The sequence below is a fragment of the Perognathus longimembris genome, chromosome 18, assembly GCF_023159225.1.
Source record: "Perognathus longimembris pacificus isolate PPM17 chromosome 18, ASM2315922v1, whole genome shotgun sequence".
Classification (NCBI taxonomy): domain Eukaryota; kingdom Metazoa; phylum Chordata; class Mammalia; order Rodentia; family Heteromyidae; genus Perognathus; species Perognathus longimembris.
Genome location: NC_063178.1, coordinates 26858493 through 27435208, shown reverse-complemented (window position 1 = coordinate 27435208; position 576716 = coordinate 26858493). Strand labels below are relative to the sequence as shown.

General features: G+C 40.2%; 1 protein-coding gene across 4 annotated transcripts; it reads right to left on the bottom strand.

The window, feature by feature from the left end:
• Nucleotides 1–105145: 105145 nt before the first annotated feature.
• Nucleotides 105146–415788, bottom strand: Nebl (nebulette). 4 transcript variants are annotated; one of them, XM_048367950.1, is made up of 29 exons: nucleotides 250962–252597; nucleotides 248678–248760; nucleotides 204892–205056; nucleotides 202478–202565; nucleotides 202302–202373; nucleotides 197049–197153; nucleotides 193286–193396; nucleotides 186445–186555; nucleotides 176109–176210; nucleotides 175054–175155; nucleotides 167351–167464; nucleotides 165189–165293; nucleotides 158706–158810; nucleotides 156856–156963; nucleotides 153121–153231; nucleotides 149396–149506; nucleotides 147286–147396; nucleotides 142863–142973; nucleotides 142592–142702; nucleotides 140065–140169; nucleotides 137663–137755; nucleotides 133982–134074; nucleotides 132556–132648; nucleotides 131277–131381; nucleotides 130251–130422; nucleotides 127265–127357; nucleotides 125848–125997; nucleotides 109483–109589; nucleotides 105146–106530 (listed from the first exon to the last, which is right to left on the bottom strand). In XM_048367950.1, exons 4-29 carry the CDS (start codon nucleotides 202556–202558, stop codon nucleotides 106354–106356), a joined length of 2859 nt encoding a protein of 952 aa, XP_048223907.1. In that variant the 5' UTR covers nucleotides 202559–202565; nucleotides 204892–205056; nucleotides 248678–248760; nucleotides 250962–252597; the 3' UTR covers nucleotides 105146–106353. The 4 variants fall into 4 exon arrangements, with proteins under 4 accessions (XP_048223907.1, XP_048223908.1, XP_048223905.1 ...); XM_048367951.1 differs by lacking the exons at nucleotides 125848–125997; nucleotides 131277–131381; nucleotides 132556–132648; ... (20 more) ...; nucleotides 248678–248760; nucleotides 250962–252597 and adding exons at nucleotides 252604–252711; nucleotides 299884–299968; nucleotides 414306–414400; nucleotides 415546–415788; XM_048367948.1 differs by lacking the exons at nucleotides 125848–125997; nucleotides 127265–127357; nucleotides 131277–131381; ... (21 more) ...; nucleotides 248678–248760; nucleotides 250962–252597 and adding exons at nucleotides 252604–252711; nucleotides 299884–299968; nucleotides 414306–414400; nucleotides 415546–415788.
• Nucleotides 415789–576716: the final 160928 nt, after the last annotated feature.

Genomic DNA, 576716 nt, shown 5'->3' with positions numbered 1-576716 from the left:
TACTTGAGGCAATTATCTGAGGCTTCCTAACAGACTGGAAACAGTTGATAAGCCATTAGCTGTTCTTCCTACTCATAAGTGTATTGCAGTGGTTTTCTTAGCTTGAGGAAGGAAAAAGTACATTCAGGTGACCTACGGGTCAATGCAGACTTAATAGCCAAGTGTTAATCTCTCTCTGCAATGCCCACAAGTCTTATAAAATACCTGGTTCAAAATTTTGTACCTATTCTGTAGTATTTCAGTAAAGACAATGTTGAATTTATTTTTGCATTTGTTCTGCTCATCAAGGGAACAGACTGCCTAAAATAAAATACGGCGGATTATGAATTATTCACCTCTTAAGTACAGTCTATCCTTCTCTGTTGCATTTTTGTATATAAAGATTCTGCGAAATCGTTCATACCAGGAAAGAAAATACTTTCAAATATCTCCGATGTCTAAACAAAAGATCATAACCATTATAAAACTTACACACATAGTCCAGACTTCAGTGATTAGTGGAGAGCCACACATTACATACTATTGCTGAATGTTTGTGTCACTGTGCTTGTGTTAATCATTAATTGTTTCACTCAATTCTCCAGAAAGTTCTCCTGTCATCCTGCCAATTGGCTAACAATGTAATGAAAGTATGTTAAAGCCACACTAAAGTGGTAAGAATATAGTAGTGTGCTCTGATTAGGATGACTCTAATACCAAAGGTCTGACTCGAAGAAACTCCTGGAAAGGCCCTCAAAGCCCACTTATTAATGGAGTGGTTGTTTCTTTGAGGATTTGTTTGAGGGGTTGTTAATTTTTTGAGCTCTAAGTGTACTTTAGAAAGGAGGCTCTTGTCTGATGTATAGCTAGTAAAGATCTTCTCCCAATCTGTGGGCTTTCTGTTTATCCTGGTAGTTATGTCCTTTGCTATGCAGAAACTCTGCAGTTTAATACAATCTCATTTATCCAGCCTTTCTTTGATTGCTGTGTTTCTAGATGTTTACTCAGGAATTTTGCCTATGGCAAGAAGCCTTAGAGTTTCCCCTATCCCTTCCTGTAATATTTTTAAGGTATCTGATCTTTCATTGAGGACTTTGATCCATGTGGAGTTTATTCTGGTGCAGGGGGTGGGGGGTCTATTAGGATTTGGACTAAAGACTTAAAGAGAGACTTCTCCAAATAAGAAATAAGAGTGACAAATAAACATATGAAGAAATGTTCAACATCTCTGGCCATGAAAGAAATGCAAATCAAAACACCATTGAGTCCACCTCACCCTAGTTAGAATGGCCATTATCAAGAAAACAAATAATAGTAGATGCTGGCAGGGATGTGGCCAGAACGGAACACTACTTCACTGTTGGTGGGAATGTAAATCTGTTCAACCACTCTAGAAAGTATTATAAAGGTTTCTCAAATAAACAAACATAGAGCTCCCCTGTGACCCAGCAATACCACTCCTGGGTATTTACTCAAATGACCACAAACAAGGCCACACTAAAGCTACCAGCACAACATGTTCATTGCAGCATTATTTACCATAGCTAGGATATGGTATCAACCCAGATGCCCCTCAGTAGGTGAATGGATAAACACAATGGAATTCTATGCTTCTATCAGAAAGAATGGCATTGCCCCATTCATAAAGAAATGGAATAACTTGGAAAAAATCATATTAAGTGAAATAATCCAGACCCAAAGAAACAGAGAAGGCATGGTTTCCCTCATTTGCAATAACTACAATATGTCTAGAATATAATATCTATATGCATAGGACCACATAAAATCATTCTTATCTAAATGAACTCCAAGAAAGAGAAACAAGGTCCTTTTGGTATACTGTTTTGCAGTTCTTTCTGTATTTCTTTCTTTTTCTCCCCTCTTTGGTTTATTCTCTGTTGGTACTTTTTGTTTGTTTGTTTGTTTGTTTTTCAGTATCCTTTGTCTTGAAAGTAAGTTTATCTGATTGGGGGAGGGAAGGGGAATCACAGAAATGGTGGGACAAATGGTGAAGCAATGCAACAGTGATACCCACTAGACAAATGAGCTTTACAACTTGAAGGGGAGGAGAGTCAGAAGGGGGAAAGTAGGAGAAAATGAAAGAGGGGTAACAGTGTTCAAAATAAATGTACTCATTACCTTACTTATGTAACTGCAACCCCTCTATACATCACCTTTATAATAATTTTTAAAAGTCCTTGAAGCATAGAAATCTACCATGGTCACTGAGTAGAGCTATCCTTATAGGCCAAAACAGCTCTGAACATGCTTACATAGTAAGACATTTCTGTGAGCTTGTTTTTTTCCTCCTCCTGCTCCTCCATCTCTTACTCCTTCTCCTATTTCTTCTTCTTCCTTTCTTTGCCTCAACAGACATTTGTTAAGCTATTACTATGTAACAAGAACTACTTAGTACACATTAATCTGAAAATTATTCCAGCAAAATAAATGAATGAAGAAAGAAAGAAAGAAATCCTAGGCATTGCCAAAATAGAAAATATACACTAGGTCCTTGTCAAGAAATGCACACACACACACACACACACACACACACAAGTATACATTTTTATACATGTACACATGCCTAGTTTATTGGGCTTGGTATATGGTAAAGTGCCTAACAGCAGGGTAATGCATTATATGTTACCTTCAAAGGTATATGCAGCTATGAAAATTTTTGTTTTTCTTAGGATTGTATTCTCCATGCACCATCCTCTTCTTGATATCTCAGTCCATAGAGACATTTTAGACATGTAAACTACTTTTCCTTCAACTTGTATTTAACAAAAGTTATCTCTATTATTAAGGTATTAGCAGCTAGATGAGACATCCATCTTAGGGGTGAACTCCTATATTAACACATCTTCCAAGTGTCCTTTCCTCAAGGTGCAGCTAACATGTTTTAGGAAAAGATGCTGAGTGAAGCTAGAAGCATTCTGGTCCTGCATCTTTATAATGCAAGCTAAAGATATTCAAGTGTTCCTTACCACCATCTTTCCTTCCTGAACTGCTACCTTAAACTGAACATGCCCACAAATGTATACCATTCATTGAGCAGACTCAGCAATGTACTTTCTCTTATTAATCTGCATAGGTTTTCTGAATAAAATCCCTGCCTTTCCTTTGCTCCACAATGGGCAGGACTTTGAAAATCATTTCCCTACTCAAAAGGACCCCTCACTGATTTCTGGCCAATAAACCCAATCCTCATCTATTCATTAGAAAACCAAGCCAAGAGAAAGCAGATTCATCTATCTAAAGTAAGGGACTTATGCTAGATTTCCAAAGGAATATTCCCAAAACTAACTCAGTAATTGGGTTCTTGATTTTCCAAGGGTTTAGTTGTTAAGACTCTCTGTATATACTAAATATTAGGCCACTGTCTCAAGTATAGTTGGCAAAAAATATCACATTCTGTAAGCTGTCTTTTTAGCTTGGTTAACCAAACTCAGGAACATCCTTTAAAAAAATAAGCTATAGAAGATCAGAGAAGTTTCCTTTCCTTTCTGTAAAATTTCTGTCCTTTTGATTTATTTATTGTGACTATGAATTCCTTATGCCAGTCTTTTAATTCCTGGTCACTGGCTTTTGAAAGGAATCCCTAACACTATGAGCATTAATGACTGCTCATCACTATTAGTTTCTGTTTGTATCATCCCAGTGTAGTTAGTGAATTTCACTACACTTATTCAAAATATCTTCATGCCCAAAGAAATTATTTGAGGGCAAATACCACACCATGGCAAGGACTGCACCTCTCCCTCACGAAGACTGTGGTGAAGGCATTTATTCAGCCTCTTTCTCCTTTTTCTCCTCTTTCTCCTTCTGCGCATAGAGTATTCCTCTTTTCCAGAGCATTTCAGCCATGAAACCAAAATAAAATCAGTACCTGAGTTTTCCTTTAGCCAATGAGACTTGGTAAAAATAGGTTAATTAAGTAAATGAGCTTTACATGAAATATGAAAGGAAATCATTCTCTGCTATGGTACTAATGCCCTAGTTGTTCTTTTTGACTCCTCTCCTCCCTACAACCTTCTGCAAGGTAATGAGCCTCCCAAATCAGTATAAATGTGAATATAATGCATCCTGATGCAATTTCTTCCAAAAAGCAATGGATAAATTCTCCATTGGCACAAGGGAATGGAAGGGACTGAGAATCACCCTGAGCACTAGTGAACACATCTTTTGGTTCTCAGCCTCAGCACCAGTCTTGGACTTATTGTTGGAGTATCTGATACTGAGAATGAAGAGTGAGATGCTCACATCCCCAAATATGTATATTTTAATTTTATGATGTATAAAGTTATCTAAGAAAATAGTTCATTATTGGTCATGAAACAGTTCATTATGCCTGTGATGTGTTTGTTATACTACTAACAGACATGTTAAGAATGAACTTCCTGGGGCTGGGGATATAGCCTAGTGGCAAGAGTGCCTGCCTCGGATACACAAGGCCCTAGGTTCGATTCCCCAGCACCACATATACAGAAAACGGCCAGAAGCGGTGCTGTGGCTCAAGTGGCAGAGTGCTAGCCTTGAGCGGGAAGAAGCCAGGGACAGTGCTCAGGCCCTGAGTCCAAGGCCCAGGACTGGCCAAAAAAAAAAAAAAAAGAATGAACTTCCTTAATACCGTTACTAATTTTTTAAATCCACAGAAAGGCTGTTTCTAGAGTCAGAATCTGCCTACCACTTCCTGTTTAACCTTGAACCAGTTAACTAACACCCCAAGTCCTGGTTTGTAACAGTGAAATAACAACAGTCTTCATATTGTACTGTAGTTTTTTGTGTTACTTGAACAAAATATAGAAAAGAAAATAACCTGGCCACAACCCAGAGAAATCCTCAAAAATGTTAGTTTTATGTGAAAAAAGGCAAATGTGGACAAATAGAACAGCCTGAGGATAAGAGGGATGGACATGGGACTATTTTTACAAACAGGAGCACCAGCTTTAAAGTCTGGACTAAAATTAACTAAGAAGCAATGTGATACAGTTTTTAAAAAACAGATACCAAAGAAGTAGGGGCTAAAAATACATTGAAGAAACATGTCAAGATGACATGATTATGCACTGGAATTTTACTAAAGGGAATTCAGGGAAAACTAGGACATTTTGAGGCCAATTCTTGATATTTATTTCAAAGGAATGTTAAGAAAAACAAACCTGGCACTCAAACACACCTCCTCAGCACTACTGTGGGAGATAAGGACCTCACTTAATGCGTGACAGTCACTTTTTTTTGGTGATGAAAATTAGCATAAACAAGGTGGAAAGTTTTGGTGGAAAAAAATCTATTTACAGACAATGTTGAGCCACGCTTCTTCTTCACAAAGTCCATATCTATTTACCAGTGTCTTTCCTGTTCACATACTAGAGATGAAAAGAAATGGACAAAGGCAAGGGTTACCCTAGGTAACATGTCTTTCCTTCCCATCACCTGGCCCTAATTCACACTAAAAAATCATTTCAATTGTTACTTGACTCCCCTCTCCCCACAGAATAGGTATGTGGATATTTCAATACTGACATCAATAAGGAATAAAGGAAGAATGGATCATTCTCTGCCTCCTATTTTGCTAGTATTTCTGCTCCATAACTATCAAATGCCTCCACTTACTGGCTCACTGAGAAAAGAGTTCTGGGAACAGCATATGTAAAAGCCCTGTGGTAACAAAGAGCATGACTGGGAGGAAGAAGTCAGGAGGGAGAACATAATTAATGACACACTGTTTTTGCTTCAAAAGAATGTGGAGGTGTTATGTCCCTGAATGGTCAGTCTGTAGTTGGTGGGGCTGTGTTTATCTAGAAATTCTAGGTGATGAAATTTACCTGGAAGATGTACACCACTGTGAGCAAGTCCTAGGACTTGTCTTTTTTTTTTTTTTTTTTTTTTTTTTTTTTGCCAGTCCTGGGCCTTCAACTCAGGGCTGAGCACTGTCCCTGGCTTTGTTTTGCTCAAGGCTAGCACTCTGCCACTTGAGCAACAGCGCCACTTCTGGACGTTTTCTATATATGTGGTCCTGGGGAATCGAACCCAGGGCTTCATGTATACAAGGCAAGCATTCTTGCCACTAGGCCATATTCCCAGCCCTAGGGTTTGTCTTCTTTCAGGCCCTTTCCTGTCACTCTGTTTCCTGTCCACCGTGTGCTCCCACCACCATCATTTTCTGACCAAGATCATAGGACTGAAAAAAAAACACAAAATTCTGAGCCAGAATAGGTCTTTCCTTCCTTAAGTTGTTTCTGTCTGGTATTTCATCATGGTGTAAAGAAATATAATAAGGAAGAGAATGAGACCCTTATCTGAGAACTCAATTACTAGTCTTTGTCTAGAAATCTGATTATGTTTTTTGTTTTTTGTTTTTTGTTTTTTTTCTTGCCAGTCCTGGGGCTTGGACTCAGGGCCTGAGCACTGTCCCTGGCTAGCACTCTGCCACTTGAGCCACAGCACCACTCCTGGCCATTTTCTGTATATGTGGTGCTGGGGAATCGAACCCAGGGCCTCATGTATATGAGGCAGGCACTCTTGCCACTAGGCCATATCCCCAGCCCCTGATTATGTTTTTTATGCATCCCTTCTCTGTTTGAGCCAGTACTTGGATCCATTTGATAGTTATGAAGCACAAATATTAGCAAAATAGAAGTCAAAGAATGACCCATTCTTCCTGTATTCCTTATTGATGTCATTGTTGCACTTTCTGCCAGAAATAGTCACATACATATTCCCTTTGAAGATGGAATTTCTCAGCTTCCTGAATCATCTTGGACTGCAGAGAAGGTCCTTACAGTTCAAGGCCTATCTCTGTTGGACGCTTTCTAGATATAGACATTTAAGAGGGAGGTTTACAAATGGCATAGGCAGACAAAAGGCAAATAGTTAATATTATTAAGGGAATAGTAAACATCAAGCTTTAAGCCAAGGGTGGTGAAACTCAGGAAGAGGAGATAGTTTTAATTTTCTTCTCTAATCCCACCCATGGGGATAAAAGGGAAGGAAGAGTGTTCAAGCTTCTCTTTCCATTTCCAGAGCTCTCAGTGATATACCTGCCTTAATTTTTCTCCTCTGCTACTGGGCTGAGGCTGTCTTAACCCAGCTTGACTCCAGCAATGCCTTTAATTTTGCCCAAGCAAATTTGCCTCTCTCAGTAGGAGAATGATGATGATTAAGGCTCAGCTTCCATTGTGTCTTCACTTGTGCTAGAGCCAGAACAGCCAGGAGACTGTAGCATTGACAACTGTCAAAGCAGTTAGAACCAAGTTCCAATCCTGTGCTAGCCTTGAGGGGAACCTTGTACCTCCCTTGATTTCTGCTTCTTCTTTTGACTTACATTCAGGACCTAACACTTGCTAGGCAGTTGGTCTACCACTTGAGCCATGTCCCACTCCTTTTTGGTTTTAGCTATGTTTTTTTCAGATAGGGTCTTACATTGTTTGCCTGGGATGGTATAAACTGTAATTCTTCTATTTATAACTCTCACCCATCTGACTCATAGGTATGAACCATCATGCCTGGTTTATTGATTGAGATGAAGTCTGACTGAGTTTTTGCTAGAACTGGCCTCAAACCACAGTCTTCTCCATCTCCTTTACCTGAGTAGCTAGAATCTTAAATCTGACCAACTGCACCCAACCAGGAACTGCTATTTGTAACAGCAGCAGAGCCTTGATTTTAGGTAAAATTTCCTTATCTTTAAAATTTGTGACTAGGTCAAAATAGTAATAATATATCCAAAGTACTTGTTGGGCATATGTGAGAAGAGAAAACTAAAGCCTGTTAAAATTATTTTAGAAGGAGGAGAGGGACAAGAAAGAATAATAGTGGGGTGAGTTTAATGGGGACACACTATGGACAATGTGTGGAAATGTTATGACAAAATGTCCCTTTGTACAAAATAAAAAGAAAAATCATCTCACATATCATGGAGAAAAAAACAACATAGGGAGATTTGATCTTCAGGCTACCAAATGTGTTATAAGACTATCTACGGGTGGTGATTTCACACAGTTGATTCACACAGTTCAGGGATAAAGTCAAGTTTAATCAATGCACGCTGACAGCTGTAAGGGTCTGTGCTGTCCTCATTCATAGAACTGTTCAAACTTACAGTCTTGGTCTACAGTAGTTCTTGAATAAACACAGAGCCACAGCTACAAAGGAATGCAGTTGTGTTCACTCACAGTCCAGTCATTTTCAAAGCTTGCTTTTACTTTCCATATTTTCTGAGACGTAGATTCTCAGCTAGAAGTCAAGGTTCTGGCAGTTTACTGGGTAGAGAGCAACACCTGAAAGACGAAGATGGCTGCAGGGGAAGGAGGTAGTTGCAAACAGGCCTGCAGTCTGCTGGAGCTCTGAAGCTGGGCTGGCCCTCATGGACCTATAATGGAGGTTGAGGACTGAGTCTCAGCTATCAGCTGTGAATTCCCCTGTGAATGTGCTAAAACCTCATCATGTTGAGACTAGGCAGCTGAGAACATGAGTTCCTTCAAATCAAGGGGTTCATGTCCAGGCAGGACATCATAATGTCCACTACATTTCTCAACTTTCAGAATGCAGAACTGCATGGAGAAATCTGAACACAGGCAAATGGATTGCTATGGTTGTAAGTGGCACTGAGAATCCTTTCCCTATCCTTTCCTCCTCCACTCTCCCCTCCAGGATGCAGAAAGAGCTTTCAGGAGTGACCTCCCTTCATCTCAGGATTCTCCTCATATAAGACCCTAGATATAGGAGGCGACCCCATCTTCAAACTACAGCCCAACCTTGCTACCTTTCACTTTTCACCTCACCAATGGAAAACCCAAGTTCCATTTCTACCAAATCAATTCCACAACTCTCCTCCCAGGAGGAAGCCATGCCACCTCAGGACACAGCTTGTATAATTTATATCACCTCTTGAATTCAGGAACATTCTTCGATAGGAGTAAAATGACCTGAAAAAAAAAATCACCATGAAGGGTTCTTTCATTTGAAAGGATTCATCTCTGTGGGGATTGTTCAGGTTTTCTGTCTCAGAGAAATCTCCACAGCCTACTTGGCTTCCTCTTTGAAGAACAATATAATTATAGAAAAGAACAGAGAATGCCATGCAGATTACAAAAATGGGCTGGGAGACCTCGGTGCTGAATTGAACAGCATTCCGATGCCCTTCGGTTCACCTTCCAATGTGCACTTTCTCAAAACTGGTAACTTTTTCTTTTTTTAGAAAGGAGGCCTTAGTAGCTGGCTGATTTTTCCTCCTTTTATTTAACCCTTCATCTTCCCAGTCTCATTTTAAAGAGTTCATTTGTCTTCTTACCTGTTTATTTTCCTTAGAAATTGCTTCTCTTGGCTCCTCCACCAAGTGTCTTTGATGCCTTTGTTTTAATACACAATGACACACTTGAATCATTGCTATCATATTTTTTAAAAGAAGTGTTACCAGCCAAACACTGCATCCATTATTCACAAGCTTTTCCCACCAAATGAGGTCAAATGTGCATTCCTAATGTTCTCCTTGTCTTCCTTCCAGACCATTTTCTCACTTCTCCTCAGCCTTCCCTCTCCCCCATGCAACTATGATACGCCAGGCACAAAGGGCGATGCTTAGAGCCCAATGTCTGCTTCCTTGAGCAGCAGTGGAATGCAATTTGCTCGTTATTTTTGCTCAACAGAACATTCAGCTGGTTGCCTGCTGACTCAGCTAAATCATGGTGACTGAAAAGGTTTCAATCACCAAATTCAAGAAAATGGTTCCAGGATAGTGCTGGGACAAATGGAGACCATTTTATCGACACACCCCTCAGGCCCACAGTTTCTATCCCATGTATGCATCCAGGGCCAGGTTCTCTCTTTAATCAGGTGTCAACATGGGAAAAGATGACATAGAAAAGCACAAACACACCCCACCACATACCCAGGATGCTGCAGGAACCATAGACCAGTTGCCCCCTTGTTTGTCAGCTTGTAAGACTGTCTTTTAAGGTACCTACGTGTTGAAAAAAAAAAAGGAAGTGATTTGGTTATGTTTCTAAGACTGGTTTATTAAAAATTCTGCAAGATGGTACAAAAGTCAATTGGTTCTTTAAATGAGAAATCTTTTCGCTCCATCATGTAAGTCTCATCTCTAAATTCTAAGCTTCCTTTGCCTGTTGGTTTCTTCATTTGCGTGTTTGTTGAAGTAGGGTCTCTCTGTGTAGCTCCATGATGGCCTCCAACTCAGTATCCTCCTGCCTCTTCAGCTCTTGAAGAGACTCAAACTAACTCAGCCCAAGACTGGCTATCATTTTTTAATCTCATCAAAATATCACTTCTGGACTGGAAATATGGCCTAGTGGAAAGAGTGCTTGCCTTGTATACATGAAGCCCTGGGTTCAATTCCTCAGCACCACATACATAGAAAAAGCCAGAAGTGGTGCTATGGCAAAAGTTGGCAGAATGCTAGCCTTGAGCAAAAAGAAGCCAGGGACAGTCCTCAGGGCCGTGAGTTCAAGCCCCATGACTGGCAAATAAATAAATAAATAAATGGAACAATGGGAGGATTTATTACTTCAGGTTTTGGTTTTTTGTACCAGTACTGAGGCTTTAACTCAGACCCTTGTCACTGTCCCTGAACTTTTTTTCTCTCAAGGCTAGCAACCTACCACTTCAGTCACAGCTCTACTTTCCACTCTTTGATGGTTAAATGGAGATAAGAGTGTCTTGGACTTCTCTGTGGAGGCTGAGTTTGAACTATGATCCTCAGATCTCAGCCTCCTGAGCAGCTAAGACTATAAGTGTGAGCCACTGACACTGGGCAATTTGGTTGTTTGTTTTTTGTTTTTGTTTTTTTTTTGTTTTTGTTTTTTGGCCAGTCCTGGGCCTTGGACTCAGGGCCTGAGCACTGTCCCTGGCTTCTTCCCGCTCAAGGCTAGCACTCCGCCACTTGAGCCACAGCGCCGCTTCTGGCCGTTTTCTGTATATGTGGTGCTGGGGAATCGAACCTAGGGCCTCGTGTATCCGAGGCAGGCACTCTTGCCACTAGGCTATATCCCCAGCCCTGTTGTTTTTTAATAATTGAAAATTCATCTCAACTGTAAAGTTTGAGTTCAAACCTTTTTTTTAAAAAAGTAAGCTTCTATTTTTTTTTCATTCTCAATTCCGATACTTTCTATGAAGATCTGTCTCTATCAAGATCTGAAGACTATACCTTTCACAGTCACAACCATCTGGTCTAATTTCTGTAGCTTAACTGGAACAAGATAGTTCTCTTTGTATTCCATCAGTCACAGTGTTAAATTAACTTCAGAAATTCCATGTACAAACATGGTGCTTCTTTAGAGCAGAGCTTAATGACACATGTCATCTAGGAACTCTCCCAAAGTCACTTCTGATAGTCAGCAGATCTAATTAAAGGAAATAGAGAGAGGCTTGTTTGTGTCTTCAGAGACACATTTGATCATCCTACCACTCCTGAAAGTCAAGAGATAACAGTGTCTTTATATAATACATTATGCTTAAGCCCAAGATTTGTGGTATTTGTAAACTGATCTATTCTGGACAAAAATAAAAAGGAAAATCTTTTTTAAACTTATCTTAGTCTCATATACTTTATTTTACAGATTAAGTAACCTGGAGATGGACCTCTTTGAAGAGATAAAAAAGGTCCAGTAATCAACTGCCTCTGCCACCATACATATAAAACATTCTCCCTGATCTCCTCTCTCAAAGTCCAGTGAGCTCCTTCACTGTGTAGTTGTCTTCAGAAGGACAGTGGTTACTTTGTACCAAAACATCTCATGAAATAATACACTTTGTAAATGAACAATAGTGTGGCAGGTAGAGATAATTAAATTACCAACCATAAGTCACTTCCTTGAAGAACTGAGCTGTTAAGAGAAGTCTCATCTCTTGTGTTTTGATGAGAGCCACTTTTCTAACTGAGATTTTTGAAAGAAAGAACCAGAAAGCCATATTTAGACTCTATGTTGTAATGAAGATAATGACCAGGTGTTTTTTGATTTTTCAGAAACACCAACTAAGTATAGATCTTACACCTATCATACAGTTTATGTCTTTTGATTTTCTTTTATTCCCTTTTTGATTTAAATATATGTCAGATCTATGTCATTTGGAAATAGGTTTACTAAGAAGGAAGACTGAAATCATCTCTTTTATCTGGTAAGCTCACTTCATTGCGAATGGAATCTTGAAATCAGTAGTTCAGATTGAAAAGTGCTTGCTGGCAAGTCTTCTAGGTCACGATTATTGAAGAATGAGTAATTATTATTTCCATTAAAACTACTTTGCTAGGAAATGAAGCTGTAAACAGAAAACTTTACCTTCCCTCGTACAAATTATAAACAGAAAATATACTTTCATAGGAGCAAAGATCAATGGAATGTGAGATTATATCAGCAAATGAAGAAAATATTCAGTTCCTTGTTGGAAAAATAACAAAAGTGAGATAGATTTGATCCTGATCTCTGCCTCCTCACTAGCTGGGATTACAAGCAAGACCTGTGATGCTCAGTCCTTGAGTACATTTTTGCAAATGAGCAAAGGCTAAGTAGTTCCAGATAACCATAGAAGAGCTGTTTATAGAACTTTCTTTTTCTTTTTCTTTTTCTTTTTGCCAGTCCTGGGGCTTGGTCTCAGGGCCTGAGCACTGTCCCTGGCTTCTTTTTGCTCAAGGCTAGTGCTCTGCCATTTGAGCCACAACGCCACTTCTGGCCGTTTTCTATATATGTGGTGCTGAGGAATAGAACCCAGGGCTTCATGTATATGAGGCAAGCATTCTTGCCACTAGGCCATATTCCCAGCCCTTTACAGAACTTTTGAGTTTAAGAGTTCATACTATTAAAAGTTACTTCAAATTCCCAAAGCAATTTTGTTTATAAGGGCTATCTTATAATATTTACATTAACATTTTAAATACTGTATTTTAAAGACATTTATTGATATGTTTACAATAATAATAAATTTGCTCTATACCATCATAAAAATATTTTTCTGAAATTTGTATTCTCTGGTCAACAATATTATTCACTAATGAAAAGAATAGCAAAAAAGCAAGTATCTTAGTATAATTATGAAACAAGTTTGACTCTGTGGTTACACAGAGCCCCTACTTGATTCATTCAGCCACAGAAGAACATCTGGGTTGATTCCCTATCTTAGCTATGGTAAACAAGGCTGCAATGAACATAGTTGTGCTGATAGCTTTAGTGTGGCCTTGTTTGTGGTCTATTGTAATAATGCCCATGCGTGGGATTGCTGGATCATAGGGGACCTCTATGTTTATTCATTTGAAGTACCTCCATACTGCCTTCCAGAGTGGCTGAATTAGTTTTCATTCCTACCAACAATGTACTAGCCACATCCCTGCCAGCATCTGTTATGGTTAGTTTTCTTGATAATGGCCATTCTAACTGGGGTGAGGTGAGATTGCAATGTTGTTTGGATTTTCATTTCTTTTATGGCTAGAGATGTTGAGTATCTCTTCATGTATTCTATGTATTCTATCAGAAAAAAATGACATTGCCCCATTTATAAGGAAATTGAAAGACTTTAAAAAATTATATTAAGCGAAGTAAGCCAGACCCAAAGAATCATAGATTGCATGGTTTCCCTCATTTTTAATAATTAGAATGTGCCTACAAATCTACAACCAATCCCAATGGATAGTAAAAGAGAAAAAATTTACACTTGGCATGATAAAGTAAACAGAACTCTAAACAGTCACACAGTGAGACTAAAAGAGGATATTCTCCGAAGAGGATCACAGGGGCTTAGTAGCTGTGTGCAAACAATCATATAACATGATATTTGTCAAAATGAACTCCAAGAGATGGAAACAAGAGGTTTTTTTATTTTACTTTTTGTGAGGAGGTTTTTTTTTCTTTCTATTTGCCCCCTTTTGCAGCTGTTTTTTATTTCTGTACCGTTTGTCTTGCACGTTAGTTTTTCTGGTTTGGGGAGGGGAGGCAAAGGGAAACACAGAAATGGTGGGACAACAGGCATACTAATTCAGCGGTAACACTCATTAGACATCATATTGAAAACGAACTTGTGGGGGAGGGGTTAAGAAGGGGAAAATACTGGGAGAAAAATGAGGGAAGAGGTAATGCTGCTCAAAAAGAAATATACTTAATACCTGGTTTATATCACCTTTCAAAAAAAAAAAAGAAAAGAAAAATTTAAAGAGCCTCTTACTTCTCCTTTGTCCCCAGTACTTGAAACACATTTTGAGAGTCACTGCTTAGGACATTGGGAGGCTGGGATCTGAGGACCATGGTTCAAAGCCAGGCTGGGCAGGAATGTCTGTGATACTCTTATCTCCAATTAAAAGCCAGAAGTAGGTCTGTGGCTCAAGTGGCATCAGTCTTGAGTGAAAGAAAAGAAAAAAACTAACAGACATCTCTCAGGCCCTGCATTCAAACCCCATTACTGGCATAAAAAGAGTTATTTTTAAAAATTTAGCATCTTGGATGTAATGCTTTCCTCATAACTCGAACCCCATAAAATGGACCTAAATTAAATCCAACCTATGTCACCAAGGGCTGGAGGCCTGCCTTCCTTCCCCATCCCCCACCTGACATCTAGTCATGGTGGCCTTGGTTCTGGTCTCTCTGAGCCCCACCAAATGCCCCATTATCTCAGGATCCAGAGGCCTCTCTCTGTCTGGGCTTTCATGATCTCTGCATGGGGCCAATCCTTACTCATCCTAGAGACCAAACAAAATTATATTTGGCAATGTTTAGGTACTTCTACATTATTAACACTTCAAAATTCTAAGCCTTATGTTAAGCAAGAACAACCTGAGCCAAGAGGAGCAAGTAAATCTCCCCAAATCCCATACAATTAATTGACCTAGACAAGAATAACACAGAGGTCATCTTTGATCATCATGATCCGCAATCCAATTCACTGTCTCCTGAGCCTTGGTATGCAAAGACTCCATTCCTGACTCAAAAGTATTTGTCTTCCATGGGAAGCCTAAAAGAATCTGTATTTACATGATACATTTTGCTTGTCCTTCATTAAAGCAATGAGAAATGCTATGATAAAAGTGGTTTCAGTTTAATCTCAACTGAAAGATTTTCAAGATTCAACTTTCTATTTCTTTGTCATTTCCTTGGTGGATTTACACATCTGCTCCTGTTAGGGACTCCTTAGGAGTTAAAATGGAGGGGGTAGGGGAGAGATGGAGAGAGGGCATGAGTTGTAGCTCAGTGCTAAGGTGCTTGCTTAGCAAACAGAGACCCTCAAATCCCTGCCCAGTTGAGGGTCCATCCCCAGCATCACTATCAAAAATGTTCAAGGATTATTCTATGCTTTTCCTCTTATGTTTTTTACCCCAACAAATGAGGTTAAGATGAATCAGAATAGTTTAAAGCACCAATCTACATACATTTAAATACCTTTCTTTGGAAACCCAAGCTTTGGGGTCAGCTGCTGCTACACCCTCTGGAACACCTTCTGGGAGGTGATTAGGGCCTGGCCTGAATGCCCAGTCCATCGTCAGCCTTTTAGCTAGTTTGTTTTTCTCTCTCTCCCCTCCTCCCCACCCCCTTCCCGGCTTTCTTGTTTGTTTTTGGGTGGTACTGGGTTTGAAATCCATACTAGGCAAATAATGCTCTACAACTGGGACACACCCCAGCCCCAAGGTCACTAATTCTTGCATGCTGTTCAAGGAACCTTCAGAAGCATCATTTGCATGTTGGAGCAGTCCAAACAACTGTCTACCCATGCCACTCCTGGGACCTGCTTCCCAGACTGGATTTCTAAATGAAAGTGAGGTCCATCTCTTCTGTATATTTCACTCCAGCCTTAATTTTTCATTCATTCAGACAAGTATTAACTAGACACCACAAGCACATGGGAGATGTTGGAATTCAGTCTCCATGTGTCATTGCAAGCTTATTCCACCAACAGGGAGCTCCCCAAACCTACTCTACCTGTACCCAGTCCAAGAGCCATCCTTCCTGTGATTAATGTTACTGGTGAGCAGAGGTCAACATTTCAGTCTACATCAAGGTCTCTACTTGAGCAGTTACATTCAGCCAGACTTCTGGCTGCTGGCCTGCACCACTCCCTTCTCTCTGTATCCTTCCATCAGCAAATGTACAAATTGTCACACCTGCCTCTACTGGAAACCAATCATCCTTTGAACTCAACATTTCCCTTCGTAGGACAGCAATTCTTTACAGAGAAGAGACTCATAACATCACCCACTTTGCTTTATGAAGCACATGTGCATTTTGCAAGCATGTGTTAATGCTTTCTTTCTGTTCAAAGAGGTTATAATTCTATGTCAGGTCATGAGTGCAATACATCTTGATCACTGGCACCCTTTCCATAATTCTCTCCCATTAATTCTTTCTTTACAAATATAAAAGACTTCCTACCTTATATTCTCCCCCTCTCTTTTTATATTACTCAGTGAGGCTCATAGCCCCCTGCCTCCAAGAAAGCAGCTCTTGTTAGTGTCACCAGTGATGTGGCTAGTAATGGAATATTGGTCCTTTCCTGCCCTCTGTTTCTCCATAAGGAACATTTGGTTTAGTTCATTCTTCCTTCATTCTTAAGATACTTTTTGTGCTTTGTGGCTGCATCTTTATCACCTCATGGTCATCTTGCTATGTCATTGGTTGCTTCTATTTATCTTCTCTCCATTGTTCTCTTCATCTTCTCAGCCACAAAACACTGATGTGTTCAGAGCTCTGTCCACACTATCTGCTGTGGACACACTGTTTCCTGTTGATCAACAATATGAGTTATAGGCAAGCAAATATACAGATTTTTCTTGTCAGTTGTGAGGCTTGAACTCTGGACCTGGGTTCTGTGAGCTCTTCAGCTCAAGGCTAGCACTCTACCACTTTGAGCCACAGTGTCACTTCCAGTTTTCTGGTGGTTAATTGGAGATAAGTGTGTCACAGACTTTCCTGTGATCCTCAGAGTAGCTAGGATTACAGGTGTGGGCCACTGGTGCCCAGAAAATGTATAAATTTTAAGTGTATACCTGGAAATATTTTGACAAATTAACAAATGACATGTTGTGACAATTTACTACATCATTGCCCCTCCCACTGAGATACTTCTGTATTGCCATCTCCCTAAAAGCCTGATCCTAGCCAGTCAACCTTCCCATACTCAGGGGCTCACTGACTTGATTTCTTTGTACTTCTTAATATTTTTACTAATGTAAAGCAATTGTACAAAAGAGTTTCATAGTGAGACTTACATACATGTATGTAATGTGTTTTAATCAAACTCACCATCATATTTATTTTCTTCTCCTTCCTTTCCCCCTCTAAAATTATTTCAATAGGTTTCATTATTGTGTTTTCATACACATGTATAAATTATTTCTACCATATTCACCATCTCCTCTCCACTTCTTTGCCTTCTTCCTCCCACTGATTCCTGCCCCCAAATAGTCTTCATTCTATATTGTGTCATTCATTCTTTTTAGGTCTAGATTTTACATATGAGGGAAATCATGTAATATTTATCTTCTTGTGCTTGGTTAGTCCTGTTTAACTCAATAATCTCCAGTTCCATCCGTTTTTCTCCAGGTAATAAAACTTTTTTTCCCTTATAGCTGATATACTTCATTAGGTATATATACTGCATTATCTTCATCCATTCATCAGTCATTGGATATCTAGACTGATTCTGTGTTAGCTGTGTTGACAATATTACAATAAACTTGAGTGCATCATTTCACTAATCTATGTTGACTCACATTCCTGCAACCCAAGCTGTGATGTAAAAGGCTCATATTCTTGTAAAAGCTGATGTGCTGCTTTAAAGCATTGTATGAACATACAAATAAACCATGCATATATACTCTTTCATAGCTAACTTTTAAAAAATACACCTAGTGTTTTTAAATCATATTATGTCATCTGCCTTTTACTGAATCCAAGCATTTATTTGTTATTAGATATTTATATTGTCTTACATTTAGGGATTTTAAAAAAGAAAATAAAGATGAATGATCTTGTAAGTCTTTTTCATGCCTAGATATTTTCATTTCTCTTGCAAAATCGCCTAGGAGAATAATTGGTAGCTTACCTCATAGATTTATGTTTAATTTATAAGAAACAGTCAAACTGTTTCCAAAATTATGTACAGTTTTACAATCTTACAGCAATGTCTGAGAAAGGCAGTTGCTTGACATTCTTGATAGCATTTAATACTGCCAGTTACTTACCTAAATATTTGAAAAATCTATTGGACCTGATGTAGCCTCTAATTATGTATTTCATCTGCATGTTGGTCATTGTTTTATGTCTGTATTGGCCATCTATATATCCTATTAAGTGTCTATTGCCTATTGTTCTATTTTTATATTATTTATACATATATATATATATAACTAGCTAAAGAACTCTGGTTTATTCTAGTTCAAAATATGATTCAGAAATTGAAAAACTGGAACTTAAAGGTGTTAGCCATTTTAGCCATTGAAATCACACACTCATGCATATGTGTATGCAGCTAACACATATTTCTCTATCTCCTGACCTATGTATAAATGAACTGTTTCCAATTCCAGTACCTTAGCCAGGGTGTATTCTATCTTATTCTTTTCATACTTGTGCTTTTCTATCCAACAATCAGAAATCTAGCTACCTCAATCTATCTGCAAATTACATACAAATTCATCAAGAACCTTAAGAACATTGCAATTTTAAAATCCCATTTCCTGAAAAATCTGGTAGTTATTTTAACTGTAAAAAACTTGTTTTAGATTTCAACATTAGTTTTCAAAACACATATTAAAGATACATACTAAAAATATATTTAAAGGAACATCTTGGGACCCAGGACGCATAGTCAAGAAACTTCCAAGGCATCTGTAAAGTCTGAATTAAAATCTAATATAGTATTGCATAGATCTGCGAAATGTCCGGAAGTTTTTCTTTTGAATGAGAATTGTCTTTCTCTAGCATTTCTTTTGAATGATAATTGTCTTACTCTAACAGGCTTTTAATGTTAAAGCTGCTCCCATCTCAGAAACCGTTCAGAAGAATGTACAGTTTAGCCTTCCATCTCTATGGCTTGCCTATCCATGGGTTCAACCCACTGCAGACCGAAAATATTTGCTAGAAAATTGTATGTATTCTGAATATAAACATCCTTTTTCCCAGTATAATTATTCCCAAACACTGCATGTCAACTATTCCCAAGGTGCTTCCACTGTATCAGGCTATTAAAAATACACGGAAGAGATGACATTGATTATGAAATGGCAGATTTGGACATCTATAAGGATCTTAGAACCAAACCCTTAGAACTAATGAAAAGACAAATGCATTCTCTGTCCCTTTCCTGCCTAGGAAGGCTCATCTTTTAGGAATTCAGTTCCCAATTTATTTGCGTCCACAGCTGATTCACAGCTTTAAAGAAAAAAACAGCTGTTTCTAGTACAGAACCTAGCAATGCCTTTTATCCTTCAAAAATACAGTTTTTGCACATATTCCTACATTTGAATCAGAAGTGAAAATTAGCATTTTTTTTTCAAAATAGTGGGTTAAAAATCAGTGAGGGAAGAGGATGTGTTATTTGCTCCTTGTAGCCTCATAAATGACCAAGTGTGCTTCAGTAAGAACCACCATTTCCCCAAAGGAAGCAAAATGACATATGGTGCTCTTTCCAGAAACATAAAGAGGCATAAACACTGCCTTGCATCCTAGTAATTGAAAAATAGCTTTGTTACTGCTGCAGACACTGGCAATTCCTTACCACCTGTCTAAAGTAGACACCTCTATTGTCATGTATTAAAATAGCATTTACTATAAATGGAGTTGGCTATAGACAGCAACTATTTATAATCAAACTTTCATAAAGACTTTTTGGACAGTGAATTGAAAATAACCACAGACCAACAATGAACGGGAGAGGCTCTAAAACTTTATGATCAATCTTAGTCTAGCTTGCATTACCATCATGGATTTTAATATAAATGCAGTACTGTTATCAGTCTATCAATATATTTTACGAATAGACCTGGACAGTTTACGGGTTAGAAATCCTCTTCCAAGAGAATAATTTAGCACTGTTATAACCCAGTACCTCTTCCCCCATGCTGAACAAAGCTACAAAGAACCAGTTCTCTGTGTGTCAGAACACTGGACTGGGATATAAAAACATTTGAAAGCATTGTGAGACTCTGCTATATTGCTTTGGTTCAGCCAAGGTCAATCAATCATGTGGTCTCCCTCAGAAAGGAAAGCAGAATTTTGTTGTAGTTGTCATTGATTGATACTTTTCTCTATTACACCAGTGTGTACAGTATCTCATAATCATTTTTGACTGGGAGAAAAGTTTATAATTTGATTGGGAAATCAATTGCATATATTCTAAGCATATCGATCACCTAGGAATTGATGGCATACAGAAACACCATTCCCCAAAGGTGATAATTTTAATTTTTTATTAATTTGTTGTTATTGTTATTGTAGAGGTGAAATACAGAGGGGTTGCAGTTACATGAGTCAGGTAATGAGTGCAACTCTGTGAACCATGTGTCCCCTTCCATTGCTCTCTCCTGGTTTTTCCCTCCCATCCCCAACAACAAGATATACAGTTCATTTTCCACATAGATAATCATTTTAAATTGAAATGATTGGCTGAGGATTAAAAACGGGAATAAAAACAATTATCAAAAGAAAAATACTTTATTCCATCCCTAATTGCTTATCCAGTTGTAATCCTTTGCCTTACCGATCCACCATCAGGTCCTCTGGGCCCTCAGGCGTGGCAGGTGTTGGTTGGGCAAGGTAACACTTGTGCCTGGGCGAGGAGCCTCTGTATTTTGCAAATCATTGTTTTCCTTTATCTCCTTGGCCATAATCTTAACTTTTCTTCTAAGTGCTTCCTAATAGGTGAGTATGGATATTAATAACTCATTTTGGAAATTGCTTTAAACAATGCTCCACACAAGTCTAAATAGAAGTTGGTTCACAGAGAAGGGTCCTCACCAGAGGCTTGAAGATTCTGCATGGTAGGCCAATTGTAAAGCCTTCAATGCCACATTCAGCAGTAACAACTGTAGATCACAATGTTTTATGATGTCTATATTTGACTCCTGACAATGTAAGTAGCAGAAAACCCTCTTTATTAAGGAAACTACACTACCAGAGCACTTAGAGTTAGAAAGCCAGTCCACATTGCACACCCTGTGCCATGTAGTTAAATCTCTTTTCACTTGTGACCCACAGAAAGTAATACATTTTACAATCTAATTGAATCGAGAGAAAAATCCTGTCTTGCCCCCAAGCTATGCACTTAGAACTTGTATATTGGAATTCAATTTCATCTTCTGCAAATTCTTGTTTTAGCCCATGTACAGTACATTGAATATCTGTGTTCTCCAAAATTCCAGATGTTGAGAACTAAATTCCCAATGAGATGGCATTTAGGAGTGTGACCCTTGAGTCAGAATCACATGATGACGTCAGGCCCCAGAGAAAGAGTTTGTTTGGTGCCTGCTGCACAGGAGAGACTGCAAGAAGTTGGCAGTCTATGAAGATTCACATCTCCTGAAACATAGATGGTCGACTTCCCAGCATCCAGAACTGTAAGAGATTAATCTCCATTGCTTACAAGCAGCCAAATAGCGTAAATGGACTAAAACCCTCTGGAGTGGATGCCCAGTGCCAGGAATTGCTCATAACCTCCAACATGTAAAGTTTAAGTCTACAATGAATCAATAAAACAAAGAGAAAGACAATCTTCTCTGAATAAAGTGTCAAGAGGTATTTGGGAGTGAAGGAAGGAATGGAGAAAATGAGGGGAAAGAAAGCAAAACCAAGGGTGTGTGTGTGTGAAGAAGCTGTATGCGGGAGAAATGGGCACAGGAGAAAATCCAAGGGACAAATTATAGAAGGCAGGTAAGATGAGGGCTTATTTTAAATTACTTAGGGACAGTAATGTAACTAAACACCCTCACGGTTACAAAACATTGTTGAATTTGTGCTGCATTTATAGTTTTGCATCTGGTATAATTTGAGGGACAGAATGGAATTTGTTTCATTTTGGAGTAATGGACTGCCTTCAGCAAAAGAGACGGAATGCACAAAACATGGCAAAATCATGCAAAGGCTGAAATCATTCAATAAAGTCAATCTCCGAGCCAGAAGGACTAATACATATCATATCTCCACTCTCCCAGCATTGTCCATGATAGAAAGAAATAAGGAGTGATTAAAAAAAAAACCTAGGCAATATTTCAAGGACACTGGTGTCTTAAAACTTGTGGATACAAAACTATTTTCTTTGAGTTTCAAATGCTAGAGTGATTGAAGATAGCATTTGGGCTGCCCATGCACAATTCAGAACTAAGCTGAATGATGGGGGTAAGTTATCAACCAGGAGATTTCTGCTGAGAGAAAAATGTCTCACAGAATACCCAATTTGCTGAGCTCTGTTACAGTAAAAGCATCCTAGACCAGGGACTTGCCTCCCTCTCTGCTTTGCATAGACCTTGAGTATTTCACGTCTGAGAACTGGGCTGGCCATGGGGAGACAAATTCTGCAGAGTAATCTTTGAGCTCAAAGAAATAAATCAACTCTGTCCTCACTTGTGTTAACATAAGTACTTTCTTAGGTATCAGACGTTTGGCTTTGATATTTGGTTTCCAGATCAGAGCAGAAGGAATCTGTTGGAGTCAATATTTATTCTTGTCTCCTCTAAGCAGTGCTAGTTTAACCCATACACACATCTGCCTCCTAAATCAATCATGACCCAAGTGGACTGGCGGTCAGGGGTCTCTGGGATCCCAGCTGGTGCCATGTGAAACCATGTTTGTCATGGACAAATCCAGCCTCTGGGGAAACAAGGATGAGCCCCAGTCACTTGCTTACCCATTGTTCCTAGGTCATCAATTCATATTTACTCTTTGTCCAATTTTATCTGAAAAGGACAGAAGCCTAAATTCATAGGACAGGGGCCTGTCCAAAACTCCAGTCAACTGGACTATGACTCTACACCCCTGGCTCACTCCTGGATCCTCTCATTTGTACATCCAGCTACAAGCAGAAATCCTATCTGTTGTATGAATCCCTTCCCCTCACCTGAGATAATTTATAATGAGAATGATCAATCTCGCTGTTTTTGGAGGGTCTAGCTCAAGATTAGTTCATCTTGTTGCTTCTGACCACATGATTATGTCATGAACATGGCAGGGCAAAACTCTCTTATCTTGTGGCCGAAAAATGAAGAAAAGATCCCAATCCTACAACCCACTTCAAGAACACCCTCCCCCCCACCCACCCCCCTACACACACACTCCACTTCCCACACAGGAAACTAAACCTCACCTGCTAGGCCTCACCTTTTAAAGGTCCAAGCCGTCAGCCCATGAGCTTTGGGGAAACTCCAAGATCTAAACTGTAGCGCCATCTATCGGGAAAACTTACACCTCTGCCCTCTGGAAATCCCCATCACCAATAGGCTCTTCTCCCTCAAATTCATCCGTGCCTTAGGCATTCCATAGAGTTCATATCTTGTCACCTTACTGTATATTGTACAATGCTCTCTTTTTTTCTCAAGGCTAGCACTCTGCCACTTGAGCCACAGCACCACTTCTGGCTGTTTTCTATATATGTGGTGCTGGGGAATCGAACCCTGGGCTTCATGTATACAAGGCAAGCACTCTTGCCACTAGGCCATATTCCCAGCCCCTTGTACAACGCTCTCACCACTGGTTATTTAACTTTATGCTGCTGGGAAATAACATATATAAGAACACAGCTGATTTGGACAGTAGTTGTGACTTAATATTGCTGGTTCATCTGTATTTGAGATCCCACAAGTAAACTTAACATCCATCCATGATACTCATTTCTTCACACATGCAAAAAAAAAAAAAATCTCATCAGTTTCTTTTTTAAGGAGGCAATCATTTCTTTTTGAATGATTTGACTGTCATGAATCCTAAATTTTTTAATTAGATAAAGAAAAGGAACAACATCAATATTTTCCATTTTCTTTTCCAATTGCACAAGGAATTTAGCTGGCATTCATAATGGTAAAACATGCTACACACACACACACACACACACACACACACACACACACACACACACACACATCTCCTTCCAAAATGAAAGAGGCATATTACTGTCAATCTCACTTTAGCTTTCTTCTGAAACCAACATAATCGCTCTCAAGTCTACTTTTGTGGGAGTCCCTGCTGTCTGAATATGCTGCATCTTTGCACTGCACCAGAATCATTTGAGTGGCAGCAAGCGAAGTGGGAAGAATCATTGAAGACTCAACAAGCAGCAGGATCTCCTTTGCTAATGTTGATGGCAATTCATCCATCAAAGCCACTTTTCTGATACATGTGCTATTAACTCTACCAGAGGAGAAATAGCCTAAGTGCTGTTTGGGGGGTTACTTCTGCATTTTTAACAACAGATGAAAGCATTTTCCACAAAGGCAGAAAGAGCTTTTGGGAATCCTACAATTCGTGTATCATGGATGGGGGAATCTGCTTCCTCTTCCTCACTTCCTTCTTTGAATGAAAAAAAATACAGCCCAGCAGAACTTGATCTAGACTAAGAAAAGCTAAGGACAGTAACTCAAGAAAGAGACTGCGGTCCCACCTGCCATTTTCTCCTCCATATGATACTTGAATCCCAACTGCCATTTTCTCCAATGCTTCCATGACAGAAAAAAAGAAAAAGGCAAGAGATACAAAAATTAAAACAACAACAAAGATGAGTATTCCTTCCCCTAACCAAATTTGTATTTGCTATATTTTATAGCAAGTTGCAAATTTAAATTACTCTCCAGAAAGATTTTCTCTTTTGATTATGGCTGGCTGTACTCAGAGTTCCTACAAGGTTATATTTACCTCCCAGGGACATGATGAATTCCCCACACAGCTAGGTCTGATCTAGAGCTTGCAGGTTAAGAAATTTGATTTTGTTGAGTGCATTGGAAGTAGCTCTGCCACCTCTCAGAGGTACACTTGCCTAAATCCAGTTCCCAGAGTCTGAAAGCCTGTGTATGATTGCATAATGAGAAGCAAGCCTCTGCAAAGCCAAGTTATTACAGGTTTCCTAGAGAGTGAACACACAGGGCAGGAGTGAGGCCATCTTAGACAGTAAATCTCCTTTTGCACACATCCTTAGGCCCACTCACCAGCCATGGGAACAGCTCTAGCAATGAAGCCATAAGGTCAATGTTTTGGACCCAAGGTTCTTACTTCCTAAATGGCCTTTAGGTGCCTCAGCATTGATTTGGAGGGGACTTGGTTTGGTCTCTGCTCTCATTATTCACCAACCCCTTTGGCTCATGTGTTTATGGGTAATTTGGCTCTCATTCTTTGGCCACCTCAGCAAGGAATCCCACCTGCTGTGTTTCACTCCCAGGATAGTTGTGTATTTGTGTGTTTGGGGTTGGGATTTTGTTAATTTTTCATAATCTTTAAGTAGTTGTATACAGGAGGTGCCATTTAGCAAAGCAGTTTATGAACACAGCTCATCTTGATCAGTGTCACCCTTCAACATTCTCAAAGCTCTCCCCGTTTGACCCATCTCTTCCCTAACTTTTCTTCATGTTGTGGCATAAACAATGAATTCTTGACTACATTCTCCTTCATTTCCCCCCTTCATTCGTCTACTCCTCTCTACTTGGCCCCCCTTCACCACTTGCATGTACCCATTTCCTGGTACTGATTTTGTTGGGCTTTGGCCTAGTGTTTCTAAAAGATTATACTATTTGAGCTCCCCATATGTTTTCTGTGTGCACAGGGCATTCTTAACGTGCCACATCACCACTATATCAATTAATAGGTAGAGATAATTAATTAGCATGTGGCTGGAACTCAGTAGGCAGGGTGATATATACAGACAGATACATACAGACATTCTCCAATGGAGTTAAGTCCCAATCACACAATCATAAGTTAGAAATACTGTGAGGGAGACAAGTTGGATAAGAAATTTACTCACTGCCTTATGTATGAAACTGTAATCTCTCTGTATATCACTTTAACAATAAAAAATGAAAAAATTCATTAAATACTACCTCTAACCTATCAAATGTCATAGCTTGGCCTAGCTTACCTATGTGTGCTCAGAACACTAACACTAGTGAAAGAGATTTAATCATACAAACAGTATAGTACCAGGTACACACACAAAACACTTCATACAAAGTCGTTCATTCACGAACTCCCATAATGTCAACTATCAACATGCAAAGGGGAGGCAGTGGGGAGAGAAGGAATGAAGCACTAAGAATACAGTCATATTCTAGTAAGGGAGCTGGGCTCATCTCTCCTACATCCCCTCCTACATCCATGCTACAGGGCAAGATGCAGAACAAAAATAAAGAGTCCCACCTTTAAGTAATAAGCTAGGTTATTAATAGGAATAGAGAATAATGTGAGGTTTCTTTTATTTCAAAATCATTTTTGTGAGCAGGATTTTCTGCTTGATGGTAGCAAGTTGAAAGATCAAGTCTGTAGGTCCCTCCCTCTCCCAAATCCTTGTCTTTGTGTGTGGTTTTTTAAATCCTGTCTTAATGCAGCAAATATGGATAGTTCAGTTTCTGGTCTGAACATTAAATGAGATACAATTTAAGAGAACTAATTGAACATAGGAGATTTGTTCCTGCTAAGTAATCAGACACAGAGCTTCATTACACCTGTGTTCTTAATTATAATGATAGCCAAAATGAATTCTGACCCAAGCCTTACAATGTTGCTCCTATTGGAGCATTAGGAATGATCAGCAAACATCACCATGAGAACCATTATTCACAGCGGACCACAAGAGCTGTGTCCAGAGTAGGATATGAAACATCACTTTGGAACTATTATAACTTGTCTGGAGAAATTTAAACAGACACTATGGGCATAGAAGGTAGTGGGAAAATCCAGAGAAAAAATACTTAATTGTGGCTCTCTTTATTGTCTTTATTTTATTTCCAGGAAAGAATGACCTGAAAGGAAGAGATAGTTTTCTTCTTCATTGCAGGCTAGCATTCATGAAGACACTGGCATACATGTAAGCACAGTGCCCTTCACAATTACCTCTAATGAAATTGGGAGTACACTATGAGAATTCTCATTATCTGGAATCTATGAAGTAGGGAGTTTACACTATTTCTATTTAAAATGCAATTTCATAGCTGAGCACTGGTGGCTGTAATCATAGCTACTCAAGAGGCTAAAAATCTGAAGATAGAGATTCAAAGTCATCCCAGACAGGAAAATCTGTGAGCCTCTTATCTCCAAGGTATCACAAAAGAGAGCAAGAGAGAGAGAGCTAGAAGTAAAGCTGTGGCTCAAGTGGTAAAGCACTAGCCTTGATCATAAAAGCTCAGGGGCCATGCCCAAGTCCTAATTCAAGCCTCAGAACCAGCACTCATGCACACACACACACACACACACATACACACACAGCAATTTCATGACTGAGGGCCTATTTGCTAACATCCTCTCCTTATCAAGGATAGGAAGATATGACTGTATGGTCTGCTGGAGAGTCCTTAAAACTTGGTTTACATTGCTGTGTAATACACACAGAAGTGGGCAGGTGTGGACAGGATGGAGGGGCAGCCCTAAGCAGGAAGATGGCTCAATGCCATGAAGAGGAATGGACCAGACACGGGAGTTAAACCTGTTAAAAACAAAACAGCAATTTAAAAAAAAAGTCTAAAATCCATATGGCAGGCTTCCAAGTTTTCTAACAAAGTAATTTGCCTTTCTAATAAGAAGTGCCTCCGTTATGATTCTGGGAAAGCTGAATCTCAGAGGAAGTTGCTCAAGATCAAATAAGTTACGAAAACGCACTGCGGAAAGATGCTAAAGCTCTTGAAATCCATCTGGCCCCTTGCTTTTGCCAAAAAAACTAAACTCGAAATTCGGTGGCCACCCACCCCCGCTCCTACAAAGCCAGAATAATTCTAGAGCCATGACAGAACACAGAATAAACCTTCCGCCTGAGTGAAAATTTTCCTTTCCTCAACACCATTTGCTCTAGCTATTACCCTGTATTTTCCCTTGTAAATTCTGTCACCGTCTTTCACAGAAGCTCTGTTCATGAGTCTAGATGCTGAATTGTCAGCTTCACATCTTCAGATTGCAAAACGGGCATGTGTTTCTCACTTGGGACTTGCTGGCTTTGGACATTGCTCCCCTGTGAGGAAAGAGGACCCAGCTTCTGATGGTGTGTGCAGCTGCAAAGGGCGTGGGAGCCAGGAAGGGGCACTGGCTTCATGAGGGAGGAGGGGAGGATGTCCTTCCAAGCATGCTGGGATGCGCCCAGCTGCAAGTGTGGTGTGGGTGGAACGGGGAAAATACTGACCAGGAAGCTTGGATGGATCCGAAGCATTGCTTTACAGAGACCAGGAAGAATTCTGAAGAACAACATGTCTACCCCAACCAAGCAGAACCTCAGTCCATCAGAAGAAATTAGGAGAAGGGAAGGATTGACAAGTTAACCCTTCTCCTTAAATGCTACTTTTTCTTTGTTTTGTTTTTTGGGGGACGGGGGGAGGGAGGGGGAAGGAAAGGAAATGTGTTTTCTTGAGCTAAGGGCATGTGGCTCAAGTGATAGAGTGATTGCCTGGCAAACAGAAATCTCTGAGTTCAAATCTCAATCCTATTAAAAATGGGAAGAAAATATTCTTTCCATCCCTTCTTTTCTCTTTCAGACTTGAATCTTTGTGTTTTATTTCTGTTTCAGGAGTGGGTACTATTCAAACGTGGGCATATGAAAAAAGTATTCACTACTATACCACTTTCCCCAGCACCATCATAGACTTCTTTAATGAAAGAAAACATTAGCATTAGTCAGTCACTGGTGGCTCTTGCCTGGAATCCTCACTACCTAGGAGGCTGAGATCTAAGGGCTGCTCAAAGACAGTGCAGGCAGGAAAGTCCACGAAACTCTTATCTCCAATTAACCACCTACAAGCCAGAAGTGGAGATGTGACTCACGAGCTAGAATACAAAGAAGCTTAGGGACAGCACCCAAGCCCAGAGTCTAAGCCCCAGGATTGACACAAAACAAATAAATAAATATAAATATATTTTTTTAAAAAAAACAGCATTTCTGTAGATGTGATATAAAAAGAAGAAAACCAGGAAGTGAGCTTATTTAGAAAGAATGTCCTGGTGAAAGATAGAGCTGGCAGAGAGAGAGAGAGAGAGAGAGAGAGAGAGAGAGAGAGAGAGAGAGAAGCTGCCACCTGGATAAGGTACAGACTTCATATAGCTCCCTCTCCCATGGGAACTATGGCCCCACTAATAAACCTCCTTATGAACCTTCTTCTCCTGTCTGTGATTATCTCCGCATGGTCCTCTGGGATGGCTAGGACCTAAGCTTTCAGTTTTAACTTGGTCTCCAGAGCTTAAGTTACTGTATCCAACAAAAGCAAGAATACCAAAACACACCTCCCCATCATTGCAATAATGATGTCTTTGAGCCAGAGATAAACAAAGAGTTAGACTGCCATCAAACCACGGCTTATACCATTCCTGGAGTAATATGGGACAATAATGTGTAGATTTACTGGATAAACTACTTGGAGAACTTTTGGTAGTCACTGCACATTTATGGTAAACCGTCAGGATTTTTTGGCATGATTACAATGTGTTCTAGGGTTGTTGGGCTTTTTTTTTTTTTAGTTTTTATAAGATCTCTATATATGTGTATCAGCCAGTTTCAACACAGAATGGCATAAGATAATGTAGAAAACATGACTCTCTTATCAGCAGACACTAAATTATATAAGATAAAATGAGGAATTCTCCAGCCCTACTCAACTGAGGAACTTAAAGAGAAACTACAGGAAGAGGAGGTAGAAAAGGAGCTGAATAAAAATGCTTGTGATTTTTCATTAATGTCTATGGAAGGAAAATTGAAAGGCTCATATCAGAACATAACTGTCCCTGATTTACTGAATATTGTACATGCATTAAATCTGTAGTGAGTTATTGTTGTCATTTCACAAATTTAATTCCATTTTGTAGAAACCTAATGTGGATCACAAAGGTCCATGAGTTCCATCATTCTCAAAATCCTTCTATCTTTTTACAACCCTCCACCACCCTCCAAGTGTCACTGTAACAAGTCAGGGCCAGTTATCATCCCATTGTCCACAGAAAATGTCTAACTCAGAATACTTTCCCAAGAAAAGAATTCTGCCTTAAACTAGGGGTAGTACATATGAAAAAAGATTCCAAGTTTCCATGAACTACTTTTCTGATTGTTTTTAGAAACTATCTGGCAACTATATAATCCACTAAAATGGAAAATTGAAAGTTCAAAAGAACTTTTGAAACTAGGCACCAAAAGGACATTTCTGACTCTTCAAAATTTTAAGCTTGGCTATTTTTGAATTGTGCTCATTAATACATATGCCTCTACTAAAAAATGGAGCAGCCATGGTTGAACTAATGTTTAAGTGATCTCACAACCTGGAAATTTGGGGATTTCTAACACCTTCCTTTCATCTCTGGGAAAAACCATGAGCTTTCATTTAAATGAAAATCAAACTTAAATAGCTTGGACACTTTCAAGCTGTGAACATGAACTGTATGTGCAAACCGGGGCAAGATCTGTCTCTGTGGGATAGTGTAAGAAGGAGGAGGGAACAGAGAGCAGATGACTGGACAGATGTTCAAAGAGACTCTGGGTTGGCAAGACAACTTGCATCCATTTTAGCTTCCTTAGAGGCAAATGGGAAAGACAAAAAAACAGTGGTATAGCAAAGAAAGCAAATTGCAGGTGGTGGGCTGGTGATGTAAAACTACCAGATCCAATTAATAGCAACCACATTATCTCAGGACTATAAACACTCACTGGAAAGGAAGTAAATTCATGGTGTCAATACCTATGACATCATGTCAGTAACTGTGACAATGGCATTTCTGATAAGAAAGGCCTGAGACAGTTTCTCAAATCCATACATTGTAACTGATGTAAAAACAAGACATGCAGCAGAAGTAAATCTTCCTCTGCCTTTGATCTCAAAAGAGATGTGGGGGAATGTGGTTTTTGTTTTGTTTTTCAAGTGGTCACAAGTTCCATTCAGAAATCTATTGATGTAAAGAAATGGGAGAATATCGCATGGAAATCCAGAAAAATGGAGACACCAAAGTAAATGAAAGTTTCAAATATTTTTTTTTAAATATTTTACTTTTCCCTGGCAGGGAAGTTTGTGAGACTCTTTTCTCCAACAAACCATCAAAAAAAACATAAAGCAAACAAACAAACAAAAAAAAAACAGAGTAGAACTGTGGCCCAAGTGGTAGAATGCTAGCAAAAAAAAAAAAAAAGCTCAAGGACAGTGTCCATGCCCTAAGTTCAAGTCCCAGGATGGCTGAAGAAAAAATAAAATATTTTACTTTTTAAAGGTTCTTGTTTATGAGTCTTCTTACCACTGAACAAATGTATAGAATTTACAAGTCCTTGTGGATAGAAACATGGCTGCCAGTCCAATTGCGTCAGTATTAAACAACTCACTCTAAGCCAACTGGGTAGAACCATTCTATAGTTCATGCTTTCAGTTCTATGAAGCCTATCAACATCTAATTATTCTGATTTTCATAGAGGTATATGTTGGAGGATGGAGAGCCTTGTTTAGCCTATCCTTAGTCTTCAGGCTATAAGGAAGATTAAACAAGACATATTTGATGAAAGCTCTGGTTACTTTCTTTACACAAGATAACTTGTCCTGGGTCTTCCTTCCACTTGACCTATCCCTTCCTTTTGCTTTGACTCAAGGATCTACTTCCAAAACTATGTTTTCCAAAATAAATGTGGAGGGCTGGGGATATGGCCCAGTGGCAAGAGAGCTTGTCTCGTATACATGAGGCCCTGGGTTCGATTCCCCAGCACCACATATACAGAAAACGGACAGAAGTGGCGCTGTGGCTCAAGTGGCAGAGTGCTAGCCTTGAGCAAAAGGAAGCCAGGGACAGTGCTCAGGCCCTGAGTCCAAGGCCCAGGACTGGCCAAAAATAAAAATAAAAATAAATAAGTAAATAAATGTGGAAAGAATAATTTGGTACCTGAGAAACAAAGACCTAAGTTGACTAGATTCTACTGCCTCTCTGTCCCCACAAAAACTCTATCAGGTACCTACCTACCTCCATTGGCTTAATTAAATTGTTACAGGTTCTTCAATGGCTAGAGATTCTCTTAATGTGTATTTCACATTAAAAGTTTTAAAAATGTGTTCACAAACAATATTATTTATAACAGGTTTATTCATAAGTGCTAACAACTAGGACTTTTTTAAAGGTCCTCCTCTACCTGGGGACTGGATATAGTATAACTTCATTAAAAGCATATGTTTATTAAAAACCATATGTTACTATTTAAAAACCAATCTCTTAGACCTAAGAAAGACAACCAGTCTTTCTCAGCAACTACTTTGTTATCCGTGCTTTGTGGTGTTGCAGGTTGAACCAACACCTTTCATGTGCTAGGCAAAGTGTGCTAGCAATTGAGCGTTGCTCACAGCCCTTTGATTTTGTGGTGGGATTTGAGTTATGGCTTTGAGACAGTGTCTTAATACTAGCTTTACTCCCAGGCTAACCTCAAACACCAGATCCTTCTGCCTTCACCTCCTGAGAAGCTAGAATTACAGGCATGCACCACCACACCTGACTCCAAATGCATCATTTAAGTGAAAGAAGTCAGACTTAAAAACTATAAAGTGTATGATTCAATTTATATGGTAATCTGAAAAATGCAGAATCATAGGGATGGAAATAAAAAGTCAGTGATTTCCAGAGACTGGTAAAGGGACTGGGCACCTAGTAACATGGAAACAATTTGGAAGATATTGAAGTACCTTCATTCAATACTTAACTGCTTTATTTGATTGTGTTAATTACACAATGTGTACGCATTTGCGAATTGGTGAGATTTCACTGTATATAAGTTATACCTTAAGAATGAGAATGAGGGGCTGGGGATATAGCCTAGTGGCAAGAGTGCTTGCCTCATATACATGAGGCCCTGGGTTCAATTCCCCAGCACCGCATATATAGAAAATGGCCAGAAGTGGCGCTGTGGCTCAAGTGGCAGAGTGCTAGCCTTGAGCTAAAAGAAGCCAGGGACAGTGCTCAGGCCCTGAGTCCAAGGCCCAGGACTGGCAAAAAAAAAGAAAAAAAAAAAAAGAATGAGAATGAACTAATCACAGAATTCTTTCTGAAATGAGAAATGCAGAATAAATGGTAGGGCATATGAGAGCTGGAGAGAAATATGATTCATTAGGAATCACACCTTACCTATGCATGATAGCACCCAGGCCTCCAGATTCAAGAGTATTACTAATAAGTTCAAACAACTTAGAGAAAGACACAGCACAATAAAGCAAATGCAGGTTCTGCTTCCTTCACTGTTTTCTCCCATCCCCACCTGCTTAGAGCTTGGTAGCCTCAGCTAGGATGGGGGAAATCTATGCTTACAGAGCAGTTACATTCTAGAAGCCTCTCCCAAGGCCACTGTGTAAATGGGAAGCTTTGATTTGGACTGCTGTGATAAAATGCCTTTGGATAGGTAATGTATCAACAATATAAATTAATTTCTGATGGTTCTGGAAGCTGGCATGTCCAAGAAGAAGGTACAACAGATTGGGCATCTCATTGACTTAGCCCGTCTGCCTCATAGATGTTAAGTTCTGGCTGCAGCCGGCTATAGTGCAAAGCTGGCCACACTCCCTGGGGCCTTTGCAAGAGGGCACTAATCTCATCCTAATAATTTCCTAACACCCCTAACTCTGCTGCACTCAGAATTCATTTTTAACATTTGAAGGTAGGGATGAAGGACATTCCAAACATAACAGGTACCATTAAAACCTTACACAAACCCAACCTTCCTACTGGGCAGGAAAGAGATACACATGTTCTCAGGTGCCAGTGGCCCACACCTGTAATCCTAGCTATACAGGAAGCTGAGTTCTAAGGATCACAGTGTGGAAGCTAGCCCAAGCAGGAAAAGTCCATGAGATTCTTATCTCCCATAAACTACCAAAAAAGCAGGAAGCAGCACTATGGCCACATGGTAGAATGCCAGCCTTGAACAAAAGAAGCTCAGGGACAGTGCCCAGGCCTTAAGTTCAAGCCCCAGGACCAGCATTAAGAAGAAAGAAGAAAGAAGGGGGAGGAGGGAGAGGGGGAGGAGGAGGGAAAGGGGGAGGAGAAGGAGGGGCAGGAGGGGCTGGAAGGAGAGGAGGGGAGGAGGGGGAGGAGGAGAGGAGGGGGAGGAGCGAGAGGAGGGGAAGAGGGAGAAGAAGGGGGAGGGAGAAGAGGAGTAGGAAAGAGAGGAAGGAAGGAAGGAAGGAAGGAAGGAAGGAAGGAAGGAAGGAAGGAAGGAAGGAAGGAAGGAAGGAAGGAAGGAAGGAAGGAAGGAAGGAAGGAATACTGGTTGATACTGATTGCAGCCTGATAACATAAACAGGTGAGTGGAGGCTGTGGAAGGTAGAGTCTGAATGGGTTGTCCTAAACAATTTGTAGGTGGGGCCTGAAAGGAAAAACCAGGAGAGAGCAAGGGAAGGGGTGACATTGTTAAAAAAAAAAAAAAAAAAAGAAATGTACTTTTTATCTGACTTATGTAACTATAGCCCCTCTATACATCACTTTTATAGTAACAATAAAAATGCATGAAAGAGAAAAATAGTTGTGAGGACATAGGAAAAGAGGAAAAAAGAAAGAATGGAAGGAGAAAAAAGATCCATTGGTCCTCAATGTTCGGGCTTGCAGCTCTTCTTATCAACTTTGTCAGCTGGGTTTTAGGTGAAAAAAAACAAGGAATTTGTTTCAGAATTGAGATGTGGCTCAGTGGTAGAGCTCTTGCTCAGTACTAGTGAAGCTCTGGGTCCCATTTCTAACACAAAGAAAGAAAACGGGGAGCAGGGGTTGTGGAGGGAGAGATTCCCAATTCAATTAAAGTATAAAGAAAGTCATGTGATTCTTCAAGGGAGTTTAAATTTAGGCAAAATATGCATTACTGAGAAGGAAAACTGGTAATTTACTTATTTTAACACAGTCCATTTTTCTTTTTCGCCAGTCCTGGTGCTTAAAGTCAGAGTCTGAGCACTGTCCCTGGCTTCTTTTTGCTCCAGGCTAGCAGCACCACTTCTGGCTTTTTCTGTATATGTGGTGTTGAGAAATTGAATTCAGGGCTTCATGCAAGCACTAGGTCACATTCCCAGCCCCCACAGTCCATTTTGAATAAATACTTTTAAGGCTAAAGTAGTTCCTTATCCAAGATGAGAATGTTTCTAGCAGAAGCAAACCATAAATTTATAATGAAATAAAGATGTCAAAATAGCAGATAAAATGTTTTGTATAGGCAAATAAAATGAATGCTTTGGACTGAGTTAATTCCAGCTGTCTCCAATTCTATCATTTTTGTAATTTTTCCGTCCTCATTCTCCATCCCTATAATGTCCACATAAAACAATGGATGCATTTATATATTTTAATTCTTAACACTTGTAAATAAACCCATGAGACAAAAATGCAGCTTTCCTTTTTCTTTTAGATCCTGTTGTATATTTCCCTAAACATCTGCCATTCGAGTCCTGCCATCACCATCTTTACCCTGTCTCAGCCCACTTTTCTAACATGTCCTTCATATGCCCTGCATGTGTCCTTTTCTTTCTTTCTTTCTTTCTTTCTTTCTTTCTTTCTTTCTTTCTTTCTTTCTTTCTTTCTTTCTTTATGGCAATACTGGGGCTTAAACTTGGGGCCTTATACTTGCTAGGCAGGTGCTCTACCACACACTTAGCCCTTCTTGCTCTACTTATTTTTGAGATAGAGATTTACTTTTTGTCTGGGCCTGCTGGACTATAATCCTCCTATTAATGCTTCCTGTTATAGTTAGTAGGACAGTGTCACCACACCCAACTTTTTCTGTTGGGATGGGATCATGTGCATGTTCTTTTCTCAGACTGGCCTGACACCACATTCCCCCTGATTACCAACTCCTAAGTAACTAGGAGGTATGAGCTACCCTACCTGACCTTCTTTCACTGAAATTTATGAAAAAGAAATTATATGTTACTATATAAATCAAAAATAAAAGATTGCTCAAATGCATAGACAAATAGAATCTGAAAAACTGGAAAAAGTCAACTACTTTCATATAGAGAAATGTCCCTAACAGTTCATCAACAGTATTTTTTAAAACCTATGCCAATCCAAAGAGTGGTTGCAAAATGACCAAGGATAGTTCCTCCTAAGTTATCAGTGCTTCGTTACCCTCTCACTGTGCTTTGAGCAGAGTTCTCTAACTGCATATGCACTGAACCGTGGCCTCAAGTGCACACCACCACGCTGGGTTCCCTTCAGCACTCTGAGTTTCTGAGGCCTGCCATAACAAAGCTCCAAACTCAGATGGCTTCCACCTACTATCATTCACTGTCGCCAGGAAAGGTAAAGCTGGAACATGCTCGGGAGCATGTCAAGAGGGAATCACTCCTTGCTCCTTCCCATGTGTGCTGTAGTACCTGCCTTTCTTTAACTGACAGGTACCACACTCCACCCATGTTTGCCTTTTCCCTGTGTCTGCAGCTGCTCTTCCTTCTGCATGGCCCAACTTCTTTTCATACGAGCACCAGCCCTATTGGATTGGGGCTACACCAGCCCTATTGAATTGGGGCTACACCAATACCTAATTGTGACTTGCTTGCCTCTGGAAAGCCTGTTTCCAAGTAAAGTCACTTTAAGGTGAGCTGTGGGAGGCTGAAGATTTCAACACATCTTGGGTGCATGGCATAAACCCCCAAACACCATGGGGGTGTCAGCTCCCAGCTCCCTGTCACTGGCTGCCACACAGTCGCTCTGCCTATTTTCTCCTGCTGAAGCAAATCCACAATCCTAACTCTGCTTCAGCCGAGGTTCTGAGGAATCATTGCCAGCTGAGCTTCAGAAGGTCTAACATCATCGTAGATTGACTTAGGTAAGCACATGTACCATGTTGTTTTTTGCTCAATCCTGCTCCAAGAAGCCCCGCTCAGCTCAGTTCTATCCAAATCCACAGCCAGCATCAATGGGATGCGCTCCTCCTTTCCTGCGGGAAGCTATCAATCTTTCTAACTCCAAGCACCTTGCCTTTAAACTACAGGTATAATTGTACTTATCTCATTGGTAATGGCTGGTGGTTATATAAATATGCAAGAAAATATTCAGCACAGCTTGGGTGTCTGCTATTCAATAAATGTTGAATGCAAAAAGAATGGCTGCAAAACTGCTCATTATTACATTGAGATGTTGTGAAGACCATCAGAAGGAGTCGTTTCTGCAGTTTTCTTGGATCCATAAGGTTTCAGAATACAGCGCTCTCTGGGTCTCATTTCTAATCAGACCCTGGTCTAATTTCCTCATCTGTACCAGAGAGAAGCTGAACACCCAACGGAAACAACCTCACAGTTTCCAAGGTTCCCTAAGGGCCCACGGGGCCTCAAATGGAAGACTTCCTAAACTCTCAAATTAGACACAGCTTACATAGGCTTCATTCCTGAAACAAAGCCCATGCTAATGAGTTGCTTCCTCTCTCCATCTCTCTCCTATCACCTCCTTTCAAATGTCAGTGCTAATCCTCAGTAGGAGGACTTAATGATCTTGAAGGTGGGCACAGACAATGTGGTGACAATCCAGCTTAAATTAAGCATAATGAAGTTGTTTTTAAAGTGAATTATACTGAAATACCATTTGTCTTCCTTCCCTTCCTCACCAAGAGGATGAATGACTTTGTGTTTTGCTTTTGTTTACTTTTCAGTTAGGTTCTCATCCATTTTTTTATTCCTCAGCCCATTCTCAGCCCTCCATCCGGCTATTCAGCCTCCCATGGAGCTGGGGTTATAGGATTGAACCACCACATCCAACTTGGTTTTTGGAATAGGGTCTCACTAACTTTTTTTTTCCAGGCTGGCCTTGAACCATGACAGAGATGGCTCTGTCTCTTGCTTAGCTGGGATTAAAGGCATGTATCAGCATGGCCAGACCTCCAACATTCATTTTTCAATTGCCCAAAGGACAATGCTTATGTACACTATGTAATTTGATGGTTCTCTTTTTGTTCCTGTTCTCCTAATCTGTCCACTCCAATCATATCCTGCACAACTGGAAAAACTTAACCCCAAAGATCTTTCTCCTCTTCCTCCCAAGTCCAACATAGATCCTCAACCAGGATATCCCAGTTTGCACAGAGCAAATAGAAGCAATATTGGTTTTGCTTTTTCCTTCCTCTCTGTTTAAATTCAAAAGTGAAGACATTACTAATATGAATTTGTGGCTGCTCAAGGTTTGGCACATCTGTAAAAGTGTCACCTCATTAAATGGTTTTTATATGAACATGAAATCAGCTTAATTATCTTGACCATCTGAGCTATAAAAGTTTTTCCCAACAGGATTTCCCATAAACCCTGGAGCAAATAGCAAACTAATTTAACCACTTAATTGCCTTCCTCCTAAAGCAGAGCCCTGTGACCTTCAGTTATTTCCTCCTTTGCAATAAAGAAGAAAACTTACATCCAGACCCTACTGGAAGAAGCCATAACATGACAGAAAGGAGCCCGGTTTTGTGCTCTTGGAAGGTAAGTCTTCACTCACCATTTCTGCTGATGGGAACAGAGCCTTCTGTTTCTCTAGCCTTGGGGCCCAGGAGGATTTAATGATATTTCTTCTCCAATTTTTTGTGGACTGTGATAAGCCTGGGCATGTATGTTGACAGCGTAGGGACTGGAGACAAAGCCTTTGTTCCTGAGCTTTCTGAAGCTTCCTCTATGGGAGCCATTTGGCAGGAGCCTAAAAGCCTTCTAGGATAGCATGACAGAGCAACCTGGGGTTCAGATTGGTGGGACTTTTCTTTTTTCCAAAAAAGGAATTAGTAGCCCCTATGTTGCAGGCCTTCATAAGGAATCAAGATTTTTACTTTTGGTTTATCATTGCCCATGTGACTAATAGCTATTCACTACAGTGTTCTATGAATTAAAAAAAAAAAGACTAGATGAGTCCATTGACAATGAGAAATATACGCTAGCTGTGCAAACACAACACACACACACACACACACACACACACACACACACACACACACACACACTCCCCACAGGAAAAATGAACAGCCAGGCAGTTGCTAAGTAGGATTAAAGGTAAATCCAAAATCCCATGCCAGTCTATTAAAATGAAACAATATTTGTCTTTTAGATAAGAAACAGTTCTGAGACATTCAGCATACCCTTCATTCATTAATCCAAAACCATCCTAGAAAATCTGTCACCTGGAAAATGGTAGAAAATACAAAGATACAACAGAGGCCTTTGTCCATGAAGATAGAATGGTTCTTGTAGTTTGTTTTGTTTTTGCCCATCCTAGGGCTTGAATAGGGTCTAAGAACTGTTCCTGAGCTTTTTTTGCTCAAGAATGATGCTCTACCACTTGAGCCACAGCTCTACTTCTGGCTTTTTCAGTGGTTAATTGCATATAAAACTGTCACAGACTTTCTTGCTTGGGCTGGCTTCAAACCATGACCCTCAGATCTCAGCCTCCTGAGTAGGATTACGGGTGTGCTAAGAGCATGGTTCCTGTTTTTAAAAAGTATCTTAATAAGTAATTACAGCAGACTTCTGCATCCACAGATTCCTCCTTAATGGATTTAATCCACTATAGTAAGAAAATATTTATGGGGGGGGGGAAAATCATCTATACTTAACATGTATGGACTTTTTGTCTTGTCCTTATTATTCAAATAATGTAGTTGATAATAAGTGGGGCAGCCCTAGAGCCTCGTGGCTATGACTGGGTGCAGGAAGTATACATCCATGATGCTTGAGAAGAAAGCCCCATGCCAGCGGAAAACTTCTGGTTTGTGTGTTTGCCTTATCTTGTGGTTGAGTAAAGACACAGAGTTCTGAATGCTTGACATTACACAGTGATCCTGTCCAAAGACAGGCTGAGTGCCTGTTCTTTAGTGGGCCTAATCTTTATTTCTTCCTGACATCTGTTATCTACCTCTGGGACTGTGCCCTTTGATCTGTAACCCCAAACCTCCCCAAGCTAACAGGTACTCACTGACATTAAAAACTGGGGACTAAGGAATCTGGGGAGTTTAGTGGGGAGGAAAGTTGGGGTCTGTCCAAAAAACTCTCCCTTGCCTCTCTGGACAATATGTATCTACAGTAATCCTTTCTTCCTCTGTCACAGTATCCGCCCAATGGAACTGGCAAATAAGTATTTAAATAGCACATCCTGTACTCTAAGCAATAAATGCAACCTATGAGTGGCTTATGTGCATCAGAATACTGCATGGTATTCTGGCAAATGCTACATTGTTTCATACAAACCCCTTGAGCATCCTTGGACTTGGGTATCTGCAGTACAGGAGAAGGTCCTGGAACCAATCCTACAAGATACCAAATAAAAGATGTCAAGTACCCTCACAGCCTGTACAATGAACTCCAGGGCTCATCACACAAAGCCTGGCATGAGTGTATTGCTGATCGCGCTGCCTGATGCTTCCCTGTGTGCTCCATTTGTTCCTGTGAAAATCAATCAGTAGCATCATGCTTTTTGCTCATAATTCTGTCCTTAACCTGGAAGAAGCTTCCTTTTCACCATCAATGCTTTGCCTTCAAGATTTATACCAGGCACTGTCCTTATAGGGAAACCTCCCATGATCCCTTTTCTCAGTTCTTTCCCAGAAGCCTGGGCCTCCTGTGTAGGTATCTCACTGCATACTAGTAGCAACATTATTTCAATTGTTCCCCTAACAGGTTCCCCAGTCATGATTCGGATCAGTGAATTAATTTAGAATATAATATGGAGATAAAGGATACTCTATGTATAATTGAAGTAACTAAAAGGTTGAGCATTTGCCTAACATGCACCAGATTCTATATTCAATTCCAAGCACTGGCAAGCAAGTAACCAACCAACCAAGCAAAATGGATGGGAGGGAAGGAGGAACAAAAGAAAGAAGGAAAGAAAGAAGGGTGGGTTAAGCCAGGTACAGTGTTTCATGCTTGGAATGTCAATGACTTGAGAGGCTAATCCAGGAAAATTTTAAAAACAAAAGGACTTAGACCACATTGCAAAACAAAGATGTATTGGACAATAGGGTTTGGACAGTTGAGGGGTCAGTAAAACATCTTCTTTCCAGATTGATGGAATAAGGATAAGAGCAAACTTATGAACAAGACAGATATAAGTACAGAGGAGAGTCTGCCCTTACAAACTGCTCGATACAGTGAGCTGTATAAGATGTTTCATTAATGTTCTATTAATCCTCACAGAAGCAAATAGCCAGTGCTACATCTAGGGCATCGTGCCCTGTCAGTGAAATAGGGATATGGAGGTGGGAAAGGTAAGTTAGGGCTGTACTCCGAATAGGCAATTCTGATTAGGACCATTTCTGACTCCTAGAAAATATCTGAAATATCTGGCTAGCAAAATGTGGTCTCTAAACCTCCAGCCACGCACAGAGTAATCCTCATGAGGAAATTTGTCTAGTTGAAATATTGAATACGCTGAAATTTGTCAGTCATGAATGTCCATCTGTAGACTTGCCAGATGATTTGGGAGCTAAAGAGGAGTAGCTGGAGGCTTTCTAGGTAGGCACCAGGTATGCAGAGAATATAAATAGGCAGTGAGAATATGTCCTTGCTTCTCAAACTCTCTGCAACACTGGTCGTCTTTGAAAAACCAAGTACAAACAGAATTCTGTTCTGTGGGTGGACACCTGAGCCCCTAGCAAAGAAAGGCTTTGGAAAATGACCCCATGACATTTCCTGCATCTCTGGAATGCTGTGTGAACACATGGACACATCGCAGAAATCATTCTTGAGCCTCTGAAAGCTTTTCAGAAAGATTAAGCTTAATTTCAAAGGGAAATACAATGTGTGTGGCTCTGAACTGAGATTTGTATGAAGTTTGGAGTGTTCAAAGGAGCAGCTTCTCGAAAAGAATACATCATAAATAGGTATAAGAAGTCCAGCCCAGTTCTCCATGTGTCATAACAATGAGAGTTTGCTTTCACCTGAAACCTAGGCTCAGGGCAGCCCTGCCAGCAGGTGTAGTCATGAGCCTATGAGTATAGAATGCCTCCTCAAGTCTCTGGTGGAAGTGCAAGGCCTAGCAGAGTGAAGGAATGATGGGCTGCCTTCTGTGCAGGTATGCTCTCAAATGCATCTGCTCTGACACTTCCCTGTGGAAACTCCAAATGTAATAGCTTTGTTCTTCTAACTGATGAGTCTGAAAATGAGCTGAACATGAGAATCGAGAGGACAATTTAGTAATTTGGCCATTTTGGTAGACAAATTTATACCTCTGAAGGACTCCAATGGCCCATTTTCAATGATGTGATAAGGTAGTCTGAGCTTCTCCCATCTGCACACCGAAGATATAAGCTATCCCACCTGGGGGGAAATCAAATGACAGGTGCTCTCTTCCACCATTCAAAGCCACTAATGAGATTCTGCATTTGCCCAAATGATGAAAAGTTTTGTCTGTTTTCAGCTTTTCTCCCTAGTTCTTTGCATCACCTGTTCCTATATTTATTTATCTGGGTATGGAAAGGAAATGAAACTTGTAAATATCCTTCTATCCCCACCTGAATCCAGGTAGCAACAGCTGGCTCAGGCAGCTGCAAAATCTCAGACTATTGACTGGAATGAGGGTGAAGAGAGGAAGGAGTATGGAGAGAAGGCCTTCAGTCTATTTGCAATCATACTACATTTTTGGGATTTGGGAGCAGAATGTTCAGGGAAGACTTTCTACTTTAAGAGGCCCCAAATCAGGAAGTAACACCAAGAAGAATGGACACTGAATTTCATCATATAAATTGGTTGCCTTGAGATTAAGGTTAACGTAATAAAATAGCAACATTCGGATTTCAAACACAGAAAATATTTGAGCATGAACACTAGTCCAAGTATTGTATGAAATGTTATTATAGTTTTAAAAAGAACACCTGAATCATTGTATACCTGAAATCCAAGTTTAACAGATGACCAGTATCTTTGTTTACTAAAGGCAGGGGGTAATTCTTATAATGATGAATGGATGAGCCCAGAGAGCCATTCAGTCCTCAAATTTCATTTAAGCACAAAGGCTTAAAATGTATATTTAGTTTGCAGGTAAATGTGGATATTTATATTTAACATAAGTGTTCAAGATCACATTCTAAGAATTCACATCACTAAAATCTCCCCTGAAGTCACCAAAAAGGAGCGGAATACGGCCCACAGCTCCCACAGCTTCAGGTCCCCTGCTTTGTCCTGCCCACCCCTATTCCAGGCACGCCTACAACAAGGGCAGAATCATCTTAAATTAATAGGCCCCAAATACCTATCCACCAGCCTTCCTAGAATTTACACCTGAATTAAGTTTTTAAACCTCAAATAGAACTTTTTCCTGATTACAGTCTACACCTCAAATCTGGTAAAAGTAGAGAAATAGCAGGTGAATAGTTTGCATATTCATAAGAATATAAAACAATTGCCAGTATGAACTTTGATGGAAAAAATAACAATAAAAGATATTCTAGGGGTACTTTGAAATTTCAATATCTTACAGAAATGAAGTGTTACCTCTGATCTCCAGTGATGTATCAAATGGTTATATGCTTCTAGCAGCAGAGGTAAAAAAAAAAAATCCATCACCTGCCAGATTTAAAATGCTTTATATCTGAATATGTTCTATTTTGTTCATAAAGGGAATCAGAAGCACTGCGTGTGAAGTTAAGTATGGCTTAGAAGCCTATTTTTCCCCGAAAATCACAGAGATGGACACAAATCTTGAAACAACATAGTGTTTGTGAAAAAAAATGGCTCTGACATGGAGACACCTGTATCGCAATAACTTCTGCCTCTTGAGTACAGAAGTTTGAGCAGGTGCAGCACAAAATGACAAGGCAGGTTTAGATGTCTGTGGTGCTGCTGATGTGCACCCCAGCCAAGGAGCAAAATGAGATCCACGAAGCAATGTCAACAGTGTTTACCCACTCTAGCCTTTCAAGCTCTTGAGGAAACAAGCCACAACTATCGCTTTGGAGGAAACCAGATTACAGCTTGGAGATTCCAAAGCTAAATTAGGTGATACATAAAATGGAATTTCAAGAGCTTTTGTGAAGTGGAAGAATGTGCTACAGAAGTCATATTTCTGGAAACAGGAGAAGACCAGAAACAAGCCTAGAGGTCAGTGATCTTATCCAAGAGGACTTGCGTATGGCCCCAGAGCCTCCATTGTCACCTTACTTGGCAGGGAGGCAGCTGATAAAACACTATGATTTCAAAACTCAAGAAAACAGAGTAGGTGTCAAAGTGAAGTTCTCATTATTCAAATACATATCTTTGTTCAATCCGATTCATCCAGCATTTAATGAGGCCTTGATGAGCCATAGGAATACTAGACATCCTTAATTGAGCTGTAACACAAAACACAAGGGATCCCCACTTTCCTATTTTTTACTCCTTTTCTTCAAAAAAATAAAATAAAATGCTACCATTAGTCAGATGCCAGTGGCTCATACCTGCAATTCTAGCTATGCTGGTGACTGACATCTGCAAATTGTGATTCAAAGCAACCCCAGGCACAAAAGCTCAGGAACAGCACCCAGGCCCTAAGTTCAAGCACCAGATAGGTACACACACAGACACACACACACACACACACACACACACACACACACACACACACACCCCATTTGTGAAGTTGAGACATAAATTTAAAATGAATTGGAGAAAAGGGAACCTATGAATTTGATTTAGAAGAGTTTGCTAATCCTAACCTTGATCTGGGGAAAATAAGGATAAATCAGTCCTTGAGATTAAACCTTAAGTGTTATCAGTAGGAGACTCCTGCTGTATCTTCAATGTCCTGCCAGCATAGAGTACCAAATGGAAAGTTGGAGATAAAGAGGATTTCAAAGCTTTACTCTTTCCAATTTAAAAATAGGACCCAGAACACACAGGAAATGATTGGCAATTACTAACATTGATATATAGGGGTGGTGAGAAATTCCTACACCAAGAACAGTTCCCAATTAGCTTGACACAGTACATAAAATAGATAGGCTCCTCTATACAAAAATAGGAAGAGTTCATGGTTAAAGGTTAAGAACTTTATCTGAGAGAACTATTAATTGTATGTCTGCAAATACTTCAGCCCCTAATGGCCAAATGACGAAAGAAGGGAGGGAATTTTAGAAGCCAAGCAAGAACTCACACCAGATAAAAGCATCAGGCCCCCAGAGAAACAAATAGGAAAAAAACAGTAAGTGCCGGACAAAGACTGGAGGTAAGCGAAGAGATATACAACAGCAGAATGGAAAGGCCTCATAACCAACCATCTGCCAAGTAGATCCCAGACACATTAGCGATTTGAGCCACACTTTCTAGTGCTCAGCTCCATTATGATAATATATCCCCACCTATGAATCCAAGGAAAGAAATCTGGGAGGCTCCACAGGCAATGAAAGTAAGTGAGAGCAATGAAATGAGAATTGAGTGAGCAGTAAAATATAATTGTGATTTGAGGGAGAACAGCTCCATTTCAGCCTTCTGTACCATATGAGTCATGAGTCCCCCGTGCAAATCTCCAATTCTGATCCTCCTCCCAGGATGGGTTTGTATTGAAATATAGAGACTGGACCAGCCATCCATACTTATGAATCATAAATATTCATGAGACCCTCTCACTGTGGGGACAGTACGGTTACACTATCCCTCAAGCCCTGTAGCCTAGAAAACCCTATGATGAACATCTGTTTACACCTGTACATTGTGTACAGACAAGGTTTATAGCCTGGCTCTAAAAGGAAATTCTACCTCCCCTTTAATATCAAGATTTAGTATCAAGTGATAAAAGATACTCGGGCTTCAAGTGGAAAACATATCAATAAGCCACAGCCTCAAAGGATGTACTCTCGTTCATTTTCCCCTTTCTACTCTTGCTGTCTGTAATGGAGAACTGCCTAATTGACTTTTCTACTGGTAGCTACAAAAATGAACTTTTAATCAAATCCAAGTCTATCTAGCCATTGAACATCCATTTGGCAAGTCACGAAATGGCATCAGACTTGCATCTATGAAGAGTGAAATATTTGCCAGAACTCAATAATACCCTAAGGAGTTCAGCTTCTGAGATTTTCAGCAACAAGGTGTGTGCCCAAAGTGCCAAATATTCTAAATCTATAGTGCTGCTGTTTGTGTATCTATTTTTTCTCCTAACATCTGAATCATTTTGCCCAGCACTCAATACTTTCTCTGACATCTAGTTTTTCATGCACACTCTCATGGGTTTGTTGAGTTGGTTTGTTGTGAAAGGTGGAGGGGATCTCTTTCCTCAGTCTTCTCTCTTTTCAGGATTGCATTCAGATGACATTGACTCTCTCCCATGTTCATTGATTTGTGGCATGTGTACATTCATGATGGCCTATTGTGTCTGGTAGTGTACATGAATATGATTTTCTCCTCATTGCAGTTTGTATTTCCTCTGCCCCTAATTCCAACTAACAACATATTCCAGGGCTAAGAAGAATGGAATAGAAATAAATGAACTCCATGCTGTAAGTTGGTGACTTTAAATTGGGACTTTCCCTATTCATTTTCTCATTTTATTTCTATGCCTCAGTAATCCAAGAATTCCAGCAAAGAAACATTCCTTGTCATTGTTATTTAATGTAGGTTTTACCTTGTGAAGATTTTTCCCTCCTCAAAAATGTAAAACTGAAATATTCTCATTTCTCAGCAAGGAGATGAGCAAATAAGAAAATGCTGGCTTCTTCTCTTGATTTTTCATTTCCTTTATTTTCTTGTACTTCTCACTTTTCAGCATGGAATACATTCTCTCTCTTTCTCTCTCTCTCTCTCTCTCTCTCTCTCTGTGTGTGTGTGTGTGTGTGTGTGTGTGTGTGTGTGTGTGTGTGTGTGTGTGCTGGTAGTAGGGTTTGAAGTTAGGGCTTTACATTCTTGCTTACCTTAGCTTTCTGTGATCAAGGTTGGTACTCTATCACATGTGCCACATCTCTACTTCATAACGGAATGATTCCTATCCTATTCTTCTCATTCTATTTCTGTTTCCATCTATCCCCAACAGTGGCTGTCCACTTGGAAAGGTTCAGATAAATAAGCACATTCTTCTATAACATAAGGTTAAAGTTCTTCTCTTTCTGAAGATTCCTTCTTAGTAATACTGAATATATTTATCAATCCCAAGTAATATCTAATGAAGGAAAATCAGGCATCACAAATTGATAGCAAAAATATTTGGGAGCAGAGACATGAGTCCATATAGATTCCATAAGAATGAAATACTTTGATTGATACTTAATATTCAATATCTAAACATTGTTGAATATCCTCAGTGTTTATTTTAAATAGCCCCAAATAGGAAGCAACCCAAATGTTCACTAAATGAATGAAAAATTGCAGTATCTGCACACTCAAATGGAATATGAGTCAGGAATAAAATGGAAGGAGATTCCGAGGAACACAACAGTAAAGGTGAACTTATCAGCCATCATGTTGCATACACAAAATAAAACATATGCTGTGACTGTTGACACTGTGAATTAACTTACAAAGACAGAAAGCAGATGAGTCGCTGCAGGCAGAGCATTCACTTAAGGGGGGGAGAACTTCCGTGGTCCAGGAGGAACAGACATGTCCTGTATTTTCACACGTACATACATCTGAGAAGACTCACTCCATTACATCCTTTCAATGCTTTACTTTTCGAAAGAGAAATTCTTGTACCCTTATTTGAAATACCTAAAATCTGGAGATAAGCCAAATTTCTATCACAGGGTAAATGAATAAATTGTGACCAATCCATATGTGGAAATGAAATACCACAATGAAAAGGAATGAATGAATGATATGGATAACACCAGGCTTGAATCTCAAAGTAATCATGCTAAGTAAAATTCTAAAAAAGACTCTTGCTCATCAATGAATACTCATGTACAAAAAGACTGGAAATACTGTGTATTCCAAGGCCAAAAGAATAAATACATAACACCGAGCCCAAATGAATTCAAAACACAGACAGCTCTCAGTCATGCTGAATAGCAATAGAGAGGAATTACATACAGTATCTGCCTAAGAAGAAATAACAAAAAGGTCACCGAATGCCAACCTTCACTGAAAATTGCCATCATGTAAAATAAATGCTGCGAATTCAAGGACTTGAACAGCTTAGTCCTGAAGAACAAACCATGATGCTATGTGATTATTCCCTCATCTCTTCATGGGTATTAGTGAATAGATGGGATCTGGAAATTGTATAAAAGATCCTGATCCTCCTCCCCCTCCCCCTCCTCCTCCCCTCCCCTCCCCCTCCCCTTCCCTCCCCTCCCCCTCCCCTCCCCACCCCCTCCCCCTCCCCTCCCCTCCCCCTCCCCTCCCCCTCCCCCTCCTCCTCCTCCTCCTCCTCCTCCTCCTTTTCCTCCTCTTCCTTCTCCTTTCCCTTCTCCTCTTCTTTCTTTCACTTTTTTTATTGTCAAGGTGATATATAGAGGAGTTACAATTATATATGTAATATAGTGGGGACATTTCTTGGCAAACTTGTTACCTCCTCCCTCATTTTTCTCCCACCTTCCCTCCTCCCCTGTTCTCTTTCTTTCTTCTTTCTCCTTCTCTTCCTCCCCTTTTCCTCCTCATCCTCCTTCTTTACTTCTCCTATCCTCTTTCTTTGTGAATACAGGATTGAACTCAGGTCCTCAAGCCCATTATGCAAGCAATCTACCCCTTGAACCCTCCCTACATTCTTTTGGTTTCTGTTATATTTCAGACAGTATTTGGCACTTTTATGAAAGCTGGCCTTGGACTGTGATCCTTCTGTCTCTATCCCCCAAAGATCTGGGTCATAAAGCCTAGTCTACCATGATCTGTCCACTTTGTTTACACTTAACAACCAAGCAACAAGTAACTAAGAAGTAGTTATCCATTTGCTGATTGCTAGGTTGATTGTCATCCTGGGTACCTAAAACTTATCATCCAAATCAGACAACCTAGAGTGAGACGAGACAATAAAATTGTTTAAAATATGATGGTTGATGACTGATAACTTTAAAATACTGTTGTCTTTGAAAAGTAAAATGTATAATAAAAACAAGCGTATTATAACAAATTAAAATTCCTTCTACATGGTTATCTAGACATTCATGAAGAAGCATGTCTGTATGCATTTAGGTGTTTTACAACTTCTCTGTATTTAGTAATGTTCACTGGTAACTCTCTGTAAATGTATTATATACAGCCTCTTTATTGTTCTTTCTTTAGTGGATTTTCCATGCTTTGTTTCAAGTTTTATTTTATGGTTAAAAAAATGAAATTTGATGTGCTTTAATTGACAGGTCATTTATTGATGTATATTAAAGGATAGAGAAAGGTCTTCTTCATACACAGTATTCTTATTACATGTTCATGTAGAAATTGTGAATATTTAAGCCTAAATAACCTAACAAGTCCTGGCTTTTACCCTTTCTTAAGAACATTACTTCAATTTTTAAAGGAAAACTTGTCAAATAAATTGCCTTTGTTTATTGATACCTTTGAATAATTTACCAAATTTAGATACTGCATAATCATTCTAATTTTATTTCAAGGATATAGCTTCATCCAGTCAAACAGAAACCAAATGGTCTTGCCAAATATTAAGGTATTCTAAAGAACAATAAAGAATTTTTAAACTGTTAAGTATTTGAGCTCTTATCTTTTAAGAAATGTCCTTGCTTTTGCAGGGATAAATTTTAATGCCTTTTCTTTAAAAATTTTCAATACTTGCAGTCAGCTAAAATCTCCAAAACTGAAGCTTTTAATGTTCTATTCATGCAGTACTTTAATTAAGGACTTCCACATAATTAGAAGTATATACACATTAGGAATAGAATGTCTTTCTATGAAAGTAAACTCTGTATCATTATAAAACATCTCTCTAATCACTAATAACACACATTGTCTTGAGGTCTATTTTGTGTGACATTAATTTTGTCACACCAGCTTAAACTGTATTTATTTTCCATCCTTTTAATTGCAATTGATCTGTACCTTTGTACACTAAGCAAATTTCATATGTTCAGTATTACTTAGATCTTGATTTTCATCTAGATTAACTATTCTGAACAATAATTGTATTTTTTATTTAATGGAATTAGTGACACATTTGGGATTTTTTGTTTATTTCTCACATTCTTTTTTGCTTTATTATTCTTTCTAATGAAACTGAGATTGTCTATTGATGTTTTAGCTGTGTATCTTTTGAGGAAGTGGTACTGGGAGTTAGTCTCAGTGCTTGGCACTTACTAGGAAGGTACTCTACCACTTGAGCCACTCCACCAGATTTTTTTAGTGTTGGTTATTTTTCAAGATAGGGTTTTGCTTTATATTGGGACTGGCCTGGACTGTGATTCTCCTGTTTGACAGGCATGCATCACTGCACCCATGCATTGATTGAGATGGAGTCTTCCAAACTTTTTCTACCCAAGCTTGTGACCAATGTCATCCTTTGAGCTCCTGAATTCTCCCAAGTATCTAGGTGCAAGCGTGAGCCACCATACCTGGCCCTTAGATTTTTATATTATTTAAAAGGCTTCCATTTATAAAGGCTTAACATAACAGAGTCTACTCAAAGTTGGTATCATCCTGTTTAGTATCAAAAATAGGAGATACTTAAAGCAGTGTAATTTCATTTGAACTCCTTTCTTTACTACTTCTGTCATATTGTCAATGTGATGCTGGAGCTGCCTTAAACTAGCTCATCATATGAGATTGTTAAGTTTCTGAGAATTTAGCAATATGATCGATATGACATTGGTAACTTGAATCAGTAGTTGTCAAGGTACTTGCATGTTGTCACTTGTCAAGTGTTATAAATCTTTTATCCTTGAGCGCTGGCTATTAAACATTTCATATCACAGCAGTATGCATTTGACTTTATAAATCCCACTAAAGAGTATTGTAGTTTTGTTACGAGGCTTGAGGGAGGGGATTCCCCATCCCTCCAAGAGTCCACCACTCAGAGACAGTCTCAAGCAAAAAGATGGCTTTATTAGGGAGGCAAAAAGTGAACTGACCAGCCAGGGACGCAGCACAGACTCGGGAGCTGAAACTGCAACAGTGACAAGAGGGCTGAGGGGCCAGGGACACAGTGCAGACTTGAAGCTGCCACCATGACCCTGAGCAGTCCTCAAATTGGGGTTTATAAAGGTAAAAGCATAGCACCGATGTAGGGGGTTCACAGGGGGTAGAGCAAGCAACAAACAAGTTAAGCAAGCGTGGCACAGATGCAGGAGGTTGCCGCAGGGGGTAGAGCAAGCAACAAGTTAAACCATTTACAGAAGCAGAATTTGGGGGTCAGGTTGACCTAATCTCTCCTCAGCATTTCCTACCATGTTTCCCTAGTCAAGATGGAATCATCTGTGCTCCCTACAACAGTTTCTGCTCAGCTTTATTTTACAAAGTAGAAAAAGAAGATTCTTTATTGCTTCACATATTAAGTTCATCTTTTACTTTAAGTCTCGAGTATATTTATAATTTTAAGTTTTAAGGTGTTTATGTTGCAATTGCAATATTTAGGTCATGCCAGGGTCTGCTCTATTGCCTACTTTTTTCTTTACTGTGCATCATATTTTTCTCCCTCTTTGATTGAATATGTGTTAAACCTTGTGGATGATATGAAGTAGAAAGTGAAGTATGTTGTCTTCCTTTAAAAAGCACATAATTTTATTCCAGATGACTGCTAATTAGTGACTGTTATTTTCAAACAAGTGGAGTTCCTCTTTAGTTTTTCATAGATCAGGCCTTTTTCTGTGTTAATCTTAGTGCTAAAGAATTGCCCCACTCAAGGATTGATATCTATGCCAAAGGTTATGAGTAAAAGAATTTAGAGGGGCTGGGAATATGGCCTAGGGGTAAAGTGCTCACCTCCTATGCATGAAGCCCTGAGTTCAATTCCTCAGCACCACATACATAGAAATAAAAGCTGGAAGTGGCGCTGTGGCTCAAGTTGTAGAGTGCTAGCCTTGCGCAAAAAGAAGCCAGGGACAGTGCTCAGGCCCTGCGTTCAAGCCCCAGGACTGGCAAAAAAAAAAAAAAAAAAAAAAGAATTTAGAATAGTCATTCACTCTTAGTGAAAAGTTATGCTTCTCAGAGCAACATGTTAACACATTTTCTATGGATCATGTAACATTTGTGTGCAACTTGCTGTTAATGGGCAGTATTCTCAAAGAACTATTTTCTTAATTAGTGAAAGATCTACAGGCCCTATGAGGATAAAATGATAAACCTAAGGCAACCTGGAAAGTGAGACTGTTTGAGAGTGCTAAAAGGGAACATTTCTGGCAGGTATTGTGATTCACAGCTGTAATACCAGCTTCTCCAGAGTCAGAGTTCAGGAGGATCAAAATCTAAGGCCAGACCAAGCAAAACACAGTTTCCTAAACCGTATCTCAGAAGAGTAAGAGGAACATGGAACATGGAAGCATGTACCCATCACCGCAGCTATGGGGGGAGCCTACATAGGAGCTCCTGATCAAAGTCCAAGCTGGACTGGGCAAAAAGTGAGATCTTACCAATCTCAATAAAAACCAGAGCTAAAGGACTGAAGAGAAGAAAACCTGCCTAGGGATGACAGGCTCTAAGTTCAAAGTCAAGTGCTACAAGGAAAACACCAACAACAATAAAACACAAGGAAAACAAAGAACTTCTGTTCATGACCCGTAGCAATGTCTCTTTGCTGAAGTGATTGATTTTTTTTCTTTCCTACCTCATTCCAAAAGCAATCTGTGTTTACTCAACTGGAAGGTGTGAGCTAAACAATATCTAAGATTCTTTCTACCTGTCCTATGTAGCATTCATTCCCCTTTTTCAGTTGAACACAGAAAGAGTCACTGTGCCCTGTACTTTGCAACAGTGTCAAAGCCAACTGAGTATGTCTCCTTGTCACTCCTTTTATGTTAATAATCCATATGCTGAAATGTTGTAATATTTAAATGCCACACACAGCAATCTTTCTAAATGACTCGGTTCTACAATCGGCTACATGTTCTACAAATAATTGCTCTTAGTGTGAGAATGCTCATTTGTCTTTGTATGATATTCTTGTTTCCGAAGCCATTTCTAAAGAAAACAAGTTTCTTTCTTGGAAAGAAGGAGGCACAGTAGCCTCCTTCTTAGCCTCCTCCACTTTGCTTTGGGCTTACTCATCACTGACAACTTGCACTAATTAATTTGTGTGACACTGATTGGAGGTGGCAGTCAAGTGCAGATCGTTCATCGAGCAAGTATAATGACTTGTAGTATAATGAAGTCATGAGGAAGTTGGAGCCACTGCCTGAACTGTGGACGTTTACAATTGCTACCTATTGCTCTACTTCAGGACTGGTCACTGAACTTGGACTTGGTGGGTAATTCTAACTCTGGTCTGGCTCTTAACCCAAGGGCAGTGCTTGTACCCTTGAGATAAAGATCTGGGGATGAGGTCTATAAAAACAGAAGTGTCCCTGCTTACACTGTGGGTTGCAAGGACTAAATCCTTCATTCTACAGTCCACCTGAAAGCTTTATGCTTTCCTTCTGCTCTAGACAACAATTGCTCACAAAGGCATACAAGGTATGACGAAACTAAAGCCCTCTGACCTTCTGCATGGCCAAGTACTCACTGAATGGACTACAGATTTCATCACATAAAGGTCATCTTTATGGCTCCATTCTTTCTCAGCCTTTCTCCCGCCATTTCTGTGCTTCCCCTCCCCGCCCCCAAAGCCACTGGATTCTGATCAATAAACTTTTAAAAATTAAGCAGAAAAGAACTTACAATAGCAGGGAACAATGCCTATATTAAATGTGAGTACTGTTTTCTGAAATAATTACTCAAGCTGCGGGGAGAAGGACTATAGATTGTAATGTTAAAAATAATACTTCCAACACACATCCAGAAAATATTGGAAAGGCCACTATGTTGAGAAACTCAGGCTCTTTCTTGAAGAAAAGTAAGCCTGTTTGCAAGCCAAAGTGTGGAAAAATACTTATGTTATAAAGAATAAAGCAGCCAACAGCAGAATATATCAGTTTTAATTTGAGTTCAATGAAGAAACAGTTTCTTCCCAGGAACAAAACATTCAGTGTCATGAGGAAAAGACTTTCTATTCCAGAAGGAGCCAGAAGGAGACAGACAGGCTCAGTGGCTTATAACGGTAATCCTGGCTACTCAGTGGACTGAGATTGAGACTATCACAGTTCAAAGCCAGCCTGGGCTCACCAGACCTTATCTTAACCAATAAAATGCTGCATGTGATGTCACTGTTATTCAGAAAGTAGAAGAGGATCACTGTTTAGGCCAGCCTGGGCAAATAGTGAAACCCTATTTAAATGATAATCAGGGCTGAGAATATGGCCTAGTGGTAAAGTGTTTGCCTCATATACATGAAGCCCTGGGTTCGATTCCTCAGCAATATAGAAAAGGCCAGAAGTGGTGCTGCAGCTCAAGTGGTAGAGTGCTAGCCTTGAGCAAAAAGAAGCCAGGGACAGTGCTCAGGCCCTGAGTCTAAGCCCCAGGACTGGAAAAAAAGAAAATATAAAGCAAAAAAAAAAAAAAAAAGCTGCAGGTGTGACTCAAGTAAATAGCATTTTTGTCTATAAATTAAAAGCCCTGAGTTCACTCTGCAGTGTCACCACACACACACACACACACACACACACGCACACATATACACAAGTACAAGAAAGTTCCCTCCCTGAGCTGTCAGAGCCCTGACCCTGCTCCTGGGAAAGAGTCTGGATGAAGGGTTCCTTCATTTCTTTAAGCCTTGGCAAGTATTTTTATGGCAATCCACAAATCCCCAAGCTGCTGATTTCTACTATTGCACTCTTGGCTTTTAAACTATTATGTGTGTGTGTTTAAAAAAACATTTTTCATAACTTGGACCTTCTTTTGTAACACTTTCATAAAATACCTCTTACTTTAAAGTCATGCTTACAGGTTTTCAGGCTGAGTAATTTCAAAATAGTAAAAAGTGATGACTTCAGATGAGAAGTAGTCCAGGTTGCATTCCACTTTATTTTCCCTTCCTGATTTGAAAAATAATAAAGAAAGAAATAAACAAAAATGAACACCTTGGCCACACATAAAAAGACACAAGTTGCAAAGAGAACAATCTGAGATCTGCAGGTAAAAAGTAGCCCTACCTTTCCTGAGAGGGCTGGAGCATATTTTAAAATGAGAAATGTTTGCATATCTCAACACTCAAATTCAGGCACAAAAATTCAGGACAGGAGGTCATTCAGGACAAAAATGCCATCCAGTAAATATGGGTGTTTGTGGGGTGGGGAGAGCTTTGCTTCCTACTCATATGCTGAGTTTACAGATTTCACACAGAGGCCGAGACCCAGTAGCTGGTTAGGAAACTTGAAGCACTTCAGATAGGATAAAGCTTCCGTGAAAAAATTAAAATTCCACCCAAAGATCATTTTGGTAAAGAAAATGAGCTTCACCATATGTTCCTCAATGGAGGAGGGTTGCGGAAGGATAGAATACTAACTTGGGGCATAAATCTTGTTTTTTGTCATGCTCTCTTCAATTTTATTTAAGCTCACAGTCCCAAATCATTCACCATCCACAGAGAACCATATCTTGCACTGACCTTCAGCAAAGAAAGGAAACAAGACAGGAACAAGAAACTTTGCCCAACATGACAAGTCACAAAAGACATTTACAGGATCAATCACAAGCTTTGAAAAGTCAAAAGTGAATTTATATTAAATCCATTCAAAAGCTCCTTGACCAAAAATATGCCAAATAATGTCATTATATTAACCAGGCAAACGCATCTTTCTACGTACTTCATCACAGGGCTAAAGTAACCACTAAATTACTCCATGAACATGAGTCACTGTACACTTCTCTGTTGTAGACACTCCAAGAGCTCACCCAGTCTGGTTTCCCATCAGCAATGAAGTTTCCATTGTAGCTTTAAAAAAAAAAAAAAGTCAGCTGACATCTTTTCAGCCGTGTATGGGAAACTTAGAGAACATTTTCAATATCTTTTCATTGCTTAGCCATATGTGTACATGCCTGTGTTCTTCACACATAGAAGAAAGAAGTCGGTGCAAGGGCCAGCAGCATCTCAGACAGCTAGAATTCAGGAGCCATAGTAACAACCTGTAAGCTTAATTCAAATACTACTCTTTGCAGACAGGTTCAAGAGCTTTCCCAGTTTTACAGACAATTGTTCCTTCCTGTCACAGTGTCACAGCCTCTCATTATATTGGTGATTTTATACAACCTCCTTCCATCTATGACCTTGCTCCTTTTCCCTTGATAGAAAAAAGCATTGTGTTGATTTAGCAGGATTGTATTTTCCTCTGTCCCAATTTCGCTCCCCTATTAAAATCCCCACTAATAGAGAAGGCCATTATTTTCCTCCAATGTCTGTCCCTGAAGTCACAATTCTTTTGACAGTACTCATCATTTGCAGTTTCTTTTTCATAATCTCTAAACTCACTAGTATCTTTTCAGAAAAACATCTTTTTAATTTGTTTAAATCCCACAGTCAGCTCTTAGGGTCATGGGTACTTTTTACTCTGATTGTTCCCTAACTAATAAATCTTTTCAGGCCCACACCTAATCTCCTAGGCTTCAGTAGGACTTCTGTAGGCTCAAACTGAAGTAACCTAGGCCACCACTTGCCTTTATTTCTCTGTTTAGAGGAAGTTCGCTATGTTTAATTATGCTGTCTGGTAAGGCATTCACAAGATGCTACTGTACTCTACTCATGAATTTTTTTTTTTTTTTTTTTTTTTGGCCAGTCCTGGGCCTTGGACTCAGGGCCTGAGCACTGTCCCTGGCTTCTTCCCGCTCAAGGCTAGCACTCTGCCACTTGAGCCACAGCGCCGCTTCTGGCCGTTTTCTGTATATGTGGTGCTGGGGAATCGAACCTAGGGCCTCGTGTATCCGAGGCAGGCACTCTTGCCACTAGGCTATATCCCCAGCCCCTCTACTCATGAATTTTAACTCTTCTTTCTAATATACATCAAGCTGACTCCATTTCCAAAACCACTTCCAAAAGAAATTCTGCTGAGGATAACATCTTTATTCTGCCATCCATCAGAGCATAGTTCATGGAACAGAGCTTGTAGGTTTTGTTTGGTTTTGCTTTTTCCATTTTTTTCATCATAATCAGGCTTCTCTGATTTCAAATCTCAAATCCCAAATCCAGTGTTCCTGATCTGTGATAACTAATCACCATTCTACAACTGACATAATTAACCCAAGGTAGACACTTTGCACCACCACAAGACATCCAGTGCCAGAAAGAGAAGTTGGGTTCCAATTGTAGTTCAGCGGTACCTCTGAGCTGCTGAGCACCAGCTACACCTAACCAACTCTCTGAGGGCTGACTTGGTTCTATGGTGTTCCAGGCCAATCAGAACATGCAATGGCAGAGCACTGGATGCTTATGTTTTGATTTCTCAGCTTTGCCTCTTAAATACCTGTGTGTGATTGTAGAAAAAGATAACACTGTGTGTATTAGCTACTATTATCTTTATCTTTATCAGTAGGATCTCAGGAAAGGCTTTGGTGCTCTTCAGGTTTGTGAGTCAGAGTAACTTAACTTCCTTTATTCTTCCCATGGAACAATTACTATGGGGACCTTTCCATTTCTGACACTCATTGAAATTCACTGAGAACTGCTGAATAATAGGTGTGAGGACATAGGGAAAGTGAAAGTGAATGGGGAGGTCAGCCTTATTAAAGTACTGTGTATACATGCGTGAGATATGGTGAAACTCCTTGGGACAGTTAGCATGACAGGAGTTGTATAACAGGCCCTGTGTGGTGGGAGTACTAGTTGGAGAGGGAATGCAAACAGAACTGCAGGAAGATGAATACTGTCAGAATGTGAAAATGGAACAATGCTTTTTGAGACAGGTTTATGGAGGGTAGAAAGAGAATTAAGGGAGAGAGAGACAGAGGGGTTGGTTCTGACAAAAATACATTACAGGAGTATATGGACATGTCAGAATAATTGGTGTTAATAAAAAGTGTAAGAAAAATGAATTTAAAAGATCTAGTTCTCACACCAATGTAACAGAAGTAGGGAAAAGCACAAAAAAGACAAACTCTGGTGCAGACAGGAGAGTCAATGAACCTTAAGGTAGGCCTGCAGTGCTTCAAGAATGGTCACTGAACACTAAACTATAACTTAAAAGACAATATATTTCTCATACACAGATGGGAAGAATAAATTAGCAGTATCTGGCTGAAGATACATATATAATATTCCACTCATGTTTACCTCAACAAAATGCATATTTATATATATCAGAAAATATTCTATTGGTAATAGCAAGATTGGAAAATTCCCCATCAACAGACAAATGGAGAGATTACACATGACCTATGAACAATGAGCAGTGCACATAATAATATGGATGAACTTTTAAATGTTGAGCAAATGTCAGGCCCCAAAAATCATATATTGGATTTAAATTAAGTACATAAAAGGGGGAAATGAAGAAGTCAGAGTAATGGTTTACCTTTGGGCAGACTATTGATTGAAATGGGGTGTTTCTTCATCTTGGTGTTAGATGCCTGGGTATATCCTGTTTTTAAACTTTGGCTGAGCTATAAACATAATCTATAAATTTTATATTAAAAAATTCCTGATGTTTACTGTTCAGTGGACCACCTTGAAGAAAAAAAGCAAGTCAAGACTAACCTGCTCAAATAATCCTTGTTTCTCATAGAGCATGTTTCTCCAGAAAGGAATTTTGTTTGACTTTTATTTTCCAATGATGTCAAGAAAGGAGATGATGTAGCCTCTGGCTCCATGAGGCTATAAGACAACTCTGCTCTTCATAGAACAGAATTAAGTGCCAGCAGGTGCAAGCTTCAAATTTGGAAGGCTCCAATTAAGATTACCAAACACAGATAATTCTCAGCCAATGCTCATTAACTAATACCACTTAATAAAAGATCACAAATAACTTCAGAAATTATGCAATGGACATACCAAGACAAATCTCCAGAATGTAATAACTGGCCATTCTTTCTTTTAACCAGTGAGTCATTAACAGTAGAGAGCTGGAGCAAGATGGGCAGAGTTCGGGCCTTTTCCCTCCCGGAACCCAACAACTGCAGTCATTCATCCATATTTGAGATCCTCTGATAGTCTGACTTCATGTGCCCATGAAACAATCTTATCAGAGAGCTTTCCTCTCAGCTTTATTCCAGCCTTCACCTCTACAAAGACATTTTCTTTCCTTAGATGCTTGTCACTTTCCCTGCCAACTGCAGGTGAGACACCAATAGCCCATACATAACTCAATACATATCTAGTAGAGGCAGAAAACCAACTGAGAGGCCAAAGGAACGCAATTTCTTCTCCTCAGATAAGAACCTTTGCTTTGTTCCCTTATCCTCATATCTAAGAAACTCTGTGACTTGGGGCAGGGGGGGAAGTCCCCTAAAAAGCTTTGTGTGAAAAGGGCTAAGAAAATATTGCCATTCACCACCCTGAAGCAATATTCAGTTATTATAGTACTAAGACAGAGAAGTTTGTGTTGGGTAGAAATTTCATTATCCTACCGGATATTAAAATCCTGGTATCAAGATTGTCAACATTGTGATAACAAATACAGCCCTAAAAGTGATTGTTGCTTAGAACCTATCTATAAAGATCATTTATAATTCAGTAATATCTCTACTATCCTGGCTGGCTAATATTGATTAGTAGTCAACTACATTAATCAACTACAAACAATGAAAAAATCAGAGAGAAACACAAAAACAAAGTTCACTGTTCTTGCCGAACAGAGGAGGAAAAATAAATTACTGTTGGAAAGAAAAACTTTGGATTTCTCTCTAATAATAATAATAACCCAAAGGAAAGTGCCATTTCAAAATAAAAAGGAAAAGTGGATACCAAAATTCCACTAGAGACTTGCCATCTTCCTTAACTTGGCTTCTACATTCTAAGTTTAAAAGAAAAATAAGTCAAAAGTTTGAGAGAGATGTTTTTCTGACACTTTTAGTAAGAAGCCCCTGTGACAAGATTCAAAACTGCAAGGCAGAACTACTTTGGAAGAGTCTAATGGGAATGGACCCGTGATGCAAGAACTGAAACATTTCCCAGTGAATGGCAGAGCAGGATCCTATGATAGTTCTCATTTTAGAATATTCAAGAAACCTCCATACAGATTTCCATAATGGCTACACTAACTAGTAACAGTAACTGTTCCTTCTCACTTCATCCGTTTCCCTGGCTTGCCTGTGTCTATTGTGATTTTTTCCTTGATGACAGCACCTCTGACTGAGATGAGGTAGAATCTCCTTGCCAGATCTTAACTTGGACTCTCAGAGAATCCCCTAGTCTCTTCTGATCTTCATGATCCAGAGCGTCTTTTAGACTTTGTTAGTTAACCTTTTAGTTGAATGATCTCTCAAGACTCTCAAGGTCATTTCCCTTTTGCTTGTGCTTTGAAAGTGAGGCTAATAGCTTTTGTGAAAAAAAGCTAAGAGGAAGTCTCCTTCTTTACAAATATTATACTACTTGTTTACATTCTTTTCTAATAGTTAACTTTTCTTCAACCCACCTTCCCATCCCACTCTGGTAGCTACACTAGGGAAAGAGGAATACCCATAAAAATTTAAAAATGAAGATCCTAGCAGGTATTAAATGAGAAGTCTTTGTCCTGTCACCACAGAGTTTGAACTAAAATCTCAGATGATATGAGAAGCCAGTGATCTACCAATTCTTTTTCTTTCCTTTTTAATATAGATTTTTTAATTTTTTCTTATTGTTATTATAAAGGTGATCTACCAATTGTCAAGTGAGGAAATGATCAGTACAGATATGCTATGCCATGATTCTTTTTCTTTCTTTTTAGCAGCACTGAGATTTGAACTCAGGGCCTCATGCTAGCAAGAATAGTCCACTACTGCCGAACCATGCCTCCACCCCTGTCTCTAACTGGTTTTTTGTTTTTTCTCTGCCAGTTCCAGGGCTTGAACTCGGGGTCTGGTCTCTGTCTGTGAGCCTCTCTGTGCTCAAGGCTAGTGCTCTACCACTTGAACCATGGCAACACTTCCAGCTTTTCCTGAGTAGTTTATTGGAGTAAGAGCTTCACAGACTTTCCCACCCAAGATGGCTCTGATCCATGATCCTCAGCTCACAGCCTCCTGAGTAGCTAGGATTATAGGCATGAGCCACTAGTGCCTAGCTTCTAACTGGTTATTCTTAGGGTAGACTCTTGCTTCGCATCCAGGCACTGTGACTCTGAGCCCCCTCCACTATTTTAGGCTTCTGGTAGTTTCTGGGCTTATAGGCACATACCATTATGTCCAGCTTCCCTCCGCAGATTCAGATTCTTGTAGACTTTTCTGCCTAGGCTGATCTCAAATCATAATCTTACCATTATCGTCCTCATGATTATAGGTGTGAGCCACCTCTAGCTCAGAGGTGACAGAACAAAAGAAAAAGAAAGAGAGAAACAAAAGAAAGAAAGGGAGAGAAAGGAAGGAAGGAAGGCCCCTGGTCATACTACATCTCATGTGGGCCAGAAGTTTGGCTCTCCCAAATAAATGCTTTTCTGCCTGGACTGCATGGCAGTCTCCTGTCAGCAACTTTTACATATGGTGCTGAGACCTGGGAAGAGATTGTGTTAGGAATTCCTCCAGACTGTCCAAATTGTCAGAGGAGCTCCATGCCGGACCTCTTACCTTTCCCACTGCTCTCTCTCTCTCTCTCTCTCTCTCTCTCTCTCTCTCTCTCTCTCTCTCTCTCTCTCTCTCTCTCTGCCCCCGCCTCTCTCTCTATCTCTCTCTGTCTCTCTCTGTCTCTCTCTGTCCCGCTCTCTTCCCCCCCTCCCACCCCCATGGCACTGTGTCAGAGGGACCCCTCTGTCTTTGGGGCCAGTCTGTTTTCAGTTGGGGATACCTGAAATGGGAATTTGACTCTCACTCTAGAAGACTTTGGGTGGATAGGGACACCTACTCATTGCCTCTTTCCCTACACTCACCGGGCACTCCCCTCCTGTTTCTTATTCCACTGAGGTCCGTTCAGTCTCTCCTGAGCTGGGACACTCCCTTGGCAGTGTGTTCTATCTCTAGATATTCTTTTACTCGAGGACTCCATAAACCAAAATGCTTTGTTGCTTATTGCAATCAGGTCTTGTCACAATATAGGCTGGACAATCAGACTCAGTGGCCCCAAAACAGTACTTTTGATTATAATACTCTCAGAGACTTGGATAATTTCTGCTGATGCAATGGTAAATGGTCAGAGGTTCTACATGTTCAGGCTTGCTTTGCTCTCTGTGCTAGTCCCTCTGTCTGCCAGTGGTGCCCAACTTTCCCTATCCCCCTGGCCCATGGGCAGCCTATCTTTGTCAAATCACCTGAGAGTCTACATCCTCTTCCTGATCCTGAAGCGCCTGATTCCCTATTCGACATTGAGGACTTTGCTCTTGCTCTTCTTCCCCCTGCCACCTTTGGCAACTTCTCCTCCTTTTCACGCATCTCCTTCTGTTCACACTCACTCAGGCACTGGTGGCTCACAGCTCCCCACCCCCACCCCCAGCCTCCTATACCCTCTGCTGGAGGTGGTGGGGCAGAGGGGCTTGTTCACATTCATGCCGCCCTTCTTTTCAGTGTCAGATCTAGCTCAGATCACAAAGTGACTGGGATCAGACTCCTAAGACCAAAGAGTTTAAATGCCTCATTCAGACCTATGGCCTTACTTGGCATGACTGTCCTCCACCCTTAACCCTGAGGAAAAGGAAAGGGTTTGGGTTGTAGCCCAGGCACATGCCTGCAACACTCACTGCCTAGAAAATATCTACCTAGGAGATGCGGCGCACGACTGTGCCCAGGGAAGAGCCCAGTTAGAATGACCAAAATAAGGCTCCCAGAAAGGGAAACAGAAGTTGGAGGGTAACTTGCTGGTGGCTGGCCTTCAGAAGGCCAGCTACCACATGGTCAAAAAAAAATTTAATTAAAAAAATTTAAAAAGTAAAAGGTAAAAAGAAGCCAGGGACAGTGCTCAAAACCCTGAGTCCAAGCCCCAGGACTGGCAAAAAAAAAAAGTGTGAGAGAGGGAAATGAAGGAGAACGATGGAAGACGTGACGTTGATCAAGATGCATCGTTCTCATAACCTGACTTATGGAATTGAAGCACCTTTGTGCAACTACTTAATATTAAAATTTAAAGTTAAATATATTACAATTAAGAAAAAGGAAGACATGAAAATAAAAGTGAATGTATTGGGGAAGAAAATGAGTGCCAGGGATAAAAGGAAAGGGGGGGGTTGAGAGAGGGTAACAGGGTATAGATATGATGAAAGCATGTTATATACATGTACACAAATATTGTGTGAACTCATAATTGTGTACAATAAGGTTATATACATGCGTGCAAATGTCGTGTGAACTCACAATTGTGTACAATCAGTATGCACTAACAGGAGAGCTGAGCATGCATTATGTGGAAGGACTTGCACTCGTTGCTCCAGAGGACTTAAGTCCCCAGCAGGCAGGCAGCCAATCATGAGGACTTGTATGTAGCAGAAGAAGCAGAGAAGAGGCAGCTTTTCCTGTGTTTCCATCACTATGTTTAATGCACTTTACAATTTTATCTTCATTAAAAATTAAAAACACAAAAAAATAAAATAAAAAGTAAAAGGGAAAGAAGGAAGGCAGAAAAATGACCTTGAAAAATGACCTAAGGCCAAGCAAGGTAGGATGCCTGGAAAGCACCTATGGCATTGGAGTGCTTTCCAAAAGGCAGTCATGTCTGGCTGCATACTTGTCAGAACTTTCTATTACAAACCCTGTATGAACTTCCCAACTACTTGTGCACTCTATGCAAACAGTTCACCCTGGGCTGGAAACTACTTTCCCTAGGATCAGATGTCACAGAGCTCACTGAGACAACAATTTGGATTTTAGCATGTTTGGCATCCTAAACATAGCATGGTTAGGTTTCAGTGACTTCCCTCTCCCATATGTACAAACAAGCAGTTAAGTATGGTGGGGAGGGGTTCCCCCTAGAGGCAGGGTAAGTCTCGACTTGCTAATATGGTAACTGATCCATCATCTGAAGACAAAACAAAAGAAGGCATTTACATTTTCAGCTTAAATAATGCAAACCCTCTCATCACAAGGAGACAAATGGCTTATGAACAGTCTCTGATAAACAGGACAAAATCACTCCCTGTTTGAATATATAAACAGAGGCTGGAACACAGGTCAATTGCTTTTCCAGCATCAGTGAAGAATGAGCAGATCTAATTTCCCTACCACAGTATACATCTCTCCCAATGTGACTAACTGAAGAACAGCCATGTGCTGATGGTGTGCATTTTGCTGCTAGATCTCCCCAACCAATTGCAAACCATTGTACTGCCAGAGATAGATTTGGTTTCACAGTATGTATGTTCAGCCTGATTTCCTTCATTTTAAAATTAAGGATCCTTGGCGCTCTTCCAGTAAACATCTATCCCTCACTGTAGATAAAACAGGATAAAATAGCACAAAAGAGTGTCCTTCTAAAGCAGTAATTCATTCTGTCTTTCATCATTTCCCAAACCAGTTATCGTGTTTCCTGGTGTCAGTGAGCAGGTGCCACATGCAGGCTGATGTGAGACAAGCATTCGTGGCCAGGAATGGCTGTTCCGCACATCCTGTTACATCCTCTTATGCTCATCAGAACAGTGGTGGAGGCTGAACTGCTACTGTTCCCTGTCTACCACCCCACTTTGCCCAGCCCACATTCTTCTAGAGCACTTTCCATACTTGGGTCAAAGACAAAAAGCAGAGCGGGACCATCATTTTGGAGGGCTAGATCTGTACAAAAGGCCATCTCAGTGTAAAATCAAGCATAGAGCTAGACCCTCAGTCCTTGTGGAGTCAGGGCTGGCCACAGAAAACTCAAAACAGTAGAGATGGATGGATAGATAGATAGATAGATAGATAGATAAGAACTATTTTATACAAATTTCTATCAATAGTTTCACACAAAGAGAATTCTATTGTGGATTGGCTCAGACAACTACAGAGGCCAAGAAGTTCCAAGACCTGCGGTCTGTCAGCAGCTGGAGTCAGAGGTGTAAGTTCCAATCTGAAAGGCAGTCTGCTGGAGACACAAAGCTGATGTTTCAAGGCCAGACCAGAGGTAGGAAAGGTTAATACCCCAGCTCAAGCAGTCAGGTGGGAGAAGGCTACTTCCTCATAAGAGAATCAGCCCTTGCAATCTATTCAGACCTTCTTCTGCTGGATGTGATCACTTGTGTTACATAGGGCAATCTGCTTTGTTAATATTATCCAGAAATGCCCTCACACACACAAAGACTCAAAGCCAGGCGAATCTGATCATATAACATACTATTTACCAAAATAAACTCCAGGAAATAGAAACAAGAATAAAATACCCTCACATATATATACCTTAAACAATATTTGATCAAATATGTAACCCCAAAGTGATCTATACAAAACTAACCATCACTCTGATTCAGACTCTGATCCATGGATTGGAATTTCTTAATACTTTTAAAAAATCTGGATGTAGGGCTGGGGATATGGCCTAGTGGCAAGAGAGCTTGCCTTGTATACATGAGGCCCTGGGTTCGATTCCCCAGCACCACATATACAGAAAACGGCCAGAAGTGGCGCTGTGGCTCAAGTGGCAGAGTGCTAGCCTTGAGCTAAAAGAAGCCAGGGACAATGCTCAGGCCCTGAGTCTAAGCCCCAGGACTGGGAAAAAATAAATAAACAAAAAAAAAATCTGGATGTCAAATTTGTACCCCACCCTTGCTAGAGAAAAATTTCTGGAATGTCAGCCAGACATAACTCTTTTTAAACTAGGTGATTAAACTAGACTCATTGCCTTATTAACCTAAGGAGAATTATTCTTTTTTTCTATGTAATATATTGCTTGAACTTGAGTATGAAATGAGCTAAATGAGGACTGTGTGGAGCTTCTGTCAATTGTAGATGACAGCAGAGGAATCTAGCTTCTGAAGTTGGAATGGTTGAAAACCGAAGCTCCCAAAACCATGTTGCGGACAGTGAGTGGCTACAAGAGAATTAAGATGCATTATTGGTAGTTTCCCCCATAAGCCAAATCTTGAGCATTTGTATTTTCTTTGATCTGTTTCTCCATCCATTTCAGTCACTAATTAGGAAAGCTAAACAATATCCTCAAATAAAACCATCTTGTGTTTGTAATCCAATGCTCTGGGCAATCCATCTTTATGAGTTCCAAGTTCAGCTATGTGTCCCTTCCCTGTGTTCCTATGTCTTTTCTATATTTCTGGTATGTCACTTATCTCCTGCATCACATTAGCAGGACAGAGCTGGAAATCTGTGATTATCAACGCACTATAAGCTCTGCCACTTTCTCCCTAGGTCTCTTAGGGCATTTATTCTTGACAGTGGGAGGAAGCTGTGAGGAAGCCACATAGAATATCAATATCTAGGTCTTTCTGGCCACGAACCCTAGAAAGAATCACATTTAACACCAGCCACCTTCACAATAAAGAAGCCTTCCCCTCACTCCCACTCCTTAGCCATCATATATTCTCAACTAAAGATTTAACTATGGAAACACAAGGGCAAAATGTCCCCATAAGCCCTTTCCACATTCCCAACCCACAGAACTCAAAAGAGTAGTAAAATACTTGGCTTTCATCTCTAAGTGTTTAGCTTTTTTTTTTTAACCCACCAATAGTAATTGGAATGGGACACCAGGCAGTCATTTTTTTATTTCTACCCATACTAATCCATCATTATTCTTGAAATTAGCTAAGATACTTTTAGTGGAAAGAAAACTTGAAACAATCAGCATTACAGCACATTTCTGCAAGAGTCCAGGGGCTCCACTGACTAGAGTATGTGCAGCTTTAGACTGGTGGTAAAGCAATGAATCCATGTAGAAGCAAACTGGGTACTTTCAGTCAAAATTTCAAACCCACACACTCTTCCAGGACTCCTTAACATGAATTAGTTAGTGTAGTTTTATTAAAAAATTTTAATCAGTAATAATATTTTAATGATTACTGTGAGACTGGAAAAGGAGAAATCCGATGATTAAAAAAATCAATATCCCCAGCAAAGTATAACATTGTATACTACATTTATTTTATTTGCTGTAGAAGACTTTTTTGCTCTTTTATATTTTGTTCAAATTTCAAAGTAATCATACCTGCACTAGCAGAGACAGAGCTTATTAGAAAGTCACATTGATGTCACTTTGGCTTTCCTGAGATGAGCTCACAATATCTCCAGCTCCACTCAATATAAATGCATTGAGCATCTACTAGGAAAGCATTGGCAAGACAGCTCCATCCCTCCTGATTGTTCTCACTCCTCCCCAGATATCTCTACCTAATCAATTTCCCAATAAGAATGAGAGATGAAAGGGAATTTGTCAAAATGAATGGAGAAGGGCAGCCACTGGGCAAATCCTCAGGCACAGTCTCCTGGCTGGAAGCAATCCAGCCAGGACTCATTCCGTTAAGTAAATCTTTGGGCTCCCAGCTTCTCAAGGTCTTGCTAATTGCTTCCCTAAGTGAACAGAACTGACTGGCTACTTTTATATCATGCAAGTCCATTCTCTTCACCTCTGTTATGGAGGAAGGTTCAATAAATCCATGTACTTTACACTAACCAAAAATGACAGCAGAGTTCTTAAAGTATGTGATAACAAGTCATCATCAACAAATGTCTATACTACTCAAGTGGATTGAGAGACACCTAGGAGATTAGTAACATGCATGTCTGGGCATGGCTGTGAGGTTATTTCCAGAGATAATTAGATGATAAGGGCTCTAACCTAATAATCCATCTATGGATTCAAATTAGTTAAGTGTGTGCATGTGCTTTAAATACTCTTATTATCTTTAGGTAGTTGTACAAAGGATTTGCCATTCACCAAAGTAGTTTATGAATACAGTGCATCTTGATCACTATTACCCCTTTCAACATTCTCTCCCACCTCTTCCAGCTCCACCCCTTTCTTTACTTATTGCATGGCACTGGCACAAGTATAAGCCTGAGAAGACTCAGAAATAAACCCAGAGACCTATGGCCATTTAATATTTGATAAGTGAGCCAAAAACATGAATTGAGAGAAAGATAGCCCCTTCAACAAATGTTGCTAGCAAAATTGGCTATCTGCATGCAGGAATCTGAAGCTAGATACTTATGTATCACCTTGCACCAGAATCACTTCAAAATGGATCAATCGCCTCAATGTAAGGCCAGAAACCATGAAAATATTACAAGGAGGAGTAGGGAAAACACTAGGACTCCTAGGCACAGGTTGAAACTTCCCAAGTAAAGATCCAGAATCACAACAAATCAAAGAAAGACTGAATAAATAGGATTGCATCAAACTTAAAAGTTGGTGAATGGCAAAGGACATAGCTAAGTTAAATAGACAGCCTACAGAATGGGAGATTTTCTTTTGCCATGTATATATAAAATTTTTTTGCTCAAGGGGCTGGGGATATGGCCTAGTGGCAAGAGTGCTTGCCTTGTATACATGAGGCCCTGGGTTCAATTCCCCAGCACCACATATACAGAAAATGGCCAGAAGTGGCGCTGTGGCTCAAGTGGCAGAGTGCTAGCCTTGAGCAAGAAGAAGCCAGGGACAGTGCTCGGGTCCTGAGTCCAATCCCCAGGACTGGCCAAAAAAAAAAAAAAATTTTTTTTTGCTCAAAATCTAAAATTCTAAGATACCGAACTGCTGCCTTGGTTAAATAAATGTGTTCTTGCTATGACTCATATCTTTAACAAATAAATTTCAAATCAACTTAAATTTGAAACTTAAGTTTTTCTATTGGAAGAACCCAAAATTATAAGATCTTAGCTCCTAACTCAGAAAGAAGAATATCTGCCTGAAACAGAATATCTAGAATTTTAGACTTCAGCTCCCAAAGAAGCTCCTTATATTTACCAAATTATATTTGATATATTCAATAAGTTGGTAGCTATGTTATTGGAGAGTTAATGAAAACCCAGAGCTAGTTTTTGCTTGGTTGCTATGACAACTGGTCACCATGGCTTTTTAATAACAGTAGTTTTTCATTGCTTTGGGGTCTATTTCTTAGCCCGTAGAACTTGATTTGAGGTAAGACTAGAAGGGAAATTAACTAATATTTATCAAACGAATACTTTTTTTTGAGCAATTGACCTGTTTCTGGAGGGAAAAAAAATAACTTGGCTCAAGTTTTCAAAGTAAGTCTGTGGAACTAACATTATTTCCCAAAGTCATGCATGCTTTAATACTAGAATGAGGAACAGCCCTTGGCCTCCATTGTAACCTGGGCCTCTACTGGGACTCTACCTCCCACCCTGGCCTTACTCTTCACTCCGTGATACAAAATAACATTGGAAAAAGTTTGACCAAACATTCACTTCAGCTTGGTTTCTTTCATTCTAGGGTATTTCATCAACAGAATTTTTTATAGAGTCCTGCATTCCATTACTATGGACATTACTGATCAACACGTGACATGCTATATTGATTCCCACTGAAATATTAATTGCTTGGCTAATGATATTGTCTAGTACATATGTGTATATGTGTGCTTACCTCACATAAGGCTATGAATTGGATCCCAAGACCACAAAAGAAAATATTTAAATCAAATAAATCAAGTAACAATTGCTATCAAGGACACAGAAAACAGTTAACGGTGACCATTTTCATTTCATCTTTGTGTTCATTTTTATCAGATATTTTCCAATGCACATTTCAATAAATGTACCTGTTAGAATATTAGCAATATTCAGATAAAGGCACTTTGCTAAGTGAGGGCACCCAGATGTTGCTCTGCTAGAAGATCTCATTGTCTAGGAAGAAATAATAGAAATTCAAATCACTTCACTGCAACCATTCAATCAAATGTCTGTACTAGAATACAGAAAAAGGTATAGGGACACAGAAAAGAATCAAAGAGGGTTGAAATTAACTGATCATTAGAGAACTGGGAGGGAGGTGCCCCCGTTTCCAGTGAAAGACATAGAAATGTGAAAGAGAAAATGGATTCTTCAACTCCCAGTAGGAAGAACAAATGACTCTCACAAGCTAGCTATTCTGAAAGTATAATCCAAGGATGATTTATAACATATGGCAATTATGGAAACCCCAAGGACAGTAAGTGCTTCCCCAGAGATAAGTCCAGCAGTGCATTACCACTCCTGGACTGGGTAGGGTGAAGGAAAGAATGGTGACAAAATGTAGGCGGCCAGGCTGCCAACAGGAGCTATGTCCTCAGGCCAGGAACGGAACCCTTTACTGGAAGTTGTACTTGGACGAAGGCATGAAAGTCAGCAATACAATGGACTCTCCTTCCTTCAAAGTTACACTGCTGCTTCCTATTGGCCACACCCAACCAGAAGACTAAGGTCAAAAGAGCCAATCCTAATAGGGGAGTAGAAGGTACGTAGACTCGGAAGTAGGAACTTCCTTTTGAAACTTCCTGCATAGTAAGGGATTAAGATAGAGTCTTAGGTAACAAAAGTAAGCCTGAAACCTCATTTTGCAACCTCTATCAAGTTAGGAAAACAAAGACCAAGGACCTGGCTTTTTTGTTGTTGTTTTTTGATCAGGTGCTTGAAGCAATGAGTCCCATCAGCAGAGCCACTGGAAAAGACAGTTATCTGCCTGATAACAGTCTTTTGTGTTATTGTGGAGGAAATAATGATCCCATTCTGTTTGGAGGAGGAGCAGTAATGTATCCTATAAAGGCTTTTATACATGAAAATGGAAGTAGTTCATCACAAAGCCATGTTCTCACCATCTCATTCACACATGTAGGAAGGCATCCAATCAAATTATGAGAGCTGCGAAGAATTTGTGCAATCATGCATTCTTAAAGCTAAAAATACACTTTCCCAGAAACTAAAATAACCACTCAGGAAAGACTTAAAGCAAAAATCAGGCTTCGGAATTGCAAAAGTTTTCCTCAACTTTGTAACAAATTTATGATTTAAAGGTTTTATTAATTCGTGGAATTAACTAGAATCATTCGGCACCTGCACTTCTCCATTTTCTTTTCAGTCTGTTCTGGCCCTTCTTTTCCCATCATGAAGAAGAAATACTTTTTCCCTCTGAACACAGAAATATTAATAAATAGTCCACTATTTGGTAGTCAATGTTTTAATTTATTATCCTAGTCTGATTGCTTTGCCACAGCTCATAGTGTCCATATTCACAAAGTGGAGTAAGATCATCTGCTCCTTTTCCTCTGTCACTTCCTCCCATTTTGAAATGACTCGTGGTTGCTGTAGGGTTGCCAAGAAAAGGAAAGAGGACACCAAGTCTGTGTGGAGTGATGCTGAGGTTGCCCAGTGTCAATGGCCTCTGTGGGAAATGATGCTGATGGTTAGCAAGCCCAGCCAGAACATGTACCAGACATCCCTGCTGTTCTCAACTGAAAACTCCAAGGCCAAAAATGCTCCATTTAGCACTGAATTCTCATTATTGAAACGACAATGGGTGCAGCCAGGAGCTCATGTCTATGATGCTAGTTATTCAAGAGGCCTAGTTTGAGACCATCTTGGGCTTTAAAAAAAAAGTCCAGGAAATTCTTATTTTCACTTAATCAGCAAAAAGCAGTAAGTGGAAGTGTGGCTGAAATGGTAGAGGGCCAGCCTGGAGTAAAATAAAAAGCCAAGCAAGAGAGCCCCAGTACTGACACAAAAGAAAACACACACACTCACACACACACACACACACACACACACACACACACACACTTGATGCGTGTAGCATAGAAAAGAATTAAAAATGGTCAATGACATAAATACGATGAGAACAGCAAATCTTTAGTATAAAGGACCCAACCCCCACCATGGAATAGTTCCCAAATGAATTAGCCTGACCAGATTGATTAATTTATGGGGCCTTCATTGTTTCTCTATTATGTATTTGACTAGATATGGAGCTTTAGAAGGTTTTCCTTCATATTTAGTATTCAATTTTTCTACAGAACTGACTCCACCACGTTTTTGAGACAGGTCTCACTATGGAGTCCAGACTTACCTGCCATTCATCATGCTCCTGCCACGGCCTCCCAAGAGCAGGGATTACAGGTGTGAACCACAGTGCCCTCTGCTGCAAATACTTCATAATCTACACAGTGTTACTTGGATACATCAGAACCCATGGGACATGAGCGCTCAACCTGCCAGTGTGGACTTCTTGCTAAAACCTTCCTGACTGTCCCATTCTGCTCTTCCCTCATCAACATTGTGTCATGGAGATATTCTTTTCCCATGTGCTGCCATATTTCCATGGCTTTCTATCTGATACTTCTAAAACCTCTCCATGGACTCACGCTTTCGGCAAACTTTACCTCTCATTCAGCGCTCAGACTGTAGTGTGTTCAGTCCCAAGTCCATCTGTCAGTCCTTTCCCACCTGCCCTTTTACTTTTATCCAATCTTAATTCATCAATTAGCAAAGCAGAAAAAAAAACGAAGTTTGTCGAATGTTTGTCGAAGGTTTTGACTGCCAATTTAAGGAGCTTTGTAATCGAAATTTAAAATTCAAAACAAATAAAAAATTTAAAGTACCTATCATCGCATTAAGACACTGCTAGATAAAAACAACACTTGAGAGATAATTTCTATTTGGGGGACTTTTAACTAATCAGAGTGCTGGCTAGGTATGTACTATTTGGCAGGAATGATGTCTCGTGGAATTTCAGTACTCCTTTGTAGTAAAAAACAAACTCAGAAATATACTAGAACAATTGCTCAGTTATGTTGTATAACTTCAGGCGACATTATATATAAAGCAAAGATGAATGTACCAAAATACCGGCACAGAAGCACTGAGGGAAGTAGAGACCATTACAAAAGACCAAATTAGGAGTTGTGGCTTTGCTGTGTGACCTTGAGTAATTTCTTTCCCTTCTCTGGACCTCTGTTGCCACCTTCTCCAATTTTCTCATCAGTTACACAGTTTATCCAGTTGTCAGCCACCTCTCCCCACGGAGCAACACTGGCATCTTTGTCAAAATCAATTGACCATAAAATGTGAGCCCTTTATAGACTGTTCCATTCCATCAGCTATATTATGTCATTATCATGATGACCTTACTAGCAGAGTTTAAAGTCTTGGAATCAAATAATGTAAATCCTCTAAACTCATTATTTGACAAGATCACTTGGGCTATTTTACATTTTTAGAATCAGCTTGTCAATTTTGGCCTCTAAAATGTGATATTTTGAATGGACTTGTAATACATTTTGAAACTAATTTAGGGAAAATTCATACCTTGACAATATTGATACAAACACATCCCCAATCCAGGATCAACCATCTTTTATTATCTGCAAAACCTCAATCTTGATTATTTTTATCAAGAACTTTGCTCCTGAGAATTTAAAGTTTTATTGCACTGAAAAAGTTGAAGACTGTGTTGCATTTGTAACCATTCTCCTTTCCTTTACACACTCCAGTATTCACACATTTTCCCATCTGGAAAGCTCTCTTCCCCACATCCACACTGCTACATTCATCAACTCTCCAAGCACTCCATTCTCCTATAAGAGGGCTATCCATCCTCCAAACAGGAAGTACTTGATATCACCTCGAAAATTCCGCAGCCCCACAATTCTCTATAATACCTCTTTCTACCTTTATTGAGGGCATGTCGTCTCACCTCTACCAGAAATAAAGTGCTTGTAGGTAAAATCTCTGCTCAATTTATCTATATCTGTCTTGGAATCTAGGACATGGTGGATATATAATAAATGTTGAGTGAAAGCAAATTTTTCATCCCCTTCTTTACCGTGTTTGTGCATATCTGCCCTACATTCAACACGACTCTCTACGCTGTGCTCTACCAATTGAGCATTTTTCATTTCACCATGAACCTATCATTCTCAATACAGAGCAGCCTAATCCTGAAAGCTAATGACAACTGTCCTTATTCTACTGTATACATTCTTCCTCTTTGAAATTCTAAATCTCCTTTTGACTGGACCACAGAACCCACACCAAAGATATTTACCTATATCACTAGTTGGATTGCAACAACACAAATGCTAAACTACAATTTTCATAAATTTTAATATATCCCAATGTTTACTTGGAATACTTATACATACCTAGGCCTGTATTTTATTACGTTCAGAAGTACCTGCCCTTTGTTCATTTCTTTTAACTTAATGTACTAGATAATTGAATTGACTGGAGTTAATGGTGTTTGAAGGTACTGTGCAGGCCTGAGATTCAGGAAGGAAGCAAGATGACTAGTAATACAAACCATCTCACAGGAAATCCCCTATTAGTACATGGCATGGCATCTGTCTGCCATCTGAAGTGGCCGTAGTGGGGTCATGGGGAGTAAAAATGCTTTTCAGATCTCAGTGTATCATCCTATAAGATAGTTGTTGAGATTATTGTGGCTTCCTTTGCAAGTGCTTACTTTGAGAAGGCAATTTAAGAAAGCTCAAAGTAGGGCTGAGAAGGTGGCTTAGTGATAGAGTGTTTGCCTTGCATGCATGAAACCCTAGGTTCAATTCCTTAGTACCCCATACACAGAAAAGACTGGAAGTGGTGTTGTGCTAGACTTGAGCAAAAGAAGTGGTGTGGTAGAGTGCTAGACTTGAGCAAAAGAAGCTCAGGGAAAATGCAAAGGTCCTGAGTTCAAGCACCAGGACTGGCAAAAAAAAAACAAAAACAAAAAAAGCAAGCTCAAAGTGATTCTGTTTTGAAATGGACTTATAAAGGGGGAATTTGCTTTGGTATTATTAAGAGTCACTATTTAGAAACTGGTTTCCAGGTATTTTTTACTTGTTTGCTACACTATTGAGGTCTGGAGGACTGGCTTGTTATTTACAGTGTGTGTCCTACCATCCCTAAACATTTATGGTCTGTAAAGGTAACTTCATCTTCTAAACTTGTATAATCTGATTCCAGGAAGGTTCTGGACGAGAGTGGCCCAATACATATAAACAGCCACCAAACGTTTGAATTCTCTTATCAGCCTTGGTGCTAACCATATATTTCATCTTGATGCAAATAGCTAAAAGCTTTGTTAGGAATCAGGCATGGTCTCACAGCTGCTTGGGAGGCAGAGAATGAGGGATTGCAGTTCAAGCCCAGCCCAGACACAAAAGTGATCACAAGACTCATGAGTATTCATCAATGGCTAGGTGGTATGGGGATATCATCCTCAACAATATAGGAAAGCATAAGGACAAGGTCTGTAGTACAGGCCAGGAGGGGAATAAAAGGAAGGGCCAACTTAAAAGCCATCAATGGAAAAAGAGGCCAGAGGCATTGTTCAAGTGATTACCTACCTTGCAAACAAAGGGCCCTGAGTTCAATCCCTAATACCATTCCCCTGCTAAAATCAAAACCAAAAAAAAATCATTGTTAAACTTGTTTTTATTTTTTGAAAAAGTTCCTATCACTTAGAGAGATATAGAGAGAGAGTGATATGGAATACTACACTCACCGGACATATTTAATCACAGATGCTTTCATTAAATGTTGCTTGTAATGATTATTACTTAAGATACTGTCTTGGCTAAACAGAGAGCTTCCCTATGACCCAGTAATCCCACTCCAGGGCATTCATCCAAAAGACCAAAAATCAGCCTGCACTAAAGCCATCAGCACAACTATGTTCATTGCAGCATTATTTACCATATCTAGCATATAGAATCAACCCAGATGCCCCTCAGTGTAAGAATGGATCAAGAACATGTGATATATATATATATATATATATATATATGAATTTTGTGCTTCCATCAGAAAGAATGGCATTGCCCCATTCATAAGGAAATGGAACAACGTGAAAATAAATTATATTAAGCAAAGTAAGCCAGACCCAGAGAAACATAGTCCGCATGGATTCCCTCATTTGTAATAACTAGAATATGTCTAGGGTATTCTTAGCAAAGGATCACAATAGTTCAATAGCTATGTGTATATGACCATGTAAAATAATGTTTATCAAAATGAACTCCAAGAAATGGAAACAGGGTTTTGTTGTACTGTTTGCAGTTATTTTCTTTTTCTTTCTTTCTTTTTCTTTTGGTTTATTCCCTAATGTCACTGTTTTTTCACATTCTGTACACTTTGTCTCATATATAAGTTTATCTGTTAGGGAAGGGAAAGGGAATCACAGAAATGATTGGACAAAGGGTGAACCAATTGAACAATGATGCTCATAGACACTATGTTGGAAATTAACCTTTCAATTTGGGGCACAGGGGGTCAGATGGGGAAAAGGTGGGAGAAATGAGGGAAGGGGAAACACTGTTCAAAAAGAAACATACTCATTACCTGACTTACGTATTTGTAAACCCTCTGTACATCATCTTTACAATAAATTTTAAATTAAAAAAACACTGTGTGTGTGTGTGTGTGTGTGTGTAATATAGTGTCTTGGGAAACTCCAACCACCCAGTTCAAACATATGCTTCAGTTATTAGTTTTACAATATATCAATATTAATATTCCTACAGCTAATGAATATTCAGGACGCAAGTTTGGACTGAGAAGGGCTTAGGTATCCACAATTGCAAAGGCCCGGTTATGAGTTTTTGTTTTTGTATTGGGTGGAAGTATTTTTTATGTTGCTTTCGTTTTGGTTTAAAGAGCAAAAATGGAATTCAATGAATGCCATAATTTTCCAAAAGAAAACTGATGACAACTTACAGAAAGGATAGAACTTTGTTAAATTCTATTTGAAGAAAATATAGCATGGCCAGTGGTATACAAGACAATAAAACAGATAAATTTAAAAACTAATCATCTTTCTGCAAGCTCCCTAGAGGATGAAGGCTATACTTCTCTGGGGAGACAGAATGCCACAGTGGATAGAACACAGACACAGGATTCAGACAGACATAGGCTAGGGTGGGCTATGCTGTTTGCTCTAGCTGTATGAAGAAGGGAAGTTTGTGTATCCAGAAATGGAAAGGCAGATCTCAAGGCAAAGACATGAACTAAAACAAGACCCAAATAATATATACAACTTACCCAATAAAAGAAAGGGGAAGTTCAAGGCAAAAGGAAGAATGTTGAATACCTGAAAGCAAAGGAAAGCAAAGGATGGGCAGAGCATGTTGAAGACTCTTATAATAGCTTAATCTGGAAGAATTTAGTCTGAAGAAGTGTTAGTAGAAAGCAAATGAAGCTGTAGTGACAGCTGATCTAAGAAGACTAGGTTTCATCTTATTAAATAGACTTAATTTTGTACTTGGATAATAAAGTTTGGCCCAGCCACTATACACAGTGATCTGCACCCTAGCTTGACACATAAACAAATAGTAACCTAGCTGAAAGTCTACTCTTGTAACCAAGGAACTGAGATTCAGCCAATCATAGCCTTAGAACCTCCAGCCAATCAGAAATTGGAAACTGCAGGCACCCGACCATATAAGGCAGATGCTTGTTGTAGGCAATCAAGCTGTTTCTGTGGGTTTCTTTTCACTGGCTGCAAATGTAGCTTGCACAGGTGCTTCAATGGGGGCATTCTGAACCAACTTGCGTGGGGAATGCCAGCCAATTCCAGAAACTTTTTCCTTGTTTCAATGAACATTGTTAAATTTAACTCATGTCAGATTTTTCTTTAACAATTCAAAGAGCAAAACCTTCTACCAGAGGGGAAAGGCATCAATAGGAGATGCTCCCCCAACCCTTCCCGGGGCCCCCAAGACTCATTTTCTGTGTATCATCAATCACTACATAGGGAAGGTAGAAGGAGAAATAAAAAAATGGTATCTACTTTTTCTGGGTGAAACAGATGAATGAATGAAAGCAAAAGCTGGAATGTGCAGGGGCTAAGTAGTAAACCAACTACAACATCACTATCCGATTCCCAAGTAACAGCTGCTGGTAGCAATGTTTCCAGAGAGAACCTCTGTGGTTTATCAAGAACTTTAAGAAGAAACATGCTTGCCCCAACATTAGATTGAGTGTCATGGAAATTAAATAATCTAAATAATGCATTCAGATTGGAACTTTTCTAAAAGACTAGTGCAGGCGTAGGCATTTAAAAAATACTTGCAACATTAAAGACTCGTTTTGGGTTGTTGTTTTTTCCAGCTAAATGTCTACTTTGCCTTTTTTTTTAATAGCAAAAGAGAGGCTGTGAGCCTGGAAAAAGTTTAACTTCACTAGCTAGTGTTGCAATACCCAAAGGGTGGAAGTCATTGGAGGTAAAAGAAAAGTTTCAAGCTCTGTTAGGCTTAGTAATGGCTCGGTGAGGGGCTCCGAGACCTTCCACTTAGAGTACTGCAGTAAAATTCAGTGCCTCTCCTCCCTACAGGGTGTGGGTTTTGAGGAAATAGAAAGTCTTAAAGCCTTTGGAATTATTTTCTTTCCTTTTCTTTTATGTAGCTATTTTAACCATTTGAAAGTTGAGAGTTTAGATGTCCCTCCTTCTTCCTGAGAGAAATCTTTGCTTAGGGGTTGTAAAGAACAGATATCTTTGGAAAGTTAGAAAGAATGTAAGGCTTGGCTCACATCTCACCATTTACTTGGCATGGCTATTCTACAGAGAGATGGAATCTGCCTAGCTAGACGTGGCCGGGTCTAAGTCCTTAAACCATTTCTAAAATATGTGTTCCCATTGCCCATAATTATATATTGTAAGTTTTGGGCTTTTGATGCCCTTGTGAAGTTTCAATGTATTTCTTACTTATCTCTCTCAGGACCCTCCGGGGCCACCAGGAGTTTGAAGATGGGATTTCTTTTATCCGCATGCCTTCTCCTGAAGATACACTCACGATTGCCAGTGCTGATTGTGCAGACTTCCCTCCTCTACCCAGCTGCCACCCACATTGCCTCTGGCTACCGTCACATCAAATTACCCAAACTAAATAGAATGAAGAGGAGTCAGCCCCAAGTTGGCATATCTTCGGCAAAGACGCACAGCTGTATTTAGTGGGTATGTATTAGACATCAAACCACACTGAAGGAACCATTCGTCTTATATCATGCTTAGCAAGTTATTGGAAAACATACATACGTGCTTCATTGCTCTTTGGAAGCATTTGATGTGACTTTCTGACTGAAATGTAATATTTAATAACACAGTGTTTCTAGCTCCATACAGTAGCTTCCTGTGTTGGCTTTCAAAATAGCTTCCCTTTGCTGCTCATGCACATATGTTTGGTCTCTATTTCACTCACTAATCAGACTCACACACACAAGAAAAGATTAATTGTAGGACATGAGGACATCGTGCTATTTCTAATGCCTCGGCAGTAAACTTCAACCAAACAATCAACCCTTTCATAATTCTTGTTTCCTGAAAATCATGGAGCCGGTAATAAATCTACAGGCAAAGGCCTTATCTACATTAGGCAAGTAAAGTAGGGAGTTAAAGCAATTATCTAAATAATTTATCATGAGCCTGGGGTCAGTAACTAAAATACTTAAATGAATATTTCAAGGGGAAAATGCATTTTGTGGGGGAGGGGAATAGGCCTGTGAAGACTCGCTCACTTGGCTCATTGTGAGCAAAAGAGAAAAATCATAATGATGAGGTTCATGTATAAATGGGAGCCCCCCTCCCTATTGGAGCTCTGTTTTCAAAGTGTACAACTGTTCAAAAGATGACTGTGGTCTAAAGGATTTGGGGTATTTGGATAAAAAAGCAGGATGGGGGCGGGGGAAGGGCTGGGGAAGCCTAAACAATGATTTATCTGCTAGGAATTCAGGCCTGCATACCACCCTTTCCTGGGGTTCACAGTACAAAGGATCAAAGACACTTCTCACCTCATCCTCTGCCCTGCCCCCATCCCCAGATTGTGGGAGGCAGAGGGACACTTGCAAGTTTCCAGAGATGGGAGCCGGGAGGTCTCCATGTCATTCAGAACAAAATGAGCCTGGGATGTAACCCTGTATAGATCTAACCCTAGATTCTCTGTCCTCGCTGAGTATTTGGTGCTGTGACCACTGAAGTGGCCAGAAGCATGCAGAGCAGGGAGATGGATTCTTTCCATACAAATCTTGGCAATCAAGCTGCCTGTAGCACCTGTTAGAAAGGCAGAAACTTGGGTTCCCCGCAGAGGGGGTTCCCTACCTTGCTGCATTTAAATCTGGACCAACCAGCAACTTGGGAAGCTGAGATCTGAGGTTCACAGCCTGCACAGAAAAGTCTGTGAGACACCTATCTCTAGTTAATCTATATATAATGTTAAAAGCTAGAAGTGGAGCTGTGGTTCCAGTGGGAGAACGCTAGTAACCTTGAGCAAAAGAAGCTCAAGGACAGTACCCAGGCCCTGAGTTCAAGCCCTAGGCCTGGCACAGACACACACACACACACACACACACACACACACACACACACACACACACACACACAAATAATCTGGCCTAACTCCTCAGGAGATGAAAGTTTGTGAAACACGGGTGTCAATGACACTGAAGGCCCAGAGACCAAGGTGGGGGAAGTTCCAACAAACCAAGCAAAGAAAAAAGGAAAGTAATAAGGTGTGTAGGTCTGTAGATGAGTGCAGAGTACCTATCATAGGAAAAACAAACCAACAAAGGTGACCATTGACTTGTGATCCTGGAACCTGAGTCCCGGGTGCACCTCCGTCTGGAGCACCTTGTTCCTTATCATAGCCAGGGGTCCCAACTCCTGACTGGGCATCTCTCACCTTAAGAGAAACAACCAGATCCCTATTGATGGCTTCCTTTCTCCAGAGACCAAGATTTCTGTGGAGGAGGGCAAGTCCCAGTGGCATTCATTAGAAGCAATGTTTCACAGGGAAAGGGGAAATGGAGGATGGATGAGAATGCTCCACTTTAAAAATATTTCCTCCTGTGAGTTGAATATGATGAAAACGTGCTGTTCCCACAGTACATGCAGTGCTAGCTTTGGATCAAACATGTTATTGCTATCATTAATTTAATTATTTTATTGACTGATTTTATTTTTTTGCAGAGTGGGTCTCTAAGGCTAAATACATTTTTTTCCACTTTTATTTTTGGGTTAGCAGAAAGCTCACTAAGAATGAAAACAAAGATTCCACATGTGGCGAAAACCCATTTCCTCCTGTTTTGCACTCTGACAAGATGGAAAGCAGCTGGCTGGTTCCACATTAACTGGGAGGCCCTGACTAGGTCAGAGGAGCATCTTCCTCTTTAGAACTCAGGGGCCATCTTTGCTTTAAAGCCACATTAGTAACAGCCAGTTATTGAGCATGATCCCGTGGGGGGAGGGTGTACATCTGGTTGCACCATAAATCCATGAGAGACTCACATTTCTCACAGAGTTGTTGTCCTAGCTCCAAATGGTTAACCATCTTATTTCTCTCTACCTCAACTTACCTCTCACTACACACACACTTTAAAAAGGCAGAAAGACCACCTGCAGTGTACAAGAGTTATTTGAGGATTCAATGAAAGCAGCACATGCACAGAAAACAAAGCAAACAGTCTGAGCTCCTATGAAGCTATTTTCATGTCCACCCCTTCAAGCCTTCCACAGACAAGGCAAAGCAAAGCAGGACTGTAATCTGGACTGAACAGCAAGATGGCTGCTCAGGCCCATTTCCTGCTGTTGCATGTGGGCCAATGCACCAATGTTGACCCCACAGAGCCCCAGCAGCTATCAACAACCACTTCTTCATTTGTTGTTGACACAGGGCCTGCCCTCCCTGTGGGCCACTCAGGCTCTGGCTCTCCCTCCCTAAGTGAATTATACTGTTACTCATTATTACACTTGTCACACTTTGTCTTTAATTCCAGTCCTGTTTTTCACACTGCTAGCCATACATATCCAAACTAGAGCTGTCAGCAAGTCTTTCCCAGAGTCCCACTGGGTTATGTCACCCCCACACCCTGAGGTAGTTCTTCACTCAACAACAGCGTGTTTCATTTATTTGGGTATTGAATGCTTGATGGAGTCTGACGGCACTTCTGTGTCACTAATCAATTCTTCAGATGTGGTAGTAGAAATTCCAGGTAATCAGTTTGATGGCTTAACACTCAAACTAAATAGAATGTGGGCTAAATAACACATCCTCTCCATTGGACCTTGTGCAAGATTTAGTCCTTGCTGTCTCTTTGAGGGATATTCACATCTCAGTTCTACAGAAAGAAATGGAAGCATGGGAAGACTATATGATTCACCTAGAGTCACAGAGCTACTTGGAAAAGCAGAAGTTCAAGTCTGGTGTTCTTCCGCCTCCTGCATCCAGAGGTGTTCTCACAAAGCCACAGCCACCACCCACAGCGTGGGAAGAAACAGTTGCAGAATTCTGGAGGGTAGTTAAGCCTTGCCTTCATGTTTTGAAAAAGCATGATTCAAGAGAAAGGTCATTTGCTTGAATTCGCCGAATATCTATTTTCCTGTCACCATTTACTTCATGAAGTCCTAAGGGCTCTCCTTTATAATGCCCATTGCAAATGACTAAGTATTGTTTCATCTTTGGCAGGGATGAACTCATTTTGTCAGCCTGAAAGAATTTTTGGCTAACAGGTTTTTCTCCAGTCCCCAGTTGTTAACTATTACAGATATTTGAAAACAACCTTTAATTTGGGCTGGGCTAAGAGAAATGGAATCTTCAGTTTTGACAGTGGTACTCATGCCCAAAAGGGAAGGGGAATTTCACATTTTCTTTCACATCTCCAGGCATATAGTTCTGGGTATGAACTAGCCTTTTCGGTTCCAAAGGTGAAGCTCTGTGTACCTTGCTACTCCACAGGTTTCCAAAAACCCAACTGTTTCATTTAGAAATGTTATTCCACTACTGACAACAAAGACAAAAAATTACTGAGACTTATTTTACTCATTTTTCACATTGAAAAACAAAAGTCTGGAAGGAGGTTTGGGTAGTATCTCTGCCAGGTCATCAACAACCTAGCCTGCCGACTGCCCACCAACCTTTGAGTGTAACTTCCATCATGTTATTGTGTTTATTTTGTTTGCAGTATTAGGGATTCAACTCCGGGTCTTGTACATGTTAAACAAGTACAAGAACTTGAATCATTCCCCCAGCTCTTTTGTTTTTGAGACAGTGTCTTTAACTTACATTTCCCAGGTTGGTCTCAAACTCAAACTCATCCTACCTCTGTTGCCCAAGTAGCCTGGATTACAAGTACGCTCTACTGCACCTGACTTGCCACTATTACTGTGGTTTTTAGTTTACAGTAGCTTCTGAGGCTCCAATCAGCATTTCCATATTTCTTGTAGGAACCAAGATCACATTTTTCATCCCCATGCAATTCCTTCCTTCCTTCTTGGATTTCTTAGGAGGAAAGAGTGAATGGATATTGAACCGTGAATTAAGAGTTTCTGTCCATTACTTGGAGGTAAAAGAACCCCAGTCCATGTGGAGCCTTCTTGTGAATTACAGTCATGATGTATCAGCTGCTAGAGCTAAAAAGCGTGCATCAGTGTTCTAACCATGACAAAAGCCTTTGAAGGTAAGAGGTGCTCGGGATTTACAAAACTGGCCAGTGAGCTGGAGGAGTCATTCAGAACACACACACACACACACACACACACACACACACACACACACACACACACGTCTTTAAGCATCTTTGGGAAGGGGGGAGGGCTGGGATGAAGTAGTAACAGATTGAACAGATTGGCTGGAAGCTGTCGTAGCCCAGAGGGCAAAACACAGACCAACAGGCTCTGGAGTGAGGGCTGGCCATGGGTTACAGAAAGGAGATACACTTCCCAGGCAGAAAGCTTGCAGGTGAACTGGTAGAGTGGTTCAAGTGGTAGAGTGCTCACCTAGCAAGCATGAGGCTCTAAAGGCCAAAAAGTAATGAAGGCACTGCAGGCGTCTCCAGAGTCATCTGCCCACAGGAATGTCACTTCAACTGCTTAACAGTCAACAGTGCATCTCCTTGAGTCTCATTTCACCTTCTCCCATTAACGTTACAGCTAAAATCCTGTCATTGCCATCAATACCAACCCATTGCTCTGCTTGGCCTGGATTATTTTTTCCCTTTGGATATAGTACACATTCAATAAAGTGGCCAAGGGCTTCCTGCCAATGGACTCTTCCTTCTATCAAATTTTAAGCTCCCTCAACTTTGTTCACGGCTCTGACTCCCTTCAGAAGAGGCCAGCTGGAGTCTGAGAAATTCAGACAGAAATTCAGACAGACAGAAATACAGACAGACCTGGCCCTTTGGGATGCAAACAACTAAGTTAAATTGGAACAGGGGTCCTGGCCTTCTCGGTCTCTGGTTCTAGTTTTATAGTCCTACCAATGGCTCCCAAGCCATCCTTCTTTCTGTCTTTCTTTAAAAAAAAAACAACAACAACAAACCTGTGCCCTCTTGAAGCTCACAGGAGCAGCAGATACCCCCATGCCCACCTTGGGAGCCCTGGGTATAGCTCCTCAGTCCATGGAGCCAACCACTCCCAGAAAACTCATTAGGAGAGAACATGGAGTTCTCACAGGCAGACAGTGCCTCCCTGCCAAAGGTCCTCTTGGCACCCCCTCCCCACCTGGCCTGTGCCCAGAAACCCCATCTCAGGCCCCAAGTCCTCTGGGCAAAGCATCTACTCTGGTCATCTACCCCTGCTATTGAAGATCAGGCCAGGGATCATCCAAGTGATGGAATAACAGGCCAACGGTGCACCTATTTTACTAGCAGGAAACACGGCACCATTCTTGTCCCTGCTCCTTGCAGAACGTGGCTTCCAGGCCTGCTTGCCTCCTTGAACTTTTCCAATTAGACACGTTCTGGTTTTCCAGAGCCTTAAGAAAAAAAACAGAAAGCTAAGAATCTAATACTGTAGTTTGATGGTAAATATCTGGACCTAGAAAGAATTGTGTGAAGTGAGAGCTCAAATACAAGCATTGCTGATAACACAGACAGGGGTGCATGCACACATACACAGACAAGCTGACTGAAGGATGATGTCCTGTGGTCTCATTCCTCTAAACAACTAACTGTTTAGCAAAAAGAATGTGAGGAAGCACAAACATGTTCAGGGGGAGGGGACAAAGGGAGGCACATGAGGGAGGAAAGGTGGGAGCAAATGCAGCCATTATACCCAGTGTGCATTATGGAACAAGTAAACTAGGTGACTGGAGGAGCAGGATAGGGTAGGGGGGAGCAGGTGGAAGGAGTGACATTGATGGAGATGTGTTGTACTCATCACCTAACTTATGGAACTAAAATCATTTTTGTACAACTACTTAATATTTTATTGTAAAAAATCCAATTTAGCTCTCCATTACAGGAGGGCAGAATTAGAAGAGTGTGTCTTTTCTTTTCTCTTCTTTAATGTGAGAGACACGCATGACAGAGATTTGGTGCTGAGCTGGGCGTTTTACATAAGAAACATTTCCTAATGCTTAGGTAGCAGTACAGATGAGGATAGACTGCCCTTAACAGGAAAAGGCTTCTGTTTCTCTCCCTCCCTCCCCTTTTCTGTCAACATAAACAAAAACACAGTTTGCTTCTTGGACTGCTTAGAGACACAAAGTGTGTGTGTGTGTGTGTGTGTGTGTGTGTGTGTGTGTGTGTGTGTATGTGTGATGTGGATTTGAGCTCTAGGCCTCATGCTTGTTATAGGAAGATCCACAGCTCTTCTCATTTTAGTTATCCTTCAGGTAGGGTCACTTGCTTTTTTCTACCAATACCTCTTCCATCTCTGGGATCACAGATCTATAAAACAAAACAGAACAAAATACAAAACCAACTTGTTTATTCAGATGGAGGGGTATCACTTTTTTTCCGCATGCTGATCTTGAACCATGATGAATTCTATCTCTACGCTCCAAGTAGCTTGTATTATAGGCACACACCACCACTTGGCTGATACCTATTTATCAGAGTTTGTCCTATTTATCCATGTCCTATTTATCAGAGATTTGTCACATAACCATACCTAACTGCAAAGAGCCTTAGAAATGTCTTTTTGTTGTATGGCCATGGGCTCATCTAAAATTCATTTTACTCTATCCAACTACAAGGGATATAAAGATGAATAGGCTTATGATTTGAGACCAGCCTGGTAAAAAAAAAGTTACTGACACCCCCATAAATGATGGCAAAGAAGCAAGGTAGAAAAAAAAAAGCAAAGTGGAGTTCACTGGTTTATGAGAAAACACAAATTTCAACAACAATAATTAAAATGAGAAATCAGTATAACCACTATTGGCATGAATGAACCTAAAAAATAATAATAACATCAAGTGATGGTGAAGACTCAAAGAAACTACTAGATCTGGGGTTTATCTACTATGATTTGCTTAGTAATTCTTTCTTCTCCAAGATTTTTCATCAATATTCAATTCCTTTTGATTATTTATATTTTATTCTGATACTTGTAAATGGTAGGCTCTAGCTTGATTTTTCAAAGAAAAAATAATATTTAGTTAATTCAACTCTCCACTGATTCATTATCTTTCTCATCATCATTATTATTATATATTAACTTCCAAAATATATTAGGAACAGTTTTCCTAGCCAATCTTACTGCTTGATTTTTCTACTGTTGTTGTTTTACGTGATGCTGGAGATCAAATTCAGGGCCCCACACAAGTGCTCTACAACTTGAGTTACATCTTCAGAGATTGTGTTTTTAGCATGTTTTTGAAATGTGGTCGCACTAACTTTGCCCAGGATGATCTGGAACTCTGGCCTCCACTTTTGAAGTAACGGGGATTACAGGCATACATACCATGTCTGTATCTATTTATTTTCCTAGATGCACTCATAATTTTATTAACAACTCAAATAATTATAATAATAAGGCCTATAGGGTTTTGTTCATTAAGATTGTCACTAATTGTGGAAGGATTCATATATTTAGAATATTCAATGTTTCTATTCAGGAAAGAGCTTTCCCAGCATTTATATTGTTTTATATCATTCAGGAAAGTCTTATAACTTATGTCCTCAAATTATTCCTATGTTTGTCTCCATGCTGATGGAGTGGATGTCCCTTTCCGTGGTTTGTATAGATTCCATGTTTCTAAATCAAGGGCCAAACCATAGAGGACAAGAGAAAAAGATGTTGTTTTTTTTTTGTTTGTTTTTTGTTTTTTTTTGGCCAGTCCTGGGCCTTGGACTCAGGGCCTGAGCACTGTCCCTGGCTTCTTCCCGCTCAAGGCTAGCACTCCGCCACTTGAGCCACAGCGCCGCTTCTGGCCGTTTTCTGTATATGTGGTGCTGGGGAATCGAACCTAGGGCCTCGTGTATCCGAGGCAGGCACTCTTGCTACTAGGCTATATCCCCAGCCCGAGAAAAGATGTTTTAACCATATTTTTGCAGTTAGTTATAGGTGGTGATTATCTCTTTCATGATGCTGAACTTAGAAATTTATTCATGAATAAAGAAATAGTGGTTAGTTCCAGTTGAAGCCTTTTTCTTTCTTATGTCTTTGTAAATGCTCTAATAAGAATTCAGGAACAAGCTGGGTGGTGGTGTCTGAGATCTAGAGATTATGGCTTGAAGGCAGCCTGGGCAGGAAAGCTCCTGAGACTCATCTCCAATTAACCACTGAAAAGCCAAAAGTAGAGCTATGGCTCAAGTGGTAGAGCTCTAGCCTTAAGCAGAAAAGCTCAGGGACAATGCCCAGCCCTGAATTCAAGCCCCAGGACTGGCACACACACACACACACATACACACACACACCCATATTTAGGGGAAGCGCCTGGGCCCTCACCAAATGCAATCATGAAGTGAGATCTCTTCCTTTTACTCAGAGCAGAGTTTTCACACAGGTCCTAGCCACCTAGGAGTACTCTCATGTCTCCTGTATTCCTGTATGCCGCTGCCTCCATAGGCATATCCTGACATGTCATATTTTTCCAAATGTGTGTGTGTGTGTGTGTGTGTGTGTGTGTGTGCTGATCTCCAAGCCTGAGCATTGTCTCTGAGCACTTTACCACTTGAGCCACAGCTCCAAAATATTTTTCCAAAAATTTTCCAAACACCAAGAAAACATGAGAGCTCTGCTCTACCAAGTGAGATGCCTTTCCAGAGGATGAGGTTGCTTTGGCATGATGAGCTTATCGTCCAGTGGTCAACACATTCCTTTCAAAGTACTCATCAGACATCTGCTTAAAATTCATTCTAGAATTTGACCCAACTTTCACCAAATTTATTCATCTGTAGTTTGGGCCATTTACTCCTTCTGAAAACTCCTAACGTTTCCTCATCACCCAATTTGGCATTCCATACTTGCTATACATGGTTTGTTTGTGTTTTTAGATTAGCAGTGACATCTGCCTCTTTGCTTCTTGACATTCCTTCAGCCCTCTGGGGTGACATTTGGCGGGACCTGAAGACATGAGTTCATGACCTGAATAAGGCTAGTCCTGCATTCCCACTGATCATAAACCATACCTCCTTTATTATGCAGATCATAGTACTGGATTAAAATTATGAGACCTAAGCAAACTGGTACTGAGTGCTCTTGTCCTTAATGGATTTGTGTGTGTGTGCTGGTGCCCACATACATGTGCTTACATATGCATACTGCACACTGCTCTGAGACTTGTCAAGGCCTGATCGCTGTTTCTCAGCTTTGTTGCTCCAGGCTAATGCTGTACTACTTGAGCCACAGCTCTACTTCCAACTTTTTTTGGTAGTGAATTAGAGTTAAGCGTTGCACAGTTTCCTGATTCGAAGACTAGCTTTGAATCACAAACCTCAGATCTCAGCCTCCTGAGTAGCTTGGATTACAGGTATGAGCCACTGGCACCTGGCAAAGGAAGAAAGATTATTTTTAAGCCAGCACACAAAACAAACAGCTTCTTGATGTGTGGTCATCACAACATCCAGATTCATGCTAGCATGGCTGCTGCTCAGATCTGAATGCTTCTCCTGGCTCTTCAGTTTCAGAACCTTGTCTCAGTGGAGTCAGCTATATGCCATGTCTTTTGAAAAGCCTTCTATTCTGAATCTCCACCTTGAACTTCTGAACTTGTTCTTTGTCCCTTGTGCTCACACTGGAATGCATATGAAGACCACAGGGCATTTGGTCCTGCCTTGGTGTCTCTGGATGAATGATAGCATAGACAGTTCTTGTGCCTCAATGCCATTCAATCTTCCAGCCTTCCCTGCCCATTGGCCACAATTGGTTCCACTAGCATTTACTCACTGTCAACTCTCACACCCTGTGCACCACAGTCCTGACTGTGTCTCCCCAGTGTACCCACGGCTCCACTGATATTATTAGGAATTGGCCACATCAGTATGCCAAATGGCAGCCTGAACTACTGACCCCGGGGGTAAAGTATCTGCTCTCTGGGGACATACTGGTCCTGTATCCCAGCCCACAGCACCTCCTCCCTGAGGAATGAGTCCTTGAGAGACACAGTATAGATCATATATACCCAGCAGGAACTAGACCTTGCTGCCCAAAGAGAGCAGTAACCTAACAATGCACACTCTGCGCAAAGTTCTGTGAGGTCAGCCATTGCCCATTTGCTCTCAAACCAAGGCCATCCTCGCTGAAGTAAATGGCTGCACCCTAGCCTCCATACCTGGTCTGGGCTGACATAGAATAGAACTCCTTCTCTCAGGTCCCACAACACTGAATAAGGCTCTTACACTGGACATAATTCAGAATTCTCTAGATATCCTCAGGACCCCTGGTTTGTGGTAAAGTAGCTTAGTGGCCCAGGGTGTAGGATGAGTCCCCTAGGCTGCGTCCCCCTTATCAAGGCTCCATCACTCCTCTGGTAAGACAACTCAGGAGCCATGCAGGTTGTTTCCTATGTGTCTCCAAGGATGACAAATAAGGATGACAAGAGTAAACTGACTTGTAGTCTATGTGTGAACACAGGAGCAGAGAAAATTCCCATCTAGCCCTAGTCACTAAGCTCTGCGGAGAATGCCCATTTGATTTTAATACCCATGCGTCTCAGGGAAACTACAATATCCAGGAATGTAGACATCCAGTCCCAAACCCACTTTCTCACCAAATGGCTCACAAAAGACATCAACGAAAGCTCAGTGTAAATACAAATGCCAGTCAAAAGGGTGCTCATTGCATCATCGCTTAGTAACCAGAGTCAAGAAGGGGTCTAGTTAGGGAATTTTACTACATCTGTATAATAAGAACTTTGTTCACGAACAGGATTTATTATTCTGATTGTTTGCACACTCATCTTCCCTGGTAGCAAACAGTATTCAGAAATAGTACACAGATGCCCTCTTGTGTTACCTCTACAACATGCAAATCTACAAAGGTCCAACCACCAGTGGTTCAATTAGCTTTGCCATTTGCAAGTCACCATGTCCATTAATGAATATCCTCACTAGTAATTCATAAAACACATCAGATCTCTTTATTAATTTCAATAGAATTCTTTGGCATAAACTTGTAAATATCGGAAAAGCATACAATATACTCTTGTCCCGGTCCCATCCTCATCCAAATATCCAGATATTTTTAAAAAGTTTTATATCATCTCATCTCATTACACTTAATACTCAGTTCATCTCTAATCTGTCCTTAGTGAGTGTGTGTTTGTGCCACTCCTTTACTACTAGCAACTCCATGACCCCGCAGGACTTTTCTTTCCTAACAGTTGACAAGGGCACCCCTCACAAAGAGCCACTGTGGTCTCTTATTAGGCAGGGATCTCTAAAGGAGCAGAACCAACAGAAGATAAAGGGAGATTAAGTAGAGTGGATCACATGATCAGAGGCTGGACAGTCCCACAATGGCTGGCTGTATACTGGAGAGACAGAGATCCCAGTAGCTGCTCAATCCAAGAAGTCAGATGCCTCAAAACAATGGGGACCAGTTGTAAAGCCTCAGTCCAAAGCTGAAGCTCTAGAAGTTTCCTGAAAAGTCACTGCTGTGAGTTTGGAGGGAGGGAAAAAAGGCTGAAGAAATTGGGGTTTGATGGCTGTGAGCCGTGGCAGCCCTCATGGACAAGCTCAGGAAAACTGAGCTAGCATGCTTCCTTCTCCTTCCATGTTGTCCCATCCCAACCTGAATCTTATTGGCTAGTGCAAATCCATCCTAAGACAGGTTCTTCCTTCTCAGTCACCGTTCAACATGTCAATCATCTCTAGAAACATCCTTTATTAATCTCCTCAAGTATCTCTCATTCCAATCAAGTTGACAATCAAGATGAATTACCAGCATCAATGGCCATGTGTGGGGCACCTACTATGAGCTACAAATGCAAACAAAATTAAAACTGTTAGAAGTATACAGACACAGCTGGCTGCTGGTGGATCACACCTGTAAACCCTCCTACCACAAAGATGTGATCTGAGAATCCCTGTTCAAAGTCAGCCCAGGCAGAAAAGTCTGTGAAACTCTTAACCTCTAAAGAGCCAGAAGTGCAGCTCAAGTAGTAAAGCACCAGATTTGAGCAAAAGTGTAAGGGACAGTGCCAAGGCCCTGAATTAATGACCCAATACCAGCACAAAAATAAATAAATACATAAATAAGTAAATGTTTTTTTGCTGGTCTTAATACAAATGGATGTTCTGTTTCTTTACTTCTTTGTATTTATGACGGGTACTTAAACTGTTTTTGTCTTAAAAGTGGTAAATTCTTACTTGGCCCCACGAATTAATTAAAAGCAGAAAAAAAAAGCCTAGCATCTCTGTCTCCATTCTGTATTCGTTGTTGTTCTAAGCTAGCCTCTCTAGTCACCTTGGATTTGAGCAAAGACAAGCCTGATGGATAACATCTTCATGACAAGGGCTTGAAACGACTCTTAAGGAACAGCAGAGCCTGTGGGACAGACCACTCCCAAATGAAGGAGATTACCTGCCATGACCAGGCTGCATCCTGGGGCTGGAGGAATCATCTCCTAGGAACCAGACAGCTCCCCTTGAGCAGTAACAGATAACAACTTCTCCAGAACACAAGCGAAGCAGAACCAGTGACCAAACAAGCCACATCGGAAGCTAAGACTCTAACTGCATAACTTTTACCCCCTGCCTCGAATCCTTCCTCTATTTAAACCTAACACTTACAATGTCTGTACCCTCAAAGCCTCATCTCCACATTCCCTTTTTACCCTTCATCATGTCTCTATGTACTGTACAGTGACTGGACTTGGCATATTCCTTTCCTAATGAACTTCTCTAATGCTTTCCCGGCATTTCACATCTTGCCTGAATTCTGCTTTCTCTGGACAGGTGGACAGTGGTAGATGCCTGGACTGCCTCTCCGGGTCTCCTGTAGAGAAGGACACAGGGAGAAGACAGTCATCTGTCCGCTCTGGAGAAAAGCAAGCTTCGGAAATAACCAGTCTTGCTGTACCTGGACATAGACTCCCAGTCTCTAGAACTATATCATTGAAGCCACCAAGTCTGGGTATCCATCCTCTTCTGTGATGAGTTTTCTCCTTAGGCTTTCTCTCACTTAGCAATCTTAAATACTTAGGGGCCAAGTCTTCACTCCTCCCTGCCCTCATCCTCCTGGAAAATTCTCTGCTTCAGTTCTGCTTATTATATCTTAGGTTTTAACATATGGATATTTTTATATGTTAAAATGTCATATTTTTTACCATACAGAAAGCAGTTTCTAGGGCACTCATGAAAATTAGAATCAATAATGCCTTTCAATGTCAGAAAGGGCTTGAAGGTGCCAACTGTTGATAGCAAGATATATATACTAAAACTTCCTGAGATTGGCCTTGGTCGTGCACACCAAAATCTTAAAAAGAAAAAAAAAAATGATACCTAAGCGAAATGCTGAGTATCCCAGGCAACCAGGTGGAAAATCAGAAATGGGGGCGGGGGGGAGATGAACTGTAAATGAGCCTTATTACCCATCATAGAAATAAAAAAAAATCTACTTTGGAGACATACTACTATGGAGGATGATAGTTGGAGCCAACCTGGGCCAAACAGTTTGTGAGACCACATCTCAACCAAAAAAAAAAAAAAGAAAAAAGCTGCACCTAATGGTATACGCCTGGCATCTCAGCTATATAAAAACTGTATCACAGTTCAGGCTGGCAGTGCACTAATAAGCGAATTTATTCAAAAAATAGGGCAAAGCTCAAGTTGTAGAGCACCTATTGTAGCAATTGAAGGGCCTGACTTCAAACCCTAGTACTACCAATATAAACAAGTAAATAAATAAATTCTAAAATATATAAAAGAGAATTTAGGGGCTGGGGATATGGCCTAGTGGCAAGAGTGCCTGCCTCATATACATGAGGCCCTGGGTTCGATTCCCCAGCACCACATATACAGAAAATGGCCAGAAGTGGCGCTGTGGCTCAAGTGGCAGAGTGCTAGCCTTGAGCAAAAAGAAGCCAGGGACAGTGCTCAGGCCCTGAGTCCAAGCCCTAGGACTGGCAAAAAAAAAAAAAAGAGAATTTAGAAAAGAGAAACAATTTATCCATCAAAATGAGTAACTTTTTCTGAGTGACAAATTAATACTGTATATAAAAGCTTGAAACTTACAGGCTCTTTTTGTCTAAGAAATCCTTCGTTAAGGAATTTAGTCTAATTAAATCATGTAAATAATGCTATGAAAATATTCACTACAACATTTTTGGGAGGAGAGGGTTCAATAATGTGTCCGATAATATTAAATGGGGGAAAAGTATGATAGTTTTCTACAAAATGAGTTTTGTTAAAAAAATCTATGCATATGTATGACCAGTATTCTGAAAAGCTATGCACCCACACATAATTTCTGGCAGCGAGTATATAAATAGTTTTTTTTTTCTCTAACTCCTCTGAATTTCTGCAGAGGGGGTGGATGGCTTTTGTTATTTAAAATTTTATGTAGTATTGTAGCCCAATGGAAAGCATGTAAACAATGTATAATGATAAAATCCAGGGTACAGTTAGAGAACCAACACATTCATTTAAAAAAAATAGAAGGAAAGAAAAATAAAACAGGCCACACACAATGAGGAAGCAGTGATTTATTGCAATGTGCCACAAATCTGAAATCTGTTGCCATCATGTGGGAGGAATGAATGAGGTATATAAGAAGTGCTTGTTGGAATCACATCAAAACAAACTGATTTAAAGTGCCAGTGCACCACGTGGGGTTTGCTTGTGGGACAGCTGGCAGCTTTGTCTGACCTGCTGAACTCTTCTGGGGAAAGGAAAGTGTTACCACGGAAAACAAACTTTATCCCATCAAACCCTGTCCCATGAATTGCCCATAGTGAGCTTCCAGAACCAACTTAGATGTAAGGCAGTCAGTCTGTCAGAACAGAATCACTGCCACTTCATAAATGAGTCTCTGCCTTGGTGTTATTGATAAGAAGAGAAAAGGAAAAAAAAAAAAAAAACTAAGTAAGCCCTCTAGCTTCACTTGCTCTTCATTGACTTTTTAAGGAACATCAAGGATTTGGGAGGCCACATAGCTAGGCAGTGCATTATCAGTTTCTAACCAGCTTTGCCACAGACAATGCTTCGGGCACGTGGGTCATGATAACGGTTGCCTCGGTTACCATGCAGAAACTCAAAGGCTACTATGCTGAAATCAACTGCACTTGGCCTGCAGATGCTGGACGCATGTGATCAGACCTGGAGACTTGGCATCTCTTCTCACACTGTGTCTGTCCTCTTTGCTGCCTTAAGCTTTGGATCTGATTTTACAGAGCTGTGCCTGTAGACATGGGATCTTAAAAAAAAATGGTTTGTGTAATTCTGTAACACAAGGCTAACTTGGCCTCTTCCCCATTGGGGCCATGTGTTCCTACTCCACCTTTGGGCTCTTTCAACACTTCAGGCACCTCCAGCCTTAATCATCAGGCCCAGACTAAACCATAAGGGCTGGAAGTTTGTGCAAGATGACAGCATCGACAGCAGGAAGAACTCAAGAGAGTTCTTAGGCAAAGCCAACTGCCTGGTCACCAGTAAACCTCCAGGCCAGGGTGTTTGCACACCAAGAGGAAAAATAGTTTTCAAGATCATGCCCACAGCCAGTGGAAAATGACTAGATTTCAGCCGTCCTCAGCCAATCAACAAAATAGGGAACAAGCTGAGCCATCTCTTGATCGGTGTTAACTCTCTTCATCCACCTTTTCCTCCATTACAACTTGGCATGTATTTTTGCAATGTTTGGCTCAGTGCCATTTCTCCTGTTTCATGCCATAAAATCTCCTTTCCATACCTAAACAAGCTTGATATGGAACATGAAAACCTGCTCCAAACTTCCTGTCAGTACCCCAAATTCTTCTATCTAAATGTGCAGCTGTAAAGTCTTTAAGAAAATGAGATACTGACTTTCTAATCCATATTCTGCATGTCTGATCCACGAATTCTTCTGCTCCAAAGAGTCCCTGCTATGATTTGGGTGATCAAAGACATGTAGCCTCCTGAGATCGCTCTGTTGGTAACAATAGCTGTGCCACCACAGTGCCTTCACTGTGACATTTAAGGAACAAGAAAGACAGCTGTGGACAGACACTCATCTTCTTCATCTCCACTGTAGGGAGACTTCAGGGCAGCCAGAAGGGCAGGGGCAGAGGGCAGAGAAAATGAGTTTAATCCACTCTTTAAAGGAAGTGCTATTGAATGATGACAAAGCAACCAAGATTCTCAGGCCCTTGTTTTCTAGTTTATGAAATGATACAATGATGCCCCGGGTTCCTGAAAATGAGAACAACACCTGAAGTGCCTGTTCAGTTAAAGATCTATAGTAATAGACAAAGATGGGCCAAATATGTGAACCTCAATAATACTCAAGCACCCAGGTTCTCAACAGAATGGGGTGTCTGCCTAGCTCCTCTTTTATTTCTATCACATATGAAGTAAGACTTCACAAAAATCTTGTAATCGTGGAGGCATCACATAACCTAAGAGTCAAGGGCTGCTCCCCAACATGTGAACCTCTGGGAAGTCAGTTGTGAGCATTTTCCAACAAAGGATGAACTCTAAACTTAAGTGCGGTATTATTTTGAGAAAATCACTAAGTCGCAGAATCTTGAAAGATAGATATGGCCAACACAGAGAGAGCAGTCATCCTGAAAGGACTCTGAGAACTCCAATTCCATGTGAAACCAAAACTTGAATTTGTCATCTACATGAGACCACTGACCCCTGGCCTGTCTCGAAGATGTTTGCTTCTTCTCCTTTCCTACCAACCCTGATGCAATCCCAAAAGTACCTGAATGAGTCACTCCTGGCACTAAGACTTATTATTGGTCATCATCTTTCTCTACTCCAATCATAACACAGGTCCTGTCTTTGGTAAGGGAATAAAATTACATTGTATTTCCAAATTCCTTAGGTTTGTATGTTATGAAACTAACATTTTAGATCAAATGTATTAGAATATACCTGTAATCCCAGCTACTCAAGGAGGCAGAAGTAGGGGATACCAGGCTAGGCTGGCCCCAGGCAAAAGCAAGTATAAGATCTATCTGAAAAACAAACTAAAAGGGCCAGGGACATAGCTAAGGTGGTAGAGTTTTTGTTTAGCAAGCATGGGGTCCTAAGGTCAAACTCTAGAACCTCCAAAAGTAAAAAAAAGCAAAAGAAAAAAAGAACAAAAATACTGCCAATTTAGGATGTTATCATATCCAAGGCCTTTCCAAGTACAGGAACTGTTTCCATGTCATTTAAACATGTAACTTCAGTATGATACTGAGATTAGCACAATATAATTAATTATTCTTCCACAATAAATATTTTTGCCTTCCCTGAAGATGAACCATCATGGTAGCCATTCATAGCCCACCTCCATGTCCTTGTAAGGCAGAAATTGTCGAACATGGAGGACAAAGGATGCTACAGGCAGAGGGAGCTGCCATGGGCCACTGCCACTGCGTACTGCAAGTACACACCTGGAAGCCTTTCCTGGGGCAACACACAGGACCAGCTCAGGACTAACATTAGCATCACACAGTAGGAATATAGCTTTTATACAAAAGAAGCTGCATAAAAAGGACCCAACTGTATCACATCAACTTTCAAAAACCAGCAAAAAAGATCCAGAGATCTAGAAATCACTTTGTGTGACACTGTCTTGAAAAAAAAATTGTTTAAGTCTTCTTCTATGGCGATAAGAGACCACAAGACAAGGGAACAGGGTGTTAATGCAACTAAGGAATATAACTTGCACATATGGAAATGTCACAATGGAAGCTATCATTCTACACATTTAAAATACACTAATAAAATGTGCGAGGAAGAACTTTCTAAAACACAGATGAATATGGAACTGGGAATTTTTATTTTGTCAGTCATGGGGCTTGAGCTTGAACTCAGGGCCTGGGCACTGTCTCTGATCTTCTTCGCTCAAAATTAACATTCTACCATGTTGAGCCATAGCTTCACTTCCAGTTTTCTGGTGGTTAATTGGAGATAAGGGACTTATGGACTTGCCTGCCTGAGCTAGCTCTGAAGCATGATCCTCAGATCTCAGCCTCTTGAGTAGCTACAATTACAGGTGTGAGCCCCCAGCACCTGGCATCAGGAAATGTTTATAAATATCGGTAAGTGTTCCCCATCACAAGATTCTTCTTGTTTTAACAACTGGAAAATTAAATGTGTCCAATCATAATTGAAATGGCTCAAGGTAGGATGTATAACTATATTGCCAGGCTTGTAGAAGAGGCAGATGTTCCCATGGTCTACCTTGGAATATGAATGTGTTCTAAATAAATACCAGCACTTTCATGGCATCGTGAATAACTTTTCTCTGGGTTACCCATTTAACATAGCACAACATATCTCATACCTGGGAAATCCAAACAGGACAGGAGCGCATCGTAACCAATGGCCATGCTGCCGACATGACAGCGATGAGCCCCACGAGGTGCACACTTTTCAAAGCACTGGGAGCGGAAGGAACGACACTGGATACTCTAGAGAAGATGTCATCACCCAACGGAGGTTGGGAGAAGCTCCGTGTCTATGAAACTTTGCTTATATAATTCACTCTAAGTACAATGGGTCACTATTAGAATAAGACAATGTATGTCATGCTCATACATACTCTCTTTCATTCACCAGCATTTTGATTTTATTAAAATAATGAACACCTACCTGTGCCGTTGAAGTTAAATATCAGAGGGCTGGAGTTTCTCAGCCACTGCCTAGTGGCGCCTGGGTTCTTCCCAGGTAAGTGCATTTGGGATGGATTTGGAGCTTGTTCTTCACGCGCTCAGAAGTCAATTCAAACAATGGCCTCCTAAGTCTGTGCCTCACACCTCCCCAGCTCCACGAGCTCACAGCACCCTGGACTCCCCTTTCATGACACATGACACCACAATTAAGCAACTGATTGCAGAAACACATAATTAGCACTTTGATATCGGTCTTCCCCTACCAATATGAATGTGAATGCATGGAAAGGAATGCTCCTTTCTCCTATTGCTTTAATAGACTAAAGGCTGAAGAAGTAAACGTGTCATGACTAAATTAAAGTGACTGTTTCTCCCACTTTCATCAAGAGTTATCACTGAGTAAGCCTTGGAGAATAATTTTCTAATAAAAGTCTGCAAACAATTCAAGTTTCCATCCCATGACACTAGATCCTATGTCTCACTCCTAAGGTGGCCCCAACTTTCTTTGTCAAAATTTAGAAATCAATGGGAACATTCTCTAAACCCTAAACTACTACCTCCTAGTAGAAGTTAAATTCATTTTGGTATTCACTATTGATACCATGTTAACTACTAAAGTGATTTCACTAAGACATAAAAGAGAGCATGCAATAAAACTCAAAGCAAAGAAAAGAAAAAAAAAAAAAAACTCAAAGCAAGCAAAACCAAAAAGGAACACAAAGGCTAATCCTGTGACATTTCAATTGTGATGCAACAATACTGGGAAGTACATTATACAATATTTCTATCATCCATGTATGTTGCTTCTTGTCCAGATGAGTTACCCAGTTATTGTCACTGTAGGTATGAAAATAGGAAGCCTATAGTTTGTGGTGATGGATTATGTTTGGGTGCTGTAATCAAGCTCAGATGTTGACAAGGCCCAGAGAGTCTCTCAAACACATCTCAGGAAATATTAGGTTGGCATGTAAAGGCAAAAATAAAGATAGGACTTGCCTCACCAAAAGGCGTTGTTGCTGGCACTCAAGAACAGATGACCACCCTGCAGAAACAGGTGAACTCACAGGTAGCTCCCTCCTCCCATGCCTGGGGTGGATTAGGGACACTCCCTTGGCAGCAAAAGTAAGTGCCTGTGAAAAGGCGCCACCATGTACAAGAATCTGTCCCTTCTAATCACTCTATGGCTTCGGCTTCTGTCCACACTCCTCTTATACTGTCACCTTGAAGCCTCTCTCCTGCCTCAGGGTTTTTCCTTAGGCATCCTTTCTACTTTCTCATAGCTTATGCTTCCAGTAGACTTCTTTTGGGGTCTTGCAGTTCCTAATCATATCACCAGTTCACCAGCTCACTCTATCTTTTGAATGCAGGAGTGATTTAGTCATCTTCCTCTCCCTAACAGGCAAAGTGCTCGTGACGCAGGAGGCTGGGTCACCCTGATGATCTAGACAGCTGTACAGAATAAGTGATAACATGGTTATCCACTGAGAACAAACATTGATTGGGGCCACATGGCCTTGGACAGAAACCCCTGGGAAAATAAGTGTGACTAACTTAGGTCAAGAACAGGAAACTAGTTCATGGAAAGAACAATCTGGTAAACTAAGGCTAGGGTACAGGAAAGTTCTGTTTTCTCAAGTAAAATAACAGGAGTTCACATTTTGCTTGTTTCTCTATTCTCTTACTCTCTTTCATGTTTGGTACTGAAAAAAATTAAAAATGAAATCAACAAAGATTTAAAATGCCATGGTATAAATACAAGATCCGCAACTGGACCCTTGTTTCTAATTTGACTTTTCACCTTTTAAACCCATTTCTCATTCTTGATTTTCATCCAAACTTCACTGTTCTCAAACACATAATAGACAAAGGCATGAGAATTTTGCTTGGGACTACAGAAAAACAAGTTGCAGTTCACCCTTGGACCATACCCAATTTTCTGCCGTCACAAAACTGTTTTTCAATCACTCTGTGTAGAAGAAGCAGATTATACCAAGAGAGGAACAAAAGTTTCCTTTTATCTATTCTTCCAGGTTTTTTAATGTCTGAGTAGAATGCTCTAGCTATCAAAAAAACTAATGTCACAAATTTCAAAGTTAAGATAATAAAATAGTAAGCATAGTGTATTTAACATCTAAATTACTTTTAAGTCAGAAAAAAAGTCTTCCTAAGTTCCCATGTCTTTTGTGGCCTTGTTTCTAAAAGTAAATTTATAAGTATAAAAGTAAAACGAAAGTTTTGGAGGGAGAAAAGTATAGAGAATTCTTAAGTAAACAAACAACTCTCCTATTTTTTATTTCAAATATTACGAGTATGTTTAGTGATACTATAAAATATCCAATTCATACTTTTGGAATTTAAAACAGGAACCATAAAATTCAAATGTGGTAGAATTTAGTGTTTATTCAATGCAAAGTTTAGCAATGTACAGTTATGCACCGAGGAGGGACTTTTACAAAATAATATGATGAAGGTCAGGTCCAATCTGTTGAAGCATATATAAGGCCAAAACTAGGAACTAGCTAGCAATTCCTATTATGTTCTATGATAAATGAGCCATTCTTAGCCAAAAAATCTGTGTAGCCTCCCATTTCATGTACTCAATTTGTGCATTTCTGTTTTGTGCTCCAAGCTGTTTCTTTCATCTTACAAATGTAAAAAAATTAGAATTGTAGTAGTGAGGGCATGTGAAGAATTTAATCTTAAAAGAAGTGAACTACAATGACGCTTTATTGAAGTACTTTGATATAAAATCAGAAAGACACTAAGCTTTAAAAGGCATCATATTGTTAGCAGTTCATACATAATGAATACGAAAGAAAGGAAAACATATAGTGAATGAATCCCCAATATAAATGAACTAGAGCCAGGGCTCTTGGTAAATCTAATGCTCAGGGTATCGCTAGGATATGTTTCCTGTGAGTAATGACTTATCTTCCAAGAAACCACACTGAGAGCCAAGAAATAGAACTATTTTGTTAAATCTTGCATTATTTAGTCCAACCAAATGTGTAGAGACAGGGAGTGAATGTGTTATCATGGAAAGTGGACACAAAATGTGAAGACCTTAAACAGACTCTATGGGAAGCTCAAATCTCTCATGGTGAATACTTGCACAGACCATGGGAAAGCTACAGCCAACACACCTATTTCTCAGACTCATTTTGATATGCTTCAAGTCATTTTAGGTAGACAAATCAGCAATTTGCTTCTAAATCAGTATGAACAGTAATGACAATGGTAGCCTTGAAGGGTTTGTGAGTGCAGGGAACTTGTGAGGTGCTAGGCTTCCTGTGTTATTTCAGTGACCAATGCCACTGTATTTGATAAAGATGATAATGTCTTATCCCACACTTAGTGTGACATCTACTAACATATAAACTCATTTGCATAGGTTAATCCTTTGGGTGGTACAATGTTTCTCCGGTCTACCATGGCTTCAAGATTCACAATGTAGAGGGGGGGAAAAAACAACCCATGAATTAAAGCATTTCTACTAAAATATATTTTAATAGCTGGTGTTAACAATTTGCATAACAAAAGCCACATTGTATTCATCACATCATATCATTCTATAAGCCCCATTCCTTTGAAAAACATTAAGTGTTCCCTTCAAAACTATTATGCTCTCCAAGCTTAGAAATGAATCATCAAGCACAATTCTACATATTTGGAAGTAAACAGAGTCAAAGTATCCAATGATTCAAATTTTACACTGTTATCATTGGCCAGATACTGACAGTTCCATGTCCATCATGCCTGTCACATACTTGGTGCTGCTTCTGACATGCTCCGCGATTCATTGTATGGGCACAAAAGAATGGGACTGTGATGCAGAGGTCTCTTTCCCCGCAAAAACAAATCATTCTTAACAGCAACTGGATTACAGTAATGTATACACTATGCAAACTGGATACTATATATCAAACACAAAAAGCATATTAAGTTTCCATGAATATACTGGAGTCAGAGAGACACCTAGGGAGGAAATTTGTCCAAGAATCCATCCAGGCCTGTGGGATCTTAACAGTGTACGAATCATGAGATGACATTCACACAGCCTCATATGATACCTTGGCTTTTTTAAAATAACCAATAGTTGACAGATGCTTAAGAAAGCGTCCGTCCTAACAGGCATGAACACTTCAGAAAAAGACTGTCATTTTAGCACCCTTAAGTTATTTTACATAGCTTCCTATTCAACTAAAGATGTATCATCATTGGCCATGTGACCCAACACAACCACAATCTAGCCACATCTTAGATTATAAGAAGCAAAAGCTAATGTATAATTAACTTATAAAGTGAAGTTCATTTACATAGCAAATTCAGCCTCATTAACACAATAATTCTTAGAATAGGTACTTTAAATCCCACACCTAAAGTTAATGTTTATACATGTCAACTATATATAAATCCACAAAGAACTTTCCAGAAATAGATGGAAGTAGTTCATGTTTTCTAAAGCCCTAAATCTTTAAGAGGGAAAATACAATCACCTATCACCTATAATATCTGTCAAGGGAATCTCACCTTCCCACCATAAAAATACCAATCATGTGTAATAAAATATCACTCTAGGATAGGCAGAAGCTTGCTTGCTTCGTTTTCTTTCCAAGACCATAATGATAAAAAGGTTAACAATCATAAAGGCACCTGCTTTTATATCTACCTATATCCTAAGTTTGGTATAAACTTTACCCACTTTATATAGGAGTGTGCTATTCAAAATCACACCCATTTTCTTTTCTTTTCACTGAATACATTCCATTGCAGATGGAAGGAACTAAAAAGGAGGGGTACCTCTTGAATTTCTGTTTTGAAAAAGTCTTCTTTCTAATTCTTCGAGCCTTCTAAATTTCTATACAGAGAAGGTAAAGAAAGAAAGATGGTACTAAAACTGGCAAAAGTGCATCCTCATCATCTTTAAGCAATGTACCTAGTAGCAAGAGAGGGGCTGTCTCACCTCATCAACAGTCACGCAAGGTGCTTATAGAAATTGTGCTTCAATTCCTGTATGGTCTATGAAGGTTAGAATGCATGGTAAGATCCAGGGTTTTCATGGAGAGCCCACACCAGATAAATACTTCAAACTGGGCTACTTGGCAGATGTGCAAACAATAACAGGACACAAAGAATTCATTTGACCATGGGTTAGAAATAGAAAGCTTTCCAGAGAACAAGAAGTAAAAAAAAGAAAAAAAAACCTTCTACTACAAAAGCTTACAAGAAAACCAAAGTATTCTGTTGCTATGCTTGCCTTAACAGTAATATGATCTATGCACAGTTTTGTAATCAGAATCTTTTAAAAGTGTGCCAAACTGCTTCTTGTGCTTTGGTCAGATAGGAGAATGCATCAAATTTCAAAAACGGGTGCATGACCTCTGCTTGCCATTTACAGTCTTCTTTAACTTCAATTTCTTTTCTTTTCTTTTTTTTTTTGCCAGTCCTGGGCCTTGAACTCAGGGCCTGAGCAGTGTCCCTGGCTTCCTTTTGCTCAAGGCTAGCACTCTGCCGCTTGAGCTACAGCGCCACTTCTGGCTGTTTTCTATAGACGTGGTGCTGAGGAATCAAGCCTAGGGCTTCATGTATACGAGGCAAGCATTCTTGCCACTAGGCTATTTTCCCAGCCCTTTAACTTCAATTTCTAAAAGGCTTGTTTTCAAATTCTTCCTTAGCTGTCAGTGTTATGTATGCTTTATCTGCTACGTATGCAGTATCCAAGTGCAGCCGGGTAGGAGGCATATGGAAAGAGGAAAAGGTGTTTAAGAAAATACATTTTTAAACTGATGCTGTAAAAACAGGCTTTGGTATGAGGCATCTATGTCTCATTTATTTTACTGACATGTTTAATGTCCTGGCTAGTATTAGAAACAACACCAACACTATCAAACTACAACCTCCGGAGCATGCAATGTCTTGTTCAGCCTCAGTCTTTATTTAAATATAATTGTCCTCTCGTTGAATTCTGGTCCTCTATTAATTCCAAAAGTTATGAAGCAGAAACACCTTGCTTTGCATTCATAGGATACTTATTTCCTAAATATGTTCGACTTTGATATTCAGTGAATGTGATCTTGAAATCAGCGAATGAGAAAAACCATGAAATATAAACTGCCACTTTATGATAACCTTCCTAATTACAAGTCAGTTTCTTTTGAGCTTCAAAAATTGTACCTGTCCTATAATTAGTCCAAATGTTCATCAACAACTACTCTTTTTATAAATAATCACACACATACAAAAGAAAACAGTCTGTGGAAACAGAAAGACATATTTACTGGGCAGGTTTACTGTCCCTGTTTAGGATGCACGGGTTTTAGCAAAATTATTACAAGTTCAATTTATAGTTCTGTGTGCAGGCATCAGACATGGAGTCAATCAATTTAGTCATAACTGGCCATTTAAATGATGGAAATTGGTTAGACTTGTTATTCTGTAATTTGTTACACTCCTAGTTATTTTCCTAAATTTTTGTTTTTTCAATTTAATGTAGCTACAGCTACATGTAAGAAAGTTTCTTTTGCTATATTAACCTAATATATGAAACTAAAAATATTCAAAAGTGTATACTGGGGGCTGGGAATATTGCCTAGTGGCAAGAGTGCTTGCCTCGTATACATGAAGCCCTGGGTTCGATACCCCAGCACCACATATATAGAAAATGGCCAGAAGTGGTGCTGTGGCTCAAGTGGCAGAGTGCTAACCTTGAGCGGGAAGAAGCCAGGGACAGTGCTCAGGCCCTGAGTCCAAGGCCCAGGACTGGCAAAAAAAAAAAAAAAAAAATGTATACTGACTGTTGGATTAGTTACCCTTTCAATAGAAAGTGTTTTGCAGGCTGTTTTGTGAATTTTCTTGAATATATCATAGAAGGTCTTTTCTTGAATATATTATAAAAGGATCTTTAGATCCCTATGTCTTATTGCATTTCTGTAACAGCTTTTCTCAGCGCATTGCTGCAAATCCCATCCTTCACCAATGCTACTCTGCTATATGTCATGAAAAAGGGCACAATCAGAATGGCACAAGAGCTACCACAGGACATCAGGAAAAAATGGGGGTGACATTTCACAAGCAAGGGCTGTATGTGTGGACATATGGCTGGAAATCCACCAGGTGACTGCAAGGATACTCAACACACAACTCTGATTTCTTTCTTTGTGTGAATGGCCCGTTCAGTGTAAACTGAACAACCTCTGGTAACATTCCTACCACATCCTCTGAAGATGACTTAAGAACAAAAACCAGAAAATGGAAAGGGAGGTTTTTAGTTTTTTTTTTCCATTCACTAGTCTTTAATGGCTACATTTGGATCCCAGAGTCCCAATACTGTTTTCCAGAAGAAAATAGTGTAGCCAACTCCCCTGTGGAGTCCACTTCTGTTCACCCAAGTTGTGATCAGTACATTCTGTATCTCATTTTATCACTGGTTCCTGTGATCTTTCCTTCACTTGTAAATCAACAGCAGCATTAAGTCAACAAAAGCTCTTCAGTAAATACCTAAATCACTTATTTACGAGAGTATATGTGTATTTCTTCTAAAGTGTTAGTCCTTCAAAACTAGAGTGCAATACAGCAGGAAAATCTCAAGCAACTTTTCAGAATAGGTTTTCCTGATGATCTGGCAACTACGGGAAAGGGCTTGGAGGCAGGAGCCCCACTGCTGGGATTAATAACAGGAACAGGCAAGGAAACTGCCTATGTTACAGAAGCTCGAACCCACATGACATGCAACAGGGCGAAGGCTACTAGGGAAATAATACAGATGACATCAAATTTTGCCCTTTGCAAGAGTAGCTGTGAAGTTATTTGGTCCTCACATTCTGTGGAACCAAGCAATTGCTTAGATCCACAGAATGTAAATGGAGAATAGGATAGCTGTGATACAGATGAGAAATAAATAGACACAGTCCACCCAGGGAACAAGGATATTTCCTGTTTGGTCCCCGAAGGCCATCAATCAATATAATTTTACCCAGACTCATTGTACCATTGCTTATATTTATTATATTAGGCAATTTTTACCAGAGTTTGAAATTGCCTAATGACTCAAAAGCTAAACAGGTGTTTTTTTTTTAATTTATTAGATGTGTTACTGAGTTACGAGAGTTGGATTTCAGTGATTCATAGTGACAGCTAAGCAGATTCATACACAGTGACATTTAGGGGACAATCAACATCTCTATTAAAGTCTACAAAAATACATTTCCCAGAGGGATTCAATAGCCAATCAAAGGAAACCATGAACACAATTAGCAGCACCAGGTCTCCAGACCTAATGGTTTTGTTTACAGAAATTACTGAAAATGCTGCTGTTTTTCAGCCCAGAAGTCATTCCTTCTTCCTAGTACCTGCAAATCTAGTTGTCAGAGGAAGGGTATATGTTATTGGAAAATAATTGCCGAGTTGTCTTTAAAGTATTCTCTATATTTTTAAAAAGGTTAAGTGTAGAATACATGAGAATAAAGCTCAAAGGGCAAGAGGAAAGAACTAATTCACAAACTCTATGTAATTGGCGGGGAGCATGCCCGTCCGCCCGGTCCTCTGCACGGTGCCGTACATCCAGCCGTCATCAATGGGCTGCACGTTAACGATGTAGTCGCCATCCCGGAAGGAGACCTCATCTTCATCCTGGGCACTGTAGTCATACATGGCCCGGTAGGTCCTCTGAGGAAAGAAGGAAAGGATCTCATGGTGAGCACCAACAGAGTCACAGCGACCATTTCCAGTTCCAGCAAATCAACACATGATACAATATCTAGAAGGTGTTTAAAGCATGCCTGTTTTTGGAAATCTGTTAAACCAGATAGAGCCTAGCATCTCACCGTGCTGATCTCAAGTTTAATTTCAGCCAAGGAAAGACATAGGATTGGAGTGTCAGAGTAGAGGTGAGGACACACTGTAGAATAAGTGGAAAAGAAAATGAGGAAAAAGATACATACAAGGGCTCGTCTGACAACAACTCCACTTTAAAATAGTAAAGTGGACCTTCCTTCACACCTCCATTGGGGCTTCAGAGTCATTCAAGAAAGCTTAGATTCACAGATTCTCCCCTGTCCCATATTCTTTAGAGAATAAGGCCTGCTATAGAGACAGACAGATCCCAATCCCATTGATTCTTGGTCCTCCAAGTGGAGAAAAATTAATGTTTCCTGTATAGGTACTCATAATTTTTGTTTCCTCTTATAATATGCAAAACATAATTAAAATAACAGTGATTTTTAAAAGGATATATATATAAACATTCTGAATGTTGATGTGCCTATTTTCAGAAATCTGGTAATGAGAGATTTTTTAATTGAATTTTCCTACATCTGTTATAATTGAAAGCTAAGGATTTAGCTAATATTAACAATCAGTAAGTCTCAAAATCAAGTGTATTTGTTGATTGAGGAAAGTGGCTGGCACACAAAGAGCCTTGGAGTCATTAAAGTTACCTTACAGTTGAGAAGATTGACCTAGATCTAAGTATTCAACAAAAACCAGGGGCCATTTTGCTTAGCATCATTTTATGTGATCATATGTACATAGCTATTGAGCTATTGTGATCCTCTACTAGAACTATGCTAGACATAAACTAATTATTACCAATGAGGGAAACCATCGAATCTATGTTTCTTTGGGTCTGGCTCACTTCACATAATATGATCTTTTCCAAGTCCTTCCCTTTCCTTTTGAATGGGGCAATGTCATTCTTTCTGAAAGAAGTATAGAATTCCTTTGTGTATATGTATCACATTTTCTTGATCCATTCATCTACTGAGGGGCATCCACGTTGGTTCCATAGTTTAGCGATAGTAAATTGTGCTGCCATGAACATAGTTGTGCTGGTAGCTTTAGTTTGGTCTTGTCTGTGATCCTTTGGGTAAATGCCCAGGAGTAGGATTGCTGAGTCATAGGGAAGCTCTATGTTTAGTCTTCTGAGGAACCTCCAGACTGCTTTCCAGAGTGGCTGAACAAGTTTACACTCCCATCAACATGTAATACCATTCCCTTTTGGCCACATCCCAACCAGCATCTGTTGTTATTAGTTTTCTTGATAATTGCCATTCTAGGGGTATGAGGTGGAATATCAAAGAAGTTTTGCTTTGTTGTTGTTTTCAATGTACTACAGAAAATTGTTTCTTTTTTCTTTCATTTTTCTTTCCTAAGGTTTAGCCCCTGTTGTCACTGTATTTTATTATGGTACTCTGGGTATTGTACATACATTTATCTGAATTAGAGAAGGAAAAGGGAGCATCAAAATGGTGAGACAAAGGATAAAGGGCAAACCAACCCATCAGAGATATTCACAAGACAATATATTGGAAATTAGCTGTAAAATTCAGGGGAGAAGCATGGGGGGGAGGGAAGGGGAGAGCAAAATGAGGGAGGGAGTAAAAAGTATGACAAAAAATTTATTTACTACCAGATATATGTAACTATAACCCTCTGTACATCACTATAACAATAAAAGTAAATTTTTTTAAAAATTTAAAAAGGGCTGGGGCCTAGTGGCAAGAGTGCGTGCCTCATATACATGAGGCCCTGGGTTCAATTCCCCAGAACCACATATACAGAAAACGGCCAGAAGTGGCGCTGTGGCTCAAGTGGCAGAGTGCTAGCCTTGAGTAAAAAGAAGCCAGGGCCAGTGCTCAGGCCCTGAGTCCAAGCCCCAGGACTGGCAAAAAAAAAAAAAAAATTTAAAAAGCCAAGGGCCAGTACAGGGCCAAGAAAAAGAATTACAGTATGACTTAGCAAGTATGACCAGATGTTTGCACATATTGCTTTCAAACATGACACTGAAGGAATAAATCAGTATTCCAATATTTCCCATAAAGGGGATTTGATATTTTTACATTGATATTTTAATAGGTGCATTTCTATACATGCATGCAACAGTAATGATCAGTCAGGTAATGAGCAGACATACCATCTCAGAGATCCACTGTGTCTTTGTGTTGAGAATATTTAGGCTTTTTTTTTTTTTTTTTTTTTTTTTGGCCAGTCCTGGGCCTTGGACTCAGGGCCCGAGCACCGTCCCTGGCTTCTTCCCGCTCAAGGCTAGCACTCTGCCACTTGAGCCACAGCGCCGCTTCTGGCCGTTTTCTGTATATGTGGTGCTGGGGAATCGAACCTAGGGCCTCGTGTATCCGAGGCAGGCACTCTTGCCACTAGGCTATATCCCCAGCCCCGATATTTAGGCTTTTGTGTCCCTAATGACAAACATCCATCAAATATCTGAAGCTTTTTAGGGCAAAATTAAGATCATAATTGGCTAACACCAATCATAAAAAATATACTAGAAGACATCTTATACTTTATTGTTTTAATTCTTATTAATATTTTCCTTTCTCAACTCTTCAGCTCTCTAAGTTTTGTACTTTTTCTAAAGAAGCTATATATAAATGGCAACAGGCAATCACTTATTCATAGACAAAATGATCAGTAGTCAATTAAACTCGATGCTATGTGTACTTACATTTTTGTGGTGAAATGGGAATATCAGACAAGAAAGAACACCTTTTGTTATCCCCAGTGCTGGAGATTGAACCCAGGACCTTAATCCTAGAGCTGGGCAAGTGCTCTACCACTGAACTATACTTCTAGCCTAAAGGAACATTTCAAACCCATACTTACTAGATTTGATGAGTGCTGAATTGACCTCATGGATGACATACTGGTCTGGTGCATATAACCATAGCCTTGGGAATGGCTCTGCTGGTAAGCTCCAGGAAGGACAGGTGCTGCACACAGAACACACACGAAGAGTCCTTAAAATTATCTCCTCATACTCCTTCCCCTCCCTTCAACATGAGGCCGTGCCATGTGCATGGCTTCTACCTTTTCAGTGCCAGCTGGAATATGAGGAGCTACACTGCAAACAATCACTATGTTAGTCCCAATTGCAGTCATTAATGGCATCAATAGAAAACCAGTTTATCATGCAGTTATATTTTTAAGATGTTTTATTGCTCTATTATAGAGGTTATATAAAACCAAAACAACCAAAGAATGCAAACAAAACAAAAAAAAAATCCCCAATCACAAGTTGTTTGGGCCACATAATTCTTTTAAGACACTTACCAAAGTAAAAATTGGAGTTGAAAGAGATTTAATTGGATTGCCCAATCAGTAAGAAAATATCATGGTTTACACAGAGCGCGTATCATTATACATGATGGGTACTTAGCGGTTAACTGAGTGTTAACAAAGACTGTAAACGGAACATTAATTTAGATATATGTTTGTTCAACCGCCAATGAAAAGTCTGTACCTGTTGAAGAAAACTTAATTTGGAACACAAGAGTCCCACTTTCATTTTGATTATAATCAAGACTAAGTAAATAAGTTCAGGGTGTTTTTTTTTATTATTAAATTCTAAGAAAATAGACAACTTAAAGAATGTCATAGTCAGCTTCCCATGTGAAAAATAAAAGCAAAAAAAAATGGTATTCATTCAGCTTGTCCTATCCTTACTTCTAATTAAGACATTCAAAAGACACAATTTCTGTTACAATGAACTCTGATTTCCACAAAAACCAACAAGGAAGCTAGATTAAACACACACACACAATCAAAATCATGTATACTTAGATGTGTGTTTATGTGTTTTAGTGGTCATAATCAGAAGCATGAAATAGAAGCAAAGGTAATTTAGTAGTATTCTCTTTATTATATTTTGAATAATTACATAATTTATTAAAGCTGTACATGTACTATTAAGTCCATAATAGTTTGCCATTTTGTTTAATCAGATTGACTAAGTACTTATAATGGATTGATTTATTCAGGACAGTTTTATGATGAAAGAAACAGATTAAATTCTTAAGCATTATAACTAATTAATATTTAATAAATGGCAACTTTGCTCTGATGATACATAAGAACATCAATACATTAAAGAACTTTAATAATCAGAAAATTATAATATAGTGCTGTGTTGTCCCGATAATAATGTCATTAGGTTGAATGGGACCTGTATTTAGTAGTTCTTGAGTGAATTTACTGTTGTTACAAATTTTATTTTCTGTTCAGATATGACATTAAGGAGAATTTGCCAATATCTTTACTGAGTTGGAGTGTATTTTCATTATTAAACCATGATTAAACATCAAACACTTCTGAAAACAGCAGTATTTTAAGATTACAGACTCAATTAAATATTTAATGTCAAGAGATGTCGAGGATATTGTTGAAACCCACTCATGAAGAAAAAAATGATAAAATTTTCATAAATATCTAAGTTGTTTGTCTTAGCTGAGTAAAAGAGGCCTTTCTCTATGAGAAGCTAAAAGTGCTAGTCCTTCTCTCATGAAGCTGAATATGTTGTGATCATACAGTAAGTCTCCATGACCTCTACTGTAAGTCATGGCTGTCTACCAAGCTCAAGTTCAAGGCATACCAGCATGATAGGAATGATAAAAACAATTGCTCTCCTACAGTCACACTGGTGGGTCCTCAACCACTGGCTCTTTCCCCAAATTAAAACAAACAAACAATGGCTGGCTGTGCAGGGTTTTTCCAACTAAATGCCTACATCAATGCTTTGCTAGTCAGAAGCTTGTTTCTAATCATTGAAACTAGTCCTTTCTCCACTAACTAATATTTGAGTCTACTTAAAAATTAAAGAGAATATCTCTATTTATTTAAAAGAAAAATAAATTCTAGCCAATATTTACTATGAATCTTACATTTTTATGTATTAAGTTAAACACAGTGGGCTTAAAATATGTTGGAGGGAGAAAATCTTTCAGAAAAGGACAATGAAAAGTATGCAATCCCAGAGTCTGTGATACATTTATGCTTTCATTTATACATCATAACCCCAATTTTGTCCCCGTAAATATTGACACTTGAAAAACATTACTTATTATTCTTCTCTTTTGGGCCTTTGAAATCTGTTTTTGTTTCTTGGGTTTTATTTTTTATTGGTTGTCGGGTTTGAACTCAGTGCCTGGGAGCTGCCCTGGAACTCTTTCACTCAAGGCTAGCACCCTACCACTTTGAGCCACTGATCTACTTCTGGCTTTCTGGTGGTTAGTTGGAGGTAATAGTCTCATGGATTTTCCTTCTCTGGCTGGCTTTGAACTGTGATCCTCAGATCTCAGCCTCCTGAGTAGCTAGGATTGCAGGTGTGAGCCATCAGAGCCCAGCAAAAATTGGGTATTTTAGAATGTGTTCAACTGCTCAAATCCACCTTTCAGAGCTACTGCTAACTCTGTAAAAAAGGTAGGAAGGTGTTGGTCCTGAGCAGGTGTGAGGTAGAGAACAGGGAAGGAATTGAGAAGCAGCCACTACAGAGTACAATTCATTCAGTATGCATGCTTTCACTGATCTCATTTCCCTGAACTACTTAATGAAGGTTCCTTTGGGGCTACACAACCTTGCTATCTACCTTCTACCTAGTGCAACGAAAGAGTTTTTAGGAGGTTCCTATTAGGGCTGTGAAAACCATAACCAAGAGCCCAGAGGAAAGAACTGGGTAAAAGGAAACACCAATTTTAAAAGAGACGTGAACATTGCTTTCCTCTTGTTATGCTACATTAAGAATAATTTTTTTGAAACAAGCAAAAGGAAATTTAAGGTGATAGCTTTGAAAGTTCAGGTTATGATAAACTCAATTGAAAGCTAACTATTCTTCTATGAGATTTTTTTCTATGAAATTTAGACTTTAAACTGTTCTTGAAAAAGCTAGATGTTAAGGTAACTTTGCAACAACCAAGGACTTCTTATAGAGAAAAAGACAACAGTGTCCTTTTATTAAATTAGTGGTCAGATTTTATCAGTAAAAATTCCGATGGATGATGATGAAAGTTCAGTGGTTTTTTTAACAGCTGAGTTTGACAGTTTGTTTTTTATTTCCATAACATTAATATTTTCCAAAAGCTTTTGTTATCCTAAGGCAACAACAAAACACAGAAGTGCGATGCAACTTTCATTTCACATTGCTGAGATTTATTGATCCAAGATCCAGAAGTGGACCAAAGAAAGACCACACAATTCAGGCTCTATTTGGAATGCCCTGCAATGCTTATAAAACCAAAATGTCTCTTCTGATGCATAATAGTTCTTCCTCAATTAGCTAATACTAATGTTCTCCATTGAAAGTTTGTTCTTAAATGGAGAAGATAAAACTAAAATAAAGAACTGAGTAGTTAAGGTGGTTGTGCTAATTGGTAGTAAGACAGTATTGTGGTGTGAGCTTTTTGCTCAAACAGATAATGAAAAAGGAAAGAAGACATTTTCTTCACGTTGTTGATTTATTTTTACCAGTACCAAGGCTTGAACTCTGGGTCTCACATGTTTCACAGTGGTACGCTACCACATGAGCCATACGTCCAGTCTAATTTTGTACTGGTTAACTAGGAAGAGAGTCTGGAAGACTTTTCTGCCTGGGTTAGCTTTGAATTATAACCCTTCAGATCTTGGCCTCCTTATTAGCTAGGCTTACAGTTGTGACCTACCTGCACTTGGCTAAAGTAAATATTTTTAACAGCATTTTAAAAATCAGAAACTAGAGAAAAGCAGGAATGTGTTTTAATAGGCAAAGATTAAAGTAAGTGAATCAAAGAATGCACAACAATAGAGGGAGGAAATCCATGATGAAGAATGTCCCCACAAGGGGAGAAACACAGGAAAATGAGGATTATTTCAGGACACTTTTGTCAATGGAACTTTGTATATTGATCCTTTATTATTGCAAGTATCTCCAGAAAGTGTCACCCCTACTTTGTGTAATATCCAAGCAGAGACCAAGACTGCAACAAAACAAGTTCTTTGCTAGGGGAAGGCACAGTATAGATTCCAAGTATTAAAACAGGGTACAGGCTTAGAAGGCCCACAATAGCTAGCCCAAGTCCACTTGCCAAAAAAAAATGGCTTTATTCACTACAGATATAGCATTAATTGAGAAAATAACTTGAGAATCTTTCTCGTGAGACCTCAAAGACCTACAATTTATTAAGTCAGAACATGGAGAAAACTCATTCTTTAGAAATATTCCAATGAAGAATACAGGGTACAATGAAAAGAGGGTCATCATTTTCTAACATTTTAAAAGCTTTAGCAACTAATGCATGTCAGAGACCTCAATAAGATTTTGCCTGTGCTTTAGTTTTAGAAAAACTATTTAGATGATCAGAGAGGAAGTGATAAAAGACAAAATGTTTAGGAGCATAACATTTGAAAGTGCTTGTTGAATAATGAACTCTCTATACTATTTAGGAGGGAGGTAGAACTGCAGACTGGTAGATCACATCAGAACACAACCGTCTTGCTCAAACAGCTTAGAAACATGTCACTGAGTTTTCGTTAACCTAACAGATTTCTTAGCTCTATAGAAAATGCTTTTCTTTTCCCTACAGAAAATAGAAAAAAGACAGAATTTTTTTTAGGTTTTTAGTTTGTTCTGAGGAGGAGGGTGTTTGGGTTTTTTGTTGTTGTTGTTTGGTTTTTGTTTTTCTCTTCTTCTTATTGTTGGCAATACTGGGGTTTGACAAGGAGCCTTGGACTTGCTAGGCAAGTGCTCTATCACTTGAGCCATGTTTTAGTAGCCCTTCTTGCTTTAGGGCAGATGGAACCCCCTAACTCTCCCTTTATGTAGCTGATAGTATAAGCTTGAATCAGTACACAGATTTTTAAATTATTAAGATGAGGTCGCGTAATAATTGCTTGACTGGCCTTGAATCATGATCCTTTTCAAGTAGCTGAAATTGCAGGTGTAAGTTATCACACTTGCCATTTTCTTTTTGTTTGCTTGTTTTGTTTGGGGCAGGACCAGTGACTGAACTCAAGGACGCATGCTCAGCGAATGCTCTACTACTTGAGCCATGCCCTCCTTTTGTTTGGTTTATCTGTCTGGCTTTAGATCGAAATTCTCCTCCTTCCAAGTGACTGGGGTTACAGACATGTACCACCATCACTGAGTTTTAGTTTGATGGTCTTTCCTGATAAACTGTGAAAATAAGCTGGCTGCTGGTGGCTCGTGCCTGTAATCCTAGATACTCAAGAGGCTGAGATCTGTGGATCACAGTTCAAAGCCAAAACTGTGAGACTTTCTGGAAAAAAGCTGGAAATGGCACAGTGGCTCAAGTGGTAGAGCGCTATTTTTGAGACAAAGAAGCTCAAGATAGTTCTCAGGCCCTGAGTTCAAACCCCAGGACTAGCACTAAATAAATCACATTAAAGTTATCACTTTAATCCTTCAGTGAACATTTCTTTGGCAGTAGTACATTCATATTACAGTGATCCTACAGTCTCTTCTTTAAATTATTTTTATCTCTAAGTAGTTGTATAAAGGAGTTGCCATCGAACAAAGTAGTTCATGAATGCAGTGTGTCTCAGTCCATGTCAGACCTTCGAACATTCTCCCTCCCAACTCACCCCTTTCCTCACTCTTCTTAATTTTGTAGGATATGCATTGAATTTTCAACTGCATTTTATTCCTTCTTCTCTTCTCTTCATCTACCTCTCTCCCCTTGATCCCAACTCACCCCTTTCAAGGACCCATTTCCTGGTGTTGATTTTGTTGACCCGTGATTTAGCCTTCTTATAGTCTCTTTTAAGAAAATGAAATATATATGTATATATACATATACATATATATATAACTACACACTAGGTATGTACCCTTGTAAATGATAATGGAGCAAATGTGCCATAAGACTCTGCAGTTAAGAAGACAGAAAATATGCACAAAAAAAGCTAAATAATACAAATTAAAGGCTTATACCTAGAAGGACCAACTTAGCTTGATATGGACAGTGGTAAAGGTCTGATTTCCCAGGAATACCTTAGCCTCAGGCAATTTGGGGGCATTCAATTCCCCTACTCAGAATATGTCTGGCCCTTATTAAACACTTCACTTGATTTAGCTAACACAATTTTCACCACAGTCTTCACTTTGCAGAGAGAATATACAGATCGTCGACATAAAACAACGCAGTCAAATTATCACAGCAAGGTGGGAGCCAGGATTTAGGGCCAACAATCTCAGTCCATTGCCCAAATTCTTGACTACACTACACCAAAATAATTATGGGAGAAATGAGAAGATAGTGTAAGATCCATTTCCACTTAACCAGTATGGGTGCTGAAAGTGTAAAGGCACTGCACTCTGGAGGGCAGAGAACCTTCCAGAACTGATGAGGTCCCGATTAGAAGACTCACAAGCAGGTCCACTCTTCGGACAGACAGAAGTGACAAAAAGAGAAAAGCAAAAGGAAAGGTGCTTAATTGCCAGAGGAGATGAGCAAGTCAGGCTTGACATACATGCACTGGGTACTCTGTTGACCTTGACTTAGAGATGGGTGGGAATCTTCCTGGGATAAATCCAATAAGGAGTGGGGGTGGGGGGTGTTGATAAAATGTGCCAGAACTTTGGGAAAAGTAAACTCAAACAATATGAAATAGTATACTCCTGGGCTTTGAGATGGATGTGAGTCCTTTTGAAGTTTTCTAAGTCTCTAGGAAGATGGAGAGAAGGATAAAAAAGGAGGGAAGAAGTGGGAAGGAAGAAAGAGAGGGGGAAGGGAGATCCTTGTCTCCCCTTCCCATTGCTAATACCACCTTATGTTATGCTAGGCAACAAGCAGTATCCTGTGTGAATAACTTTCAGGATACATTCAGTGTCACATCCCCTACTGTGACTTCAACCCCCATAATGATGGCACCTAACAATGTATAAGGTAATTTTGCCTAGCTGCCTGAAAAACATTCTTCCTTGGAATGGGTATGAAAACAAGGAGGATTAAAACGTTGTTACCAAAGTGGAAGTGAGAATTTAGTTGCAAACACAAGTAAATCCAGGAGGTGATCTAACCATTTTCTTTCCAAATTTTAAATAATCAAGTTAGTATAAACTAAATAAATTGGATACTTCAAGATTATCATTTGTCAATTGCAAAAGTATATATACAGGCCTTTTACTTTTTCAACTACAGAGACACACACTGCATTTAATATTTCATTTATGCATTATAATCTAGTAAGAGCTCTTATTTTGGTTGTACTGGGGTTTGAACTTAGGGTCTCAAGCTTCCTAAGTAGGTATTCACATCTCCAGCCCTTTATTCATAGTTATTTTTTGATATAGAATCTTACTTTTTGCTCAAGTACTTCTAAAATGTTATATTAAAACTCCAAAATATTCCCCCATACTACTAAAAATCTTAGCACTATATTTGAATTACTTTGACAGTGAAATTTGACTAGTCTCACAAGCCCAGAAAAGCAGTACATTTTGATTCCAAAGCTAACTGGGTTTTCTCTAGAAAAAAAAATAAGTCTCTAAATGTTCTCTGACAGAACTGAGCTCAGCATAATATGGTTTAAGTATAATGGGTTATCTTCAAATGTAAGAAATTCCACTGCTCTGCTTGAAAGTAATATAACCAATTGGCTCCTATATTTAGGATCTGAATTTCGACTTGCAATGTTTCTATCTTCTCAAGATTTATTTCCCATTTTAGCTATCTAGGCCAGAATAAAACTCTGGTTTGTAACTAGAATAATTCAAACCACCAACATACACAGGATCATGACTGCAGAAGAGAAATGAATTCCTTCCTGGAATCAGAGTCTTTCATGATGTTCTCATGGCAGCAAGTCCACAGGGTGTGTATCTGTGTGTACACACACGTGGGTGCACAACCCCCCAAAAAGCAAAATAATAAAAAAAAAAGAAATGATGGATAATATGGATTAAAGCAATAGAGAATGTAAGAATGACAGGTATGCAAAGATGCTATTTCCATTGTGTAACTGAGTCACTAGGAGGAGCTTGCAGACTTGAATTATACCACAACCAAAGCACCAGCCTATAAAAAAGCCCAATTTCCTGAGTGAATACTACTGCTATGTTAGACGAATCAGTCTTTTCTAGGAAGACCTGTTATTCCTGCATGGTGAAAGAAATTCCATTATGCTCTTACAGAAGACATTCTAAAAATACTTACTGGGCAATACGTAGAATATATTGTCAGGGCCTGCATACTGTCTCGCAGCTCTTAGACTCAAGGCTGGCACTCAACCACTTGTGCCACAGCTCTACTTGTGACTTTGGAGTGGTTAATTGAAGATAAGAGAGTCACTGACTTTCCTACTTGGGTTGGCTTTGAACTGGAATCCTCAGATCTCAGCTTCCTGAGTAGCTAGGATTACAGGACGGAGCCACAAGCACATGGCAAGACATGCATAGTGCATTTTAAAAAGACTAAAGCCAAAATTGAGAGACACAGGATAAGAAGACGAACAACTACAAAAGCAATTACTTGCAAGACTGTTTGGTGTAAATCAACTGAACAACTCATGTAGGGGAGAAGGAAATGGGGAGGGGGAGGGGAGAATGAGGGAGGAGGTAACAAAGAGTACAAGAAATGTATCCAGGGGCTGGAGATATGGCCTAGTGGCAAGAGTGCTTGCCTCCTATGCATGAAGCCCTAGGTTCAATTCCCCAGCACCACATATATACAAAATGGCCAGAAGTGGCGATGTGACTCAAGTGGCAGAGTGCTAGCCTTGAGCAAAAAAAAGAAGCCAGGGACAGTGCTCAGGCCCTAAGTTCAAGCCCTAGGACTGGCAAAAAAGAAAAAAAAAATGTATCCAACGTATGAAACTGTAACCTCTCTGTACATCACTTTGACAATAAATAAAAATAAATAAAAAATAAAAAGACTAAAGCCTGGACTGTATCCTTAGTTTTTCTTGAACATTTGGATTCGAATATTCACTCTTAGGGACTATTGCCAATCATGAGTTCCCAAATACAGTTTTATATTGGATATTCTTCATGACAAGCCACAGTATACATCATGGAGACAAAGCTTAGTGTTCATGTCCCTGACATGAAATGAAGTATTAGAAAATGAAGGTGTGGGCTGGGAATATGGCCTAGTGGTAAAGTGCTCGCCTTGTATACATGAAGCCCTGGGTTCAATTCCTCAGCACCACATATATAGAAAAAAGCTGGAAGTGGCACTGTGGCTCAAGAGGTAGAGTGCTAGCCTTGAGCAAAGAGAAGCCAGGGACAGTGCTCAGGCCCTGAGTCCATGCCCCAGGACTGGCAACAAAAACAAAACAAATTAAGAAAATGAAGGTGTAACTGACCATCTGGCTCTGACAGAGTCCATGTTCTCTCAGTTAGGCTCGGACCAGAAAAACACAGGAGTATGAAGCATCACTGTCAAATAGGGACCGTCACCGAAACCAGTCATTGTGATCAAATGCATACAATTTTAAGGATATGCAGACAGGAGCTAAGTAAAAGCAAGACAGACAGATGAATAGGCAATTATCAGTATACCTGGGTCAAATATATACCATATGATAATGACCAAGAGCCAGCAAGGACCAGAATGTCGAGAAAATGTACTGTGAGACAACCAGGAATTAAAATAGACAATAAAGAATGAGAAACATGGCCCTGAGGCAAGAAGCAGAAGATATAGAACCCAGGTAAACTGAGATATAGCCAAACAAAAACAATGAAACTCAATAAAAAATACTCCAACTGCTGCTGGTATATCATTTACAACCATAGAAATTTTAGAGTTCCTCTAATGCCAGGCTCCAATTGCCTTAACTCACACACCTAAGAGGACAATGAGGCGCCAGGTTGAAATGGAAAGTGGGAGAAGTCGGAAAATTTGTCACTGCAGGGGTAATATCACTCCCCTTAAAGTCTCAAATATATGTAAATATGTACATCCAGTTAGCCATCCAAACCTGAGCACCAGTTCTGATGCATAAAACTCAATGTTCCTATATCCATTTTCACGGCTCATGTTCAAGATGATGAAAGACGAGAGAATCTCTCATGAAGCATGCGACTTTGCAATTTATAAAGCTTTTCCCCCAAAGTCTTCTCATTGCACATATATGCCATGGCCACATTTATATCCTTCCTAGCATTCAAACCTGTTTCTCCCAGTCCTCTCAGCCTCACAGGAAACACACTTTAAATGTTTTATTGTTTGCTACTTGAAGTGTCAGATGTTTATTCTTCATAGGCATCCAGGACCCTTTGATTTAATCTTGGCATATCAATGAAAGACACATGTGCACCCAGGGACAAGTGCTATTCATTAGTATTTGATCCTGTATCCAACTTCACACTCAGAACAGAAACCTAAAGATGTTTCTTTCATTCCATTCCTACTGAGAAAGAAAGATATGAGTTTCTCTAAAGAGTTCAAATTCAATCAAAAACCTGACACTTTTTCTTGGGGAATAATAGAACTCAAATTTTCACACAGTTTATAACATGTGCTTTTTGTAGACTGTATGTGCCAGACAGATGGTTAAATATACTCATGTGGTATCCTGTAAACTGGAATTTACATTATAAAGAAATTGTAATTCATTTTCCTATTGACTATTAACACCACTTTTTTTTAATAGTTAACAAACTTGTCAATGACAATCTCAAAATAATTCACATACAGAATTGAGACTTGGTAAAGGATTTTCTTTAGAAAAGTCAGATTAGGAAGAAATTGGATGTGAGGTGAGGGATGGGGTTAAAGTTACTAATCAGCAATTATAAAATTAAAATTCTGCCTAAAGTAGAAATGCTCACCCGTTTATTTTAAACAAAAATGGGCATCCCTAAATCAGAAGTGTGTTTTGTTTCCCTATATAATCAACCCAAATGCCCCTCAAATGGATGAATAGATAAAGAAAATGTGGTATATATACATGATGGAATTTTACTCATTAATTAGAAAGAAAGATACTGTATTATTTTTAAAGAAATGGAAAGATCAGGAAAAAATTATGTTAAATGGAGTAAGTCAAGCCAACCCAGAGAGACAAAGGATGCATGTTTTCTCTTATATGTGGAAGCTAGATGTTGCTTATAAATGTAGAAGTAAATACAGTGGGTAGTATGCAAGTTACACAAATGCATTAATTGCAATATGGTAGACTCAAAGAAGAACTCAAATATTGGAATTCCTTAGAAAGGCAAAATCAAAGTTCAGCAAAATAAACACCAGGATGCAGATACTCAAAAAAGAGTGGGGTAGGATCAAGAGGAGAGGAGTAGATGAATGAAGAGAAGTGGAGAAAATATAGTCAAGAATCCAATGTATATCCTACAAAATTGTGTGAAGGAAGGGGGTCGGTAGGTAAGGACACGTGAGAATGTTGAAAAGGTAACCTTGATCGAGATGGAGTCATAAACTGCTTTATTAAATGGCAACTCTATCGTGCAACTACTTTAAGATAATAATAAAAAGAAAAGGTAAATAGTAAAAAATTAAATGTAATTATTCTGTGTATTTAAAGTTTAGAACATGATGTTATAGAATACATATAGATAGTAAAATGACTGCAAGAAGGAAGCAGAATGTCATTCCACAGTTGTTTATATATAAGAGCATGAATACAGTAGAACCCCTAGCACAATTCTAGTAACCAGAGTCTTCACGTTGTATACTACAGCTCCAGATTTGTTGATTCTGAACAATTTCCACTTTCTTCCTATCCCTGGTAACTGCAGTGTTATTCTCCATCTCAGTATTTGAACTCTTTAAAAAAATATTTCTTGGGCTGGGATGTAGCTCAGTGGCAAAGCACTTGCCTAGCAAGTGCAATGTCCTGGGTTCGATCCCCAGTACCAAAAAAAGAAAAGACAAAAAAAAAAAGAGTACTCAGAAAAATATTTCTTACAGGTGGGGTGCTGGTGGCTCACACCTGTAATCTTATCTACTCAAATGGTTGAGAATCATGGTGCAAACCCATCCTGGGCAGGAAAGTCCATGAGACTCTTATTTCCAATTAACCACCAGAAAACTAGAAATAGCGTTGTGGCTCACTGTGGTAGAGTACTAGCCCTGAGCAAAAGAGCTTAAGGAGGGTATTCAGACAGACTCCAAGTTCAAGCCCCATGATCAATTAAAAAATTTTACATATAAGATAAAATTTGCCATGTTTTTGTCTGTGTCTGGCTCATTTCACTCAGCACACTGTCCTTCAGATCCATCGTGTTGTGGCAAATGGTAGGATCTCCCATTTTAAAGCTGAATGGTATTCCCTGGCTTATTCCTCCTTTTCTGTATTCATTCACCAACAGGTATTTAGCTTGTTTCCATCTCTTAGCTACTATGAACAATGTTCCAAGGAGCATGGGAATGCAGACAGCTTCAAGAGGTAGTGCTTTCATACCCTCTGGGTGTGCATTCAGAAGAGAACTGCTGGATCGCATGGCATATCAACAGAGCTTCACACTGGTCCCCATCAGGGCTACCACCATCTACATTTCCACCAATGGTGTACTAGGGTTTCTTCTCCAAGAGTGATTTTTTTTTTTTAGAAAACTACTGTGCCTTCTTAATTTTAAAACAGCACTCATGATTTAAAAAATAAGCCTGAAGCAGGGGCAGATTGCCATATATAAATCATAAATCCTCAATGAGAGGAATAAATGAACAGAAAATGTTAATGCCAACAAAAGTCTTTGACTTTGTGGACAGTATTTGGACCAAAAGAGATTTGCAAATACTTCTGGTAGACACATATTCATCACTTTCAAAACAGAGCAATATTTTTATCACACTGTACCTGTGGGTAATATTCTCTTCTTGATTGAATAGTCAGTCTGCCATTTAATGATAGCTGTTGTTCTGAGGATTTAGGACCTCACCCAAAGATCTCTGTCACAAACTAGATTGTAAGGGACTCTTCTTGTATTGTCTTCCTTCCTTGACCTATTCACCAACTGACTGAGCTCTCCCCACTCTTTTTCTATGTGGTTCCTGAGCACAGTGAAAAAGAAGCCATGCTATGTAAGGCGGGATTTCAGAATTCTGTTGGGCACTTTGAGTTTCTGTATTCCTACTGCAGACAGATGCATGGTATAAGTAAGCTAACCAAAACCCTGAGGGAAGAAGTACTTACAAGACAGGATCTGATCCCTACAGTGTCCCTGAGATGGGATACTGATTCTCTCAGGGGAGAGTGGCAGGGGTAAAAAGTAACTGGGTATGTAGAGAGATATATTTCTTAAGACAGAGACATTCATCAGCCTTACATATGGGTTCCAGGTGTAGCACGAGAAGATGGATGGGATTTGATTTCAGTGTTTTGCTCAAGTAATAGGGTAAATGAGCATGCCATTCACTGAGATGGCAAACACAAAGACAAGATCAAGTGGGGTTTGGGAGTGGCAGAGGCTCAGGAAAAAAGATTCTTATTTCAGACATGAGGGAAAGATGCTTGCTAAGCATCCTGCAGTCAGATGCTTTGTCTGGAATCTGGCCATAGTTAAAAGTAGCAAGGTGCATTGGTTTAGATGTTTGTTATTTTACATAAATGACAAACATCAATAATCACAAGGATTATGCTGTGTACAATCACATCCAAAATGTTGTTTTGTAATATCAGCTCCTCTCAAAGGCTGCTAAGAAGGCCTCCTGTTTTCTTGATGCCCGAGGAATCAAATCTCTTGGCAGAATCTAACTCATCTAATGCAGAATGAATTTTCAGCAAAGCTCCTAGAGTGAATGAGGCCTTCGAGGAAGAGCCCCACTTATCTGTAGATCTAAAGAATAATAAATCTTCTGCAGCATAGACTAAGGAAAGCAAGCTAAGGTTACATCCAATTGACCCCTGTGTCTGCAGAGGGGCTCAGTGCTGCTCATGCTCTGGCTCTTCAGGAACGCATCTTCAAAATCCACAAAGCCCCTAGGCTAGGCCCAAAAGACATGAGACTATACCAATGTCTTATGCTGTCCTTTGCCATTCTTCAGCCTAAAACATTCCTTATCTATTTCTTTGCTAGGGTAACTCTAACCTTAGGCAATATGCCATCACAATGCCATTCTGAGCACAAAGATTTTATGCATCTGATTCATGCACCAGTATATGATGAGTTCTTTAAAAAAACTCCCTGTATTTTTGTGCCTTCTCCCAGCATGGCGGAGAGACTAGATACATGGCAACTGAACAGATGGAGTTACAGGTGTCACAAAACACCAATTGGCTATCCAATGGTTATATCCTAGGGACAGTGGGCCAAGAGTTTCAGGGTGTAGAAGTTTCTCTTCCAACCTCATCTCTTTGAAGACAAATGCCATGGAATGGAGCACAACAAGCACAGCGCAGCTAGGCCGGGTTAAACTCTAGAGGATTCAGAAACTTGTTTTCAGCCAGTGAAGGCAGAACCAAGGTCATTCCAATAAGCTACTTTCCCAGCAAAAATGGGAAGAGTTCACAAGGTCAAAAAACTCAAAATGTCTATTTTGAAAAGTGCATCTGTTTCTCATTCCCCTCACCCTCCCTTTCATGCTCCAGAGGAAAATAGAAACACATAAAACACCTGAAGGCAAACGGAACACAAGTTCAAACTGAGAAGGGTGAAAACACTAGCTGAGACTGCAGATGCAAGCGACTGTAAACACACAGAGACACACTCACAACACCAAACAGCAAGTTAAGGGAGACCAGGGACATGCGAAGTATTACAGGAGACAGACCATATCATAGCGAGCGAACTGAAAACAAACCCCAAGATGAAAGAAAACCTCCCAGGGAAATCAGCAGAAACTATCAGGATGATTTCCACTAAGGGAACCAAGTATCACATGAAAAGTAAGTTGAGCTAATCTAATCCTGGGAGGCAATAAAGATCATTCCAAACAATACTGTTCAAGAATCAAAACACAACTGGATGAAGTTTAAATAGAAATCTCTGTAATTAATCAAAGTAACACAGTAGAAATGTAAAAATGAAAACCCTTTGGTAACCGAGTCCATTGGCAAATAGGCTACCAAGTCTGAAATAATTGCATAAGAGAATAAAAATATCAAGCAATCAAAGCAAGATGAGAAAAATCTCATGAGAAAAAAATACAACTAAAACAATGATAAAAAGTCAACGTTAGAAAAGGATTGTATTTGTTCATGAAAACCAAATGTGAATGAAGAAAACATTCTGCTTTAGTCAGAATATCCTCTATTGTAAAAGAAAGGCTTCGTAGCTGCCCACCACTTAATTCCAAGGTCATTTTCAGAACTTTCTCATGAGTAAGAGAAAGAGTTCATTTGAATGTATGGCCTTTAGGTTAGGCAACAGAAACTATCTTAGGATACTTCTTATTCTTTTTCTATACTTTTCTTGTCACTGTTGAGTTAGAGCCACAAAGTGTTGGTACTCAAGTCTAGTGTCTCCTCCCCTGCTCAATATCCTGACCACCAGGCCATAGATGTGGTTTGAGACAACCAAATACTACAGGCCACTGAGTATTCTTATTGGTCTTACAGGCTTCAGTCCCCTCATCTTTCTCATTGCATCAAAACCCAACTTCCACCGGAGGGGCGGGGGGACAGTATTTGCCCCAGCTATTAATAACAGCCTTATCAGCAGTTTAGCATCTCCAAGAAATCCACTGGAAGTTGTAGATCCAATCCACCAACTTAAGTGGAGGAATGAGAAAAGGTTCAGGAAAGGGTGGGCATATAAAATAGACCAAGATACTAACACTGACTAGTTATTTTCCATTTGGAAAAAAAAACATGCCCCAAATTTTATCATTGATTTCTTTTTGGCAAGATCTAATTCATTCTACACATTTATATTGATATTTAAACCCACACTCATACATAATGTCCTCTCAGTCACTCAAATATTACAATGAGATTGTTTTTTTCCTCTCCTAATGGAAATCAGATACAGATTATGCTGAACTCTACTGAGACTGTGCATATTCATCACATACTACTCCTGTGAGACATTCACATTACAAATCCCAAGGTCAATTTTGTCATTACAGATGCATTTTCAGTGATAACAGTGATAAAATGTGTGCGTGAACACGTAAACACATGCACACGAGCACACACACCACACACACACACACACAAAATAACATGCAAAATGCAAATTAGTGGTTTAAGTAAAAGACAACTTTCTAAACTTAATATTATATCTCCAATTAAATGTTTGTGCAGAGGTGCAAAATACATTAGGGACACTCTGGTGACGTAAGTGGCTGTGGTGTGTACCTCCTTCTTCAGATGGTCGTGTTACCTCACTGCAGCAAGAAAAGCTAGGGTAGAGCTCAGAAATTTCTGACTTGTCATCTCCCAGACCTGTACCAAAAGTGCTGCTGGAATGAGATCGAGAGCGGTGTCTCCTATATTGACTCGCCTTTTCTATAGAGGAGAAACACCCAGAAATGTGAATAAGTGATTTGAAAAAACAAGAAAATCACTTAAAAAGTGAATACCAGAGAAGGGAAACAATTCCTTTTTAATAATAATCCCAAATCTTGGCTGTTACATGGCCCTAGTCAACTCTTCCCAAACCTTAGCATGCACTGTTCACGACCTAAAGGATTGGAAGTTTATTTGCAAGCATTTAAAATCTAAATGTACTTGTTACCTTATGTATGTAACTGTAACCCCTCTGTATATAACCTTGACAATAAAATTAAATTAAAAAAATAAAATCAGAATCTTAAATGGGACATAGATTTAGGAGATAGACATGAACTAAGAAAACCCTGGGAAAATAAATATGTTTCTTTCAGATATAACACCTGCTGGTAAATATTGGCTTTCAACTATCTCGAGGTATATAGTATTTGTTGCCTTTGTTTTTAGAAAGTTAAATGATATGGTTTGGCTAACTGAATGAATCAAATTAACTACAGAAGTATTAGAATCTCTAGTTTTCATTGGGGACTCAAAATTATGTTAATTAACAGTAATAGAGTAAAATTCAAGGGGTAAAGAATTTAATGACATATTTACAGCCTTTATGCTATTTAAAATAACTGCCTCGCTATCAAAGCTTTTCAGACCATATTTTCTAAACACAGTTTGAAAGTCTGAAATGTCAAATCATGGTATCACCATACAAAGCATTGTTTTCTTTTTTCGATTTAATTATATATATTCAATGTAAGATTAAAGTCAATTAAGCTCCTTACAGAAAACTATATTCATTGTACATTATAAAGAGACTCAGAGATAAATTTTAAATACTTTAAAGTTTAATTGTAGGATATTTGTATATAGAAAACTTCTATAATATTCTAGCTATAATCTATTAAATCTATGAACCAAAATTTTTATGTTCTAGCAGTTTTATGCAATCCAAATAACTGTATTTATAAACCCAGAAGGAATATAAAACCATATTCACCTACAAAAAGCAAATATAAGTAAGCTTGAGACACCATCTTACATGAATCTAGGAGAAACTAATCTAGGATTTATTAAAAAAGCTCTTCTGCAAGTTTTATTTTCATGAATAATTAATGTTATCTTCACATAGCAGTGTATTTATTTTTGGTTTATTCTTAAGTTTAAAATCAACAAGATACCATTCCTACAATGAGCCTGTACAGTTTATAGCAGCTTCGTTTTCAGAGAAAATACAACATAAACGAAGATGAACTCAAAACATGAGCAATACCAGAGAGCATATGTAGACTTCTAGACTGAATATTGTCTTCCAGGGGATCAATATCGAAGATGGAGCCAGGATCTGTGCGCCAAACTTTGAGATCTTTCACCAAAAGGAAGAAATCAACAAATCATGAAGGATTTTTTTTCCAAGCCAACACCATAGAAAGACTAGCAAACAGCACATAATACAACTGCACTACAGAATTAAGAGAAAAATAGGAGAGTCATTTTTATGTGCATATGTTTAAAAGAGTCTGTCATCAAATTTAAGTTGTTGCCTGGCTACTTCCTTGGCAGGCTATGCTGAGCCTTGCAGAATACCCGTGACCCTTTCTGCAAGTCAGGAGTACAGGATGAGCCCACCTGAAGCCCCCAAAACCCTAATCACCCATGCTCTACATCCAAGAAACAGGCATGGTGTCTGAAAGTCCCCAAATAAGGACACATGGGTCATTTGTAGATGGGTCAATTGAGATTTTTTTTTTCTCAAAACGAATAAAAACCTTCTCCCACTGATAGCAGGAATGAGTACTGGAAATGTAAGCAAGTTGAAAAGTCCAGTTTTTCATTCTGGAAGTCCAGGAAGCCATTTAAGACAGATTTGTTAACAACTCCTGACAACAAAACATTGCTCAGGAACTATGAGGGATGGAATATGTGTAGGAGCAGTCCTTATCTCAGTGGGCCACAGACTGGTTCACTTCCATGGTCAATGTTCACATCATTGTTATCATTTAAATTAAAAATGGCACCCAAATGCCCTGTGTCAAAGGCTCAGTCTAGCTGTGGCATTCTCCAGAGTTGGTAGAATCTTTAGAAGGCAGGGCCTAGTAGGAGGAAGTTAGATCAGTAGAAGGCAGGGTCTAGTAGGAGGTAGTTAGATCAGTAGAAGAAGGAGGGGCCTAGTAGGAGGAAGTTAGAACATTAAGGCTGTGCTTTTTTGTCACATATAATGAGAACCAGCCCCTTCCCCTGTCTTTGCTTTCCAGCAGTCACTACATATTCCTGCTTCCATGACACACTGTGTCACACAGGCCCAAAGCCACAGGGGCCAAGTAACCATGGACTGAAACCTCTAAAACTATGAGCCAAAACATCCCACTTCTTTTTTAAATTAATTTCTCAAGTATTTTGCCACAGTAATAGAAATACAGTGTTGATTTTAGCAAGCCAATGTATCCTTCCATTTTAATTGGAGATAAAATGCACCTTTAATCATTTCTTAGTTCATTGGTTGCCCCAACTGATGGGTATAAGGACAAAAAACCAGCTAAGTAGTGCTATACAACTGGAAAATAAGAAATCAGTTATGGATATATGACAGAAATAAGACTTCAGTAGACATAACCAATTGGCAAACTAAAACTGGAGACTTTCTTGACAATGTTTAATGTTTGCTCTATGCCAAGCATTATTCCTCGATACTATTATTATGCCTGTTTTGTAAGTGAGAAAACTGAGGTATGTACATAAATTGAATAGCTTGGCCAGGGACCCTTGACTAGTATATAGCAGAACCTCCAGTGAAAAGAGAAGCCCCATAAACTTACTCAGCCTGTATGGCTTGGAAAATCTACAAACTTGTATTTCCATGCTTAATGTTTGTGAATTGACTTCCATTTCTTACCTTCATTGGTAAGTCTCTGAGGAAAACAACTTCACTCAATAAGTAAGTAGTTCAAAGGAAAGCATCTTACATTTTTCTTTAAATACAGTAAAATTTACTATCTTATAGGTTTTATAAACACCCAATCTAAGAGCCCAAGTTGTAAAGTAGCTTCATGGTTTATTCAGAATCATCTCACTATAGTTCCTGGTCCCTGACCTTTGTAGGACTCTGAGGTAAGCACTCAGCCTAGGAAGATAACTTGGGTCCCTGCTCTATCCCTTATGAGATATTAGCACAAAGGAACAAAGCTATCCATTTCTGTGTTACTTTGAATGAAGACTTCACAATTTATCCACTCAACTTAATGGGATCCTTTGAGTAATCAATTCCAGATCAGTAACGCCATCAGCTGTTTATAGATATACTTGTGATGTTTCCATAGGAAACTTTACTAGAGTCACTTTGGTAATCATCCTAGTCTCTTGATGCTCTGGTGTTAGTGCTTTTGTTTGGTATTAAGATATTACCCTTTCCATGTATATGCTTCCCCTCCTAGCTTTCCTCTAAATGGCCTTTCTCTAGATTTATTCCAAAAGACAGACTCTTACTCTTAAAGGTGAAGAAAATGTAACACTGACATTACTGAGAAGTGTATGCTACAGTTAGCCAAAATAGGCTTTGAGCTCCACATTTACAGTAGCTATAAAAGTTCAGAGACTGAATGCTCTGAAGGAGATGAGAGTTAGTGAACAGTCAAAATACATTTTAAAAATCATTGATTTTTCTTTTCCAGTCCTTCTTTATACTTCACTACCATTCTGGCTGATATTTCAAGCTATGTTCAATAATTAACTGGAAGATTTTCCCTTGACCAAGTGTAATGATCAGATCTCAAGAATACAAGGTCTCTAACTTGTTGGACTTTCAGATATTTTTCACATCTCCATATTGCGAAATAATATTCAAAAACTATAAAAAAATTCATATTACAAAATACCATTAGAATCCATCTGGTACATGGGTCTGAGATAAAAGGACCTACGTGTGCTGTACTTCCTTCTGCCTCCCATGATGACTATACAACACCTTGACTAAGCACACAACAATTGTTCCACCAGTCCTGATCACCCATGGGTGGGCGGCTCCTGCATTTAACCAGAGAGAACATTCTGAAGACCAAAAAGGTGGTATAGAGACAGAGGAATCCCCAAGAACAGACAGCATCTGATACCTGAAAGTCCAGCCTGTACTTCATTTTGAACAGATTACCATATCAAACATGGGGTTGGGGAAGAGTCAGCTGAACAAGCAGGCACATCCTAAAGATAAGGCAAGTGCCCTGTTCATGACTGCATGAATCCACCGAGGTGGATGCTCCACTTACCAACAATGATTCCGGGTCTCCTGTCCATCTCCACAACGTGAGGCTGGACACCTTTATAGGCCACGTCACTGATGACTTGCGCATTCTTCCTCACGCGCTCTGTCACAGGGTCATCCGCCACAGGAGTGAAGCCCCGGCCCTTCGTCTTCTCAAAGTCTTCATGGTATTTTACCTGAAAGAGTTAAAAAGGAAACCACATGAACTCAAATTGACATTCTTGTTACCTGTTCCAAATTCTGTCACTGGGTCAGTTGCATCTAGATTATTTTCTACATATGTATATTTACCGTTTCTTCTTAATCCAAAAACAACATCAGAAATCAAGAGGTGACATTCTTACCACATTTTTAAACTTATTTTTATGAATTAGTAAAAAAATAAATTTTGAATTCCTGGATACCTCCTAATATATATTTATTTAACTGCAAGTCAATTTTCCGTCATTTAACTTTCAATATGTAAGAAGGTGATAAGGTATTTATACATATTATTCAAGAAAACAGTGTCATGTAAGATTATGAGATGTTTATAGTTTTTATATATAATTTTAAAAGCTTACTTGGATTGCAAAAACATGTTTTTTCATGTTCTGAAATTGCAAGATAGCTATAGCACTTCACAAATTCTACTACAAACCACTGAATTAAACACTTCAAAGCAAAGCTGGTCATAAAAACATACTTATTTCACATTCTTTATGATGTGCAAATACACAAAAGTCTGTCTTAAAATTAATCAGAAAGAATTCCCGAAAAATGTCATTCACAAAATACGTTTATAGTAGTTAAATTAGGAATAAAAACACACCAAAAAGTCACTGGGGAAAATGACTTTATTAGAGCAAATATTGTCATTAGTTACATTTCAGTGTGATTAGAAAAGCCCCTCCCCCAAAAGAGGGCTCATCCAAGTTTCCATGCTTTGTTAATCATCCAGATCAGCAGTGAATAAACACCATCCATACACTCTTGTGTCGTCCCTTAGCATGTTTTAGTCATGGGAATAAAGATCTGCTTGTTATCCTACCATGGAAATATGATTTTGTGCTTCTTTAGCATGTCTCAAACCAGGTGTATCTAAAATCAAACTTGGTCTACCTTTCATCTGTTTATGGTCCTGGGTATATTTTACCTGCAAAATAAATAGTAGAAATCCTTACAATAGGACAATTTGAATTTTAAAAAAACATTGTATAGTTTTTTTTTAAGGTAGGAAGAAAATATATGCAACATATTTGAAACCATTTCCCAGTTAATTTTTTCAGTGAATTGTATTTTGTTCTATAATACCAGTTCATAATTATGCTTTCTCAAATGTTATTGTAAAAAACTGATTAAATCTCCCTATTTAAAACACTTGGTGACCACTAGTCACTATGAATATACTCGGTAATAGAACCCAAATTTAGTTTCTGTTTCTACATTTTCCCCATTCTGTGCAATATTGAAGAGTGTGCAGCAAGTTTCCCCCTACTTCCCTTCAGTTTTACCTCCTTAGAGAATGAAGAACCATAAAGAATCAATCAAAATTTTGCCTCTAAGCCGTCACAGTTTAAAGGTAATTTATGTGGAACACATATGGTATCGTTGGGAAAAAAATAACTTTAGACAGATGCAACTTTGGAAGCCTAAATGCTGGGTTCTAGGCTTGGAGCTTTTCAAGGTACGCTAGGATAGGGCTCTACTCCGGACAGGCTGCCCATCAGAACCTTGCCACTCCCGAAGCTGACAGTATGTGGGGCCAGGACACCACTTACTGCAAACATGAGGACAGTGATACAATGCAGAAATGAAGGCCTGACATTCATCGAGGGAATGTGCATCACTCCAACAAGACATCCAGATGTCCCACGAATCACTCCCCTGAGTGAATTCTGCACTAAGTACATTTGGAGACTTTTTCCTCTAAATTCTTACTTTGAAGTAATGACTCCTTTTCTATATTATTGGGAGTTATTTTTTGCAGGAAGCATTTGACAAGCCAGGTTTCAGTGAAATGAGTACGTCAGTAAAATGACAACTATTTAACTTACACATCAAAGACTTCAGCATTTTCAAAGGTATTGGCTAAAGTAACATGCATCATTGTTTAAATAAACTTTAAGAGTAACTGCCATTCACATGTGGAAATACCAACAAGGGGCTGCAGAATAATGTAAATTTATACAGTGGCAACTTATGGAAGTCATCTGAAAAAAATACATGTATTTATTATAAGTTTCATAGGCAATAAAAAAACAGAACTATAGGTAACTTATAAAAGTCACATCCTTTGTGATGTTTCAATATAAACAAAAGCCACTTGCCGAGCTAATATTTTCTTGATTCTTCTTTACTCTTTCCATCTCAGGAGTTACACTTAACACTGTAGCTCTTCCCAGTTGACCTTTATAATAAACCTGTCATTCCAGGGAACAAAAGACTTCTGAGTCAAAGTCAATTAAAGTAGAATCTCATGAAATTCATTTTTTAGAGTTAGCCAAGGAAGGGAAACTATAGATGAACAAGGAGGGAAAAAAATGAGGAGGTGCAAGAGAAGAAGGAGGAGGAGATAGAGGAAGTGGAGAAGAAAAACAACTGCCAGTAGTCTAAGCATCATACTTAAATGCTTCCATCTTAAGGCACTGTGATTTCATTTAATTCCAAAGCAGTATGCATCTGTCATTTGAATCACTGCAGATATACTTGAATATATGGGCATATCACAAGTAAATGAACATTAAATCTTTACTCTCAAGGAACGTGAGAAGGAACATTTTCATGAATAATGCTTACAGGCCCATTGAATTACTCTTGCCCACACAGAACAGTACTGCATAGTTGCGGTTCCTGGGAGTGAACTTTGTAAGGATACATTTAAATAGGTGACCATAACCATCTATAAAAAGATTAGTTGTATTTGACTTCTTTTTTTTTTTTTGGCATCCCACTAATCCATTCTTCCCTCTCAACTTCTATGTTCCTTTCTTAGTGTGGCAGTGCCAAGAGTAACTCAATCAGAAAAAAAGTGGGCATCTACTTCTCCAAAATGTAATTGGTAGAAGTACCAAATGAGAATCTGCCTTTGTTTCACAAACTAGTCAAATTGACTTTAAGGGATTGAGGAATAAAATATTTCTTTAAATGTAATAAATGTCTAAATTTCCTCTTCCAAAGAACCCAATCTATATGTTAATGACATAAAAAATGATTTTCTCAGTGAACCACATCCATGAGTTATATAAACAAAAGGGAAACAGAGAAAAATCACACGTCGGTATCTAAATGGAAAAAAAAAAGCCATGGATCAAATGCCTTTCCTAAATTGGCCATGTTTCATGTGATCTATGCAACCATGAAGGGTTCATTAGACACTGCCCAAAAGTACAGTACAACTGACTGAGAATGGGAGAATGTTGCTTCTCATGTTCTTTGAACGTAAAGATTTACTGCTCATTTACTAGTGATATGCCCATATATTCAAGTATATTCAAGAACCCAGATAGGCAAGAGAAAGTTCAATTGTGGGACCATAAGGAAAAGCTATGTTTCAACCGAGGAACTACAGCAATTATTATTGAATGGCAATTGTCATTGTCATGGAGCAGCATGGGAACCCTGAAACTCCTCAAATCAATGCTAGTCAACTAAGAGCAGATTATCCACTCAAATGGCAAGACTTGTAAACAAGGTCCCTTCATCTTCCCTTTAACAGGACTTGACAGCATAACAGAGGTGCCAAGGTGATCTCACATTGCTGATATTCTTCTGGTTTTCCCTCACTCTCTTCAGCTCTGGAGGATCGGAAATAGAAGTTGCCTGCTTAATCTCTCCTTTATATTTGACCTGGGGAGGATAAACATGAATTTTAATAACACAGAATAGACTCTGAGCAAGTATCTTAGAAGATGAAGCTCAAAACTCACCCTATTTTTTTTGCCAGTCCCTTGGGCTTGAACTCAGGGCCTGAACACTATCCCTGAGCTCAAGGCTAGCACAACAACACCACTTGAGCCACAGTACTACTTCTGGCTTCTTCTGTTTATGTGGTACCGAGGAATTGAATCCAGGGCTTCATGTATGCTAAGCAAGCACTCTACCACTAACCCACATTCCCATCCCATCAGAATTTGTCAGTTGTGGAGCTTGAACTCAGGGCCTGGGTGCTGTCCCTGAGCTCAGGCTAGTGCTATACTATTTGTGCCACAGTTCCACTTTTCCACCCTATCTTTTGACACATATCTCTGCACAGTGGTGCCCCAACTTAAGTTTCCTGATGGTTGAACATATATTCAATTCGTCTAACCCAGCAAACACAAAAGTGTCGGCAATGCCACGGAAGTCTTCAATAAGTACAGTGATGTCAAAATTAACAGCAAGTTACATAAATAAATGCAATCCACATACAAGGGAGCAAGATTGAAGACAAACACCAGAATTAAGTCACAATGCAGAACTAGAAATGAGTCCACATAGCAGCCTGGGAAGATCTTCTACTTTCTCCTGAGCCTGGGGTTCCCACCTTTTAAAGATCTATGATTCCGTCCACTTTCTGGGGACATTGTAAGGATAAACCATATTCAGACTGACTTTTTATTCCACCTGGAAGAATATACCCTTAAATTTAAAAATCTTAAAAAGTACCTGTTTTGGAAGAATGGAATTAGCATTCTATTAGGGGGAGTTCCATAAAAGGATCACATAATGAGGAAATGAACCATTGGGGGTATCTCCAGGGGGATTTCTGAGTTCCCTTACCAGCCATGGATTTCTGATCTCTCTGAGTACTCACATCTACCAATCAGAAAAGTGCATGATGCTGAACTTTTGTGACTTCATACAAAACACTAGCACCAGATCTATCTCAGAGTAGAGGTGTCTCATAATTGCTAACTAATTCTGCCTTACCAGCAGCGGGATCCTGAGCAATGAATAATTTCCATTTCATTTATTATACAACATTCCTCGTCCTGACACTACGTCAAGATATTCTCTTGTCCTATGCAAGCAGATTTTTCTACGAGAGCCCACACAAGCTATATTTTTAGAGATTTTCAAATATATCATGAAGAAAGAAGGTAGCCTGTATCCATCATTGTGTCCTAGTTACCAGGACAATGCCTGGCACATGTGGATACTTAATGAAGATTTCCGGAGGAGATGAACATAGCTAGACTATAGCAACACCATCACAAACTTCCTGGGCTCACATGACAGTCAGAGTCCATGCCCTTCAATGTGCTGATGCTAAAGAACATCGAGCCTTGCAAAGAGCATTTTTAACATACAAAAAAAATGTGGAACATTAGCTAAAATATCAAAGTAAACAGAAACCACTCAGCCCATTCAGCTGTTCCTGGCTTCTCCTCACTCTCTCCTTAGAGTTTTGCTCTTTATCCTGGATTTAGCATTATGAGAAATGACTATACTAAAATGTATACTTAAACATATTAAGAAAACTTTCATAGGGCCTCAGAGCATTCATTCCTAAAGTCTTCATTAGGATTTTATAATCGGATGTATATTACTAACAGACCTCATCTTAGAAATCAGTCTCTACATTTGTAGGAAAGCAAAGGAAAAGAAAAGAGAGAAGAAGGGGAGGTTCATCATTTCAGGTGCTATTTTAATATACTTAAAATACATGGAATATACTGCATTTGAGAAAAGGCATAAACACATACATATGTATGTACATAAGTTTTTGTGTGTGCATATGGAAACACAGAATTAGGAGACATGTGTTCAAATTTAACAAAGAGTTAAATCTACTCAAAATATTTTAGAAATGCCTTGATAATGTTTACCATGACTAAGCCTGAAGTAGAGGCTACTATGAAGATAGAACCTTCTATCTCAGATAGCACTCAGATAGTCTTAGTGTCTGTGAGTTTAATATGAGTAACAATGCCAACACAAGTCCAGACCAACATGAGTTAAATTGAAAATTCACCAAAACAGAGTACTTCTAAATAAAATCCAAAGACCAGCTGTTAGCCAAGAGGTAATAGGGAAAAGTCCTGCCTTCAGAGGTAGAAAATGTCGAGATGTTTAAATGTTAGTGAACCACCTCTCACTTTGACAGATCTGGCTAATCTTGAAAGGGCAACTTTCCATTTGAATACTAAGCAGGAATTTATGACCCAGCTTTGGAAAACCAGAGTCATGCATTTGTTGTTGCTAGAAGAGACAGACAGCAGGATTCTCAGGGAAGAAATGCTGTACTGTATGATATGTATGTACTATATGGTTTTCCCAAGTGAGAAGCCCAACTTAGTTAAAGATGAATATTTTTGTTTTCCATACAACTCTACTCAGCCATTTCACCATAGGCTATGGAGCTGCACCTGACAGAACATTTATATGGGATACCTTGATGAATACATTTCAAATAGGATTGTCTGAAAGTGAAAGAAACTACATTTTATACTTTCTGGCCAAGTGTGAGTTCTGCCTAGAAATGAAGACAGAAAGAATCTTTTTTTCTCTCATTTAAGGAGAAACTATACATACTAAATACTTGTGGAGGAATACTCATTAGTAGTATTGCAATATCCAGCACTGAACAGGAGAAATTTATGCTTATAATAGCAAGTGTATCATCTACATTTTCTTTCCCAGAATGGAGGACAAGTTATTTTACAATGTATATTGAGGGTATTATCTGGAAGAAGATGAAAAAAATAGAGCTAGAAAACAAAAATACGGGAAGATATAGACAGAGAGACAGACAGTTATGTATACATAAGAGTAAGCTCAGAAACAGAAAGATAGGGGATGAAGATGAATTGGTACTACATTATTTTAAAATCTAAACCTTCAAATCTAAAACTGGGCGGTGATAGCTCACACTTATTGTACCTGCTCAGGAGGCTGAGATCTGAGGATCACAGTTCAAAGCCAGCCCAGGCAAGAAAGTCTGAAACTATTATCTCCAATTAACTACCATAAAACCAGGAGTGGAGCTGTGACTCAAAGTGGTAGACTGTTAACCTTAAGCAAAAAAGTTCAAGGAGAGTGCCCAGACCCTGAGTTTAAGTCCCATGACTGACAAAAAAATAATACTCTAAACCTTCACTTAAGACAACAAATAAATATTCTGGAGCCTGTCGTGAGATACTAAATGAATCTTTTCTTGGCACAATTTAATATAGTTAAACTCTGTTCTAAATATGAAGTGTAATCCTAGCCCTCATTAAAATGACCTACATCGTCTTTACTCTTCTACATCAAAATGAAATGCTGTTTTGGGTTCCAGGGGAACATGGTTACAGTTTTCATTCTGAAAGTTGGTCCTCCAGTATTTGATGAAATCATCTATCAGTAAAGTGAAGAATAAGAGGAAAATGCAGTATGGTAAGGAAAGAGCTAAAAAAAAAAAGTCATCTGGCTTCTGTTTGCCCCTGGACAAGATAATAAATGTTGAGAACTTACTGAGCTAATATTCTGCTGGGTTTTCTTCACTCGTTCAATCTCTGGGGTATCTTTTACTGCTGTGCCAGCTCCTACATCTTTCTTATAAAACACCTTTATTAGAGAAGGAAAAAAAAGAACTATAAGCTCATTCAGATTCAAGTACTGAATCTGATTGTTATAAAAGAAAGACCATTTCTCAGGCTTTACAGTAATGTGAATCCTAATTCTATTTATGAGTACCAACATTATATGAATCAATTAAATAGTCCATTATGATAATAAATGCATAACATTATTTTCATATCCCATAATCTTACAAGAACACCTCTATCTAATATCTGTTCTAAAGTATGATTGATAGCTTAGCTGGATGCACATTGCTTACTTTAAGAACAGAATTAGCAAACTACAGTTTCCTTCTTCAAATATGGATATATAGCACACATGCATTGAGAAAAATCAGACTGAGTATGGTGGTATACACCTGTAATCCCAGCTACTTGGGAGGCTGACACGGGTAGATTGGGTAGATTCACATTTAGTGTGAACCCTTATTACCAAAAAAAAAAGCACTGAAAGAAAAAGCTGGGAACATGGCAGAAGGGCGTAAAGTGCTTGGTTAACAACTAAGAAGTCTAGAGCTGGGCGCAGATGGCTCACATGTAATCTTAGCTACTCAGGAGGCTGAGATCTGAGCGAGACTCAAAGCCAGCCTGAGCAAGAAAGTCCATGAGACTCTTATCTCCAATGAACCATCAGAAAACCATAGTAGTGCTGTGGCTCAAAGTGGTAGAGCACTAGCCTTGAGCTGAAGAGCTCTGGAACAGCACCCAGGCCCAGAGTTCAAACCCCATGACCAACAACAACAAAAAATAAGTATAGAGTTCAATCTCTGGTGCTAAGGAGAAAAACAAATTAAAGCACATATTGCAAAAGCTCACTGAGAAGCTTATTAAGTTTAAAACTGCAAAATTTTAAACATCTATTATTCTTTCAAATGCAAAGAAATCTTCATTGTCTTCCAAGAAAATACTAGCTCTATCATCGATGTTAGCATTAACTCTAGTCTGTTCTCCTCTTCCTTCTGTTCATTACCTTTCACATATGTCTCATCATCCCTAACATTTACCCCTTTGAAACATAAAGCAAAGCAAAATCTAAAAGTAGAAAAAAAATACAGGCCTTGACAAAAGCCTATGAGGACAACATTGTTCCTGCCCTTGACATTTGGCAACCTGTAGACCCATGGTGGTGGGGTAGTGTAACATGAGAAATGTGTTCCTCCAAAAGCTCCATCTGCAACACTACAGAATCACAGGGGTTGCGGGAAAACAGCCTCTGATCCTTCTAGCAAAAATCTTTCCCTATCTCTGCCCAGCCTGTCCCTCTGTGGGGAGACCACAAAAATACCAGACCAACTGACCTTGAGAGATAGGCCTTCCTGTTAATCAGAAAACAGAAAGTATCCCAGACTTTGAATTTAATACAATTTGCATTCTTAATTAGACACTCCCTTAACTACTAAATGACAGTGAATTCTTCATGATAGTATTGACTATATGATCAGTTTTTCTAACTTTATAATTGAATTCAAGTTTATATATTTATCCACTAAACATGGGCCCAGACTCTTAATTAATGGTGCAGATTTAACTCCAATTCTTCAGGATAAGATATAAAAGTTTAGGAATTAGTAAGGAAAAAAAAAAGTAAATCTCCAAAGATCCATGTAAATAATCAAAAGAGCAGGAAGAAAGTCATCTCACAGAACTATTTTCATCTTTAAACTAAAGCAATAGGCAAGATTAACATATCTTCCCTGAATTAACTTTTAGTATACCATTAATAATGGTCTCTTGTAGCAAACATAAAATTTGAACTCCAAAATTATCAAAGCAAATTAGAATTTATGAGGATAATTGGTATTTTTATTATTTTGAAGAAACACATTTTGTTGTTAGTACTGAAGGGAAAAAAAAAACATATCAGACATCTAGGAGGAAAATTTAAGGGTGCGCGCTAGAGATATGCCTTGGTGACAGAATATTCGCCTCACATGAAAAAGGGTCTAAGTTTAATCTCCAACACTGAAGAAAAAAATTAAAGCAGTAAATGTGAAAGAAATACCAGCAAGACATCACTAATCCAAATATTTAGCCCCAAATCTAAAATCCTTTCAAGTTGGACTCTCTGAGTAATGACAAATGGGCAACAGCCAGTATGTGTGCACTGAAAGTCTACAAAATTACTTTCAGCTAGGTGTAATAACACAAATAAATTTCATGTTTAGATGTAGGTCTCATTCTGAAATCCAAAAATGAATTTTAAATGCAAACATTCCCCCTTCCAAAAATAATCCAAAATACTTGGGGTCCCAAGCCTTTCACGTGGGAGGCACTCAGTCTGTAATGGCTGCTCACCGCACTAATATTCTGTTGGCTGGTCTTGGTCCTCTGAATTTCAGGAGTGTCGAGCACAGTGGAGTACTTCGAAAGCATTTTCTCTGCTTCACCTTTATACTTTTTCTAAAAATATAAGGTTAATAGAAACCTGAAACTGTATGGGCGTATGAGAGACAGAGACAGACAGACAAACAGAGAACAATACCACCACTTCCAGTTCTACAATGCATATTGCTCTAACTCTTACCACAAGATTCAAGATTCAAATGAAAAAGCAAACTGAAAAAAAAGCAAAGATCAGGGGACTAAGCAAACAGTCCTGTCCAATCTCACCTTTGTCCGTCAAATGCCTCTCAGAACTCCAGCTCTACATCCTTCCTAAATTTAGGACCTATACTTCTCTGTAAACTGCCCTGATATCTGTTCTGATAGCACCATAGCTACTGAGTTATTCATACCTACTTTTTCACCTGCTTCTGGGTTTATGATTTGTTTTCTACTTTTAGGTAAAGACATTTGATTAAGGAAAGAAACTAGAATTGTTATCAATATGATTCAGAGAAAAAAATAACAAGCCAGGTGTGGGTGTCTCATGCCTGGAACCCTAGCTAATCCAGAGTCTGATATCTAAGGATGGATATTTAAAGCCAGCCATGGCAGGGGACTCTGGGAGATTCTTGTTTCCAATTACCAAAAGCAGAAGCATGAAGTAGAGCTGTGGTTCAAGTGTACTAGCCTTGGGGCAGGGGGGAGGAAGTAAATAAAAAGTTCAGGGACAGTACCCTGGCCTCCAGGACCAACGTACGCGCACGCATGCGTGCGCACACACACACATACATATACACACATCAATTCTCTATGTTTATACTTAATGTGGCATACATAACACTCATTATATAATAGGTAAATACTCAATACAAGACTTCTTCCCACAAGCAGATACTATTACCATCCTCATCATACAGATGGGGAAACTCAGAGGCCAGCTAGCAAGTGGCAGAGCGAGGACTTAAATTCTCAGGCATGATGGTTATCAAAGTCAACCATTGAAGCCCAGGGCTGCTGGGTGATGCTGAAATTAGACAGCCAATTTCCCTCTACTGACTGAAATACCCACTTGCCTACTGTACATATTACCCAGAATTTTCACTCAACTTGAAGCTACAGCCACCATCTCCAAGTTCGTGTGCTGCCACAGGAACACATGCACTGCAGAATCAACCTAACGGCTGTGGCCCTCCAGGAGGCTGAGCAGACAAAGCCTTTAACATTTTGACACCACCATCTTTATATTCTCATTTTTGAACCAATGGCTATTTAGGCTCCTGGCTTGTGTCTTAGCCAGACTCTGGACAAGTTCAGACAAATTATGTCAAAATTACTTTCAACATAAACTCCATCCACCACACTTAATTTTATTTCCTCAATTGCTGCCAATGGGATGCATTATCATCCATATAAATCTTACGGTGAGGGTATTATTCACTAATGAGTGTCCCCCAACTTCATAAGTAGTTTTCGTAAGTATTTTCATTTGAGGTCAGTATCTCCCTCACATCCAGATTTTTAACTGTAAAAAATATGTAATGGGGCTGGGAACATGGCCTAGTGGTAAAGTGCTTGCCCTATATACATTAAGCCCTGGGTTCGATTCCTCAGCACCACATATATAGAAAAAGCTGGAAGTGGCACTGTGGCTCAAGTGGCAGAGTGCTAGCCTTGAGCAAAAAGAAGCCAGGGACAGTGCTCAGGCCCTGAATTCAAGCCACAGGACTGGCGGGGAAAAAAAAAAAGAATTAGAAGAACATATGTGTCAGGTTACATGCAACAAAAAAATGAATACACTAACCAAAAAATTCAATACATAACCTAAAAATTAAAAAAGGTGAGAGAAGGAATGGAGTTGGAAAGGTAGGTGAGAATATTGAAAGGGGTGACATTGATCAAGAAGCACTATATTCATAAACTGCTCTATTAATGGCAACTCCTTTGTACATCTACCTAAAGAAAATAAAAATATACTTTAAAAAAAGAAAGGGATATGCAACAGGTATATTTTGAAAAGAATAAATTTTACCAAAAAAATCTTAGCTTCCCCCTTAACTTGTGGTGAACCTTAATTTCACCTTATTATCTGTACCATTTTAACTTCTGTTGTTTGTGTTCATAGTTGATTATTTTAAAACATTATTCTTTATGTAATGACTAAAGGAAAAATGCCCTAAATTCTGATTCTATAGTATGAGCAAAGAATATTCAAACCAAATGTGTATTAGAGTCAAAAATTACCAGAAAGGTCAGCATGTCCTTGGTCTCACAACATGAGAATTCCCCTACCTGTTTCCTGAATCAAATCTACATTCTTTGTCCTTTCAATTAGTAAAGTTAATCAAATTTGGCCAGAGGCTTCTTAATAATAGAGTACACTAACTTTGACCACAAAGTCTTCACAGTCTTCAAAAATATGTAATGCATTATGACCCACAAAGCACATGGCCATGGATATTAGAGGATACTACTCTAAACGCAGACATCCGTGACCCACCTGGCTATAGATTTCAGATGCCCTCTTGGCTCGAAGCATATCCGGGATATCAGCATTCACTTGCATTCCTTTTCCCTTAATTTCATTTTCTAAGTCTTTCTTATATTGCTTCTAAAAGAGCAGAGAATAATCATAGAGCTTTGTTCAACTTTCAATATGGGCATTGGCATTTTGAATTGCATAGCCACCACATATAGGGAACATTTGTATTCTTGCTGTGTGTGTATGACAGGATGTGTTTGTGGGAATCTTGCACCTGCTGCTTCCTTACCTCGCTGGCCATCTCCGATGCTCTCTTTGCTCTCTGAACATCAAGAGTGTCTGCACTGACCTGCATGCCTTTCCCTTTAATTTCAGTCTCCAGGTCTCTTTTATAGTCTTTCTACAGAAATGAAATACACAGTTAGTGTTCTATAATCGCTTCAAATATTGTACTGAAAAACATGATGTAATTTGACATCGAGACTGGGGATTAAATTGGATCCTAGTTCTTTTATTTCTCTAGACCAAGAAAGTATTTTAACTTTAGGTAGGAATAAGACAAGGATGACTTTCAGTTATCAAGAGGCTTTTGTCTTACTAAGCTAAACTTAAGAAAAAGAACAGGGCTAGATAAGAAGGCATTTTATATTTCAGCACAATATGCATCATAAATTACACAATAATTTATAACCCAGTTGATGAACAGCAGTAAAGGTGATAGCTACTCCCCAGTCTGAACCATTTAGCTTGAATGAGGTTAGGCAAGTCTCCTTGGGCCCTTTGGGACCTAAAAAAACCATTGTTCTCCATGCCTGGCCATTTGGGATGGGTACACTTCTTTTTCCATGGAAAAATCAGAAAAATCTTTCTCTTGCCTTCTGGACATGAATGGAAAAGGATTCAGCCTCTAGTTACTATAGCAAATTTCTTTGTAAATGGAGGGAAAAACTGTTGAGGCTTCTGAGTCAAGAATCAGAACTATATACAGTATCACTGTAGCAATATGCTCAGAGTGATGAGGACATAGTCTCGAAAAGGTGTCAGTAGGTACCTTTGCTGTTGTTAGTATATAAATCTAGGTGCCAGTGGGCATCACTGTTGTATGTACACAAACCTGGAATGGTGTTGTCTACTGTACACCTGGCAATATGGCAATATATGGTCTAGCTCATCTCCTAAAGCCATGATGAATGAAAAAACACAAGTTCAAATTAAACAAAAGTACAGATGATGCAATAAAAGAGAGCAGCAATAAAGCAAGATTCATAAGGCTGCCTTGGGCCTTATACTGAATAATGTTTTATATAAACTTCTTTATTTTCCTTAGTTTTTTTTTTTTTTTTTTTTTTTTTTGGCCAGTCCTGGGCCTTGGACTCAGGGCCTGAGCACTGTTCCTGGCTTCTTCCCGCTCAAGGCTAGCACTCTGCCACTTGAGCCACAGCGCCGCTTCTGGCCGTTTTCTGTATATGTGGTGCTGGGGAATCGAACCTAGGGCCTCCTGTATCCGAGGCAGGCACTCTTGCCACTAGGCTATGTCTCCAGCCCTATTTTCCTTAGTTTTAATGATGGAAAGAAAAAAATCTAAAACTGAAGCTTCTGGATAAATTTATTTTCATGAATAGGAATGCACTCTAAAGTAACTAGAAGTATAGTTAATACAGAGACCACTAAGATTCAGATGGTATGTACTCAACCTCATTATACGTGCTATGCTTTTTGTAGGACTGGAAGCAAGCACTGTGATTTGTGCACACTAGGATCACTATGAACAGAGAGAATAATGCAGGTGCTCTGATAAGATGGCTACAATGCTACAGGGCAATAGGAATTTTATCTCTATTATAATCATTCTTTTCAGTCAGACTTGAACTTGGGGCCTGGGCACTGTCCCTGATCTCTTCCACACAAGGATCATGCTCTATGCCTTTGAGCCACAGTTCCACTTCTGGTTTTCTGTTAGTTAATTGGTGATAAGAGTCTCACAGTCTTTCCTTCCCCAGGCTGGCTTTGAACTGCAGTCCTCAGATCTCAGCCTCCTGAGGAGCTAGGATTCCAGGCATAAGCCACCAGTGCCCAGCTTCTATTATAATTTTATGAAATCACCATCATGTATATGGTTCATCATTGACCAAAAGTCTTTATGTAGCATATGACTGTACATAAAAGCCATTTTTAAGGATCTTCCTAATGTTCACTCCTAAAAACAATAAACTATCTGCTTTCAACAAATTATCTGCTTTATTTAGAATTCCAGCTTGGGATTGCAGATATATATCTTAAGGGTTTGTTTTCAGATTGTAAAACTTATTATTAATCAGTGAGCTGTAAATTTCTTTTGTGGATTTTTTTTGCCAATCCTAGGGCTTGAACTCAGGGCCTGAGCACTGTCCCTGTCTTCTTTTTGCTCAAGGTTAGCACTCTACCACTTGAGCCACAGCACCACTTCTGGCTTTTTCTATATATGTGGTGCTGAGGAATCAAACCTGGGGCTTCAGGTATGAGAGGCAAGCACTTTACCACTAGGCCATATTCCTAGCCCTATTTTGTGGATTTTTATATGTTATTATTTAAACTTTTACTTAAAATATATTAACTTTTCCAATTACACTTTTCTAAAATTAACTGTCTTCAAAGCTGTATATTGTGTTCTAAAGTAGATGCTGGTTTGCCTATTTATGCTGCTCTACATAAGCTGTTTGATGTTCTTTAGAAACATTAAATAATATATGAACAAACACTTGATCTCATGGAAATACCATATTTTCCTTGTCATCTACTCATATCTCTGCTTGCTTTTTAATATAGACTATGTTGCAGTTTTCTAAGTAAATGCCTAATTATTAACATTTAACCTTCAAACTAATAGTACTTCATTCTTACCTGTAAAATACCTCATTTTCAGTACACTGCTTAGGGCCCTGAAACCACACACTTTGCTTGAAGGACAATATATGTGGACAGTAGGTACTGATGACAGCCAGCCACCCAGGTCCCAAGGGAGAAGCCTGTGGCTCTACTTTCCAATAAATTTTCAAATCTAAGTGTCTGTTAAAGCAGAGACTACATTACCCTTTCATTATTGTTACATTACCAATCTCCCCAAATCTGAGGGACTTAAAGCATCTAAGGTTTGGCATTCTAAGATGATAAACCCTAAGGCATGAGTGCACTCACAGCTCCTGTGGGCGTCAGAGGAAGAAAGTCTCCTGTTCTAATCTACACATATCAGACAGTCTGATCACTGGAGATCATCAGTGTAACAAAATACTACATGGACTTTACTCAAAAACTCAAGTTTGGATTACTAAAAATGAACTACAGAAATATTAGGAATGAACTAGCCAAGCACAATGACTCATGTCTGTAATCTGAATTGTATGGGAGACGAAGATCCAGAGAATCTCAGTTCTATACCAGCTCGGGGGGGGGGGGGGGGAGTTCTCAGGACTACATCTCACATTACAAAAAGCAAGACAGACAGGGAGGTGTGTATCTGTCATCCCAGCTATATGAGAAGTGTCAGTAGGAAGGATAATGCCCAGGCCAGATCAGGCACAAACTCAAGAAAGCATCATTAAAAAAAAAAAAAAGCAAAAAGAGCTGGGAATATGGTTCAGGTGGTGAAACACCTGCCTAGCAAGCACAAGATGCTAAGTTCAAACCCCAATACAAAGAACTAGAATGAAGTCCCAAAATTCATTGGAAAAAAGATCTGAGAAGCTATCAGTTTGGCAACACAGGACATAGTTGATTATATGCAAATGAGGTCTTTCAGTTATAAAGATAATGCACTATGAAAATTGGTTTCAATGACAGGCCACCATAATGTAGCTGATACCTATCAGCCCATTTTCCCCTAAGTACACAGTAACTAAATCTGTACTACTTTCCTAGTTTATAATCCTAAAGAACAAAAAGAAAGCTAAATCCTTATACTGTTGAATTAACAAATTAATTAGCACACTTAGGAAAGACCTGCATGCTCAAGTATCCCAACCTCCTGTAAGAGGCACATGACTTAGAAGTAGGACCCTTGGAATAGTATGAAATACAAAATATCTAACTCATTCCATACTCCTTGCTGTAGAAATCAAAATGCCATCAGCTGGCTTAAACAACCTTTCTACTGGGGAAGATTTCAAAAGTTCCTTTTCTATCTCTCAACTCCCATCCTGCTGTCACAGGCTCTGACCCAATAACCTGAATCATTACCAGGTGTAACCCCCCTCCATGTAATAAGAAAAAAAAGACATCAAATTATGAAATTACAGTTGCTGGGGTAAGAACATACATTACAAGGACAAGAATGGAAAGCAAATCCTGGCTAGGAATCTATTGCAATGTCCCTGGAGACAGAGCTGGCAGCTTAGCAGTCAGACTTAGAACAGTGCTACAGGGTGGGATCAATAAACCTTACTGATGAGATGAATCAAAGTGACTTCTACAATTGGTTTTGGGCTGTCTGATGAACTTGGAGAGATAACAAGGAAACTGAGGACTCTAGTTTAGACAGGTCGTGTCACGCTTCCTTTGATGACTTTAGAGGATATAAGCAAAGCAAACCTTTCAAACTTTCAAGTAAACATCCAGATTTGAAATATCTTCCATTCCAAGCCATCAAAGCATTGAGAAATTCCTATGCACCAATGGAGTCACCAATGTGATTTGTCAGGTTGCTAAAGAGAAATGTAAGTGTGACCCATGTTAACTACCTCGCTGGCTATCTCAGCAGCCTTCCTGGCACGCTGGATTTCAAGGGTGTCGGTGCCAACCTGCATTCCTCTCCCTTTAATTTCTGACTCCAGGTCCTTCTTGTATTCTTTCTGTAAAAGATGATGTTTTATAGTGCTCAGACACTGTGGTAAGTGATTTAAAAACCTGAGAGAGATCGCACAGCCTATTCACCATGAACAATGACCTGTAAAGAAATTTTCTGAACTGCACAAAGCTCTTACTCACTTACCATTTCTGTTTACTCATCTGTGAAACAGCGTTATAATAAGGATCCATGGGGAATCCACGTAAGGACCGGTTGGCATACAGCACAGAGCCCAGCCTTCGGGTAGTTTTCCCTGGACTTCATTGGTGCACCCCTTACACCAGTCCTTCCTTCTAGAAAGGCTTGGTTCACTGATGCTCTTACACTATTTTGCCATGCTAATTGTGTCTGGCTATCCTCTCTCACTGAGAGTTTAAGACACTTTTTCCAAATATTGTCAACAAGTGAATCCAAGATGGATCTCTGAATGTGGACTGCTCATACTATTGTTACACGATTTACAAAAACAAGGGAGTTGTATAGTAATAATATTAACCAAAGGCAGGTCAATGAACATCTACTGTATTCTGACAAAACCTCAAAACTTCATGGTTCTCTTTTGGAGGATGATCTCAATCTATGTAGTAATAAAATTCAATGCATATTCTACAAAATTAAGGAAATTGAGTGGAGGAGTAGGATTTGGTAGGGATGGAAGAGAATGATGAAACGTTGATCAAGATTCACTGCATTCATTATACTACTTTGTTGACTGGCAAGTCCTTGGTATTGGAAGTAGGAAATTCAAAGGGAATACCAAATTCGAGAGACACAGGGTAAAAAAAGAGAAATAACTACAAAAGCAATACTTGCAAAACTGTTTGGTGTAATTGAACTGAACACCTGGGTGGGGGGAGGGAAAGGGGGGGAGGGAGGGGGGCATGAGGGACAAGGCAACAAACAGTACAAGAAATGTATCCAATGCCCAACGTATGATACTGTAACCTCTCTGTACGTCAGTTTGATAATAAAAATTTGAGAAAAAAAAACTACTTAAAAAGATAAAAAATAAAAGATATAAAAATACACAGTATATTATACTTGAAACACAACTATATGACCCAGAAAGTAAACTGAACAAATGTGTATTCCTTTCTCAGGAATTGATGGGCCAATCAGCATATGTTACCCCAAGTGATATGACTGGGGTAGGGATGAGAACAGAACAGGAATTGATCCAGAGGGATTCAAGCCTAGGACTTTCACTGGAGGTGTCAACTATAGATGATCCCTTCTCACTGGGGGCCATGGTGGCAAGCATGAGCTGTTCTGTCATTACTGGGGACTCTTCCCACTGGTGACACCAATAGAGAAGGTAACGGGACTGAGATGAAGAAGGACACGGGGCATCACATGAGTCCCCCTTGAGTCTATTTTGGGGCTTTCCTAGTTCCCAAGCTAACACCTTTCCTTCATTGCATAACCAGTTTAAGAAAGGCTTCTGTCATTGGATACCTGAATAACAGGGCCGCCATCCTCACTGCTGTTCATTAACAGTGAGAACAATAACGCTTGAAGCTTTTTCTACTGCTAACTTCATCTAGATTCTCCTCGAAGTACAGTGCCAGTGAACAATACCAAAGCAATGCCCTCTAAGGATTAAAGGACAGATAGGACTTCCAAGACACTTCATGGCTTCTAACATTCACATAATGAGCAGAGAAGAACAGGGGAGCATGAACAGTCGTAGCTGTTGGCAGATCACGAGGACATACCTTCCTAATCTCTTGCTTTTTACTCGTTCAAAAGGTCAAGCGAAACCTCACAGAAGTAATCTGGCTTATTATACATATTTTCTCTAAGAATGGGGTAATGGTCACCTTTCTTATGCCACATAGAAAAGAGATGTGATCATTAAATTCGTTTGTAGCTCAATGTCTAGGGAAACATTAGAAGGTGTTCCTACTAGCTATGGGTCCTATATAATTCTTTAAAAAGGCTTATGGGTAAAGAAATCAGCTACAATTTTTTTTAATTCAAAGTTTTTAAATAACATTATTCACCTCACTGGCCATTTCGGATGCCCGTTTTGCTCTTTGAATATCAAGAACTTCTGGATTAAGTTCCATTCCTCTCCCTTTTATTTCATTTTCCAAATCCTTCTTATATTCTTTCTGCAAAACAAGGAGATTAACAGTTCAAAATCAACCCGGAGATCCGTTTCGGTGTCTCACATCTGTAATCCTAACTACTCCTAGCAGAGACAGGAGAATCAAAGTTCAGGGCTTTCCTGGGCAAAAAATTAGTGAGATCTTATTCCAAATAATAAACTGGGTGTGTTGGCATATGTCTGTAATCCCAGCCACACAGAACACTGAGGTAGGAAGAATACTATGCAAGACTAGATTGGGTAAAAACACATGAGACCTTATCTGAAAAATTAGCTAAAGCACAAAGGGCTAGGGACATGGTTCAAGTGAGATAGCCTAGAAAGCTGAAGGCCCTGAGTTCAAGCCCCAGTATCAACAATAAAACAACTTACTATGAATTATTTCACAGAGAGAAGAAAATATTGCTAGCAGGGAAGGAATTAGATTACTAAGCATTCATCCTTATTTTCTCTTTCCTTTTCTCCTTATCAATTTCAGAATAGTTTTCAGTATCACCAATCATTTCCTTTTTATACCAACTCCCAATGTGTTTTGGTATCATAGTGAATTTTTTTAGAAAATAATATCTTCCTTTTAAATGGTAAAGAAAATCTTAAGAATAGGGCTTCTTATTAAACATTTAAAATAGATTTTGAAAAATGTCTATGAGATATAAATTATCAAAAGAGAGTAATTAGGAAGGATGAAAAGTCACAAATATAAAGATTATTAAAGCCAAAATTATTTTTTAGAAAACTTTTGTAGCTGCTGGGTTCAAGCCCTAGGACCAGAATCAACATGAAATGTTTCCCTTTCATTTAAAGATTTGTAAAACCAAATAATTGTCTGCAAATTAGAATATACTCTAGATCCAAATGCCTTTCATGAATACTTATTATACTTTGTTATTCTGTCTGCTAATGAATTAATTGGACTGGGGTAACAATAAATATTTTATTCCCATTAATCTAGTTTCATTCATGACTAATTTGCCAGATGAAAGATAAAAATGCTCTTTAATGATAAGGAATCATGTTCTAGTTAATTCTAGGTTTTGTTTCATGTTATTCTCCCTCTGTCCTGTAATTAAATTAACTTAAATTAAATAATTGAATTAGCCTGTGCTCTGCTGAGCTAGGAGCTTACTGGACAATGTTGTGGCCTGCATGTGCTTTGTAAGGAACTCCCAATGAATCAGATCTTCTGCTTACTGATCATGTGACTGAGTAACTCAGCCTTGATTCCCATCTTGGCAAAATGGCAATAAACTAATGTCCAAGAGCAATAGGGTGAATCAAACAAAATGAAATGAAGGCAATCCTTGAGATGCTCTTCTAGGGCAATGTAAATGTAAAAACAATAACAAAATGGAAAGGTAAAGCTATAATTAAATAAATGAATAAAATAAAATGGTAAAGCTATAAACTTTATTAAGTCACCAGGATTTTTTTGGTTGGTGGGTTGGTTGATTTGTGTTTTGTTTTGTTTTTTTGTAGTTCTGTCTATTGAACCCAAGGCCTTAAGAATATAAGGCAAGTGGTCTACCACTAAGCTCCAGGCACAACTTGGTTTTCTTTTTTTGTTTGTTAATCTTAATTTTTAGCTGTTAGGGTTTTTACTCAAGGCTTTCTAGCCAGACATTCTAGCACTTGAGTCATGGCTCCAGCCCTTTTTTGCTTTACTTATAATTTAGATAGAGTTATATTGGATAAGTTTAGGTTTTTTTGTCTGGGGGGAGGGGCACTTATTTGTCATATCAAATATCATGACAAGGCCACAGCTAGGATACAGAAAAATTTTTAAGGAGTTGCAGGTGTGACTCAGTTGATAGAGTCAATGAGTAAAAGCAGTAGGTACCAAAATCCAGTCTCAGTCTCAGAACTAAAAAAACAAAAAGGGGAAAGGAAAACATTAAAATTTATTCTCCTGAGCATTTATCCAGTTGACCACAAACCAGGCTACACTAAAGCCACCAGCACAACCATGTTCACTGCAGCATAGTTTACCATAGCCAAGATATGGGATCAACCCAGATGCCACTCAGTGGACGAATGGATCAAGAAAATGTACTACATACACACAATGGAATTCTATGCTTCCATCAGAAAGAATGATATTGTATCATTCGTAAGGAAATGAAAAGATTTGAAAAAGATTATGTTAAGCGAAGTAAGCCAAACCCAAAGAAACAAAGGTTGCATGCTTTCCCTCATTTGTTGTAACTAGAATGTGCCTATAAATCTCAGGTGCACACCTGGACACAATTAATTAAACAGCAATTTAAACATTTACACAGTGAGAACAAAGGAGAATATTCTTAGGAAAGGATCACAGGACTCAATAGCTATGTGCATATGATCAGATAAAATGATGCTTATTGAAATGAACTCTGAGAAATTGAAGCAAGAAGAATTTTATTATACTGTTTTCAGTTCTTTCTTTCCTTTTCTTCTTTTCTTTTTTCTTTCATTTATTTCCTTCTGTCACTGTTTTTTTTATTTCTGTACCTTTTGTCTTATATGCTTATTTGGGGAGCAGAAAGGGAAACACAGAAGTAGTGGGAAAAAGGGTGAACTAATTCAGCAGTGAAACCCATTGAACACTATGATGAAAATAAACTATAAAACTTGAAGGGGAGAGGAAAGTCAGAAGGGGAAAAACTGGAAGACAACGAGGAAAGGGTGACACTGTTCAAAAGGAAATATACTCATCACCTGTCTTATGTAACTTGAACCCCTCTGTACATCACCTTTACAATACATTTTTTAAGGAAAACATATTTTAAGGTATTTGGGGTTTGGCTTTGGGGAGGTTGTGTGCACTCTAAGGCATGTTTGGGGGTTGGGGTTTTGTCTTTGGGGCTGAGGGTGAGTGTGTGTGTGTGTGTGTGTGTGTGTGTGTTTTCCTAGGGTTTGAATTCAGGGACTGGGTGTGTGTGTGTGTGTGTGTGTGTGTGTTTGTGTGTGTGTGTGTTTTCCTAGGGTTTGAATTCAGGGACTGGGTGCTTTACCTGAACTTTATTGCTCAAAGATATTGCTATCGCTCTACCACTTGAGCCCACAACTCTACCGCCAATATTTTTGGTAATCAATTGGAGTTACAAGTCTTTCAGACTTTCATTCTCCAGGCTAATTTTGAAACATAATCCTCAGATCTCAGTGTCCTAATTAGCTAGGATTATAGGCATGAGCTACTGGCATTCTGTCTAAGGTATGTTTCTATAACAACTAAATTTAAAAGGATAAAATTTATTACTTCACCTATATTCAAATTATTTTTTGGGGGGTTCCCTGACTGGGAATCAAAAAAGTATTATTTTTTAAATGAACTACTGTGAAGCTAAAAAAACTTCTTCTTTATTGAGCTTCTGCAATATAGTCAAGACACAAGTCCACACTATTTTTCAAGTTTTCCAGGAACTCAATAATTTCTTTCTGTTAGTTTAGCACACACATTCTTCTTATTTATAAAAAAAAAATTATGGTCTATTATCACTACAGATCCAACTGAAGGGAAGAGCAAAGTTTTAATACTTCAGACACTTGATTAGTTGAGAATTGTTAAGAAAAATATGTTCTAGGTTATTACTTCCTTTCATTTTTCTTTCTGATATTTAATAGAAAACATCAAGAACATACCTCCCTCAGCAGGTTGGTGATGTATTTTACATGTAAAAATTCAGGAGTCTTGTCTAAATCCATTGAGGGCTTTCCTTTAATCTCCTTTTCAAAATCCTCTCTGTAGACTTTCTGTTAAGAACACATAAATTTCCATTTACAAAATACTAATGATACATACAAGCAAGAGTTTCTGAAACAAAACTATGTTTTCTTATAGAATGCTACTACCTCTGAGTCTTCCTCTCACAGGAAAATAATTCCAACTTTAACATAAACTTGAGATCCTAGCAAACAAAAGCAGATCTGAGCCTCTCTCGGATCTTTGATTAGCATGAGCTCTTTTGGGACAGGAACTAGCAAGGTTGGCTCCAATTGTGTCTTACAAACTGGATGAAAATTGGCTAGTGTGGAAGTCCCTTCAAAACAGAGCAAGCAGAAATGGTTATGCTCCATCGCCCCTCTCCTTGAATTCCTTTTTTATTTTTCATTGTTCTTATAAAGGTGATATACAGAGGGGTCACAGTCACATAAGTCAGGTAAGGAGTATATTCCTTTTTGAATAATATCACCCCTTCCCTTCCCCACTCTAGTATCACTGCTGCATTTGTTCATTCTTTGTCCTCCATTTCTGTGCCTCCCCCTTACCCTCCCAAAGACAGCTAAAAGAACAAACAGAACTAAAAGAATAGAAAACAGCAACAAAGAAAAAAGTCTCTTGTTCCCATTTCCTGGAGTTCATTTCAATAAATATTAGTTTAGGTGAAGAGATGCACATGGGCATTGTGCCTTTCTGAGGAAAAATTATTTCTAAAGTGTCAGGGAGGAGTGATGAAGTTTTTAAAAGCATAATTTTAGCATCAATAATATCTTTGTACCATTTGTGGAATCTGTCATGGAGCAAGTTATACTATGAAGATAGCCTGTTTGCAATCTGACAAATCCTTTAGGTAAGAATTTACAAGGGGTTAGGGGTTAGCTCAGTAATGCAGCACTTGCCTAGCAGGCCTAGGCTCCATTCCCAGCTCTATAAGAAAAATACATATATATATAAATATATATGTATGTATATATGTATGTATTTTACACACTATATAGAAATAGATTTATATATTATATATAAATGATATATAATTTATTTTATTGTTATGTATTTATTTTATAATTTTATTTATTATTTGTATATCATGTATAAATATATTTTATAATTATAATGTAATACATCATAATGTGTTTAAATATAATGTATTGTGTAATATTACATTTTATACTTTATCTAATATATTTTGTATATTTTATTCATATATTATACTCATATTGATACGCCACCTGGGGTGGGGTAATTTCTTTAGTAAAGTAAGTCATCAAAGAAGGTTGAATATAACTAGAACTGGTCAATGCATAGCCTGAAAAGACAAATCCCCAAGATTATAATTTGCTTTTTCTAGGAGAGTTATACTTGAAAAGAAATGACAAAGAACTTTTCAAGGGCAGAATGAGAGATTTCTTCTAAAACACTTATAAATTAAACCTATACCTGGCGCTGTAAGAAAGTGAGATAAGCATAATTGAAAACTATCAGCTTAACTATGTTCATTGCAGCACTACTCACCATAGCCAAGATATAGAATCAGCCCAGATGTCTCTCAATGGACAAAGGAATCAAGAATATTATATGTGTGGGGCTGGGAATATGGCCTAGTGAGTGCTTGCCTCCCCATGCATGAGGCCCTGGGTTGGATTCCTCAGCACCACAGAAGAAGCCAGAAGTGGAGCTGTGGCTCAAGTGGCAGAGTGCTAGCCTTGAGCAAAAAGAAGCCAGGGACAGTGCTCAGGCCCTGAGTTCAAGCCCCAGTACTTGCACCCAAAAATAAAAGAAAAAGAAAATGAAAGGGCTGGGATGTAGCTCGGTGGCAAAGCACTTGCCTAGCAAGTGCAATGGCCTGGGTTCGATCCCCAATACCAAAAAAAAAGAAAAGACAAAAAAAAAAAAAAGGAAAAAAATTTATATGTGTGTGGGGGTGGGGGATATACACAATGTAATTTTACTCATCCTTTAGAAAGAATGGTATTATACCATCCATAAGGAAATAGAAAGACTTGGCAAAAAATAAAATTAAATGAAGTAAGCCAGACCCAGATAAACAAAGGTTGCATAACTCCCCACATTTGTAGTAGCTACAATATGCCTATAAAACTAAGTAAACACATTGTGTGCTATGCAAGGGATTACAAATGAATTAAATGAAGTATAATAGACTCTACAGAGAGCTCAAATAGTGTAATATTTTTAGAAAGACTAGGTCAAAACCAACCAAATCAGCACCAAGAAATGGGTATATGCAAGAGGGGAGTGGAGCCAGAGGGAGAGGAATAGATGAAATTAAGAACAGTAAGGGAAGGGGTGGGTAAAGGAGGGGTGAGAAGGTTGAAGGGCTGACACTGATTCAAGATGCATTGTACTGCTAAAGTGCTTTGTTATATGGCACAAGGACTTAAAGATAAATTTTAAAGTAAATAAAAACTTTAATGAAAAAGGCTGTAATAAAGACATGGATGGCTTGTTCTGTTTAGTCTTATTTCATTCAATGGTACTGGGGTTTGAGTTCAGGATCCTTCCTTTACTAGATGAGCACTCTACCACTTGGGCAACACCGCCAGCCTAAGTATGCCTGTTTGAAATCATAGAAGAGTCCTCAAAAAAAAAAAAAATAAGCATAGTCAGGCCATCCACAAAGCCCATGCCTCCGACAGGTGGCTGTCTTTATAGCTACTTCATTGGGTCTTATACTTAATGACATATTCCCCAACAAGCTTGGTCTAACGGTTTAAATACTTTATTTTTTAGCCTTCACAGCATAAATCTGATCCAAATATATTTCCTATTCAAAGCTTCTGTTCTCCTCCAGCTGAGCAAAGGCATAACTGAAAGCGTAAAATAATCTAATAGCCAGGAAAACACACTCCCTCAGCAGGAGGGAAAGAACAAACTGGGAGGGGGGAAGAGAGGGGGGGGAGGGGCTAAAATCCCTAATCCTAAATCACAATCATTTCTAATTTAGAATCATGAATCAAATGTACAAACCATGAACTCAAAGATGCAGGATTTGCTGGATCTAATTTAGCATTACCTTATGTTGGGAAAAAAAACAACTCTTTATGAATTAAATAAGCTCACAGAAATAAAATGGTAGTATGTATGACTTTGACCAGGCCCTAATAGACTAGCTTTTACTGGATATATGACTTTATTTGACATAATTTCAGTTGCTATGTTATAAATCTAGAGGATTACACCTTCTAGTGCCATTAATTTGAGAATTAAATGAGCTGATCTATAGGGTGCTTAGCAATTACCAAGCACAAAAAAAGATTTAATAAATGTTGGTTGTGTTTTCATTGCAGAGGGAAAGGAAGGGCAAGCAGCTCTTTGCTTTCTAATTTGTTGTTACAGTTTTATATTGGTATGAACTAAAAGGGTTCTTCAATTATAAAATGTGAGAACTCAGAATGTGAGTGCTAGGAGGTTATCAAGTATCCAAATTTGGTAAATGAGGAAAACTATAACCAGACAAATGCAGTAAGAGGGACAGGACTCTTAGTGTGTGTGTTTAGTGGGAAGGAAGGATTGGGGGGGGGGGCATGTCTGGGTCTAGAATACAGGTTCCAGAATCTTCTCAAAGTTGGACTCTTTCCTTGGAGCCTTTAAACAGTTGACCCATTACTGATTCTTTAGAACCAGATTCAGCAACCTACCTCACTTTGCATCTTTTGAGCTTCTTTTGAAGCTTGATATGATGGCGTCTCGACAAATTCTAGCATTGATTTCCCCTTATTTTTCTCATACTCTTCTCTGTATTTAACCTTCAATGGGATAGAAAAAAAAGAGTAATGGAAGAGGTAAGTTAATCAAAGTATATCATTCTAACAGTATAGGGAGAGCACTAGGTCCCCTGAAGCTAGTGACATTCAAGAGAAGTAAGCACACAATATTTTTTAAATTTTCAGGAATATCTAGGTACGGTGCCTTAGGCCTGTAATCCTAGCTACTTGGGAGACAGAGATCTAGAAATAGTGGCTCAAGGCCAGGCCAGACACATGGAAGGAAAGAAAGGAGGGAGGGTGGGAGGGAGGGAGGGAGGGAGGGAGGGAGGGAGGGAGGGAGGGAGGGAGGGAGGGAGGGAGGGAGGGAAAGGGGAAAGAATGATAGAGGATGAAAGAAAGGAAGAATGGAAAAAGAAAAAAGTAAAAACTGTTCATGAGACTGCATCTCAACCAGTGATTGAGTACAGTGGCACACCCTTATCATCCCTAGCTACAAGGGGAAACACAGTAGACAATCACAACCCAGGCATAAAGTGAGACCCTATCTGGTAAATAACAATGGCACAAAAGGCTGGAGGTGTAGATCAAGTTGTAGAGCACCTGCCTAGCAAATTCAGTTGCCAGTACAGACAAAAAAAAAAAAAAGAATAAAAACAACCTAGGGGCTGGGATACAGCTCTGTGGAGCTCAGTTATCTAGCACTACAAAGTCCTATCCTAGGCTTGATCCCCAGTACCAACACAGAAAAATAAGTCTTTGAATTCCTAGAAAAAAATTTAACCATGACTCAGTTTATTCAGATGCAAGTTTGGGTTTAATAACTTTAGGATTAACGTCATCACTATTATACCACTGAGGACATAGCTTCAGCTGTGTAATAAAATGACATTAATGATAATTCAACCCAGAGGAAACTTTTCAGTGCATAGATATTTGCAATGCCAGGAACTATAACAAATTCTAAAATAGCTATTTGTAGGCATGTTTTTGTTGCAGCAAAGCATAACAGAATGATCAACAAAGCTGCTGGGACTCTAACGGATTAGGTAAAGTTTTATGGACATAATTGAAGTATAAAGAAAAATCTAAAGAGGAAAAAATGGGTATGTCCAAACAGCAGGTAGCAAGTCTACTAGAAACAGGCATGAAACCATTATGAAATTTATGTGGTACAGAATACATGTTTAAAAGGTTATGAATTTTTATCTTTACAGACACTGGAAAAAACATCTTTGCAACTACTTAATCTCAGAATCAAAACAAAAATAGCTTTAAGGTGGGCTAAAAAGAAAATACTTTTGAAAGCTCCTCCAAAAGGCACACAAGGTTCATAGCTGAAAGAAACATCAATGTGGAATATGCTTGGAAGATTGTTTTTCCTTTCCAATAGCATTTATGATTGAACTGAGAAACTATAATGAATCTGGCACCTGGAAAGGTAATTTTGCAGCTCAAAATGACAAATCAGTACACCTTAAAAATTTAGCTCATCAGATGATCTGACCACTGTTGGATTACTTCTAAATTTGGACATTTTTAGTATAGGAAGTAACAGTTATGTTATAAAATGCCTTTGTCCTGAAGCACAGTCCAAGCTTCCTGACCTAATGAGTAGAAGGGAAATAGAGGCTGAGACCTTCCCAAAGCAATCTCAGTGTCCCAGGATCCATTCTTGTCAGCACCACACATTTCTGTTGAGATCCCTAAGAGTGAGCGCTGGCTGGCAGGATGGTCACGTGGTCTGGGCAGGTAGGGCAGGTGACCAAGGGGCACAAATGTACCTGGCTCTGAAGGGTGGCATTGCCTTTATGGTGCAGGTGTTCTGCAGTCTCCGCATCAAAGTGATATGTTCCTTTACTCTCCTCAAAATGCTTTTTATACTCTCGCTGAAATAGAGCACATGAAAATCATTTCAGGGGAAAAGACACTGAGTAGAGCAATTATCACTTACAAATACAAGCAAAACTGCAAGCCATCAAGAGCTGCCACACTGTGTTACCAACAGCAATAACATAGACATAGGTAGACAATACAAGATACTCAGCTCTAGGTGGCCCAGGCAAAAATATCATGACACACACTGAGGACCATTAGCTGTAAATGTAAGGAAAAGGGATCTTTGCAGCACCAAAGAATACCAAGTCAAAAGCAACTAGCGGTAGGGATGGGGGGGAGGGGCAGGAGCCCAGTTTTGAGCCAAAAGCCAAGCAAGAGCACCAGTTCAATCCCCAGTACTGGCACAAAAATAAAGTATCCACAAAAAAGGAGGGTCGGGCATGGTGGTGCATGTCTGTAATCTAAGCTATGTGAGAAGTGGAGATAGAAGGACCATGATCCAAGGCTGACCAAGGCAAACGCCCAAACCCTATCTGCAAAGTAAACTAAAACATAAAGGGACGAGGAAGTTTCTCAAGTGGTAGAGCACCCATCTAGCAATGTAAGCCCCTGAGTTCAAATTCTAGTATTTGCCAAAAAGAAAAAGGAAATGAATAAGAGAAGAGAAAGCAAGAAGAGAAAACAGAGGGAAGGAAAGCTGGAAGAAAGGGGGGAAAGCTGTTTCAAAGCTCAGTCATAAAGAAGATCAGAAGTGACGTGGAAAATGAAAGGGTGAAAAATAATTCCATTAATTTTTCTAATTGCAAGGAAAGGGGAAGAGGTTTCTGGAAGAGGAACAAATGAATCTCAGTACAGCCAGTTGGATTTTGAAACTTGGAAGACACCAGCATGAGCAGGAATGTCAAGTTTGACAACTTTAAGACTCCAGATACAAAACGCAGCAAGGAGATCAAAACTCGTCCATCATTTCTGTCCTTCCCAATTTGGGAAAAGACTTTTTGAAGTAAACAGTAAACCAAGGGTACAGTGACTTAAAAAGCTAAAATCAGTGGCTCCTGGAAATGGCACTTCTTTCTAAAGTGAAGGGAGACATTTACAAGGACAAGAAAGGCAGCAGAAAGAAACGGAGAAGAAATGCACATCTTTTCTGCAGGGACCCCAGATCACCAAGGCTGCAAGAGAATGGAGGAGGAAGCCCAGCAGAAGGATGGAACCATAGCACCAATACAAGACTTGCTTCAAGGAGCTGCTGCTGTACTCGTGGAAAAGCAGAGGGGCCCTGGCTTCCAGTACTGCTTGTCGACTAGAGAGGAGAGATATGTGTCCCCCCAAACTGCAATCAGAATAGAGTAGGGAAGAAATGTTATTATAATGTTCCCATAGCACAGCTTTGCCAAGGAGAAGGTCGTGTGTGTGTGTGTGTGTGTGTGTGTGTGTGCGCCATACCTGAACTCAGGGCCTGGGGCACTGTCCCTGACCAAGGCTAACACTCAACCCTTTAAACCACAACCCTACTTCTATCTTTTTGGTGGTTCAATGAAGAAAAGAGTTTCAGGGACTTTCTTGCCTGGGCTGGCTTCCAACCACAATCCTCAGATCTCAACCTCTTGAGTAGCTAGGATTATAGGCATGAGCCATTGGCATCTAGCTACTCCACTACTTTTAAACGGAGATGAAACTATTCAAAACTAAGACAAGCACAGACATGAAAAATAATGACAGAGTAGATTTTCTTGTTTCATTAGAATTTATTTTATAATATAGATGTAAAAAACAGTAATGACTAAATGTAATAAACTAGAATAAATTCCATTACTGAATCAAAATCCAGAAATAAAAAAGCCTAGGGTACTATGTTTGGGAAAAAGGAGATTCATGCTGAGAAAGGGTTAATAAATATTTTTCTAATCAAGTTGTCTATTTTAGTCGCAAATAATTTAAGAACTCTTATTTTTTAAAAAGAACATTCAAATTAAGATCTGCAAAAGAAATTTCCAATACTTTGATTTCTTTTTCCACATATAATAGTCTTTGCTGCCTCCTAGTGGAAGTTTCATGGAACAACACTGTCTTTTTTACATAAAGTTCAAGAAGTGGAAAATGATGACAGCTCCATTTTCCAGAAGAATAAGTTTCCTCAAAAAAATTAACTAACATTGCTAAATACATACTCATAAGTGACTCATTTTACTCTACCTACTACATAGAATAAAGGAAAATATGCTGATCTCCATCAAAGAGACCTAGGACAGTATCATGGCTTATGCCTATAACTCCAGCTACTCAAGAATCATAAATAAGGAGTACTATGGCCAGGCAAAAAGTTGCTAAGAGCCTAATTCTACAAATAATCTGGGAATGGTGGTGTTTGCCAGTAATCCCAGTTACAAAGGGACATGAGTAAAATGATTGTGGTCCAGGCAATAATGCAAACAAAACCCTATTTGACAAGCACCTAAAGCAAAAAGGGCTGGGGTGTGGTTCAAGTGGTAAAGTAACTGCCTAGTACGCATAAGGGCCTAAGGTTAATCCCCAGTATAGCCCAGAGGAGGGAAAGGCTCTAAAGATCTTTTTTAAAATAGTCATTAGATGGATGAATTATTTGGATACTGTATTTATAGAGATAATTTATTTCAGACAGATCTCCTTATTAAGCAATCTTTTATTTTATCTTTTAATAAAGGTCAATTGTCTAAAGTCAAGAAAACTTCAGCTCCATTATCTTTAAAATTTAAAAGAAAGTGTTTGTAATGTGCAACTATTTTGAGCCAATATCTTATTGTATAATTTTAATAACTAGGTGGTTCAGAGTAAAAATTTTAGGTCAAACTTGCTGGCCAGTGATATAATCAATAAGTCATCATTTTTCTATAGGAAAAACGTTGTGACCTAGGCAAAAGAACCACCTGCAACCACCACACTGGAAAGCAGTGTGGAGGTTCCTCAAACATAGAGTTCCCCTAAGACCTAGCAACTCTGCTTTTGGGCATTCCCAAAGGATTACAAGCAAGACCATACTAAAGCTACCAGCACAACTATGTTCATAGCAGCACAATTTACTATTGCTAAAATACGGAACCAACCCAGATGCCCCTCAGTAGATTAATGGATCAAGAAAATAGGGTACATATACACAAAAGAATTCTATTCTATCCGAATGAATGGCATTGCCCCATTTGTAAGGAAATGGAAAGACTTGGAAAAAATCATACTAAGTAAAGTGAGCCAGGCCCAAAGAAACATGGACCCTATGGTTTTCCTCATTGGTAATAATTAGTATATGTCTACGATAGTCCTAGCAGATGATCAGAATAGCTCAACAGCTATGTACATATGAACACATAAGATGAGGCTAAGTGAAATGAACTCCAAGCTATGAAAATAAGTGGTTTATCATTGTTGTTATTTTCAACATACTGTGTGAAATTATGCCTTTTTCTTTGGTTTTCTTCTCTATGGTTCTACTCCTGATGTCACTGTAATTGATGTTGGTACCCTGGGTATTGTATATACATTTATCAGAAGTAGGGAAGGGAAGGGGAACATCAAAATGGAGAGACAGAGTGTCAAAGTCAAACCAACACAACAGCAATACTTCAAAGATAATATGCTGTAAACCAATTGTACAACTGGGGGGTGAGAAAATTGGGGAGGGGAGATAAAAATTAGGGAAGAGGGAACAAGTTTGATAAGAAATGTACCCACTGCCTTACATATGTAACCCCTCTGTACATCACTTTGATAATTAATTTTTATATACAATACCCAGTGTACCAAAAATATATACAGTAGTCACATGGCATATACCATAGGAAATTCACCTAGAATTTTAAATATAACATCAACAATAGAGTTTGCTTATCCTTGTCTTATATGATCATACATACATAGCTTTTGAGCTATTGTGATCCACTGAGAGGTCTAATTTAGACCTTTTTATGTTTAGTAGTTGATCGGTTTTAGTATAATTTAATATAATTATAAATATTTAGATAATTAAATTTTTAAAAAGAGAAACACCTGCAAGGAGATTTAAACTTTATAAGGGAACCTAAAGAAAGTGGAAGCATTCTTATGCTTTTTATCTTGTTGAAGATTCTTGCAATAACTTATACTAAACTGTAATTTTTGTTATTATTATAAAATACAGGTCAAACTTCTTGAAAAGATATTGTCTCACATGATACAAACTCTTCCAACTACCAGATTTTTTTCTCCTGGGCTGGTATGAGGCTTAAACTCAGGGCCGTGAGCACCCTCTCTCCCCTTGTCCCCAACTCTTCCTCTCTTTCTCCCTCTCCCTCTCCTCCCCTCTTCCTCCTCCCCTTCCTTATCTTTCTTTCCTCTCCCGGGCCCCCCTCTCTGCTTTTTTTCTCACATCTGATGCTACGGTTCCAGTTGGGGCCTTTTGCTGCTTAGTTTAAGAGTCTCATGGATTTTTCAAATCTTAGCATCCTGAGTAGCGAGGATGACAGGCACAAATAACAGTACCCAGTTTGGTACCCGATTTTTTTTCATTATCCATATGATATTTTGGTTGGTTGATTTACCAGGAATCCCTAAATTGGAAATGTAATTCCAATTCCCCTAAATGAAAAACTTAACCTGTGTGTAGCGGGGGAATGGTCAGGGATGAATTACCACGCCAGATAGACGTCATAGGCTGTGAAGAAAGCAGAGGCTCATAAGATAGAAGTTAACTAATTCTAGAAACTGGAAACATCAAGTCCACAGAATGTGTGGAGGTGATGGACACACTGATCAGTCAGAACAGTATTATTTAAGGATGCTGGAACCCAATACTAATTCTGAGCCTATAAACATTCCTCTAACCTCCATGTTTTGCTCATCAGAATGCAAGAATGACATCACTACTTTCATCCAAGGACAAGTGGGTTTGGCAAAAAGGCTCACACCTGTATTCCTAGCTACTCTCTAGAAGTCTGAGAGTGGAGGATCATAGCTGAAAGCCAGCCTCGGCAGGAAAGTCCATGAGACTCTTATCTTCAATTAACCACCAAAAGGCCAGACGTAGAGCTATGGTCAAGTAGTAGAGTGCTAGCCTTAAGTGTGCATTCATGCACACACACACACACACACACACACGCGCGCTCATGGATAGGACCCAGGCCCTGAGTTCAAGCCCCAAAACTGGCACCCAAACTAAAAAATAAATAAGTAAAACATAAATTAGTGAGAACAAATCTATGGGAGGATGAATTACTTGCATACACTTCCAGAAGGATGACAGTAGTGGTGATGTGTGCAGAGGGAGGCATACAAAATAATGCACAGCAGTTTTGTTGTGTGGAAGCTACGTAGTTATCTCTACAAGTGAGCTAAGTTCTATCTTCCATTTGAGGTTGGGAACCAAGTTCTGATGACAATTTTAAGACAATGACCGCAAGCATATCTGCTGGAACAATGATCTTTGTGTTCCCCATGTGTTGTCCAACACCTGTTTCTTCATTTGGCTGTGTCTATTCAGTTAGGACACTGAGCACATGAGAATTAAAAGTAGTCCTGTAGTGAGGTAAGATGGAATTAGAGCTCCCCACCACCAGGGGGCATCCTGAGACATTCTGACTAGAGCCAGGGGACGCCACTTTCTGAGAACCAGGAGCCTGAGTGTCCAGATGCGGTTTAGAGTTGGCAAAGCAGGCAGGAGGGACTGCCCATCACCAGGACAGTCCTGAGGCGCCCAGCCTACCCTCTAAGCCACTACAAGATGAAAAGAACAGCAGCAAGTTAATACCTTGATGATTGAATTTCAGAGAAAATGTGATTTACTTATTTTTAAAATTATTTTCATTTGAAAATGCTAAAAAAAAAAAAAAACCCACAGAGTTGCTACAGTTACATAAGCCAGGCAAAGAGTACCTTTCCTTTTGGATAATGTCATTTAAAAGTAATTTAAACTGTGACAACTTTTGTTTTGTTTTGTTCTACCCAAAGTCTGGCCATAGTAGCTGGGCTCATATTCATTCAATATCCCTCTGCCTCTACTTCCCAAATGCTGGGATTACAGCTGTGTGCCACCTTGCCTAGCCGGACTAAAATAAATAATGCTTCATGCTACTGACAGTATACTAACTATGGCACTTGGGTCTGGCCTCGATGAAATAAATGATCTCTAAGGGCAGTAGCTGAACTTCAAGGAGCCTCAGTGCAGGACAGATGAAGAGAAGGAGAGGACAGAAGACAGAAAGAACACAGACACAACACTCCAAAGTGTGGATGTGTTCAAGAGATAGGAAGAGCCAGCAAATACCCCCCAGGAAAGCCCCAGATTGTGTGAGATGTTGGCAGGAGGCACAGCACTTTAGTTGCTGGGAGAGGCTCGCTACACAGGCACTGTCTGACAAAGCAAGTGAGCTCACAAGCACTGCGGGCCAGCTGCTTCAGGGACTCATCAAACAACCACTTACTTCGCTGAGCATTTTGCTGGCTTTCAAAGCATGGTCTAAAAACAACAAATTTGGGAGATCTGACACCGGTTGATGAATATTTTGAATGTCTTTCTTGTACTTCACCTAGGAAAACAGCATGGAACAAAGTACTATCTAGAAGAAAAGTAAGGGTTTGTTTGTTTGTTTTTAATTGTTTTTTATTTGTGTGCATTCACCATGGCTTGCTTCCTAAAGAGGAAAAGGGAAAATTTTATAAGCAGCCACTAGATGGTGCTAATTCACTACTGAATGAGTACAAAATAAAAGTTTAATTCATGGACTTGGAAATATTTTGATAATTCCATTTACTGTTCATATATTCCGAAAGGGTGATGTTAACAGATTCAAATAATTATAAGAGAAACTCTTCTTTCAAGAAATAATAAGCGGGCTGGGGATATGGCCTAGTGGCAAGAGCACTTGCCTCGCATACATGAAGACCTGGGTTCGATTCCCCAGCACCACATATACAGAAAAATGGCCAGAAGTGGCACTGTGACTCCAGTGGCAGAGTGCTAGCCTTGAGCAAAAAGAAGCCAGGGACAGTGCTCAGGCCCTGAGTCCAAAGCCCAGGACTGGCAAAAAAAAAAAAAAAAGAAAAAAAAAAAGAAAAGAAAGAAAGAAAGAAAGAAATAATAAGCACTTTTCTTTGTTCTTTAGGTGTTACAACAAGATTCTTTTAATTTTGCTTTATGATCATTTGGACCTTGAGTTGGGATCTTATTCTAATAGATCTGATTTGGCTTCTTCCTTTTATTTTATACTAAGTGCTTTGGAAATTTAACAGATAATTGTACAGTAACATATTGATAACAGTAAGCATTTCAAACCCTTTGTTCTGGGCACATTTCTAAACAATTGATATGTATGTAACATTTAATCTTTGCAGCAGTCTAATGGTTGGCACTTTAAGTAATCTCATTTTACAGATGAGGAAACTGAAACATGAGAAGATCAAGATGTAATATTAAGTGGTGGTACGAGGTTCAAATGCAGGTTATCCAATTTGAGCTTCCAGCCCAAGTTTCTAGGTTCCTTTAAAATATATCTTGCCCTTATTTCTTTTATGTTTATACACACAAAATAATTAAGAAAAAAATCAGTCTCATAGTCCCTCTGGGCCTAAAAAAACACACACAGGTGTCTCCACTGCTGGAAATTAAAGCTTATTATTGAATACAAAAAAAATGAAAATACCTTCTAAAGATGAATGAAAGCAAGATAAACAGATCCTGAGGAAATGATGGACACTGCAGGCAAAGCAATCGTGAATAATATTTAATTTTCACCTTTGAAAAGGTTCTCTGGACATTTTCAAGTATGACCAAGTGATCAATGTTTTATGCTTCTGTTTTTATATACACCAACTGCTGCTAAGGAGAATTTTAAACATCATTTCATGTAATCCTGATTTCACAAATCCTGGCTTTAGAACATTAAAAAAAATGTTTCCTATGAAGTAATTCATAGCAACTACATGAGGAAAATGAAAAATATTAATTTATTAAAGTTTCTTTATGATAGACTACAATGTACCTGATAGCACTTTATAATAAATCCAATTTTGTGAATATAATTATATGGATTAATTATTGTCATACCTACTAATTTGTGATAATACATAGTTCTTTCCTGCAAAACTCTTATCATCTATATCAACTTTTTTTTTTTTTTTTTTTTGGCCAGTCCTGGTCCTTGGACTCAGGGCCTGAGCACTGTCCCTGGCTTCTTCCCGCTCAAGGCTAGCACTCTGCCACTTGAGCCACAGCGCCGCTTCTGGCCGTTTTCTGCATATGTGGTGCTGGGGAATCGAACCTAGGGCCTCGTGTATCCGAGGCAGGCACTCTTGCCACTAGGCTATATCCCCAGCCCCTATATCAACTTTTGATCACATATAATTTTATTTGCAATACTTTTCTGATTTATTAATTTATTAGTAATCAGTAATCATTAAGAGTAAATTATAATTTTGTATTTGGGTCCAAAAAAAAACTTCAGGAAAATATGATTCTGTGTTTTCAACTACAAATGACTTGGAAATGACATGATCTCAATTAAGTACCAGTAATTAGGCACAGGCTTGTCTAAGAAAACAAGAATTAGAAGATATTAAAAATGATTTTCTGAGGATTACAACTTACATTACTGGCCAGTGAAGTAGCAAGCTGATTTTGTCTAAAGGAAGCACTCTCAAGAGGATTGTAATGATGTTTGTTATCCTTCATTTCATTGTCAAATTTTTCTTTATATTTGACCTGTCATAAAAGGTGGAAAAAGGAAAGAAGTAATACATTTAGGTTCAGAAGTTACCTATTTGCTTTAAAAAGAATCAAACAAAAGCTTGCAAAACTCAAATTCCTAGTATTCCTCTCCCTGTATAAAGCTTCATAAAGCACAATTTCTTTTGAAATGTGCTACTTGAACATTGATCATGAATGCAATTAGGCATGAACTAAAATTCTCTATTTATGAGAATTACACACTAATCTATCAAGGGTTTTATATGTCAGTTTCCATGTCTGCATTTCGATCAGTTAAAACTGAGACCACAAATACCTTAAGGACTACCAACCACATTTAGAAAAATTGGGCCATTGGTCGAAGAATTTGAATATGAATTTACCTGAGGAAAAGTATAGGACATGGTTTATAATAAGGTTTTTCCCTCTCATTTCCCATAGTTCTTTTTGTTTCAACAGTTTATTTACAGGAAATACATTTTTCTGACCCCCCTGGATCTATTTAATGTTATTCCTAATTTCCCTGCTTTAACTCCAAAATTTATTCAGCTGGAAAACTCACACCTAAATCACTTAAATTATTTTCTTTTCCTTTTTCATAAGAAAATACAAAAGGATTATCAACTTGCATTAGGCATTTTATCTTTTTCCATGAATAAAGAAATACATGAGCAGATATTATAATACTGAATGGAATACCCAGATTTTCTGTCCCACAAATGAGTAAGACTACTGAGTTATCTCATAAACGCTTGATTCATGTGGCTGAAAAGATGCGTGGATTTCCAAAGCATTACACTATTTCTACAACGTGACAATCCCTGTGATATTTTGTTTTCTCCTGTAGATATCATTACTAAACAGATTTGGAGGTGGCTCCCACCATCTGTAGAATGAGGGTCTCCTGTGCAGACATGTGGGAATACAGCATTTGGGTTATAGTTCAAGATGGCGTTAAGTAGTTTGTGTGTTTCCATCTGTAATGCAACTTTCTGATAGGCACATTGCCTTGGAAGTGTTTTCTTAAATTAAAACTGGTGAGAATTCACCAAGCAAGACAAATTCTGGCTTTTTATTTCAATTACTTTATTATAATAGTTTCTTTGAATTACTATTTGCAATCAGGGACAAGAGCACAAATAGAAAAAATTAGGTTTTCTTCACTGTTTTACATAGTAGCTGGCACAAATGCAAAGGTCTTACCTGGGCTCCCTTGAATACTCAAACCCACCCTTAGTGGGGCTCTTTCCCTCTTATTTCAATAACTGGTTTGTCTCTCCTAGGGATTTGGGGTATTCATTAACAATGAGGAAAACATCTTTTAAGGTGTTTCTCGCAACCAATCAGCTTCTGGGAAGGCTCTCAGATCAGTTTACTTTATCAAGTCCTCTCTCTCTCTCTCTCTTTTTTCTCTCTCTCTCCCTCCCTCCCTCCTTCCCTCCTCCCCCCCCCTTCAATCTCTCTCTGTTTCTCTCTGGCAGTGCTGAGGTTTGAACTCAGGGTCTTTTGCTCTTGCTGAGCTAGAGCTCTACCACTAATCTGTGCTTTGAGCCCTAAGTTTCTCTTCTGTATATCTCAAAATTCAAGCACCAATAGGCATCTTAGTAATGGATTATTAGCTAAATAACAACTGTAGGTTCTGTGATCTCTGGCCATTGTGAGCCCAACCTTCTGTCTTCATGGACCAGGAATTCCCATCACAATGACATGAGAAAGCAGGGACAATATGTAGGTGGGGTTACTTGGAAATGAAAATGACAACTCCTTATCAGTTACGAAACCTGGCATTTGCTCTGCCAAGCAAATGTGTATTTACCTAAAACAATAATCAATCTGTCAGTCATACACTTATGTTGCATATAATAATAAGCAAGTATTGTACAACTTATTTCACTTGAAGCTTCAGTAATCTGAATGATCAGCATCATAAGACAACTGCAGGACAAAAACGTAAGTGTTCACCTCATTGATTACCTAAAAGTAAAACAACTGTATTATATTATTTTAAAAATATATTGACCAGACAGCGACTTATAGCTGTTTCTTGCCTTACTCTTTCGGGAAGGTTTGCACATCATGAGCTAAGAAAACGACCAATTGGCTTAAGTGGGTTTCATCTTTCACTGACCTGCTCAGCTGGCTTTTTTGTTCACAGATGCTACTCTACCACTTGAGCCACAACTCCACTTCTAGTTTTTTTGCTGGTTAATTGGAGATAAGAGTCTATTGGATCTATGTCTAACCAGGCTAGCTTTGAACCCAGTTCCTCAGATCTCAGAGACCTAAATGGCTAGGATTACAAGCATGAGCCACCAGGGCCTGCCATTCTGTCCTATTTTCAATCCACCGTTCACACACTTGAGTGTCTGCACCTGCATTCCTCACATCACCCAAAAAATTCTAGCAATGTGTCTAGCTAGCTATCTCTTTAATGGCAGTATTGGGTTTGAATCAAAGCTTTGCACTTCCTACGCAAGTTCTCTGCCACTTGAGCCACACCTCTAGCTCATGACCCTGGCAACATCTTGCCTTGGTTGTAACTGGTTACCCAATCATAGCACAGAGCATCCCCATTCCAGTTGTAAGACCCCTGAGGATAGAGTATAAGTGCTAGTGTTAAGACACAATGTTACTCCTTAAACCTAGAGACATTCTTGTAGAAATAGATGAAGTCACTCACATGACTAACTTTATTTATGTGATGAATAGTATACCTCCTAGGGGGGACTTGGTGGCTTATAGCTGTAATCCCAGTTACTAAGGACACAGAGATGGGGACAACTGCAGTTCAAGGGCAGCCTGGACAAAAAGTTAGCAAGATCCCATCTTAAAAAAAAAAAAAAAAACCAAACCAACTCAAGCATTGTGGCTCATATCTCTCTACGTGCCTCACAATTGCTAGGAGCCAGAAAAGGTGGCAAACTAGGGACCCTGCACAAGGCTTCCCATTGAAGCCATAGGAACCAATGTTAGGAGAAAGAAGAAACTTCCATGATCACACCTGAAATATCATTGTAAATGAAAAGTGAGCAACTACCTCGCCACATGGCTACCAATTCTCCTCAATATGGAGTGAAATTAGATGACAAATGGCCCAGGAAAATCATGCTAATAGGGTCAATATAAAACTTGCCATAAAGACCAATCATACATTAAGTCTGAATCGTACACCAGAGGCTGTCTCTGCCCTTAAGCTCCTTACAAGACATCATTTTATTAACTTGGTACCAAATGGTTATAATCCACAGACACAGTGTTTTATCAGTCCTTATATACTGATTGATTGCCTAATCTGTGCCATTCTAGTGGGGTGAGTTAGAGACAGAGAGGCCTAGTGCTGGGAGTAGAGAGAAAGCAACTACAGAGGCAAATCGGGTTGTGACATTTAAGTTAGTATTTGGGCGTGAGGAGGTTGGTGAAGGGTTTGTCTGCCAGGAAGAATTGGTGATTCTCCAAACCTATGAATAGCCTTTACAAATTAAGGGCAATGTTTATTACTAAAAAAGTTCTCTAGCACTCTATAAAATATTTTAGGCTTAAAAAAATATTTTAGGCTTAAAACTTATATAATAAATGCAATTTTAGAACAATACTAAAAATTATAAATACATATATTTTCCTTGGTGTTATATAATTCAACAAGAGATTTGTCACACAAAATCCAATTAATAATTCCAGATGATATATCTGATGTTTTAAGCTGGTGACTTCAAGTAGTTGATGTACCTTACATGTGAGATTTGTCTGAACCAAGCATTTTGCCTTGCCATATGAGATTTTACTTTTATTTGTTAAGGTTTTTTTTCCATGACTCGCCATCATTTTACATGTCTTCCAATTTTAACAAGCATAAGTTTATAAGTATGAGATCAAAGCATTTGTTGCAGGTAATTGTAGAAAAGGGTTTCCATTTACTTTTCCTGAGGGAAAGCCACAGAGCTCAACTGACTGGCAGAGTGGGAGCATCTGGGTCCCCAGTTCTCAGATACCAGTTTTTCATCACGCATGTCTCATCTGCACACACCAGAGCCTCTGCCTTCTCTCCTGCAGGTCTGCTTGCTCTTTTCTCCCCATACTTTCCCCCTTCTCTTCCCTACTTATCCTATTCCTGGACCATTTTCTTTCTGTGTACCAACGTGCCGTGTCTTTCACTAAAAACCAGATGGGCTCAAAATCTCCAGTGGAAATATGAAATGATACTTTTTTGCATTCATTTCTAATTGGGACACCTGAGAATAGAAATGAGACCTAACTGACTTCATTCTAGGAGTCCCAGCTATTCAACAGCCCACCTTTCTCCTCTCCTGATGGGTAACACAAGCACAAGAGAGGCTCCAGGAAATGTAAGATGTCCAGACAAAGGAACCTGCCAACAGCAATTTGCCTAAGCATCTGACCACTTAGTTGTAAAATAATATAACCTTGAAAAAAATCCAAGGGGAGATGAAGTAGCAATATTAAATTTAAAATGTGAAAACAAAGACTCAAATGGAGATTTTTTTTATAAAAAGAATAAATTGAAGACCAGAATCCAAGAGACTATATTTCTACTTCTTCCCCATAATCAGTGTATAAATTCATCTGAAAAGAAAATAGAAGAGAAAATATTCTGAATGCCCATATTTAAATGATTCCTACAAAGTTATGTTATCTTCTTTGGCCATCTTCTTTTTTGTGTATATGGGGGGAGGGTCAGTCCTGGGCTTGAACTCAGGGCCAGGGCACTGTCTCTGAGTTTTTGTGCTCAAGTTTAGTGCTCTACCACTTGAACCACAGCTCTATTTACCGCTTTTTGGAGGTTAATTGGAAGTAAAAGTTTCAAGGACTTTTCTACTTCAACTGGCTTCGAACCACAATTCTCAGATCTCAGCCTCCTGAGTAGCTAGGATTACAGGCGTGAGCCACCAGTGCCTGGCACCATTTTGAATTGTTCAACCTTATACAATGCTAAGAAGTAGAAATTATTGCTCTCAGCAATACAAATAAAGAAGCTAAAAAAAATTTAGATAAATAAGGCACTTAGTCCAAGTTCACCTTGCTAGGAAACAATAGAAATAACCAAGTCTAATCCAGGTAGCCTGCTCTAGAACCATGTCCCTAATCACTAATCCAACCAAATTTATGCTCCACAATCTGCTCTGTGCTTGATGAGAAATCTTCATCTCTGGAAAGGGGTGGAATTGTAAGACGTCAAGGGACTGGGCTGTAAATCTACACAGTACTAGCTCCTGCCTGCCCTTCCAGCAAGCATTATTTGGAATGCAAGGAGCTTGGAGTTCCAGTCCACTTTGGCTCTTGAACAAGAGTGTCATTCAAGTGCCCCCAATCTCCTATGCATCAACAGACCCCTGGGTCACAAAGTTGTCTTCTAAGTGAAGTTCCTTATAAACTGTAAAATACCTGGAAGGAGACTCAATGACAAGCCTCTCCTGTGTATCCCTTCTCTCTCTCTCGTATTTACCTCCAGCACCAGCAAGGCTTCTCTGCCACAAGTCATTTCGTGCATCACTTCCTACTTTGCTAACTATGGCCTACCATAAAAATCAATACAACACAGACCCATTACACATCAATGCTCCTCTCAAATTCTTGTTTATGTCTGTTTATGTCTTGTTTATCTCTCTGCTCCAAGTCTCTGCTGTGAGACTTCTGTACCCTGTCATCCTTATTCCAAACCTTTATTTAGGATTTTCCCCCAGAACAGAGCTTTATCTCCCTTTAACCTAATGCAAAGTTACTTCCCACACAAAACCTTTCCAAACTGTGTGTCCCCTCCCACACTAAAAACCGACCAGAATGTTGATGGGTACAAATGACATTTCACATTCATTTCTTGGCATTCTCCTTTTCTATTAATATATTTGAAGTCTTTTTACATGTTTATTGGCCACTTATACTTGTTTTTCTGTAAAATATCTATTCACCTCATTTCCCCCTTTTCTATGGGCCTGTAAGCCTATTATTGTTTCTGTTTTAAAGAATTTATATTTTTCTAGGGATTAAAATATTTTAATCCTAAGTATTATAAATCCTTTTCTGAATTTTTGAAAAATCACAGTTCTTTTTTTTTGTATTTTGAAAAGCCATTTTCAGACTTTCTCTTCTAAACTCTAATTTATTCTAATATGTGATTCCATACTAATTTTTGAGAGGTCTATTTGCATTCTAATTACAAATGCATGGAGTTTTAAAAAATTAATTTTGGAAGAATTAACATTACGAAGAGGTTAAGGATCAACATTCTCAAGTGAGAGCCCAGTGCATATTTTCATCCGCTCAGGATGTGCTTTCTAATTTTTTTCTTCAAACTTTAGTCCATTTACCATTTACACTCTCCACTTTCAGAGGATTTTCATCTTCTCAGGATTTATTTTTGTTTTTTCCCTTGAAACTTTATACTTTCCACCACTTATACCCCTCCATTTTGAAAAAAATTATTTAAAAAATATATTGTTTGATTACCTTAATGTTGATACTGCAAGTATTACCTTTTCCATGGGGGAAAAAGTTTTATTTTTATGCCATCATTGTATCTAACTATTCTTCTGATACCTCAAGTATTCCTCACCTTGCTTAATACAACTCTGTGAGCCCTCTATGGTACAAAGCTTCCGGATTTTCTTTTAATATTTTAAAATTATTTTTATCATTTGTTTTCCTATCTTTAATCCATGTAGGATCCACTTTTGTATGTGGTTCAAGATTCAGGTCCAATTATGGTGCAATTATGAAGTAATCTAACATTTTCACTGGCTTGGAACAGCACTTTTCCCATACATTACATTCTCATGAATTTACTTCAGGACTCAATTCTGCCCTACTGCTAACTGTACCCTGGCAGGACCAATGCCACAGTGATGCAAACCCAATGGATTTTTTTGTCTTGTGAAGCTTCTTCACTGAGTTTCATCTTCACACTTTCAAGATCATTGTTAGACAACTCTACTTCCACTCTTCAACTCCTTTCCACAAACTTTAAGATACTTCTTCTATATCAGAAAATCCCTGTTGTATTCTAATTAAAACCATAAGACATTTTTATAGGGCAGTTCTGGGAGTACTGGAATTTTTTTAAAACCTATTTTGACTTTCAACATATCTGCTTTTTCATGTCTGTATACTTTGCCAGGTCTTAATTTGTGCTCCTCAATAAGAGTTGAAAGAATTCTTCGTTTTTATTATCTCTGTTTTATTATCTAATTGTACTAAAACATTTACAAGTTGAGAAAATATTTTTACTTGAGTTATATATTACAGTGTATGTATTTTGTGTGTACATAAAATAGAAAAACAATTATTCACTATTGCTATTGCTGACTCCTGAAAATTCTCAGAAATATGACAGCATAGCCAAACTCATTAAAACAGGTTCAGATGGGAGCCTGGGGAAAAGAAAATGACTTTAAGCTTAAAAATTAGACTACATTTTTTTCCTTGACTGAAATTTGTAATTATTGTAAACCTATCTGAAATGGTTTCAGAAACATTATCTCTGTTTATTCTTGCTATTAAAGATATTATCTAAAAATTAAATCTTTTCCTGTGCTCCTCGAAACAAAATCTCTGAATAAGGCCATTGTGGAATGGTCACTGTAGGGTCTTACTTGACTGGAAAGTTTAGAAGCTTCCACAGCATGCTCAAAGTCTGGCCTTCCAATTACAGCTGTCTCTCTATTCATTATTCCTTGCCCTTTCTTATATTCCACCTAAAATGAACAATAAAAAATATTACTTATTCCCACTTTTCAATGAAGAGTTACATCAACATTAGTCAAAATATAATTGATCTTCAGTCAATTAAAAGATGTGACATATAACACATCAAACTACTAAAATTCTGACTGCTAAAGCAGAGATCTATTTAGTAATGCAGTTGTTTGAATAAACTTAACATTTAGCAGTAAAATAGTTACTACTTTGGATCTAAGCGTGCAGTCGTCATCTTCATATTTATTTGTATATACTGCAAAAACAATGGGGTGAACTTTCTGGATAATTGAAGGACCGCATTCTTAGTGTAGCTGGCATTCATGGTGCTGTTTGTTCTCAGGAATGCATTTGACTGCCATTCATATGCAGGTGCATTTAGAAATCTGTCATTTTTAAGGTGCAGGGACCCTATGTCATTTCCATTTTTAGCTTGGTATAATCATTATTTTTTAAACCAGAATTTTGGGTACATTTAAATAAAAATGTCCTCAATTAAGAAGGATAGCTTAGAGAAGATAAGAAATAGCTGTGCCATGCAGGAAGTATACATAGGTGAGGGTTGGCAGGAGAAAATCTGCACAATGAGCAGTAAAAAGCTGGGAATGAAGTCAAGCAAAATTCCTTTGATGAGAATGTAGTGAGAGATAATAGAGAAGTGTGACCACTTTGACTTTCAAGGTGAGATGTTGCAATGTCACCTGGTCCCAAAACTGTACTAATTCCTGTGGACGTATGATGATGTTAGCCAGTCAACTTGATTTGGGTGGGCATATACCTAAATAATTTATATAATTACATAGATAATTCAGGAAAACCTTGAGATGTCACTAATTCAGATAGATTAATCACCTTAATTAAACTAGCCACCCAACAACCAACGCTGTACTTGGACTCCTACAAAAATAAAACATCATTTTTATTTTGCGTAAGATTAAGAGAGACAAATTACATTGCTTATGATCTTGGAGACCTGCGTTGCTTTCTTGATGTCTGGTCTGTCGAATTCTGCTGTGTACGTGTGGGCGTCCTGCACATCTTTTCTATATGAAATCTGATCAAAGAGACAGTTTGGAAAAAGGAAATAGAAAAGGAAAAGAAATGATGAATTAGTAATTTCATTTTGTATTTGCCTTCCTGTCCCTCATATTATTTATCCTTGTAATAACAGCTTAGAGAACCTACTGACCTAGCCTGCATTTTTATGCTTTTCATACAAGCCACTCATTTATTGTAGATATACTAATTCTTTAGTACCTGTGTCTCGTGCACATTTACATATCTGGAATGAAAATATACTGCCTTAAAAAAACAGAAAACCAAAAGCAGGCTACAAAACTGGTCTTAAATACTTTTGTAATAGTACTTTTCAGAGTGCCTTTGTGTCTTGGTAGACTCATATCCCCATTCAGAATGCCCTCATGAGGCACCACAACCTTCCCATCACACATCCTCAACCCCAGGACGTGGAGGAGAAGCCCTCACAAGGAAGGACCAAAAAGTGAGCTGAATCCCAGAAACTCACCAGCCTCCCCCCTCTCAATTACACCCTTCTCTCCCTTTTCCAGCTGGGCTGTTCCAGTGCTTATGCTCAGGAGGCCTAGTCACCATCTACCAACAATAGTTTTATCATCTAGTAAGTGTGGCCTCTATGACTTAATCCTCCCAAACAGAAACAATGCATTAAGGAGGAGTCCTCCTCTGATTGAGTGTTAGACACAATCTATCCAAATCTATCCACAATCTATCCACAGTTGAGATTTAAAGATTAAAAACATACTGTTTGCAAAATTTAAAATGCATATTGTTCATTGTGTTCACTGGCTTTATCTTGACTGACAAGTGGAAGGAGATGACTAACAGGATAAGATGACTGATAGCCAACACCCAACCCACCTGCCCGTCTATTTCCTGAAATTTGCCCTGAGATTAAATGATAATCACCCTGGCTATAACACCAGAGGATGACTTGTTTATAGAATGCAATTCTATTCTGTTAAAGTTACAATGCAAAGTATGAAATATGAACACTTTTAAACCCATCTTCTTTTTTTTAGAAATATGAACTACTGGCCATCTGTACAAAGTACACAATTATTTATATCTTGTATAAGGCAAATATTTTTTGTCCATTGTGGGGCTTGAACTCGGGGCCTAAGCATTGTCCCTGAGCTCTTCTGCTCAAGGCTAGCACTCTACACTTTGAGCCACAGCACCACATCGGTTTTTGAGTAGTTAATTGGAGATAAGAGTCTCATAGGGACTTTCCTGCCCAGGCTGGCTTTGAACCTCAATCCTTAGATCTCAATGTCTTGGGTAGCTAAAAGCCACCAGCGCCTGGCTTAAGACAAGTATTTTTAATGTTGCCTGTAAGCTTTCAGCAAACAGCACCAAGTGTGTTACTTACTAAAAATTTAAATTCCTGAGATTCATCTACAATCTCTTGTAACAGAATTTTAGTAAATGAAGCCCAGGAATATATGACTTTAATGAATTCCTTGTTGACCAATAAACCCATGAACTAGGTCATATTGCTGTATCTTGTTACTTATCACTCCATCTCAAAGATTTTTTTTAAAAAATTCTACTTTCTTACTTCTTTCAAAATTATCAGATGTAAGAAATAATGCCATAACACTTCAATAGTTTTCCTATGCATTGTATTATCTTATTTCCATAAAATCATGTATATAGATTTCTGTACTCTTTTATAAATCTGTATTTTCCTTACCAACAAGACTATTTTTAAACTACATTTATAATCATGAATCAGCCTGACATGTGAACTCAGATTAGACACAATTACTATAATTTCAATCAGAGTAACTGCTTTGTTCAACATTTATGTGTTCACAGGCTTTGCCATAACAAATAATTTCAGGTAAATTTGGGAAGTACAGGTATTAAAATATTTTTTAATTAAGAAGAATGAGGAAAGGGGTGGGCAGGGGAGGGATAGGTACGAATCTTGAAAGGAATAATATTGGTCAAGATATATTATATTCATTTGTTAAATGGTAACTCCTTTGTACAATTATGATTATAGCTGGAAACTGAGTTTTTTTTGTGGGGGGGGTAAATTTTGAATCTTTGGAAACTTTAAAACAGGCCAGTTTCATTGGCTTTAAAAAGCCCCATGCTCATCTGTGAATGATGATAAGTCAGTTAAACAGGAACTACATAAACAAAAAGAAATGGGCACACAGGTGAAAACAAACCAAAATTATTTCCCACCTCCAAGAGTAAGTTACTGTGTTCTTATGAAAAAAACCACTGGAGGTAGGTATTAGGGAAGATATCTTTTTGTTTAGACAAGAATGAGTGATAGAAAAAAAATGTTTAAGGAAACCTTTACTTTTGAGAAAGAATGGCAACCTTTCAGAAACCTCAGCTTTCCATGGCTTACCTAATTATATGCTGCTCAGCCTAATGACTGCGTGAAGAGAGGTGAACGGCACAAAGGAGAGCGGAGCAAGACTCTGAATGGGGCCCCACCATCCATGTAAATTGCAAATTAGAGGCCAGCATATGTGACTCAAAACAAATATTAAGATTGACATGAGCCACACATTCAAACCAGAGGACACCACTGAGCCACACATGAGAAAAACACAGAGCCTGATCACCAGCCACCACTGCTTGGGGACATGACATGGGAGAGGAGGACGGGGTCTCTTGCTGGGGACAGGCAAGAGTTTCAAGCTCTTGATTTCACCCTCTGCAAGACGTCTGAACATATGTGGCAGGACAACATGGTTTCCTGGGCAGATTCTCATCTTCTGGTGTCTAGCCCCTTGTTGGAGTTGAGGGGATTTTATTTGACTTTCCTCACAGTCTTTGAAGTCAGTTCAGACCCTCAATGCCAAACCACACTGGAACTGTGGATTGAGCTCCATTCTTCAGTTTTCTCATAACAATCTAGTTGATGTATGTCCTACTGCTTCAAATAGAGATAGACAAAGGAAAAGAAATGTGAAAAATCATTAACTCAAGATGCAAGCAAGTCAGTGACTGAGTTTACATTGTGTTGCCTGCTCTGTTCAAAGCACAACAGAGAATGAAGGGAAGAGGAAGAGGAAGAAGAGGAAGGAAGAAGGCAGAAGATAGAAGTGTGGAGAAAAAAAATAATGGAAAAAATGGTATACAGAACTGGGGTCAATGGTTCCAACCTGTAATCCTAGCTACTCAGGAAGTTGAGATATCAAGATCATGGTTCAAGGGCTGGGGATATAGCCTAGCGGCAAGAGTGCCTGCCTCGGATACACGAGGCCCTAGGTTCGATTCCCCAGCGCCACATATACGGAAAACGGCCAGAAGCGGCGCTGTGGCTCAGGTGGCAGAGTGCTAGCCTTGAGCGGGAAGAAGCCAGGGACAGTGCTCAGGCCCTGAGTCCAAGGCCCAGGACTGGCCAAAAAAAAAAAAAAAAAAAAAAAAGATCATGGTTCAAAGTCAGCCCAGGCAGAAAATTCAGTGAGACCCTCAGTGCTAATAAACTACTGAAAAGCTAGGAGAATAGCTGTGACTCAAGTGTTAGAGCCCAGCCTTGATCAAAAAAGTTCAAGGACAGGGGCTGGGGATATGGCCTAGTGGCAAGAGAGCTTGCCTCGTATACCTGAGGCCCTGGGTTCGATTCCCCAGCACCACATATACAGAAAACGGCCAGAAGTGGCGCTGTGGCTCAAGTGGCAGAGTGCTAGCCTTGAGCAAAAAGAAGCCTGGGACAGTGCTCAGGCCCTGAGTCCAAGGACCAGGACTGGCCAAAAAAAAAAAAAAAGTTCAAGGACAGAACCCAGGCCCTCAGTTCAAACCCTAAGAACAGCACCAAAAGGGCGGCAGGGTGAGAATCTCCAAAATGATGTCCATTTTGGACATAGGAACTTATGTGTCATAGCATAAACCCATCTACTCCTATTGACTTCTTTCATATAATACTCTTCTATTGCAAATGTGTCCTTAAATTTTATTTATTCTTGGGCATTAGCAGCACTTTGGTAAATTCTGCAAAAGAAATGATTAAACATCAAATGAGCATACCACTAACCCTATAAAATGACAGGAGAAGATAACATCTCAATAGCACTTCAGTCTTCCTCTACAAGATGAAGTTTCTACTTCTCTAAATCTTTTATAATACTTTTCAATAAAGTTTCATTGTTTTCTCCCATAAGTCCTACCCAAGACAAAATAATAATTATGAAATGATGATTATTTTATATATTCATCTTGTACCTAAAACAATTAGCTTTATCTTTTTAATAGCATATAAAAATACAGAATGTTATGTATAAATAGTAATTCTGATTTCTTCCGTAGGAGCATCTATAATTATTATTTCAAATGTTTTAAATAATAATAATCTCCTCCTTTTGTCTTTTTTCCCCAACTGTATTTATCCTTTGTACTTTTCCACACATCAGAGTCACTTTTGTAAATGATCCTTTTGTAGGAGACAACTATTAATTTGCTTCTTAGTTTTTGTTTTTTTTTTAATTTGGAAAATACTTCCTTTCACTCTGAAGGATCAGGAAGGGCTCTGAAGTACAGCCTCCTTCCCTAGACACTGGGTTGGCCATTCAACTTCAACTGTCTAACAGATAACACACTCATTTAGAAACCATGGTTAATAAAAAGGCAAATACACAGCCAAACAGGGCCAGATTCATTCAAAATATCTGAGGCCGGGGAAGGGAGCACCACAATCCTTTTTCTGTGATCAATTTCTGTAAGAATAATTTAAGCGTGGAAACAATGGCTGTTGCCATGAGGTGCCACAGAGTCAGTCAGAAAGTGATGTCAGACAGAATCAACAGAGCCAAGCTTTAAGACAAAGGAGGGCTTCAGGGAATAAGGTGAAGGCTTTGGAGCCAGTTATGCTTAAAGAAAACTTGATTGTTCTAATGGTTGTTGCCCCTCTCTGTCCATCTAGGAGTCAAGTAATCAAGCATTGAAAATATTTGAAAAGGAAAATTACATCTATACAGAACACATGTAGTTTCCTTGTCATTCTCTATAAATAATACAGTGTAACATGGTGCCCATGGCTCGCGCCTGTAATCCTAACTACTCAGGAGGCTGAGGTCTGATGATTGCTGTTTGAAGCCAGCCTGGGCAGAAAAGTCCCCGTGAGACTCATATCTCCACTTAACCTCTCAAAACTGGAAGTGGTGCTGTGACTCAAAGTGGTACAGTGCTAGCCTTGAGCAGAAGAGCTCAGAGACAGCACTCAGAACCTGAGTTCAAGTCCCACAACCACCACCCTCAACAACAAAAATGCAGTGTAACTATTATTTACTGGACGTTTACATTGTATCAGGTGTTTTAAAGAATTTGTAGATGGTTTCAAGTATATCAGAGAACTTAGGAGTTTATATGTAAGTACTCTTCCATTCTGTATAAAAGACTATTCTGGTAATCATTAGGGTCCTTGGCCCCCTCTGCCATGGACAGAGGAGAACTACTACACATTAGCCAATTTTCCATTCTTTACTTGAACTAATTGAGATGGATTTCTGTCACTAACTCTTAAGAGTCTCATTTGGCTGCATTCTGTAGTGGCAAATCTGTTCATTATTAAATCTCTGTTAAAGAACATCAAGCTATGTCCTTGAATTTCTTCATCCTTGCCTTGTATTTTTCATACCATTTTGTTGTCTTTTATTCCAGTTAGTTTTCTAAAATAGTATTTATACTTCTGTTTCTTAAGAGCCATGCCTTTCAAATGCTTCCTTCCTTCATGTTGAATATTCAATGTGTCAGGCATTCTTCTAAATACTTGATGGGGCGAATACTCTAAAGCCTCACCAATCCTTCTTATGAATTGTTTATACTCGAGAATTCCACCAACATTCTATTCTAAACTTGAAACTATATTTTACAGCATCCTTCCTTAAACAGTTATGAGACAGACTTGACTAATAAAATAAAGTCCCAGGAGAGCTTGAAAGGAGTAGTCCTCTGCAGGCAAAGACAGACATAGGCACAAAAGAAGCCATCTTGCAGCAAGCATCTTACATTGACACAAGGGGGACTTGAGACTTCTTGGGATGTAAGTGAACTAGAGAGAAGCAAAGACTTCACCAACTGCCCTTTAACTGACAGTGAAATACTAGAGATTAGAGGAAGCAGCTGATCCACGATGCCTCTGGGAATCAAGGGCCATACAAGGGGGTCAGACCCTCAAGAAAAGAAATCTCGCTGGGCCCAAGCCAATCCCTGGCCTACTTGGGAGGTTTAAATGATTCTTGGTGAAAAGGAACTAGACAAGAGAAATCATGTCCCCAGTTTATGGAAGAACAGTAATCTAAAGTCATCATCCTGGAGGCGAAATCCAATCATTCCCAAGCAGACCTCTTGTCAGCATCACAAATTCCCACATTATAGCAATGCTCCAACTACCATCAAATGGACACTTAGAAAGTCTGACTTTTTTTAAAAAAAATTGCACATCTCAGGGAAAGCTGTCTGACACTAAGCTATACTCCTACCCCAGGAACCCCATCTTTATTTATGCTTATTTAAATACCTATCATTTTTCTACAAGAGGACTTATAAACATAAATGTGAGTACGTGTAGGATCTGATGCTTTTCAGCTGGCAGGAAAATTTCCATTCTCCAGAAGACCAAGTAAAATATGGGGCTATGTCTGCAACAGTTTAGCCCTAGCACCATTGTCATTGTTTAAAAGTCATTTTATAACTGATGAAAGTTTTCTTCCTCGTGATTTAATTTTATCCCTACCACAATCTTATAGAAAAGGCAGCACTAACGAGGTATCACTAACAACTCTGTCTGTGCTGTACAAAACACTAATATATCTATTCTTAACACTAAACTCTCAAACACTATTATTGTAAGGAGTGTTGGGAAATCGCTCAGAGCCATAATTGCTTTTGTGGTATCATTTTACTTATTTATCTTTAAGCCTGTTCACTTTCTGATGGAACAGAAATTTTTCTACTGATAAGCTTTTATTAATTTTAAGACAGTATGTATATCATTCTTGAAAAGAACATTAAGTCTCTTGTTTCTCATGCTGAATATCGCTTTTTAGTACACATTGAATTGGTTGTCAATATGGAGTTTTGGAAAAGTTTAACCATTCTGATTTGTATAGACCACACCACTTATAAAACTTTAGATGGTAGTTTGAGATGTGTTTGACTTACTTCAGAACTATGGGGCTTCATGTCTCTAATAAGATTGATAAGAACTAATAATGTAAGAAGTTTCCATTACAAGTCCATCCTTAGGGGCAAAGCCACAGGAGAAAATACTCCAGCATCTCTAATTGCATTACAAAAATTTGGCAGGAATACATCTCTTAAGATAGAAAAGGATTTCAATTGGCTGTTTTCAATCTTTTTATTTTTATGATGATAGAATCAAAAAGATAGGTCCAGGAATCATTTCAATACATATGTCTTTCTGAACGAAACACATCTGAACACTAATTTTATATTGACTTGGCCCTTTTCTAATTGTTTCAAACTCTGATATCAATCTATACTTTCAACTAACCCATTGAAAAACTGGAGAAGGATCAACAAAGTCTGATATTTTATGGAATGGCTCTTCTGAAACATTTACATATATTACCTAATTTACTACTTGAGGGATCCCTTAGGGAAGTGGGGAGATAAATGTTGCTGAGAAAACTAAGATTTAGAGATATTAAGTAACTTGTCCAAAGTTACTTGTCCAATTTATATATGGCAGAGTAAGCATTTTAGTCTCCATCTGATTGCAAATTCCTTTTCCAGTATGAGCTATAGTGAAGCAATTCTGAGAAACTATGTTTTGCCTCTTCTGTCATTTCCTTAGTGGTCCATAAGCCTACTAGGCCTGGAACAATCTGCCTGGCAGAATTCTGCCATTCACAGGTAAGAAAGTAGCTGGGCAGTCTCTTCTTATTCTCTTCTTATTCTCAGCACTAAAGGCATAAGAGAGAGAAAGATGGCAAAGGAAACTCTCTCCCTTTGGCACACTGATGACTATTATATTAAAATGTATGACTGGATAAAAAGCAGAAGTGAAAAAGTCTGGCTTTCAATTGTCCATCCAGGTTTGGGTTCTTTCAAAGGTCTTACAAAGCTGACTTGGTTTTTGGTAGGCACAGTTTTTTTAAAAAGGGAAGAAAGCAAAGCTTTGGACTTTCACTGCTTAGAGGTCAATTGGACTCACACAAGAGGGCATGTTTTCATTGTAAATTAGGTCATTTGTAGCCAGAACTATAGGTGACATGGAACATTACAAAAGGGTAATTCTAGTAGTAAATTCCCTGCCACACATTTCTTCAGGCTGAGGTTTTCTGGGAGATAGGGTTTTATCTTTTATTGAGTCTGTATAGATCCACTCATTAAACCAAAAACAAAAAGTATGTTCTCTCTTTCCTTGTGGTTTTCCAAGGCCAGTATTGAAATTTCATGCTGTAGAGACAACAAATATATTATTCTGAGTAGCTTGACTGGAGGAATATGAACTACTTCACAGGTAAGAATACAAATATCACTCTCACTTTAAATCTGAGCAAATAGTCTTAAACACTTTCTAAATCCTATTATAGGTACAAACTTTGCATGTAAAAGGTTGAGAAGATCTGACAGAAGAATATAAGTAAACACATCTTTCTCCCATAAGTACACAGCATTGAATGGAGGAGAAAAGGGCTTTGTACGCTATTCCCTCAATCCCTCAATCAAAGACCTTTTAAAAGAAAAGGCAGAGTTAAAATAATAAGCCAGTTCTATGATAAGGAACTTCTGTATTTGAATTTCATTGACTGATAGTGTCAGATAGGGTCTCTGTGGGATCTGTATAACACCGGCCCCCTCCCCAGTCATCCGTCCACCCCCACCCTCTAACCCTCAGCCTTTTATATGAATTCAGAGTCTCTTCAGCATGGAAATCGTGGGAGCTCAGAGTGTCTCAGTTATTTTTTCCCCCATGTATCCTAGTGATAACTTAGGTGCTCTTCATTTTTTTAATATTTCATTTCAAATCTTGACTCATCTCTTGTGACCTTTAAGAGAGAGGCAGCTGGATCTCACAGAAAGAATGAATTCAGGAGCTTGATTCCTTAGTCTTATTTTCTTCATCTACAGAATGGAACTCAGCACAGGGTTGTTGTGAAATGGGCAAGGATCAAAGTCTTGGCACAAAGCCTGCTATGATGGGTAAATATTATTATTATTACAGTCATTCTGTAAGTAAACAATTCTTATTACACAGCTTCACCTAAAAATCACAGCCCTGCTAGTAATTTCAGACATGTAGCTTCTTAAGTTCCCATAAGACTTAACCTATCTTTGGTGTTCATAGGTGCCAGATAGCTGGGTTAGAATGTCAAAGTCACTCCGTTTTTCACTAACATGTTGACTTGATTCAATGTGATATCAAATAACTGTAGCTATCCTTTCTGCACATCTGGGCCTTAGAGACCAGAGTTGACAAAGCACCTTCAGATAAAAAGCTAAGTGGTGAGATGGCAAAAAGGTGCCAGTAAATAAGTGTGAACTACGACATCTGACTGCTGATCAGGTTCTTAACGTGATAAAAGAAAGGAAGGAAGGAAGAGAGGGAGCGAAGGAGAGAGGGAAAGAAAGAGAACAAGAAAGAAGGAAATAAAGAAGGGAGAGAAAGAGAAATAGAGAAAGAGAAACAGAAAGAAAGAAGAAAGAGGAGAGAAAGAAAGAAAGAGAGAAAGAAAGAGAGAACAAAAGAAAGAAAGAAAGAAAGAAAGAAAGAAAGAAAGAAAGAAAGAAAGAAAGAAAGAAAGAAAGAAAGAAAGAAAGAAAGAAAGAAAGGAAGAAAGGAAGGAAGGAAGGAAGGAAGGAAGGAAGGAAGAAAGGAAGGAAGGGAGAAAGAAAGAAGGAAGAAAAAGAAAAGGAAAGAAAGGAAAAAAGAAGGAAAGAAAGAAGAGAGAGAAAAAGAAATAGAAAGGAAAGAGAAAGCAAGCAAAAAAGAAGGGAGGGAAGGAGGGAGGGCAGTAGCAAGTGTTTATGATTGGTTCTGGGGGTCACTGATTGCTGATGCTTTGTCCCAGGGCTCCTGCTAGTCTACATTGGAAGCCATGAGCTCCTGCATCAAGTTGGAGATACAAGCTAAAGACATTTGACAGAGTTTTAATGGCAATGCTCAGAATAATTTTATGTATCTCTAGCTGATTTTTTTTTAGTATAGTACTTTAAAAAATAATAAAATCATGTTTCGGTGTCAACCAAATAGTCCTCAGACCCAAAGAGGATTAACTAGAGATTTCTAGAAACAAAAGTGGAAGGAGCTCACTCACATTACTCTGGTGCTTGCTGACCTCCAGGGCATGCCTGACCTCCGGAGGCTCCTTCATGTGGGCGTAATCTGAGAGTCCTTTAGCGGCACCATGCTTCTGCTTGTAGGCAACCTTAAAGCACACAAATAAGCATTAGTTCCCTTTAGAGGTATAGGAAATGCCCACCTGTTAAATTCTACTCTTTTTTTTTTTGCTAGGATTCTATATATTTAGCCAACACAGCTGACAGTTCAATTTTCCTGACCCTCTGTAGCAAGACAATATACATAACTACATATACATAATAAAATATACATAACATACACATACCCCATGTTCAGAAACCTTCGATTTGTCCAAAAGACAAAACCTCCAATTTCAGTTATCTACCTTAAGAATACCACCAAAAGTTGTGAGGGATCTTCCACATATTTTAAGGGGTTTGGGGTTTTAAACATTCAAGGTTTAAGAAATCAATTGACTAAATGGAAATTCCAGAATACAAAGTAAATCATTTGTTTTTAAAATGGAAGGTTCTGACTGGGCACCAATGGTTCACACCTGTAAAGCCAGCTATTCGGAAGGCTGAGATCAGAGGATTGTGGTCCTAAGCCAGCCCAGGCAGAAAAGTCCATGTGATTCTTATCATCAATTAACCACCAGAAAGCTGGATGGAGCTGTGGCCCAAGGGGCAAAATACCAGCCTTGAACAAAAAAGGTAAGGGGCAGTGCCCAAGCCTTGAGTTCAAGCCCTACCGCCAGCACTAAAATAAATAAATAAAAATAAAGAGTAGATGTAACTGAACTCACAAAAGTTGATAAAAATTCAGAAGACAGTAACCAAGGTATTCCTGAATTCTCAGTTTACATCATTATCTTATTCAGGTTCTCACAATCCTTAATTACCCTGTTTAATTCTTGAAGACTATCTTACTTTATCTTTCAGTACTAAAATATAACCATCTCCTAAACCCTCAGAGCCCAGAATAGTTTCTAAGAAAAGATGAGATAAAAATATAATAAATGAAGGAAGGGGCAAAATCAATGTCAAGATAGACTAAGAAACTCCTCTGGTACACTATTTAAAGATAATCATTTTAAATGCCCACAAAAAGTTTAATAATGAAAACATTTTAAGTGATATTGAAATTATTTGGCATGAGATAATAAGTGGAACTTAAAAAGAGGAATAGTAGAAGAGTCTCCCTCCAGATCCAAACAGGCCTAGTTTTCAATGAAAAGTATATAGTTAAACAGAAGAAGAATTATTCACCAATAGGAGCTGCTCTATCTTACACATCTTTTAATATCCTGTGCCTATCATGGTAAATGACACAGAGTAGGAATTCAATCAAAGATCAGTAAATGGATGAAGAAATGAGTTTATTCAACATTCTCATATGCTTGCATACCTCAAAGGTTTTTATAAACAGAATTAACCATCCACTTAACTTAGATAATATACAAAAATCTACCAGCCTGAGGATATAATTATAAAAAGCAATTTTTACAAATAAAGCCTTTGAATCTTACTTTTCTAAAAACCCACCAAGTACAACTATCAATCCCTAAATCCCCCATCTTGCCTCTCCATTCACTATTTTTCTGAAAGTTTTTCAACATAGAACCTCACTGTCTCTTAAGTTTGGAGATCTCCAGTGGAAAAAGTTCTCCCTTTAATCAAATTCCAACCTATTTCTACAGAGCTGAGTTTATCTGGCTATATAGAAAGAACCTAAGTTCTAACACAGAACTTCCAATGTGGGAAGACAGCCACCATTGACTTCTGCATCCCCAGAAATCCAAATGGATTCAGAGCCTGAACTCTTGAACCTCCAGGAGACTGTTGAATCCAAACCCCAACTTAGCCAGTTCTTCCTTAAGGTTCTCACAATGGTCTAACTTAATCCTGATTAAAAGTATACTTGGGGCTGGGGATATAGCCTAGTGGCAAGAGTGCCTGCCTCGGATACACGAGGCCCTAGGTTCGATTCCCCAGCACCACATATACAGAAAACGGCCAGAAGCGGCGCTGTGGCTCAAGTGGCAGAGTGCTAGCCTTGAGCAAAAAGAAGCCAGGGACAGTGCTCAGGCCCTGAGTCCAAGGCCCAGGACTGGCCAAAAAAACAAAACAAAACAAAAAGTATACTTAATTTCATCCAAGTTATCATCTTCCACCTGCTAAATGCTATTAGTGCATCAGCAGGTAATGCCATTTTCCTCTTGAAGGCTGTGTTGAGATTTCTGACAATTAATATATTCACTTGGTTCTACCGAGCCAGGATGCCACATCCAGTTCTATATGTATGGTTGATTACCAGGACACAAATGTAGTCCTGCACCTTACTCCAGGTAAAATTCATCATGTTATAGTACAAGCACATCAATGTACTCCATTGAGATATCTAATTCTGGTGAATAGATCTTCACATTTTCAATAATGACTTACACTAAACAGGAAAATCTGAAAGGGCCTACATATGGTTGAGAAAGGCAATTCTTTCAGTTTCATTACATTTTATATTGTAACTCCAAGGGAAAAAGTGAGAAGTTTAATGGATGGCAAAGTCTATAAAGTAAAAATTATAAAAAACCAACTTCCATGTGATTTGTTGTTTCTTCTTAAATAAAAGAAGCTAACACGTGCCTATCTTCCTTTAATGGATGCCTTGTGTATTTTGTAATTTAGACTGACTGTCATGCTTCGATGTTACAAACAGAACCAAGGCAGAGGATCATTTTGTGAGTTATCACAGAAATGGTGACTCATCAAGCACAATTTTAAAAAGAAGTCTTTCTTTAAAAGGCTACATAATTTTCTACTTCCAGCTTTAAAATAGTCTTTTCATTTATAGCTGCTGCTACTAAAGGACTACTTTAGAGCGGAGATGGCATCAATGAGGAGGTAGCTGAATTTTCATTCATTGCATTAATTTTCTTCCTTAAAATAGCTAATGAAAAACAAAGGACAAGGTATACATTTTCTGATAAATTTGGAATCTTGGGGTTTGTCCTTATAACGTGGCATTTCCGTAGAATAAAACTTCTTTCTTCACACTTTGAAAGCTCAGGTTGCTATGGTACAGGACAGCCAAAGATTAGAGAATACTTTGCAAAAGTTCTTTATATTTTATATAAATTCTATATGTTAGTAAGTAATATATACTTATATGTTTATATATTTCATTTCTATACTTTCATGCTTAACTTATACACACATTTGTATGATGTATGTAGCTACCTATTACAACACACTTGATAAGCACCATTAGGTAAACGTGCTTGTAGTTCCACAGCACAGATACCTGTGAACTCCTGAAACTGAACCAGTAGCCAGTAGATGCATAAAGCTGCCCATAATGATGCTGAGTATCCTAGATCACTTCTATGAGGAGGAGTACTTGGACCTAGCCTGAAAACAGCTCTTCTGAGAAAGACCCCCATCTATCCCCTTTAGGCATGGTCCATCCCATCCCAATTTCAAGTTCAGTTGAGATCTTTATAAATAGGCAACAGTAAATTATATGGCCCCCTAAAAACACCACCACACCTTTCTCTGCCTCTCTGTCTCTCTCCCTCTCTCCTCTCATTAATGACATTTCTACTTATCAGTTATTTTCCACAAGGGAAGTATAAATCAACCTCACTTTACCTTTCCAACTAGTTTGAGTTTTAGCCACTGAGAGCATATGCACTCTGACTTTAAGATAAAGTTTAACTGTTTGTCAAGAGTGGAGACAATTTTCTTTAGAATCCAGAGCACCATCAAATTTCAGGATTCCTTAACAGTATAAATTAAGTTAACGCAACATAATACTATTTGGACACCATGAAAAGTTATTTAATTATCACGGATCTTGAAAATAGCTCTTCTACTTCCATACTACTTGCTGTCAAATACTCTGAGAATCACAATTATTTTAAAAATAATAAAATTGATGCATGCAAATCTAAAGAAACATTACTAGGATTATGTAATTCTTTTTTATTTTATTTTATTTTATTTATTTTTATTATTATTATTTTTTTTTTTTTGGCCAGTCCTGGGGCATGGACTCAGGGCCTGAGCACTGTCCCTGGCTTCCTTTTTGCTCAAGGCTAGCACTCTGCCACTTGAGCCACAGCGCCTCTTCTGGCCGTTTTCTTGATATGTGGTGCTGGAGAATCGAACCCAGGGCTTCATGTATATGAGGCAAGCTCTCTTGCCACTAGGCCATATTCCCAGCCCCTGGGATTATGTAATTCTTTAAAATAGGCACCTAATTCAAAATCTGGGTTTTTCTTACTTAATGCTAACTACTACTTACTTACTATTAACTTACTAACTAGTTAGTAGCTACTTACTAACAAATTCAGACTACTGGTAATTGAGAGTATACATAGTGCTTATCCTATTATAGATAACATTTGTTAGCAATGCAAGTGATAAACTGTTCTGACAGCCATTAAAATGAAACCTGTAATCTCAGGTACTCAGATGGCAGAGATTGGAAAGACTGAGGTTCAAGGTGGGTCCTGGCAAAAGGTTAGCAAAGCCCATTTTAACCCACAAGCTGGAAATGTTGGCAAGAGTCTGTAATTTTAGCTACATGAGAAAAAAGTATATGTATCACAATTTAAGACTGGCCTGGACAAAAAAAAATATGAGACTCTTCTGTTAAAAATAACCAAAGCAGAGAGCACTGGAGGCATGGCACAAGCAGTAGGCTCAAGTATGAAGCTATCCAATATAAATTATTTTTCACACTAACATCTAGAATGCAAGTATTTATATACTGTACACCCATCAAGAAAGTGAGAAAACAGTAAATAGGATGCAAATATCTGAAAAATGTTGCTTTCCCGAGTAAATATAAGAACATGCATAGCTAGATGCAAGTGGCTCATGCCTGTAGTCCTAGCTACTCAAAAGGCTGAGATCAGAGGGTCAGGGTTCAAAGCCAGCACTGGCAGGAAAGTGTGTGTGACTCCTATCTCTAATTAACCACCAGAAGACTAGAAATGGAGCTGTGGTTCAAAGTGGTAAAGAGCTAACCTTGAACAACAGGAGCTCAAGGTCAGCACGCAGACCCTGTGTTCAAACCTTATGACTGACAGAAAAAAGAAGCATAAATCTTTTTTCTTCTTTTCCATCTCTATTTCATAATGACTGCTTCTCTTACATCAAGGAATGTGTTCTAACTGTGTACTTTAGAAAGCAGCCTGGATGCTGGCAGGAAAAGGACAGGGCACACAGCCATGGTCATCCCGGGAAGATTTTTGACATCACATACTCTCAGTCTTCTGGAGCATTGTTGAGATTAGCTGGCTGCCCAGCTGGGGGCTCAGTAGAGGTTTAAATTTACACCAATAAATTATTCAAAGCTGTTCTACAAAGCATAACAGAAAGCTCAGTGCTTTTTCAGAGTCATCAATTATTGCATTATTTGGTCATTCTTGAGGCATCTTCTACTTAAAGTAAAGAGATTCTAGAGAAAGGGCTAAAAAAATGGCTGGAAAATGTGGTACCGTTGATGGTTAACTCCAACTCTGAAGCCTGGCTACCTAGATCATGTGCTGAGTCTCCTTTATACTGGCAGTGTTATTGTGGGCCCATCATTTAAATTTGCCAGTCCTCTGTTTCCTCATCTTTAAAATGATAACACCTTATGAGGGTACCATGAGAATTAAATAACACAAATGCATGTTAAACACACAAAATAGCACCTGACACACATGCTTTCTGTGACTACTAACCTACAATGGGGTAGTAATTGCATCAATGGATTATGTAAATTCAACAACAAAAACCCTTTTGCAAGTATTTACTACACAGCCCCTATGTGCCTGGGAGCATTCGGAGCACAGAGAACAGGACACAGAGAATGCCAACTCTCCTGTTGCTTAGAGAGCTGAGTAACAGATTAATGAAGTAACAACAAAAATTTCTGACTGTACTGGGAAGGAAACAAAACAATAAATCAGTAAGAAGGAATATATTCTTTAGAATAATGTTCAAAGAAATGCAGGAAGTCAAGTGCATTAAGGATGATTTATTCAGCCAGGCACTTGTGGCTCACACCTGTAAATCCTAGCTGCTCAGGAGGCTGAGATCTGTGGATCATGATCAAACCCTACTGGAGCAAGAGAGTCTGTGAGACTCTTATCCCAAATAAGCTGCTGAGAAAAAGCAGAAAGTGGCACTATGGCTCAAAGAGGCTCAAGGACAGCACCCAAGCCCTGAGTTCAAACCCCAGGACCAGCAGGGGGGAAAAAAAATGACTTAGGCATTGATGTTAAGAGAAAATGTATCCCTATGATCCTTGGGAATGAGCATGAGTTTCCATAATGACAGTTCTTTGTGTGCATAAAAAAATCACGAAAATAGTCTCTTCCACCTGATGGATGGGACTCTTGCAGGTGGCTTGAACCATCCTAAATGAAGAGCACCAGCCACAACACAGGAAATTCAGGACTCAGTTGTCTAACACAAGAACCATGGACCTGTGGGCTGTACATTCAACCATCAGTGTATATGTGACTTTCAGAAAGCGACTGAAATGTTCTCCACATGGAGATCATACATTAAATCAAACAATCATTGAATAGTTGCTACAAGAATGTGATCTGTATAAACTGTCAGAATGAGATTAAAAATGGCCCTTGAGTGGGGCTTGGGAAAAGAGTCTTCTGTGACTGACATAGACTTCCAGGTCCTTCACATTTTCTGTGGTTCCCCAGTGACTCCTGATGGATGGAGTCATTTCCATCTTCCATTCACTGTTACCCAAGATAAACACCACATGCCAGAATGCGAAAGAACTCGTAGGAGGCACTGGGCTTTGAGCTGCATCACACTCTAACCATGGTTGGGAGAACTCACCTCACTCTGAAGCTGTGAAACTTCTCTTGCAAACACGCTGTCGATGGTGGCAGGCATCTTCTTATATAGAGAGTTGGAAAGGTCAGCCTTAATGTTGCCTTTGTATTTTGTCTAGGGGGATGGAGGGGGAGGAAGGAAAGAAATTCACATTATTTTTTTTCCTTTGTGAATATAAAAAAGGATATAGAAATCTGCAGGCCAGACTATACTGTAAATGGTGGGTCATGCCTGTAATCCCATCTACAGAGGAGTTATAGATAGAAAGATGGAAGTCCGGGTCAGCACTCTGCAAAAGCAGGAGATGCTATCTAACACCTGAGAGCTCTAGAGGCATGGCTCAAGTAGTGAAGGACCTGCCTAGCAAGTGCAAGGCCTTGAGTTCAAACCTCCCTGACTCTTCTCACTCCCAAGCAATCTGTAGGCCATTTCAATTTTAGATACTATAGCTGATGAGCATATTCTGAAGACATAGAAATAAATCCTATCTATCAAAATTAAAATTTAGATGAGAGACACAAGAATATAATAACTGTTTTTCTATTTGAACCTGTGCACATTTCAAAAAAATCAATGTTTGTGTATTCAGTTTTATTTGTTAGATCCATGAGCAAACAATATGAGAATAATGAGACACAAGTTGTTTCAGAAAATTAGAACTTACTGTCTAGTCCCAAAGGCAAAGAACATAGATAACTAGAGGGAAGAGGGCAGGGACAGGGTAATATTAGGAGACTGGTTAACAGGAACCAAAACACAATTAGATACAAATAATATGTCTTTGTCGTTTATAGTACCAGGGGGTGACATAGTTCACAACAACCTATTACATATTTTACCACTAATTAGAAGAGAGGAGCTCAAAGACTCCAAACACAAAGTAATGATAAGGAGATGGAAGCATTAATTACCCTAATTTGATCACTACATATCATATACATGTATTGAAATATCACACCATACCTCATAAGTATGTATAATTATGATGTGCTAATCAACTTTTTTTAATATTTAAGAAGGAAATGTTAGCTACCCTGATTTGGTCATTACACACCGCTTTCATGTCTACAAGTATTGGGCTGCATTCCATCACTTTGCAGATTCAAATAATAATTTTTTAAGGAAATGCATTCCTAGGCTCAAAGGCTCTCAGCTTCCTGTAGCCACTGAGGAAGAAGGTGCTTGTGTTGTGGGAGTTTGTTTTGAGATCAGCCTGTGCTGGATCTCGGTAAGCACAATCATTACTTGAAGGCAAACAATCGTTCACCATATACTCCCGGGAAAATTTGGTCCAGTGGAAGACAATGGATCACACACTTGCAATTTTTTTTTTCTCAGCAGTTAACTCTGTCAGGAAAACTAATCAATCACAAGTTCCAGAACACCAAGAATTTCTTTGCAGAGAAGAAATAACAGAGCTAATCTCCTCACACCCCCCAAAAAAGGAAAACATTGAAAAAAAAACAAACCCCTATGTTCTTTCCTGCTTGCTCTGTGGATGAGGCCTGCGTCCCTTCCCCTCACAGCCTGACTTGGGTGGTGATTTATTGGCCATCTGTGCTATATGTGCTTTTGTCCCCACAACCCTAGAAAATGGACTGATTAACTCAAAACTGTTTCACGTTTGCAAATAATCTTATGAAGGTCACATACTAGTCTTTTGCCAATGTATAAAACACTGGAGATCAAGTCATATACAGAGCTATTTCATTCTTTTTTTCAAGTTTATTCACAACGAGGGTAATGTTTTAGCATAGAAATATCATCAACATCATGCTTTACAGGGCAACATAAACAGCAGTTCCCGGTGCCCTCAGAAAGAGACGATATGTTTCTTTTTCAGCTGGAGAATGAAGGCAGTGTATTTTATTTTCCACTCTGGGTTTCATAGTAGATATCTCTATAGAACTGAATTTCAGCCCACTCAAAACAATTCTAACTTAAAATTACTATCAACGATCACATTTTGTGGAATCTGCCACTAAAATTCATTGATTTCCAAAGTAGTACTCAGTTGTTTATCTCTAATATAGGAAATCAGTTATTTAGGACTTCTGAAATTAACTACATTGTGAGAGGTAATTTATTGAATTAAAACATTCTTTCTGTAATCTTATCTGAGTATATTGGAAAACGTGTTTACTGGTATTAGAAGTAGGAAATTCAAAGGGAATACCAAATTTGAGAGACACAGGGTAAAAAAAGAGAAACAACTACAAAAGCAATACTTGAAAAACTGTTTGGTGTAAGTGAACTGAACACCTCCGGGGGGGGGGGAGGGAAAGGGGGGGAGGGAGGGGGGTATGAGGGACAAGGGAACAAACAGTACAAGAAATGTATCCAATGCCTAACGTATGAAACTGTAACCTCTCTGTACATCAGTTTGATAATAAAAATTTGAATAAAATAAAAGAAAAAAAATTCATTTCCTCAAATGAGAATGGCCAAGAGACAAATGAAAAAGTGCTCTACATCACTGGCCATAAAAGAAATGTAAATCAAAGCAACATTGAGATTCCATCTCACCCCAGTAAGAATGTCCTTTATCAAGAAAACTAACAATAATAAATGTTGGAGGGGATGTGGCCAAAAGGGAACCCTAATTCATTGTTGGTGGGAATGTAAACTGGTTCGGCCACTCTAGAAAATGGTATGGAGATTCCTCAGAAGGCTAAATATAGAGATTCCCCTATGACCCAGCAGCCCCACTTTTGGGCATCTACCCAAAGGACCACAATCAAGAACACACTAAAGCCACCAGTACAACAATGTTCATCGCAGCACAATTTGTCATAGCTAAAATATGGAACCAACCCAGATGCCCATTAGTAGACGAATGGATCAGGAAAATGTGGTACATATACACAATGGAATTTTATGCCGCTATCAGAAAGAATGACATTGCCCCATTCATAAGGAAATGGAAGGACTTGGAAAAAAATATACTAAGTGAAGTGAGCCAGACCCAAAGAAACATGGACTCTACGGTCTCCCTCATAGGGAATAATTAGCACAGGTTTAGGCTAGTCACAGCAGAGGATCACAAGAGCCTAATAGCTATGCCCTTATGAATGCATAAGATGATGGTAAGTGAAATGAACTCCATGTTATGGAAATGAGTGTTATATCACTGTTGTAATTACTTTCAACATGCCATGTGAAACCATAGCTTCTATTGTTGATGATCCTCTTGTATCCCCTTCCTGTGGTTGTACCCATACTATCACTGTACCTTGTCTGAGTACACTGGAAACTGTATATACTGGTATTAGAACTAGGGAAGTGAAAGGGCATATCAAAATTGAGAAACAAAGAATAAAAAGACAAACAACTCCAAAAGCAATACTTGCAAAACCGTTTGGTGTAAACCAACTGAACAACTCATGAGGGGAGAGGGAGAGGGGGAGGGGGAGGGGGGAAGGAGGGAGGAGGTAACAAACAGAACAAGAAATGTACCCAAGGCCTAATGTATGAAACTGTAACCTCTCTGTACATCACTTTGACAATAAATACAAAAAAAAAAAATTAAAAAAAAATTCTTTCTTGAAGAGTGATTCTATATATTAATAAAAAATGTCTGGAGTCAAAATCCACAAACATAATATAACAACCAAGTACATTAAAATCAATCATAGGTAATGATTTATATTTAACCAATATTCACTGGTACTTTAAAACATGGTTTCCAAATTTAATGCACAGACTTTTATGTATATAAACACTAAAATGAAAACACAATACTTTTAGCAAGTTTTTGAAATCTTACCTCAGAAATAAAAGCACCAACATTTTTTACATGGTTTAGCATGGGAGTGTCAGTCACAGATGTACATTTGTCTTTGGACTTTTGATACTCTTCTTTATAGTGGATCTAAAAAAGAGAATAATTAGCACAGTGAGAAATAAAAGCAACTGTAATGATCAGTCTGAGCAGAGATTAAAGCCAACCCATAAAAGTTTGTGTTCTGAATATATATATATATATTCAGCATGTTATATATATATATATGTATATATATATATATGTGGATAAATATCAAGAACACCAAGTGGATACACAGAGACCCAGCACAGAATTGCAAAGGTGATGGTGTAAGCAGGAGGATTATACTTCAGATCAGCACAGGTGCAGTCGCCATTGGGAGGAGGGGGGCTGTGGATGTCTGGCTGAGGCTCTTGGTCCTGTCTGTCCAGCATGACCAACCAATGAGCTCCTTCTCCCACAGGTGTCCTACTTCATGCCATTTCTAAGCCACTGACATTCACAGTTGAGATGACAGTCAGGGAGAACCAGAACTGCCCACCTCAAGGCAGAAAAATGAGTTGGTGTCAGAACAGATTTGCTGCATTAAGCAAATTAAACAAATAGAGACTACTATTACCATGTTAGATTGGGGAGAGACATTTAAACTGAGGTCAAGATGGGACTTTGGGTTACTAATTAATTCACCCAAACCAAACATGTTCAATTTGTGAGCACCCTTTGCCTCTCTATCCTCCTCTCCCGCCTCCCTTTCAAATCTGCCTCAGAAACTTTCAAGGTGGTACAAATCATTCCAGAATGTTCCCCCTTGCTGTGAGCAAACAGATAAGCAGAGAAAGCCCAGAGGGGCCTAGCTGAAAACGTTCATTTGTTCTCTCAAACTTCCAGATAAAATTTGGCACTCTCTTCCTCTTGGGGAGAGGCTAGGGCACGTGAGCTGAAAAGAGTCAGGAAATTTGAAGAAGGTCCTTACAATGTTATCCTGTTGGCATATTTCAAAACTGCAGCAGCAAACTTCTATAAATCACAAGGATGGAGGTTATTTGCTATAAGTTATAATATCCTATAATAAAGTCATATTTATCTACCCTGAACTGTAAATAAATACACTGGGAAAATGTCCCAGTTCAAATGATAAATTATATGGTGTTTCTAATTAACACTCAACAGTGGCATTTAATTGTATATACTACCAAGTTCTTAGAGGATGTGATTAATATTGATGTCAAGTGCTAAAATTCTGTGGAGATTCTCCCATCAGCAAACCTGATTTGAGGGGCATGACTTGACCTGAGGTATAACCCAGATACCAACACGGTAAGTTACTTCAAAATTCCATATTTCACTGCTGTGACTCTGAGATATTAATGCTCACCACATTAAACACTTGCTTTATTCATGAAATCAACATGAGAACATATTTATCTTATCTGAGCACTAAATTACTTTTTTTCTTTACAGAGATTAGCCATAATTTTAGGTTCCTGCAAATCGCCCTCCTCAGTCACTAGTAATTAAATCGTTAATGGCAGTATGATAAATAGTAGGCTATTTTGATCACAAGGAGAAAAAAAAGAGTATCTCCGTTATATAATTAAGTGTGAGAAAAAAATAGCCTATCATTAGGCTTAAGTTTGGCTCATTATTTTTATCTTTTGCCACCATCTTTCCCCCATCACATTCACATTCTTCACTGCAGTGGTATGTGCCTCTGGCAAGGGCCTCCTGATAAGTCTGACAGGAGTAGAATGTTCAGGACAGGAGCTCTGGATAAGGGTGAAGTATTTACTTCCTTTGTTCTGCAGGCATAGTTCTGTCTTCAGTGTGGACTTTATTACTTTTGTTGGTCTTTATTAGAAAGATACGTGCATCTAAGTCATCAAATTCAAGTTGTATTTAAAAATTTTAAGGCTTGTTGGCTTCCATACACATACACACTCACACACACACACAATTGCCAGACTTCAAATGAGTTTGGGAATGGTTTTTAATGGAATTGTATGATTCCTAATAAATTGTTTTGTGTACTACACCTACAGATTTTACATGAAGGACAAAATAAAAAATATCTTAAGGTGTTCTATTTTAAAAAGATAACCCAAAATGATAACTGCCAAAGAACCACATCAATCAACAACACTACACTGTGATGTTAAATAAAAATCATCCAACCGACAGTTACGTTCTCTTGCAACCATATCTACATCTTAAAAGTGAAGGCTGGCCCCATTGTAGGGTAGCTTCTCCAGCTGTATCCCTTCTCTCCTACTAACAGAACCCAGATAGATTCATGACGGTAATAAGGCCCCTGTTGACACAGAAGGACAAACTGATCTGAAGCAAGCATGGCCATGCCATTCTATCTGGGCCATGTTTGGCCTTGGGGGTATGGGGCCTAAGTGCTTAGCTCTGGCCATGAAATGTTAGAGGAAGTCCTTCCACCAATATATTTGTTGTTTCTAGTACAAAAGGAGAGACTTTGCATAGTCCTTTGACACATAGGTGTCATATAATCTAACATAAGAATAGCAGCAATGATGCCATCACAGAAAAAATACACATGATATATACATATATATACATATATATGTATATATGCATATACATATACATATACATATATGTGTACATATATGTATGTATATATGTGTGTGTGTGTATATATGTGTATGTATATATATGTGTGTGTGTGTATATATATCCCACCCAACTGATGATGGCAGAACAGAAGAAAAGGAGCCTGGAGAATAGCATCACTGAACTGAAGCTACCAGTGCAGAGACCACCTACCTCAAGCTTTCTATTTGAGAACAATTCCCTTCCCCAAATACCCATTTGTTAAGTTGCTGGAGTAGGTTTTCCTGTTGCTTACAATCATTTGCACTCTTAAACCACAATACAACTCAACATATTTTAAAACTAAAAATGAACAAAATGGATGAACTCGTAATCAGTAAGATGCCCCCAACATTTACTTTGTTCTTTAGCTCTACCCCCTATTCCCACAGTGTCTTCTCTACAATTGAGTGCAATTAGTTCAACATTGCTTCCTTCTCCCAGCCTAGATTAGCTAATGACTGAAGCTAGATGACAGATGAGAAATGTTTGAAGGAATTCTCCTCTTTCATGCATGCTTTGCTGACAGCCTCTAGGAAGTCTTTTCATAATGAAATTGTATCAACTAACTTTGGTAAACCCTGGGAAAAAGAAATGTGGCTCCATCCTTATTGGACAGGTTATGGCCGAGGTTGCTCTTGTAAGGTTTTCTGACATAGTCTGAGCTTTCTCTCTCTGGAGGGGTAGCCATGGAATTTGATGTTTTCAGCCCTGGGTGGATTTATCTACAATAAATAGTGTTCATTTGCCTGGAAAATATCCCCACTGCCACACAAATGAATACCCTAAAAAGCTTTAAAAACAAAATATTGAGTCAGAGGCTTTACATAGATGCAGCTGGCTCTTTGTGCCTAATTTACATGATACCCACAAAAAGCTTCCATTTTTTCCAATATCTTTTGTGAGAGATGTCTTTTAAAAGATGACTAGATCCATTATTCTAGATGTTCAATGGAGTGCATAGGTTTAACTGATTTAAAAATTGATTCGGTTATTTGACAAACAGGACTAAATATCACAAGAGAGTTTACTAGGGAAAATTAAAAAAAAAAACTATATGTTAACCAAAACAATTAAAACAACCCCAAAACAAAACAAAAGAAGCTGTCTTGGATGTTAGATCTCTCTCAGAATTGAGAAGTGAGGAAGGGAGAAAACTACAGTGAATGATGATACAGCACAATAACAGAGCTTTGTATGCAAGTCCTAATCCTATCTTTACTGTGTTTATCCAAGATACCTATGTAACCTCTCTGTGCCTCTTTTTACTTCTAAAATGAGGGAAAACAGGAGAACCTACCCAAGAAGCTGTTATAACTGGCACATAATGACAAAGATATTGTAACTGACAGTGACATTGTGGTTATTGCTGCCATTCTCATGTTACCACAATTGCAGTTCGCAAAGAACTTTCAGATACATTAAGTATCTGATTCCAATTAGTAATTAATGGCAGGAAGAAATAACCATTCTAAAACTGAATTACATAACAGTCAAGTATATGGGCAGCAATACGATTCTTCTACCATCTTTTAGCTCTGACAAACTAGAAGATAATCAAGAGTCACACATAAAACATGATGGATGGATGCAAGACTAAGTTACAGATGGAGTGGTTAAGAGCCACTACTAACTAGCATCAGTTGAACACTCACAATGTTCCACAAAGTATACTCAGCATTTTTGAGGTATAATTATTTCATCTACTATAAATATTAACTTGAAGAATAGAGCTCAGCCAGATTAATCACCTTCCCCAGGTTACTACCAAGTCAAATCAGGAAGGCTGAGAATGGACTTCCATTGAAAATAAACAAATCCTCCCATTGTGTTGCTCACCAACAACTCAAACATCTAGGATTGTGGCAATGTCTCTAAATAAAGACATAGCATGTATTCACTTGATAGGAGTCAAGTTGCCTTTATTAATCAGCTGAGTTCTCATCCTTAGATTGTAATACCATTCCTTGTCATTCTAGAATACTAAATTACATAATATGTGAATGTACAAGTTCAATGACTCTAGGATTTCCCTTATGTGTAATATAAACTAATCCTAGTAACTGAAAAAAGTCACAATAATAAATATAGCCATTTCACTAATATCACCATTTAGATTAGGGTTCTTAACTAACACTTTTGCTATCCATAACTCCTAAATTGTAAATAAATGCTAGATGTATATAGATAGGTTCATTTTCTTGTTTGTAAAACAACTGTATTCATCAGATTCTTCAGTGGGCCTTCATATTTTAAAAAACATTCATTTAGATAAAGATCCTCTATATTAAAAATCATTTAGCAGTCCTCCCAAGACAAATTACATCATTATACTAATTTTAAGTCTTTGGGGTTCCCAAATGAAATATGCTCTACAATTCAGTGCCTTATGATTTCATGCCAGAGTGAAAGCAAAATTCCTAAGAGACAGGATTCTGGATTCAGAAGGAGAATATTTGCTCTAGTAAAAATTCTCTGTATAGATGGTCTTGGAGAAATCACTTACAAAGTCTGCACTTAGTTCTGCAATCAGGAAACTAATTGTATTTTAATAAATAATCTCAGCACTGAGACTCTGTTTCATAACCATTCACAAATGCAATTTAAAAAAGTAAGATAAACATGTCCTGAGCCACTTACATCACTAATGAGTTCAGTGCATTTTCTGGCCAGTTCCATGCTTAGGTCTTCAATAACAGGCTTAAAGCAAACCTGTTTGGGGGAGAAAGAGGGGGGAAAAAAGGAAGAGATGACTTTTTCTTATCATCTGTCTGCAAGGCTGAATACTATTCTTGAGTAGGTTCTTTCTCACTCACCTTGTCCTCTTCATCTTCTTCATCTGCTGCTTTTTCCTCTCTAGCTCCATCTTTTACATCCTCAAACACAGGATCCCTCATTTTCACCCTGTCAGAATATTAATATTTTACAACTTCCCGGGTGTAGTGTCTTTATATGGACCACAGTGCCCTTGAGCTATGTGTCTCTGGAGCCAGGGCAGCAGTGACCTTGCCAGGCTTCTGCTCTGCCTGGCTCTCACTTGACTCTCCTTATCTCAATGGTGTGTGAGTGAACAGAATAGGACCCAGGGGTCTAACAGGGTCAGTCTCCCAAAGGGAAATGCAGACAAAATTCAATCTGACAAACATCTAAAGTCAACATTCCTTAAATTGGCTAAGAAATCCAAAAGAAAAGATTAATCTTGTACTAATTCAATTCATTCATAAAACAGTTGTAGAAGAACATAAGGATTCTAGGGAAACTGCTCAGCTTTAACACCCCAGCTATCACACACCCAGGCCTGTTATCTCAATGACTCCTCAACTAGGTCTAAATAAAGCTTTCCCTGGAATGCCAGCGATAGCTCTGATTCCATACAGAGAATCTGGATCATGCAAACTCCTACCGCTAACCTAACTTAAATATATTAGGAGACATATATGTACTTCACACATCCTAAAAAAATATGCATTTATATTAACCAGGCTAGAAATTCAATATGAAAAGCCCTTTGAACCACTACAAAGAATCTATTGAGCCAATTATGACTGTTAATCTTACATTTAGGGAGCATTATATTTTACTAATGGTAAAAATCATTAACAAGGAGAAGTTGCAGCTAACATGCTGATTTATCATTTTAAAATTCTAGAAACACCATTGTTCCAAAAAATAATCATTCTCCTAGAATTCTGCTCCTTGTGTCAATTTTTACATATTCACTAGTTATTTGTTCATTCTTCAAATGCATACCACACACTTGAAAAAAATCAGAAAAATAAGCTGCTATAGTATTTATTCTGTGGTATGGATTCACAGTTACATAAAACTAAAAATTTATATCTCACAACAAATCCTTGTTTGTCAATTTAAGTAATACCAAGACTATGTAACTCCCAAATTATTACTATGCTTAAATCAAAGAGTAAATCTACTTTTACAAAACTATAATGTATCCATTTAAACCTAAAAAATATACTCCATGGCGAAGAATAAAACAAATTATATAAAATATACCTTTATTCAAAACAACACACCATTTCCAGCAGCCAAGTATAATGTGGTCTTCTCTTCATATCAGATCCAGTTTTCAATTTATGAAAGAAAAATTGCCTTGACTTCACTTAAATTGAAAATTCTGAAAAGAAAAACATTCCACATAATCATTATAAATAGATTATTTCTCAAATTGTATTCCAATACAGTTTTTGAGTCAGAATTTCTGCAAAATATTTTCTGGGAAAAAGCAAGTTTCTCAAGCAAGTCTGTTTGTGAAACCTATATAATAATCTCTACCTCTGCCAATTGACATCCTATGTTAATACAGGATAAATTCTGAGAAGACTCTCAACCAAAAGAAAGCCTATTTTAGTTTATTTAACCTACCACTTACCAAATTCGAATCTATCCATTCCATCTCATTTTATTTACTTTCATCTGTCTACCACTGAGGCCTTTTTTTTTTTTTTTTTTTTTTTTTTTTTTTGTCACCACTTCTGGCTTTCTGGTGGTTAATTGGAGACAAGAGTCTCATGGACTGTCCTGCCTGGGCTGGCTCTGAACCATGATCCTCAAATCTCAGCCTCCTGAGTAGCTAGGATTACAGCTATGAGCCCACCACCGCCGGGCTCACCTGAGACTTTTTTTAGGAAGGAGTTGGGTTAGCTATGTTTCATTTTTTTGTTTTGTTTTGTGATAGTGTTTCCTTGTGTAGCCCAGAGTGCCCTGAAACTCTCGATCCTCCTGCCTCCACCTCCTGATGGCTGGGATTACTGGTATGAATCACCACACCTAGACCTTCATCATGGTTTTGTAATGATACCAATGATTCCAGAAAACTGGCATTCTTCGGTGACGAATAAGATAACTGCTCTATCCTGGCAAAATGTGTGCTCTAAGAGTTTTATTGTCACAAAATACATTTTGATACAGGTTAAATTAATGGCATCATAGATCTTGTTTATTACAAAATGCCCAAAAGAAATAGTACCAGGCTTGGTGAATTTTGGAAACTTCAGAATCACAATCATATCATGCCTGTCTGGTACAGCTCAGTCTACAAGGAAATTCTTTGTGCATTATACTTGTTCCACAAAGAGACGAATGGGAGAACTCTTATTTCATTCCCCCTCATATGTTCTGCCAAACAATCATTCTAAGATTCTAGAGAGGATCTATGATGTTACTTATAGGGAGGAAAGAATTTCTAGGAAGGAATATCTTCTACACAAAACTCTAGAAATATGCAGGAAAATCTTGCCAAAGCCACTTATGACACATCTTTCTTGGGTCTAATTTGAGAAGATAAGACTTGTGTTACTTATGGTGATGTCATCTGCCCCACGGCAAATGGGTGATCTGTATTGGGCATCTCTCTGCAATTACCCACCTTGCTATGCTGAAGAAAGCAAAATATAGGGACCAACATTTTAAAAGCAAAATTCAGCATTACAAAGTTTCAAAAAATTCCAGACTTTCTGCCTAGGATTTGAGAAGCAGAATTTTAAAGCCAAAGTGATCCTCGGGAGTCATTGCACCCAGATACCCCCGCCCCCGCCAATTTCACTGAGAATGAAAGTAAAGCCATGAAAAATTAACTGCCCATCTCATTTGGGAAATGTCAAAGAGCAAGAGCTAACTGGAACCTTGTTTAGCCACAAATAAGTGCTGCATGCCAAGTACTTTGCTTGGTATTAGAAACAATGGTGAGTAAAATGTACTTTGTGCTAAAATTAGGAAAGAAATTAAATAAAAACAAAAAAAATCACACTCAAAACTCACTGGATAAACATTTTCATGCATTATCTGGCAAGCCACACACAGATCATTTGTGATCAAATGAATCTTTTTTATCCTTCCACCTCTGAGTATAGTTACAAAATTCATGTCAAATTTCTTCCAAATTATAAACCCTGAACTTTAAACCACAGCTAAGCTCTCTTGTCAATATGCTACAATCTAACTGGGGAATAAGGAAAGAACATTTTAGGGCTGGGAATATGGCCTAGTGGCAAGAGTGCTTGCCTCATATACATGAAGCCCTGGGTTCGACTCCCCAGCACCACATATACAGAAAACTGCCAGAAGTGGTGCTGTGGCTCAAGTGGCAGAGTGCTAGCCTTGAGCAAAAAAAAAAAAGCCAGGGACAGTGCTCAGGCCCTGAGTCCAAGGCCTAAGACTGGCAAAAAAAAAAAAAAAGAAAAAGAAAAATTTTAAAGGTGTTCTTCATAGGTAGTATTTACACACTCCTTCCTATCTCCTTTTTTTTAAAGCAAGTTTAATGTTGTATATTTTCACTTTGGATCATCCCACAGGGATTACCCTGACCCTGGGGCTTGAACTCAGGGCCTGGGCACTCACTGTCCCTGCCTGAGCCTCTTTCACTCAAGGCTAGCCTTTTACCACTTGAGCCATAGCATTCACCTACTTTTTTACCTTGGTTCTCTCTCCATGCCATGACACAAACTATGACCAATATGGTGGTTACACTACTAAAGTAAGACACTCAGCTTTCTGGTCTAGCTCTACCATACCTGTTAGGACAGATTTTTTTTTCTTATTTATTATCAAAACGATGTACAGAGAGGTTACAGTTTCACATTTTAGGCATTGGATACATTTCTTATACTGCTTGTTACCTCCTCCCTCATTTCCCCCTCCCCTTCCCCCTTTCCCTCTCCCCCCATGAGTTGTTCAGTTGGTTTACACCAAATGGTTTTGCAAGTATTGCTTTTGGAGTCATTTGTCTTTTTATCCTTTGTCTCTCGATTTTGATATTCCCTTTCACTTTCCTAGTTCTAATACCAGTATATACAGTTTCCAATGTACTCAATGCTGCATAAAAGAAAAACTGCCTTGTCAAGGGTGTAAAAGGAAAGTGCTAAAACCATTTTGTTGGTATCTAGTGAAGGCACACAGAAGAAAATCACTTGAAATGTAAGGGTCTTGTCATTTAAAAGGTGAAACTCTATGCCATCAGTATCATTTCAAAGGCAAGAAAGTGTCTCCCAAAACAAATAAGCCAGAGATAGAAACTAACTTGCATTTATGATACAGAAATCTTTGTGTAGTTTTTGTATGTATAGCAACTTCCAAATAGGAACTGACAGTCTCTGGCAGGGTGTTTGCAGCCAAGGGAACTCATGGGTATGAAACTCATGTGGACCACTACTACAAGTCACATAGTATATGACTATTCTTGGGTCAGAGTGAACATTATCTCTTGGTTGCTGACTAATGTTCAATACCTATTTCATTTCTTCCTCCTTCCTTTTTTTTCTTCTTAGTGATAGAATGCATGCTTGACCCAACATAATGACAAGTGGCTTGTAAATAAAAATCCAGAATGAATCAAATGGTACAGTTCTGAGTTCATGAAAACATCCATCAGATGTCATTCTACAATATAGCACCTGGTGATGAAGATTGTATTAAATAAAAGTGCATCAGTAGATATTAGAAAAGGTTCTACTTTAGAACTCCTTTATCTATCTAAAGACTGAATTGGCCTATAGAGAACATAATTGTCTTCTACCCTCTGCTATTTCAGCAACCAAGGAGGAGTAAACTCATATCCCAGAAGGAATGAAAGTCAAACATCACACCAGAATATACACAAAATTGGTCTCTGGCTATTATCTGACTGGAAGTCACTCTTCTTCCCTAAAAACCGTTTACTCCTATACCTCCTTCCTTCCTGCCCTCAACCCCAGGAAGGGGTCATATAAGCTTCTACATCTCTCTGCATCACTGGTTCTCAATCACAGAATAAACTTATGTACCTTTTCTCCTGTTAGTCTGTCTCTTGTCATTCTAGTCCAGCACTTGCTTATCTAAATTTCAGGGTAACTTAGAAATAAATACATTTCACTTCATTTTAAAAATTAATTCAATTAACAACTTTTCTTCACATTCATTGTAGTTATCTATTGATGACTGTCTCCTAGAAATTTCTTACTTCAGTTGGAATTTCTAGTTATTTTACCTTTACCTCATATGTTTATGCATCATTTAGCACCTGCCCAAAAGACAAATTTACTACTATTTGGAGAAGGGGTAGGGGAGAAGAAGCAGGAAACATAAGCACAATAGAGTAATTTACCCTGTTTATAAGAATACTGGTTTAATATTAGTCCAATTTACTTTTATAGCTAACATTAACATATCTTTTTTCTTCTTTTTAATGGCTATTTCACTACTGTTGATTCATTAGAGGTCCAAAGCGTATAAATTTATCTGAGTGATTATCGTCATTCCCACTCCTATTATTAAATAAAGATTTGATAGACTGCTTTTCAGTATTCCTATTCCTACTTTCACAATGCTGAGGCCTATATATGTAGACAAATATTGGAGGAAGAGAAGAACAAACCAGTGCAAATAATTTGGGACACATGGATTTCCAAGACAGCTGTGGCAGGAAGGCTGACATTAAAATCATGAAGGAAGTAAGGAAGAAGTGAGGAAGGTAAGGATGGAGTATTCTAACTCACTACATAGATGTGGTGTCTATGTTAACAAAGGCACCTAGTGAACTGAAAACCCTGTGATGTCATTTACAACTGACTTGAGATCTTAGTTCACTGTTCATAACACTAATACTATAATCACTCCTGCAATCCAGGCTCAAAGAAGGCCACGGTTTCAATCATCTGTGTGTGGCTTATATCCAAAACCAGAATCAGGCTAGATCAAACACTTGACTTCCACAGGAAGTAACCCTTTCCTGGAGTTTGGTGTGAAATGTATCAGGGGTCACTGAAATTGGTACGCAGGGAAAAAAAAATACTGGTACTTCATCTGAACTCCCTTGGGATTAAAATGTCTTTGAATTACTTTGTGATTCCATAAATTGTTGAAAACTGATAATAATACAAATGATCCTATCAATAGAAATGTGAAGTAATTGTGTCCAGGGAGAAGCAATTGATTATCATGCTGCTGATAGACCCTATTTGCATTTTTTTATAAATCCATTTCAGCAACTCCTTATTACCTACGATGTATAGCTCTTCCAAGTGACCTTTGAACCAAATGTAACATCTCTCTGATGCTCTGTAATTAATGTTATAATTTTTGAAATGCACTTACTTCATGTTTCATGAGTTATATGCTTTTAAAATACATACCCTTTAACAGTTGTGAATCATTTAATTATCCTTATTTCTTTCTTTATTGTTCAGCAAAAATAAAAAGGAACAGGGATTGCTGAAGAAAGCTCTATTCTCTCAATTACAAAATATATCAGTAAAAAAAATGCAGCACGTATTGAAATCAGCTTTTGGCTTTGCTTTGTGTTCTGACCTCATTTGGCTATTGGCAAATGTACATGTGTGCTTGTATATACATGTACATTCACACACATAACACACAACACACACATACACACACACACACGCTCAACCAAAGTTAATTCATCACAGCTGCCAGTTCCTGCTTGAAAAGCATAAAAGGCTTCAATAAATGCAAAGACTTAATTATTTCTCACATCTGGAAAAACTTGACTATGAGAGGATTTATTGAAGAAGCTCTCTGCTTGGCTGTCAACACCATAGCCAGAGCCAGAAAGAGAGCAGGCTTGATCACTCTTGGCAGTTCCTTAACCCATTCAGACATAGGTGATCTACCAATTAATTCACAGCACAGCCTATTTACATGATTCATCAATCTTATGAAAACACAATAAAGGAAATAATTTCCAAGTAACCTATGGAGAAAAACTGTTATGTCATATTTTTCATGCTGGGTGGGGGTGGGGGGAGCAGGATTTATACATTATACCATGAGAATAATGAAGCAGTCCTTACAGTAAAGGAAACAAAGGAAAGGCTGGGGGTGTGGGTGGTGGGCGGTAAAGCATTTTGAGAACAGGCCTGAGACAATAATCTATGCATAATCTACATAAGAACATACAAATCTAGACAATCTGGTAACTTTTTGGAGAACTATAAACAATGTTTTTCAAAAGGCAGGTAAGAAAGTTATACAAGCTAAGAACAAAAAGTTTTATCAGAAATGAAGCAATAAGAAGCTCTTTCTCAGGAAAAAAAAAACGAGAAAAAGAAAAACAGATAATTAAACTGGAATTAAGCAAAGTAAGAGGACAAAGAGAAGGCATCCGAAGAGCATTTGCAAAAGCCCAGTGGAACAGTGGAAGGGAGCAAAAGTTGAACATCACTGGAACGCACCATAGGACGGGTGGCGGAAGAAGGGGAGCTGAGATAAGTTTGATGGAGAAAATGTATGAAGATCACTTGTTCTAACACAGAAAGCTTAAGCCAAAGTTTGAACAACAAACCCTTCATACAAATAACATAGTTCCTGGTCACTGACATGGAAACAGAAGCTCTTCCATTACTCTGTTTTCTTTCTATCCCTTCAACATAATTTTACTCCTTCTGTTATTAGCCAAGCATACTCCCCATGCTTCATGTAATTCTGGACTAGTGAAAAAGTACTTGCATGTTTATTCTGCTACAAAGGAAACTATCCTAAGGAGTCATACTTGTATGATGGATACCAGAAACAAATGAAATTGCTGTTAAATGTTTATAGTGTAAATTGCGCATAGCTATATTTCTAGAGTGTTGTTGCTAGAATGCTTTTCTATTCTCCTCTTTGCTAAGTGATGCCAGTGTTACCCTAAGCATCAAGTTTCTAACACCAACCTTCACCTTTCTTCTTCCTGGAATCATGATTTCACCACACCTTAAACCAAAGTCAACAACACAATTGACACTCTCACTCAGGACATTTACAATCTGAATTCCTGAGTGTCATTCCAATTATTTCTGTGGAGGTTTTCTTCCATGCATAACTAAAAATGTAAGATAATATCTAAATAAAATCATAATTAAAGTAAATATCTCATTAAAAGAGCTATATTAAGGTAACTGGTACTCTGAATAATGAGAACTACCTTCACATATACTGTCATTTCTCCGAGGAGTCTATTATCTGTGTGTGAGCAACAGGACTTCTTGTGTGCAGTTAATGAGCCAATAGTACCTCTGTTTCTTCAGACAATCAAGAAACAAGACTGACCAAGTCCTGCACCTTTCTGCCATTTCAATCATACATCTGTGCGTTACATGTTTGGGTATCGTCTCTGTGCCATGCACTATACTAATACATTCTGTTTATTTTTATATGTCAGGTCTTAGAGATCCAGTGCAACTTGACTTTACATTTACGACTCTCTGAACTGGGAGTAGCCCAATGGTCAGGGGTGGCTAAGAGAATTATGTTGTGTAATGCAGTGTTAAGGCAATGTCGAAACCATTTCTCAGTTTGACTCAACATCCCTAAGCTAAGGGAAAAACACATTTAAAATTAAACTTCTTAAAAATTTCACCATTCAAAGAAGCAAAACATAAAACATCTGATCTATTTTAGTTTCCAGATCTGTCAAAATAAGTCTCTGTATGGGAAGGTACCCTATTATATAAAGAAAATTTATATTGTACATAATGAACTAGCTGTTTAAGCTACATTTTAAAGGTATATTTTCAGTGTGCTATTTCGTTTCATTAACAAGAATGTCATATTTAATGTCCCAGTAGGTTTCAAGGTAAATCTTCACCCTTTAATGGTAAATCCAAATAGAAAAAAAAAGAAATATCCACCATTGATATTCCAACTTTAACTTATAAAACCAAATTATAAAACACACGAGCACAAAAGATAAAAGATGAACCAATGCAATAGCAATACTTACAAAACTATATGCTGTAAACCAACTGTACAAATCATGGGAGGAGGAAAAAAAGGGGAGGGAGGAAGGTTGGTGAAAAATCAGGGAGGAGGTAACAAGTTAGATAAGAAATGTACTCACTGCCTTACTTATGAAACTGTAACCCCTCTGAACATCACTCTGACAATAAATAAATTAATTTTTTAAAAACAAACAAGAAACACATAAGTAAATTATCCATCAAATAATAAATGGCTAAGTAAAGCCTTTTTTATTCAGTTGTACTAGAGTCTGAAGTCAGGGCCATACAGCATACTGCACTGGTACTCTATTGCTTGAGCCACACTGCCAACTCAGCTTATTTATTTTGTGCCATCCTGGGGCTTGAACTCAGGGCCTGGGTGTTAACCTTGGGTATTTTTGCTCAAAACTAGCACTCTACCACTTGAGCCACAGCTCCACTTCTGGAGTGTGTGTATGTGTGTGTGTATGTGTGTGTATGTGAGTGTGTGTGCATGCACGTGCACACATGCATGCTTAATTGAACATAAGAGTCTCACAAAGTTCCCTGCCTAGCCTGGCTTCAAACTGTAACCCTCAGATTTCAGTCTTCTATGTAGCCATTGGCATGATTCACTGGCACCTGGTCAGTCGAGCTATTGTAAACCGTACTGTGAAACAATATCACCATAAGGTGTGAGACATTAAAGATTAATGTATCATTGGAAAATAACTAAGCATTTCACTTAAATGACATTTTTCTCTAAGAAGTTAAAGTTCCAATCTTCAAATACTTTACAGAAGAAAGATCCTGGACTGTGAAGAAAAGAAAGCACAGTATTTCTCATTTCTGTTACGCAGGAGGGCCTGATTTCTCTGGATGGAATGAGCAGAACATATATTTTTGAAACTGCTGGAATCCTCAGCAATATCCAAATGCAATGAGGTGCTTTGAATCTAAACCTATTACACAAAGTGGTATTCAAGGCTTTGCATTTTATTTGTTATCCCTCATTCAAACTCTGCTGAAATTTTTGAAGATGAGCTCTATAATATAAAAAAAATAGAGAAAGGCAATTAAGAACTCTAAGACATCTTTTCTGTTATCAGTATACCTGTTTTTAAAAAATCTCATTTAAGCCACCTAATATCCATTTTACAGATGAGGACCCCAGAACATAGACTGGTAACTCACCCATCTCTCACAATAAGAGACTCAATCCCAGGTCTTAACTGCTTCAATGTGTGTAAAATCTACTAGACCATGTGGCAGTGAAACAAGGAGTGACTTTTATTTCCTTCTAGTAGTGATACTATTATTATTTCCTATCATCTCCTTCCATTTCCAACTTCAAAGGAATTGTCATTACTGATGGTCATTTAAAGGAAGAGTGCTCCTTGTGGTAAGGAGACAATTTGGTCCCTGAGATCTGTGACAAGTGAGACTTCATTGGTTTTAACAGCAATGATAAAAGTATGTAATAATGAAAGTATTGTGGGGACTCTTAATCTGGCAGGATCCTGACTGGAGAAAATTTCCTGCTTTTCATTCATTAATGGCACATTTCTTTTTTTTTTTTTTTTTTTTAGTGGCCAGTCCTGGGCCTTGGACTCAGGGCCTGAGCACTGTCCCTGGCTTCTTCTTGCTCAAGGCTAGCACTCTGCCACTTGAGACACAGCGCCACTTCTGGCCGAAATGGCACATTTCTAAGCAGTAGTATATGGGTAAATATTTAATCATCATCATCTCCCCCGTGGTTTAATTTTTTAATTAAAAAACAAACAAATACTTGTTGGAATTGAGACAGGTAAGATTGAAATGAGCCAGCGACATATAGCATGGGTAGTGATGACACATCCTGTCACTATTGTTAGGTGGGTCAAGAAATGCCAGTCATTCAGAGACAATCTTCTTTTTAATTATATTCCAAAAAACGCAATCACGCCCTAGTGCTATTCTACTCCTCTCTACACTGATGAAGTCATTCTAAACGGTAAGGTTTCAACCTGGTATGGACAGGATTTTTTCTTTTGGAAAATAGGAAAATAATTTTCTTTAAGTGGGATGTGAACATTTATTTCAAAATACAGTAAATGCTCACTTGACAGGAGTATTTGGTAATGACTTTGACACTATGCCATCTATGACGTACACAAATCTAATACATGTGATCAACCAAAAAAAACTCAAGAACTTTTCATTGGAGCTAGAGAAACTGTTTTCTATGATAAACTATCCCTGCCCCCGCCATAAATTGAGCTTTTTAAAGCACAAGCATACTCTGAAGGAGTATGAGTTAATTGAATTAGGGAAGTTGATTAAATCAGAAAAATACTTCATTTGTATAATTCCAATTTTAAACAAAGTATTCACCGTTTAAGGTTTTGTTTGGTTTCACTTGGAGCTTTGGAGAGTTAATGGTTAAGACAGGGTGTCACTACACAGCCCAGGCTAGCTTCAGATAGGCAATTCTCCTCCCTCAGCCTCCCTTAGTGTTAGGATTACAGGAAGGCGCCACTACACCCAGCAAGTGTAGTCTTTTTCAAACTTATAATGGCTTTATATTTTCTTCACAAATCTTACAAGGTGGTTTTAAAAGATTATCTGCCCACTAATTATGGCTAAAGCAAAATACAAATATTTGCTTAAAAAGGTCAAGTATCTGTATCAAAAACTCTAACCTTTGGGAGTAATGTTGCAGACTCCATGATTTCAAAATCTCTATACTATTTGTACTTCAACTAGTTATTTATTTACACTTTATACTAAAAATTATGTTTTTTTTTTATTTTTCCAAAACACAACCATGATAAATGGCTGTATTTTAAATCTTTGTTTAAAATATATGCAAACTGAAATGTTTTGTTAGATCTAGGTATTTTTCATAACATCAAGGCTATAGCTTTTAAAATGTAATACAATCTTTTCTGATGTTCAGATGTTAGAGACATGACGGGTAGTTATATTTGGGTCTGTGATTTGACAGAAATTATAACTTCTGACTCACTCATGAGCTACATAATAATAGTGCTTCAACTCAATCATTTTATGTTTTACTTAGGAAACAAAACACATGCATGAAATGTGGGGAGGTTAGTTATCATAATAATTTAGAGCAACCCTTTATTCTCTTGTCTGGCCTGGCCAAAACACTGCAAATGACCACATCAGGATGAGTAAGGATGAAAAGTTGTGAGGCCTTGTGTGATCTTCACTGAATGGACCGTAGTCTCTCAGACATGGTGAGGCAAACAGCACATATGGGAAGCATGACAGTGTCTGGGACCCACAGAAAGAGAGTCACCTGAGGATGTGGGGCCTTCTAATGCCACCTGAAGTGAACCATGTGACCTGGGTTCAAAAGTCACACTCTAAATAGCCAGATCATCTAGTTCTAAGATTACATGGTTAATAAATGTATCTACTCAGCTTCTGTATGTTGAGAGTTCCTACTCCAAAATTTGAGACTTTTTTGAGTGCTGACATGATCATACAAGTGAAAAATTCCATGCCCACCCTCATGTGACAAGTTGCAGTGAAATAACAGGCACACTCAAAATACTGCGGGAAAGCACCTTCAGGCTATGTGTATGTGTGAGCTGAACAGAATTCCGTATGTAGACTTTGGTGTTATTCCCAGGATATTTCATACATACGCAAATAACCTCAAATCCAAAGCACCCTGAAATCTGAAATGATTCTGGTCACTTCAGATATGGGAGTTCTAACCTTCTAACTTTGAGTTCAAAAATAAAAACACCACTCATTAACAAGTGCTTTCATTGGTTATCATTTGTTGTTCAAACTTTTTATGGTTGGTTGGGCCAAAGGGAAATGGAAGTAATCTATGTTAAAGAGTAGGTGCCACCACTGTAAGTCCGTGTGTGTGTGTGTGTGTGTGTGTGTGTGTGTGTGTGTGTGTGTCAAGCTTGAACCTTGAACTCAAGGCCTCAAGTTCTTGCTCATGGCTAGAGCCCTACCCCATAAGCTAAGCTTCAATCTAGTTCTCTTTCTTTCTTCCATCCTTCTCTCTTTTCTTCTTTCCTTCTCTTTTATTCCTCCCTTCTCTTTCTTTTCTTCTTTCTTCCCTTCTCTTCCCTTCCCACCTTCCCTTCATTTCCTATCTTCCTTCCCCTTCCATCTTTCTCCTTCCACTTCCTTCATTCCTCCCCTTCCTTTTTTCCTTGCCTTTCCTTCTTTCCTTCCTTCCTTCCTTTCTTTTTTCTTTCTTTCTTTCTTTCTTTCTTCCTTGCTTCCTTTTCTCTCTCTTTCTGTCTTTCTTTCTGTCTTTCCTTCTTTCTTTAGAGTCTCACGGACTTTTCTACCCAGGCTAACTTTTTATCACAATCTTCAGATCTCAGTCTCCTGAGTAGCATGAGTTATGACTGTGAGCCACTGGCAGCTAACTTCCATTGTAAGTCTTTTACATATTTAGTTCATGCAATATTCATAAACTCTAGAAAGCAATGCCACCAGGAACCCAAAACTGAAGCTTCAAGGTAGCATCAACAGGATTTGACCCAAGATCTTCTACATCATAACGTATCACTTTTTTTTTTTTTTTTTTTTTGGCCAGTCCTGGACCTTGGACTCAGGGCCTGAGCACTGTCCCTGGCTTCTTCCCACTCAAGGCTAGCACTCCGCCACTTGAGCCACAGCGCCGCTTCTGGCCGTTTTCTGTATATGTGGTGCTGGGGAATCGAACCTAGGGCCTCGTGTATCCGAGGCAGGCACTCTTGCCACTAGGCTATATCCCCAGCCCAAAGTATCACCTTTTTAATGTACACTCATTTTGTTTACTCACCACTGTGAAATTATATGACTGAAATGCATTTTTAAACTCCCTTTTATTATAACTACAATTCAGATCTAACCAAATATAAGTAAATGTCTAAGAAAGTATTGGACATATATGGAAGCATTCCTGCATACCTCAAAATATTGATTGCTATGAAACGACAGCTTTTAAACAACTTCAAGCACATTTCCATAGTCTACCTTTAAAACTAGTACATTTAATTTAAGAATACATATATAATTGATATGGGAAGGTGTGACACAATCCAAAAAGAAATATACTCATTACCTGATTCATGTAACTGTAACCCATGTTTATCACCTCTACAATAACAATAAAATAAAAAGAGCTATAAGTAGACTCTATATACACATAAAAGAAAGATGTAGTCTCAAAGCATAAGAAATCACAAATGATGGAACAGTGCTTAGTATGTTCAGGCCCATGTGTCCAGATCAATATAAATATAATCACTGGGAAATTAAATTCTGATAGAACCAAGAGTACAGCTTTGAAAAGCTTTTAAGCATTTATCTCCACAGTGATCTCATGGGGAGTTCAAGCTTGCTCTTCAGGAAACAACTGTCCAAAGGTCCAAAATGCAGATATTTATCATAGCATTCAATTCATTGCAAAAAAATTTCCTGGCAGTTTGAGTAGATATAATAAAATAATGTTTTCAGGTCATCACAAATATCTTACTAAGCCCTATCTTTCTTTTATTTTTGTGCTGCTCCTGTGGCTTGAACTCAAGGCCTAAGTTCTGTCCCTGAGAATTTTTTGTGTAAGGCTAGTGCTCTACCACTTGAGCCATGGCTCTACTTCCAGCTTTTTGGCAGTTAATTGAAGATAAGAGTCTTATGAACTTTCCTGCCCAGGTTGGCTCTGAACCATGAACCTCATATCTCTCCCTTCTGAGTAGCTAGGATTACAGGCATGATCTACCAGTACACTACTTTTCTTAAGTCTCCAATTCAATTAGCATTATGTCTCTTAAAGTTATCATAATGACTTTATTATTCTTAACATTAATGATATTTTAATTAAGTAAAATGACTTATTTTAGTTTACATGTGAAAACTAAGAAAAAAATTTTTTTGGCCAGTCCTGGGACTTGAACCCAGGGCCTGAGCACTGTCCCTGGCTTCTTTTTGCTCAAGGCTAGCACTCTACCACTTGAGCCACAATGCCCCTTCTGGCCTTTTCTATATATGTGGTGCTGAGGAATCGAACCCAGGGCTTCATATATGCAAGGCACTCTACCACTAGGCCACATTCCTGGCCCTAAAAAAACAATTTTTAATAAATGCAATAACTCGCACAACTATACTTTATAATACCTTTGATGTTTTGGTCCTACCTCTCAAAAGAATACTTAAAGCTTACACAATAAACTAATGGCATTCATACATTTGAAACACAATTGTATATTGGTCAAGTAAATGTTACATTTAATGTTTGAATCAAAATATTAGTATTTAGACTATGATGGCTACTTAATTGCAAACCTGTATAAAATCTAGCCTCACGTTCCTAAAGGCACTTATAAGCATTACTTTCATAATACCAGAATGAGAGGATACAAAGAAATCAGAGAAGCACACAGTGCCCTGTGAGCCCAGAGAACAGGAAATCCCACATCAGAAAGTCCATGGTGTGTTAAGAGGAGGGCCTTTGGTATGTGCATTATGATGTTTTTTTCCCAATGTGAGAAAGCCAGGGTTAAAAGACAAGTCACAAAGACAATAGCCCAGCACTACTGTGGCCCCAGAAAAAACAAGTTCAATGTGCTTTGAGAAAGGTGCACGAGGAATGAGGACAGGGAAAGCAGCCAGGACAGCTTCAAATGTCAAGCCAGCAATTTTGGATATCATTGGGTCAGAAACCTTGAGTCACTGAGCTTTAAGCTGGGGGAGAAGGAGGATGACATTCAAATCCAATACACAAAGATTAATATCACTAAATTGGGAAGGAATTGAAATCAGAAGACTCACGCCAAATGGTACAGGAAAGAGATAGAGACCCTAAGCCAGGGTCATGGGAGTGGATAACGGAAAAGAGTTAAGAGACATTAAAGATAGGGACTACACTGAGAGACAAGCCGTATCAAGTGAAGAATGTAAAGAATACTAGCAGAGAGAGGGGAGCTAAGGTTCTGAGGGCTGTTCTAACTTGAGATGGGGGGTGAGCTGGGGCCTGAGCATGTTGAGTCTGGGACAGAGGTGCCAGAATGCAGCAGCATAAGCCATCAGTCAGACTTTCAGAGAGGAAATGATGACAGCCGCACTACAGCTGAGAGAAAGAGCAATCAGATGTTACAGAGTGACCGGAAAAGTTCTGAGTCCACGGAACCATTTCAAGGCATCTCCTAGGGACCAGAAATTCACATTGGCCATGGGGTGAGGAAGATTCCTGCAACTAGGTCTCTCTCAAGACAAAGAAAGAGTCGATTCCTTCTGTTTCCTTAATAACTCTCAAAAAGAAAGAAAAAGACCAACTTTCATAAAATGTTTCATTTTAAATATTTATTGAAAGGCTCTGTGTGAATAAAGAATCTGGCAAACAAAGAAGTTTATTATGTGCATGAAGGGGTTTAAAAGATCTTTTGTATATTCTTGTCTGATTATAAAAACGGTAAATATTCTCCATGTCCTAGAAATAACACAAAAAGCACAAAAACCAAGTGTTTGAAATATTGTCTCAGGATTAGAAGCATGACTCAAGTGGCAGGATAAGTGGAAAAAAGCCAAATAAAAGCATGCCTTGAGTTCAAGCCCTAGTACCAGAAAAAAAAAAACACCTATATTTCCTAAAAATATTATTTCCGAATTTGCAACTATATTTTACCAAATACTTTCAATGAGCTCAAACAGTGTTCATGAGAGGTTGTTTATTTTTTATCACTATCTCTTGCTTATTAATTTTGCTATATAAATAGACTTCCTATTATTGAACCACCCTCTAGTTCTTGAGTTAAATATTAGTTATGGTAAATTATTCTTTAAAGGAGCATGATTTGATAGTACTTGCCTATGTAATAATATATGTGTGACTGTGTATTTAATGTTTGCTAACTGGGGTTATTAATCCTCAAGAATTGGACTGTTCTAATTAAGACCAATTTACCTTTTCTGTGTCATGTTAACTCATGTACCTTTGATGTGCTCAGGGCTGAAAATAAGAGAGAATTGGTAAAACTGTAGCAGAAATATCAATCTATTTACCTGTTCAAAGCCAAACATGGTAGCACATGCCTATAGTTGCAGCACTCAAGAGGAATAACAGGAAGCTCGTGAGATAGAGGCCAGCCTGGGCTGCAGAGTAAGAATCTAGCTCCAGGAAAAAAAAAAAAAAAAAAAAGCAACCATTACCTGTGCAGAGTGGACTCTGCCCAGGCCCAGCTGCTTCTGAACAGTGAGTCATGTGTGTTGATTATCCAATTATAGCTCATTAGGTGAGAAGCGGATACTCTACTTGGGGAGAGGGAGTCCGTTGATCACTGGATGTATACGTATAAAATGTGTTGCCGACTGAAGCTCCTCCAAGCAGCAGGCTGCTTTACATTCCTCCACTCAGATGATGGGGTCAGGGACGTTTGAAAAGGTAAAAACAGATTGTATCTGGCAGTGAGCTGACAGTTGAGAAAAATCACTCAACCTAATTACAGTTGTTTAATCCTAAAGATTAAGAAACAAAACATTGCAAATTCAAGGGTTTCTAAGTAGCACAAATATGTAATCTGTAGTAAATATAAAACACTGAGGAACAGATTCACACTTTCATTTATTGGAAGGGGCTGAATGGTTAAAAAGAAAGAAAAAAGTGCCTCAGTACAGTAAATTCTTTATCTCTTGATGACAGGAACTGTCATCCAGTTTACTGGCATATCCTTTGTACTAAGCTACTAAGTATCACAAAGCTAGGGTACTACAAAGGTAGAAATCAGCTCATATATCCAAAGTCTACCATTTAATTGTCTTCTAGTACAAAGACACATACAAAATTACACTTCAGAAGTTGGGGACAAAACTCTGTACTTCCTAATAGTCAGTAATGGTGTAATTTCATACTAGCCTGCCACATTTAATTCATTTATTTCTTCAAAATGCTCTGCATTGTTTCTCTGAGGGGACAAACCTATAACAGCAATAAGGTTTTCATCCTTCGTACTGATATGCCTATTCATGTCATAACTGATGTTAAACGTGCCTATGTGTAGCACAGTCAACAAGTTCAAACATGGGGGTCCCCATTTTGTACCTTTTAAATTAGCAAACATAAATTCCAATATTGATGACATATTCTTGTTGAGGAGACAGTGATATGACAGGTGCTATCTATATTACTGTTGGGAACACAAATGGTTCAACTCCAGTGGAGGAAAATTTGGTCTTATCAAACAAATTTACATATACATTTACCTTTTAACCCATCTGTTCCTCAAAAAAAAAAACTCCTCAAATGTATTGTACTATCAGAAAATATTTAGAGGATAAATGTACAATATTATTACTACAATACTAATCATAGCAAAAGATTAGGCATAAACCAAAGACCTTCTAAATAAAGGACTGGTTAAAGAAACCACAGCAAAAGCCAGGCACTAGTGGATCACCTATAATCCTAGATACTCAGGAGGCTGAGATGTAAAAATCATGGTTTGAAGCCAGCACTGTAGGAAAGTTCAAGAGACTCTTATCTATAATCAATCATCAAAAAAGCCAAAGGTAGAGTTGTGGCCCATGTGGTAGAGCACTAGCCTTGAGAACAAAAGCTCAGGGACAGTGCCCACGTCCTTGAGTTCAAGCCCCATGTCCAGCACAAGAAAAAAAAACTGCATAACAAATCTCCATACACAATGAATGATGGCCAGGACACAGCAAAAAAGGAAAAAAAACTATAGAAGTGTATGTTCTGTTATCATTTAAGAAGGGAGGGAAGACCACATGTTAGATAGACTTACATATTCAAAATGCAGATGTTGTAAAATAAACCAACACTTAAAAAATGAAAAAAAATGAAGAAATTATTTACTGATAGGAGGGTTGAATGTGAAGGAAGTGATTAAAATGGGAGATGAAAGGGATATCTCACTCAACATATTCCATTTGGTACTTTTGTCTTTGGGAAGTTGTGCCAACATCTTATCATTTAAAATATAAATAACTCAAAATAAGTAGCTTCTCAAAATCATATAAACATATCCATATAAACCATATAAATCCATATATAAAATTATATAAACATATCATAAACATATCCATTTACACATTAAGCAGTATAACTATATAGAAAATAATTCTTTCTAGTAGTCTGGTATTCTAAATTCAATATTTTTGGTATTAGTAGGCTTTTTATTTTGGAAAAATATCTATATTTTTCTCTTTTAAAAAGTATGTATTTAGTAGCTCTGTGCACTGAACATGCCTAGAAGTAATGGCATCCTGCTAGCATTGGGTAATCAAAATATTAGAGAGACATTTTGCCGGGCACGATGGCTCACACTTATAAACCTAGCTATTCAGGAAGCTAGGATATGGCAGTTATGGTTCAAAGGCATCCCAGCAGATAAATCCCAGAGACTCTTGCCTCCAATTAACCAGCAAAAAATGCCAACTGGAGAGGTGGCTCCAGTGGTAGAGTGCTAGCCTTGAGCAAAAAAGCGAAGAGTACAAGTCCCTGAATTTAAGCCCCAGCACACACACACACACACACACACACACACACACACACACACACACACCCTTTTCCATCTTTGTAACAGTCTGAGATAATCACCAAGAAAGCGAGTTATTGCTTTTTCCTAACTTGGGAAATAATATTGACACTTTTCCTAAACTATTAGGCCAATATAGTACAATGTTGATCCAACCCCAATTTCTTGGGTTTAAGGTGAAACCAGAAAAACAAGGACAAATTAGTACACACAACAACACACACACACACACACACACACCACATTCCTTTTGCCTCCAACCCAGCTGCATCCCTTTTCTCCTCCATATGGCAAAGGTTGTGCAAACACACACACAGAGCTATACCTAAATATCACACATACACAGACATGGATGCTCATATACACACATAGACACAAGATGCATACATTAACCCTATATAAATATATGAGAACTTACATCTATGTCTGTGAGATGAAAAACCTTATTATGATTTAGTATGAGAAGGCACTTCTTTCTAAGGAAATATTAGGGTATTCAATAGTGGCTTCCCAAATCTGACATGGATCTTAAAATTTTATGATTCCAAATGAAATGTCTAGACATGATGACAGAGAAGAAAACAAACAAACACCAAGGAGCCACAAGGTAGACAGACAGGAGCAACACACACCTGGAGAGAGGCATCTATGTGAGCCCAAAAGTCAACATTTCTGGTCTCCTGACTCCGAAGAACCTGGGGACTCCACAGGGGCCTTTCCTGCTTCACCCCATTGTAAGGCTCCACATGCAATGCTTCTGAATATTATAAACCAGGAGAGCTATTTCATTCTATTTAACCAAGGTATATACAGCAGTACACCAATAAATTCACAGGGTATCTCTTTACATCCCTATCTCCCCCCACTCCTGAAGCAAACTCATCCACTTAAGAGCACTCAAGACTGGAAAGAATCTTGACAGAAAAAAAAAATCTCATCTATTCCCACTCATCAGCAGGACTGCATCCAAACCTTAAGGACAGATGGGCATTTTGTTCTATTTTTAAAGACCTCCAGGGAAGGAGATTCTACAAACCACCTTGGCAGCAGCAATGCTGCTGCATTGTAGGATAACATGAAAATTGATGAAATGTGGAGGAAGAGGCTCCAGAATGTGTGTGTGTGTGTGTGTGTGTGTGTGTGTGTGTATTTGTGTGCACGCATGTGCATGTGGAGAGCACAGCTATGCTGCCATGGAAGTGCTGAACATTCTAACCATACATTGACTGTTGTTCTTCCTGATAATTATCATTGGACCTTCAGAGATCAAGTAAATTAAGTAGGAAGTAAAAAAAAAGACTTCATGTTAGTTAAAAAAAGAAAGAAGGCTAGGAATATGGCCTAGTGGCAAGAGTGCTTGCCTCATACACATGAAGCCCTGGGTTCGATTCCTCAGCACCACATATATAGAAAACAGCCAGTAGGAATATGGCCTGGTGGCAAGAGTGCTTGCCTCATATACATGAAGCTCTGGGTTCGATTCCTCAGCATCATATATATAGAAAACAGCCAGAAGTAGTGCTGTGGCTCAAGAGGCAGAGTGCTAGCCTTGAGCAAAAAAAAGCCAGGGACAGTGCTCAGGCCCTGAGTCCAAGCCCCAGGACTGGCAAAAATAAAAATAACAAATAACAAAATAACAAAAAGGGGGCTGGGAATATGGCCTAGTGGCAAGAGTGCTTGCCTCATAAACATGAAACCCGGGTTCGATTCCCCAGCACCGTATGTGTATATATATATATATATATATATATATATATATATATATATATATATATATATATATATATATATATATATGAAACGGCCAGAAGTGGCGCTGTGGCTCAAGTGGCAGAGTGCTAGCCTTGAGCAAAAAGAAGCCAGGGACAGTGCTCAGGCCCTGAGTCCAAGGCCCAGGACTGGCAAAAAAATAAAGAAAGAAATAAGTCTTAGAAAACAGCCAGAAGTGGAGCTGTGGCTCAAGTGGCAGAGTGCTAGCCTTGAGCAAAAAGAAGCCAGTGATGGTCCTCAGGCCCTGAGTTCAAGGCCCAGAACTGGCATAAAAGGAAGGAAGGAAGGGAGGGAGGGAGGGAGGGAGGGAGGGAGGGAGGGAGGGAGGGAGGGAGGGAGGGAGGGAGGGAGGGAGGGAGGGAGGGAGGGAGGGAGGGAGGAAGGAAGGAGCTCCTAAATAAAGTAAAATGAAATAATAACAAGCACATGGCAACAGAAGGCTGGAGACAGGACAGAGGATGGAGAGGACAAGGACAAGCATTTTTTCCTCCTGGCACAGAGTGGGTGTTCACCACGTAACCAGGAATGTTAAGTCCATGCTTTCTGAGAAGTGCAATCTGTCTCTCGTCCATATTCATGAATGTCTGCACAAGCTACCTGAAGCTTCCACATACTGCACAGTGGATTCAATGCTGCGCACAGCCAAGACTATGCCTCACCCTTTTGCAGGAGAACTATACCCCAAACAGCTTCTCTCCTCACATGCGTAGGGAGTTCCAGGCCTCAGGAGGCCAGCCAGAATACATGAGGAGGAACACAGGTGAACACAGACACATTTCTGTATCTAAGCCCTCTCTATTTCAACCGGGCATCTTTGCTTGTTGTACAGAGGCACCATGTGAGCTTTCAGTAGCTTTTCTTGGTCACCCTATCTAGGTATCCAAGGCTTGAAGAGCTCTCTCTCTCTCTCTCTCAATAAAAACTAATTTGGGGGCAATGAACAGCAAATTCTAAACTGGTAATTGTTAACTAGGGCAATTTTGCTCTGAGAGTACATCTAGTAATGCCTGCAGACATTTTTAACTGTGCAACTGAGGCTTCTTATTTGCTTTTTAGTTTGGGCTGCTAAATCTCCCATAATATACCATACAGCAGCCCACTAGAGAATTACTTGGCCCCAAATGTCACTTACTGCCAAAAGTGAGGAGTCCTGTGCTACCTTTGAAGCCTTTCGTGTGTACATGTGTATGTGTAAGCACATGTGTGCATGCATGTCTATATGTGTCTATCTGTCTGTCTGTGTGCTTGTTTATCTGTGTGTCTGTTCTGGGGCTTAAACTCAGGGCCTGGGCACTGTCCTTTAGTTTTTTGCTCAAGGCTGACACTCTACCACTTGAGCCACAGCTCCACTTCTGGTTTTTGGATGGTTAATGGGAGAAAAGAATCTTATGGACGATTCTGCCTGGACTGACTGGGAGCCATGACCTTCAGATCTCAGCCTCCTGAGTAACTAGGATTATAGGCGTGAGCCACTGGCACCGGGCTCAAAGCCTGTCAGTTATTCATGAAAGTTTTCTCTATAACAGCTCGTATAAACTACCTGCAGTTCTCACACCTTAATTTACTTATTCAAGAATGATCTACTAGGGCTGGGGATATAGCCTAGTGGCAAGAGTGCCTGCCTCGGATACACGAGGCCCTAGGTTCGATTCCCCAGCACCACATATACAGAAAAAAACGGCCAGAAGCGGCGCTGTGGCTCAAGTGGCAGAGTGCTAGCCTTGAGCGGGAAGAAGCCAGGGACAGTGCTCAGGCCCTGAGTCCAAGGCCCAGGACTGGCCAAAAAAAAAAAAAAAAAAAAAAAAAGAATGATCTACTAAATGCTCATAGCACTCTACTAGTCTCACAAGGCAAAGACAATGGTCTCCCTCAGGAAGACATAAACTAATTATAAAAGAAAGTGCAAATCAGAGGCCATCTTGCTTTTAAAACAAAACAAAAATAAATAAAACAAAGAAAAAAAAACCAGAAGGTAACCAAGCACAAAATTGTATGTGGTATTTTAGTAATTTCTGATTAAATAAATGAGAATGTGGGAGAAAAGAGCTTCCTGGAATAAGTCTAAAGTCCTTTATAAAAATTATTTCTTAAAAGAAGGAATAGGATAGACATGAAAATTGAGAGATAAGGCGGACATAATTTGGTCCAGACTGCTGTCTGGACCACTGCAGAGTTTCTCCCACAAAAAGAGATTAAAATGATAGTTCAGTTCTAGGTCAGCCTAGAGGAGGTTACTTAACCACACCCAGCTGATGTAATAAAGCTGGAGGTAGGAGAGCCTTGAACTCTGTAACTTAGAAGAAAGAAGAACATTACCTGGCCTTCCTTGCTCCCCCCTGCCCCTACTTCTGATATCCACAACTCCATGCCATCCATTCTGGGAGGGGGATAATTATCCCAGAAAATCTTTAAAATACTATATCGTTTTTAAAAATTGGAAATATACCCACCACCACACCTAAAAAGAGATTTGTATTTGTACCTTCCCCCCATACAGGTCTCCAGGTTCCTTTTCCAAAGGTAGCAACTATCATCATTTATTACATTTCTTCTTCCAGAAATATTCTGCATCAGTGAATATAGTGTGTGTGCAAACTTATGTGTGTGTGCAAACTGTTGTGTACTTTCTTTTTGCAAATAAATCTCCTTTCATTTTTCAATGGCTACAGAACATCCCTTCCATAGATGTACTCTTGGTGTCAACATGAAGATTGCTCCTAGAAGCACTGTGACAAAGCAAGTTTATCTTACAGACTAGTAACTTATCCTTACCCCAATGTACAGCTTCCCCAACCCTTGACCTTGATGAGCTTTGCTGCCTCTAGCCCCGGCCCCCAGAGTATCTGCCCTCCATCACTCCATTCCACCTAACAAACTTGCCTTCTTTCAGAGTGAAGAAAGCAATCGGATTCACACGACAAAGTGAATTAACAGAGACTTTTCAACCCTCCCATTTGCAAAAGGCCTGTATCAGCTATGCTGAACCTGATACTGGAATCCCAGGGAAAACATGCTTTTTTTAAAAAGGCAAAATGGATGCTGTCCAGAGTACACAATTTGGGGCTGGGGGGATCAGCTATACTGGGCTATTGAGTCATGCCAGAAAATCCAGGCACAAACAGCTTCTTCTACTTGATAATCTTCTTGGCAGCTTCTCCTTTTTCCCCTAGCTAAAAGTCCAATTGTTCTTCAAAGGCTCTCCAATTTTTCACAATACTCTCATTCAGTTGGAGGTCTGGGAAGGGTGGGCCCGCTGTGGATAGGTGTGGGTCATTTGTAAACCAGTGCTTGTAACATAGAGCCCCACGGTGCTGAGACTTGCCACTAGTAAATTGAGCTAGAGCAGAAAGGAACATTTTGTTTAACTATGAAATCCTATACACCATATAAAAATACCAATATCTCTTCATCAGATGCATAAAAGGAAAAAATTGTCTGAGTAGCTATTGGCATCTTTTTGCTACATTACAGACAGAAATAACTTTTCTCCTTTCACCAGGGGCAGGATTGGTACAGATTCATTTCTGAAATGATATCCTGTTTGGAGACAGATCCAAAGAAAATGCTGAAGTATCATGGAACTGAGGGAGCTTCAGGCATGATTTATTTTAGTGAGACTCTTGCTATCCTCCGTGAGACTTGGCTGATTTTCCTTTAAAAAAGAAAGGCTTAAACAAACTTGTGATTTGATTATATGAATTTCTGTTTTTTTTTTATGGTTTTCCTCTTAATTTTTTTCCTGTTGTAAGCTCTGGCTCATAAACAGTATGCCAGATGCTCTCTACCTATATGCCTATATGAAAATTATCCTCAGTTATTCCCAAGGTGATAGCGTTTCAGATATTATATTCTAGGGATTTCTATCACATTCTATTCCTCAGGGGCATATTACTGTAAGATTTAAGCTCCAGAGAAGAAGCCTGTCCCTCATTATAGCTGGACTAGCCTGGGAAGGATTTTAGTTGGATTCTTATGAGCTCAGTGGGCACCCAGGGGACAATGGATGGTCTTGTATTCACCAGGGCCAGCAACCTTACAGCCAACTACATGGCCCTGCTAAAGAGTAGTGCTGAGTACTCTTTGCTAACAGTGCTCAGGAAGACAAAAAAAAAGCAGCAAATGGAGAGGAAACACAGAGCATTTTCTATTTCTGAATAAAACAGATGCACAACCTGTATTCCTGAACACCAAGCACCAACTATAAGCAGACCTAAAAACAGCAGAAATGAAGGCCCTGCTCTTGAAGAAGATCACAGAGGAGTGGGGAGGATCAATGGGTAGGAAAATCATGAGTCAACAGAAGTGAGAAGAGAAGCTAGAAATGTTGAAGGTCTGATGAGGCAGTGGCCATGGTAGAGAGGGCAGGAGAAGAGCTTCATTCTGACTCATGACTGCAGACTGGAATGATGGGACATCAGAATAGGAGACCCACCTAGGTTCCTGCTCTGGCAACCAGATGCCTAGTGATGATCCTTAATAGCTAAGACATAAAAATGATTAGAGGACTGAGCAATGAGTGGAAACTGAAGACTGGATAACTTTCAGATGCTCCATGGACATGATGGTAAATTATAAACTTTTTCACCCTTCAAAATTCATATTTACTTTAACTTATTCTAGGAAAAAAAATAGATCTTGTCTTCATAATGGTTCTTAATGGAACATTAACAATCTTAAGACCCAGGGAGACTATCATCAAATAAGGAAACAGCCCATAACTGCAGATAGTATTGGTAGATAATACTAGTACTATGTGCTGGGTAAGTTACCCAGCACAAACAGCAGTCACCACTGATAATAAATAAACATGAAAGTCAACTGCTATGTCTTTAAGGACCAAAAAGGGGGCCTCATGATAAAACTGTGTACTCACAATTTGATCAAAGCAAAATCAGTAACAGTACATTAAAACCATACTGCCAGAACCATAATTCCAACTCCTTGAGTTTTAAACCCAAATATGTCCATGTAAATATACTTTGCTTATGTAAACATAAAATGACTGTAGTGGGTGAATGTATAGAATAACTTCAGTGTTGCATATGATCGAAGGCACAGCCTGCAGGCAGTCAGGGAGCTAGAATTCAAATTCCAGTCTGGCAGTCTTGAGGCTTTAAGCAAGAAGTGCAGTCTCTTTGAAGCCACACGTCCCAAACTATCTATCTTTGCTCCTAGACAGGCACAGGCAAGTACATATGCAAAATGTGAACTCTAACTCCCTTAAGACAATGCCCCTGAATAGAAACATGATATGAGCTATTTACTAAATTTAATTTTGCTAGAAGCTACTTTTAGAAATTGTTTAATCTTATAAACCCAATTTAATAACATTTAACCCAGTCTATCCAAATTAGTATCATTTCAACACGTAATCAGTATAGAATTATTAACTACTTTATATATTTTAAGCTAAGTCTCCAAAATCATCATGCAAGGCATAATAAAGCATATCTCAACCCAGACACAAAAATGTTATCAGAAAAATGTGGTATACATGAGCAAGTGGATTCATGTGTTTAAGTGGTCATGAGCATTGTAATTTTTTCAAATAACTGAATTATGTATCTGCTTTTAAATTTAAATTCAATAAGATAAAATAAAATTGGATTTGTCAGCTACAGCAGCTACATTTTAAGTGTTCAAAGGCCACATGTGGCCAGAAGCTACCTCTCTGACCAACTCAGTGCTAAGATAAAGAAGAGCTCTGAGAATCTATTTCCATGAAGCTGTGATATGAATGGGATGTATAATTAAGGTGAAATAGAAGTTCTGAAGAACCAGCTATCAAGCACGGAGGAAGAGAAAATCAGCAAAAGGCACTGAGGAGGGAACCAGAGCAGACACAACCCACAAACAGAATGTAGGAAGTAGGAAAATTCCACTGTGAGCCCTGTATCTTCTACTACTGGATCATAAACCCATTTGTAAATTTAGGAATATTTTCTGCTTAATCTTCTTTTTCAGTGACGACATACTCCTGGACCCTGTCAAAGGCCAGCCTTGAACTCCATCCCCTTTATACTTCTCTAGAATTTTCTTCCTGCACTTAAGTCATCCCAGTTACATTCTCCCTTCCTCATATAGTAACTAGTTCAGTTCAAACATGCTTCTGTAGCTACATTGCTTTATTTTAAATACAAAATACCAAAAAGAGTGATCATTACAGCCTTAAATTGTTTTCATCGTCAACCCTTCTTTTCTACATCCCTTTGCAAAAAAAATTTCTTGAACAAGTTGCCTCTCTTTACTAATTCCAATTCATCTCTTCTCTTGGTTTCTGTTTCTAAAACCATGTGAAGGGCTGGGAATATGGCCTAGTGGCAAGAGTGCTTGCCTCATATACATGAAGCCCTGGGTTCAATTCCCTAGCACCACATACACAGAAAATGGCCAGAAGTGGCGCTGTGGCTCAAGTGGCAGAGTGCTAGCCTTGAGAGAAAAAAAAAAAAAAAAGCCAGGGACAGTGCTCAGGCCCTGAGTCCAAGCCCCAGGACTGGCAAAATAAAAATAATAAAAAAAAAAGTAAAACCATATGAATTCTTGATCACCTCACAAAGCCCACCTCTACTCATTGTTCTCCTTCTATCAGATCTCCAAAGGTTGGAGCACTTCAGACTTAACTCTGGGCATTCTTCTCATTTTTATCTATACTTTTCCACTAAGGAATCTCATATTCATTTTAACCAAAATGGAACATCCACTTTCTATTCCTTCTTTTTTTTTTAATCTTTTCTCTTCTTCACACCATATACACACTTACTAGAACCAAAATTCCAGGAGATACCCTTGTTTCCTCTACTGTTTTGTTGGAAACATTTCATCCTTCATTCAGCATTGTTTAATACTTCTACTTTGAATTTGTCCTCTTTTCTTCATTTCTATTGATACAAACTGCTATACCTCACCTGTCCCATAACCATTCCCTGTGTATATTCCTATTCTATAAAATCTACACACTTTTATTTTTCTGGTACAAGAAGTTGAACTCAGGCCCTCACATAGCTTTTTATTGTTCGGTTAGTGCTCTATGGCTGGAGTCACACCTCCACTTCAAGCATTTTTTCTAAATATTTGGAGAAAAGGTTCTCTCAGATTTGTCTTCCTTGGCTGGCTCCAAACTGTGATCCTCAGATCTCAGCCTCCTAAGTAACTAGGATTACAAGCACAAGCCACTGGCACCATTTCTACCCATGAGTCTAGGTTATCTTTAAAAAAAAAAAAATGTTAAATCAAATTGTGTCACATTTCAACCTCAAAATGTTGAATGGCTTCCACTGTACAGTAAAATCTCAACTCTTTACCTTGTCCTCACCTCGTCTCTCCCTCCACATCTTGTATTTCTTTCCCTCATCCTCATTCTGGTCTTCCTCCATGCCTACAACATTCAAACGCCTTCATGTAGCAGAACCTTCATAGTTGCTACCCATTGTGCTTGCAGCTTAAGTGGATACATTCTGATTAGAGGTGCACTGAGGAAATCAACAACAACAAAAAAATATCCTTTAGAAATGTTGGACCCACATTCTATAAAACAGAGCTTGCCTAAAATGGTGAGAGATGTGGAATACTGCCTGAGAAAAATGGCCCCTTCCCCTTTGTTTTCACTCTGTGTATTCATGGCCCTCTCTAGAAAGTTCCCCACCCCAGCACCTGTAACCCAGGCAACTGGCAACCAAGGGGCAGTGGGAGGGCCCCCAGGCTCTGAAGTCACTTCCACTTACTCTGAGGTCACTTCCTTATCCTCCCTGGCCATGCCTCCATTGGACTGAGAGAGGTTCCCAGGCTCTGAGGTCACTTCCACATTCGCATAGGACACACCTCCTCCCTGCCCTCTCCCTATATAACCTGTCTCTTTGCCATATGTCACCCCTCTGCACACTATATCTTCTATGGGCTGGTAGTTCAGTTCTGCTAATAAACTCTTCTGCTTGAACTATACATGGAGGTCTCCTTTCTCCAAACCTTACCTCTGGTGTAAAAATAGGTGGAAAAAAATCATATTAAGTGAAGTGAGCCAGACCCAAAGAAACATGGACTATGGTTTCCCTCATAGGGAATAATTAGTACATGCTAAGTTAGTCATAGCAGAAGATCACAATAACTATGCCCATATGAACACATAAGGTGATTCTAAGTGAAATGAACTCCATTATGGAAACAAGTGGTATATCATTGTTGTAATTATTTTCAACATGCCATGTGAAACAGTACCCTTGTTTTTTCTTTTTTCTCTCATATTCCCTTCCTGTGGTTTTACCCCCGCTATCACTGTATCTGATCTTAGTACCCTGGATACTGCATTTACATGTATTAGAACTAGGGAAGGGAAAGGGAATACCAAAATCGCGAGACAAAGGATAAAAAGACAAACCATTCCAAAAGCAATACTTAAAAAACCATTTGGTGTAAACAACTGTACAACTCATTGAGGGGAAAGAAAAGGGGGAGGGGAGAGGCTGGGGAAAATGAGGGAGGAGGTAATAAGTTGGATAAGAAATGTACTCACTGCATATGAAACGGTACTCACTTGTACTCACTTACATATGAATGTACTCACTTACATATGAAACGGTATCCCCTCTGTACTTCACTTTGAAAATAAAGGAAAAAAAAAGATATAAATAAATAAATAAGTGGCAGCCTTACCTTTCTAACATGACACATACAAATAATTTTTTTTAAAAACCTGCACCCTAGGCCATGTGTGGTCCTCTATCTAGAGGCAGAGATGGGAAGATCAGAGTGTCAGGCCAGACCAGGCAAAAATTCAAGACTTTATTTTGAAAAAACAAAAAATTTTAATTAAAGGAAAAAGGACTAGAGGAATGGCTCGATTCACTTACCTAACAAATGTGAGGCTCTGAGTTCAAGCCCCAGTACAACAATTAAAAAAAAGAAACCACCTTTATCTATGCCCAAGTTAATCATGCAAAATAATTATGGGCTTTGAGAAAACTGACAGAACTCAGCAAGCAAATCTTTCAAATTCACATTCATAATTTTCTCAACCCTCTTTCCTCAGAACACAAAACTTAATTCTTTAGCATTTCAGCCCAAAATAAGCCTAACCAAAATTTCAACGAAAGATGTTTAAGTATAGCAAAGATATACCATAATTTTCAATCCCTTTGAAACAGCTAGTAGATTTTTACAATTCTTATGAAACAGAATGTACAAAAAAAATCTTTGACACATCTTTAAACTACAAAAACCAATATGTCAGAGCTGACTGTGTTTATTCTTTTTTTTCAAATTTTTATTATCAAACTGATATACAGAGAGGTCTGTGTTTATTCTTGACCCATCATGAATTGCTAACAGAAGGGAATAGACAAGTACCAGTATATAAATAAATACGTTTATAAATTAAGAGAAATACTTTGCCATTTGAACCTAATAAACAACCACACTAGAATGGGAAGTATAAGAGATCAAAGAGAAGTTTTCCTTTAGACTAACAAAGAGAGAGGATGGGGTCAGCAGATGACCAAGCATTGAGGACTACTGGCCCTCCACTCTACTCAAGTGTATAGGAAAGGACCCAGGCCTTCTGTGAGAGGTTCTTTAGCCTACTTGCTTGGTAGACCTCAGGCATTAGGGTTTCTAGCCTTGAAAAGATCCCCAGGCCTGTGCAGGGCACAGAAGTAGAGGATCTTACATGACACAGAAAGGGTATCAGAAATTACTTGGAAAGAACTTAAAACCCTCTTACCACTACCATATTCTATCAGCCTTTGCATAAGTATATTCATCCTAAAGGAAGCAAAGGCAGCTCCATACTGACAGACAATTTACTCCAAGAAGTCAAAGAAAATCTAAAAAGGAAGGAAAAAAAAGAAAGAAGAAAGAAGATGGGAAGGAAGGAAGGAAGGAAGGAAGGAAGGAAGGAAGGAAGGAAGGAAGGAAGGAAGGAAGGAAGGAAGGAAGGAAGGAAGGAAAGAAGGAAAGAAGGAAAGAAGGAAAGAAGGAAAGAAGGAAGGAAAGAAGCAGAGTGAGGAAGGAAAAGGAGGGAATGAAATATTTCATACAAAAAATTATTCCATCACTAACAGAATAATATTATTTGTATTGGCAATTCATTAGAATAAATGTTCTTTGTAAAAACTGCTACCTATTCTAAAATACTGCTTAAAAAAATTATGTCTCTGATGAAAGGAGCTGTCATTCACACCTACTAAATAGTTAAATAGTACCATTTTGATTGTCAGTATTAATGACTGTGCTATTTCATCTCTGCATGCCTTTTCTAGTCAAGAAAAATTTGTCAGCCAAGCACTGGCAGTTCATACCTACAATCCTAGACATATTCAAGAGGCTGAGATCTGGAGGATTGGGCAGGAAAAAACTCCCGAGATTCTACTTTCAAAACCAATAAGATGAAAAATGAGCTAGAAGCATGGATCAAATGGTGGAGCACCACCCAAGCAAGCAAGCAGACTCAAAGCCCTGGGTTTAAACTCTAGGACTGGCAAAAACAAAGAAATCATCAAAATAATAAAAGTCAAGAACTGTAGCCTCAGCAAGCACTAACTTTAGGGACTTATCCCCCAGTACAAATGTTCATGCATATGCATATTTTTATCACATATGCAGACAGATGCCCTTGCATTGATTTGAATACATGCATAAATATTAAAGTGTACAAATGCTTGCATGCAGAACACCCATTTATGAAATACCCAACTGCATAAATTAAGAACATTAGAGCCTAACTGCATTAACACTTCATAAAATACTTGCACAAGTTTGCAGGACAAAAAAAAAAAAAAAAGGAAAAAAGGCACAATCCATTGAAAGAAGCTACATTCTCTCAATGTGTCTGCCATTCTGTAGGAATTTCCACAAACTGTTGGCAGCCTTTGTATTCCTCACTATTTAAACGAGTCTCTTCTGCTCTGAAAGCTAATTGCCTTTTTTAAAGTAAATTTTATAAATCAGTACCTATAACCCCAAAAGGAAATTTCAACTCTTAAGTCAATAAACAGCCTCAGGGCTAGCTTTCTACAAAGAATGTGTGACTCAGAAGGAACTGTGACACAAACATCATCCTGAAAAGTTAGTTATACAACATTGTACATCTGATTCATTTGCAGGAGGAGTACGTGCATGTAAACTTTTCAGAGTTACTGGAGATCCTTTAGTAAATTTGGACACAGCACAGCTGGAAGCTGGAGCTGGGCCCCTACCAGTGGCCCTACCCCCAGAGCTACAGTCGTCAAATGGGAATTTTCCGTTCTTTTCTTGGGAGGGAGATAAGTGTTTCCAACGTACTGCTTCTACTCCTGGATACTGACCTCATCATGAAACCCAAATTTAATTTTTAGGAGAACATGGACAATATTTGAGAGAAGAAAAGGACACAGTTGGCACTAATTTCATTGAGGAGGCTCTGAGTTCAAATCCTAGGACCTCACAGTGTGTAGCAGGATTCACCACACCGTGTACCAACACCCCCCTTTCCTTTTGCCCTCCTTTTGTACGTTTTCCTTTTGCACACTGCAACTGCACATTTACAGCCCACTGCAGTAAGAGAGGGTCCCTTTAACTCAACTGTGGCCTGTGGACATATAGATGGGTATGGTATACTCAACTTCTATACCTACTCCTCAAACCTCTCAAAAGTCACCCAAGTTCCTGGTTTTGCTTGACTGTATACAGATGTGTCTTATCTGGTAGAGGATGGCAAGGCCCAACTGGAAAAGGGAGACACTAAACTGAAGGGCCCTGGATGGTTGGATGGCCACAGGGAGCTGAGCAAGTCCTTTAACCTCCCTTGCGGCTATTAATCTGTGTTAGGCTGTGATGTGAGGAAATCATTGTGCTCAGGTCTGAGGCCTTTGTATGCTAGCAGTTCACCTTCTGACTCTTACAAGGTGCATTATTAGCATATACAATACACATAGTGCCCTATTAGCAGAGAAATCTTTAAGACGTTGCAACTTTTCTCATCCAGGACTAAAATGGGAGGAGATACAGGTAAGGTAGGCCAGGGCTTTATAAGAATTTTGAGTGAGAATGGATTTGGAAATAATATACTGCTGTGCCACAGTGGAAAAAAAAAGGTCATGGGCAATTTTATTTATTCACAAAGATACTTAGGAATGCTTGTACATGCCAGGTACCATGTCTAATACTGTAGTTATAAATATGACTAGCCCTGCTGCCCAACCTCAATGAACTGCAATCTAGTTTACTGAGAAAAGAGAGAAATGTCTTCAATACAGCGTGGGGTTGTTGACTTGCCTGGAGTGAATACCTACCATCTCCTCTCAAATGTGGTGTTGTGTTACACTCTGTAGCTATTTGTAACAAAGATCACAAAAGAAATTCATTTCTGGATGGAAAGAACTAAATAAAATTTTGAATTTCTCCAAGAACACACTGACCATAACAAATGGCACTTGTTAGCCAACTAGCCATGCACACATCTGATGGTGCTGCGGGAGATTATCAACCCCTCTTTATCAAGGCTCCTGAACAATGCACGGAGAAACACAAACACCAGAACTAAGGATGCCCTGGGAGCAAGCCCACACTGGCAGCATCTTTAAATATCCCCATCACCTGGAAATCATCTAAACTCCGACACTTCTCCTTCCTAATAGCATTGTGCAATCAGAGAATAATCTAGTACACTTCAATCGTCCCTTTTGGAGGGTGGAATGCTGGGCCTTGTGTATGGTTGGCACTTGTTCTACTACTGAGCTACATCCCTGACCAAGACTAATGTGTGGAATCTGTATCTTTTAATGAGGTGGAAGTAGGATTCAAATGTAATCTTTTGAAATTAAAATGCAATGCTCCAGCTGTAATATAGAATCTCGTTCACCTCATCTTTAGCCCTATATGTATCATAATGCCTGCAAGGAAGCAAAACATGATTAGAAGATTGTCTAACTACTTTAAGATTCTGAACCCATCAGGAAACCTTTTCTTGTCAACTTACAATAAATATGTGTTATATGTTACATCAAATTGGACTATTAAGATGTGTGTGTGCACACACGCACGTACAATAGTAGGATCAGACCGAGGACACTGGGCATTCATTCAACCACTGACCTACATTCCCCACCCAATAATTTTTTTTCTTACATTGAATACATGTGAATCAGTTGGTTGATATAGTTATTCTCACCAAAAGGACAAACTTCTACAGTAGAAATTCTATGATGGACATTTGCCCAAGGAAATCTGTTGCAAAATTATTTAAAGAAGACATTAAAAGCAAAACTGAGTGATGGTAACCAAAATAAAGTATTTCCTATAAAATTCCTACAAAACCCAAATAGCATACTGTTTCAAATGGTAATTAGCTTCAAAATTGGAGATATTGCTACTATTTCTACAAAATGCAAAATGAAGTGACTATTTAGAGACTTTCCATGTCAATATTTTTCTGCAGCTTCTTTTTGGTTTTTTGGCATCACAATAACAAAACTAACTGTTGTCAGGCACCAGTGGCTCACATTTATAATACTAGCTATTCAGGAGGCTGAGGTCTGAGAAATATGATACAAAGCCAGCAGAGACAAAGAAGTCCAAGACACTCTTACCTCCAATTAACCAGCAAAAAGTTGAAACTAGCAGTGTGGCTCAAGTGATAGAGCATTAGCTGTGAATGAAAAGGCTAAGCAACAAATCTAGAGTTCAAGGCCCAGCATAGTACAAAGAGTGTTATGAAATACTATGCTGTCTTCTTTTCCCCCAATGCTGGGGTTTGAACTCAGGGCCAAGCACTTACTACACTGGCACTCTATATGCCGCCAAACCTGCATTTTTGCTGGTTATTTTGGAAATGAACTCTAGCAAACATTTCTGCCTAGGGTTGGCCTTGAACTACAAGCCTCCAAATCTCAGCCTCTGATTGGCTTGGAATACAGGTGTAAAACACTGGTTCACTTTTTATTTCTAGCATAGAGTTAATATTTAATGCTCATAAGAATTTTGCAAATTAAGTGTCTCCATTTTTTTATGTGATGGATCTGGGAACTGACACAAATGAAGTGACTGAAGCAGAAGTACTTCGTTAGTGAGTTTCCTAGAATATCAAGAGAATTAAAGGAGCTGCTGGAGGCCAGGCATGCTAGTATACAACTCTAATTCCAGCTATCTGGAAGGCTGAGGCAGGAGAATCTCAAGTTTGAAACGAGCCTAGGCTATGGTAGCAAGACTCAATTCAAAGTAAAGTAAAAATAAGCTGTCTGAAAATAAAATAAAGTCCCAGTGGTAGAGTGCCTGTCTAACATATGCAAGGACCTGGGTTCAATTCCTAGTAATGGGGAGTGGGGCAAAATAAGACAGGCTAACATCTGTAGTCTTAGTAGCTTCTAAAATGTGCTCTTTTGCCATTTAACAAAGCCATTTATAAATACTTCATGATCAATGTCATCCCTTCCAACTAAAATGAGTTTGTACTGCTGAGTAATCAGCTAATAAGCAAAGAGACTAAAAGTATATAGTGAGGACAAAATGGGAAAGGCAGAATCCACACTAGAGTCTACTTGTCACTATGGCCCAGGCCTTTGCTGTCCTGAGTCGCATAGCTAATAGTGCCTCTTCCCACTTTATTTTACAGTTTTATCTGGCTTAAAAGCAAGATTTAAATGCATTTAAATACATCAGATGGACAGCTTCTTTCCCTGTCTATAAACAGTCCAAAAAAACGCAGAAAGCCAGCTGCTTCTCCTTTGGCAAATTCCCATTAAATTCAAATAAATAATGCAGTGTTTTCTGTGTTTTAATTTTCTTCAGGATTACTGCTCATTATGGTTTCATTTCTGCCTATTCTAATTATTGCCTGTTCTGTCCTTCAAAATGACCCTCTAATCCAACATCGCCCAATAGACTTGAACATATGAATAAAGGTAGGCTGACCCTTTTTCAGGGTCATAAACATCAGTTCATCTCAAGAAGAAAACATTCAGAAGAAAGCTGGAGCTTTCCTAAAACATCTCAGTTTTCTGCCAGGCTGCTAATCCTCCACTTCAACACAGAACATTTTGAGATGGTCAGAAATAATCGCCACCACTTTGCTTTCAACGTGTGATTTAGAAGGGTTGGAAGGAGTTCTGCCAAGGGCAAGCCAGTGCAATTCTCCCTTTTCTTTCTCCTTTCTTCATCAGGATGCACACATTTCCCTGGCTCTCTCCAACCAGACTAAACTACTTTTTCTCATATTTCCCAATTATCTTTTAATAAAATTACCAAAGTCCAAAAAGGAAAGCCAATCATCTCTTCATATAGCTATCTCTATAGAGAGAGCTCTATTTCATATTTTTATTTAAGTGCCTTTCTTTTGAGTCATATAAAGGGCTTTATTTTTTTATCATACTTTCACTGATCCTCCCAACTTAAAATAAGTATCAAATATAATAATTCCCATTTGAGATGTGGGAGAAGAGAGACAGAGTGATTGAGATATAACGCCCTGCTGAAACCGGTCATTTTAGAAATTGGAAGGGCCTTGTGAATTTATCATATAATCCCCATGTATAGGAAGCAATTTCTTGTGTCTTACCCACATGTCTTGCTACAATGCAAAACTAACTTCCTTTGCTTTTAACTTGGATCAAGTCCTCAATTTTTTATGCCCTTAAGACTAGGTTCTTCAAAACTATTCAATTACTAGGGTTTTGTTTTTCTACATTCTGACCTTACTGAAACCAAACTGAAAGAATCTTACACAGGCATCTTCATATACTGCCAAGAAGATTTTTGCAGGCAATGTCTCAAGGACAACATGGGGCTGGGCTATGTCTTGGCCCATATGCACTGACCATATTGGCTTGTACTGATCAATGTCTACAGGTTCAAGCCTGCTTAATGGTAAAGGAGTCATTTTAGGCTTGAGGCGGAGCTAATCACACTAATGGTTTATCATCTACCTTTCAGAAGCAGTGTCCAAAAGAATACAACTTTAGCCTTAACCCGTATGATATCACAATAGGTCTCCATAACACCCCACATGGCAGAGATTTCACCCAGTCTTTCTCTCTGCATTCATATGAGAAGGAATGGAAGCTTTGCATACAATGATAAATGCATGCATATTTATGTGGGTTTGCACTCTCTCAGACCTGCCAACCTGAGGCTGTCTGAGACTAGCTAGCCCAGGATCCTGTCTCAGTTGGAGCATAAACACCCCCCATTGCCTATTTACATACCACAGGGACACCTTGGCTCAACATTTGTTATTCAATTCTAAATCAGTACAGTAAAACTTCCTAAAATTCACATAGCTTAAAGTATAGAGATGTAAGAAATCACAACTGTCTTCCTTTCATTCTCCAATCCACAGATATCAGGACTGGCACCATTCCGGGCTCCCATAGCCAGGCCCAAAGGGCCCCTGGCAACAATTTCAGGGAAATGCCATTCATCTAAGGGTCCAGCTTATAATCTACTCCCAACATTTCAACAAATAGTCATTTTATAATCTAGGGTTTTTTCCTTGATAAAAAAGTTATTTTAGTTACTTTTCAAACTCTTCACTACAATATTAACATTGCAGCTTACCAAACACATGACACGGTCTCATTCTTGACTTCTTATATATATATAGGTTCCCCTATCCCAGAAGTTCTTTGCCATTTGCCACATAGTGCCATCAATTCCTCACTTGATTCTTTCCTTGTTCATCTCATGTCACCTTCTCTGAGCCATCTGTGGCTATCCTCAAACCCCAGTTAGGGGCAGAGACCTTACTCTGTGATCCCTGAGCCCTCAAAACTCCTCCTCTCTCTCCTAATATCCTTCCTAGATTGTGTTCTGTAGATTGTGTGTAGACTTTTTCATCAGCAACCAACACAAAGCTAAAGGCAGAGCAAGAATCTTCTAAGTAGGTGGGATGAAAAAGGTTAAGTGTATCCTGAAGAAGATCCATGAATACTTAATAGCACAATCCTATAAATAAGCACCATTGGGGAAAGCCTGGGGAAATTCAAAGCCTTCTTGTATCCCAGCATCCATCAGAACATTTGACCAGGAGAGCCTTTATGGGCCATAAAGCATTATTTCTAGTGCCAAGAAACTTTAAACTTTTAGAGTTAGTCCTAATACCCACTATGTGGTCTCCAGAATGTCATGTAGGGAATGTCAAGTTCTGTACCTGCAAAAGAAACTGTTGGATAATATTCTTGGTATTTGTTCTATGGCACAAGGATTCCAGGATATAAAACATATAGGCAATATTCCTGACATCTCCACATAGAAAAGAAATGCTTTCCTTAAACCCCAATGTCTGGATTGAATCTCAGATTTTTTTTTCTCCACTGGTTCTATGCAATTTTAGGAAATTTATTTACCTAGTTTACTCAACTGTGATGTGAGGATGACAACTATTTCTGATATTGTAAAAAAGTAAATAAAAGGGAATGAAATGATGAACATGGAAGTCTGCCTGTGCCTCAGTAAGCCCCTGGGGAAGGCTCAATCCCATCCCTCCTAAGTACAAATGGTGGAGCATAAAGACACAGTGACTGACGGGCTGGTGTTCCAGCCTGGTGTTTGGCTTTCAATGGCCAAAGGAAGAGAACCGGGAGGTGCTAGTACTCCTTACAAGATCCTGTGTAAGGGGGCTTTGGTGGTATCACCAAAACCCACACACTGCTTTCCCACGTGAGAATTTGATTTCCAGATGATCTTTTCATCAGTTCACATTAAAAAAAAATGTTTCCAAGAAGCTTTGGTCATTAGGATGCCAGTCAGGAGTTGAGGTAACAACCTAAGGGAAACCCAAGCCGCTACTAAAGTTCTGCCAACATTCTATTTTCTTAAACTGGGAGGTAGGTACACAGGTGCCCATTTCATTTCTATTCTTCACGATGGAGATAAGTCTCACAGACTATTTTGTACATGTGAAAGAGAGTTCACACTTTCCAATGGGAGGTGGGTATATTCTTAACTGCAGAAGACTGAAATCAGGAACTCTCGACATGAACATCTCAGTAGCCTTTAATTAAGGATACCACATTTATTCATTTGTCCTCTTCGATTGACTTTTGTGAGTCATTGACATTTTAGAGGCTTTAGAGTTTAATACCTGGGAATCATTTTTTGGAGGTACTTCAAAGTCTATTTCTGAAAGACTGCAGAGTTCAACAATGTCTGACAATGAGACTTTAAAAAGCCATGTATCCAGAACAAATGGCAAAGCGGACAAGAGGTCAGAACAGCTTAGTGCTATTCCCAAGCCTCAGGGAGCTGCAAACTAGCTTGCAAAGTATTCAGGAAGCAGAAACTTCAGGTCAGGTCAATTATTCTGACATCTTCACCCCTCCCTGGCTCCAGTAAGGGCAGAACACAGGGAATTTATGAGGGCAGCAGTAAACTGCCCGTGTCAATTACTCCCATCTTCTCAAGCCTTCTCTCTTAGGCCAATATTATTAGTGCCATAATACAACTAAATAGTATATAACTAAATACATGTATTATGTTATTATGACCAGTCTTGGAATAATTCTGGTAATCATTTATGGAACCATCTTCAAAAGTTAAACATCACTGATGAGTTTAATAGTTGTTTGTTATGGTGAGGCTGAGTTTTACCATTTGCAAATCACAGTCACAGACATTTTTACTGAGAAATCACACACATACACACGTGTACACACACACACACACACACACACACACACGAGGTGTTAGGAGGCAAATGGGAATAAAGTGGGAAGCAGATGGGATGACTGCTTCATACCCAAGTGAGGTGAGGAGCCCCTAAAATAGAAAAAGAATTCAGCAAACTTGTCTAGAGAAGGCTGCAAGCAGAGAACTCAACACCTCTGATTATTCTCAGGTTGCCTGTGTGTTCTGTGCACTAGGAGTTTACGTTGTTCTTGTGGATTTTTATAAATTCACTCCATTTACAAAAACCCTGCAGTCTCTGTAAAATTTAGAATCTTTATTAGTTTTAATCAAATCTTAGAATAAATAGCAGTAGGATGGAGGTGGGGAGTGATGTTGTAATTTCAGCCCTCGGCCCAGCCTCTTAGTAAATATTTCATAGCTTTTCAACCCACAACATAAAGCCTGTGATCAGACTGCAATATGCTAATCTGTTTCCTCTAAGTAACCCAGTGGTAGGGTTTACTGAATTCTATCAGTGACACCAGAGCCCTTTCATTGTAGACATACCAAAAATACGGTTTTCCTTCCTTAAGGAAGTCAAGTAAATAATGACTTACCCTTCACAATCCTTAGTAACTTAATGTATCAAGTGGCTTATCGAGCAAAACAGGAATGTGAAATAAAATGATGAAAGTGTTACAATACAGGCACAGGGGTAGACTGGGGCAACTTTGGGAGAAAATGAAGTAAATAAACGGTTAACTGCCAGCACACACACTCATACCAGGGAAACACAAAAAGGATCACAGCAGTTGCTAAATTCATTTACAGAAACTCACTTTATCTCTCCAACAGAGTTCTCACCAGCTAATCTGTATTACAACCTGCAGGAGTCTTAATATTCTCAGCAGGATCAAGATTTCGGGCCACACTGATTCAGTCTTTAATCTTACAGGAGAACAATATTTGGCAGGAAAAGACCCCAGAGCACTGAGGGGGTGTCCCCAAGGATTGCAGTCAGCACAGACAGGCCAGGAGAATGGAAGGTAGAAACCACACAGCACTAAACAGTGTGTGTGTTCTCCTTCCAAACTTTGCACTCAAGCACATGCAAATGCTCCACATACATGTGGAAGACATGTAAACCCCTCACACATAGACAGCTACATTAGAGAAAGACATGTTTCTAAAAGTCAAAATATTTCCTTGATATTTTGGGTCTTGTCATTAAAAAAAACTTAAAAATTTGAAAGTATAGGGGCAGAAATGCAAACAAATGAAAAATGTTCCTAATTTTACTTTTCTTCTTTTCTAAACCTTCTTTTTTTTTTTTTTTTTGGCCAGTCCTGGGCCTTGGACTCAGGGCCTGAGCACTGTCCCTGGCTTCTTCCCGCTCAAGGCTAGCACTCCGCCACTTGAGCCACAGCGCCGCTTCTGGCCGTTTTCTGTATATGTGGTGCTGGGGAATCGAACCTATGGCCTCGTGTATCTGAGGCAGGCACTCTTGCCACTAGGCTATATCCCCAGCCCCCTAAACCTTCTTAAGCACTGAAAATAGAAATCAGGTGCACATGATGTACATATGAAATATGCACACATGAATACAAGTATTTAATTCATTGCTTTTATACATTTGTGTTTGTGTGTGTGTGTGCGCGTGTGGCGCCATTTCTGGAGTTTGAATTCAGGGCCTAGGCATTGTCCTTGAGCTTTTGTGCTCAAGACTAACACTTTACCACTTGAGCTATAGCGCCACTTCTGGTTTTATTCTAGTTGTTAATTGGAGTTCATTGGAGATAGGAGTTGTAATATGGAGGTCAGATCTGGCCAGCGCCATCATTGGCTGTTGAGGGGCGTCAGATTGACTCCATCTCAGATGAAAGAGAGTAGAAGCTGACACCATCTTCACTAAGATTCCCCCCCCACCCTATCCAGGGAAGTTCCCCTTCGCTGTGATAAGATGGTGTAAACTGCTTGACCACCTGAGTAGTGGAACATTCAAGGTTAAACCTGTGCCCTCCCATGAGTAGGCGTATCTGCCTGCATCATGTGAGCCCCGCCAAATCCATGTGCCAAGTCTAACTAACATAATAGGTTGGTTCAAACAGATGCCATGAAGCAGATTATAACTCCATTGGCCACCTGTGTAGGACCTGGCATGCTCTGTAAGTGTTGTAACCTTATTGGCCACCTGCAGGCTTGACCATGAGGTATTTGCCTTTATAACCCAACCCCAAGCGTGGCCCGGGTTGCGTGGTCCCAGCTCCCGAGTCTGGGTTGCAGCCCTGGCCAGCCAGCCTGCTTTTTACGGTTGAGGTTCCAGCTCCCAAGTCTGGGCCATGACCCTGGCCAGTCAGTATACATTTTACTTCCCCAATAAATCCATCTTTTCACTTGAGACTGTCTCTGAGTGGTGGGCTCTTGGAGGGATGGGGGATCCCCCCACCCTCAGACCCCATTACATTGTGGTCCCCTCCCTTGGGGGGACCCCATTACAGGAGTCTCACCAGCTTTCCTGCCAGGGCTGGCTTTGAGCCATGATACTCAGATCTCAGCCTCTTAAGTAGGATTACAGGCGTGAGTTACCAGCACCTGGCTTATATATTGTTGTTGTTTTTAACCATCCTGAAAGCAATAAGCTGACCAATACTCTGCCTTAGCTGTACATTTCTGATTTTCTATTTATATTATGATTTGCTTTAATGCTGTATTTTGTTCTATTATGGGCACCTTTGTTTCATTTGAATTTCTTTTGTACAGTTGGAGGAGCTTCAACTTAATTGTGAGTGGTATTTTCTTATACTCCATCCTAACAAGCAAGTGGGGAACAGGAAAGAAGGAAAAGTTACACAAAAATGACAGTATCTACTACACAACAGATAATGCGAATCACTATTCAATTCAGTGACTCAGGAAAAATCTTTTAAAAAACTGCTTCAGAGTCTTATTGCCAAGCACTCAATTTCTTGGCCTCCCAAATCTAGGTTAGTCATCCCTCTAACATTAAGCAGTCATTGCCCTAGATAATTAGATATAGTATCTAATGGATGTAGATAGTTGCTATAGCAATTATCTGGCCAGCCACTCTGAGGCTAACTGCAGAATTCCTAAGGTCAGAGGTCATGCTCATTTTATTCCTCATATCACCCTCTTCTAACAAAGTGCTGATACATGATAAAACTCAATAATAAAACTCAAAACAATAAACTCAACATACTAAAACTCTATAATAAACTCAAAAACATGATAAAACTCAAAATGCTTTTCATTAGTATAGTTTTCAAAAAATGGTTTTCTGTATAGGAGAGAAAGGAAGGAAGGGAGGGAGGGAGGGAGGGAGGAAGGAAGGGAGGAAGAAAGGAAGGAAAGAAGGAAGGAAGGAAGGAAAGAAGGAAGGAAGGAAGGAAGGAAGGAAGGAAGGAAGGAAGGAAGGAAGGAACTCCTAGTCAACTCATTTATTTCCAGATCTGGTGATATGCTGGGCCTTTGTCTTCTCAAAGTTCAGTGTAGGGATGCAAACTTCAACTATGGTATGCAGAAAAGGAGACACCAAGTTAGGGGGAGGAAAGGGAATCACAGCCTGAATGGAGGAGGCCAGGAGAAGGGCCCCTGAGGTGGAGGTGTATAGCATGCGGGGTTCAGGAGGGAAGAGGGCCTCCTAAGCTGGAGGTCTCTGTTATACTAAGCCAAGGGCAGCACATTCAATGACAAAGGTTTTGTATTTTGTCCTAAAGGCAGTAAGGAGCTATTGATAGATATGAAGAGAGTGTGGCATGATAAGATGTGTATTTTAGGAAGAATTTCAAGAAACTATGTGGAAATCAGCCTGGGGGGGAGTAGAGGTGGTGATGGAGAACAGTCATGAGACTATTCCAGAAGCCTAAAGAAAGGGATAGGGACCTGCCCGAAGAAGGACATAACAAGCAAGGTAAATAACAAGATGTCATGGCTCATGTCATGCATTTTCATAGATACAAAAATAGATTCAACATGGCATGGGTGCTCCTCACCTTCTTGAAGTTAAAAGAGGTAAGATAATTAGACCCATGAAAAGCCAGCATTGCTAGGATTTAAATGTGGCACAGAATATCACTCACAGAAGTATAAAATTGTCCTAAACAAGATGAATTACTCAGGCAAAAGTCTAGAACAGATTACAGAGCCAGATCTAAGAGAAATGGAAAGTGTTGACAAACATCAGAAATGGTGAGAAATCATTTAGGGGCAATTGTGAGGCATCTTTAAAGTCAGGATGAAGGGTTTTATGGGATTAGATTTTTTTCTACTTGAAATGCAGGTCTAATTATGCTTTCATTTTTTTAAATTTGGTCACAGGGTCTTGATGAAGATGTTTCATAAAGATTCAGCTAGTGATTGGGTTGAAGACACAATGGAAGGAGCAGAATGCAACTGGACAAAGAGAAAGCCAGTTAGGAAAACAAACCATAGAAGGGTTGGCATACTATATAGATTTGAAAAGAGAAGGATTGAGGAGAAAAGATTTCACAAAATGAGCTTGGGAAATCCTGTCAGATCCTTTCTCTATATCTCCCAAAAGAAGTCATAGGTGTTAATTCAGTGGCTCTTCCAAAACCTTCCTTGAGACAATTCCATTTTACAACCATGGCTCCTGTTCTGCCATGCACAAGTAATTACTGGTCTGGGATATATTTGTTTAAGTAACTGTGGCTAAAAATTTGAGAATTAAAAAGGAGGGATCCGCCTTTGAAGTTCTGCCCTACATGGAAAACTAAAGCAAAACCAGGTGTAAGGATTTTGAAACAGAAAAGAAAGGACTAAGAGGTAATTTTCCATGTATTTTTCTCATAAAAAGTATAAGTGTTCCTTATAGAAATCCTTTCCCTGGAGGAGAAACATTGTTCAGAGGACCTAATTAAACAAAGGATGCCAAGTGCTCCAAATGAATAAAGTATTCATAGAAATATCAGGTATTGCAAGAAAAATGTCTGCTATTACCCTGTCACTTTATTTGACATATTTCATCTTTGTATTTAAAGATAATGTTAGGGGGAGGGGGAGGGGGGAATGAGGGAGGAGGTAACAAACAGTACAAGAAATGTACCCAAGGCCTAACGTAGGAAACTGTAACCTCTCTGTACATCACCTTGACAATAAATAAGAAAATAAAAACAAAGTTTTTTTTTTAAAAAGATAATGTTATATACCCATTAGTGCTTGGGTTGATATCGGAGTTACTGCTTGGGATAAGCTGAATGTAAAGTCCAGTCTAGCAACAGAAAGACGCTTAGCCACAGGCCTTACCATCCATGTTATCATCTAATCATCTATGTTAATCAACCCAACTGTGTTTTACAACAAAAATACTGTCCCATTCTTCTTCAGCACCTAGTGTACTGAATTTACTATTCAAAATCAGAAGACTTCATATCAAATTTCCATTCATAATTTTTAAAAAAAGAATACTTCCAGAATAAGGAAGAAATTAATGGAGATTCCATTTGCACATTGAGTGACTTTCCTAATTTTTCTCCCCTTTAAAAAAAAGTCTTTTAATGTTTGCTAAATATAAAAAGTCCTCTTCTGTCAGTTGTTGGGAATTACATAAGACCTAATTGCCTCCTACACGATAATATTGCCACCAGTTTACAATTAGCATGCATTTCTCATGCATGAGTTGACCCAATTACATAACAAATTTTGCCTTTGGGGATTTCTCTTGACTGCTTGTCTTCTGTCCACCGTACAACTCAATTTCACACTGTCAGCAGCCTGAACATGGTTACAGTCAGTCTCTGTCAAAATGATTTATTTAAATTACAAACAGAGACCAAATCCCCAGATAATCATCCCTCCCCTCACTGGCTCACCCTTACATTCAGCCTAACTTTGGATCAAATCTTCTAATAGTTCACTGACACTGTATTCAATTATTAGGCAATGTGGAGTTCCAATAATGTAATATTTTTTAAGCAAGTGCATAGTCTCAGGAACTAAGTCAGCAGTATCCATATGAGCCTATTAATGGGTACATAATTTATTTTATATTTTAAGAAGTCAATGAAAAATGATGTTGCTCTATCGAAAAAATTCTGACTTAATTCAATTTCAGTATCAAATTTACAGAGAGTTTGGGTGGAATTACCTTCAATTAAAAAAGGGTTTTGATCGTAGTTTTTCTTATAAAAAAGCAAGAACGCATTCCTTATAATGGGTACAGTGGATCATAACAGATGTAGTAGCATAATAAAGGCATTTGGGAAAGAGGATATATAATCAAAAGCATAGATGTTGACATGGAAGAGAAAGAACATAGGGCAGGTAAAAACATACAGCATGTAGGCAGTGAAGAACAGTCACACACAGTCACACACACAGTCACACACACACACACACACACACACACACACACACACACACACGGTGGGCCAAACTGTTTGGTCTTTGTGTCAGGGGCAGGCACATATCCTGACAAATCAAATAATGGTACACTTACTATTTCCATCAGTCTGTAAAATATATGACTTTCTCATTGGTATTTGTTTTCCTTTCCTCTTCCAAATGGTATTTCTCTTCCCCCTGAAATAAATTAGAAAATAAACACCTAGTTTTTATCTACAGCACAGACTGTAAAAGTCTCTTGGGGCTTGACTTTACCATTTTATTTCACAATTTATCCCTTGACTGTGTGAGTTAATTGAAAGTGCAGCTTCAATGAGTGTGTAAACAGGCAGAAAGAAACACATCAGTGACCTTAGCAGGCTAGACTGAATCCCTAGGATACCTGATGAGGATCAGCTTTGCCACCCCGCAGCATCTACCCTGAAGGACCTACTTATAAACCAAAGATGCTACCCTCCAAATACTATAAAGAGCCACACAAACAAGCTACACTGATAAGAGATAAACATTTTTGTAACTACCGAAGGGCATAGCCTTCTTCAATGCATATTTATACATTGTCCTTTAAGACCATTTTCCTAAAACATTAATAAAGGCATATGAGGACACATCTGTCATTTCTAAGTGTATGCTCTAGAATAGATAGAATAGATTGGTAATTCTGTGAGCACACAGAGCCCAAGTCAGCACTGTGCACACCGGCCGTGCAAGTACATTTTGCTGAAGAGATACATACACGGGAAGCAAAAACTGACTCCTTCCGAAATATAACCTTCCACTTAAATGCTTTGGCTGATATGCTGACTTCTCTTAAAACCCAATTTCCAAGCCAAATTCATAAACATTAGTCAAATTCTTGAATATTAATTGTTTGGATGATGAGAGCTTCTGCAAAGTCACCGGGGAAAACAAGAACTTGATTCTAGAGGCTACATTCTGTTTCTTTCAAACCATTAAGCCAGTGCTGAAATCCTGCCTCTTTCTTATTCTTTCTTCAGCTATTCTGGGGAACATAGCAGAAGAATTTTAAATTGCAGTATTTAATAAATCTCCCGCATTCAATATGTTGTCATTTTAGAAACCCAAAACAGGAGGCAGGGCTAATCCACTCTCAGCTCTTTTATTACACACAATTTGAAATTTATAGCTGTACTTTATCCCACACCTCAGTAACACATGCCGATGGAGTAGATATTTCCAAATGATTTCAAATCCGACACAAATGAACACGAGAAGGCTGAAAAGTGTTCATAACATTGACACAGACACAAGCAATCAAAAACGCCCATTCATCCATAACATATTAGCCTGAACACATAGGAGTTGTCATTAAATTCACTGCTTTATGTCTTTATTCTTTCTTATGTCCAAAAGGATTAGCAGAAGCTTAAAAGGAACCACAGAAAATATTCAAAGATAAAATGAGCTGAAAGACAACTAAGAGAAGTAAAGGCTGCACAGACTTCCCGGTGCAGCCACCTACATCAATCTCTATTGAAGGGGGAGCTCACAAATCTCACATCCCGGATAATTTTCAGGAAGACTCAGCCCTATCCCGCTTCTCCAGCAGGAAGATCCTGGGGCTGCCCAGCCTAGACACTTTCTCTCCTCTTCCTCTCTAAACAGACACCTCCCAGGCCACTGTGTGTCATATTTGTCTGGGTTTCAGCCAACATTGTTCAGTGTGGTTTTTATGAAAGCAGTATAGAACACTGGATTAACCAAAGTCACACTTTTCAGACCAAGCTAGGCTTCTTATTTAAAAAAAAAATCCTAGAGTTATATGGAAAAACCATTGAGGTAATGGAAAAGGGTCATGAAACTGAGGTCTTATAAATGAATAATAAGCTCAACCAGACCCCTTGAGTATTTCACAAGCCCCTTCTTCATGAGGGGGATCCTAATGAAAATATTTAACAGAAATAGTGTGCGTCTTTATTCTCTTGCAATCATCTAAACATAATTATGCCTCATCATAGCCTAACAAACTATTTATAAAACTGCCACGGTTGTTAAAATCACAATGCTTCAAAACATTTTGTTTTTTTTTAAAGATGTTGTCTACATTAAGCTTTTTTTGTGTGTCTATCATGGGGCTTGAACTCAGGGCCTGAGTACAGTCCCTGAGCTCTTCAGCTCAAGGGTAGTGTTCTACCACTTTAAGCCACAGCTCCACTATTCTAGAGGTTAATTGGAGAAAAGAGTCTCATGGAGTTTCCTACCCAAGCTGACTTTGAACCATTATCCTCAGATCTCGACCTCCTGGGTAGCTAGGATTACAGGCATGAGCCACCAGTGCCCGGCTACATTATACTCTTAACCTAATGGGCATTAAATGTACACTGCCATATACAGAATACATGAAGATTAATACGCACCTGTGATGAAGGGTTTTGCAATGTTAAGAATGGATCTACCGATGCCTCTGGTATTGAACATGAGACACTTCCTGCTAATGATAAATGTTGGTGAAATGGTTGGCTCTTTTCTAATTAAATACAAAAACTGACTTAATTGCAATATAAATTGAAAGGCTTACCTATGAGTCAGCTTCAGTCCTCCAGTTAGCTGCCACATGGATGTCTTAAGTAGAAATGTGTAGTTCTTTGTGATATAATTTTCTATGAAAGCTGAAGATTTATGACACAACTTTGTCTTAGAAACACTATTATTTTTCAATCTCCAAAAATGATCCAAAGTAAAAAAGATGACTGAATGTAAAATATACCTCCAATTGGTATTTTTAAGAGCAAGAATAGGTTTTTGGCTTAAGGAAAGAATGAAGAGGAAGAAAAATAAGGAGAATAATCGCCGCTGTTCATGATTAACAGTTTCTGGGATGCAGTAGGGAAACAAGAGGTCATGAAATCTTGTAAGTCAATTCTTTCTCTTCAAATAAAAAAAAGCCTTACTAATGTAAAATGTCAATTTGAAGATCAGTGAATAAACCTTAAGGAATATGATAAGAGAAAAGCCTCCTCCCAGTTCCTAAATAAAATTTAAACATTAGATATTTCTCTTTTTAAACTTTTGACAGATAGTTATTTTCTTAAATTACATATTATAATTATTTGCAAATTGTATGTGTGTGGAGATGTATACAAATGTACACATGTGTATCTCATGAAGATAGCCCAATATTGGTGTGTTGAAATCCACCTGCTGATTAAATGTTTCCTAGAAAATAAGACTGTATCACTTATAAGTCACACACAAAATGCAGTTCTCATGAAAAATAATGATATGAGTTTTCCATGTTAGCTCATAATTTTATATACATACACAACTTGAGATCCATTCACATCTCCACTTGTATATCTGACACTGAACTAATTCTTTATGTAAAGTATACTCTGACACTTCATATAATATTTTGGAGGAAACGCAATCGCACATATGAATGACAGGAATTAAGAATGAGCTATTTACATATCTTTAATAAGTACTAAATTAATATATTCCTGTTTCTTAATGTGTCTTAATCTTCTGCTAGTCCCAGCTTTCTTTTTAAAGGTTAAATAGATTAGTGAACAAGACACCATTTTCAAATAGAAAGTAACTACATATATGTTTATTTCCAAAATTAAATGGCATATAGGGTTAGACAAATACATAATTTAAAGTGCTCAACCACTTATACATATAATTAGCAAATATAACATTTTTCATGATACCAAATCATATATGTATACTTTGAATGTTTATCCACAGTAAAAATATTAACTGTCAGGTTTTTTAGATTCAATTATTGAAAATCCTGTTTTGTAAATATTCAAAAGGTGAGAACCATGTGTAATATAAGAAGATAGTAGATTACAATAACTGTAAGACTGTAGATAACTATGATCAAGAACCAAAGGGCAGGTATTTAACAGGTGATGTTGGCACGTTTTATGAGTACTCCAAGTAGCTCTCACATCCCACAACAGCAAACACACATTCAAGGCACCCAGCCTCACATTCCTATCCAGAAACACACACCAGGGCTGCCAAGTCTGCCAAGAAGGAAATGCAACCTACATTACTGATTTGTTCCTGAGTCCTCTTCAGTCTCTGCAGCTCAGGTGTGTCTGTCACGATGCTGAAACCCCTTCCTTTGCTTTCTTCAAAATCTCTTTTGTACTTGACCTAACAAGAAGGGAAAGGAAAGAAACAAAATTTAAAATGAAGGGTAAACAGAGGACTCTCCAATCTCCCTCAGAACAGGCAGGGGTGGCCACAAAGCTGCAAGAACTGGAAGCAATGCCCGCAGACAGAGCTCTCAGAAAGAGGCAACCTGGAAGTCAAGAAGGCAAACCTACCACCTGATTTATGCCCCAGCAGTTTCACCTGCAGCTCTGTGATCTTCTACAAGTTACTTAACCGTCCTGTGCATTCCAAGGCTCATCTGTCAACACTAATAACAACATCAACTATTTAACTGGGTATAGAGACAAGGTTGAAGATTCAATGCATGCGTTTGGCTAACAGGAATGGGTCAATACTATATAACAGTTCATTATTATCATCAACATTGATATTGTCAGTATTATTAAAGAAGAAAAACAATAGGGAAAAAACGGAGAGTTAAGTCTTCTACTCTTCAGCCTGTTTTGTGGGGAAAAATTGTTTTTGATTCTGGACTTTCCTAGGAAGAAGGAACCCAAATAAAGTCAGCAGCCAGCCCTGTCCCTAAGCAGGAAATCATGAATACAACTATACCATGATGTACTGCCCAGATGTCAACTACAGATGTGCTTATGAAAATATTTATGAAATAGGCCAACCACAGGGAGTAAAACTTCTTACATAGGTCCTTGGCACACTGAGTACAAAGGTATCTAAGCTTTTCTTCAGTATTTAAATAAACTTTTACCAAGCATGGTAGCATATTCCTGTAATCCTGGAATTCAGGAGGCTGCAGCAGGAGGATCACACATTCCAGGCCAACCCAACCAACTTGTCTCAGAAAGACAAGTGCTGGGAATACAGTTCAGTGGGAGAAAACTTGTCTGGTACATTCAAGGCCCTGTTTTTTTCTAGCACTACAAGGAGTAACTAAGTCAGAATACAGTTATTTTCCAGTTACAACCCAATGATGCTGAAGTTCACCTTTTCCTGGAGGACTGGAATAATCTCTTCTCAGTCTTTCAGAGACCCACTCCCTATCATTAGTACAGAAAGAGTAACTGTCACGCCACCTAGATATTTTGACTGAGATGTACATATCACTCTTTTCCCTCTTTATTTTTTGGCAGTCTGGGGTTTAAACTCAGCCTCACACTTGCTAGGCAGGCACTCTACCACTTAAGCCATGTCTTTAGCCCTATTCTCAATACTCAATAGACTCTCACCTTTTTGCACAGGACCAGCCTCAGAGCAAGATCCTCTTAAATATGCCTCCTGCATAGGCAGGAATTCAGGCAGGTGTCACCATGTTTAGTGTATTTGTTCAGATGAGATGGGGCACTTGCCAACTTTTTTACTTGGGCTGGCCTTGAAGTTTGACTCTCCTAATCTCTCCCTCCCAAGTAGCCAGAGTGAAAGATGTTCTTTTATTTTTTTAATCTAAATATCAATATGCAAACACATTTTAATAGCTCACGTAATCCCCATTCTAAATTCAGAATTAGAAGCCTCAATGTAACACTTAAAGTTATCATAATCCTTTATAACAAAAAAATCTAATTGTGTTTTAAGTGCAGGTTCTGAACCAGGTTTGAGAAGTTTGTTTAGTCAGTCTCAGGAGGACTGCTTCGTCCGAGGCATGTCTGTATTTACATACTCGATTCTCTAAAGCATCGTTAGCCTTGGGGCTACTGGAAAAAATGTTCCCTTGCCAGATGAACTTGAAAAGAAAAAGAGAAAAAGAAAACCTCATGAAAACAAATCCAGATAACACATCACTTTCAGCTTAAGCATATCTAATTTTCTCTCCATACTTTCATTTAAATTTATAAGCATACTTTAACTGTTATAAATAAAAGGTCCAATAAATGGCAATGTTTTTTTCCAGAAAAAAAATAAGCTGTGTGTGCTCAGGCTCAATCTCCCAACATGGGTGGACACACAGCAATACGCTCTTGGTGTTTTATGCCTAGCTAAGCAGGGAAGCCACTTAGCTTGGCTGGAGGTGAGCACCAGGGTGCAGAGCGGTAAAATAATGAAAGCAGGGATGACAGGGTTGTGATGGCAACGGGCACAGAGCTGGAGGAGGAAAGGTCTCTCCCTCAAATCCGAACGGCTTTAACTGCAGTTTCATGAAGGCTCCATTATATTCTGTTATTTGCTGGATTTTTTTAAATTAAAATTTCCAAAGAAGGTAATTAAAAAGAGAAAAAGAAAGCACTTTAAATTCTACAATCATAGGTTTGGTGCTGATTGCCATCTGTGAATGTGGAATCCTTTCTACAGAGGGGAGGGAGAAGAAAGGAAGGGAGGGAGGGAGGGAGGGAGGGAGGGAGGGAGGGAGAGAGGGAGAGAGGGAGAGAGGGAGGAAGGGGGAGGGAGGGAGGGATGAACGTTTTGATTTTGGCTTGCCTACTTGTTTGCCTACTGACTACTTTTTGGCAATACTGGGCTTTGAACTTGCTTTCCAAGCAGGTGCTCTACTACTTGAGTCACATTCCCTTTTTGCTTTAGTTATTTTCCAGATAGAATCTTGTGTTTCTGCCCAGGACAGTGTCATGATCCTTCTACCTCTATCGCCTACCCAGGTGAGATTACAGAAATTCGCCACCAGGCCCAGCCCAAGTAACTAATTGGAAAAAGCACATAATCACAACTGAGTATTAATGGCTCCCATTTGTAATCCTAGCTACTCAGGAAGCTGAGAACTGAGGATCAGAGTTCAAAGCCAGTCCAAGAAGACAAATGTAAGATTCTTTTCTCCAATTAATTTATAAAAAATCTGTAAGTGGCGGTGTGGCTTAAGTGGTAGATCATCAGCCTTGAGTAAAAAAGCCAACAGGAGCTGCAAGGCCCTGAGTTCAAGCTTCAGTGCCAGAACTAAATTTTAAAAACAAAAGAGAAAGTATACAATTATCTCTAAATGACCCATAGTATTTTAGAGAATGTTTATTTATTGTTGTAGAGCATATTGAGTGGCAAGGTACATAACCAAGAGACTAGCACTCTGAGCCCCAACTGAAGTAACAAAAACCCAGTCTTTCTTTACTGAGTTCGAGAAATCATGGAACCGTCAGTCATAGGTCTCTCTCCCACTTGCATCCTACCTAACTGCAGAGTGCCTCCCTCACAGGAGCTACTTCAGAACTGTTTAAGAAAGGGCAAAGGGGAGAGGAGAATAGAGATAAGAGGAATCAAAGCCAAGAAGGAGTGATTGCTCACCAGATCCCATGCCAGAGAAGAAAACTTGGCTGTAGCCTGAGGAAAAGATAAATGCAGGAAAGGGGATAAAGGGCAAGAGATTTGCCAAAAACACATCGCTCTAGATCAAGCTCTTAATGGAACTGTCAGCCATGTAAGTTTAACTTATTAGACATAATTCCAGTATTTGATGACCTCATCTAAGCTCCTCTTACAATCTCCTGCTCCTTACCCAGCAAAATTGCCTTTACTTTATGCTCCATGCTTCGCCTTGGACATGAAATTATCATCTCTGGTTGGGCAGTGGTGGTTCACACCTGTTAATCCTAACTACTCAGGATTGTGGTTGGTAGCCAGCCTGGGCAAGAAAGTCTGAGAGACTCTTATCTCAAATTAACTACCAAAAAAAACCAGAAGTAGAGCTGTGGCTCAAGTAGTAGAACATAAGCCTTGAGTAAAAAAGCTTGGAGACTCAGCACCCACCCCCTGGGTTCAAGCCTCAAGATTAGCGTGTGTGTGTGTATGTGTGTGTGTGTGTTCTTGTCTCCTTTCCTGTTTCTTATTTTTCAAAGAGTGGCAGTCTCTAGGAATGTCATGCTCTGGATTTTCCCCTTCTCAAATGTTCATTAATTTGCTCTTCTGCTCACTCTCCAAAGTTCTACTAGGTGCCTACTGTATGCCAAGTGGTGTTTCAGGTCTGGGAATGAGGCAGCAGAGGAATTGGTTGGTGATGACTGCCTTCTGGAGCTTTCCTTGCAGTGGAGATTGAAGACACAAGTCACGATTATGGCAATGTCTGGTATATTAGCAAGTCCTAAGAGAAAGACAACCTAAGACAGTATAATGCAGTGTCAGGAGTGCTGACTTTATAGAGGGGTCAGAGCAGGCTCCAGAAAGAGGGTGACATTTCAGTCAGGCTCATCTGTGTTTTTTTCAAATGCTGAGATGCTACATAAAATTGGCATTCTATGTGTATGCATGGATATGTGTACCTGTTCACTGACAAATATGTGTGCACATATATACAATGTACAGGTACATCTTTTTTTCTCCTACCCAGAAATTAAAGAAGAGTCATAGGTAAGAGAAAAAATGAGATGCTAACCAAGAATTCAGATGATATTTTCAGTCAGTCAAAGACAAGGAGACATCAGTTTATAAATAGTTAAATCATACGTTCTAAGAAAAAATGAGATGCTAACCAAGAATTCAGATGATATTTTCAGTCAGTCAAAGACAAGGAGACATCAGTTTATAAATAGTTAAATCACACGTTCTAAGTGTCTTGGAGTTAATAATGTTATTTAATTATATGAGCCAACAAAAGCTTGAAGCAAACAAGCAAGAAAAACAAAACTCAGGAATGTGAAAGGGTTAAAGGAATTCCAACATGGACTAATGAAGACTAGCAGAAGTTCAAGGAATCCACAAGGACCAGAGGCAGGAAGGAAAAAAGGATGGCAGTTTGTTGGCATGTATCTAGTGGAAACCTAAAAACTACTGGCACACTTATTGCTGATCCATGTTATTCTACTCTTTAATTTATACATCTCTGATACAATGAAAGAGATGACCAATTTCATTGCCTTCCATGACGGTAATGGGTAGTTCATGTTTTCCCCCCAAAGGGGAGATTGTGAAAGTCAGTATTTTAAAACTACATACTGGATTCTTAAACCCTTCTACAACACTGAGTGCTCAACTATGCAACGTCTTGAATAGTTGTGCAGACTTTAAGGCACTACAGAATGTGGGCCGTATGCTTCTTTGTCTCTCTGGCATTTTGCTTGGTGTTCCACATACGTTAAAGGCTTAATCACTATTTCATGATTGATTACTATCTAGTCCTGGATTTTTAAAGCAGAAAATGCAGAAAATTGGTTAATCTCACACTGCTAAATGGGAATTAAACACCACAAAGGGAAATCTGATTAAGTGCTTTTTTTTTAAAGGTGAAGTTAATTTTAACAAATGTTAAATCAAAGAAATGAGATCAAAAGTGAGTTTGCTTTTATATAAATTAAGCTCATAATTTGTAAATTTATGGTTAATTAAATAAATTAAAACTATAATTACCTTTTAAACATAATTAAAAAGCATTAAAATAATTTCCACAGATTCCTAATCCTTAAATTAGCTTTCCTTCACATTTACAGAAGTATTTCATGGTTTGTACAGATTTGTCAGGTTTCCATGTACATTCACAACCTTACTAGAAGATTTGGGATTCTTTTACTTCAAAAAACAGTGAGATAATGAATGACAGGAATGAAAATAGATCCTGTCTTGGGGATGGTTGGTGATGGGAGGGGGAGGGGTAGTGGAAAGGATGAAGAAGGGTGAATATGATTAAAATGTTTTGTATAATTGTGTCAAAATGAAACCATGAGTGTTGTTGAGAAAGGCGGAGGGGATTAAGAGAGAATGATAGGGCTGGGAATATGGCCTAGTGGCAAGAGCGCTTGCCTCCTACACATGAAGCTCTCCGTTCCATTCCCCAGCACCACATATATGGAAAACGGCCAGAAGGGGCGCTGTGGCTCAGGTGGCAGAGTGCTAGCCTTGAGCGGAAAGAAGCCAGGGACCTGAGTCCAAGGCCCAGGACTGGCCAAAAAAAAAAAAAAAAAAAAGAGAGAGAGAGAGAGAATGATAGAAGGAATGAGCCTGATTAAGGTAGATTGTCCAGTCAAAATAAAAGACCATGGTACAACTAGTTGAAGTTAATAATAAACATGGAGAAAACAATTAAATTGATACTATTTACACATTCTAAATAAATATATAGTAAAGCATATTTTATTAAATTTCTCAATCAGTCGTAAATTGAAATCAGTAGTTGATAGCAGGGGCTCAATTATTAGATAAATTCATTTGGGCCTTGGCTTCACTACTTACTAGCTGGGTGACCTTACACAAGTTATTGAACCTCACTGAGCATAATTCTAACACCATATTGATAACACTTCTGTGAGAACCAAATGAGATGTTAATAACCTGAGATCTATTCAGTTCCACCATGTTCCTGGCATTGTACTGATCATTTCACATATTCTAGGAGCATAGCCAGGGTGGGAAATCCATCAGGTAATGTGTAAGAAGTGCTCAGCACTCATGACCACAGGCACGTGGACACAAGCACAGTAACTGAACATCCAGAGAACACATTCTGCCACAGGGCAAGCACCATGCCATCTGCAGCTGGGAACTCCTTCAGTCCTCCTTGGATCAAAGTAGAATAAAATTTTAATGAAATTGAAATATGCTTTATACCTATATCATACTCAAATAAGTCTTGGCAGGCATGTATTTGGGCCCATCTTATAAATAGAGGAAGTCACAAAGTTAATAAGGGGCCAAAGTCCCTCTGATATCTGTCTACCCCAGCATCTTCTCAGGTGCCACCTTTCAACTTATCTCACAGGGTGAAAAACTGCCAGTGAAAATGATTAAACTGAACACAACATGGTTCTGAACACAACAAGATTCTCCTGTAGATAAGCAGGGCCAAAAATGGAACCTGTTGAACATTTCTCAGTGAAAACAATAATAAATGCTAGCCAATTTGCTAGCTTTTAACTGTTATTTTTATTATCTTAAGTAGTTATACACAGGAATTAACACTCAACAATTAACACTCAGCTTATGAGTATAATGCATCTTGATTGATGTCACCCATTTTCTTCATTCTCCCCCATCCCTCCCAACCCAACCCTTCCCCTCAACTTCCTTAATTCACTATTTTTAGTGAACCCCTGGCAGCACAAAAGAAACAAGAATAATTGCCAGAAGTAAAATTTATCATGACTTGTACTTCACTACAAATGTTGATTACATATTTATTTTGTAGGCCACAAATGGTCTTTTTTTTTTCAATGAATACAGATCAGGTTGTGGAAGAGTGCCATTGCCAAAGTTATAGACTGGTGAAGACATTGATCCAAGGGAAAATATCATACCTATCATGTTAATGAATAAAATTAGTACCTAAAATACATAAACTTAAATCATATTTTTACCACAAATTTCACAGGTAGGACTCGTCTAATAATTAACCAATCTATGAATTTTGACTTCTGAATTTGTATTCTTAATTTTTAGTCCATTAGAAATAGCCACTCATCACATATTTATGGCTTTTATATATTATTAAATTATACATTATACAGTAGAATTTCAATTCTTTTATACTTAAGCTTAAAAGGGGGGACAGACTAAGAAATTACAACAAGGAACATTCATAGGTACATATTTTAAATAATCAAATATTAGAAAATTAATTGTTTCCAGTTAGGAAGTCACTGATGAGGAAATTTGTAATTCAGAAAAAGGCTACACCCCAGCTCCAATGAATAAAAAAGTGAGGATAAACCAAGAGTCAAGCAAATACATACCTAAGAATGGAAATAATATAAAACAGAAAAAAAGGAAAACAACCTGTCCTCAATCTCAATGTGTTATAACTGACGAAACCGACAGATCATTCCTTGATTATCTTAAGTATGCATGCTCCCTAACAAATCAATAATGTAATTAAAATTGTTCATAACAGACCTTCTACACAGGGAGTGACATTACCCATCAGGCAAACACTAACAGTTTTTCTCTAAGAAAGCATACTTTTTCTGTGAATACAAAACAAGCAGGGAAAAAAAAAAACTAACACAGCAAAATGAAAACAAATACAAAAGTCAAATAACTGAAGAAAATTGCCCTGCACGTGTTCACAAATGATCTTAAGCTTCTATAGTTGATAGCTCTCACTGAACCCAAAAACTATGGATCTAAGTAAATAATTTTAATTTCAAAAAAAATACTAACTTAAAGACCATTTCCTTAATATAGAATTCCATTTAGAATATAAATCTCCTAGGAAAACATACACGTTACTTTAAAAATCTCTGTCACAGCTAGAAACACAGTAGGAATTCTGGTCCTCCATAAAGAAGAAACTATTTAAATGAATGTATTGGAAGTGATGAATAATCAAGTGAAGAATTCCAGCCTCTTAGTAAAAATGAGAGCTTCATACTGAATGTAGGGTCAGCTTTAAGAAATGCTGGCATGTGGTCTCCCTGCTATGCAACAGCAGCTATGATTTATTGAAAACCTAAAGGCAGCGGACTCTTTATTTGACAACCCATCTTGCTTAATCTTCAAAATCACTCTGTAAAAGACATCTTTAACCACTTGTTGTATCTGAGAGATGTCATAGAAATCTACTGTTGGGACCACCCCCCATACCCCTCAGAACCTCACTCCAACCATGTAGTCCTTCTCAAGAGGTACTACTTTCTCATGTGACTCACTTCCTTAATCCCCATAGCTAGGCCCAAAGGTTGTCATCTGGCCTAAACTAATTCAAGTCAAGAGATCTGGGGGACTTAAAGATTGGTATTCAAAGTACAGAGGAACTGCCAAGAGTCAGATTTGTCACCACAAGAATCCATCAGGCAGATATAGAAAAGAGAGCCCTGGATCCCTACTAGTTTCTCAAAACCTGGCATGACTAATCCTGCCTTTGGATTTTGTGTGACAGTATTTTTCAAAGTAAATTATCATCTTGTTCTAGGGCGTGAGGAGGATTGGCAACTTTCAGTCAAGAATTCTAATACAGGCAAATGAGGCTTGGTGCCTAAGATCCAAGTCCAGAATTGCTAGCTAGTAGATTAGCAGCATCAGAATTTAAACCCAGATGGGCTGTTGCTAAAGGCTTTAATCTTACACCTGCACATGCTTTAAAATGCCAATTTCAATATCTTGTATAAATCCAAGACTGTCTCTTAGACTGAAGCTAGGTTTTAATGAAAATGTGCCATTTTATCCTTTAAAAATGTGAGGCAGAAAGACTTTAGACACTGTTTCTTTAAAAAGACTTTAGAAGACTTTTAACAACCATGTAAACAAGATCCTAAATAACTTTTAACTGCACTTACATTTTTCCATACATTGTCCAGCATTGAGTCTTTCATTATTACACTAATTAGATGTCCAGTGGTGTATAGGAAATAAAGTAACAACTTCAAAATGTAACTTAAAATAACTGAAGTGTAAAAGTACTAATTTAGAAATTTTTTTGAGTTAATTCAGTATTTTTACTTTTAAATCAACTTGGATTTTCAACAGGAATGTATGGATGCTAAATAATTCAGGAAGATCTGAAAATTTAACAACATGCTAATTAGAAAAATGACTGCAAGATTTACCTTATCTTCCTACGAAGGTAGAAATTTCCCCAGGCCTCTAGAAGGTCTAGCCCTGCTGAAGATGCTAACAGGATCTGAGTGATTCAATTTCTGTATCAGTCTCCCCAAGGAATATAGTAGGACTTTTCTTTTCCCTCCAGATTAAACAACTCGAGAAAAAAAATAATTTTTTGTTGGCTGGTACTGGAGCTTGAACTCAAGGCCTCATACTATCACTTTGCTTTCTTGGTCATGGCTGGCATTCTACCACTTGAGCCAAGTTCCAGTCTAACATTTTGCTGGCTAGTTGGAGACAAAATATCATGGGCTTACTCTAGCAAGCAGTATGGAGATTCCTCAGAAGGCTAAATATAGAACTCCCCTATGACCCAGCAGCCCCACTTTTGGGTATCTATCCAAAAGACCACAAACAAAATCACAGTAATGCCACCAGCACAACAATGTTCATCGCAGCACAATTTGTCATAGCTAGAATCTGGAACCAACCCAGATGCCCCTCAGTAGACGAATGGATCAGGAAATGTGGTACATATACACAATGGAATTTTATGCCTCTATCAGAAAGAATGACATTGCCCCATTTGTAAGGAAATGGAAGGACTTGGAAAAAATTCTACTAAGTGAAGGGAGCCAGACCCAAAGAAACATGGACTCTATGGTCTCCCTTCTTGGGAATAATTAGTACAGGTTTAGGCAAGTCATAGCAGAGCATCACAAGAGCCCAATAGCTATAACCTTATGAACACATAAGATGATGCTAAGTGAAATGAACTCCATGTTATGGAAACGATTGTTATATCAGAGTTGTAACTACTTTCAACATCCCATGTGTATCTGTAGCTTCTATTATTGATGATGTTCTTGTATCACCTTCCTGTGGTTGTACCTACACTATCTCTGTAATCTTATCTGAGTATATTGGAAACCGTGTATACTGGTATTAGAACTAGGAAATTGAAAGGGAATACTAAAATTGAGAGACACAGGGTAAAAAAAGACAAACAACTACAAAAGCAATACTTGCAAAACTGTTTGGTGTAAGTGAACTGAACACCTCAGGGGGGGAAAGGGAAAGGGGGAGGAAGGGGGGATATGAGGGACAGGTAACAAACAGTACAAGAAATGTATCCAATGCCTAACGTATGAAACTGTAACCTCTCTGTACATCAGTTTGATAATAAAAATTTGAAAAAAAAATTTTGGAGAAAAAAAAATATCATGGGCTTTTCTGCCTATGATGGCTTCACACCTTGATGCTCCGGTCTCAGCCACCTGAATACAGGAGATGACACCTGTGAGACGCTCACACTCCACTTCAGGAGACTATTCTATCTGATTTTGTTTTGTAATATGGAGGCACTGGACTTTATAGTTACAGAAAAAGAAAGAGAAAAATGAGAGGCAATGGATAAGGACAGGGGCTCGTTTTTGAGGTTGCCATGGGTATGTGTTCCCACTTCTCTTAATAATCCTACTTTCCAAAACTGCTCCTGTACATCTCATCCAGACTCTCTCACATCTGTGAGAGTACAGCTATTGGGGATAAGCTGGCACTGCCAAAGAGACAGGTGGTCCTACTGTTTGGAAACCATCTGGTCTGAGTTTTCTCTTTGTCAGCACCATCGATGCATCAGTAGCGAGAGCTATTATAAGTATGTGTGTGTGTGTTTCACTTCTTTAAATAGACTCAAACAAAACTACCCTGAATGTAAATTTGTGACTTCTTTGAATTGTGCTTTCAGACTAGAGTGAAATCCATGTTAAGTTGCACTACAAAACCTACATTCGTCATGTAATTCTGCAAAATCAAGTGGCACCAGTCTAGGACAGCACCTCAATTCGAACAGCTTCTCCTGGTCATGTCGGGCTACAGTGATATTCAGGTCATTGCTGTCCACCCCATCACAACCTATCAGTGGCAAAATGAGCAATTTCTAACTGCTAAAGCTGCCAAAGCAAGCGGATATATCCAGCAAGGGCTATCAAGACATTTGGATATTGGAGAGGCTCGAAAGTATTACTGAATCAGTTACAGGGGCTCTAAGAAACTTAAATTAATCAGAGACCCTACTAGCTTTCCATCTAGAACAGCAAAAGATAAACCAGCAAGCAATGCTCACAATAAAGAAGCACAGCTTATGTATAAAACACTCCCCTCAGCAACACACGCATTCAAACAGACTAGGGCATTAATAAACCATGTCTCCTAAGACCTTAATCTCAGCTTCAGTCAAAGATAAAGTTTCCAGGCCCAGATGTTTTTATCAAAATACCCAAAGTCAGACCTCCCTAAATGCCAGCCTCCCCCCTCTCCAAGGCAGGCCTCCATCTCATTGCCCTTTAGATAGAAGCTGGAAGTCACCATGTCACATCCACTTAAGAAGGGACAAATTAAAGAGGTTAAAGTACTGACCTAAAGTTAAAAGAGAAAGCAAGTGGGACTGTAAGAGATTTTACTTTCTTCTCCCAGCAGGTCATCTTCCTCTCCCCTTTTTTGCGCCAATGTTTGACTTGTCAAAATTGCTTTGCTTCATCTTTACCTGACATCTAAATCATTTGACAGGCACAGAACCTTATCAAATTTCTACTTAGAGTACAAATAGAGGTAACAAACCATAGCCACGAAAATGGATAACAGCTACACAAAGGGCCGCGGCAGCGGCAGGAGAGCCGGCAAAGCCACTCCAGGTCCACCGGCCTAGGAGCCCACAGGAGAGGGAGGCGGTCCAGGCAAGATCAAAGGCTCATTCCACCAAAACCAATTGGTGCTCCAATTCTTCAGCCTGAGATCAAATCAACCAAAAGCTTCCACACCAGGGGTGAGAAAATTGTGAAATTGCTGGTGTTTGCGCTAACTGGCATTTAAACTTAAAAGGCAAATGTAACACAAGTATCAGAAAGGCACTTGGGAAGCCCTTTGCCCACTCCAGCCTGAACAAAATATCAAGTCACATTAGGAAGTAGCATTTCCCAATCCAGTAGTGTGACCCAGAAACACTACATCCTCAGTGTCATCTGTAATTTGGGCTAAAGTTCACTGCTCAACTCTCGTATTTGTCTAGAAATAAATAAGAAAAATAGTGCTTGCCAAAAATGAATAAAATATTTTAGACAATATAAGCACATAAAAATTAAGCAATCTTATATGTGGTATAAAACAGAATTGTTAAAGTTTTTTAAATCATTTTTATTGTTATTATTAAGGTGATATACAGAGGGATTACCATTCAGAAACCCATTGTATAATCCATTTTTCTTTCAATGTTTCTTGCTCTCAACACTTCTGGGAAAACTGCAGAAGAAATTAGGGAAATAAACAGGAAAAACTATGCAACAAACTAGGCTATCCTCCAATTTGAGAATAGACTCAAAATTAGATTTACATTTATCTGACCATAAATATCCCAGTTTCTCTGACGTTCTGGATGGAGACACTTTAAACCCAGTCCCAGGAAAGGCTCATCTATGTTTAATATTCTAATCAGTACACCAAATCCTTTCTGTTTTTCTAAATGGAGGCAGATCTAACATCTCAAAGAACATACAGCTTATTAATATGGTTAACTGAATCTGTGTATCTGCTCTAGCCATAAGATTTTTGCATAAAATTAACAAAGAAAGGTAACCACAAACAAATAATTATTCACATATTGATATTAAAAGATCAGAAAAGCATCAGAATCCAGTAACCTAGGAGACTTCTCAAGGAAGTTAAAAAAGAAAAACACAAAAGAGCAACTACAGGGGGGCAATATGGTACCACTTCGCCACATCAAACTAAAAAGAAAAAACAATACCTATGTTGAAGTGGAATTTTGGTAGGGAGCTTTACACTCTGAGATTCCACTGGAATGTTTTCAATGGGACTTATCAGCCTTGAAAAAAAAGTCAAATTCTTGCCTATTAGAAAGAAGAAGCACCACATCTAAGATAAGCTTAGTTTATGAGTCAAAGAGCATGGCTACTTACATAGTACTTGCAAAAATAAAAGTTATATCCTGCAGGGACCAGCTAATGCTTCATGTGTTGTCCTAAAAGTATGAGTTAGAGGACAGACCTACTGATTCAAGGACATGTTCTGCCAGAGAGATGGCCTGTCCAAAGTGGCCCCCAAAGTCAGGCATTTTATTACAGGTTTCACAAACACAGGAAGCTAGTTCAACTCACTCCCTTCCTAGTATTACAAAGAGTTCTATTATATTTCACAATAAACATAAGGCTATAAAATGACTACTTTTTAAGATAGAAGAAAAAATTCTTCTGTACTATGGTCAGCTTCTACTTACTTTCTTTTGAAAACATAGTTCTCCCCAATGACAGATAACATAACTAGGAGCTGGCCAATCAGAGTACAGCATTGACCCACCTCAGTTAGCATACTATCCAATCGGGACCAGAGCGAGTCAGTGCCACTGATGGGGTGGGATAACGGTGAATGGGGGCTGGAGGGCTGGCTCTCTTCTGCTGGTCTGGCAGTTTGGAAGATAGAGGCTAAGGACATAGAAGTCAATCTGAAAAGGGAATTGTCTCAGAAGACAGAATTGAGAGATGGAGAGAAACTGGGCCCTACTGACATTTTCCGAGCCCCTCTTGGCAGGCTTTCCCTAGCAACAGTTTCTCCCTTGGACTATTCAGGCACCAGAGCCAACAATCTTAATGCTAGCACGGGTTTAGAGTTCTGGTACTATCCATAAGAATTCCAACAGACATGCTCATCTACATGTTCTTTAGCATATAAAATAAGTGGGCTGTGGAACCTTCCAGAATACTTTCCTCTCGGTACCATACCTCCCCCATCTGCTGGGCTAAGACTGAACACAGCTGTTTGTGATCAAAGCTTAATTACCCACACTAACAGACAAGCAGTTCAAATAATCCTAAACAGTGGATACCCAAAGAGCATTTGCATAAGGCTTGAGAATGCATCCTGTAGTTAGAAAAAAAATGATACACTGTTTAAACATTTTTAACAAGTCCTCAGATAGAAGTCCCCCTCCCCTAACTACTACATAAAGACAAAAAAATTAATGTGCATACATATTTAATAGTTAATAGTAAGATAGCTCACATGAATTGAAATAATTTATTTCACTCAGTAAGGATGCCTGTCCTTTTATTGTATAGAAAAGTTGCAAGTGAGAAAGAATTCAGTTTTCCAGAATTTGCTGAGTTGTCACGATTTGAATTTCTGGTGATAGCCACACTTACCAAATACAGTTGATGGTAATATCACCAAAGCATTATTTAAAACAATTTAGAGGTGAAGATACACACAAGGACTGAACACAAGATATTTGTAACTTTGCTGTGTATACCCAAGGGGACCCGATAAACATCTGGTTTAGACTTTTCTGAATATCTACATGTCACTTAGGACATCATAGGTATACCAAGTTCTTACCATCCCCTTCCTCAAAAAAAAGTCTTTTTTCAGTCTTCTATTCTAACAGGACTCTAAACTTTCACACAGTGAGAACAAAGGAGGATAGTCTTTGGAGAGGATCACAAGGGCTCAATAGCTAGGTGCATATGGTCATATAAACGGATGCTTAATGCAATGACCTCCAAGAAATGGAAACAAGTGGTTTCTTCTTGAACAGTTTGCAGTTATTTCTTTTTTCCTTCAGTTTATTTCCTTTTGTCACTTTTTAAAAAATTTATCTGCATCCTTTGTCATGTATATAAGTTTATCTGATTTGGGGAGAGGAAGGGAAGCACAGAAATGGTGGGACAAATGGTGAACCAATTCAGTAGTAATACTCACTAGACACTATGTTGGAAATAACTATACAACTTGTGGGGAGAGGGGTGGGATGGGGAAGACTGGGAGAAGAGGAGGGAGGGATGACACTGCTCAAAAGCAAATGTACTCATTATATGATTTATGTAACTGTAACCCCTCTGTACACCACCTTTACAATAACATTTAAATAAAAAAGCTTTCTCACTATCTTTTGCTTTTTTCTAGCCAATTGAATTTTATTTTTCAACTGTAGTTTTCTTTGGAAATGTCTATTAAAACCCCAGGGCCATGCCTGCAGTACCAGCTATTCATCTGGTGTGAGGAGGAGGAGTGGAGATTGCTTCAGACTAGAACTTTGACACCAGACTGGCTAATGTACCATAGTGAGACTCCATCTCAAAAGGAATAATAAAATTTGCAGTGTCCATTAAGAAGGATAACAGGTAGATTCTGACAGAAGAATAACTGTGCCTTAATAATACCAAGTTAATAATACCAAGTTGGTGACTCGTGCCTGTAATCCTAGATATTCAGGTGGCTGAGATATAAGGGTCATGGGTCACAGCCAGCCTGGGCAGAATAGTCTGAGAGACTCCAACTAACCAGTAAAAAATACTGCCAGGAGACATGACTTATGTGACAACACAGCAGCAGTGAGCAAAAAGCCAAGAAAGAGAGAGAAGCTCTCAATTCAAGTCCTGGAACTGGTGCATGCACACACACATAAACATGTGTGCGCGCGTGCACGCATACATACACAAATAAGAAAAAAAGGAAAATATAAAAGAAAAAAATCAGTGAACTACAATTTCTGGCTAGTCAGAAGAGTGAGCAGAGAAAAATCTCTCTTTCCTTAATCATTCCACTTTTCAATAATAATACAATTATCAGTTATTCTCAAAATTGCAAAGGGCTGTGCCCCAGATATGTGCTCATAGGTATTCATAGATACCCAGTGATGAATAGCAGTCTAATTGTGTATGGGTTAGAGAAAATTTAAAGTAATTGGCCTGTCTGTGACCAGAATCTGAAACTTGGCCTAATTAATATATAAATAGGCCAAACTGAACCATCCAACCACAAGCTAATGAGACATAGCCACCCACCTCAGCAATGACTGACTCCAGAAATATGCTACACTTGATACACACAAGGCAAAAATAACTAAATGTATGAGACACTAAGAAACACTGGTTCCTCTAAGTTATTTCTTAAGCTAGTCCCCTTCTAAAGGGCCCAAGGAGCTGGTATTTTAATATCTTCTACAGCAATTACTTTCTTAAAGAGAGAAAGTAATTAACCCTAACTTATCTCTTGCAAATCCATATAGTTTATCAAGAGGCAAGAAAGTATTAAACAGTTCACTTACTAATTAACTTTTAACCAAAACTTATAGAGATGGCAAGAGCACTTTCTAATAATGAAGTTTTCCAGACAAATATCCAAAAATCCAACCAAAAATTCACTGTAAAAAATTCTTCAAACTCAAAAAATGTATTAAAAATGGGTAAAGAATCCAGAGTAAAATCTTAATATTAAGCTTGTATAAGGTAAGCTCTATCAATTTCCATCCTCATTTTGAATCAAGCTATCATGATGTTATTTCAAGTTAACAATAAAACTATTTGTTTTCAAGCTACTAGAAGAGCTACTAAAAGAATGAAGTTTTCTTTATTTGGGAGTCAAAACGACAAAATTAAACAATTGAGCCAAATACAATACTATGTTTTTCATGTAAATCATAATCAAGTATTAAACAAAAACTATTTGTTAAGAAACAAGAGGAGAAAGGAACCCACTAGACTCAATCTCAAACACTATTATTTCTAGAAAGGAGGAAAACTGATTTAAAAGTTTCCACTTGACACAAGAATATTTTTGTTTCATCTGTTTTTGACAATGATTAGATTTTACCCCGCAAAACTTTGATTCAACTTTTTTAAAGCCAGGAAAGAGGAGTTGTAGAGGAATTCTATAAGTTAGATCACAACTGTAATCCCAGCATTGGGGAGGCAAAAACTTGTCTCAGCTTTCCCCACTAAAAATAGCCCACATTTCTCTACTGCCCTCAATCTCAAATGGATCCCGGGAGCTCCACCTCCCTAGGCAAGATGGCCAAGGGCAAAATCTCCTTTACCCACCTGCAGAATAGTAACTTCATAAACATGTACTGTTTTTAATCAGAGTCTCTGAGACACATCAGAACATGGATCAATTTTATTACTATGATCCTCCCTAAAGCAAAAAAAAAAATGTTCCTGGAGGTATGGCTTGAGAGGCAAAGCACTTACATTGGAAGCACAAAGACCTAAATTCAAACCCCTGAGCTACAAAAAAAAAAAAAAAATCATTTCAGTAAAAAAAATAAGTTCTAGCCTAGTGATATAGCTCATTGGTAGAGTGTTTGCCTGGCATACACATGAAGCTCTAGCTTTATTCCCTAACACCACAAAAACAAATAAGTAAATAAAAATAAAAAATAAATTCTGTGGTTCTCTAGTCATCATAACATGTCAAAACACAGATGCACGCACACACATAATTTACAGGTTCTTGAAACAAACTGGCATCAATTAAATCATAATGAGTAAGTCAAACTTTCATCATTTCATTTCATATGTTTAGATAAATGACTTAGAAACTTCTTTTCTCTGCAGTATTAATTTCTTCAATATGTCCTAACCAAAACTTACTTGAAGATTTAAAACGAAATAAATCAGACTAGCAATGTGAAAACATTCTTTCTCCAAAAAGCTTAAATAAAGAAGCAGGGTAATAAATCTAAGGCTCTGCCTTAGATTTTAAAGAACTTCTTTCTGTTGCCTTCGGTGACCGGGGTTTATTAGCAAAGCTTTTCCTTGAAAAGAGATGTTACTCACTTACTGTAGAGTCCAATTTTAGCAAGCCCAAAGCATCATTATTTTAAAATCTGCATTTAAAAATCTACTTCTGCTACTACATTTCTGAAGCCTTGTTTAGACTATTGCTAGCTGATTCCATGGATAAAACCCAGTCTACTGTTTCAAAGGCATGACACCATGTTAATGTAGTGTGTGTATGTGCGTGTGTGTATAGAGTTGATAAGATCATCATTGGTGTAACTTGAAGCTACACCCTTTCTGTAATTAACACACCAGTCTTATCACTTCATCTTCTATTGCCTTCTCTGGGATACTAAATGACTTCAACCTCATCTACATAACCTAGTCTGTAAACCACCTCCTGTCCTTGACCAGCCTTCCCCAAACAGTGTACACTGTATTCCACTCATCTTACCTCTACCGAGTTCAGCAGCTACAGGGTATCTGCAACAGCTATGCTTCAAGCTTCTTAGTGTCCTATACTCACTCATCCTTTGGGCTCACTCCTATTAATACTTCAACAATTCTCTGGCCTTACCAGCTCTCTGTTGGCCCTACGTGCTAGTAAGTTCCCATCACCCTCCATGTCTCATTTCATCCTCAGACCATAATCACCCCCATTTGCCTATAGTTTCAATTTCTGTGGTCTCAGCTACCCATAGTAATCCATGGTAAAAAAAAAATAAAATAAAATGGAAATAAACAATTCATAAGTTTCACATTGTGCACTGTTTTGAACAGCATGATGAAATCTCACTCTGTCCTGCTCCATCTTGCCTGGGTTATAAATCATCCCTTTGTCCCAAGTATCCAGAGTGAGTATGCTGCCTACACGCTGATCATTCAGGGGCCAACTGTGTTATTAGATCACCTGTCACGGCATTTATATGGGGGGGAGGGGAAGGCCATCTTTATTTTTACATACTTCCAATTGAAACTTAGCCTTTTTTGTCTACTATTAACCAACTGTCAATAGAACCTGTGATTTTAACACCGATAACATCAGACATTTTCCTATCATATTATTAAAGTTGCTAATGGCATATTAAAATATGAGCTATGCTTGTCACTACTTTGAAATTGTTATTTAGCACTTTAATGAAGACATATGTTATTCTAACTTCAGTTTTAATATTTGGAAAGCTACATTTTAATATAATTCAGTTCCATGTGAGCTATGGTTTTTTGTTTGTTTGTTTGTTTGTTTTGTTTTTGCCAGTCCTGGGCCTTGGACTCAGGGCCTGAGCACTGTCCCTGGTTTCTTTTTGCTTAAGGCTAGCACTCTGCCACTTGAGCCACAGCGCTACTTCTGGCCATTTTCTATATATGCGGTGCTGAGGAATCAAACCCAGGGCTTTATGTATATGAGGCAAGCACTCTTGCCACTAGGCCATATTCCTAGCTCCCGTATTTTTTTTTTACAATCAGAGACATTATTTTTTTCTAAAAAGCAGCCAATAGATTTCCTCAAACTGTCAGAGTCCATGGCAAAAACAACAACAAAGTTGGAAGAAAATAAACCTGTGCTTGGCGATAGGACAATATTTTATGCAGTGGACTGAATGTGTCCTCCCAATTTCCTGTCAATGCCTAATCCTCCCATGGCAGGATCTGGAGATGGCCTTCTCCAGGTAGACTAGGCCTTGATGGTAAAACCCTCATGATGAAATTAGTGTCTTTCCTACCAGAGTACTAGATCTTTTTCTGCAATAGGCAGGTACAGCTGTCTATAAATCAAGAAGGGGTCCTCACCAGATATGCAGCCTGTAGGCACTTTGGATTTGCAAACCTCTAGAATTCTAAGAAACATATAAGAGTGTGTGTGTGTGTGTGTGTGTGTGTGTGTGTGTGTGTGTACATCATGGTATTTTGTCATAGCACCCTAAACTGGTGGCCAAAGACATCTCAGAAAACAGACACTCGGTTGCTAGGCAATTTATGAAAGTTTACTCACAGGTGAGTCTACCATCATTTGCTAATCTCTAGTTAATTTTTAAAAAGTCGCTATTTATACCACTTTGTATATAGCTCCCAGGTTTCTGATCATTCATCCCCCACTATACCCTCTGCTTTCCTGCTTATCAACCACTCTGCTCTAGCCTCTCCAGATCTTGCCTTTGTATCTGCTCTCCCCCTCTCTATTCAGCCTACAAACCTGGGTGGCTCTGCTTCCCACAGCTCAAGCATGCTGTCCAAGCTCTGCTCCACATGACAAATTAGCATCCCTAACAGAAACTGACATTTGACAGCTTTTCTCTACAGGGACATCGGGGGCATAATTTAATATACAAAATGCGTAGAGAGGTATGGGATGTTTCCACACTGATTTACTTAACAATTTTCTCTGCAACAAATGAAATGTTCTAGACTTGATTTCTATTACCTAAAGAGGGAATTGGGTCTCTGCCTTAATGAATAATTTGTATAAGAGGTTTTTGGAGGTATATGTAAGACTATCAAGCCCCGAAAGGAAGCTACTAGCCTGATGAAAAAAGAAAAATGATAAATTTAGTAGGTTTATAGATGGCTCTAAAGTTTGGAGTTTTTTTTAACTTAGTATTATAAACATTATCCCATTGTGAAACTGATAAAGTAATTTAGTTAAATTTATTGTCATAAATTTTTAGTAAATGGAATTTAAATCAATGAGATTTTGCTGCAAAACAAAAATATTCTTCCTTGATATTTGCTGTTCTGAGGTATTAAGAAAGTGCTGTTGACAAATATAGGCCTACAAGAACAGACGTTGCATTGGGTTTCACACTGATGCTCATTTTTTAAAAATCGAAGAAGCAATTGCATAAATTATCTCCATTTTTAATGTGACTGTGCTGTTGTTGGAGCTTTCTTTTGGGACCATGCACCTCACTTAACTTTTTTCTAATCAAGGCTGGTGCCCTATCACCTGAAACATGGCTCTAGTCACAGCTTTTTGCTGATTACATGGAGATAGGAGCCTTGCAAGTTTTCCTGCCCAGGCTAGCTTTGAACCAGGATGGGTTCATTTCTGCTCCCTTTGTTCCCTTGATCTCCTAGATGAGGAGCTACCCAGAACATCTCAATGAAGACAGCAGGAGCACCAGTAACTGAGCCAAAGCTCTAAAGATCTGCTAGCATGGTCTACTGGTAAACCATTGGCCAGCATGAGTCCCAAATCCAACATGAACAGAACAATGGTATCCCATCTGATGGAAAGCCCTAGAATCTTCTGGCAAAGTTGTAGGTTTATGCTTCTAAAAAGGGAGGTGAAGAATGGGGGGAAACATGTCTATCCATTACTTAAGGTGCCCACTCCCTGATCTAGGCATTGCCACTCTAATGAAACCTCTAAGGAAAAAGTGCATTGGTTTACCCAGGACTTCAGGCACTTATCACATCATCTTATCCAAGGGCATTTCATTGTATACATAAAGATTAGACCACACCTCCAAAATACGAGACACAACAATGGCCACCAAAGCAACTGCAACCACCTCACCACACATTATCTCACAGCAAGCATCACCAATGTTAAAGACTTCCAATTACCAAACTCAAGAGTGCAAAGTGATTCTTGCCATCCAGTAATCTAAACTGCCTTTCAGCCCAGCCACCTAAATCATGTTTTCTCACAATCTGAATTGTGCTGACCTAAATGGAATATACCTTGTCACTGAGTCATTTATTTGATGTCATACTTAATTGCTCTCTTTAGTCCCTCTGTGTGTAGTCAATTTATCAGACAAAATGTATTTGAACTTGAAACAGATTCCATGGAAGGGAGGCTGGAGGCAAAGTACAGCTAAGGTATCTCTGGGGGGATCTTTCAATGAATTTAATCTAGGGGATCAAAAAAAAAAAGCATAATTGCATCTACTACATACATCAATCTCAGCCCTACTGAAAATCACTGTAGTAATGAATGGATATGAAGATGATTCAAATGTAATTAATTCAATGCCTTTTTGTCTTCAGAATTCTGACTAAAATATAAATTGTTGCAATGGCCAGAAACTAAGAAAGCCAAACATGAAGTTACTGCAGTAAAGCAATTAACAAGTGCTCCTGCACTCCTTGTCATGTGCCCTGTTAGCTATCAGATACTGAATTTGAAATGGGTGAAACAGTTGAAGGCACAGAGAACTTCTCACCTTTGAAATAAAGACTGCAAGTCGGGACGGGGAACACACACACACACACACACACACACACACACACACACGAGAGAGAGATTTTGGAAAGAAATGATTATCTTCTGAAAATAACCTGACTGAGAACAGGAAGAAAAGCCTGCTTGCAGGACAGACATCATTAAAAACAAAATGATGCTTATTGTCCCAGGGGCTGGGGAGAGTGGCCCGTGCCAATATCTTGGGAAGGCAACAGATAAGCAATGGCACCAAGAGTGAACATGTTCTACTTGGCCACTCTGCCAAGGAGACAAAAGGCTCAGGCAATAGCTGTCATTTTGATACAAAATTAAAGCCGCCACATAAAAGGAGAAAGATTCCCGAGCTTGATCAAAACCTAAACGGAAAGATTCTCGAGTTCAGGGAAATTATGAGACATCTCAGCAATATCTCACCCAGAGGAATACCAATGAGCAGTTCTAGGGTAACAGAGGAGTCAAATCTATCAGCGAGGCACAGGGGAGGCTGGAAAGCCAAAAGCAGCCCTAGCTTTCCTGGTTCCTATTTCTGTAAACTGTAGCTAATAACCCACACACACACATCAAAACATCCTTTGTCATTTGTTTGTTTGTTGGTTGGTGGGGGATTTTTTTTTCTTTAATCTCCAAAACCTACTTTCAGGATTTATTCTCCAGCCGTTCCCACACATCCTAAAGCTGACACAGCAATTTCAAAGCTATCTCTGCTCAGCCTGCAAGAATTACTTGTGCATGCAGAGAGCTGGCTGGGAGGTGGATGCTGGGAGCAGCAATTCTTACTGTTGTCTCAACCAACTCACCCTGGGCCATACTAATGCTTTTTATCCTTCACAGTTGTTTTTTAATATGCCATTTCTTTTTCATCTTAAAAAGGAAGCACTCCCTTTCCAAGGCCAGATTCTTTTACAAGACTAATCTTTACCAACAAGATTCAGGTCTCTTGGGCCATTCAGTATTCATCATGAACTTGGGAAGGTTGGAGACTTCTAGATGCTTCTTACACAGAAAACTACAAAACCAGTTACTGGACCACCAGAATGGAATACACCATTCCGAGGCAGAGCTCTAAGGTTATTGGGTAGCCTCCAGTCGGTTTAAACTATCCCCTTCCCAATCTAGTCTACTGTGCATGAATAGAAGCCCTCTGTGATGCTGCATCTTCTTATACAGCTGAGATTTGCTATTTGGATTATCTTTTTGCTTGGATTGTTCATCACCCATTGGTATTTTAACCCAGATCTGAATTCGTGCTCTTTTTCTCAATCTTCAAGGTTTTCCCACATCAAGTTTTGGGAACAGACTTTTTCCCAGGAGGTAAGGCTAGCTAACAAAAGTTTCCAGATCTTATTTCCACAATGCCTTCTTACTCACAATCCCCATCCCTCTCCATCAAAATAAGGAAAAGAGCCATCTCCTACAATGCCATGCAGCAGCACCCTATGGGCAGTGGTGTGGCGATCAAATCTTGCATCCTGAGGACAGTGAGTGGCGTTAGCATTTGTTGGCTGTCTGCTATGTGTCAAGGCCTGCCCTGGCCCCACATGCTCAAGACATTATCGCCAACCGCACAGCAACCTTCAGAGAAGAGACTCGGCACTTGGAAATGAAAATGAAAGCTTACATAACTTGTCCAAGGCCATATTAAGTGGTGGAGACAAACAGGAATCCAAGTTTACCTCACTCCCAAACCCTCACTTTTTCTTCACATTCCATTGGCTCTCAAGGGGTCAGACTCCATAAAAGCCAGCTTTGCTAGTCAAGCTATTAAACTGAAAAAGTTATACCTTCTTAAAAGTGTTGTATTGATTGCCTGAAACAGAATGGTTTACATGGGGTGTTTTTGATACCCCCTCAATATCAAGACTAATGGCAAAGCTGAGCAAATATAAAGCCCAGCCCAACCCCTCCCCATACATTAATACTAAAAGTGGCCATTTTTGTGCTAAGACTTGCCTCTGTCCTTTCTTTCTCTGTAAGTACCAGAACAAATTGTGAAATGAGTGTGTAATCAGTCACTGCCTTGACCAGTTTCAAAAAAAAAAACAATGTTCAAATTGGATAAGAATTCATTATGTGTAACCTATAAAACTAGAGTATTTTATCCACGAATCATAAAACTTGTCTTACAACACTCAATCTCTCTCTATTGCAATGGAAAATGAGTCTGAAAAGGTTTTGGCACCCAGCTCTTCTTTGGCTTCACCTGCTGTCCACCCAGCTTCATGGCTCTCTGCAGCTCTGTGCTTGGCCTTGAACTCATTGGCTCACTACTTGAGGCATCAGATATTTGCAAATGTGAGATCATTCTTAAATTTTTTTTAATGATTAAGTAGTTGCACAACAGCGTTACCATTCAACAATGCAATTTACGAGTACAACATATATTGACCAATGCCCCCCCTTTCAACAAAATGTAACATTATAATAGTGACCCAGTGGGGCCCCATGCTGTGCTCAACATCCCCCCACCAGATCTTGAATGTCAAAAGCACCAGTCACACTGGACTCTTCCTATCTCTCTGAAAGGCACTGTCAAGAGGGACACCTGGAATGAAGAGGAAGCAGTCACAGTGTCTACCAGACAACCTCCTCACCACCTCAAACCATACCAAACCAACACACAAACTCCACAACAAGTGGTTTCCTTGCTATATGAACACAGCATCCAGACTCATGGCTTGAGTGCCCCCCCCTCACTTCCTGTTAGAGTCTGCCAATTTAAAGCTCCCAGGAAGAAAATTCCAGAGCCACAGCCACCTTCTCCACTTCCATGAAATTGCTCCTCCAAATGTGCCTCAGTCAGAATCCTCCCTCCCTTTCTTACTGTCTCCTTGAACATCTGGTTATCAGGCAATTTCCCCATCACGTCTCCTGACTTGAGCCTTAATTCACATCTCTCCTGATGTAATTTATTTGCTGCCAGAGTCATCTTCAGTAACATTGCTTTCTGCAGATCTCTCCCCTATTCAAGAACATACAGCCTCCAGATCCTCTACAAATGGTATCATTTCCAGATTTTTCTAGAGGCTTTCTAGCCTGTGGATAGTCAACCAACACATCAATCACATTCCCAGCTTCTGCTTAAATATCCTGAGCCTGGTACTTCATTAAGGGACTTCCTCTTCTAGAGGGACTTGCTTTATTATTAGACTTATAAATATCTGGCATGCTTTTTATTTAAGTTTTCTTTGGCACCAGAAGAGCACAGAATAAACACATCACAGGAAAAATTCTCGGTGAGCCCTGCCCAGCTCGTGGCAGCATATCAAGTGGTCCTACTGCACCCATCAAGTGGGTAATTGTGCTAGCTTCGTCCTGGGTAACCCTGCATGCCAACTAGAGGCTGGGCAAGGTCAGAAGCTACACTGAAATCCAACTAGGACAATTTGGAGCACCTACTAAGCACATCATAATAAATGCAGGGTAAATGGGTGATCTAGGTTGCCAGAGTATTTCAGCAGGACCACAGTAGGGATAAGACTAAAAACAAATTCAGCAACACATATTAAAAACTCAAGAAATTAGATTTAGTAACTAGTTCTCCAACACAATATAAAGTATTTACCAGTTTTTCACCTAACAAAATACCCTTACACTGAAAATTTACACCGAAAATGCTTTCGATGATCAAGTAAAAAGATATATTTGAAACGTGAGTAATCTTTTCTTTACTCTGTTTTATGGTGAATGAAGCATCAATAGTTGGAGTAGTGGCGAAACAAAAAACATTTTCAAATGGTATTTCCACAGGTTTGGGTCAGCGACTTTACATTATGTATCTAAAACCAAACAACTACTAAACATAAAAAGGTCTAGAATAGACCTATCAGTGGATCACAATAGCTCAACAGCTATGTACATATGATCATATAAGACCAGGATAAGCAAAAACAACTCCAAGAGAAGGACACAGGAGGATTCTATTGTTGACGTTACATTTAAAGATCTAGGTGAATTTCCTTTGACGTAAGCTACGTGGTTACTGTATATGATTTTGGTACACTGGATATTGTATATATGCCTACCTGATCTAAGGAAGGCAAAGAAAAATGAGGGTGTAAGATATCACAAGAAATGTACTCACTGCCTTATTATGTAACTATAATCCTTTTGCATAACACCTTGTCAACAAAATTTAATAAAAAAAATAGTTGGAGTAGTGAGAACTTTGGGGGGAAAAAGGTAAAAATCAGACACATGAGATGAGCCTATAAAGAGAATTTGAAAAACCAGTCAAGTCAGAAAACATGAGGACATTTATTCAATAGAAATTAAGGTGGATAAATCACAAAAACAACAACATTAGAAAAATACCTAACCTAGCTAAAACCATTAGCATGCCGTCAATGAATGAAATAAATGAAACCAAGCACCAAAACAATTCAAACAACAAAATAACAGGACGTTTACTGGGAATTATGATTTCTAAAATCTGCATCTGTAAGTTTCATCTAATGAAGCTTTCTTGGAGAATTTTAAACCCAAAATGTCTTATCACTGATATATTATAAGCAGAGAATCACAGATTCATCATAAGAGCAACTGCAATGAAATAGCCCTGGGCAGCAGAACAACTCAAGAAGGTTAGAGGAACTCCATAAGCCACAGCTTCCTCACCTATAAGAAAAGGACCACTGTACTTACTCAAGCAGGTTATTGTAATGATGAGCTGACATCTTGGATAAAACATCCTTTGCCTAAGCAAAGATCAGCTCATCTTTACCCAATACATTACTTACTGGATAAGTAATGTATTGACTGGAGCCTTTCACTCAATTGTTCAAGTAGAATCTTTGGGGAGCAGAAAGGGAAGGTCTTCATTCTTTCTGTAACTCTCACAAACAATAAGCACTGGGAAACCATGAGCCCTGACTGCAGATAAAAGAAAGCAGAAGACATTGTAGAACAATAAAAAATGCCATATCCATGTCTCATACTTGACATCATAATAAAACATATATAAGCCAGCAGATGGCTAAAAGGAAAGATGGAAATTATAAGAAAGTACACGGCAATAATACTATCCTGTCTGCATATTACATTAAAAATCCAACTGGCTTTGTTTTTTAACACTCTGCAAAATGTCAACTCTGATACCCCATAAAAGTCATAAGATAAATTCACAACCAGCCCCCATGAAGTCATTTAACTCAGTCACTTCATGTTTCCCTTGAGTGATTCCTGTCCATCCAGAACACAGATCACAACTGTAGCAAGTTGAAATTCTATGATGCTATGGAAGCAGGTCTCATTCATGACAGAGTCTGGGAACTGACCACAAGACAAAAAGGTCAGCCATCTGGAACTAGTGAAGGCACATTGGATATTCAGGGTCAGGAAAGGCCTAGGGAAGAAGCCAGGCAATTAATAAGCCCAAGCAAGCAATAATTCCCTTGCGTATGAGCTAAGGAACTTAGGCGTTAACTATTCCCATCTGCATTGTCAAAATACTTTCCAAGGCTAAGACTGACTTTTACCCTAGGAAAATCCCAGAGATGGGAGTGTGGAGAAGGAAAAAAAATAGTGGGGAGACTTCTTTGAGTGGACTCTATTTCAACTATCATTTGTTGATTGCCTAATTGTTTTAGAACCTCAGGATAAAAATCAGAGCTATGAGTGATGCTATATTCTCCTAGTTCCACAAAGCATTCTGCCGATACTCATTCTGAGACATGTCTAAGGCCTATACTACAGTGGTCCCATGGTCTCCTACAAAGGCTCCAACAATCTCGGAGGCTGTGAAGCTTTTGACATTTATTCCAACATAAACACGAACATTTCTCTTGTAATATCTTTCCCCCTCCTATAAAAAAAAATCTGTATTTTAATTCAAAGAAATGCAATTTCACTGTTGGTTCACCAGGCTGATGCTTGAGAAAAGATCATGTGATGCAAACCATAATTACTAAGGAATATAATGAATTCTCCATGGGTAAATGATTTCAAGCAATACCAACATGTACTTCTTTCTCTGAAAAAAAAATTGAACTCTAACTGCTGCCATGAATTGTTACATGTGGAAGGAGGCCTAGGGTAGTGTCAGTAAGCTGCTGGGGAATGTCTCAGAAAGAACTTTGGCCACTAAGGGGGACAGGAAAAGTCAGGCCAAGGAGACCAGAGAGAGTAGCAGGATGGATGTACCACTCTGCTATGAAGCATTGGTTCAGCCCTAGCATGGTCCACATGAAAAATTATAAAGGAACAGTAAGTTGAAGGATGAGGTCTGATAGAGGTCCCAGTGTTGCAACTGTGAGGACTGTGTTTTTACTTATATCCCTCATCTTTCCTCTTCAGTCACACAAGGATGCAGAATGCTAACCTTCTGCAAATAGCAGAAGTTGCTAAATAACCAAGAATCATTCCTAGGAGGCCAACTTAAGCAGAACAGCATTTGTAAAGGAGAAAGTGACAGCTTTGTGGACAATGTTAATTACATAAAAACCTATTAAAATAGAAACTGAACACACTCCTCCAATTTAACAAAAATAAGTGGCTCTGTGAAAGTAAAAATACTGACTTGGAAGAGAGGTCATGAGGTAATGCAATTGTAATCTTCCGGGGTGCTCTATTGTTTTGAAGTTGGAAATGTTGGGGGGGAAGAGAGTTGATGCACTAAGGAGAAACCAGTGTGATTAACGAAGAGAGGAAGGCAGAGATCACATGACCACAGTTGGAGCTAAGGACAGAGGAAGGTCCAGAAGCGCATAGTAGAGATGGAGAGCTGGTTCCCCAGTCACTAAAGCCTCCAAAAGAGATCCTGACCCCTTACTCAGGAAATATTCCCTCCATACTCAAGCCCCAGTGTTTCCCTCTGGAACCCCATGACAATAGGGGTTACAGCTTCTATAACACCTGTCTATCAATGTTAGAGATATGGGCATTTTTCAGGATTAAGCTGCTATAAAACCAGGCTTGGATACAATGCTGACCTCCAGGGCTAGCCTGTGAGAGATCACCAGACAAAAAGCTGAGAGGTCCACATGAAAAGGAGGTACTTGGTACAAAAGGAAGGTTGGCACACAGGCTGCTAATAACTCCAGAATCCATATTGATAGAGTACCAAAAGATAATTTTTAGCTAAAGAATTTTCTAAGTTGTCAGGTGAACATAAATAATGGCCTACCAAAATAAATAATTTACAAGGCACGACATGGCCTTATCACACATATACACATACTCCAGGCAGATTAAAAACACAGGAAAATAATACCATTATTGGTAAAGACTAATTTTCAGTAATTAGGAGGTGACTAACTTAGTGCTCCATGGTGGGAACAGATTGCAGAAGCTTAATGTTCCTTGGCAAGCCAACACAATCTTTCAAAACCAAGTATTTTTAATAGCCATTTATTTTGTTTTCTAGTAGAAAATAAGAACTGATTTTCTTGCTCTGTTAGGTAGCAATTTGGTGTACCTATTCTTTACACCCACTATAACAAATGCAATCCAAACAGGTTCTCAGACTTTTTTCAAATATTACTTATCTGAAAAATCTATGGGTTGAAATAAAAGCATGTACTTTATATACTTATAGAGATAGCTTGCAAACTCCTTTCCCCTTATATAGTAATCAGGGTAATTTTTGTTTTGTTATTTTGGTTAGTTGGATTTTCTAAGTGTATGTCTATCTTTCTTTTCCAGAGATGAAAAGTATCAGCTTGATATAAATAATCAACATCCAAAAAGGAATAGATACTTGTTAGGCAAGGGGGAAGTATTTCTTATGTTAGGAAAAGGTTGTTGTTTTTTATGTTGCCAAGACTTGTTCTGTTAGATTCGAATATACAATAATCTTACTAGCATACTTCATGAGAATTATTCACAAATAACTGCAGCAGGGCTTTGTATCCTATACCAGAAAATACCTTGCAGAATTGGAAGATGATACTGAAAAATAAATGCCATAATAAAGTGACCTGGCAATTACTCACCACCTGTGTGAAACTCTACAAAGTTATTCCAAACTATAGAATATTTACTGTATCAAAGACCTGTGAGATGGTATTTGCATTTTATCACGGAAATGAATATTAAAAGATCAGGAACCCATAAAAATTTTGAGGATTTTTTTTTAAATCAGTGAGTCAAGTTTATTTCACACCATTATTCAGTATATCTCTTCTAAATGACTGACAGGGTCCACCATGGTTAATCCAATTCCTCCATAAATATTTCCATTATGTAGCTTCACTGTTTCCCCAATGTGACCCTAAACCAATTTTCTGTGAAAGAAATTCAAAGTTTAACTTCTCCGTCTCAGAGTTACCACTTGATCTTGCTCCTCACTTCCTCGAACACACTCTTTTAATCACACTAATTTTAACATTCCACAAACTCTTTAGACCAAGCAAGACTCTTCCATGGCACAGGGTTTTCCTTGTGCTGAGGTTCTCATCAGGTGCCACCGCCTGGATGATGAAAGTCTTCAAAAGGCCCAGGTATTGAGGCTTGGTTCCCAGTGTGGGGTTATTGAGAAGTGTTGGCATCATTAAGAGGTAGAGCCTCCTGGGAGGAAGTTAAGTCATTGAAGAAATGTCCTGAAGGAGACTATAAATTGCCCCTATTTTTTCCCTTTCCTTTGCTTCCTGGTGATGAGGTAAATGACTGAGTTCTACCCCATATTCCCACCATTACATACTGTCTTACAACAGACCCAAAGCAAAGAGGCCAAATGATCACAGACTGAAACCTCCAAAACTGTAAACCAACATAACCCTTTTCCTTCATGAGTTCACTCTCAGGTTGTCAGTTTGTAGGGGATGAAATGCGATCAATAGATCAGCTATTGTTACTAAGGCTTCTCCCTACTCCAGGGAGCCTAGCTCCTCTTACTGACCTTATATGCCATCCAGCTGGTGCCTTTCAGGTGGATACAATTTTATGGATTAGTCTCATGTGTCCCTCATGTCTTAGTCCTGTTCAGTTGCCTCCTGACAACTGAGCAGAACGACTCTCTTCTGTCCTCTGACTCTCACCAGTCCTAGATGCACACGTTCTAATCCCCCTTTTAAAGCAAGTTTTCCCAGCATTTTTCCAAAAGGGCTTTTTGTTATGGTACCATGTCATAACATGCCCACTGGAAATGTTTTCTGAACCAGAGTATTCTTCAAAGACAGAAATCATGACTTTTCACTTTTGAACTCCTCTAGGCACCTAATACGTAGCTGTGAAACCAACTCTTCTCAATCAATGATTATTGATTGAAGAATGACGTCATGGGCTTCTTACATGGACTTAGGTTGTATACATCCTGCTGAGGAGATAAAAGGTTCTCAGACAAGAATGTTCAGAAAAGGATGAAAGCTGCAACTGCATGAGCAATACAGAAAAATAGTCACAAAATTCCATTTTTCATATAGACTAGCTTTTGCTTCAATTACTTCTTAGACTTTAGATAAATGTCAAAATTTATCTTCTAAATTTCTTGAACAAATGAATAAAAAGATATATATATGAGTGAATGAATGAATGAAAAAAACACAAAAGCACTTGCCATTCCTGTTTCATAAAACTTAAGAACAGCTAGGCATTATTGGCTCACAACTATAATTTTAGTTATTCAGGAGGCTGAGGTCTGAGGATCACGGTTCAAAGCCAACCTGGGAAGGCCATAATTGAGCTGTGGTTGAAAGCAAAAACAGCTCAAAGACAGTGCCCAGGCCCTGAGTTCAATCCCCAGACCTAGAGTGCGTACACACACACACACACACACACACACACACACACACACACACACACTTCATGAACAAATCAAAAATAATCAAAGTACTCGAGAATCATCCCTCTCAAAAAAAAGTCGTAGCATGAGTAAAATTCCTGTTTTATTCCTATAGTTACAAAAGACAAAATGCATTCTGACCAGAATCTTGTCATATATGTATGCAGATATACATGCTAGATCAGTTATATTAAAGACATTTGAAATTTTGAGCATCATGTTGCTATTTTAAACCCTTTAAGTCTGTGACCTTTTTTAAAAAAAAAAATAGGATGAGGTTGTGTTTATTTGGTGGTAATAATGTTAACTAAGTGCTTCACACTGAATTAATGCATTCCTTCTCTTACCCACATTCAATTTTCTTGGAATGTGAACATTGTTATAAATCATAAGTGTCCTCCCACAGCTGCACTTGACTCCACCTTATAGGCCTAGTCGGATCCTTTAAAGCAGCACTATGAAAGACTTAGACTATCAGGTGGAAAAATACCTAAGCTCTACACCACATAGAAAAAGAGGGACATCAATGGAGACAAAATGTTCACAAATATCAATATGCACAAGAATGACCTGTGGCACTCAGTAACAATATTGATTTCTGGGCTACCCTCTTAGTAGGTATGGGGCCATGCCCATGAATGGGTGATTTCAACATATTCACTATGCCTAAATGGCAGCTGAGCAGGGAACCACAGTTCTGGGACACATGATCTACAGAAAACATCTCACACTTCTTTTTTCCAAAAATTGTTCTCTGCACTATTCTCTCAAGGACTTTGGGCACCCCTGTTGGGGAATTTGCAAATTCAGAGTTGTTCAGTAGAGGCAAAAGAAGGAAAATGAAGCCCTCACTCCAAACAAATTCTTATTTCTTGCTGAGATGACAATAGTACCTTATGCTCTCCATTACACACACAGACAATCACATTAACAGGTAAAAGAGAACAGACTGATGAGAAGTTCCAGTACAAACCTTACAAAGACATGAAATTCAGTCTCCAATGTGTGCACTCTCACACACATACACACAAACATATCCCTTACATTTTAATTCTCTGGATATTGTCCAGCACAGAACTTTGTATTTGGCATAAAAGATAATAAATATTTGCTAAAAGATTGAATTGATTCAGAGTAATAAACTATAAGAAATATCTCAGAAGTCAGCAGAAAGATTCAGGTTCCAAATCACAGAGAGACTGGATAAATGAGATTATATCAAACTAAAGTGTTTCTGTATAGCAAAGGCCATAGCTAATAAGATAAATAGAAAGCCCTCAGAATGGGAGAAAAATTTTACCAGCTATGCATCAGTCAAGGGCCTCATATCTAAAATATACTTACAGCTCAAAAATGAAGTTTACAACTTCAGGGGAAAGGGAATGGTGCGTGGAAAGTGGGAGAAAATAAGAGAGGAAGTAAGAATTCTCAAAAAGAAATGTACTCATACCTTACCTATGTAACTGTAAACCTCCTGTTCATCACCTCTATAATAAATAATTTTAAAAATAAATCCCCAAAATAAACTCTCAAAGAAACAACCACCCAATTAATAAATGGTAAAGACTTTAAAGAAACACTTCTCAGAAGAAGTAAGAATGTCAAAAAGACACATGAAGAAATGTTCAACATCTCTAGCCATAAAAGAAATGCAAATCAAAACAAAACCTCACACAAGTTAGAATGGCCATTATCAAGAAAACTAACAATAATAAATGCTGGTGGGGATGTGGCCAAAATTGATTTCTACTAAACTCTTGGTAGGAAGATAAACTTGTTCAGCCACTATGGAAAGCAGTATGGCGGTTCCTCAAAAGACTAAACAAAGCCAGGCACTAGTGACTCATGCCTGTAATCCTAGGTACTCAAGAGGCTGAGATCCTCAGACAGGATCATGGCTCAAAGCCAGTTCAGACAGGAAAGTCTGTGAGACTTATCTCCAATTTACCACCAGAAAACCAGAAGTGATACTGTGGTTTAAAGTGGTGGGTGCTATGTTGAGTGAAAAAGTTCAGGGACAGTACTTAAGCCCTGAGTTCAAGCCCCATGACCAACAACAACAACATGAACAAAAGACTAAACATAGAACTTCCCTATGATTCAACAATTCTACTCCTGTGCATTTATCCAGTAAATCACAAACCATGCCACTCTAAAGCTACCAGGACAATGATGTTCATTACAGCACTGTTTACCACAGCCAAGATATAGAATCAACCAATTGCACTTCAGTGGAAAAATGGATTGAGAAAATATGGTATATATACACAATGCAATTCTACACAGCCATCAGAAAGAATTATATTGTTCCATTCATAAGGAAATGCTAAGACCTGGAAAATTTTATATTAAGTGAAGTAAGTCAGACCCAAAGGTTGCATAGTTTCCTTCATTTGTAGTAACTAGAATGTGCCTATAAGTCTACAAGTAAATGCACTGAATTGTCAAGGGGAAAAAAATACACTGTTAAATGATAAATTATGCATGTCTCTAGGCACTCACACAGTGAGAACAAAGGAAGATATTCATAGGAGAGGCTCACATAGGCATAATAGCTATGTGCATCTGACCGTATAAAGTAATATTTATGAAAATGAACTTCAGAAGGGACTGGGAATGTGGTTTAGTGGCAGAGTACTTGCCTAGTATGCATGAGGCCCTGGGTTCAATTCCTCAGTACCTCATAAACAAAATAAATAAACTAAAACTCTGAGCAAAATGAACTCCAGAAAGTGGAAACAAGAGGTTTTGTTTTTGCTGCTGTTATTGCTGTTTTAGTTTTTATTTCCTTTTGTCTTGTTTGTTCAATTATCTGACTTTGGGAGGGTAAAGGGGACACAGAAATGGTGGGACAAAGGGTAAACAAATGTAGCAGTGATGCTAGACCCTATTGAAAATGAACTATACAGCTTGGGTGGGGACAGGAAGAAAATATAATACATACTATATATATAATAATATAATATATAATATAATATAATAATAATATAATATATAATACAATATAATATATAATATATACAGCATATATTATACATTATTATAGTTACATATTTAAGTTATGTTATAGCTTATATTATATATTGCACTATGTATGTAACTATATAATGTATAATATATACAATATGTATGTATGTATATATTATATATTATTCTAGTTACATATTTAGGTTATGTTATAGTTTATATTATATATTGCAGCTTATATTATATATTCTGTTATTATATTATAGTTTATATCATATAGTACATTATATTTATATTATATGCTATATATGTTATGGTTATAGATGTTACATATTACACCTTATTTATCATGTGTTATATAGAAATTATATGTGATATACTATATAATATATTATATAATATATAAAATAATTCATAAATATGTTCCATATTATATACTATGTAAAAAATTGGCACAAATGTGTAATGTCTTAATACACATATTTTTGTTAATTACTGCCATCTTTATTTTTTCCCCTTTATCTGCTCTTTTTACCTTGTCTACAATCCAGAAACCAATGTTAACAACCTACAATACATTCACCCATATTTGTCTTCCCACAGATACGTTTATAATCAGAAGTATATAGAGATATGACCCACAGGTGCAGTACACACAAATGTTTCTGTCATCTCCACTTTTCTGCATCTCACTAAACTGCGCACAGGCATCGCTCCAAGGCATTTATGTAGCTCTACTTCTTTTTGTAACAACAGCATGATATTCTTCGTATAATGATCTTCATTTGTTCCACCATTCCCTTTTTCTGTTCTGTTTGCAGCTTTTTGCATGGCTGTCATGGAGATGCATGTACAGGCATGGTCTAGGCTGATAATTTTGTTTCCTTGGGAAAGATTCCCCAGGAGTGAAACTGCAGGATCAAAGAGTATATGTACTTTGGAATCGCAACTGTTTGTTGATGGATTGCTTTTCTTAAACAGCCAGTAATATTTCACATTTCCAGAGCAGTTAATATTTTAATCAGAGTAAAACAAATTGTGTTTAGAATTCAGAGAATACATAACCTTTTGTGCCTGCTGTCTGCCTGTGCCAGGCTTCTGAGCCTAACAGTTCTTCCTCTCCATCCTTCTCATTGTCTGGCCTGACCACCCCCCATAAATGTGGGGCTCTCCGGGATCCTACCAAAGGGCTTTACTAGTGCCTGGATGCCTAGAAGTTATATTCTAATGCTATACTAGTGTGTTATAAAGTCAGATTTTTATTTACCTTTTTCAAAGGATAAGCTCCATAGCTTTCATCAAATTACCAAAGGAGCCCATGATCTTAAGAAGCAGAAAGTTCTACAAATTGTGGACAAAATGTCACAGGTTCTAGGAGAGAAAAAAAATGGGGGGTCAGGAGGAGAAGGGAGTCAAAAGGGCTCCTTCCAAACCAGGTGAAGGATGCTTTCTTTTCCATATTGACTTTCTCAGCAGACCTGAGAGCTGATATTGGCTTCCTTCCAAAGATGGTGAAACATGCCAGTGGAGAATGAGGGGGAAAGTGAAATGAGGTTCAGGAGGAAGAAAGTGTAGACTTTGGGAAAGTCTTGAAAAGCTGCAATGAACATATCAGCCTACCTTCCCATTTTTCTTCCACAGTCACTGACCTCTGACCTCAGAGGCCTCTGACCTCTCACCTTCAGCCCCAAGCAGTGCCAGCAGAGGAAGGCACTCAGTGAACCGACATTACAACGAACTGAAAGTAATTACAGAAAATATGGATGGGCCCTTCAATGAGAGTTCTTCGCTGGCAAAGCAGGAATGTCATGGGCTTTCTCCATTTGTAGTTAATGCCAAGAAAGATTAAATAGGCATCTTCCCACCTCTCAGGAAAGTGTCTAATTCTTCATTCTTGTCCAACTCCCAATTTTCATGGAACTACCCTGCATTCTTTCTCCTTCATCTCATAATGATCATCCTTACCATCAAATGGAATATTATAATCCTGATGACTGCTTAGCATGGCTAATGAATATTAAACCACTGAATTAATAAGATCACTAGTGCTGAGCATAAAATCTAAAACAAAAGACAGAGACAGAAAATAGATATTGAAAAAAAAACATTAAGCAAGGAATGACGGCATATGAGTATAATCCCAGATTCACAGACACCAGCAGGAGGATCATGAATTCAAGGACAGCCTGAGCTACAAAACAAGATGATGTCTCAAATAAAACAAGGGCTTGGGATATAGTTCCATGATAGAGCACTTGCTTATCCTGAACCAGGTCCTGAGTTCCATCCCAAACACAAGAAGAGAAAAACAAGAACTAAGAAATTATGCTCCGAAAATAAGCTCAAGGCAAAGCTCTAAGCTTAAGTTTGCAGAATGGATGGGTATCTGTCCTCAGAAACAGGTGCTAATTTAGGACAGGTCTCATTGCAACACTTCTAGAAACAATACTGTTGTGGTTATACTTTTCCATTTTATCTATGTCTTAATATGCATGGGAGAAATGAAAAAGACACAAGAAATGCAAAGCAAGCTCACCTGATAGGCATCTTATACCTCAGTATCCAGAATCACATTTAACCACTGATAACAAGAGAGCAAAGAAATCTGTATTTTCTCAATCTTTCAGATTTTTCTGAACAGCTAGCTCCCCTTCCAAGTTAACGGTACATTATATATTGATATGTATCAAGTCCACATAAGTAAGAACATACTCAGAATGTCCTTAAAATGAGGTCCAGAACTGCTCAAGTAGTTAGGGTCAATTTATGTCATCTTCATTTCTGATTTACTATTATCCCAACCTTTCATTGCTATATGACAGAGGGCCAGGGAAGAAAATTCTAATTATTCTCTTTAAACATTTTATAATGATAGAAACTCCATTTAAAAGGTATAATCACTCTTTCTGAAAGCTCAAGTAAAGACTTTATTTCAGAATGCAATACAATGATTATCCCAGTAGAAGCCTTTTTTAAAAAGGTAAGGAAGGAAGGAAAAAGGAAAAAGAATGAAGCCCAGGACTGGAGGCATGGCTCATCAGTAGAGCTTCTGCCTAGCAAGTACAAGACCCCAAGTTCAGACCCCAGTACTGCCAAGAGAAGAAAAGAAAAAGAAGTTAACACAAGCATCTTTCCCATAAAATTTATTGAGCCAATTTAATCTTTTACAAGTCCCCACGACCATCAGAATTCCAGTTGCAACATCCTTCTCTAATAAGTGGAAGCTGCAAATGAAGTTTTAAGGCTTGTAAAATGATCATCAGGATAGGTAATTTCTTTTTTTTTTTCAAATTTTGATTATCAAACTGATGTACAGAGAGGTTACAGTTTCATACATTAGGCATTGGATACATTACTTGTACTGTTTGTTACCTCATCCCTCAAACCCCCCTCCCCCCACCCCCTTTCCCTTTCCCCCCATGAGGTGTTCCGTTCACTTAGACCAAACAGTTTTGCCAGTATTGCTTTTTGGGCAACATGGCTCACACCTGTATTCTTAGCTACTGAGGAGGTAGAGGTAGAAGAATTTCAAAGGCCAACCTCAGCAAAAGCATAAGCCCTATCTGAAATGCAAACTAAAAGCAAAAGGACTGGGTGTGTGATGCAGAGGTAGTTCTGCGTTCAATGCTGTACCACAAAATAATAATAATAAATAAATAATGCACACACCGAGGTACTTTTTGAGAAGAGCACATCCAGTTCACCAGCTCTGATGTGTGATGCTAGGAATCCTCATTCCTAAAAGCCCTTTCTGACTTCCAATGTTGCCTGGAATTTTTAGTTTTGTTGCCTGATGCCAATGAAAGGAAGTGTTTTCAGGGCAGCATCCTCCATTCCATATGAATTATTAGGAATTAACAGGGTTATTTCCTGGAAAGTTCCCAACAACCATCCTCAGCATCTCACTGTAAGGCACACTGGACCTTCTATCACATTCCATACCATGTCTGAAACTAAGAATTGGGAATGCACCTCAGGTTTTGCCCTGCCCACCATACACAGTGGCCCTATTCTTTGTTGCTGACTTGAAGGATGTCAGGGGTACACAGGCCTGCTTCTGGATTTTTCCTCCACCTATCTAGTATATACCCTGTAATTTCACCTACTAATAAAAGGAGAGGTCGGTCATGTTTCAGTTTCTAATTAGACTACTGCTTAATTAAAATATTTTAATTAGTTACTTAATTAAGGGTATTAAGAAATACTCAGGCCCCTCGTGTGACTATTAAGTCAATGACATGGAATTGCTTTAGGGTAGTCCCTCTGTGTGAAGAAGCAAAGCAAGACGCTGGACAGAGAGCCACAGTTTTGTGTTGCATCTACTTACTATGTGGATTCACTGAATCAACTCAAATATGGGCCTCAATACAATTGACTGCTTCTAGAAAGTAAAAGTGGGCACTAAAGTAAAAGGAAAGCACTGTCAAGAAAAAGAAAATGACTTTTTCTTAATGTGCCAGGGATTGAACCAAGGGCCTCATACATGTCAAGCACACGTTCTACTGCTCAACTCCACCTCCAGCTCCATGGAGACTAACTTTCAAATTCAAAAGCTACCACATAATCAAAAGCCATTCAACAACAAAACTTTAAAGAAGAGAAAGCATAAAAAAATCAAACCAGCATCGCTCAGACATTTCCCAAAAGCACATTAATAAGTACAGCTATTCTGGTTATTACAACACAGAAAATTCAAAAGAAATCTAATGAGGCATTTAAGGAGTCATGTACCAGGCCATAAATGACTTGAATGTAGGTTATAAAAGCTTAGACAATTGAGATAAGTGAAGAAAGTCAGTGTGCTCTGAGCTGAAATGTTTATGTGAAAATGTAGAAATGCATTTTAACTGAAAACTCTTTGCCTTTGAAAAGAGTTCATGATGTCTCTGTGAGTCTCATGTTTTCACTTCTTGTTCCTTGTAACAGAGCTCATGTTGTATTGTGCTGTGATCGATAGTGCTTCCTCCACAAAAATGAGCTCTCAGCACTAACAGGTGTGTAATCCCAAGGGTTGTGAATACACTCTGTGTTCTCCAATCCAGTTTTTCTCAGTAAATGGACACTATTACTCTTTGCTACCTTTCTTCTTCAGTCCTGTGCTGTACAAAATTAGAGCCACCTGCCACCCTGTAACTGATCTGTCTGTCAACTCCTTTGCCGATCTTAGGGATCTTCCAGTTATGATCTGTGGCCATACCTGAGAGCAGGCTGGGGAATGAGCTTTTAGAAGAATGGCCAGATGAAATGACAGATCTGATTATTATTATTTTAGGTGGAAAAGAATAGTGGTTATGCAGGGCATTTTTTTCTACTAAAATCAGACATCATTAAAACTAGAAGGCACTTTAGGGATTGCCTAATCCAATACATTATTTTACGTCATGAGAAAGGTCAGTGGTGCCCAAAGTTGTACCTAGAGATAAAAGAAAGATTGAAAAAAAATCTGGATCTCCTGGCAGCTGTACTAGTGCTATCTTTCACTAAACAAAGTCCAACTGTATACCATAGTTAGCAATCCCCATTGTAGTGAGATTCAAAAGAAAGGTTTCTACATTCCTGTGCCTGCTCTTCCTTCTCACAAACCCCCTACCACAACAAGGAGGGAGAAATTAAATAGAGCTCCATCCATCCCACTGAGTCCATTCAATCAACTTAGGTCAATTTGGCTTCTCCTGTGTCCCACAACTCCTCCAGGATGATGACTACAAGCACACCATGACAAGATAGGGTCCTGGAGACCTGAGAAGGAGGGAACTCTTGGCCCCACACCCACATCCTCTCATCTCTTCTCTAACTCCTTCAACCTCAGTGGCATCTGTACCCAATGCCGAGTGCACTGTGGGCATCTGACGCTGAAGACTGTGACTGGTGAGCCCCTGGGTGCCCTCTCTTGGCTCAGGCAGATCTTTGCAGTGTGCTTTGCACTCTCACTGAGGTCTAACCACCAACACCTGCTTGGACAACCCACCACTGGTTTCAGGGATACGCCATTCCTACAGCAGTAAGACTCAGGATGCTCCCCAGTCTGCAGCCTCAGCATGCCCAAATGAGGTACCCGGGAATGTTGTCCCTTTCCCACACCATTGAAGAGATCAAGGTAGCAAAAAATATAAAATGCAACTGAATGCTGCTGGTAGGATGAAGCTAACATGCCACGATGTACAAAAGAAGGTAAGTGAAAATGTCTTTGGTGGGGTGATCTCTGCTTTGGCATTTCCCTTCCCCTATCTAATATGCCTCCTCATCTTCTCTCTCTAGAGACTTCAGCCAGAAGAAGGAAGAGAGGTCATTGTTCCAGGCTCTGATGTCTCTGATTTCTTCATGATTTATGAGAGAGGGAGGAAGAAAAGCACATTGATTTAATATTTTAAAATATTTTCCACATCACAGATGTTACATCCATGGCCCCAGAACACAGGGTTCCACAATATCTACAGGGGGTTGGTTCTCAACCTACTCCCTCATGCCTGTATGAACCCCACAGTCATAGATGCTTAAGTCCCTGAAACAGAATAGGGTAGTTATTTGCATCTAACCTGTGCATTCCCATAATACTACCAATCATCTCTGGACCACTTTTTAATACCTCTATAATGTAGATGCCATGGAAATAGTAGTTACACTGAATTACTCAGGGATTAAGGACAATGGGAAAAAGCAAAATATGTTCAGGACAGATGCAATTTCCCCCTTTTTGAGTATTTTCTCCCACCCAGTATGTTGAATACATGGATGCAAAACTCACAGCTACAAGGGGCCAAGTATGCATTCAAATACCTATCCAAGGGCCATTTCTCTGATTCAGGTCCACTTAATCATGGCCTGCTATCCAAAGTATGGTGCCCACACTCTCTACCAGGAGCCACAGGGGCATCAAGGAACCAAATTTGTTGGGACACTGGAAACAGATGGGAAAGATATGGGTTACTTCAGAAAAATAAAGAATAGAACACCAAGGCCTTTGTGATTAAAAGCTCCAAAACACAGTCGTGATATTATAAACTAAAATGCCTTGGCTGCCTTCCTATCTCCTACTATTGACACTTTGAGTCTTACATCATTTAATCCAGGAATAAAATAGGGGGAGAGGGTGGGAATCTGGTTCGTGGGAAATTGTGGAGGACAGAGAAATCTCAAAGGTTAGAGTTAACATCTGTGCAGCATGCCACATTCTATGAAAGAAATGTGACATATCAAGTGAATTAATATTTCTCCTTTGAAGTTCTTCTTCATATTTATCCTTCCTGGATGTGAAATACAATCTTTCATTATTTCCCCTGCCTCAGAACCTTGAAGAGAAGCATGCTGAAGCTTCTCCTTGTGAACTTTTACCTCTATCCACAAGAATGCATGCATTGTAGCTCACAAGAAGCTTCACATGGGATGAAGCACAGCCTCAAACAGGGAAAAAATGATGCAATACACGGCTGCCAAAATTAGGTTCAAAGAGAAAAGAAAATTAAAAGCAAGTATGAAAGTCTTCTTGTCCAAGATCCATAGAACACAGGAACTACTAAGACTGTTCAACTGTTCAAGGTTAGAAGCACGAAGTAGTCTGTTGACCAAAGGGATAGAAAGGATCCGGTGAAGAGCAGAATCAGCCAAGCTGATGAACTGGAGGGGAAATGGAGCACCCTAAGATCCGTGACGCATCTGCCTGCACAAAAGGTGCCAGGCCTCCAACTCCGAGAGTGTTTGAAGACATAATAAAACAGGCTGCGCTCTCTCTGTGGGGCTTGCTGTTGTTGCTATTTTGTCCACAATCCGCCCACCCCCCCCCATGGCCCCCTATACTAGGGACTGAGCCTAGGGCTGAATTCAAGCCCCAGGACAGCTGCATCCACATGCTAACATAACCGTACACACGTGTGCACAATACACACACATACAAGTCATGCTACCTTCTCATCCACACATTCCCTGTGATCCTTGTTTTTATGCTTCTGCGGAAATTTGTAAAATTGAAAAAGAACGCAGATTGCGGACTGAAGACTCAAAGGTTACAAAATGACTTTTATCCTATCCTGATCACTTTAATCTTTCATCCTATCAGCACTCAGATTACACACACTCCATTTAAGAACAGAGATCAGGCCTCCAATCTGTTATTTTCAACATGATGGCAAACAGCTAAAGCCATCCATCACATAAACAATCAAGTGGGGAGGTAGCTAACATTTCATCCTTGTTTTGAGCAGTATTCTCCAAACCTGTGCCCCACAGACTTAACTAGGGCCCTGTGACTGGGAGGAGGAGGAGGAGGAGGAGGTGGAAGTGGAAGAACGGGCCCTCTTCATCCTTCCCCAGCTTCACAGCTCCACTTGGTTCTCTTTGAGGGTTTCAACTAGAAGAATCATGTCTATAGCTTTAAGAATTCTACAGATTTCTTACTCAGAGTATGCAAAACATCTGAGCTTGCCCTTCCAAAAAGAGAATGATGAAAGGGGTGACATAGATCAAGACGCATTGCATTCATTAACTGCTTTGTTGGATGGCAACTCCTTTGCACAACTAATTAAAGATAATAATAATTAATAATAATAGAAATGTGGGCCACAGAGCCTAGAAAAAGAAATATCTTCTACACCAGAATATTAAATAAGCTAAAGAAATTAAATTTTTCCCATAGGGGCTTTTCATCTGGCTTGAGTCATTTTGCAACCAACTTATAAAAAGCTGGTTTTGTTAGGACTTTGGAAGTTAAGACACGTGTGTGTTTGTGTATAGATGTGTATAGATGTGTGTATAGATGTGTGCTTATGTATACAAATACATCTATAAACACATACATGTATATACACACACATACATATATATTTGACATGATGCTCGTCTGTAAACAAGTAATAAAAGCCCTGATGCCACCCAGGTGTACTACAATGTTATTAATTCCATTGGAAGTAAAGTTTCTCTTTTGCTCACTGTTGAATGGGCTGTGCAGGCCAGTTGGTGGCTGGTAAGCACCATTGATGTTACTTCTTTGAAGCAGTTCACTCTGTGATGTCTGATAAAACCAGAGCTGAAGACGATAAAAGAGCTTGCTTCCCTCTCTCTCTCGAAGTCCAAGTTCTAGGGCAGGGCACTCCACACCCACTGCAGTTGGCGACTGGCTAAGTAGATGTCCACAGCCGTTTGCAACTCGGGTAATGCCCGTGAGCCACTGCCTAGCACCAATTCTGAAAAAGCTAACTCCTGGTGTGCTTGCTTATTCTCCAATATTTGATATCATTGTTAGGTTGATAATCTTCCAGACTGAGCACATAGGCAAAATACTGGCAGGGTTTATAGCCCTCTCAAAATGAGAAGAGGGGATGAAGGAAAGAGAAAGAGAAAAAAAAGGAAGATCTATCGTGGCAGGTAACTATAAATAGCTCCCTAATTGCACTGAAAGTGTTTTCTTCATATTTGCTCATTTGATAAGTTTCATGAAGTGAAAGAAAAGGAAACTAATTTTAACCAAACAATTCTAAAATACTGAAAAATATGAAGACTTGGAGCTGTGGATCTATTTGCTTCATGTAGCATAACAAATTACCAAAACAAGCACGTAAAATATTAATAGCCAGATTTTCCACCCAAACTAGTGAGCTGCCTAGAATCCCAGATATCAGAATTCAGAAGGAAATGGTCTGTTGCGAAGTCCAATGAACAGGCTAAAATTAGATCAGATTCTATTACTGCGTATTACCATTAGGAATGATATCTTTCCATGTTTCTGCAAAAAAGAAACAGAAATATTCATACAGAAGTGTGACCTATTCCCCAGAAAAAAAAAAACTAATGGCTTCATCGTACATCCCTTCCATTCAGACTCCCATGCCAGCTCTAATAATTTGCTTGCACACCTTTTCCTGGATTTTGTTGTTGTTTTTTTAAATGTTTGAAGCCATTAGTTAAAAAAAATAGGTGTGTCCCAGAGATACTGTTACAGAGGCTAGCAAGAACATCTCTGCTTCTTCATCCCACCAAGGGTATGAAGGCTGGGCTCTAGTCTTTGCAATCCCAACAGGCATTTCTTCTCATCAAGTAACTGTTACTCAGAAAACTATGGGGGATGTACTTCAAACATGTTGGAAAATAGAACTAAGTCAAGTAATCAAGTATTTCTGTTTATGACACACCCTGGTACTATGTAAATAATGTATAGTTAGTTAATAGTCTCTTCACTGAGCCAACCAGCTATGCAAGAACAGAGCACTAACAGAGACAAGTCACTAACCATAATTGGCTATTCAGACACAGAAAGGAAAAGAACAAGATGAATTGGGCTACATGATACTTCAGTCTACAGATGGGATTTCCCTGAAGCCCTGATGGTAGAGAAAGACACTGATATGAATACTAACTCTGTCCTCTAGAAGGCACCTCTCTCTCTCTCTCCCTCTCTCTTCTCTCTCCTTCTCTTCCTCCCTCACACACACACACACACACACACACACACACACACACACACACAGATTTGGCATTTTACACCAATACCAGCCTCCAACAAGGTCTTTTCATCATGTTAGCCAACAAAAGATCCTACTTTGAGTTGTACTTCCTGTAGTTAAATGGATGAAGTGGCTGCCAAGTTCCACAGAGAGAAACAGGGACTCAGAATGTCCCTTATGATACATCATCCACTGTGGAGACCATTTCACCCCAAGAGACTGAAAGCTCACAAGAACTCTATAAAGTGTGAAGTCATGAGGAGCTCCAAAATGATGTTATCAAAGTCTGATAGCCAGACACCCCTTGCCTTCTCAAATTCAGCTCTTTTCTCCCTTGATGTCAGGAATTCTCAAGAACCATCATCATCATCACCATAAGTCTTCAACCTACTTCATTTGACACTGACAGCCACGTGTAGATGGGCAAGTCATAGACACTCACTGTACAGACACACAAAGAATAAGGACAGCTGAACAAAGGTTGCCACAACTAATAAACAGCTGAAAAGACCAATAGCCTTGCTTCCTCCCTTCTGGGTGGAGAGAGTTGACCAGTAATCTGCGATATTTATTGTTCAACATATTCCTGCAATGCATTAGGCAAAGTCATCTCCTTCAAAATGTTTTATTCCAAGACTGGGTGTCCCTGTAGAAAACTCTGCCATTTAAAATCCTAGTCATAGCCGGTGCACTTCACCATATTGAAAGCAAGTTGGCATCCAAAATGGTTGACTGGGAGCCAATTGTGGCGCTCTAATCTTTGTTCATGCTGTCAATGTGACATATGAGAAAAATATGAATAAAGTGACAGGATGAAAACAAAGCTTGAAGCTGGTGTGAGATACACAGACAGGGTGTTAGCCCCACACGCAATGCAACTGGGTCAAGTTAGCACCTTGTGTTTCCCCCACATATGCAGTGTGGGAAAAACTATTTACAAAACGTTTTTAAATATTGAAGACCAAATAAACCAATATTGTTGGGAAACATTTACTCTGACCAGAACTCCTTTACTTGCCCTAGTCTCATGTGAATAAAAGAACCAAGAATAATCAGAATGATACCAGACTAGAAACAACACAGATTTCAGTATCTTCACCCATGAGGCTCATAAAGGCTTAGTGTTGGGCTCTATATTGACTGGTATACCATAAGTGAAATGAATTCCAAGTTATGCAAATAAGTGGTTTATCATTGTTGTTGTTATTTTCAACACACCATATGAAATTACACCTTTTTTTGTCTTTCTTCCACATGGTTTTACCCCTGGTGTCACTGTAACTGATTTTGGTACTCTGGGTATTGTATATATGTTTATCAGAACTAGGGAAAGGAAGGGAAACATCAAAATGGAAAGACAAAGGGTAAAAGGGGAACCTATACAACAGCAATACTTACAAAACTATATGCTATAAACCAACTTCACAACGTGGGGTGGGGGGAGGGAAACGGTGAGGACGGAAGGTAGGAATAAAACGGGGGATGAGGTAACAAGTTGGATAAGAAATGTACTCAATGCCTTACGTATGAAACTGTAAGTCCTCTGTACATCACTTTGACAATAAATAATTTTTTAAAGTGCAATGGCAAAAAACAAAAAAACTCAGGTGGCTCAGGCCTGTAATCCTAGCTATTCAGGAAGCCAAGATCTGAGGATTGCAGTTCAAAGCCATCCCAGGAAGGAAAGTCTATGAGAGACTCTGATCTTCAATTAACCACCAGAAAACGAGAAGTGAAGCTATGGCTCAAAGTAGTACAGCACTATCCTTGAGCCTAAAAGCACAGGGACAGCACCCAGACACTGAGGTTAAGCCCCACAAATCAACACAAACAAACAAACAACAACAAAACTCCAAAGAGTGAACCTGTTAAAAAAAATCATTAATACCAATGCAATAAAATAGGCCTTCTCAAAATTACCTGGCTCTGCAGTTCACTTTGCTGCTTCAGGCGAAGATTTTCAGGTGTATCTGCCACTGTCGTGAAGGACTGCTTTGGGTAATGTCTGTGAAGAAAATATTTTAAAGAACATGATTAAAATATTGTGGTACAAAGTGATGCTTTATAAATCAGTTGTTTTATCCTTTGCTTCTACCACTATGGAAGAGGTGCCCTATCCTTGTGGCTAATGTCCAATCTCTCTCTCTTTCTCTCTCTCTCTCCTTCACTTTCTCCCTCCCTCTCTCTCTCCCTTTCTCTCTACTTCCCCCTCCCCACCATACACACACACACACACACACACACACACACACACACACACACACACACAATTGCAGGTTCTATCCTGTTCTCATGATCTGTCATTCCAATTCCTCACTCTTTCCAAAACAAAACCTTCAACCCTGGCTTCTTTAGCTATTAGGGACATGCTGAGAGCTCTCCTACTTTTACCATTCCTGTCTTTGCCCTACAGATGGGATTTTCATGGAGCCTGGATGACAGAGAAAGAATCTGATACAAATATTAACTCTGTCCTCTGGAAAGTAACACACACACACACACACGCACACACACATACACAAGAGTTGGCATTTTACACCAATATCAGCCTCCAACGAGGTCTTCACCATGTTAGCCAACAACAGATTCCACTTTGAGTTCTTCTTCCTGTAATGAAATGGAGAAGTAGCTGCCAAGTTCTACAGAGAGAGAAGTAGGGACTCAGAATGTACCCTATGATATATCATCCACTATGGAGACCATTTCACTCTAAGTGACCAAAAGCTGCAGCATGTAAACTGTACTTCTATCTTTCAGACAAACCTCCTTAAAAAGAGCCTAACTACACTTGTCCTTGTTCATCTCTTCTGCAATTCTCTCTTGGATTCTTTGTCTGGCTCAAGTTTGTTTCCAGAGGTTTTTCTCCCCAAAGTCACAATGACTTCCTGTGGGCAGATCTAACACATGTCAGTAATTAAATGAGTACTTCAAAATAACTAGCAGAGAAGATTTTTAACGTTCCCAACACAAAGAAATGCTATACATCTGAGGTGATAGATGTAAGCTAATTATCCCAACGTGATCATTACTTTACACATGTACTATGCTGCATAGTTATGTACAATTACTATGTGTCAATTAAAAATAAACATAATAAATAAATATTTGCAGACAGCAGAAATGGAAAAGGAGAGCGAAGGGAAGATAACATCAGCCAAAGCCAAGAGCCAATGGGGGAATGCAATAAAGCTTGATCATGTTGTATAACATATTATCACACAGGCAAAGCACATGGCAGCCTCTCATGTTCAAAGATGATCTTCCTGATGACGGGGAGATATATTTTCTTATGCATGGACATCTCCAAACATGGGTCCATTGCTGTGGTCCTCCCTACATGATGCCGCACCCCACCTGGCACCCAGGGAACATACCTAGCTGATGGAACTCTCACCACCACAAAGGCCTCGAAGAACATCCTCCCTGTTTCTTTCTCCCAGTCTCTCTCCTGGATGCTGTCCACCTGCCTCATCCTGTGGTTTTTCAAACTTCCTCTCCATCTCAAGCTCTCCTCTCCTGATAGAAGTTTCTTTTCGCCATTCTAGTCCCCAGATTCCCATGAGAGGGTCGATGGAGTAATCTTTTGTTTGCACAAATAAACTCTGTAAAACCTACCCGATATGCACTATCCTTTCAGAAATAAAAGATTAAATATCTTTTAGCCCCTTGGAGGAAGGTGGCTGGCTAGAAAAGATATTCATGCAACATTTTTCTACCATCCTTCAAGAATTTCATGTCCCACAGGAGATCACGCAAGTAGATCTGGTACTGTTAGGGCTTGTTATTTTTAAAGCTATTTTAATTAAACTTTCTCAAAAACCATTACATCAAGTCAGACACCAATGGCTCACACCTGAAATCCTAGCTACTCAGGAGGTTGAGATCTGAAGATTATGGTTTGGAGATAGCCCAGGCAGGAAAACTCTATGAGATCCTTATCTCCAATTAACCACAAAAAGCCTGAAGTGGAGCTATGGCTCATGTTGTGAAATGCTAGCCTTTTGCAAAAGAGCTTAGGGACAGCACCCAGGCCTCAAGTTCAAGCCCTAGTACTGGCACCAAAAACAACCAAACCAAAAATACCTTTACATCATTTTCTTGCCTTGTAAGAGCATATGCAAATCTAATTTCTATTTTTGTAATAATCTAGAGCCATCTTAACAGATATTGTCAAATCACAATATAAAGCAGTAGTAATTTCAAAGTTTTCAAAGTTTAGTGAACCTCACATAGGATCATTGTGGGGGTGGCTTGGGGAGCGGTTGTTTTGTTTTTTTGACAGTACTAAGGATTGAACTCAGGACATCAAACACTACCATTTGAACAACACTCTGCTCTTTTCGTTTGTTTTTGAGATAAGGTTTTGCAGTTTCATGAAGGCTGGCATTGGATTGATATCCTCTACACTATCCACCTAACTACTAAGCAATTTAGGGTGAACCACCATGCTGGGCCATATCATAGTTGTTTTTTAAACAACCATTAGACTGTCAAAATAAAGTTTATCTCACAGAGCACTCAGGCTTAAACGGCCTTTTCTTTACAATTTCTTCTAACTCAGATGAATAAACTAGATCGTAAAGCTGGTTTAAAATGTTAAAGTAGAGTCATTCATGCAAATAAAATCTTGTAGATGAGGTCTCTCTCTTTTTTCCTCCTGAAGTCAGAGACCTCATGTGACCACAGCTCTACATATGGCTGCTAGGCAGCAGCTAAGTTAAGTTAGACAGCTGAACTTGAACATCACTGTTTCTTTGTTCAAATATAGCAGCTACATTCTACTATACACTCAAATCACAATAAAAATTTACCTTGTTTTATTTTACAAAATGTAGTCTTCAAGATACAGTTGCCCAGATATTTTTTTTATTCCATCAGATTTTATTCAAATATTTTATGCATTTGAGCCATTTGTGTATGCATATATATGTGTGTGCCAGTACTGGGGCTTGAACTCAAGGTCTAGGTGTTGCCCCTGATCTCTTTTGCTCAAGGCTAGCATTCCACCACTTGAGCCACAGATCCATTTCCAGATTTTTTTTTTAGCAATTCATTGGGAGCTAAGAGTCTCATGGCTTTTCCTGCCTGGTCTGTCTTCAAACCATGATCCTCAGATCTCCACCTCCTGAGTGGCTCGGATGATAGGCAGGAGCTACTGAGACCTGGCTGTTTGAACCGTTTTTAAAACTGTAATTGAAATGCACTCTCGAGTGTACTGCAAGACCTTTAGTCCACTGAGATCTCCACTGTATTAACTAGTAGATGAATTCATTTGGAGAACATTCTTTAAGAGGTAATCTTCTTTTAACTTTGGACAAGCATCCCAAGACTGAAAAGTAAACTGTTCCCAGGTACCAGTGGCTCATTCCTATAATTCTAACTACTCAGTAGGATCACAGTCCAAGGGTAGCCCTGGCAAAAACTTCACAAGACCCCATCTCAATAGAAAAAAAGTTGGCTGTGGTGACACCCATCTGTCATCCCTACTACACAATAAGCATAAATAGGGGATTGTGGTCCAGGCTACACTGGGCCCTATCTGAAAAGTAACTACAACAAAAAGGACATAGCTCAGCTGTAGAAAACGTGCCTGGCAAGTATGAAGGCCTGAATGCAAAACCCATCCTCTCTCTCTCTCTCTCTCTCTCTCTCTCTCTCTCTCTGTCACACACACACACACACACACACACACACGAAGTAAACTAGAGAAGGATACACACTTTGCAATTACTTAGGTACATGAACTTTCTCCTCAAAGAGCAAAAATGATCCCTATTTATTTTGTTGAAACTTCACTGCCTGTTCTTAGCTTTAATTATGAAGTATTTTTTCATGAAAATAATTATGTTCACCATTAATTAGACTTTGCAGTGAGAAAGCTTTAAAGGATTGGAATTTATAAAATACGAAAGTATTTTTAATTTAAAAAACTTGCTTTTATATGTTTGATATTCACTCTTTCTACTATGTACTACTTGGGAACTGATTTTTTTCTTTGAAGGGCATCATCTTGGTCTGTGAGTAATAATAATTTGGAAAGCTTCTGCAGTTTCTAGAAGACATAATCTGTTAATCTAATGACCAAACAACACATGTACTAACAGACTATACAGACTAACACCCTTAACTATAAAAAGATGGATGCCAATACTCTGCACTATTTCTGATAACCTTTGCATCCTAAATTACAATGAATATGTAAACATGTAATCTACATATAGTAAAGACATAATAGGACAAACTTATCCAAAATGTTGGTTTAGGAATAAAAGTTCAATGTCATAACTAAATAATCAAGAAACTACCCAGGATCATGAGTACTGAAATAAATAAAAACTTGTGGCTTTGGGGATCTAAGTCATATTCAGAAGAGCAAAATTCAGGAGAGTAGGTCTTCAAAAAAATTGTCTATCAAAAAAAAAGTGGGGGCTGGGGATATGGCCTAGTGGCAAGAGAGCTTGCCTCGTATACACGAGGCCCTGGGTTCAATTCCCCAGCACCACATATACAGAAAACAGCCAGAAGTGGCGCTGTGGCTCAAGTGGCAGAGTGCTAGCCTTGAGCAAAAGGAAGCCAGGAACAGTGCTCAGGCCCTGAGTCCAAGGCCCAGGACTGGCCAAAAAAAAAACAAAAAACAACAACAACAAAAAAGTGGAATGGCTTCACTAGTTAGAACTATAATACTTGGAAGAAATAGAGTAATTACAGAGATGGTAGGGCAGGCTAAAGTATAGTGTATAAAAATAATAATCATAAGCCTAATTAATTCTGTCAAACTGAACACATGTGAAAGTCCTGTGAAACTGTGGGTCTCTCAAGGTCATGTCCAAATACTAATGTCCATATGAACTAATCCAACCATCTTCCTTCTGAAATCAGTCTCCACTTTGCTGTGCCCACCCACCAGCCACCCCTACTGAGAAAGAGATAGAAAAGGAAAACCAGACTCCAAACGCACAGAGATGGCCAGTAATCCTGGTCAAAAGTCCAGAAGCAAGCCAGACACTGGTGGCTGATGCCTGTAATCCTACCTGTTCTGGAGGTTAAGATCTGAGAACTGCAGTCGAAAGCAACCCCAGCAAGAAAAACTGTGAGAGTCATATCCAATTTACCACCAGAAAACCAGAAAGTGGTGCTGTGGCTCAAAGTGGCAGAGTGCTAGCCTTGAGCAAAAAGAGCTCAGGGACAGCACCCAGGCCATGAGTTCAAGCCCCATGACCAACAGCAACAACAGTAACAGCAACAAAAAGTACAGGAGCAGAGAAAAGCAAAGGTTTCAAATCTAGGTGTTGGTGACAAACTTCTAGCTCTTTCTCTATGCTGCATTTAAATGGCTGGCAAGAAGTCTCCCTAAAATAAATGTCTTCAGTTTGAGATCTTCAGGAAAGAAGACAATATCTTCACTAATCCTAGGGAAAGAAAGACATTTTTCTCTCTGCCTATTATAAGTCAGAACACGGGACAGAAGGAAATGGAGGGAGGTGGGGCGAAGAGATCAAGAAACAAGTGAGAAATACAAAAGGAGCAGGTGAATCGGCACATTCATAAATTTCTCTGAAAATAAAACGCAATTGTGCAAGTTTGGCATATACAAACAAACTGGTTCAAAACACAAGAAAGCAGGTACTTGAAAGGGTGGATGGGTTCAAGTTAAAAGAGGTAGACAAATGTAGACAATGTATATCCTACAAAATGAAGAAGGATGAGGAAAGGCGGTAGGTAAGAATGTTGAAAGGGACACCATTGATCAAGATGCATTGTACTCGTAAACTGCTTTGTTAAGTGGCAACTCCTTTGTACAGCTACTTAAAGATAATTTTTTTTTTCTGGCCAGTCCTGGACCTTGGACTCAGGGCCTGAGCACTGTCCCTGGCTTCTTCCCGCTCAAGGCTAGCACTCCGCCATTTGAGCCACAGCGCCACTTCTGGCCGTTTTCTGTATATGTGGTGCTGGGGAATCGAACCTAGGGCCTTGTGTATCCGAGGCAGGCACTCTTGCCACTAGGCTATATCCCCGGCCCTTAAAGATAATTTTTAAAGATAATTTTTAATTAAACAATGAGCAGGTTGAGACATCTCAGAATAATTGTGAAACCATTTTGCTTATTTTTATTTTTAAGATTTTTTTAGCATATATCAATTGTACAAACGAGCTATCCTTGTGACATTTCTATACATGTATACACACTATATTCTGCCCAAACTCACCCTCCTCGACACTCTCCCATTACCTTTCTTACTGCTTCTAAAATAATTTCAACAAGGTGCATTGTTCTATTTTTATATATATAAAGTACTTTGATCATGTTCATACTCATTCATCCTCTCCATTCACCCTCCCACCATCCCCACTTCCCTGTCATTTTTCTTAGTGTGTATTCAATGTACCAAGGATTTTTACCATGGTATTTCAGATATACATATATTTTAATCAAAATAAATCTCTCTATTGCTTTCTATTTCCCTGTCCCTCACCCACCCACCCCCATTGACCAACAGCTTTCAGAAATTCCGCATGTCATTTTTATACATCATTACAATGTGTGTGATATTATTTGTTTTGTTTTATTTGGTAATGCTGCTAATGGAATCCAGAGAGACTTGCCAATTACCCTCAAACTAGAGTCTTTTTGAGAACAGAATGCAGCTGCCAAGGAATGTATTGCTAAATCAAGAGTTCCTGTGGACCCGGTGTGGAGAGAGCTAGTACAGCTGGCCCCTGTGCCAACCTTGCTTCCCATGTAGGCCCTTAGCAGCGCTCTGGGAAGTTGTATTCAGGGGGCACTTTCCGCCACCTCTAACCAGTAACCATTCACCACTGCAGTTTGTGCAAACAGATGAACACCTGCCTTACTTATGGGTATCTAGCCCTCTAGACCCTCTAGACACTGAGTTCCTAAGGAGCTTCCTGGTAGACAATATTTGGTATGTATAGCAATCAGACTTTCAGTTTTATGAAGAAAAAAAAATACCTGGGGCAAATTGGAAGAATTATTTAAGCTCATGGTTTCAGAGGTCTCAATACATTATGATGGGGAGAGGATCTCAGGACAGGGAATCTCCAGCAACCAGGAAGAAAGGAGAGAGAGAAAGAGGGATGAGGGAGAGAGGAATGGAAGGAGGGAGGGAGGAAAGTAGAGAGAGAATGAGAGAAAAAGGAGGGAGAGAAGGAAATAGAAAGGGGGAGGGAGGGAGGCAGGCAGGCAGGCACACCTGTGTTTGTGGTCTTTCTCCTTTTTCCCTTCTACTCCCTCAGGACCCTAGCCTATGTGATAGAGCTTCCCATATTCAGAACACATCTTCCCGTTAGTCAATCATCTCCATGCCTCACAGACTCACCCAGAGGTATGCTTTACTAATCTCCTAGGCCTTCATCAATACAATCAAGTTTGCAACCAAGATGAACCATCCCAATGCAGTCATCAAGACTCCAAACACACTGGGGCTGGGAATATGGCCTAGTGGCAAGAGTGCTTGCCTCCTATACATGAGGCCCTGGGTTTGATTCCTCAGCACCACATATACAGAAAATGGCCAGAAGTGGCGCTGTGGCTCAAGTGGCAGAGTGCTATCCTTGAGCAAAAAAGAAGCCAGGGACAGTGCTCAGGCCCTGAGTTCACAACCTAGGACTGGCCAAAAAAAGACTCCAAACACCTGCCAGGTGACTAGACGCTTGCACCTTGGTTCTCCTGGACATGTTCTGTGCATTCTTCCCCTTTGCTGCCTTTCCTTGGAATCTTTCCAAATAATAAAAGCATGGCCATGAATGGGTATGACCACAGGCTCAATCCCATGAAGCCTAGAAATGAGCAAACCTAGGGATGGGCTTGGGGACCCCCAATACAGGCCACTTTGTGTCCCAGATATCACTCATTAAAGAGGAAATACCTTAACATTTTTAAAAATATATTACCTACTTTTTCCAGAAAAATGTAATGTTAATTCTTAAGAATGTTTTTCAAAAAACTTCTGACTTACTGAACTATCTTTTCAAGGTGCCCCTCAGAATGAGAAGAGAAACAATGACTCAACCTTGAATGTAATTTTCAGTCTGATTAGTTTAGCCCAAAATGAAATTTCACCCAAGAACCAAGATCACAACTGTTTTAGATTTGAGGAGATGACAGAGGCTTAAATGTAATTGTGAATATTTCTCCCAAGTCCATTTTATAGCAATGGTGATAGTTTCACATCATTCAAAATGACCTTTAAAGATTAAAACTAAAACATTTTTCTAACAAACAGACTTGGAGAGAGAGAGATTAACCATCATATCTTCTAGGAAGCTATTTAAAAGGAGATACTACAGGAAGAAAAGAAACAATTGTAAAAGGACAATTTAAACTGTCAGAAAAAAAATGGTAACCAAATAAAATCGAAGTATGTATAAGAATGTGTGGGAAAATAACAATGTCAACAATGAAGTTTTCAAGGCAAAACATAAGTACTGCACCATCATTTGAGACTATGTGAAAATTAAAGTAATTTTATGGTCCTTTGTGAGAAAGTTTAGGATATTATTAAAGTCCATGTTTTGCTTATGTAGGTGTAATAAAATTTTAAGGCTAATCATAAAGAATGGAAGAATCCTACATAAATTCAAATCCTATGAAAGGGGAAAAAATATAGCTTCTTGAAAAGGACCAAGTATCCATCCAACAAAATAAAAGAGGCATGTGAACAGAAAGCAAAAGCAGCACAGAATAAATAGGGTAACAGTTCAATAATCATAAAAAGGGAAATGGACAATACCTGCCAGCTAAAGACCACAATTTCCATCTGATTGTTTTTATTTTTATTTTATTGTCAAATTGATGTACAGAGAGGTTACAGTTTCATATGTTAGGCCTTGGGTACATTTCTTGTACTGTTTGTTACCTCCTCCCTCATTCCTCCCCTCCCCTTCCATATGATTTTAATTCTACTATAAAACAAGTACTTTAGTGAGTCAAAATACTTCTCAAATATTAGAGGACATTAAGAGCAGAATATAGCTGGCCACCAGTGGCTCATGCCTGTAATTCTAGCTATTCAGGAGTCATGACTCAAAACCAATTCAGGCAGGAAAGTCTCCAAGACTATAATCTTAATTAAGTACCCCCCCCCAAAAAAAAGCTGGGTGCTACTCAGGAGGCGAGACCTGAGGATCACAGCTCAAAGCCAGCCAAGGCAGGAAAGTCTCTGAGACTCTTATCTCCAACTGAGCATTCGAAAACTGGAAGTGGAGCTGTGGCTCAAAGTCAAAGAGCTCTATATATACATACATATATACAGCCAGAAATAGAGCTCTTGCCCAAGTGGTAGAGTGCTAGACTTGAGCAAAATAACCCCAGACGCTGAGTGTTTAGGCCCTAGGACTAACACACACACACACACACACACACACACACACACACACACACACACAGAAACCAATCAAGATCTTGCATATTGACAAGGTTTAATTCACCAATGAAAGTATTATTTTAATTGTAAATATAGCTAGTATTCATCTCAAAAATCCCAAGTATGTATATATGTCTGTGTCACAAAGAGAAACTATAAAATAGATAGGGCAGGCAAAGCTCCAATACAGAGACATCTACACCCTTCTCCTAGTTATGACTAGGTCAAGCCAGTAGACACAAAGTGAGTACAGACAAGCAATATGTGAAATACAGAACCTCTGATGGTATTAATCCTATCTCCACACAGGAATAACATTCAAACTGCATAAACCCAGCACATCCTGGCACTGGCCCACGGAAAAGGGCTCAAGACTGATGGGAGCACACAAATTATTCCCAGGAGCCACTAGGGGAATGGCCAGTGTGCGCCAGGGCGGGCCAATGGCCGCCAGCCTGTCTCTGACAGCTCTATGTAGAGAGAAAAAAAAACAAAACATGACTTGGTGTGGAATGACAACAGACATAAGCTGTATTCATAAACTGCTTGTTAAATGGCATATCATTTGTACAACTACTTAAAGATGATCAAAAACAACTCGGTAACTTTTTCAAAGGAAAGAAAATAACAAGATTGTTCTCTGTGTGACACTGACATTGCTGCTATCTCACTGGGTGGAGCTTCGCTGAGGCTGCCTGTACCACCTAGATAGAGTGAGAAAAGATTACCGTGTGAACTTGGGGTGCTCCAGGAGGGGGAGGGGGACAGGCAAGAGGAGAGGGAGAACCAGGCTAACTCAGAAAGGATGGAGCACCCCCTGCTAACCATGATATCTCAGGAGGAGCTGGGGAAGCCCCAGGGCCCTCGAGCTAAGCAAAGGAAGGTTAGCATGGCACAGGGAACAGCTGAAACAGACTCGGCAAGATGGCAGAGCCACAGAGGTGGGACAGGGACCCAGGGAGCACTTGAGAAGGAGCAACCTCAAGGCAGAAATACAAAGTGATGAATTTACATCTCTATGGAACTGTGTGCTCTAAAAAATGAAAATCTTGGGCTGGGGATATAGCCTAGTGGCAAGAGTGCCTGCCTCGGATACACAAGGCCCTAGGTTCGATTCCCCAGCACCACGTATACAGAAAACGGCCACAAGCGGCGCTGTGGCTCAAGTGGTAGAGTGCTAGCCTTGAGCGGGAAGAAGCCAGGGACAGTGCTCAGGCCCTGAGTCCAAGGCCCAGGACTGGCCAAAAAAATAAATAAATAAAAAATAAATAAAAAATAAAAAATGAAAATCTTAACATATTTGTTTAAGGAAGAGCCCCTCTAAGGCCTCAGAAAACTGAACTGAAGCCAGCACCAAGCTGCCGCAGTGAGAACAGAGAACAGCCCCGGCACTGGCCTTGCAAGCACATTCACTGCCTCTGAGCGTCCTTTCTTCTACTGTTTTCTTTCATTCACACCTGGAGCCTAAAGTTAGTAGACAGCCTAAATCCCCAAATCCAAGCTTCAGGCTTTCTGCACTTGCTTGTGCACCTATGATATCATCTTTGTTGCATTTCATTTCCCCAAAGGATATGTAAACTTCCTATTCCTCACCCTTGAAAGATCGCTAGTTTAAAAACCATAAAGAAAAATAGCCTAGTGGATGAGAGAATGAGAAAACCCTCCTAAGTTTTTCCCTCTCTGAAAAAAAAAAAATTCTGCTGAACATTGTGGTACATTCCTGTAATCCCAGCTATTGAGGAAGAATCATAAGTTGAAGGATCTTTGCCTGATGCTAGCCAGGGCAACAGTACAACACTTTATCTGAAAAATACAATTAAAAAAAAAAAAAACAAGTATAGGGTGTGGTTCTAGTGGTACAGTGCCTGCCTAGAAAACCCCAAAAGCCTTGAGTTTAATCCCCAGCACTATTGTTAATTAATAATTTTTAAGTTCCCAGGACACTTCATTGATAATTTAGAAAAATAATCCCATTTGGGTTGTCTTCTCTCAAGTGTGTAAAATTGAACAAAGGAAGAAATTCTGACACTACATGCCTTTAGATTCACATGATAAGTACATTGGTAATTCCATACATTTTCACTAATAATCGTTTGAATATTACCAAGAGAATCCATGTTTAATACAAAGCCATTTTTAAATAATATCTTATGTCAATCTGGCCATTTTTCACCACCTAGAACTGGTGATCTACTTGTACAACACAACACCTATTCAGCCAAAGAACATTTTAGTCTGTTCATGTTGTTCTTCCAGAACCTTCAGGTTTCCTGTGCTCTTCTGTGTACCTTGCTAAAGCACTGATGTAACATTTCTTCCTAAGTCTCCTTCTCAGCCCTCATCTCCTTCTGATCTTCCTTCCAGTAACACCTCCATAAACAACTCACACAGAGGCTGCTGGTTGAAAAACATCAATCTTATGATTTTTTTTAAATATTAGAATTCCAGAAAGTAAACAGGAAATATCCCTCAGAAAGGAAGCTCATGAGAACCACTGACAGACACCATAAAGGCAAGAAACGGATTATGATAATGTAGACCTCGCACATGAAATACAAGTCCCTGCTGAAATGAGATAGAGTCTAAACCCGGGTCTCTCCAAAGCATAGTCAATAACCTGTCTAACAATTTACCAAATTCTCCACCTGCCTCTGAGGGTCAAATGACTTGCCACCTATTGATTTGCTTTCTCAGCAGGAGTCCATTGTAACTTGTCTCATGCGTTTAGAAAGAAAGTATTATCAGAAGGATTACACAGTAAACCTGACCTTCTGCACTGTGCAATGCTTCTCTGCCATTGGACAGGTCACTTTAGACTTTTGAACTGCAATGCGACCATCGAGAAATTAATACATGGGTACACACGTGCACACCCCCCTACATGTTGTTTAAGGAAAGTAAGAGCTGAAGAAGGAAATTCTATTCCCGCCACTTCTGTGGCTAGGGGAACATACAAACAAGGCAATATGTGACAGAGAGGGCTATGATTTGCTGCCCATGACACAAGAGCAAGGGCATCACCACCAGATGGCCCACATGCAGATCTGGTCTCAAGTACCCAAGATACAACTACAGACTCAGAGATACAAGACAAAGTTGAGCAAGAAAGCAGAACATCAGAAATATGCAAAAATTATCTTGCAGACATATGCCTTTTTAGAAGATAAATAAGCAGAGTGACATGATAAATGCCTAATACCAAACAAAATGATGACTTGAAGCCTGAAGAAGAAAGAAAATCCTCAAATAATTGTATTTTTAAGACAAGACCTTGGGTCAAGGCAGGCATAGTGGCTCACGTGTATCCCAACTCCTCAAAAGGCGAAGATTGGGAGGATTGTAGTTTCAGGCCTGCCCTGGCCAAAACTTAGGAAATCTCCCATCTCAATGATTAAGCCTGGTATGGTGGGGTACACTTGAGTCCTAGTTATGCAGGATCACAGTCTAGAGATCTCCCCAGAAAATAAATGTTTGACCTTATCTGAAAAAATAACAAAAACAAAGGGGGTAGAGGTGTGGAGCAAGTGGTAGAATACTTGCCTAGCAAGCACAGGGTCCTGAGTTCAATCCCCAGTACTAACAGAATCAAACAAACATAAAAAAGACCTAAGTATTATGAAAATTCAGATATATGTTTTTCCATAAAAAATATAGAGAGACTCGGCCACAAATTTATGGCCAAAAATAATCCAAATACATTATAGGAAACCAATCATTTAGTAAGAACAATCACCATTGGTGTAATTTTGTGCTTGGCTCTTGTCCTCCCCACTCCCCTCCTCCAAGCTTAGGGAAGGTGTTACTGATCATATCATTCTCTGCAGCATGCAGAATAGACTCAACATTCTCCACACGGCGGCTCAGGCACCTGGGGATGACGACACAGGACGAATCTCCTCATGAGCCACAGACTCTGTATACTTGACCATTCATTAACAACCTGTTCCCTAGCTTTTCAGGCTATAAAAAGAATTCCAACAAAGTAAAATCCATTTAATTATTGTCTCCACTGTGGAATTAGATAACTATTCTTGGGGAAAGAGGAACACAACACCATTCAATAACACTTGGATTGGTTAAGTTCCAAGTGGTGCACATTAAATTAATTTTAATATGTTTTCCAAAAGTAGGCAGACTGACAGGAGGGGGAATAAAAAGGAAATTATTCCAAAATCAGCATCTTTCACACCAGTATGTATTAAAGAAAATGAACGAACATTGCTACTACCTCCTTGCCAACCACTGTGTCCATGGCTGTTCTTGTCTGTCCTACATAACTCACAGAGGAAGCTACAGCCCTAGCTGAGATACATCAAGGCAGAATCCTGCCATAACACACACCAGCTCTTCTTTCAATGCACCTTTTCCTGGCCATTGATTTTATGGTTCAATTCAAGTTCAACAGATGTTATACTTCTGCTGTGTGAATGCCTTGGGCCAAAGAGAAATGTCCAGTTTTAACCCATTTCCATCACAGGCTAATGGCATAGGAAGAAAAGAAGGATTTAGTAGAAGGTCTGAATTAGGCACTGTATTAAAAAAACAAAAAACACATACTTTATTGCCTCCCAAATCACACATACACATTTCATTTCTGACTCCAGGGGCAAGTCACACATCTGCCACCCAAAATCTAACTGCAATACTTTTAAGTATGTATATGCACATGTATGTATGTATTAGCTACATACACATGTATATGTACATGATACAGAAAGATAGAGAGGGAGAATAATTATTATTGTTTATTGAAATAAAAGCATTAATTACTATTTCAATGAAATATGTTCATATGAATAAAACACTCCCATTATGGACGTATTTTTTACCACCCAAGCTAGCAAACACCAACCCAGCCTTTTGTTCGTAAGACAGTCTCTCTTGTTAAACTCTCACCAGTGCACCTCTGAATTCCTCCAGAAAAAAAAAAATGCACTCTTGACTGGACAAGTATTTTACTTGGAAAAAAACAATGGATTTAATTCTTAGTAAACAAATAGCTTTCACAGAAAGTCTATTGCTCTTATTTGGGAAATTAAGCCACATGAAAAGTAAGAGTAGTTAACTCCATTAACACACTTAATTACATTCTCAGAATTCTTCCTTACTGGTTTGAAAGTAATGTTCTCTGAGACGTAAAGGAGGAGGAAAGGGGAAAGATCACAGTGTGAGCAAACAAGAAAGAATGTTTCTTCCAGCATTTTCCTAACACCTACACATACAGCTTCTTCTAGAGATTTAAGTCTGAAGCAGCAGCAGCCTTCTCTTGATACAGTAAATTGAGTGTCTTTGAAAGGGTCTGAGCATCACCCTTCCTTGTTACACCCATCACTCTTCCTTACAGTATTTCACATCTAACAGATGGTGGAGCCATTTTTGATGCCTTCTTCCTTCAATGAAATGGAGCAACACCAACCAGTTGTCATGTTACAAAAAGACAGCACTCAACATGGACTAATTTAGAAGCAGTCTTGTCAGAATTTTGAAAGCCTGCAATCTTACAAAACTCCAAAGATCTTCTAAGGTACTTTCTATGCCCAATGAACAAGATAATTAGCAGCTTTCCTTGTATATTTAACTTCCTCCATTGACAAGGAACAATTATGGGATATCATTCTTCAAAACTTAATTTTCTTTTTTAATAAAAAGTGTGTGACCTGTATTTGAAAATACAGAAATACATACCTAAATGATCTTTTTAAATTATTTGTAAACTATACTTTCTTTTTATTTACAAAAAATAATTGTACATGGACATATTTTAATGCCATCACCTTTCCTACCAGGAGTGTTCCCCCTTAAAACATCTGTCAGCACATGAAGGACGTTCAAATATTCATTCTTTCAACAAGTAATTATTAGGCAACTACTAATAATATTGTTCTATTTACTCAACCTAGAACTTTCATATGATACAATCATATGTATTTGTTTTCGAATATTGCCAATCAAATATAAAGCAACTACAGTTGCCAATTCAGAGAGGAAAGAGTAAGTAAGTTTCACACCCACTAATCTTCCTCCTCCACAGGCATAGAGCTACCAAAAGCTCTTTCTAGAGATTTCTCTTGATACAAGAGATGATTTTCTTTCACAAAAAGCTGAAGCTGGAGAATGTGGTTTCCAATGAAGCTGTCTTTTAAAAAGTACTCTGCTCTTGAATGTATTTGGGCAATGTATGGATGAGCACGGTTCAACAGGATTTTTCCTGGGCTTTCTCGGGACTTTTCCTCAGATCTGCCTCTCTTGCACCAGCAACAGCCTAGACAACTGGTATTCTGCAGGACCCATTCTGAGAAAGGTTAGTTGTGAAATATGCTAACCTCAATAATAAAATATGAAAATAATGAGTAAAAGGATAGGAAATAAATCCTCATGGCTGTTCACACAGCCCAACCCACTTGTCTTTGCCACTTCCTGAATATGTTCCTCTTGACCTCAAAACACCCAACCCCCACTCCACCCTGCACAGCTCAGCCCCAGTCCCCTGCTCCCCCAGCCCCTTTATAGCCCTTTAGTCTTGTAGTGACACAGGCACTTCTAAAACATACCTGTAACAACCTACTCTATCACTATTCGTACTCAGGCCCCTTGCCTCTAATTACATGTGTGTTTGCCTGGTAAGGACCTTACAAAATTATTTAATGAATAAATAAATGACTGAAAGACTAATAGCACAGTGAGTGAACAGCTTGTTGAAAAGTGGAAGAAACAATATAGTGGAACTGACTGGACATGCAGACGTTCTCTGAATGTTAATTACACACTATTTTGCCAAAAGAGAAATTAAGCATTTTTTCTTCAAATACATCTGTATTATCAGAGGATTCTGTAACATCTTACAATTAACACTTATCTTTAGAATTATCACTCTCACTCTGTGCCACAGTTTAAAATTAGTATCTTTTTATGGCTTCTGAATCATAGGAGATACTACAGTAAATTAACAGGATCCTAAGATGTCAGATCAGAGATTAAATCTGACCACTCAAGTATTGAACAAATCATAAATTGTTGGAAAATTCAATTTACACATATAAAGAAATGTTCCTTTTTTGTATTACAATCTCAGTCTAGCAACACTGTTGAAAACTAAAAGCACACACATAAATGCAATTGACTTCAGTCCTTACAAACTCATAAAACACTCTCCATCTCCCAAAAAGTGCCTACAACTGTCCACGTTCTTAAATAATGAATCTTCATTGATCAAGAAATAAAGGCAGAGGGGCTGGGGATATGGCCTAGTGGCAAGAGTGCCTGCCTCATATACATGAGGCCCTGGGTTCGACTCCCCAGCACCACATATACAGAAAATGGCCAGAAGTGGCACTGTGGCTCAAGTGGCAGAGTGCTAGCCTTGAGCAAAAAGAAGCCAGGGACAGTGCTCAGGCCCTGAGTCCAAGCCCCATGACTAGCCAAAAAAAAAAGAAAGAAAGGCAGAGGTTAAGGGTACAACTCAGTGTTACAACACTTTCCCAGTATGCACAAAGCTCTAGGTTTAATCTCCAGTACTAAAAGATGAAAAAAATATATATATCAACCAATGGGATAGCACTCTATCATTTTGAGGCATAGCACCACCTCCCATTTCTGGTGGTTAATTGGAGATAAATATGAAACTGTAATCCCTCTGAACGTCATTTTGACAATAAATAAGTAATTATTCAGGAAAAAAAGAGTCTCATGGACTTTTTAGCTCATGTTGACTTTGAACCACAATCCTCAGATCTCAACCTCCTGAGTAGCTAGTTTTACCAGCATGAGCTACCAGCATCAGGTAATCTTTTTAATAAAAAAAAAAATAGAAAGTAGCCCAAACAATTGAATGATAAGAAAACGAATAGCCTGACATTAAAAATAGTCAAAGGACATGAGCAGTCACTTGTCAAAAGGGCCACCAAGTATATGGGAGAATGTACATCACTGTTCGTATGATCACAAAGAGGTATGGCCATCACCTGGCAACTGTTCAAACAGTTACTACCAAAGAGACAGAAGAAGGGGAGGAGGGGGAAGACATAAGACAATTCTTGGCAAGGCTGTGGCGGAAAGCAAATTTGATGGCACTTCAAATTAATATAGTCAGCATATAAAATAGTATGAAAGCCCCTCAAAAAATTGAAAGTAGGACTACTATTTGATCTGGTAATTTCACTAAGAGATATCAGGTATATGCAGAGGAAATAAAAACAAAATGCCAAAAAGGTATCTGCATGCTCTTGTTCATTACAGCACTGTTTATAATAGCCAAGGCATGGAATCAACCTAAATGTCTATCAACAAATGAAGAAATAAAGAAAATGTGGCATATCTGGACCCAGAAGGATACTAAATAGCCTTTAAAAAGAAGGAAACGTCATTTACTACATCAATAAATCTGGAAGTCATTGTGTTAAGTAAGAAAAGCTGGGCCCAAAGAGACAATGCTGTATGAAGCTCTGGATCACAGTCATAAGGTGACTATGGAGGCTGCTGCTGGAGGCTGATGGCTCCTGAAAGAATGGCAGAAAGCAGCTAAGGTGACAGTTGTGACCCATCATACCCTGCTTCTTCCATTAGAAGGGAGTCTTGCAGATTTTTCTGCCCTGGGTGGCTCAGGCATTGACACAAAGTGAAATCCTTCTCATCTCAGTGCCCCAGCAGCTGTGATAAGTGCAAGTATTGGGTGAGATCCATCTAATCTTGGCTTCCTATGTAGCTAGAAATACAGGTACTAGCCACAGAGACGGGTGCATCATTTTGAAATCCCAGTGAGAGAGAGAGAGAGTAAAATGCAATTTTAAAGATGAATTAGTCTATCTCTGGATGCCTTCTGTTAGGGGAACCATGCAGCATATCCCTAATTTCCAGGTGGCCAGACTGAGAGCCACAAGAAGGAACTTCCCCACATGCAGCAAATTATTAGAACAAGGGCTGAACTCCAGACAGCCAATTATCAGGGGATACGAAACATGAACTTACAGGGAAAGATGAAATAGGCCAATAGCCTCTGATGGAGGGATGTTTAAGACATAGATATTTAGGGCCAGATTGTGAAATGAGCAAAGGGACTATTCAGTGATGCACTGCCACCCCTTCTTTATTCACCACCCAAATTCTGGGGTCTGATCATCCCCCTGCCTGCCCCTATTCTTGGTCATGAGAGTCTGCAGAACAAGAGGAGCTGGGCAGTGGCCTGAGAGTCACCTCTTGGCATCATTCAGTGACTATAATTGTGTGACGGAAGTCATGGTCATCAACCCTTACAGTGGTACAGGCACCAGCTAGAGCTGATCCCCAGTGTCCCCCATGTGAGTGGGGCTGCCCAGTGCAGTTGCCATTTGGCCTTCATTCATTCTGCCTAGATCACAAGATACTGGCCATGCCTCCTATTTTTCATGTTTCATTCTGACCAATAGGATACAAGAATTGAGGCCACACCCATATTCCATGCTACCTAGTAGCACTGGTTTTCCCCTCTATTCACTTATACCACTACCAGCAGTTGAGAGAGGTAGAGGTGCTTTGGGTGATTTAGGTGAATCAGGTGATTAAGAGAAAAAAATAGAAAGTTGTCCTAGTTGGTGGTGATTGAGAGAATAGATTGCTGGTTTTATGAGCTGTTTGGGAAGAGGAAGCAGGAAACACAGGCACATAAGAACAAGCCGGAAATCTAGTCAAGTGGATGACCCTCCAAGATCCAGGCAGTCAGCTGTCAGAACACATGATCACCATTGAAGAGTCCATCGTTTTCTATAAAGAATAGATGGAAGTCCTGGGTAAAGTGTATCAGGAGAAAGACAAGTGTTGTCAGCTGGCTGTCCCAGGAGAAGATGGAGAAGAAGGAGCTGCTGTTGCACCTTGCAGCTGAGGGTAGAGTGTCAGGATAAGATGCTGGCAGCTGTCCAAACCTCTGCTACCAAGGACACCTCAGACCTTTCTGGCCCTACCAAGATGGAAGTTATGGAGGAGCAGCAGGATTCTTAAGTCATGCAACATGAAGATGACATGAAGCCTGTCCATGTAGAGGCTGGGGTCCACGTGGGCCCCTCAAGAACCTCTACTAAGATATTATGTCCCTTCTGCCTCATCCCCAGCCCCACCAAGAGTTTTCAGGCTTGAGTGAAGAACCCTGCCTCCCATTCTTCTATATGACTGGTGCAAATGATGAGACAGGGATGATTAATATCTGAAGACATGGGCTATTATCCTCTAAAACATACTTTGGCCATGACATTAGGATGGTGGTTGGGAAGGGGAAACTGTAGGCCAGATACAGCAGAGGCTGCTGGGTAGTGGCACAAACTCTAAAAAGCCCACTGGTTACCAGGGAAGGGGGCCAGGTGAAGGTTATTACAAAGAATAAATTCTTTATAAAGGAAAGTGGGGAAGAATGACATAGTTTTATGTTACTATTTTATAGTAGTGACAATAATTATGGCATAATTTAATTTCAAGACATACTCTCTTCATTTATATAAAACTTTATATTGCTGTTTTATACAGTATACATTATATTCAACATATATATTATTATGCTATATGTTGGTATAGTCATGGTGAAATCCATTGCATTTTTCCAAATTTACTGGTCTATACCAGCAATAGTAAATTTTCTTGTATGAATGCTAAAATGCCATGATGGGGTTATTGAGATGAGGAAATAATAAAAAAGGCTAAGAAGTAAGAAAAGCTGAATGCTGAATGTTTTAGTAGAAAGAAGAAATGTGAGTAAAACAATTTGAGATGTTCTGTAATTGCAAAACACTCACCAGATATAGAATTGTAATCCAAAAAGAATACAAAATTAAAGAAGATCTATAGGATATCATATATCTCAAGTTTTTTCAATGAAGCATACTACAATGATATGATCTTGAACAAAATATTAAAATACAAAAACAAGAATTATCTAAGCACATAGTAAGGACCAAATGATGTACTAGTGTTTTATAAAAATCTAGTATCCCAAATACTGGTGTTTTATAAAAATCTAGTATCCAAAATAACCCAAACAACTACTGCATGAATCATAAGAGGTGTCTGCATTCTTGCTCTACCAATGACCACTCCAAGACCTTGCCTAAGTCATTTCATCTTAAGAAGTTCCCTTTCTTCCTAGGATAAAACCACATCTTTCCCACAGGCCCAAATGATATTGTCAAAGGCATTCACTGAAACAAATTAGAAAGGGACATATATAAACATTTCAGTTCTTTTCCACTTAGCTATGAAGACCACTTTCACCTCACAATGCTATGGCCATATAGCTTGTAACACTACCTCCTTTGGGGCCACATAAGCACCACGGAATAATTATATAAACAATAACTGCCATCATCTACTCAATGTCACAAGATCAACACACTGCAAAGCAAAGTGAACAGTTTCCTGTGACAAAAATTTCCCTGACGGCAGCTTCCTCAAGAGGAATCTCCTGCATTGAATTCTAACCACATTCCATGTCATCTGCATGGACAATTTCAGTCTTGTTTTCCCCACACACACAGCTCTAAAGACTTGGAACCCCATCAGTCACTGTGACAGCCCATGTTATAGATCAATGCAATTTGTTTATTCACTTTTGAATACCAGATTCTTCTGTGGAGAGTCACAGCCCCTCAACATGCTGGGGAAACACGGCTGGAAAAACATGTAAATGCAGGCTGTCTCTGACAGTTCATGATGGCTGCCTCTCAGAAAAATCTCCCAGAGTGCACCTCTACCTGCAAGGCCTTTCTATTTGTAAACAAGATGCATTTCCACAAAACATTTAACAAGAGAAATGATAGACTTAGTGTCACATCCATTTTGGAAATATAAAAATGGTGACATCATAAATGGCTCCTGTCTGAGGGCTCTTCAGAGAAACAGTCCCTACAGGATGTAGAGATTGAGAGACATTCATTCCAAGTCTGAAATCTGCAGGCTAGGCCAGCGAACTCCAGACCCAGGTAAAAGGTAAAGTTACCCTACATCTGCCTAAAGATACAGACAGAATTGCTCCTTTTTGAGGGCACCTCAGTGTTCTTAAAGCCCTCTACTGACTAGATGAGAGCTAGCCATAATATTATGGATGCTAATATGCTATACTCAAAGTTTACTGACTTAAATGTTAATTTCATCTTATAAGAAACATCTAGCCTGGTGTTTGACCAAAACCTGGCTAACCAGGGTGTTGAAGTTGACATATAAAAGAAATATCACAGTCACCTTTTATCATTTTTCTCTAGTTAGGTGGCTACTATGTGGCAGCTTCTGCCACAGCTTGGCAGAGAGCTTCTGCTTTGCGTTTTCAGGGAAGATATTTTCTCAGTCCATCGAGGGGTTGGATGTGAATCTAGTACATTTACTTCTTCTAACCAAGATTATGAGAAGACTTCCAGCAGCAGCAGAGTGGACGGCACAAAGAGATACATCAAACACATGGCTCCTAAGCCCAGAAAGTCATCCTCGCGAGGCTCCTGGTGTACACTGATACAGTATTTGTCCTTCCTCAAAGACTTCACTTAGATGCAGCAATCCAAAGCCCTTGCATCCACACAAACGAAGACACTGCACACACTCCACCCTGTTGCTCATTCTCTCCTCCCTCCACTTTAGGCCATTTCTCCATGTTTCTTCTTCCATCCTACAGCAATGCCAGCAGCATCTGGGCCATTGAAGGGCAAAGGCTCATCTCTCTTCCATGAAGTAAGGGAAGGGAGACCATTTTGGGGCAGCATGAACTGCCTATTACAGAAATACTTTCCTCCCATTATTTTTTCTTTCAGCTGCAAGTATGACTTCTTAATGGTATAAAACTCCAAACTGGTTAGAAAATTCCCTTTGCCAGAGGGTCTCCTCCATCATGAGTGAGTGAGGACTTTGGCAATCCTGCAGAAGGCTGAGTGCAAAGTAGAGAAGGAAACTGGTGAACATAGGACTTGGGTGACCTCAAGAGAAGGAATGAAGGGGAGGAGGAACTAATTAATATCTCAGGGCCTTACAGCTCTAAGTTCTAGATGATTCAAGCTGATAAGTGGCTGCTATCTCAACACAAAGCATGCTATTTTATATAATCAATACTGGACTCAGAAGATGGAGTCTTTCCCTTCTCTAGACAACACTAGATAAAAGCTGATAAATTTCTACTATTCACTGGACTTCCTGACTTCTGTTAGTAATTCTTTTAATTTTTCTTAGTTCAGTTATTCATTATATCATCACCAACTACATTTTTTATGCCAGTCCTGAGGCTTGAACTCAGGGCCTGTGAACTGGACTTGAGCTGAGCCACACTTAAACTAGTTGTGGCTTTTAGGTAGCTAATTGGAAACATAAGTCTCGTGGAATTTCCTGCTCAGGCCAGCTTTGAACCATAATCCTCAGATCCCAGCCTCCTGAGTAGCTAGGATTACAGGCATGAGCCACAGGCTTCCGGCTTACAACTACATTTTAAGACATTAAAATCACTCCTCAACAACCAATATCTACAACATCCATATTATTTTCAATAGAGAACTGGGTCATTGCAAAGAATTTACTGGCACCTTGACCAAGTTCAACATAACATCATAGGTTAGAGATCTGGGAGGAAGAAAGGGAAGTGTGAATCTAACTTCTTCATTTTACTGCCATTTCCCACTTTACTAAATTTGTGGTTGTCTAAGTATTTTCTATACTCACGTCTGGAAGGAAACAGACAACCATATGGCCTAGTGTTGTTTCTTTTTCTTCCTTTCTTTCCTTTTTCCTTTCATTCTTTCTTTCTTTCTCTTTGGATGAGATGGTTAATTGGAGATAAGAGTCTCATAGACATTTCTGCCTAGGCTGGCTTTGAATCACAATCATATCCCAGCCTGCTGAGTAGCTAGGATTACAAGTGTGAGTCACCAGTGCCCACCCCCCATGGTTGTTTCTATAGGTGGGAATTTCAGGTGCATTTGTTCTTCTTCTTCATTCCTCTTTGCTGTCCAACATTTCTAATAAGCATTAGTAGTCGGAAGCAAAGACTGTAATGCTGTTCCAATATAATAAAAATCGATGAATCCCTGGGATTTTTTGTAAACCTCATCAAATGGCCCCTTGTTATAGTAATTCCCAAAAGGGGGATATATCAAAGGCTTGGCATTTTCTTCCTAAGGATATGAACAGAAGCTTGAAGTGAATCAAGAAGAGAACTTGTGAGCATGATAAAGTGAGGAATTAGGAGGGAAAAACTAGTAGAGAGTGAGGGAAGGAACGACATTGTCCAAAAAGAAATGCACTCATTACCTGACTTAAGTAACTGTAACCCCTCTGTACATCACCTTTATAATAACAATACCATTTTTTAAGTGAGGAGTTAGCAAGCATGCCCAAGCACTGAAGACATGAGGGGGGAAATGGGGAAAAGTAGCAATTTTTGCTAATCTGTGTCTTCTGAGGGGGGAAGGAAGTGATGAGGATGCTGGGAACGGATCCCAAGGTCCCACACGCGGTGGATGTTCTGTGGCAGGGCCACACCCTCAACCCAACACATGTTTTGTTGTTATTGCACATAAGCTTCTAATCACATTATAATTTTTTTTCTCAAATTTTTATTATCAAACTGATGTACAGAGAGGTTACAGTATCATACGTTGGGCATTGGATACATTTCTTGTACTGTTTGTTGCCTTGTCCCTCATGCCCCCCTCCCTCCTCCCCTTTCCCTCCCCCCCCAGGTGTTCAGTTCACTTACACCAAACAGTTTTGCAAGTATTGCTTTTGTAGTTATTTCTCTTTTTTTACCCTGTGTCTCTCAAATTTGGTATTCCCTTTGAATTTCCTACTTCCAATACCAGTAAACACGGTTTCCAATATACTCAGATAAGATTACAGAGATAGTGTAGGTACAACCATAGGAAGGTGATACAAGAACATCATCAATAATAGAAACTACACATACACATAGGACGTTTAAAGTAGTTACAACTGTGATATATCAATTGTTTCCATAACATGGAGTTCATTTCACGTAGCATCATCTTAATCACATTATAATTTGAACTGGGGGGAAAAAACCCTACAAATTCCTGGCCTCCATGGATAGCTGCTGTCTTAATATTGTTGTTGTTGTTAACGTCTGTTGACTTCTCCTGTTTGCAAGGCTACTAATAATAAAAACAAAACCACCAATGAAGGCAGAGCAAGGGCAGGTATGTTTTATGGTGTGCGGGTGACTGTCCTAAACACTGAAAGTGAACTCTCAAAGGTTTCTGGGTTACCCCTTCTGTTCTGTCCCCTTGGAGCACTTAAGCAACGTTATGACTCTGTGACAGCAACCAGTGATGAGGGCATTGAGACTCTTGTCTTTTGGGGTTCCCCCCTCCCCTCCACTCTCCTGGCTAGAGAACAAGCTTTTTTCTGTTTTCTTTGAAATGGGAGAGACTCAAAGAAGCTTTTTAAAAGTCCTTTGCCATTCACATTTTACATTTAAATGCTCTTGGATACAGATAAAAGGAAGAACCACAACACCCGTGCATTCTTCTGCAATGTTCTTAAGAATTTTGAAAAACTATAAAAATGCTTCGTTCTGCCTGATATCTCTATTAATGCCATTTGGATAAATTTTATCTTACTGAAACTCTGGATTCAAAGAGATGTATGACTTGGCATTTAGTCCAAAGCATATAGTATGATAACAGTTGCCACAAGTGCCCAAATATTGCACTGTCATTAAACTTGAGAGCTAATTACCCAGGCACTGCCAGATAAGTGCTATATAAACACAAAGGCAGATTCAGATGTCTCAGTGTTACTCTAGGAAACAAAATTGTTTTTCAAGAGCTCTTACTTCTAGGCTGAAAACAGAAACTGAGGATGCTTTCTTCCTGACCATCCTTAAGAATAAAACATACCCAGTTCTCCTCAAAATGGACACAGTTCATTGTATCATGGGAGTCACTGGTATTGAGAGATGTTTTTTAGCTTCTACTCTTTTATAACCATGTGCTTTCTTCATCTTATCACAAAGAGCAAACAAGTTATAACCTTAATCTGAGGCTACAAAAGGAGGAGGGGGGAAAGAGGGAGAGGAGGGGGAGGAGGGAGAGGAGGAGGGAGGAGGAGAAGGTAGAGGAGGAGGAGGAACTGCCCAAGCAAATCTTTTTTTATCCGTAATTTCAGGGAAAATATTGACAATTCTCAGGACTTGTAAGAATTCTCCATGACATCAAGCGACATATAAGTAGGCCAATATTCAACAAGCAATATCGTCTAAATCTGTTAAATCAAGCACTGAGCAGATGCAGGGCTGGGGGTGGGAGGTCTGTGGTGTCAATAATGCATTAGCACACAAAGACTGGGGCGCAAAACCACCAGGTGCCACACATGCACTAACTGAAGCTACCTACTAACTGTACCAACCTTCCTCCTGCTCCATTATGAACTCAGTCATGGGGCATGTTACTCAACCTCCTGTGCCTTCCTTTCTCATCTCAAAAATGGCAGTATTGCTGCCCTACCTCCCACAGAATAGAATGGGAACTGTGTAAAGCATTCGGACCAGGTCTGGCACACACACACAGCAGCAATCTGTGGTAGGTGAATCACCAACCACCCAACTACAGGCTAAGTCTGCAGTGTCAGGTAATCCAAACAAATCAGCATCAAAAGTAACCGAGATCCCAGAGGAAAGTTCAGGGTCGCCTCATGTGAGAATGGAAGCAAGTATCAAATGAACTCGACATAGATATGTCACAGGGAAGTACACACTGGAATCAATCAGAGTATCCTAACTGGGGTCGGCCTGCCCACAGGCTATGCAGACAAATGCCTTGTCTATCCTGTGACTTAGCTACCAGTCTCAGTGATTTATCACAGTGCACACCAATGAACCATGTTCAAAATGACCTGTGTTAACACAGATGGGAAGCCTAAAGCTACTAGCATTCCGGAAGCGTGCACATGCGCACGCGCGCGCACACACACACACACGCACACACACACACACACCATAGAGAATAACTCAAGGATGAAGGGGAAACTTGCTCAATTCTTGAACCCAACCAAGTATCAGCTCAGGCAATCATTATTTGTCAAAATTGTGAAATGTTCACTGCTAGGACTGGAAATGCAAACAAATGGTAACTGTGCTCTGGACACCTTAAAATTAAGCCATAGTATGCTGGATGCAGTAGGGTAGGCCTGCCATCCCAGTTTTGTGGTTGGCAAGAGTTGGGAAGATCGTGGTACAAGGCCAACCCCAGACAAAAGCATGAGGCCCTATATAAAAATTTAAAGCAAGAAGAGCTAAATGTGTGGCTCAAGTTATAGAGCTACTTGCCTAACAAGCTTAAGGCCCTGAGTCCAATCCCCAGTACAATAAAAAAAAAAAAAATAGAAGAAGAAAGGAGAAAAAGGCTTCAGAGCACAATCTCCTCTGGTAAGGAGATTGAGTTAGTAGAAACATTTTGGACAACAAAATGACAACCACCTACAATGTTGACAGTGCAGAATCTCAACAATTGCACTAACAGATACATCATCTAGATTCAGAATTCCTCCATATTTACACCCACTCTCATAGCAAAAGAACTAGATGTCTACACTGCTGGAATATTACATAACAGTGAAAATTACAAGCATGATATATAGCAACATTAAGTGGCATGAATGGCTCTCAACAGTATAATTCTCAGAAAATGAATGCAACTCACAAGAGAAATTAGGTCAGAGGACCATCCACAGACAGAGTAACAATGAAGGAAAGCAAGGACATTTTAAACACAGCATTCAGGATCATGGTGCCTACAGGAGGGCACGGTTGTGGCCACATAAGAGATCTTGTCAGTACTCACAACTTCTTCCTATTGTTTGTTTGGTTTTTAATAGTACTGGAGGTGAACTCCCAGGGTTGATGAGAAGGACCAGGCCGTCTAAGTCATGTGATTCTCTGGCATGGGTTTCTCTTCAAAGTGATTGATTGTCCTTGGGTCATCTCAGCCCAAGAATCCATCCATCTATTCCTGCACTTGACCTTAACGCTGCTATAGAGGAGAGCACATGGCTTCTTCGGAGTAACGTTTCTTTTCCTCCTTCCAAGCATGCGAAGTGCAAGACCAGTGAAAATACTGATGCTGCAACGCTGGAATAATTATGCAGGGCCCGTGAGGATGGTTCCAGCAGGGTCTGACATCCACGCAGCGGATAGTTGGTGATGTTTCATTTTCTCATACTGACTTCATTTCACAGACCAGCTTTTCTCTTTTGAATTTCAGCAGGTGCAACAGGACAAAATGATACAGCTAAATTCTCAGTCACTGCTCTAAGAAAGCTATCACAACTCATCAGGGTGCGAGACAGCAGGAACTGCAAGGAAGGGGAGGGAGAAGCAGGCACTGAGGGAGAAAGAGATGCAAGTTCCAAAGGAACCTGCTACAGGTGTGCAGGAATGTGAGGGACAGTGGATTGGGTTTTCTCATCTGAAGGATTTAGGATTGGGTCAGAACTCTGAGTTTACAATAGCTTCAGTGTTGAAATGAGATCTCTGGGCATAACATAGATTTCTTTGGGCTTCAGTCTTTTGGTAGTACGGGGAGTTGAATTCAGGGGCCTAGTGTCTGCTGAGCAGGTGCTGTGACACTTGAGACATTCCTCCAGCACTTTTTGCTTTAGTTATTTTTCAGACAGGTTCTCACATTTTTTTTCCTGGAGCCAGACTGGGACCATGATCCACTCAAAAACTAGAAGTGGTGCTGTGGCTCAAGTGTTAGAGTGCTAGCCTTAAGCACAAAGAGGCTCTGGGGACAGCTAGCTCCCAGACCCTGACTTCAAGCCCCACAACCAACTAAAAGAAAATAAAAAATAGAATACTAACAACTATTTAAATATAGAGGCCAGAAAACAATTTGTATTCAAGTGAATTTTCTAAAAATACATATATCAGTTCCTTTTTGATTTCCACAGATTTGCTCATTCCTTTAATACTTTGATACTTCAGAAGGCTTTTTACTGCAAAGTTTTAAAAAAAAGAACAGTGATTTTTATCTGGTGAGGGTGTTTCCTTCTCAGAAAAACAATCCAATAGTAGTGAACACAATGGCCAAGGGTATAGACAAAGAAAATTTGTGATTTCCTGTTGAGTAGTCAGGACTTTAACTCAACCATAAGACAAAATTAACCTTAATTCCCTATAGGCATCTCATTTCATTAACCTTATTAAAGGCAACTGCAAGTTTTTATTAACTTTTCCCAACTAAATGTATTCTGCCTCATTATTAAGTGTTGTTGACATTTTATAAGTAATAATTTTAGGAAATGCATTTCTAACGACTATTTGAAAAATACTGCAAGCCCTGTGTTTGGAAAAAAACAACATAAAAATGGCCATCATTGGAAAGGCAATGTGAATCTTGTTCTACTCAACTGACTCATTGTGTTTGAAAGACAGGATGATTAGCACAAATACTATTGAACTGGGTGCTATGGTGATTTGAGCCAGGGACACATAAAAAGATAACAAAAGCAGCCTGAAAGCGAGATTGAGTGGTGTGAACAATAGGAGAAGTATCTGAGAATAAGGGAGACAAAAAGAGGGCCAGGAGGGGAGAGAGCCAATCTGAGGACTCTGGGGTTGGGGAACACATGCTGGAATAGATATTTAGAATAGATCGTTCTCCCTCAATGTCTGAATCTGCCCAATAAGTACTCGTGCTCTCTTTTTATTGAAGTGAAAGGCTTTCTTCTTGATTGCCCTGGAAATGATCCTTCAGAAAGATGGAAGCAGAGGTAAGAAACAAGAAAATCCTCTTTGAAGGAAGAGAACATGTTGATCCACAGCAAATCCTTTCATTAGGCACAATAGCGAAATCTTTGGGGTTTGTTATAATAAGCTGAGTGCAGTGGCTCTTACCTGTTATCCCTCTACATAGGAGGTGGAAACCGGGAGGAGAAAGGCTTGAGGAGAGCCCAGGTTGATATATACATATTACATATAATATATGTATTACATAAATAATATATTTATTTACAAGACTCATCTCAACCTAAAGCTGGACAAGGTAATATACACCTATTATCCCAGCAACACAGAAGCTGGCTTGGGAATAAATGCAAAATCTATCCAAAAAAGTAAAACAAATGAAAGTTTAGGCACGTGGGTTCCAGTGGTACAGGCTCTGCCAACAGTGAAGCAGTTCAAGAGGCAGTGAGGCAGCAAGAGTATGAAGGCACTACACACACACATGCACGCACATGCACACACACACACGTATACACACACAACCTTAATGTTGTTAAATATGTAAAAACAAAAATAGCCAATATATACCTAAAATGAACTAATCCCTTTGCATGTGCTTGGCAAGTATTTATTTCAAAAGCAAGGTAAGTGGGAAGGAAGTGGTTTATTCTGAAGTACAGGTAGAAACTTCTACACATTAATGTCTTTACTCATAATTATTTATTTACTTTGGCACTGGAAAAAAAACCCAGGCCTTTTGCATGCTAAGCACATGTTCTACCACTGAGTTACACCCCTTGTCTCTCAATTCATGATTCTCAATGTAACACCTGTCCTGTCCACCACTGGTAATGTCACAAAAAGCAACTCCCCCACCCCCGACAGTTACTGAGGACCTACTGTGTACAAAGGTGGCACCTTTCACCTGTCACTCTGCATTAGTCTTTAATCCTACAGCTGAAAAGCCCTAGGGGCTGAGAGCAGATGGGACTGGGAGTAGTGTATCACTCTACCCAGCAATACTCCTCCCACCTGGCTCATTATTCCTGGGAGAGTCGCTAGGAGAGAAATTGCACTGGCTAAGAGCATTAGCAAAAGCAGGGTGATGGGTTTCAGTAGAAACTGCAGCTGACAAGCCGCCCTCAGGCTGTACCATCGGCAGCTGCTCAGGTACCTCTGTGCTAGCTACCTGGTTAAAATGTCAGCTCTCCTCTCTTTCTCCTTCCACATTCATCTTCAATCTGCCCTCCTCTAAGACTAATAGTCCTGTCAACTCAGGATCCATTCATCTTTCTACATCAGTACTGGACTGGGTAGAAAATGAGGATGAGTGACACACACCCCCTTATGATTTGGGACACCTCCATCCATTCTAATGGACTTTGAGAACTCATTTATAAGGTCCCCTCGTGTACTCCTTCCTGCCTATGGAAGAATATGCACTTCCTACAGATATCAAATCTTTCCTGCTCACTTTTACAGGCCATGATTGTTGGGGTGGTTGGCAAAATGTAGCTTTAGTGAACTTTCTGTGAATATGCTAATAACCACCTAAACAAATGAATTATTTCTTAAAAGACAATAGCAAGTCAGTATTGGTAAAATTTTACTCTTGCAAATGATTATAAACTAAAAGCTAAAAAGCACAATGAAATTTAATGAGTAAACGATATATGATTTAAAATTAAAGAAAATAAACATTCACACAGTGAGATTTAAAGGAGGGTATTCTGAGGAGAGGATAACAAGGGCTCAATAGCTATATGATCATATAAAATGATGTTTATTGAAATGAACTCAAAGAAATGAAAATGAGGGCTTTTTTTCAATTTTACTTTTTGTAGGTTTTGTTGTTGCTTGTTTTTCCCCTTTTATCACTGTTTCTGATTTCTGTACTTTTTGTCTTGTGTGCAAGTTTATTTGTTTGGAGGATGGTAAGGGGAAACCCAGAAATGGTGACACTCATTAGCTACTATGTTGAACATGAACTATACAATTTGTAGGGGCAGAGGTAAGGAGGGAAGAAGGGGGAAAAAATGAGGGAAGAGGCAACACTGTTCAAAAAGAAACATACTCATTACCTGACCTATGTAACTGTAATCCCTCTGTATATCACCTTTACAATAGGAAATTTTAAAAGAAAATGAAAGAAAAAACAGGAAATAGAATGATATACACCTCCTCTAAGACAAACATGTCTAAGATACTAAAGGAAAATGGGACAGATTCAGAAATATAAATGGCCAAGGCAAACAGAGCCTCTGATTTTCCTTTAGAAAGCCAACATTTAAACTCTGCTGGAACTTTACTGTCATTAAAAACATAGAAACACAGAAAAACAACGAAACACCCTTTCTTGAGAGTTCATTTATGAGTCAAGCATATCAAAATTTTAATTCTTATCTGTAAAAGTCTCTGATCTCTTACATTGATTTCTATGTTTGTTCTCTTGATAGTTTGTATATCTAGCTGAATGCTTAGATTCATAGACGAGATTCTGGATACTTCAAGAACTATTAACTTCACATCTATTCACTCTACTTTATTCAATGCTTGAGATGAACACAAAAAGAATATTTAAAGACCTGTATCCATAAATAGACTTTATTATTTATGTGAAATACACAAATGTTTGAGAGTACCATATTAAAATTTGTAATGTGATAAGCTCTTTATAATGAGCCCCAAACTGTAATTCACCACAAAACATGAGGAACTTTTTTTTTTTTTTTTTTGGCCAGTCCTGGGGCTTGGACTCCGGCCTGAGTACTGTCCCTGGCTTCTTTTTGCTCAAGGCTAGCACTCTGCCACTTGAGCCACAGCGCCACTTCTGGCCATTTTCTATATATGTGGTGCTGGGGAATTGAACCCAGGGCTTCAGGTATACGAGGCAAGCACTCTTTGCCATATCCCCAGCCCCAACATGAGGAACTTTAAAAAAATGAATTACATGTCCAAAAACTGCCGTGACCTTGGAAGGATAGAGTTTCCTTTGAGAAAAGTGAGGAGGAGGAAGAGGATTGAGGAATGATGAAGAGAAATAGGCGTGTGTAGCCAAGAGACTAAAGACTCTGAAAGTGCTGAGAACCTCTGGCTTAGAAAGATTAAATTTAGTCCATATAACCCCGAAGGGGGGAGGGGTACTATTAGAACAGAGTTGAAGGAGAAGGTGTTGGAAACTTCTGATTTAATATAAGAACTTCCCATGAAAATGAAATATACTGCTTTCCGAAGTCATGGTGGTATATGAGTGCCCCCCAAAGTCCCAATGTAAAGAATTGGCCCCCACAGTGGTGGTATTAGAAGATACTTTTGACATCTAGAAAGTGGAGCCTAGTGGAAGGTCCTGAGGTGATTAAGGTGAGCTTGAAAGAGACTGGGGGACCCAAGCCATCTACCCTCTCTGTCTGTCTCTTTCCTTCCTTCCTTCCTTTCTTGTCTCCCTCTCTCCTCTCCCTCCTTTCCTCTTTCTCTTTCTCTTTCTTCTCTCAATTCCCCTCTCTCCTCTCTCTTCTCTCTCTTTCTGTTTCTTGTGCTGAGATATGAGCACCCACTCTTCATGTGCTTCCACTATGATGTGCAGCCCTCATCAGAGGCCCAAACCCAGGGTGGCAGAACTGCCTGACCCTGGATTGGACATTCAGAGCAATGGGCCAAAATAAACTTCCTTTCACTTCATGAGTAACCTATGTATTTCATTACAGTAAGGGGAGCTAACATAGCAACTTAATAGACACTGCAAGGCCCTGTTTCTGCTTTGCGCAAACACTGAAACTGTGTTTTTCCACAAGGTGGGAAGTGGGAGCAGGAAGTGCCCTCCAGAATTTTACATTGCTGTAGTCAAACACATTGAGCACTTTCATAAGGGCAAGAAAGTGTAGGAGCACTTCCCCAGAGATCCCCGTTAGTAATGGATGTGTGAATTTTGGTGCTCAGCATCTACATTTCTCCTCCTTGGCAATATCAACTTCATATCCCCTTTGAAATTCAGTCCAGTGTCTTTGGTTTGAGTGTGTGTTTCCTAACCCTGTCTTCAGTTTCTTGGCATCTTCATCATGACTACTTTCCAGATTACATTGAAGGCATTTTGCTCCTAACTTCCTACCATGACTGCCTTTAAAGTCCTCAACGAGGTGACCATTGGTTTCTCTTCCACCCAAAAGAGAAATTAAATGGACATTTCCAATACATCTTATCTATCCTGGGCATGAAAAGCAAATAATTCCTCCTCGTGCCACCTCACCCACATGCATCTTGTCACATAAGCCACAGCCAGCATATCAACTGAAAATTCCCCCGAAGTGAACAGATTGTTCCAAAATCAGGATTCCAGAAATAGTTTGTCAAGCTGTCCAGGTTAGCTGTTATGAAACTTTAGCCCAGGCCAAAAGAATCCCTTCCCTAGCTTCACAAATCAGTTTTCTCAATGAGCCTACATGTCCTAAATCTCATCCGTTCACCCAAAGAATTCTGCATATTTTGTGCATCTCAAATTTTGTATTTAGATTTTCCCAACAAAACTAAAAAATATCATTCATTTTACAAATTTTAATATAACCTGGCATGAACCACAGTAAGGACAGAAATCACACTGGTGAGGATAATTGTCTCTAATCTTCTCTAGAACAAAATAAAGCCCAGGAGATAAACATGTGCATTATACATTCATATCTGATCATTATCTAATTTTATCTAATTATATTAATCACAACATCATCTTTTACAAAAGATGAAAACAAGTTTTCCCAAAAGAATAAATCTTCTGCAATTTGCCCCTGAAAGTGCAAGTCGTGTAAATAGCCCCACCACTGCCTACTTAGAGCGGCTTAGGGACAGCACGGCTGGAGTCAAAACGCAGCCCTTCATAATAGCAATGAAGCATCTGATTTGCTGTACACAGTGCCACCTCCACACAAAGCCTCGCACTTTGGGACAGGAAGCAAACAATAATGCCATATCCACTGGTAGCTGCAGGGGGACTTTTCGGGAGGCAAAATGGCATTACTCAAGTTGGAATTTGGCCAGAACACTGGGGCTAAATACCGGACTCTTCTGAAAAGTGCTTGGGATTGCTAATGCTCTCAAGTTGTCAGGACCTCAGTTTTGTGTCTTCTATGAAAAGAAAAGCTGATTAGATCATTTAAGCCAATCTCTCGGTGGGCTTCCCCCAAGCTTCTGATTATCTAGATATGCTTTAATCGCTGTCAGATTGCCCTGGTGAAAATTAATGACAGGTTAATGTCCTTCTCTCTAAGATATCAAAGCACCAAAACATATACCTCAATAATATATCACATATATATTTTTTTCATTTGTTCCCCCGGGGGATTAATTTAGAGCCCCAGCAATTCCTACTTGAACTAAATCATGCTGTTTTAAAGAGTACATAATATCCCAATTATCCTGTTGCCCTTATCTTTATGAGTCTCCAAAGGCTGGATAACCTAAGTGGGGTGATTAGATTCAATGCCACATCTCCAAAGCCAAAGTCCTGTTCCAATAGTCACTCAAAACACACACACACACACACACACACACACACACACACACACACACACACATCTTCTACGAGATTCACTAAAATAGTTACCCATGATAACCTTAAACACAATATGTTATTCCTCTCCTTTGCCATACAGAAACCTAGACTCTACCTAAATTTCTTAAGGAAATTAGAATACTCAGAATCTTCATTTATTTAGATGGCAGTAAAAATATTTAAAAACATAATTCATAAACAAGCATTCATATCTAAGAAGGTAAGCATTTCTTGGGCCAAGTGCAGCGGCTCAAGCCTATAATCTCAGCTACTTACTAGGAATAAGGGGCAAAATCTCAGTCTGAGGCCAACCCTGGACAAAATGGCAAGATCCAAAATGAGAAATAATCAAGACAAAAATGACCAAGGGCATGGCTCAAGTGGCCCTGAGTTCAAATTCCAGTACTGCCAAACAAAAACCAAAGAAGGAAAACATTTCTTGAATTATACACATGAACAAATCTACAAAATCCCCAAAATGAAAATATTGTCATTTTTCACTTGTTTTTTTTCCCTGTGACTAGCAGTTACAAAGACACACCTTTGTCTACCTTGAGTAAGTTGCTTTTCTCCTTTCCAGGCTTCAAGAAAGGATTTTGAAAATGGTTTTCTGAATCCCTGGTCTGCTTTATAGCCTTGGCCTTTCACTTGTGAACACAGAATGGTTGTGAAGCCCTATTGTTCAGAACCCAGGCTGATAGTAAAATCACCTAGGACACTTTTAAAATGTGACTCCCTTGACTCACCTCTATACGATTTTAAAGTTCTCTGGTGGTTGCAATCACCAGAAGTTTCCTTCTGGTCTCAAATTTGGATGTCCATCCATTTATTTAACTAACCTGGCCAGGGCACTAAATGTATTGGTTCACTGCCCATTACAAACTTAATGGCTTAAAACAAGATAAAATTATTCTCTCACACAACTGGAGGCCTGAAGACCAAAATCAAGATTTCTAGATTTGATTTTCCAGAAAGTTCTAAGAGAGAATGGATTCTGTGTCTCTCCTAGCTTCTAGGGGTGCTAGCCATCTTTGGTGTCCCCTGATACTTTAGTCCAATCTGCCCCAACCTCACACAGCTTTCACCAGTGTCTCTGTGTGTCTCTTCTTGTTCTGTCTCATGAAAAGAGCCCTAATCCAGCATGCATAAACTCAAGATCTTTTCCTTCATTTTTATCTGCAAAAACCCTGTGCCAGAGTGGATCATATTCTGAGGGTCTGGGTAGATATATTCTTTGGGTGGGAGGGGTTCCCTAGTAAACCTACTGAACTAATGATACATACGTCTTACCCCCAAACGACTAACAAAAAACTCTAAACATGTGACAAGACAACCAAAAGGCATATTGCAGAAAGGCAAGATGGGCCCTCAGGATGTCAGCTGCCAGGCAGGGAGGACTAGGGCCAGAAGGGAGCTCGGGAAGGGCATGCCAAAGTGGATCCAGGCCAACTCCCCTGGCAGCTCAAGGCTCACTGTCAGGCCATCTCTGCTCTAGTTAAAGACTCAATGAATCAAGAAAGTGGCAGCCACTACGGCGCACACCGCACCCATTTTACTCTGCTGGAACAAAGAGGCACATGTTGTATGGTCACAACAAAAAGAAGGGACCACAGAGTTTGCAAAGTCCTATATAATCTCTCAGGAATATGTGCACCTCAAAGGCCTCAAACATTATATTTAATAATATTCTTGAGTTCAATCTCTACTCCAAAGTTCATCACGCAACCTAGTAAATTTTCAGGCATTTTATTTATTTATTTATTTAGTTATTTGCTAGTCCTGGGCTTTGGACTCAGGGCCTGAGCACTGTCCCTGGCTTCTTTTTGCTCAAGGCTAGCACTCTGCCACTTGAGCCACAGCGCCACTTCTGGACGTTTTTCTATGTATGTGGTGCTGGGGAATCGAACCCAGGGCTTCATGTGTATGAGGCAACCACTTTTGCCACTAGGCCATATTCCCAGCCCAATACTTAATACGAATATAAACAACACAGGAGAAGGATTCTAATGCTATAAAATACCTACTACAGTCATAATTTTATGCCAATCCACATTATTCCCTCCTTTCATAATTCATCTTAGTCTTCATCCTGTCCATATTTCTTGCTATCTTAGGCCTAAGAACTAACCCAGTGCCCATCCTTGAGCATCAACACTCATTACTGTTAACTATGTCTGTTTGTGCCATGCATCCTTAACTCTTTTTAGACTTTAGGATTATTGAGAGCAAAAGTTGGCTCCAATGGAATTCTTAGAAGCTGATATAATCTTCATCAGGGATGCTCTCAACTGAGAGACAATTGCCTTAGTATATTTCTAGTAATGCTGCCTCTCTTTACTCATATTTACTTCTTTCGCAAAAGGAGAAGGAAGAGGAAGGAGAAGAGCAACAAGTAGATGGAAGAACAGAAAGTAGGATTAAAGAAATAATTCTTTATTCTAAAAAACAAAAAGAATGACATATCATTGTTGAAATACTATGACATTCTTTATTAGAAATCCACAAAGGGACCTAGGAACAAATACAACCATTCTTCATATTCTTACAGGATTAGTTCCAGGGCCCTTGTGAACAGCAAAATCCTCAAATGCTGAAGTCGTTCATGTAAAATGCTATAGTATTTACTTACAACCTATACTTTATAGGCTATAAGGTTATAATGTATAACTTTATAGACTATATAGGTATACAACCTAATATGTTACAGATTACAGCATATATTTCTATCTACTTTAAATCAGGTTTAGATTACTTATAATGCCCAGTACAGTGTAAATGCTATGTAAAGCACTGTTAAATGGTATTGTTTAGGGAATAATGACAATTTTTAAAGCCTGTACATATTTAGTACAGATGTAAATTCTTTTCCGGAGCATTTTCAATCTGTGGTTTGTTGGGTTTGCAGAGGTTGAACTTACAGATGGGGAAAGTTGCCTGCACTTACATAAATGCTTAGGGAAAAATTTCTCTCAGATTTCTACCAGTTTCCTCGTTTCCTTCGAACAGCTGCAGCCTGGCAGTTTGTGTCACTTGCTGGGAACATGAGTAGCTGGAAATGGAGAACTTGTGTTGTTCCTTTGGTACCCTGCAGTAACAGGACCTAAGAACAGACCCACCAGAGCTTGGCAGGTCTCAGACAGGTACCAGGTGATGGGCAGGTAAGCTTACACCTAGTGGCACTGACTTCACATGACCAGCCTCTCACAATGAAAGAAAAAAGTGTTATCCTTCCTTCCAGGAGGAAGACCTCAATGTCCAAATGTGGAAGGTTCTGTTGCTGATTTCCAGTGTAGACTTCCTTGTTTCTATGGCCTTGCAGCAGATTTCCTAAACCTGTGATATCATCCACTTAAATCACCAATCCACTTAAGTTCAGCTATCCTCAGAAAATATTTACAAGTCATATATTTGATAAGAGATTGGTATCCAAAATACAAAAACACATCCCCCCCTTACAGATCAATAACAAAATAACACACAAACCAATTTTAAAACAAGGAAGGGAATTAAACAGCCTTTCTCCTTAGAAGACAGAATAGCCATTCAACATAAGACTAGGTGCTCAGCATTGATGATCATTAGGGAAATACAAATCAAAACCATGAGATTACTCCTTTAGGGTTCCTATTTTAGAAAAAAGTGTGGGTGACGATGGGGAAAAATTGGTATTCTCATGCTGTGTCATATGATCCAAAATTGTATCTCTGAGTGTATATGTGTATATGTGTGTGTGCGCGCATGTGTGTGTGTATAATCAGAAAAGAAAAGAAAAAAAGAAATATATGTGGACTCCTGTATTCATAGCAGCACTTCACAACAGCTGAAATGTCAGGATAAGGCTATGCATACAACAGAATATTAACATTAAAAGTGAAAGAAATCTGATCCATGCTACAACGTGTCTGTGAGTTAGGAATCTTGAGAATATTGTGCTCAGTGAAAGGAGCCTGTCACAACAGGACAAATACCATTTGATTCCATGTGGGTAGAGCAGTCAGGTTTATAGAGACAATTGGTAAAGCTGTGCTTGTCAGAGGGCCGTGGAGGGAAGCTAAGGTGTTAAAATGAAAGTTTTAAATAATGTGTTTGTGTGTGTATGTTGAGGTTCAGGGGAGTTCGTGATCATGGGAATAGGGTTTCTGTTGAGAAAGATGAAAAGTTCTGAAGATGGATGGTGATGATGGTAGCACAACAATGTGGATGTGTCTGATAACAGACGATGCATTTAAAATGGCACACGGATGCTGTTTCTATTTTTCCATCTATTTTACCACAATCAAAAGGGAGCTGCATATAAATGCTATGCACATCCAAAAACGATCTTACATTCTAATATTAAACTCCACATGAAGGCAAGTTGTTGGCATTTGTCTTGCTTCTGGCCAAAGCCCAAAAGTCACACTTAATTCACATATTTTTTAAATAAGAATAAAACCAAGAGAGGGGAAAAAAAATCAAAGCTTTCCCTCACTCACCCCATACCTGCTGCATGGTGAGGCAAGTTTAAATTACTTTCCATATAAAAAAGACCTCCTCTACAGGGAATCCTGTTGTGCTGGGCTGCTTTCTCCTTGCACACCGTCACCTTTAGAGTTCAAATTCTGCCAGTATTCTGTGGGTCCTGGTCACATTTTACCCTTCCTTATATTCTGTACCTCATTTCTATTTCATTCACAAATTCCTAGCACTGGTTCCTCTACCAGTAAACAGAAATCTCTCTCTTCTTGGGGATTAACATTTTGGGGAACAACAAATGTTCAGGACCATAGCCCAAGCTATGGGCTTCCAACAGTGGGAATGACCACAAGCTAGTGCTTCAGCTCTTAGAAAAGCAAACTCTGAAAGATGCATTGAGATAAACACTGCAGTCAGGCTAGAATATGGGTATTAAGATACTGGCTTTCAGCACCAGTACTATTCTGAAGACCAGGTTTTATAAGAAACCAGGAGTGGATACAGGAAGAAGAGGATGTGTTGTTGTATGGGAAAGAAAAGTAGTATGGACGCAACACTCAAAGCTGAAGCTCATCTCATGTTGCATCCAAAATTAGAACTCTAGTAACACAGCAGTACAAAATTACATCTTTCCTGAGTGATGGAAGAATGCGCAAGGATTAAGTCGGATTTAGCTTATCCTAAAAATATTTAACATCTCACGTTATCTGATAGCAACTAAGTTGTACTCTTCTTAAAGTGATAAGCATTCAAATTATTGTGATGAATACTTTTGTGATAAGCAAAACAAATACTCTAAACAAAGAATGGGGGAAAAAAACCACAGGTGGTAAGACCATGAATGGGTTTTCTTCCCAGGTTGTTTGTTTGTGTATAGTATTTACATGTGTCTGAGTGCTTGTTATCCTGGGCCTTTACCCATGGTTATTATATTTTGAAACCCTTCTCAAATTCCAACACATACTGTCTCTGTCATCCACTGATTTTTAGGAATGTATCTGTGTAGAGCTGCCTTCTCTGATGACATGCTCAGTTGGACAGGACTTCAAAGGCTATGATTACTCAGTAAAGGAGAACTATCTTTCCAAACTCAATGACATTTCAGAAAGAGGCTCATATCCCAGATCAGTCTCCACATTCATATCCAAGAAAAAATATATCCCTTCTATTTTTAGAGAGAAAACGAAATGGACACATGGAGAGAGCAATGGAAGAAGTTGCTGTCTTGAATGTTTCCCCTTTGCTTATACCCTGGTACCACTTGGTGGCACTGTTGGTTCCAGTTTGCTCCCTGGTCTAGGGGATGGGTATATCAATTGATCCAATCTTAATAAGCACATGTGGCTCTTACCCCATGAGGAATTTCATTAAGCCCTGACAGCCTTGATAGAAGCATCAGAACATCTATATTCCTATTACCTCCAGATCTAAATGGCAGGTTATATGAGTACCCACCTCCAACAATATTACCTTGTGCTTTATTTTTGTTGTTGTTGTTCCTAAATACAGTCAACTTTTCCTTCCAGGAGTCTCACAACCTGCCTGAGTAAAAGCTTCCCTATTAACTCTAGTGAGAGCTTCCCATTGGGCCTGGTAGAAAGAACAACTAGACACAGGCCAGGAAAGGAAAGGAAGAGATAAAAAGGAAGTAGTACTCCAACTTAAGATTTTTTTAATGCAATATAAAATGCAACACAGAAAAAATATACTTTGGCAGGCTTTCATCTCTGTATTTTATTTGGTGCATGCTTTCATTTAACTCTCCCAACACACCTGTGGAGCTGAAGAATCCAAGGTCTGCAGGGGTTACCTGCTTGTTCAAAAGCAGGCACTCAGAACTTTTAGATATAGGGTTGGAGCATCACCTTCTTTTCCTAGTTCCCAACACCCACGGTCTCGACACAAAAGATGTTATTTATCTCCAATGCGAATACATACAGAGATCCAACATCTCTACAACCTCAATGCAGGAAATGGAGCAGTGCAGCCCACACCTCAATGAGGTGTGTGGCTATTATTTCCCCTAAATCCATTTCCCACCTGCCCCATAAACCCACAAATACTGGGCTGCACATCCTTCATTGCTGCAATTTATTTTCCCTCCCTTGAGATGATGAGCACTACTTGTTTTTTAAAGACAGTAAAAGAAACATAGGGAAGAAGTGGCATACACTGACCATATGACCATTGCTTGGGTCTATGCACCCCCTCCTAGGGAGCTCTATTCATATTCTATATTCATTTTCCTTTTTCTGTATAATAGGAGACGTGACAAAAGCCTTAAGCCATGGCCAATATCAAATCCTCACACAGAAATAAAACATGGGTGCTATATGTCAATAATTATTCCATTCTTGCACTTGTGATTCTTTAGTGATAGAAACCATCTTACATGATACCTCAGCTAACCCTAAACGTATACTCCCATCAGGATGAGACAGCAGGAGGTATTTCTGATGACTCTGCTCTTATTGCAAGCATTTAGTTTGGGTGCAAATAAAATATGCTGACTAATAATAATGATAAATAAATAAATGTATGGAGCCTAAGCTTTTAACAAACAAAACCCATTTATATGTAACAAAATACTCTTACCACCTTGTAACTAGACATTTTGGCTTATTACATACATATTCTGTGATCTTGATACTGCCAAAAAGTCTGAAAATTCCTCTTCTGATATTGCATTCTGTGCCTGAGACATGTATTTTTGACTCTTCTCGACGGTGGTAAATATTCATACTTTGAGGGTGGATTTCATTTGAGGGAATGACTGAGTCATTTGGGATGAAATCTGCCATTTATAAGCTGGAGAAAGCTGTTTGAATCAAGTACAAGATTCATTCACTGAATTATTCAACCACAAATATCACCCTGGATGTTACATCATATGAAGTCTCTAAGCTCTCAGGATCCTGTAGGGAAGATGAGCATGAAAATAAATAATTGCAATAAAAATTTTCCCAAAGAAATTTAAGCATGTCTGGTTGCTTCTCACTAGGGCTGCAACTGGCAAGAAGCAGGCTGGGTTTCTGGGTTTGGCATGGAAAGTGGTTTCAACAGCAGATGCAGATGAAGGCCATGCCAAGTCCGTTTGAGCAACTGTAACTTCAAGAGAACTGGTAAGCAACCTGCCAATGAGGCTGCCCTAATCAAGGATGCTCATCCAGACACTCATGTTATGACACACACTACTTGAAATTTCTGATCCAGGCTCATCCTCACATTCTAACCCCTACAGAACTACAATTACGATGAATATCCAAGGATATGAACTTCTTTCACTTTGTCCCCTAAACTGGCCTCAGGTCCACATGCCCACCATTATGAAAGGCACCAGTGGGGGGGGGTAGGGGGAGGCAGTTAGCCACAGGGGCATAAAACTTGCTACTTCCAGGGGAGGCAACTGAATAAGTATATACCCAGACAAAAACAGGAGGCAGTTTTCTCACCATTAGAAAAAAAGAGTTGGACTGGAGGCCCTGGTAGCTCTCATGCCTGTAATCTTAGCTATTTAGGAGGATGAGATCTGAAGATCTAGGTTTGAAGGCAGCTCAAGACAAGAAAGTTAGTGAGACTCTTATCTCCACTTAACCATCAGAAACCGGAAGTAGATCAAAATAGTAGAGTACACTCATTGCGCAAAAAATGCTCAGGGAAAGCACCCAAGCCAAGTTCAAGTCCTATTACTGACAAAATTTTTAAAAAGAAGAAAGAAAATTACAGATATAAAAAGGGAGAAAATAGACAACTAAGGTATTGGTACAAACTTGTATTTTTTAATAGATGCACAGATATACAAAATAGGAGTTAACACATACATATTTTCTAGCTTTTTCCACAGAGAGGATCTGGTAGCAATGACACCCCAATAACAATAAGCATACCTAATACTCTCATGTTCCATTTCTAAATACTACTCCTCACTCAAAGAAGCCACAATTTTCCCCAGGAACAGAGTAGGGGAAACACACATGGATGTGGGCGTTTTATTGCACTAGAAAGTAAAGACCAAAGAATGCTGGAATTATGTCAGCACCCAGGAACTTGCTTACGAGGACTCACATAAGCCATTCAGGGGATAATTTGAGGATCGAAATAAATAATGGTAGTGATAAACTACAACTCCTTCAATAAAATGGGAAATCAGTAAGTCCACATAAGAAAAATAAACAAAGGTTTCATGGGGACTGATTGTTTCAAAGTACTTCCAACAATATTCTTCTTAAATAATTTGACAGTGGGGAAATTTTAGTAGACATGACCTTATCTAAAGAGTGGAAGTTAACATCACCGGTATCAACCAATCAAAATGTGCATCACTTGATAGGAAGGACTAGAAAGAACACGGCATGAAACACCTGCCAACAATACGTGCCCGAATATAATAATGAAGAAGCATCACCTAAATGCAAACTGAAGAAGACTGTCGTTGAAATGACTCGTCAAAGTCGCTGAGTATCTAAGGAATTGCTCAGGTTAATGGGTCCTAAAGAAGTATGCCAATTGAATGTGCAGCACAGACTTGTAAGCTAGAAAGGGTATTATAGGAACAACTGACAAAACTTTAATGGGATCTTAGGATTAGATAGCCAGGAGGAGACAATACACTGGTTTTTTGGTTTTGGTGGTTGCATTGTGGCAGTGTAGGAGAATGCCTATTGGTAAGAAATTCACACTAAAATAATCAGTGGTGATGAGAGACGTTTCTGACAACTTACTCTTCAAAGAAGTAAAAAAATACTTTGGGTTGTACTTATAATTTTGATAAGTTTGAAATTGCTTCCAAGGATTTTTTAAAGAGCACATTGGGAGAGGATAAATGATTTGACAGTAAGCTATTTCCTGTACCAATTCCCCTGCCAGTCTGCTATACCAGAGAGCTATCATATAGATAGAAAAGAAAACTCCACATACCTACCACAAAAGACTTGAAAATATACTTAAAGAGGGGGAGAATATAGGGTATACAGAAGGGTGTACCTTTTTCTTGTTGGCTACTTCATGGAGCAAAGCTCACAAGCCAAGAAGAATGTTTTATATTAACCAGAGGCTACCAGAGCTCCGTTAGGTATAAAAGCTTTAAAGATTCTTTAGGGTATAAAAATGCAAAGTAAGTTAGAAGGGTAGATGCTAGCAACACAGCACAACACAAGCAGAGGCCAGTAATAGTCCATTTAAGTGGATGCATAAATGGGCTGCCAAAAGGAATTGTATAACTATTGGGCTTAACTGTCCAAGAGGTTTCCTAGCCCCTTTTCTGGGCATAGATCCTTTCCCTACAACCTCACAGCAGTGGTCTTTTAGAGGAGGGAGGCCTATGACTCAAGGAACCCTTTCTGAGATCCTCCTAAAATATGTGTGTGATACTAAAGGAGAGAAGTCTTCTTTCTGTACTAGAGTCACTTAGCAAAGATCACCAGCATCCATATTCCTCTTCTCTATGTTCAGTGAAAGAAGAAGGCTGATGTACAAAGGGAAGGAGAGACAAGTGGCTCTGCCTAATGACTGTGCAAGCTGCCGTGGAATCATACCAAAGCCAGTATGCCTTCGTTACAGAAGTTTGTGTGGACTGGATTTATCTCATGTGCTCCCTGAGAGTCATGGCTAACACAGCCACCATGTTGGGAAAGGTCGTGGTGTGAAATTAATAGCCTGAATCCTCAGCACCAGAAGCAGATGCTGGCTTTCCGGGTCCTCATATCCTGCTGTCCAGACAGGTGCAAGTAGCTTTGAGATGACCTCAAATGCCTCTGCTTCTTCCACTGGACAAGAGACCCACTGCAGAGTACTGCAGTGCATGGGTTTATGGTCAGGGTGTGCCATGTACATTGCTGTCTTGTACATATTTGCTTTACTTTTTTTGTCAGTCATAGAGCTTGAACTCAGGACCTGGGCGCTGTCCCTGAGCTTTTTCGCTTAAGGCTAGTGCTCTGTGGGTTGGAACCACCACTTAATTGGAGATAAGAGTCTGATGGAATTTCCTGCCCCAGCTGACTTCGAACCTTGATCCTCAGATCTCAGCCTCCTAAGTAGCTAGGATTACAAGTGTGAGCTACCAGCATCCAGCTTGCTTTACATTTTTATATACCTTGTCTCCTCAGTTACACTATAGAGCTTTATGAGCAATAATCTATTCTTCATTTCTCTCATGGCAAGTAGCTGAACAGACATTCAATAAACAAGATGGAATGGATAGTAACTCTAATGAGAAAATGTTAAGAGAACTAAATCTCTGAGAGGGAAATGAATGAGAAGTCTGAAGACTTGTCCTAGCAATTCTCAGAATGCAAGCTAGACTTCTAAGAAAGACACAGTGAATAAGATAACCTTACCTTCTCCTTCCCGTTAGATTGCCAAAAACACACGAGCCAAAGCACAGAGCCCATGCACTAGCATGGGGCGAGCCTGCTGGCCATCAAGACTGGATACAACTCAACCACCTGGTCTAGTCATGGTCCTTGGTCAACTCATTAGGAAACGTGGTGGGGAGGTCATGCATGACCAGTCCTCTTGCACATGGATGCTTTTGAGGAAAAACACCAGAGGGACGGGGAAATAGGAAAGGGTAGTGCCAAGACCATCTCCTGTGTTCCTTGGCAGTGTCACTGCGCTTGTCATACTTTGCTGTGCCCAAGCAGCTTCCTGCTAGCTCCCAGTCAATGGTGCCTAGAGGACCACCTACCAGAGATATAGAAGGCGTTGACTCCAAAAATTGGTTGACTTTCATGATAGGAGCCATCCAATGTTTAATGCTGCATCCTATGCTATTCCTGCTGTCTCTGTGTTTCTTCCAAAAACATAACACCTTTCAGAGATCGTATCAAGTCACAGAGCCACTTTGCCTCATTGTTTGAGACATTGTTTTCCCCAATTTTAAATAATATATTTTCAAACAAGAAACACATGCTCATTTAATTAATCCATCAGAGCCATTCTCTCTGTAAGCATTAAGTCTATTTTTGCTCAAGTAAAACTTCAATCTAATATGAATACACAATGATGAAAATAGAAACAATTGTGGCACCTCATGGCACTTGGCATCAAGATAAAATGGGAGAAAGACAATTGTTTTTCCTTTGCACTATACTCTGCAGGTAGACAAGTCACCAGGATCAAAAATGGTGGAAATATTTTAGACACATTAGAGGAGGGTTTTTAAAGATATAAACCTGTACCCTTTTTTCATCGTGGATGTTCTTAAAATGGACAATATCTGTACTTTTTCTTGTCTTCCCAATGTTTCTTGGTAAGATACAGCTTGAAAAAGCTGTATGAAAAAGCTGTTTTCAGATGATAAAACCTGGTATTTTTTTGGTGTTCTGATATAGCAAATGGGCCAAAGAGGCTGGGACAGAACTGTTAGTCATCATTGTTAATTTCTAAAGCAGTTTAAGAGCTCAATTCTCATCTGTTTACATTAGGGCTGATATAACATAGACCTGGTTTGTATTTGTGCTTAGAAATGCACCAGTATAAATACTACTAATGCAAAAAACACACAGTTTGTGTAAGGAGAACTCAATGACACATCAAATTTCTAACTTTCTATCAACCTTTTTAACTTTCTATCATCATCCTAGAACTCAAACAGTATGACACTATTTCCACATGATTATAAATATTCCTCATCAGTTTTTTCTCAAATGTAAAAATGTTTAAGACATTTAAATGAAAAAAAAAAAGAATGGCCTGGAGATATTTGTTTCTGTAGATGTGGAAACAGAAAAAAAAATTCTACTGAAACTAGAAACTACAAATAGCTGTCTGCTAAAAAGTCAAGTCACACCTGTCTGCCACCAGCAAAGTAAATGGTAGGCCCCGCCTTCCCTAGCCCTTCACAACCTGTGCAACTCCCTCCCCGCAACACACACACTCCATAATGTGTCTCCCACCTTTAGCACCTTGCTTCTCACAATGTTATCTGACTGGAAGATCCTTCTCTCAGTACCAATCCCAACCATTTTGGTTGCTAAAACTATCCATCAAGACTCAGAAAAATCATTGTTATTCTAAGGGATTTCTCTTCACCTACCAACTTCCCTCATTAAGAATTTGCCTCTTCCTTTCTTCGCTCTCATGTCTTCTCCTATCTTCTCCTCTCTTCTCTTTCTTCTTTCTCTTCTCCTCTCCTCTCTCTTCTCTCCTCTCTCTTCTCCTTTCCCTTTCCCTCTTCCTGTCTCCCTCCCTCTCTTTCTCTGTCTTCAAATTACATATGACCCTGCATCTACCTTCCATAAGCCCATGCCACAGTATCACATTTATTTTTTTTAGCTCTGAGAACTCCTGAAGCACAAAGATAGTTGACATGTCGCTATGCCTCCAATGATTAATCTTGTCTATTGTAGTCAACAATAAATGTTTGTTAATTAAGTTAATGATGGGAATATGTACTGGTATGCTGTCACTGTCACAAATACCTGAAATGATCAGCTTATGAAGAAGAAAGGTTTATCTGGGCTCATAATTTGAGAGGTTTCTGTCTTTGGACATCCAGCCCTGTTGAGACAGGTAACATGTGGCATGGGATGTGATGCAGAACAAAGTCATTCTGGTCAGAAAATAAAATGGAAAAAGGAAAGGTAAATGTTCCATACTCCCTCAAAAGCAGGCTTCCTTGTCCTGAAGACCTTCCATCAGGCCTCACCTCTTAAAAGTTCTACCACCTCCCAATAGTGTCTCCCTGGGAAGCGAGCCTCCCACACTGTGGGCCTTTCCTTTAAGATGAAAATGGTAAGCCTGGCTTGATTTTGCATACCTGAAACCCAAGCTACTAGGAGGTTGAGACAGAAGATTAATGATTTGAGGCCAGCCCAGGCAAAGCTAGTACCAAAAGCACAGAGACCCTTATCTGAAAAACAAACTAAAAGCAAAAGGACTGGAGACATGACTCAAGTGGTCAAATGTTTGTTTAGCAAGTATGAGGACCTGAGTTCAATCCCCAGCACCAGCTATTCCCCAGCCAAAAAAAGGAGGGAGGGGATCCATACTATAATAGTACATTTAGTGAACATGAAAACTTACCTTTTAAATTTGTATTTTCTTTTTATTTTGGTGGTAATGAGACTGGAATTTAGGCTTACCGCTTACTAACAACTGCTCTATCACCTCCATTTTCAAGTTTTTATGGAAATGTGCCTAAGATAATTGACACATAATTAAGCTTTTATCTTCATAGGTCAAGTTTAGGCTCACTCGGTAGAACAAACACTGAGGCCTTCAAGAACTTGCTCTGGCCAGGCCTGGGAGCTGGAATCCCCAAACCCTCCCCATGATATGGCCTCATGAATTCTTAAACCCACTTCTTAAGTTTCTGACTCTTCTCTTTTTTCAGACTTTCTTCCCAGGTTTTAGTAAAACCGCCTCGGGTGGCACACACAATCCCCTCTTGTAATCAGCAGTCTTTAATCTGCTAAAGGCAAAAGAATTTGATAACTAAGCATGTTAAACCTGGGCACCTAAAACTAAAAGTCCCTGAAATAGTACCCCCAGGATATTAACGTCTTAGGGCTGTGGTGTTTGGAATGTATGACAATTAATCCAGCTGTTTGAGGTCTTGGAATTACTTCATTGCCCTAGTTTGCTGTCCTGACCTCCACATAATTGAGATTTTATAATACTTAAGTACTCTAGATATGATTCGTCATACCCCATTCTTAAGAGAAGAGCACTCGTGTGGAAAGTACTCGGAAACAGAAACTGCAAGTTTAAACTGAATTAAATGGGTCTTGATACATTCTCAAATAAGCTAACCAATTTTCATACTGAACCTACTGGAAGAACATAAAAGAGTACTGAACTTCTGTGTGTACATATTATATATCTGGATGGATGGGCTTGATTATCCTATGGGAATGCATAACCCGCCTCCAATTCTCCTGACTTGCTAGATACATGCCAAAAACTGGGGGTCAATGACCTATCTCAATAGAGGCAGGCTCCTACACCAGGAGAGGGATGTTGTACATCATCCAGGCTCATGAAATTTCTGCCAGTGACACACCATCACCCCCCACCCCTTCCTCATTCCATTCACCAATGCATGGTTTCTGGCCACTGTGCAACAGCCAGGCAGAACAGCACTGCACTCCTGCAACAAAGGAAACAGGTATTTGGTAAACAGAAATAAAGTCTTCTATGGTTACCATAATAGAAGAAACACATATACCAGGCACAGGGTCATCAACAAAGAATAAGGGCAGCCAACCTTCCCATCAAGGAAGGACTGCACCTCAGAATCTCTCCTACTCCAACAATCCTGACATGGACAGAGGTGAATAAGCAAGATGAAGCCTTTGCCAACCATTTTATAAAGGGTCAAAGAATGCAGTCTTTGGAGTTAAAGGGAAGCATCTTTGAAGAATGACACTATTTGGTGAAGATAAAGGAAAATGAACCAGGTGAGACGAGACAGACTTCATGGCAGGAGTAGCAGCATGCAAAGTGCTAAGAGTGAGATGGGTAACACAAAAGGAAGGTCATCCAACAATCTTAGATAAGTTGGTACCAGGACTAGCTTCAAAGAAATGTGGAAAAGTGCCTGGCACTGGCTAACTCAGAAGGCTGAAATCTGGGAATAGCAGTGAAAAGCCATCCTGGGAAGGAAGTTGGTAAGACTCTTATCTCCAACAAACTACTCAGAAAAAGGCAGGAGGAGTGCTTTGGCTCAAGTGGTAGAGTGCTAGCCTTGAGCAAAAAGAAGCAAAAAGCTCAGGGGCAGTGCTCAAGCCAAGTTCAAGCTCCAGGACTGGCACGTGCTCACGCACACACGCACGCACACACACACATACACACACACACACATACACACACGTAGAAGCCAGGCACTAGCTGCTTGCACCTATAATCCTAGCTACTCAGGAGGCTGAGGATCATGGCTCAAAGCCAGCCCATTCAGGAAGGTCCATGATACTCCTATCTTCAATAAACTACTCAGAAACCGCCAGAAATGGCACTGTGGCTAAAGTGGTAGATCTCGAACCTTGAGTCCTCAGGGACAGTGCCCAAGCCTGGAATTTAAGCCCCATGACCAACAACAACAAAAAAGGAAGTGTAGAAAAGTGAAACATGGCAGGTGTCAACTGACTTGTTGAGTTGGGGGTGGGAATGGTGGCACATAATCCTATCATGCCAGCTCTTTTGGGAGGCAGAGGTAGAAGGATGAGCCCTAGGAAAAAAGTGCAAGATCCTATCCAAAAACAAAAATAAAGGCTCAAAGGGTTGCGAGCATGGCCCAAGTGTCAGAGCACCTGCATACCAAGCACAAGACCCCAAATTCAAGCCCCAGTACCCCCCCCAAAAAAAACACACCAAAAAAGTGGGTAAAAGTTCATGTAACAGAACAGGGGAGGGACTGACCAGGTCTGGGGGTTACTTCCAGTGATGGAGGGGTGACTAATGGGGAGCCAGAGCAGAAACAGGCCTACTCAGCATTGTGCTCCAAAAGCACGTTGCCTTCCTTCTGCATTGGCCCTTACCACCAGAGCCACATCAAATGCTCCTTGGGGTAAGAAAAAAGAAAAAGGTCATGGTAGTCAAAAGAGGGTCCCCATACATGAGGCTTCTTACAACCGATATTTTATGATTTAAATATTCAAACAATATTTTTGTATCATCTTGCCTACTCCTATGCTTACAAGTTCTTACATTGTCATACAGCATGGTACATATGTAAACCATGCATATCGCCTCAATGTAAATACCTCACAAATTCTGATCTCTACCCAGATTCCCGCCTTGGGTTCCAGCCAGCCTCCTCTCAACTGAAATGGAACATGGCTGGAGTTGCCATGCATAGTTCCCTGCCTGCCAGCACTGCGAGCTCCATCCAGGAAGGCAGAACTCCTATCAGTGACACCAAGATGGTGACTTTCGCATGAGCTATGGGCTCCACAGGACGGTGCTTGTCACCCCAAGAATGTCTATCTAATAAATTACAAACATAGACCTAAACATAGACCTTTGTTTGTAGCACATATCTACCTTTCAAGTCACAACTACAAGAGCATTCTCTTATTTGTTCTCCCTAAATTAACAAAATATATTCTTACCATGAACAACTTTTCACTCCACGTTTTTTTTATTTTAGTATTTATCCAACCCAGTGACTTGTGTTATACAAAATCTTGTGGGGACAAATGCCAGCTATTAGGAATTAGAAAGTTGAGCGCGCCCCCCCCCGTAACTTAACAATCACCCCAAAACACAAGAAGAGTGATGCTGGCAATACTGTTACACTATATTGCTATAATTGTCATTGTCAGTTTGTTCTCATTTGCCTTTCAGTCTCAAAAGGCTCACTACTGAAGACATAGTTAAAGTGGTAGAGTTTGCTTGGTATGACTAAGGCCTTGCGTCCTAACTCCAGTACTGCCACAGAAAGGGGGAAGAGAAAGAGAAAAGAAAAATTCACTAGTGAATGTTCAATATGTAGTGTCTTATATGTGGGAAATGCATGCCCCTGGCAGATGGCTGAAACCTCAAATAGTACAAATCCCATATAGTCGATGCTTCTTCTTACCTATCTTCTTACAATCTTTATCATATACCTATGATAAAGTTTAGTTGGTATATTAGGTAGTGAAAGTGATTAACAATAATAATTATTATCACAGTGTACTGTAATAAAATTTTCAACATGATTACTCTTACTCTAGGGCCAATGTGAAGTAAACTAAGAGTTGAACACAAGACAATCTGTGACAGCCAGTCTGAAAACTGGCAGGCTACTCAGTGACTAAGTGGTGGGTAGCATACACAGGGTAGATAAAGGGATGGATTCCTATCCCAAGAAGAAAGGGAGGGAGGGAGGAAAGGAGGGAGGGACGGAGGGACAGAGGGACGGAAGGGAAGGCAAGTTATGCATAATTAATTCACCTACTCAGAACGTCCTCAACTTAAAATGTCTGACCTGCTTACTTCTGAAATTTTCCTATGTAATATTCTCAGATCTCAGTTGATCATAATTAACTGAAATCATAGGAAGCTAAACTAAACACAGGAAAGACAACCCAAATGGCTCACAGATCCTTTTACATGTCTTGAAGGCACTTCAGATTCAACATGGTAAACAAAAATCAAATTATTCCTCTGCAACTCCAACCAGGACCTGTGTACAACTTTGACTCCTCCCTCTCTGCTCCACACCCCAAAGTCAAGCCTACTACCTGAGTCTTCTTTAGACAAGTTCATGTGATTCTCATCATCCCACCATAACCAAGGTTCATATCCACCATTGTTTCTTTGCTAGCTAACCTAAAACACTGGCCACTGGAAGCAAGGAAACAAGCTGGTACGTCCCAGTGAGTGAAGATGATATTAAATACCAAATGCTGTGAAGATGATGTTAAATACCAAGATGATGTTAAATACCAATAACTGTCGTGGTAAGGGATGGCTCTTACAATGTCTCAGTTATACTACTTCCCTGTCAGATCAGTTGAACCTCTATGTTTACTTTCCTCAAAAATCGTAGTTTATGGAAGTAGTACTGTGGCTCAAAGTGACAGAGAGTTAGCCTTGAGCAAAACAGCTCAGGGACAGTGTCCAGGCCCCACAACCACCAACAACAACTACAAAAATCTTAGTTTATAATGTAGCTGAATAAAAAAGACCCATGATCCTAGGTAGATTTTATATTCTTTCTACTACAATGAAATCAAATCTGATCTAACTGGTAGCCTTAAAAATGTGGTATTCATATAAAAACCACCTCACTTCTTTTTCCAATCAGCTTATCAAGTACCTTTAGCTTTTTCTCTGAAATTCTTCCCAAATTCAGTCACTGGTCCCCATCTCTCCCATCTGAGATTCATATCTCATGTTTAAATTGTGACAGTAATATAGTAGTTTTTCTCTCATCTTGTATTTGCTAATTATGTTTTCACCCATAACTAATTTAATCCTATAGCATGTCACTTTTTCCAATTTGCTAAGGTCAATTTGAATTCTTTCATATTTTACAGTATAAAAACTCCATGAAATCTAAAAATTTGATGAGTTATGTTTTCAATCCCCCCTACTTTGTGTGCCATGGTGTGTGTGTGAGAGAGAGAGAAAGGGGGGCAGGGGGAGTGGGGAGAGAGTCTCATTATGTAGTCTACACTGACCTTGAACTTGCTATCCTCCAGCCTTAGCCTCCCAAGTGCTAGGATTACAGGCATGAGTATAAGCCATGCTGTCTTGTTCTCAACTCTTCTAGGTACTTCAAGTCATCCACAGACAATTACACAGAACTATTTCCTATAAGCTGTTACTACTTCTCTAAAGACCTTTGACTATGGGAACAAGGACAAAGTTCTATGTATGTGACATTGATTCATCATCCATGTCCTATACACTAGGGTCAGTGGAAAGCCTCAGATTACTAAAATTAAGATGAGCACAGCTATTATTATCTCATTGCTTACTATTTGTTTCTATATATGGAAGGCAGCTAAATTGGGTCTAATGCCATTTCATTGATGCAAAACCCATTTGGTTCCTGTGTTCCTCTGTAAGTGACAGCAAATTAGTTGACGAATGGTTATGATATCTCTCCCTATATTTGTGGTTAGTCTGACTTATCTACATTTTCATTGTCAGTCTATCTTGATGGTATATTTTTAAGCTAGTCACAATACTTTACATGTTTTCCTTCTCAGGAATTTCTCTTTATCTCCATAACGGAAACATAATAATAACAGGGGCTCACCACCACAGCATCACCTGCTCATTCCTCCAGGACTGTGCGTGCCTTACAAATCCAAATAATTCCTGTTCTTCAAAGCACTTTTTAACTCTTTTTCTATTTGGACTCTCTTTACTCTCATATAAACTGGGAACCATTCCAGGCCCTGGTATGTCTTACGAAGAGTGAATTGAGTAAGACATTAAAGGCCTCTCTGCCTTTTCACCAGCTTCTCTTATCAGTTTCCCATCAGGCACCCATGCCAAGCAACTCATGAAATTTTATTACAACAAAGTCTTTCTAGAACGTGAAGTAAGGAGACTGTGTGCACAGGGTCCATAGTGGACTTACAGCATATTCTCTCTGAAGTGAGGGGAAGTTTATGACAAAAGAAAAATATAGACTACTTTTTCTGAATTTATGGCTTTTTTTTTATTTTGGCTCTTGGCTTCTTGTGCACCTACTGAGAGGAAGAAAAATACAAGACGAATGTTTTAAGAAAAATTCTATCAACTCTGAATGTAGGCCATCCGTTTCTTTTCTTTTCTTTTTTTCACCTCAATATTGCCAAATGATGATTCCTCAAGATTAGATATCTTTGCATATGGCTGTGACAACTGCCTTGACAATTCACAGAATACGTATTTGGTAAAGATATGTAAGGTTCATGCCCGGGTCTACCAACTCAAGAGTTATCTGGAACGCTTTGTCAGAGCACCATAAGTCGGAGAGACTTTGAAGGTAGAAAGGAAAGCAATGAGCAAAAGAAGTCCCTACTCTTTCTTATCTTGCTTCTGTCTCTTCCTACTGTGTACAGCATACAAGGAAACAGAAGCTCAAGGCCAAGTTTATCAGCCTCTTTACCAGCTCTGGAAAAAAAATTCCATGAGTGTTTATCCAGCTGCTAAACCCACAGAAACCGAAGAACATTTCCAAATCGCTATTCTTGCCAACAAGCTGAAATCAGCGAAAGAATGCACAACTAGATGTGGCCAAAGAGCTTCCTTCAGGATTTAAAAAAAAAAAGGCAAAAGAAAGAAAAAGATACACAGACCTCTTTTGCTTTTGTATCCACAAGTGGGGGGGGGGGGATACTTTATCCTGAAAAATCTGCTGCTTCCTAAACAAATCAATATGCTTCTTGTGAAAATCTCTTACACAAATGTCCTAGACTAGTTTCCTAAGACTCTACCATAGTACTCATACCCCATGAATCACACAGACTTCTCACTGGCCACTGACACAGGTAATTGTTTTTTTCTCTTTCAATCAGGAAACACTCTGTCATTTTTGTAAAAGGCTAGTTTCCACTTCCGATTTTCTACAGAAAATTTGTATTTATCTGTGGTTTGACACATTAAGCATCATTACAAGTCCTTCAGGAGCTAAACACCTGCAGACAGGTATTGTTAAAAACCTACTTAACTTCTCAACTGTCACTCGGCAGGAGCATGTGGTTGGCAGGCACAGGTTAACATCAGATGACAAAGTAAGGTTATGTCTCAGTTTCTATGCTTCACATGGCTGAATTTCACTGAACCAAATGGTCAATTGAAAGAATGAGAGTAACAGAGGAGAGAGTAGACTTCATTTCCATCCTAAATGATGGTGAAGAAAACCCAAAGGCCAACAGACAGAATCCCAGCCTCCCACCAAGCACTCACCCCAACAAGAATGCATACTTCACACATCGCAGCCTCATCTCTGGACCACTTTGGACCAGAATCTATAGATGGAGCCCATTAAGCAGTTGTCTATATTCATCTTTGGGCCACTATTCTGAGGAATTTCAGAATCCTTGCTCTGAAAGAGAAACCTCACAAATGTTGTGCTCAGTAGGTGACAAAAGGTAGATACATTCGTTCAAGGTATTGACTGAGCTGGAGAAAATAGCCTGAGAAAGCAGGCAAAGAGAGGGAGATTTTTGTGCCCGAGTAGTGAAAAATCAATAAAGAAAGATAGCTGATCTCAGTGACTAACTCTTCAGGTGAGATCTTTTTCTTAACTCTAAACTAAAAAAAAAAAAAAAAAAAAAGAAACATTTGGAAAACACTCATTTAAGAGAATTCAACACTGTCATTAGCATAATCCTACCTTTTGCAATCAGATCACTAAACTACCATTTAAACTGTTAAGGCCAAACATTACTTAAGGCATGCTTTCAACATAACTATGGTCCAAATAAGAATGACAACTTTGTCTTTCAACCCTGGGATTGGAATTCAAGAAGCTCTGTGTTCAAAGATGCCCTAGTGGCATCTGTTTCCTCGCCGCTGGTTAGCTTCACCATCTCAGTCACAGCCGCCAATTCCTTCATCACTCTGAGAAATGATAAGCAACACTGGCTTTATCTTCCCTGCACCTTCCTCCCCCAAGAAGCTCCACCTAGTCTACAGAAAAAGGACAGAACTGGAATGTAAAGACCACCTGGGTTCCTATCTCTAATCCACTCTCCAAACTGAACAAGTCATTTAACCTTGGTAAATGACAGCTTTCTCCGTCAGTAAAATAAAGAGGGTTAGACCAGATTATCTTCTATCACTCTAAATGTATCATTATTCATAATGGCAGTACTGTGCTTTTTGCTTTAAATAGGATGATCTCCTATTAATTTATGGCTATTTCCCACAAAGGGAAATGTAATATGTAAAGAGAGCTTGTACACAGTGCTGCAATGAGCATGGGGTTACAGTTGCCTTTCTGACTCACTCATCTCACATTCTGTCGCTATCTACCTCGCAGTGGGATTTGCTGGATCCTACAGGAGTTCTGATTTTCATATTTTGAAGCACCCCCATGACATTTCCCATAGTGGCTGTGCTCATCTACACTCCCAACAATAGTGTATAAGGGTTCCTTTTTCTCCCAATTCTTACCAATGTTTGTCAAATTTTGATTTTTGTGCAGTGGCCACTCTGGTTGGCATGAACGATAGTGATGGTGAGCCATTCTGTTGGATTCCTCACTGTGATTTCAGCTTCTTTCCCCACTGAACAGTGATACTGACTACTTTTTAGACATCTATTGGCCATTTGCAATACTCCTTTTAAGAAATAGCTATTCATAACAGCTACAATATAGCTCAACGTAAGTGTCTATCAAGAGATAAATAAAGAAAATGGATGGAATGAAGGAAGAAATAAATCAAATTTTGAAAAGGTAGCAATATAAAGAAATCTAGAAGATGTTATGCGATTAAAAAAAAAATCTAGGCACCTAAAGGCAAATAGTGCATGAACCCACTCAGATGTAAAAAAAAAAAATCTAAAAAAGCTGTTTCACAGAAACAGATCATAGGCCAATGGTTATCAGACACTGGGATGGGGTAAGGGGAAGATGGGAAAAGATCAGTTTATGTATACCAAATTACAGTTATATAGGAGGAATAAGTTCTAGAACTTTTTCTTATAGTCAAACAATTAGATATATATAATTTCAAAATAGCTAGAAGGAAGGTCTTACCATCTTAAAAATAATCTTTTGTTGTTGTGTGGTTCTCATTTTGACTATTTTGTGAGCCTTTTGTTTGGGTAGTGTTGGGAATCAAACCCAGGGCCTCAGACATGCTAAGCAAGCAGTCTTACCAGCTTGAGCTACAATTCCATTGGCAAGAAATGATAACTGTTTAAAGTGATGGATATTCTAACTACCCTGATTTGATCATTACACAATGTACAGGTGTGTGAAAGAAACATCACAATATACCCCCAGAAATGTATGCAGTTATATGTCCATCACAAATACGTAAACTTGGAAATGAAATAAATAAAAATACATCATCAAATTTAAAAATAAAGTAAAAAGGATCTTGTGTTGATACTATTTAATTTGAAGAAAAAAACAAAGATTTTGCTTAAGGGAAATAAAATTACACTGTGTCTATAGCTCAGTGGTACAGTGCTTGCCTAGCACACTAGGCCTTAGTTCTCATTCCTCAGGACAAAAGTGGAAATGAAAGAGGAAAGAGAGGAGAGAAGGAGTAAAGAGTGAGGGAAAAGGGAAACAGAAGAGGGAATGAAAAAGGAACAGGGTATCTGCTTTGGACTTCAGTACCACTGAAATTATAGGAGCCTTATGCGTTCATTTCCTCCATCCACCTTCCTTGAGCTCTCTCCCTTCCCTATTCACTTCCTCAGTTAGCTCAATCCTTTAGCTAGTCATAATGTAATTTGTATATAAAACATACTCTTCAAAAATCTCTTGAGTAAGTCAAGCTCAGAAAGAACGACAACACATATTTTCTCTCATCTGCGGAGGCTAGATCTAAAATACACCAGGACATGATAAATTAAACAGGTCATTAGGCATTTGCACATGGTCACAGTGAAACCAAAGGAGGATGCTCTTAGGAGAAGGAACACAGAGGCACACTGCCTCTGACCATAAAATATAATACTTATTAAAATAAATATCAGGAAATTGGGAATGAGGGTTTTTTTTTTGTCTTGTTTGTTCACTTATCTGTCTTTGGGAGGGTAAGGGGGCACAGAATGGAGAGACAAATGGTGAACCAATGCAGCAGTGGTACTCACTAGACACTATGCTGAAAATGAACTCTATAACTTGTGGACAGGGACAGCAGGGAAAAACTGGGAGAAAGTGAAGAAAGGGGTGACATTGTCCAAATAGAAATGTACTCATTACCTGACTTATGAAGTGGTAAACACTCTTACATCACCTTGATAATAACAATTTAAAAATTCTCAGTCAAAGGTAACATATCTTAGGTCAGCCTGAAGACACTGTTTTGAAGCTTTTGTTTTCTTAAAGGGTTGTTCTTTGCAGACAACACTGTAGAGCACACATTTTGAGTAGCAAATATTTAAGCCATTTCCACCCCACTGGTGTCTCTAGCTCCACTTTTCCCCTTCACCTTGGGCTCATCTATTTTATCTACCCCCCTGTTCTTTTCATCTGCAGTACTCTGCAAACTGTCCTTTAAGAAGAAGGAATGTCAACCAGGCACCGGTGGCTCATGCCTGTAATCCTGGTTACTCTGGAGGCTGAGATCTGAGGATCACAATTGAAATCCTGCTCAGACAGGAAAATTCACTAGACTCTTATCTCCAATAAACTACATCCCTCCTCTCTGCCCACCCCATCCCCTCAAAAGAGCTGGAAGTTGAGCTGTGTCTCAAATAGTAGAGCACTAGCTATCAGCAAAATAAGTTCAGAGACAGTGCCTAGGCCCTCAACTCCAGTTCCAGGACCAGCACAAAGAAAAAGAAAAAGGAACACTGCTCTTAACTCCTCAGATGTCACTACCTGAACAAGTTTTACACACACACACCCAATTCCTTTCTGTTTCCAGATAATTTTTAATAATAAAATTGGACAATTATTTGTTGCATTTTAGCAAATAAAGTCTTGCCCATTCCCAGGAGCAATCGCAGGCCCTGGTTTCTGTACCGCATGGGTGAGTCGTATGATGTATGGTCAGACCCTGGGCTCTGCCTGGACTGGACTGGTCACACTGCCATCGGCAAAGGATTTACAAACACAGGTTTCCATGGTCAAGCAACAGAAACAGAAAAGTTCTGGAGAAATGTAAATAGAAAAGATAAAAAGAATAAACTTGCATCAAACTGCAATGAAAGCTACTCAAAGCAAGGCCTCAACCTCAGCACCTGAAATGAATGGCATTTCCCTGACACAGAACATAGACTAACCAAGGAAAGCAGTGGATTTTGTATAAGTGTGAACAGTGAAAGCCTCTGGTGACACAAGGGCAGACAAATTCTCCTGAAGTCTAGACAAGTATGGCCATTTTAATTCCATCATCTCCTTTTGACTCTTGATGCTTTCTGATAGATAAGTACTAATAACAATTATAGAAACATAGACCATTCGTGGGCTGGTTGAAAACAGGCAAAAAAAAAAAAAGTAGGCGAATATGGGTTTATGAACAGTCACAAGCATTGAAGCTTCAGGTTCTTCTCCGATAATGAAACAGCATCTTCCTCTCCTCACCCTCTGTCTCTCTGTATTTTCTGTCTCTCTGTCTGCCTCTCTCTCTTTCTCTCTCTCATCTTTCGCACACACATACGCGCACGCATACACACACATATACCGTTATACATGCACACAGAAACACACTTGCACATATGTTCACATGTGCAGCATATACTCATACACTCATACTCTCACATTCTCACACATGCAACACTCACACTCTCAAACACACGGAGGATAGATACCGAGGCATTTTTGCTCATTACAAGAAACACAAAGGCAGAGCCATGACATTTTCCTCTTTGTAGCCCTAGAACTGTTTTGGACATATAACAGGCAATCAATAAATGCTCGCTGAATGAAAATAGAGCACCAAATTCAGAATTAGAAAACCCATTGGCCTTTCACAAAATTATGCAAATTAACTGCATCATTTCACCCAATGGGATTATGGGTGAATTTTCCTATCCCTCTTGGTAATGAGAAGCCCCATTCTGGGCATCTTAATGCTAGAATTGCAATAGTTTCTCATTTCTTGATGTCCTTTCTGGTTACTGACTTCTCAATTGATCCTTGAAGGAAGAGAACCCCAGCTTTCTTAGAGACTGTTACCCAAAAGGCATGAATATTCTCCAACAGATACGTATCATCACAACATGCATGTATATGGAAAAACAACATTCAATGAGTCCCCTTCGGCCTCTTTCCTCACTAGAGACATCTGTGATAACTGGCGGCCGTGGCTATTGTTTTCCCTGTGGCCATTGCCTTAGTAAAGAAGTCAATGTGAAACAAATCTGCCTTTTTAGAGGCATGCCTTAAAAGGAGTTGGGGGAGTTACTCCACAAGATGAGCCTGCTGAGTAAATGATTGAACGAAGGGCAAGGGTTTGGTTTCTGTGGCTTTAATTTCTTTCTATACAACCTCCAAGTCTCCTACCCCCTCCCCCAGGCTGCTTCCCTGGCTCCCTCCCCCTGTCTGATGCCAGCCTGCATTCTGTCCCTTCACACCAGCCTGCCATTGCTATTCCTGCCATCTGGAGTCAGTTTTAAGTATCTCTCTCTCATCAACTCTCCATCTATTTTAAAATATCATCTGAAAACATATGTTCCCCCCACCACCACCCCTTTCAATTTCCTTTCTGCTTTTATTTATTTCATCCTCTGACTTCCTTTCTCTCTGAAGAGCTCATCTGATTCACTTCAGCAAACTGCAAAGGGCTGGATCTGCATGGGACAGGAAAGACGGAATTCTCTCGCCCTGAACCAACTCACGTGAGTGGTCAGCAGATGCGCACTATTTCATCTCAGGGAGGGGATGGCAGGAGCAAAGAAGAACATGAACCAGGGAGCAGGCCTTTCTGATAATGAAATTGCCTTGAAGGCTGTGAGTCCCTCCAATGGTCGCATACAGTGCCCCTCTACAGAGCAAGGCCAGGAAAAAAGACAACCTTCCTCTGAAGTCTGAAAAGACCTGTCCTGCCAGGAGTGGTGGCTCACTCCTATAATTCCAGCTACCAGGAGGTAAAGATTGAAAAGATTATCATTTAAGTGCCAGCCCAAGCCAAAAATGAAAAAAGGCAAGACCCACATCTCAAAAAAAAGCCTAATAGTTCATCCCTATAAATGTCAACAATAGAGAAAAGAGAGATGGGAGGATAGTGGTCTCAGGCCAGCTGGGCAAAAGACACACCACCTTATATGGAAAATAACCTAAAGTCATAAAAAGGCTGGAAGTATGGCTTGTATTGTTTAAGGAAGAAACGGAAAAAGGGAACTAAAAGAAGCTTTCAAGAAGTGGTGCGGTGGCTTCAGTGGTAGAGCACTAGCCTTGAGCTGAAGAGCTCAGGGTCAGTGCCCAGGTCCAGGGTTCAAGCCGCACAACTGACAAAAAAAAAAAAAAATCACTTCATTTGGGGGCTGGAAATGTGGCTTAGTGGTAGAGGTAGACTGCTTGCCTAGCATGCATGAAACTCTGGGTTCAATTCCTCATTATTATATAAACAGAAAGAAAATAGCAGTTGTCCTGAACACTGTTCCAAACACTCCTAATTAATAAGAAGTCATTTAATCTCTCTGTGTGTGTGTGTGTGTGTGTGTGTGTGTGTGTGTGTGTGTGTGTGTGTGTGTGCATGCCCATCCTGGAGTTTGAGCTCAGAGCCTGGGCACTGTCCCTGAAGTTTTTTTTAATAAAGTCTAAGACTCTAGCACTTGAACCACAGCTCTACTTTTAGCTTTTTTCCCCTGGTTAAAATTCCTGCCTACACTGCCTGTGGTCCTCAGACCTCAGCCTCCTAAGTAGCAAGGATCACAAGCACTGGTGCCTGGATCAACCCATTTTTAAGATACCAGTAAGAGAGTTTGAAACAAATTTTAAGTGCCCTGCATATTTTCTATTTCCCTTCAAAATATGCCAATAACGTAGACCACAAAGAAAACAAAGCAACAAAACAAAGTGGTATAAGATAATCAAGAGCCCCCAAACCGAAAAGGAACACACATTTTTCAACAACTTCAGTCTCCAGACCGTCCAGTCATCTCTTTAAATTGAGTCATTTTCTTTCTGTCATTGACCCCTGTGATTACAGCTTTTGAATTCTCTCAGGGAGCATTTATGAATGACATAGGGAGTATGCTCTGCTCCACCATGACCATGCATTGCTGCTTCTCTGTCCAGTACTCTGATGGTATTTCTTTCATCCAACTTGTCTTTTCTTTCGTTCTTCTTCCTCGGCACAGCAAAAAAAAATAAAATAAATAAATAAAAGCTGCAAAATGAGGACCTCACTCTCTAACTCCAACTCATTGTCAGCTCAGGGGCTGCAGCAGTTGTTAAGAGCTGGAAGAATCAATGTTGCTAGGCAACCCTCTTGCACCCGTGTAAAAGATAAAGAGTGCAGTGCCTGGTTCTGAGGACAAGGCGTCTGGCTTCCTGGGGCAACCTCTGCACTGCCACAGACAGATGTAGATTCTATCAATTTAACGTGTGAGGAGGAAAGTTCTTAAACCTTCCTTCTTGTCCTCTCCGTCCTGTCTGATTTGCTGCAAAAGAAATAGGACCTAATGTATAGAGAAATGGATACCAAACCTATAACCTGGGTTCCCAGGATTGGTCTTTGCACTCACTTCCTGGCTGAACACAGTTGCTTCTTTATATAGCTTCTTTTGGGGGTGGGTCATGAGGCTTCAGTTCTGGGCCTGGGTAATGTTCCTGAGCCTCTTTGTGCTCAAGGCTAGAGCTCTTGAGCCACAGCATCATTTTCAGCTTTTTCTGTTTATTGGAGGTAAGAGTCTCACAGACTTTCCTCCCAGGCTGGCTTTGAACCACAATACTCAGATCCTAGCCTCCTGAGTAGCTAGGATTATAGTTGTCCGCCACCAACACCCAGCTTCTTTGTGACTCAGTTTCATCTCTGTACAAAAAGAAAATCAGCTGCTCCACAAAATGAGATGACTTGAAAGCACTCTGTCATGACTACACTGCCACTGAGTAAGTAACAAGTCACTATAGCCTTCCCTAGATGTCCCTTGGGCTGCTCCCCACCCTATCTTTTTTTGAGGAAGGTTAAATTGATTATGATGTCATAATGGCAGTCCTGGGAGTTGATAGCCAGAGCCTCATAATTGCGAGGCAAGAGTCTACCACTTGAATTTCATCCCCAGGCCATTGTGTTGAGTTTTATTTTGTACACCAAGGTTTCCTTCCCATGTATGGACCATACAGGGGAAGATCTATAGCTTTTTGTTAATAAGTTTAGCCACCTGCATGTAATTTTAGAAAAGGGAGACTTTGTTGCTATGATGGTCCCTGGAGTTGAAGCCTGGGCCTTCCCTCCAGCCACAGGGCTAGGGGCCCTCCCCTCTGTGTCACAGCCTAATTGAGACAAGAAATGAATGAGTGACATTACAGTATGTATCATCAATGGTAAGACTAGCCTCCTGGGACACCTAGATCCTTCCCTGTCACTAGGATACACATCAACCACTCCCTGGAAACTAGTGTGGCAAGTAACACCTGCAGCCAAAACAATCCTCACAGAAACAAAGTGCCAACTTTTCTGGTAGTAGTTTCCATTCCTTCTTCCTGTTGCAGACTATCAACATGGCAGGGGTCACAGTGAAACACGTGGATGAGGAAAAGACTTAGAAATGGTGGGGAAATTAGAAAAGAATGAACCTGGGTCCTGAATGACAGACATACACAGTCACCTTGCTGATGCCACTGTTGTTTGATTTCTGTCCCTTACAGCCATGCTCAGACCCTAAAATTGTGGATGCTCATTATTGATGGGAGAACCTAAGAGGTTCTCCCAGATCCAAGAAGTGGCAAGCATCCCAGCAAACAACTTTGACTGAAAAGTAACTCAAAATAAGTTTGTTACGTGGAAACTGTAATGAGATCTACCACTTACAGAGTACATCTTTCCATTATACCAAGAAAGTGAAGCAGTTCTCATCTATAATTAAGCTTAGGAAACAACCAGCCAGCATCTATTTACTGAGCAACATTGTATACAGTTCACTTCCCAAGACTGAGGGGAAGCCACAAAGATGGACTATACAGGACAGTCTTCTAGAACATTCTGAGTATCAGGAGCTAACAGCATTCTGTTAAAGGCTTGCTTGAATAATGAATGACTATCTCAGACAAATCACTTCACTTCTCTATGATGATAAAGGTCATCCCAAGGTCTCATCTACTCTACAAGTCTAGGCTTTGAGCATACATAACTGTTAGTAAGCAACCTCAGCCTCTCACCAGAAGCTGAAGCCAGGATTCCCAATCAATGCACAATCCAATCTCACTTGCAAAGTCCTTTGGATCTTCTTTCCTTTGGAATGTCATAAATGGGGAAGGGTTTCTGAGATATGACACCCAACCCACAGGAAACACATTTTTTTAAAATACACCAAACTAAAATTACACCAAATTAAATACACCAAACTAAAAGGTTTGTGTATAGCAAAAGAGACAACAGAGTGAAAAGGCCAGAACAGGAGAGCAAGAGAAAACATTTGCAAATTCTACATTCGGTAAGGGAGTCAAAAACAGAATATATTAAGAACAACTCACAGCAGAAGTAAAGAAGTAAATCAATCAATCAATCAATAAGTCATCTGATTAAAGCCAAGAAGTATATTTAAAGAGATATTTCTCAAGATGATAACCAAATGTCCAGAAGCAGATGAGAAACTTCAGGAAATCACCCAGTCTTAAGGGAAATGCAAATCAAACTACAATTTGAGATATCAGCTCACTCAGAATGGCCATGGATGAAAAAGATGGCAAGTGCTAACAAGGATTTACTACAGGGAATGTAAATACATACTATTGTGGAGGTTCCTCAAAATATTAATTCAGCAATCACTCTAAAGGGTATATATCCAAAGGAAACAAAATCAGTATGGTAAAAAGACATCTGAGGGTTGGAGGTATAGTTCATTTGGTAGAGTGCTAGCCAGTGAGCAAAAGCATCAGACAGAAAGTTCAAAACCTGGTCTCAGACCAAATGAGAGAGAGAGAGAGAGAGAGAGAGAGAGAGAGAGAGAGAGAGAGAGAGAGAGAGAGAGAGATCTGCACTCCTATATATATTAAAGCACTGTACATACTGGTCAATACATAGAACAAACCTACATGATCAATAGATTTAATAATGAAAATGTAGTACACACACATACATACACACACACACAAATACTATTCAATCATAAAAATACAAAATTCTGTTATTTGCAACTGGAGGAGTAGAAAGGCCAGTACATTGTGATCTTGCTCATAAGTAGCATCTAAAAAGTTGATCTCAGAGGGGATGAGAGCAAAGGAGTGGCGACCATGGTCTGGAGAGAGCAGTTGGATGGGATTAAGGAATGATTCTGTTGTTCTTTCCCACAGCAGGTTATGTATAACAGCAAAGCACAGTATATTTCCAAAAATCTAGAAGATATTGAATGTGTTTACTGTAATGAAATAAATGTTTGGAAAATATAGATATGAAGCTGGGCACATGCCTGTAATCCTAGCTAAACTGCCCAATGTTGAGGGCTTAAGATATTCTTTATTGTCAAATTATCTTCTCCTGTTGCAATTAAGCAACCCAAGTACTGACACTTGGTGAATATTCTGATCCCCAGCAACCTCTCAATACTGACTAGCCCGTGGTGATTGTTCTTGCCTGAATCTGCTATTAACTCCAATGGTGGTTATAAAATAATGTTTTTAATGCCATCATACTTCCACATTCATTCATTGGTGCTTTTCAACAATATTTCATGGAGGGTTGGCTTGATGGTACCTGACTATACTCTCAACCACTCAGGAGGCAGAGATAAGGAGCATCACACTTTTCAGGCCAGCCCAGGATAAAAGCTGGCGAGACCCATCTCAACCAATAAGCTAGATATATTGGTACATGCCTGTAATCCCATCTATCCAGGAGATATAGGTAGCAGGATCACTATCTGAGGCTGGGTCCAAACAAAAATTCTAGATCCTACCTCCCCCGCCCCCGAAAGAAAAACTAAAGCATAAAAGCCTAAGACATCACTAGGCAGGTAGAGCACTGCCTGGCAAGCATAAGGCTTTCTTCAAAAAGCTTGAGTTTAATGAAAAAAAAACAACCACCTAGGTCTATCTACATGAAAGAGTTAGACTGAAAACAAAGTTTCCATGGGAGGTTGCACACATCCGGGTGAAGTCTGAGATCAGCGCGATGGGCGTATGTGAAGGCATTCACACTGGTGCTGATCTGGTTCAAAGGAATTCTTACAGTGAGAAAGCTGTGGCTGAGGACACGTTCTCTGTCTCTGCGAGATGACGGGCCACTGGCAAGGGATCTAAAGGAATTAGATTTTTCAAGCGCCGTACAATAACCTCCAGCTTCCTCCCTGAAGTAGAAGGAAGAGCTGGGGAAACATCCGACCGAGAAATGTGGGCATCGCTGGAAAATTCAGGAGCTCATTTCTGAAGGATGTTTGGCTCTGCAACTCCTGAACAATGTAGATCAAACATCTCAAAATGACAGCCTTTCATCTCTTGTCTTACAAAACTTGAGTTCAAAGGAGGAGACGTAGTTCTTTCTTTATGGAAGAATATCCTGCACCTTGATAGGTATGTAGCTTTATAAACCTAAGCTGATTGCCTTAGGAGCCATCACCTAATGCCATGTTAATGCCAAACCCAGTGCTGCCACCTGGGTTCCATCCTACCAAAACTTGGAGCAAAGTGAAAAAACAAAAAGCTTAATTCCATAGTGACGGTGTGAATCATGAATATGCAGCCACTCGTGCTATCCTTAGATGCTGAAATGAGGGTGTTTTTAATTGTTGTTCGATTTGTTTTTTTGTTTGGGAATTACCTGGATTTTCAACTCAGCATCCCCCATTTGCTAGGTGCATACTGTACCATTTGAGCCACGCCTCCAGTTCCTGTGGCTTTTAGTTTAGTCTTTCAGATATGGTCTCCTGCTTTTGCCTGCAGTGGCCTCAGAGATAGCAACCCTCCTACCTCCACCTCCCAATAGCTAGCATCGCAAGGGTGAGCATCCACACCTGGCTTCTGAAATGAGTTCTTACTAAATGTTTTACTGAGGCTTCCCTCAAAGGGCAATCCTCCCATCTCCATCACCCAAGTAGCTAGGATTACTTGTGACAGCCACCATGTCTGACCGCTCCTGTTATTTTTAAGAGTTTAATCTTAGGTCTTCTAAAGTGCGAAGCAGAAAGCCAAAATGAATGTGTGGACATTACATTCACAATAATTGTTGAAATTACTAGATACTCATCTTATAAGAGACGATAAAATTACAACATCTTAATGAGTAGTCCAATCTGTTACCCCATGCCAAGATCATGTCTTCACTATCTAGAATAGTTATGCTGCATTATTTCTGTTTCGATGCTACAGGAGAAAGATAGTGCATTTCACTAATATAAGTGATGATAAGATAACCCAGAAACAATGCAACTAAGACTCAATGTGTTTTTACAGCCCAACATTCCAGGAAACAGCGTGACAGAAAAAATGCAAATTGCATAAAAGGTTTCCTTTAAATATTAAGCTTTTCCTGACATGCATGGCAGCACACACCTACAATTTCAGCACTTGGGAGGCTGATACTGGAGGATCATGAGTTCAAGACCAGTCAGAGCTATATAGTTAGGCCCTGTCTTATGTATATACATATGTACATACACACATGCATATGTATGTATGTGCATATTAAGGTTTTCTAATACACTGAAAGAAAAATACTGTTTATCATATAATTTGATATATCAATATTAAGCTAATCAACAGGCAATATATATACAAATACATTTTCAACCTAAGAAATACAGGTATTTTTTTTCCTCCTGAGTCTCTTGTCCTAAGAAAGATTTATCAAAGACTACTAAGGACATAGCTGCGTTTCCTGCTCTCCACCACACTGGCTTTACACATTTGGGCTCACTGGGTTAAAAAATACCTTCTAGATCTTTACCGGCCATTCAATGGACAAAGGCCTCATATCTAAAATATATGCAGAACTAAAACAATTACCTTCCTCCAAAACAAAACCGCAAAGAACCAATAGCCCCCTCAACAAGTGGGCTGAAGACTTACAAAGAGACTTCTCTGATGAGGAAATGAGAATGGCCAAGAGACATGAAAAAGTGCTCTACATCACTGGCCATAAAAGAAATGCAAATCAAAACAACATTGAAATTCCATCTCACCCCAGTAAGAATGTCATATATCAAGAAAACTAACAATAACAATTGTTGGAGGGAATGTGGCCAAAAGGGAACCCTACTTCATTGTTGGTGGGACTGTAAACTGGTTCAGCCACTCTGGCAAGCAGTATGGAGATTCCTCAGAAGGCTCAATATAGAACTCCCCTATGACCCAGCCACCCCACTTTTGGGTATCTATCCAAAAAACCACAAACAAAATCACAGTAAAGCCACCAGCACAACAATGTTCATCGCAGCACAATTTGTCATAGCGAGAATCTGGAACCAACCCAGATGCCCCTCCGTAGACGAATGTATCAGGAAAATGTGGTACATATACACAATGGAATTTTATGCCTCTATCAGAAAGAATGGCATTGCCCCATTTGTAAGGAAATGGAAGGACTTGGAAAAAATTATACTAAGTGAAGGGAGCCAGACCCAAAGAAACATGGACTCTATGGCCTCCCTTATTGGGAATAATTAGCACAGGTTTAGGCAAGACACAGCAAAGGATCACAAGAGCCCAATAGCTATACCCTTATGATCACATAAGATGATGCTAAGTGAAATGAACTCCATGTTATGGAAATGATTGTTATATCACAGCTGTAACTACTTTCAACGTCCCATGTGTATCTGTAGCTTCTATTATTGATGTTCTTGTATCACCTTCCTGTGGTTGTATCTACACTATCTCTGTAATCTTATCTGAGTATATTGGAAACTGTCTATACTGGTATTAGAACTAGGAAATTGAAAGGGAATAGCAAAATCAAGAGACACAGGGTAAAAAAAGACAAACAACTACAAAAGCAATACTTGCAAAACTGTTTGGTGTAAGTGAACTGAACACCTCATGGGGGGAAAGGGAAAGGGGGAGGAGGGATGGGGGAATGAGGGACGAGGTAACAAACAGTACAAGAAATGTATCCAATGCTTAATGTATGAAACTGTAACCTCTCTGTACATCAGTTTGATAATAAAATTTTGAAAAAAATACCTTCTATACCTTCGATCTACTTACAATCCATATTTAAGCAGCCATGGCAACTGAGAAACATAAAGAAATGTGGCCATGTAGAAGCAGTCACAATTTTGGAATCTGCATGATTATGCCAATGATGCTTTATGAGAAATCAAAAGGAGAATTCATCTGGTTAAGAGAAACAGTATTTGAGATTGGAGTCTTAAATTTTGAGATAACAAATACTTAATTTATTTGAGTCATCAGGAAAAATTGCAGTTTAAACTACCACAAATTAACTTCCTAAAGGAAAGAGAAGAGAAAACAAGGTAGTGGAGACATTCCTTAAACTTCCCTTCAAACATTTCTTCCTTGTACTATTGTCTTCATTTTCTAATTTTTCTCAGTGGATACTTTCATAGTCATAGTGAATTCCATAGGACAAAGAGTCAAAATTCACACATCTTCCTTGAAGTTAGTAGGATCATAGATGATATTCAGTAAAAGTATTTTGGCTGGTTCTAGTAACCAAAAAAGAATATACTTGTAAATACAAATGCTTGTCATTTCATAATTTTATTTCAATCTTGGAAAACAGTCTGAATGACTTAACTCAACTACCAATAACATGGCTTGAGAATGCCATTTCCCTTACCTAGAGCTCTCCTTCTCTCTCACTCTCTCCCTTCACAAATTGTCCAAGATCTTCCTTCTCTTTCACAATGACATCTATAAATTATGCTGAATATATGTATATATGCATAAACATGTATATTTATATATGTATATTCATTTTTGTATGTGTACATAATATATAGTATTGTAGGTATATGTGTACATATTTATATATACACACATATATCATAATCCCCAACTTATACACATATTTACATATGTCTGTCTATCCAACAAGCTTATTATGTAAATCTCCACCCAACTAAACATTCTGGTTTACGTTTTCTTATGTTATTCTATAAATGTTTCATATATGGGTCTTTTTGTTTTTCTCTCCAGTAAGCTATTTGAGGGAACATACCCATCTGTGATGTGTGTGTGTATGTGTGTGTGTGTGTGTGTTCACAGTACTATCTGATGCAATTTTAAGCATATAGAAGGCGGAGAGTATTTGCAAGTAACTGAAATACTTCTTTATATTTATAAAAATTCATACAATACCTTATATGCTTTGGCCACCTAATAGATGCTTTTATGTCACAATATTAACCCAAAATAAGTTCATCTTAACCATAGCAAAACCTTCAGTATTGGAGGCAAACGCTTTTCACGTACTGATAGAAGTGTTGCAAATAATGTATTGCTGTCATTTTTAAGTTTAAAGTAACATCATCAATGAAGATAAGCAAAATAATCAATTAGTTATGAGTTATTAATGCAGGAATAAAAAAGAGGTCCAATATCCAAGACACTGAAGGCAGTAATATCTTGTCCACTCTCAAAACAATACCTTATGACCCATGCTAATCAGACCGAGGCCTTTTTTTTCTGGTAGGGGACAGTTTCTATGTGAGAAGTCCAAAGACCCAAAAGGCCATGAAATCACACACAGGTTCATTAGGGTCAATATTGGACCAGTTAAGCAAAGCCACTGCCCAACAACCTCCAGAGTAAACTCTCAAGAGGATAGGGTGTATAAAGTCTTGTAAACAGTAATAACAATGATCATATATGGGCCCAAAATAAATAAACAAAATCATCAGAGCTGTTTCCCATAATGAACAAGTATGGAAGGGTGATGGACATGGCAGAGCAAAAAACAGGCCAAAAGGAAAATGTGCCCCAGCACCAACTATAAAGAACAGCCGGGTATTGGTGAATAAGAGATGGAGTCATTCTGACATCAATCAAGTTGACAGGAACCCCAAGGGTTTCCAGAAGCACACATTTATTAGATTGCATGCACACATGATCTTGCACTCACATATGCACACACATGAGCATGTGCTCACATACACAAACACACACGCACACAGAGTCAAGTTGAAGCCATCTATAACTCACTCAACACTACCCTTTTCCATGGTAAGACTTATACTACAGGGTTTGTGTATTAAACCATCTTATAAACAAATGTTTTAAACACAGAAGAAACTTAGGATAGGAAGAAAGAGGAGGTTGAAGCAAGGAGTGCCTACATACAAATCTGAGCTATACACTTGAGATCGTGCAGCGTGATGTTGCCTTTTTTTTTCTTTTTTTTGTCAGGCCTGGGGCTTGAACTCAGGGCCTAGACACTGTCCCTGAGGGGGCCTTTTGCTCAAGGCTAGCAGCACTCTACCACTTGAGCCACAGGGCCACTTCCAGCTTTTTCTGTGTATGTGGCACTGAGGAATTGAACCTAGGGCTTCATAAATGCAAGGCAAGCATTCTACTACTAAGCCACATTCCCAGCCCAAACATAACTTCTTGGTTTTTGGGGGTGGTTTTTTGCCAGTCCTGGGGCTTGAACTCAGGGCCTGAACACTGTCTGGCTTCTTTTTGTTCAAGGCTAGCACTCTACCACTTGGATCACAGTGCCACTTCTAGCTTTTTGTTGTTTTTTTGTTTTGTTTTGGGGTGTTTTTTTCCTGTTTATGTGGTACTAAGGAACTGAACCCAAGGTTTCATGTATACAAGGCAAGCACTCTACCACTAGGCCATATTCCCAACCTGATGTTGCCTTTTTCCTGAAAATTAAAACCCTGTCGTAGCTAGCTAAACAGGTGTCTGCAGAAAAATTAAAGTGGATCTGCTAAATTCAAGTGCATTGAAAGGGAATATAAGGTTTTTGCTTCCACACCATCAAAAAAGTTGGGTGGATTTGTGCCAAAACTGGAAACGCAAGTGTGCTCTTTTCTTCCTGCACCCTCCAGAGTTGCCTTTGAAGTCACATGTGCTCCGCAGGGCACTGAAACAAAACCCGGGATCTTTTAAAACTTTTATTTTATATGGTTTGGTATGAGATAGTATCCTTCAAACATTCATAAAAAAGTCATTTCCAGCCCCTTCTTAGAAATGATGAACTATTCTTTTATGCCTTGGAATTTAAATCCATGTTTCCCTCTGGTTATACCTTCTGGTCCCAGAGACTGTCTCCAGCACTTGGCCGAGTCTCCTGGATCAGGCTTAAGCACTGCCTAAATGGATGGGCTCCAGCTCCCAGCACACAGGGTCTGAGATTGACTTTGCAGCCACCTGGCAAGCCCTGGCCAGCACTGCAGCCTTCTGGTTTCCCCTGACCAACTCCCTGGGAGACCTCAGGCCTTTCTTTGCTCACCATCCTGCCTTAGCAGCCTAAGGATTAAGTGCAGCTGTCCATTCCTCCAGCTTTGTGCCCCATACAGAAGGAAGAAAAGTGCCACATTTGGATTAATCATAGTGTAGCTATCTAGTTTCAAAAAACAAGGAATCTCTTGGTAAGCCTCCTTATGGCCTTAGACGTATATGATATTGTTGTTTGCTTCCTTTTCTACTGAGATACTGATCTCAAGGCATGGAATAACCCTGAAAACCTGTCACATAACTAGACACTAAAAGATCAGAGAGACTCAAAACATTTCATGTTGGGTCCTAGCTACTCAGGAGGCTGAGATCTGAGGATGAAAGTTCAAAGTCAGCCTGGGCAGGAAATTCCATGAGACCCTTATCTCTAATAAACTACAAAAAAAAAAAAAAGCTAGAAGCAGAGCTGTGGTTCAAGTGATAGAGCATTAGCCTTGAGCACAAAAGCAGAGGGACAGTGCTCAGAACGTAAGTTCAAGCCCCAGAACCAGCACAATTTTTTCCGTATTTTAAGTGCACTACTTCACCTACTATGAATTCTAATGGGACAAAAATAAAAATAGTATATGTTCAATACAAGATATTTAATTGCAGAATATATTAGAATATGAGATCTTTCCCCAAGGGTAATCTGAGCTACTAAGGAGGCTGAGATTTGACAATTGTTGTTCAAAGCCAGCCCAGGCAGGAAAGTCCATAAGACTTAACCACCAAAATGACAGAAGTATATTTGGTGGCTCAAGTGGCAAAGAGCTAGCCTTGGGCATTTTTAAAGGCCTAGGGACAGTGCCAAGGCTCTGAGTTCCAGCCTAGAGACTGGCAAAAATAAAAAGTAAATCAAAATGGCAATAATGCTTCAATTATGTTTCTCATGTATAAAAGTTACAAATATACATGGGTGTGTGTCTGTATATTCTTATATGTGCTGGTATGTATTTGAAATGAATGACAAGAGCACAAGAGACAAGAAAGAGAAATTAGGATTCTTTTGTTATTTTAATGTACTGACAATAATCCTGAAGGGATATAGTGTTATTTAACAATGGACTTAGATTCATTGTGAATGTATATTGCAAATACTAGAGCAACCACTAAGAATTGTATCTTTTATATTTAAAAGATAAAACTAATATGCTAAGTAAATGAAGAAAACAAGATCATACAAAATGCTCAGTTACAACCACAAAGGCACAAAAAGAGAAAGGGAAAAATAGAAGCAGAACAAAGAAAGCAGTAATTAAAATGGCATACATTGATACAATTACATCATTAATCACTTTGAACATATATGTTCTGAGTGGAACAAGTAAAAGATAGATATCAGAGTGAATATATATATACATATATATGAACTATGTTATCTACAAGCAATCCAATTTAAGTATAAAGATGTATAAAATTTAAAAGTAAATAGAGAAAACATGTTATCTGAATACAAATAAAAAAAAGAACATAAAGTAACTAGAATAGATCTGAAAGAAAAGCTATCAAGGATAAAGAGAATGATTAATAATGAAAAGGTCAGGGCTGGGGATATAGCCTAGTGGCAAGAGTGCCTGCCTCGGATACACGAGGCCCTAGGTTCGATTCCCCAGCACCACATATACAGAAAACGGCCAGAAGCGGCGCTGTGGCTCAAGTGGCAGAGTGCTAGCCTTGAGCGGGAAGAAGCCAGGGACAGTGCTCAGGCCTGAGTCCAAGGCCCAGGACTGGCCAAAAAAAAAATAATGAAAAGGTCAGTTCTCCAAGATATAAAAATCTTTAAAGTATCTGCATTTAAAAGCAAAAACTGTTAGAAGTGCAAGGAGAAATAGGTGAATCCACTGTTAGGGTTGGAGACTTCAATACCCTGTTAGAAATGAAGAGACCACGTAGTTGAATTCAGCAACACAAGCAAGCAGTTAGATATAATTGACATCTCTAGACTAGTTCATTTAATAACTGTAGAATACACATTTTTCCTAGCTGACCTGAAACATTTACCAAGATAGACCATGTTGAATACACCTTAACATGTTTTAAGGAATAATAATCATAGACTATCTCTCTCAGACTACAACAGAATTAGACTAGAAATCCATAACAGAAAGAACATGAAAAAAAACAAAATACATAGATAGTAAACATGTTTCTAAATAATATATGGGTTAAAGAGGACATCTCAAGAAAAATTCACAGATATCTTGAACTAAAAATGAAAACATAATTTATCAAAATTTGTGGAGATGGGCACTCACTGATGGCTCACACCTGTAATCGTAGCTACCTACTCAGGAGGCTGCGATCTGAAGATTGAGGTTCAAAGCCATCCCAGACAAGCAAGTCCATAACTCTTATCTCCAATAAACTACTCAGAAAAAGCCTCAAGTGACACTGTGGTAGAGTACTAGCCTTGAACACAAAGAGTTCCCAGGCCCTGAGCTCAAGCCCCAGGACCAGAAAAACAAATTGTAGAATGAAGCAAGAGCAGTGCTTACTAAGAAATTCATAGCACTGAACCTATATATTAGAAAAGAAAAGACATGTAAGATATATTAACTTTTTTTCTTTAAAGAACTAGCAAAAAAGCCAACTAAACCAAAGTAGGAAGGAGAAAAGCGGTAGTAGAAAGTAGAACAGAAGTCAATGAAATTGAAAACAGAAAATCAAATGAGAAAAAGCAATAAAACCAAAAACTGGTTCCTTGGGGGGAAAAAAAGGTTCAAAATAACTAATAATTCTCCAACCAGGCTAACTAGGAAAGTGAAATGATATAAATTACACACTAGAAATTCAAGAGGGGTCATTACTACATATACCACAGACACTGAAAGGGTATGAAAAGAACACTATGAACAACCCCATGCCTACAGATTTAATAATAGGTAAAATACACTATTGCCTTCAAAGATACAGTGTCAAGACTGTCAAAGGAAAAAATTGGATGAAGGGTTAAAATCTGCCACGCTGTCATATTGACTGCTTCAGCAAAAGATACTTGGAAATTAGCAAGTGTGTACTATTACCAGCCTGTCTCATTAAAGCAAAAGATAACATTCTCATATAAAATGTGTTCCCTATACCTGAAAGATGTAACAATCCAACCTTTGAGGACATGAAGTCAAAACTGAGAAAATTCTGTACAGATTCTGTTGAACTAAACTATCTTCTAAACCTCCCCCATATGATTTAGTTGCTTCTTTACACCTACTCTTTGTTCAATCCACTGTCTCAGTAGTTTAGTCCTTCCTTACATTTTCATTTCCTTATGCTTTACTCCCTGCCATGTAAAACCATTAGTCTTATCTGATGTTGATTTAATTCTTGATTCTGTCCTGAATCTAAGATAAAAGGTGGGTTTTTTTCATAGACAATATAAGTACAGCTATGTCTACTAAAGAAATTGAGTCAATCATTAATGACCTTCCAAAACAGAAAACACAAAGCTGGAATGTGTTCACTGGAAAATCCTATCAAACGTCTAAAAAAGAAATAATACCAATTTTCTACCATCTTCTTGGGAAGACAAAAGCTGAATGAATGTTTCATAACTTATTTTATAAGCCCAATGTTCTGCTACAACCAAAACTATATAGAAACAATGACCACATCTAGCATCCACAGTCGGGTCTCTGTGGACTTCTACTTTGCTCATGGTGAGTCTCTATCTGTAAAAATAAATAAACACACAGATATGACAAAACCAAAGAACAACTCAGCCAGAGGAAAACACAGTACAGCACAAAATAATAAAGAAGTGTGGAAAGACAACATGACCAAAGGCTATTATTTTGTAATATGTGTGAAGTCTCTAGAGGGTATGACAGATCATGGCACAGAATGCTGACTTTTAGATTAAAACAGAGGCACCGTCTTCTTTCTTCCATCCCCCATCCCCCAGCTGAACTACTCATTTCTTTGGGCTACAAAGTTGGAGAGAGGAAGTGAGAGCTCACCCTTGGTACCTGGCCTCAAAATGAAGTTGGTTAAAATTTCCTGCTATTGTATTTTTTCGGAATGGTCAATTGTGACTTTATTTCCTGCTTTTCCAGAAGGGCAAATGGAGGTTTCATGGTTTTTGTTTTTAATTTTAATATGGAACTATTTATGTTGTGTTATATAGTACGTTTTAGTATATTCTCAAAAGAATGGAACTATAATCACTACATAACTCCAGAATATTTCCATTACCTCAAATAGAACTCCAGTACCTATTGGCAGTTACTTTTCATTATCCCCTTTCTCCAAAGCTTCTGGCAGCCACCAATTACTTTCTGTCTCTATGAGTCTCCCTAATGACTAATAGTGTTGGACATTGCATATCAATGGGATCCCGGTATCTGGTTTATTTTGCCACTATGTATTAGCATGTATCAGCACTTCTTTCCTTTTATGGAGTAAATAATGTTCCATCATTTAAATGGCCACACCTGCTCATCTATTCATCCATCAATGAACATTTTAATTACTTTCATTTTACAGCTATTATGCATAATTTGTTGCTATAAAAATTCATGTACAAGTTTTTGTACAGGAATATACTTTCAATCTCTTTGGAAATATAGTGGTGAATAGAAAGATCATATAATAATTCTTTTTCATGTTCACTTTTTAAGATCTGCCATACTGTTTTCCAAAGCAATTATACCATTTTACAGTCTTACTAGCAATGAGAAAGAGTTCCAAATTGCCCATTTTGTAACCAGAATTTCTTATTATCTGTATTTCTTGACTGTATCCATCCTAGTGGCTTTGAACTGGTACCTCACCAGGGTTTTAATTTGCACTTCCCTAGTGATTTATTCTCACATGCTTATTGACCATTTTACATGTTTTCAGGGGAACTACCTCTTTTGTTTCTTCTCAATTGAGTTATTTGTCTTTTCATTATTTCACTGTAACAGTCTTTTATCTGTTTAGGTATATGATTCACAAAGCTGTTCTTGGCATTTTGTGAGAGGCATTTTCACTGTCTTGAGAACATCCTTTGAAGGACAAGTGTTTTTAAATTTTGATGTAGTCTATTTTTTCCTTGTACTTTTGGGCTCCTATAGAACCACTACCTAACCCAAAGTAATGAGCTGCATGCCTTTTTTTTATTAAGTCTGCTATACTTTGAGTTTTCACATATTTAAGTCTCGAATCCATTTTGAGCTATTTTTTCTTTGGTGTGACTTAGGGACCTGACTTCATCCCTTTGCTAGCTTTCTTTGGGTGATCCTTTGAGTTTGATTTTGTGAAGCTGCAGCCCTCGAACCATTTGCCTCCACGGAAGAGACAACTTCAAGGTAAGAAAAAGCAGGTACTGTGTTTAACAAAATCAATTTACTGGCTAAATCATGGAAAGAAGAATGTCCCATCATAGGAGGCTAGGCTCTGTGGAAGGTTGCCTCACTAGGGCTGAAATGGAACCTGCAAATTGTTTCTATCATCCCCATCCAATGAGGGGAAGTAGGCAGGGTGGTGGAGAAGAATACCTCCTAAGCTGATCCCATCTTCCTTCTTCTATCTTCACGTGACACAACTTGGAGTCAAGTTATTCTCTTTCCTGTGTATCATATATGTCTCATCTTAACATGAGAGAAGAAATAGATGATCTTCATGCACACATAAGGATATGAGACAAAAAATACTGCATGGCGCACTATGAACACCTAGATGATATTAGATATTATTATCTGTAAAGGTCCCATCATATTAATACTAGAGGTACAGTTTGCCAAGAAGCGTATGTCTCAGAATAATAGTGGCGTGGAGTTTGGATGGGTGATAAGGTGACTCTGAGAGCATCTCCGATTCTTTCAGGTTATTTCCTCAAATCCAAAGCCTTACACTGGGACTACTTGATACTCTTGATCACCTTTGTACTTTTCTCTTTTTACCCACATATCAAAATGATATTATCTTCATAATGAAACAAAAGATGAAGCTTAACATGAAATTACTTGGCTCTCTGCTTGCATCTCTTAACAGCCAAGTTCACTTAGATCAGCAGTTGGGTTCGACAGAACAATCTTTGCAGGAGTTTTGGCCTTTTATCAGAAAATCAGCTTCATCTGTTCCCTGTGACATAACACCATTTTCCCTGGGCCTACAGGGAACCTTGCCCTTTCTGCCCTGAGTCAGTTTGCGGAATCAAGTGCTTGCCACATTTCTTACAGAAAGCCCCACTGGTTTTGGGAACCTTCACCATTTGAGGCAAGCATCATTGGCAGGAAGAATAGCTCACTTTCTGATTTTTTTAATACAACTATTTAAGACAGACCCAGATGCCAAGTTCTCTATGACACAAAAAAAAAAGTTAGACTGAAGCTTAAGCAAATTAAATTCTCTCTCACATCTTCCTCTGCAGTGCTTTTTGCTTCCAGGTCATTTAGCAGCAGTGTGAGAAATACTTTACAACACTAATGAAGAGGCCAGGATTACTTCTCTGGTCTCATCGTTTCTTCCAGAATCTCCTACCCATGTTTCTGCAATTTTAAGTTAGGAAGATACCATTTTATCTACATAAATGCACACCATTAAAAATGAATCGTATACCTTCCAAGAACTATTTTACATCATTGATCCTTAATGATTCAGGTTTGGATCTGTCTCCATTGAGAAGCTTCTAGATCATTTCCCCTCTCCTCACAACCAGATCCTCACAACTATCCCATTAGCTAGTGTGCTTTTAATAACTGCAAATAACTTCTAATATTAATATTAGTGCAACCTAAAACTAGATATGGAAACCTTCTGAGATCCAGTCACATGCAGTGATTGCTGAGTTATGACAAATGTCCCCATCTGCTCATCCACAAGCACGTGTTCTCTTCTTCACCCGGAAGGTACACTGCTGATCCTACAACTTAATACAGCTTAAAACCACTTTCAGAATCCCTCTTCAAACCTCCTGTCAGAGTCAGGTGCTGGTAATCCTGAGTATCATGGTTCAAAACCAGCCCCAGCAGGAAAGTCCTTGAGACTTATTTCCAATTAACGACCAAAAAAAAAAAGCCAGAAGTGGAGCTGTAGCTCAAGTGGTAGAGTGCAAAAGAGGTGGTAAAGAGGTAGAGAGCAAAAGAAGCTCTGGGACAGTATCTAGGCTAGCACACATATGTGCATGCACGTATATCCACACACGCACACACGCACGCGCACACACACACACACACACTCAATGCTGGAAATGTAGCTCAGTGTTAGAGCATATGCCTATCTGTAAGGCCTTTGATACCTTCCCTGAAACCACCAAAAGAAAAAGAAAAGGCTTCTAAACTGTACCTACTGATACCTATGTACACGTATATGACACACACTTAAATACTTTAGACTATTTTATTTTATTTCCAGTTTCAACAAAGAGTTTTTGTTGCTGATCCCCCAAGAACAAAATTCAGAAAATAGCAGCCCACTATGAGAACAGTACTGTGACAAACATTCATGACCACCTCCCCTCTCTTCATAAACTGTGCCAGTCACGTGCATCTGTTATTGGAGAGAGGTGATGAGGGAATACTCAATGGAGAACATGGCACCTGTCCTGCTCACATCTTCACGTACACCTTTCCCTGCCAGGAAGCCTTTTCTGCACACTCTCCATTTAGAAGTTTATGGCGATTTTTATAGCATATTAATTAGAGTCTTCCCTGCCCCTCTTCCAGTTTCAGTTATTTACTAGAAAAGCACAGAATTAAAGTTGTCCCCCAATCATGGTTAGAAAAATACTGAGTATTAAAGAATAAGAGTTTCTCTAAGTTCTTAAATTATTTACTTAGACTTACAGAGGAATTGGAACCTCTAATTCTACTGTTCTCCAAAACGAACAACAAAGGAGAAGATCTAGTGGATCAGGACCACTACAAAAACTGGTAATCACTCCATGACTGAGTGAAACAAGCTTCCTTGCCCATCACTGTATACGACCTTGCTGATTTACAAACCCCACAGAGATACAAGACTTGAGTCTCGGATACACAGTATAGTTCAGAGAGCCAGCCAGCAGAGTGCTGAGATGGAGGAACAAACAAAATGCTAGTGAAGGCACAGAGTAAAGAATCCCAAGAAAGTTTTAGGGCCACTTCCATGTAATAAGCCAGTAGTACAGCAGCATGACGACCCTGGCTCTGATGCCACCGATGTTTCTATGCAACTGCTGGGCAGACTTAGGGCTGGGGAGTGTAGCGGAGGTATTTCTTGCCAGATAGGAGAAACTTTAGACTATTTTAAAAACCAAAAATGGAATTATTTAGCTTATATCCTCAATTGAAGGCCACACTTGTCCAGGATGCTTACTCTTTTTTCCTCGGGTACCTCCTGTGAATCACTTCAGTTCAAACAGAGCTTTGTCTATAACAGGTCCTCTTTCATCCCAGAGCCTGAGCTAAGAGTTAAACTGCCTGAATTCTACCCTTGGGACCAACCTCACTTAAGAAAACACATTCTCCTCTTCCAAACTGAGTCTAGCTAGAATATACTAGAGTCTCTCTAAGCTAAGCAAACAGGAAAACCATGGAACCCCTTTCTCTAGTGTTTCTCTATCCTGTCCTCCCAAAGAACTGTTTTAAGACTTAACTTCTCCAATTTAAAAAAAAATGTTGAGAACTATTCCAGGCATAACATAATTTCACAGAAAAAATGAGGCATAGGGGACTTATTTCTCAGGCTGGTGCGGTTACCTGCCATTTGGCCACCCATAGCTACAGAAAATGAGCCAAAGAAGCTAAACTACAAAGGGCTTTTTCACTAAGGATAAAAGGAACCACTCCCACAGGCAAACCAAACATACACATGGAGTTCTGCCATCGGCTGGAGACAACATGGCCCAGCCAGGAGCAGTTGACTAGAAGGCAGTGGCTATGTGGGGAGGGTGTCAGGGCTCATGGAAGATTCTAGTAACAGCAACCCTCAGGGTCAGCAAAAAGAGAGAGTGGGGAAGGAGAGAGGTGCCTGTTTCCATTTCCTGAATCCTCTCTCTCCTCCCTCAAGAACCCATAGCCATGTGTTGCCCTGTGCTGGATCATACTCACCAAGACCTACCCCGTTTTGAAGGGTCTCTATGTTCCAAAACTCAGCTGCAATTTCTTCTCCCCAACCATCAAGTCACATAGTATATTATCATTTGCTGTTAGGAAAGGAATGTGGATATATTAACTCACATCTAGGGCAAAATGATGGACAGAACTTCTTACTCTTCTTGGGAAAGAAAGGGTCTACTTCTTACACCCTGGCATATTATGTCATGGATTCAGGGACATCATGAGGAAAATCTATTCCATCCATTCATTCTTTCATTTTCTTTCTTTCTTTTATTTTTGCACATATGAGAGTTCAAGATCTCACATTTACTTAAGCTATACCACTTCAGTCTACTTTCTGCTGATCTCCCTGACAGACACATAACGTTTTTAATTTTGCATGGAAATATCCCACCAGTGATTACACATTTCTTATTTGCTTGCCTGGCAGTAAGCATGATCTTTGGTCTTAGGTAAATATAGGTCTAAGGCCTGGCCTAACATGTATTGGTTATGTGACTCTTGGCAATGTACTTGTAAGAATGAAGATAACTCGCAAAGAGTTAGGAGTCAAAGAAACAACTTTTTCCAAGTGTCTGGCATTCAGTATTTCATAAGTATTATTAGCATTATATAACACTGCATAATGACTATAACTAATACTTATCTGGACAACTTTACCATATTCAATTACACAAAATTATTCCTTGAGCGCTTAATCTTCATGGTTCATTGTTCAGCTAGTCTTGGTGTTCATTTACATTTCTGAAAAGCTGGAGAAGAAATTGGTGATAGCTAACGTCATTTTGCCCTGAGCAGGGGAACAGTGATAGAACCAAAACAGCTTACTCCGGCTCAGTGCATAAGAATACCATGGCTATAGCGTTCCTCTTGGGTTTTTAGCCTTTGAAATCAATTCCTTGTCAAGATTGCCTCGTTATCCATCACCTACAAATGAAACCACCTAAGCAAACACATAACATAAGTGCAAGTAGAAAGGAGCAGAAAATAGTGGATAATGGAAATCATAGTTTCTACCAGTCATTGGTCAGCACCTCTTTTTTGGGAGGGATAACAACAACATAATCACAAAGGAAACGTCATAAGGTGAATCTTCATGAACTAGGAACTGAGAAAATATTATTGGGACCAGCAAAAATGTGTCTATATTTTGCTGGGAATTCCCAAGATTCAAGAGACAATGATTAAAGGGGGAACATCAATAAAGATTCATTGCATAATGCATAGCAATATTGCCATAATTTCAGGGTAGAGAGAATTCATCTCCTTTGCATGCTCAGGAGCTCAAAACAATGGTAGCCCAAAAAGAAGAAATCCTTAAATTAGTAGGACAGTTAATTGTGCCTCTACTACTTATAATGCAGAATAAATACATAGAGAATATAAGCATTGTACAGCTTAGAAGAACCAAAAGGGGGCCCAGAACTCACTAAATTGTGGGAGAGTAAAGAAAGACAGACCAAAGGTGATGGACAAATGACAAAACCCAACAAGAATGGCCATTGTAAATAAAACTGTAAAAAAGTGTCTGAGCATACATGCACTCCCAGGTCTATACTATATGGTTAGCAAATCATATCTTATTTAATACTCATAGCAACACTGACAGGGAGATTTTGCCTACATAAGGCTCAGAGAGGTTCAGTAACTATATAGAGTCAAACAGCTAATAAACCGCAGAACTGCAATTCAAATCCACGTCCACTGATTCCAAAACAACATACTTTCAATAACTATAATAAAGGACGAGAACAAGAAGAAGAAAAAAATTAGATGAACAGGATAGAATACCCACCAATAAGATAGACTAACTTCTATTATTCAAGACAGTCTGAGTAAACAAAACAATAGTCAAAATTAATAGTAGTAGTCACAATAAATAGTCACTAGCCTTGACTTCATGATGTTCTGACACATGATTTATCCCTACTTTCTATCTGTTCTACTGTGATTTAACCTTTACATCTGTTTGAAAGCAATTCATCAACAAAATTCAAGAGCAAGCTATCATCTCTAGTTACAATAAGAACACAGGGATCTTAGATGTTCAGAGCTATGGTTTATCTGGGAACTTTCATAATCAAGTTACAAAGCTCTAGTGGAACTCTTCCTGGGAGTCTAAGTCAAGTTGTAAAGGCTAAAATTCAAAGGAACATGAAGAAATTAGAGAAAGATACTTTCAGCAGCATGAAACTTGAGTGTCATGGCCAAAAGTACTGGAAGAAAATGCAAAATCCAATCAGACAGAATAAAATAACTAGATGATTATGTTGCCAAGAGTGAAAGAAATGCAGAATGCAATCAAGGAGTAGAGGAAATGATTTCAACCTGGATGAAGATACAGATGAACATTTACACAAATCAGACAAAATAAGGACATGAACCTATCAACCTAGAACACCAAGGTTGAAAATCCATCATAGCTGAAGGGTATGGACGGCTATTTGTTGTCATAGCAACTCGGCAGGCCCTAGTCTCCTGTTGTCATAGTAATCAGAAAATAGGTTTATCTATAGTTCAAAAAGAGCCTGAACAAACATGTTTTGGGAGATGGGCAAGGGGGAGGAGACAGCCAGGAATGAAGGGAGGAAGGGTGAGCAAATGTAGTCATTTTATTCACTGCATAACATGTTACAAAATGAACGGTGTAACTTGAGGGTAGAGATGAGAGAGGGAAATGGGGTAGAACAAAGAAAGGGGTGACAATAGCCAAGAAACACATAAACTGCCACTGCACAACTACTTAATGATAACAATTTTAAAAACAAAATAAAAATAATGCTTGAACATAATCTAAGTTGAACCCCCAAATTCTGCCATATAAATAACCATATAATGACACAGATTACTGGCCCAGTTGATTCAACTACTAGCATAGTAACCTCATCTCACCTCCTACAATAGCTTTGCTTCCCATAGTAAACCTGTGTCTTAACAACCCTGGGAAGGAATGGGCTTACATATAGGGATGCTGAAATAAATAACTGCCATGTTAGTGAAGTTCAGAGTGACCTTATAAAGAAGATTGAAATAGAATGTGTGACTAAAACTTTGAGAATATACTAAAGCATAACTGATTATAGACTCATGGTTTAGGAAAATGTGAAAACACAAGAGTGTTCAAAAACATTAGAATGTGTACAAAAACAAGGACTCTATGAGCTTAATTTTTACTTGAATTATTTGTATCCTTAGGAAAGTGCTAAGATCTTCAGGTGTGCTTTATCAGGCATTTGAAGTGATTTAAAGGCAAATTGGATCTATTTATTTATGAATAAAGTGTTCTGTGTTTAAGGGAAATCTGCTTACATTACAACCCACATGGAATTAGTGGGAATTTAGTCTCTCCTACTTGAACTCAATGATCACTTTTTAAGGCAAACACCTAAAACTATTTGTTCTCCTTTATATATGGCTTACTAGTCTTACGTGTAGAATAAAAAAAATCATTTGAGGTAAACAAGGGCATTAGATAAAAGTAAATCTAGCTTCCAACTTTACAAATCAGTATCAATTAAAATTAATATCATATAAAACAAACAAATTTTAGTCCCAGTGAAAATAATGCTTAGCCTGAATCTAACCATGACTAGATACCATATAAATGTAAAATTAAATCATTATTCTATAAAAACATTAATCTGTATTCTCCAAAACATCACAGACATGAAAAAAAGAAGAGATCCACACTACAGATAATCAAGGGATGTAGAAATTCAATAAACTGCCTGAGCTGGGATTTTCCTTCACTAAAAATGGCATTACTGTTTTGTTTAGTGGAATCTGAATGAGCTCTGCAGATGAGGTAATGTTATGCCACCAATGTTAACTTTTTAATTTTGAAAATTGGCATTTATGTAAGAGAAAAACCCTTTGTTTAAGGAAATGTATGGTGTTTTATTTAGGAGCAAAGAACCACCTCACATGTTCATATTTCAATAGTTCAAAAATAAAAATAGAGGGAGAGAAAATAATAAACCAAATTATTAAGGTACTATCATTTAAAGAATCTGAATAAGAAGTACTTAGATATTCTTTATAAAGATATTTCAACTTTCACATATGTCTAGAGTTAAAAGCAGGAAAAGCAAATCTTTAAAGCAACAGGTTTTTTTATTTTAAGTTTTTATTAACTTATTGTAATTATAGAAGTGATATACAGAGGAACAATTTCCTTAAAACTGATCCCTGGACATCAAAAGAAAAATCACACCTTGACAGAAAAGAGATTATTAACAACTGGAATCTTTTTTTTTTTTTTTTTTTTTGCCAGTCTTGGAGCTTGAACTAAGGGCCTGAGCACTGTCCCTGGCTTCTTTTTGCTCAAGGCTAGCACTCTACCACTTGAGCCACAGCGCCACTTCTGGCTTTTTCTATATATGTGGTGCTGAGGCATCGAACCCAGGGCTTCATATATACGAGGCAAGCACTCTACCACTAGGCCATATTCCCAGCCCTGCAATCTTAAATGTAAGACAGCAGAATAGGACTGACAAAAACAAACAAAAAGAAAGCATCACCTTTTTTAATGTGGCACTGGTGTGGAGATACACCCCCTGTAATGCTAGCACTCTGGAGGCTCTATAGCAGCAGGATCACCAGTCCAGACCATCATGGGCTACAGAGCAAGATTCTGTCTTGAAAAACTAAAAGGTCTGAAAAATTAGAGAAACTGAGGAAATATTATTTAAAGAACATCAAAATATTCAACAAATCCCTTTAAATGAGGACTCTGATATCAACCTATGAAAGTTGTTTACAGCAAATACTTGCCCCCAAGCTTTTGCCCAATGAGCTACCTGAGATCCAGCATTATCACCAGACCCTCTGCAATCCTCCAGCAACATCCCATTCTCAAGCTTCTTCCTCAGGGCCTATACCAAAGCTCGTGGGTAGAAGGTAAGCCCTACCCAACTATCCACAGATCAACTCCAACCAGGCAGAGACCAAAAGATGCTGAATCACTCTTTGTAACAGGAAAAAAAGACCTTATTCAGTATGGAGACTTGCAGGAATAATAATTCTCTTAGCAGTCACCTTGGTAATATAATCCATCATTCTCAAACATTCTCTATTGATATTGTTCCTGATGCACACATACCTGGTTTAAAAGACCTAGACAGGGGTTGGGAATGTGGCTTAGTGGTAGAGTATTTGTCTAATATGCATGAAGCCCTGTGTTCCATTCCTTAGTACCACATAAACAGAAAGAAAGAAAACACCAGAAGTGGAGCTGTGGCTCGTGTTAGAGTGCTGGCTTTGAGCAAAAGAAGCTCAGGGACAGTGCCCAAGCCCTGTGTTCAAGACCCAGGACTGACAAAAGAAAAAGAAAAAAAGGTTCTGCACAGAAAAACCAAATAGGCTTACAAATACTGCCTCAGCATAAGTTCTACCTCTACTTCAGCCAGGACAGCCTGAGCCCAACAGTGTTCTGTAGCACTGTTGCTCTGCTACAACAAATGACAACACCACAGTGTGTGTGGGGGGGGGGGGGGGGAGGAGAGTTACTTTTCATCTGTTATGGAGCTTGAACTCCAGGCCTGGGCGCTGCCCCTGTTCTTTTTCACGCAAGGCTAGCACTCTACCACGTAAAGCCAGTGTCACTCCTGGTTTTCTGGTGGATAACTGAAGATAAGAGTCTCATGGACTTTCCTGCCTGGGTTGGCTTCAAACAGCAATCCTCAGAACTCAACCTCCTGAGTAGCTAGTATTATAGGCATGAGCCACCAGTGCCTACCTTACCACAATAGTTGTTTTTTTGTTTGTTTGTTTGTACTGCTTTATCTTTACCCCCAGGATACAAATAGCTGTCCTTGTAAAAAAAAAAAAAAAAAAAAAACAGTCCTGGTGGTGCTGCCCAATGGTATTTCACCAGCTACCAAAGCTCAAGGCCCTTAGTTCAATCCCAGTAGTGGCAAAAAAAAAAAAATTCTCCTTCAAATTAATTGGAAAAGATCTACCTAGATTGACCTAATAGCCGAGAATGAGCTAGATTAAACGGCACAGAGTAAATAACAACGTCCTAAAACACTGCCATGCACCAGTGGCTCACACCCGTAATCCTAACTACTCAGGAGGCTGAGATCTGAGGGTAAGTAACAGTTTGAAGCCAGCCTAGGCAGGAAAGTCCATGAGATTCTTATCTCCAGTTAACCACCAGAAAACTGAAAGTGGCGCTGTGGTTCAAATGGTAGAGCACTGGCCTTGAGTAAAAAAGCCCAGGCTCTGAGCTCAAGCTCCACAACCAACAAGTTTTTTTTTTTTTCATTTATAGGTCAAGGCGTTGAAAACAATAAAACTATTAAGTACAGCTCTTCAGCCAAGAGATTGGTAAAATCAGGCTAGCAATGTTTCCACATAAATATTCTTGTCCACATCATCTTGGAAGTTAGGTTGCTATTATTTATAGTGGGGAAATGGTTAGTACACAAAAAAAATAAAGTTTTTTTTCTCCTAAAAGAAATATTCTCTTATGTCAAAGCACCATTCACAGAAATACCCATCAACTGGGAAATGGTTAGATCAATTATGCAATATTGACACTATAAAATACTTAACCTGCCATTAAAAAGAAATAAATAGATCTGTTTATTTGTTCTGGCATGAAATATTATGAAACTAGGAGAATACCTGACAAACAGCAGCCACTATTTTACCAACATGGTAAACATATGTTGAAAAAATGAATCCATACACACCTTCTCACCATTCTTACACATGTATCTCATCTAATTCTTAGGGTAGCCCTATGATATGAACCACACAGTTATTATTCAAAATATAAGGATGTGATAAAAGTTCAAACCGGTCATGACCTTCCCAAGGTCACAGAACTATGGTATGCCACCAAAAGAGAACCAGATTCATTGGGCAGTGCCCTTCGGAACTTGACATTCCTTCTGCCTGCCATGGGCCAGACCTACAAAAGCAAACACTTTTGGGAAGAACCAAGATTTTAGGCAGCGAGAAGTTCACTCAATAATAGCTTGATGATAGGATGAATCTTTTACCCACAAAGCCCTCGATTAGGTGAGTCCTGGTGCTCTAGACCAGGCCCATTGGATATCTAACAACAGGTCTGAAAGGAGGTCATTCAACAACAGGTTGTCATGGAAACCCTAAGTCCCCTCCTTGCCCCTGGAACAAAATGTAGCAGGAAGGGAAAGAGGAGCATTTGTTAAATGCCTGCTATGAGCCCGGCACAATGAATGGGGGTGGGAAGGGGGATATTCATCTGAGTCTTCCTTTACAGATCAGCAAAAGAAAGAGAAATTGTGCATTATTAAGCAAAGTACAGAATAGACCTGCATCACAGCTTAATCTAGGTCAGTCATAACTAAAGAAAGTTGATTTCATGTGGTGCCAACTCTAGTCTTCTCTCTTTTAGTTGCACGTGTCAGACAGCATGATCTGTGTCACTCTGTGACCTCATGAATGATAAGCCAGATGTGCAGGAAACTGCCTCCCATCCATGCTCTACCTGTACACGCCTGGAACGCTGCCTTCAAGATAAACCAGACAAAAAGGCCAGCAGATTTAGAAAACACCAGCACTGTCATGGACAAGCTAGAGGCAGCCGATGGACTCAGAAACCTCAGCAGAATAGCGTCTTCTTTCACTTTTATCTCCTCTACATTATCAGAAAATGGGAGAAATGGTGCTGTGTCTGGGCCATTGTTACCTTGGAACTTTCATCTTAATTACAGAAGCTCTTAGTAACCGTTGCTTAGTAACAAACACATTTGAAATAGATTTGTTGACTTATTATGAGATGCTCTGAAAAGACCTCAGAATAAAATTCACTCATGGAAAAAAAAATAGCAAGGGCCTGGTGAAATGAAAAGATGTCTGCGTATGTGTATGTGTGTGTGTGTGCGCGCGCGTGTGTACACACACCCATGCTCCTGTGTGCACACCTGTGTGCACCTGTACTGGAATTTGAACTCAGAGCCTCACACTCTCATTTTGGCTTTTTCACTCAAGGCTGGTGCTCTGCCTCTTGAAGCACACCTCCACTTCCTAAGATTTCTTTTTTTCTTTTATAACTACAAAAGTATCCGCAAACATAGGGCATTTCCATGCCCTGACGATACGGCCAAATATTTACCATAGTCATACTATTATTTTTTTTTTGCTGCCTTATCTGTTACATTCAGAACCATTTCAGACATAGTTACCTGAGTGAAAGGCTATCAGTCCCCATGACAGTCACTCTTAAGCATTGTTTATTGTCAAGAGGATGTACCGAGGGGGCTAGAGTTATGTAAGGTAGTGAGTACATTTCTTGTCTAACTTGTCAAACTCCTCCCTCATTTTTCTCCCACCTCCCTCCTTCCCAACCCTTCCCCCTCCAAGTTGTACAGTTGGTTTACAACATATTGTTTTGTAAGTATTGCTGTTGCATTGGTTCACCTTTTAACCTTTGTCTCACCATTTTGATGTTCCCATTCCCTTCCCTGATTCAGACAAACATATATACAATGCCCAGGATACCAAAAATCAAGTATAGTGACAACAGGGGCTAAACCATAGGGAAGATAAACAAAAGAAAAAAGATAAATTCACATAGTACATTAAAAATAACAACAATAATAAACTGCTTGTTTCCATAACTTGGCGTTCATTTCACTTAGCATCATCTTATATGATCTTATGCACATAGCTATTGAGCTATTGTGATCATCTGCTAGGACTGTCCTAGGCATGTACTAATTGTTACCAATGAAGGAAACCAGAGAGTCCAGTCTTAAGAGTCTCAGTCAGTGTGAGATTCTTCACAGAAAAGCAATAGCGCCTAGATTTCCCCAAGCCTACCACCTCCCTCCTGACAAGGGATGGGAAAAACTTCTTCCCATTCAAGATTCCCCAAGTGCCTGGGGCTTCTGGTGAGCTGTCGAGACAGAAGGAAGTAAGGGAAGCTGTGCCTCAATCTTTCCAAGAACTCTTCTGCAGCACCTGTTAATGAAGTCTGTGATAAATGTGGAAATGGAAATGCATTTTAGGACCCACATCCTACACACACCATCCTCAAAGCAAAAACCAAGCCCTCACATGCTCATTCTATTTTCTGATTTAAAAACAAGAAGCCATCCATTCCACTCACTATTTCACCAGTGCCCACCATTGCAGAACAAGTTCCTTCTCCCTTGTACTTTTCTGGAACTGAACTCTGACCCCATTCCTCTTTTCTGGCTTTGTTTTAGTTGTTTGGGTTTGCATTTGTTGTTGTTGTTGTTATTATTATTTAGCTGCTCCAAAGAGGATCTCCTCTATTCAGCAGCTTTCACGTCTCACTTCCCACCCCGTCTTCAGCCCACTTCAATCTGCCTTTCCCACCTCCAGTCACCAGCTCTTGATTCTGGAAAGAATTACATTAAGATTACTGCAACTTGCAGAAATCTATATTTTCAGGTACATGCTTGTTTTCGAATGTGCAAAACTACTGCTAGAGATTTCTATACCAGCTTCATACAGCTCTCACAGGGATGGTAGCTTTCGCCTCCTATTTGAAGACCAGCCAAAGCTGCCTGATTTAATTGCTAAACACTTCCCAATCTGAAGATCTCTCTCTCTCCTCCATTCCACAGCCATCTTTGATGCTCCGCACTCTGCAGCAGTCCTTGTCTCATTGAGCCTCACCTGCCCAGTGAGTTCATCAAGTTCCAGAGTCCTGGCTTGTATCTGACAGTAATAAGAGTCAGCCTACACCCAGGTACAAGGGAAAGGAGGGAGGGAGGGAGGGAGGTTGGGAGGGAAAGAGAAAAAGAAAGAAAGAGCAAAGACAAAAGAGCCAGCCTCCATGGTAGGAGGCCAGAGAACACCGCTCCACCTGCATGTGTCCTGAACATTCTATTATGCCGAACAACACAGGTTTTTCACAGACTACTTATTCATCTATCTACTTTGGCTTCCTGAGCCATTTGAACTTGAGGCACCAGACATGAATCTTTGTCCTGGCCTTTCTATTCCACCCAACAGAAATTTATTCATGGATTCCTGCAAATATTTATCAAGGGCTGTGATGATATAAAAACAAACAGTGTAATCATCAAGCACTCTCTCATCTAGGAAGTTCATAGCACAAAGAATGACTCAACGAGAAGTGCTAAGAAGAATGGCATGAGGCTGTAAAAGTATGAAGCAGAGAGACAGAGAGGGGAGGTGGCGTGTCACAGGGGCGGAGCAACTGTCCATTGAACACAATGCTTTGGGTTTGAGCCCCAGCACTGCAAAATATTAAAAATTAAAAACCAGTGAGAAGTAGCCAGGCTATGTCTCTCAGGCGCCATGTCCCTGTGGAGAACTGTGAGCTAGAGGACAGAAGAGCACCAAATAGGCAAAGTTATGTGGGAAATAATGTCCCAAGGAAACAAACAGCATATGCAAAGGTCCTTATACCCTCTCTACATACTTACCCAGTATATACTCCCTTAGGAATCTCTCTAAATTAGGTTTCAATTTTCAGCATACCACACTTGATTTCTAAAACTAATGGCTCCCATTGCCAAACCAGAGCAATAATTGTTTTTTTGGAAGGACTTAAACTGAAATGTAAAATGACAGAGCCTAGATTTTCAGACACATATTTACAGAAATATTTTTCTATATTTTAATACCCTAGTTTATTTGCAGCTCGCATCTTTCCCAAGTAAGGATTTAGACCCAAGGATTGCAAGCTTTCAGTTCTCATCAACTTTCCAACAAATTCTGCTCAGAACAGCTGCTCCCATAAAATTTGTTACTTCTTCCTACCCCCCCCAAAAAAAATCATTTCGATGTAAAATAACTTTGCCTTCCTGCTAATATTTTAAAACCAATTAAAAGCAAAATAATAGGCTTTTGGTGGAAGCTGCATCCACAAATCTGTGCAAAGCCAGTGTGGTGAGAACAACCACACACTGGTGGGGTGAGAAGCCCCACACACTGGAGATCACATCACAGTGCTCCAAATGTTTACACTGCCAAGAAAAGGGATTGGTGAGAATGGGTGACAACTACAAAAGTGAGATGCAAATGCTTCAGAACAAGTATCTATGCAAATCAGTTTCCACATGTCAAAAGTATGAGAGACCAGCCAAGTGTTGGTGGCTCATTACTCTAATCCTAGCTACTCATGAGGCTGAGATCTGAGAATCACAAGTCAAAGCCAGCCTGGGCAAAAACGTCCATGGGACACTTAGCACCAATTAGCCACCATAAAAGGAAACCCAGAAATGGAGCTGTGGCTCTTGTGGTAGAGTGCTAGCCTTGAGTGTAAAAGCTAAGGGAAAGTACTCAGACCCTGAATTCAAGCCCCACTCCCAGCATGCACACACACACACACACACACACACACACACACACACACACATACACACACACACACTTGAATCATTATGTGCTCCTAATTAAACTTCGGAGTGTACATAGGTCCAAAAATCATCAGATTGGCCAGCTACTTATGACATTTATTATTAACTCCCAAATAAAAACTTTCCTCAACTGTTTGCCTAGGTGCCTGAATTGTGCAAGAGAATTAATAGGAACTGGAACCGTGCCAAAGTCTTCAGGCTGGTAGCAGAACAAGGTTTCCTTGTCAAAACTTGTCACCACCAAGGCGGTGCCCTACATTCAGAAGAAATGACAGGAACCTTTCCTCAGCCAAGCCAAGGAAAAAGAATGACCACCGCTGAGAAATGCATGATCTGTTAGGGCAGCACCTCACTTTTGGCCATCACCAAAGAGTGGGAAGCAAGAGCTGGAATGAGGAAGAATGTTGAAGGAAAATAAGGCTCAATTTTCTATAGGACTTTCCCAAGTTCCCTCCTAAAACAATCTAAGCTGACATTCTGGAAATAGATACAGGGTTTTTTAGGTATTAGTGGACAGCAGTAACTTTGTCACTAAAGACACGATAACTTCCTATGTGGTCTTGTTCCTCAGTCCTTCAACATTCTAGCCACCTCCAGAAAATAAAACTAGCTCATGAGCCTTGGTTTTATGTTCAATTTATAACAAAATACACTATGGTTTGCACCAAAGGTACAAGAAAAGAAGCATGGAGATCCCTTGAACACACACATACACACACACACACACACACACACACACACACACACACATGCATGTTTTTCTTTTTTGTACTTTACCTACATTATATTTCACAGCAACTGAAATGATCCTGCTGAAAACCCACGTCACACATCACATCACTACCCTGCTGACATACCAGCTCCTCCTCCTCACCTAGAGGAATTCCACAGCCCAGGATGTTTTCCAGGTGCCTGTGCCCCTATCCACTGCCCCCTCCTGCTCCCATTGGCTGGCTGCCTCCCAGCTCTCCTCTTCTGTCACTGCCTCCAGGAGGGTTTGCATGTATGGATTTTTTGTTTGTTTTTGTTCTAGACAATAATCCTAGATTTCCAATCCTTGTTCCAAATTTCCTACCCCACCCTATGGACCATGTATCTGATAAATGTGCAGTCGTGATGGACATGGTTGATATGTATGGGTTTGGCACTTTATGCGCATTATTTCCTGTACATCTCTCAGCAATTCTAGGCAGTAGTGGCTGTTAACCATCCGCTTTCAGACCTAAGGAAACAGAGGTTAAAAAAATAAAATGACACTCTCCCATGTGTATCCTATGTGGCTTTCTGTCACTGTAACAGATATTTAAGTGTTCAACTTAGAGGAAAGGTTGACTTTGGCTCCTCATTCCGAGATCACTGAGCCCAATTCACTTGGACATGTAGTGAGTCAGCACATCATTACAGATGCACATGGCAGACTAAGACTACTTACCTCATGGCTAGGAAGGAAAGCAAGAAGAGGAAGGAACCAGTGTCTCAGAACCTGCTTGAGAGCATGCCTTCAGTGACTTAGCACGAATCACAAGGCTCTACCCCTCAAACACTCCACAACCTCCAACAGGACTTAACTGGTGTCTAACCTCAGTAACATAAGATGTCCTGACCTTCAATGTTATAGACACAGCATATGCACAACTCTCAAAAACAATAGCACAAAATTTCCTTATCACTCATAGCCACAATATACACACATTCTCCTCAAGTAACAACATCATAAAAGCCAATCTTCCCTACCAAGAGTCTCTTTAACATGTTCTCTGAGTATTTTTAATTAGAAGTTTAAATTTAACAGAGACGGTGGGAGAAAAAACAATCTCTTTCCTAAACTCATATTCAAAAATCAAAATCTTACACAAAATTTGAAGTTTGTTTTTAAAATTTTATTGTCAAAGTGATGTAGAAGGGTTACAGTTACATACATATGGTACTGAGTACATTTCTTGTCAAACGTGTTTCCTCCTCCCTCATTTTTCTCCCTCTCCCTCTTCCCCAATCCCGCCCCCCACCGAGTTGTACAGTTGGTTTACAACATATTGTCTTGTAAGTATTGCTGTTGCATTGGTTTGCCTTTTACCCTTTGTCTCACCATTTTGACATTTCTTCCCTTCCCTGATTCATACAAACATATATACAATACCAAGGATACGAAAATCAAATACAGTGACAACAGGTGCAAAACCATAGGGAAGATAAACAAAAGAAAAAAGAAATAATTTCACATAGTGGGTTAGAAATAACAATAATGCTTGTTTCCATAACTTAGAGTTCATTTCGCTTAACTTCATCTTATGTGATCATATGTACATAGCAAGTGAGTTATTGAGATCATCTGCTAGGACTATCCTAGACATATACTAATTATTACTAGTGAGGGAAACCATAGAGTCTATGTTTCTTTGGGTCTGGCTCACTTCACTTAGTATCAAAATCTGAAATATTAGGGGCTGGGAATATGGCCTAGTGGCAAGAATACTCAGCACCAAGAAGTGGCGCTGTGGCTCAAGTGACAGAGTGCTAGCCTTGAGCAAAAAGAAGCCAAGGACAGTGCTCAGGCCCTGAGTTCAAGGCCCAGGACTGGCAAAAAAAAAAGCCATCAAAATCTGAAATATTTTGAAGATGCATTCCAATTTAGAAGGTATATATGAATACTTCTGAAATATTTAGTGCTGCACCTATAAAAATTTAATACTTCAACTTTAAAATTCACACTAAAATGTCTACTGCACTTCTAAGGCTCAAACAATTATGCCAACTAAAACATTTGGAAAAAAAAAACTGGAACAGAGAAATAGGTAAAGTAATGCCCAATACTAGAAAACAGGGTCTTCACTGTGCAGCCCAAGCTGGCCTCAAACTCACAATCCTGTTTCATCTTGCTGAGTGCTGAGGTTCTAGCTTTTGCCACCCCCTTGTAAATATTGACTTTCTATTTTCTTCCTCACATCCATCCTGCCTCAGAGTCTAACCCCCTCATCCGACACAGATGAGACCTTAAAGGGGGAGTTGATCCCAACTATCTGCCTTTGTCACCTCTCAAAGACCACATACAGTCTCAGACATGGTCCAAGCCATATTTTAGAATGAAGTTGCTTTTTTTTTTTTTTTTTTTTTGCCAGTCCTGGGGCTTGAACTTTGGGCCTGGGCACTGTCCCTGAGCCTCTTTGTGCTCAAAGCCACTTGAGTCACAGCGCCACATTCAGCTTTTTCCAAATAATTTATTGGAAATAAGAGTCTCATGAACTTTCCTGCCCAAGCTGGCTTTGAACCTCAGTCATCAGATCTCAGCCTCCTGAATAGCTAGCTTTACAGGTGTAAGCCACCAGTGCCCAGTGCTTTTATTGTTGTTGTTGTTGTTGTTGTTAGAAAAGTTAAGTATCCACCATACTACAAGAACTAAGGATCTATCTGGCCACATGAGTAGTCAAAATTAAAAGGACCACGAAATGTCATTAAAAAGGAAAAATCTAGAAGCACTCATTTATTGGGAGTGAGGGGAAGAGTATACACATGTAATTTGGGCAACGAAGCTTTGCCCTTTGTTTAAAGATGTGGAGAACTTTCTATTTGGCATCCTTCTATTTGGCAGTTGTAAGCACAGTGAAAAAAAAAAAAAGAAGTACAAGTGTACTTTTGTCTAAGCATACAAAGACTTACCCAAAATAGTAATCCAACATAGAAACACTAGGAGTATTGGGCAGGCATTGAAAGCTGAGATCTGATTATGAGGAGGGAAGGGAGGAGTGTGTTTGGGATTTCTTTTCAAAGTCAAGGGTGGGAGCAAGTATAGAGGAAAAGCACAGTTGGTCAAAATACACATGAACTCTCTCGGTGGATAAGATTTCTATCTCAAAGTACACCTGGGAGAATTGGCTAGCCAGAGAGGACATCTACTAGAAACAAACCAGGGCTGCCCTGGTTCTACCCCAGGACACACCTAGAATGCATTAGGGAAAGAGTTCATGGGGGGCGGGGGGAGGGAAATACCGGATACAAAAGGGAATTTGTTTTGCTTACTCTTGAAGCAAAGATTAAATGCTTCATTACTTAATAATGTAGTAAGTTTTAAGAAAGTGAAGGTGGCTGAGAAATTTCAGCATACATTGCTCATTAAATTTTGAAATTGCAGTCCTAAACTTAGGATTAGTAAGGTGACAATTTTTTGCTGTTTGCTTTTTGTTGGTCATGGGGCTTGAACTCACATCCTGAGCTCTACCACTTTGAGCCACAGTGCCACTTTCACTTTTCTGGTGGTAAACTGGAGATAAGAGTCTCATGAACTTTCCTGCTAGGTCTGGCTTTGAACCGTGATCCTCAGGTCTCGGCCTCCTGAGATCTGATTACAAGCATGGGCCACTGGCCCAAAGCTTCCATGATAGATCTTTACACAAGAACTTTTACATTGTATCCCACCCAAGGTCACTGTCCAGAGATTGCTTTCTCCCTTTTTTTTTTAAATAAAGTGATAAGGGCTGCGTCATTTTTTATGAAATTTTAAACCATCTTTCTTCTTGCCTTTTCCATTTGAAAGCTGAAATTCATTTCCCCATAAATATTTTAATACCACTCTCCAATGTGCAGGAACAATCCATCAGAGGCCCATTTCTTAATTGCCTCATAAGCTTACATATATAATGCCACAGAGTAAAGTTCCTGAGCAGAAGAGATGGTTATAAAATCTGAAAAATAATAGTGAGTCCTGCGAGCATGCACATGAGGTAAAGAAACAGATACCATGGCCAACTTATAACTCACAGAAAGTCTCTATTTCTCCTTTAAAAAAAAAAGAAACTTGTTTTTAAAAGCTTCATCAAGGCATAATTTATTTACAAAACATTAACATTTTAATTAAATATTTTCTTCAAAATCCCACACTCACTGTGTATATACTTCCTTGCCTATGTACCATCAAAAAGAAGGTGAGGGTTCAGGATTTGGCAGCACATGCCTATGATCCCAGCTACTTCAGAGATACAAAGAGCCCAAGGCCAGTCTGGCAAAGCAAGCAGTTAGTGAGACCTTACCTGGAAATTAAAAAAAAAAAAAAATTAACTAGAAGCAAAAGAGCTAGGCATGTGTCTCAAGTGGTAGAAGACTGTCTAGCAAGCCCAAGGCCCTGAAACTCAATTCCAAGTACCAAGAAAGAAGGAAGAGGAGGATGAAGATAAGGAGGAGAAGGAGAAGGGGTTAGATTGCATATGTTCTCACCCAGAGAGATATGTGGGAGTCCTGACCCCCAAGAACCTCAGAATGTGATCTTACTTGGAGTCAGGGTCTTTATAGAGGCTATGGAGTAAAACTGAGGTCACTGGGGTGGGCCTTACCTCAGTGGGACCAGTGTCCTTACTAACAAAGGGCTTAGGACTCAGGTGCACACAAAGGCAAGAAAATAGTGCAACACAGGAGAAGCTTGCCATTTCAAACTAAGGAGAGAAACCTGGAACAATACTCCACTCAGCTTTCTCCCCCATCCCAAAGATATTCATCCTTCATGTACCCTGGTTGTAGAACAACACTGAGATACTAAGTGTCTATTATTGAGATCCATCTGTCTATAGCACTTGGTTACAGCAGGCCTAACTATTACAGAGCCCAGGAGAACTTTTTATTTTCAACTCTTCCCCAACCATCTCTGCACTCACCCATAGGAGAATTGTGCCAGGAATTAATGTCACATTTATTAGGCTGTAATTCCAACAATCTGTCTCTTCCCCTTTCTAAAAAGTGAAATGGAAAATTTTCCCTATCCCCAAGCTCTCTTTTGCAGACAATTTCTCAGAAAAATATAGGCAATAATAATTATAGCAAGCACTTCTGTGGTGTCTGCTCTCTGGGTCAGCAACTCACATAGATATTTCATGTGTTTCTTACAGTCAGCAGGAGAGGCAATAGGTACTATTATCACCAATCCAGTAGTTTCACTTTGCAGGTGAGGTGTTCAATACAGCATTCTTGTCTTACAGGTAAAGTAACTGAGGTGTGCCTCAGAAAGAGAAAGTCACTAACTTTTCTGAGCCCCAGAGGCCACAGTGCCACAATTTTGGTTCTACGACCAAAATCAGCAAGGTATGCCTGGATCACCAGGATGATATTCACATGAATTCAAAGATTCAAAAAACATTGGGCAGGGCTGGGGATATAGCCTAGTGGCAAGAGTGCCTGCCTCGGATACACGAGGCCCTAGGTTCGATTCCCCAGCACCACATATACAGAAAACGGCCAGAAGCGGCGCTGTGGCTCAAGTGGCAGAGTGCTAGCCTTGAGCGGGAAGAAGCCAGGGACAGTGCTCAGGCCCTGAGTCCAAGGCCCAAAAAAAAAAAAAAAAAAAAAAAAACATTGGGCAGGGGGTGGGGGGGGTGGAGTGGTGTCAAGGTTTGAACTCAAAGCCTCATACTCACCTGGCTTGCTTGCTCATGATTGGTACCCTACCAGTTGAGCCATGCCTCCAGCTGGGCTTTTTGGAGATGTCTAATCTGTCTTCAAATCTCAGTCCTCCAGGTCTCAGCCTCCTGAGTAGCTAGGATAACAGATACAAGCCACACATCTGTCCACCTGATAAAGAATGACTTGGGTGTTTTCTCCTAAACTGCTTTGTGGTGGTGGTATTGCTGGGCCTTGCATGTGCCATTGAACTTTCATTTCTAAATGAAATTGTAATTCTATTCTTCTTGGTTGAGAAGATGGAGGTAAAATGGGAATCCAATAACTCGACTGTTTTTTGTTCCCCTAACCATGAGTCATATTTTTCTCTGAGAAGTGAGGGTAGAGCTCAATGGTAGAGCAATTGCCTAGTATGTGTGAGGCTCTGGGTTTAATCTTCAGCAATACAAAGGCAAAAAAAAAAAAAAAAGCTATCTCTCTCTTTTTAATGTTAGTGTTTTAAAAACTGTTTTATTTTCCATAGTCTTTCACAAGCCATTGCTCACTTTGGCCTTTAGCTTTCCGGGCCCTGATCCTACCATCTGTGCACTTTCGTACATGTTCAGTCTCTCTTTTAAATTCTGTTGCACTAATCTGAGCTCGAAAGCTCTTATGTGGGTTCTTGTTTTGTTGTTGTTTTTTTTAAATATTTTTCTTTCTCTAAAACAATCACCACTCTTCCTATCAGAACTTAATTTTCAGTCTCTTCATCTCCCTTGAGTCACCTTTCTTTCTATCCCTCCTTCTATCATTGGCTCTAAAAGACTCCCCCACATTCTAGGTGTAAACCTGGTTCCTGTTTGTGCTATTGGGAAGTTGTGGGATGTGGGGCCTTGGGACCAGTGGGAGGTCTTGGATCATGGAAGCATGCCTTTGCAGACAGCAGTAGGACCATTGGCTCTTCCTCTCTTCCTCTTGCCCTGGCTATAGCTTTGCCCTGTCACACGCTCCCTGCCTTAACGTGCAGCCTCACCCACAGCAATGGGTCAATCCAAGCACGGACTCAACCCTCCAGACCGTAAGCCAAGATAAACCTTTGCTCTGTCAGTTTATTTATCCCTAGTGTTTAGTGACCGAGATGGAAAGCTGACTGGCATACCTACTTGGTTTACACAGTAAATCAACTGGGAGCCAAGGAATGCACTAGGAGAAGTGTAGTCTTCTGTGGCTCCAGTACACAAAGAGTTCTCCAGAACAGAGAGCTCCTAGAACAACACGGTCCCTCCCTCTTCTTCTCGGCTGATAAATGTCCCTAAAGTCTGGGTGTGGTGTGGAGAAAGTCTTCCTTCCTTGATTCTTAGGAAGGTTAACATACTTCACCCATATTTCACTTTTTTTCCAAACTGAGTCCAAAGCAGCTTGAAAGCAATAAAGAAGAAATTTAAAAAAAAAAAAAAGAATGAAAGAAAGAACTGTTCATCTATCTCCCCGACAGTAGGGACAGCTAACTCACTGTGCCAAACCATCCTCAAGTCAGAAAGCCACCGTCTCATTTCAAGTGTGGACACGCTACAGCACTGCCGGAGTAAAGCCACCTCTGTTCCCTTCGTTTCATTCTCACTGAAATGCTCTTTTTTTTTATTCCATTTTGGGGTTCAAGTGTCTTTCCATACATGGATCCATGTGCTAGACATGTTTCTTTGTGCATAGTGAGTCCTTGTGTTTTCACAATTTAATTATATGCCCCCGTCCCTTCCCACCTTAACAATCCTTCAGGACCTGCCAGGCTCTCCATGGTGTCTATGTATTGGTACAGATGGGAAATAATAAACATCCCCTGTTAATCTCCTGCGAGAACTACCTGATCCTTTCTCTATTCAGGTACCTCTTTTATGTGGCCACCTGTCTTGTCCTGCTACTGAATTAATTTTTAAATCCTGGTGGCAATGCCCAATGGCCACCAGAATATACCAGAGAAAGAAGCCAGACCTAGCAGGCTTGCTATCAGATATAGGACTGCTGCATACCACTCAGAATAAATCTACTTTTAAAGCCAACCAGCACGTGTTTGTTCAGTGTCTGTTATACACCCATGGCTATGTAAAGAAAAAAAAAAACATGCATTTCTTTTCAACATCTGCCAAACTGCCATTATGTGGGACACATCCAGGGGGGCCGTGATTCCCACTTACACAAGCCACTAGGCCCTCCCTCAGATGCACAGGACCCAAGAGACACACAAATAAACCAGCTTCCCAACCTCAGCCAATTGAGCCCCAGGTTACATAACTACCTTTTTTTTTTTTTAAGACCACAGAGACAAACCCTCTAAACAGGATTTTCCTTCTTTAGCAGCCTCAGAGGAAGAGCTGTGCTAATATGGTGTTTCTATTCCCGACAGGAATAACCCTTAATTATTATGTGCCTGAAGCATCTAGAACTTTTTAAATAGAATTTCACGTAATACTAAGAAAATCGAAGAACCACGTCACTGGTAAAGACACAGAAAAGCGGGAGGGGGTTGGAGGAAGTACAGATCCTACTAGGCTGTATATATGAAGTTCTGAAACTGGTAGTAAAAGAGCAAGATATTAAGTGGGGGGAGAGGAAGCACATGAGAAAATTAAGTTCTTCCATGAAAAGATGTAAAGACCTTTCTTTCATCAAGTCCTGATTAAAGGTCAAGAAATAAGAAACTAAATTTATTTCCAGGGGAAAAAGGTATGTGTGATACACAAGTGAATAAATATATGGTTTGCAGTCTAAAACATGGGATTTGTCCATAAGATTTTTAGGAAGCACACTTATACTAAAGTGATTTTTCAAATAAAGTACCTTTATAGACAACATTAGTTCTGCTCTATGTTGTTCTAATTCATGTCAGTGATGGGTAATCTAGCCATAATTTCAATATTTTGCCTAAGCAGAAGTGCTTGCTACAGTCCTGAGCATGATCAGTCTTCGCATAGCCAGCTCTAGTCAGGATTATCTCATGGATCCTTAAGGAAAGAGTTCTTTTGGCAAGGGATACCTGGAATAAGGCAGGCCTATAGTGGTCAGGTAGGTGCATCAGCTCCTTGCAAAGCTGCCTTAGAAACATGCCTTATAAAAAGGGGATGTTCTAAGCACACAGCAGGTGCTAGAGTGCACAGAAACCATGAGAACCATTCCTGCCTTCAAGAATATACTTTACTGCAGGGAGTGATGGTGGTGCACGCTTGTAAATCCCAGATACCTAGGGGACAGAAGCGGGATTGCAGTACAAGTGCAGCGGCTGGGGGTGAGGGGGGAGGAGCTTGAAGGGTGGAGCTTGAAAACTAAACTAAAAACAAAAGGAATAGAGCATAGCTTAAAATAAAGCACTCGCCTAGCAAGCACAAAGCCCCAGGACCACCAGCAAAAAAAAATTTTTTTAAGAAATGGATGTTGTTTATAGGAAAGACTTGCTTATTTATAAAATCAAAATCTAGAGAGTTATTCTGAGGGCCTTCGCATGGTTAGTTATCCCACCCATCTACTGTTCACAGGCTGAAACTTTCCCAACTTTCCCCAACTTTCCCAACTTCTACTGAGTTACTAAATAGAGATAATGGTTTTCAGATCATCAGCCATAATGGGATTGGAAGGCTCCTGACATGAACAAACAATACATTTGATGTGGGAAGGTGGGGTATCCTGTTGTATAATAATGAATTGGATTGTCTTTGGTATCTAGTTCATAGAAAAGATCTCTAAATACTTGGAATTTCCCAAGTAATTGGATTTTTCTTTGTAATTTACAAGCCCCAGGGACCATACCTGAATAAATACAATCAAAACAACACAAGATCAGAGCTGACCACTCCAGAAAGACCAACCATGTGTTCTAGTTGGAACTTTGAGGAGCGTGATATCAGCTGACATCCTTCATGGATGGGAGGGGGGGTGGAGATGTATAAGTCAAACAATCCTGGAAAACAAAGCAAGGTGGAGATTCCTGGTTGACAAATGCATCAAGTGTGTTGGGAAGGTAACACATCCTGATCCCACACAGCAAAGAGGGAAATCAGGACCCTCTCAGACTTTTCCCCAGGTACCTTCTCATTTGGCCGACAAAACACTATTCTTAAGCCCAGCACTTTCCTGAGTTCTATGAATCATCCGTGATAATTACCATCTCTGAGAAGATTATAGAAAGTCTCTAATTTGCAGCCAGTTGGTCAGAAGTGTGGGTGGCCTGAGAAGAAACTCCTGAACAAGTGGGAACTGTGCCCCCAACTGTGGAACTGAGGTCAACTCCAGGTGGTCAGCATCAGTGTGGCTTTGTGGTATTGCAACACCCACTCTCAACACCGTCAACGCTTGCCAGAAATGGTCCCTTGAAGAATCAGATCTCTGACCTGTCCCTAACTAACCTTCAACCCCAGCCTGAGATCTTCCATCTCAGAACTTCCAATCTCAGAAAAGAGGAAGGAAGGAAGGAAGGAAGGAAGGAAGGAAGGAAGGAAGGAAGGAATGAAGGAAGGAAGGAATCCTCACATGGACAGACAAATACAAGTATACACAGGCACGCTTTCTGATAAGTGATGTAAAAATGACAACAAATGCACAAATTGTCCAATCAAGAACTGTGAATACCTCCACAAAAGCCTTAAGGGTGAAAGTTCCTCTTGCACTGAAAGGCATGTGATTAGCTGGAGTAAAGGCACAAATCACTGTGTTTAGTTTAAAATGACAATAATAATAATAACTTCTGCTGGGCTTATTATTGGGTTATTCCAATGAATACTTAATCCTGTGAGGTAGAGTCTATTACTATAACCATTGTCTAGGGGAAGATATTTGAGACTTCAGTTAGGAACTTGTAAGTGCTTCAGAATCAGCAGCCCAGAGCAGCTGGAATGGAAGAGGTCACATGGGGAAAAAAAGATTTGAAAAGTAACCCATATCTGTTAGACAGAAACCCAATTTGGTGGTTTCCACAGGCAATAGAGTCATCAAAGGTGTTCTGCAGGGAATAATGTGACCTGAGGTATAGTTTTGAAAGGAAAGATATCCAAAAAGACAAAGAATGGAACAAAGAGAGATCAGTCAAGGGACAATCATAAGGTCACTGGCCAAACATGCTAACAGAGCCTTAACCAAGGTAAAACAGAGGGATGAGTACATGGGGATGGGGATAAGAGGCAGAAAGGCACAGATGTCAAAGATGAAGGAGTTTCAGTAGCCTGGGTGGACTGTGGGAATGATGGTCAGAAGAGAATGACGCAGAGGGCTGGGAATGTAGCCTAGTGATAGCGAGTTCTTGCCTAGCATACATGAAGCCCTAGGTTCAATTTCTCAGCACCACATATACAGAAAAAGCCAGAAGTGGTGCTGTAGCTCAAGTGGTAGAGTACTATCCTTAAGCAAAAGGAAGCCAGGGACAGTGCTCAGGTCCTGAGTTCAAGTACCAGGACTGGAGAGAGAGAGAGAGAGAGAGAGAGAGAGAGAGAGAGAGAGAGAGAGAGAGAGAGAGAGAGAGATGTAGATTATTCTGACCATCAGAAACCTATCTATGTAGTTGGGTGCTCGTGCCTATAAACCTAACTACCTAGGAGGTGAGATCTGAGGATGTAGTTCAAAGCTAGCCCAGGCAGGAAAGTCTGGGATACTCTTATCTCCGGTTAATCACCAAAAAACCTGAAATGGAGCTGTGGCTCAAGTGGTAGAATGCTCACCTGGAGCAAAAAAAGGTCAGGGAAAGCTCCCAGGCCCTAAGTTCAAGACTCAGGACTCACACACACACACAGGATATGTGTATACGTGTATCGTATATGTGTATCATGTGTACATATATGTACCATATAGCTTATACATGTCTTATATAACTTATATGTGTGTATATGTATGATACTCCCTTCTCAACTGATGAGTGCATTTATTAAAGTTATTACTCTTAAGTATGGCCTAAATTTAGTGGAATTTGTTCTCTTGATTAATTAGTTCATGGGCGAAGTCATATTTAAAGCCCACATTCAATAGACAGGCAACTGTTTAACTCGCCTTCTACATCCCAGATCTGTAGTACCTTGGCTGAGCACAGCCACCTTAATGCTCCAGGTTCTCTGCATTTGGCTTGCACTTGCCTTTAATGGATAATGAGCATCAAGGGAGATACTCCAGGACTTTTATCTAAACAGCTTTTGAAACTGCAGAGCTGAAGCAGAAGCAAAACAAACCACGGATCTAACCAGCAATCGGTAGGACTCAAGAATGTGCACACGAACTGATCATCTAGAAGCTCTTTCTAGAATTCCACAGGAAGAATTTAACAGAGTATGGATAGGACCACAGTGTTATGCAAGGCCATTCCCTCCCTCCAGAGCTCTACTAAGAAAATGCAACACTAAATTAATACTGGGCTTCGAGTGCTGCAATTGACTGGCATTGCCATTCAAACCCATTTCTTTCACAGGCTCCTTCTCCAATGATCAAATCTCAGCCTCTATCTGGGTTCGACAAAAGAGGCTGCAGATCTGTTTGATTTGTTATCAGGACTTCGTTGGATTCCAGCAGCAAACCTGAGCACAGAAGAATCAATAATAATCCTTTTTACTTAGTCTCTGAAATGTGCTGGGTACTCAGCTCATAAATATTACTCAAGGTCTCACTTGTCTGACTGTTAAAAGCCTGGGGAGCCAAGGCTAAATATACAGCAGGAACAAAGAGGAAAAGAAAAGAAATTCAACTTCTTCTCCCTCTGAGATGGTCTAAGGGGAGTGGGGTCGTGGGTGCCATGGGGGGTGGGGAATATGCTTCTCTAGCTCCCTGCCCTATCTAGGAAACAGACTGTAAAGAACTCATCTGAAAACACTTAAAGAAGACACACCAAAATGTATATGCTATTCCACAGGCTCTTGACACATAATCAATGTACCTTTAAGCGCATACATCTGTTTCTTACATTACCCTTGTATTTCACAGTGATTCCGGAATATGTGCTATGCTTCATCTCGAAATCTTTTCTAATCTGACATCCTTCCATGATAGATTCATCATCATAAAGAGACAGACACCATGCGTCATAAGCACCTTTTGTAGATATTTTCAAATGAGACAGAGCCCGATGCATGCTCTGTGAATACAGACCCCTGCACCATGACTTCTAAACATATTAAAATGCATCTGACAGTCCAACCACAAAACATTTCATATATGTACTATATAGCACCCAGTTATTTTTTAAAATCATCCCTTAATCCAAATACTATGATCTAATATTTCCAGTGAAGAATGCAACTGAGAACAGGAGAAAGCACTCCCACACAATGCAAAATCCTTCTGTAGATGCTATCCATTATAACAATATGATTCCATTCTGCCTTTAAGGGACAAAACTGAGACAACAATTTTGAATTGTTTATTATAAGGAAGGGAGTGGACTGACCCTTGCGTACCTAATAAGTGTCATTTAATGTGCTAAGGCTTCTGAACCTTTCCCCCACCTAATCTTTATAGAATTGCTATTAGGAAGAAGATATGTTCCCATTTTACCGGACATTATTAAACTCAGAAAAAAGAAAACGCATCAATAAAGAATGATTTTTAGGAAGATGTTATAGTTTGAAACTGAGCCTCTAGACAAGAGATGTAAACACCACTACAATCAGTATCAGTTGGAAATAGTGAGCCTATCCTATCAATAGACATATTTTTATCCCCTGGTGTTCATACTTGGTACAACTTGGTTACTAGACCTCTGTCCACAGTCCCCAAAGCCTAACCTCAATCTAGTTTCCCTCAACTATTTTATTTCTCTTTACCTCCCCAGAATATCTCCCCTGGACCTCACTCACCCTGACTTGGGATTAAGTATAGAGATCACACTCAGATGTTAGCATGATCTGCAGCCTTTGAGACAGCTACTGTGAATTGAATATCTCCTAAATTCTGGGCTCTTAGAGACAGCAAGTAAGCAAGATAGGCACCCTCCCCCACCCTTCAGAGGGGGCTACAGACAGGGAAGCAAATGGTTACAGCTAATGTGATCACTGGCTGAAGTCTAAGGGAGGAGGGTGTTGGCTGGCCTGGGAGAAGAAATGGGGGTGGGTGGAGCCAGCTGAGTGGAAAATAATGGTTTCAGGAGTCACCAGACACTGTGCAGAGCACTGTACCTATATGTGCAGGTGATTCACAGTATTCTCTGATGTACCAGGCCTGAAGAATAAGGAACTAAATGATACGTTCTCAACTTCCCAACATGTACTTCCAACTAATCATGACCCAACATCTGTCCACACCCCTGCAAAAGAACCCCCTCTATTACTACTCTAATACATTCTGATGTTTTCTCTTTGCTTGCCTTTTTTTCCTCTGGTCTTCCTATGAACTCTAGTTACAACCCTCTAACAGGTGGCAATCCACAGTGTGAAAACTGGTACAGAGACTGATCAATGGTAGATCAATGGCACTCGACAAGCATGCTTGAAGCCCCAGGTGTGATCTCTAGCTCCCCAAAACAAAACAAAACCAACCTGTTGTTCATTAGATACACTCCTTCATCTCCTTCCCACAGTTCTTCTCCTGTCACAAACTACAGAAACAAAAGCACCATTGTCTACAAATCATCTGCTATTTGCCAGGACTGAACCTCACCCTACCTATGCGTAGTATTATTAATCCTCCCACTTCTGTGTGAATCTGGCCCTCACCATCCATTCCCATTGCACAGATGAAGAGACTTGTGCAGCAGAAGATGGAGCCAGGATTCAAATCCGGCTCTGTCATACTCCAAATCATCAATTACAACATGTCATACTTCATGAAAGATTAAGTCATCATAGCTAATTGTGTGTGTGTGTGTGTGTGTGTGTGTGTGTCTGTCTGTCTGTCTGTCTGTGTGTGCACGTGCCAGTCCTGGGGCTTGAACTCAGGGCTTGGGCATTGTCCTTGACATTTTGTATTCAAGGCTAGAACTCCATGTCCAGCCTTTATTTTCCAGTGATTAATTGGAAGTTAGAGTTTCACAGACTTTGCTGCCCAGACTGGCTTCATTCTTCAATCTTCAGATCTCAGCCTCCTGAGTAGCTAGGATTACAGACATCAAAGGTAATTTAAGAGAAATAATTTCATAAATCCCCTCGAGCTAACACAAGTCCTTGGAGTGTTATAGAACCAAATTTTGGAGGTCCAAATAGAGATAAGGGAAACAGGTGATGGAGAAACTCTCAGGCTTATATTTCATTGCCTTTCCTCCCTGTCCTCTGATAACCTCAAGGGGAGGGGAAACAGCACTAACAAGAGTGACCAGCAGAGAAATGGTAAGTGAGAGGCAGCAAAAGCCTTGGCCTAGATAACCTCCCTCAAGACAGACTGGCAGACGTGCACTGACCATTCTGGCTGTTCATAATGAGCAGTGCCCAGCTCAGCATCCTTAAATATTCACAAGGGGATTACTAGCACAGCCAGGGAGAAGGTGGATGCAACACACAGTTTCTGCTTTATTTAAACATCTTCCAAAATCGTGATAAGTGAGACTCTTTGGTGAGAGGTAATCTTATTTGAAAGGATAACTAAACATACCAAACACAGATAATTGTGTTCTTTTAAGCTCCATAATTAAAGATACACTTGACACAGATCCAAGATATATTAAATGGGAATAGGTCAGGACAAATGTTCAAACTGAATATTTTTTTCTGCAGTAATGATTTAGAGAAATTATTGGCAAGGCCCACTAACCTCCTGAATCATTACCTGGCCTACCCCAAAGTTGCAAGGCTACTTCTTAGGAATAAAAGCGCTCAGAAAATTCTACAAACTGATACCTTTTTTTTGTTACAAACACATCACAAATGTAACTTTGACATGTGCACACAATATATTACATAATTTATTTGACAAATAGCCTTGGGATTTATATTCTGTACGTGTCCCATGGTGGTAGCAAACTGTTTATAATTTAGCTCAGCATGTAAAACTCACATGTAAATACAAGCTAGGTTTTTAGGTTGTTGGGTTTTGTTGTTTTTTTGTTTGTTTGTTTTTTTGTCTAATCATCTAGTGTTATTTTCTCAGCCTCTCTTGGCAATAAGAACATTGCTTAGTCCTCTCTTTGTTTTGGAAACTCTCAGATGAAAAAAAAACATCCTGAATGTGCTAAGGAATCCACAGCCTGCTTATGAAACATAAAGGCTGAAAACATGGCACATATTCAAGTAGACCGGCTTGTTTTTAAATATTTTAATAACATGCACTGCTGTGTTAGGAATTCAACGTGTATTTTGCTCCCTCTTACATCTAGTATACACTATACTTTGATCATTCTATCAAAAGATCAAAATTTAAATATCATGTAAATTGCATTTTGTACATATCCCCCTTCGTGTGAAATCAAACAGAACACTTGTTTCTTCTCTAAACACATGAGAATCTAAATAAGCAACACTGCTAACCCAAAGAAATAACTTGCTACTTCACTCCATTTTTTTAAATGCCCTCAGGTATTAAAATACACAGCTTTTATTTTCTTAAAATAATTCTAAATGTCTATATTCCTGCTTTCAACTTCTTAAAGATTCCTGATATTTGTTTTAAAGGTTCTTAAGTTAATTATGCATGTTATTTTCACAAAAAATTCTACTTAAGCGTTTCTCCGGAAGACTGGGAGATTGTGTAAGTTAAGAGAAAGTGAATGGCTGTTATTGAACCTCTACTAACCATAACATTTTCATAGGAACAAAATGTAAAGTAAGAACTTTATTGGATCCTGGCTCTAAAAGAAATACTTAGGACAATGGGGGAAATGTAGATAGGGAATAGGCATTCTAATAAAAAACATTTTGTCACTTTTCTTAAATGTGATAGTTGCCCTGAGATTCTTAAGAAAATATCCTGAGTCTTAGGACATGATGACATCTTTAGGATGAAATGTCATATTATATGAAACTGACCAATGGCTCAATAATGTTTGTTTTTAAATTGCCATATAATTAGATACAAGTACAAAGCAAACATGCAAATGTGCAAATAAAAATTGAATCTCCAGAAGGTTATACAGATGCTCATTGTAAACTTGATCCTCCTTTATCTCTGGGTTTCATATCTGCAGATTCAACTAACCACAGATCAAAAATAGAAGAGTCGGGCCCTGGTTACTCACACCTGTAAACCTAGCTCCTCCAAAGCTGAGATCTGAGAAACACAGTTCAAAGCCAGTCCAGGAAGGAAAGTCCATGAGACTCTTATCTCCAATTAAACACCAAAAAAAACAAAACAGAATTGGAGCTGTGGCTCAAGTAGTAGAGCACCAACCTTGAGCCACAAAGCTCAGGGGCAGGAGCTGGGGATATGGCCTAGTGGCAAGAGTGCTTGCCTCTTATATATGAAGCCCTGGGTTCAATTCCCCAGCACCACATATACAGAAAATGGCCAGAAGTGGCACTGTGGCTCAAGTGGCAGCGTGCTAGCCTTGAGCATAAAGAAGCCAGGGACAGTGCTTAGGCCCTGAGTCCCAAGCCCCAGGACTGGCCAAAAGAGAGAGAGAGAGAGAGAGAGAGAGAGAGAGAGAGAGAGAGAGAGAGAGAGAGAGAGAGAGAGAGAGAGAGCAAAGTGGATTAGAAATGAAAATGATTAGCAAAATAATGAACTGCCAAAATAAACAAAAGCTTACATTAAAAAAAAAAAAAAAGAGTTCAGGGGCAGCGCTCAGCCTCTAAATTCAAGCCCTAGTACCAGTGCAAAATAAATTTTAAAAATTAAGTAAAATTCAAAAAACAACTGTAGAAAATGTATAGAAATTTTTCCTTGACACTATTCCCTAATCATATAGTGTAACAACTGTTGACATAGCATTTCCATTGCATTAAGCATTATAAACAATCTAAAGATGATTTGAAGTGTATGTAGCCCATATGCAGGTAATGCACCATTTTGTAATAAGAGATTTGAACATCCACAGATGTTGTTGTTGGGGGGGTAGGCAGGAGTCACACACAATAAATTGCTTCAGATGCTCAAGTATGATTGTATTTCTCCTGTCGATTATTTTTAATGTGCAAAATTTTCACAATAAAAAGCGTAAGAGGAAGACCAGTCATTTCTGTTTAAGCATATGTGTATTGCCTAATGAAGCAGAGGTACAGATAAAATATTGCATTACATGGACAGTAAATGTTTCATTTTCTGGAAGCCATATACATTAGAGAATCCATTTTCTACCACTGACCCAGAGAAATTATGGCTGACCTTCTGGCCATGACCCCAGGGAATAGCTGAATGACATATGCCACCTGAATTAGAGCAGAGGCATCAGATCTCCAGAGAGTCGTCATAGGGGCCAGATTACTAGGCAGCACGTGACCTTGGGGCTGAGGCCAACTGATGCCTTCCGGTCTGGGACCCGTCACCAACGCTAGAACCTGTGACTTTCCAGGCTTCATTTTCTGGGGATAGTATATTAAGCTATGGTGTAACCTTCAAGCTAAGTTAAAAAATTTTAAGCAATCAATTCTCTCTATTCATTCAGCCACTAAAAATTGACTCCTATCTATCTTCCCTTTATCTGGTCAATACGTTGAACTAGCAGTTAAATGTGTTGTTTTTTTAAAAAAAAAAGTGCTACCTTGAAATTATGAATTAGTTACTAATAAAGTACTTCAATCATGAACATTAGAAAGAGCATTTATAAACATTTGATTTAGAAGTACCTAAGTATTAAGAATAAGATTCAGACCTATGTAACTATAAAACAGGTTATTACCTATATAGAATAGCCTTTATGGCAGGGTGCCAGTGATTTGTGCCTATAATCCTATTGACTCAGGAAGCTGAGAACTGGAGGATCAAGGTTCAAGACCTCAATCTCCAAAATACCCAGCAAGGCTGTAGCAAGGCTACAGATATGATTCAAGAGGTAGTGCATCAATGAATCCATCTAAAACTATGTAGAAAGTACTGCATTTTTAAAGTGGCCCAATGTAATCAACACCTCCTAGGTGATGCCTCTCTTCTGTCATTTATGGGAGGTTTTTTCTTTCTCATTCAAGTCTCCATTTCTCCCTCTCTGTTCAATTATTTCTTCCTCCTTTTCTCTCTTTTTCTCTTTTCCTTTTCACTTTTCCCACCAGGGCTACCCAAAGGCATCATTGGCATTTGGGTTAAACTCCAGGTAGTAGAACTGTAAAGAATCCTGTTGTGGCCCATAAAGCTGCTGAAATCATGCTGCTGGTTGAAAACAGCTATGAGAAGACTAGTTCACTTTCCTTTGTTGTTCTTTCCAAAGAACAATTAATTTGTTTCTAGGTGGTCACCCTTCTTTTCCTTTACTGCCACTCATTTGAACTGTAGCCACTCACTTATACATCTCTGTAAAGGAAGCAAAAGACCATGATGACACCAGAACCTCCCTTTTGCTTCACATTTTCCCAAAAAGAGGCATGGCCTGGAGGCTTGAAGACTAGTTTGGGGAATATCTCTGGACTTCAAGCCTCATTTTCTGAGTTGTTGGCCAAGTTGCTGGTCTGCCTCTTAGCAGTAAACTAGGCCTGGAGGAATCATAAGGAGAAAAAAGCAAAAATTAATTTTCTAGCTGACACATTTTGTGAGGGTCTTTATACAGATAAGTATGATCATGTTACATTTGATTACCCAAAACTTGCTGCTTGAGAAGACATACTCCCCATATGTGATGAAGAATGGAACCCAGCCTTCGTTCTCCATGCTCCCAGAGGCCCCCATGGAGCCCATGCTCCCAGAAGCCCTCATCAGGAAGCTATTTTAAACACTCTGGGGAAGAAGAGGCTCTGGTAGTATTCCAGCCAAGAGGTCACAGGTCCAAAGGTCTCTTGGCTGCCCTGTGCTGCCCCCCCCCCCAAGCAGACCCAAGCCAGATCCACAGGGGAACTGGGAGCAAATTGGGAGCAAACTGAGGAGCAAAGTTCAACCATCAGAACCAAGAGCTCACTGCTGAAAATGGAATGTGTAGAAGAGATGCTCAAAGAAGTGGAGAAATACAGGCCTGTGGCAGCAAGGTAGCCCCTCGCCAACGTGGAACTAGAGACTCTGGACATGATCTGAGCTCCATCCTGAGGCTTACCCCTTCAATGCCTCAGTTTCTTTAACTGTTGGAGCTTACCTTCATCACTCATAAGATTGTGGTAAACATTCAGTTAACATACATAAAGCACTTGAACATGGGCTGTCCTTGATAAGGTCAGATCAGCTATTACAGGCTAGAAGCATGCCTTCAGGAAAGCCAAAGAAAGAATTACTATTCCTCCTACCATTCCTGTAACTGGAATTACCCTACAAAAAGGCCATACCATCAGACTTACTACTAAATCAGTTAGGAATACCCATGGCTCAATCATTTGTTTCCCTCTTTAAACCCCAGGATGCCAGGAGTAGCCTCATGCACAATCAAGCCAGCATGATTCCTTTCCCTTAGCAACTAGATTCACATATAAAATTGCAAGATGGCAACCTCCTATGATTAAAATGGAAATTGACACATGATTAAAATGGAAATCTACCTGACATGCACATCAGAGCCCACACATTCTCTTAGAGGGGAAGTTCTGCAGCTTCTAAGAAATATCCCCAACTCTGCAATAATGTGAACCTCAGAAAGAGACAGAGAAAGAGAGAGAGAGAAAGGAAGGGAGGAAGGGAGAGGGAGGGAGGGAGGGAAAGGTAAGGAAGGAGGGAGGAAGGAGGAAGGGAGGCAGGGAAGAAGGGAAGAAAGGAGGGAGGGAAGGAGGAAAAGAGGGAGGGAGAGGAAAAAAGAAAGGAAGATAGAGGCAGAGAGAGAGAGACAGAGAGATACAGACCTAATCTGATGGAACATACACACACAAATTAGCCTCTGCATTAGCAAAACACAAATGCAGTGACCTTGCACAAAGTACATGGCCCAAGCATGCATGGTATAACCAGGTGCCACGGACACACCTGGGTGACAGGGGAAGTCAAGTCTTCCCCACAGGCCCGTGGGCTGGCTTCTATGTTCCCAAGCTGAGCCACACCTGGCACAGCCCTCGGACAATACTCACGCATTACAATAGGGCTTCTTTTCATAGCCTTTGTAGTTCTTCATGTTCAGAGCCATCTTGCAGACCTCGCAATGGAAACATCCTTTATGCCAATACTGAAAAAAAGTAATAAATAATTTAAAATTGTACTACCATGCCAGCTCTGGATACGGGAGGAGGAGGGTCATTTTTAAGTACACCACTGTGCTCACCTTTGCAAACACCAGATCAACTGCTGTAGGCAGCATCGCATGCGTTTTCCCTACATTCCGCTCAATAAATAAAACAGGCAGCTATTAAAGTTGACTTGGAAATTAATTCCATCACAGCTACGGACTCACAATGGAACCCGGGCTGGGGCTCTGTCCATAGTGCTCTTCTACAATTAGCCAGGAAGGAACAGTGAACTCGGCTAACGGAGACCTGGGGCCCGCGGACCAAGTGGCTTCTCAACTGAAAGGATTCTGGTTCAAAGTGCAGTGTAGACCGCAATGTGTGCGAGATCTCTAGAAACGTGGGAGACAGGCCTCTGGGGGGTAGGAGGTGGTCTGTGGAAGTCCCCTTGTCACCTCGCCCCGGCGCGGGGTGCCTTCCAGGCCACCGCTCTATCCAAGCCTTCTTGTCACCTAACGCAAATGCCACGGGGAGCGCCTCGGGCTGGTTCCAGTCGCCAGTCACTGGCGCTTGCCACCCGGGCCGTTCCCCCGGCCGTTCAACTTCATCCACACCCCGCGAGGGCAGCGTGGGAGCCACCGGCGAAAGCCCCTTCCGCTGGCCTTTCCCAGCAGAGAGGGTTCGACAGCCCCCCGCGGCTCGGGCTCGCGCGCCTGGCCGAGTCTCCCGGGCGGGGATTATTCTCGGCAATGTCTCGGGTGGGGATTAGTCTCGGCAATGCCGCAGCGGGCGCCCCGTGACACACCGGATTGCTCTGCCTTCCCCGCTGGCGGCCGCCACCGAGACGCGGGAGCAGGGGTGAGGGGGAGCGAGCACCGGGGTCGGTAGGGCCAGGGTGCGTCAGGGAGGGTGGCGGAGATCCCCCCACTGGGCGCCCAGCCCGGGGCCTCTCGGCGTCCCCGGCGGGCAGCTGGGCGGATCACACGCAGCCCGGTGGCCCCGGCGGGGTCCGGGACCCTCGGGCGGGCGTCTGGCTTCGCGCGCCCAGCCCCGGCCGCCCTGCCACAGCGACCCGCTCCTGCCTCGCCATGCCCGCTGCCAAAACTTGTTGGGAGCAGGTGCAGCCCGCGTCCCCCGGCCCGCTCACCTTATCCAGGCAGTTGACTTTCTCCGTGGGATACACGACTTTCCCGCAGCGGGCGCACTGGGGGTTCATGGTCGCGGCTCCCGCGGGCGGCGGCGGCTGTGGCGGCGGGGCGGCTGAGGGCTCCGCGGAGCCGCTGTGGCATCCCCCGGCGGACCCTGCGCCGCCTCCGGACGCCGCGCAGCCGAGCGGGGCGAGCGGGCCTGGCAGGGGGCGCGGGGCGAGCGGGGCGCTCGGGGAACGCGGAGGGGCCTGGAGCCTGAGGCGGGCCGCGCTCTCCGGCTCTCCGGCTCCGGGGCTCTGAGGCTCGGCTCGGGCTCGGGCTCCGCGCCGCCGGCTCTGCGTCGCTCGCACTCCAGGTACCGGTGACTCACAGCCACTCGTGCCCGCCCCTCGCGCTCCCCCGCCGCCGCCGCGCAGGCCAAACCCACCGGCGCGCCCCGACCCAAGAGGCAGGGAACGAGCACGTCGGTCACCCGCGGAGGGAGAGCGCGGAGAGCGCGGGGAGGGGAGGGGTGGGGAGGACAGGGATTCGGAGAGCTGGGCCCGACAACCGCCCAGGGCCGCCTGGGGAGTGAGCGCCGCCCGGAGGGAGGGGGGGCTCCCAGGTGGGCGGCGGAGGGGGAGCAATGGGGAGGGGGGGTGGTAAGGGATGGGGTGACAGATGAGAAAGATCAACCTCCCCACACCCTTCTGTCTGCCCTTCCTCCTCTCTCTTCCTCCCCAGATGGATGCTCGCCCACCCTCCACCACCACTACCACCACCCCGCCCTTCCCGAGCTGCTGTCCCTGGCACCCTGAGGTCGCAGACGGTACGGGGCCAGATGCGCCCACGTTCCTCCTCCAGCGCGAGGGATCTGCGCCCCCGGCAGCTCCCAGTCTCCAGGCGGAGACTGAGAGTGAGCGAGTCCCCAGCTCTGCCAGGGCTCCTGCGGTGCCGGCTCCCCTCGATCCCTTTCCCGGAGGGCGCGTTCCCCATGCCTACCCGCTCAAGTCCTTGGATGGTGGCTAGAGCAGAGCCTTCTTTCTTCCCCCGGCCCCCGGCCCCTGCACTGTTTTTAGCCTACGATAGGTTAAAATGACTGGTCATGCCAGGCCTGACTCGAGCCTCTCTTGATTAATAAACTCTGGCCGTTCTTTTCAAGTGTGTATTACATGCGCTGGTCTGTTTTCCAATCAAACACCACAACGATCTGCGAAAAGTTTTAGACTTGTGCTGAAGCAATTACAAAAACACATGGGTCCAAACCCAAAGAGCCAGAACATCAAGCGGAAGGATGAGATGAAACCAAAGGAAACCGCATTTTCTTCGTTTTAATAAGCTCTCATCTTATTACAGGAAGTTCTTTATGTAAGGCAGCATAATGGGGCTGTGCTAACTAGCTTCAGAGGCCAACGCTGCCCTTGTTTATTTTGTTTTATTTCCTTTTTGTCCCTGTGGGGCTTGAACTCCAGGCCTGGGTGCTGCCCCTGAGCTCCTTATGTTCAAGGCTAAGCGTCTAACACTTTAAGAACACAGTTCCACTTCTGGTTTTCTGGTGTTTTAACTGGAGATAAAAGGTCTCCTGGACTTTCCTGCTGGGGCTAACTTTGAACAGTGATCCTTAGATCTCAGCCTCCTGAGTAGCTAGGGTTATAGGTGTGAGCTGCCAGAGCCCAGCCGCTGCCCATTTACTAGTTCGGTCACCATGTGGAAATTCTTGACCTCTCTAGGTTTGGCCTCTCTCAGTTTTCTGGTCTACAAAATGGGGGTGATGGAGTTTCAAAATCCTGCCCTCCTCACTGTGAGGATTAAGTGAGTCAGCAGTTCCTAAATGCTTTGACCTCCTGGGCACTAACTACATAGGAGTAAAGCTGAGGCTGTAACAAAGAAGGAAACACATTCCATTGCTGGTTCTCAGATTAAGGCTCATGCCACATAACTATGGTGACACATATTTCTGTTTAAAAAAAAAATCATAGCCGCACCTTTTCATGAGAAAAGAAAACTATTAATCTCTGAGCCTTGGGGTAAACTGCTCTGTCAACATCTTCAGGAGAATGTTGAGGGTTTGACTTTCCACAAGAGGTAACTTCTTTCAAAAAGTATTCACCAACCGCAACAACTCAGAACCACTCCTGGATGTGTTCACAAATCCACCTCCCAAAGCAAATAAAAAAGAGAATTTGCTATCAGAGGTGGTCACTTACCTTTAAAGACATCTCAGAGCTCATTAAAAATGCCTGAGGAGAAAAAGCATTTATGTGATCTCCTGAAAGAAATGATTTTTTTTAGCATTTGGATGTTCATAACTGTATATCATAAAATATAGTTGTAACACTTTATTCTCTTTTTTGGATGGTAAATACAAAAAAATCAGGGGTAGAATGATGATGATGTATAACCTTTGTAACCGATTATGTTGGATGTTTTAGCTACAGATTGTGTTATTTCTTAACAAACCAACTACCAGTGGCAGAAAGTAACACATAGTAGAGTCTAATTAAATGCTTATTGATAGAATATAAATAAATATGTTGAAACTTATCGAGGCATAAAGAGCTTACACCTGCAAGCCAGCTAATCAAGAGGCTGAGATTGGAAGGATCATGGTTTGCAGGTCAGGTAAACCAGATACTGACAGGGAATAAATAAATAAATAAATAAATAAAACACTAGAATTAACTGTGAGTTGTTATTCTCTGAGGAATAAATGGTAGATGTTCAGAACTACATTTTCCTCTCATATCTGTCTTTCCTTTATCTTTTGCATCAAGCCAGCTTCTAAGTTTCTTAGTGCCATTTTTAAAGGCATTTTAATACCATCTGTCTTTCACAGGATTTTATTTCCAATTCAAAGTAATAGAGATGGAAAATTGGTAGGAGCCTGCCCTCTCGCCCAGCTGTCTTCCTTCAAGCCAATAAATGATTTAATTTTTCCACTAGGAAGACCTTTTGCCCTCCATGTCCTTTTCACATGACTGGTCAAGAAATTGTCCCTTATGGTAACTATACCCCAATATGTCTATTTTAATTTAAATCCAATTCTGCTGACATAGACCATTGATATAAAAATAAGCAAATAACTGACCATCAAAGCACCACATAACAAATATTTATAATTTATAAATTTACAATTTATTTCTTTAGCTAAAATTCCCCAGCCTGTTTCCTTGTCTCTCTGGAAGATCTATTTACACCAAATCTATAAAAGACTTCATAGTTGTCTCAATTATTCTGGCTGTATAAATTGAACTCCAACAGTTTAAAAAGAAGTCAGTATTCCAAAAGATTAAATAGCAGCTTTGACCAGCATTACCTAGGTCACAGTTATAGATTATATCACTTGTTCACATTTCCCTAAGCTCTGCAGTAGTGCAGTGTCACTACATGACTTCCTTTGACCAATCGGCTGAGTATTTGTGATATATATCAGCATCTTATATACTTGCATAGCTCACCCTGTTCTCCATCCTTCAAGGTCAAGGTTCTTGACCTTGAGTAGAGCATATCTCAGATATTGGCTTCGTTGACTCTTGTCCAAGAATGAGATCTGTGTAGATAGTAGAGTCCAACTAAGTTCATTAAGTTCAACCATACCCAGCCCTGTCTAGGTAAAAGTAAAAAGTAATCATTGAGAGGTTTGGATGCCGCTTGTAATGACAGCAAAATCTGTCTAATGCATCCATGATGGGACCTGAAGAGAAATGTTTTCTATTTCATCTGCAGGAAGGGCTTAATGAATTTACATAAAAGATTCTGTATGTTTTTTTCCTAAAAGCAGATATTCTATTGCAAATATAATGACCAACAGAGCATAGATTTCTTGCTATTATGTAATAATTCCATTCTCTCATTCTATAAAGCTTTATTAGGTATATTCCAATTGGTGGCAGGCATTATGTATAATTGTGTGTTGTTCTCAGTTGGCTCAGATTCACTGTGGAGATGAGTTTTACTAACCAGCAATTTTGGCAGGTGGTAATAAAGGGAAAGGATAAATTTTAGTTCACAGTTTTGTTTGATTAGAATTGGTGCTAATCTGGTGAAGCATTTCTTCAAAGATCTTAAGCAATTAAGACAAATTATCTCCTTTACTCACATACTGTCCCTGAAAGTTGATGAGAAACGTAAAATAAAACGTTAAAGCCACTGGGTACCGGTGGCTCACAACCAATAATCCTAGCTACTCAGGAGGCTAAGATCTGAGGTTCATGAGTCCAAGCCAGCCCAGGCTGAAAAGTCCCCATGAGACTCTTACCTCCAGTAAATCACCAGAAAACCAGAAGTGGTACTGTGGTTCAAACTGGTAGAGCACTAACCTTGAGCAAAAGAGCTCAGGGACAGTTCCCAGGCCCTGAATTCCAGCCCCATGACTTATTAAACAAACAAATAAAACATTAAAGGAAATTCCTAATACAAAGCAATCTAATTCATCCATTCAATACATGAGTCTTGATAGTCAAGAGTCCAGACACAGGATAAAGTGATGCTTACAATAAAATCCACTGAGACAGATAAGTAAGCAAAGACATATAGCACATTATGATCAAAGCTGCAAAGTAAAAATTCTCTGGAAACCACAGAAGAAGATAACTTCTAATCGACAAGTCCAGAAAAGCTACCTAGGAAGGGGTCACTATATAGCCTCCTAGAAATAGGAACCACATGACTCCTCTACCTCCAAGAATGCAGAGCCACCTAAAGTGTGGAGGTCGGACTGATTATCCCTAGTTCTGGGTTGAGGGACTTGTTCTGCTTTATATGCATGCTAAAATGTGACTTAGATCACTCCAGTGCCCCCCCCATTCATAGCACAGCATAACAACAAACTTGAAATTATGATTAAACTCTGTGTGCATGCACATGTGTGTGCTGATCCTGGGGCTTGAATCCAGACCCTTGAGCTTTTTTTTTTGCTTGAGGAGAGCCCTTTACCACTTGAGCCACAGCACCACTTCCAATTTTCAGTGGTTAATTAGAGATAAGAGTTTCATAGAAACTTTTCTGCCTAGGCGGGCTTCAAACCATAATCCTAAAATCTCAGGGGCTGGGGATATAGCCTAGTGGCAAGAGTGCCTGCCTCGGATACACGAGGCCCTAGGTTCGATTCCCCAGCACCACATATACAGAAAACGGCCAGAAGCGGCGCTGTGGCTCAAGTGGCAGAGTGCTAGCCTTGAGCGGGAAGAAGCCAGGGACAGTGCTTAGGCCCTGAGTCCAAGGCCCAGGACTGGCCAAAAAAAAAAAAAAAATCTCAGCCTCCTGAGTAGTTAGGATTACAGGCATGAGTCACCAGCACCAGACTATAAAAACATTTTTGAGAGATTATATCTGTCCTCAAAATAAGCTCATAAGTATACAAGTGACACAAAATCAGGCTTTGAAAAGAAAGGAGGGAAAATCAACCCCTTCTGTGTCCACATCCCCTAAGATAAGGAGCCAAACAGACCTTCTGTGATAGGCAAAATGGCATCCCTCTCCAAAGATGTCTTTATATGGTGTTAGAGTTTGGATCTAGTATTCTCTTCTAAGGCCCCATTATAAAGGCTTTGTCCCTAGCCTGTAGAACTGTTGAAAGGTGGATCCTTTAGGAAGGAGGGCCTAGTGAGAGGAAGTTAGGTCACTTAGAAGATGCTTTTGGAGAAGATAATAGACCTCTGCCCCCCCCCCTTTTCTTCTCTTTTGAGGCCCCACCTTGAGGTGAAAAGGCTTTGGCTACCACACACAAACTTCCATGATATGATGCGTCACCACAGATCCAAAAGCAATGGAACCAACCAACAGGTGAACGGGAACCAACCAACAGGTGAACGGAAACCTCCCAATCTGTGAGCCAAAACAAACCTTTCCTGTTTGTTTTTTTTCTCAAATTTTTATTATCAAACTGATGTACAGAGAGGTTACAGTATCATACGTTGGGCATTGGATACATTTCTTGTAGTTTGTTGCCTTGTCCCTCATGCCCCCCTCCCTCCCCCCCTTTTTCTCCCCCCCCCCCCAGGTGTTCAGATCACTTACACCAAACAGTTTTGCAAGTATTGCTTTTGTAGTTATTTCTCTTTTTTTACCCTGTGTCTCTCAAATTTGGTATTCCCTTTGAATTTCCTACTTCCAATACCAGTAAACACGGTTTCCAATATACTCAGATAAGATTAAAGAGATAGTGTAGGTACAACCATAGGAAGGTGATATAAGAACATCATCAATAATAGAAACTACACATACACATAGGACGTTGAAAGTAGTTACAACTGTGATATATCACTTGTTTCCATAACATGGAGTTCATTTCACTTAGCATCATCTTATGTGTTCCTAAGGGTATAGCTATTGGGCCTTGTGATGCTCTGCTATGGCTTGCCTAAACCTGTACTAATTATTCCCAATAAGGGAGGCCATAGAGTCCATGTTTCTTTGGGTCTGGCTCACTTCACTTAGTATAACTTTTTCCAAGTCCTTCCATTTCCTTACAAATGGAACAATGTCATTCTTTCTGATAGAGGCATAAAATTCCATTGTGTAAATGTACCACATTTTCCTGATCCATTCATCTATGGAGGGGCATCTGGGTTGGTTCCAGCTTCTCGCTATGACAAATTGTGCTGCAATGAACATTGTTGTGCTGGTGGCATTACTGTGATTTTGTTTGTGGGCTTTTGGATAGATACCCAACAGTGGGGCTGCTGGGTCATAGGGGAGTTCTATATTGAGCCTTCTGAGGAATCTCCATACTGCTTGCCAGAGTGGCTGAACCAGTTTACATTCCCACCAACAATGAAGTAGGGTTCCCTTTTGGCCACATCCCCTCCAACAATTGTTATTATTAGTTTTCTTGATATATGACATTCTTACTGGGGTGAGATGGAATCTCAATGTTGTTTTGATTTGCATTTCCTTTATGGCCAGTGATGTAGAGCATTTTTTCATATGTCTATTGGCCATTCTCATTTCCTCATCAGAGAAGTTTCTTTGTAAGTCTTTAGCCCACTTGATGAGGGGGCTATTGGTTCTTTGCGGTTTTGTTTTGGAAGAAGGTAATTTTTTTAGTTCTGCATATATTTTAGAGATGAGGCCTTTGTCTGTTGAATGTCTGGTAAAGATCTTCTCCCAGTCTGTGGGCTTTCTGTTTATCTTGAGAGCTACGTCCTTTGCCATGCAGAAGCTCTGGAGTTTGATGCAGTCCCATTTGTCCAACCTTTCTTTGATTTGTAGCCTTTCAAGGTCTTTGTTAAGGAAGTTCTGTCCTGTGCCAAGAAGCCCAAGTGTTTCTCCTACTCCTTCCTTTAGTGTTTTCAGGTCGGTGCTGGCAAAACTGGCTCAACACATGCAACAAACTAAAACTAGATCCTTATATATCACCCTGCACCAAAATCAATTCCAAATGGATTAAAGACCTTGAAATCAAAACAGGCACCCTGAAAACCTTTCCTGTTTTTAAGCTGATTAGCTTGGGTATTTCATTACAGCAAAGGAAAGTTGGCTGAGAGTCATGGCAGATGGACTTTGCACATGTGTTTATAAAGGGTGTTGAAATGGAGGGATTGCTCACATTATCCACATAGACCCAGTGAACTCCTCATGAGAAGAAGATAAGGAAAAGAGAGGAGATAACAAAAGCAGAACTCAGAGAAATAGATTTGAAGATGCCTTGAAGATAGAGGAAAGGGGCACAGGACAAGTAATGGAGGAAACATATAGAAGATGGAAAAGGCATGGAAACCATTTATTTTCTAGAGCCTTCCACGGGAATGCAATCCTGCTGCCTCTGGTCTTCAGAACTATAAGATGATTGATGTATATGGTTTCTATAGTCAGTTCATTTGTGCATCTCAGTGTATGTATTCTATTCTTTCTTTAGGTCTTCCATGAGTCCCAAGAGTTCTAAAGGAATTAGTGGGAAATTGGAAATACTAGCATTCTTCCATGTTATCTTCACAGAAAGACCCTAAAACAAAATCATCAAATCCTTTCTGTATGCTTCTGCTGTAACATAACAAAGGATTATTCTTTAATAAATCTTTTTGTGTTTGTTTGGGTTGGGGGGGCAGTACTAGAGTTTAAACACTGTGCCTCATACTTGGTAAGATGGTACCCTTGCCACTGAGCCATGCCTCAAGTCTTGCTTTTTTCACTTTTTTTATTAATTAAATTTTGTTGACAAGGTGTTGTGCAAAAGGGGTAGAGTTATATAATAGGGCAGTGAGAACATTTCTTATGATATCTTACACCCTCTTTTTTCTTTCCCTTCCCTAGATCAGGCAGGCATATATACAATACCCAGTGTACCAAAATCATATACAGTAGCCACGTGGCATACGCCAAAGGAAATTCACCTAGAACTTTAAATATAACATCAACAATAGAGGTTGCTTATCCTTGTCTTATATAATCATATATACATAGCTGTTGAGCTATTGTGATCCACTGAGAGGTCTGTTTTAGACCTTTTTATGTTTAGTAGTTGTTTGGTTTTAGATACATAATGTAAGGTCACTGACCCAAACCTGTGGAAATACCATTTGACAAGAAGTTTTTTGTTTCGCAGACCTGGTCTCTACTGCCCCCCCCCCCCCACCCTAACAGTCATGTATCAAGGAGACCATGCCCCTTTGTTCTCTGTGTTCTAGGCTTGTCTCCCTCAACATTATTTGTTCAAGTTCTGTCAAGTGTTGCTTTTTTTTTTTTTGGCCAGTCCTGGGCCTTGGACTCAGGGCCTGAGCACAGTCCCTGGCTTCTTCCCGCTCAAGGCTAGCACTCTGCCACTTGAGCCACAGCGCCCCTTCTGGCCATTTTCCATATATGTGGTGCTGGGGAATCGAACCTAGAGCTTCATGTGTAGGAGGCAAGCTCTCTTGCCACTAGGCCATACTCCCAGCCCCCAAGTGTTGCTTTTTGATGTTTATTTTGGAAATGGATTCTAGCAAGCTTTATCTGTCTGACATAGCCTCAAACCTCAATTCTCCAGATCTCAGCCTCCTGAGTAGCTAGGATTACAAGCCTGATCCATGAGAACTCAGCTTATTCTGTAATGACTTCAAAAGTTTTAGCATCATGCATGACATAGGTAGGAAATGTAATTTCACTCTTTAAAACCAAACTTAGCAATGTGATAAGTAGAAAAATCCCTACCTTCAGTCCTGGGACCCACAGCACATACTATATGATTTTTTTTATAACAACACGTGTTGCCTTAAAGCATTGAACACCATGCCTAACACCCATTAAGAACTTAGTAAACGAGCCATACCACTCCTAGGCATCTATCCTGAACAGCAGATCCCAAGATATCAAAAAGACATTTGTACTTCCATGTTTATCACTGCACAATTCACAATAGCCAAAATATGGAAACAACCCAGATACCCCTCCACAGATGAATGGATCCAAAAAATATGGGACCTATACACAATGAAATACTACATAGCGATTAGGAATGGTGAAATATTGGTATTCACAGGGAAATGGTCAGAACTTGAACAAATAATGTTGAACGAGACAAGCCTAGAACACAGAAAACAAAGGGGCATGATCTCCCTGATATATGACTGTTAAGAAGGAGTGATGGAGAGACAGTAGAGACCAGGTCTGTGAAACCAAAAACTGCTTGTCAAATGGTATTTCCCACAGGATTGGGGCAGCGACCCTACATTATGTAACTAAAACCAAACAACTACTCAACATATAAAGGTCAAAAATTGACCTCTCAGTGGATCACAATAGCTCAAAAGCTATGTATGTATGTTCATATAAGACTACTGTCGACATATTGTCTAATATCAACATTACATTTAAAGCCCTAGGTGAATTTTCTTGGGCCTGGCCACGTGGCTACTGTATATGTTCTTGGTACATTGTGTATTGTATATATGTCTACCTGACCTAGGGAAGGGAAAGAAAAACAGGGTGTAAGATATCACAAGAAATGTACACACTGCCCTACTATGTAACTGTACCCTTTTTGCACAACACCTTGTCAAAAAATTTGTGTTTAATAAATAAATAAATTACAAAAAATAAACTTAGTAAGTTTATGTGCAACCATTGAATGACTAGAGAGAAAAACAAAATTGGATTCCTGAGTATATTTTAAGATAAATCAGATGAAAGACAACAATTATGGTGATGGTTATTCCCCTTTTCATTTCAAGACTGCTTTCTCCATCATTTGCCAACTTCAAAAATATCAACTTCCAAAATAAAACTTGCATTGAGAATGTTATTCTTAACAGCCTCATATGAGAAGAGGGAAGTATTTTTCATGTTTAAGGTTTTACTGCCTTCTGTGGACTGAACTGTGTTCCCTCCCCTCTCCCTTTCCCCTCCAAATTCAGGCTGAAGCCCCAATTTCCAATATGATGATATTTGGAGATGGGACTTGTGGGAGACAATCAGGTTTCAATGAGGTCATGAGGGTGTGGCTCTCATGATGACAAGAGTACCCTTATGGGATGAAACCCCAAAAGACTGGTGCTTTGGCTGTCCTTCTGTGTCCCTTTCTCTTCTCCCTTCTATGGGAGACCGGAGACGGTTTCAAGTTCGGAAGAGAATCTTCACCAGAATGCTGGCACCCTGACCCCAGACTTTCGAGAAAAAACTAAATGTGTGTTCTTTAACCCACTCCGTCTATGGTGCTCTGTTACAGTAGCTCAAGCTAATACTCTATTTCAACCTTGCTTATTATCCATGGAGAACTAGATCCAGGAAAATGTTCTTCCTGACCAGTAAAAATAGGGACAGAAATAAAGATACGCTGGGTTTTATTTTTCCCCTTCCTGGTTGTAAGTTCTTGTACTTTTTTTTCACCAAAGCTCTGACTCACTAATTAGCATCAATTTTGAGACACAAAGGAAAGTAGATTTCCAACCTGCTTGGCAAGAATTACAATTACATTCTATGACAAATTAAGGGATCACCCTCCTCTTAGTGTATACAAAAGCAAATAAAAATTTAATCATTTTACAGAGTAAAATTAAATTATAGGATTTAACCATGGTTAATGAAGGATTGTTTTTAGATAATGTTTTATTTTTTAAGAATAAAATTAGGGATGGAATAAGTTGATTAAAATTCTATGTATGGGGCAGTAGAAAGAGAAGGGGATAGACTGTACCTAAAACTCAAAAGCATTGTTAGAGGACAAGTAGACATTAAATCTCAAATGTATCTTAAATGAATGTCATGTTTTCTTAAGATTATTTGATTACCAGCTACAAGACAGCTATCAATTTTTTAAAAAGCTATCAAGCACTATCAATTAAAAAAGAGACCCATAATTATGTTCTCCATAGGCAAGAAAAGCTGAACAAGCCAGTCTCAAAAAAACAAAGATCTTTGTAAAGGCAGGCAACAAAGAACAAGAAAATCACATCCTACAATAAAGTCAGTTCGAGGTTCTTCCCTTTAGTGACCTGTTATTAAAATAGTATGGCTGTACCAGCAGCCCCACTCTTGGGCATCTACCCAAAAGATTACAAACAAGAACACACTAAAGCCACCAGCACAACAATGTTCATCACAGCACAATTTGTCATTGCTAAAATATGGGACCAACCCAGATGCCCCTCATTAGATGAATGAATCAGGAAAACATGGTACATATACACAATGGAATTTTATGCCTCTATCAGAAAGAATGACATTGCCCCATTCATAAGGAAATGGAAGGACTTGGAAAAAATTATACTAAGTGAAGTGAGCCAGACCCAAAGAAACATGGACTCTATGGTTTCCTCCATAGGGAATAATTAGTACAGGTTTAGGCAAGTCACAGTAGAGGATCACAAGAGCCCAATAGCTATGCCCTTATGAACACATAAGATGATGCTAAGTGAAATGGACTCCATGTTATGGAAATGAGTGTTATATCTCTGTTGTAATTACTTTCAGCATGCCATGTGAAATCATAGCTTTTTTTGTTGATGATCCTCTTGTATCCCCTTCCTGTGGTTGTCCCCGTGTTATTACTATATCTCATCTGAGTACCCTGGATACTGTATATACTGGTATTAGAACTAGGGAAGGGAAAGGGAATTTCAAAATTGAGAGACAAAGTATAAAAAGACAAACCACTTCAAAAGCAATACTTACAAAACCATTTGGTGTAAACCAACTGAACAACTCATGGGGGGAGAGGGAAAGGGGGAGGGGGAGGGGGGAATGAGGGAGAAGGTAACAAATTTTACAAGAAATGTACCCACTGCCTTACGTATGAAACTGTAACCCCTCTGTACATCATTTTGACAATAAATAAGTAATTATTCAGAAAAAAAATAGTATGGCTGACCTCCACACATCTCCCTCTCTCTGACTGCCCACTATTCTCACCCCTATCTGTGTGTCTGATGTGCCTCTTCCTTGCCAGAGTTCCTTGTTCATAATTTGTTGGCTGGCCATGTCCACATGTGGACCCTACTGCCTCTCTTGCCATCATTTCATCTGCACGTCCCACAAGTAAAAGCCTTATTCCTTCTTCCCTCATTTCCAGTTCAGATGCCAAAGGAAAACAGGCTGATTGTCCCAGATCTTTTCACATCCCTGGACCATGGGTTCACTTGGAGTCAGGCTAAGCAGCCAATGAGGAGGTGAGAAAGGGCTTAGGCAGTTCAACCAAGACAGAAATGCAAAGCCAGAAGATGAGGAAGGAGGAGCTAAAGCATAAAAGGAAATAAGGGCATAAACTTAGAGGTGGGAGAACAGGGAGATGGGGAACAAATGAGAAAGAAGTTGTTGAACAACAATACCATACACTAAATGTACACAATACCACACAGTTGGAGCTTGGAGCAAGTCAGCTTAAGTGCCTAAAAAAATCAACAGAGCCCCATCAAGGATAGGACATCGACAAAAGTAAAACATTTTGTTTGACATGAACAAATTAATGGAGTTGCTTAGTCTAACTAGTGGTCACAAACTCTACTTCAGAATGCAGGACATGGACCCCAGGGCCTGCCTTGAACTAGCCAAGGATACACTCTACTGCTGGGCACTAGCTCCAGCCTCCAATCTCTGCTTCTGACCTCAGTACTCCCAGAAATAAAGCCTAGATTCAGCCTCAGAGAAGAAGGAACTCGTGGTCAGGAAAGTTTCTTGTGGAGGAAGCCAAACATGGCCAACCCAAGTAAAACTAAGCTTTGTTCACATGATCAACTTTTTTTCTTCTGTAATTCTCTAGCCACGCTTTTTATTTTTCAGTGGACTATGGGTTCAGGCTTGTCAAATGATGCTATCCTATTTTGAATAATGCAAGAGGAAATGTCTTTACAGCATCATAACATCAGAGCCACCCATGTGAGAAGCACAGGCTCTTTGCTCAGCCAATGGGCTGAGATCCCACTACAGATCTGGAAGGTGATTTGTTAATCTCTGACAGTGACTCATCAAACAGCAGCCCCCCCCAGCCCCCTTCACCATCATTGTACAAAAGTGCACTGTAGAGAATGTGCCATTCACAGTGGGTATCAGAACAAGTAAGCGTTCTTCAGCATGAGTAATAGAACTGAAATGAGTGGCGCTGGCTGCATGGAGATGGATGGAGAAAAGAGCCTTCATTATATAAAAAGGAAACCCGAGCTCCTGCTGCTGCCCCTGCCACAGCAACTTCATCCAATAAAAATAGGTATTAACGCTCAAATAAAACAGAGCAGAGGCCTAATGCACTCGTGGAGTACCTCTTAAAAATTAAAGCGTGAAGGTAAAACATGATGTTAAATAGCATTTAATGACATTGAAAAGATGTTTCTGATATTTTGTTAAGTGAAAAAGGCCTGTTATAATAACATTTGTTCACTGTGATCTCATTTTTTTTGCTAACTTCATATAAGTCAACATGCCCAGAGAACCTTGGAGTGGCAAACACTAAACTATTAATGGGGTGGGGATTTGTTTATTTGCTTTTCCCAAATTTTCTTCAGTAAACATTTCTTCCTCCTCCTCTTTCTCTTTCTCCTCCTCCTCCTTTTTCCCTTTCTCCTCCTCCTCCTCCTCCTCCTCTTTCTATTTGAGGCAAGGTCTCAGGCTATCTTCTCAAACTCTCAACCTTCTTGGCTCAGCTTCAAGGGGATGGGAATTACAGCCCTCTGCTTTGTGATGTTCACATTTTAAGAACCTACTTGGTAAATCCCAAGCCCTGTGTGCCACAGCACTGTTTCTGGCTATTAGGAAGAGCAAAAGGGCATAGAGAAGTCACTGGGCAAAGACTACTGGAAAGAAATGCAGGTTCCACCCATCTCTGCAACTCCTGGGGGCCAGGGTGGAGGAGGATGTAACGCCTCAAAATTTGCCTCCGACTGGGGACAGGTAACTACCAAGTCAAGAGCACAGAAACCCCAGCTGCCATTGTGTTTCCATTTCTCCAGACTCTGGAATGCATATGTGGCTTTAACTTTAAAAAAAAATCTAACCATTTATGTAATGGATTTTGCCAGTTGGAAAGTCCTTGTGCCTGACCTCTGTAAATTTTCCATTGTTTTATGTCCCACCATAATCTCTAATGAAGGCTACAGCCATACCCCTGCAGCTGATTGATTTCTGGAGAAGGCACTGGAGGCATCAGACGTCTGTGCTGAGGTGGCTTCCGTTCCCGATGACAGGACTGCTGTTTGGTTTAACTCCTATGTGCATGGATCCACATTGCCAGCATTCAATAAAACAGCAAAGCAAAATGTCAATTTTCAATTTTAAAACTTGAGGTAAAAATGAATGCACACTTTGAAATGTTTAAATGTATCTTTATGCATAGAAATCTGCTAAAGCTATATTAGATACAAAAATAGATAAGGCACAGCATAAATGATCATCCCCTTTTTAAAAAGTGCTTATATGTATATACATGTATTTATGTACATATTTTCTATAAAATTATATATTATATTTTATATATAATATGTTATGTATATGTACCAATCAGACATACACCCATATATTAAAAGGTCCATAAGTGTGTATATCAAGGTGTTGACATGGTCACTGCTCAATCTGTTCATTTGGACGACTATTACCAAATACCACAAACTGACTAGTTTATAAACAAGAGTTTCTCCTTTTTTTTTCTTCTTATCATTGTGGAGGCTGGAATGTGCAAGATGAAGGCAAGTTCATTGTCTGACGAGAGCCACTTTCTGGACCCAATTTCTTTCTGTCTTCATGTAATGAAAGGATCGAGGGCTTCTGTTGGGCCTTTGCTTATGAAGTCAGTAAGAGAGTTCCACTCTCATGAATGATGACCTAGCAAAGGTCTCTTCTCTTAATACCATCCTTTTGAGGGATAAGACTACAACATTGCAAAAATGCATACCACAACTAAGAGACCTCTCTCTCTCTTTCTCTCTCACACACATACATGCATGCACATGTGTGCACACACACACATACAACACACTGGCTGAACAGAATTTTCTAATTATATGTTATATTTTGCTTTAATAAAATAAACACAATTCAAATTACAACACATCATCTCTAGTATACCTAACAAGAAATAGGCACATAATTTTTTTTCTAATTTTCTCAGAAAATAGTAATAGGTGGGGCTGGGGATATGGCCTAGTGGCAAGAGAGCTTGCCTCGTATATTCCCCAGCACCACATATACAGAAAACGGCCAGAAGTGGCGCTGTGGCTCAAGTGGCAGAGTGTTAGCCTTGAGCAAAAGGAAGCCAGGGACAGTGCTCAGGCCCTAAGTCCAAGGCCCAGGACTGGCAAAAAAGAAAAAAAAAAAGAAAATAGTAATAGGTAGCATTTATTGAATTATTATTTTGTGCCAGGCACTACAGCCACAACAAACATTATGACACTAGTTATTATTCTTCCTTTCTAAAAGATGGGGAAATTACGACAAAGAACAAGAAAACAGGAGAAAGGCCCAGAAGCAGTAAGTAGTAAAGCCATAACCACATAGCAGGCAATGTAACCTCAATTCATGTTCATGCCAGGAAGCAGTGGTTTTGATTTTTTTTTCTTTATTGTCAAAGTATGATACAGAAGAGTTACAGATTCATATGAAAGGCAGTGAGTACAGTTCTCATTCTACTTGTTACCTCCTCCCTCATTTCCCCCCTTCCCCCTCCCCCTTCTCTCCCCCCAAGAGTTGTGCAGTTGGTTTACACCAAATGGTTTCTAAGTGTTGCTTTTTGAAAGGTTTGTCTTTTTGTTCTTTATCTCTCGATTTTGGTATTCCCTCTCCCTTCCCCAGTTCTATTACCAGTATCAGACAATATCCAGGGTACTTGGATGTAGTACAGTGGTAGCAAGGGTTGTAGCCACAGGAAGGGACTACAAGAAAAACAAAACTAGACAAACCATTCAGTCAAACAAACAGATAAGAAAAAGAGGGAAAAAAATAGTACAAGTTCACATAGCATGTTGATCAATTAAGAATAAGGAAAAGTATTTTATTTTACCTTCATCTCTTCCTCCTCTAGCACTCTTCTTTTATATTTATATATAGGCTTAAGTCTCTGATGTGTTATTTTTCTTCTTTCCAAAACTTTCCTTTAATATTTCTTGCACAGCAAGCCTACTGGCAGCAAATTTTCTCTACAAAAAAAAAAGGCATTTTTTTCTATTTTACTTTTGAAGGATAATTTCACTAGACACAGAATTTTAGGGGTATGAATTTCTTCTTTCAGGAAGAAATGTTCTTCCTCCTTTGAGAACTCAGAATAAGTATATTTCCAGAAAATCTAAGCACTATCTTGTGTTCATTTTTTTGTAAGTTGTTGCCCTTTCATAATGAATAATTCCCATATGTATTTTCTATTGATGGATAAGCCTTTAAAACTACTTACATTGGTGGGATGTGGTTTTAAGTATGTTTAGTATTTGATGTCAAGAACATCCACGCTGGGCTGGGGATATAGCCTAGCGGCAAGAGTGCCTGCCTCGGATACACGAGGCCCTAGGTTGGATTCCCCAGCACCACATATACGGAAAACGGCCAGAAGCGGCGCTGTGGCTCAAGTGGCAGAGTGCTAGCCTTGAGCGGGAAGAAGCCAGGGACAGTGCTCAGGCCCTGAGTCCAAGGCCCAGGACTGGCAAAAAAAAGAACATCCACGTATATTATCACTTGGTTTCCTAATTACTCACCTAAGAATGAAACCAACCCTTCTTAAATCTGGAGTCTAGTGAATACTTCTAGGTTATATATGTTGAGTACTGGCCTAAACATTTCAGATACTAAGACTAATTCACTCTACAATCTCTTATAGATGTTTGTTAAACCCACTTATAGATGAGGGAAATCAGGTATATGGAGAATAAATAACTGGCCCAAGATTACACAACTAAAAAGGCAAGAATCTAACATTTAATCCAAGCCATTTTTATTTGCGCCCATGGTCCTGGTTCAACATGGGAATGAGCTGAAATTACTTTATAGTACCTGGAAGGTATTGATCTTGCCCACCAATAAAACTTCTTATCTCCAGAATGTCCTAGCCAGTGGTAACACACTAGGAACTTTTTTATTATTTTGACACAGGTGGGAGTCACTGACTGAACAAGAAAAGCATGAAGCAGGCATCTTCTACAAACTGCTGGGACTTCATTGTGTAACTATTTGACTGTATGCCAAAAGCCTTTGACAATAGATGCATTTTTAAAAATATTGTTGTTTTTAGCCTAAGGCATTCTCTACAGTGAGTCATTCTTATTTTAAAAAGAAACACACACACACACACACACACCAACTTTAAGATCCTTTTCCCAGCCCTTCCCTTTGTGAGCCCAACACTGCTTTCCCACAAAACAATTGATGACAGCAAGCTTTCCTAACTTGTAAAACTGGAAACAGCACAGGAGTTGTGGGGTTGTGAGAGGCAGGAAAGATTGAAGTCTGTAAAGCCCGTCTTTAGGATCTGTCTTCTAGGGGTTTAGCAAGAGCTTTACAAAGAAGCGGGTTATTGATCTCTTCCCAAGGGGCCAAGACTTTTGTGTCTTTAATGGCTTCTGAGATGGTAGGTGTCCGAGGACTTACCACCAATCATCCCCACGTGTCAAGATCTACTTCTAAATCGGTGAACTCTTCTAAGCAATGCAGTATCTAAGCACTTCATTCATTCACCCCTCAAAGTTGATATAGCTAATTAAATAAATAAATAAATAACCAGTCCTGTGATGGGCACCAGAAAGAAAAAGTAATAGGACACAATCCCTCACTTTACAGTTCTCATTAGCTAAAAAACAATGAAACATAAAGCATAAAGAATCTCCCACCCCTAAGATCTCCAGTGGAGATCTGAAAGCACAAATGATCCTGACTTCTATATATACTTTGGTTTGGGTTTCTTTTTATGACACATACACTAATGAGGATTCATTTATAATCTGTGAAAGTGGAATCCATGGATATAGAGGACCAACTGTAATGGCTTTGTGAGGAGGCGTAATTTATAAAGCAGGCATAATAATATAATAACAATCATAAAATAAAATGGTTACAACAATGTACTGCAGTAAAAGTTATGTGCATGTGATCTTGCTTTGTCTCTCACAGTATAGAAGTTCCTAGTTAATACTTTTGGACTAAGGTTGACCTCTGGGGAATTGGAGCCACAGAGAAAATGAAAGAGTGCATAAAGGGGGACATTATATTAAACACTATTTCAAAGCTTGGCAAGGTGGTTCCAACAGTCATGGATTCAAGGAAATCAGAGGTCTGAGCAAGCATAGTCAGTAACTAAAACTAGACCAAAAGCTAATAGTGAATGACTGCATTGTGACATTTCCACATATGTATACAATGTATCTCAATCCTCTCCCCAAAGTATTTCTCCTCCTCCTCCATCCCTCTCCTAGGAAAGGACATTTTTCTAAGTCCCACAAAGCCATTACAGAAGGAAGCAGGGGTGGGGGGGGAGGAAGAAGGGAGGGAGAGAAGGAAGGAAGGAAGGAAGGAAGGAAGGAAGGAAGGAAGGAAGGAAGGAAGGAAGGAAGGAAGGAAGGAAGGAAGGAAACACTGTACATGATCAGGTTTTGTCATCATGAAAATTGGTATATATTCTGTTCATTATTCCTAAACAACACAGCCAGTCACAGGCATTTATATTGTACCAAGGCATTAAAAGTCATCTAGATATGATGTATAGTAGACTATGTGTTTATTGGGTGCAAATATCATGCCATTGTATCTAAAGGAGTAGAGCATCTGAGGATTTTGGTATCCACAAGGGCCTTGAATCAGTCTTCACAGATACTGGGGGACAGTGATAGGTGTCCCCGAAGCAACCCTGAAGTAGAGTCAAGAATCAAGAAAGGAGTCATATGTCTTTCTTTTGAGGAGATGTGGAACCTCTCCCAAAATTTACCCCTGCGCAATCCAATTACATTAGCCAATGCATTTTCCTCTCTTGCTTTTTAATTCTTGTGTAAGCTGCTTTGGTTCAAATTTTCCATCCTTTTCTACTGTAAGTATCTTAATTGTTACAAGGCAGCATGGCTCAATTGTAGGACTCACTTGAGGGAAATCAGTCAGACAGCTAATGATAGACATGGAGAAAGAGAAATAGAGTGATCTAGCTACAGTACCAATAGTAAATGTCTTCAGAGGCGATCAACAGCTTGACTGAATAGTTGGGCCCCAAAGACCAATTGGACATAAAGAAGGAAGGCAAGGGAGTAGCATCTAAGCTGACTCCCATTTCTAAGCTCATTTTAGAGTTTCATAAATTGCTAACTGATAAAATTAGAAATTTCCGAGGCCCAGCCCACCTGTCTTTCTCCTAGCAGGATTACTGTCAAGTTAATCCGAATGTCACCCTGGATATGTCAGGTGGGTTATAGCCATCTATATGAAAGGAAGGTCTTCACATTTGTGGAGAGATATCACTCAACAAGTCAAAACCAAGGAAGAAAAGCAGCTGATAATAGATGAAGAAATATACCTAGCTCAGCTTGAGTGACAGCCATAAAATTAACCCTACTTAGATTGTTTATTAAAAAACATAAATCCCCAAGTTGTCAAGGTAATATTCAGCATAAAAATCACAACATACCCAGATACACAACATCATCTAGTAATTAAATTGACTATCTATTACCAGAAAAGGACTTTTATTCCCTGAGAATATTCCATCCAGAAACCTGACAGGCAGCTTCAAACATGAGGCAGGTGCTTTCCATGACTAGCTAAGTACTGGATGTCAGCCCTTTAATTGCATAACTGTAATTCCAAGAGTTGAAAAGCAAACTCATTCTCCCTGTTTTTAAGTCATATAACCAACACACTCCTTCGCAGTACCCCTAGAGTTTACAATAACATGTTATTTTCCATTGTGTCTCAGCAGAGTCAAACTTTCTAAGATATGCTATAATCACATGGAAATATTGATATTTGATACGCATCATAAGGATCATGCAAAGTGATGTTGTATTTATTTCATAAGGTCTACACTTACAGCCAGATTTAAAGCAATCACCTGAAGTTATATCTCTAGAAAATTCCTCCAGAGAGTTTTTAGGATTTTTTTAGGCCTTTGACTTTATTTTGGCTGGAGGAAGTTCTTTATTTCTGAATATCCTTTAACTTCAAGGATATCATGCAATGTCAATGAACTACCGGGACTTCATTGTTTTAGTTTGGTTTAGGTTTTGTTGTCTTTGTGCTGAGGAGTGAACTCATGGATGCTAAGGAAACACAGGCTCTATCTCAACTAGAAGACTTTTTTAACAACTTATTTCACCAAATAATCATAACCATAATCATAATATCAGGGTGCTGATAACTCATGCCTATAATCCTAGCTACTCAGGAGGCTGAGATTTGTAGATCTTGGTTCAAAGCCAGTGGGAGCAGGAAAGTCCTGAGAGATTCCAACTAACCACAAAAAAAGCTGAAGTGGAGATGTGGCTCAAGTGGTAGGACGTCAGCTTTGAGCACAAACAGCTAAAGGAAAGCACCCGGGCCCTGAGTTCAAGCCCCAGTACTGGCACCAAAAAATAGTAGTAGTAGTAGTAGTAGTAGTAGTAGTAGTAGTAACCAATCGCTGGTATTACCTTAACCCCTTCTGTGCTGACAGAAAAAAGCTCAGGATCTTGTTTAAAGTTAGTTCTCCATCATCCTGCCTTTTCTTTTACTTCAGGCCTCCGCTTTGCAGCTAAGGAAATCATTACAACATTCTCCACACAGTGTAGTTTGCTAGAATGTTATTTCCTTTTCTCACATTCCCAGTTAGCAGTTGTGATGGGTCTCAGACTTATAAACTAAAAGCATGATGAGGATACATTGGCACAGATTTCTCTTAAACATCATGGTATATTTAATTTTTCTCTACAACTTGTGAAAAAAATGGTTATTTCTCTTCTGGTGAATTTTATCAGCTGACTTTCTACAGCATGGCGCTCAGCCCTGGCTAGATGTCAGAATCCCTAGGAGGTTGTTTAAACATACAGATGCCCAAGGCCTGACTGCCAGAAATTTGGAATCTGTAGCTGGCATTTATATATTTAAAAGCTCCACAGGTAATGTGGATGGGCAGGCAGGGTTGAGAAATGCTCTTATCTAATATGTCCACAAGCAGTTCTTCTGTGAGAGTAGAGTGTAAAGATGAATCGACTCCTACGTTTTGCAAGCCATGATTCAATACAGACTTGTGTTTTTAGATCATGAGGAAAGTGTTGAAGGGCCTGGAGGAGGATATAGAGATCGGGATTATAACGGCCCACAGTGGAGTCCAGCACCCTCATGCTCACCTCTCCTTCACTGGACTCCTCTGAACACCTGCTCTTCTTCACAGACTTCACAGCTGCCTGCTGCCCCATGTGGCCAAGTCCCCAGGCTGGGTTTCCCTGTTCTCGGAGATCTTGATAAAATGCATTCAAACTCCATTCCATTACAGGGGAAATCTCAGAGACCTTTCACCAATCTTTGAGATGTACTGAAAGAATGAAAGGAGTAATAGACTTTGTTGTTTTTCCTGAATTACTTGGCCTCGGAATTGCTATTGCCTCTAGTTTCCCCACCCCCTCAAAAAGCTACCTTGGCCAGTTTTGCCTCTGTGCACACCATTCCTTTTCTGCACCATGGCTCCCTATCAGATAAAAGTTTGACACCTTCATTCCCTAAAGCATGTGCATGCATATGCGATCTTGTGCACATACCTGTACACACACACACACACACACACACACACACACACACGCACGCACGCACTTGAAGATGGGGGGTACAGTAATGTCGCTCAAGGGCGATTCTGGGAAACACCTGCTTGGATTGAGCTGTCTAGGTGGAGATGGCTGGACAGCCACCTGAGTGATGTAGGCAAGCCACCAGGCTCCCAGCTGCTGGGGCTATTACCAGCTAAGCTTCACCAATGGGTTACTCTCCACAAGATGCTGTTGGTCAAAGAAAGCTTCTTCCCCAAGACTCTGCTCTCACTCCATAATAGTGTGCCAGCAAATCTCCAACAGCTGCCTCACCAGTGGTAGCAGTAAGAGAAAGAGACTGTGCAGCTGACATGGAACGATGACCTACCCTACCTAGTCACAAAGTCTTGTTTGTAATGTTAGACTTAAATGAAAAGAAATAGTAAATAGCACTTTATAAATGGCAGGTGATTTTAAACTTAGTAGGGTCCATGTTTATAAAAATCATTTTATCTATGTGTACAAATACACACAGGCACATGCCCATATACATACATACATGTGCAAATATCAAACACTCTCGTGTCTTAGCAATAATAAGGAAGTCAAGAATGAAAAAAAGGGGAAAAAAATGTAATGTGTTCCCAGCTGGATTTCAGATGTGCTTAGAGTATGTTACTCCCTTCTTCCTCCTCTCTCTCCCTTCTGGAATGTGATAAACACTCGTTCCATCAGTCCCTATGCCTGTCCTGATGTTGTATATTTGAGCAGATAACTTGTTGTTGTTTTTTTAATTTACAGACACACAATTAGAAGAAGTTTCCCTTTCCAAGAGGAGACTTTGGAATTTTGAATTGATGCTGGAACAGGTTAAAACTTGGGGGATTGCTGGGTGCCAGTGGCTCACACCTGAGTCGCTAAAGAAGATATTTTTAAAAGATTGGCACTCTCCCAGGTAAAACCCAAATGAGTAGGTCTTCTTGAATAGAAGATGAAATCTTGAAGATGTGGCTTGGCTCACACCTTTATCTAGTGACTCAAGAGGCCAAGATCTGAGGATTGCAGTTCAAAGCCATCCTGGGCAGAAAAGCTTGTGAGACCCTCATCTCCAGTTAATCACCAAAAAAGCTGGAAGTGGATCTGTGGCTCAAGTGGTAAAGCACTAGCCTTAAGAAAAAAAAAAAGATCAGGGACTAGAGTTCGAGCCCCAGGACCAACACCAAAGAAAAAACCAACAAAGAAACTTGGGGATACTACTGAGATGGAAACTATCTCTTGTGTTATGAGTAGAACATGAATTAAGGGGTGGGCTGGAAATAAATAAATCTATGGTTGGAATGCCCCCACTAAAACGTGCATTTAAATTTAATTTGAATTATGAGGTATCAAGACATGAGAATAGATACATCTTTTTTAAAGTAATTAAGCCATGAAGGGTTTTGCTCCCATGCATGGGTTCATCCATTTGGGGGCTTATGGATCACTGAGTTATCTTGTGAGTGACTCTGTCTCTCCCCAAGTGTCCCATACATAAGGGCCTTTACCAGATGCTGCCTCTTATCTTCCTGGCCTCCATAACCATGAGCTGAATAAGCCTTTATTCTTTCTAAATTACCTAGTCTGTGGCATTCGATTATAGCAGCAGAAAACAAAGACTGCTTCTTATATCATGGTTGTTATTTTTATGAGATAAAAATGATAGCCTGGGAATTCCTATCACATTATCTGTGCTCTCTTCTCCACCCACGCACATTCTAGAGACACATATAACAAAATAATTGGTATCGGCTTGGACAGAGAAGAGTTGATTCAACTTCTCATTTTTCTTTCAAACTTGAAAGTATATATAAAAATACTAAAATGTTTTCTCTACAATTAACAGTATCATAGGTAAATGTATACTGGGAGCACTTTTTCTGCTTCCTAATACCACAGAAAACTCTCTAAAATCTAGGAACAGCATATTTGACCTTCTAAGTTTGACAGGGAAGTTATTGGAAACATATTTGCATGTTCTCTTTTTTAAATTACTGCTGCAGCCATGTGCAGCAGCATGCTCTAGAAATCTCAGCACCTAAGAAGGCTGATGTGGGAGAATCATGAGTTCAAGGCCACCTTGGAAATACAGTAAGATCCTGTCTCAAAAAGAGATAGATAGATAGTTGGTAGAGATAGGTAGGTAGGTAGGTAGGTAGGTAGATAGATAGATAGATAGATAGATAGATAGATAGATAGATAGATAGATAGATAGATAGATAGATAGATAGATAGGTAGATGATAGATAGATAATGGATGGATGGTAGGTAGTAGGTAGGTAGATAGATAGATAGATAGATAGATAGATAGATAGATAGATAGATAGATAGATAGATAGATAGATAGATAGATAGACAGAGATAGATAGATCAGACAGATGCTGCAAGACTGGTAATAACATCCTTGGGAATAAAATTCCTACACTCTTAGAGATCCTTGAATTCATTACTAAAGATACTTTCCAAAACTCTGTGTTGACACCTCTAGGCATTCACACACAATCAGATCAAACGAGGATATCAGTAGCCCTGAACATTTACAATACTGTTTATCAAAACAAATTCCAGCTGGTGCCAGTTGCTCATGCCTGTAGCCCTCAGGAAGCTGAGATATAACAGTTCAAAGCCAGCCTGGGCAGGAAAGACCATGAGACTCTTATCCCCAATTAACCACCAGAAAAACAGAAGTGGTGGTGCTGTGGCTCAAAGTGATAGAGAGCTAGCCTTGAGCAAAAGAGCTCAAAGGGACTGGAATGTGGCTTAGTGAGAGAATGCTTGCCTACCATGCATGAGCTCCTGAGTTCAGTTCTTCAGTACAACATAAGTGAAAGATTAATAAAACTTAAAAAAAAAAAAAGAACTCAGGGACAGTGCCTAGGATCTGAGTTCAAGCCCCATGCTCCCCCCACCCAAAAAAAAGAATTCCAGGAAGCATAAACATGGTTTGTTTATGTTGATGGTAGTAGTGGTGGTATATGGTGATAGTGTTCATGTGTGCTTTTTTTTCTTTTTCTTGGTCTGCTTTTTTCTGGGAGGGGCAAAGGAGGATACAGAAAGGGAAGGAGGAAAGGTAAACAAGTGCAATCATGGTATTCATTATATACTATATGGAAAATGAACTATGCAACTTGTGGCCAGGGACAGAAAAGGGAAACTAGGGAAAAGCAAAAAGAAGGAGTGATATTATCTAAAAGAGAAATGTACACAATTCCTGAATTGTGAAATGGTAACCCCTCTGTATGACACCTTAATAAAAACAGTAAAATTATACATATATATTATTATTATTTTAAAAAAACTGTGTTGATAAGTTGTTTCTTGCAGAGAGAATGGCAGAAGAAGGCCACTTTGCTCTTCCCTCATTATTGATGAATCCTATCTCAGATTCTCTCTCTTGTTCTCTCTCTCTCTCTCTCCCCATCTCTTTCTCTCTCCAGACTCTCCACATTGTCATTAGGCAGGCTAAGGTGGCCACAAGAGCCCACATCAAATCTGTAGAAATTCTGAGCTGAGTATTTTCCCTAGAGGATCCACAATCTTCCACATAAGTTGATATTTTTAAAAAAGGACTGAGGAATTTTTTTTTTATTTCAAAAAAGAAGAGTTCTCCAACTTGTGAACTGAAACCCCAGGAGTATTTATCTAGACACAGGAATTTCTCACTTCAGCTAGGAGTGGCTAGTGGATAATTTTCTGGGTTTTTTTGTTCTGTTTTGTTTCATTTTGTGGAACTGCAGCAAATTTCTTAATTCTCCCTCAATAATTGAAATAGAAGAGTGAGGGTGAATGATAAAAACAATCAAAGGAGAAAAATCACATCGGTCATTTATTTGCCTACAATAGGTCTGAATGCAACCTGGTTTTTGTAATGGGGAAATCAAGTAACCCCACAATAATACACAGATGACTCCCTTAAAAGGAGTAAGTATTGTTCTTTTGACACTTCCATTTCTGAAGTTCTTTCTTGTGTTTAAACAGTCTTCCTACCTACTGCGATTTAGATAAATATCCCCCAGAGATGGAAGACTTTGTCCCTAGCACCTGACAATATTAGGAAGTGATAGAGTTTTAGAGAGGTATGGCCTGATGGTAGGAAGTTGAGTCATTGGGGCCCAGCTGCTCCTTTCTCTCCTCTTCCTACCAAGTTTTCTCTTGCTCTGGCCATGATATGCTAACTCAGCACAGGCCCAAAGCAACAGGTTAGCCAGTCATGGACTACAATCTCCAAAGTTTGAGCCAAGATACTTTCTTTCTTCCTGGGTTAATTATCATGCATATTTGTTTCAGCAATAGAAAACTGTCTAATGTATCACCTATTGGGTCTGAAAACGTTCTGGCTGTGCCAGACAGTTGCATTTCTCGGTTCCCTCGCTGCTAGCACACAGGCAGGAAATGTCACCATACCCTACTAGCCCTGGCCCCCTCAAAACAATGCTTTTTAAAGTTGGGAATTGGTGATTCACATCTGTGATCCTAGTTACTCAGGAGGTAGAGATCAAGAGAATCACAGCTTGAGGCCAGACTCAATTAAAAAAAAAAAAAGTTTATGAGGCTACATTTTAACCGAAAAAGCTGAACATGGTGGTGCATGCCTGTCAGCCTTGCTACAATGGAAAGTGTAAGGAGGGTCACAGTTTAGGCTAGCTTGGGCAAAAAGCAAGACCCTGTGTCAAAACTAACCAAAACAAAAAGGACTGGAGATGTGGCTTAAGCTGTAGAACACCTGCCTAGCAAGCACAAAGCCACAAGTCAAAGTTCAAACCCTAGGAACACACACACACACACACACACACATACACAGAGAGAGAGGGGGAGAGAGAGAGAGAGAGAGTCTTTTGGCTCAAAACTATCTTCCAAGTCATATGAACAATTGTGTACCTTAATCACCAGGTTACCCCAGAGCCTTGTGCATACTAAGAACTCTTGCAAGTTGGTTTAGAACAAACTTCAGAGTTTTGCCCACTGAGGAGCACAAAATCCAGACTACTTATCCCAAGCTGTGAACTAAAGTACATGCCACTCCTCAATTCATATACTGAGGCCCTGGCCCCAGTGTGGCTATCTCGGGAATGTGGAAAGAACTAAAGTTAAATAATGTCAGATGGCCCTGGCCCAGTAGGATAAATATCCTTATAAAAGGAATAACAGAAATCATGCTCACTCTCCCACCCCGTCCTCCACTGACACATGAGGAAAGGCCTTGTGAACTCGAGGAGAGCCCTCACCAGAAACAGGTCCAAGATCAAGTCCAACCTTGATCCTGAACTTCCAACATCCAAGAGGATGCGAAAATAAAGCCTTGCTGCTGAAGCCACCTAAGCTATGAACTGACAAATATATCATCTGATTCCCTTTTGTCCTGAAAGACCTGGCACTCCATGACACCCAGCCTGCACACTCAGGGTAGAGAGTACGTTGTCAGAGGTAGATGTCAGGTGGGCAATCAAGGGGACTCTCTGGAGAGGAGAGGTTCCAGGGGCCATCCTTCAACGGCAGCATGTAGCCTTCCATGGAAGCAGGAATGCGTTTCTCACCAGTCCAGCTCTGCAGCTTCTTTTTCCTCCCTTCTCCTAGCCACCTAAGTTTGCACCAAGCATCTGCCCTCCCAGACACCGAGAGCTAATTTCTCATAAATGATGTTTCTGCTTCTGTCAGAGGCCATTTCTGATACTTACAACTAAGATACCTCACTTGTCACTCCAAATTTAACTAAATGTAGGAACAAAAATTGATCCATATCACCTGCATCTTAGAATCCTCTCATCTCAACAAAAAGGTGTCTATTTGGGGCCAGGCACGATGGGACATAACAGGAGGATGGAGGTCAAAGGCCAACCTGGGCAAAAGCAAGAGACACTATCTGAAAACAACAAAAGCAAGCAGTAGAATGTTTGCAAGCATAAAGCCCAGAACCTGAACCCCCCAAAATGTCTATGTTATTATAGACAGAGCAAATTCATAAATGATCTTGAAGGGTTATGTTTGCAAAATAAGATTATAGTATCCTCCTCAAATATGTACCCAAAATCCAAACATATTATCATGGGATCCAGCAGTTCTAATTCTAATTTGTCCTGAGGAAACAATGAGAATGCGAGCTGAAAAGGCTGGTTGCTCACGCTAGCTACTAATCTGAGGATCACAGTTTGAAGCCAGCCCTGGCAAAAAAAAAAAAGTCCCATGAGACTCTTATCTCTAATAAACTACTCAGAAAAAGCTTAGAAGTGGCACTGTGGCTCAAATGTGCCTTGAGCACAAAGAGGCTCAGAGACGGTGCCCAGGCCCTGAGTTCAAGCCCTATGACCGACAAAAAAAAGAAAATTTTATAGGGCACTGTAACCCAGATATGAGGTACACAGCTTACACAGCTGTAATCCCAGTGTTAAGAGAGTTCAAGGCAGTTTCATGGCCAACATAACTAAACAGCAAGATTGGGTCTGTCAAAAAAGTGACAAAAATAAAATAGCAACATTGCACAAGTACACTTTTGAGTATGAGGGCTGGGAAGATGGCCTAGTGTTAATGTGCTGGTAGTGTGCTCATCTCGTATACATGAAGCCCTGGGTTCAATTCCTCAGCACCACATGTATAGAAAAAGCCAGAGTGGTGCTGTGGCTCAAGTGGCAGAGTGCTGGCCTTGAGCAAAAAGAAGCCAGGGACAGTGCTCAGGCCCTGAGTTCAAGCGCCAGGACTGGCAAACAAAACAAAGCAAAAATACTTTTGAGTATGAAAAACCTTTCATTATTTAAGTTTTTAAAAACTAGCTATAGAGGGGCTGGGGATATGGCCTAGTGGCAAGAGTGCCTGCCTCATATACATGAGGCCCTGGGTTCGATTCCCCAGCACCACATATACAGAAAACGGCCAGAAGGGGCGCTGTGGCTCAAGTGGCAGAGTGCTAGCCTTGAGCAAAAAAAGAAGCCAGGGACAGTGCTCAGGCCCTGAGTTCACAGCCTAGGACTGGCCAAAAAAAAAAAAAAAAAACTAGCTATAGAAGCACATATTCAGTGGAATCTGTTTTTTAAGAAGAAAAATATATAAGTCTTGGAGAATTTTCTGAAAGAATGTCTACATGCATAGCAATGAAAAGTATGCATATGGTGTAGAACAAAAATCATTTTATTTTCACATTATATCTAGATATATTAATGATTGCTCCATAATAATCATCAGTGACTTACCAAATGTTTGCATAATACTAACATTCACCTTTGCAGGGTTGTTTTACAATGGTAAAGTGTGATTGCATAAATATATACTTAAGGAGGATACAAAGTAGGAAATATGAAAGTCTTCAAAACAACTTTGCCTATCATTTAACTAGGGCTATTTTGATTGTTATCAGCAGGCACAAAAATAATACAACAATAATGCATGCACAATTAGTTTTCAAGTGTGAATCAATATGAGAATTCATTCAGTACTAAAATTACAAACTAAGATTGTTTGGCACAATTACATCAAGATGTTCTGGAATAAAATCCAATTATAGGAGATCAAAAAGTCCTGGCCTGTGAAAGTCATTGGATTATATAAAAATATTAATAGACCAATAGATACTATGGCTATTATAAGTGCTCTTAGCAGAACATTTTCAAATGCAAAGGATGATGGAAATAAATAAGTCACTCTTGCAGAAGAATTAAAGCCAATGTGTGAATTGAACACTACTAAATTAAATTCTGTTGTCTTGGCAACTGAAATGCTTTGATAAATAAGTTATTAGACACCCTAAAAACTTGGAATGTAACATGTGTTAATAAAAATTCAGAAGTCATTTCTTCTATGTACTTTTTACCTGACCAAAAGATTTATTCATTTACAGTCAGGTGTTTCACCTAAAATATGATCAGTAGAGTCAAAATTTCCTTTCACCTTTGTAACAGAACTTAAATTTGGTTTTGGTCTAAACATCTGAGTCACTGGATTCAGGTCATCAGATCCTGGAGCCAGAAAGTTCTTGGTCTTTGGGGCTGGGGATATGGCCTAGTGGCAAGAGAGCTTGCCTCCCATACATGAAGCCCTAGGTTTGATTCCCCAGCACCACATATACGGAAAACGGCCAGAAGGGGCGCTGTGGCTCAGGTGACAGAGCAGGAAGAAGCCAGGGACAGTGCTCAGCCCCTGAGTCCAAGGCCTAGCCAAAGGACTAGTCCAAGGACTAGCCAAAAAAAAAAAAAAAAAGTTCTTGGTCTTTGAGGATGAACACAGAAACTTGAGCAGAAGTAGGCTGAGTAGTCTATAGGATGTGTACAGGTCAAGAAAAAAATGGTGCAGGGCTGGGGATATAGCCTAGCGGCAAGAGTGCCTGCCTCGGATACACGAGGCCCTAGGTTCGATTCCCCAGCACCACATATACAGAAAACGGCCAGAAGCGGCGCTGTGGCTCAAGTGGCAGAGTGCTAGCCTTGAGCAAAAAAGAAGCCAGGGACAGTGCTCAGGCCTCAGTTCACAGCCTAGGACTGGCCAAAAAATAAAAAAATAAAAAAAATGGTGCAGGCCTCAAGTTTTTGTTGAGATTTTCAGACATGGGTGTGGTCAGTCCTAGAAAACTGAGTTACTATATCATTAACTGACTGGGTTATGAGCCAACACCTCCCACATGTCTGTTGGAGAAACCCTTGGTGAAACCAGGGCTGTCATTTTCTACATGTTGTGGAGCCTGAGAATCAGGAAGACCCTCTGTGTATCATGAGACATTCTGCTAATGTCAACAGTCCAGGATGTAATTCCTATCAACAACCAAGCTCTTGTTCTCTGCCTGCCTCTTGAACCACTTGCACACTCTCTTCATTCAGCCTTTCTCTACCTGGTGGGTATAGGACAAGGTTTGATGGCTCCTTCTCAGCTGAACCTGAGGCTGGAATCCTCAAAGGATGGTAAGGAATCCCTCTCCCTTTACCCCGAGCCCAATCAACCAAGGAAGTGTTCTAAACTTTTCCCTGACGAGGGTCAGCTGGGACTTCCACAAAAAGAAGCATTAGCTGTGCACAAAGCATTGTTGGGGAGAGCTTACAGAGGAAGCTTCAGTGTCCTCAGAACGAGAGCAAGACAAAGCTATTGTACCTGGGTGTGTGTTGCTGCACTGTAGGATGGGGAGAGGAAAGTTTAAGGAATTTGGCTCCATGTTAGGTTCTTTCACCATGTGGCAACAGCAAATAGACACTTTTTATCAATACCTAAGAGTGTTCAGACTTGGGTTCCAGTCTACTGGGGGAGAAAATGGGACTGGCTGACCACTTAGCAGTCAGAACACAGAAGGAGGAGTGGACTGAAGGGACCCCATGATATGATAATCATTCCCTGGCTCCCTCTTCACAGAAGGATTGCATCTCAGCCTAAAGTCCCAGGATTGGATATGCAGGGACCTCCCAGCAGACCATCTGTGCCTATGCTGTCTTTAGGTTAGGTCCACCTTCCAAACCTAGGAATGCTTTGCTGGGACTAGCCATAAAGGAACTGCCCATTTTGTGGAATCCTTATACCCTTCCTAGTTTTGTAAATAGTCACCTTATTAAAATCTTCTCAAATCAACTCAGTGTGTCATTTCTTTTCTGCTGGGACCCAGACTGATCCACATGCCTCAGGAAAGGCTGGTCTTCCACCTGGCTCCACTAATTCACCTTTTACCTGACTCATGCAAGTGTAACCCCTCTGTACATCACCTCCATAATAACAATAAGGTTTTAAAAAAAGAATTCATATTTGTTTAAACCAATAAGCAATTAAGAAGAGGGCAGATGAGTGGCCAACGCAGGTCACCAAAATATCTAGAATCTTAAATCCTCGGCCTGTTGCAATCTCCTTTATGATAGATAATGTTGATGTAGCTGATGCCAAGAAGCCACATTCCAGTGTTTTCTCTCAATGTGGTACAATGAAGGTGGGAAGTAGGAAGGTCCACTCTCCTGTCATCAGGAGCCCAGATTGCCTCCAGCCAGCATCCCCACTGCTCCCTAGGGCTGCAGGCAAGAAGAGCAGGTGCAAGCCAGCATCCAATCAGATGGGAGGATGGGTCCTTCATTTGCATTACATGGGCCAGGCCTTATGCTTGGGCCTACTCAGCTGCACAGAGCTGGGAAATGTCGTCTAGCTGTGTGGCCAGGAAGAAAACACAAGAGTCTGGTGAGTCAAGAGCCACTCTCTTCCTAATTCTCCCAGTGAGGAAGAACTGTGTATCAGTCAGGGCTGCAGGGTGCAGCATGAGACAGAAACTGAACTATGACCTCTTAAGTAGGAAAGGCATCATTTGTCTGTTTGTTTTTATACAAGAAGGAATTTGGGAGTTGACTGTCCAGAGCTGCTCATGCAAATTGGTCTCTCCTCCCACCTTTCCAATTTTTAGAGTATGACATACATCTCCTATGGCCAAATGACTCTAGCTTTTCAGTGTAAACCCAAGTCAGAGGAAGATAAATGGACAAAATACAATGAAGGGAAATTTTGGAGTTTCATTTGCTTGTTATTACTAGTTTTTGTTTGGGGTTTTGGGGTTTTTTTTTTCATCAAATTTCAGAGGTCACATAGCCTTTGCAGGAGGTTCCATCTCTGCTGATGGGTCATGAGCAGTTGTCTGTCTTCTTTTTCAGGAAACTGGATGTGGTTCAGACCCATCGAAACCACTGATTCTGCGCTGCGCCTGGGGCCAGGTGTCCACTGTGTGGCATTTTGATGTCAGAGAATCAAATGCACCACCCTCATAGAACAAATGGCATCATGCACATACACTCCAGGAAGAGCCCTGAAGCTTCAATGAGCAGGCGCAGAGCTCCTGTTACTTCACTTCTCAAACTGGTTTTTTTTGGGGGGAGGGGGAGCCAGGTTGTGCTGATTAAATCCCCCAGGCTTTGTCCCTTAGGAGATGGTGTGTGACATGTACTTGGCCATTTCGTGAATGAACTTTTGCAAAATTCACTCCAGTGATGGCAAAAATGGGCCTGGTTCTGGATCAAATGAGCCAAGACCAGAAAGAAGCTGTGTGATAAATTTGGTCTGTTTAAAGGGCTTTAAAAAAAAAAAAAAAACACCTACCTGTCATCTATTTCATATGCACATTACCCTTGCTAGAGCCTGCAGAAAGGGCATCAGAATACCCTATAAGTGCGGGATATTGAGTTAAATTGGAATTGCAGATAAATCTGTTTTCACAAAATCTGGAAGGCTTAGCCCAGGAAAGTGTGTGTTATTTAATGGTTATACTGCCTCTGAAGAAGTGACCATTTTGCTGGTAAAAGAGGGAAAATGGGCATTAGGTAGAAACTAAGTATTAATAGCTTGGTAGCCAGAGGAGCCATTACTGAAGGCACATGCAAAAGTGTGTGTGTGTGTGTGTGTGTGTGTGTGTGTGTGTGTGTGTGTGTGTGTGTCTTCAAGGAGGTTTCATTTTCCTCCTGATAGAAACAGGCAGACTGGTTATTTCCCTGACCTGGACAGATGAGTCAAAAGACAGAGCAGCCATTTTGAGATGACAAGCATAGAAGAAGTGACAAGAATAGCAGCTTATACCTTAAGAATGGGGGAAGGACGGGGAAGCAAGATGGTAACAGCTCATGTCCAAAAGGGATTCCTGTGCCCACCTAGATAGCATGTACCAGATTGCTTTTTTTTGTGAAACAGTCTCACTATATATCCAAACTAGCCATGAACACTTGATTCTCCTTTCTCCTCCTCTCTGTAATTCTGCTGGGAGTACAGGTATATACCACTATACTCAGCCCAAGCTTCTTAAAGAACACAACAAACTGCTATCTGTATCTCTTAAGTTGCTATGTAGTTTATTCTTTCCTTCTCTCTGTCTTCCCTTTCCTCCCCTTCCTGCTTTTTCCTTTTTTTCTTTTTTTTCATCAGAATCCATCCCTTCTGATATGGATCTCTTAGCTTGCACTCTACTTGATGGATGTGAAGCTGAGAACAGGTGCTAGCTGCCTTTGTCAGGTTGAGAATGAAACCAAGAGCCAAACTCAAGTACAATTGATGGGATTTCCACCAACAAAGCCAGATGCGTCTGAGAAACTGGCATGAATGCCCTCCGTACTTCTAGCGACTCAAGCTAGCATATGTCTTTATTGTTAAAAATCATCGGAAGCATGCTTTCTATTCCTTGTGGGAAAAACATCTCAACTAATAAAACCAGATTCTTCAGCCCGATGCACACGCTTCTAATGGATTTGACATTTATCTCGTTATACCAAGACAGGGAAATAAAATTAACATGATGCTGTATGACATGACAGGCACTGTTTAGGTAGGAACGCATACATTTTTAAAACAAAAATTCAAAGTGAAATCACACAATTAAATGCCTTTGTCAAGCATGGCACCCCCTCCCCCCCCCCCATTATCCTCAGTGTCTTGTAAGGCCTGTAAATAGATTAGAAGTTTTGGTATTAATTATTCCCATTGGTTCTGTACTCAGTGCACTAAAATGCTGCATTGTTAAGTTTCAATAATTGGGCTCCTGAGACTTGCTGAGAGGAAGAACACACGTTTGGATGTCATATTCTATTCTCAACATGTGACTGTCATTATCTTCCAACTCCATAATACTTTGTAAGTGTACAAGCTATGTATGAGCTCCTGTAGGTCTTTCAAATCCTTAGCTTGACATTTGTAGCTATTCTAGCCAGCAGGAGTTAATTCTAGTTGGATTATACCTATTGTTTCATGAATGCTCCAGGTTCTTTGCACACATACAGGCACGCACACATGTGTGCGCGTGTACATACAGGCATACACACACATGGTGAGCCGGTTTCAGTCAGGTTTCCTTTAGCAGGAGTTGTAGGTCACAGATCCTATAGGAATAAGGGCCATACATGGAAAGAGACTATATCCCAAGTCTGTATTTACATAAAGTGACTTGACCACTCCAATGCCACACAGAGAAGAAAAGTCTTGAAATTAAAAAATTTTAAAAAAAGAGTGGTTGTTTCCATGTGTTGACTGACACATGGAGTCAAAACTCAATTTCTCACTAGGTGCCAGTGGCTCATGCCTGTAAACCCTGGCTACTCAATAGGCTGAGATCTGAGGATTGTGGTTCAAAGGTAGCCTGGCAGGAAAATCTATGAAACTCTTAGCTCCAATTAATGACCACCCCCCACCCCAAACAAGACAGAAAGTAAACCTGTGGCTTAATTGGTAGTGTGCTAGCCTTGAGCAGAAAAAAATCTCAAAGACAGTTCAAGCCCCAGGACTGGCACAAAAGGAGGGAAGGAGAGAGAGAGAGAGAGAGAGAGAGAGAGAGAGAGAGAGAGAGAGAGAGAGAGAGAGAGAGAGTGAACAACAAAAAAAAACTTTCTCCAATTTTTCCAGGACTGGCCCTTTAAAAGTCTTGTGTCCCTTATGGACAATCCTACCTGCTGTGTCTGCTCTTGAGCAGAGGTGACAGACCCAGTTGGGTCAGGCTCTAAAACCTCTTAGAACTAATTGAAATGAGAACATTTTTTATTAAATCAATCAAGTTATAGTAAAAACAATTACAGGTTTTCATTTTTCTGGTATTTTACCAGCTCAGAAAAGAAAGGTACTAAGAAAGACTATACAGCTTCATGCTAACATCTTTTTAAGAACTTAGATTTAATATAATTATTTACTTGAATACAGATATCCTTTATTTTGTATTTTCTTTAATGAAAAAACAAATTGAATACAGTTTACGTTTTTATTTTTAGTAGATTGTAGAGTTACTTTTGCTGGTCAAATAAAAATGCATTCGATTTGAAAAAAAATAAAATAAAATAAAACCTCTTAGAGTCCTCCACTGGATATAAAATGTGGTGTCAGCTCATGTGGCCATTGTTGAAGGGTATTCTCTTCTTAGGCCTCTGCAAGCCGAGTTATTGTATTGATGGAAACTGGTCTGTAGTGGGGACTCTCTTCCCCTATAGTTGAAGGGGCACAGAACTGCTCACTGATGCCTGGTCAGAAACCTTCCAGAAGGGGCCTGCCAAGACACCACCAAGTAAGGGTACTGAACCTGCAAAAGATCATATATTATACTTCCATTGATCCCCCATTATACATATACCATCTATTGTATTATATATAGCATATACACAAAGTTGTCCCTGCTTATCTTAGAGATAACATAATACTGTACATGGAATACTATGTCTATGGGATTCATGATAATATGTTATATATTTATTATATATAACATGTCTGCATAGCAACTTGTAGATTAATAGAGGCTGGTAATGTAAAACATCTCTTTTGAAAGGTTGTCTTCATCTTTTAGAAAATCAGACTGGTAAGCAAATATTACAAGTTAGTCTGATCCTTGTCCCAACTTTCCTTGCCAAGGCTTCTAAATCAGCAAATTTTGAGCATAAAACATGGTCTATCCCTACCACCTATCACCAGAGGTCACAGGAAGTGGCTGAAGGTTTAAGAAGGACAAAATAACATTTATCATTTCTCAAAAAGAAGTGAAACTTTCTATCTATCTACCTACCTACCTACCTATTTCACAGTCCTTTGGTTTGAACTCAGGGCCTCTCATTTGCTAGACAAGGAGCTCTACCATTTGAGCCATGTCTCCAATTTCTTCTCTCTCTCTCTCTCTCTCTCTCTCTCTCTCTCTCTCTCTCTCTGTCTCTCTGTCTCTCTGTCTCTCTCTCTCTTTTTACAATTCCTTTTTGCTTTAGTTATTTTTTTCAGATAAGGTCTAGTGTTTTTTGTTTTGTTTTGTTTTTACTCAGGCCAGTCTTGAGCTATATGATTCTCCTACCTCTTCTTCCTGATTAGCTAAAATGAGAGGTAAATTTCCCAAGCTTTAGTAAAGGGGTAACAGCTTGGTCCTTCAGCCTAGCTTTGCTAGCTAGACCATCTCAAGTGAGTGCAGCTTAGATTCTCCACTGAGCCCAGTTCACGGGCACCTTGCAGTGTCCACTGGCTTCTCCTGCTCTTCCTCTGATTCTATTTTTGAAACACTTGCCATTTCTCATCATACCAAAGAGCTGGCTTGACTACAGTTCTCACTCCTTTAGCGGCTGTGTCAATACTTCAAAACATTCAGTCAGTTAACTCAATTCAGTCAAAAATTGTCACAATGTTTAGCATTGTGTTGACACAGCCCATGGCAGTGGGGGGAATTCAGCTCATTAAGTTCTTAGTGATTCTTTCCAGAGTGGAGCTCCACACGGCAACAGCCACACATGTCACCAGACCCCATGGCAAAAGGAAGGGAATGAATTGCCATTGAAGAACCCACCATGAGCTAGGCACCATGGGGCAATTAAGCCTCACATTTACCCAGGCCCTTCCTGCTGACCAGCACTGAAGTTGGATCAGAAAGGCTAGCATACTATGGAGTTCCTGTTTATATATAAACACCCAAGGGATGCAGCAAAAGATAGTCTGGACAGTTTCCTTGATGGGTTCATGTCCTTGACCTTGATTTTCTGGCTTTGTTGAAAAGTGATAGAACACCTTTCAATTGTAATACAAAGTGTCTGGTCGCAATAAACCACTGGATCAGAGAAAAGTGGGCTTTAGAGAAAATTAGAAACAGGCAGTCTGGTCCCAGTGACTCACACCCATAATCCTAGCTACTCAAGAGGCTGAGAGTTGAAGATCACAGTTCAAATCCAGCACAGGAAGGAAAGTTTGTGAGACTCTTATCTCGTTAACCACCAAAACAAAAAGCCAGAATTAGAGCTGTAGCTCAAGTGGTACAGTTCCAGCCTCGAGGGGAAAAAAAACCTTAGGGACAGTGCCCAGGCCCTGAGCAAGCCCCAGGACTGGTACAAAAAATAAAAAATTAATTGATTGATTAATTAAATTTTAATCATAAACTGACATGTTGAATTAAAACCCCTCTGTACAATTACTTGAAGATAATGGAGAGAGGGAGGGAAGGAGGGAAGGAAGAAGGAAGGAAGGAAGGAAGAAGGAAGGAAGGAAGAAAGGAAAGAAGGAAGGAAAGAAGGAAGGAAGGAAGGAAGGAAGGAAGGAAGGAAGGAAGGAAGGAAGGATGGAAGAAAGGAAGGAAAGAGGAAAACAATGAAACAGGTGTGGGGCTGGAGGGATGACTCAGGACAGGTGCACTTGCCTGGCATTTGAGAGACTTGGAATTAATCCCCATCAATGCATAAAAAGGAAAGAATGAAGACATTGTGGCAGCTGAGGGAAGGGAGAGGAAGGAGGAAAGCTGGAACTATGTCTATTAAATGTACATTCGAGGCAGCACTATCTGAGCTCCTACTGTGTGCAGTTACAGGACTGACCAAGTGATTTTTAGGGACCAGAAGGAGACACTGACTTCGGTAAGAAGCAGCCAGAGAGTGTTGATGAGGCATGTAGAGAAGATATATAGAAGGACTCAGCAGTGACAATGTCCTGAGGCGCTCAGCTGGGGCGAGAGTGGCCTGCAGCAACCTGGAACTCAGAAAGGAGACAAGGAAAACCCTCTAGAACAGGTCTACAGCTGCCCCTGGCTGTATTATAAATAGTTTATACTTTAAGTGAATTATCCTTTTTTTTTTCTAAATATCTGTCTTTAAAAGATACAGTGAACAGATACACATTATATATCTGGGCATCTTCCATCCGGTGCTCAAAGGAAATGTGACAATAATATGGATGGACAAATCAATTCTAATTTCATCCTTCATGTTCGATAACTAACTGGCCATTCGCCATGACCTTCTCTTTACCCACAGCTCCTGAGTTCTGACTTACACACAAACGCTCAACTCAAAGGACACTGCTCTCTGGCTTAAACTGTCCCAAATTAAAATTACTGGGTCTTACCCAGGCTTGACGGTGCACACCTATAATTCCAGCTCAGGGGACTGAGGCAGGAGAATGGAGAGTTGAAGCACAGCCTAGGCGACGTAGCAATTCACCATTTCATCAAAAAAGAAAAGAATCATGTCTTGCAGACATTTTTTTCAAATGTGTAATGAAACATTCTTTGAAATTTTATGAAGATGTAAGATGCTAGTAAGCCGTTACATGTGTGTTCTGAGGGAAAAAGGAAGAGAGGGAGGAAGGAAAGACAGGAATGAAGGAAGGGAGCCAGGAAGAAAGGGAAGGAGGGAGGGAGGAAAGAAAGGAGGGAAGGAGGGAGGGAGGAAGATATGTCTCTATTGTAATATCTTCCCTCCTTAAACATGAATACACACACACACCACACACACACACACACACACACACACACACACACACACACACACACACACACCGGGACTGGGGATATAGCTCAGTGGTAGAGTGCTTGCCTAGCATGCACAAGACCCTGAATTCTACCCAAGAGAGAATGGGGGGGTGGTCAGGCCTTCATTTCATTCACCTTGATTCCAAGTAGCTTGATCATGAGTGACAGAGAACTCCAAAGGCCTGTTCTTACCTCATACAGCCAGCACCAGTCTGTTCATGGAGTGACTCTGAACCATCAGAGTCTGTCCCACTAACCCCGATTCTCCCTCCCCATAGCCAGATCCCAAAATGCCTAAGATCCCTCTAAGTTAGCCCAGGAAGCACCTCACTTCAGGTCAGCCTGGGCAAAGAGTGAAAGACCCTGTCTGAAAAAAATAACTAAAGTTAAAAATAGGATTGGTCCAAGTCATCAACTAAAATTAAAATATACTTTTGCTATCTTTACTAAAATTAGTGCCACACAAGTGTACCACTTTGGGGAAAGAATCTCCTATGCTGGGTCTTTGATGCTAAGTCTCAAAAGCGGAGCTTAGAAATAACTACTTTTGGTTCCACGATATTGTCACATTTATTGAAGATTTTGTGCATCCTAAGAGATTCTGGCACCCCAAAAGCTAACAGGTGAAGATAAGAAAACCAAATAAGGCGATGTGAACGTTATTTGCACGAGAGAAGCAAGAACCAGACATAGCCAGCCAGGGGTAGAAGAAACAAACCAAACAGAAGCCCCAAGTGAAAAGTCACAAAGCCACCCTCAAAGTACAGGCATAGATTTGCTGCAGGTAGCTTCTTCCCAGAGTAACTGGATCTGCTTGAACCCAGAGTAAGAAGCAACAGCTACTGATTTATTTAAGGGTGGTAAACCTGCTCTCCCAAACATTGCCAGCAAATCCAGTGAGTATTAAATACAAACTGCTTTCCAACAACCTGAAAGCTTTCAAGTTGGTAGTCCTCTCCTATTTGAAAATATACCGGTGTGGGATAGACACTACAATGGGTTCGAATTTAGGCTCTGGTAGTTACTGCCTAACTGACACCTGATAAGGCACATAGCTATTTAGAAGTTCAATTTCTTACATATATCTATCTATCTATATATATATATATTTTTTTTTAATAAAGGTCATGTACAGAAGGGTTACCATTTCATAAGTCAAGTTGTCGGGCTCGTGTCACCTCTCCCGGCATGGGGATCAAGGCTCAGCTAGGTTTCTCGCCTCCCCCTTTTCTCATCCTCTCTCCTGGACACCCGGCCGGCAGATAGCCAGGATGGGACCGAGGGGTCAGAACCGACCTCAGGTGGGCACGGCCTAAGGAGACCGCATGCCTGCCCCCTTACCGGTAAATAAAGTCAGGCATATGGGAGTCTCGGAGAAGCTTCCAGAGCAATCTGATTTATTAAGGCGGGGACAAGGACTAATGACTAATGATAGCAAGAGAAGGAGAAAGCTGACCGGCCAGGACGCCGATAGGCTGAGAGCTATCACATGATCCCCTTGAGCTAACGTCACTCGAAAGCACCAAGCCAGGGCGAGACTGGGAGGCGCCTGGGCTGGCGAGAGAGTTGGGGGCTGGGTGCAAAGCCAGTTCTTCTGGTTCCGGACCCAGAGAACCGTAGCCTGCTTCCGCATTCCCCTAGGGCTAGGGGAGGGGCGTCAAAGCCAAAGGCTGGATCCCAACATCAATGAGCACATTTCTTTTTGGACAATGTCACCCCTTCCCTCACTCTTGCCCAGTTTTTCCATCCCATCTCCACCTCAAGTTGTGTAGTTCATTTTCAACAGAGTGTCTAGAAAGTATCACTGCTGCATTTAGTCACCCTTGTCCCTCATTTCTGTGCCTCCTCCTTACCCCGCCTCAAAGACAGATAAATCAACAAATAAGACAAAAAGAAAACAAAAAGAAGTCAATTTATGTCCTGAAAAATGAAGAAAAGTGAGGGGAAGTGGGTTGGGAGGGATGGATGAAAATGTTGAAAGGGGTGGCATTGATCAAGATGCATTGGGTTCATAAACTTCTTTGTGAAATGGCAACTTCTTTGTACAACTACTTAAAGATAATAAATAAATAAACAAATAAATAGTTCAAATTCTTCTCTTGTAAAATGGGTTTAATAAGACTCCACAGGATTGAATTTTTTTTTGGCCAGTCCTGGGGCTTGCACTCAGGGCCTGAGCACTGTCCCTGGCTTCTTTTGCTCAAAGCTAGCACTCTGCCACTTGAGCCACAGCGCCACTTCTGGCTTTTTCTGTTTATGTGGTACTGAGGAATTGAACCTAGGGCTTCATGCATGCTGGGCAAACACTCTACTGCTAAGCCATATTCCCAGCCCCAGGACTGAATTTTATATGTTGATTTTGTATGCTACAACTTTACTGAATTCATTTATTAGTTCTAACAGTTTATGCCTAATTTAAACACAGGAGTATCAACAAATGGAATACAATAAAAAGAACCTAGAAGCAAATCTACAAATTGACTTTCAATTGATCTTTGACAGAGATACCAAGAATACACTATAGACAGTCTCTTCAATCAATGGTAGAACATGGGGGCCACACCTTCCATCTCAGCTACTAAAGAAGTAGAGATGTAGGAGACCAAAGTTTGAGGCCAGCCTAGGCAAAAAGTTAGTGAGACCCCATCTCAGTGAATAAGCTAGGTATGGCATTGTGTGCTTGGTATCCACGCTACACGGGATGTATAGGCAGGAGAATCACAGTTTGAGATGAGCCCTAAGCAAAAAGTAAGACCTTGTCAGAAAAAAAGTTACTGAAGTAAAAAAGGGCTGGAGGTATGGTCAAAGTGGTCGGGCACCTTCCTAGCAACTAGGAAGCCATGAGTTCCAACATATTATGGCCAAAAATAGTGAATAAAATAAATTTAAAATAAAACGTGGACCTTCACTTGACATCATATGCAAAGAAACAACAGAAAGTAGATTAATGATGTGGCTAAATGTGTGAAACAGCAAAACTACTAAAAGAAATCAAAAAGGAAAAAACAGATCTGCACAATGATTTTTTGTTTGTTTTGGGGAGAGGGAAGGGGTTGGTGCTTGTCTTGAGGCTTGAACTCAGAACCTGGGCACTGTTTCTGGGCTTCTTTTGCTCAAGGCTAAAGCTCTACCACTTGAGTCACAGCACCACTTCTGGCTTTTTGGTAGTTTTCTTGGAGATAAAATTCATGGACTTCCCTGCCCAGGCTAGCTTTGAACTAAGATCCTCAGATTTCAGCCTTTTGAGTAGCTAGAATTACAGGTATGAGCCACCAGCACTTGGCTATATAATGACTTTTTTTAAATCGGTCCCCCAAACCACAGGCAGCAAGAGATAAATACAGACAAATGGGATTACAACAACCTACAAAGTTGTGATCAACAGTGCAGAGGCATACTAGAATGGGAGAACCTATTTGCATATCATACATCTGATAAGGAGTTAACATTCAAATATGTAAGAATGTGCTAGCACAGAGCTTGGTATGTAGTGAAGACTAACACACAAAGTGGTCTCCTCTGGTGACTCTGCCATCAAAAGCCATTCAGAGCAGGAACCTTCCCCATGACATTCAACCCCAGGCACACCACCCCCCCAGAGGTTAGCAGACAATAGTTTTCCAAACAAATCGATTCTTTCTCTTTCCCTAGTTCATGGCTCATCAGATAATTCCATCTCTTAGCTTAGAGATCCCTGCTGTGGCGGTTTTAGATGCAAACATTCAATTTCATTTTTTAAATGAGAATTGTAATAGCCCATCGCAATTCAACCCCTGCCCATGACTGATGGCAAGCAGGTAAATTGTGCAATGCCCAACTGTCTTTTTTTACCCATCCTGGCACATGGCAAAAATGAATAGAATACACTGATGAGAGCACATTGTCCAGAACACGCTACCTACTCACTTAAAAGCAGAGAGAAGAATGTTAAGAGTTCCTTCCTGTGTGGTGCAGTTCACATTTTTAACCTGGTTTATTACATTGTAAATTGCTGTGAAGCAAGTGATGTTTTTCAGGGCTGCATGTGTCAACTATCTCACTTTCTCAGATCACTTTCGATTCCCTTCTGTATTGAGAAACACAGTGCAATTCTGCTAGAATGTTAAGGTCAAACACATTTGCAAACTAAAGGCAATGGCTAACTAGATAGATGTAAGCAAGGAACAAGAAAGGCCAAAAAGCTGCCCAGGTAGAACATCTATGCAAGTGGAGGATAAAAGCATATATTCAATTTAAAGAAAGGATAAGACACTGGGTATGGGTGGCTCAAGCCTGTATGTAATCCTAGCTACTCAGGAGGCTGAGATCTGAAGATCAAGGTTCAAAGCAGCCCCTGCAGGAAAGTCCCTAAGATACTCATCTGTAATTACTTACCAAAAAACCAGAAGTGAAGCTGTGGCTCAAAGTGGTAGAGTGCTAGCCTTGAGCACACAGAGACAGCACCCACGCCCTAAGTTTAAGCCCAAAAATTAGCACAGGAAGAAAGAAAGGAATGAAGGAACGAAGGAAGGAAAGAAAGTGATATGCCAAGTGTGGTGGCTCATGCCTATAATCTCAGCTACTTGAGAGGGAGGGAGAGACAGGAGGATCACAGTTCAAAACTAGCCTGGGCAAAACATTAGTGTAACACCCATCTCAGTGAACAAGTTAGACATGGTGGAATACACTTGTGATCCCACCTATACATAGTTGGGAAGCTGACCCTTGGCAAGCAGCACAAGACTCTGTCTGAAAAATAACTAAAGAAAAAGGGCTGGAATGTGACTCAAGGCTCTGAGTTCAAACTTCAGAAGGGAAGGGAGGGGAGGGAAGGGGAGGGGAAGGGAGAGGAGGGGAGGGGAGGGGAGGGGAGAAGGGTTAAAGGGAAGGGAGGAGAGGGGAGGAGAGGGGAGGGGAGGTAGAATGATGGAGAACATAATCTGAGTTAAGAGTCAGGAGATGAAGCAGGGTGCCACCCACCGAGTAAAGGTCTGGAGAATAAACATTCTTGCAGACAAACAAGGCAGAGAAAGCCCTAAGGCACCATGAACCCACCAGAGTAGTGCAGGAGCAGGAGGAGGCAAGAGGATGGGAAATGAGATTAGAAAGCTAGGGAGCAACTAGCCCAGGTAACTCTGCAACCCACACTGCAGAACTTGGACTGACCTTTAAATACAATATTCTAAGAAGCCTTTCCAGGGTTTCAAACAGGATAGCAACATGATCAGACTTACATGGTTTTTCTTCAAATGGTCATGATCACTGAACTTAAAATAGTAAACTTTGTATTTTATGACAATAAAAAAGTGGAGGAGAGCTAGGGATGTAGCTCAGTGGTGGAGCACTTGCCAAGCCTGTGTATTCGAGGCCCTGGATTCCAGCGTAGTATTCCACCCCTAAAAAGAAACCACACTATGTCCAGCACTCAGGATACTGAGGCAGGAGGATCATGACTTCAAAGCCAACCTAGGTGCATAGGAAGACTTTGTCTCACTGTGGTGTGTTTTCCAGGTTTGCTATTGCACTGCAGTTATATGAGATGAAGGAGGGTAGGGGAAGGGACAGCCACTGTATTAGAAACTTCCTGTGATTCTATATTTCAGGGGGAAAAAAAATTACATCCCCTACCAGGGATGCTAATAAACAGATCTCCCTTACCAATCATTATATTTGTGGCCCAAGTAACAACCCAGAATTCACTTCTGATCTCCTGAGCCTCAGTGCTTTCTCCACCAGTGACAACATCCTTCCACTGTTGGGTACATCACATTTCTAAATTTACTACAAATTCCAACACACTACTCAGAATCTAAGTGCGTTTGCTCCTCTCAGCTCTTCTGCTTGTAATTCAAGAGACACTTGCCTCAAAAACACACTCAGTATAAACCCACATCTCCACAGAAGCCCACACTGGTTGGAAAAGTATTATTTTTAGTCTTGGAAGCACAACACATAAGCTGCCCACTGAACAAAGCCTGAGTGGATTTGATGCTTCTATGTATAATAAATTGAGATTCAGAAAATTGGATCCATTCTTCCCAGTAAGTTTGTGGTATTTTTTTTCTTTTGTTTTGTGCCTCCAACTCAGTATCCTCCAACCTCAGCCTCCCAAAGTGCTGGGATTACAGGCATGTGCCACAACATCAAGGTAGTGACATGCTCTTAATCCCCTTCACTTTTTCTTGCCCAAGTTGACATTCACCTCCAAAATAACCCCAGTCAAATCTAAATCACAAAATAGCTTCCTATATAGAAAGCAAATCAGCTTTTATGAATTCTGAAAGGCCAACACTTGGAAGTCATGGATTTGTGTGGAAAGGAAGGCTGTGGAGCAGCTGGCTTAGCTGTGAGATGCAGACAGCGCTGAAGTGTCTTTAACAGAGGGCAGGGAGAGGGCCTGCAGAGATCAAAGCACAAAGGCACAAAGTGGTCACCAAGAAGCATCCAGAGGTCAACAGAGCTGGAAACATGAATGTTTTTAGAACTCAGTGATTGCTCTCCCAAAAGTGAATATGAAGTGGCAGAAGTAATTTGAAGCAGATGGATTATCTACAAACTGAGACTGGCCAATAAAAACATTTGGGGAAGAAGGGGGGAATCAATAAAATTCCTACAGGCTACTAGCTGTTAAAAAAATATTTTCCTTATTGTCACCTATAATTAGAGATCAGGGCTATGTCAAAGCAAACAAAGTGTTTCATATATTGTGTATCGATTTGTGACACACCTGTGACATGTGAAATACAGGCCATTAGTCAAGGGTTCCAAAATATATAACAAAATGAAAAAGAAATGACTTTTGAAAAAGTCATCTACTGTACAGTCTTGTCACCCCTTACAGTGGAGAAGGGTTCAAGGCTACAAACTTTGGCATTCACAGCTCCTGTGGTTTCTATTTATCTGACAGAATATAAGTTGCTCTTCTCCAGGTCAATTTTCTCCTCACTATACAGTACAAGATTAGAGTTCAGTAATTCTTATACAGGTGTATGCTACCAATTCACAACAGCTCCCAATCTCAGCCACAGGAGGAAAACTTGGCTCTGTAAGCAGTTGAAAACCATGCTTAGGAATGTAATAAAAACAAAGATGTTTGAGTTTTACACTGTTGTTGCTTCTTGACATTCTTTTCCTCCTATTATTCACCTACTTGGAAAAAAATTGCAGGGTGCCAATGGCTCATGCCTGAAATACAAGCTACTCAAGAAGCTGAGATCAGAGGATTACAGTTCAAAGCCAGCCCAGGCAGGAAAGACAGTAAGATACTTTTCTCCAATTAATCACCAAAAAGCTGAAAGTAGAGCTGTGGCTCAAATAGTAGAGTGCTAGCCTTGAGCAAGAAAGCTCAAGGACAGAGGCCAGACCCTGAGTTCAAACCCTCAGAAGAACACACACACATACACACACACACACACACACACACACACACACACACACACACAATTGCAGGTGTAGCACAAGGCTCTCTTTAATCCCTAACACTACAAAAAAAAAAGTTCCTTTTAGGGGCTAGGAATATAGCTTAGTGGTAGAGTGTTTGCCTAGCATACATGAAGCCCTGGGTTTGATTCCTCACTACCACATGAACAAAAAATAAGTAAGAGCAATAAAATTAAAAGAGAAAAAAAATTGAAAGTTCCCTGTACTCTATCAAATTAAATATAAGCTTGAATCTGCTCTTTATTACATAATACACACATTAGTATAAATAACTCATAGTATAAATTATATAAAATGCATATCTACTTTATATACATATTTTATGTCTAGATATGTGTATATGGGTGTGTAAACACATATGTCTTACCCAGAGCCTGGTACATGCTAGGTAAGTGCCCTACCACTGAACTACAGCCCTAGCTCCAAATCTGTTACATTCTAAGGCACAAAATAAACCCTAAACTCTTTCTGATCTCATAAGCATTGGACTTTCTCCTAAATGCCACTAACAAGAATGGCATCAATGACAATGCTGATAGTAATAAGAGCTCACACTTTGAAAACACATGCCAAGTGAGAGGAGTCCAAGAATTGTACACATTACAAATAATTTAAACTCCAGAAGACAGGTGCTAGCTAGTTCATCCCTCTCCTCTTTATAGATAGAGGACAGATGTATAAGTTAGTGACTTTTTCAGGGCCACAGAGTAAAATCTGGTAGATCTGGGATTTAAACCCAGTCAGTGGGATTCCTAAGTCCAAACGTTCGAACACTTACATCTCCAAAACTTGCCTGCTGCCTGCACCCATTTCTACCAAGCATCTTGAATACTTTCCACCAAAGAAATCCATTGTCAGAATTCCTACTAGATACCTCATCTTCCAGAAGCTTCTTGGCTACAGACATCTGGTCTCCGTGGAGATCAGGTCTCATTTTCCTCAGGTCTTCCTGTCTCCTGACGACCTTAATTATATTCAACCTTTATTGATGGCCTGGTTCCTTGCCTGGGCCCTCAGTAGTCTGTAGCCCCTGAACCCACATCCTCCATGAGTTTCATCCTTGCATCTCAGGAATCACTAGCAGAATCCATGGAACAGAGATCTTACTTAATAAACGTGTTCCCCTACTGAACTCTTTCTTGTGTTGCTTTGACTTTTCTCAGGGTACAAAAACAAAAACAGAATTTCAACTTTCAGGTGTGACGTCTGGTGCCATGACCTTGGAGTACGTTAGGACATCAACATCAACATCAACATCAAGGAAGTCTAACCACATTTCCAGTAAAGTAAGTCACTTTCAGGGAAAAAGGTAAATGCATGAATTGACATAACATCTCAATGTGTATCTGAAATGGTTCTACTACATGTTTAAAGATGGTCAAACTTTGCAGTTTCCTGAGAGCACAGAGTTCTCTTTCTTCAATGAAAAAGAGTGGCCTGGGAATGTGGCTCAGGAGTAGAATACTTGCCTAGCAAGCACAAGGCCCTGGGTTCCACTGCTAGCACTGGGAAGTGGGTGGAGAGGAGAAAGCAGAGGAAAAAAAGACATTTCTTTTAGGATACACACACACACGCACACACACACACACACACACTCACACACTCAAAAGACTGAGTAACTCAGGTGTCTGGCTAGCAAATGTACCAGTGTCTCTGATGTTGATTTGGAGGGTTCAAGTTACCACAAAAAAGGAAGGTTCTAGTTACCTGATGACACAGGAAGTCAGGACTACATGAATTTGACTGAAAATTCCCTTTCAAAGTCTTGATAGACTTAGAACTATTTTGTCAAAACTAACATGCCCTGCTCTTAGCAAGTCTTGCTCCTATGACAGAGTAAAACTGCCCTAAAAATGGCTTTCAGGGTTAAAAAAAAATCTATCTTTTGTTTCCTGGATAATGTTACACAGCTTTAATAATTCTGAGAAGGCAAGTCTCCCATCTTGAATTGCCTGTGTTGGTTGCCTCTACTACCTAAGCTCTCTGAATGATTGTCCCAGTTCTGCTGCAATTTGCCCTGATGAGATGACTTTCGTAGCACATTTTCCATTAGTCTTAGACAAGCATGTTACAATTGGTTTAGGCCTACTATGAAGATACTAACTAGCTTTCTCTTTGTTGAAAATAAAAGTCCCAAGACATAGTGATTGGAAGAGATCACATTCTGTCCTTCAGGATCTAGTCATCCATTGCTGATAGCAAGGGAATCAGATAGCTTTGAAACCCTGTCCCACACACTCGCCCATGTCCCCAACATGCTCTCTCCTGTGTGAACTTGCCAACTCTGACTGGCTCACTAGAAAGATCTAGCAACAAGAAGCCTAATACCAGGCCTTCTGGAGTACTGTGCCCCTAAAATAATAAAGGGCTGCTTTTTAAATCCCTCCTCACTCGGCTCCCCAATTTGCAGAAGACAAATAAGAGGCCCATCCAAGCTGAGACAAGATAGCAAGCTTCAGGGACGTGAGCTTGTTCAGGCCCCTGGCTTGTGTTCCAGGACTGTACATCTGAAGCCCTGCTTCCTTCGTGTTTGGAAATTCTGAGCCTGCAGGATGGGATGTTTAACTGGGCTGTTCATCTGGCACTACCACCACTCTGGCGGATGGCTCTGCTGGTCCACTAGAAGAATGTCTTCAGTCTTGTCAAAAGACAACATTACAAGCCCCACACTGGTGACTCAAATCCGAGCTACTCAGGAGGCTGAGATCTGAGGATTGTGGTTCAAAGCCAGCCCAGGCAGGAAAGTCTGTGAGGCTCTTATCTCTAATTAATCACCAAAAAGCCAAGAGTGGTGCTGTGACTCAAGTGGTAGGGAACCAACTTTCAGGGGGGAAAAAAGCTAAGGGTCAGTGTCTAGGCCCTGAGTTCAAGACCCAGTACTGGCACACACATACACACATGCACACACACACACACACACACACACGCACACTCTCTCTCTCACACATAATACCATAACAACAAATTTAGCTACAGATCTTAATTAGTTTTCTTTGCAGTCCTAGAATGTGACAGCATCTTGTTTTACAAAATAGAATAGATGTTCCAAGAAGCTGAGCAGAAGAGTTCGGCCTGATTCATAGAAAAGGGCTGAAGAAAACAGAAACTGAGATTTTGTTCTTTCAAGGTTACTGTGCTTGATCGGTGGAAACTAGGAAACAGAACAATAGAAAAGTAACTGATTGGTTGACATCAAGTTACTCTTTTGTAAAGGTTAAGACAGAACTTCATTATCACACTTACTGAAATCAGTCTGCCTGGGAATTTAGCTGTCAGCTCTCATTCTCCTTATTTCTCAAGGCAGATAAGCAGCTCTGGTTTCCGTTGTATAACAGGGAACTTTAACACGAGTGATTCCATTTTCATTTGGTCTGTTGGGCCTAGAGCAGAACAATGGCATCCTATATTTTTTTCAACCAATTTTTTTTCTTTTTATTATTATCTTCAAGTAGTTGCACAAAGGAGTTGCCATTTAATAAGACAGCTATGGATGCAATATGTCTTGATTAATGTCACCCTTTTCGATATTCTTATCTATCCTCCGCTCCTATAGTTGTTTGTTTTTAAAAGTCAGTACCATGGACTTGCTAGGCTTGCATACCGGAAAGTCAGCATAGTAATCAACCTCAGTCCTTTTGTCTATGGGGAGAACTCAGGCAAGATGCAAGATGTAATGAAAGTGATAGGGATGTTTACTCGGAAAGGAATACACTTTGAGTACAGTGAGACTGAGTCAGATCTGGGATGAGAAGACAAAGACTATTTTCCCATGGCAAAGTTTTTATCAACACGTAGGAGTTTGAAGTGTTAAGTCCTTCCCCAGGACCAGCTCATGGAGTCCCTGTCCCAGTGTTGGAAGAGCTTACTGAATTACATCTGACCTCTAGAGCATTGGTTACTAGCCTGAGTAGGGCAGTTAAAGCTCCATTGGTCCAAGAGCTATTCTTTGACTCATGTGGGGGAAAGGGCCTGGTGGGAGAAAGCAGACTATATTTAATCCTTAGGTGGGATGACTACTCAGAAAACCCATCTTGTGGGGCTGGGGATATGGCCTAGTGGCAAGAGTGCTTGCCTCGTATACATGAGGCCCTGGGTTCGATTCCCCAGCACCACATATACAGAAAACGGCCAGAAGTGGCGCTGTGGCTCAAGTGGTAGAGTGCTAGCTAGCCTTGAGCAAAAGGAAGCCAGGGACAGTGCTCAGGCCCTGAGTCCAAGGCCCAGGACTGGCCAAAAAAAAAAGAAAAGAAAAGAAAAGAAAACCCATCTTGTGACAATCCATGGCTTTGATGGGCCACAGCGGCTGGAGAGAAACTCATTCTTTGTTTTCATTTTCTTTAGACATTCCCATCCCTCATCCCTCATGGCTAACTGCTCCTACTGGGCAGCCACTTTACCACTTGAGCCACACTCTTGTGCCTTGTGCTTTACTTAGTTTTCAGGTGGGGTCTTGCACTTTTGCTCAGGCCAGCCTGGGCTGGGATCCTCCCAGAGTTGGGATCGCAGATGTTCACCATCACATAACACATTTTATTGAGAAGAGAGTCTTGCTAACTTTTTGTCAGGTCCAGTCTCAAACTAAGATCCTCCAATGTCTACCTCGCAAACAGAGATGGGATTACAGGTATGAAGCTCTGTGCCTGGCTTTGTAACTTTCACTGAACAGCATATTCCTTTCCCACATATTCTGTACTTTATACTTTGCTGTTCGCAAGAAGTCACTTGCTACTGGTTGAAAAAGAAAAATAGGCATGTAAGATTTTTCTCCCCATCCTGAGGGCACTATCTTAAGTCAATGCATTCCTATTCCTTTCAAACCAAGCTACAGAGCATTTGATGCTACTCCAAATTAAAGAGGAACTGGGCACCAGTGGCTCACACCCATAATCCTAGCTACTCCAGAGGCTGAGATCTAAGAATCACAGTTCTAAGCCGGTCCAGACAGCCAAGTCTGTGAAACTCTTATCTCCAATTAACCACCCAACAAAGCCAGAAATGGAGCCCTGGCTTGAGTGGTAGAGTATTATCCTCGAGCTAAAAAAGCTCAGGGACAGGGCTGGGAATGTGGCCTAGTGGTAGAGGGCTTGCCTAGCATGCGTGAAGCCCTGAGTTGGATTCCTCAGCACCACATAGAAAAAGGTGGAAGTGGCGCTGTGGCTCAAGTGGTAGAGCCTTGAGCAAAAAGAAGCCAGGGACAGTGCTCAGCCCGTGAGTTCAAGCCCCAGGACTGGCAAAAAAAAAAAAAAAAAAAAAAAAAAAGCTCAGGGACGATGCCCAGGCCCCAAGAACTGGGCTTGAATAATTAATTGACTAATTAATTTAATAAAGAGGAACTAAGGCTCTGTGATATTTTGTTAACTGAGTGATTTTTTTTCTTTCCTTTACTGTCAAAGTCAAGTACAGAGGGGTTACAGTTTCATATATAAGGCAGTGATTATTTTACAAACCGAAAGTTCTGCCTCTGTCTCAGTACATTCTCAGCCCTTCGATTGACATCCATCCCATCAAAGCAATGTCCTGTTGTACTGGCTGAGTGTTCCACAGCTTATTTGGGTGAACAGGAAAGACAGCCCTTGCTACTGAACTTACAGGTGCTCTGCACTTACTGAGTAAATGGACCAAAGAAAATTTAAGTTTTCAGGCGAGGATTGGAAAAGGAGCTAGCTTATCCAAACAGCTTTTATATGAGGAAGCTGCAAACCAAATCCCAACCACAGGCAATAAAATGTTAACAAGCAAAGGCTGGGAAGAGAGGAAAGAGAGGCAGAAAAACAACAACAAACTGGCAATGGCCACATGGGCTCCTATCTCCTGGCAGGATTTTAAGAGGGTTTCTTATCTTAGAAGACCCTAGTTTTTTTTTCTACTTTGCACACCGAAGGAATGAATGATTAGGTTGCCTGGTAAGAAAACTGCTACACTCAGATGAGTCTGCAGTTAGAGGCTATTATGAAGAAGTGTCCAAGGAGTTAAATTAAAATCCATGCAGCCATCTGTTCAAGATGTCCAGTCTAGGGCAGGGGCTGTGAGCATAGCTCAGCGGTAGCTCAAATGCTTAGCACATGGGAAGCTCTGGGGTTTAGTCCCTGACACCACAAAACTTTAAAATAAAAAAAAAGATGCTCAGCCCCTTTGTAGACAGGCTCTCCTGGGTGATTTATTACTATTATAGTTATGATTATTTGATTATTTTGACAGTACGCATGGCCTTATCCTTAGTAGCCAGGTACCCTACCACTAAGCCAAGCCTCCAACTTCTCTTTGCACATTTTTTTCCTGTGTGTGCCAGTCCAGGGGATTTGAAGCCAGGGCCTGGGCCAGTGCTGTCCCTAAACTGTTTTGCTCAAGGCTAGTGCTCTACCACTTGAGCCACAGCTCTACTTCTGGCTTTTTGGCAGTTAATTGGAGATAAGAGTCTCACTTTCCTTTCGGGCTGGTTTCAAACCTCAGTCTTCAGATTTCAGCCTCCTGGGTAGCTAAGATTACAAGCTTGACCTAACAGTGCCTGGCTTTGCACTGATTATTATTGACACAGGCCTCACTTTCTGCTGGGCATGTACCTAGACTGTGGTCCTCCTGTTTAGGAGACCCACCATAACTGGAATGACAGTCGCATGCCAACAATTCTGTTGCGGTGGAGTTTCATGGTTTCAGACTTTATAACTAGGTTTTAATCCAGTTGGTTTCACTTTTGCACATTGTGTTAAGTAACCTGAGGATCTTACTTTAACATGTTATGTAAATTTTATTGAGTGCTCTATTTAAAATAATTACCCAAAGGGTAACTTCTCTTTTAAAAGTCTTTTAGAATATTTTCTGAGTTGATCTAAAATATCATATCTCCACATATTTTTTACAAGCAATACTGATACTGACTTACTTGGAAAACAATCCAAACAGTCTAAAAGATGTATCCATAGACTCCTCTAGAATCAGTTCAGCAGCACTTTCTGTAAGGATGGAAAATTCTCTACATAATCCAATCAGTTATTACTACCAATAGGGGGCCATGAAGCAGTACAAATGTGACTAGCCTAACAGAGGAATTGTTTTGTTTTGTTTTTGTTGCCAGTCCTGGGGCGTGGACTCAGGGCCTGAGCACTGTCCCTGGCTTCTTTTTGCTCAAGGCTAGCACTCTACCACTTGAGCCACAGTGCCACTTCCGGCTTTTTTCTATATATGTGGTGCTGAGGAATCGAACCCAGGGCTTCATGTATACGAGGGAAGCACTTAACCACTAGGACATATTCCCAGCCCCTAACAGAGGAATTGGACACTTAATGTTATTTCATTTTCAATTTAAATTACCTTATGTGGCCAAGGCTACCATATTGGAGAACACAATGTCTAGACTCTCTGAAGTTTTTTTTCCAGAAAATGAAATACTCGGTCTGTATTATTTTAACTTTTTACACAAGAGCATATAAGAACCTCAGATTGATGTTTTATCTTTACCTTAAGGTAATTTCACTAAAGTCAGATATAAAAAATGACACATTAAAGGGTCCTGTAGAATCCCTAGTGAAGAAATCACATTTCACAATGGTCTCCATTCCTTCTGTAAATTCCCTTTATGACAAATTCCTTTCTGGTATCTTTAAAACAGCTTTTTTTTTTTAATTTTTTATTATTAATTGAACATAAAAATTTTTTTACAAGGTGTTGTGCAAAGAGGGTGCAGTTACATAGTAGGGCAGTGTGTACATTTCTTGTGATATCTTACAACCTGTTTTTCCATCCCTTGTCTAGGTCAGGTAGACCCATATGCAATATACAATGTATCAAGCACATATACAGTGTTCACAGACTTGGTCTCTACTGTCTCTCCATCTCCCTTTGTTAACAGTCATATATCAGGGAGATCATGCCCCTTTGTTTTCTGTGTTCTAGGCTTGTCTCACTCAACATTATTTGTTCGAGTTCTGACCATTTCCCTGCGAATAACAATATTTCGCCATTCCTAATCTCTATGTAGTATTCCATTGTGTATAAGTACCATATTTTTTGGATCCATTCATCTGTGGAGGGGCATCTGGGTTGTTTCCAAATTTTGGCTATTGTGAATTGTGCCGCGATAAACATGGAAGTACAAATGTCCTTTTGATATCTTGGGTTTTGCTGTTAAAACAGCTTTTTAATCTTTGCCAATATGCTTTACCTCTTTTTTGCTAAATAACAAGTCCTGCTATATTGTTTGCTTTTTAAATCTCTGAAGTAAGGAGGACTTTTTGGTGAATAGTAAGTTCCTCTCACAGTTTTCTAGTATGATCATTTTTCCTCTTCCTTCCCCATCCAACACTCCCTCAAACTGTGTTTTAGTTGTTTTTTTAATTTTTTTATTAATTCATTTATTGGTTTATTTGATTAATTGTATTTAAAATTTTTTAATTGTTTATGGTGATCAGGCTGTTCATGCTGTAACTTACTCCATGTTGTGTAGAACAGAAACTGAATTTCATGCTGTGCCTTTGCCCCAACTGACTCCATCTATGAAATAGCCCTGTGTTCCGCTGCAAATGCTGAGACAGAATGACTCTACATCTTGTTCGTGCAAGTAAAGAACCTACACTTGACCTGCACCAATCACAAGGCATAAACAATAAATAACTTATTTGTGCAAGTAAAATATTGCCACCTGTGAACTTAGCAAACTAAATCAGGAACTCATGGACACTTGGACATATGAAACCCATGTCAGAAAAATCTGGTCCACAATCTTATCCAACTCCCAATTAAGGAATGGTGCAGCCTCCCTCACCTGGATCATCTGAAAGGAGAGGCATCCACCCCTTGGGTACCATGGCATTGGCTGACTCCTCATCAGACCATCTGGTACATGGGTCATAAATGCACAGCAACCAACTCTGTCACCAGGCTTCAATTCCCTTCAGTCCCCATGGCTGACAGAGAAGACTCACTGCCATTACTCTTATCCAGACCCAGTAAACCTAGAACCATCTAGGTTTCTGACATCGCTCATTCACAACATGTTTCCTGTGATATTTTATCTTGATCACCTTGGTTTGGTAGTGTCTACTTCCTTTTGAAGTGGTAACTAGCCAAATTTACAGTGATGTGGCCATTTTTAACCTTAACAGTACCCAGCTACAAATTTCAAAATGCAACTCATTCATTTTCTGTAACAGTTTAGTATTCCTTCCTGAGCCACCATTGGTTTTGGTAGCTGTGGCCAGATATGGAAGGGAAAGTATTTAAATGTGGAAGATAATGGGTATCTCAGCCTGATAGGGTGAAATCATTCATTCAGTTCAGTGAATGTATAATATTCCTCTTCCTCTGTAGTGAATGTGTCAGTGCCCTCTTCCCCAGGATCCTACCTGAAATTTGTGAATGTGCTCTTAGTTGGGAATTGGGTCTTTGTGGATGCCTCATCTTGCTGTAGACTCTCTTGCTCTAGACTGAATGTTAATACACACACATACACACACACACACACACACACACACGACTGATCTTAATAGCAACATGATGATATTTGGAGGTGGGACTTTGGGAGGTGATGAAATTATGAAGTTGGAGCCATCATGAATGGGATTTTTGCCTTTCTTAAAGAGGTCCCCACAATCTTCCTTTGCCCCTCCTACCATATAAGGACACAGAGAAGATATGGCCATCTAAGACCTAGGAAGGAATTTGTCACCACCCATTCTTGGACTTTTCAGCCTCCAGAATTATAAGAAATAAAATGTTTATAATCATGGAATTTAGAGTGTTTTGCTGAAAGGAGTAGAACAGACTTCAAAATGGAAAGCAAGGTATAAGCTTTCTACACCTTCAACTTCCTCTCACTGGTTAAAACTAACCCTGCCCCCTGGCATGCTAGTCCAAGAGACAAGTCAGTGCTTACAATCCCTGTCCTCTACCTCTCTTCGTTCTATATCCTAGGACTAACCAGCATCAGCTTCCCCATTGCCTTGGCTACCCCATCACAGCCTTGGCTTGTAATAAAGCCCTTGGCTTTTGATGTGCTAAAGAGAGCTTTAAAAACCTGGAAACAACTTACTCTGTTTCAAAGACTGATTTTCCATGTCTTGCTGTGTGGATTTAAAAATCCCATTTTAAATATCAAACACAACATTGATTCTTCTTTTTTGCATTTTGATGTAATACTCCTAATCCTTCCCAAGGCAATTAAATGCTACTGGCAGAATCAATGAAAAGTTACTTAAGAACTAAAGGCAGATAACAGTGGCCAAAATTTACTAATAGATTAGAGAGAGAGAGAAATGAGAGAGAGTGAAAGATAGATAGGTAGATAGATAGATAGATAGATAGATAGATAGATAGATAAGCCTCCTTAAGGCAGGTAGATAAAAGACATATTCTATTCCTTAATTTTAGGTGACTTGGTTTTGAATATTGGGATTCTTATTGAGAGATTCTAAAGAAATAAATTGCCCCAAACTGGAAAATCCAGATAGTATACATTAACAATGTACTGGCTCCTTGAGAAGAAAAGGCATGAATATATTAAGAAAGAGAGACACACACTAAGGCCACGTGAAAGCCTCATAGTCAGTTTCCAGTATTCCCGAGGGACCCATTTCAAGACCCCACCATGGACATCAAAATGTGTGGAAGCCGGGCTGGGAATGTGGCTTAACAGTAGAGCGCTTGCCTTGCATGCATGAAGCCCTAGGTTCGATTCTTCAGCACCACATAAACAGAAAAAGTCAGAAGTGGCACTGTGGCTCAAGAGGTAGAGTGCTGGCCTTGAGCAAACAGAGTCCAGGGACAGTGCTCAGGCCCTGAGTCCAAGCCCCACGACAGGAAAAAAAAAAAAAAAAAAAAGAAGTGTGGAAGCCCATCTTATATAACATGGTGCAGTATTTGCACATAACCTATGCAAGTCCTCTTCTATACTTTAAATCTCTAGATAACTCACAATGCCTCCTGCAATGTAAATGATACATAAATTGTAAATAATGTAAATAAATTCGTGGTTATTATACTTAGGGAGTATTGACATGAAAAGTAGCCTGTACATATTCAGTATAGATAAAATGTTTCTTCTCTTTTTGAGACAAAGTCTCACTGTGTAGCCAAGGCTAGTCTGGACCTCATGGTCCTCCTGCCTCTATTTCCTGAGTATTGGAATTATAAGCATGTGCCACCACACTGGAGTATAATCCTGGACATTATTAATCCACAGTTGGTTGAATATGTGGTTGAGGCAACTAGGGGGTCTAGGCTCTGGCTACACAAGTAACATGTCCTGTCTACAAAAGTAGGGCAAGAGTCAGAGGCTGGGGGCTGTAAAGGACATGAGTCACAGATAAAGGCAGATTTAGAAGAGAGAGAGAGATAATTTGGACCCTGGTGTCCCATCCATTTCAGGGCATGGCACACTGGGAAAAGAACATGGGCTTAGTGTGTAAGGACAGAAGAACAGAGACTGAGGTAGGACTCTCTCACAAAGTATTTAGTGAGGAAAGAAAAAGGATTACTTTTAACTTCCTATAATTATAGTAAAAAAAAAAAAAAAAAGCCTCAGCCAGGTCCTGGTAACTCACATCTATAACCCTAGATACTCAGGAGGCTGAGATCTGAGGATCCCAGTTCAAAGCCAGCACAGGCTGGAAAGTCCATGAGACTTTTTTATTTATTTTTTTTTTTTTTTTTGGCTAGTCCTGGGCCTTGGACTCAGGACCTGAGCACTGCCCCTGGCTTCTTCTTCTTCTTTTTTTTTTGCTCGAGACTAGCACTCTGCCACTTGAGCCACACGCCACTTCTGGCCATTTCCTATATATGCGGTGCTAGGGAATCGAACCTAGAGCTTCATGTATGCGAGGCAAGCACTCTTGCCACTAGGCCATATTCCCAGCCCTCCATGAGACTTTTATCTCCAATTAACCACCAGAAAACCAAAAGTGGTTCAGAGTAGAGTGCTAACTTTGAGCCCAAAAGCTCAGGAACAGTGCCCCAGCCCTGAGTTAAGCCCCAGCACACACACACACACACACACACACACACACACACACACGAAAGGAAAGAATAAATTATTGTGGAATTAAAAAATCATATTAAATATAAATTGATATAAATTTCTGAATAAAATCCCTTTGACTTTAAGAAAACTGAGCTTCTTTCCAAGAACATAACCTTTGTATATCAAATTATTCAAAGATGGCAACAAAAAAAAGTGCCAACTTTTGAAAGTTAACCTGTTCATCTTCTTGAAAGTCATTACTGGTAACAAAAGTTTTAAATGAGAAACTTCTGTACATTTTAGATATACAAACTTCCCACAAACTAAAGAACTTAGTTATTTTTATATCTCTCTAGAATGAGGATTGATATAATTAAGACTCTACTAGTTACATGCATTTGTGCTCATAAATCTAACATTTAAATGTCTTAGGATGATAGTGATTTCTACCTAAATTAAATGGACCAATTTTTCAAACTCATAGTAGGATCTTTCATCTACAGAACATGCATGTGTTGATAAGACAATCAGCAGCTAGTCTAAATATCATTAAAGGAACTGTGCTGGCAGAAGTAATATTCGAAATACGAAATAAGTAAAGAGAGATCTGGGACACACGGGGGCTGCATCCACTAGGACTGAGTGGATTCTACCTGCTCTATTCCTGATGCCCTAAAGCTGTGCCTTGCTTCCTGAGGCTCTACAACTTCAACTAGGCACACCAAAGTTGCTCGACCCTCAACAGGCAATGACCCGATTGTAGTGAGCTAAGGATCAAAGCCACTCTCTGAGGAACTCAGTCAAGTTCACATGGGTCTGGTGATGACCCTCCAGGGGAGTCCTCGCCCACACCAGGCTTTACCAGGCCACCTCAGGGGTCACCTTGGGGACACATATAACCCACTGGTGGCACACATGGGAATTAAAGCAAGAATATCATGTCCAAAGGCCAGATATGAGAATCAGCTGTACTAGAGACCCCCACACACACCCCAAAAAAAGGCCAATGGAGCTAAGTCAAAAAAGCAGATTGGCAAGAGAAGGTAAAGATAAAAATAGGCAGGCAAAGTCACTCAAAATTGGAGAATGCTAGATAAAGAGATGACATAGTTTCATATTAAGGACCCACTGAAAAATGTATTTGACAACAGGGCATGTAGCTCATGTCTGTAATCCTAGCTACTCAGGAGGCTAAGATCTAAGGGTTGTGGTTCAAAGCCAGCCCAGGCAGGAAAGTTCATGAGACTCTTATCTCCAATTAACTACCAGAAAACCAGAAGTGGTGCTGTGGCTCAGGTGGTAGCCTTCAGCTGAAGTGCTCAGAAACAGTGTCCAGACCCAGAGTTCAAACCCCACAGCCGCCAATATATATATATATATATATATATATATATATATATATATATATATATATATATATATCTTAGTAATTGGAGTCACATTTCAAACATCCAAGAGCTATCATGTGACCAGTGGCTAGTGTACTGCACAGGATTCTGACAATGAATTCCACTGGGCAATGCTATCTTCAAGACTATTCCCTGAGACCCACAGCTGTTTCTTCATCACTTTGTGTCTTCAGCACCAGAAAGTCATCCATCCTCTAAGAATGACTCACCTTGTGCCTTCCCAGACAGATTCTATTGGAAAATTCATTGGTTAATTTTCTTTTTATTTCCCATCCAAGCCATAGACCATAGTAGGCTGAAGTCTGCTCCTGCTGATCTGTGCTAGCTGAATTTTAAGTTTCCAGGAATCTTGCCAGCCAGTAGCTAAACATACCGTTCTTACCAATTCAGTTATATAAACGTACAACTAAGTAGATGAGACTAAAAACCAAGGTAGTAAATAATTAATCTATTACTTCCTAGTTATTTTCCCACATTTTCCTGCTCTCTAGGCCATCAAGCTATTGTGTCTGTCAGTGGAAATGCTACATGCTATGTTCTTCTATATATCACTTCCCATCTTCACACTAGCAGTTTGCAGCAGGCCATGATGGGCATGATGACACCCATCAACTGGTCAACCCTGAAGATAGACCTGTCAGGTTATTCCTGTTTTTTGTTTACATGATCTGTTGTGGACATGCGTCATCAAGTCTTTATGGAGACATAAGTTTTCATTTCTCCTCGTAGAGAAAAATGGAATTGCTATGGCAATGATTTTTGAAGAATTGCAGGCTATTTTCCAAAGCAGCCATACCATTTAACATTCCTGTCAGAAGTATCAAAGGGACCCAGTTGCACTACTTATTGTCTCTCTGATTATAGCTACCCTTGAGGATGTGGAACAGTATCTTCTTGTAGTTTTAATTTTAATTTGGCTTCTTGGAGTTAGGCTGTGCTTAACCAGGGGAAACTGGAAGTATGAGGAGATAGGATTCTTGTCCTTTTGAGATGAAGCTAGCACAGAACATGCCACCAAAGCTAAGACTAAAGTCAGAAAGATGTCAATGGGGCAGAAGGCATGGGCAACACCCTGAATGCTGGGAAGTAAGGGCAGATTAACAGCGGAACCTTCTCTTCTCCCTCTATCCAGTAGCTTTTTGTCCTCACTTGCCTCAAATGAATTGGAGAAAGATTTCATAGCCCTATTGTGGCTGCTCAGATGTGTTTGAGGATCTATTAGTTTTGGTCTTCAGTCTTCATCTGTAAAATGGGTACCATAACATGTATCTCGCAGGTTTGTTGTGAAGATTTAATGACTTAAATGCCCGACCTAATGTGAGTATTAGTATCAGTGTTAGTGTCATTTCATTTGTTAAATAAAACACTTGTTTTCATGTCATCTCTGGACCTAGACAGAGGAGTCCAAGAGACTTATCTGTCTTCCTATATGTGGCTCCCACGCACCCTCACAGAAGGCCAATACACCTGTGTTGAATGAATGAGTCTAGTGGGAGCTCTGCTGAGTCTTAGAGTTTGCTTGGACTTCAACACCAGAACTACAGAAATGTGATATAGTCTAAGTCAGGTGCTTTGTTGGTTTCTCCAGTCCAAGTAGCCTGGCATGAAGGCAGACTGGCACATGGTCCTCTTTCCAGGTCTCCTATTGACAAGGGCTTCTCTGCTTTTCACATCACCTTCCACCTAGCCTTCTGCACTCTCACAGTACCTAGCCCTGGGGAGCACTTGTGTTGCTTGCTTAGCCAGTGTACACTATAACCTTTAGCTCTATCCCTATCTTGTTTGCTGATCACACCATGGCAAAGCTCAGTATTTGGATGTTATAATCCTTTACTCTCAGCTCTAGAGGATTCCCCAATTGGCCAAAAACAATTACAAGAACTTCACTTGGCACTGTGAAGTCTTCAGAGCTGGGTAGTAACAGTTAACTAAGCCAGTCAGCCTTGGCCTTTCCTTGATCACACTGAGTGAGTTACACAGAGAGGCAAGAAGGAAAAATCCAAAGGGGAATCCATAGATACAAGGATTATGGGTGATGTTTGAAGGAAGAACTCACTCTCTGAGTATGACCCAGAAAAAATGTCACTCTAGAGACCATTGGCATCCATCTTGCAACCAAAAGAGAAATTAGCCTTAGAATAAACCTCACAGCTCTGGAATCAAATCAAGAAGAGGGAAAGAAAGCCAGTTCTTGCCAGTTACGGGTGGCTCACATCTGTAATCCTAGCTACTGGTGAAGCTGAGTTCTGAGAATTGAGGTTCAAAGCCAGCCAGAGTAGGAAAGTCCGTGAGACTATCTCATCTCCAATTAGCTACCAAAAAGCTACAAGGAAGCTTTGGCAAGTGGCAGAGCACTAACTTTTATCAAAATAGCTCAGGGACAGCATCCAGTCCCTGAGTTCAAGCCCCAGGACTGGCACATGAAGGAAGGAAGGGAGGAAGGGAGGGAGGGAGGGAGGGAGGGAGGGAGGGAGGAAAAGTCCTTGCTGATATCATTGGACCACAGGATCCAATCAGCCCTCTCTGACTTATTTCTGGGTTTTCTTGGGAATTAAATCAGTGTGTCTTGTGATTGCTTGAACTAGTCATGTTTGTTGGTACAGAAGCATTCCTTAGTGATCCAGGTCCACAGAAAGTCCTAGAACTGAACAACACATCCAAGAACCTGGTCCAGGCTTCTGCTGCCTCTAGCCCTTTTATGATAGTGCCAGAGAGGAGTGGGTCACCCAACCCAACAAGTTTTGGAGCCACTTCCTAGGGGCCTAGAAGACTGGCGAGAGCCCAAGGTCTGTACTGTGCCAACCTGGCCAACAGGGCCTGATGATTCCAGATAGTCTCATGGGTCCCTTTATTCTATCATTATGTGTTTCATTTGCTTGTTTGCAATCACAAGCATTTACTTTTAATTTAGATAATTTCCCTTTTTTCTGTTGTCTGCCTTGAAAACGGATCTGCACTGTGATGCAGCTTTACAAACTGCCCTTGGTTGTGTGTGTGTGTGTGTTCGTTTGTACAAGTATTTGGTGTATTTGCAGCCAAGAAGCCTCAGGCCCTGGATCATTCTGTTCCTCTGTTTTCCCTTTTCAAGGATTCAGTTAAAACCCATAATGCAATCAGACAGGCAGAGCTCTGGGGCATTCTTCTGAAGGTCGAGCCCCGCCTGTGCTTCTGCACCCTGCGCAGCTCCTGCTGTGTACCTGGCATCTCCCAGAGAGAAGAATGTTGCCCTTTGGAGAGTCTCTTCTAAAGTCCTAGCCACACACAAAACAGCAAATCCATCAGCTCAGAGGACTTCTTTTTGGAGATTCTGCCAAGCTTACTAGTAGCAAACAACAAAATAGAGCGGCCTAGAGAGATCCAGGTTCTCCATACGCTTAACAACCTTAGGGAGGTGAGGGGGGGCTGGTAGAGACGGAGCATTTCCATCCATAAGAAGGGATCTTTGATTGGTGATAGGTGCTTTGATCTGCTAATCCTGTGATCGGATTTCCGTCTTTAATGCTACTTGTGGGGAGAGTCATTCACTTGAGTCATTAATTCTTCTCACAGGTCCTGGCTTACACCTATTAAAATAAACACACCCTGGGGAAGTGGTGGGTCACTTGCAGTCCCCATACATCTGAAACCTCAAGTCAGTGGGGTGGGGGGAGTCCATAGAACTTCTCTGATTGATGTCACTGGCCTGAAGTGTTCACAAGATTCTCCTACAAAACAAAGCCATATTATCTCAGTTCAGACCTTCAAGAAAGGATGCTGAGGCTGACAGTAGGCTTGTCTTCATCCTGATCAACCTACCTTGAAAACAAAGAGGTGCCTGAATGTTGAGACACAGCCACATGCCACGGCAGCCTGCGTGGCTAGCTCCGTGTCAAGTCACACGCGGCCAGCTGTTGCCATGGTTCACTCAGCAGAGCAGTCGCCTCATAACGGGGAAGAGATAGAGCCCACACTGTTCAGTCCTAAATATCGCCTGGGATAATGAGCAGAGGGCTCTGGATTTTGAAAGCCAAAAGGCTGTCTCTTTTCTAAGGCTGCCCCCAACCGAAAGCAGACCAGAAGAAGAAAGGAAAAAAAGAAAAAGGAAGGAGAAAATAAAACAGACATTGTCTTATTAACCTGGCACACACGCCTGGTGAGCGATGGCTTAGCTGGCAAATTGCAAGGGCCTCGATGGGAGATTCAAAATGCAACAAGTGGCTGTCGCTATGGAAACAACTCCAATGAACCCCAAGAATGAAGGACTTCAGCCAGGGAGAAAATGCTCGAGGAGCGTGGATGGTGCTCTGCATGATCATCATCCAAAGGCTGTGCTGGGGAAAGAGGTGAAAGTGATTCAACAAATGTCTTTGCATCCTGAAGTTGACATAAGACGTTTGCCCTCAGGTCACAGGGTTTAGAAACAGATATTCTCTGTCCCCTTGGCTGGGAGACGCAGGCTGCATGAATCGCCGCTGACTCCAGGCTCCCTTGGCCAGGGGCCTGTTGTCCATGGGGCTTCGGAAGTGTATGAGGTCTGCAAAGGCCCCTGGCGCCAGGGCTGCAAACTCTGGGTGAAAGGGGAAGGAAGCAAGATCCATCTGCCATAGGAAATGAAGCCGGGAGTTCTGGCTAATTCAAATGTGTGGGCAGTTAAGTATAGGCCTGGAGCTTTCTCTCAGGAAGAGATCAGATTCAAGGTCATCGTTTTTAGAAGAAATCTCCCCACCCACTTACTCACCCAAAGCCTTATTTTCCTGATAAGGCCAGGCTGTATCTGAGCACCTTAGCTGAACTTAAGATCCTACCCCAAGGCTGAGGCTTGGGGACCAAGGACTGGACTTAATGACATCTGTCTGTCCCTTCCAGCCCTGTGATTCTGTGATAATTGCCTGGCAGCTCAAGTGGTTTTCCAGGACACTCCTGATTACAAGGCACTCTTTAAATACACCATGTAGACAGTCTAAACAACATGGTTGTAGACAGCTAGTTGTAGACAGTCAGATGATTATACAAACGCCGATCACTAAAACAGGAGCACATCCTTTTTCTGCAGGACACATAAGGAATGCACTGTGGTTAATATCTCTCATACTCATCAAAGGAAGAATTCTGGGATGATGTAGTCTGAGGTGCCTTGTAAATACCCAAGAGTGGGCATCTCAGCTGGACCATGAACAAGGGGCTGAGGAGAGATGAGCACGTGAGTTCTCTGCACATGAGGGCCAGGATGCTCTAAGACCAGTGCCTCTCCTAGGAGAGAAAAGGTCAGAAGTAGACGGTCTTGTCAGTTGCCACCTTCTCCCATTCCACAGCCTGTCCCTGGAGGAGCTTTCAGCGCCCCCAAGTCTGTCTTGGTAGTTTCCTTCCACTTGATAAAGCTCTTCCTCCTCTCACAGTCACCTGAAGGAGAACCATCTCTCTATAGGTCTAGCATTTTCTAGACTCCAACTGATACTTTTGGATTGTGACCTTCAAATAGGAACGAGGTCTACCAGTAGCTTGCAGAGAAAAAGGAGCACTGATTGTTTGCTCCTCAGGTCTTCTTTAGCAGGGCAGAAAGGAGAAATGTGTATCTGCATACCTGGCCACACATTACTACTGAACAGGGCAGATTCTGTGGAAACAATTTCTCTGGCATCTCTCCATGATGATAATATGAAATAGGTATTTCATGGTATCCTCATCTCCATTTCCTGACTAAGAGCAGCTCCTAAACACCTTTTAGAATCTATGGAGTGATAAATGCCTTTTATTTACTAGTAAGATGACAGGGTAGAGGGTCCCAAAACAGCCTCTGAATGCTTGGGTATATTTAGAGGGGCGAGGCTGAAAGTTACAACACCTAAAAAGAGAAAAGAGCTGAAGGTTGATAACTATTGTGGTTTGTATATGACATCTCCCTGAAAAAGGCTCATGTGTTGGGTAGGGGCTTGGTCTTCAGGTGGTGGCATTAGTTAGATGACTCTGGAAACTGTAAGAGATGGTATCTTGACAGAGAAAGGAAGTCACTTTGGGCAATTCTTGGGGGAGGAACTGTCCATTTCCTCATGATGGACTGAACCCTTTGAAACTGTCTGCCAAATTATAAATCCTTCCTCTTTTACATATGGACCTCCTGTCAGGTATTTTGGACACAGCAATTTTTTTTTAAATTGAAAAAGTAACTAACACAGCCTCCAATGGTCAATGACTTAATCAATCATGCCTAAGTAATGAAGTCTCCATAAGCCCCCCAAACCACTAGGCTTAGAGACCTTCCAGATAGCAAAATACATGGAGCCTCCTGGTGTATTGTGCACCCATAAAGCTACATGTCCCATCCCGCCTCCCACATGCTTTGCTTTGTGTAAATCTTCCTCTTGGCTGCTTGACTGTGTTCTTCCTGAATGGTAAACAGGTGTTAAGTGTTCCTGAGTTTCTGTAATCTACTCTTGCAAATTAATCACATCCAGGAACCCAAATTTGTAGCTGATCAGTTAGAAGTACAAGTCACAACTTGGAGTTCAACCTAGGGCATCTGATTCTACCTCCAGGTAGGTAGTGTCAGAATTGAATCAAAGGACACCAGCTAGTATCCACTGGAGGCATATACAAAATTGGCTGCACATATGGCTCAGGTGATAGAACATCTGCCTGAACCTGAGTTCAAATCTGGTACCCCAAAGAAAAAAGTGTAGAGGAAGAAGAAAAATAACTGAGTACAAAATCTACAGAATTCTGTTTGGTGTGTGTGAAAACAACCCCTCCACCTCAGCTCTCAGAGTAGAGTAGAAGGAAAAGAAGACTTTGGGTTTGTTTGTTTCCTACCTTAGAACTTCCCTGGGTGTACAGGACCTTCCAGTGTTCACCAGACATACAGCAAGAGGCAATGCATGGGTCTTGAGAGTGGAGAATTAGTCTTCCATTCAGACGATAATGCAGTTCAACCTGCGTGTCACACACTTGGATTTGATCCCCACCCACATCTGCACATGCACTAAATTAAGCCAGATCGCCGCACCTCAGCTGTCTGTAAGATGAGATTTTTAAAAAGTGGGTTCCTAAACCCATTCAGTTGCCTTTCAGGTACTAATAACAGGGAATCCCAACTCAATGGCGTTTTCTTTTAATCTCACATAACAAGAAGTCTCAAATTAGGGCTGGCACTATAGCCAGGGCCGAGGCTCAGCTTCCCGAGGCTTCTCTTACTCTTCCCTTCTCTGGGTGCTAATGTCATCTTCTATTTGGAAGCCCCTTGAAGTACAGGATTTTAGGATAGTATAGATCATGGTAATGGTAACCTCCAATGGAAAAGGCTTGAAAACTGTGGGCTCTTTCTTCTAAGACTTCTTATTAGAATTAGACAAAGAAAAATTCCCAGAAGCCCTCACTTCCCAGATCATTCTAATGTGGATCCCACTCAAGGATGCTGTTGTCTGCATCTCACCTAGTGCCCATTGGAGGTAATTCTTCCTAAGTAAGGCATGGCCCAGAGAAGCCCCTGCTGCTTGACCCTGGGACAATCATGAACTTGTGTATCCTCAGTGGAAGGTGTTGATAGGAACATATCTCTCAAACTTCACTGTCCAATATGGCAGCCATTAGCCACAAATATATGTCTACAGATGAATGGTCCCCACCCTCCATATGCGTGGTACCTTTGTGCCGTTCTCAGGACAGACACCAGTTGTGTGGTCCTAACCACATGACCATTCATAACCAATCCCAGGTATTACTTAGCATTAGAGCAACCATTACTCAGCCCCAGTTTTTGAAATGAGAGTACAGTATAACTATCCCACAACTCTCAGAAGACAGTGCCATGATCAAGACCATGCCTGCCGAGGGATAGGATGGATCCGGAATTAGCATATGACTCATAAGAGGCCAGCAAGAGTTAAAATATGATATTGTTTCTAGAAGATAATAATTACTCAGAGGCTTTGAGCTAGCATAAATCTGATTAACAAGTAACTTTATCTTGTGCTCAGAAGTAGAGCACTTGTCTAGACTCTAGGTTCAAAGCTCAGCACTATTATTATTATTTTACCACAATGGTCATGCACATCATTAGTCCCAGCTACTCAAGAGGCTCAGATAGGGGTATTATTACTGCCTAGTAGTTAAAGGTCAGCCTGGATAACATAATAAGACCTCTCCCCTCTCCTCCCACAAAAAAATACTGCTACTACTACTACTACTACTAATAATAATAATAGCAACATCTAAATTCTGGTTTTTGCCACTGCCAGAGATGAATATCTCTAAGAAACACAAATTCAGCACCTCAAGGATCCCCCAGGTCCTGCTGGGAACAACAGAGAAAGCAAGGATCATCATTACCTCCCTTTCAATCTGCCTTTTCACAAGGTCCTTCCTAACAGGGCCACAGATCTTTGGTACCCAGTTGCCTTTGAGACCTCTGGACAGACAAACGTATGACAGAGATCCAAGAGCTAGTTCAGGCAGGCTGGGCTGAGGGGGCCTTTGCTCCCCAAATGAGAGCACAAATGATCATGCCTGACACAGCCACGTCCAGAGAGATGAAGCTGGCTGCACAGTGCCAGCTCACTGATAAAACCCTCGAACGAGCTTTGGGGTTCTTAGAAAGAACACTCAGTGTACAATGGATGTAGTTGCTTTCATTATCCTTACCACAAAAGAGTGGGTGTTTAATATTCCAAAGCAGGCCAATTTGTCAAACAAAATAATAAATGCTCGTGGTTTAGAAAGAATCTAGCCACAGCAGAACACTTTGACTTCTGAAGCTATATTCTCCTGTGTTATCAAAGATTACTAAATATCAACACATTAGGATGGAACCCAGAGCTCATTAATGCTGAATATAATTGCATCAAGCTGTCCACACTGGCAGTTCCCAGGATTCCACCAGGCTAAATCTGTTGTTTATCAAGATTTGCTGTTGGGAATATATTTGCATATCTAGTGAGAGTAAATGCCTAATGGGAGAAAGGGTCCCCCCCACCCCTGCAAGGATGTGGTCCCTTCTCTCACTTGGTCTCCAGCCCTAGACCCACGCCAGCTCCTCTGAATCTCATGGTCACTTGACTTCCACAGAGCAAATACTAAAAGGTGGTGAGTGAGACACAGCAACAAAAATAAATCAACAGATTTTACTGAAGAGAAAATTGAATAGTTCTTTGTTTTCAGATCTTCTATGGCTAATACATACATAAAATAACAGGCAGAAAAATACCAGTGTCGAAACAGGTTAAAATATTTTCCCAACCATTATCTTAAAAACTTAACCATGATTGTGTTTGGATTCTTCCAAGCCAAAAAAAGAAGAAGAAGAAGAAGAAAGAAAGAAAGAGAGGAAGAAAAACCTCTCTAGAATTCCACTGAATGGTGGCATCATCTGGTGGACATAAGTGATACTGCAACTCCTCTACAAGTTTTTGTCATCCTGCCATGAGAATTATTAGTTTCTTAATTGTGCTAATCTGCTCAGGAATTATCATAAATTATTGAAATAACCTCTGTTAAGCATCGTCAATTAAGTAGCACATTTCCCAATTAGTCGAAGCACTTACAGACTTCTACAAAATCTTGCCAGCTGAGAGAATCTGAGTGATTTCCAATCTTTTCTAATTGTTCTGTGGCAAGATCTTATCTCACCTTAAAAGGTCACCAACTCCTTGAGAATGGGTCTTTCAAAGACAGCAGGATATGCAGTTAAAAGTGTACAAAATTTGTAGGCTAAATACCAGAATTCTCTTTATACACTGATAGTGGGATTATTAAAAAAAAAATGGTACAGCCACTATGGAAAACAGTACGGAGGTTACTCAAAAAACTTTAAAGTGGAACTATTACAAGACCCAGCTATAACACTTCTACTTCTGGGTACATATCCAAAGAAATGATAACAGTATAGAGAAGACATATCTCAACTCCTATGTTCATTACAGCATTATTTACAGTAGTCAGGACATAGAGCTAATTTTAAATCTATTGACTAGTAAACAGAGAAAATTAGTGGTGGAGGGCACAATGGTTCATGCCTGTAATCCCAGCTGCTAGGAGGCAGAGATGGGAAGATCATAGGTCAAAGGCAGCCCAATGCTAAAAGTTAGTGAGCTCTTAATCCAAAGAACAAGCCAGATGTGGTACACACCTGTAATGCCAGCTGCATGGGAGCTAGAAGAGGGGACAGATGTAAGAGGATCATGGTCTAAGTTTGTCCCTGGTAAAATCAAGACCCTATTTGAAAAAAAAACTATAGAAAAATGAAGTGAGGGAATGGCTCAAGTGGTAAAGCATTTGCCTAGCAAATGCAAAGTTCTGAGTTCAAACCCCTGTACTGTCAAGAAAATTTATATGTGTGTGTATATGAATATTATTCAACCATAAGAAAGGAAATCCTCCTATTTGCAACAACAGGATGAAATGTGCCACACATAGAAAGACAGACACTATACAGTCTTATTATTTTAAACTTCTTGCCTCTGTTACAAAATACCTGAGCAATATAATTTAAGGGAGGAAATATTTATATTTTTGGCTCATGGTTTCAAAGGTTCATCATGTCAGGGAGATCATGGCAAAACAAAGCATTTCATCTCTTGGTGGCCAAAAAGTGGAAGAGAAGAAAGAGAGAATGCCAGGCTTTCTTCTTTTCCCCCTTATATTCCATCCTTGCCTCAGTCTATGAGATGGTGTCCTCTCAATCCAAGCAAGTTGGCCATCAAGATTAGTCAACACATGGCCACTTCAACAAATGGTGATGGCGAAATTGGCAATCTACATGCAGAAAATGAAGCTAGATACCCATATACCACCTTGTACCAGAATCAACTCTGAATGAACCAAAGACCTCAAGGTAAAGCCAGATACTGTGAAATTATTACAGGAAGAGGTAGGGAAAACCCTAAGTCTTCTAGGCACAGGGAAAAACTTCCAGAACAAAGATCCAGAATCACAACAAATCAAAGAAATGCTGGATGCATGGGATTATATCAAACTGAAGATCTAAAGAGAGACTTCTCAGAAGAAGAAAAAAGAATAACTAATAGACACATGAAGAAGTGCTCAATGTCTCTGTCCATAAAAGAAATGCAAATCAAAACAACATTGAGATTCCACCTTACTCCAGTTAGAATGACCATTATCAGGAAAGCTAACAATAACAAATGCTGGTGGGGATGTGTCCAAAAGGGAACTGTATTACACTGTTATGGGAATGTAAACTCGTTCAACCACTTTGGAAAGCATGGAGGTTCCTTAAAAGACTAAACAGAGCTTCCCTATGACCCAGAAATTCCACTCCTGGGTATTTATCCTATGGCCCACAAACCAGGCCAAACTAAAGCCACCAGCACAACCATGTTTGTTGCAGCATTGTTTACCATAGCCAAGTTATGGAATCAACCTAGCTATCCCTCAGTGGATGAATGGACCAAGAAAATTATATATAATGGAATTCTACTGATCCATCGGAAAGAATGATATTGTACCATTTGTAAGGAAATGGAAAAACTTGGAAAATACCATATAAAACAAAGTAAGCCAGAGCCAAAGAAACATAGGATGCATGGTTTCCCTCATTTGTAGTAATTAGAATGTGCCCATAAATCTACAAATAAATGCACTGAATGACCAAAACAAATGTAAAAAAAAAAAAAAAAACTAAAACAAGGACATGATAAATTATATAGAAGCCTCGTCATTAACAAAGGAGGCTAAGCATAGGAGTAGTGGGCAAAAGCCCAATACCTATGGACAAATGATCATATAAAATAATATTCTATTAAATGAGCTCAAAAAAAAGGAAACAAAAGAAACTCTTTAGTTGCCTTTGTTGCTGTTTTTGTTCTCTTTTCTTCTTGTATTGGTACTTTGTTTATATTTGGGAGGGTAAACAAGGGCACATAAAATGTGGAACAAGGATGAACAAATACAAAAATGATACTCACCAGGACACTATGTAAAAAATGAACTGGATATCTTATGGCTGTAACTGGAGGGAAATTTAGGAGAGAGCAACGGAAAGGGAAAAGTGATTTAAAAAGAATTGTACTGATAGTACCTGATTCATGTAATTGTAACCCCTCTGTATATCAACTACACAAAAACAATTTTTGAAAAAGAAAAGATTAGTCATCACAGAAGAAATGAGACTTACTGGAATATATTATAAATATGTGTGGAAATGTAATAGTACAGTCCCCCTCCCTTATAACAAATGTAGTTAAGTTTAAAATAAAGATTAATCATTTAAATGAAACAAAAAAATTGAACTCATAGAAGCAGAGACTAGAAAGATGGATACCAAGAAATGAGAGAGACTACGAAAAATTATAAGATGGGTAAAAATCTGGAGATCTATTATTATAGTTAATAATGTTTGTGGGTTTGGTCTTTTTTTTTTTTTTCAGTTGTAGGGCTTGAACTCAGTGCGTAGGCACTGTCCTTGAGCCTTTTTGTGCTCAAAGCTAGTGCTCTACCACTTAAGCCACAGCACCACTTCAGGTTTTAAGTGGTATATTGGAGATAAGAGTCTCACAGACTTTTCTGCCTGAGCTGGCTTCAAACCGTGATCCTCACATCTCAGCCTCCTGAGTAGCTAGGACTATAGTCATGGGCCACCAGTGCCCAGCAATGTTTCTGTTCTTGATATTGCTAAGAATGGATCTTAAATAGTCCCACTATATTCAGGAAGAAAAATAAAAAAGAAAGAAAAGAAAGGACTAGCCAAGTACTCGAGGCTCATGCCTGTAATCCCAACTAATCAGGAGGTGGAGATCAGAGCATTAAAAACTTGAAGCCTGGTTGGTAGAAAAATATGCATGCTTTATCTCCAATTAACCAAACAAATGCTGGGCTGAAGATGTGGCTCAGCTGGTAGAGTGCCAGCCCAGGATCATGTTAGCCATCTCTCTCTCTCTCTCTCTCTCTCTCTCTCTCTCTCTCTCTCTCTCTCTCTCTCTCTCTCTCTCTTTCTCTTTAGACATGCAGAATGCACAAGACTCTTCTAACACCCCTGCCAACAAATAAATAAAGCATAGATATAGGAGAAAGAAGAGTCAACAAAATTGCTACTCACTGAGTCATTTGCTTAATGAGAGGCTTCAAAGGATGGAATCTCACAGTCACCAGAGTCTGGGAGCCAGTGAGCTCCTGGGCAAGGTTAAGATAAGGGCAGTTTGTAGTTAGATAGAAACACGCCTCACCCTTCACACTGTGGACAGCCTTGTGTACTGTGTTAGTTACTTTTGCACTATTGTGACAGTATAAAGAATGAAAGATCTTGCTCATGGTTTCAGAGGTTCCAGACCCTGGTAGTTAAAAAGGATGTAGTGGATCATCTCACATCATAAAGGACAGGAAGCAGAGCTATAACAGGAAGAAGATGGGGTGAGATATAGTTCTCAAGGACACACACACACCCTCCCCCAGTCTCCTACTTCCTTCGTTCCTCCACTTGCCAATAATCTATTCAACAGGCCTATCTGTGGGTTAAACCATTATTAGGTCAGCCTACCAAAACAACATGTTGATTCTGTTTTGTTCTAGAATGTCCTTCTGGGTCTAAATCCTCTAATGGAATTCTCCATTAGGAATGAGGTGGGCCTGGGTCCTTATTTGGACCGCTACAGATCAAGAAGATATCCAACGGGGCTGGGGATATAGCCTAGTGGTGAGAGTGCCTGCCTCGGATACACAAGGCCCTAGGTTCAATTCCCCAGCACCACATATACAGAAAACGGCCAGAAGCGGTGCTGTGGCTCAAGTGGCAGAGTGCTAGCCTTGAGAGGGAAGAAGCCAGGGACAGTGCTCAGGCCCTGAGTCCAAGGCCCAGGACTGGCCAAAAAAAAAAAAGAAGATATCCAAACCTCAAAACTGGCCGTGCTCTGCTTCTACTTCATCTCTAGCCAACAGTAGCAACATGTCTAACAGCCATTTGCTAGTGGTAAAATCCCGGGTAGTTTACCTAATCCCCACTATCCACCTACTTTCCAGGGGAAGCAGGCCTATTACTATCTACCTCACAAGGCTGTTAAGTGAAATAATGTCAGATATGCAGAAAGCATGGAGCTTGGTTCAATAGAACCCTCCCCCTAATTTCTCTGGGCCTATTCTATCTACTACTGATGTCACTGGACCCAGGTGAATATTTTACGTGTAAACTTTAAATGCACTAAAATTACCATTCAGTTCCTTCCTCTAACTAGCCACATTCTGGGGACTCAGTAGTCATCTGGGACAGCTGAGAATGGTATTAGACACTTCCATCATCATGGGAAATGCTGTTGGAAAATTACAAAGCTCTCACTGCCCAGGCTAGACACCAGAGCAATTAAATAGAAATTGCTCAGAGTGGAACCCTACAGAAAAGCTTCTTTCTCCTTTTTTTTTTAAAGAAAGTGTTTGGCTTTTAAGCTTTCCAGGTGATACCCATGCACAGCTAAGCTAAGGTTGAGAATAAACCACCTGGATAAACTCTCCACATAAACTCTCTCTGCTGGAATATTCCACTTACACTTGCTGATCTCAGCCCACTGACTGGAGGTGCGTTAGAGATAGGCCCCTCCCCTGATGTCTATGTATATTTTTATTGTCTCTCATCTTCATTGGGCACCAAACTTCAGCTTCTCCCCAGATGGTACTCTTCTCTGCATTATGTTTTCTGGCCTTGCCAGATTGTGAGCAATTGTAGGACAAGAACCATCTAATCTCACAGGTCACTGCTTTAGGTCTACTCCACATATAACTATGAAGATACAGAATCATGGATCTTCTACTAGAGGCTCAGCCCTGGAGGGTAGGACTTGTCTCTGTATCTGAAGACCTACAGGCTCAAACCCTGTCATGGAAACAACCTTTAATGGAATGTGGTCAGCATGAGATAAACTAAACTGATGATTAGAAGGCTAGTGAGAAATTTGCCCTGACCTTGCCTCTTACATTAGCTCACAAATGATGGCCGGGTTTTTAGAGAATAGCTACTGTGTACAGAAAAGTGATAAGGATAACAAACAGAGTGGCTCACGCCTGTAATCCTAGCTACTCAGGAGGCTGAGATGTGAGGATTACAGTTCAAAGCCAGCTTGTGCAGGAGAGTACACGAGACTCTTATCTCCAATTAATCACAGAAAAATCCAGAAGTGGAGCTGTGGCTCAAGTGGTAGAGTGCTAGCCTTGAGTGAAAGAAGCTCAGGGACAGTGTCCAAGCCCTGAGGTCAAGCCTCAGAATCAGTATTACACAAACAGACAGAGACAGAGAGACAGTCAGAGACAGAGAGCAGCCAGCCTGGCACCAGTGGCTTATGCTTCTATCCTAGCTACTCAGCAAGCTGAGATCTGAGGGTTGAGGTTTAAAGCCAGCCCTGACAGATAAATAGGAGAAACTCTTATTTTTAATTAGCCAGCAAATAGACCGAAGTGGAGATGTGGCTCAAGTGGTAGTGCACCTGCCTTCAGAAGAAAAAAAAAAAAAAGCCAAACTAGAATGAAGGCTCTGAAGTCAAGCCCTAGTATCAATAGAGAAAATAAAATAAAAGAGGGAAGCAATTAGGATCCAGGCTTAGTATCTGGAAAGTTTTCACAGTACCTTATCATCTATTCTCCACTAGGAATTAGTGTTTCAAGTTTATGAATAAGTTCAGATAACATGCCCAGAAACCAACTAAGCGAGTCAAAGATAGATTCTGAATTTGACTTTAGTCTTTCAGAAGCTGGGACAGTCAGTATCTGTCCCAGCACCACGAGGATGGAAATGAAGATGAAAGGCAGGAATCAAAGAACAAATGATGAACCTGAGGGTGTTGATGTTAGCTTTCTGTTACTACAACTAATAACTTGAGATAATCACCTTAACATAAAAAAGGTTTATTCTAGCTCAGAGTTCAGAGGTTCCAGTCCATGGTTGCTTTGAGTTGATTGGATTGCAGGCACATAGCGTGATGTCCAGCTTCCCTCTCTGGAAAGACATCTTGGGGAATTTTGTACATAAGCTGGCCTAACACCACATCCTCCCAGGCTCAGCCTCCCATATAACTGGACATGGAAATGCCCCTGTGCCCAGCTGCACATTGGGAAGGGGCCTCATGAACTTTTCTACTTCAGCTGGCCTGGAACCATGATCCTCCTGTTTCTGAGGCACCCTGCCAGCTATAGTTATATGGTTGGTTGGTTTGCTTCACAAATAAACTAAACATTATTATTAAGAGAATTTGGATGGTACTTAACTTCCTGGCCAGCACCAGGGAAAATTTTGGCTAACTAGGCCAGAGTATATGGTCTCAGAAATGTCAACTGTCACTGAAAAATTCTGCATCTGACCTGGCCTTTGGATTTGGGGAGCTCTCAGGAGAGAACCTAGGCCCGCACAACTCTTGTCCTCCCAGGCTTGGAAAGAGTTTGGAGCTTTCTTCTGTGTTACCATCATGAAGCCAGCCTCCAGTCATCCTCCCCCCCCCAAAAAAAGGTGCTTTTAGATGCTTAATGTGTTAGGGATCTAACATGAATATTCAAGTGAGAAGAAGGCAGCAGCATGTACAGAAGAAAGTACAAAAGATAGAAGGTGGAAGGAAAGGGGGCAGGGGAAGGAAAGGAGAGAAAGAAGAAGTTTTAGAACCATAGAAAAACTCCTCCTTTTACCATGTGATTTGAGGCCCAGGGAAACTACAGGACTAGTCCCTGAGTTACAGGCCAGGACTTATTAGTAGGCCAGAAATATTGTGAGAGTCAACTATCATAAGTCTATCAATACACAATGTATAAACATATGAAGACATCACACTTTATCCCATAAAGATGTACCAGTATTATTATCTGTCCCAAAATAAAAATGAAGAATCAGCCATCTTTCTTCTATGCAGAAGGCCTTTCCACTGCTGGCATCACGCTTCCAACCCAAGGCCTCCTCCAGGGGGCGCTATTCCCATGGCATCTTATGAGAATGGCACCTCTCAGGGGTCAGGCAACTCCAGGGCCTGGCAATGACATCAGCCTAAGCCCCTGTTCCATAGGAAAGACGACGGCAATGATAAGATTGCCTTCTGTGTACACTCAGTCTTACTGCCCATATTGGGAAAACTTTTTCTGAGACAGGTTGAAGAATCAACATTTAGAATGAGTGTGTCATAGGCTCTGTCAGACTGCCTCCTTTCTGTCATGCTAGCACAAAAGCAGCCGTAAGGTGATAAGTATATGGATGAGCCTGGCTGTGTTAAAACAACAACAACAACCAAAAAAAAAGCTCGATTTATGGATACTAAAATTTGAGGTTGGTGTCGTTTATATGTCACAGCCTTTTTACTCTTCCAGCGATTTGAAAATGCAAAAGCTCTTCTTTGTAAACCACATACAAACAGGCAGCCAAATGGGGGGCCCTAGCCCCCCTAGCCTATCATGAGTTGATTAATACTGTCGTTTGCATTCTGTGGCCAGTAAGCTAGCTTAATAAGTGCAAAGCCTTAAGCTGAAAGCCCTAGTACCAAACATAGAAAGGGAGATGACAGAAGGGAATAGAAGGGACAGGAAAGAAAGAGAGGAGTGGGGATAGGAGGGGAAGAGAATGGAGAAGAGCCAAGAGGTGGAAGAGAAAAGGAAAGCACCTCACCAAGACCCTAGAAAAAAGTAGTTTTTAAATAATCTTACAAGTTTGCTCCAGTCAAAACATAAATTTTCTCCAGAACACATGGACAGAAGTTACACAACTGTCCCTTGCCAAAGTACACCTCTCATGAATTCATGTAACATTACCACCCACACACTCCCTTAGACACCAAACCAAAAGATCACATCGCAGTCAAGTTTGGAGGACCAGGAACTAGAAGAACAAAACTATTTTAAACTCCCACTGTGATGAAGGACAATAGAGAGGGAAGAAGATTCTAGACATTCTGGCCTAGAGAGTTATCAAGATGGAAAGGTATATGAGAGGATCTATTGCATCAAGTGAGGGATGGAAAAAAATCAAGCAAGAACAGCTGCCTGGTGAACTGGGGATCCCCAGAGATACACAGAGCCAAGACGGCAGTGAAGGGATGTTGTGGGGCTGTTTTAGGAAACAAGTAACATGAAAACCTGCATTTTAATCTGGTAATACTATAAAGAAAGTTATAAAGAGATTGCAATGTCCAAATATTCAAGAGGATTTCCACAATGACCTCCCAAGGGCCTGACTCAAAATCATGGGAAGGGCCACCCACAAACGCTCTTCCAAAACCAGGGAGGGCGGGGCTGGGGCTCAGGGACTGGAGGGCGAGGTCACATCAGAGACTCCGCTGGAACAGACAGCAGCTGTCTTTTATGAACAATCACTTTGTCTTCACTGACTTTCCCTTCTACTGGCTCGAGTCAGCAACTCTCCAGTACAAACCCTCACACTTGGCTCTCAGTACAAGCCCCTGTCTTGTGTTATTTTCCTTAGGTAGCCTTTTCTTGAGTACTTTCTTTTACAGCAGTTTTAGGTTCACACAAAATTAGTGCCAAAAGATCTCTCTCTCTCTTTCTTTCTTTACACACACACACACACACACACACACACACACAGCCTCACCACTCTGTATGCTCTGCATCAGAGTGTGACATCTGTTATACGCCATGAACCCACATTCCCACATCATCATCACCCAAGTCCCCCGATTGCTAGGCCCAAATCTGTCCTACACTCCATTGGGTTCTGACTAATGTATCATGATAAGCACCATGTATTTAGATACAGTATAATTTAGTTACCCTAAAAGTCTCCATGCTCACCAATTTGTCCTTCCCTCCTCCCAAAGTTTTGGGAATCTCTGATCTTCTTTGCTAACCTGCATAGTTTTATCCCTGCCAAACAGTCACATGACTTCTCATTTCAAAAGATAATTGCCTTTCTTTATAAGTAATGCAAGCAAAGGCACCACAAAAAAAAAAATAGTTAAAAGCTTCCCTCTTCCACTCTCCCAACCATCCACCCAGCCCACAAGTTTCTACCCCTTCCCACCTATGCAAGTCTGGGTACATTGAGGGGATTTTTGAGGGCAGATGTGGAAAATTAGGTGCTAGGCAGACACTTGGGTAAAGAGATCAGTAAATATTTGCAACAAGAAGAAAGATATTCCAATGACAAGTCAAATCTGAGTGGGGAAATTGGGGAGCCTTTACCCAGCAGGCCCTGCTGAGAATGAATGAGCTCCCAGGGAGAGAGAACAGCCAGTGGGGAAATTATTAAGCCTAGCCATGGGGAATGCTTTATTGCCAATATTTATGAGGACCTGCGATGACAGAGGTCCTGCAGAAAGCCTGACCTAGGGGAAGGTGCAGACCAACAAAACTGAAGTGTGGTGCCTGATCCAATCTGAGGGAAGGAGAGATGCTGTGGTGTCATAAGCCAAAGCTAAGGGAAAAGCCAGCGAGAAGGAGGGTGCTGTGCCTTTGCCATTGGACTAGGAGGACAGACAGGGCCAATCGCCCTTGGCTCACATCTGTAATCCTAGGTACTCAGGAGGCTGAGATTTGAGGCTGACATTCCAGAGCTAGCCCAGGCGGGAAAGTCTGTGAGACTCTAAAACTACCAAAAAAGCCACAGGTTGAGCCGTGGCTCAAGTCATAAAGCACTAGCTTTTGGACTGGGAATATGGCCTAGTGGCAAGAGTGCTTGCCTCATATACATGAAGCCCTGGGTTCGATTCCCCAGCACTACATATATAGAAAACGGCCAGAAGTGGAACTGTGGTACAAGTGGCAGAGTGCTAGCCTTGAGCAAAAAAATAAAAGAAGCCAGGAACAGTACTGAGGCCCTGAGTTCAAGGCCCAGGACTGGCCAAAAATAAATAAATAAATAAGTCATTGAAATAAAAAAAATAAATAAAGCACTAGCTTTGAGCAAAAAAAGCTCAGGGACAGTGTTCAGGCCTTCAGTTCAAGCCCTAAGACAGTACCAAAAGAGAAAAAGGAAGAGGAGGAGGAGAAGGAAGAGGAGGAGAAAGAGGAGGAAGAAGAAAAAGAAGACAGAAGGCTATGGAATCTAGCAATTCAGAGTAATTCAGTGGGTGGCTAAAAGCAAAGCCAGGTATTGAAATAATAGGAAGTACAGGATGAGGAAGTTGGGGCACAGCCAGAAAACTGAATGACGGGTCGTTTTCCTTGTCCAAGAACACTGAGTCTAATGTGGGTCAGAAGGCAGGCCTCTTTGGATCTTTCAAACATTATATGGTATATGTACTAGATTATATTGGAACAAATCTGGCCCCAGAGTTTGGGATAGAAACACATTACTGTACTGAGGTAGAGATAAAACTCATCCCAGGGCTGGGAATATGGCCTAGTGGCAAGAGTGCTTGCCTCCTACACATGAAGCTCTCGGTTAAATTCCCCAGCACCACATATATGGAAAACGACCAGAAGGGGCGCTGTGGCTCAGGTGGCAGAGTGCTAGCCTTGAGCGGGAAGAAGCCAGGGAGGGTGTTCAAGCCCTGAGTCCAAGGCCCAGGACTGGCCAAAAAAAAACGCTCAGCCCAAAGTTTAATCCCCAGCACCAAGAACAAATGAATGAATGAAAATTTCAGTCATCAAACATACACATTAACATTGCAGCAGTGAATCTTACGCATATTCACATCAGATAGGATCGACAAATATTAATGAATTTCAGCCTCACCGTAAGAATACCTTCCAATTTTTCAGAAGTGTTGGATTTTTTTTTCCAGAACTGGGGTTTGAACTCAGAGCCTCACACCTGCTAGGCCAACAGTAATCTACCACTTGAACCACCCTCCCAGCCTCTTTTGACATTGACCATTTTCATAATAAAGTCTCACTGTATGCCTTGATCTGCAATCCTCCTGTTTGTGTTTCTCTGCATTGCTGGAAGGACGGGTACTATACATGGCTGCAGTTAGCCATTAGTGATGATGGAGTCTCTCAAACTGCTTTGTGTTTTGTTTTGTTTTTGTTTACCTTTTTGGTCTGAGTTGGTTTCAAACCAAGGTGTCCCAATCTTCACCAGCCAAGTAGCTGAAATTACAGGCATGAGCCACTGCGCACTTCAATATATTAGTATAGATTTCAGAACAGATAAAAATATGGAGCTTATTTTCCCCCCAGCTTTTAGCACAGCCTTATTTTTAATGCCTGGAATAAAGTCTTAAATCACCATAAATGGGAAGGGTCTTCCAAGTGATTTCACACAAGATTTCTGTCCTTCTTTGTGTGTTTTGTTTTGTTGGTCCTGGGTCTTGAACTCAGGGCCTGAACCCTGTCCCTAAGCTCTTTTTGCTCAAGGCTAGTGCTTTACCATTTGAGCCACAACTCCAGCTCCAGTTTTCTGGTGGCTAATGGGAGATAAGAGTCTCTCGGACTTTCCTGCTCAGGCTGGCTTTGAACTGTAATCCTCAAATCTCACCCTCCTGAATAGTGAGTGAGCCACCAGCACCAGGGTTTTTTTGTTTTGTTTTGTGTGTGTATGTGTGTGTGCATGCGTGTGTGTATTTCAATTGTATTTCTTTTTTGTACTCATGATCAAACCCAGGACACAAACCCAAGACATTGCTAGGCAAGTACTCGGCTTCTGAGCTACATCCCAGCCCTTGTTTTCTGCCTTCAAACTGAACTTTAAAGACACAATTCAAATCTGATCATCTTCGAGTCCTCAGTACAGGGCATAGTAGCTGGTACATGGCACATTTCCAATAATTGTAGCTGCATTGAATGTTTCCCATTTCTAATAACCATTCTGCACAGGCTCAATCAGAGTTCCAATCTGGCTCTTTCTATAGCCGAACCTCTCAAGCCCTTGTCCACAACTCCAGAATTGCTTCTCGATTGAAATGCAGCGGGCACATCCTATTTCTCTCCTTAAACCCAAACTCAATAGCCATCTGTTTGTTCTGGTATTCTAGCACTAATTGCCATTCCTGATTTTGTTTGATATGTTTGACCTGGTATTTTAGATCTAACTCTTAATTGTGTTTTTATTTAATATGGATAGCACATATAAAGCAAGTGCATAAAGAGTGCTATATAAATGCAAATTGTAGTGTAGTTCACTCCAGACCTCAGAGACTTGCCAAATTTGGTCCTACTCACGGAATTTCCCCCCAAATGTTTCCTCACTTGCTGGAAAAGCACACACACCACACACAAAAGCCATTGGGCCTACCAAAGCTACTGGCTTTCAAATTCTGAGTTTTTGCATCAAATTTTAACACACATCATGCTAAGCTCCAATTTCTTTTTTTAATCTTGCGAACTGATCCAGGTATATTGTGTTTTGTCATTGTTGTTTGGTTTGTTGTTTTGTTTTCTTTTTGCATTATTTTGTGTGCATATGTGCTTGTACTGGGGGTTTGAACTCAGGACCTGGGCACTGTTACTTAGCTTTTATGCTCTAGGCTAGTGATCTATCACTTAATCCACAGCTTCCCTTCTTTTGTGTGTGTGTGGTTAATAAAAGTCTCACAGACTTTCCTGCTGGCTTTGAATTGTGATGCTCACATTTCAGCCTCCTGAGTTGCTAGGATTAGGTTAACACTTATTGCAAGCTGTTCAGTCAGCTGGGGGTGCTGGTACATACCTATACTAGGGAGTCAGGAGGCTGAGATCTGAGGATCTTGCTTTGAAGCCAGCCCAGGCAGGAAAATCTGTGAGACTCTTATCTCCAATGAACCACCAAAAAGCCAAAAGAAGAGCTATGGCTCAATAGTTAGAGCACTAGCCTTATGCACAAAGAAGTTCAGGGATAGCTCCGGACCCCATGACTGGCACAAAAATAGAAAGAAAAAAAAAAGCAAAAGAAGTACCAGTCTAGCTATCATTTTATTTAAAGTTTAAGGTTGCAATTTTAATGCTTTTTGAAGAAGAGTCAGTAATTGTGAAATGATCCCATTCACCAGCAAATAACTAGTATAACTCCTAAGCTTCAATGAAAAACCTTAAGATGAGCTATTCCACATCCAGGCTGTATCTGAAGTATTATTTTAAGGAGATTTCAGATCCTGGCTGAATCACTGAGGCATCAGTCCCCACAGCGAGGGAATTCTGGGACTTGTGAATCATCCCAGGGAGCCACCGAGTCACCAGACCACTGCTGGTCCCTATGCTCTATGCAGCCGCACTGGCCCTCACATCACATAGTAGCTAGTCTTCATTTTGAACTTTACCCTGACCCATTCGTCTGGCCACGTTCCATGCACTTGCATGACTTCTGGCTTTTTCCGTTATTTCTCATTTCTCCTTTGCCCTCTTTGCACTTGGCCCTCACAAGACCTTAACTCTCTCTCTCCTCGTTCTCTCCTCTCTCTCTCTCCCTCTCTCTCTCTCTCTGCCTATTTATCACTAATGAATGAATGGGTCTTATTTTCTATTTCTCTCAGTCACTGATTTCACCCTATTGTGTTACTGAAACAGTCCAATAGGTTAGATATGTCTGCAGGGTGAACACCATATTCAGTTTTCATCACTGCAGACAGAAAATGCTAGTCATTTCAGGAATCTTTATATCTTTGATGGTGGGTTTTTTTTATTTTGGATGGTTTGTTTTAATAACATTCGTTGTAGCTCAGAGTCAGTCATGGAAAATTACTAACGTTCTCCATTTATGGGGATGGCTGCTACCAATATTATGAAACTTCCATTGATGTTACTTGGAAAGAATTGCCATATTAAGAGAGATATTGTCATTCCATATTACTGTGCCTGTGTCACCATGAGGCTGAATATGCCTTTTGTATTTCTGGTCTTCAGCAGAGCAGATATAAACCATAGGTATAAACACTGTACATAAAGTGAAAATGCAATATTTGTTCATACTGGAGTATAGGTAGTAGTAATAACAAGTACAACCACACTGTGGGGTTGGAAAGAGAGCAGAGAATTATTCAGAGTGTTAAGATCTATGGAATTAAGATGAGAACCAAGCTGGTTACATGTTCTAGAAGCTGAACAGCCATAACCAGAAGTAACCTAGTATCAGACAAGTAAGCCATGATATCCAAAACCAAGAGGGTCAGGCATGGTGGTGCCCACCTATAATCCTAGCTACTCAGAAGGCTGAGACAAGAGGGCTAACAATCTTCACAATTTACTGAAATCCAATCTTGAAATTTTGTAAGCAGGGATAAAGGTGCATCTTAGTGGTAGAGCAGTTTCCAGCATACGTGAGGCCCTGGATTTAGAAAGAAATAGAGAAAGGAAAGGAGGGAGGGAGGGAGGGAGGAAGGAAGAAAGGAAGGGAGGGAGGGGAGGAAGGAAGGAAGGAAGGAAGGAAGGAAGGAAGGAAAGAGGAATCATCAGCAAGGGCATGTCAAGGTCAGAACCTGAGACTGTCATGAGAACTCTTAAGATGGATGGTGATGAAAAAAATGTGGCAAATAATTTTATCTACCCAATGGCATTTGTTTCCAATTTAAATGAGTAATCCATGTATATTACTAAAAGAGTTTCAATCTAACTATAAGTACTACCTTTTAATTTGTAAGCCATGAAGTTATTTTTCTTAAACTGGTACTCAAATTGAGGCAAAGTATTTCTTGGCTTAGAAAAGTGGGAGTGGAATGAGGGAGAGTAATAAGGCAGTAAGTCTAATCAAAGGCATATATTGAGGCATACATTGAGCTGACAAAATGTAACCTTGTACAATCAATTGATGATAAAAAAAAAAGTTTTAAAAAGAAGAATCAGCCCAGTGCTGGTGACTCATGCCTACAATACCAGCTACTTAGTAGGCTGAGATCTGAGGATTTGGGTTCAAAGCCAACCCAAGCAAGAAAGTCCATAAGATTCTTACCTCCACTTAAGCACCAAGAAGTGATCCAGGACTGGCAAAAAAGTAAAAGGAAGGAGGAGTGAGGAGGAGCATGGGGAGGAAGTGGAAGGGGAGGAAGGAGCAGGAAGAAGGGGGAGGAATAAGAAGGAGGAGGAGGAGGAGGAGGAGGAGGAGGAGGAGGAGGAGGAGGAGGAGGAGGAGGAGGAGGAGGAGGAGGAGGAGGAGGAGGATGAAGTAATGCATGGATGGTGCTTATCTAAGTACCTGGCACCAAAATACCACCAAATAAATGGAAGTCAACAGGAAACCAGTGATGAGGGGTGAAATAATAGCTAGACATGAAAATAATTACAGTCTAACTTCCACCCCTGTTTCATAGTAACACGAATTGGGACCCAAGCCCAATTGGTAGCCAAATCTGAAAGAATGAACAAGCACTTAATGGCATCTAGCCCAATGATGGCATTGTAACTACAGGAGAATCTTGACACCTGTTAAATCAAACTAAATTTGCCTTAGGATGCCTGGGAGCATGAGTGCTTCCCTAAAGAACTGCAAAAGAACCTGGGACCCTAGTACCAACAAGAAAGCCAATTTAGGAGTAATGGGAGTTGAGTCTCAGCCAATCGCAGCAGTCAGGTGTCAGCTGGAATTATATACACAATTACAATTACGTACAAGTGTTCAAATCATGTTCAAATATGACAAGCACCAAGCTGTAGCCAATCAGCTGTCACTGTACCTCACCTCTGCTTCTAAACTTCACATCCTATTTTTACCCAGAAATGCTTTCCCACAGCATAGTAGTTGCCAGCTCTCTGACCCTGCCCCAGTTCTGAGAGCTGCTGATTCTAGAATCACAAATACAAGACAATTCAAAGTCAAGCATGGTGGTTTAGGCTTGTAATCCTAGCTAGTCAGGAGGCTGAGAGCTGAAGATCCAAGTTCCAATCCAGCCAATGGAGGAAAGTCTGTGAAACTCTCATCATCAATTAACCAACAAAAAGCTGTAAGTGGAGCTGTGGCTCAAGTGGTAGAGCAATAGCCATGAGCACAGAAGCTCAAGGACAGTGCTCAGAACCAACACACACACACACACACACACACACACACACACACACACACACACACACACACAAAATCTACAAAGCTGGATTTATGGTAATTATTTGTCTTCTCTTTTTGGTACTGGGATCGAACCCAGGACGTTACACTTGCTAGGCAAGAGCTTTGCCACTGAACTACATCCCAGCCCAGGTTTATGATAATTTTGCCTTTTAATATATCTGGTTGAAGGTGGACATGAGATCACTCCTCATCCACAGACATCATTAAACATTGCCTGGAGTTCATGTTTCTAGCTAAATGGGCTCTACCTGGTTTCCATTCAAGTGCAGACCATAAAGCCTCTCCCGTACACACAGGAGTTTTCCTAGGCTGTGATTTTTTGTTTATTTGTTTGTTTGTTTTTGCCAGTCCTGGGCCTTAGACTCAGGGCCTGAGCACTGTCCCTGGCTTCTTTTTGCTCAAGGCTAGCACTCTGCCACTTGAGCCACAGCGCCACTTCTGGCCATTTTCTGTATATGTGGTGCTGAGGAATTGAACCCAGGGCTTCAGGTATACGAGGCAAGCACTCTTGCCACTAGGCCATATTCCCAGCCCCTGGGCTGTGATTTTTGGGATCCTGTCCCTAGTGTGGGCACTTAACAGCAGCTGTATCAAACAGATTGTTGAAAATACATTGCTGTGGTCTTTGGCCCTTCAACTGGATAAAGATTTGCACAGCCTCAATGCTAGATCTTCTCAGAGCAACAGGTATGTGTTATTCTCATGGAAAAAATGTGATTCTTTATTCTTATTATTCAAAGTATGTTTCAGTATATAACCTAAGCTGGACTTTAATTTGAAATCCTCCTGTCTCAGCCTCCCCAGTGCTGGGACTTAGGTATATGCTAAAATACCCAATTGGGAAAACATGACTTACCTCTTGTGCTGACCTCTTAGAACCTCATAATGAAGTTCTAATATCTTTTGATTATACTGTCCCTGTAGGTTATACAATTCACTGAAAATATATTCTCTTAGTGTGACCCTAATATTTGAAGTCTAGACTAAGGATCAGGAAACTATAGCTGATGGAAAAATCTAGCCAGCTGCCTGTCTGCTGTTTGAATTTAAATGGTCAAAATAGCAGAGTTGTGACAAAAATTATGTAGTCTCCAAAACCAAACATCTTTACTGTCTGTCGGGCTCTTGCCTGACAAAGTTGACCAACCCTTGCTCTAGACATTTTCTTTTCTCCTTGTTCTCCATGGTAACCTTGTTAACTATTATATGTATGTGTGTTGTTTTTTAGTGTGTGTGTGTGTGTGTGTGTGTGTGTGTGTGTGTGTGCTGGCCCTGAGTCTTAAACTCTAGGCTGGACACTGTCCCTGAGGTTTTCTGTTCAAATCTAATGCTCTACCACTAGAGCCACAGCTCCACTTCCAGCTTTTTGCTGGTTAATTGTAAGTAACAGTCTCACAGACTTCCTGCCCAGGCTGGCTTTGAACCACAATCCTCAGATCTCAGCCTCCTGAGAAGCTTAGATTACAGGTGTGAGCCATCAGTGCCTGGCAATTACGTGTGCTTTGCAAACCATCCCAAAACCATTTTGAAAGATAAACAGTCTGACATGAAGGAAAGGCCAGGGGGCCATCTTATGCACTACAGAGTCAGTCTTGCCGCGCGAGCACACACGAAATTTGGAACCACCCTTCCTGTCAACACAGGCATTCTGTGTAATGCCTAGAATTCCATTCAGAGTGACCAGAATCATCTCCCTTCCCCCAGCGCATTCAGGTTGAGACCTGAGCCTCTCTCCTAGGTATCATTTGTTCTTCTTTAAGAGCTTTTGGTTGTTGTTGTTATTTTCTTTTCTTCTTTTTATTTAACAAATTCCTCCATATAATCTGCTCTTATTGGCTCCTACTAGAAACTAAAAAAATAAATAGTGAGCAAAGAGCAGAAAGGGGTGTCAAGGATGGGGGAGCTGACAAGGCTAAAAGCTGGGGGTCGCTGGAACCCTTCAGTCAGAGCCAAGTATGGCATGGAAACTGGAGTACAGTGACGACAATCATGGAAAATGAAACCTTCTCCTTTTCATAAAATTAAACCCACATGCAGATGATCATTGTTATTACATGTCTAATGACTGGATGCATTTCTCTTCCTCAAAAGTGAAAAATCAATTCAGCTATAATTTGGTCATGCTCTTAAAATCTGATTTAATGAAGAGCAAAACATTTGATTTTCTAGGTATTTGGTATATGGGTCTCTCTAGCTAAAAAGTGGTTTTATTTTTCTCTCTTAACAGTGTATTTCTACTATTTATTTCAGACTTTCTGTTACATGAAAGCTTACTTTTCTTTTCCTTTTTTTTTTGGGGGGGGGGTTGTTTTGTTTTATTTTTGTCGGTCAGGCACCTGGAACTCTGGGCCTGGGCTGTCCCTGAGCTCTTCAGCTCAAGGCTAGTACTCGACCACTTGAGCCACAGTGCCATTTCCGGTTTTCTGGTGGTTAATTAGAGATAAGAGTCTCATGGACTTTCCTTCCCCGGGCTGGCCTTGAACCTTGATCCTCAGATCTCAGCCTCCTGAATCACTAGAATTACAGATATGAGCCACTTGCACTCATCCCAAAGCAAATTTTGATTAGTAAAGGGTGATAGCAAAATCCTGACACAGCCATTTAGTTGGTGACTAAACCAGCACATCATTAAAGATGCAGGAAAATCTTATCAATCTCATACACTGGCACTTGTCCATTCAAAAGATGATATTGAGTAGGAAACTTTATGGCTTAGGCTCAAGTATTGGGCCCCAGTTCTAAGAAAGAAACTTTAGGGTCTTTTTCCTTGAAAACAAAGCAAACCTTAAGCCATAACGATTATACTTTTAAAATACTGTGGCATTAAGAAACACATCCTTGTGCCTTTGTGTGTGTGTGTGTGTGTGTGTGTGTGTGTGTGTGTGTGTGTGTCAATCATGGAGCTTGAACTCAGGGCCTGGCACTGTTCCTAAGTTCCTTTACACAAGGCTAGTGCTCTACCACACTGAGCCACAGCATCACTTCTAGCTTTCTAGTGGTTAGTTAGAAATAAGAGTCTCGTGGACTTTCCTGCTTGGGCTGGCTTTAACTGTGATCCTCAGATTTCAGCCTCCTGAGTAGCTAGGGTTACAGGCGTGAGCCAGCAGCACCCTGCTGGTTTGTGCCTATTTCTTACTGAGACTCTGTCCCCTCAATCTACCTACGACGACGACGTAAACCAGTGCTTTGCATTTTCTGGCGAATACAAGGAAAACCATGCAGGTATTTATCTTGTGAGAATGAAAGCTCATGGACATCAAACGTAAAATCTGTATGAGATCCATTGTTTCGTTTTGTTTCTTCAGAATCAAAGAGGATGCCAGTTGCTTACATTCTTGGCTTCGTTGTTTTCCAAGCACACAGGGGAGCTGGGAAGAATTCAAGAATCAAAGACATCCACATTCTTCTTGGCCACAAAGTCCTCACACTTGGCAAAATGGCCAAGACGGAGGGCCATCATTTTAAATGATTGCCAGGGAATGAAGTCGTGGGGCAGCGAGCAATGTACAGAGCTTCTCTGCTATTCCTTCCAGCAGGTTCTGTAGCACCACCACATGACAAATTGCAGAAAAGATTCCAAATTTCTGTGTCCCAGCGGGAGGCTTTGCCCAGCAGCAAAGTCAGCTGGACAAGAGCTGATTGCTTTGGGGGGATTTTCGTGTCCTTTTAAATGGTTTCTACAGCTAGTCCAAGAGAATGGATGTGGAATTATATTTATCATGACTGCAAAGATGGGCAAATTTATTTATAGCATAAATGGTTCGTTGCACAAATCCTATTTGTAAACCACTCCTTATTTTCCTGGAGTGCCTTAAGAGGCAGGAATGTTTGGGTTCTCAAGCTTTCACCTGGAGAGCTAAAATAACAATATTGCTAATGAGAAGACAATAGGATGGAACTGTATTGTTTTGCAGTGTTTTTATTTGCCTTACCTTTTAATTGCCTGGTGCTGGCAACTTCACAGCTGGCAATGAATACATTGTTCCTCTTTTGTTGTTTTTTTTTCCACTCAGATCCTGAAGTACACTGGAGAAGGAGTTGTTTTGTGTATGGAGTGGAGAAAACTGTTAGTTGCTGCTGGAGAAAAGTTGGAAGTGAGTTTATTTGGCCTGAGGAGGTATGTCTTGAAAGTTTTTGTTCCCATACAAGGCGGAGATAAAGTGGATTAGCCCCACTCATCTGGGTGATGGCATTTCTTGCCATGTTTGAAGTATTTTATGAATTAGAGAATGGGACTGATTTTTTTGAAGCCTAAATTAATTTAATCTGTGGGCACTTGTTTCATGCCACAGCTGTAGTGACACACCCTCCTTTGAAAATCTTCCACTCTGAGGGTCTGGGCTTAGAAATGGGGCTGGAAAGTGGTTGGCTTGGATGGGGAAGGAAATCCGTTTTCAATTTCCTTTCTTGGAAGTCTAGCATCCTCCATGAGGGCTTTGTCTCAAACAGCTCATACTTGCCTATCTTTTTATTATTATTATTATTATTATTATTATTATTATTATTATTATTATTAAAGGAGAACTTGCCAGTCGAAGCAAACACAAGGGAAAGAAAGGAAATTATTAGCCAATTTCTTTTCCCACTAGCACATTTTCCTTAGGGACACACACACACACACACACACACACACACACACACACACACAGAGTGAAGATGAAAGAGTCAGAAAGGTTCCCCTTGGTCATGGTCCATTAGTGGTGACAAACACCCAGTTGGCTCTTGTATAAAATTCAAGAGCTCAATAGCCTTTTAGCTTTCCTAATGGGGTTTGGAGTTGGTGCTGTAAATGTGCCAAGACATTCAAGGAACTGATTATAACCAGAACATAGTCATGGATAGATGCCCTGCGCACCATCCCAACCCACGAAGACTGTGCGTAGCCAAGCAGGTCCCACAGGTGGAATCTTTACAATAACACCATCTGAGGATCCTCAGATCCTTTTCACCCAAACTCATGAGGTTACCGAAGAGCAAAACAGATGAATTTGGTTTCTCTCCACATCAATCATGAAATGAAGGAGGCCCTCTGCAGGGTACACACTGAAGGGCATCACTAGACCATTGCTAAGTTCAGGAGAGAAAAGAGAAATTTGCCTATGGTTACTTTATTCAGGAGATCAGATACCCTAATTTACTCCTGACTCTGTCTGGAAGAAAGCCAGGCACCACAAAAACAAACAAACAAACAAACAAAAACAAAAAACAGTCCATGCAGAATTTGTGGCTTCGTTCTTGTAGGTCCCTCAGATCTGTACAGGTCAAGAGGTACGCCTGTGCCTTTAAATGAGGTTAAAGGTGAGCCTTAGGAGCTGAAAGCATAGCTCAATGGTAGAGTGTTTGCCTGACATGATAAGGTCTTGAGTTCATCCCTGAACTATTAAAAAATAGCAGTAATAACAAAAAATATTTCTTATATTAAATGAAAATGAGACTTTTTCTCCCAACCATCACAACTCCATGTAACTAATGAGTTTCCCTCCACAATATGAAATACTGTTGAACCGCATCTTATTTTTCATCAACATACATATCCTTGAAAAGAAATAAATGATCACTAACTCAGATCAAAGTAAACAGATGGCATCTCTTTTCACATCACCAAAAGCCCATCCTGTCTGGATGAACTTTCTGGTGGCCCTGGGGACCGAACTGGAGACTCGTGTTTACTAGACAGGCATCTTAGCAGCTAAGCCACACACAGCAAGTGTGTCCTTTCTGAGACACACATTTGGTCTCTGTCCAGACCCAATGGCGTAGAGCGTGGGGGCTGCAGGACCCAGCTCTCCCCACACAACTGGTACAAACTGAAATACTGGCACAAACCACTCCCATCTAGTGAGTGTTTTAAAATGCTTTATTTCAAAGATCAAATATTTTTATACAGTGAAGAAGAGAGTAACAGTAATTATGGCCCCCAAAAAAAGTGTGTCAAAGAATAATTGGTGGATTTAGAGAACCGGTGCCCCCCCCAAAAAACCTAGGAAGCTTTTAGCTTCAGCCATTCTTCCTTCTCTGCCTCCCTCTCTGCTTCATTCCCACCCCCAGCACCCAGCCCCACTAAAGTGATACCCTCCTCCCTGTACTCTTTCCTTCCATCTCTCCATCTCCCCCACTTGAAAGCAGAACTCTTCCAAGGAACAGGAGAAGCAGGTTTTCTTTTTTATTGCTGTTATTATTATAAAGGCGATGTACAGAGGGGTCGCAGTGACATAAGTTAGGTGAAGAGGGCATTTGTTTTTGAACAGTGTCACCCCTTTCCTTGCTCCCTCCCAGTTTTTCCCTCCCATCCCCACCCACGTGTTGTAGAGTTCATTTTCAATAGTGTATTGTGAGTACCACTGCTGCACTTACTTATCCATGGTCCCTCCATTTCTGTGCCCCCTAGACCTTCCCTCCAAAAAATAAACAAGACAAAAACAAAGAAAAAACTTCTTGTTTCCATTTCCTAGAGTTCATTTTATTAAATATTATTTTATAGGACCCAAGGCACACAGGCATTGCACTTAAAGAAGCAGGTTTGCATGACTACTGGCAGCTGTGACCACGAACTCATCACAGTGAATATCTGCAGTGTCCCATTGTGCCTTGGACAAAGCTCTCTCAAGAGTCCCAGGCAGGGGGCCACCCAGATCTCCCTCTACACTGGTGATGGTGAGGATGCTGCCCACAGCCCATCCTCATCCCTGTCCACAACTGCCATACCACCCCGGTCAGGACCCACCTCCACGGCCGTCCAGGGCAATTAGGTTTCCAGCAGATCGTCCAGGTGGCAGATGGGTTTTCTGAGCATTAGGTGAGGGGCTGCTTTCTCCACACAGGACCTGCTCCCATGTTCCTTCCCCTTCTGGAAGCTGGTGCAACACTTACTTTACATGGCTCTTTCCTGTCTAAGAAAGTTCACTGCCAAGGAACTAGTCCCAGTGTCCATATGGCCTGAAGAGAGTCTTGACATGAATGAATAGTGCCAACCCATCTAGAGGGGTTTGGAGTCAGACTTGGAAAGCTTTTCCTAAGAATGAGATAGGGGAGGAAAAAACTGGGCCCTTGGCTTTTCGCATTAGTCCCGTGCACCTAGAACATTCCAAAACAGTGATAAAGTGTAGATCTCCACTTACTGTGTGGCTTCAGTAGAAGAAAGCAGAATCATCCCCAAAATATGGAAAAGACTCATGATGAATGCTTGAGCTTTTGCTCAAGCTAAAGGTCCCTCCAAGCGACCTGCGGCAGCTCCAGGTCCCAGCAGGGACTCTTGACACCACCACCCCACCTCGCTCCAGCTCCAATTGTTATTCAAATCATGTCATCTCTCTTCCTCTTCTCTAAAATGGAGATGATGATTCCTACATCACAGCTAGTAAAGACAGAAGATTATGTAAAGCATTTAAGAAGCTTTGCTGCTGTCAGCACAGCTCTGTAATTACTGTGTCCCTGTCTTTATTATAACCAGTAGACTGCATCACTCTTGGACTTGGGCAGTTTTTCTTCTTTCCCCAGTGCTGAGGATGGACCCCAGGACCTTGTGCATGCTAGGTAAGCACTCTACCACTTACCCTATATTTCCAGCCCTGGAAATTCCTTTCTTGGCTTTTGTTTTCTTATCCTTTCTATTAGAAAGCTGTTTGCAAACCAATAAAGTATAGCATTAGCTAGTAGAGAAGGAGAAGCAGTTCTTCCAAGAACACATATTCTGGTAGAACTGGATTGATTAGTCATTTATTTATTGTCAGTACCAAATTTCATACTTGAGTTCTCACTCTGCCTGTTTTATTTGTTGCTAGCTCTCCTGTTGAGGTACAGCTCCACATCCAGCTTTTTGGTGGTTAATTGCAGGTAAGAATCTTACAAACTTTCCTGCCCGGGCTGTCTTTGAACCTTGATCCTCAGATCTCAGCCTCCCAAATAGCTAGGATTACAGGCATGAGCCACCAGCACCTGCAGCCTTGATCTTAATAGCAACAGCACACTATAAAATAAAATGCTCTTTATCACATTTGCTCCTTCATAAATGTACTTTTTGCCAAACTGTCATTTTTGTTCCCTTTTGTGTGTTGAGGATAGCAAGTTATCTGATCCTTTTGAGTATCTACTCTGAAAACTGCCAGACTAACCAAGACATAAATGAATATTAGAGTGCAATCCATTTAGGAACTCACTGGCAGTAGTCCCTGTACTAATCTGAGCTCTGGTTTGGAAAGTCTACTTTTGCAAGCAAACCAATTCCAATTGAGACTGCCTAAAGAAATCTTTATTCATTTGTGTACCCCAGAGAACAGCAAAGAAGACCTCTAAAGGAGAAAGGAGGAAGCCAGAAAGAAAAAAGTGGTCTCTGGCAATCACAGCCCACGATACCCCCCAAATCATAGCTTTAATCAGTGACATCATTAATTTTTTTTAAAAATCACACAAGGAATTAAAATAATGATAACTGGATTTATCAAGGGTTAAAATGAACAAAAAAAATATTAATTCTAAGCAATCTAGAAAGAATCAAATTCCAAAGCCTCCGTGCTGCAGGGTTCTAGAAGAATTTTTGGCAGCTGGCAAAGATGAGAACTGTGAAGAAAAGATGACTTTGTCACCTACTCCCCAGGACAACTCCGTGCCTAGCACCGCCTGCACCATCACTTCGCTTCCTTTTCCCCAGGCTCTCCCTCTCTCCAACCACTCAGACTGTCCTGCTCTCAATTTATTCAGTGCCCTTGAGGCCCGGTGGAGCCAGAGTAGATAAAACCCAGCCCTTTTGAGGAGAGTGTGTTCCTCATGGTGGTTTGCACAATCAGCTAGCTGTATGTTTCAGAGGTAGGGGAAGGGGAGGGGCTGAGAAAAGCCCAGCCCAGCAAAGGAAAAGACAGGAAGGTGATTTCAACCTCAAAGAGGGTGCTGGGAAACCTGACTCCCTGTGGAGACTTGGGGGACACCTCGGGAGGGGTGGCCTCAGTGGCTAGTGCTGACTACTCAGATGGGAGGCCTTGGCCTGCTGAAGAAGCACTGGAGCAGGGAGTGGGTTACGAGGATGGGGCCACAGTGAAGACCTGGGGGGCGGGGGGCGCTGTTATACTGGATAAAATCAGAAGCCATCAGAGAGTTCAGAACAAAGATCTCTGTATTTGCGTTGCAGTATTGCCTCTTGTTACATACTCTCTATTCCAACCACCAGCCAGGCTGCAGACTAGAAATGGAGTTTATTCTCTGACATTATCAATAATACATAAAAGCCTATAACCTCTTCTCCATAAGAATGGTTTAACTCCTCAAAAGTGTTTTACAATGTTTCTTAAAATGTCTTGCAATGTCTTAAATGCTTTAATTTCAAAAGTGTATTGCCAAAGCTGAGGGTGTAGCTCAGGGCTTGCCTAGCATGTGAAAGGCCCTGGGCTTAATCCTAGCATTGCAAAAAGGAGGAGGTAGTGGAGGAGGAGCAAGGAGGAGGAGGGAGAGAGAAGAGGAGGAGGAGGAGTCTCCTGTGTTCGTTTATAAAAAATTACCTAAGATAATCAACTTGAAAAGAAGAAAGATAGCTGGGCACTGATGTCTCAAACCTGTAATCCTAGCTACTCAGGAGGCTGAGATCTGAGGACTGCAGTTCAAAGCTAGCCTGGACAGGAAAGTCCTTGAGACTCTTACCTCCAATTAGCCACTAAAAGACCAGAAGTGGACATGTGGCTCAAGTGGTAGAGGACTAGCCTTGAGCAAAAGAGCTCAGGGCCAGCACCCAGGCCCTGAGTTCAATCCCTGGGATTGGCACACGAAGAGGCTCATAGTTTTCCATCCATGACCAGTTGGCTCCCTTGCCTTTGGGCCTGGGTCAAGGGAGCACACCATGGCAAGCAGTGTGTGGCAAGAGAAAGCCCATCCATCTGGTGGCCAAGAATGAAAGAAAAGAGAGGTAGAGGAAGGATGAGGAAGAGGAAGGCTTGCGGATTCTCTTTTCCTCTCTGAGTTCACAGCCCTGACCTTTCTCTAGAACCCACCACTTAAAGGTCCCACCAGTGCCCTGGGCTGGGGAATCAGTCTTTAATACATGGGCCTTTGGGGAACATTCCAGATCCAAACCAAACCACCTCAGTACACACCAATGTCTCTCATCTTCTTCCCAATTAGACCTTTTCTTTTTTTTTTTTTAATGGATCTACCTTAATTCTATCCTCAGATCTGCTGAGTTTCATCCTCTTAGTCCATTTGTCTTTCCTTCAAGGTAAAAGAACTGGGTCCTAGCTAGTCACAGACACAGACAGAGAGTGAGAGAGTTAACCCAACTCAATGGCCAATGGGGTAGTCAAGATGAATCATCATGTCTAGAATGTTCTCCAGTCCTGCAGGGACACGTGGCAATTGCTGCTACATCCCCTGAGGACGTAATAATGCACACACTGTCTTAGGAGAACATGACGAGGCTTTTTCCCCCAGCAATGCATCACATTGTCCTACGTGGAAAAGTTACACACTCGATTCCCAGAGGGTCAGCCGCTATTGGGATGGGGGGGTGGGGGCTTCTTCATGGACGGCTATTGGATGAGCCTGGCTCCCATCAACCACAGATATTTGATCTAGGTAAATGTTATGTCTGTGTTATTCTCCCAATAAAACTACACACCCTCTTGGCCACAGGCTTTACAATATTCAGTTATCTATGAGCCCTTTGATGTCTTGATTATATCTGACTTGCCTGGATTTAAAGTTCAGTGGTCAGAATGCAGGGCCAGGCAGGTCTCTCTGGCATCTATAGAATCCAGGGCTTTGGGGGCGGGAGGAGGGGGAATCCTACAACACAAACATCAGGAAAGTGAAGTGTCTCCCCCCACCCCACCCACCCCCAAAAACAAAGCTTCCCAAAAAATGAAGCATCCAAGGATGGCTCCCCAGGGCATCAGAGAGACAAGGAAATCCGATCTTCCTGCCCCCTTACCCTTCCTCTCCCTCTTTGCTATAAAAGGCTTATTCCTTATTACTTTAATTAAGTTGCTGACAAAGCCCTGGTGAGGCCTTTGTGCTCACGCAGTCTTGCAGAAAAAGCCAGAAACCCCAGAGCAAAGGCAATAAACCCAGGAACTTGGTCCCCTGCACACAGCCCTGTTTTTCTCCCTACTTGTGTTAAATACTGGTTATTTAAATGTCACTGTTAGTACATGTAACCATCAGAGAATCCGTTATAGTGAAGGCATCGGGTATGTCTGTAACTTTTCTTCTTTCTTTCTAATTTACCTTTTCTTTTTTGGATTATGAATCAAGCCTAGGAGAGATGCCCCCAGGCTGTCTTGTCTTCTACATTCTTCCCTCAAGGACCTGTCTTAGGCTGGCTTAGTGGTAGAATGCATGTCTAGTATATGTAAGGCCCTGGGTTCAATCCCTAGTGCTTCCTCAAAAAAAAGAGAATACTTAATTTTCCCAAACCTGATATGGCTTCTCTCTTTTATACTGACAGCTTTCCCATATTTCTGTCACCTAAGAAGGCCAACTTCAGAGATCACCACCCAGTAAGTGGGATGCTGGGCCCCACAGCACAGCTTCTGGAACTGGGCCACTCTGCACCCTATCTACCTCCTGTCAGGGCAGAGCCAAGGGGCCGTTTCTAGAAAACCTTAGACCTAAAAGAAACCACACTTCAAATGGAACATTAATCCCTGGGAAATCATCTGGGCACTTATTTCAGCTACCACTAACTTGTCACTCTATTTCACATTCTCATTTGCCATAAAAGAGACATGGGGCCTGGGGCCGGGGGCTCATGCCTCTAATCCTACCTACTCAGGAGGTGGAGATCTGAAGAGAGCAGTTTGAAGCCAACCCAGGCAGGAAAAGTTTGAGAGACTCTTATTTCCAATTAATTACAAAAAGCCAGAAAGAGAGCTGTGGCTTGTTAGAGTGCGAGCCTTGAGCAAAAAAAAAAGAGCCCAGGGACTGAGCCCAGGCCTCCAGTTCAAGCCTCTCCAGCACGTGCACACGCCTGCACACGCGCGCACACACACACACACACACACACACACAGACATACATGATTCAAAAAGTCTCACTATATTTTTCTATTTCTCAGGACAATACAAAGTCTAATTTCCAGTATAATCCATGAGAATATCTTCAAGTCAGCCAGAATGTTTCATGCTTTATCTCTTAAACCATAATATCCCCGTTCTCTCCCAGCCTGTGCCACACACCAACCCTTTTTGCTTTAGGTTATTTTTCAAACAGGTCTTGAATTTTGGCCCAGGCTGGCCTCAGATGAAGAGCCTCCTACCTCGGCTTCCCACATACCGAGGATTACAGGAGTGTGCCAACACACCTGGCCCTAATCTCATTCATATCTAAGGAATGTTCTAGTTTATGAAGTGCTTCCTGTACATTCTCCATCAGACATTTGGAAGCAGATGAGGCAGTTGGAGATAGGTGGGTCCTACTAGCCCTCTAGCTCATGCTGCTGTAACAGAAGAATGTTCCCAAACACTTAGAATTACCCAAATTTTGTCCTAATACAATTGCCTCAAATCCAGTTACTGGTAAGTAATTGCATATTCATTCAACAAATACTGGTTGAGCACCTATGCTATGCCAGTCTGCCGGAATATTGTCAAGAAGAAACAAGCAAGGGTAAAGGGGGTGGGCATGGCTCACGCCTTTAATCCTAACTACTTGGAAGGTTGAGATTTGAGGGGCAACTTTAAAGTCAGCCCAAGGAGACAAAACTTCAAAAACTCTTATCTCATATAACCAGCAAAAAGATGAGGCTACAGCTGAAGTGGTAGAGTGAAAAGCCAAGCAAGAGCACAGACCTTGAGGTGAAAAAAATCCAGCAGGAGGACAATGTCCTGAGTTCAAGCCTTAGTACCAGCACAAAAAGAAGAAGGCTAGGCACCTTCTCCTAGCTACTCAGGAGGCTGAGATCTGAGGATGACAGTCCAAAAAGAACCAGGGCAGGAAAGTCCATGAGGCTTATCTCCAATTAACTACCAGAAAACCAGAAGTGGAACTGTGGCTAAAAGTATTAGAGTGAGCAAAAGAACTCAGGAACAGCATCTAGACGTCTAGTTCTGGCCCCACAACCAACAAAAAAATTAAAACTAAAATTAGAAATAATAAAACAAGCTCAGAGCCCCAGGACCATCACCAAAAAGAAAAAAAAAGGAGGATAAGAAATAAGCAAAACTGGGGCTGGGAATATGGCCTAGTGGCAAGAGAGCTTGCCTTGTATACATGAAGCCCTGGGTTCGATTCTCCAGCACCACATATATAGAAAACGGCCAGAAGTGGTGCTGTGGCTCAAGTGGCAGAGTGCTAGCCTTGAGCAAAAAGGAGCCAGGGACAGTGCTCAGGCCCTGAGTCCAAGCCCCAGAACTGGCCAAAAAAATAAAATAAAATAAAGCAAAGAAAGAAGCAAAACTCATGGTCCCTTTGAATTCTGATGAACAAGATGTGCATGAATTTGTTTTTTGGTTTTTTTCCCAAATTTTTATCATGTGCATGAATTTGTAATTACACAAAGTAAATGAAAAGTTAGAGTCTAATACTTTGACTACCTAGGTTCATTGAGCTTTTCCTTTGTCAAGCTCCTTTTTCTTATAGAAGTGTCTACCATGACCCTCAGGAAGGAAAAGGAAAGACATCACTCCTTTTACAATGCCTAGAGGAAGATTCCAGTAGTAGAAGGTAAAACCAGTAAGACTTAAGAGTTGTGTAGGGAAATGGAGGAAGAGGGAACTGTCAAGGTGTTACTTTTCAAAGAATATTTTGTACTTGAATGATAGTCACTTGAAGCACTTAAACACATGTATCAAAGAGGTGTTTGGTTTCATGACTAAATCCCCCCTGAAGCAAGATATACTCTTTGTACCGAGTTGTCACTCCAATGTATGCCATGCTCTAACTAGTTTGACAATTTATAGAGCATCAGCAACCTTCCCAGATCCTAGTCACATAACTGATTGGTTCTTCTGTGCTCTGAGTTGGGAACCTGTAAATGCTGAGCAGTGAGGTCTGGTAACGAGAATTGGAATGCCATTCTCTGACTCTAGAAAGATCAATTGCTCCTAGCATTATAGTCACCCAACATTCTACCCTAATTGTGAGGTAATCAGAATCCAAACTTGCCTGGACCTTGGAGTTAGATAAAGGCCTATACAAGTTGTAGTTGTTTGCTGCTTGCCTCCTCTTCCCAAGATAAGGAAGTCACTCTTCCTAAGATTGTTTCCCATACAGGTATCTGTAAGTTCAAAGAGATTGCTATCTTACTTTCTGCCCTGTCTGATAATCAATAAAGACCCTGTTAACAGGACCATAGGTGTCTGTTGCTGGCCAGAGGCACAGGCCCCCTGGTGCCCCCAAAACCAGTTTCATGGTCCTGTTGCCATCACTGCCTTGCTCCTGGTCTAGGCAGGATAAGGGGCTCACAGCAACTTGCACCCCTGAGAGTATAAGTAACTAGGCCAATGAGATGATAGAACCATCACTTATCACAAAAGACAGAATTTGGAAAGACTAGAAATGTCAGGGCTTAGGAAATGAGGGCCTTGCTACTCCCAGAAATCCCACACTTACCATTGTTGCAGCTTACAGAGGGATAAAAGCCACACTCAGATGAAAACTCTTTGCCACCAATGAATCACTGGTAAAGGAGAAACGGGAGATGCATGAATGAACCCCCTCCATAAGATTTTTTTCCCCAGTGCTAGGGATCAAATTCAGGGTCTTCCACGTGAGCTGTCCCTTCAACCCCACCAGAAATACGTTTAGACTTTAAGGTGTTTCAACGTAACGAATTTGAAGTCTAAAGGCAGAAAGTGACTTGCTTGCTGAGAAAAAAAAATCCACAGTCTAACCAGCATTATGAAGTGTGCACCTTTTTGTTCATTCATTCAACAAACACTAAGTGAACAACCCTTTGAAAGTTAGTGACTCTTTTAAGTTATTTTTACACTAATAAAAAGGAATCAGCACTACCTATTTTTAGGTAATATACTTAGGTTCTGAGGACCAACTGTGTTGATTTATATAAAGTACTTAGAATAGATTTGGCATTCAACTACTTCTTCAACACTTTCTTAAGACTTCCCCCTCTCTCTTTCTATTAACTATAATTTAGCCACATTTAGCCTGCTTTTCTCCTCCTCGGACTCTTCACGTGCATTTTTATTTCATAGAAGTTATCTTGCTGACTTATATTTACTGTCCTTGTGTGAAGGGAAGAACAGTAGAAAAAGATCACACAATATTTTGCTTGCACACACAGTGTTATGTTGCACATCCTCCCCTTCTTGGTTAAGTTTCCCCCAGTACCTGCATTACCTAGGTATCTGGCACACCTGGAGGCAGCTGCCTCCCCTTTCTCTGAGGTCGTATCCCCATCCAGTGTGGCCACACCTTCTCTCTGCCCCTGCTCTACTTAAACCCCTGGGCAGATCAGCCACATGCTTCCACACCGTGCATGGCAAGGCAGCAGCCCGGAAATAATGTTCTCTCTCCTGCATGAATCCCGCATGGTGTTCTCTTCTTGGCTACCTAATTAAATCTAACAAATAGCTAGGAGATGGGCAATGTGTATTTCCTTTTTTAAGGAAAGTTGAGCAAATGGCACATTCCTGAGAAATGAAGTGTAGATGAGCCGATTGTTTATAACAGGACTTAGAGAAAGGTGTGTGTGTGTGTGTGTGTGTGTGTGTGTGTGTGTGTGTGTGTGTGTGTGTGTCTGAGAGTTCTCCAAAATCTGGGGAAAGCCAGAGAGACAACCTGGCAAGATCAAGATCAAAACTAAAGCAGGGTTAATTTGTTTCTTTGAAGTCAGTGCCGGCATTGTTCCAGTAATATTATTACCTCAAGGTCAAATAGCCCATAGGTCCTGCAGAAATTCGGAAATATTGGATAGATTTGCAGAATTTTTGCAAAAAGATGGAGCTCTAGTTCAGGGCTTCCACTCAAACTCCACTCAAACAAAATATTTCTGACTGTTCTTGAACAATGTTTAGCCGGGCTCCTTGGAGCGACTCTTCTCTACGATCCCTCCTCTCTCTGGCTTCCCTCCTTTGTCCCTGCTGTATTCAAAACTGAGCCTAGTTCTCTAGTGTGGTCTCTACTCCCCTATTGTAATAGCTTCTGATTAAAGTCTCTCTGATCTCTTTGTCTGGTGTTCTATTTTTTTTTTTTTGAGGGGGCAGTGGGATGTGTGTGTGTGTGTGTCTGTGTGTGCACACGTGCACCACTACTGGGGCTTGAACTCAGAATCTCTTTTTCTCACTTGGCTTTTCTGCTCTAACTACTTCCAGCTTCTTGGTGATTAATTGCAGGTAAGAGTCTCATGGACCTTTCTGCTGGGATGGGCTCTGAACTATGACCCTCAGATTTCAGCCTCCTAAGTAGCTAGGATTGCAGATATGAGCTACCAGCACCCAGATTAGTCTGTTTGAACTCTCTAACCTCTCTCTCCCTCTCTCTCTCTCTCTCTCTCTCACTTTCTCTCTCTCCCCCTCTCTCTGATTCCTTACTATTTCCTACCCCAAGCGCACCTAAGGTAAGTCCTTCCTGATCACTCAAGCCTCCAAGATCCCTGACCCACCTAACTATGTAAAATCCATATACCACTGTTGATTTCAACTTGGTTTTTTTCCTCCTCCTTATAAACAGAATTTTCACCAAAAACAGAAGTCCAAATGAGATGAGAAGGTCAAGAGGCCATTAAGTAGTATTTAAGACAAATGTTAGGTGCCATTCTGGCAGCCACCAGCTGAACCAGAGCCTCCTGATCTTACAGCTCTCCCCACAAACACAGCCTTGACCTTGGAGTCCAGCTCCCAAATGCCACTCAACTGGCCGGGTAATGTCACTACTAAGTGTAAATAAAGATGCTTGCTGTTTCCTTTCAATTATCTTCCAAAGAAGAAAATCTAAGAAAAATCTGAGGGCAATCAAGGTGTGAAAGGGAAAACAGGACCCAGGAGGAGTGGAGGAAAAGAAGCTATGGATCTTAGTCTAGGAAGAGAAAGCGCAGGGGCCCTTTAACAACAGCCCGCTAGATTTCAAGGAGAATGGGGACAGAATGACACAGCAAGGACAGAAAATAAAAAAGGAGCTTCAGCTTCCACAGGAGTGGGTTTTGTTGTTGTTTGTGTGTGTGTGTGTGTGTGTGTGTGTGTGTGTGTGTGTACGCTTGTGCATGCATGCCTGTGTTGGTCCTGGAGCTTGGACTCAAGGCGTGGGCACTGTCCCTTGGCTTTTTTGCTCAAAGGGAGTGCTCTACCACATGAGCCACAGCTCCATTTCTTTTTTTTTTTTTTTTTTTTTTTTGGCCAGTCCTGGGCCTTGGACTCAGGGCCTGAGCACTGTCCCTGGCTTCTTCCCGCTCAAGGCTAGCACTCTGCCACTTGAGCCACAGCGCCGCTTCTGGCCGTTTTCTGTATATGTGGTGCTGGGGAATCGAACCTAGGGCCTCGTGTATCCGAGGCACTCTTGCCACTAGGCTATATCCCCAGCCCCCACAGCTCCATTTCTGGCTTTTGGTTATTAATTGGAGTCTCGTGGGCTTTCCTGCCCAGGTTAGATCCTAACTTTAATCCTTACATCTCAGCCTCCTGAGTAGCTAGGATTACAGGGATGAACCACTGGCACACAGCTCTGCAGGAGTGTTTTAAGTTAATCATCTTGCCAGTGAGGACATCAGAGTTGGGGGAAGTGATCAAGGGAGACCAGGGCTCTTTTCTGGAGTTCTTCAAAAGGCAAAGGGACCTGGGCAGGCTGGGTGCTCCCTAGCCAGTAAGCAGAGGGAAGAGAAGACTGGACAGCCCCCAATGCCTTACAGTCCTGGGCATTTAGGGCTTGGCTTCACAACCTGCCAGCACTTTATCCTCAAAGTCTGTCCAGTAATGAAATCATTTTTTAGACTCTGTTTTTGCTTTTGAGCCAGGAGAAAGGCAAAGGGGAAAATATGTGAAGAATGAGAAAAAGGAGGAGAAATGGATGGATTTTCCCTGGAAGAAGGAGGGCAAATCTACAAATAACTACATTTAGGTCCTTGGCAACTGCCCATTTCTAAAGTAGGAATCCGTCTCTTTTTCTTATGAAAATTAGCTTTTTGTATAAATACACTAATTGGCCCTTCTTTCCCTTCCTTCTCTGGCATTCTGGTCTCCTTTTGAGTCCTTTGTATATACCCTTTCCACCCTTCATATTAGCTTGTTTCAGATTCCTAAGCAACAAAAGCTGAAGATAGGTTCCTTGTTATAGAATCCAATACTTCACAAATTCAAAGCCCAAATTTAAGGCAGTGGCTGGGATGTAGCTCAGTGGCAAAGCGCTTGCCTAGCAAGTGCAACGTCCTGAGTTCAATCCCCAGTACCAAAAAACAAAAAAGACCGAAAAGAAGATCTACTCAGCCCAAATTTAAGGCAAAGCATCACCTTGTCTGTTGTCTAGTGTCCAATCTCTACCCAGAATGAGAATTTCTCATCCAAAGTTCTTGGGGCATGATGTATTTGGGACTTAGAGTTTTTCTCATTTTTGAACTCTTGACATAATGACATATTTGGGACATGACATTCATTTATGCTTTGTATATACTTTACTCATAACCTAAGGGCATTTTTGTAATATTTTAAATCATTTTGTATGAAAAACAAAGTTTCATGCTGTAGAATTTTCTGCTGGTAGAATCTGTCATGCCATCACTCAAAAAGTTGCAGAATTTTGGAGCTGTTTAGGTTTTAGATTTTCAGAGTAGAGATGATCAACCTGTATAAGATTTATTATGTTAATTCCTTAAGGCCTTTGGGTATCTCTCCAGCTTTTAATCGTCTATATGAAGCCCCACAATAAAGAGTGACTCCTAGGTCAGTGTGGTAGCTCCATTCTGTAAACCCAGTGTCCAGAAGCTGAAGTAGGAAGATCTTGAGTATGAAGCCAGCCTAGGCAATATAGTCAATTCTAGGCCAACCCAGGCTAAGACCCTGTCTCAATGCTGAGGCAAACACGCTGGCAAGAAGCAAGTGGCACTTGGGGAGTTGGAGAACTCAGGTTTATTAAGCTGCTAAGCCCAGAGAAGTTCCTACTGCAAAGTGCAAGTACACCACCAACAGGAGTACAGTCCTTTTATACTTGGGTTCCGGGTTTTAGTTCTAGGTAGAGCACGGGTGTTTTGAGTTTTAGTTTACTACAATGGCTACAGTTTCTCAAAACTTACTTGCAAATTTGTTCTGGCAATATCAAGTTAACCTGATAACAGAAGGGTTGAGCTAAGTCTGATAATGGCAGCTTTTCTTTATCATAAAAGTAAACAAACAAAATCCTAACTATCCAGGAGGTGGAGGTCTGAGCACCAAGTCTGGGCTAGAAAGTCCATGGAAACTCTCAATATCCAATTACTCACCAAAAAACCAGAAGTGGAGCTGTGGCTCAAGTGATAGTATACTTACTAGCCTTGAGCGAAAAAGCTTAGGGACAGTACCCAGATCCTGAGTTTAAGCCCCAGGACTGGCACAAGAAGAAGAAGAAGAAGGAGAAGGAGAAGGAGGAGAAGAAGAAGAAGAAGAGCCCCCTAAAACTGGCTCTTACATATCCAAAAGCAGAGTCTTTTCTCTCTCTCCCTCCCTTCCTCCTCCCTTCCTTTCTTTCCTTTTTTTTTTTTTTTTTTTTTTTTTTTGTTGTTGTTGTTGTTGCTGTTCATGGGCTTGATCTCAGGTCTGGGAACCATGCCTGATTTTTTTTTTTTTTTTGTCAGTCCTGGGGCTTGGACTCGGGGCCTGAGCACTGTCCCTGGCTTCTTTTTGCTCAAGGCTAGCACTCTACCACTTGACTACAGCGCCACTTCTGGCCTTTTCTATATATGTGGTGCTGAGGAATCGAACCCAGGGCTTCATGTATGTGAGGTGAGCACTTTACCACTAGGCCATATTCCCAGCCCCCTGAGCTTTTTTTTTTTTTTTTTTTTTTTTTCATTCAAGGCTAGCCCTCCACCACTTTGAGACACAGCTCCACTTCCAGTTTTCTGGTGGTTAGAGATAAGAGTCTCATGGACTTTTCTGCCTGTACTGGCTTTGACCCATGATCCTCAGATCTCAGCTTCCTGAGCAGCTAGGATTACAGGCATGAGCCACCAGCACCCAGCTTCCCCCCCACCCCCACCCCACCCTCTTTTTTTGTCAGCACTAAAGATTGATCCCTGGGCCTTGTACATGCTAGATAAGTACCACTTTAGCCTTTGAAGTACTTATGCTTCCTGGGACAGCCTCACCTGCTGGGCTAACCTACCCTAGAAACAATACCTCCTGTCTGTAGATGGCAGGGTCATTCCAGCAGTGGCCAGCAGTGGCCTCTGGCCTTATCTGTCTTGGCATCTGCTTTCTACTACTCAGAAGCAAATCCTGGGAATGACAAGAAGGCAGGGACATTGTTGGGGGCTTCATCCAATGCCCAGAGGTCTGCCTCTGGAGGGGCTCACCCTAAGCACACCTTCCTAGTACTAAAATATGACTCCCATTGGAGCTAGGCCTCACCTGTCCAATCACTGTGAGTCTCCAGGGCCTGGAGCAGTGCCTGGCCCAGTCAGAAAGCAATAAATATTTACTGACTGGACAAATGATTGTCAGCTTGGAGACCATCTGTTCCTACATCTTCTAGATGGTGGAAGCTCACAACCAGGTCTTTCCCAAGATCTTTGCTATCATTGAACACATCCTTGTGTCACAGGAAATAAACACCTCATTTGATCAGTACTCACACTAAACATCCATGGGTGTTCATGAGTGTATGCACCACCTCCATTCTAGGCCCCCAATACAGACTGACCTCCCTAGAGCTTTCGGCACCAGCCTCACACCTTGCTGGGCCATAGGCACTTAACTCCACATTCAGAGCAGAAGGAAACCTCCTTCCCATCACCTGCCCAGATTCTTGAATTGATGCCACGAAACAGCCAGCTGACTGAAAAGTAGTCAACATGAGAGTTGTACCCATCTGCTAAGAGATGATTCTTTCCCAGGAACTCACACAGCCATGCCAGAGCAGGATGGAAACACAACCAGCCCCATGATTGCAGTCTGGAGCAAGATGGCAGCTCTTAGGGGCTCCAGTGAGCCTGGCCATCACTCATTGCCAGCAAGCCCTAACACAGAGGTGAAGGGCATAGAGCGAAAGCAACCACCTGCTGAGCATCCTAGTTCCCAAATCTGACTAGGTTGCTTTTTAAACCTGAATCTTTTTGTGAGTCAGGCATGCTTACACATGCCTGGAATCCCAGCTACATGGGGAGTAGAGAAAGGAGAATTGTGGTCCAAAGACAAAAAAAGTGCAGAATTCTGTCTGAAAAAAAAAAAAAAAAGCAATAGCAACCAAAGGACTGGGGATGTGGCTCCAGAGGTCCAGCGCTTACTCAATTCCCTGAGTTCAGTCCCCCAGTACCATCAAAAGCTATATATTAAAATTTTAAATAGATCTGTTGTATCTCAGCCTGCAATTTTACCAATCATATAAGAATCTCAGAGTATAGGCCCTATAATCTGTTGTTGTTGTTGTTTTTTAATGTGAGTAATTCTGGCCCAGAACCCAGTTTGAGAGTAACTGGTCATCGAACTGATTTTCCTTTTCTTTTTTAGGCAGCACTGGGGATTAAACTCAGAGCTTCCCTCTTCCTGGGCAAGTACTCACTGTTTAAGCCATGCCTCTAGCCCTTTTTACTCTCATTGTGTGTGTGTGTGTGTGTGTGTGTGTGTGTGTGTGTGTGTGTTTTGCTAGTCCTGGGGCTTGAAACTCAGGGCCTGGGCACTGTCCTTAGCTTTTCTGCTCAAGGTTAGCACTCTACCACTTGAGCCACAGCTCCATTTCTGGCTTTTTGGTAGTTAATTGAAGATAAGAGTCTTACAGACTTTCCTGCCCAAGCTGGCTTGAACTGAAATCCTCAGACCTCAACCTCTTGAGTAGCTAGAATTACAGGTGTGGCAGAAAACGCTTCTTCTTCTGTTACTAATACTTGCTCCCAGACAGGGAGGGAGGGAGGGAGGGAGGGAGGGAGGGAGGGAGGGAGGGAGGGAGGGAGGGAGGGAGGGAGGGAGGGAGGAGGAGGGAGGAAGAAGGAAGGAGGGAGGAAGAAGGAAGGATGGAAAGGAGGGAGGGAGGGAGGGAGGGAGGGAGGGAGGGAGGGAGGGAGGGAGGGAGGGAGGGAGGGAGGGAGGGAGGGAGGGAGGGAGGGAGGAACTAGTAACTAGTAGCCTACTTTCCCCAGTTTGCAAGAATCTGAGTGTGTTTTCAAACACAGCTCAATAATGTCACCATGCCTCAGACAACAGTAATACCTTAAAACACTGAAGGAGTATTAGCAGTGAACGCTAGGAATGAAATGGAATTTGTATTTCAATATTAAACAGAACTACCCTTAATTTCTCATGTGGTAGATTCAGAATTTACACATAAAAGTGAAAATTTATGAAATTTTCACTCACTGAGGCCTCATTTTCCCAAAAGAATCTCCCTAAAAGCAGATGTATTTTCCAATCTGTTTCTTCCGGGAAGAAAATACTCCTGGCTCAGGACTGTACAGTTTTCTGAGCAATGTAATTTACTGCCTTTGGAGACAGGAAAACCTTTTCATTAGGCTTTTCAAAATACACACTTCGGTGCGAATCTGACCTTCCTGGTTAGGAACACCCCCATTTGTAAATGAATGGATTCATTTATTCAGCTAGTCTTGGGGACTGAGAGCTGGGTCTTTAATAACTGAGAAAAGTGGACACACCAAGTAAGAGGGGGAGGGGAGCCATTTGAACAGAAACTTTTACAAAAGGCAAATCTGGCATGGCCAGAATGACTTATCCAAGTTTATGATGGAAAATGATTTTCTCCCAAATAGTAATTTCTTCCGATTGAAAAATAAGGAAAAAGAAATCCACATCCATCAACACCATCCACCTCCAGACCTTTTCCATCTCTCCCAACTGAAGCTCACTCACAAATGAAACACTACCTCCCGGTCCCACCTTCACCTCCCAGCCCCTAGCAACCACTGTGGTCTTCCCTGTTGCTATGGACTTGACTTGTTGCTTATTCTTTTGAGACAGGGTCTTGCTGTGTAGCTCAGGCTGGCCTCACACTGCAGATCCTTCTGCCTCAGACTCCTGGGTACTAAGATTAGAGATGAACCACCATACTTGGCCTGCATGTAGCTATGCCAAAGCCTCTTATAAGGGAAATCATACCTTATTTGTCCTTTCGCAGCTGGTTTGTTTCATTTAATATAACATTTTTCAGATTGATCCATGCTGTAGCATATGGATTTCCTTTCTTTCTAAGGCTGAATAACATCGCATTGTGTACACGACATTTTGTTTATCTTTTGATAGATGCTTGGGTTGCTGTCACCTTTTGGCTAATGAATAATGCAAATATCTGAGTCTGCTTTTAGTGTCTTGGGGCGGGGTGGGGGAGGGGGGTAGAACTGCTGCATTATATAGTAATTGTATATTTAATTTTTTGCAGAACTGCCTTCCTATCTTCCATGGCGGCAGCACCATTTTTCATTCCCACCAGCAAAGAAAGAAGGGTTCTAACTTTGCTGCCTTCTCATCAACATTTGCTATTTCCACTTTGTTTGTTTTTTATAATAGCTATCCTAAGGGGTATGAAAGTAGTATGTCATTGTAGCTTTCATTTGCATTTCCCTGGTGATGAGGAGAAAGCCTTCCTTTGGAAGGAATAAAACATGGGAGAAATACAGCTTCAAAGATTTAGGTTGGAACTGGGGATATAGCTCACTGGTAGAGCGTGTGCTTTGCATGCACAGGAGTTGGAAGAGGCACAGGGAAATGGATCTAAGAGAGAGCCTTGAACAATGTGTGTAAACATGCCCATCCCTACAGAGCTAAGACTCCTAATCTAATTAAATCATTTTCATATATGTGAATATATGTATATATGTATGTATATATATTTGCACATACATGTGTGTGTATCTATATGCATGTATATATGTGTGCATATACATATATCAATCACTGTGATGACTTTATATTGTTGCAAGTTAGCCCCTAAGAGCTTGTTCAACTCTTGGGTACACTGAGAAGATAAATGTTTCTCAGTTTGTAAATCTGAAGACAGAACTTTGGATCATGGAGCTCATTCCAGGACTGCAACCCCCCAAGGGTTTTCCTCATCAGCCTGATAGCCAAGCCGCAATAATTTCTCTACCTTGTCTCTCCAACACTTCAGCCATTCCAAGCACTGTTGACTTCTGCGCATGGAAAAGCACATTTTGAAATTGACTCAGACAGGAAAATATTTGTTCAAACATAAATTACTCATTAGTGATTAAGGAGTGGGCAAAGGCTAAGTCTTTGTATAAGCCAAGTGAATTTGTGTCCTGTTAATGCTGAAATAAATTATCATAAACTCGGTGACTTAACACGGCAGAAATTTAGCCAGGCGCCAGTGACTCATGCCTCCAATCCTAGCTATTCAGGAGGCTGAGATCTGAGGCTCATAACTTTACACTGTCACAGTATCAAATCCCAACAGAGGGCAATGTAACCCAGCTCTCCATAAAGAACTTCAGGTTGCAAGAGAACCAAGAGAGAGACTGTGAGACAGATGCACTGTACTCATAACCTAACTTAGGGACTTGAAACCTCTTTGTACAACTCCTTAATAATAAAAATAAATAAACAGATTAATTTTTTTTTAAAGAAGAGCTTCCAGCTTCACTGAGAGCAGGAGACATTAAGGTAAAGGGAAACAAGAAATGAAGCTCTGTTAAGCACTTGCTCAGGAATTCTGTTTTGTAAGGGAAACAGCGCAATGGGCCTGTGGGTGACCTGGAGGGACCGAGGTCCGTATCAATAGATCGATGGATGGCGGCCCAGGAGTTGAGCTTTCCAATTAATCAATGCAAGCTGAAAAGTGTCTGGGACCTAGTCAGAAACTATCATCACCCTCTCTAGTGCAGATTTGCGTACCAGAACATTCTTTTCCTCCTCTGTTACTGTCATCACACCAATAGGAGTAAAGAAACAGCTACAGCTACAACTCCACCTACTCTTCTGTTATTGGAAGCAGTAATGAAGAAAACAGGATAAGCCTAATGTGATGTGACAATTGTAATTGAATTGTATTGCTTTTGCTGCACTGTCCTTTGTGGTTCAAGTCTAGACTCCTTGGTACATTTGCAGAGAGGAAAGGAGCACTGTTGATCTCTATCTCCAATGCAGTCACACCTCCCTGCTGTCAGTAAAGCTTCTGTAAATCTAAATTCACCTTATTCCCACCACCCAAGACCTTCTAAACAGTCCTCTATAGTATTGTCTTCCGAAGAAAACATTTCCCCTTGGTTGATTTTCATGACATTCTAACAGTTTAACTATTATCATTCTTGGTTTTCAGATAGAAAAATGAAGGCATGTATGAGGTGGGGGTCAGCACAGAGAGAAATGGAGTAGACTGCAAAAGTAATGGGAGCAAAGCTGGGCACCAATGGTTCATGGCGCTAATCCTAGCTACTCAGGAGTCTGATACCTGAGGATCATGGTTCAAAGTCAGCCTAGGCAGGAAAGTCCATGAGACTCTTAACTACAAAAAAAGCTGGAAACAGAAATGTGGCCCAAATGGTAGAGTGTAGCTTTGGACAATACCCTGGCCCTGAATTCAAGGTCCAGGACCAGCGCATGCACATACACGAACACACACACACACACACACACACACTTTTTAAGTCTTCAATTTTTACAAAATATTGCTGTCAGGACTTTTCTTTCATTTTTTTTCTTTTCCTTTCTTTCATCAACAAATAAATTTACATGTATTTATCATAGCTGACATGATATTTTGAAATATGTAAATGTTGTGGATTGGCTCCATTGAGCTAATTAACTTATGCATGACGTCTCATATTGTTTTCAGGTGAAAACAATTTCCAAGTACATAATCTATTGTTACTAATTATTGACTCTAGGTTGCAAAATAGATCTCTAGAATTTGTTCTTCCTGAGTGTTTGCTTTCTTTGCACATCATCTTCCTAATCCTTCCCAATCCTTCCTAGCTGGGAGCCAATGGCTCACACCTGTCATCCTAGCTACTCAGGAGGCTGAGATCTGAGGATTGCAGTGCAAGCCAGCCTGGGTAAGAAAGTCCCTTGAGAATCTTATCTCCAATTAATTATACACACACATACATACACACACACACACACACACACACACACACGCTGGAAGCAGAGCTGTGGCTCAAGTGGTAGAGGGCTAGCTTTGAGCAAAAAGCAGTTCAAGCCCCAGGACAGGTACAATTAATAATTAACTAAATAATTGAAAATAAAATTCATCCCTTGCCTGAAGCAAGTGGCCTACATCTGTTATCCTAGCTACTCAGGAGGCTGAGATTTGAGGATCAAGGCTTAAAGCCAGCCTAAGCAGACCAAATTTTGAGACACTTATGTCCAACTAACCAGTAGAAAGTTAGAACCAGAGGCATAGCTCAAGTGGAAGAGTGTTACCCATGAGCTAAACAGAATTGCCCAAGCCAAGTAGAACAAGACAAGTAGACTCTCAAATGGAAGTGATCAGGTCAAATTGTCAGTGCAGGGAACTAATGCAGTTGAGCAAGAGTCTAGAGGGAAAATGAAGCACTTCCAGTCCAGACACTGATGTTAGAAGGGTTTCTATACAACCAAAGATGAAAAGACAAAAATACTTCAAAGGTTCAAATGGTATAATTTCATAGAAAAACAAACTCACAGCCTGGCAAAATGAATACGAGGGAAAAGGCACTTGAAAGGCATGAAGAGAGAGTATAGGGGAGGAGGACAGACAAATGAAGAGAGGAAGTGAGGAGAAGACCCTCATGAGATCATTCAATGCACAAGAAAGAAGGAAAAAAGAAAAGAAAAGAACACTAGTGTCTAGGTAATATGGAGCACTTAGTAAATAGTTGCTCTTGTCAATATCAGGCTCAGAAAAATGGGAGACACAACTGTGGTTAAGTCTATGGGAAGGAATTCAGTGGTACAGGAAGAATAAAAGCCATAAGAAGACGGATGCAAACTACAGCTACACCTCCACTGAAGGAGGGCTGGAAGAAGAGGAACCCTGAAGACTTAGAGATTTTAGGGAAGGGCCACTATAGAAGCTGGGGCAGCGAAAAGAGCCATCCTCCAATCCATGGGGCCATTGGAGACGCCTGCTTTATTATGAAATTAAGGACGAAAATGTAATTTGGTACTGACTTGAGGATTAGAGAGATCGGCAATAGTGTAAGGGGTGGGGAGAGATGAATAAGGAAAGGTTGTTTAAAATGCAGGAGATCAGCGGGGCACCAGTGGCTCAGGCCTGTAATCCTAGCTACTCAGGAGGCTGAGATCTGAGGATTGCAGCTCAAAGCCAGCCCAGGCAGGAAAAGTCCATGAGACTCTTATCTCCTACTAACCACCAGGAAGTGGGAAGTGGTGCTGTGGCTCAAGTGTCAGAAAGAGTTCAAGCCCCACAACCGACAAAATGATGATGATGATGATGATGATGATGATGATGATGATGATGATGATGATGATATAAAATGCAAGATGGGTGTGTTTATAGAGTGAAATAAGGGATCATTAGGAAAGGAAAGTGAAGATGTAGCAGAGTATGGGAATGAGACACTGAGCTGGTGAGCTCCCATAACTGGCAAGTTCAAGGGCATTCGGTGCTAAGGACAGACTGAGAAGCAACCACATCAACACCAACTCTGAATACAATTATGTGCTATAATCAATGGTTTATGTACATAATGCTTTAGTCTTATACTAGTGAGGAAAGACACAAAAGCATTCAATGGGTCAAGCAAGAGAATGTCTATGCCTTGTCCATCTAACAGTCTGACTGGGAATTCTGGGTGGATCTATCTCTAATCCAGGCTGGCCATTGGAAATTCTACAACACCTGGTTCCCAAGGTTTACCAGGTTGTGGCCAGCTCGGGCTGTAAGGGAGAGAGCGAGAGCCGAGTGTGAGCCAGAGAATTCCTCTTTAGCAAGAGAATTGGAGTCACATGAAGTCACCTTGGAGAGGGGAAGTTAGCCAGAGAAACAAAGCCAAAATGCCTGTTGTTCCAATACTGAAGAGGAACGGTGGGAAGGGGGAGACTGCAGACAGCTAGCAGGCTCCCTGACTGTTTGTCTTCACCAGAATAATCCCTGACTCTTCTCTTTCCTTTCTTCCTTCCTTCCTTCTTCCCTCCCTCCTCCTCCTCCTCCTTCTCTCTTTTTGTCCAAAATGCCCAGCTTACTGCTAGACCAAACCAATATTTATTCCAAATTGCAGTAGACATTCATTACTTACAGTAATGAAAATTACCACTACCCTCTTACTATAATCTATTTTCTGAGTTAATTGAAATCATCTGAAGACTGAAGTAAATAGACATTAATAAGCAATGCATACATTTGATGTCATTTCTATATTTCTTGCTTTTGCTATAGGGTAGTATTTACTTCTTTAAATGTGATGATAAGAAGCAAAGTACTAGTAAGCTAATAGAGTAATGTGTAAGAGAAATATAGACAAGGTTCGTATTTTATTTATTAAATTCCTACCAACTATTTTCACTAGTGGCACACAATTTTTTTAAGGTAGGAAAAACACTTTGATATTGACTCATTAAATTATACTGTGGATTTTTTTTCTTAAGGCAATTACAGCATTTTACATTTTCATGCAATAACTCACTTCTCTTTTCTGTATATTTTTCTAAAGTATTCTAAAATTATTTTCAAGTATAAGATTGCTTTGGAAAAATACCTGTATGTCATGTGAGATGTTCATTATCTTTTTTTTTTCTTCACTACTTTCTCATCAGATAAAGAACTCGGAGGCTGATGTACCAGTTGCCAAAGAAACAAGAAGCATCCTAGTTATTTCTGAGTGCAGGGCGCACGGCTTGCCATTGCTAAAAAGAAAATAGAATATAGTTAAGAAACTGTGCCATTGTTCTTAGTTGGAAGGCAAATTAGGGTCACCCATGTGGCTCACAATGACCTTCAAAGAAGACACAATGCCATCCTCCTGCTGAACCACACACAAGGAAATCAAATCTCTACTGACAATTAAAATCTTCTCTGGGTAAACTGTGTCACCCTCACAAACTAACAACAGCACAGGAAATAGCTGACCCTTTTGTGGCTGGGGTAAGGCTGTTGCCAGTTCCTACTTGGCTAATTGATTAAGTTTCTAAACAGCAAGGACAAGTAGCTCAGAAACCTGGTGAGAAGAGGGATTTGCAATCTGCAGGTAAATGAAGCAAGGGTGCCTAGTGCCCACATGTGACCAGGCCTCTGTCACAGGAGCCTTGGCGAGTTAAGCAAGCTTTGTCTTGTGCCCTGAGGCCGTGAAGAAAGTTCCTCAGAGCACCACCATGCTTAGAGACCCCAGGTGACTGTGGGGGAAAGGTCTGAGACATGAAGGTTGCTCCCTAACCCACTGAGTGATGGGTGCAGTAGATAACAACCAGAGTAAATAAGCCTGGCTGCTCAGTAAACTTCTTTCTCTCTCCATTGAATTAAAAGCCCTGACATTCTGCACTAGTGCCTGCAGGCACAGGCCCAGTGCAGAAAGGGAAGTAACCTTACCAACCAGAAGCAGCCCCCTGCGGGAACAGCCCAGGAAACCCCAGAGAAACACAATGGTACTTAGCTGGAGGCCAGAAAGCCTATAGCCAAGAATGCTTGGGTGCAAACAGACAAAGGAACAAGGGAATTGCTCTCACTTGATTTAACCCAGAAAGCAATGCGTGGTTTGCATGTCACCTGTAGGATTGCCTTTCTTTTTTTTTTTTTTTTTTTTGGGGGGGGAGGTAGTTTCATTGGAAAAGCTGAATAATAGTAAGATACACAGCCAGTTCTATTCTGTAATTGTGGGTTTCACACCTTCACATTCAAGAAACTATAGGATTTTGGTTTTGTTTTCTTGTCAGTCCCATAGGGCTTGAACTCTGGGCCTAGGTGCTGTCCCCGAGCTCTTTTGCTCAAGGCTAGTGCTCTACCACATACAGCCCCAGCGCCAGTTCTAACTATAGATTTTTTTTAAAGTATGCCAAATTATAACTGTTGAATATGTGCAGACTTTTTTGGTCTTTCTCCCTTTAACAATACAGTATAAGAACTATTGCACAACTTCGGAAATTATGAATAATCCAGAGATTATTTAAGGTATACAGGAGTGTGGGTGTAGATTCTGTGCCTGCATCATTTTATCTAAGGTATTTGTGTATCCTTGCATCCATTCTGTAACTAAATCCCCTCTGATATATAGGGTCATGTACAAACATGTGCAATTAGCTTGTTAGAATTGCCATAACAAAATGCCAGAGGCTGGGTACCTTAAAATAGAAATATCTTCTCACAGTTGTAGAAAATGGAAATTCAAATCAAGGTTCCGGCAAGGTTCTTCCCAGAGGGGGCTCTCTCTCTCTCTCTCTCTCTCTCTCTCTCTCTCTCTCTCTCTCTCTCTCTCTCTCTCTCTCCCCCTCTTTCTCTCTCTCTGTCTCTCTCTCTCTCTCAGAGTACTTGAGGTTAGGACTTCAACGTATAGAATTGGGGGTACAAATTCAGCCAATAGTGCCGATGTATGCTTGTGCATTTTTAAACATACAATTTTTCTCTTCAACAATCGCGGAAAAGTGAAGCTACACCATTTTACATACAAATAACTGCTGCTCAAAAAAGGCTTATATATTAGCTCAATGTAGAGATGAGATCAGTTGTTAATGCCTATAATCCCAATTATTCAGGAGGCAAAAATAGGGAGGATTGAGGTTTGAAGCCAGCCTGGGCAAAGATTACCAGGATAATTAGCATTCCCATTTCTTTGTCATTTCTTTATGAGTGAATCTTGGAGCTCCACACCATGAGGAGAGATTCATGATGTGGACTGACTATGTCCCCCTCCCTCTACCAAATTTATATGCTAAAATCTAATCTCTGAAATGGAACCTTAGAAAGTAATCAGGTTGGGCTGGGGATATAGCCTAGTGGCAAGAGTGCCTGCCTCGGATACACGAGGCTCTAGGTTCGATTCCCCAGCACCACATATACAGAAAACGGCCAGAGGGGCTGGGGATATAGCCTAGTGGCAAGAGTGCCTGCCTCGGATACACGAGGCCCTAGGTTTGATTCCCCAGCACCACATATACAGAAAACGGCCAGAAGCGGCGCTGTGGCTCAAGTGGCAGAGTGCTAGCCTTGAGCGGGAAGAAGCCAGGGACAGTGCTCAGGCCCTGAGTTCAAGGCCCAGGACTGGCCAAAAAAAAAAAAAAAAAAAAAGAAAACGGCCAGAAGCGGCGCTGTGGCTCAAAGTGGCAAAGTGCTAGCCTTGAGCGGGAAGAAGCCAGGGACAGTGCTCAGGCCCTGAGTCCAAGGCCCAGGACTGGCCAAAAAAAAAAAAAAGAAAGAAAGTAATCAGGTTGTAATGGGATGAGACCTTCATAAAAATGTTATATCTTTTTAAAACAATAATAATACCAAAGAGGCTGGGTACCAATGGCTCACTCCTGTAATCCTAGCTACTCAGGAGGCTGAGATCTGAGGATTATGGTTCAAAGTCAGCCTGGGCAGGAAAGTTTGTGAGACTCTTATTTCCAATGAACTACCAAAAAAGCCAGAAGTGGAGCTATGGCTTAAATGGTAGAGGATTAGCTTTGAGCAAAAAAGCTCTGGGCCCTGGCCCTGAGTTCAAGCCCCAGGAGTGGCACAATGGGAGAGAGAGACAGAGAGAGGCAAAGACAGAAAAAGAGAAGAGAGAAAAGAGAGAAGAGAGAAACAGAGAAGAGAGAGAGAGAGAGACTCTACATACCATCGCTGCCATCTGGCTTGGTTTGGGATTCAGGTTTATTATGCGCCTGAATCCAGAGGTTTCCTACTCTAATTTGAGCCCCAACCAAGAGGAGTACAATTCTTTTTTTAATGTGATTTTAATTGTTATATAAAGGTGATGTACAGAGGGTTACAGTTCCGTAAGTCAGGTAAAGAGCCCATTTTGTTGTGGACAATGTCGCCCCTTCCCTCCTTCTCTCCCAGTTGTTCCCTCCCATCTCCGCTGATTTGGATTTTTTGGTAGTACTGGGACGGGAACACAGGGCCTACCCTTGCTAGGCACTTGAGCAACACCTCCCTCCCTTTTGCGTGTAGGCTATTTTTCAGATAGGGTCTGGTATTTCCGCACAAGCAGGTCTCAGAGCACCTTCCTCCCACCTCTGCCTCCTACTCGGCTGGGATGACGGCTGTGCACCACCATGCCCAACCACTGCCTCTGATTTTCAAGAAATTCTTCCCCTTTGGGGCTTCTGTGGCTTAGCCTTTTGGTATTCTTTCCCTACCCATCTCCCTTCTCTCATCCCCCCCCCACCTTCCTGCCCTTTCTTCTCCCTCTCACCCTCCTCGCTATAGTCATTTCTCAGCACTCAGTGCTCAGTCTTCTATTGGTCTTGCTCTACACTCCTGGAATAATTCTCCTGCACTGATTTAATTTCCTTCTTCAGCTATAATTTTTTGGCTGATACTTCCTAGAAATCATAAAATGTTGCTATTGTGGTTGTTCAATATATCATTGCAGGAAAGAACTGCTAGACATATCGGTGCTACATTCAGAATTCCAGATATGAAGGGCTGCTCGCACCTCATCCATTATTCTCCTATTCTCTTGTTCTATTATTATTTTCAAGTAGCTCTAGGCAGCTTGGTGCTTCCAAGCTTCTGGGACCATTGGCAGGAATAATAATGACTTATCCAACTGCGGCAACAAATTCAACCATACAACCACTATTTCTGCTAGTGAGCTGGAAATTATGTATGGTCCTGCCCGCTAGAGCTCACCCTTGAGAATGTGCTAGAGCCACATTGTCAGCCGTGTCCAGGCTAGTGGACGACATAGCCTTAGCCTCCTACTTCCTAGAAGAAGAAATCATCCTATATGAAAAGCAATTCATTCATACCTCCATTAAGAGCAATACGTCCATTAAAATTTCTGTAAGCCTACAATTTTATCCTATTTCACCAATCTCAGAGCATGCATTTGAGAGCCACCTTACGATCATGTTAGCAGCACTTTCATTAAATATAAAATCTAGACAAATCTTACAAACAATGATGCTGCCGATTTGATGGACTGTGAGTATTTGAAGACTAAGATTCAAACACAAGTCCGTTTCATCTATTGTATGACATGGTAACTGTGGGAACACCTGTGTGGTTTAGTCTGGAAACCACAAAGACAATAAGAGTTTAAAGGGTTCTCATCACTCACACACAAAAGAAAATAATGCTGGGCACCTGTGTCTCACACCTGCAATCCTAGCTACCGAAGCTGAGATCTGAGGATCTCAGTTCAAGCCTTAAGACTGGCACAAAAAAGGTAAAATGAAATAAGTCCTCCTCATCATAAATACTAGACAAGTACTCTACCATTGAGTCACCTCCCTATCCAGAGAATTGTGGGATTTAAAAAATTCTGTCACAAGATAAAGTAATACTGCATGCTGGTGGCTCACACCTGTAGTCCTAGCTACTCAAGAGACTGAGATCTGAGGGTTCGGTGGTTCACAGTCAGTCCAGGCAAGAAAGTCCATGAAACCCTTATCTCCAATTAGTTACCTAAAATGCCAGAAGTGGAGCTGTAGCTCTAGTGGTAGAGTGCTTGCCTTGAGTCAAAGAAAACAAAAAGCTCAGGAACAGTGCCCCAGGCGTTGATTTCAAGCCTGAGGACTGACACTAGATAGATAGATAGATAGATAGATAGATAGATAGATAGATAGATAGATAGATAGATAGATATCTCAACATCTATTATCTAGAATGTCTTATTCAAAATACAAACAACAGTAGTTAAAACCAACAAATTACCTTCTTTCCTAATTTTGCCTGTGCATTCATCATTCATAATATAATAGCCTTAATAAATGGACTGCAAAAGGATGACTCCCACAACCCAGAAGTTTGTTCACCTTTTGTCTCCATCCCAGAAGTGAGTTCAAGATGGCACAGGTGGGCAGGCAGCTCAGCCTTTCCATAACTGTGTCCTTACTGAATGGTGCAACCGACTCCCCATCGTATCCATCCCTTCCTGAGAGAGGAGGAATGGAGAGGAAGTGAAAAAGAAGAATGTGGAGCCGGGTGCTGGTGGTTCATACCTATAGTCCTAGCTACTCAGGAGGCTGAGAACTGAGGATTGTGGTTCAAAGTCTTCCCAGGCCAGAAAGTCCCTGAGACTCTTATCTCCAATTATACACACACACACACACACACACACACACACACACACACACACACACACACACACACACACACACACAAGCTGGAAGTAGAGCTGTGGTTCAAGTGATAGAGCAGTAACCTTGATTAGAAAAAACTCAGGGAGGGGCTGGGGATATGGCCTAGTGGCAAGAGTGCCTGCCTCATATACATGAGGCCCTGGGTTCGATTCCTCAGCACCACATATACAGAAAATGGCCAGAAGTGGCGCTGTGGCTCAAGTGCCAGAGTGCCTTGAGCAAAAAGAAGCCAGGGACAGTGCTCAGGCTCTGAGTCCAAGAACCAGGACTGGCCAAAAAAAAAAAGAAAGAAAAAACTCAGGGATAGCACCTAGGCCTTAAGTTCAAGCCCCAGGACAGGCACAAAAAAAGAAAATAGAAAAGAATGTGAGTATATAGGCCGATGGCAGAGCCCATACTCAGCGTGTGTGAGGCCAGCTCAACCTCTGGCTTGAACTATACAGACGTTGCATGTATCACAAGTTAAGAAAAATAAGGGAAGGAAAGGGTTGAAGCAGGGTGAAATTGCTGAAGGGATGACACAGATCAAGGTGTATTTTATACATCAACTGCTTTGTTAAATGGTTTAATTTTTTCCAATACATATCTTGAAAAAATTAAGAAAAGTAAAGGCTGGGATGGGCTGGGAAGGGTGGGTGAAAATAATCAAGATACATTGTATGTATAAACTGTTTTGCCGAATGGCACTCTTTTGTACAACTACGTAAAATAATAAAAATGTTCAAAACAAAAATGAAGAAGTTGCACACCTCACTTCCACTCACAACTCTAGTAAAAGCTGAGTCAGCCCTATCTCCCACAGAGACCCGTGCCCAGGCCCTGACTTAGCCTCATCACTGCAGACTTCAGGGAGGGGTAAAGATGGGAGGAAGGGTGGTGTTAGCCCATAGATAAAGTTTCTCTTACAAAGATAAATTTTGAAAGGCATAGTTCCTCTTAAAATTTTACATCCTAAGCCAGGCACCAGTGACTCACACCTTTAGTTCTAACTACTCAGGAGGCTGAGGTCTGAGGATCATGGTTCAAAGCCAGCCTGGGTAGGAAAATCCATAAGACTCTTATCTGCAATAAACCAGCAAAAAAGCCAGATGTGGGGCTGGGGTTCAAGTGGTAGAGTACCAGCCTTGAGTGAAAAAGCCAAGCAAAAACAAGAAGCCTAGAGTTCACACCCAATATGAACACACACACACACACACACACACACACTTACATCCTTCTGTGTCTACTCACTTTTAAAAACAATAAATGCTTCAGGTGCATACTCTTAGTCGTGCCAGTGGCAGCTGAGAGACGCCAGGACCTCCACTTCAGAGCCTCCATAGGAAATAGGGCCAAGCTACACCTGCACAGGCAAAGTGATTCTGGAATTCTGTCCTCCAGAAGTAAGTCACTCCGGAGTGGAAGACTAATACAATGACGTTGTCTTTAACTTAATTCTTAGCAGTTCATTCATTACCATACCCTTGGCCAGAATGTAGCAACTTGATTCTGACTCCTGCACATTAAGGTTAGTGATTTGAATCTAGCTGAGCATTTGCCTAAGAAAAATAAAACAGGATGTAATAGATATTCAGAGTTTCATTAAAAACACACACACACACACACACACACACACACAACCAGGCACTAGTGTCTCACAACTGTAATCCTAGTACTCAGAAGGCTAAGATCTGAAGATCATGGTTCAAAGACAGCTGGGTCAGCAAAGTCTGGGAGACTTTTATGTCCAATAACTACCAAAAAAAAAACAACAAATAAATAAAGCTGAAGTGGGGCTGTGGCTCAGGTGGTAGCGTGCTAAGCCCAGGGACAGAGCCCAGGCCCTGGTGAGTTCAAGCCTCAAGACATGCATTTTTTAAAATTCCATATATAACATGAATGTGTGTGTGTGTGTGTGTACGTGTGTGTGTGTGTGTGTGTGTGTGTAAACAAAGATTTCCTATCTGAGGAATCTGAGGCTAGAAAGAAGGAATAAAATTCCTAACGCTCATTTTCACTCATTATCTCATTCAATAATTTTCAGTGGGCGCCTGCCATGAGCCATGCACTGAGCTCAGAATCAGGGAAGTGACAATAAATTAGACTCAATTCCCGAAGGGGCTTTCAGTCAGCTTCATAGAAAAAGCAAGAAATCTAGGGTGGAATAAATAAGGAAAAATCCACCATCTAAAGTGATGTGCAAAAATACATAAAATACTTCCTAGCACCTCGCTAAGCACTGTAGTCGTTTATAAAGAAAACAAATGTTTTGTGAAAACATTTCCTGAACACGGAAATCAAACCAGAAGATGGTCAGTGGATCAGATTGCCTGACACAAAACAAGCCCTCGGGGCAGTCACAGAAATGAAATATCCCAAACACAAGATAGTAAGAGGGAAAAGGAAGGCACGTGCTTTCTATTGCCTCAGATCTTGCAAAGGATCTCAAAATCAAATATTAAAAGAAATCAAATAAAAGACAGAGCAGGTAGAACAAGGTTGGTCAATGGATGACAGCTTATAGTTAGACAGGAACAAGTTATTCTGGAATATTCTTGAAAGGTATAGTCTCCATAGATGGCAATAAAATACTATATATTTCAAATAGCTAGCTATAAAGGATTGTAAAGGTTTCCACAGAGAAATGATAAAAGATTGAGGAGACAGATGTGTTTAACCTGTGTTTAATATACATGTGTTGAAACATTGCATGGTATCCCATTTATACATACAAGTTTATATTTCTATACATATCAGTTTAAATAAAAAATTTTTAAGGTAAAACTTTTTTCTTAGATTGAAATTTGTAATATTTAGAATTTGAGGTCTAGGTAAATCACTACTTTTTTAATTTAATTTTATTGTCAAGGTGAGGGGCAGAGGGGTTATAGTTACATATGTAAAGTAGCAAATCATACTAAGTGAGGTGACCCAGACCCAAAAAAACATAGACTCTACGTTTTCCCTCATTGGTAATAATTAAAGGTAAAGTTTGGAATTCCAGAACATACAGTGTCAAAACATGACATTGTACCCATCAATGTATACAATGACTATTTGTTGCTTAAAAATAAAGCTGAAATAAAAGTAACATTTTAGGGCTGAGAATGTGGCGGTAGAGTGCTTGCCTAGTATGCATGAAGGCCTGGGTTCGATTCCTCAGCACCACAAAAACAGAAAAGGCCAGAAGTGGTGCTATGGCTCAAGAAGTAGAGTGCTAGCCTTGAGCCAAAAGAAGCCAGGGACAGTGCTCAGGGCCCTGAGTTCCAAGCCCTCAGGACTGACCAAAAACAAAAATAACATTTTAACTTTTTAATCATATAAAATACAAAAAAGTCATGTTTTTTAATTACTTGAAGCTGCAGCCTATCTGAAGAATCAGTTAACTTAAAGACTAAATTACTATCATCATCAATGGATCTACATCAAATAATCTTTCTATTGTTAAAGTCAATCATAAACCAAATTCCAATGTATGTTTGTAAAGTCTGAAAGAGACACAATTATCTTCATCCATCTGGGAACAAGTCATAAAATGTATGGAGCAAACCTGTTTTGCCCAAGGGAACTGACTAATAATCAAATTATCCAGTTCAAAAGGCAAGTTGTAAAATTCAAGACCATTAAAAAAAAAAAAAAAAACAAGCAGCAGAAAAGAAAAATCCTCCAGTACTGCTCAATCGTTTTTCATTGCTTAATATTTTCATGTGAAATTGCCTTCCATCTCCTCTTTATTTTATACTTTTAGACACAATCAGTGGAGATATGTATTTTTTCACCAGAAAATAGCAAAGTGACAAGCATTCTTGCTAAAGAAATCTAATATCACACATGCTGACAAATCTGGTTGGACTCTCACTTCGTTTGAAGATTCAGACTCCTCCGACAGACTGGTGGGCTAAGCCAGTGGGAACCTCAGTTGCTGCCAGGCCAAAATAGCTTCCTGGGAAATTGTGCCACCCAAGGGAAACTCCCAAAGGTCAGAGAGAGGCTTGACCCAAAAACAGGACCTCCTTAGTCCCGGTGGAAGGGTGATTCTGCTCTGTGAATTCCATTTATCTACCAGTCCAGCACTCAACGGACTCACACCAGAAGCCTTTAGAGAGGAAAAATAAAAGAAAAAAGCCAGATGCGGGTGGCTATAATGCAGGAGGCTGAGATCTGAGGGCAGAGGTTCAAAGCCAGTCCAGACAGCAAAGTCCATGTGACTCTTATCTCCAATTAACCATCAAGATAAAAGCTGAAAGTGAAGCTGTGGCTCAAGTGGTAGAGTGCTATCCTTCAGTGAAAAAGCTCAGGGATAGCACCCAGGCTCTAAGTTCAAGCCCCAGGACTGGCACACACACAAACGAAACAAACAACAGCTCTTACTAAAACTTGCTGGTCAACTTTAATATGCTAGAAGTGGACAGCCAGACATATGTTTCTTGATGAGACACATAAAAAAGTATTTCGTTCCTCTTATATCCTTGTCCAAAGAAGTAATCACCATAATAGCTGAATCAGATAGGCATCTGAACTTCATAATTACTGATTTATTAGGATCCCAGGGAACTGAGGGGCATTTTGAACAAAGGACAAGGTGATAACATAAGCTGTCAAATCCAGAAAATCCATGATAACATAAGCTGTCAAATCCATGAGACAAATGTCCAAATTCCTTAAACAAATATATTGTGAGAAGAAAGATGGCGCCGATGGAATAGGGAGGCACCCCGACTCGCTCCAACGGCATAGTGAGCTGGGAACCCCAACACCCAACACCCCATCAAGAACCCAGCAAAACCAGCAGCCAGAAGCAGTGGAGAAACGCAGGAAAACAAAAAGGAGCAAAAAAGAAGAACCGAAAACCTACACGGAGCCGGAGATTCACCGGGGCACCCTCCCCCCTCCAGCCGACCCTGGCCCAAACAGGGTCAGGCTGGGAAAGGGGAACCCGGCGATCGGCAGACAGGCTGCCAGGAGCGCAGAATTCATATAGGGGGAGACCCCACGGCCACAAGGCAGGGTGCGGACCAAGACACACCGGCAGCGACGAGAAGTTCGGGTCCACACCGGGTTTGGACAAGGGAACCCAGCGCGGCAGAAATCGGGAACCAGGGAAGCCACCACGACACTTAGCCAACCCCTGGAGGGCCAACGGCGGCGCGGGACACACACACAAAGCAGCAAAAGTGAGTGCCCTCCCTCCCCCCTCCCCCACCCCTGAGGGAACAAAGAACCCACAAATCAGGCGGGGAAACCCCCATCAGGCGCTGGGAAGTCAGTTTAGCAGGGGAAGGGCTCAGCAGCACCAACACCCCACAGGTTCCTGAACTGGCAGAACCGGCCCCGCCCCCTTCCCAACAGGGGCCGGGAGACAGCCGGTTGTGCAAACCCCACCTGAGGCGCCTGGACCTCGCAGACTCTTACAACTAAAACCACAGGCGCTGGTGGGCAATACCAGCCCAGCAGGGTCACTTGAGCCTGATCACGTCCCCCCTCCTAACAGCGGAGGTGAGGCCTGAAGGTGCCAAGCCACACCCGGACAGTCGATCCCACTGGGCCCCACACGTACCCCCCCCCTCACAACGGTCTCGTGGGAGGGCGCAAGCACAACCCAACAACCCAGGACTTGCTCTGGGAGGCATATCCCGCCGAAGTGCCTGTTGCACTGAACGCACAGCGCACAGGAGGGCGGGGCCCCCGGCGACAGCACCCGCTCTGGTAGGCGTACCCTGCACTGGTGGGCGGGGACACAGCGACAGCACCTACTGCCCGTAGACACGTCTACACAGGAGGGAGGGAGGAGCTACAAACCAAACCTGAGAAGCCATCCAGATCTCCAGATGCGCAAATCACAAAGAAACATAACTCAGTTCATCAAAGGGCAAGCCAACTTGCCAGCTCCAAAAAGCAGCACGACTGAAGAGGAGATGGAGACTAAAAAAGCAAATGAGGCCATGTTAACAGGAATGATCGAAACCGTCAGAAATGAAATCAGAAAACAATTCCAGGAATTTAGAGCAGAAATCTGGAAGGACACCCAGGAAGCCAAGAAAGAAATGGAAGCAAAACTGGATACAATGCAAACCTGCTTTAAAGAAATGGAAGCAAAAATGGATACAATGCAAGCTGCCTTTAAAGAAAATCTCCACATCCTAAGAATTGAAATGCATGAAAAAATAGATTTAAAATACAACTCTTTAAAGGAAGAAATCTCCACGATCAGAGCTGATATGACAACCATAAATAGCTCTCTGACATCCATAAACTCCGCAATTGAAACCATGACACAAAGAGTAGACCATATAGAATCCAGAATCTCTCGCCTGGACGATGAAGCAGCTGACAACAACCAGAAAATGACCACACTCCAAGAAAAGGTGAAGCTTCAGGGAAGACTAATCCAAGAACTAATGGACAAAGACAAGAGATATAATCTGCGCATAATTGGAATAGAAGAAGGAGCCGAATACCAGAGCAGAGGGCTTAATCATGTTCTCAATAAAGTTATTGCAGAAAACTTCCCCAATCTCACAGGGGACCCCATCCAGGTAACCGAAGCCTATAGGACACCTGGCAGGCCAGACCCCAGGAAAGCCACCCCAAGGCACATAATATTCAAGACTTCAGACCTCAAGATTAAAGAGCAAATTCTGAATTCAGCCAAAGCGAAGAAGGAAACTTTTCAATGGGAAGAGGATTCGAATAACATCCGACTTATCCACACAAACTTACCAAGCTCGAAGCGAGTGGAAGAACACCATCCAAGTACTCCAGAATAACAATTTACAACCTCGGATCAAATATCCAGCGAAATTGGAGTTCACATTCGAAGGGAGAACCAGATCTTTCCACACCAAAGAGGAGCTAAAGGAGTATGTGAATAAAAAACCAGCCCTACAGCGAATATTAAGAGGGGAACCCCACCCAACAGAGATCGTAAAAGACACACAGACAGAATCAGAAAGAAACTTCAATAGCCAAAGCCCAGCAGAAACACAAGCTCACTAAAGACAAGAAGAAAAAAAAAAGAAGAAAAAACAGCCCACCAAGAAAATGGAAGGAGAAAAAACACCCTTATCCTTGATCTCTTTAAATATAAATGGTTTAAACTCCCCGATAAAGAGGAGCAGACTGGCAGAATGGATTCGCAAACAAAAAGTTGACATCTGCTGTCTACAAGAGACCCACCTTACAGCAAGGGACAAAAACAGGCTTCGAGTGAAAGGATGGAGCAAGATCTACCAAGCAAATGCATCCACCAAAACGGCAGGTGTAGCCATCCTGATCTCAGACAAGCTTGACTTCTCTTTAAAGTCCACTCAAAAAGACAAAGAAGGACACTACATATTAATACAAGGAAAAATCCAGAATCAAGAAATCACGGTGATAAATGTATACTCACCAAACAAAAGAGGCCCGACATATGTCAAGCAAATTCTCAAAGAATTACAGAGCAAGATAGACGCAAACACAATCATAGTGGGTGACTTTAATACTCCTCTCTCTCCAAGAGACAGATCCAACACTCAGAGGATTAGTAAGGGAGCTGAGGACCTAAATAACACCATTTCCCAAATGGATCTAACAGACCTATATAGAACCTTTCACCCCACAGAGACCCAATACACCTTCTTTTCAGCAGCCCATGGATCATATTCCAAAATAGACCACGTCATAGCCCACACAAAGAACCTCAGCAAATACAAAAGTATTGACGTCATCCCATGTATTATATCTGACCACAGTGGATTAAAGGTAACCCTCAACAACAAAGGATACCACAGAGCCTATACACACTCTTGGAGGCTAAACCCCACGCTGCTATCCAACACTTGGGCCACAGATCAAATTAAAGATGAAATCAACGAATTCATAAGCCACAATGACAAAGAAAACACATCACAAAGAAACCTATGGGACACAGCTAAGGCAGTTCTGAGGGGCAAGATCATTGCACTCAGCACCCACATTAAAAGAATGGAAGCAGAGCAGGTGAATACCCTCACGATGAAACTAAAACAACTGGAGAAACAAGAAATGACAGAATCTAAAACGACTAGGAGAGGAGAGATCACAAAGATTAAAGAAGAGATAAATCTGATTGAAAATAGAAAGACCATTCAACAAATAAATAAGACTAAAAGCTGGTTCTTTGAGAAAATAAACAAAATTGACAGACCCCTTGCAAGACTTACAAAAAAAAGAAGAGAAGAGACTCATATTCGTAAAATCAGGGACTCCACAGGAAAAATTACAACAAGTACACACGATATTCAAACAATCATAAGGAGCTATTTCCAAAACCTCTACTCAGCAAAAAACAATAATTCTACAGAAATGGATCAATTCTTAGAGAAGTACAAACTGCCCAAACTGAACCAAGAAGAAATAAATCAGCTAAATAAACCAATAACTTACGGTGAGATACAGGAGGTAATCAAGAACCTCCCTACTAAGAAAAGCCCAGGCCCAGATGGATTCACCAACGAATTCTACAAAACCTTTAGTGAGGAGCTAATTCCAATACTCCTCAAACTCTTCCGCGAAATAGAAATGGAGGGAGAAATTCCAAACTCATTCTACGAAGCTAATATCATACTAATTCCCAAACCAGGCAAAGACCCAACAACAAAAGAGAACTACAGACCAATATCACTAATGAACACAGATGCAAAGCTCCTCAATAAAATATTAGCTAATAGGATCCAGAAAGTGATCAAGAATATCATACATCATGACCAAGTAGGCTTCATCCCTCAGTCACAAGGATGGTTCAACATCCGTAAATCAATCAACGTAATTCACCACATAAACAGAGCTAAAATCAAGAATCACATTGTTATCTCAGTCGATGCCCAAAAAGCCTTTGACAAAATACAACATCCATACCTATTAAAAGCTTTGGAGAGAACAGGAATAGATGGAACATTCCTCAAAACAATAAAAGCCATATACAACAGACCAACTGCTAATATCATATTAAATGGAGAGAAACTTAAGTCATTCCCCCTAAAATCAGGAACAAGACAAGGATGCCCACTCTCCCCACTTCTGTTCAACATAGTGCTGGAATCCCTAGCCATAGCAATAAGGCAAGAGGAGGACATCAAAGGGATCCACATCGGCAAGGAAGAAATCAAGTTATCCCTATTCGCAGACGACATGATCTTGTATCTGAAGGACCCAAAAACCTCAGTACCCAAACTCCTACACCTAATAAACCAATTTGGCAAAGTAGCAGGATATAAAATCAACCCACAAAAGTCAGCAGCTTTTCTGTACACCAGCAATAGACAAACAGAAAAGGAAATTATGGAAACAATTCCATTTACAGTAGCCAAAAAAAGAATAAAGTACCTAGGGATCAACTTAACCAAGGACGTGACAGACCTATTCAATGAAAACTACAAAAATCTAATAAGGGAAATCAAAGAAGACACAAGGAGATGGAAAGACCTCCCATGCTCATGGGTAGGCAGAATCAATATAGTGAAAATGGCCATATTGCCCAAATTGTTATACAAATTCAATGCAATACCTATCAAAATCCCAGCCACATTCTTCACTGAAATAGAGAAACCAATCCATAAATTCATATGGAACAGCAAAAAACCTAGAATAGCCAAAGCAATTCTAGGCAAAAAAAGCAATGCAGGAGGTATCACAATACCTGACTTCAAGATCTACTACAAGGCCATCATAACAAAAACAGCATGGTATTGGTATAAAAACAGATCGGAAGACCAATGGATTAGAACTGAAGACCCAGAAATAAAACCGCACTCTTACAGCCAACTGATATTCGACAAAGGAGCTAAAGATATACAATGGAATAAACATAGCCTCTTCAACTACTGGTGCTGGGAGAACTGGGCAGCCATATGCAGAAAACTCAAAGTAGACCCAAGCCTATCACCATGCACCAAGATCAACTCAAAATGGATCAAGGACCTCAACATCAGACCTGAATCCTTGAAACTACTGAAGGACAGAGTAGGAAAGACACTAGAACTTATAGGCACAGGAAGGAACTTCCTGAATAGAGTCCCAGGGGCACAACAAATAGGAGAAAGACTCGACAAATGGGACTACTACAAATTAAAAAGTTTCTGCACAGCTAAGGACATAGCCACCAAAATAGAAAGACAGCCAACGATATGGGAAAGGATATTTACCAGCACAGCAACAGACAAAGGCCTGATATCAGTCATCTACAGAGAACTCAAAAAACTAAGCCCCTCCAAGCCCAATAAACCTATTAGGAAATGGGCAAAAGAGCTAAAGAGAGACTTCACAAGAGAAGATATAAAAATGGCAAAGAAACATATGAGGAAATGCTCAACATCCCTGCTAGTAAAGGAAATGCAAATAAAAACAACCCTGAGATACCACCTCACCCCAGTTAGAATGGCCTATACTCTGAACTCAGGAAACAACAAATGCTGGAGGGGCTGTGGGGAAAGAGGAACCCTTCTCCATTGTTGGTGGGAGTGCAAATTAGTACAACCACTTTGGAGAACAGTATGGAGGTTTCTCAAAAAGCTCAATATAGACCTACCCTATGACCCAGCCATACCACTCCTAGGCATCTATCCTAAACAGCAAGCCCCAAGATATCAAAAAGGCATTTGTACTACCATGTTTATCGCGGCACAATTCACAATAGCTAAAATATGGAAACAACCCAGATGCCCCTCCACAGACGAATGGATCCAAAAAATATGGTACTTATACACAATGGAATACTACATAGCGATTAGGAATGGTGAAATATTGTTATTTGCAGGGAAATGGTCGGAACTCGAACAAATAATGTTGAGTGAGACAAGCCTAGAACACAGAAAACAAAGGGGCATGATCTCCCTGATATATGACTGTTAACAAAGGGAGACGGAGAGACAGTAGAGACCAAGTCTGTGAATACTGTATATGTTCTTGATACATTGTATATTGCATATATGTCAACCTGACCTAGACAAGGGATAGAAAAACAGGTTGTAAGATATCATAAGAAATGTACACACTGCCCTACTATGTAACTGCACCCTCTTTGCACAACACCTTGTAAAAAAATTTATGTCCAATTAATAAAAAAAAATAAAAAAATTAAAAAAAAAAAAACAAATATATTGTTTGTTTTTAAAGGGTAGCTAGGCCAGGTTCAGTGGCTCACACTTATTCTTAGCTACTCAGGATTAAGACTCAAGACTACCTGGGGCAAAAAGTTAGTAAGGCCCATCACAACCAATGCCCACGGGGCAACCCAGTGAGGTGAGAATCATAAGTAAAATGATAATCCAGACCAGTCCAGGCAAAGAGGAAGGGAGGAAGGGAAACTTTATCTCAAAAATACTAGAGCATATAAACCTGAGAGCATGGCTCAAGTGACAGAACACTAGATTACCAGGCCCTAAATTCAACCTCCAATAATTGGGGGGAGGGGGAGGAGGGAGGGGGCACAAATGATGAGAATGTTTTCATTTAGCAGAGGACACTGTAAATATATGCATTGACCTTCTTTAGATTCTGATTCAAACAAATCATCTGAACAAAGACATGTGTGAAACAACTGGAGAAAATTGAACATGGGCTGAGAATTAGATAATACAGTATTGAAGGGGTGAGCTGGGCACTGGTGGCTCATGATTGTAATCCTAACTACTCAGGAAACTGAGATGTAAGGATCTGAGGTTCAAAGCCAGCCTGGGCAGGAAAGGCCTTGAGATTCATCTCCAACTACTCAGAAAAAGCCAGAAGTGGTATTGTGGCCTAAGTGGTAGAGCCCTAGCCTTGAGCAAAAGAACCTCAGAGACAGTGCCAGGCCCTAAATTCAAGCCCCAGGACTGGGGCTTGATTACAAGTGACTTATTCTACTTGCCAGCAAGAGAAAATGTTACATGACTTACCCCCAAATCAAAGGAACCGGTGAGTCTAATACATCTTTTCTCAGGTTTCCATTCCTATGCCTTTAGTGGACCATCAAATTCTGGTTCTGTGAAATCCCGCTGGAGAGGTAGGTGGGAATTTTCCCTGATAACGTGCTCGTGCAGCAATAGCTGCCTACACTGCCCCTGCGGTTCCCAGCAGATGGCCGGTGGCTCCCTTCGTTGAGGAAATTGCAAGAGCATATGGGAGCTCTTCAGAGGGATGCTTAAATAATAGCTTTGTTTGCAGCAGCTTCTCCCAGGGATGTGGAAGGAGCATGTGCAGTGATGTAAGGCATTTCTTTAGGTTGCCCAACACCTGTGTCCTTCACAGCAGCAGACTTGCATCATCGTTTTTTACTAACTCTTATTTTTTGGTAGTTCTAAGGTTGGAACTCAGGGCTTCATGACCACTCTTCTTTGCTTGCTCAGCTGGTACTCGACCACTTGAGCTATACCTCCATCCCAAAGGCTTGAGCCAAAGGCCTGGGTGCTGTTCTTGGGCCTTGTGGCTCAAGGCTAATGCTCTATCACTTGAGCCACAGCTCCACTTCTGGCTTTTTTGTTGTTGTTGATAAGATAATTGGAGATAAGAATCTTATGACTTTTCTGCACAGGCTGGCTTTGAATCTCAATTCTTGCATCTCGTCTTCCTTAGTAGCTAGGATTACAGGCATGAGTCACTGACACATGGCTTGAGTGTTATTGACTTTTCTTCCCAGGCTGGTTTCAAACTTTGATTGTCCAGATCTCAGCAGCCTGAATACCTAGGTTATAAGTGTGAGCAACCAGGACCTGGCCAGGCATGCATCTTTTTTTTTTGTTTTTGTTTTTGTTTGTTTTTTTTGCCAGTCCTGGGTCTTGAACTCAGGGCCTGAGCACTGACTGTCCCTGGCTTCCTTTTGCTCAAGGCTAGCACTCTACCACTTGAGCCACAGCGCCACTTCTGGCCGTTTTCTGTATATGTGGTGCTGGGGAATTGAACCCAGGGCTTCATGTATACGAGGCAAGCACTCTCCCACTAGGCCATATTCCTGGCCCCCCCTCCCCAGGCATGCATCTTAAGGCACCTTCTCCTTCAGGATCAAGGAGAGTTGTTTAAACAGCATCACCTGAAAGTCCATAGCTCTGAAGTTTTGCACAGATCTGAGCCCTTCTTTGAACAGCATATTCATATTTTTCTGGCACCTGCACAGCAGATACCTTCTTCTATTACAAATCCTACGAATTCTATTACATCTCTTTGGATGAAATGGTCAACATACCATCTTTGTATCTGTGTCTGTGCTCGGAGCCTGGACTCTGTACTAGGGATTTGGTCCTGACACTCAGAAAGCAGTGTTCTTATTTTACAGATGAGAAAACTGCGGTACGGATAGGTCAAGAAACTTACACAGGACACATGACTAAAGAGCGCTGAGCCAAGACGTGAAACGTGTGAGTATACCCCAGAGCCAGCATGCCTACCCTCCGTGCTGCTAGAAGGAGGGAAGCAAGAGCAAAACCAACAAACAAAAAGCAGTGATGTGCACTGATTCCTCAAATAGATTACATCTTGCATGCCAAACTCAATTCCACTACTTATTTAAAATAACAAAGCAATAGAGCATTCTTCCAGTATTTTTCAATTGGGTAAAACTAAAATTTTTCATGCTTACTCTAATAAAACCAGATGATGTAGAAAAACAAAACCATCCCTCTGGTACTTCAGTGGATTTTTAATACATATACAAATTAACTCCAGGATAATGACATTTTTATAATTATGAAAAAACTGTGGACGTGACAAACGAATATTTAAAATAGATTATATAGCACAGACAATATACATAAAAATTTTAATGTAATATAAAAACAGCACTGCTTGTATTTCAAAAACAAGATTCTCATTTTAAAATATTTGTTTAAAAAAAATTAAGTTCAGCCAGGTGCTGATGGCTCATGCCTGTAATCCAACTAATCAGGAGGCTGAGATCTGAGGATTATAGTTCAAAGCCAGCCTGGGCAGGATAGTCTGTGAGACTATTTCCAATTAATCACAGAAAAAGCCAGAAATGTTCTATGGCTCAAGTGGTAGAGTGCTAGCCTTCAGCAAAAGGAACTTAGAGACAGCGCTTAGGCCCAGAGTTCAAGGCCCAGGATCAGCAAATAAATAAATAAAAATCAAGCCCAGTCAAATTATGTAGTAACAACAAATATTTTCAGATGATTGGCAAAATATGGTGGAAACATAGGGAATGGTTATAAATGAATCACATAAGCATCCCATCTAATATCAGTATTACCACGTCTATTGTGATTTTTTTTTTTCCACTTGTAAGGTTAGAACTCAGGGTTTGGGCACTGACCTTAAGCTCTTTTGCTCAAGGCTAGTGCTCTACCACTTTGAGCCACAGCGCCACTTCTGATTTTCTGGTGGGCACTTGAAGAGTCTCATGGACTTTTCTGGGCTGACTTCAAATTATGATCGTCAGATCTCAGCCTCCCTAGTAGCTAGGATTACAGGCATGAGCCACTGGCACCTGACATATTTTTTTTAATTCATGTTTTATTTTGTTTTGCTTTGTTGTAGGTCATAGGGCTTAAACTCAGGGTCTGGGCACAGTCTTTGTGGTTTTTTTGCTCAAGCCAGTGCTCTATCACTTTGAGCCACAGAAAATGGTGAAGATAATTGATTTTTATAAATCACATATGAAATCCTTTTGTTAATTATGAATATGACAGGAATTTCAATACTTTTTTAAATATCCAGGAACATTTGTTTCCAGTAGTGTATTATGCAACATAGTAATTAAATGCCAGTGAAATTAACCTCAAACCACAATTAAATGGGTATCAAAAGTTATCCCACTCCAGTCACAACAGTTGGGGAAAATAAATCACTGGTTAAACTCACTTGGATGTGAGTTATAAACTATTTTGTGCTGCTGAGGTTTGGTGATTGATTCTTGCCCAACCTTACTGGGACAACACTAAAGAGCTGGGGTGGTTTTTCACTATGTCCACAGTTTTTTGAGTCTCCTTTTAAGAGGTTGAAATTCATTTCCCTGCTGCTGTGCATGGGCTTTGGACGTCGTAATTTGCTCCTAATGAACAGGGGCTGGTGAAAGTGACGGGCGTGCTTTTGGACGGGGGATCTTGAGGGTGCTGGGTTCCTCCTCCCTCTCACCTTGCTCTGTTCTCGGGTAAGCTGGCTGGCATACTTCAGGGAGAGGCTACAGGGTGAGGAGCAGAGGCTGTCTGCCAAGCTCCAGTGAGGAACATAGGCTCCTCCTGCCAAGAATCGCACAAGTGAGCCATCTTGGAAGCAGCTCACTGGGCCTGGCCAAGCAGTTAGATGCCTGCAGCTCCCGCTGACATCCTGCAGACAGTCCCGGGAGGGGCCCTCGCCAGACCCACTCCTCAAAGCCACCCCTGCACACCCCACCCGCAATCACTGTCAGATTTTTCTTTAAAGGCTGCTGTTTAAAACCATGACATTTTGGGGTGATTTGCAATGCAGCAAGAGGTAAATAAGATATCCACTGTGTTGAGACATTATACGGGAGGTTGAAAATTAGGAAGAAACACCAACTTGTCCATGAAGTAGATAAAAAATCTAGCTGTAGCGGTCCCCCTTTTTATTGGGCTACATTCCAGGAGACAGAATGCCACCCTCCCCCCACCCCTGCAGTAGATGGCTGTAGGTAGTCCCAAACCTATATGCTTTTGGGGGGGGCGGTGGAAAGGGGGGTCATGGGGCTTGAACTCAGAGCTTGGGCACTGTCCCTGAGCTTTTCTGCTCAATCAAGCCTAGTGCTCTACCACTTGAGTCGCAGCTCCACTTCCAGATTTCTGGTGATTAATTGGAGATAAGAGTGTCACAGACTCTCTGACTGGGCTAGCTTCCAGCTGTGCCTCCTGAGTAGCTAAGATTACAGGCATGAGCCACCAGCACCTGACCAAGGCTTTTTTGTTTGTTTGTTTGGTTGGTTGGTTGGTTGGTTGGTTTTTAACTGTATTTCTTTTTCTCTTTCAGTTTTGGTACTGAGAATCAACCCCAGGACATTGCACTTGCTAGGCAAGCTCTTTGCCACGGAGCTATATCCCAGCCACCCATATGCGCTTTTCTCTACACTCCACCCATGATAGAGTTTAGATATGATAGTAACAATAACTAATGATAAAGTGGGATAGTTATAGAAAAATATTGGAATAACCATTGGGTTAGGTGGGAACCAGTGGCTCACACTATAATCCTAGCTACTCAGGAGGCTGAGATCTGAGGATCTCAGTTCAAAGCCAGCCTGGCAGGAAATTCTGTGGGACTCTTTCTTCCAATAAACTACTGGGCAAAAGCCAGAAGTGGGGCTGTGGCTCAAGTGGTAGAGCACTAACCTTGAGCACAAAGAGGCTCAGCTACAGCACCCAGGCCCTAAGTTCAAGTCCCAGGACCGGCAAAATATATAAATAAATAACCATTAGGTGAATGTGCTCTCTGTCTCTCAATCTGGAATTTTCTACTTCATATTTTTTTAGATCACAGTTGACTGCAAATAACTGAAACTTCTAAAAGTAAAACTATGAATCTATGAGGAAGTGATGATACTCTTGGCCCCAATGGAATTACTGGTATTGCACTGGCCCTCAATAAACAAGTACTAAATGAAGGTGTATGAAATAACTGTTTTCTGGTACTGAACAATGTACTATTCAGGAACTGGGCTCCTGAAGAGAAGAAAAGTAATTGAGTTGGGTACCAGGACCATACTTACTTTCTGCTGCCAGGGGCTTCGTTCCAGACTGACTCAGAGAAGAAACACAGAAGAGATCTCACTGGGCTGAGGAGATTGGGATTGTTGTTGGGGTCACTAAAGTGGCTGAAATTTGTGGACCAGGGTACCAAAGGAAAGATGCTACAGGGCTGGGGTGGGGGTAGCGAAGTATTAAAGCTTACACTCAGCATGCACACAGCTCTAGGCCTCCATCCCTAAGATCAAAGGAAGAAGGGGAGGAAAGGAGCAACAGAGATCTATCTCCGTAGCCCTTCATCTGGCTGGATGAATGTTGCTCATCGATGAAACTGTATGGAGCCAGTAAGCATAAAGATGGGGCCATGGAGATGATCTAAACCAAAACCCAAATTGAAAAAAGGTGGAAGAATGAACAGAGTTCCAATAAAGGATGGAACAATGGCTCAACAAGCAAGAAGTAGAGTTCAGGAGGAGAGGAAATATTGAAGCAGAAGACTGTTTTAAAATAATAACTAGGTCCATTCTTCCTTTACCCACCAAAATCAACTTAAACACTGTAGGAGAGTTTTAAAAAATTAGTATCAATGATTCATTAAAATTATAGAAAAGAAAAACACAATATCAGGAATATGTGTCAGAAGACAAAGACAACACTAAGTAGCCTCTAGAAAATAAAAAGGAAACTAAGAGAAAGATTGTATCTCAAACACAAAATCTTTTTAAGCCAGGCACTAGTGGCTCCTGCCAGAATCCTAGCTACTCAGGAGGCTGTGACTTAAGGATCTTGGTTTGAAGCCAGCTGGAACATGAGACTGTTATCTCCTATTAACTACTAAAGAGCCAGATATTTCTGTGGCTTAAGTTATAGATTGCCAATCTCAAATATAAAAGCTAAGAGACAGCACCCAAGCTCTGAGTTCATGCTCTAGTACCTACAAACAAGCACAAAGAAAGAAAGAAACACTCACATCTGTAATCCTAGCTACTCAGGAAGCTGAGGTCCTGAGATCAAAGTTTGAAGCCAGCACAGGCAGAAAACTCCGTAAGCCTCCATCTCCAAAATAACCAGCAAACAACTGGCTGGAGGCTTGGCTCAAGTGGTAGAGCATCAGTGGAGCAAGCCCTGAATTGAAACCCCAATACTGCCATTGCTCTGAGCTGCACACTGAGTACACACAATAAACTAGGATTTCAGGTATAAGCCCCTGGCATTTGGTGCTTTTTAGTTTGTTTTTCAGATAGGCTCAGGCCAGCCTCAGACCATATTCCTCCTGCCTCTGCTTCCCAACTTGCTGGAATTACAGGCCTAATACTTTGAAGTAAGCCAGGCACAGAGATGTGGCTGTCTTGCTCAAAGTCATTCAGCTAACTATGGCAGTCTGAGACCAGCATTCAATCACCTTGGCTCTCAGATCAGTGCTCCTTGATTTTTGAGTAGATTGACCCAAAAAGGCTGAGAAAGGTGCCTGGATGCAGGAGCTATGAAACTGTTAGGCATCATCGTGGTTCAAGTCTACTAAAGTAGATTCTTTTTTATTCCCAATACCAAAACATCTACTTAGATTTAACCAATGTGTCACCAATGAACAGACACATATGTGAAAATTAGTTTTGGGAAATTCTATTCAGCATACAGAGAAATGTCTAAGAAATCCAAGTTGGCTAATAAAAGTCAGAGATTTAAGACCCTTCAAACAAACAGAGGGTATGAGATAGCTCATGACCCAAGCCCAGCTTGGATCCTGTGTATCGCTTATAATTCAGCATGAAAAAGAAAATAGATTTGAGGGCTGGGAATATGGCCTAGTGGTAGAGTGCTTGCCTCGCATACATGTAGCCCTAGGTTCTATTCCTCAGCACCACATATATAGAAAGAGCCAGAAGGGCCTCTGTGGCTCAAGTGGCAGAGTACTAGCCTTGAGCAGAAAGAAGCCAGGGACAGTGCTCAGGCCTTGAGTTCAAGCCCCAGGACTAGCAAACAAAAGAAAAAAACAAAACAAAGAGAAAATAGATTTGGAGAATAGGGAAGATTCTATACTTGGAAAACTAGTTCTAACATAAAATATAGTTTCTTAAATCATGGCAATAATTTGCATTAAATGTTGGAGAAACATATGTAATAAGTGAACAATAACTCATAGACTTTACCACAATAAAATAAGTAAAATTTTAAATATAGAAATTGGATTCAAAAATTATACACACAATTTTATATATTATAAAATACGATTATACACATACACACACAGTCAAAAGCTTACCCTTTGACCTAATCATTCTATTCCTGGGACTGTAACTCAAAGAAATATAAAATTAATAAACTGTTTATGTACAAAATTGTTTCACCATAACATCTTTTATATGAATATAAAAGGATTCTGTTTATATGTCCAATAGAAGGGAAATGTTAGCTACGCGAGCATTAAACCCACAGGACAGCCTCGTTCATACACATAATAAACAGAAAGATGTGAGAATTTGGGAAAAAACTGTCATGCTAACATTTATCAAGCATTTTCTGAAAGCCAAGAATGATGTTAAGAACTTCCCACACGTGAGCTCATTTGATCTTTACAAGAACCTCTTTGAAAGGTCCTTTTGTTGTTGCCTCTTTAGACACAGGAGAGTGAGACACAGAGCGGTTACTAACCTGCCCAAGGTCACACACAAAGGTGCCTGGGAAGTCACCCTTTGAACACGGTGTGGCTCTGCCCTCGAGACTTAACACTGTGTTAAGTGAAGAATACAGGATACAAAATTAGAAAAAGAGATCTTTAATCTCTACATTATTCGCAGAGGAAATAGTGCGATAGAAGATTAATAGTGGTTTTTTGTTCACTTGAGGGGAATGGGGGAAATTTAAGGCTTGAACTCAGGTCTTCACACTTGCTTGGGAGTTGAGCCACACTGCAGTCATATTTTACTCTTGTTTTGTGTGTGTGTGTGTGTGTGTGTGTGCGTGTGTGTGTGTGTGTGTGTGTGCATGCACGCGCCCGCGGGCCCATGCTTATCCTAGGGCTTGAGTTCAGAGCCTGAGCACTGTCCCTGAGCTTTTGTGCTCCAGGCTAGCACTCTACTACGTGAGCCACAACTCCACTTGAGGCTTTCTGGTTTTTAATTGAAGATAACAGTCTCACAGACTTTTCTGCCCAAGATAGTTTCAAACTGCAGTCCTCAGATCTCAGCCTCCTGAGGACTAGAGAGGCATAGCCACTGGTACCCAGCTGCTATTTGTTCTTTTTTTTTTTTTCTTTTTTTTTTTTTTTTGGCCAGTCCTGGGCCTTGGACTCAGGGCCTGAGCACTGTCCCTGGCTTCTTCCCGCTCAAGACTAGCACTCTGCCACTTGAGCCACAGCGCCGCTTCTGGCCGTTTTCTGTATATGTGGTGCTGGGGAATCGAACCTAGGGCCTCGTGTATCCGAGGCAGGCACTCTTGCCACTAGGCTATATCCCCAGCCCTATTTGTTCTTTTTGAGATCAGTTTTTTCCCAGCCTGATCTGCACTGCAATACTCCTCTTTGTGCTTCCTCCTGCAACTGGAATGGTAGCTGCTGATCACCATTCCCAGCTTTTTCTCTTGAGATGAAGTCTAGTGAACTGTTTTTGTTGTGGTGGTGGTGGTGATACCAGGGTTTGAACTCAGAGTCACACACTTGTTTGGCTTTTGTATTATTCTCTAGCACATGAGCCAAGATACCAGCCCTGCTTTTTGCTGGTTATTTTGCAGATATGGTCTCTGAGACAGTTCTACCCAGGCTCACCTCAAAGTTTGGTCTTACAGAGTTAGCCTCCTGACCATCTAGGATTGCAGGCCTGAGCCACTGATGCATGGTTCATGAGTTTTGTTTTGTTTTGTTTTGTCCAAGATGGTCCACTCTCAACCTCGCCTGTAGCTGAGCCGAGAGGCATGTGGCACCACACTTAACCTTTTCTTTCTTTTTCTTTTTTCATTGGTTGTGGGCCTTGAACTCAGAGCCTGGGCGGCTGACTCTGAGCTCTTTCGCTCAAATCTAGTGCTCTACCACCTTGAGCCACAGCTCCTCCTCTGGTTTTCTGGTGGTTAATTGGAGATAAGAGTCTCACAGGGCTGGGGATATAGCCTAGTGGCAAGAGTGCCTGCCTCGGATACACGAGGCCCTAGGTTCGATTCCCCAGCACCACATATACAGAAAACGGCCAGAAGCGGCGCTGTGGCTCAAGTGGCAGAGTGCTAGTCTTGAGCGGGAAGAAGCCAGGGACAGTGCTCAGGCCCTGAGTCCAAGGCCCAGGACTGGCCAAAAAAAATGAAAAAAAGCGTCTCACAGACTTTCCTGCTCAGGCTAGCTTTGAACTGCGATCCTCAGATCTCAGCCTCCAGAGTAGCCAGGATTACAAGTGCCCAGCTAGGTGTTATTTCTTTTCTTTTCTTTTTTTACCCAACTATTAAGATGAGAATTTCATTAACTTTTTTTGGTTAGTCCATGGGGCTTGAACTCAGCCCCGGGCACTATCCTTTAGCTCTTCAGCTCTAAGTTAGTGCTCTACCACTTGAGCCACAGCACCACTTCTGGTTTTCTGAGTGGTTTGTTGGAGATAGGAGTCTCACGGACTTTTCTGCCCAAGCTGATTTTGAACTGCGATCCTTGGATCTCAGCCTCCTGAGTAGCCAGGATTACAGATGTGAGCCACCAGTGCCCTGCTTATTAACCTTTTCTTAACCAGGGCTAGAGTAGAAGCACAATCCTCCTGATCTCAGACTCTCATGTAGCTGGGATATAAGCCAATACTATCTGGCATGTGTTGATTTTTGAGACAAAGGCTTATTGTATACCCCAGGCTGGCCCTCAACTCCTGATCCTCCTGCTTCAGCCTCCCAAGTGCTCAGATAACAAACGAGTGCCAAGATGTACAGTGTAAGCCTTGGTTTTTCTCTAGGTAGGGAGATTATAGATTTTTTTTTCTTTCCTTCTGTCTTAGCTTTTCAGTAGTATACATACCGCTATCTATCATGGATACTCATTTTAAACCAATCTTAGTACAGTTGGCCTCCAAATCCACAGGAAGATTGATCCCAGGATCTCTATGGATTTTTACATGCACACATGCTCCTTATATAAAATGCTGTAGTATTTACAGAGCCTATACACATCCTCATATATACTGTGTTGTTGTTTTTTTCAAATTTTTATTATCAAACTGATGTACAGAGAGGTTACAGTTATATACTGTGTTTTGATGCTGGCGATCAAACCCAAGACTTGAGCTCCAAGACATGGTAATCAAGTGCTCTACTACTCAACTGCATCCCCAGACCCTCTTGTATATTTTAAATCATCTCTGGAAACTTCTAGTGCCTGATACAATGTAACTGCAGTGCATATAGTTAACATTCTGTGTTATTTAAGGTGTAATGACAAGGGGAGAAAGAATCTGTATCCGCTCATGACATATTGAATTTGATTTTTTAATGTCTCCTAGCTATAGCCAAATACTGGTGGCTCATGCCTGTAATCCTAGCTATTCAAGAAGGTGAGATCTGAGGATCACAGTCCAAAGTCAGCCCGGAGGGCTGGGGATATTGCCTAGTGGCAAGAGTGCTTGCCTTGTATACATGAGGCCCTGGGTTCGATTCCCCAGCACCACATATACAGAAAATGGCCAGAAGTGGCACTGTGGCTCAAGTGGCAGAGTGCTAGCCTTGAGCAAAAAGGAGCCAGGGACAGTGGTCAGGCCCTGAGTTCAAGGCCCAGGACTGGCCAAAAAAAAACCAAAAAAAAAAAAAAAGTCAGCCCAGGCAGGAAAGTCTACTAGACTTATCTCCAGTTAGCCACCAAAACACTGGAAGTGGAGCTGAAGCTCAAATGGCACCAGTTTAAACACAAAAGTTCAGGAATAGTGCCCAGGCCAGAAATAATACACATACACACACACACACACACACACACACATATACATATATATATACTTTACATTTATATTTCAGTATAATTATAAGTAATTATAAAAAGGTACATACATATATAGGTAATTTCTATTATAATTTTATACATAATATGTATATGTTATATACATACATTTACATGTATTTATAATGTACATATATTTATAGGTGTATATATGTATATTCTATATCTGTATGTTATACACATACACAGGACTGCAGCAGTCATGTGTATATTTGTTCATGCCCAGTCTTCTGTGTGGCAGAGATCACCCAGCTGGATGTGATGGCAATGCCCATAATCCCAGTTACTTGGGAAGCTAAGGCAAGAGAATCACAAGTTCAAGGCCAGCCCCAGTAAAGTCAGCAAGATATTATCTCAAAAACTAAGGACAAACAAAAGAGCTGGGAAGAGAGTGGTAGAGCCTTTGCCTTGTACTCAAGGCCCTGGGCTTGATCCCCAGCTCTGCCAAAGGAGAAGACTGCCCTGGGAGCTGGCAGCGGCTCACACTTGGGAGGCCTTGCAGTAAACACTGTTCCTCCAGCAAAAGTGATAGAGAGACAATGTTACAATTCAGTTCCAATTGTGAGACCTATGCAGCTGGTCTGCACAAAGCCCTTGTTGTTTTCTCTACTTTCTTATGATGGTCTCCACCCCCAAGTCCCCTCCCTTTTCCAATGTATGAATCACTTCAGAGAAAACCATGTCATTGAATTCACCTTTGCATCCCTCTACAGGCCCACATAACTAACAAATAAAAATGTGTTAAATCAAACTTTGAAAAACTCTCAACAATGCTGTGTTCAGAGGAGTGAATTTCCCAGAATAAAAGTTATGATTAGACACTTCAAAAGCACAAGGCTTCTTTAGCTGTGTAGATCAGATCCACCCTCAAAAAGGAAGGGGGGAACCAGGCATGGTAGCTCACTTCTCTAATCCCAGCACTCAGGAGGGTGAAGCAAGAGGATCAAGAATTCCAGGCCATCCTGGGCTACAGAATGTGGGCCCCGCCTCAAGATAATAGTAATAACCAATAACAAAAAAGTAACAAACTGGTTGCCAGTGGCTTACACCTGTAATCCTAGCCACTTAGGAGGATGAGAACTGAGGATCATAGTTCAAAGCCAGCCTGGGCAGAAAAGTCCCTGAGACTCTCATCTCTAATTAACCATGAGAAAACTGGAAGTGGCACTGTGACTCAAAGTGGTAGAATGCTAGCCTTGAGCAAAAGAGCTCAGGGAAAGCGCCCAGGCCCTGAGTTCATGTCCATGACCAAGAAAATAATGATGAGAATGGTGATGGTGATGGTGATGATGGTGATGATGGTGGAGAAGGCATTCGGACAATTAGAGTCCCACATGCCTTGGGGATTTTCTTGGAAACATGACATGGGACAAAGGACAAAAACGGTAGGGAAGCTCAGGCCCAGCTCACTTGACTCCCAAGCATGATGACTGGTCAAAGGTCATCATCTCCAAAGGGAGCTACCTCACCCAGGGGCATGCTGTTAGGAAAATAGAGGAGAAAGGAAGGAAACAAGCCAGACTGGATCTTCAACTGGCTAGGGCTGTTTATTGAGGAACAAGGAGGGGCCCAGCCTTCCCACGGGGGGTGGGGGTGAGGGGTGGGGGTGGGAGGGATGGAGTCAAGGTTTTTATAGGGTCTGAGCAAGGAGACAGGGGTTACATGAGTTTAGTATTGGGGGGGGGGGGCCTGCAGGTGCAGACAGAGAATAGGGTAAGTATTCCCTTATCCAAGGTCAAGGTCTTACGCTTTTTTAAATGTTCAAACAGCTCTGCATCTGTCTTGCTTAGATGGTTTGACTTTCACAGGATACAGTTTTTAGTCTTCCAACCTCTTAACCCTTTCCTGGCCTCACAGCTGGGCCTCGGAGCCTTACAGGCTGGGCTCACCATGGCATGTTTACAGCCAGGTTTGGGTGGGATTGCCCTGCCTGCACCAGGCAGTCTGCGCATGTCTTTGGTGGCTTACCGAATGTCTGTATGCGCCTGGGAAAGTAGAGTGGGGTCAGTCCTTCAATGCCACCTCCAGGGCAGATGACCACAACAGATAGCTGGTCAAATGGTGCAGCCCCGCTTCAATGGCACAACTACACTGAACTCCTCTCTCACACTCGTCAGCTCCCTTTGTGGTTCAAAGTGGTAGAGTTCTAGGCTTGAACAGAAAAGCTCAGGAACAGGGCCCAGGCCCTGAGTTCAAGCCCCATGACTAACAAAAACAAAAACAAAAACAAAACCCAATAATAGGTTGGTTAACCACAGTTCTAAGACAAAAAAACAGATTTTTATACTGCTGGTTAGAAATCTTTAATAGTGGTCCCAGGGGTATAGATGACAGCCACAAGGTCAAAGGCTGCAAAGATAAATTTGTCCCTGATTGAGGAAAATAGAGCAATGTTAGGATTGCCTCTCAGAACACCTCATAAAGACTCTAGCTGCTTTCGAGCATTCAACAGGACATAATGTCTTTTTTCCCATTAAATCCAATGCTGGCCAGAAGCTCTGATAATCCCTGAAATTGCTATTCCTGCTTGCTGATAACACATCATAATTTCACACCCCACTCTGACAGCATGGATGGGACCTGTCAGCCCAACCACCTCCCCGGCTGTGTCCTCAAGCCTTGTCTCTCCGCAGCGCCATGCACATCTAACATCCCAGTGGCAGAGTCTCAGGAACATAAAAATGTTTATGCCTACCCCATTCAGACATCCCCACATACTCACAAGCGGGTCACAGGATCTGCACAGCTAAATCTGTTTATCCACATGGGATCATGGCCCTTTGCTTCCTCGGGAAGTCACCCAGGCAGCCCAGAGGTTGTGAGGTAGACAGAAAGGGGGTGCTGAGAGAACGCAGAAAAGCAGGAAAGATACCAGGTGTGCACGCAAGGCTATCAGAGCCTGTCTATAGGTTTGTCAGCCATTATGAAATGCAGTCTGGAAATTCCACCCCCCCCCAAGAAATAAATTAAAAATAGAACTACTCTATGATCCAGCAATCCCCACTACTGCTGTGTGTATACACAAAGGAAATGAAATCCGTATGTCAGAGAGCCATCTGCAGTCTCAAATGCATTGCAGTGTTAATGCAATAGCCAGGAAATGGAACCAGCCTCAGCCTCCATCAACTGAGGAATGGAGAAAGAAAATGTGATCCATACACATAACAGGAAAAATAGTCCTCTACACAAAGAATGGATTTCCTTCATTTGCAACAATGGCAATGGAACTGGAGATCATTATGTGAGGTGAAACAAACCAGGCAGAGAAAGCCAAGCGTCACATGAGCTCACTCACATGTTGACTAAAAGGACTGCTATCCTAGAAGCTTGAGGGGCAGGAGAGGGGCAGAGGGAGGGGAGGAGATTGATCAATGTGTACTGAGTTGCAGTGAGTTTATAATTATACCTACTCTGGAGGCTGAGACCTGGGGATCACCTTTAGGAGCTAACCTGGACAAACAAATCCAAAAGAACAGCTCCAACTAACCAGCAAAAGGCTAGTGCAAGAGACTTAGCTCAAGTGGTGTAGCATCAGCCATGACAAGCAAGAGCATGAGGCTCTGAGTTCAAGCCCCAGTAATGTCACACACACACACACACACACACACACACACACACACACACACACAGCAGCAAGTAATTTGGGTGAGCCATTACACAAAAGGGCCATTATTGGTGGCAATAATGTTCTGTATACTTCAAAAGCTAGAAATTTTTCACTTAAGCATGAGACCCTAATTTCAAAATACCAGGACTGCCAAAAATAAAAAATAAAGTACCCAAAAAAATATATAAGCCCTATCATCAAGAGTCTTGGAGACTGGTATCTTAGGGACACAGTGACTATTTCTGCATATGGCATAGCTTCCAGGAACTTCTGCCTTTAAAGTAGATAGAGGAAACCCTTCTTTGCATTTGCTGCCCCGCAAGAGCTCTCAGTTTAAACTTCACAGTAGGGCTGGGAATGAGGCTTAGTGGTAGAGTGCTTGCTTAGCATGCAGGAAGCCCTGGGTTTAATTCCTCAGTACCACATAAACAGAAAAAGCCAGAACTGGTGCTGTGGCTCAAGTGGTAGAGTGCTGGCTTTGAGCAAAAGAAGCTCAAGGATAGTGCCTAGGCCCTGAGTTCAAAGCCCAGGACGGGCAAAAACAAAAACAAAACACTTCACTGTGGCATGTTTGGGAGTATAGTTTTCTGAGCCTCAAGAGTAGGCAACAGGCATCCATTAGTCATGCACTATTGGAGCCCAAGTTACAGCCTTGAGTCTGACAGAAAGCACTCTGAATGTTTGAGTTCTCAAATGAAGCAGTATAGTAGAGGATTTTTTCATTAGTAGCAGAAAGAGAAAAAAAAAAAAGGCAAAAGCACTCATAGGCTGAAGCCACCATTGCAGCTAAGCAAGTGCCAGAGGAGAGTGACATGGGACAGTCTGAAAAGGTCAGCAGACAAAACACACAACTGGCTGACAAAAGAGAAGAGTCTGCCCTCCACAGCGCCCCTTCCCTTAGGCACACGTGGCTAAAGGTTTCCCCAAGTCCCCAGCAGTGAAGAATAATAAATTAATAACAGAGTCACACTGTAAGATATTCGGAGTTGTTCTCTTGAAAATGGAGCTCACATTCAGCGCAGCCCACGGGTGCATGTTGGCATTCTTAGTTAATAGCTTTATGATTGCTATAAAGTCCCAAGCTAATGAACTCCTCCAGGCATTGTTACAGCCCTATTCACAGAAAACCTGGATCTTGACCCAGAGAAAGCCCACATTCTCATGTCTGAGGGGGTGGAGTAGGTAAGCAACCGAATACTCTCAAATAAAGCTGCATGTGAGGATTACCAGAAATACTGTTCAACGAAGAAAAGAACAAAAGCAAAAACAAAACCAGAATAAGAAAAAGCAAAACAACACCAACAACAGGGGGGAAAAATACTTTTCAATGAGTGCTCTAGAAAGGAAAGGATTCAATCTAAGCTGCCTCAGAATTGCTGCTGCTGCTGCTGCTGCTGCTGCTGCTGCAGAAGAATCTAGATCAGAAGAAAGAGGATGTCATCATGGACAATTATTTTGGTCTCTCAAGGGACTCTCAAAGTCTGCTTTAACATACTACTTCTCACCTTTAAAGGACAAATTTCTCTGATCTGTTCTTCTCTGGGGTGCCCTATACTGATGCAAATTTTCCACTTTCTCAGTCCATTCCCATTTGGAAACACAAAAAGAAGAAAACTCCCAGAAGCCTCTTGGTTACACCAGGATAACCTTTGCCACTAGTTCCTTTACTGATTCTGGGGATCTGACCCTAACATGTCCCTCCACTAATGTTGTTACCCAAAAAGGTTTGCAGCTGGAGCTTTAGCAATTCACCTTTCTTTCTCAACATAGTATGTTGTATCATTGCTGCAGTGTTCACCCTTTGTCCCACCATTTCTGTGCTCCCCCTTACCTTCCCTCAAACAGATAAACTTACATATAAGACAAAAGGTACAGAAATCAAAAACAGCACCAATCATAAAAGAAATGCAAAGCTGCACAACATGGAGATTCTACCTCATCCCAGTTAGAATGGCCATTATCAAGAAAACTAACAATAACAGATGCTGGTAAGGATGTGGCCAAAGGGAACACTACTACACTCTTTGTGGGAATGTAATCTTGCTCAACCACTCTGGGAAGCAGTCTGGAGGTTCCTCAAAAGATTAAACATACAACTTTCCTACAACCCAGCAATCCCAACTTCTGGGCATCTATCCAACTGACCACAAACCAGGCTACACTAAAGCCACTAGCACGACCATGTTCGTTGCAGCATTGTTTACCATAGCCAAAATATGGAATCAACCCAGATGCCCCTAAGTGGACAAACGATCAAGAAAATGTGGTACATATACACAATGGAATTCTATGCTTCCATCAGAAAGAACAACATTGCCCCATTTGTAAGGAAATGGAAGGACTTGGGAAAAAAGTATACTAAGTGAAGTAAGCCAGACCCAAAGAAACATAGGCTACATGGTTTCCTTCATTTGTAATAATTAGAATGTGCCTATAAATCTACAAGTAAACCCAATGGATAGTAAAAGACAAATAATTACACCTGGACATGATTAAATAGCAGTCTGAACATTCATACAGTGAGAATAAAGGAGGATATTCTTAGGAGAGGATCACAAGGGCTCAATAGCTATGTGCATCTGATCATATAAAATGATGCTGGTGATTCCAAGAAATGGAAGCAAGAGGTTTTTTATTTTACTGTTTTTGGTTCTTTTTTTTCTTTTATTCGTTCCATTTTTATTTTCTCCTCTCCTTTTTTCTTTGGTTTATTCCCTTCTGTCACTGTTTTTTATTTCTGTACCCTTTGTCTTATATATAAGTTTATCTGATTTGAGGAGGGGAAGGGGAAGCACAGAAATAATAGAACAAAGGGTGAACCAATTCAGCAGTGAAACCCACTACATACTATGTTGGAAATGAACCACACAATGTGAAAGGGATGAAATCCAGGAGGGAAAAAACTGGGCAAGAATAAGAAAAGTGGTGACACTGTTCAAAAGGAAATTCACTCATTACCTGACTTATGTAACTGTAACCTCTCTGTACATCACCTTCACAATAATTTTTATTAACTTCTTCATATGCTTAAAAAAAAAACAGCACCAAAGAAGGGAAAAAAAGCAAAGTAACAAAAAAGCTCTTGTTTCTCGTTTCTGTTTTTGGAGTTCATTTCAATAAACATCATTTCATATGATCATATGCTTTTTACAAATTACCTGATTTACTCCCCCTAGCAATCTTGAGAAGGAGATGACATTGCCACCCCATTTTACAAATACAGGAGATTCCTACAGCTTGATAATTTGTCTAAGAGAAACAGCAATACAATAATTTTAAAATATTCAGGTCTTTACATGCAAATATTCATCCCTATATGTTCTACCTCTTGTTTTTCCAGCAAGAAAGTTATATCAAAGAGATTAATTTTCTCTGCCTTTCTTATGTGTGGTATCCAGGGAACTGCAAATTAAAAATGATGAAAGATAATTTTCATTTACATACATACATGGAAGTTTGCAGAAAAATGTGACTTTAGCAAGAAGTGTTCGGAGACTATTTGCCATTTTAATGGGGGAGGGGGAAGGGCAGAGGCAATGAGAGAAGATATTACTTCTGAGAAGGTAGAGATAAATGGCACAAAACACAAAAGGATTTTTCTGAAAGATGAGGATCTATGGAAACACAACAGTTCTCTGATGATGTTTAGGTGTAATGCTGACTTCTCTCTTCTCAGAGGAGATAAAAACAAAAGAGGGGATTTTTAAAAATTGAGTCCTTTTGGATGTCTCTGAGTTTAAGTAGATAAGGGATTTCAGCAACTCAAATACCTATAGCTTAAAATATTTTTTATGAAGGGCTGGGAATATGGCCTACTGGTAAAGTGCTCACCTCGTATACATGAAGCCCTGGGTTCCATTCCTCAGCACCACATATATAGAAAAAGCCAGAAGTTGCCTCGTATACATGAGGCCCTGGGTTCAATTCCCCAGCACCACATATACAGAAAATGGCCAGAAGTGGCGCTGTGGCTCAAGTGACAGAGTGCTAGCCTTGAGCAAAAAGAAGCCAGGGACAGTGCTCAGGCCCTGAGTCCAAGCCCCAGGACTGGCAAAAAAAAAAAAGAAAGAAAAAAAAAAAAAAAAAGAAAAAGCCAGAAGTGGTTCTGTGGCTCAAGTGGTAGAGTGCTAGCCTTGAACAAAAAGAAGCCAAGGACAGTGCTTAGGCCCTGAGTTCAAGCCCCAAGCCTGGCAAAAACAAAACAAAACAAAATAATTTTTATGAGGCAGGCATGGTTGACTCACACCTGTAATCCTAGCTACTCAGAAGGCTGAGATCTGAGGATCATGGTTTGAAGCCAGCCTCAAACTTGAAAGTCCACAAGACACTTATCTCCAGTAAAGTGCTCAGAAAAGGCTAGAAGTGGCGCTGTGGTTCAAGTGGCAGAACACTAGACTTGAGCAAAAGAAGCTCAGGGACAGTGGCCAGGCCCTAGGTTCAAGCCCCACAACCAGCACATAAAGGTGTGTGTGTGTGTGTGTGTGTGAGAGAGAGAGAGAGAGAGAGAGAGAGAGAGAGAGAGAGAGAGAGAGAGAGAGAGAGAGAGAGAGAAGAAGAAGAAGAAGAAGAAGAAGAAGAAGGAGAAGGAGAAGGAGAAGGAGAAGGAGAAGGAGAAGGAGAAGGAGAAGGAGAAGGAGAAGGAGAAGGAGAAGGAGAAGAAGAAGAAGAAGAAGAAGAAGAAGAAGAAGAAGAAGAAGAAGAAGAAGAAGAAGAAGAAGAAGAAGAAGAAGAAAATAAAAGAAAAAGCACATATGGCTGGCTGGGAATATGGCCTAGTGGTAGAGTGCTTGCCTCGTATACATGAAGCTCTGGGTTCAATTCCTCAGCACCACATATACAGAAAAATCCAGAAGTGGCGCTGTGGCTCAAAAGGTAGAGTGCTAGCCTTGAGTAAAAAGAAGCCAGAGACAGTGCTCAGGCCCTGAGTTCAAGCCCCAGGACTGGCAAAAACAAAACAAAACAAGAAAAAGCACATATGGAAAATGTGTCCACATTGACAATCACCTCAAATGATCTTTTACAAACACATTCCTATCCTCCTGAAACATCTTGGGGCTGGGAGTTCATCAGATGGTAAAGAGAACACCATTTCATCTGCAGAGAACACCAGCTTGAAAAGATGCCACTGAAAGGTTTGGGCACCAGCACCTGAGACATGTAGGACAGGTGCATACAAAACAAAAGAACGATTTCCAAGAAGTAACTCAGAGATCTGTAGGCCTGGGCTCTGTCATGTCTTGCCTTCCCTGTCAAGATCGTATTGGATGTGACCAGAAGGAAAAGCATGTTCCTGATTTTCACCCTATCCTTATTTACAAAAGAGGCAAGTTGCATAAACAGATTTACTGAATGAATTGTTAAGATGAGAAGTTGAAAGGTAGGATACCAGTAGGCCAAAATGTACTTTTTTTTTTTTTTTTGAACAGCATGAGACCATTTCTGGCTATAAGTAAAAGGGTAGTTAAAATCATTGTCGTAAATCACCCTGACTTTTCCCAGGTTGTTTAAACCAGAATGGAAAGTTCAGCCAGTCAAAGCACCAGGCTGGTTCTCTATTCCACACCTCATAAAATGAGCCCAAGGTCTTGTTGTAAGCAAGCAACTTAAAGCATACAAAGACAGAGTGGTTTGGGTACAGAGAAAATGTGCAAAGCAAATGATAGGCCTTAAAAATGCAAATCCAGCTAATGTTTGGACTCCACCATCTTAAAATATATCCTCTCAGCCCCACTAGCCACTCAGCTTGGAAGGAAACCCTGGGCTTATTTCTAAGGAGCTCCAGGCTTCATTAGGATCGCAGTCTCCTTCCCTGGCCTCATGGTTTTAAGAATGGCCTCTGGGTACTTGCCTAAAATAACTTTTTAGACTGTGTACTCCAATAAAGAGCCCTTTGCTGAAACTTGAATCAGATGTTCATTTATTACCCTCACCTCTTAATCAATTAAAAAACATATCATAAAAGCACATTCCACAGAAGAGGAAAAACACAGGAGTTATTCTCCTTGCTGGGCTTGTAACATAATTTTTCTAGAATGAAAGGAAACCACACATGTGCTGTGGAGAGGGAAATATGTCCGCATGGTGGGTAGCTGTATAAAATACTATTACCTGATCAGAATCAAGACAGAAACTGATGGGTAGGAGATAATGACTTCCTTTTGCCAGAATCAGCTCCAAATGGGGTGGAGATTTTTAAAGCTAAACATTCCTGGGTAAAAGGAAACTGTCTTAGAATTGAGATGGGTACAAGGCACTGATGGAGATAGTTTATTCCCCACTCTCCGCTTAGTGGGGTGGAGGAAGGGGGAGAAGTAGAAACTATACAAATAAGAAGTAAAAGTTTCTTAGCATATGGTTTGTTTGAACCCAGCCAGCTTCCACATACAGGCATTGAAGCATGTGACCTCATAATCTAGCAAACACGTTCTCCCCACTCCCACCCCCACCCCACATATGTGTGTTCAGATGAAGAGTAGAAACATGTATTAAAATTATGTGGCTGTACTCAAAGAGTTACTATCAGAAGAAACCACAAACTACAGTAAATAAAAGATATAATAGTAGCCAGGCCTTGGTGGCTCACACCTGTAATCCTAGTTACTCAGGAAGCTGAGATCTGAGGATCACAGTTCAAAGCCAGCCCAGACTGCAAAGACCATGAGATTCTTATCCCCAATTAGCCACCAAAAAGCCGGAGTGGAGCCTTAGCCCAACTGGTACCAATGCTAACCTTGAGCAAGACAGCTCAGGGACAGGGCTGGGAATGTGGCTTAGCAGTAGAGTGCTTGCCTAGCGTGCATGAAGCCCTAGGTTTAATTCCTCAGCACCACATAAACAGAAAAGGCTGCAAGTGGTGCTATGGCTGAAGTGATAGAGTGCTAGCCTTGAGCAAAAAGAAGCCAGGGACAGTGCTCAGGCCCTGAGTCCAAGCCCCAGGACTGGAAAAAAAAAAAAAAAAAAAAAAAAAGACCATAGCTCAAAATCCTTCAGTAAGAAATCTTTTTTGGTTTTAAACCTCTGGTTCATCAAACAACATTTTGACATGTTAGACTTTGTATATAACTTTGTCTTCCAACTCAGGGACAGTCCATCCTTCACCCAGCCCTGGGTGATACCAATATTCCACACACAGACTATATACCTCAGGAAAGTTCGGGGGGGTTGCTTTGTTTTGTGCTAATACAGGAGTTAGAATTCAGTGTCTCATGCTCTCACTTGGCTTTCTCACTCTACCATTCAAGCCACATCTCTACTTCTGGCTTTTTGCTGCTCAGTTGGAAATAAGCGTCTTAAAATTTTTTCTTCCTGGACTAGCTTTGAATCACGACTCTCAGCTCTCAACCTCCTGAGTTGCTAGGATTATACATGTGAGACATCAAAGCCCAGCAAGAAGTGAAGGTTTTTAAGCATATGAAGTCGAGTCTGGAAGGTGTTTCAGCCCATTCAAATAGCAGCAACATTTCTGCAACTGAGATCCCTGGATGTCTCCCATTCTGTCACCCTCCTTTCAGTTTTGTGAGTGTTAGAAATTGCTCAGGAGGGCTGAGAATATGGCCAAGAGTGCTTGCCTCATATACATGAAGCCCTGGGTTCGATTCCTCAGCACCACATATATAGAAAAGGCCAGAAGTGGTGCTGTGGCTCAAATGGCAGAGTGCTAGCCTTGAGCAAAAAGAAGCCAGGGACAGTGCTCAGACCCTGAGTCCAAGGCCCAGGACTGGCAAAAAAAAGAAAGAAAAGAAATTGCTCAGGATATTGGGGTGTCACATAAGAATAAGGACACCAACTCAACCTGTCACATTGAGCCTGCAGCCAGACACCAACCACATCATGGCAGGAAACGCATGGTGAAACAAAGCTTCTTGGCAGCCAGGAAGCAGAGAGAGAGAGAGAAGGAGCTGGGTTCCTAATATCAACCTTAGGATTATTCACCCAATGACCTAACTTCCTTCCACTAAGCACCACCTCTTAAAGGTTCCACCACATCCAAAAACAACCACAAGCTGACTACCATTTCTTTCAAAGATTTTAGTTGGGAGACAACTAAGATCCAAACCACAACAGCCTGCCACATGCCCCAGTGTAAATCAGGCACAATACTTCCATACTTTATTGTGTATTGTCTAGGATGGTTTATTAATTATTAATTTTTATTTATTAATGATTCCCTGTGTTCTTTATGTCCTCTGCTGTGATCTGAATGAATGTTTGTGTTCCTCACAAATTCACAAACTCTAAGGCAATGGTATTAGAAAATAGGGTCTTTGAATCAGGAGCTGGTGGCTGATACCTATTATCATAGCTACTCCAGAGGCTGAGATCTGAGGATCGCTGGTCCAAGCCAGCCCAGGCAGGAAAATTTGTGACTCTTATCTCTAATTAACCACCAGAAAATCGGAAATCACATTGTAGTTCAAAGTGGAAGAAAGAGCAGAAAGAGCTTAGGGACAGCACCCAGGCCCCATGACTGACAACAAAAAAAGAAAGAGAGAAAGAAAGGAAAGACAAAAGAGAGGGAGGGAGGGAGGGAGAAAGGGAGGGAGAGAAAGAAAGAAGAGGAAGAGAAAGAAGAAAGAAAGAAAATAAGGCTTTTGGAAGATGATAAAATTGTTAAAGAGGAAGAAAGTTGATGAAAAGGAGAGAAAGAAGTAAGAAAGGATAAGGGCAAAATAAAAGAGGAAGAAGAGAAGGAAAAGGAGAAGGAAGAGAAAGAGAAGAGAAATGATTAATATAATTAACAAGGATGAGTGGGAGAAATTGTTACTATGTGATTTCTCTGTGTAGTGTCTGGGTCTCTAAGACACTCAGGAACAGGCCTACCTTATTTACTGAGGCATTTTGACTAATGTTGGCCTAGAAGAAACATTTAATAAACATTTGTTCAGTGAGTGAGTAAACAGATAAAAATGGAGGACCACAATGTTGGTTAAGGTCATCAAAAGACTTGGAAGGCTATGGAACTTGATCTCAGCATGACATGGAAGAATCTAGCTGAGCAAAGAGAGAATGTGGCCAAGAAGGAAACTCGTTTGAATAAACCAAGCCAGGAAGCCAGCCAGCTGGGGTGGAGGGTGTGGATGATGGATTAGACCACAGTGTGCAGACTGTTGAAACCCTTGGAGAGGAAGGGGGACTTCGTGTGGCAGGAAGACAGTGCCCAGTCCAGAACCTGCTAGAAAACTCCACCCACTGGTACTGACATTGGAGTTGAGTTGAGCAAATTTTAACTGGAGCCAGACTTTAAAAAAAAAAAAAGTAGTTTTACCTCCTCAGAGTCTACTTCCAGTCTCAGGGAGTGGGGGCATGTGGCTACCAGCCAGAATACAATCCTAGCATGCAGCCACCTGTTGCTCTTCCAGAAAACTTGGGTCAAGGAAAGGGAGTTCAGAGCCGTCTTCACAGGCATAAATCCCACAAGTGAACCCATTACCTGTTACCAGGTTGGGGTGTTCCAGATGTTCCTCTGTTGTTAGGTACAACATTGAGGTTTAGGATGCTGTGCCAGGAACAGTGAAAGAACCACAAAAGCATAGAAAGATTAGCAGCAAATGACTTAGCAGCAAAGCAGAATGACACCTCCAGATAGGAGGCAGAAGGGCTGACTTGGAAGAACCTGTTTGGGGCTTGGGGATTTGTTATCCAACTGGTGGGACTATGGCAAGACATGGAGGCTCTCCCTTTGCAACCTGTCCCGTAGGTTTGATGACTTCACCGTGGCTGCCTGAGAACAGGAAGCCATGTACTTCTGCTTTTGAGTGGGTAAGGATTGACACCTGCCCACTTGATCCTCTTAGCCCTTCCCAACGTAACGTTGATATTGGGAGCAGCTCCTTGAGCATATAGGGTCCGTATCTTTTGGCAGGACTGGAGTTTGCCCTCAGATCCATATGCTCGCCAGACAGGTACTCTACCACCTAAACCATGCCCCCAGTCATAGGACCTTTCATCTTAGTGTTGGTCCAGGGTGAACACCATGTGAGGTTTTAGAATAGAATCTTATAGCCTGAGGCATTTTCTCTTTCCTGCTCTTGTGAGATGAATCCAAGTCAGAAAAAGACACAGTCTCTAAATTCCTGCCCAGTGCATCAAATATGTTACCAGAAATTTAGGGGTAGCTAAGTTGACCTTGGTCCTTACATCCAGCAAGGAAAGAATTCAGGCCAGACAAATAGAAGTAAAGGTGACAGGAGAGTTTGTTAGGGAAGAGGAATATAGAAGAGAAATCAAACATGGGTGGCACAGATATGCCACATGAAGGCCAGCCCTTGGGCTCATCTCAGCCATCTTGCACCATCTTCCTGGTTGCAGAATGGCCTTGGCTTAAATAGGGAGAAATGGAGTCATTGTAGATGGCTTTCTGATTGGTGGGTCTCCTTTCTGTTTGCTGAAAGGCTGGGATGCTAAAGGTTTCCCGTCCCATTCTTACTTCCTCTTTCTCTTGTAGTCCCCTGCCCCCATTCCATTGTCAGGCAGGCTTGGGTTTAGCAGCTTATTCTGCCAGCTGTAAGAAGTATAGGCCGAGTTCCCTGGTTGCCTGTTTTTCCACCTCCTCTCACTCTGGACTGCCTAACCCTGGTGTGGTGGTGCACCTCTAGAAGCCCCAGGTATTTGAGGGCTGAGGAAGAAGATTGACTGAGCAACATAGCAAGACATCTCCCCAATGAAAACCTCTGAAAATATTTTAGAGGTTGTGGAAGACCAAAAATGCACCACCCCAAACTATACCTGTAGAAGAACAGAAGACCTCATCCCCCCCCCCCCGCCCCCAAAAAAGAGGTCTCTGGTGTTAGCATTTCCTTAGCCTCAGGTCCTCAGCTCCTCCCACTAGCCCCCAGATCCACCCATACCTAATGAGCCACTCCTACTCACTTCCTACCTACTTCCCCTTTACCCCCAGAGAGAAGCTGCCACCTGGATAAGGTGCAAGACGCCATGTAGCTCCCTCTCCCGTGGGAACTATGGCCCCACTAATAAACCTCCTTATGAACCTTCTTCTCCTGTCTGTGATTATCTCCGCATGGTCCCCTGGGATGGCGGAGAACTATGCGTTCATCCTGCAGAATGATTTTTTTTTCTTTGCCGTGTTGGAAGTTGAATCCAGGGCCTAACATGTGTTAGGTAATGGCTCTATCACTTGAGTCCTGTCCCCAGCTCTTTGTTTTTATTCTGTTCCTTGGACCATCTTCCTACTGAGAACATCTAGAGGCAGATTCACTTTCTCTCCCCATTAGAGAATGAAAAAGGAAGGAAGAAAAGTAAACAAAGTAAGTATTTGCAAGGGGAAAAGAGAAACCCTCCATCACAAGAAGGGTCTGAAAAGGAAAGAGTCCCAATGGCATGCTCTGGGAGGGCGGCTTTTATAGTACAGGGCTCCTCCCATATCTCCTCCCCTGCGCTTTGCTGATGGCTTGATGACTCCAGCATGCCAGCAGCTGGCTCTTCTCATCAGTTGAGCAGACACCTAGAGCATCATGGGAAGAAGTGTTTGAGCAGGGAGAAGCATTTAACAGCAGCTGGCGGCACTATGGGAGGAAGCAACACCATGAGGGGACACATGTTATCAGACACAAGTTGTATCCCCTGCTTCTTATTCCTACCTACCTAGCAGTTCCTCTTTTTTTCTCTTACTGCCTTTGTCAGGACTCACCTTGAGCTCATAATCCTCTGTCCTCAGTCTCTAGAGTAGATGGGACTACAGGCAAAAAAACACCATGCCTGGCCAAATGATTGTTTTTGAGAAAGTACACACACACAGCAGAAGTTCTGAAAACCAAAAGGAACTGGCCCTGAGGGACATGGCATCTATAAAGGAAATCTGCATTTTTAAGGGTGCATCCCTCCCTGTGCCTGAAAAACAGAATTTCTGAAACATTAGAGATTTTGTTTAATCTAGAAGAATGCTCAGATAGGACTTAAGTCTGTATAACCAGCCTTTGTCTTGATCTCCTTGTACCTCCCCTTGATCCTTCCCTCCTCTTTATAGCTATGTTTGAACCTGAATTTAAGTTAATTTTGTAAGTTTTTTACCCATTTGTCCGGGTATCACTGTGTGTGTGTGTGTGTGTGTGTGTGTGTGTGTGTGTGTGTGACACATGCTAATCCACTTGTTTGCTTTTCACATGTCTTTTGTTACAGGGTCCAATTAAGTACTATGGCGATGGCATTCAGGACATGATACTCAAAAAATAGAACATCTTAGTATTTGAGGAGATAGCAGGAGCAAGAGATTCTCTCACCTTCTACATTCTATCTTGACTCAACTGGGAGTGCAGCTCAAAACAGCAGTGTTGTATTAACACTGACCTAGCAAGCAGTTATGCCTTGGGTTCTATTCTGGGCACTATATAAGGCCATGTGGCCCTCTTTCCAGAACAGTTCTCCTTATCCCCTGAAGAACAGAATAAAGACAGAGACATAGAGATAGAGAAGAATCTGAGCCATGCACTGGTGGCTCATACCTATACTCCTAGCTACTCAGGAGGCTGAGATCTGCAAGTTTGAAGGTTTGATGTTTGAAGCCAGCCAAGGCAGAAAAATCCTTGGAAACTACAACTTCAAAACAACTGGTTGGATGCCAGAATGTGGTTCAAGTGGCAGAGCAACAGCCCTGAGGAAGAAAGCAGACCCCTACTCCCCAATTCTTCCTCTATTTAAGCCTAAAGTTCATGTGCACCTGAAATGCTTACTTTGCCTCTTTCCACAGCAAGCCTGTGCTGCATAATACATCTCCTTTCTCTGGCCTTCATCATCACCCATATCTGTATTTAGCATATTGAGGAAAGCGGCTAGACTTAATGTGGTGGAACCCTGGAGAACCAAACTTAGAATTCTGATTACACAACTATAGAATCCCTCTTTCTTCATTCTTCAGTGCCCGTGTCCTGTTAAACTTATATTAAGGAAATAAATAATTCAGTAAATGTGTGTGTGTTTTCTCTTGCTAATCTGTCTTTTGTTATATTGGTCTCTCTCATGAAGTTCACAATGGGTTAGGAAATGGTATTCATTTTCCTCCTATACAAAATACAAAGAGAAAATTATTTTTCCTCCTCTACAAGCCTGAGTCTAAGACAAGAACTTTTGAGTTTGGGGGTTCCCCTGATAATTCCAGCTCCTTAGGAAATTAGGATTGAGGAACTTTGGGAGTGAGATCCCAAATCAACAACAAGCCAGATAGAGTGGTTCATGACTAAATTTCTATCTATACAAGAGGCAAATGTAGGAGGATCAAGGATAGCCACAAGCAAAAGCTAGAGACCCTATCTGAAAAAGAAAACCAACCTGAAACAAAAAGCACTGGATACCATGCTAGCTTCCACATGTCCCTGCTGGTGGGTCACCCCCAAAACAGATTAACTAAATGCTTCCTGACTGCTATCCACTCCACTGCCTGAAGCAACACCTGAGCAGCACAGAAGGCCAGTTACTAAAAGGGACTGGGCGTGGGGGGCAGGCAGGCAAGGAAATGTTCTCTCTTACGTCCGATGTAATGTACACGTGTGGATGCACTCCCTATGTCATTCAGGGCATTCACGAGTGTATATGTACATGTACAGTGTGTGCTTATGTGTGGTCCTACTGGAGTCCAAATACAGAGGCTCACGCGGCTCTTTTATGCCCCTAATAATTCTGTTTCTAAAAGGCTGTCAAATTATCTGACATGAGTTATTCTTTATGAACCCTGCGGTTTGTTTTAGTGATACATTGGCCTCAGTATTTACTGCAAGGTTCTCAAGATGGCCTTACTTTTTACCTACCAGCCATTTGTCCAAAGCCTGTCTCACCAGGGGACATCCACCTACCCACAGTGCCCTGCACCAGGATAGCTCTCTACCTGGCACCATCTTTGTTTTGACAATGCATTTCCTTCCCACTGTCATTGTAAATCAAGTACCGGGATGGATGTTTGGTGCCATTGTCCTTATTTTCTTTTCTTAAGGATGCTCAATTTCTGTTTTCACATGGTTATCTCTGCCTAATTCTGCAGGTTTCCATTTCCTTGTCTTTGCCCACATCACTTCAAACTTCATTCTTAAATTATGCTTGTGAATGGAATACACACTTGTAAGAAAAAGAAATATAACCTCATTAAATACCATAAAGTGCAAAAAAAAAAAGCACTGGATACATAGCCCAAGTGGAAGAATAGCCAACTAGCGGATGCAGGTCTGAATTGAAAGCCCAGTACCATTCTTCTTCCCCATAAAAAGAATCACAAGACAAGTTGGGGAGCCGGCTGGGAGGGATCCTGCCTGGGTGGCACACAAGCCCACTTCATGACTCTCTTATGGAGCATGAGTAGCGGACAGGACACATAAATCCACCCCCAGCTGTGCGCGCAAGGACAGAAATACAGTGAGTAGATCCAAGAGCAATTAATCCCTCAGTCCGATATCTCCTTTCCTTTGAAGTTCAGCATGGGGGTGGGGGAGATGAAATCACATTTAAACAAACAAAAAGATTTTTTTTAAGTGCTCCAAAAGTTCACAGGAAAAGCACCAACTGAAAATAATCCTATGCAAGACCCAGGGAAAAAAATAAAAATAATAATAATAATAAACTAGGAAGCCATTTGTTATTCTGAATAGAAGATACATGGAATCAATTTGTGAGGGTAATAAATACCTTAAAAACAAAGCAGGTTGAAATTAAGGCAAGAGTATTCATTAGAATAGTGAATAGTCTTTATTTGCAATAGATAAACAAACAAACAAATCAAATCAAATGCAGGCAAAAGAAGAGGAGGGGTTTATTGCTCCACTACAGGATGAGTTACATCCAACAAGAGCAGAAAAGAGCAGGGACTCAGAAAGAATGGGGCGGGGGGGGGGGGGGGAGCAAGCTACATGCTTGCTTTCTCTGAATTCTTTGTATTTGATGAATATGATAAACATCCTTCATTTCTGTCATTTCTTCATT

What these genes read in the sequence shown, in the direction of transcription:
- Nebl (XM_048367950.1), bottom strand. Translation starts at nt 202,558, where the DNA reads ATGAGGGATCCTGTGTTTGAGGATGTAAAAGATGGAGCTAGAGAGGAA. An exon ending in ACCAGAAGAATATCAGCAAT is followed by an intron (nt 132,649 to 133,981) that starts GTGAGATCACCT and finishes CTGGAATGACAG; the next exon opens with GTTTATTATAAAGGTCAACT. An exon ending in ATCAAGAAAATATTAGCTCG is followed by an intron (nt 131,382 to 132,555) that starts GCAAGTGGCTTT and finishes TTTATTTTGCAG; the next exon opens with GTAAAATATACCCAGGACCA.